The sequence below is a fragment of the Cetorhinus maximus genome, chromosome 3 (genome assembly GCF_964194155.1).
Source record: "Cetorhinus maximus chromosome 3, sCetMax3.hap1.1, whole genome shotgun sequence".
NCBI classification, from domain to species: Eukaryota; Metazoa; Chordata; class Chondrichthyes; order Lamniformes; family Cetorhinidae; genus Cetorhinus; species Cetorhinus maximus.
Genome location: NC_135881.1, coordinates 156,345,695 through 156,922,410, shown reverse-complemented (window position 1 = coordinate 156,922,410; position 576,716 = coordinate 156,345,695). Strand labels below are relative to the sequence as shown.

The 576,716-nt window shown below is 43.7% G+C and overlaps 2 protein-coding genes across 3 annotated transcripts; both read left to right on the top strand.

Annotated features, from left to right (window-relative positions):
- Positions 1 to 18,887: 18,887 nt before the first annotated feature.
- Positions 18,888 to 84,340, top strand: tbc1d7 (TBC1 domain family, member 7). Of its 2 annotated transcripts, XM_078539146.1 has the most exons (10): positions 18,910 to 18,934; positions 27,582 to 27,640; positions 30,373 to 30,640; positions 34,080 to 34,277; positions 37,124 to 37,204; positions 52,227 to 52,414; positions 54,404 to 54,541; positions 65,774 to 65,919; positions 77,248 to 77,377; positions 84,184 to 84,340. In XM_078539146.1, exons 4-10 carry the CDS (start codon positions 34,166 to 34,168, stop codon positions 84,268 to 84,270), a joined length of 882 nt encoding a protein of 293 aa, XP_078395272.1. In that variant the 5' UTR covers positions 18,910 to 18,934; positions 27,582 to 27,640; positions 30,373 to 30,640; positions 34,080 to 34,165; the 3' UTR covers positions 84,271 to 84,340. The 2 variants fall into 2 exon arrangements, with proteins under 2 accessions (XP_078395271.1, XP_078395272.1); XM_078539145.1 differs by lacking the exon at positions 30,373 to 30,640 and having other exon boundaries at positions 18,888 to 18,934.
- A 130,566-nt stretch (positions 84,341 to 214,906) lies between these two features.
- myo10 (myosin X) lies at positions 214,907 to 560,364 on the top strand. Its single transcript, XM_078539144.1, has 41 exons — positions 214,907 to 215,325; positions 294,153 to 294,251; positions 371,910 to 372,068; positions 387,424 to 387,611; positions 409,754 to 409,888; positions 410,298 to 410,422; positions 410,791 to 410,804; positions 410,941 to 411,025; positions 416,019 to 416,122; positions 417,951 to 418,080; positions 418,551 to 418,669; positions 423,140 to 423,286; positions 423,492 to 423,592; positions 424,240 to 424,306; positions 432,814 to 432,906; positions 436,118 to 436,186; positions 436,359 to 436,441; positions 439,567 to 439,675; positions 441,584 to 441,664; positions 467,045 to 467,169; positions 476,053 to 476,167; positions 478,805 to 478,911; positions 479,387 to 479,599; positions 486,451 to 486,490; positions 488,508 to 489,407; positions 492,550 to 492,673; positions 502,350 to 502,593; positions 502,727 to 502,822; positions 513,693 to 513,786; positions 520,547 to 520,602; positions 521,929 to 522,071; positions 525,302 to 525,496; positions 529,049 to 529,206; positions 533,647 to 533,770; positions 535,249 to 535,546; positions 542,687 to 542,891; positions 543,228 to 543,364; positions 549,242 to 549,359; positions 552,491 to 552,946; positions 553,335 to 553,526; positions 559,266 to 560,364. Exons 1-41 carry the CDS (start codon positions 215,305 to 215,307, stop codon positions 559,374 to 559,376), a joined length of 6,180 nt encoding a protein of 2,059 aa, XP_078395270.1. The 5' UTR covers positions 214,907 to 215,304; the 3' UTR covers positions 559,377 to 560,364.
- Positions 560,365 to 576,716: the final 16,352 nt, after the last annotated feature.

Below are 576,716 nucleotides of genomic sequence, written 5' to 3'. Positions count from 1 at the left end.
CTGTCGCAAATCATGTGACCTTTGACATTTGAGCTACAGTCAGTATCAAGTCTCCGGCGAATGCCTAACTAAATACGGATATAAGTGAGGGTACTTCACAGCCATAGAATTCACATATCTCTTTGTTTAAAGATGGACCAACACAAAAGACGAGGAGATTTCCAGACTACTTGTCTCCATGTTTCATACAGCACAAAAGAGAAGATCGAAACTCAATTTCTGGCAGATGGCAGTGAATGGCCACTGTCAACCTCCCATTGTATCCTGATGGCCTCCTCCAACCAAACTAGACTGTGTGGGCCTTGGAAGTGTTAATCCACAACACAAGATATGGAATCAACATGAACACCACACCTTATTTGGAAAAGATCTTGAACTTGTAAAAAGCAACATGATGAGAGCCATGTTTTCTTTGTTTAAAAGATCAGCTCAGTGCAGTTTGCTGATGAGATCCAACACAGCTATCAGAACCATCAATTCAGCCAGTCTGTGAACCAGACTCAGAAACTAGCTGCAAAACAGCAAACAACCAAAGTATTTAACCTGTTCCAGTTTTCAAAGTTCATCCAAGAATCTGTCTCCTAGGTATTAGACTACAAGAAACCTCACAACCTGCTGTGAACCCTTCACTTTACAAAACCGTTACTTCAACTTTAAAGTATCAAATCCACTCAAGAACCCATTCCTGTCCAATGTGGGGCAAGAGACTGTAAATCAGAGACATAGGCTGGAATTTTCCTGCCCCATTGGCATCAGGCGTCATGGCGGAAATCGGGCGGGGGGGGAGGTACAATATGGGGAGAAGGCCAAAAATTGATTTTACGCCATCATGAAATTGATTTGCGATCATCTGCTCCACCCATCAATGACAGGCCACATTTATCACCATTACATGTTAGGAATGTCATTTTAAAACATTTGCATCTAACTACAAGCCCTGCTCGCTGGAATCATCCCCCAACGTCAAATTTACTGCCCACATTGGCATGACTTCAGAACAGCCTGCATCACGACTGCCTTTAAGAGGCATGCAACTGGTGACCTGAACTTCGAGGGGAAGTCAAAGGAGAGTGCACACAACCTCGCGCAGCACTCGCGAGCATCACCTGTAGGACATTGAGGACGAGGTGCCATGCGTTCAGGGGTGGGTGAGGCACAGGCAAGTCTCTTTTTCCTGGCTGGCTTTCAGTGCGGTGCTGGGACAAGGGCTCCAATGCGAGTCAGACCCAGGTGGAGGCGGGTGGGTAGTGGGCAAGGCAGCAGAGAGAGACTGAAGGAAATACTCAAGCACATGCCAGGGGTGGGGGGGGGTGGGGGGGCAAGATATCACAGACAGACTGGAGGAAATACTTAAGCACATGCTGGGGGGTTGGGGGGAGTGGGGGGTGAGGGAAGCTTTCTTCCACAGCTGAGACCATTCAGTTGCAGCTCCAGTGACGTGCTTGGAGTTGGGCCTCTGAAGCTTTTCTGCCCACTCAAACAATACTAAAGCATGAATGTGCCTCCAAATGCTCCAGAACTTTGCACCCTTGGTTGCAAACTGCAAATTAATGTGTGTTTTGGGGGCAGCAGAACAATTGGCCGACTGGGCAAGTTCTACAACCCATTGTGAAAGGCCGCCATGGCACAGTGATGGGTGGAGCCGCTCCCAGCCCCTTGCAATGTCTTTATTAAGGTGTGGGCCGGTATCCCTCAAGGTTCAAGCCTTGAAGTGCGGATTAGGAGAATGCCTGTGCCTGAACTGAGAGCATAACATGCAGTTCAATGGATGAAGCTGCCGCCATTCGGTCAAGTGGAGTGGGGCAGAGGTGGGTGCAGTTTCAGACAGCTAATGAGTGCACTACACACTGGCCATCGAAGTGGTGCCACATGAAGGGCCTTCAGACTTATCCAAGAGAGATTCCTAGTATACCCATGCGAACCCATAGGTCTGGGTATGCCTCATGGCTTTCAGAGACCAGGGAAGAACAGTGCGGTGGAAGCGCCTGGCTCACAAAGGGGAGAGCACATGGCTCAAGATGAAGGGGTGGCAGGGCCTGCTGCACACACAGCTGAAGATCCACAGGGTCTATAGCTGGCACCTGTCATTCCTGCAGATGACTGACAATCAGTGTCCCCAAAGACTGCAGATGTCTACGTAACTGATCGGTCACGTGCCAGCTGCTGCAGGATTTGGCACCACGTGGACATGGGGGGCATCGACTGCCAGTGGCCATGAAAGTGACTGTGGCGTTCAATTTTTACACCAGTGGCTTCTTCCTGGGCTCCACAGGTGACCAGTGCATGATCTCACAAGCTTCCCCGCATAAGCGTACCCAGGAGGTCACTGGCACCATCTTCGCAAAGGCACAGAACCTTGTGCATTTCACCCAAGATCAGGAAAGCCAGGAAGCAAGAGAGCTGGGATTTGTGCAGATCTCTGGTTTTCCACAGGCACAGGATGTCATCGACTGCACTCACATGGCGCTTAGATCTCCATGGCAACAAGCAGTGAACTATGTTAACCACAAGGGCTTCCACTCGCTGGATGTTCAGCTGGTGCATGACGACCACAAACACGTCCTGCAAGTCTGCACATGGTTCCCAGGGAGCGTCCACGACTCCTACATGGCAGGGTTGGCTCCTCGGGGACAAGGGCTACCCACAGAGGATGTGGCTGATGACAGCCATGCGGCGGCCTCAGACTGCAGCAGAGTGACGGTATAACGAGGCTCATGCCGCAACCCGGACTTTGGTGGAGGAAACTATAGGTATTTTGAAAATGAGGTTCCGGTGCCTCGACAGGTCCGGTGGAGCACTGCAATACAGTCCCCAGAGGGCATCATGCATCATCGTCACTTGCTGTGCACTCCACAACCTGGCACTGCAACGGGGGGAGGGCCTGGCTGAGGAAGAAATGGAGGAGCTGCACGTATCCTCCAATGAGGAGGATGTCAAAGGTGATGAGGTCCTCATAAGCGAGCATGCCGGCGATGAGGCCATCGCACTGGCCAGATGAGGCAGGTGCAATCGGGAGGCCCTCATAGCTGCAAGCTTCATGGAAGTTGATGATGAGATGCAGTGAGGACAGTCCTGACATACTCACCTTACACCTGTGAACATTTGACTCCTGTGTGTCTGATGGCAGTGCACATATCCTCAGTGCTCAGGCTCATGACATGGAGACGCAGCAGATTCAAGGATGATGCTGACGACATGCAGTGAAGACACTCCATAGATCTTCACATTGCCTCCGTGAATGTCTAACTCCTGTCTGGCTGAGGGCAGCTCGCTTGCGCTCCGTGATCAGGGCCATCTCAAAGAGACACAGCCATGAAACTTTAGATGCACATGATCCTTTGTCAGCACTTGATCCTTTCAGAAGCTCAATGTCATCGGCGACAGATGCTGATGAGATGGGGGCCAGCTCCACCTCAAAGGTACTGGGAGCATACAGAGAGAATGACTGAACTCTATGGCACCTGCCCACAACATTCTGGCAGCAATAACAAGCACCATCGAGGTTCAGGCATCACTAATGTGTCCAGTGAATGTTAAGCCAGACAATCATTTTGGTCTGAAGGTTACACACTGCACAGGGAAGAGGCCCTGGACTGAGACACTTGCCTTTATCTTGTGCAGGAACCAAGGTTTTACATCTGAGTGACATAAACACTGTTTATCATAACAAGGAGACATTTGTGGGAGTTTATTTATAGTAGTGAACATTGAGTACAAGTGATTAACACCCATCTCCAGGCTGTGCAACTACATCTTCTTAACCTTCCTATCCCTGCGACTACGTCTTGGTGCTCCCCTGACATCCACAGCGGAGGTGGAGGCAGCCTGCTGACTGCTACACCCTGTCTGTGATGACATTGATGGGCGTCTACTGGAGGGCTGAGACCTGTAGGGCACCAGCCTGCTTTCAGAGTCCTGCTGTGTGTCAGTGGCCCTCTCCTTGCCCTGTGGAGCTGTCACAGGAAGAGGAGATTCGGTCGGGCTGGACACTCCCAGAGGCACCTGGGTGGATGGCCCCAGGTTGTGCATCTGCTGATCCTCCTCCCTATGGGTGCCCAAGGGCCCCTGGCTGACTCCTTGAGGAGAAGGGGAAGCTGGAGGAGTGAGATCAAGCTGTCCTGCACACCTCTCGCGTTGACACTATTGGAGACCAACTATGGTGTCTGCAATGGCATTTAGTCTGCGCAGCAGTGCAGGACCGATGTCCTGGACCAAGGTCTCCATGGCGTCTGCCATCCTACCAGTGTTGACCTCTGTGTGTTGGTATGCAGCACTATCACCTCAGGTTGAAGGCAGGCGGACTCCTCCATCATGCCTTGCAATCTGAGGAGTGCAGTGGACATCCCTTCCTGATGTTCCCATGATTGCCTTTGCAGCTCCAGCAACTGAGGTATAATCGAGTCCAGAGGCTCCTCATCTGACTCAGACTCGGCAGCTTTCTGGCCCTCCTGTAGTCCTCCGAGTGCCAGAGACCTGGGATGTCCCTGCCACCCTCTGCTGTGGATCAGACAGTGCAATGTGCTCATCAGATTGTGATCCTGAGGCTCCTCTAGAACTAGGTCCCACTGAGGTGTGTCTCTCTGCACTGGTGGAAGGTGTGGGTGAGCGCTGTTTCAGGTCTTCAATTAGGGATTCATCAGATTCTTCTTCCGAGGTATCTTTGGGGCTTGAGTCGAACCTGGGTCATGGACCCCTCAGCTGTTTCACAGATGTGCCTGTGAAAGCAAGGAGAGATAATTAGTGCATGGCAGTGGCCTGTGGGACAGGGGAGCTCACTCACATCATGGTTGTCTGATGGATGTTGCCATGCTGGATCCTCACTTGGTTGAGCACTGCCAACCTCACTGTCAGCACAGAAATGAACCAAATAGTCACCAGCCAGCTGGATGACTTTATTTCAAAGTCTTTGAGCACCTTGATGTCAGGCATTCCTCCACCAGTCTGTGACTTCATCCTTTTGTTTTGTGCCAGCTTGTCCTGCATGAATACAGATGGAGAGAGTGTAAGCAGAACACCTGATGATAAGGATGCCTGGCACGTGTGGGTGGTGACTGGTGCCATGGACGAGATCAGGACACGATCTGCGGGACAGATGAAGGTGTGTGTGAGAGAGTGAATGGTGATGTCCCTTGAACTGGCAGTGAGTGAGATCCCTGTGGATGTGTGATGGAATTGTGAGTGTGTGAGTTGAGAGTGATGAGAAGGGCGACTAACCCTGGTGGAAGGGAGGAGATCATTCATCCTCTTTAGGAAGTGGGTGGCTGTGCTCTTTTGCAGGGTTTTGACACTGACCACCGCTGCCACCGCCTCCTCCCATGCTGGATTGGTGACCTTGCTTGCTGGTCTTCACCCAAAGCGGGAGTAGAGGACTTCACGGTGAGCCTCCACAGCATCCAGAGAGGGCTCGGGGAGGCATTGCTAAATTTGGAGGCAGCATTTTTCCTCCCTTTATCAGCCATGATTTTGCAGCAGCTTCCGATGCCTTAGAGGTTGCTAGCTCTGTGCAGGGATACCCTTAAATATGGTGCCCGGATTACTGAAGGCCGGAAGTGACAGCATGCTGGAAAATCAGAAGCTGCTCCGCCAGCAACCCAGCTTCTTTCCTGGGAATGCATTATTGATGAGGCAGGTTGTGCAGGAATGGAACAATATGGTGCGAAAGGCCGCCATTGCAGCCAGCAGTGAAACATCCTTTTTCCCACCCACTATCGCACTTTATGCAAATCTGGAACAATTCCATACTTAGCTAACTGTAATCTGTAAAAGTGCACTACCTTTATCTGCATCCAACCTTTGTGTGTGGGGCGTGTGTGTGAGACTGAGTGTGAGACATTGCGGTAATTTGTGGTAAGTATATGAGAATAAATAACCTTTATTTCAAACTCTCAAAAGCTTGCTGCTGAATTAGTTGATTGGGATACACACTCCAAGGGTAAGAAAAGAAACATCTCTTTTCAAACAAAACATACTGATTAAGGGCAGTAAGAGAGCAGATACATTCTGTCCCTGAAAACTAAATCAAAGTTATCTGTTTAATTCCATTTGCCAATTATTTTCTCATTCTGCAAGATTATTAAAGTCGTCCTGTAATTTGGTGCAACCCTCTTCATTTTTAATTAAAAAGTCCAAATCATTAACATAACTTGTGAATAGCAGTGGTCCCAGCACTGTTTTTTGTATTGGTTCTTGGCCTTGAGTAGGTGGTAGTGAGCAGTCTGCTTGAACCGCTGCAGTCCACGTTTTACAGGAACACCCACTGTGCTGTTAGGAAGGGAGGTCCAGGATTTTGACCCAGTGACAGTGAAGGAACGATGATATATTTCCAAGTCAGAATGGGTGTGTGACTTGGTGGGGAACTTGCAGGTTGTGGTGTTCCCATGCATCTGCTGCCATTGTCCTTCTAGGTGGTAGAAGTCAGGGGTTGAAAGGTGCTATCGAAGGAGTCTTAGTGAGTTACTGCAGTGCATCTAGTAGGTGGTACACACTTCTGCCACTGTGTGTCAGTGGTGGAGGGTGTGAATATATATTGTGGTGGATGGGGTGCCAATCAAGCGGGCTGCTTTGGCCTGGATGGTGTCGAGCTTCTTGAGTGTTGTTGGAGCTGCATTCATACAGGCAAGTGGGAAGTATTCCATCACACTCCTGACTTGTTGCCTCTTGTAGTTGGTGGACAGGCTTTGTGGAGTCAAGAGGCAAGTGACTCTGCACAGAATTCCTGGCCTTTGACCTGCCCTTATAGCCACAGTATTTATATGGCTAGTCCAGTTCAGTGTCTGTTCAATGGTAACCCCCAGGATGTTGATAGTGGTAGATGGTAATGCCATTGAAAGTCAAGGGGAGCTGGTTAGATTGTCTCTTGTTGGAGATGATCATTGCCTGGCACTTGTATGGCGCGAATATAACTAGCCACTTATCAGCCTAAGCCTGAATATTGTCCGGGTCTTGCTGCATATGGACACGGACTATTTCAGTATCTGATCAGCTGTGAATGGTACTGAGCATTGTGCAATAATCCACGAGCATCCCCACTTCTGACCTTGTGATGGAGGGAAGGTCACTGATAAAACTGCTGAAGATGGTTGGGTCAAGGACACTACCCTGAGGAACTCCTGCAGTGATGTCCTGGGAGCTGAGATGACTGACCTTCCAACAGTCACAACCATCTTCCTTTGTGCTGGGTATGATTCCAACCAGTGGAGAGTTTTCCCCCTGATTCCCATTGACTCCAGTTTTGCTAGGGCTCCTTGATGCCACACTCGGTCAAATGCAGCATTGATGTCAAAGGCAGTCATTCTCACCTCACCTCTTGGGTTCAGCTCTTTTGTCCATGAGGTCAGGAGCATGAGTGGCCCTGGCGGAATGCAAACTGAGCGTCAGTGAGCAGGTTATTGCTGAGTAAGTGCTGCTTGATAAAACAGTTGACAACATGTTCCATCACTTTGAGCTTTTGGAGGTACTGTGAGATCTGGCTAAAAAGTTCTAAAACCTGGAAAGATATGTGAATAGCTCGGAGATGCTAAAGAGCTGGGTATTTTCCCAGAAGTAGCCAAACAACGTTATTGGTTGGTTGGTTGATTGAAAAAGAACTCTGGAAAGCTACACCATTAGGATTGTCATGATCCAAGGAAGAGAGGGTTTGTACAAGATTGCCTTCCTCATGATAATCATACCTGTGAAACTCAAAGGTGAAAACTGGTGTCAGGTTGGTCATCCAATATGAATAAAGAACAGCACATTGTGAAACTATGTAGTGCCACTTTGTGCTGGGGGTGATGTGAATGCTTGTGGTCACGTAAGACGTGTCTTTGTTTTGTTGACTATTTGAAGTGAAATTTACCATTTTATTTGAAGTATCGTTTGATTTTTAATTTGTGTATACTTTGTGTTGATTCTGATTCATGTTAAAGGCTACAAAAAGTGGAATCTTGTTGGCATTTTCATCATTTAGTTGGTCATTCATTAAAGTTGGCAATTTTGGCTTACAGTTCCCCACAGGGATCATAATAATATCGCTCCCTATCTGTTTTCCTGTCAGTCTATGTCCATCTGTTTGTGTATCATGCCATATTTGTGTCTCAATCTACCTTTGTCTATCCATGTATCAGTCTATATTTTTGCTTTATTTATTCTTTCATGGGATGTGGGCATCATTGGCAAGGCCAGCATTTGTTGCCCAAGCCTAAATGAACTGAGTGGCTTGCCATTTCAGAGGGCAGTTAAGAGTCAACCACATTGCTATGGGTCTGGAGTTGCACATAGGACAGACCAGGTAAGGGTGGCAGATTTCCTTCCCTAAAGGACATGAATGAACCAGGTGGGTTTTTGCGCCAATCAATGATAGTTTCATGGTCATCATTACTGACAATAGCTTTCAGTTCTAGATTTTATTAACTGGATTTAAATTTCACTAGATGCCGTGGTGTGATTTAAACCTGCATCCCCTGAACATTAGCCTGGGCCTCTGGATTACTAGTCCAGTGATATTACCACTATGCCACCATCTCCCATATATTTATGTCTCAGTCTACACCCATCTGTGAACCAGCCTACATCAGTCTGTCAGTGTATCCGTTTATATCTGTCTGTGGCATCATTCTATGGGTGGAATTTTACAGCCCCTCTCGCTGGCAGGATTTTCCGGTCCCACCGAAGTCAATGGACTTTTGAACAGCTCATCGCATTTTACGGCCCCGCTCCCGCTGTCACAGGGCTGTAAAATTCCACCCTATATATTTGTATCAGTCTATATCTGAGGTTACAAATACAAAGTTTACAAGATGGTTGTTTTGCAACTATCTCTTTAAGGTAAAATGGGGGATGGAGGTGGGTCATGCGACCTGTCCTGAATGCTGCCCGACAATACACTTAGATGTTTTAGTTATTAAAGATTAAAGGTAGCTCCAGGTCATTTTACTGGGAAGAAGGTGCAAGATGTTCACACTTCTAGACAATAACAAGAGTATCTGTGATGGCTGTAGGTGGACTGTTGATCTCCAAGGAATGTCAGGTTTTGTATACATTTATATTTTAAACTGCCTATTTAATTCCAAAATAGAATGAAGTTGGGGATCTAATTGAGAAATCACTGAAACTCACAGACAAAAAATCAGTCTGTAAGAATCTGAGAGACAGATAGAGAGAGAGAGAGAGAGAGCAGAGAGACAGAGGCAGCTAGTCTTTGTTGTTCACCACACAGAATGCTGGTAGGAGCTCACATTTAGATTGAAGAGCCAAGGTTTGTGGGGATTTAAATGAGGCTGGAAGATTTACTTAGCTTTGGCTAGAAGGAGGAATCTCACGGATAAATCTCACTGTGAAAGTCAGCTCAAGAATTAGAAGGTACCCAGCTGTAAAAGGAAAAAGGAAGCAAGCCATCTGGAGCTAAGAATAGCTTTGGACTGGTTCCTGGAGAATGAAGTGTCCAATTAAGGGACAGAGTAATATATAACTGTGGAGGAGGATTTTCAGCCATTTTTAAAAGTTAAATGGGGAAAATTTTCTGTACTTCAAAGTTTCCTACTGAAATAGCATTTAGTTAATGTCGCTTTTAGTTTGCATGAGAATTTTTATCTGCCAAACAAAATCATGTAGATAGTGTCTTTACCCTCCAAAGGTATTTTAAGATAGATCAATTGTTACAGTAAAAGTCTTAAAACTTAAAAATTTGTCACGTGAATTCCAGTCAGTCAATGAAAATTTGAATATCTTTCTAAAACTTATCGGTCTCTATGGGGATCGTAACAAATTGGGGGCTTTTTGTGGGATGCGAATCCACTGGCTGAGATGAGTGCACTGGTATTGGTCAGAGATTAAATGAACAAGATTTCACAGTTGCTTTTGCTATATTCATTGAAAAATTAACATGGCTATGTCTATTGCAGAAGCGTTCCTTGAAAGAGAGGTCCTGTCTTTGAGTGCCTTACAACAGTTAACACAGGTTAATTTGAAGGCAGTAGAAGTTGGAAATAGATTTAAAAGTAGGTGCTAAAAAGGCAGAAATTGAAAAGTATTGGTTCAACATCTGAACCGTAAGGAAGAAAAGACTAATCTAGATAAAGTACAGGCTGAATAGCCAGGATTCAGTTGCAAATTATGCAAATGGAATTCAAGAAAGAAAGACAAATGAAAAGATTTGAATTCAAAAGCAAGGAGAAAGAAAGAGAAAAATTAGAAAGGAAAAACCGTGAATTCCAGAGAGAAAAGGAAACAAGAAAATTTGAGAACTAGACAGAGAAAGGTTTCAATTATGTGAACAGGAAATAGCAGGGAAACTTGACGATGAGTCAGCTTTAATTCCTGCTTTTGATTTGGCAACGATATTTACCTAGTGCTGAAATTCAGTGAGGAAGGAATTGAAAGGTATTTTATCTTGTTGAGAATTTGCTACAAAGTCATTGGCCGAGAGAAATATGGATGATTGTATTACAGAATGTTTTGGTAGGGAAAGCATTGGAGTTTAATTCAACCATTTCATATGAACAGTCTGCGGATTACGATATGGTTAAGACTGCTGTGCTTAATGCATACAAGTTGGTTCTAGAAGCATTAAGACAAAGGTTTAGAAACATGAAGAAGAGACAGAATTTATTAGAGAAATAGAAATTGTATTTTATAGATGGTACAGAGCTTTGAAGCTTGAGCAAGAATCATAGATGGCACAGAAGGAGGCCATTTGGCCCATCGAGTCATTCTGGCTCCCAGCAGAGCCATCCAGTCAGTCCCGCACCCCTGCTTGATCCACATAGCCTTGCAAGTTTATTTCCTTCGAGTGCCCATCCAATTTCCTTTTGAAATCATTGATTGTTTCCACTTCCACCACCCTTGTGGACAGCGAGTTCCATGGCATTACCACTTGCTGTATAAAAAAGCTCTTTCTCACAATCTCCCTGCATCCCCTGCCCAAAATCTTAAATCTGTGTCCCCTAGTCCTTCTACCTTCAGAAATTTTAAGAAAAACTTTTGAAGGTCGCATTTCGTAAACCTTTGACTGAGTTTAAGACTGTTTCAAAAATGGACTCTGAGGGTCACTTAACTTTCTCTTTGCGGATTTGGAGACATCCTCAGACATATACATTTAAAATTCAATGATGTTCCAGAAGAGTAAACAGAAACTCATTGACTTGATGGCTTTTTCTCCAAACACATACAGACTAACTGATAAGCCACTGTAAGATGTGAACAACCTTGACCCTTTTGATCACTACAGGGGGTAAGGAAGCTTTGAATAATTATAATGGAATTATCACTCGTCTTATATGGAAAGTGGCATTCTTACAGAGGTCACATGATAATGGTGGCCCTCTTGACTTACCCGCAAAAAGCGTCATAAAGGGGAGGAAGCTGGCAGATTGACAGAGAACCATCTTGACAAGAGCTTCAACCTGGGGAGTGGGGGAGAGACATCCAGAAAGAGCTAATGGTCTGCTGTAAGTAACCGGGCAGCTAAAGGTGCCATACCTACAGAACTAGAAGCAAGGAACCTTATCTCCTCCCTGTAAACCTGATTCCATCTATGAAGCTCACCTGTTAAAGCAACCTCTGGCAATTCAACAGCAGAAGCTATTGCAGCTGCAGAGATAATTCTACAACCTCAAAACATTCACTTCAGACAACACAACCATTTGACTTCACAACATCTCAGGCCCATATCGAATAATATAGACTGCACTAGATTCAAGTTTATAGTATTGTTATCTTCATCTGCAACTAATCTTTGTGTGCATATGTGTTAGTAATTTTACCTTTTCTTAAGTAACGTCCAAAGCAATAGTGTGAAATAATTTAACCTCTTTTTTAAGTAAAATGGTTTTGCTGCTGGGTTATTTTAAATTGAATTTCTCACTCCACAGGTAAGAAAATAAATGCACACGTATAATTACATTGCTCACAGGCGACTTTGGGCAAATACCTTTTAAAGTGTCTGTGACACTAAGCCTGTCACAATTTTGTATACCTCTATCTAATCTCTCCACAATCTCCCTTGCTCCGAGAAGAAAAACCCAAACCTTTCCAACCTAACCTAGTCACTAAAACCCTCCATCCCTGAAACCAATCTGGTGAAATATGGGTGGTAGATACCTTTGTTTGCAAACCCTTGTTTGCATACCCACACAAAAACTTGAGAGGTAAGAGAATTGATAACGGTAAATCAGTAGCTATGAATGTATTTACTATTGGTAAAAATCAAAACATAGAGGATTCTAAGAATTTTGTATTCACATGTGGTGTCACCACATCTTTGTCCAGTGAAGTAGGCAAACAAATAAATATTCTAAGAGATATGGCACCAGCTCAATCGCTGATGCTGGTAGGTGATGCAAACTCCTTCTAGAAGGTATGCTAATCAGGAATGTATTCATTAAGAGTTGTCATGAAGAGATATTAATGTGTATAATGTTATTGGAAATTATTTTTAAATCGGACTTATAATAGGGTCTGTGTCTGTTTGTGGCTTAATTGGATTAAAGCCAGCTGGTCTGGGTGCTTTGATGTATAGTAGTTTGAGATGTTAATTAGATAAACGTAAGGCTAGAAGGTAAAGAGTACATTTGCAATTGTTGAATAAACCATACAAAAGTGGGTAAAATCTTGCACCTTGCTAGGAAACACTAAGCACTGTGTTTATATTACTAAAAAATAGCGCTATGAAAAGGGGTTTTATTGTTAGAAGAGGTGGAGTTCAATGACCTAGTGATACAATGGGAATTTACATTCAAAGAGAAGGCTAGGTATAAACAGAAAGGAGTTTTGTATATGTAGGTCAGGGGCGTGTAAGATCTAAGCAGCCTGTAAGCCCTCCAACTGTGTCTGCAAAAGAACCAAATTGCAAGGGACCTCATTCTGAATTTGTACAGTCAACAGTGCTTTGCCTGGTATCTGTTTAAAGTCTATGGATTATTGTGCCTTAGTGAAACTTTGCCTGGGAGTGATTAATTTGGGGATTTGTTTAAAAGTTACTATGGTAGTAATTTGTAGACATGTGTATGTGCTTAATTTCTTGTTAAATTAATAAATGTTTAAGTTAGTTTATATAAAAAACCTCTTGATGCTTGATGGTTTCATTTCTGAATTCAGAGCTGCATCTCAAACATACCAAATGAAAATATTGGTTATGACAGTTGTTCAAGGGATTTGAACAATTAAGTTCAGGGGATCTCTGGGATTTAAACACTCAGCCTTTACCAACTGCTGTCATAACAGGGTATTAATGAAGGTTGGTTAACCGCTCTGTTGCATAAAGTTAATTTAAAATGCGGTTTAATTTCTGGTATTGTAATTGTGGAAACTGTGTCTATGTTGCCTATTAATGGTGTTGATTTCATACTAGGGAATGTCCTTGCTGGAGATAAAGTCCTGCCATCTTCAGTGATGTCACAGTTCAGTGAGACATTAAAAGTTGAAAATGTACCGAATACATCAAGTGATGTACAGAAATCCGTGACTATCTGTACTCCTACTTTGAAAATTATAGTTCCATTCAAAGATGTGTTCAAACAGGCAAGTAAAAGTGATAAAGAGTAAATAAAAAATAGTAATTTAAAACTTCAGAACGATGAAGCTGTCGCTCATGAAAGAGGAGTTGAGCAAAGTTTGTGCAGAGTGGAAAAAAGAATTTAAAATAATTTGTGAACTGGCTACGAGAGTATAAGGATTTTTTGACTAATCATTGACATGACCTGAACAAGATTCTTAAAGTAGTGAAGGAAAACCATAATCCTGCATTTAAACAGGTAGAGAATGATACAATCATTTGGCTGGCTGAGGCTTTCTTTACTGATGTAGACAATAAAAAAAAACCTACAACCATGAAAGACAATGGAGATCCAAAGTTAAAACCTGAAAAAGTGTTTCACAAACTGTGTTTGAAAGACAACATCCTGTTGACAATGTAACCTTTGACTCTAAAGAAGAATAAAATGACATACTGAAGTCACATGATAAGAGGAGTTGTGACAGGATTTTGTCTTGATTTACAGATTACAGCTAATGGAATTAGAAAATCACAGGGATTGTCAGCAAGTAGCAGTGTGGTTCTTGACAAAATCACCTAGGCTGAACCAATTATGCCATCTTTTAATCAAAGATAGCAGACAACTGTGCAAAGTGAGAAGGGTGATATTCTGCGACACATAATTGAAAGTGAAACCACTAGCAGTGAAGCAAATTCTCATTTATATGAGAGAATGAAACGTAAATACTTACATAAGATGGACTTTAATTCTTAATTGTCACATGTGATCTGTGTAAGATTATGATGTGGATTGTGTAATGGTGAAATGTGACATCAAGGAAGAGAATATTACTTCTAGTCTGTGTAATAAGTTAGATGTTAAATGTGTAGAATGTTATAAATTGTCATATCTTATATAGTGTTTTTGAAAACTCATCACCTTGGGGATGACTTTTCATCTTTTAGAGGAGGAATGTTACAAATATGAAGTTTATAAGGTATTTTTAGGGACTGTCTCCTTGATTTAGGGTAAAATGGAAGAATGAAGGTGCAGTTGGTGGGTCATGTGACCTGTTCTGAATTCTGCTTGACAACAAGCTTGGGTGGCTTAGTTATTAAAGGTTAAATGAGAGCCCAGGTTGTTTTACTGGGAAGGTGTGTCAGGAAAATATAATAATGTTATTGGAATTTATTGTAACATAGTGGTGCCTGTGTCTCTGTGTGTGTGTGAGAGAGACTTAATTGGATTAAAGGCAGCTGGTCTGAAATCTTTGGTGTATTAGAAGATAAACTAGGTTTGAAATGTTAAGTAGGTAAACATGGGGGAAGTTTAGAATGTAAGGAGTAAAAGGACATTTGCATTTTTAAATAAACTAGACTAGCTTGAATTCAAAAGAGGGAGTGAAATATTACACCTAACCTGCAGAAGTTACAAGAAACAGTGTGTTTATGTTTCCCAAAGAATACTGGTAAAATTGTTACTATGTTAAATTTTTATGATCAGGGAGGTGAAGTCCAAAGACACAGTGAAACAATGAGAATTTGCATTCAAAGGGGAAAATATGTATGAAGGAGAGAAGGCTGTGTGTAAAGGCAGGCATTTTAAGATCTAACAAGGTGTTCAGCATCTACACCTCAAGCTGCTGTCTACAATGAACTGAAGTTAAGAAAACTCACTTTGAATTGAATTGTTCAGGGTATATGTTTCTTTGCCTGGGTCTTTAAAATCCATGTGTCTTACTGTTGCCTTAATGGAGGCGTAACTGGGAGTCAGATTAAGTAGGGGATTTAGAAGTTATTATAGTAGTAATTTGTAGACACATGTATGTGTTTAAAATCATTTCTCTTATTAATAAATGTTTAATCTAGTTTTGTAAGTATTAAGTAAGTAAGTAAGTATTACTACTTAATTCAAAGCCCGCATCTTGAAACATACAAATTCAAAAAATAGTTGTAACAGTTGTCTCAAGTTTCCTCTGGGATTTGAACAACTCAGTTTTTACCATCAGCTGTGCCATAACAAGGTGAAAGATGTTCATACCTGTAGACAATGGCAAGAGCATCTGTGATGGCCATGGGTAGACTTTTAGTCTCCAAGTTTCAAAGGGAGATTTTAGCAATAGCAGGTTTGTAAATAGGTTTATAAATGGTTATAAACCGTATTTAATTCCTAGATAGAATGGAGTTGGAGATCTAGAAGATAGGTAATTTGCATTTCTACTGGATACCAGGCCCATGTGATTTAGGTTGACATGGAGAAGGGTTTTGAGAGAGGAAGAGACCATAGCAAGCCATTATAATATCAGCTTACAGGATTTCTTAAGATATCATTGAACCTGACAAAAGCAGTTTAGTCTTCAAGAATCTGAGAGAGAGAGAGAGAGAGAGAGAGAGGCAGCCAGTATCTTATTGTTCACCATGCAGAATGCGGTGGGAGCTTATGCTATGATTGAAGAGTTCGTGGGAATTTATACGAGGCTGGAAGATTCGCCTAGCTTTGGCCAGAGGGAGGAGTCTCCAGGGTAACCCTCACTGTGAAAGTCAGTTTTGGGATTAGAAGTTTCCCAGCTGTAAAAGCAAAAAGGAAGCAAGCCATCAGGAGTTGAGAATAGCTTTGGACCAGTTACTGGAGAATGACGTGTTCACTTAAGGCACAGAGCAAAGTATAACCAAAGAGGTGTTGGGGGTGGGGAGTGGTTTGGGTTGTTTTTTTAAAGTTAAAAAGGGAAACTTTGTTGTTTAGAGTGTAAGTTGCCTATGGTAGCATTTAGTCACTGTCACTTTTAGCTTGTTTGTTACAGTGAAGTCTTAAAAGTCTACATCTAACAGTCTGTCTGTGCATTAGTCTATTTCTATCACTCTATTGGTGTCGACATATCAGTATTTCACTGCCTGTACATCAGTTTATGTCTGTTTGTTTCCATTTCTATCAGTCAACATCTGTATATCAATCTATATCTGTCTGTCCGTGTATCAGTCTACCTGAGCTAAAAGCAAAATACTGAGGATGCTGTAAATCTGAAACAAAAACAAAAATAGCTGGAAAAACTCAGCAGGTCTGACAGCATCTGCGGTGAGGAATACAGTTAACGTTTTGAGTCCGTATGACTCTTCATCAGAACTAAGGAAATATAGAAATGTGGTGAAATATAAGCTGGTTGAGGGGGGGTGGGACAGATAGAGCTGGATAGAGGGCCAGTGATAGGTGGAGGCAAAGAAGAGATTGCCAAAGATGTCATAGACAAAAGGACAAAGAGGTGTTGACAGTGGTGATATTATCTAAGGAATGTGCTAATGGTGACATTAAGGGTAGAAAGCAGGACGAGCAAGGTACAGATAGCCCTAGTGGGGGTGGAGTGGGGGGAAGGGATCGAGATGGGCTAAAAGGTGGAGATAAAATGAAAGATCAAAATAAATTTAAAAATAGGTGGGAAAAGAAAATTATATTTTAAAAATTATAAATTATTGGGAAAAGGGGGATCGGAAAGGGGGTGGGAATGGAGGAGAGAGTTCATGATCTGAAGTTGTTGAACTCAATGCTAAGTCCAGACCTGCTGAGTTTTTCCAGCTATTTTTGTTTTTGTTTCAGTCTACCTGTTTGTGTACAAGCTTGAATCAGTCTGTCCATGTGTCAGTTGATATCTGTCTGTATTTTGGCAGTACAGAACTTGAGTATTGCTGAAACAAAGACATATTTTGTCAAAGCTTTTCATCTTGTACTCATCAGAACAATTAGCAAGAAAATACCAATGTCAGGAGAAACAACATGCTTATACTGTATGAGAAGAGAGTGCTGATTGGTTGGCAAGTGGACTCTGATTGGTAGAGGTGTTGCCATGGAGAATGCACCAGTTGATGGTCACTGACAGTTAACTGCCAAGCATTGGCAATTTATCGCGCAAACTCAAGGCCCAATGCTAAGGTCATCACTTCCAACCCTGGAAAGAGCTACATCCACCTCAGATTACCCTGGAAGGGCAAGGTATCTCAAAAATTTGAGCAACAGTTGAAGTTAGCTATTTTACGCTGCTACTATGCAGTAGCAACATGAGTGGTATTCGCCATTAACAGGATGCTGCCATCAAGCCAAAAAGATGTTCTATCACACAAATGAGTAATGTGGTGTATGAATTTCAGTGCTAGTGTGATGCTAGGTATGTAGGCCATACGTCCCAAAGGTTGGTGGATACTATCAAACAGCATGTCCCTTCATCTGTTTGCAACGGGAAAGGTATGAATTGTACCCAACCAACCCGTGCTTGCAAAACTTAAAGCACAGTGCCCAACATTAGATGTGATTCTGCAATTGGACAGCCTTTGCTAAATAAGCCTCAATATGCTAAGAATTACGCTGACAACCAATTTAACATTGTTAGTGGGGCTCACAGTGTGGTGCATTTACATGTACTGGAAGCTACATATATTAATACACAGGGCCCTGTTCTTTGCAGACAGAAAGAACATGTATTCACATTCCGCCTGTTTCAGCCATTCGCTGGTTCCCCAGCGCAATGTCTTGACTAATCAGAGTCAAGCTGCCTGGTTTAAAATCACAAACAATGCTCGGCAGTTAACTGGCAGTCATAATCAACTGGTGCATTCTCCATGGCAACATCTCTACCAATCAGAGTCCTCTTGCCAACCAACCAGCCCTCTCTTCTCATATAGTATAAACACATTGTTTGCCCTGAAATTGGTATTTTCTTGTTATGAATTGTCCTGAGTACAAGATGAAAAGCTTCCACAAAAAAAGTCTCTTTCAGCAATACTGGAGATTTGTTTGTCTATGGAATCAGTCTATATCTTTGTATTAGTCTATAGTTATTTGTCTATCGGTCTATATCTGTCTATCTTTTGTAAGAAATGACTGTCCAATGCCCCGATAAGATATTGAGAAATTAATTGACGAGTTCTGCAGCAGCCTGCCAGAACTGACACAGACACAAAATAACAGTGGGGTTAGATTTATGTTTTCATCAGGGTCGGAAGGTGGCCTTTGTGGAGGTGTTGTCAGGCTGGATAAGGTGGAATTTCATGCCCACTTAACTAAACAACAGTCTGGGTGAAATTAACCAGAAGTTCATCCCTAGAAATAAGCTGAGGGGTGATCTCATGGATCAGTGGCAGGTTATACTCTGCCCCTTGATAATTGATGGAAAGATGTCATTGGCATCAGAAACTTAACCCCTTAAAATAAAGTATATAAACGGTTGTCATGAAGAAAACAGTGCTGAGGAAGGAATGAAGCTCTTTTATATTTGCTGGTTTCGGTTTACACCTGAAGAGACGGAGATGGCAGGGAGCAGGGAGCGGGCCGCTGGCTCCAGCAACCCGGCCTCTATCCCTGAGGTCTGTCCTGACTGAGTTGCTGGATCTGCTGCTTCTGATGTAAACAGTGACACCCCTCACCCGCACTCTTCTGACGTCACTTCCTGGCGGGCGGCCGTTTCCGGTGCCCGATCCCCGGATGTGGAGCCCTCACTGGTGAGTGGGAGAAAACCTGGGTCTTGTCATCGAGGCGGGAGTGAGGTTTCGGAATGTGGTGAGGGAGCAGTCACCCCCCCCCCACTCCCCGGGACAGGGCCTGTCTCCTCCCCCCCCCCCCCCCCCCCCCGGGACAGGGCCTGTCCTCCCCCCCCCCCCCCACTCCCCGGGACAGGGCCTGTCTCCCCCCCCCGCCCCCGGGACAGGGCCTGTCTCCTCCCCCCCCCCCCCCCCCCCGGGACAGGGCCTGTCCTCCCCCCCCCCCCCCCACTCCCCGGGACAGGGCCTGTCTCCCCCCCCCGCCCCCGGGACAGGGCCTGTCTCCCCCCCACCCCGGGACAGGGCCTGTCTCCTCCCCCCCCCCCCCCCCCGGACAGGGCCTGTCTCCCCCCCCCCGCCCCCGGGACAGGTCCTGTCTCCCCCCGCCCCCGGGACAGGGCCTGTCTCCCCCCCCCCCCCCCCCGCCCCCGGGACAGGTCCTGTCTCCCCCCCCCCCCGGGACAGGGCCTGTCTTCCCCCCGCCAGACTCGACCTGTCTCCTGTCTCCCCCTCCCTCAACCACCGTACAGGGCCTGTCCCCATCCCCACACCGCTCCCCCTCCGAGCAGGGCCTTTACCCTTCCCTTCCCCACACAGGGCCTGTCACCCCCTCCCCCTCCATGGTTTGGAAGTCCATTGTGAAAACGAGACTGTTGAAGTGACGGAGAGTGTTGGAAGAGTCATAGATGTAGGTGGGAAGAGACTAGGCAAGAGTAGAAGAAACAGAGTTGAGATAGGAAGAAATCAGTTCATGAACAGGCTGAAATGATGGATCTACCAAGTCTTGTTAGTGCACTTTGGGAAGGAGCTGTTTGGTTTTACGGGACTGAGGTTGGCGGTTGTGGAGGGAAGATCTCCAGAGATGTGGTCAGTGACATTCCTGGAAGTAAGGGCTTGATGTTTGGTGGTTGGCTCATGGTCCACGGAAGGTAGGAGAAAGTGTCAGAGTTTGACCTCTGCTAGATAGAGGTTGATGCTTCAGACAGAAGTAGCACCACCTTTGTCAGCAGGCTTGATGACAATGTTAGGGTTGGACCTGAGAGAATGGAGCATGGCAAGTTCAGGGGGAGACAGGTTAAAGTAACAGGGAAGTGGAGAAATTGTGGTGGCCGCTATCACACTGGCAGTTTTCAATGAAAAGTTTAGCGTGTAAGAGGAATGGACCAGGTGGAGGGAAAATACAGTACTGAAGTTGGGTAAAATGGTCCACTGGTGGGGGGTGTGAGGTGTGGTGGGGGGATATGTGTGGAGACGTCTTGCCAAAAACGTAGGTGCGGAGGTGAAGGCAATAGAAGTAGAGCTCAGTGTGTTACTGAAATGGGGACATAACGGAATGAAACTAAGGCCTTCGCTAACGACATCGTTCGGGGTCAGAGAGGGAAAGGTTACAGGTTATTGTGAATATACTTCAAGGGATGAGATTTGAAGAAGGGATGGGGTCAGAGGAAAGTGATGGGGAAGAAGGACCCTGAGGGATGTATGTATCCATGAGTTGTGGCTTGAATTCCTTCAGACCTAAAAGCATCATAGAGTGGTAACAGCATGGAAGGAAGTCATTCAGCCCATCGTGTCTCCAGAGCAACTCACTTAGTCACATTCCTCTGTCTTTTCCCCATTGTCCTGCAAAGCTTTTTTTCCTCAGATAATGATCTAATTATCCTTTGAAAGTCACAATTGAATCAACTTCCACGACATTCTCAGGTTCCAGATCCTAACCACACTCTGCGTAAAAAAAGTTTTTCCTCATGTCGCTGGTGCTTCTTTTGCCAATTGCCTTAAATCAGTGTCCCCTGGTTTCCGACCCTTCCACCAATGGGAACAGTTTCTCCTTATCTACTCCATTCAGACCCCTCATGACTTTGAATACCTCTATCAAATCTCCTCTCAACATTCTCTTCTCCAAGGAGAACACCCCCAGCTTCTCCAATCTATCTTTGTAACTGAAGTTCCTCATCCCAGGAACAATTTTCATGAGTCTTTTCTTCACCCTCTAATGCTTTCACACCCTAAAGTGTAGTGCCTACAACTAAGTGCAAACTCCAGTCGAAGCCAAACCAGTGTTTTATTCAAGTTTAACATAGCTTCCTTGCATTTGTGCTCTATGTTCCTATTTGTAAAGCCCAGGATCCTGTATGCTTTTTATTGACACTCTCACCTGCCCTGTCACTTTCATTGATTTGTGCCTTTCTCACCCCAGGTCCCTCTGCTCCTGCACCACCTTTAAAATTGTTCCCTTTTATATTGCCTCTCCTCATTCTTTCTACTAAAATGAATCACTTCACATTTCTCTGCATTACATTTCATCTGCCACTTGTCTGCCCATTGTACCAACCTGTCCTTGTCTTTTTGAAGTTTAACACTATTCTTATCAGTTCACAACGCTTACAAGTTTCATGCTACCTCCAAATGTTTGAAATTGTGCCCTGTACACCAAAGTCTTAAGTCCGGTAGATGTAGTGTATTTGGATTTCCGGAAGGCATTCGATAGGGTGCTACATAAAAGGTTATTGCACAAGATAGGAGCTCACGGTATTGGGGGTAATGTATTAGCGTGGATTGAGGATTGGTTAGCGCACAGAAGGCAGAGTGTCGGGATTAATGGGTCTTTTTCAGGTTGGAAAGACGCAACTAGTGCCACAAGGATCAGTTCTAGGCCCTCAATTATTTACTTTCTATATTAGTGACTTGGAGGAGGGGGCAGAGTGTAATGCATCAAAATATTTGCTGACGATACAAAAATAGATGGGAAGGCATGTTGTGATGAGGACATAAGGAATCTGCTGGCATGAAAGACAAAGTGAGGCCTGGGACAGATCAGCCATGATCTTATTGAATGGAGTGGCAGGCTTGAGGGGCTTAATGGCCTACTCCTCCTATTTCTTATGTTCTTAAGTCATTAATATATATCAAGCAAAGCAGAGGTCCTTACACCAACCCTTGGGGAACCACACTATCAACCTTCCTCTAGTCCGAAGGACAACCATTCACCACTACTTTTTCCTGTCACTCGACCAATTTTGTATCCATACTGCTAATGTCCCTATTATTATATGATTGTTGTGTGGCACTTTATCAAATATCTTTTCAAAGTCCACGTACACCACATCAACCGCATTACCCTAATCCTCTCATTACCTCATCAAAAAGCTCCAAGTTTGCCCTTAACAAATCTGATCTGGCTTTCCTTAATTATCTCTAACCAAATTCACTCTGTCCTTGACCCTTCTGAAGCATCCTTTCTTTCTAGCATTGTAATGTTCTCCTTAATTGATATTGTTACTCCTTTTTTACCCTCCCTTATTTTTCCTGAATACCTTGTGTCTTGCCCTTTTTTGAGCTAGGTCCCTATTATCATCACAGCATATTTCCATGTGGCTATCTGCACCTGCAGCTCACTAACCTTAAACCTAATTTAGACCTTTTAACATTCCCTCTTACTCTGACCCCAAACACTTTACTATTTTCTACTCTTAACGCTCTCTGCCTCTCTAATATTACCTCCTGATTCGTTCCCACACCCCTGCCAAGTTAATTTAAATCCATTCCAGTAGTACTAGCAAATTGGCCTGCCAGGAAATTGGTCCCAGCTCTGTTCAGGTGCAACCCTTCCGGCCTGTACAGGCAACACCTGCCCCAGAGCTGATCCCAGTGTCCCAGGAATCTAAAGCCCTCCTTCCTGCACCATCTCTCCACCACACATTCATCGACTCTATCTTCATATTTTTATACTCGCTTACATGCAGTACTGGGAGTAATTTGGAGATTATTATCTTTGAGGTCCTGCTTGCTAGTTTCCTTCCTAGCTCCCTAAACTCACTGCAGGACCACATCGCTCTTTTGGGCTATGTTGCTGATAAACCTTGTATGATTCAGTGGCACAGAAAGAGGCCATTTGGCCCATCGGGTCCACACCAGCTGAAAAACTAGGAACTCAGCCTAATCCCACTTTCTAGCATTTGGTCCGTAGCCCTGCAGGTTGCAGCGCGTGAGGTGCATATCCCAACATATTTTAAATGAGTTGAGGGTTTCTGCCTCTACTATCCTTTCAGGCAGTGAGTTCCATACCCTCAAATCTTCTGGGTGAAAAAATCTTTCCTCACCTCCCCTCTCATCTTTCTACCAATCACTTTAAATCTATGCCCTCCAGTCACTGGCCTCTCTGCTAAAGTAAATAGGTCCTTCCCATCCACTCTGTTCAGGCCCCTCACAATTTTGTACATCTCAATCAAATCTCCCCTCGGCCTCCTCTGTTCCAGGGAGAACAATCCCAGCGTGTCCAATCTTTCCTCATAGCTGCAATTTTCCAGTCCTGGCAACATCCTCATAAATCTTCTCTGTACCCTCTCTAATGCAATTACACCCTTTCTGTAATGAGGTGACCAGAACTACACACACTACTCAATTTGTGGCCAAACTAATGTTTTATGTAGTCCCAGTATAATCTCCTGCTCTTATATTCTATTCCTCAGCTAATAAATAAAAGGATTCCATACACCTTCTTAACCACCTTATCAACCTATTCTGCTACCCTCAGGGACCAGTAGACATTCACTCCAAGGTGTCTCACTTCCTCTACACCTCTCATTATCCCCCCATTTATTGTGTATTTATTTGCCTTGTTTGATCTCCTAAATGCATCACCTGACACTTCTCGGGGTTGAATTCCATTTGCCACTTTTCTGCCCATCTGACTAGCCCCTTGATATCTTCCTGTAGTTTACAGCAATCCTCCTCACTATCAACTATGCAGCCAATTTTTGTCGCCTGCAAATTTCTTGATCATGCCCCCTAACATTTCCAAATCATTAATATATACCACAAAAAGCAGGGGACCATGTACTGCCCACTGCGGAACCCCAGTCACAAAAGCCATCAATGATTACCCTTTGTTTCCTGCCACTGAGCCAATTTTGAATGCAGTTTGCTACATTCTCCTGGATCCCATGGCCTTTTATTTTTTTAATGAGCCTGCCATGTGGGACATTGTCAAATGCCTTGCTAAAATCCACATCGGCCTCATCAATCCCTCTTGTTACTGCTTCAAAAAATTCAATCAAATTAGTTGGACACAACTTTCACTTAAATCCATGCTGACTGCCCTTGATTAATCCATGCCTTTCTAAGTGACGGTTTCTCCTGTCCCTCAGAATTGATTCCAATAATTTTCCCACTACTGAGGTCAGCTTGACTGGCCTGTAGTTATTCAGTCTATCCCTCAGTCCTTTTTTAAGCAAAGGTACAACATTAGAAGTCCTCCAATCCTCTGGCACCACCCCTGTATCCAGTTAGGATTGGAAAATGATGATCAGACCTTCTATAATTTCCTCCCTGGCTTCTTTCAACAGCCTGGGGTACATTTCATCTGGCCCTGGTGATTTATCCACTTTCAAGGATGCTAATCCCCTTAATACTTCCTCCCTCCCTATGTTTATCACATTCAGTACTTCACACTCCTCTTCCTTAACTATAATGTCTGCATTGTCCCCTACTGATACCGATGTGGACTATAACAGCTGGTTGTTTACCCTCCCCACCCCTCAGTACTCTGCAGCCACTTAGTGACATCCTTAACCCTGGCAGCAAGGAGGAGACGTACACAGGAACATCTGTCTATTCCCCTAACTATTGAATCCTATATTACAACTGCTTTTCCTGTCTTCCTCCTGCTGAGCCAAGCTTTGGCTGCGCTCCCTGGATGAACCATCACTCTTACCAGTACCACTAGTAAATCTCCGTTCAGAGCCAACTCGCCCTGCTTTTGTATGTCCCATCTCCTCAGAACTAGTTCTAATGCCCTAGGAACCTAAAGCTCTCCCTCCCATACCATCTTTCCAACTACACCAGGAAGGAAGATGAAAGGTTTTTTGTTGAAATGCCAAATGAGGCAATGGATGAAATGAAATTGTGAACAGGACAGTTTTGAGATAGTGCTGTTTAAAAGAGAGGTTGAGAGTGTACATGTGGTGACATGTGGCATAGAGTGTGAAGCTCAGGATGCTGCCTGAACAACAGTTTGAAGTTTGCCGATTGTCTGGGAGATATTTGTAATCATGGGTGATCCAAAACATGAAGCCTGGAATTTCAGTTGGAGTCCAAGTGGAATACGTTGAAGCAATTTACTTGTACTTTCAACTTGGTACACTGTAATTGCTGTTCAAGATGTTTCCTTAGCATTGAGGAGACCAAACGCAGACTGGGTGACCACTTTGTGGAACTCCCATGTTCAGTCCGCAAGCGTGACTCTGAGTTTCCAGTCGCCTGTAGTTTGAATTCTTCACTTTGCCCCCACTCTGACCATTCTGTCCTTGGTCTCAAGCAGTGTTCCCATGAAGCTCGACACAAACTCGCGGAACAGCACCTCGTCGTTTGATTGGGCGCTGTACAGCCTTCTAAACTCAACGTTAAGTCCAATCATTTTAGATCATAACCTCTGCCTCCATTTTGTTTCATGTTTTTCTGCTGGTTTGTTTTTCTCTCATTCCTCTCTCATCTCCATTACTTCATGTTTGGATGGCAGCTATTCAGGGTCCTATCTTCCACATCTCTTTTAGTCACATGTTTTGTTTCTTTACTTGGCCCACTATTTGGTTTTGCACTATGTAACGTTTTGATATTTAATCTCCTGCTCTCCAATCTATCACTTGCTCAAAATCTATTACGTTTATAATTTTTCTCGGTTCTCATGGAAGATCCCAGACCTGAAACATTAACTCTGTTTCTCTTTCAACAAATTGCTGCCAGAACTGCTGAGTATTTCCAGCATTTTCTGTTTTGTTCAATCTCCAACATCTGCAGTATTTTGCTTTTATATGTGTGTTGCACTGACCTGCCACTGACTGCTTTGCACTGCCTATACTCAGCTCTCTACACAGCCTGCACTGAACCCTTTATAGAGCTGTACTTATTGAACTGTGTGCACTCTACTGCCTGTACTTCGCTTATTTCCATATTTATATTCAAATTTTAAAATCTTTTAGCATAACCAAGTGACGATTTTGAATTGTATTACAATCAACAGCCTTTCACGAGAGAATACAAATTTGGGGCCCATTTTAGTTCCTCCATGTGAAAATAATTCTGAAGAGCAGTGTTTTGCCTTTGTAAGATGTAGGCCTTGATTTAGTTGTAGCACTCATGCCTATGACACGTGTTCAAGACCCACTCCAGAGACTTAAGCACTCACTGAGGGAGTGCTGCACTGTTGGAAGTGCCATCTTTCAGATAAGACATTAAACCACAGCACTGTTATTCTTCTCACTGTAACTCCTGCCAAAACACGGTGGCTGATCTGAGCATGCATAGCTGCGCCCAGCCTGCCAGTACACCTCTGCACATGCGTGAAAAGCTTTTATATTTGTATGGACATACATTGCCTGCGATGAATATGGTTGGAAGTTTAGGTTTAGCCTGAAGAGCAATAAAGCTATTAGGGGCAGGTATCCTCCCAAATTCCAATGTTGAGCCAGCCAAACTCAGTAACAGTAGAGTGCCCTGGTATACTGTGCACATCTCTGGCTCATCTATCAAATTGTTGAGTCTGCCAGAGAGGATAGACTGAACCCCAATCTCCCATGGTTAAAACTCATCCCTAAGGAGACCCTACTTACACAGAGGTTGCATGAAATCACAAGAACCTAAGTCAAGCAATTATGACACACAGAATACTTTGAAGATTGTTTAGCTGATCAAGAACCATTCAAATACTTTGTATGAAACACTCTTTATTTCATAACAGCAAAATACTGCGGATGCTGGAAACCTGAAATGAAAACAGAAAATGCTGGTAAAACTCAGCAGGTCTGGCAGAATCTGTTTAGAGAGAAATGGAGTTAACGTTTCGAGTCCATACTCTTTTTCAGATTCTTTATTTCATGACTGGACTTCAAGTCTGCTATTAAATTTTGTGCTTAAATTGCATTTCTATGATATTATATGTCGAGTTTAAAAAAAGAGGCTGGCTTTCACTGTTGCTTAAACAAGAGAAAAAACAGAGCTGTGATTATTTGAATGGTGCCATTTTTGGCCCTGGCTGCTGCTGACACCATCGCTCGCCATGATGTAAGGAAGTCAACAGAATTGACTGCGCATGCCTGGCGTTGGCTGCGCAGTTGGCAGCAAGCACAGCCTATTCCTCTCAGGTGGATCTAAAAGATCCCATGGCATTATTTAAAAAAGAGCAGGGGAATTCTCCCAATGTTCTGACCAATATTTATCCCTCAACCACCATCACTAAAACAGATCGCAATGTGATGACTTCTAACTGCCCTTCTGAAATGACAGATTTTTGTCAGTCTATTTAATTTTGATTATTAGAAACGAGTCATATGGTCTAGTGTTTCTGCGGGATCAAATAGTAATGACCACAGACTATTGTATAGCTATATTATCTTCCAATATTTCCTACACCTCACCTGTGTGACACAGGGTTCCAATGTTACCATAATTTATTACCTATTACAAATTGCTTTGTATGGCTTGGTTTGCCTGAAAATAATGATTAAAATCTGAGCCACTGTTTCTTGCTTCTCTGTTTCTATATGAGAGTTAGTTGAGTTGAAAGTGATCTTATTTCAGAACTTACACTCAGATAATCTTCTCCCTCCTCTAGGATGGTGACGATGCACAGGGCTACCCTAATAGAGGGGTAGGAAAGACCATTTGGCCCATGTAAGTCTGCTTTTTTGACTGATCTCTGTACCATCTTCTTGGCTTCTCACCATATCTGCAGTTTGCAGCATCATGAATTTATTTATACAAATTGAGTCAATATTCTTTTCTCGTGGCTTATTTCATAAATCTGTTGTAAGATAAACTAAATAAATTCCCTCCTTATAACCATTCTCTACATAAACTATCCACTCCAGTCAATTTTGTCAAATGCATTTCTTAAACACTCCACACTAAAGGCACTGTGTATAACACTTAGCTTGGGAGTCGGAGAGGCACACTAGTCAGCTGCTTGGAACCAGCACATGCTGAGTTCGAAAGAGAGTCAGAAAAACAGTCACAGGAAAACCATAAGTTCATTGGTTGGTAAGAAACTACTGTTAGGGACTGTCTTTAAATTGCTGTAAATTAGAAAAGCCTGTTATTTTTAAAGAAGTAGCTATACTTGGATTTAAGTGTGAAACACCAGGAATAAGGGGAAGTCAGGGCCCATATAATAAAGTAATATAAGTAAACAAAAGTAAAATAAAGTTAAGACATGGCAGGGCAGCTCGGTCGATTGGAACGTGTAGCCTGTAATATGTGGGACATCATGGGCAGTACTGGTGTCCTAGACGACCAAGTGTTCATGAAGTGCTGCCAGCTGCAGAAACTTGAGCTCCGGGTTTCAGAGCTTGAGTGGCGGCTGGTGTCACTGTGGTACGTTCGTAAGGCTGAGAGCTATGTGGATAGTGAGGTGATCACACCGCAGCTTAGAAGCCTAGAGGCAAGAGAACTAGGCAGATAGTGCAAGAGTCCCTTGGGGTCGCGCTCACAAATCGGTTTTCCATTTTGGAAGCTGGTGAGGGTGCTGGTTCCTCGGAGTACAGTCAGAACCAAGTTTGCAGCACTACGAGTTACTCGGCTATACAGGAGGGGAGGAAGAAGAAAGGAAGAGCAATAGTGATGGGGGATTCATTAGGCAGGGGAACAGACAGGCATTTATGATGCTGTAGATGTGACTCCACGATGTTGCCTCCCTGGTGCCAGGGTCAAGGATGTCACCGAGCGGCTGCAGGACATGCTTCTGGGGGAGGGTGATCAGCCAGAGGTCGTGATCCACGTTGGTACGAATGATTTGGGTAGGAAGGGGGATGTGGTCAGAGCTAGATCGAAAATTATCAAGCAGGAATTCAAATGTAGTAACCTCTGGAATGCTCCCAGTGCCACGTGTAAGTGAGTACAGAAATAGGAGGATAAGGTAGATGAATGCGTGACTGATAAAAATAGTGCAGGAGGGAGGGCTTTAGATTCCTGGGACACTGGGACTGGCTCTGGTGAAGATGACACCTGTACAAGCTGGACGGGTTGCACCTGAACAGAACTGAGACTGAATTCCTTGCAGGGCGTTTTGCTTGTGCTGTTGGGAGGGCTTTAAACTAACTTAGCAAGAGTGAGGGAACCAGGAGAGAATATTAAAGAGGAATACCAGGGTGCACAAAATACTGGGAGAGACAGATAGCACTAATATAGAGAAAAGTAAGGTAATAGGTGGAACCAGAGTAAGGGAGAAAGTCATGAAGTCTGTATCAGGGTTACTGTGCATGAATGTGAATGCACAGAGTATAGTAAATAAGATTGGGGAGTTACAGGCACAGATTGCCATGTGGAAATATGTTGTGGCAATAACAGAGACCAGGCTCAAGGAAGGCTGGGACTGGGTGTTAAATATTCCTGGTTACAAGATGTTCAGAAAAGGAGGAGGGTTGGCAGTATTGGTTAAAGAGAGCATTGCAGTGCTGGAGAAAGAGGATGTTCCACAGGGTTCAAGGACAGAATCAATTTGTCTAGAACTAAAGAACAAAAAGGGTGCAAATACATTGCTCAGTGCAGGCTATAGACCGCCATCTAGTGGGAAGTATGTAGAGGAACAAATCTGCAGGACAATTACAGAGAGATGCAAACATTGTAGAGTAGCTATAATGGCGGACTTTAATTACCCGAATGTAGACTTGGACAGTGGTAGTGTAAAGAGCAGGGAAGGGCAAACATCCCTAGATTGTGTTCAGGAGAATTTTCTACAGCAGTAAGTGTCCCGTCTAACAAGAAAGGATGCACTGTTGGACCTGGTTCTTGGAAATGAGGTGGGCCTCAAGTGTCAGTGGGGAACATTTAGGAGACAGCGATCATTGTATCGTAAGGTTTAGGATAGTGGTAGAAAAGGACAATAAGTAATCCAGAGTAAGAATAATTAACTGGGCCGACTTCAATGGGGCAAGAACGAAGCCACAAGTGACTGGAACCAAAGGTTGATGGGAAAAACTGTAACTGAACAATGGGCTACCTTCAAAAAATAAATGGCTTGAGCACAGTCAAGATATGTCCCTCAAACGGGGAAGGTAGGTCAAACAAATCCAGAGCTCCCAGGATGAAAAAGGAGATAGAAATTAAGATAAAGAAGGCAAAGTGTACTTATGACAAGTGTCAGGTAGAAAATACAACTGAGACCCAAGTGGAATACAGAACTTCAGAAGGGGAGTGACAAAGCAAATAAGGGAACAAAGAGGGATTATGAGAAAAGACTGGCAGCCAACATAAAGGGGAATCCCAAAGTCTTCTATAAGCACATAAATAGTAAAAAGATGGTAAAAGGAGCAGTAGGGCCGATTACAGACCAAAAAGGAAATTTACACATTGAGGCAGGGGGCATGGCTGAGGTGTTAAGTGAATACTTTGCATCTGTCTTTACCAAGGAATCAGATACTACCGAGGCCAAGGTGACAGAGGAGGAAACTCTGTCACTGAAAGGTTTCAAAATGATGAGAAGGAAGTGTTGGATAAACTGTCGGTACTTAAAGTTGACAAGGCACAGAGGCCGGATGAGATGCATCCAAGGATATTGAAGGAAGTGAGAATGGAAATTGCAGGGGCACTGGCCATAATCTTTCAGTCTTTCCTAGACTCAGGGGAGGTGCCAGAGGACTGGAGAATTTGCAAACATTACGCCCTTGTTCAAAAAAGGTAAGGATAAGCCCAGCAATTACAGACCAGTCAGTTTAACTTCAATGGTGGGGAAGCTTCTAGAAACAATTATTCGGAATAGAATTAATAGTCACATGGTAAAATGTGGGTTGATTAGGAAGCATGGATTTCTAAAGGGAAAATCATGTTTGATAAATTTGCTGGAGTTTTTTGAAGAGGTAGGCGAGAGGGTTGATGAGAGTGATGCTGTTGATGTGGTGTTTCATGGGCTTTCAAAAGGCATTCGATACAGTGCCACACAACAGACTTGTGAGAAAAGTTATAGCTCATGGAACAAAAGGGACAGTAACAACATGGATACAAAACTGGCTGAGCAATAGGAAACAGAGTAATGGTCAATGGATATTTTTCAGGCTGGAGGAAGGTTTATAGTGGAGTTCCCCAGGGGTCACTATTGGGACCCTTGCTTTTCCTTGCATATATTAATGATCTAGATTTGGTGTGCAGGGGACAATTTCAAAGTTTGTGGATGATACGAAACTTGGAAGCATTGTAAACTGTGAGCAGGACAGTATAGCATTTGAAAAGGACATAGACAAGTTGGTGGAGTGGGCAGATAGGTGACAAATGAAGTTCAATGCAGAGAAGTGTGAGGTGATACATTTTGGTAGGAAGAACATGGAGAGACAATATAAAATAAGGGGTACAATTCTTGAGGGGTGCAGGAGCAGAGGGACCTGGGTGTATGTGTGCATAGATCATTGAAGGTGGCAAGACAGGTGGAGAGAGTAACTAATAAAGCACAAAATCCTGGGCTTTATTAATAGGGGCATAGAGTATAAGAGCAAGGAGGTTATGCTGAGCTTATATAAGACATTAGTTACACCTCAGCTGGAGTATTGTGTGCCGTTCTGGGTGCAATACAATAGAAGGGATGTGAGTATTGGAGAGAGTGCAGAAGAGGTTTACAAGAATGGTTTCAGGGATGAGAAACTTCAGTTATGAAGATAGATTGGAGAGGTTGGAACTGTTCTTCTTGGGGAGAAGAAGGCTAAGAGGAGATTTGATAGAGGTGTTCAAAATCATGAGGGAGCTGGTTAAAGTAGATGGGGAGAAACTGTTCCCGCTTGTAAAAGGATCAAGAGTGAGAGGGCACAGATTTAGTGATTTGCAAAAGAAGCAAATGTGATGCGAGAAGAAACTTTATCACACAGCGAGTGGTTTGAGTCTAGAATACACTGCCTGGAAGAGTGGTGGAGGCAGGTTCAATCGGGGCATTCAAGAGGGCATTAGATAATTATTTGAAAAGAAACAATGTGCAAGGGTAAGAGAGGATTTAGAAATACATAATATAGCCAAACACAGTCAGCATGGCTTCATGAAGGGGAAATTATGCCTGACAAATTTATTAGAATTCTTTGAGGAGGTAACAAGCAGGATAGATAAAGGGGAACCAGTAGATGTAATATATTTGGATTTCCAAAAGGCGTTCGATAAGGTACCGCACATAAGGCTACTTAATAAGATAAGAGCCCATGGTGTTGGGGGTAGTATATTAGCATGGATAGAGGATTGGCTAACCTATAGAAGATAGAAAGTTGGGATAAGGGGGACATTTTCAGGATGGCAACCTGTAACTAGTGGAGTACCACAGGAATCAGTGCTGGGGCCACAATTATCTACAATATATATTAACGACTTGGCTGAGGGAAATGAATGCACTATTGCCATGTTTGCAGATGACACAAAAATAGGCGGGAAGGCAAGTGGTGAGGGTGACAGAGTCTACAGAGGGATATAGACAGGTTAAGTGAGTGGACAAAAACTTGGCAGATGGAATATAAGGTGAGAAAATGTGAGGTTATGCACTTTGGCAAGAAGAATAGAGGAGCTGAATATTATTTAATGGAGAATGATTGCAGAAAGCTGCCGCACAGAGGGATTTGGGGTCCTTGTGCATGAATCACAAAAAGCTAGCATGCAAGTTCAACAGGTAATAGGGAAGGCAAATGGAATGTTGGCCTTTATTTCAAAGTGGGTGGAGTATAAAAATAGGGAAGTCTTGCTAAAACTATACAGGATACTAATTAGACCACACCTAGAATACTGTGAACAATTTTGGTCACCTTATCTAAGGAAAGATATACTGGCATTGGAGGCAGTCCCAAGAGTGTTCACTAGGTTGATCCCAGGTATGGAAGGATTTTCTTATGAGGAGAGGTTGAGTAGGTTGGGCCTGTACTCACTGGAGTTTAGAAGAATGAGAGGCGACCTTATTGAAACATATAAGATTCTTAGGAAGCTTGATAAATACTGAGAGGTTGTTTCCCTTTGTGGGAGAGTCTAGGATCAGAGGGTATAACCTCAGAGTAAATGGTCACCCATTTAAGACAGAAATGCAGAGGAATTTCTTCTGAGGGTAGTGAATCTGTGGAATTCGTTACCACAGAGGGCTGTAGAGGCTGGGTCGTTAAGTATATTTAAAGCTGAGATAGGCAGATTTTTAATCAGCAAGGGAATCGAGGGTTATGGGGAAAAGGCAGGAAAGAGAAGTTAAGGATTATCAGATCAGCCATGATCTCATTGAATGGCGGTGCAGACTCGATGGGCCGAATGGCCTACTTCCCCCATGCCTTATGGTCTTATTTGATAGTTATTCAAAATCATGAGGGACCTAGACTGAGTAGATAGGGAGCAATTGTTTCCACTCGTGAAAGGATCAAAAAACAGCACTGATTTAAGGTAATTGGCAAAACAAGCAATGGCGACAAGTGGATAACAACTTTTACGCCGCGAGTGGTTAGGATCTGGAATGCACTGCCTGAGGGCATGGGAGAGGCAGGGTCAATTGAGGATTTCAGAAGACAATTGGATCATTATCTGAAAAGATAATATTTGCAAGGCTATGAGGAAAATGCAGGGGAGTAGCACTAGATGAATTGCTCCTTCAGAGAGCCAGCATAGACACAATGGGCTGAATGGCCTCCTGTGCAATAACTATGATTCAATGTTTTTATTTGTGTTCCTCATTTAGCCTCCTTTTATTCTCTTTAGCAATCAATGGGATGTAAGTCTTGAAGCTAGACTCTTTCTGGGAATTTTTGCAGCCTTCATTGCAGCTTTTGCAATCTATAGAGTTTGATAGAACATTCCAGCAGGTGCTTTCAAGGGGCTTATTTTGCATGTATTGACTCTGTATAATCCATACATAGGGGCAACTATGTTCAGAATAGCCTTTCAATCTCCATTATTTGTCTTCATTCTTTAATTTAAGTTAGCTGTTCTAAGAGGTTAATAAAATCTTCTGACTCCCACATATGATTTATTTAACACTGTGCTGCACAGCTTAGTAGATGTTAGGAGTTAACAGATCTGCAATTATGAGATCAACTTGGAATTTTATTTCATGCCATTTCTATATACTTAAGTGGCATGTTAAATTTCTCACTAAAATGTTTTACTGACCATTGTATTGCAGTAGACATATTGGATGATATTTCAAAGCTTCTGCAGCTTTGATTAAGAAGTATTGGCCGCTCCTACAGTTTCTTTTTTGGTAGGAAAATGGCCGAAGACCCACAGAGAAACTTCCGTTCTCACTATTATGAAAAGGTTGGATTTCGTGGTGTTGAAGAGAAGAAATCCCTTGAGATTCTGCTGAAGGATGATCCGTTAGGTAAACCTAAAGTATATTCAATATACTGCTAACTTGGGTAATAAACAAAAAGGTCACGTGAAATTGCTGATGGTGAAGCATGTTGGTGCTCCAAAGTCTAACCCAATGAGTGATCAAACATAGATTTGACTTCTGAAGAATGGAGAAAGAAAGAATTTAAAAAGTTTGTGTAAAATTTATGCTTCCTGACCTGCAAAAACTTTAAAAATAATCATTTTGTATTATTACATAAGTTTTTATAAAAGCACGTACATTTGGTAAGTAATTTGTATGACAGAGAATTAAGACTAGTCTGTCCCCTCAGGACATCAAGGCCCAGATTTTAATTTCACTAAAGTGCTACGAGAAGGGGGATTCTGATAGAATGTGGGAAAGCTGAGCATCCCCAATTTTAATTGTCCCACCATTGGGTGACCAAGCCTTCAGCTCCCAGGACCCTAAGTCTGCTTCCAATTCCAAAGAGATCAGGCAGTTTGGACTGCCTCAAGATAGAAGCATCTTGCACAAACCTGCATAAATGTCTCTTTTCTGACTGTGCACCTGCTGCATATTAATGGAGTGGAAAACCTGTGTGTTGACAAGTACTCCTGGTTATCTTGGGATGCTTGGATTGCCACACGTTTGTGCAGTTGATGATAACTTGCACCGAGGGCACGGCAACCCAATCTGCAAGGCCGAACACCTGCTCATTCTGACTAGCATCATCGGTGGCAAAGTTGACATAACTGCCTGCCCTAGCGAACGACAATCAGTCACATTTCATGCATTTGTCCGAGGCCCAACCATCTTCAGCTGCTTCATCAATGATCTTCCTGCCGTCATAAAGTCAGAAATGGGGATGTTTGCTGATGATTGCACAATAATCACCACTCACGACTCCTCAGATACTGAAGCAATCCGTGGCCAAATGTAGCAAGACCTGGACAGTATTCAGGCTTGGGCTGACGAGTGGCAAGTAACATTTGCATCACACAAGTGCCAGGCATGACCATCTCCAACAAGAGAGAATCTAACCATCGCCCTTGTCATTCAATGGCAATCCCAATTCTGAATCCACCACTATCAACACCTGGGGTTTGCTATTAACCAGAAACTGAACTGGACTAGCCATATAATCACTGTGGCTACAAGTGCAGGTCAGAAGCTAGGAATCCTGTGATGTGTAACTCGCCTTTTGACTCCCCAAAGCCTGTCCACCATCTACAAGGCACAAGTCAGGAGTGTGAAGGAATTCTCTCCACTTGCCTGGAGACTCAAGAAGCTCTACATCATCCGTGCTTGATTGGCACACCATCCACAAACATTCACTTCCCCCCACCACTGACACAGTGGCAGCAGTGTGTACCATCTACAAGATGCACTGCAGGAACTCACCAAGGCTCCTTAGGCAGCACCTTCCAAACCCATGATCACTACCATCTAGAAGGACGAGGGCAGCAGACACATGGCAACGCCACCATCACTTGGAAGTTCCCCATCAAGCCATTCACCATCCTGACCTGGAAATATATCACCGTTCCTTCAGTGTTACTGGGTCAAAATCCTGGAACTCCCTCACCAACAGCACTGTGGGTGTACCTACACCACATGGGCAGCATCGATTCAAGAAGGCAGCTTACCACCACCTTCTTGATGGCAATTAGGGATGGGCAATAAATACTGGCCTGGCCAGTGCACCTTCATCCCATTAATGAATAAAAAAAATTGTGGGCAGGAGCTGGAAGATCCTGCAATGCTCTGTGGCGGAGCCCAGTGGTAAAAAATGTTAAGGGTGGTGGTGACTTTGACAGCCACTGGTACCGAGTGACCATTAAGTCCAGCAGCCAGCAGATTTTCTACTATGAACCTGCAGATGTCTGCCACCGCCTGTCCCTGACATCCTGAGACACTGGTGCTCATATGTCAAGGAAACTAGGCCCATGCCTCGTGTTTCGTAGATAGGGCCTCTTGCAAGCTGCACCACTCTGCTGGTCCCCTCTCCACAGTGCAGCTACAGGCCCGTGAGCAGCAGGCTGCTGTGCGTGCTGCTCCTACTGCTGCTGATAGTCATCTTGGTCCTACTTTGAGGTCCAATCTAAAACGACGTAAGCAGGACCCAACCTGATACCCCAGCAGATATGGAAACAGCTGAGCATTTATTGGCACCTTTGCATGAAATTGATTTAGACTCCTCATTTGTTGCTGTGTACTTTCACTGGTGAGTTTCAGGAAGCTGGCGAAACCCATGGATCCTATTATTAAAGTGAAAGCGGCTCTAATTTAGTGTTTAGCTTATGAAAATGACAATCCATTGTTTGTGATAGCTACCATACTGCAGTCAAATGCGGAAGTCAGCAGGATGGGACTGTCTTCCTGACACATTGTTGGTTTCACCAATTTTAATCCACAGCCCTCACCTGAACTCTGACACTATGGATTGAAATTCAGCCCTCAGAGTCAGCCTCATTGTGTGGAATGGGACTTGCATTAAGCCAGTCTGGATAGCTACTTGAGTTTCGCAATTTGTCATGGTGAGATTTAAGTTATTGATCTGTGGATTATTAGTCTAGCAATTTGACTACTGTAGTGCTATTCTATTAAATTAAAACTGGTGGTAAAATGGTCTTATTTATTACATCCCATGTCTGGGATTGACAAATTGTTGAATTAGCAGTATATGTGAATCTTGTGGCACACAGAGATTTTCTAGTCTTGTTCTTTTTGGGAAAAAAATGAAGTAGCTTTTCACAGTTCTGGTGATAAACTGTGTTTTTGTTGCGAGAATGAATAACAGCGAACCAAGCTTTAAACACTTTATATCAATTCTATTAAGGATAAAATATGATCAGTAATTTTTTTTTTTGCAGATGTTGAGAAGCTCTGCACTTTTGCTCAACGCTATCCTCTTCCCTCCATGTATCGTGTTCTTGTGTGGAAAGTATTGCTTGGTATGTCTAAATGATCTTCTAATTAAGCTTTTCAGTACAAACCATTTTTATTGTGGATGAAATCTGTAATTGCCTTGGCCCTTGTTGTGTATACGCTGAGCTTAGTTCTATTATTGATAAGCTAACAGTAATTATTCACAGAATCACACAGTGCAGAAGAGGCCCTTCAGCCCATTGAGTCTGCACCGACACGTGAGGAACACCTGACATACCTACCTAATCCCATTTACCAGCACTTGGCCCATAGCCTTGAATGTTATGATGTGCCAAGTGCTCATCCAGGTACTTTTTAAAGGATGTGAGGCAACCCGCCTCCACCACCCTCCCAGGCAGCGCATTCCAGACCGTCACCGCCCTCTGGGTAAAAAAGTTTTTCTTCACATCCCCCGCCTAAACCTCCTGCCCCTCACCTTGAACTTATGTCCCCTTGTGACTGACCCTTCAACTAAGGGGGACAGCTGCTCCCTATCCACCCTGTCCATGTCCCTCATAATCTTGTATACCTCGATCAGGTCGCCCCCTCAGTCTTCTCTGCTCCAATGAAAACAACCCGAGTCTATCCAACCTCTCTTCATAACTTAAATGTTTCATCCCAGGCAACATCCTGGTGAATCTCCTCTGCACCCCCTCCAGTGCAATCACATCCTTCCTATAATGTGGCGACCAGAACTGCACACAGTACTCCAGCTGTGGCCTCACCAAGGTTCTATACAACTCCAACATGACCTCCCTACTTTTGTAATCTATGCCTCGATTGATAAAAGCAAGTGTCCCATGTGCCTTTTTTACCACCCCACTAACATGCCCCTCTGCCTTCAGAGATCTATGGACACACACGCCAAGGCCCCTTTGTTCCTCAGAACTTCCTAGTGTCATGCCGTTCATTGAATGCTTCCTTGTCAAATTACTCCTTCCAAAGTGTATCACCTCTCACTTTTCAGGGTTAAATTCCATCTGCCAGTTATCTTCCTTTCTGTCTGATGCACAGTTTCATTAAAGTAAGTTTAAGAATTCAAATATGTAACAATGTGACCTATCCGCAACATTAGAAGTCACTTCATGCTTCTTGCAAACCAGGTTCTACTCATCTGATTGAGGCTGCTGTCACCTCTGAATAATTGTGTTACTGATTTCTCAGCCTAGAAACTGAATGATTCCACACCTGTTTTCGGGCATTAAATGGGCACCTATGCCGTCGATAATCAGAGAGGAAACGCACACTTATTACGTACTGGAAGTGCACCAGATGCCATGTTGGTATAGGCAAAATGGGTGTCCTGGGCCAATGCCTGAAACAGGCATTCATCCCATTGCATATGCAAACAAAGGGCTTAACGCCTACTGGAGATCCCCTATACTGGTGATGTTTAAGAAAAACCAGGTTGACATATGGCCTAACCAGCGATCCTTAAAGTGAGCACTGCAGGCTGCCGCCAAAAAGGTAACTTTGTAATAAGCACTTACCTGAATGCAGTGGGCATGCTCCTCTCACCTCCAAGTTAAAACAAGTGGTGCTGCCAGTAGCTTGGTACATGAGACAGGCATTTATTCAAAGAAACCAGCACCATAGAGTGAAGTTTGTAAGAAAGTGTTCACTTTGAATGTTTTTACTGTGGGTGTGAGGGATTATGAAGGATTTATATTTGAAGAGGAAGGCACTCGATTTTTGTGCAAGGAGGAACCTAGAAAGATTGTTATCGTAAGGGATATGGGTTCAAAATGTTAGCAAAACATTTAGACTTTCTTCAGAAAGTTTGCTAGATAAAAATGTATTGATAAAGGGTATTGGTGGGAAGTGTGTCTCTATCCCGTTGTGTGGTATGAATTTTAATTGTGCTCTGGTAAAGAAATCTGTTATTGTCAGTATTGTTTCTAAATTATCCATTAATCATGTCGATTTTGTATTGGGAAATGATATAGTAGGCAGTGTCATTTTTTCCACAATCTGGGACGGTATGCCACAGTTCGGGAATGGTGAAAACCTCTTGAATATTTGTGATCCAGTTGAGCAAGGAATTGATCCAAGTAAAAATATTGATGTTTCCATAATATTAGGCAGCAGAAGTTCCAAATCAAAGTTTTTCACAGAACTGAAACCGCAAAGTAACCCTGAAGGATTAATGACACACAACACTGAATTAACAATATGATAAACGCAAAATACTGCGGATGCTGGAAATCTGAAACAAAAACAAAAAATGCTGGAAAGACTCAGCAGGTCAGACCTGCTGAGTTTTTCCAGCATTTTTTGTTGTTGTGACTGAATTAACAATGCCTGTCAGTGTTGAGGTACCGAAATCCAAGCAGTTGAACAGAGTTCAAAAGATCATTTAAAAACCCACAGTGATTGACATAATGTGGTTTGTGAATTGCGTTGAAGACTCGGTGTTAGAAAAAAAATGAAGTCCAAAATGAGAAAGTTGTCAATGTTGCTCAAAAGGAATTAAATAAAATTTGTTTGGAATGAGAACAGGGAAATCTTAAGTATTACAAATTATTTAAAGATCAGACCAAACAGCCTGTAATACAGAACTTTAATATTGCTGAAAAGAAAAACATGTTGCTGAAGCTTTTCGATTTGTACTCATTGGGACAAAGGCAAGAATGCCAAATTTCAAACAATCACAGCAATTCATTTTACTTCAAAAGGGTGCTGATTGGTCGGCAAGTCAACTCTGACCAAGGTGTTGCCATGGAGAAAGAGACCAAACTTGAATATCAAACTTTTCATCTTGAATATTAAAAGTATCAGTCCATTTTTTTTAAGTGGCCAAGGAGAATTTTTACCAATGAAGGAGCAAGTTGGCACAAAAATGAAGCTGTAGTGAACTTATCTCAAAAAGAAAATTACAATGCTTGAGTTTGGAAATGAAATTAAAAATGAAGAGATGGTTTAAGTGATGGTTTAAGTGATGGTTTAATCATGGAAAAACTTATTTTTGGATTTAAATAATGAAGAGACTACAAACATGGAGGACAATATGGAGGTTCAAAAGCTAAAATCTGAACAAACTTTTAAAAACTGAGCCTGCAACGTCACATGTGAAAAGCAATGAAAATCTACTTTTGCAGACAGAACTTTGGATTTGAAAATGGGAGATGCTCAAGAGGCCAGAGTTGGAGGAACGCTAATATCTCAGAGGACTGTGAGGCTGCAGGAGACTACAGATATGGGGATGGGTGAAGCCTTGGAGGAATTTGAAAATGGACAATTTTAAAATCAAGATGTTACTGAACTAGGAGTTGGTGATGATGGATGAATGAGACTTGGTACAGGTTAGGACAAAGGGAGCAGAGTTTTGGATGACCTCAAGTTTATCGAGGGTAGAATGCGAGAAGCCAACCAGGATTGCTTTGAATTGGCCTAAAAGTTAGAGAGGCACGGGTGAAGGTTTGGCAGCATTGCTGTCGCTGAATCCACCATCCATATTTTGGGGGTTACTGTTGACTCAACTTTACTGGACCAGTCATATAGACACCGTGGCTACAAGAGCAGATCAGATTCTGGGAATTTTGCAGCAAAACCCATCTCCTGACTTCCCAAAGCCTGTCCACTATCCACAATGCACAAGTCAGGAGTATGATGGAATGCTTTCCATTTGCCTGGATGGGTCCAGCTCCAACAATACTCAAGAAACTTGACCCCACCTAGGACAAAGCAGCCTGCTTAATTAACACTCCATCCATCACCTTAAACATTCACTCACTCCAGTGGCTGCATTGTGTGCCATCCAAAGATTCACTGCAGCAACTTGCCAAATCTCCTTCGACAGCACCTTCCAAACCTGTGACCTCCACCTAGAAGGAAAAGGAGAGCAGGCACAGGGGAACACCACCAGCTGCAAGTCACATACATTTTGTCTTGGATCTATATCACCATTCTTTCATTATCATTGGACCAAAATCCTGGAACTCCCTGCCCAACAGCAATTTAGGTGTACCTACACCACGTGGACTAAAATGGTTCAAGAATCTGGCTCACCACCACAAATGCAGGCCCTGCCAGTGACACACTGATCCCATGAATGAATGGAAAAAATAAAATAAACTGAGACATGGACTGCGTTTGGGAATGTTATAGAGTTGGAAATAGGCAGTCGTAGTGTAGGTATGGGAATGTGGTTGGAAGCTCACCCCGGGGTCAAATATGATGCCAAATTTGGTTAAGCCTCAGCTAGCTGCCAGTGAGAGGGATGAAGCTGGGGACTAAAGAACAGAGTTTATGATGGGGACCAAAGCCAATGTAATTGATATTCCTGGTGTTAAGTTTGAGGAAATTTCTGCTCATCCATTATTGGATGCAAGTAGCCTGACAATTTAGAGACATTCAAGGAGTTGAAAGAGGTGCTGTTGAGGTACAGCTGGATGTCATCGGAATAAGAGTGTAAACTGATGCTGTGTTTTCAGACAATGTCACTAAGAGACAACATGTAGATGAGAGGTAGTAGGAGGTCAAGAATAGTTCATTGGGGAACACCAGGGTAACAGCACAGGAACAGGAAAGAAGCCATTGCAGGTGATTCTCTCTCTTGTTACAACTGGCTAGGTAAAGGAACCTGGCTTGTGCAGTCCCACCCATTTAGATGATGTTGGAGAAGCACTGGAGGTGGATGGTGTAGTCAACCATTTCATAGGTTGCAGAAAGGTTGAGAACGGATAGTTGGCTTTTGTCACAGTCAAATGGGATCTTATTTGTGATTTTGATGAGAGCTGATTTGGTACTGTGGCAGTGTGGAAACCTGTTTGAAGAATCCAAGGAAGGATTCTGGGAAAGATGTGCATTGATTTGGGAGACAATGACATGCCCAATGACTTTAAAGAGGAAAAGAAGTTTGGACATGGTAGTTTGTAAGGATCGAGAGATCAAGGCTTGGTTTTATGAGAAGGGATGATGACTGCAAATTTGAAGGTGAGGGGGGAGCAAAAACTGAGGAGAGCGAACTATTAAGAGTACTAGCTAATGTGGGAGCCCGGAAGAGAAGTTGGATAGCCAGTAGTGAATAGGGTCGAGGGAGCAAGAGGTGTGTCTCATGGACAAGATGAGCTCAGAGGGTGTGAGGGGGGATAGAGAAATTGGAGGAAGATAAAATGCATGTTCAAGGGTTAGGGGAAAGGAGAGCCTTAGAGAAAGTTTGACCGAGTGGTCTCGGGGAAGGGACAGAAGCAGCACAGACAGCTGATCTGATGGTTTCCGTCTTAGTGGCAAAGAAGTCCATGAGCTCCTCACATGTTGAAAGAGACAGGGAAGAGGGGTTTAAGGAGATGGTTTGTGTTAGAGAAAAAAACGCCAGGAGTTAACTTCACATTCTGGGATGATCCGGGAATAGCGGGCAGTTTGGGTAGAAAAGAGCAGGACCCTGATCGTGTTTTGTGTGGTCCAACCAGATCATCAAAATGTGTGTCTCAGAATTAAATAGTAACGTGGCAACATTTAATTTCATATCATACCACTGAATACAAACCTAAATATTGTTGGTGATATTACTGGACGGGCATGTGATTTTTTTTGTGTACTGTTTTAATTATGATGTATGCCTCTGATTTTAAAAATAGTGGACAGAAGAGTGTTGTAATTCTATTATGGTGGGCTTGTCACGGGATCTGTTAGCTTCGAAGTAAGACTATCATATAGCTAGAGCTGCTCTCAGATGCTTCTCAGACATCCTCTCTGTGAGTGACATCACTGTAACATAGCTTCTTTTGCACATGCGCAGTAAGCTTTTATTAGGGTTAACCCTTTACAGTAGTGAATTCATTTGTCTCCTAATACTAACAGTTATTTCTGAGCTATGGTTCTTATTTCTGTTGTGCAAAGATTAACAGCAACAGTTACAGCAAACTGTATAGAGCACATGATTTTTCCCAACATCTGAAATGTGGAATTGAATTTTAGGTAATGTCTAAATTGGATAACAGCAATTTCTATAGTGCCTTTAATGTGAAAGCATCTCAAGGCATTATAAAGCTACAGAGCAAATATTAGGCCTTATGACGTAGCAGATGTGTGCCAGGCGGACCAAATCCACGAGGGAAACTTGGTTGCGTTATCGCAACAGTTTTGCAATTTGTATTTATTTCGAAATGCATGCACTGAATTCAGAAGTAGTAAGTCCACCAAGACTTTGAGATTTTTTAAAAATCAAATTAAAATATTTATTAACAAAATAAAAATGGCAAGCACATACAGAAGACTACAAATTACTACTATAATAACTCCTAAAATTCTAATTAACCTGACTCCCAGTTACACCCCTTTTAAGGCAAAGGTCTGAAATAGATTTTAGATTTTAAACAGATCCAGCAAATTAACACAATACCCTGGACTGTGAAATTCCAAATGGCTTTCTGCAGCTTCATTTTCGGTAGACAGCTGGCTTATGCACAAATGCTTCATTAAAGCCATTTCATACACTTCTGTTAGATCTCACAGGGCCATCTCTTGACACACAGCCTCATTCTCCTTTATATATTTTCCCTCTTTTTTAGTATGTAAATTCTATTGTTTCATATGTCTTTGAAACTGTATCTTCCTCACAATATAAAAACTTTCATGTTGCTATTTATTAGTAACCTTTGGGAAAAATAAACACATTCCTCGTCGGGACCTGGAAAAATTTATTAATTTTGCTTCCAATCTCCACCCCTCCATCATCTTCACATGGTCCATCTCTGACACTTCTCTTCCCTTCCTTGACCTCTCTGTCTCAATTTCTGATGATAGACTGTCCACCAATATCCATTACAAGCCTACCGACTCCCACAGCTACCTCGACTACAGCTCCTCACACCCCGCTTCCTGTAAGGACTCCATCCCATTCTCTCAGTTCCTTCGCCTCTGTCGCATCTGTTCTGATGACGCTACCTTCAAAAACAGCTCCTCTGACATGTCCTCCTCCTTCCTTAACCGAGGTTTTCCATCCACGGTTGTTGACAGGGCCCTCAACCGTGTCCGGCCCATATCCCGCGCATCCTCCCTCACGCCTTCTCCTCCTTCCCAGAAACATGATAGGGTCCCCCTTGTCCTCACTTATCACCCCACCAGCCTCCACATTCAAAGGATCATCCTCCGCCATTTCCGCCAACTCCAGCATGATGCCACCACCAAACACATCTTCCCTTCACCCCCCTTGACGGCATTCCGTAGGGATCGTTCCCTCCGGGACACCCTGGTCCACTCCTCCATCACCCCCTACTCCTCAACCCCCACTTATGGCACCTCCCCATGCCCACGCAGAAGATGCAACACCTGCCCCTTCACCTCCTCTCTCCTCACCGCCCAAGGGCCCAAACACTCCTTTCAAGTGAAGCAGCATTTCACTTGCATTTCCCCTAACTTAGTCTACTGCATTCGTTGCTCCCAATGCGGTCTCCTCTACATTGGAGAGACCAAACGCAAACTGGGCGACCGTTTTGCGGAACACCTGCGGTCTGTCCGCAAGAAAGACCCAAACCTCCCTGTCGCTTGCCATTTTAACACTCCACCCTGTTCTCTTGCCAACATGTCTGTCCTTGGCTTACTGCATTGTTCCAGTGAAGCCCAACGCAAACTGGAGGAACAGCACCTCATCTTCCGACTAGGCACTTTACAGCCCTCTGGGCTGAATATTGAATTCAACAACTTCAGATCTTAAACTCCCCCTCCCCCCATCCCCACCCCGTTTCTTTTCCCCCCCCCACCCGTTTTTTTTCAATAATTTATATAGATTCTTCTTTCCCCACCTATTTCCATTATTTTTAAATCTAAAACTAAAACCTTTAGTCTTTCCACCCCACCCCCACTAGAGCTGTACTTTGAATATCCTGTTTTCCATTCTTAATTAGCACTTTTCTCAGACAAAGACCACCACCTTCAACACCTCTTTGACCCTTTTGTCTGTGACATCTTTGGATTATCTGCTCACACCACACCCTCAATGTGTCTCTTCCCCGCCCCCCCCCACCCACCTTAAACCAATTTATATTTCTCCCTTGTTGAAACTATGCTTCAGTTCTGCCGAAGGGCCATGGAGGCTCGAAACGTTAACTGATTTCTTCTCCGCCGATGCTGCCAGACTTGCTGAGTTTTTCCAGGTAATTCTGTTTTTGTTTTGTTTTGGATTTCCAGCATCCGCAGTAGCTTTTAGCTTTTTGTTTTTAACACATTCCTTAGCCTTGCTTATCTGGCTAATTGTAGATAGATTAAAATCCCATTGAAATCCAAATCTCCTTTCATTTATCTAAAAATGCAAATTCCCTTTACAACTTACATGCTAAGGCAGCATCCATGTTTACTCATTAGCATATCAAGCACCTAGCCTTTTTTGATGAGTTAAAGCTTGCAGACTACTTGATTCCAAATGTAATTAAATCTCACACGGACACACCCAACTGCTTACCCCATAAACCTACTTCACAATAAACCAGAAAAATATTATGAAAATTACTATATTTTCATGACATAGGTCAGGTGACCAAATGTTTGCTCAGAGTTAAGTTTTAAGGATTGTCTTAAAGAGAAAAAGTGAAGCGGAGGAGTGCAGGGAGGAAATTCGAGAACTGTAGATCAGAATTAGAGGAGCGCAGATATCTCTCAGGTTATGGGGCTGGAGGAGATGACAGAAATGGAGGTGGTGGTGGTGGTGAAGCCATGAGGGGATTGAAAACAAGGATGAGAATTTAAAAATCAAGGCATTTCTTGACTGGGAGCCAATGTAGGTCAGTGAGCACTGATTGAGAGGTGAATGGGACTTATTGCAAGTTGGGACACAGGCGGCAGAGTTTTAGATGATCTCAAGTTTACGGAGGGTAGAATGTGGAAGACCAGCCAGGAGTGTGTTGGAATCGTCATATCGAGTGCTAAGGAAATCATGAATGGGGGTTTCAATAGCAGATGAGTTGACATGGATGAAGTTGGGCAATGATACGAAGGTGGGAATAGGCGGTCTTAGTGATGGCGTGAATGTGTGGTTGGAAGCTCAGCTTGGGATCAAATGTGCTACCAAGTTTGCATGCAGCCTGGCCGAATCTTGGACTGTTGCCAGGGATAGAGACGGAGTTGGTGATTAAGGAACAGAGTTTGGAGCGGGGACCAAAAACAATGGTTTCAGTCTTCCCAGCATTTAATTGGAGGAAATTTCTGCTCATCTGGTACTGGATATTGGATAAGCTGTCTGATAATTTAGCAACAGTGGAAGAATCAAGAGAGGTGGCGGATTGAGGTGAAATGAGACAATTGGAAAAAGTTTGTTAAAATTTGTTGAGTGATTTAAAGGAAAAACACTGACATTAAGTGAAAAGGAGAAGTGTCTTATATGGAAATGTATATAATTCTGAAATCAGTCCTATTTCTTTCTCAATCTTATCAATTTGTATTTAGGAATACTTTTCAGGCTCCTGATATTTCCCTCACTTGCTGCTCTTTCGCTGGTGGATGTGCCACATAATTCAGAATTTCTAAATGTTTAGGGTTAATGAAAATTGCTAAGAACTTTTCAGAAAACTGCATCTAGTTTCAAATTGCTGCACTGTCATGTCATCTGATTGAACTTCTCTCAGTGGTAAGGAATCCAGCAAAAAAAAAATTAAAATCCACATGTCGAAATATAACCTGGTCACATAGGCAATAGATTGTCAGCCATTAAACTTCTAGACCTCATGTAGTTTACAGCCAATCAAACACCAATTTTACATTGGGTCCTCTTTCCCAATAGATTCTGGAGTGCAGAAAATAGTTAACTTTTCTGAAAGCCCTCCATTGTTTATAGAAAAGTTACAGTAAGCTTTGTTTATCTGTCTGAATTTATTGCTAGTGCCTAGAAATGGTCAGGGGTGACAAAAAAGCTGCTTTTGAGGCCCTACATGGGAACCAAAGCACAAGATATTAGGTTTTTATCATGTACGTTATAAGGAAAAAATTTCAACTATTCCAAATTGTGATGGATTTCTAAAGAATACAGTCTGAATTTACTGCTAGTGCCTAGAAATGGTCAGGGGACAAAAAAGCTGTTGTTCAGGCCCTACAGTGGGAACCGATGCAGAAGATATTAGGTTTTTATCATTTATGTTATTAGGAAAAATCTCAACTGTTCCAAATTGTGATGGCTGAATTTACTGCTAGTGCCTAGAAATGGTCAGCGGACAAAAAAGCTGCTGTTCAGGCCCTACAGTGGGAACCGATGCAGAAGATATTAGGTTTTTATCATTTACGTTATTAGAAAAAACCTCAGAACTGTTCCAAATTGTGATGGATTTCCAAAGAATATAGCCTTGCTGATTGGATGGCGTTTTTTGTTATCTTAACTGAAGGCAAAGGATAGTCAATCCTGGTGGTAAATACAGAAAAATGTATGCAGGAGTGAGTGAAAACCAACAAAGTGATCATAGTTATGCCTTAAACCAGAAAACTAAAATTCCTTGTCACTGCCACTTGAACCAAATGAAGACTTGAAAACTCTTCGAGATGCCTTTTCATTTTATAGTGTGCCTATATGCTGAAATTGTTTCTCAGTTTTAGATCACGGTGGCTATGTGTGGTTTTCTTTTATAAAAGCAAAATACTGCCGATGCTGGAAATCTGAAACACAAACAGAAAATGCTGGAAAAACTCAGCAGGTCTAACCGCATCTGTGGAGAGAAAAAAGAGTTAACATTTCAAGTCCATATAACTCGTCACTCTGAAGAAGCCATACGGACTCAAAACGTTAACTCTTTTTTTTCTCTCCACAGATGCTGTTAGACCTGCTGAGTTTTTCCAGCATTTTCTGTCTTTGGGGTTTTCTTTTGTTCACCACTTGCAACTGCCAGTGTGGATTCTGATGGCACCAGCACTGACATTAATAGCTGATCAAAATCTGCATATTTATTGAAAAGAATTGCAGTTGACGAAGAGGAAATAATCAGGCCAGCATTTATAATATAACTAAGAAGTTTGCGTGAGAAGATAGCACTACCTAGTCCCTCTGTTGGTGAAAGTCAATATATTTGTATAATTCCAGTCAGTCTCACAACCGTTCTGGAATTATTTCTATAGAATGGGTTTCTTTTTATGGTTTTCTAATTTGGCACTGAAGCTGAGAGGATTAAGTTAGTGAACTGATGTCGCATGAGGATACAATTTATGAACAGTAAAAGTGCTGTTCTTTGAAAAGAGATGCTGTATATACATGAATATTAGTCAATCTTATGTAAAAGTAGACCCCTGACATTTGGCCAAAACACCCTTAATTTTTCATGTATCTCGTGCATAAGTCGCCCCTGGTTTTAGAGGCATATTAGAAGGTGTATTTTCATGTTTTTTGATATAAACACAAGTTATTACCAGTAATTATAATTTCCTGATGTTTATAGTCATACCACCAATATTATTAGATTATCTACACGGTAATCACAATATCCCCTGGTATCACACTCAATGTTACATCTTATAAAGCTATTTAAGATTAGAAATACCAACAGTTATGAATCTATTCAGAGGCAGGATGCCAGTAAAAGAATAGATGCTACCAATATTCTTGCCAGGTCGGAAACTGCGTTTCTGCCAATCCTAAATCAGCCAACGCCATGGTAAATACTGATACTTTTAATTTCATGATATTATGGCCGTATCTACTAATTCTTGAGGATTATGTACATTTCCTCTTCTCATATTTTTTCTCTCTCGGCTTATAATGAAGAAATGCTCCTGGCATCATGTCTTTTATTTCAATAGTGTACACAAATTGTCTGTCCCTATGGAGGTAATTTTATAAATAAAAATTCAATAATAAAAATACTTTTTTTTTCACGTCCTCTGCTACCACAATTCACACTACATCATATTAAACTGTTTGGAAGGAGAAATAAAAATGTTGCTTTTTGGCTATTTTTGGGGCAGTGTTGGCAGAATAATGCACCTCCATAAGCAGTTAGGTAGTGAGACAATGGGAGAGAATGGCACTATAATTAGTGTAAATTAAAGTGAGAGATAAATTATATGGAAGCTGGTCACAAGTCTAGCATAGAAGTAGCTAGGCATCATCTAGTTTGAAATTTTTGTGTCTGTGCCAGCTGAGAGACATCTAGCTAAATCCTATTTTCCAGCTCTTAATGTGCACCTTGTAGTGCATATCCAAATATTTTGGATTCATTTTTAAATATGAAGAGGGTTTTTGCCCCTACTGCTCTTTAAGGCAGTGAATTCCAGACCCCACCATCTTCTGAGAGAAATTTCCCCTCAGTTTACCTCTAATCCTTCTTCCAATTACTTTAAATCTGTGCACCAATTATTGACCTCTCTGCTAAGGAAAATATATCCTTTCTATCCACTCTATTTAGAACCAACATAATTTTATACACCTCAATTAACTCTTCCATCAGGCTTCTCTGTTCCAAAGAAACCAACCCCAGCTTATTTAGTCTTTCCTCATAGCTAAAATTCTCCAGTCCTGGCAACATTCTCATGTCTTTTGTACCCTCTCTAGTGCGATCGTATCCTTCCTGCACCAACTAAAACCATATGCAATACTCCTGCTGTAGCCTAATTAGTGTTTTATATAGTTTTAGCATAAACTCCATGCTCTTTTATTCTATGCTTTGCCTAATAAAGGACAGTGTTCTATTTGTCATCTTAAACACGTTATCGATCTATCCTGCGACCTGTCAGCATGTACTCCAAGATCCCTCTTCCTCTACATTTCTCAATATTCTACCATTTATTGTGCATTCTCTTGCCTTTTTTGCCATCCTCAAATGCATTGCCTCGCACTTCTCTGGGTTCAATTCTACTTGCCACTATTCTGCTCAACTGACCAGTACATTGATATCTTCCAGCAGTTTACAGTTTTCTTCTTCACTATCAACCACATAAACAATATATGTATCATCTGTAAACATATTAATCATGACCCTTACACTTAAGTCTAAACCATTGATGTGTACCACGAAAAGCAAGAGGCCCAGTACGGAGCCGTCGGAACCCCACTGGCGGTAGCCTTCCAGGCACAAAAACGCTTGTTGTCCATTAATCTTGGCTTGCTGCTACTGAGCCGATTTTGGATCTAAGGGGCTTTTCCTTGGACCCTAAGAACTTTTACTTTTCTGACCAGTCTGTCAGGTGGGACCTTTGCTAAAATCCATGTAGATTGCATTAAATGTGCTACCCTCATCAACTGTCCTTGTTAACTCCTCCAAACGTTCAAGCAAGTTAGTCAGTTAGTCACAACATTCCCTTAACAAAATCATGTGACTGCCCTTGACTGGCCCATGTCTTTCTAAATGGCGATAAGGGAGAACCAGTGGATGTGGTGTATTTGGATTTTCAGAAAGCTTTTGATAAAGTCCCACATAAGAGGTTAGTGTGTAAAATTAAAGCACACGGGATTGGGGTAATATTGGCATGGATTGAGAATTGGTTAGCAGACAGGAAACAGTAGGAATAAATGGGTCTTTTTCGGAGTATCACGGATCAGTGTTTGGGCCCAGCTGATCACAATGTATATCAGAGATTTGGATGAGGGAACCAAATGTATTATTTCCAAGTTTGCTGGCCACACGAAACTTGGTGGGAATGTGAGTGATGAGGAGGGTGTTAAGAGGCTTCAATGCGATTTAGACAGGTTGAGTGAGTGGGCAAACATATGGCAGATGCAGTATAACGTGGATAAGTGTTAAGTTATCCACTTTGGTAGGAAAAGCAGAATGGCAGAGTATTATTTAAACGGTGATAGATTAGGAAATGTTGATGTACAAAGGGGCTTGGGTGTCCTTGTACACCAATCACTGTAAGCAAGCATGCAGGTGCAGCAAGCAGTTAATAAGGCAAATGGTATGTTGGCCTTCATTGTGAGAGGACTTGAGTACAGGAGCAAGGATGTCTTACTGCATCTGTACAGGGCCTTGTTGAGACCACACCTGGGCAAGAATTTTCCCGTCGGCGAGCAGGGGCGGGGCCCACTCACCGACGCGTAAAATGACGCGGAATGACATCAGGCGGCACTCCCGACGTCATCCCGCATCATTTGCATTTTCAGGTCGGCGGGGGTGTAGCTGAGTCAGCTGTGTACCCGCAATCCTGTCAACGGCCTATTGAGGCCATTCAAAAAGCAATTAGTGGACCTGCCCGTCCAACCTTAAGGTTGGCGGGCAGGTCGGGAGCACTGCAGCCACCTGAAAAAGCATGAAACCTCATCCACGGGTGGGATGAGGTTTCACGACTTAATTTAAAAATTAAGATTAACTTTTACTTAAAGTTATGTCCATGTCCCGGGGACATGGATGGTTAATAAAATTTTTGAAAGAAAACCTTTTTCCCTTTGGGAACCGATCCCCCTGAGGCCATCTTCCCCGATTCCAGTTGACTTCAATTTTTCTAGAGTTCCTTGATGTCACACTCAGTCAAATGCTGCCTTGATGTCAAGGGCAGTCACTCACTGCACCACTTGAGTTCAGCTCTTTTGTCCATGTTTGGATCAAGGCTATAATGAAGTCAGGAGCTGAATGGCCCTGGCAGAACCCAAACTGAGCATCAGTGACAGGCTATTGCTGAGTAAGCGCCACTCAGGATATCGGGATAAATATTGGCAGGAACACTGGGAAACTCCCCTATTCTTTGTCAGTAAGTGATGTAGGATCATTTTCATCCACCTGAGAGGGGAGACAGGGCCCCCCCAGCATGACCCAAGGCACCACCTCAGCCAGTACAGCACTCCCTCAGCATTGCAGTGAAGTATCAGCCTAGATTACATGCTCGAGTCTCTGGAGTGGGGCTTGAACCGACAACTTTCTGACTGAGAAAGTGGTACCACTGAGCCAGAGCCAACAAGTAGCAATGTACGTAATCATAATTAGCAACACCTCTCATTTTGACGCTGAGCAAATGAATGTGCAGTATATGCATTTATAATTGATAATGCTCGTCGTTATAGAATTTTAAACATGAAATAGAATAAATTTGAATAAGACCAATATGTTTTTCAAAGTGACTGGCAAAAAGTTGAACTCAGAGCTATGGATTTTGGTGATTGAGGTTTTTTGATGTTAACCCTGTAATTCCCTAATCTCTTTAAAGGTATTCTTCCTCCTCACTATGAATCACACTCTATTGTGGTGACATTTAGAGAAGAGCAGTACCAGGATTTGTTGCAAGCATTGCAAGTTATTCGGTTTGTTCAAGATTCCACCCCACAGGTTTGGGTTTATCTCCGAATGTATCAATCGGAATCTGGAACACTGCCACGTCGTCCATCTCAGTCACTGGTCAGTCATGTTCAGCATTTTCTGATTTTATTGGTTCCTTGGCATTTGATTTACTAAACACACAATATTGCTGAAAAAAGAAACATGTCTACGCTTTTCGCCTTGCATTCATCGGGACACCTCGCAAGAATAAGGGGGAAACAACCTGTATGAGAAGAGAGTGCTGATTGGCTGGCAAGTGGCGTTGCCATGGAGAATGCATCAGTGATGGTGACTGACAGTTAACTGCCAAGCATTGTTTGAAATTTAAACCAGCAGCTTGACCCTGATTGGTTGAATTCACCTATTAAATGGAACAGTCAAATGAACTCCCTTTCCTTGACATACTAGTTGAGAAATCTGCCAGGGGTTCTCTACCACGGTCTAATCAAGTCTACCTTCACTGGTCAATATATGCATTGAGATCCTTACAGTTCCTAATGCTAAAAGATTGGCCTCATCAGCAACATTGTAAATAGGCACTGAGCTATTTGCTCACTGTGCAAGCTTGATGCTGAAATAGGGCGCGTCAAAGGCATCCTGCAGGATAATGGCTACCCTGAGCAGATCATTTGGCACCGTATATCATGAATGGGCCTAAGGCCGCCATTTTCAGCCCTGAAAAGTGCCCAGTCTATTTCAGGTTACCCTGGAAGGGCAAGATATCTCAAAAATTTGAGCAACAGGTGAAGCTAGCTGTTTCACGCTGCTGCTATGCAGTAGCAACACGAGTGGTATTCGCCACTAACAGGATGCTGCCATCAAGCCAAAATGACGTTCTGCCTATCACACAAATGAGTGATGTGGTATATGAATTTCAGTGTCAGTGTGATGCTAGGCATGAAGGCTGTACATCCCAAAGGCTGGCAGATTGTATCAAATAGCATGTCCCAGTCGCTGTTCACAACGGGAAGTGCTCAGACCATGCCCAACCAGCCCATGCTTGCAAAACCCAAAACACAGTGCCCAACATTAGATATGATTTCATGATTGAACAACATTTGCTCAATAATCCTCCATGTGCTCAGAATTATGCTGACAAACAATTGAAGATTGTCAGTTGGGCTCGCAGTGTGGTGCATTTGTGTGTACTGGATTAATACATAGGGCCCTGTTCTTTGCAGACAAAAAGAACATGTACACACACTGCATCTGTTTCGGTTAAGCAAAATAAGTGACAGCCATTTGCTGACTCATTAGTCAGGGTAATGCCTTGACTAATCGGGGTCAAGCTGCCTGATTTAAATTTAAACTTCAAACAACACTTGGCAGTTAACTGTCAGTCACCATCACTGATGCATTCTCCATGGCAACGCCACTTGCCAACCAACCAGCACTCTCTCCGCATGCAGTATAAATTGTTGTTTTTCCCTTATATTGGTATTCTTGCAAAGTGTCCTGATGAGTGCAAGATGAAAAGCTTAGATCTGTCTCTTTTTTCAGCAATACTCAAGTTCTGTACTACCAAATAACTATTTGTAAACATAATACTTTTGGTTGTGTTCACTTTGTTTCACAATGTAGCATAGTTAGCTTTGATTTGTTATTGAAGGGTTCAAGTATGTTAATGATAATGGACTAGGAGCCCCAGAATTTAAGAGTTCGAATATCACCTTTTGCAAGTTATAAAATTGAGTTCAGTAAATCAGCTGATTTTTAGGCTAGCATTAGAAAAATGATACAAAAGCTGCAAAATTTCTGTAAAATCTCCAACTCAATGTCCTTTTAGTAGAGGAAACCTGGCATTGCTACCTGGTCTAGCTAATGTGATTATATTTCTTAGTGCTCTGTGAAGTGGCCCAACAAGCTTTGTAAGAAGTTGCTACAAAGTAGAGTCCATTACCCTCTCACGCTAACTAGGGCAGAGTGTTATAAATGTACTCTTGCAAGCTTCACCAACATCTTGATGGCAAATACACAAAAAAAAACTTGCTAATATTGTGATATCCTGATTCTCCAGCTGTCATCCTGGATTTTTAAAAACCTTACTAGTAAACTTCTTCATCTCAGGAACCAGAGGATGTGGTGTTTATTGCAATAGCGGAAGCAATGGAAGAGATGGTAGAAAATGATGTTGATGCTTACTGGCTAGCCAAATGCTTTGTGAACCAATTCAATAATAAATATGGTGATTCCGTGCCTCACTTGGTAAGTGACATGCTAAACAATATAATCGTTGATGTCTCTGACAGGGAATGACAATGCAATAAAAAGGGCAGCATTGATAGTGGTAATTGGTTAAGACTATATCTTATGAGCATTCTCATAGCCTTTTTTTCTATTCCAGTCTCACTACTATAAGCAGGAGGAGAATTTGTCATGATATTGTCTGCTGGTAAACACTACTGCATTAAATAACTGAACTTAGAGTTTAGCGTTTAGAAGAATGAGAGATGATCTTATCGAAACATATAAGACCCTGAGGGAACTTGACAGAGTGGATGCAGAGAGGATGTTCCCCACATGGGTGAGACTAGAACTGGGGGACACAGTTTAAAAATAACGGGTTTTCCATTTAAGACAGAGGTGAGAAATTTTCTGAGGGCTGTTAGCCTCTGTTTCCAGTCCAACAAGAGGACTTGCACTTTTGGACCTGGTTCTGGGGAATGAGTTGGCCCAAGTGGCTCAACTATCAGTGGGAGAGCCTCTTGGGGGCAGTGATCATTGTATCATAAGATTTAAGTTGGTCATGGAAAAGGACAGGACACAATCCAGAGCAGGGATAATTAATTGGGGGAAAGTCAACTTCGATGAGATGGGATGAGAATGCATCTGAGTCAAGTGAGTTGGAATCAAATGTTGGCAGAAAAGACAGTGGTTGAATAATGGGCCACCTTCAAAGAAAAGGTATTGCAGGCAATGTCAAGGTATATTCCCTTGTAGAGGAAAGGTGGGACAAATAAATCCAGAGCACCCTGGATGACGAGAGAGAGAGGTGAAGATGAAAAGGAAGAAATGTGCGTACAACAGATGTCAGGTAGAAAATACAATGGAGAATCAGGCTGAATATAGAAGGACCAGAGGGGCAGTGAAGAAACTAATAAGAGCAAGGAGAGAGCATGAAAAGAGGCTGGCAGTTAGCATAAAAAGGAATTACAAGGTCTTCTATAAGCATATAAATAATAAAAGAGTGGTAAAAGAAAGATTAGGGATAAAAAAGGGGACTTGCATGTGGAGGCTGGAGAAATAGCAGAGGTATTGAAGAAGTACCTTGCATCTGTCTTAACAAAGGAAGAAGATGTTACCCAGGCCGAGGTGAGAGAGGAGACAACTGGTACACTAGAATAATTTACAATTGAGAAAGAGGAGGTGTTAGAAAAGGCCAGGACCGGATGAGATGCATCCAAGGGAAGTGAGTGGAAATTGCTGAGGCACTAGCGATAGTCTTCCTTCGACAACGGGAAGGTGCCAAAGGACTGGAGAATTGCAAATGTTACACTCTTGTTCAAAAAGGGCTGCAAGGATAAAGCTGGCAACTACAAACCAGTCAGTTTGACCTCAGTGGCAGGGAAACTTCTGGAAACTATAGTTCGGGATAAAATCAATAGTCATTTAGACAAATGCAAGATAATTAAGGAAAGCCAGCACAGATTCATTAAGGGAAAATCATGTTTAACTAACCTGCAGGAGTTTTTTGAAGAGATAATAGAGAAGGTTGATAAGGGAAACGCTATTGATGTGGTGTTTTTGGATTTTCAAAGGCATTTGATACAGTGCCAGACAACAAACTTAGCAAAATTCTAGGTCATGGAATAAAAGGGAAAGTAGGCACTTGGATGAGAAATTGGCGGAAACAGTAGAGACAAATGGTTGCTTTTCAGATTGGGGGAAGGTTTGTAGTGGAGTTCCCCAGGGGTCAGTGTTGGGGCCCTTGCTCTTCCTGATGTATATTAATGACCTAGACTATGGTGTTCAGGGCCTGATTTCAAAATTTGCAGATGATACAAAGATTGGTAATGTTGTCAACTGTGATGAAGATAGTCTTGAACTTCGAAAGGCCATAAACATGTTGGTGGATTGGGCAGACAAGTGGCAGATGAAGTTCAATGCAGAGAAGTGTGAGGTGATTCATTTTCAGATGAAGATACACATATATATATATATATATGTATGTATGTCATTGAATCAAGATGGCAGGGCATGTTGAGAGAACAATTAATAAAGCATATAGTATCTTAAGCTTTTTTAATAGGGGCATTGAGTGCAAGAGTAAGAAGGTCATGTTGAACTTGTATTAGACCCTAGTTAGGCCTCATCTGGATAACTGCGTCCAGTTCTGGGCGCCATACTTGAGGAAGGACATGAAGGCATTGGAGAGAGTACACAGGACATTCTCAAGAATGATTCTAGGAATAAAGAACTGTAACTGTATGAAGATAGATTAGAGAGGTTGGGACTTCCCTTGGAGAAAAGAAGGCTGAGAAGAGACTTGATAGAGGTATTTAAGATCCAGAGGGGTATGAACAGGGTTAATAGTGAGAAACTGTTCCCTCTCAAGTGTACATCAAGAACTAGAGGGCACAGATTCAAAATAATTGGCAAAAGGAGTAAATGTGATGTGAGGAATTTTTTTTTCACCCAGAGGGTGGTTGGAGTCTGGAACAAACTTCCTGAAAGGGTGGTGGAGGCAGGTTTGATCAAGGTATTCAAAAGGGAATTGGATTTCTACCTAAAAAGATATAATGTGCAAGGTTATATGGATAAAGCAGGGGGAGTGGGACTATGTGGAATGCTCTTTCAGAGAGCCAGTGCAGACTCGATGGGCTGAATGGCCGCCTTCTGCACTGTAAAGATTCTGTGATATGGAATTCTCTTCCCCAGAGAGCAGTGGAGGCTGGGTCATTGAATACCTTTAAGGCTCAGTTAGACAGATTTATATTTGACAATCGAGTCAAAGGTTATAGGGGGTTAACAAGAAAATAAAGTTGAGGCCACAATCAGATCAACCATGATTTGTTTTCAAATGGCAGAGCAGGCTCGTTGGGCCGAATTGCCTACTGCTTCTAATTCTTCTGGTCTTGTGTTAAGCTTTAGCGCCCCACTTACTTTGCTCCAATTGTGACTGTATAAATGAATATAACTTACAGATCCACCACAGTTGATGTTCTTCTTCTACCACAAGGCAGGAGACTTGCCCAGTGTATAAAAGCAAATTACTGTGGATGCTGTAATGCCAACTCTCTGACAGCTCCACCTACCGCCCCCAGATCATGACACAACTCTGACTTTTCCCTTCCCTTCCTCAACTTCTCGGGGATAGGCTATCAAACAAACTACAAGTCCACTGAATCTTACAGCTACCATAACTACATTTTCTTACACCCCAGTTTCTGTAAGGACTCCATTTCATTCTCCCAGATTCTCATCTTTGTTTCACCTATTCCGACAAGGCAATCTTCCATACTAACACTTCTGATATGTCTCCGTTTTCTCTAAACCAAAGATGGTCTCCCAACCCTCACCTGGTTGTTAGGGCCCTCAATTGTGTCCATTCCATTTCAAGCACTTCTGTTCTCACCTTCCCCTCTCTCCCATGCTAAGGTTCCCTTTGCCCTCACGTTCCATCCCACCAGCCTCTAAATTCAACAGATCATCTTCCATTATTTTTGCTACACCCAGTTTAGTGCCATCACTGAACACATCCCCCCACCACCCCTTCATTCTGAAGAGATAGGTTCCCTCCGCAATACCCTGGTCCACTCCTTGGTCGCACCCAACCCCGCCTTCCCCTTTCCAGAGCACCTCTCCATGCAAACACAGAAGATGCAACACCTACTGTTTTACCACCTCCCTTTTCACTGTCCAAGGCTCCAAACACTGCTTCTGGATGAAACAGCAATTTGCTGTGTTCAGTTGTGAAGACTATCCACTGCTCAAGATGCGGTCGCCTCTAAATTGGGTGAACCAAACATTGATTAGGTGACCGCTTTGCAGGACACCCCTGTTCAGCCTGCAAGTCTGATTCCAAGCTTCCAGTCACTTGTCATTTTAATTCTCTACCTTTCTGTCCTCAGATGCTGCAGTTTTCCAGTAGAGCTCAACAGAAGCTCAAAGTACAGCACATCATCTTTCGACTGGGTATATTTTACAGCCTTACAGACAATTTTAGATTGTAACCTCTGCCCTATTTTTGTTCCCTTTTTTGCTATTTCACTTCCTGTCTTTTTTCTCTTCCTTCCTTTTGTTTTCAAATGGCAACTGTTCATTCTGCCATTCATACCTCCTTGAGATGCATCCCTTGATTCTTTACTCATCCTGTTATCTGCAGCCACTCAGTGATATCCATGATTTTAGTACCAGGGAGGCAACATACTATTCTGGATTCATGTCTGCGGCCACAGAAATGCCTGTCTGTCCCCCTAGCCATCAAATCCCTTATTACTGATGGTTTTCCAATATTCCTCTTGCTCCCCTGTACAACTGAGCTAGCTAAGGACTTTGCTCTGGCTGCTCACCCCAGAGGAACCATCACTTTGATCAGTATTCAGAATGAAATGCTGGTTGGAGAGTGAAATGCACTTTTTGAGGACTTCCTGCACTACGCGTCTGGTCTTCTGCCTGGTGACCAACCCTTCCCTTTCTCCCTGCACACCCTTAAGCTGAAGGATGACCACATTTATAAACATGCTGTCCACAAATCTCTTGGCTTCACAGATGTACCAAGGTGACTCCAGCTGCCATTCCAGCCCCGAAACCCGGAGCTCAAGCTTCTGTAGCTGACAAGACTTCCTACGTATGTGGTTATCCAGGAAAGTGTCCTGGAGTATCTACATGTAACAAGCTACATACTCCATGGATCAGAGCTATGCCTCCATAATAAAATATAAAACTAAACTATAACAATAACCAAAGACTCATCAGCTACTCACTAGCTGTTTCTCTTGCGTCAAGGTCATTTTATAGGGTGATTAACTGAAATGTTTTTACTTAACTAGAGTACTAATAATTTGGAACCATCTAGTGTTACAGCCCTTCTATTTCATTTTAACTTATCCCATTGGTTTGATAATTGAAGAAATGACTAGATTATCAAATTGACCTTAGTTGTATTCCACTTAATTGATCCAGTCTTGCTTTAAAGTTACACAAACATATGAATTAGGAGCAAGAGTAAGTCATTTTTCCCTCGAGTCTGCTCCACCATTCAATAAGATCATGGATGATCTGAGTGTGGCCTCAACTCCACTTTCCTTCCTACCCTTTGACTCCCTCGTCAATCAAGAATCTAACTCGGCCTTAAGAATATTCAATGACCCTGCCTCCACCACTCTCTGGGAAGGAGAGTTCAACAAATTCATGATCTTCTGAGAGAATTTCTGCTCATCTCTGTCTTAAATGGGAGACCCCTTATTTTTATACTGTGCCCCCTAGTTCTAGTCTCTCCCACAAGGGAAAACATCCTCTCAGCATCCACCATATCAAGTCCCCTCGGGATTTTAAATGTTTCAATAAGATCACTTCTCATTCTTCTAAACTGCAATGGATACAGGCCCTACCCATCTGACTTTTTCTCATAGTATAACCTCCTCATCCTAGGAATCAGTTAAGTAAACCTTCTCTGAACTGCTTCTAATGCAATTATATCGTTTCTTAAATAAGGAGACCAAAATTGTACACAGAACTCTAGATGTGGTCCCACTAATGCCCTGTACAACTGTAGCAAAACATCCCTACTTTTTATATTCCATTCCCCTTGCAATAAACACAACATTCCATTTATCTTCCTAATCACTTGCTATACCTGCATACTAACTTTCTGTGATTCATGTACCAGGACACTTAGGTCCTCCTGTACCTCAGAGTTCTGCAATCACTTCCATTTAAATAATATGCTGCTTTTTATTCTTCCTGCCAAAGCGGACAAGTTCACATTTTTTCACATTATACTCCATCTGCCAGATTTTTGCCCATGCACTTAACCTATCTATATCCCTTTGCAGACTCCTTATGCCCATTCGACAACTTACTTTCCTACCTACCTTTGTGTCATCACCAAATTTAGCGACCATACATTGGGTCCCTTCATCCAAGTTAATATTAATATAGATTGTAAATAGTTGAGGCCCCAGCACTGATCCCTGTTACATCTTGGCAAGCCAAAAATGATCCATTTATGCCTACTGTTTCCTAGCTAACCAATCCTGTATCTATGCTAATATGTTATCCCATAAGTTGATTAATTACAAATAAATTATATTAAAATAAGAATTCCCAGCTTACCAATGTACTTGCCCACATGAAGTCACTTTGCAATATGTCTCTCCCTTTCACCACTGCTCCTCTCTTCCACTGTTTGCTGCCCTACATCTGCGATGTTACCACCTACTACTTTTCAAGGGGATTTGTTCTTTAGTGCCATTGCTGTTAATTTCTTATGTTAATTTTGTTGAGTCCCTGTCCCTGTCCCTGATTCAGTAACAGTTTCTTTGGAATGCGTCACATGTTGACTTTCTCCTCTAATATAAATAGAGAAGCAAAGTAATTATCCAGCATGTCGTCCATTTCTTCAGTTCTATTGCTACAATTCAACTGCACCTCCACTGCCACCATTGATGCCCTAGTCCTAATAAAACTATTACTCTTTCTCACCTTGGCTGTTCCCCTGCTACAGACTTATCTCTATTCCCTTATGTCCAAGGGACACAGGCTTGAAAGGATATGGCAAACAACTGGTTTAACCATTTACCACCAGACTTGGCTGGATCACATAAAAGTACTCCTGAATATTGCGCTTGTCTGCTAAAACTGCTCGCTCTTCCAGAATCGTTCCAGAATATGTAAATAATCCCCAGCTACTTTACTTTAAACCATTATCTTATACCACACGTCTGTCCCCTCCACCCTCACCTCCAACAATGAGTATGAGGAGATCAAGACCATTCAATCACTTACCTCTGCTGCATGCCCCCTTTCCACTAGCCCACCGGTCCAAAATTCCTCTAATGTTCCCCCCTGCCCTAGCCCTGAATTCACATCTTTTTCTAATTTCGCTCCCATTTTCACTCATGTTTTCTCTAAGCTCATCTTGCCCATGAAACCACCTCTTGCTCCCTCGACCTAATTCCCACTAAACAGCTGACCACCCAACTTTCCTTCATGGCCCCCACGTTAGCCGATATTATCGACTTTTCTCTCTCTCGCTCCAGGTATTGTCCCCCTCTCCTTCAAATCTGCCTTTATCACTCCTGCTCAAAGAACTAACCTTTGACACCACCATCCTTTCAAACTACCACACCTGTCTTCAACCTTCCTTTCCTCTCCAAGGCCCTTGAATGTGTTGTCACCTCCCAAATCCATGCCCATCTTTCCTAGAACTCCGTGTTCGAATCACTCCAATCAGGGTTTCTGCCCCTGCCACAGTACTGAAATGATTCAGTCACAAGTGACATTCAGTGTGACTGTGACAAAAATAAACTATCACTCCTTGTCCTTTTCGACCTGTCTACAGCCTTTGAACACAGTTGACCACACCATCCTCCTCCAAGGCCTTCCCACTGTCGTCCATCTGGGTGGGTCTGCTGTCATCTGGTCCCATTCTTATCTGTCTAATTATAGTCAGAATATCACTGGCAATGGCTTATCTTGCTGCTCCCATACCATAACTTCTAGTGTTCCCGAAAGACCTCCTGTCCTCCTGTTTCTCATCATGTCTTTGGTGACATCGTCCAAAGTTTTCACATGTATGCCGGCGGCACCAAACTACTTCACCACCACCTCACAAGATTACTACTTATCCAACATCCAGTACTGGATGAGCAAAAATTTCCTTCAATTAAATATTTGGAAAACTGAAGCTATTGCTTTAGGTTAGTTCCATACTCTGTCCCCTGGCTATCAAATCCATCATAGGGATATATATATATATATTATATATATATATGGCAATAGACTAAACCAGTCTGTTCACGACCTCTGTGTCATGTTTAACCTCAATGAGCTTCTGAGCACACATACACACCATCACTCAGACTGCCTATTTCCACCTCCATAACATTGCCCAACTTCACTCGCCTCAGCTCATCTGCTGAAACCATCATTCATACCTTTGTAACCTCTAGGTTTGACTGTTCCAATGCTCTCGTGGCTGGTCTCCCACACTCTGCCCTCTCTAAACTTGAAGACCTCCAAAACCTTTCTGCCTGTGTCTTAACTTGCACCAAGTCCTGTTGACCTATCATTCCTATGCTTGCTGAATTACTTTGGCTCCCAGTCAACCAACATCTTGATTTTAAAATTTCCATCCTCGTTCTCAGATCTCTCCATGGCCTTGCCCCTTCCTATATCTATAATCTCCTCCAGCCCAAAATCCTCTGAGATATCTGTGCTCATCTAATTCCTTTAAGACACTCCTTATAAACCTATCTCATTGACCAAGCATTTGGTTTGACCTAATGTCTCCTTACGTGATTCAGTGTTATATTTTACTTTATAATGCTCCTGTGAAGCATCTTGGGATGTTTTATTGCGTTAAAGGTGTTATATAAATATAAGTTGACATCACCATTAATTAGATTTCAAGAGGCCTACATTGCTTCTGACCATCCCTTTTCCTAATGTAAGTGTAAAAGTGTTTTGTGTTGATTTTGATATCCTTCAAGATTCATTTTGCGCTCCCTTTTTATAGATAGTCCTATCTGCTTTGTCGTCCTTTGCTTCTTTGTATCTTTCCCATTTGCCCAAATCTGTGCTATTATTTACATTCTTATGCCTTGTCTTTGTTTTGTGTGGTCTCTTATCTATTTAGTTGTCTTTTTGACAAATAGATCTCTTGCCCTTCGGGTGTACAAATTGGTTCAGTATCACATTGAACACCTCCCACTGATCTTCTGTTGCTTTATCAATTCACAGATTGTTCAGTTTACTATGGGCAATGTCTATTTCATCCTATCAAAGGCACCCTTACCTAATTCTCAAATTTTATGAACTGTTTCACCATTCACTCTTTCAAACACAACACTACACTGAACTCAGCCATATTTTGATCACTACTAGATAAATGTTCACGAACCATTAGGCTGTTCACTAAATCTGGCTTGTTACTGAATTTAATATGGCCTTCCTCTTTGTTGATTCTAGGATATGCCACAACAGAAAACTATCCCTCACACTGAAGAAATTCGTTAACTTTCCAATATGCGCTAGCCTGCTTATCCCAGTCTATGTAGAAGTTAAAATTCCTCATTAAAATCACTCTGCCTTTGCTACATGCTTGTCTAATCTCAGCTATATAGCTACTACCAGGGGACTTATAGATATCTCTTACTACAATCTTAAATTCTTTCTAAGCACTAAATCTCCACTGCTGCTTACCTCTCATTCTCTCTTATCATTGAAGTGATTTCATCCTTAATCGTTTGGGCTGTTCCTCCTCTAGCATTTTCCCCATCTTTCCCATAGATCTTATAACCTGATATATTTAGTTCCCAGTCCTGACCATCTTGCAGCCATGGTTTCATAATGTTGTACCCTTCAAGTTTCATTTGCATTTGCAACTCATTCAATTTGTTCCGCCTACTCTGCATTTGTATAAAGAACACTTGTTTGGGCTACATACAGCCTGTCCTTTATGGCTGTTACACTATTCTCTTCCTTTTTGTTTGTTTTTGTTTTAATATCTATACTACCATTTTCCAGCTGAGCCTTCACCCCATTTACTTTTTAAAGGGCTTGTGACCACCCTATTTATCCTTCTAGGAGCCTGGTGCAAGCCCAGTTCAGGTGGAGCCTGCCCTGTTCATTAAAGTTCCTTTCTGCCTCAGTGCAGGCACCAGTGACTCATGAAACAGAACCCTTCTTCCCCATGCAACTCTCACTTGTTCACCTCCCTAATCTGTTTATCCCTCTTCCAGTTTGCATGTGGCTCGGGTAATAATCCAGAGATTATAACCCTTGAACTCCAGTTCTTTTATTTAGCTCCTGGTTCCGGGCACATTCCAAACAGGACCTTTTGCCTACCCATTCCTGTGTCGTTGCTCCCAACATGGATTATAGTGACTGATTCCTCCCCCCTCCAAAATTCATTTAAGCTAGTTTGCGATGTGTCTCACCCTGGCACCAGGTAGGCAACAATTTGTGTGGGAACCCAGATTCTGCTTATGCCATCTGTTCCCTTAACTATGGATCCACTACACATACCATGTTCAGTCCCTGCCCACCACTACCGCCAACCACCCCCACCTGCCCCCTCCCCCACCTCTTTGGACAGCCTCTGCCCTCCTGCTCCAAGGTGCCATGGTCTGCATTCTGGCTGTCCTTCCAATAATCTTTATCCTTAACCTCACTACCTTTTGGTTGGGGTCCGTTTCTTTGGTTCCTAATTCTCTATCTCATCTTGATTTCCCTTATGCTGTACACTATAGGCCACACCAACCCCTTTCTGAATCTGCACCCCTCTGAGGTGTGAGCCAAGTCTGAAGCAAACTGTCCAGACACTCCTTCCTATGTGTGTCAGAGTGTCTCCAATTTGCAGTTCAGCTCAATGACTCAATTCAACTTAATGATTCTGAGCTGGAGAGATTCAAGACGGAGATGTGTATTGCAGATGTGTTTGCTCAGGATAGTCTAGCTGTCCATATACACAACCTGTTCTGCCATATCTTAATCTAAATGATTTATATTTAGTTTTCAGTTTTTAAGTTTTTTTTTCTCTTTCCACACAAAAGCTTGCACTCTGCTGCTAAATAATTACTACTGCTGCTTCCACTACAAGTCATTCGAGCTTAAAATAAGCAATTTCTTCCTCCTTTGCACTGAACTCTCACTTGCAAACTCTCAATCTTTGCACTCTGTTGACAATGCACTCAATTTCGTGATCACTCTGTGCAGTAGCAAATACTGTTTACTTATAACTCGCACCCAAGCTAAAGCTGCTAACCTTGCTCTCCGTAATTAACACCTATTCAGTCAGACACTTTCTGCTGCTAACAGGGAGTTTCTGTTAATTAGTAGTTTAACTAGCTTGCAGTTTACAGTTTTTAAAGCTCTAAGCAAATTCTAAATGTTAAACTAAATTTCAGCTTGAGAAATACTCCAACTTGTACCGAGTTTCTGACTTAAACACCCTCTTTGCTACCAACTTCCATTACATATTAGAATGAGCTGAATTTATTAAATGCTGCTATATGAAAGTAATATTTCTAATATAACTATATTGAGTAATGGCTCTTTTAGGATTCAGTTGATTGATGAAGTGTAGTTTGCTGACTTTACTGTTTCATATAGGAAATGGTTTACATACAAGGGGAAACTTAGTTCTTATTTTAAATGGTGTTTTGAAGAGAAATAGTAAACTAAACGATATTCTTCATGTTTTCTCCTTTAACCATGCCACGAAATGATTAATGATTGAGAATTTGTATTTGCCGTTAATTAACGGAGCAGCCAAAGAGCCTTGAACATTACCTGAATCTGGAAGACAGCAAACTCCTCACTCACCTCAAGACATGCTTGGCCATGAATAAGCTCCCCTATGACTTGTGGTTCATGCATTGTTTTGCAGGCTGTTTACCTGAATCCAGCCTTCAAAGGTAGGTTGCATTAGTATCAAGTATTAGTACGAGTATCATAATGTATGATAAAAATGAATATATACACTGCAGTAGGTAAGTGATTTTCTGGGTGGAGTGATGATGTATGCCAATGACATTGCGATCATTTTGTATGCTGGTTGTCTCCTAGTACATGAGAAAATCCATGTACTGCCCTTTATCATCCTGTTCATGAAATTGCATTCATAAACATAGAAATTACTTTTGGAAGTGCAGTCACTGCTGTGTGGTAGCCAGTTTTCACATAGTAAGATCCCACAAATAACCATGAGATGAATGACCAGTTAGTTCTTGGCAGTGACCTTTAAGGGAATATTATTGACCAGGGTTGTCTTTTTTTTTCAAAAAATGTCATACAATCTTTTAATGCCCACCTGAACGGGAAGTAGGATCTATTTAATGCCTTACTTGAAAGAAGGCATCTCTGATAATCCAGCAGTCCCTAAATACTACACTGAAGTGTTAGTTTAGATTAGGTGTCTGTGAGGAGCCCGTTTTTTGGCAAAATTGAAGGACTTTGAATTTTGGACATTCTTCCTCCTGAGTATTTTTAATAAATTTGCCACATTAATTTGGGCTGGAGATATGCCATTCTTCAAGAAACCATGGGTCAAGATGGATGTCCAGTGAGGAACATCTGGCGAGGGAAAAGATACTTTGTATATCTAAGTTAACAAAGAACTGCTGTTGCCAGGCTAAAGATTCTTGCTGATTGTTTAAAAACACCTGACTTAAGAGAAGTACTCTTTGAACATCTTAATCTTTAAGATTGTCAGTCAGAGAGTGACTGCCTGCAGGACGAGAAAGATTGGGCCCTTGATATTGAGGGATACATGACATTCAAGAAGAATAAGAAGCTCGATAAAAGTGGAGGGGTAGCACTGTTCATCAAAGACTGCATTGGTGCAATAGTTAGAGATGACCTTGGTTCAGGAGATCAGGATATAGAATCGGTTTGGATGAAGATGAGGAGTAGTAGGGTGAAAAAAGTCATTAGTGGGAGTGGTCTACAGGCCCCTTAACAGCCACAGCGTAGGACAAAGTATTCAAGGGAAAATATTGGGTGCTTGTGATAAACTGGAAAAATCAGGTTGGCAGTAGTAGCCAAGATGAGGAGTTCTCAGAATGCTTTCAAGATAGTTTTTTAGGCAGCATGTTCTGGAACCAACCAGAGAGCAGGTTATATTAGACTTGGTATTGTGTAATGTGGCAGGATTAATTAATGACCTCAGAGTAAAGGCACCCCTAGGTAGCAGTGACCACAATATGATTGAATTTTACATCCAGTTTGAAAGAGACTAGTATCTTAAACTTAAATAAGGGCAGCTATGTGGGAATGAAAGCTGAGCTAGCTGAAGTGAACTGGGAAACTAGACTAGAGGATAAATCAACAGAAGCAGTGGCAGACATTTAAGGGGATATTTCAGAGTATTCAGAATAGGTACATTCCTATTATAAAGAAAAATTCAAAGGGGAGGACTCAACATCCGTGGCTAACTAAAGAAGTTAAGGAAAGCATCAAATTTAAGGAAAAAGCATACAACTCCGCAAAGATGAGTGGCAGGATAGGTGATTGGTCAGAATATAAAGAATGGCTGTGAATGACTAAAATGTTAAGCAGGAAAAAGAAATTACAGTATGAGAGGAAGCTAGCTAGAAATGTAAAAACGGATAGCAAGAGTTTCTACAGGCATTTAAAAAGGAAAAGCGTAAGCAGTGAGGAGTTAATAGCAGATAAGGAAATGGTGGAAGAAATTAACAAATATTTTGCTTCAGTGTTCACTATAGAGGATACAACAAACACTGCAATAATAGCTGCAAATCAGGAGGTAAAAGGGAGAGAGGAACTTGGTGAAATTGAAATCACTAGGAAAACAGTACTGAGCAAATTGATGGAGCTGCAGGCTGGCAAGTCTCTAGGTCCCGATGGACTACATCCTCGGGTCTCAAAGAGGTGATTAATGAAGTAGCTGATGTGCTGATAATTTCCAAAACTCGCCAGCTTCTGGAAAGGTTCCATCGGACTGGAAAGTAGCAAATATAATCCCTCTATTCAAGAAGAGAGGGAGGCAGAAAACAGGAAATTATAGGCCAGTTGGCTTGACATCAGTCGTGGGGAAGTTGTTAGAATCGATCATTAAGGACGTTACAGCTGGGCAATAGAGTTCAGGGCAATCTGGAAGAGTCAGCATGGTTTTGTGAAAGGCAAATCATATTTAACCAACTTATTGGAGTTTTTTGAAGGAGTAGCATGTGCGGTGGATAAAGAGGGGCCTGTAGACATACTGTACTTGAATTTCCAGAAGGCATTTGATAAGGTGCCACATCAAAGGTTATTACAGCAAATAAAAGCGCATGGTGTAGGGGGTAACATATTAGCATGGATAGAAGATTGGCTGGCTGGCAGAAAGCAGAGAGTACACATAAGTGAGTCTCTTTCAGATGGGCAGGATGTGACGAGCACAGGGGCCTGTGCTGGGGCCTCAGCTTTTTCCGATTTGTATCAATGACTTAGATGAGGGGAGCGAAGACATGGTAGCTAAACTTGCAGATGACACAAAGATAGGTAGGAAAGTATAAAAGCAAAATACTGCAGATGCTGGAAATCTGAAACAAAAACAAAAAATGCTGGAAAAACTCAACAGGTCTGACAGCATCTGTGGAGAGAAAGACAGAGTCAACGTTTCGAGTCCAAATTACTGAAGAAGAGTCATACAGAGTCGAAACATTAACTCTGTCTTTCTCTCCACAAATGCTGTTAGACCTGCTGAGTTTTTCCAGCATTTTTTGTTTTTGTTGTAGGTAGGAAAGTATGTTGTGAAGAGGACATCAGGAGGTTGCAGGTGGATATAAATAGGTTGAGTGATTGGGCAAAGATCTGGAAAATGGAGTTTAATATGGGAAAATGTGAAGTTGTTCACTTTGGCAGGAAGAACAAAAAAGCACAGTATTACTTATATGGAGAATGGCTGCATAATTCTGAAGTGCAGAGGGATCTAGGTGTTCTAGTACATGAGTCACAAAAAGTTAGTATGCAGGTACAGGAAGTAATGAAGAAGGCTAATGGAATGTTATCCTTTATTACGAGAGGGATTGAACATAAAAGTAAGGATACAGAATCATATGGACTTGAAACATTAATTCTGTTTTACGTTCCACAGGTGCTGTTAGACCCGCTGAGTTTTTCCAGCATTTCTTGCTTTTTGTTATAAAAGTAAGGATGTTATGCTTCAGTTATACACGGCATTGGTGAAACCACACCTCAAATACTGTGTGCAGTTTTGTTCTCCTTATTTAAAGAAGGATGTAAATGCATTGGAGGCAGTTCAGAGAAGGTTTACTAGATTGATACCTGGAATGAGTGGGCTGCCTTATGAGGAAAGGTTGGACAGACTGGGCTTGTTTCCACTGGAGTTTAGCAGAGTAAGGAGTGATTTGATTGAGGTATACAAGATCCTGAATGGCCTTGACAAGTTGAAAGGATGTTTCTTCTTGTGGGTAAGCCCAGACCCAAGGGACAGTGTTTTAAAATTAGGGGTCGCCCTTTTAGAACATGGATGAAGAGAAAATGTTCCCCTGAGGGTTGTGTGACTTTGGAACACTCTGCCTCAGAAGGCGGTGGAGGTGGGGTCATTGAATATTTTTAAGGCAGCGGTAGATAGATTCTTGTTTGGCAAGGGAATCGAAAATTATCAGGGGTAGATGGGAATGTGGAAATCGAAACACAAGATCATCAGCCATGATGTTATTGAATGGTAGAGCAGGCTCAAGGAGCCAAATGTTCTACTCCTATTCCTATTTCTTATGTCCTTATGAGTGAGTGTGGGAGCCTTAGAAGCAGGCTGCAAGAAAAGGTTCTTTCCCCCTCTCTGCCCCACCTTTGTGTTAAACCTTCCTCAGAAACATCTCATCAGGATAACTCAGCTGTTTTATTTTGAAAGACCACAAAGTTGTGATAAGTAAGGGTCATCAAGGACAGTTTCCCCAACATCTGTCTAAATCTGTCTGAAAGAACTCCCAGAACTAATGTGACCGGAATTCTGTTAGATCTTGATGCTGTTGATCTTTGAATTTTATCCTTTTAAAAGAAATGTTCCCATACTCCAGGCTCTGCAGGGGATTGTTTGTTTTGCCCTGTTTTGTGTTTGTGTGCAGGTGTATGACGATTCAAATATCTGTTTCTTTAAAGAAAGGGAAAATCGTTACACTTTTAAACTACAATTTGTATGTTACCAGTTTATTAACTTGTTTTTAAATAGTTTTTATAATAAATCAATATTTTTGGGGTTACTGAAAGGAGCATGGTTAGAGTCTTTTTATGCTGGGAATAACAAAGTCAAGGGTAAACAATTGGCCAATTCTGTGGGTGAATTAAACTTTGATTATTGTTACGACCTGTGGAGAAGTGGGGCTAGAATTAATTGGGCACTTCTCCCATTACGGTCCGTAACATGCCAGAGTTGTGGAGTGTGGCTTGAACCCACAAATTCCTGAGTCAGGTTTGGGTGATATGTTTTCTGGTGTGCTACCTGCTTAAACATGCTGCTTAATTTTATATCCATCACTATGTGGTGTGAAGCTTGTTATTTGTCTTGTGAAAAGTTGCTGGATTGGCTGAATAAAAAGTCAGGCAGGCAGAACCTACCGCTGATCATGTAGGCTCTGAAAATTCAGTAGACCAAAAGACCATCAACCATCAAGTCTTCCTCCAAGTCATTCTGTACCTTGACTTAGAAATAACAATGCTACTCCTTCAACATTCTCCAAATCAAAATCCTGGAACAGCTTCCTGAAAGCACCACTGTGCTGATATTACTAAATGTGTTGTCCTTATATAGTTGTCCTAAGAATACTTCTGAATCACTACAAATTTTGAGCTGATGGTGCTTTCAGGAAGGTATTCCAGGATTTTGATTCGGAGAACGATAAAAGAGTAGCATTGTTATTTCTAAGTCAAGATAGTGTGTGATTTGGAGGGATACTTGATGGTTGATGGCCTTTCCATTTTTATTGATAAACTCTTTTGGTGACAGATCATAGGGGCAGGGAAGTACTGTCAGAGTAAGCTTGTTGAGTTCCTGCAGTGTGTCCTGTACATTGGTGGTAGACAGGATGATATTGAGCTCAGTTGATGGGTTGGCATTCTAACGGAATGTCTGTCCTAGATGGTATTACAATACTTCTAGAGTGACTGATGCCTTTAAGTCTTGCTCACTAAAATTAGATGTAACTGCTGTGTAAGTGCAGGTGCATAGAACTCGCAAACATGTCATTTATATGGTTTGAGAGAGATAACCTACTGTACTCGTGCCCTCTCCAAGCTCATCTTGCCCATAAGACCCACCACCTGCTCTCAGAACCTATTCCCACTAAACTGCTGACCACCTAACTTCCCCTCCTGGTCCCCATGTTAGCCAATATTATTGATTGTTCTGTCTGTCCAGGTGTTGTTCCTCTCTCCTTTTAAATCCACCACCACCTTCCCTCTCCTCAAAAAACCAGCCCAGCCCATCTCCAACCTCCCTTTCCCCTCCAAAGTCCTTGAATGTGTTGTCGCCTCCCAAATTCATGCTCGACTTTCCCAGAATTCCATGTTTGAATTCCTCCAACTTCTGACTCTACCACAGTACTGATAAGTCTCATCACTTATTGAAGTCACACATGGCATCTGTGCGACTGTGACAGAGATGAACTGTCTTTCCGAGACCTTTTTAACCTGTCTGCAGCTTTGACACTGGTGGCTACGCCATCACCCTCCAATGCTTCTCCACTGTCATCCAGCTGGTTGGTACTGTTCTAATCTGGTTCCATTCTCATCTATCTAATCGTAGCCAAAGTGCTACTTGTAATGGCTTCTCTTCCCACTGCTGGACCATTACCTTTGGTGTCTCCCAAGGATATATCCTTTTTCTCCCTCTTATTTCTCATCTACAGCAGTGTTGGTTTTTATATGTATGCTGACGCATTCTACCTCACCTCCACCTCTTTTGACTCCCCCACTGTTGTTAAATTATCAGATTGCGTATCCAACATTCAGTGCTGGGTGAGTAGAAATTTCCTCCAAACCATTGTTTTCGATCCCTGATCCAAACACTCCCCTATTTACTAATTCCTTTCCTCGCCCTGGCAACATAAACCGGTCTGTTCACAATCTTGGTGTCATATTTGACCCCAAGATGAGCTTCCAAGTTCATATTCATGCAATCACTAAGATTGCTATTTCCACATTTGTGACAGCACTTGACTTTGCCCCTTCTCAGTGCATCTGTTGCTGAAACCCTCACTCGGGCCTTCATTACCTTTAGACTTGACTAACGTACTCCTGGCTGGCGCCTCACATTTTACCCTCCAAAAAGCTTGAGATTCTCCTAAATTCTTCTGCCCGTGTCTTAACTCTCATCATCCAGTTTACCTATCACCCCTGTGCTTGCTGACTTACCTAGACTCCCAGTCAGCAAACATCTTGATTTTAAAATTCTCATCCTTGTTTTTAAATCTCTCCACGCCTTGTCCCTCCCTAACTCTAATCTCCAGCAGCCCCACAAACCTCTGAGATATCTACAGTCCTCTAATTCTGGTCTCTTGAACATCCCTGGTTTAATTGCTGCACCATCCCTGCACCTCTCCATCTTGCTTTCTTCCTTTAAGATGTTCCGACATCTTTGCCCAAGCTTTTGGTCATCTGACCTAATATCTCCTTATGTCGTTCAGTGTCAATTTTTGTTTTATAATGCTCCTTTGATGAAACTTTGACATTTTATTACATTCAAGGTGTTATACAAACATAAATTGTTGTGCATTGCTCTGTATGTGTGTGGATGCCCTCAAAATCCCACAGCAAATTCAGGTTCCCTCAGATGAGTTCAGACCACACTTCCAGGATTTTAGGCCCCCTGACTTCCTCACTTTTTGTGTCTTGGCGATCTCTTTACGCAACACCTATGTGCAGCAGAAAACTGCTCTACCACTAATAGAGCTGAGCAAGCATTGAGTCCAAGAGATAGAGATTATGAATGCTGGGTAAAGAAATTTCCAATGCACATTTTTTTCACACACTACCACCCCTGCTTCCCCAATGTTTTAAGTTATAAATGGACTTGGTGCATTGAAGGCTGTCTGCAGCTCGTAACTTGAGTGTCTGCAGTTTCGAGGGATGGTTTATACATTATTAAAATATTTGGGACTGTCAGTAAGTGTCTGTATTTTGTGGATCTTTGTAGACGTTTCACTGTAGCTCTACTTCAGAAACACAATTTTAAAGAAAAGTTAGAATGTGAATAATGAAAAAGAGAATTACTATAAATCTTTACAAGAGATTAGGATAAATTTGGTACAGATTGATATTTACCTAATTATGAAATGACATTTTTAGTACAACAAATTTGGTTAAGTTTGGGTTGCATCCTATTTGCAGGTTATTGTTTTTTTTCTTGGGGCCAGACTGAAATTTGGAGATTGGCTTTTACAGTATCTCATGTGGATCAGAATCTTGTGGTTTGTGACTATTTTCCTCATTTGCAACGACAGCCCACTAATAATTCAGAGTAATTTTTGGCACCCAAATTTGAATTATCCAGAAATTCATATTTAGTAGTTGCATTAAAATAACACAGTACAATTTGAATTTCCTGGTAATTAAGTGCCTTCAAGTTAACAGGAGTAGATAGTAACCATAATGTTGAAGTTATTCCAAGCAGCCCCCTTTTTTTAAAAAAAGAATAGATTTCTATATTCAGGTGTTATAATATCAAAGTGTCCATTAGATAATATCACAGCACCTATATCACCATAATTATTCCCAGAAGTGTATATGTAAGCAAAAAAAAATCATGGCAGTACTCATGCCCCGGTGTCCCAATTTTTGCAGTTTTTTTAGTGCACTTTTCTAAGTAGGTAGGAGATTGGAATGTCAGCTGTTACACAGTAAATATTGCATCAAGAATGTAGCCAATCACCAGCAGTGGTGTTTAACAGATGAGCTTGGGTCTGTTAATTTCACTGTCACAAGAGGCATGCTAGCTCTACTGCACATAGAAGATTAAGTCCTGATGCAGTTGATTTTTTTTAAACTTCGTTTTCCCAGTTCTACTCTTCCATTGATTGTATTTGGAAAATACTTGCTCTTATACCAGTTCTCACACCCTCCCTGGAAATGATGTGACCCAGGACAGGCAAACTGAAGCCCAGATTTGTCAGTATGTTAGTTGTTGATGGGATTTGAATGAGTTTTCTGATTTTTTTTCATCTCTTTCTTTTACTATGACAGTTGCTGACTTTACAGTGTAGCCACTAAATGCCTTTAGCGTCTGCCCTAAGTGACTATCAAGTCCAGAGAGTGTGTACAAAAGACTATTTGACTGTTGAGCCACTCAGTCAAGCCTGATCCTGTAATAAAAGCAAAATACTGTGGCAAGAAGAGGAGTCATATTGGACTCAAAACCTTAATTCTGTTTCTCTCTCCACAGATGCTGCCAGACCTGCTGAGTTTTTCCAGCACTTTTTTTATTTGAGCCTGATCCTGTATTTATTCAACATGTGTCTGAGTCCACTTGCTTGCAGAAGTCACAGGATAGAATTTGGGTGATGCAACCTTAGTTAAATCATGGTTTTCTAATCTCAAGCTCATTTGTGCCACTTGATGCCCCAGCTGACATCAGTTAACACAACATAGACTGAGAATGACACCTGTATGGCTTAGTGCAACATCAGATAGTAACTTTGCCGACTCGACTGTTGAGAAACCCGATTGCAAGTCTCTTAATTGAGCCCTGATTACAAGTCTCCTGATTGCAAGTCTCCTTCTTCCCAACTAACCTACTGCTTTTTCTTTAAAGTTTGCCTTTGTTTCATCTTCACTGAGCATGAAATGGTGGCAGAATGTTTTGGAGCCTTAGCCTTCAAATAGGAAAACAGATCTTAGCCCACTTTGATGGATTAGTTGAAGCTGAGACTATTGTGTATTAGTCCCCTCATCAACAGAGTGGACAGGTGACCTGTTTATCTGCATAATTTTTGTTTGAAGTTTCTTTTCTGCTGCCTTTTACTCCTTTTCCTTCAGGAATAAATAATTCAAACTCTCTTCTGTGCCTCATTCAATTGTCTGAATGTCAATTAAATCATGGTGGGGTGGTGTCATGGCCAATGGCCAATCCTGTTTTCACTTGACCTCTAATGCATGCAAGGAACATTGAATGTAAGTAGATGAGGGAACTTGATTTCTTACCTGTCCCTGATCTGGGAAGTTGTGGCCAATTCTGACAACCCTACTGCTTCCCCAGGTTAGACCTGTCCCAAGAATTGAACCTGGGATTTGTCAGTCATCATTACGACATAGAAGGAGGTCATTCAGCCCACTGAGTCCAGGCTGTCTTTCTGTAGTGTTATCAGTCAGTTCCATTCCCCCCTACCCCGGCAAGGTTATTTCCCTCAAGTGCCCATCCAGTTTCCATTTGAAACTATTGATGGTCTCCCCATCCTCCAATCTTGTAGACAGCAAGTTCCAGGACATTACCGGTTGCTTGTGGTCTATATGCCTTTGAAACAAATAATGTCTGTAGTTTGAGAGAATCTGGGAGGGGGATGAAATGATTTGTGGCAAATCACAATTATTTTCAAAAGCAGATGTATAGACTTCCAAAATAGGAACTGGTGCTTTTGTCAATCTAAATTGATCTAAATCTGAAACGCCCAGTTATTTAATCTTGCACAACTTTTGGATACAGGACCAACAAAACAAAAGCTAAGACATAGATGATGAAAAAAAAAAGAAAGTGACCAGGGTATTGTGTAGCTCCTTGAGCTCCATAAATGGCTTAAATTGATAATCTAGGTTAATATTGTTTTTCAGCTGTCGCCCAGATTTGCTAAACACATAACATTTAAATGTAGCATGCTGTTATTAATGTGCAAATCAGTAGCAACATTTGGAGAAGCGGAGGTACCTCATGAATTGTGAATTGTCACATGTTGCTGGCCAATTTGCAGCACTCTGCTGTTAGCTTTGTGAAAATTACATCACCCTTTTAAACCTCCCTTTTATTTTCATGCAGTTGCTACATTTGCACACTACTTAACTTTCTGTGGTGCATTTAATGAACAGCATAAGTACCCTTGTAATGTGATGTTTGTTCATAACTGTCAATCAACCTCTCGCCCAGAAAGTGAAAAAATAAGTGTGAAGGCTCATTTCTTCAATTAGTGAGTTGTTGCAGATATTAAAAATAACAAATTTTAAAATAAAAAATTATTTTATGTTCTGACTCTTTTCCCTCCCTCAATCTAATCTTTCCTTCTCTCTCTGCATCTGATATGGCATTGAATTTTTTTTATTCATGGGATGTGGGCATCGCTGGTGTGGCCAACATTTATTACCCATCCCTAATTGCCCTTCTTCAGAGGGCATTTAAGAGTCAACCACATTGCTGTGGGTCTGGAGTCACATGTAGGCCAGACCCAGGTAAGGACAACAGATTTCTTTCTCTAAAGGACATTAGTGAACCAGATGGATTTTTACAACAATCGACAATGGTTTCATGGTCATCATTAGACTTTTAATTCCATATTTTTTATTGAATTCAAATTCCACCATCTGCCGTGGCGGGATTTGAACCTGGGTCCCCAGAGCATTACCCTGGGATAATCTCTGGATAACTAGTCCAGTGACAATACCACTACTCTATTGCCTCCCCTTGCGCCATTGCCTCCCCTTTACCCACTCAAATTCACCCTCCTTCTCACCCTTCGTTTATTTATTTCTCAATCCTTTAATCTCATTGGTCAAAGAGCTGCACTATCTGTTCCTTTGTTCACCAAGGTCCCAGATTCCTGTTGTTCTCGCTGTGCCGTTATCAACTTGCACTTCCAGCAATTTACAGGAAAACACATTTGTGGGCTGAAGGATGCATGAACAAATCTAACAATGACATGCCATGAAATGTCCTGCTCCAGCAAATTCTGTGCTACTGTTAGAAGTACCATCTTTTGCATCAGATGCTAAACTGCCTGTTCTGCTTCAGAAATGGGCATTATGAATTCCATCGCACTATCTGAAGATGAGTATAAAAGTTTCCTAGTATCCTGGCCTGCATTCCTGCCACAACCAACAGTACCAAACATATATTAACAAATCAGTTGTTTTTTGTGAGTTATTGTACACAATGCTACCTTACATAATAATCATACTTCAAAGGTAATCCATTGTGTGCATGTTTTTGAGGCATTTCATTTAATAAGGCATTATCAGTTCATGCATCAGACTTATTTTGTTTGTGAAATCACATTTCCAGCATGATGATTTTTGATTTTCAGAGTTTGGGACAAAATCATAAGTGGATCCTGCAAAATCCTGGTCTTTGTAGCCATGGAGATTTTATTAACTTTTAAAATGAAATTAATGGCGATGAATAAAGCAGAAAATATTGCCCACTTCCTGCAAAATGTAAGTATCACTGGATCTTCAACTTCTTATAATGCTATATTGTTGTTTTGGTAACTTGAATAATAAGGCACAGTATCTCATCTTGAGTATCAATGTTGCAAAGCACTTTTTGCATAATAGTGAGTAGCTGTACTGCATTTCTAGTGATGGTTGAGATTGTGTAATTTTGATTATCAAACTGGGTTTTGCTATTGATTGATTACTGCAGCTGATTTTTGAGCACTTAGTTTTCGAAAATTATCAAAACCCATATATGCTAATTAATTGTCTTTCAATTTCTTGCAAGAATGAGACTGCCTTCTTTGGTTAAAGTAAATATTTACTCATGTTTAATTAGTCATAATATAGTTGCATTAAGCAATTTGCATTATTTGTATATATTAGTGTAGATAAAAACATACATCCAGAAAGTGCTTTGAGATGTTCTGACATTGTGAAAGGCACTATATAAATGCAAGTCCATTTTTAAGATGCAATTCCTTTTGTGATCTTTACTCATATCCTCCTACTGGACACTGGTTATCTAATTGTCTGAATCCAGTCTCTTTCCAATTTTTAATTTTACTTTCTATCTCAATCTCAGGTCTTTGTTTCTTTTAGACACAGTTCTTCTGAATATAAAGTTCTTCACTTTTTTTCAGATTGTATTGTAAATGCAGAGCAAGCTATGGCCTTGTGATAGCCTTGTCCAATCTGCTTCCCTTTCCTTTTTGGTGGGAGGGGAACAAGGATTGTCATTTTCTTTTATTTGATCAGTTTCTTTTTACCCATTTTAGTTCTCCTTCCCTCAGTTAAGAGTTGAAGGAGGAATTGCATCACAGTCACTGTACACACTAGATCATCACATAGGAAATAACCAAGTGTAAGGTATAGCCCCACACTAGACAATAAGATTCTATCAAAAAATGAGCATGTCGGGGACCACCATGTGTCTGGAAGCATTCATAAGCAGCTCAACAATGAATTCCTCCAGCCTTTCACTGAACAAAAATTGGAACGGTGGTAAGAGATATTGAAAATAGATGGTATTGAATACTAACTTTTCACAGATTTTTAAAATAAAACTAGTTTTGCCAAATAATCTGGATTATTTCTATTTTCCTGATTAAACCTCTGTACTCTGGCTTGTACTGTGGGGATGTGCCAAGTGATGATTGCGTCAGGACCAATTAGCATATATGGCATATATAAGTGACATTAATGGAGACTTGAGCATAGGTATTTAGCTTGTCTTCTCAGTCAGGAAAGCTGTTCTGCATAGCAGTACAGTGAGGTGTAACTGCAAATAAATTACTTTGAAAATCTTAGGCAGAGCAAGATTTGAACAATCGCATACTGTTTTATTAGTGATAGTCCATCAGGATTGTGATAAGAACTGACATAATTGACTTCATCCTTAATACTGCAGACTGTGCCTTTCTGTTTTTATAAATAGTCCCTGTTAAAATGGGGACCACACAGGCAGACTAATCCTCGCCTTCGTTTATTAATAAAACACAAATAACTTCAAATAACTTTCTTATGGAAATTCACAAGACCACATTTCAGCATCATAGCAAGACTGCATACTTGTGGTCCAGAATGAGCCAAATCACGACCCAAGCTGTTCCAGTACAGCTACAACACTGGCATGTGCCCAACAATATGGGAAAAGTGCCCTGGTCATGTCCTGTCCACTAAAAAGCAGGACAAATCCAATCTGGTCATATTCAGCCGCATCACTCTACTTTCATCAGCAAAGTGATGCAAGATGTCTTCAACAGTGCTATCAAATGACACTTACTCAGCAATAATCTACTCTCTGATGTTCAGTTTGAGTTTCTCCAGGGACACTCATTTCAGGCCTTATCACTGCTATGGTCCAAACATGGACAAAAGTGCTGAATTCCAGAGGTGCAATGAAGATGACTGCCCTTGACATCAAAGCAACATCACAGAATTTCACTGTGCAGAAGAGGCCCTTCGGCCCATCGAGTCTGCACCGACACGTGAGAAGTACCTGACCTACCTACCTAATCCCATTTACCAGCACTTGGCCCGTAGCCTTGAATGTTATGACATGCCAAATGCTCATCCAGGTACTTTTTAAAGGATGTGAGGCAACCCGCCTCCACCACCCTCCCAGGTAGCGCATCCCAGACCGTCACCACCCTCTGGGTAAAAAAGTTTTTCCTCACATCCCCCCTAAACCTCCTGCCCCTCACCTTGAACTTACGTCACCTTGTGACTGACCCTTCAACTAAGGGGGACAGCTGCTCCCTATTCACCCTGTCCATGCCTCTCATAATCTTGTACACCTCGATCAGGTCGCCCCTCAGTCTTCTCTGCTCCAGCGAAAACAACCCAATTCTATCCAACCTCTCTTAATAACTTAAATGTTTCATTCCAGGCAACATCCTGGTGAATCTCCTCTGCACCCCCTCCAGTGCAATCACATCCTTCCTGTAATGTGGCGACCAGAACTGCACACAGTACTCCAGCTGTGACCTCACTAAGGTTCTATACAACTCCAACATGACCTCTCTACTTTTGTAATCTATATCTCAATTGATAAAGGCAAGTGTCCCATATGTCTTTTTCACCACCCCACTAACATGCCCCTCCGCCTTCAGAGATCGATGGACACACACGCCAAGGTCCCTTTGTTCCTCTGAACTTCCTAGTGTCATGCCGTTCATTGAATACTTCCTTGTCAAATTACTCCTTCCAAAGTGTATCACCTCTCACTTTTCAGGGTTAAATTCCATCTGCCCATTTGACCAACCCGTCTATATCTTCCTGTAGCCAAAGACACTCAACCTCACTGTTAACCACCTGGCCAATCTTTGTGTCATCCGCAAACTTACTAACCCTACCCCCCACATAGTTATCTATGTCGTTTATATAAATGACAAATAAAAGGGGACCCAGCACAGATCCCTGTGGTACGCCACTGGACACTGGCTTCCAGTCACTAAAGCAGTCTTCTGTCACCACCCCCTGTCTCCTACAACTAAGTCAATTTTGAATCCACCTTATCAAATTACCCTGTATCCCATGTGCATTTGCCTTCTTTATAAGTCTCCCATGTGGGACCTTGTCAAAGGCTTTGCTGAAATCCATATAAACTACATCAACTGCACTACCATCATCTGCACACCTGGTCATCACCTCAAAAAATTCAATCAAATTTGTTAGGCATGACCTTCCTCTGACAAAGCCATGCTGACTATCCCTGATCAAACCTTGCCTCTCCAAGTGGAGATAGATTCTCTCCTTCAGAATTTTCTCCAGTAGTTTCCCTAGCACTGACGTGAGACTCATGGGCCTGTAATTCCCTGACTTATCTCTAAAACCCTTCTTAAATAGCAGAACCACATTAGCGGTTCTCCAGTCCTCTGGCACCTCCCCTGTGACCAGAGAGGAATTAAAAATTTGGGTCAGAGCCCCTGCGACCTCCTCCCTTGCCTCCCTCAGCAGTCTGGGACACAAATCATCCGGACCTGGAGATTTGTCCACTTTTAAACCTGCCAACACCTCCAATACCTTGTCACTCCCTATATCAATTTGCTTAAGAACCTTGCAGTCTCTCTCCCCGAATTCAATATCTTCATCCTCATTCTCTTGGGTGAAGACGGATGTGAAGTATTCATTCAACACTCTAGCGATGTCATCTGGCTCCACCCATAGATTGGCCCCTTGGTCCCTAATGGGCCCTACTCTTTCCCTGGTTATCTTCTTCCCATTGATATACTTATTGAATATCTTGGGATTTTCCCTACTTTTACCAGCCAGAGCTTTCTCATATCCCCTCTTTGCTCTCCTAATTGCTTTATTAAGCTCCGCCCTGCACTTTCTGTACTCCACTAATGCCTCCACTGATTTGCTTCCCTTGTACCTGCTAAAAGCCTCTCTTTCCTTCTCATCGTATCCTGAATATCTCTGGTCATCCATGGTTCTCTGGGCTTGTTACTCCTTCCTATCACCCTAGAGGGAACATGTTGAGCCTGTTCCCTCCCCATTTCCTTTTTGAACGCCCCCCACTGCTCCTCTGGAGATTTCCCCACAAGTAGCTGTTCCCAGTCTACCTTGGCCAGATCCTGCCTTATTTTACTAAAATCCACTCTCCCCCAATCCAAAACATTTTTTTACAACTTGTCTATTTCTTTGTCCATAACAAACTTAAACTGTACCATGTTGTGGTCGCCATCTCTAAAATGCTCCCCGCCACCACCTCAGCCACCTGTCCGGCTTCATTCCCCAGAATTAGGTCCAGCACTGCGCCGTCCCTTGTTGGACCCTCTACGCATTGACCTAAAAAGTTCTCCTGTACATATTTCAAGAAACCCACTCCACCCAAGCCCTTAACACTATGTCCATCCCAATTAATGTTGGGAAAGTTGAAATCACCTGATATAATTACCCTATTGTTATTGTTTTTACACACCTCCGCAAATTGTGCACATATTTGCTCCTCAATTTCCTGCTATCTGCGGGCCTATAATAAACACCTAACAATGTGGCTGCCCCTTTTTTATTCCTAAACTCTACCCACAAAGCTTCATTTGATGCCCCCTCCAAGATATCATCTCTCCTTACTGCAGTAACTGACTCCTTAACTAATAATGCAATGCCTCCTCCTCTTTTACCCCCTCCCCTGTCTCGTCTGAAGATTCTATATCCCGGAATGTTGAGCTGCCAATCCTGCCCCTCCCTCAACCACGTCTCAGTGATGGCTACTATATCACAATCCCACGTGTCAATCCTCACCCTTAACTCATCCGTTTTACCTGTAATGCTCCTGGCATTAAAGTAGAGGCCATCCAGCCTTGCCTTGCTCCCTTGAAACTTAATGTAGCTGTACCCCCTCTGACTTGATTGTTTTACTGTATTATGATATGTCCCTATTCTGCTAACATTGTGTCCCCTCCCCCTGTCAAATTAGTTTAAACTCCTCCCAACAGCACTAGCAAACCCGCCCGCAAGGATGTTAGTCCCGCTCTGGTTCAGATGTAGACCGTCCCACTTATACAGGTCCCACCTTCCCCAGAAACGGTCCCAGTGATCCAGGAATCTAAAACCCTCCCTCCTGCACCAACTCTTAAGCCACGTATTCATTTTTGTTTATTTTTTCATGGGATGTGGGCGTCGCTGGCAAAGCCATCATTTGTTGCCCATCCCTAATTGCCCCTGAACTGAGCATTTCAGAGGACACTTAAGAGTCAATCACAATGATGTGGGTCCAGAGTCACGTGTAAGCCACACCAGGTAAGAATGGCAGGTTTCCTTCCCTAAAGGATATTAGTGAACCAGATGGGTCTTTATGATAATTGACGATAGTTTCATGGGCACCATTACTGAGACTAACTTTAAATTCCAGATTTTTAAAAATTAATTCAATTAACCCAGCTTCCATTTTGGGATTTGAGCCCATGTTCCCTGGGCATTTGCTTAGGCCTCTGGATTACTAGTCCAATTATCACTATGCTACCAGCTCTCCAAGTGTGGCTGCAAGGAGCCCTAGCAAAATTCAAATCAGGGTGAAAACTTTCTAATGATTGGAGTCACACCTAGCAAAAAGGAAGATAGCTGTGGTTGTTGGGGACCCATTATCTTAGCCCAGGATATCACTACAGTTCCTTAGGGCAATGTCATAAGCCCAACCATCTTCAGCTGCTTTATCAATCACCTTCCCACCATCATAAGGTCAGGTTGGGCATGTTCACTGATGATTGGTAATGAACACTGTGCATTCACAACTCTCATATCGCAGCATTTCATGCCTGCCTGCAGTAAAATCTGGTCAGCCTTCAGGCTTGGGCTAATAAGTGACAAGTAACATTCATGCCACACAAGTGTTTTTTTTATTCGTTCATGGGATGTGGGCGTTGCTGGCTAAGCCAGCATTTATTGCCCAACTCTTATTGCCCTTGAGAATGTGCCAGGGGATGACCATCTTCAAGATGTTCAACGACATTACCATTGCTGAAGGCCCTACTATCAACATCCTGGGTTACTATTGACAAAAATCTAACTAGACCAGCCATATAAATGGTGGCTACAAAGGCAAGTTGGGGCCTGGGAATTTTATGGTGACTAACTCACCTTCTGACTCCCAAAAGCCTGTCCACCATCTACATGACGAGAGTTAGGAATGTGATGGAATACCCTCCACCTACCTGGATGAGTGCAGCTGCAGCAAAACCCAAGATGCTTGACACCATCCAGGACAAAGCAGCATGCTTAATTGGCATCCCATCCACCACCTCAAACATTCACTCCTTCCACCACTGATGCACAGTGGCAGTAGTGTGTACCATCTACAAGATGCAGTGCTGCAACTTGCTAAGGGTCCTTTGACAGGCACCTTCCAAATCCACGGCCTCTACCACCTAGGACAAGTGCAGCAGACGGATGGGAACACCACCACCTGCAAGTTCCCCTCCAAGCCATGCGCCATCCTGACTTGGAAATATATTGCTGTTCCTGCACTATTTGGTCAAAACCCTGGAACTACCTACCTAACAACACTGTGAGTGTACCCTACACCACACGGACTGCAGTGGTTCAGGAAGGCAGCTTACCACCACCTTCTTGAGGGCAATTAGGGATGCGCAATAAATGCTGGCCTAGCCAGCTATCCCCATCACCCATGAATGAATTAAAAAGAAAAATTGATGTGCTTTTATCTTTCTTTTTTTAACATCTTTTTAAAGATAGTGCTGTTGTAATTTTTTTATATCAAAATAATTGGAAATCACTATGATGCTAATTAATATTGTTTCTTTGTCCCACTACGACAGTGCACTAATTATGTGTTCATTTAGATTCCACAGGAGAATACAGATGCCATCATCAGCAAGGCCATTGACTTATGGCACAAGTATGTTGGAACCCCTGTGCACTCTGTATAGTTAAAAATTGAATGAAATTGATGTAATAATAACTGTCTTCTAGTTAATTTATTAAAATAATTTTGCACAACACTTGAGTCCTGTATTTTAAGTCAACTGGACAATGCTATAGCAAAAGCAAAATACTGTGGATGTTAGACATCTGAAATAAAATCATAAAATGTTGGAAATACTAATCAGGTCTTGCAGCATCTGTGGAACGAGAAATGGAGTTAAAAGGCTATTTTTAAAATTTTGTTCAGTGGAAGCAATGTTGAAGATGGTGGGGGAAAATAGGGGTGAGCTACATCAGGGCAGTCCCCAATGCATTCCCATCTTTGGCAGCCGTACCCAGGGGCGGGTTGGGAATAGGGTCAGCTGCTGACTGTGGGGTCAATTTGCAATGGTATTTGTAGTTTATTGCTTTTGGATTGGCTCCTGCCAAGTTTGGAGCCTGGCAGGCCAGGGTGCCTTTGGAGCCAGAGGCTCCATGACCCAATGACAAGGCCATGTGGATGGAAAGTCTGAAAATGTGTTTCAAATCAGTCCTGCAGAGGGGTTTCCCCTCCTCCTCTATGGATCCACAGGATAGATATTGAGCCCTTGAATCTGCGTTGTGCCCTCTCTGTCCGAATACTGCCTAACATAAGGAAATAAAACATGCAGAAAAACTTGAAGAAAATATACCTTTTTCATTAGAAGAACACATTATGGCGCATTATAATTAAAGTGGTTAAATTAGGGAAGGATGGGATGCTAGAATTGAAGAGTAAGAGAAATCAGAGATTTGAGCAGCATAAGGTTAATGAATAGTGTAACATAATGAAGCCAAAGCTCCAACCAACCATGGCAGACACATTATCAATGTAACTGAGGCCAGATTACCCAGGTTCAACTCTCATCTTTTGATGACCACTTTCACAGCAGCCATATTTTCAGAACCACATGTGCCTTTCATTGTATAATTCACCAAGAGAATTGCACTTTGGCAGCTAATGATCCATTAAAAGATGCAACGGAAACTGCAACTGTTCAATTTGACCTGTCCGCTTCTGCTAAATATTTGGTGAGTGGATAATTTGGTGAGCAGGTGAGTAGGTAATTTTCCAGACTTCCTAAGATTCAGGGATGGTGCCAGAGGACTAGAGAATTGCAAACGTTACACCGTTCAAAAAAGAGTTCAAAGATAAGCCCAGCGACTGCAAGCCAGTCAGTTTAACTTTGATGGTGGGGGAAACTTCTAGAAATAATAATTCGGGACAAAATTAATAGTCAAAATTAATTAATCAAAACAATAATGATTCATACCTTACAGACAAAGTCCTAGCCACAACCATCACCATCCCTGGGTATGCCCTGTCCCACCAACCAGACAGACCCACCAGGGGTGGTGGCACAGTGGTATATAGTTTTGGAAGGAGATGCCCTCGGAGTTCTGAACATCAACTCTGGACCCCATTAAGTCTCATGGCATCAGGATAAATATGGGCAAGGAAACCTCCTGCTGGTTACCACCACCAACCCCCCTTCCCCCAGCCCCTCAGCTGATGAATCAGTAATCCTCTATGTTGAACACCACTTAGAGGAAGCACTTGAGGATAGCAAGGGCAAATGTACTATGGGTGGGGGACTTCAATGTCCATCACCAAGAGTGGCTCGCTAGCACCACTACTGACCAATTTGGCCTAGCCCTAAAGTACATAGCTGCTCGACTGGTTCAGCTGCAGGTGGTGAGAGAACCAACAAGAGGGAAAAACCTACTTGACCTCATCCTCACCAATCTACCTGTTGCAGGTACATCTGTCCATTATCGGTAGGAGTGACCACTGCACAGTTCTTGTGGAGACAAAGTCCTGTCTTCACATTGAGGATATCCTTCATCGTGTTGTGTAGCACTACCACTGTGCTAGATGGAATAGATTTTAAGCAAATCTAGCAACTCAAAACTGGACCTCCATGAGATGCTGTGGGCCATCAGCAGCAGCAGAATTGTATACAACCACAGCCTGTAAGCTCATGGCCCGGCATATCCTCCACTCTACCATTACCATCAAGCTGGGGATTCAACCCTGGTTTAATGAAGAGTGCAGGAAAACATACCAGGAGCAGCACCAGGCATGTCTAAAAATGAGGCGTCAACCTGGTGAAGCTACAACACAGGACAATTTGCATGCCAAAAAACAAAAGCAGCATACAATAGATAGTGCTAAGTGATCCCACAAGCAATGGATCAAATCTCAGCTCTGCAGTCCTGCCACATCCAGTTGTGAATGGTCGTAGACAATTAAGCAACTCACTGGTGGAGGAGGCTCCACAAATATCTCCATTTTTTTTTATTCACTCAATGGATGTGGGTGTCACTGACGAAGCCAGCATTTATTGCTTATCCCTAATTGCCCTTGAAAAGGTGGTGGTGAGCTGCCTCCTTGAACCGGTACAGTCCATGTGGTGTAGGTACACCCACAGTGCTGTTAGGGTGGGAGTTCCAAGATTTTGACCCAATGATAGTGCAGGAACGACGATATATTTCCAAGTCAGGATTGTAAGTGGCTTGGAGGGGAACTTGCGGGTGGTGGAGTCCCCATGTGTCTGCTGCCCTTGTCCTTCTAGATGGTAACAGTCATGTGTTTGGAAGATGCTGTCGGAGGAGCCTTGGTGAGTTCCTGCAGTGCATTTTGTAGATGGTACACACTGCTGCTACTGTGCGTCAGTGGTGGAGGGAGTGAATGTTTGTGGATGTGGTGCCAATCAAGCTGGCTGCTTTGTCCTAGATGGTGTCAAGCTTCTTGAGTGTCGTTGGAGCTGCACTCATCCAGGCAAGTGAGGAGTATTCCATCACACTCCTGACTTGTGCCTTGTAGATGACGGACAGGCTTTGATGAGTTAGGAGGTGAGTTACTTGCTGCAAGATTCCTAGCCTCTGACCTGCTCTCGTTGCCACAGTATTTATATGGCTGGTTCAGTTCACTTTCTGGTCAATGGTAACCTCCAGGATGTTGATGGTGGGTGATTCAGTGATAGTAGTGCCTTTGAATGTCATGGGGCGATGGCTAGATTCTCTCTTGCTGGAGATCATCAATGATGGGGGAGCCCAGCACATCAGTGGAAAAGATGAGGCTGAAGCATTTGCAACAATCTTCAGCCAGAAGTGCTGAATGAAGAATACATGTCAGGCTCCTCCTGAGGTCCCCAGTCTTCAGCTAATTCAGTTCACTCCACATGATATGAAGAAACAGCTGAACTCCAGAGGTGAGGTGAGAGTGACTGCCCTTAACATCAAGGCAACATTTGACCGAGTGTGGCATCAAGGAGCCCTAGCAAAACTGGAGTCAATGGGAATCGGAGGGGGGGTGGAAAGCTCTCCACTGGTTGGAGTCATACCTAGCCTAAAGGAAAACGGTTGTGGTTGTTGGAGGACAATCACCTCAGTCCTAAGACATCACTGCAGGATGGTGTCCTCCACCCAACCATCTTCAACTGCTTCACCAATGACCTTCCCTCCAAAATAAGGTTAGAATTGTGGATGTTCGCTGATGATTCGCACAATGTTCAGCACCATTTGTGACTCCTCAGATACAGAAGCAGTCCGTGCCCATATGCAGCAAGACCTGCTTTACTTTTATAACTTTGTATCATATAGTTTGTGTTTGTTCAAATCCTGTGGAATCTTGTGGCTTTAGTCCAAAAGCAGGTGTCTTTAGTCTCAACTTTTAACTACTTTAGACAAAATATTACTAGCCCCTAACTGGACCTCCTCTCCTCGTCCCGGGGTCTGGCCAAGGATTGTAATACCATGCACGTTCTTCCTTTTCAGATAAAAGTCTAATTCCCTTTTGAATGCTTCAATTGAACCAGCCACACTCTCAGGCAGTATATTCCAACCCCTAACCATTCATTGCATGAAAAAGATTCTCTTCTTATCACAGTTACTAATTATTTTAAATCTATGCCCTCTTGTTCTCGTTCCCTTCGTGAGTGAGAACAGTTTCTCCCTATTTATTCTGTCCAGACCCCCCATGATTTTGAATACCTCAATCAAATCTCCTCTCAATCTTCTCTAAGGAAAACAGTCCTAACTGTATATATTAGTGCAGATAAAAACATACATCCAACAAGTGCTTTGAGATGTCCTGAAATTGTGAAACCAGTTAAATAAATACAAGTCAATTTTTAAGAAATGCAATTCCTTTTGTGAAAAAGGAATTTTCAAAAAATGAGCATGTCAGGAACACCTGACTAGTTCATTGATATCTTCCTTCAAAAACAAAAGAAAAAAATAAACTGTGGCATCACAGGAATTAAGGCCATGAATTGAATGACTAGTGAGTATTGTAGCTTTGTTTCCCGTTCTCCAAAGTTGGGGAGTTACTGGGAAATTATTTTTTATATATAAGGGTTGAGTAAAGCATTTGAATTAACCTCCCTATATTTAAGTGACAGTAGAAGAAGAGAAGTGAGTTGCCGGTGAGTCTTTATTTATTTTAAGTAGTAAGTTTTATGATTTAATAGAGAAATGGCGGAACTCCAACCCGTTATCAGAAACCAGACCCTCTGGTGCAACTGCAATGTGGCTGTTATTTCTTTGCAGGCACCTCTTGATTTCATTGGTTATATGGAATCTGAACATGTCCCACACGAAGAATTCTTTACTTGGGCCACCGGGATGCCTATTCCTCCCATTATCGATCCATGATTTCTCTCCATCCAACCATTATCTTGGACTTGCACAAGCATCTCTGGGAGCATCTCTGAAGAAGAGTCATACGGACTCGAAACATTAACTCTGTTTCTCTTTACACAGATGCTGCCAGACCTGCTGAGTTTTTCCAGCATTATCTGTTTTTATTTCTCATTCTCCACAACCGCCTGTTTCTTCAAAATGTATAATGATGTTCTGCATGGTTTTACGTTTGAAACTTACTGTAGGCTTTAATTTCATTCCATCAGCCATGCAGGCTAGTACCACTGTGAATCTTATCTTCTCATGTAACAGAATAGAGCTTTCACTAGAACTGTTTTTGAATCTTTCCAGTACACAGTTTAGCTGCTGGGCATATCACAATTCGTGGGTGTTTCATCCACATTGCCAATGTGACTTGATAGGCATTTGTATTTTTGCTGCTATCTGATGATGAATCACTGGGGAGTTGGTCATTTTGGCATTGAGATCTTTTGGTAATCTCTGTGCAATCTTGGTTTTCTGCCACAACACTAGACTGTTTCATTCCATAAAGTGGCTACCCCAACTAGCTGTTGGTCTGAAACCTTTGCTGGACTCAGTGTTTGATATGGCTCACCTAAGTGCATAAACACCCATTGCACTTCTGGTGATTATGCACCCATTCTGACAGCATCAAGCATGGCTGCCCAGGAGTCTCCTCTCTCTTATCACTTGCTGTAGGCAAGGATTTGCAAGTTGACAATCAATGTTTGACCACATTTTCATAGAAACATAGATAATAGGAGCAGGAGTAGGCCATTCGGCCCTTCGAGCCTGCTCCGCCATTCATTATGATCATGGCTGATCATCCAACTCAAGAGTCTGCTCCCGCTTTCTCCCCATGTCCTTTAATCCTTTTCACCCCAAGAGCTATATCTAACTCCTTCTTGAAAACATACAATGTTTTGGTCTCAACTACTTTCTGTGGTAATGAATTCCACAGGCTCACCATTCTCTGGGTGAAGAAATTTCTCCTCATCTCAGTCCTAAATGGTCTACCCCATATCCTCAGACTGTGACCCCTGGTTCTGGACTCCCCCACCATCATCCTTCCTGCATCTACCCTGTCTAGTCCTGTTAGAATTTTATAGGTTTCTATGAGATCCCCCCTCATTCTTCTGAACTCCAGCGAATATAATCCTAATCAACTCAACCTCTCCTCATATGTCAGTCCCGCCATCCCAGGAATCAGTCTGGTAAACCTTCGCTGCACTCCCTCTATAGCAAGTACATCCTTCCTCAGATAAGAAGACCAAAACTGCACACAATATTCCAGGTGTGGTCTCACCAAGGCCCTGAACAATTGCAGCAAGACATCCCTGTTCCTGTACTCAAATCCCTTGGCTATGAAGGCCAACATACCATTTGCCTTCTTTACCGCCTGCTGCACCTGCATGCTTACCTTCAGCGACTGGTGTACAAGGACACCCAGGTCTCGTTGCACGTTCCCCTCTCTCAATTTATAGCCATTCAGATAATAATCTGCCTTCCTGTTTTTGCTACCAAAATGGATAACCTCACATTTATCCACATTATACTGCATCTGCCATGCATTTGCCCACTCACTCAGCTTGTCCTAATCACACTGAAGCATCTCTGCATCCTCCTCACAGCTCACCCTCCCACCCAGCTTTGTATCATCTGCAAATTTGGAGATATTACATTTAATTCCCTCATCTAAATCATTAATATATATTGTGAATAACTGGGGTCCCAGCTCCGATCCCTGCGGTACCCCACTATTCACTGCCTGCCATTCAGAAAAAGACACGATTATTCCCACTGCCTCCCCCTCATCAACTCTACTAGTTACATCCTCAAAAAATTCCAGTAGATTTGTCGAGCATGATTTCCCTTTCGTAAATCCATGCTGACTCTGTCTGATTCTGCCACTGTTTTCCACGTGCTCAGCTATTAAATCTTTTATAACAGACTCTAGAATTTTCCTCACTACCGACGTCAGGCTGACTGGTCTATAATTCCCTGTTTTTCTCTGCCTCCCATTTTAAGTAGTGGGGTTACATTAGCTACCCTCTAATCTGTAGGAACTGTTCCAGAGTCTCTAGAATCTCGGAAGATGACCACCAATGCATCCACTATTTCTAGGGCCACTTCCATGCACAGACACTCTCCCTCTGTCTCTCTCTCTCTTTCACACACACACACAAACTTTCCCTCTCACACACACACACCTGTCCCTCTCTCTCGTGCGCACATATGGACATACAGACACATATCGCACTCCCTTCTCTCACACACACACACAGACACTCTCCCTCTCACTCACACACACACTCCCTCTCTCACACAAACACACCTGCTTACGCTCTCACCCTCTCACATACACACTCCCTCTCTCAAACACACATCTCTCTCTCTCACACACACACAGACTCTCCCTCTCACACAGACACACACGTGCAGATGCACGCATATACATTCTCTCTCTTACATGCACTCTCCCTTTCTGTCACACACACACACTTTCACGCACACAGACACTCTCCACCTCTCTCACACAAATATACACACACACTCCCTCTCTCTCTCACACACACACACTTTCTTCACTCTCTCTCTCACACGCAGACACTCACTCTTTAACACACACAGGCGCGCACACACACAAACTTTCCCTCTCACACACACATCTCTCCCTCTCCCTCTCACTCTCGTACGCGCATACAGACATACACACACATATCACACTCTCTTCTCTCTCTCTCTTACACACACACACACACTCATACACACTCACACACAGACACTCCCTCGCTCTCACACACACACGCAGATGCACGCACATACACGCTCTTTCTCTCACATGCACTCTCTCCCTTTCTCTCACACACAAATATACACACACACCCTCTCTTTCTCTCTCACTCACACACACACGCTTTCTTCACTCTCTCACACAGACATTCTTTTACACACAGGCACACACACACAAACACACACACTCTCTCCCTCTCACACACACAGCTGTCCTCTTTCTCACACACAAACTCTCGCTCTCACACGCACACACACACCCACCTCTCACACACATGCACATATGCACACGCACTCACGCACACTCACTCTCTCACACACATGCACATTTGCACACACACACACTCTCTCTCTCTCTCGATCCCTCTCCCTCACACACACAAACTCCCTCTCTCTCTCACACACACACACAAACACTCTTCCTCTCTCACATACACATCTCTCTCTCTCGTGCGCATATACGAAGACACACTCTCTCTCTCCCGCACATACACACAAACCCATACGCAACACATACACACAATCGCGCACACACACACAAACACTGACACACACACATACTCACTCTCCTCTCTCACACACGCAACTCACTCTCTCCCTGACACACACGCACGCACAAGCACACACTCCCCCTCTCACACAAACACACCCACGTACACTCTCTCCCTCTCTCTCACACAGACACGCACAGACACTCCCTCTCCCAAACACACACTCTCCCTCTCTCTCCTTATCTCTCTCTCTCATACACACACTCTCCCTCTCTCGCGCGTGCACACACGCACACACTCTTCCCTCTTCACTCTCTCTCATGCACACACTCTCTACCCTCTCTTTCACAGACACATATACTCTCCGTCTCTTGCTCTCACACACACAGACACATCTCCCGGTCTCTCCTCTTATCTCTCTCACACTTGCACACTGTCTCCCTCTCTCTCACACACAGACACTCTCCCTCTCATGCACATACAAACATACACAAACACTCCCTCTCGCTCTCTCTTGCACACACACAAACTCACACACATACACATCACACACACACTTCCTTCACTCTCTCTCTCACACACACACACTCTACCTCTCTCACACACATGCACACCCTCTTTCACACACATACGCACACTCTCCCTCTCTTTCTCCCTCTCTCTCACACAGACACTATCCCTTTCTCTCACATGTACAGACACTCACCCTCTCTCTCTCTGTCTCACACACTCTTTCTTCACAGTCTCTCTCACACACTTTCTTCATTCTCACGCACACACAGACACTATCCCTCTTTCACACACACAGACACTCACTCTTTTACACACAGAGGCACACACACACTCTCCCTCTCTCATACACACAACTATCTCTCTCTTTCTCACACCCGCACACACTCTCCCTCTCTCACACACAGAAACTCTCGCTCTCTCACACACACCCTCCTCTCCCTCTCTCTCACACACAAACACACACACACAAACTTTCCCCCTCACACACACATCTCTCCCTCTCCCTCTCTCTCGTGCGCACACACGGACATACATACACATATCGCACTCTCTTCTCTCCCTCTCTCTCTCACACACGGACATACACACACACACACACTCTCTCTCCCTTCTCTCTCACACACATATACTCTATCCATCTCTCACTCACACAGACACACACACATCCTCTCTCACACACAAACACACACACACACTCCCTCTCTCACACAAACACACCCGCATACACTCCCTCTCTCTCCTCCTCTCTCACACACACACCCCCTCTTTCATGCACGCAGACAGTCTCCCTCTCACAGACACACAAACATACACACACTCTCCCTCTCTTTTTCTCTCATGCACACAGACACCATCCCTCTCTCTCCTACACACAGACACTCGGCCTCTCTCTCGCCGTCTCATACATACACACACACACTTTCTTCACTCTCTCACACACACAGACACTATCTCTCTCTCTCACACACACAGACACTCACTCTTTCATACACACAGGCACACATAAACACACTCTCCCTCTCTCAAGCACACAACTCTCTGTCTCTCACACAAACACACACACACACACAGACAACCGCACACACACTCCCTCTCTCTCACACACAGAAACTCTTGCTCTCACATGCACACACACACACACCCGCCTCTCACACACACCCCCTCCTCTCACACAAACCCCCTCCTCTCCCTCTATCTCTCTCTCTCTCAAACACATACACACACACACACAGAGTCTCCCTCACACACACAAACGCACACACACACAGACACTCTCTCTCTGTCTCTCTCTCTCACACACAATCTTTCCCTCTCTAACATACACATCTCTTCCTCTCCCTCTCGTGCACACACACAGACACACACACATATATCACACTTCTCTCTCTCTCTCCCTCCCACCCACCCCCATACACACCCACACACCCACACACACACTCCTTCTCTCACACAAACACACCCACATATGCTCTCTCCCTCTCTCTCACACACAGTCCCTCTCTCGCACAATGACACCCACATACACTCTCTCCCCCTCTTTCTCTCTCCCTCTCTCTCACACACGCACACACTTTCTTCTCTCTCTCTCACAAACACAGACAAACTCTCCCTCTCTCCTCTCTCACACGCACACTCTCTCCCTCTCTCTCATGCACACAGACACTCTCCCTCTGACACACAAACATACACACACTCTCGCACACACTCAGACACACACATCACATAAACACTTCTTTTACTCACACACATACACACACTCCCTCTCTCACACAATCACACCTACACCCGCTCCCTCTCTCTCTCACACACAGACACTCTTCCTCTCTCTCTCACACGTGCACAGACACACACGCACATACACACTCTCTCTCACATGAATTCTCTCCCTCTCACACACACACACCCTCTTTCACGCACACAGACACTCTCCATCTCACACACACAAACATACACACACACTCCCTCTCTTTCTCACACACAGACACACACATACACTTTCTTCACTCTCTCTCACACACACAGACACTACCCCTTTCTCTCTCTCTCTCACACACACACACACAGGGTCTCCCTCTCTCACATACACATCTCTCCTTCCCTCTCTCGTGCGCACATACGGACACACACATACATCACACTTCTCTGTCTCTCTCTCTCTCTCTTTCCCACCCACACACGCACACATACACTCATTCTCTCTCTTCCCTCTCTCTTTCACACATACTCTCTACCACTCTCGCTCACACACACACACACACTCCCTCTCTCACACAAACACATGCACACACTCCCTCTCAAACACACCCACATACACTCCCTCTCTCTCTCTCTCTCACACACACTCCCTCTCTCAAACAAACACACTCACATATGCTCTCTCCCTCTCTCACAGACACACAGTCCCTCTCTCGCACAAAGACACCCACATACACTCTCTCCCTCTCCCTCTCTCTCACACACCACTTTCTTCCCTCTCTCTCACAAACACAGACAAACTCTCCCTTTCTCTCCTCCTCTGTCACACACACACTCTCCCGCTCTCTCACTCACACAGACGCTCTCCCTCTCACACACATACACACACTCTCTCCCGCACACACACACATCACACACACACTTCCTTTACTCTCTCTCACACACACACAGATACTATCCCTCTCTCACACACTCCCTCTCTCTCACACAAACACACCTGCATACACTCCCTTTCTCTCTCATACACAGACACTCTCTCTCACACGTGCACACACACATGCACATACATTCTCTCTCACATGCATTATCTCCCTCTCTCTCACACACCCTCTTTCACACACACACACCCTCGCTCTCACACACACACACACACCCGCCTCTCACACACACATTTGCACACACACACACCACACACAAACTCTCTTTGACACACACATACTCTCACACATACAGACGCATACACACACTTCACACATGAATACACACACATACACACATACTCTGTCCCTCTCACTCTTTTACACACACACACCCTCTCTCACGCACGCAACTCACTCCCACCCTGACACACACACATATACACACCCACACACTTTCTTCACCCTCTCACACAGACACACATTCCCCTTCTCACACAAACACACCCACATACACTCTCTTCCTCTTTCTCTCTCACTCACACACATTCAAACACATATCTCTCCCTCTCTCTCTTTCTCTCTCTCACACACACACGATCTCTTCCCTCTCTCTCGCACACACTCTCTCCCTCTCCTTCACACCCACAGAAACCCTGCCTCTCACACACACAAACACACACACACTCTCTCGCACAAACAGACACACACACATACATCACATACACACTTCCTTCACTCTCTCTCACACCCACACAGATACTATCCCTCTCTCTCACACACACACACACTCCCTCTCTCACACAAACACACCTCATACACTCCCTCCCTTTCTCTTACGCACACAGACACTCGCCCCCACTCTCTCTCTCACACACACACACCCTTTCTTCACTCTCTCACACACACAGACACTCACACCTACTCTCTCTCACACACACACACACTTTCTTCACTCTCTCACACACACAGACACAAGCCCTCTCTCTCACACACACAGACACTCACTCTTTCACACACACAGGCACACAAACACACACACTCCCTCCCTCATACACACAACTCTCTCTCTCCTTCTCTTTCTCTCTCACACACACACACAAAGACACGCACACACACCCGCACGCTCTCTCCCTCTATCTCACACACACAATGTCTTGCTCTCACACGCGCACACACACGCCTCTCACACATACGCCCCCTCCTCTCTCTCATACATACACACACAGATTCTCCCTCTCGCTCACACACACGCACACACAGATACTCTCCCTCTCTCACACACACACTCTCTCTCTTTCCCTCTCTCTCACACACACCCTCTTTCACACACACTCTCCATCTCACACATGCACAAACATACACACACACTCCCTTTCTTTCTCTCTCTCTCTCTCTCTCTCTCTCTGTCTCTCTCACACACACACAGACACACTCCCTCTCTCACATACACAACTCTCTCTCCTCTTTCTCTCACACACACACACAACTGCACACACTCTCTCCCTCTCTCACACACAGAAACTCTCACTCATACATGCACACCCACCTCTCACACACACACCCCCTCCTCACACATGCACATATGCACATACCATACACACACCCTCACTTTCTCTCAATCCCTTTTCCCTCTCCCTCACACACAAACTCCCTCTCTCTCTCACACATACACACACTCCCTCTCTGACACACACACACACACACACAGACACTCTCTCTCTCACACACACACAAACACTCTCTCTCTCATATACATATCTCTCCTACGAACACATATATCACACTCTCTTCCCTCTCTCTTACACAAAGACACTTTCTCTCTCTTGCGTGCACACACACAAATACACACATTCACTCTTCTCTCTCACACACGCAACTCACTCTCTCCCTGACACACACACAAACACACACTCCTTCACACTCAGGCACACACAAACACATACTCCCTCTCTCACACACATAACTATCTCTCTCCTTCCCTTTCTCTCACACACACACAAACACACACATTCACTCTTCTCTCTCACACACGCAACTCACTCTCTCCCTGACACACACTCCCTCTCTCACACAAACACAGCCGCATATGCTCTCTCCCCCTCTCACACACACACTCCATCTCGCACACAAACACACCCGCATACACTCTCTCCCTCTCTCTCTCTCACACACACTCTCTCCCTCTCTCTCACGCGTGCACGCACACACACACTCTCTCTCACACACACACACTCTCGCTCACACACACACGCTCTCTTCCCTCTCTCTCACACACACACTCTCTACCCTCTCTCTCAGTGTACATACTCTCTTGGTCTCTCGGTCTCACACACACACAGACACATCTCCCGCTCTCTCCTCCTCTCTCTCTCTCACACGTGCACACTCTCTCCCTCTGTCACACACACACACAGTCTCCCTCTCATGCACACAAAAACATACACACACACTCCCTCTCGCTCTCCCTCACACACACACACACTCCGTCTCACACAAACACACCCGCATACTCTCTCCCTCTCTCTCTCACACACTCTCACTCTCTCTCTCTCTCTCTCACACACACACACACACACATACAGACACTATCCCTTTCTCTCACACACACAGACACTCGCCCTCTCTCTCTCTGACACACACACTTTCTTTACTCTCTCTCTCTCACACACTTTCTTCACTCTCTCTCACACACACAGACACAATCCCTCTCTTTCACACACACAGACACTCACTCTTTCACACTCAGGCACACACAAACACATACTCCCTCTCTCACACACATAACTATCTCTCTCCTTCCCTTTCTCTCACACACACACAAACACATACTCCCTCTCTCACACACACAACTATCTTTCTCCTTCCCTTTCTCTCACACACACACACACCCGCACACACTCACTCTCTCTCTCTCACACACACAAACTCTCGCTCTCACACATACCCCCTCCTCTCACACACACACCCCCTCCTCTCACACACACCCCTTCCCCTCTCTCTCTCTCTCTTTCTCTCTCTCACTCACACACACACACAGACACTCCCTCTCTCTCACAAACACACCCCATACGCTCTCTCCCCCTCTCTCACATGCACACACACAGACACGCCCTCTCTCTCACAAACACACCCACATACGCTCTCTCCCTCTCTCTCACACACAAACGCACACATACACAGACATTCTCCCTCTCTCTCACTCTCTCACTCTCTCTCTCACACAAACACACACACACACTCCCTGTCTCACACAAACACACCTGCATGCACACTCTCCTTTCTCACACACATACTCTCTCTCTCTCCCACGTGCACTCTTTCACACACACCGACACTATCCCTCTCTCTCTCACACACACTTTCTTCACTCTCTCTCACACACAGACACTATCCCACTCTTTCACAAACACAGGCACACAGAAACACACACTGTCCCTCTCTCACGCATACAACTCTCTCTCTCCTCTTTCTCTCTCACACATACACACACACACACGCACACACTCACCCCCTCTCTCTCACAGACAGAAACTCTCACTCTCAAACAAACAAACACACCCGCACACACTCTATCCCGCTCTCACACACGCACACACTCCCGCCTCTCTCACACACACCCCCTTCTCTCACCCACACCCCTTCCTCTCTCTCTCTCACTCTCTCACACACACACACAGACTCTCCCTCTCTCTCACCCACACACACACTCTCCCACTCTCTCTCTCTCTCTCTCCCTCTCTCACTCACTCACTCACATTCACACACTTCACACATACACACACACACACACACAAATTCTCTCTCTCTCGATCCCTCTCCCTCACACACAAACTCCCTCTCTCGCAAACACAAACACACCCGCTCACACACTCTCCCCCACACAACTCTCTCTGAGCCTCTTTCTCTCTCACACATACACACTCTCTCTCCCTCTCTCACACGCACACACACACACGTGTGCACGCAACTCACTTTCCCTCTCTCACACACGCAACACTCCCTCCCTGAAACACATACACACACACACACACTTTCTTCACTCTCACACACACACAGACACTCTCGCTGACTCTCACATAAACACACCCACATACACTCTCTCTCCCTATCTCATTCTCACACACTCTCTCCCATTCCCACGTGCACACTCTCTCCCTCTCCCACATACACACTCTCACTCCCTCTCCCTCACATACAGACACTCTCCTCCTCTCTCTCACATACATACACTCTCTTCCTTTCTTACTCTGTTTCACACACACCCACACACACTCCCTCACACACTCCCTCACACACACACACTCTCCCCCTCTCTCTCTCTCACACTCTCCCCCTCACACACACACAAACAAACATGTTCTCTCTCTCCCTCTCTCACACACCCTCTATCTCTCTGGCTCTAGCTTATGCACTCTCCCACAATCTCTCACACACACTTTCCCTCTCTTTCTCTCTCTAACATACACACAGTCCCCTCTCTCTCTCTCTCACACACACACACATGCACGCCTTCTCTCTCACACACAAACAAACATTCTCTCTCTCCCTCTTGCTCACAAACACATACTCTCCCTCACACACAAAAACACACACACACTCCCTCGCGCCCTCTCTCTCTCACACACACCCACATCTCTTCTCTTTTGTCCTCACTTATCATCCCACCAGCCTCCGCATTCAAAGGATCATCCTTCGCCATTTCCGCCAACTCCAGCATGATGCCACCACCAAACACATCTTCCCTTCACCCCCCCGGCGGCATTCCGCAGGGATCGTTCCCTCCGGGACACCCTGGTCCACTTCTCCATCACCCCCTACACCTCAACCCCCTCCCACGGCACCTTCCCATGCAACTGCAGAAGGTACAACACCTGCCCCTTTACTTCCTCTCTCCTCACAGTCCAAGGGCCCAAACACTCCTTTCAAGTGAAGCAGCATTTCACTTGTACTTCCCTCAATTTAGTCTACTGCATTCGCTGCTCCCAATGCGGTTTCCTCTACATTGGAGAGACCAAATGCAGACTGGGTGACCGCTTTGCGGAACACCTTCGGTCTGTCCGCAAGCATGACCCAGACCTCCCTGTCGCTTGCCATTTCAACACTCCACCCTGCTCTCATGCCCACATGTCCATCCTTGGCCTGCTGCATTGTTCCAGTGAAGCCCAACGCAAACTGGAGGAACAGCACCTCATCTTCCGATTAGGCACTTTACAGTCTTCCGGACTGAATATTGAATCCAACAACTTTAGATCATGAACTCTCTCCTCCATCCCCACCCCCTTTCTGATCCCCCCACCATTTTTTCCCAATAATTTATATAGATTTTTCTTTTCCCACCTATTTCCATTATTTTTAAATGTATTTCCATCCATTGTTTTATCTTTTAGCCTATTTCGATCCCTTCCCTTCACCCCACCCCCACTAGGGCTATCTGTACCTTGCTCGTCCTGCTTTCTACCCTTAATTAGCACATTCCTTAGATAATATCACCACCTTCAACACCTCTTTGTCCTTTTGTCTGTGACATCTTTTGGTTATCTCCACCTATCACTGGCCCTCTATCCAGCTCTTCTTATCCGCCCCCCCCACCCCCCACCCCAAAACCAGCTTATATTTCACCTCTCTTCTATTTTTACTTAGTTCTGTTGAAGAGTCATACGGACTCGAAACGTTAACTGTGTTCCTCTCCGCAGATGCTGCCAGACCTGCTGAGTTTTTCCAGGTATTTTTATTTTTGTTTTGGATTTCCAGCATCCGCAGTTTTTTGCTTTTATTGAACATGAGCTTGGTCAATATACGTTAGGAGGTGTCAGGCATTACAGTCTGGTAGGAAACTTTGTGCTTACACAGCAGGAGCATTTTTTCCATTGAAACCAAAAACAAAATGGTGGCTGTGTTTTCTCACAAAGAAGTCACAAACAGTCTGGGGGGTCCCGGAGGCCGAAAAGTGGATTGGATTGATACAGAGTGACAGGACAAGTTACTCTGGAGGTCTGCAGTTATGTAGTGTCCCAGAAACACGTAGGGAAAATTAAATTAAGGAAGCAGGATATAAACTGACTTACACAGTTCACTATTGTGTACAATGTGGCGATCTGGAAACCAGAAATTATGCTTTAAGTTGTATGCTGGTAGCTGCAGCTAAAGCTCTGGCAGCTCAGTAGATGGTGAACCAAAATGAAGTCCTGAGAGGACAGGTCGAAAGATGCAAGCAAAAAAAAACTTGCCAAGAGAAATTAGACACGAAAACTTTAGTGAAAGTAACTTATTGTGTTTCTTTTATCTGCAGCCCCTATTTGAAAAGTGTGTGATTAATTGCTTTGATTGTAGTGCCTTCTACATATCCAGCTGGCAGTCGCTTAACCGTTTGTAGTTTTATCTTTAATGTGGTATACAGTAACATACAGACGTGTTCTGTTCTATGTTCATTACTTGTCCTCTCTATGTATGTATCCATAAATTCATTTCTGTGAGAAACTTGAGCCACATTCTGGTTTTGAACCAGTATTTCTAGTTTGTATAAAAGTGTAAACGTGAGTCTGTTTATCTCAATTTAAGATTGTGCATCCAGAATTTGTTTTTATTCTTTCATGGGCTGTGGGCATCACTGGCTTGGCCAGCATTTATTGCCCATCCCTAATTTCCCTTGAGAAGGTGCTGATGAGCTGCCTTCTTGAAGTGCTACAGGCCATGTGGTGTAGGTACACCTGCAGTGCTAAATTGAATTGATATGATATAAACACTGAATTACATTTGAAATTGAAGTTGCTGGCGTGGTGTTAGTTTTATTTAAAATGTATTTTTATAACTGTGGAGAAAGGCACTGAGATGTTAATTTGTGAAAGATAAACTTTAACCTTTATGATGTTTGGCAGAAATCCAATTTGAACTTCTCAAAACACTTGTACTGCACTAGAGTTTAAAAAACTGCTGTTGTTTGCAGACATCAAATTAAAGACAAGCCTTACTGTTTTTCCATATGAAGGTAAGCAATAAACATCAGAAATTGTAAATTAGTTTAAGGGAGAAAAAGAATAAATCAAGTAGATATGCAAAAGTTGCTGTTCCTTTTTTTTCTGCTGTTAAAAGCCTACAAGCTTGTACGATTGTCTCTTTAAGGAGCTGGTATTAATATTCCAGAGCTCAAAAGTTCTGGGAAGCTCTAACCTTTTTAACTCTTTTTGCTGTACGAATGTTGAAGATTTTATTTAATTGTGAAAACTAAGTTTTCTTTAGTGCTATTCTTCTTCCGTTTTATTATAGTCATTTGGAAAGCCACCTGAAGAATGGCAGTAAAAAAATGATGTAATTTATCCTTTCTTTTAAAGCAGTTGCTATTTTCTATGTTTAATAAGTATCAGTTGGAATTAAGTGTAAATTATTAAGGTTAACTAACTTGTTAAGCTGTGAAACCTTGAACTTCATTGGTGGTACAATGAACTTTTGTTATTTTGTCAAGATATGGGGTAGTCTTTAATTCCAGATGTAAGGCTCATTCATATAATATTGGCCATTTTGAATTTAATTGTTTAATGGTTTGAATTGGAGATATTTGGGTTGATACTGACTGTTTAATCATCCTGGTTGTGCCAAAAAATAAATCTTGGGTTAGAAACCTCCTTACAAAAAAATGCCCTAAAAAAAGATTTGGAAACAACTGCAGTTTAATCTAAAATACTGTCTTCCCAGATGAGAATATTCCTTCAAAGTTGATATTGTTACTCATTTTTTTGTTTGTTTGTTTTCATCCCTAAGGATACAATTTGGTCAAATTTGAAGGAAAGATACCAAAGGAGTTGGGAGAAAACAGTTTAAAATTAAGTTTGGTTCTTTTTTGATTGGGAAAGTTTTAAAAAGGAAAATTTGTATAATGATGTATTTGTGTGTATATGAAATGGTTACTCTGCTCCCCTGCAAGCAAGCAGAGAAGTTAACCCTTTCTGCTGACTGCTGTCTTTTTTAGTTCCCTACATAACTACTTTTGTATTGTTGAATATACAGATATGATTGAGCAAATTAACCCATTGGGCTCTTCATCAAAACCACAAAGGATTTTGGTCTTTGTTTCTTTAAAAACAAGTGACAATAGTTTCCAGGTCCATATGAATGCTGATAAGAAAGAACTGCAAAAGATCCAGCAGTTTTAAGAATTTAAGAACTAATTTACAGGCATCAAATGTCACAGCATAGTCATGATTTGGACTAAGGCTTTGCCTTTCAAAGACTTGTTCATAACCCATTCAGAACATTTGTTATATTTCGAGACAGTGTTCAAGAAGGAAAGATATGAAATCTACCTCAAAACAAAATAGAACAGGATATTTTTGGAAAATCAAAGGCCATCTAAAATAAAGAACGCCCAATAAAATGTGTTAATATCTGGGACCATGTGAGAATGTTTGATATTGTTTTAAAAATATGAGGACATTATGTTGGACAGTATAGTTCCTCCAATGCTCCTGATTAAGACAGATTGGTAATTAATAGGATTTACAATAGAAGATAGAGATAGGAAAAACATATCAGCAAATGAGAATTGGAAAAGCTCATCATGGATGTAATTCAATGGAATATATCATTCTGGTATTAATGTACATTCTAGTGTAAGGAGGCTTCTAACCCAAGATTTATTTTTTGGTACAACCAGGGTGGGACTAATAAATTGATAGCTTCATCTTGGAGACATTCTTTGCCTATGAGCTCATTAAGATAATTGCATTTGAAGATAGTTGGCCACTACACAAGACATCAGGACCACGCATGGGGGGGGAAAGCAAAGATCAGGAGGCAGACACCCTCATGATCTTTTGATAAGATCACCTGAAAGTCCTGAAGTGGCTTGTATGAGATTGTGGTATGATATTCAGATACCTGTATAAGTGTGCAGATGTAAATTGTTACAGGTGAAGCAACTGACATGCAGAAATGCTTGGTGAAATGCAGTGAAGAATGGATCTCAGATATGTTCAGCTACTTGACAACAACGAGATATGAAATAGTTATGTGGCCAGTAGAGTGTAACAACATTTTAAATCATTAAGGCATTGATACATACGCCACTGACTTAAAAATCAACAGGATAGAATTAGTAGATAGAAGCAGTAAAATTAAAGTTCAGCAGGGCAATTAAGAGCTAGATAGAAATAATTGTTAGCAACTATTCACAAGATGGATACAGATAAAGGGAGAGCTGGAGAATCTTTTAAGTCCATGGATGACCTATTTTTTGAAACATTTGTATTTACAACATGCCACTAACTTAGAATGGGCAGCGCTCTGCAAAAGAATAGGAATGTTATTGAGTGAGGTGATCTGCAGGTGGTGGCGGTGTGTTACAGTTCACTCAGGGAGCCTGGGTTGCTGTGGAAGTATGCACTTTTAAATGTTTTCTCTAGAGCAATGGGTAGTGTTGGTAGAGTCTCCAATGTTCTTTCCATCATTTGGCTGACCAGGAATCTCTCCCACTCTCACCACCTGCCATTGACATGTTGTTGGAAGGATTTGCAGGTTGTTACTCAACCTGTTTGATTTGCAGGTGAGGGGTAATCAGGAATCACATTTTACTGCCTAAATTTTTACCGAACTACATTGGATAATGGGTATTTAACGCACATTCCATATTTCTCATCACCCATCTTGGGTTAAGAAAAGAGGAAACTGTACTCTGAAAAATATGTTCAACAACTTCTGCGCAGATCACCACACTCATGGGGCAGGATTTTCCCCTCGTTGGGCAGGCGCGGTGGGTGGGCCAAGAAGCAGCCTCGAAACGGACTGTCGCCCGTGATTGGGCCCTGACGATTTCACACTGGCTGGCCAATTAACAGGCAGCCAGTGTGAAAGGTGCGCTGAAATGCTCAGCGCTGCTGGGGTGGGGGCAGGAGGAGCATGAACGTTAAAGTCTGCATGCGTGGGGGAGCACACACTGAAGGCTCCCTGAAAACACAGAGCTGCCTCAGGGAGCTGAAGAATTTTAAATACAAAAATTAAAATTTTACAAATTATATAAGAAATGCCCATTTAATCCCCCTAAGAACTCATAATGTAAGCCAAGTACAAGTAAATATTTTCCAACTGAAGCATAGGTGACCTTTGGGCACACCATTCCATTTCTATTTCTTAGTTTAGGATCAAGGGCATTTAGGGATGGGCAATAAATGCTGGCCAAGCCAGTGATACCTGGATCTCATGAAAGAATAATTTTTTTAAAAGTCCATCCTTGAATGAAGTAGTAATTCCCAGAGACGCCTACTTAAGATGCAACAAGATAATGCTTGAACTGAAAAAGCATTAAAAAAATTAGAAGACTAGCAATGGTGAGAAGTAGCCTATAACACCAGTTAACATCTCTGGCCCAGAATGGCTTCAGTGGCCCTTGTAGTTGCTCTGTGTGTGGTCCTGATAGCCCTAATCACAATGCCATGATATTTGAGGTGTCTGATGTGCTGACTGAACAAACAAATCAATAAGTTAGATCTGGCATCGTTAACAGAAGATTGAAAGTGAGAGGTTGAATGATTTTTCCCCCTCTTAAGGCAGGAGAATTTGCTGTAAAGAGCGATCATTATTCTTAGATAAGGTTTGTTCATTTGAACAAATGGCCATAGTTGGACCAATATATGAAGAGATAACAGAAGTACAAAGATATGTTAGACTTTCCATTTAACTTTGCTTAACTAAGATACATGCTGAAGTACATATATTCATGAATGTAGGAATAGACTAAACATGACTGTGATGGACAATATCATGGTCCAATAGCCTGATCAGAAATAACAACAACTGCATTGAATGGCTTGTTAGCACATTTCACAAACAGCCTTGGACATAAATAACTGATGGTGAAATGAATTAAATCTTTGGGAGTTAACGTGGTGCTGGAATGGAATGGATGGAATGTTACTGGGAGGATTAAACTATTTGGAGAAACAGCTTGAGATGTGATAAGGAAAGATGAGGAAAGAGTTAAATTGGCCAGAAGGTACATACAAAGACTTAAGAATGACAGGTAAATGACATTGAAGGTGGGAATTTTAACCTAAAGTTTGTACAAAGAACTTGATGCCTGATAGGGTATTTTGAAATAAAGTAAATCTTTATAAGACCAACAGGCCTTGTCAACATTCCGTCTAACTCTCCACCCCTGAAAAAGGGCCTAAAGTAAAAAAAACTTTGGGAACGTTCAGTGCAGGAAGTGATGGAAAAGGACTCTGAAGCACCACTCTGGTCAAACACTCCTGAGGGCTTCGAGAAGTCAAGAAGACTTGGACACTAAGAAGAAAAGTGGAAGAAGAAGAAAGAAAAAGCAGTTCACGCATGACAGCTGTGCTGCCCGATCTGGACAGGTACTCACTATTTGTCATGGTCATGTGTTTTTGCTTTTTAACCAGTAATGTTACATCCTGTCTTAAACTCTAATTAAAAACTTAACTTCCCACCATATTGGTTGCACTCAAATCCTGATCAATTGATCGGATAGTGATAACTCTCAAGGACATTTCAAAGATTTACTAATAGTACAGAGTTGAGAAATGTTTTCACCCAGAGTCTGGAACTTACTGCATGAATGGGTGGTAGAGGCAAATATCCTTATTGCATTTAAAAAGTACTGGGATATGTACTTGAAGTGCTGTAACCTACAAGGCTATGGGCCAATTGCTGGAAAGTGGGATTAGGCTGGATGGGATGGATAGTTTTCTTCTGTGCTTTAAATTTCTATGATTGTCTTCTCCTGCTATCACCTGCTATCACACCTCCTTTCTGCACTCTGCCTTCAGGCAAATCCAATCTCAAATTCCAATTTTTCAGTGCTCATATAATTTCCTGCTCTCATGCTGCTATCTAGGACTTGACACCCTGGTCAATATGGTCAGCAATCCCCAGCCTTCCCCTGCGCCTCCCTTGGCATTCTCAGAAAGGTCCATCAAAGCACTCGTCACTGCCTCTGAATGAGCAGCAACTCCTATTGCCTCATCCTATTCTCTTTCCAATCTTCCTGACCTGTGTGGGAGCTAATCTCACCAACCTTCTTCCTGCCTCTCACTGTTTCCAGCTTTCATCCTGTCAATCCTATCTGTAGACCATTATCACTGCTCCCCTTTTCATCTCCCTCCTGAATGTATGTTCATTTGTTAATAAAGCCTCTACCATACATTGTGGATGATCACATTCCCATTATGACCTTGACAGAAACATGGCTGAGGGGTGAGGACACCTTTCCTCTTAATGAAACTTCACTGTCTGGCTACAACTTCCATCACTTGCCCCACTTAAACAGTTGTGGTGGTGGTGTAGCCTTTATCTCTATGTCACACCTTGGTCTGTACCTACTCCTCTAATAGCTTTTCTGCCTTTAGCACCTCACCTTTGTGCCGCACATTTAAAATCCTGGTTATGTAATGCCCAAATTTCTTAATGGATTATCATCTCTGTTTTCTCCCCTCTTCACTGAGCAACTTCTTATTCTCTCTCCTCTGATTTTACTGCCCCCCTTTCTTTCCTAAATCTCTTTCCCCAAATAAACTCTCTTACACAAAGATGCAACCACCCCTTGAATTTGTCATCTCACATGGCCTTGTTACCCCTATTGCCACTATCATTGATTAGGCAATCTTTGATCATTTCTTTATTATCCACATTACCTCTTACCCCTCCCACGCCCACTTTTTGCCGTGTACGACCCCGGAAAACACACTCTCTCTAGTTGCCTACCCCTGCACTCTCTAATTCCCAACTTTCTAGCCTATGTCCTTTAATACATCCTGACATCTTGACGGCTATTGATTTGCTAAATCACACCCACCTCACCACTCTTGATGCCATTATCTCCACCATTATCTATTGCTATTTCCCACCCAATGTACCCTCACCTTCACTGCCATAGGTATAAGAGACGGAATGTTGAATGTCTTTGCAAACAACTGGTCTTACCATTCATCACGAGATCTGGCTAGTCCACTTAAAGTGTTGGGCAATGCCAGGGTTTCCATCTTTGAAACTGCCCACTATTCAAAGATTACCCAGGAAGACTATTATCCAAATTTGCCAATGATAACAAACTTGGAGATGTGATTAACAGTGAGGATGATACCAATCGCCTGCAACAGGGCGTAAATAGGCTAACAGAATGGGCAGACAATTGGCAGATGGAATTTATTACAGAGAAGTGTGAGGTGATGCATTTTGGCAGCAGGGATAAAGAAAGGCACTGTTAGCTTAATGGCACAGTTGTAAAGAATGTGCAGGTACAGGGGGAGCTGGGAGTTCTTGAAGGTGGTGAGGCATATTGCAAGCAACTGGCAAAGTGTATGGAACCTTGGGCTTCATAAGTAGAGGTATTGAGTAAAAAAGCAGAAAAGTTATGCTGAACTTTTACAAAGCTCTGGTCAGGCCACAACTAGATTATAGCCTCCAGATCTGGTCACCACACTTTTGAAAGGATGTGAGAATCCTTGTGAAGGTGCAAGAAGAGATTTGCCTGAATGAATACGGGATTTTAACTACAACATTAAATTGGAGAAGCTGGGGTTATTCTCCTTGGAGCAAAGGGGATTGAGGGGAAATTATCAAATCTTCTGAGTTCAAGAATATGAAAGGTTTAGATAAGGTAGACAAAGAAAAGCTGCTCCTAATTGCTGATGGTGCAGGTTTTGGGCAGGATATGCAGGGAGGATGTGAGGCAGAACATTTTTACATAGTGGTAATGAACTGGAATTCATTGCCTATGAAGGTAGTAAAAACAGAGATAATGAATGATTTCCAAAGGAAATTGGATGGACACTTGAGGGACATAAACTCACAGGATTACAGGGATAAAAAGGGGAAATGGGACTGATTAGATTTCTCTACAGAGAGCCAGCATGGACTTAATCAGTCAAACAGTCTCCTGTGCTGTAATGACAACATCCAGTTTCTTTTCTTCACCACTGAAATCACCCTTCACTGCCCACTCACCTCCAGTACAATGAGCTTTTTCTCTTACAAAGATCAAGACCATCCATTCAGCTGCCTCTGCTGTTTCCCTCACTTCCCCTAACCCACCTAACTTCCTCCAAGGTTCCTCCTTACCCTAACCCTAAATGTGCATCTTTCCATGGTTTTTTTCCTATCTCCCCTTTTGCCTTCTCTGAGCTTACCTTGTCAATAAGACCCACCTCTTGCTCTCTAGACCCTATCCCTACTGCTTAAAAAAATTCTTCTCATGTCACCATTGCTTCTTTTGTCAATTACCTTAAATCTGTATCCTCTGGTTCCTGATCCTTCCACCGCTGGGAACAGTTTCTCTCCCTGTACTCTGTCCAGACTCTTCATGATTTTGAATACCTCTATCAAACCCTCTCTCAGCCTTCTCTCCTCCAAGGAGAACAGTCATAACTTCTTCAATTTATCTATGTAACTGAAATTACTCATCCTGGAACCATTATCGTGAATTGTTTCTGCACTCTGTCTAATGCTTTCACATCTTTCCTAAAGTGTAGGTCCCCTGAACCGGGTGCAATACTCCAGTTGAGGCTGAATCAGTGTTTTATACAAGTCTAACATAACTACCATTCTTAGTATTCTATTCCCCTATTGATAAAGCCAAGGATGCCATATGCTTTATTAACTGCTCTCCCAACCCGACCTCTCAACTTCAATGATGCTTGTATATACCTCTGCCCCTGCACCTCCTTTAGTCTAACACCCTCTGTGTTCAGTCTACCAAAATGAATCATTTCACACTTCTTTGCATTGAATTTTATCTGCCACTTGTATGCCCACCAACCTGTCTATGTCCTTTTGAAGTTCTACGCTATCCACCTCACAGTTCACAATACTTCCAAGTTTTAATTATCCACAAATTTTGAAAGTATACCCTGTACACCAGGGTCTGGGTCATTAATATATATCAGGAAGAACAGGGGTCCTAACACCGAGCCCTGGGGAATTCCACTATAAACGTTCCAACAGCTCAATAAACAAGCATTAACCACTACTCTCTGTTTCCTGTCACTCAGCCAATTTCATATCCATGTTGCTACTGTCCCTTTTGCTCCATGAGCTCTAACTTTGCTCACAAGCCTGCAGCAGTTTATCAAATGCCTTTTGGAAGTCCATATACACCACATCAACAGCATTGCCCTCATCAACCATTTGTTATCTCATCAAAAACTCCAGCAAGTTAGTTAACCATGATTTTACCTTAACAAATCCATTTCGGCTTTCTTTCATTCACCTGCAATTGTCCAAGTGACTACTGATTTTGTCTTGACTTATTGTTTTGAGAAGCTTCCCTACTGCTGAGGTTAAACTGACTGGCCAGTAATTGCTGGGCTTATCTTTTAGTGATCAATGATATCATCTCCCAAATTTATGCCCATTTTTCTGAAATTTCTGGTTTGAATTCCTCAAGGCTGTGAAGGCATTAGAGAGGGTGCAGAAAAGATTCACAAGAATGAGGAACTTCAATTCCGTGGATAGATTGGAGAAGCTGAGACTGTTCTCCTTGAAGTAGAGAAGGTTGAGGGGAGATTTGATAGAGATATTCAGAATCATGAGGTACCTAGAGAGAGATGATAGGGAGAAACTGTTCTCATTGGTGGAAGAATCGAGGTCAAGAGGGCTCAGTTTTAAGGTAATTTGCAAAAGAAGCAATGGCAACGTGAAGAGCAACTTTTTTACACAGCAAGCGGTTAGGATGTGGATTGCACTGCCTTAGAGTGTGGTGGAGACATTCGAAAGGGAGTTGCATCATTATCTGAAAAGGAAAACTGCTCGGTGCTATGGGGGAAAGGCAGTTGATTGGCACTAGATGAATTGCTGTTGCAGAACACCAGCAAGAACACAATGGGCTGAATGTCATCCTTCTGTGCTGTAACCATTCTATCACTCTAAGTTTATACACCCATTATAGTGATGAAACAGCTCTTACCAAAGTGACAAATGACATCCAAGTTGATTGTGCCAAAGGCAAATTAACCCTCCTCATCATCCTTGACCAAACTAGACTTTGGCATGGTTGACCATGAAATTCTGTTCCAACACCTCTCCACACGTCATTGGGCTGGGTGGAACTGCATTGCCATTCTTATCTAACCTGTTGTATCCAGAGAACAACTAGCAATGGCTTTTCTTCTCACTCCCACACCTTTGCCTCTGGTGTCTCCTAAAGACCCCCCCTTGGCCCCACATTTGTCACGTTTATATGTGCTGCCCCTTGGCAACATCATCAAAATCATATTGCCAGTTTCCATGTGTATGCTGATGATACTCAGCTCCACCTCTCCTGTCCCTCTCTTGACCCCTCCTTTGTCTTAAAGTATCTGACTGCTTGTGCAACATCCAGTATTGGATGAGCAGAAATTTCCCCCAATTAAATACTAGTAATACAGAAGGCATTGCCTTCCTTTACTGTCACAAGCTCTGTTCTCTTCAGATTTTACCTCTCTTCCTGGCAACTGTTTGAGTCTCAGCCAAACTGTTCACAATCTTGGTGTTATATTTAACCACAAGATCAACTTCCTTCCGAATATCCATACCATTATTAACACTATTTCCACCTCGGTAATATCAACTAACTCCAACCCTGTCTCAGCTAATCTGCTGTTGAAGCACTCATTCAAGCACTTGATACTTGTAGATTAATTTAACAGGTACTAGAGAGATACAAGTATTATATTCAATTTATAGCATAAGGAGTCAAACTCCATAATGTAACCACAGATAATCATTGAGTGATAGTTCTAAACATGACACTTAATGAGCAAAACAAAACACAATTAAGATGGCAGGCAATGTGTGAAGGGAAAGAGGAGCTGTAGCATTGGGATAGCCTTCGCCTGAACTCCACTGGGACCAGTGTCCTGATGAATTGTATCACTAGGGCTGTAGAGAGGGCTTTAAACTAAATAATGGGGGTAAGGGTTCATGACAGGGGAGATTTAGAAGGTTAAAGAGAAAGGACAATGTGATAGTGCAGAGTAGCGATACTGATAATGATTGTGGCAGGAAAGGACAAAGATTACAAACATAAGAGTTTATTAGAAAATAGGGCAGAATGAAGGGCTCTTTATCGGAATGCACACAGCATTCATAACAAATGGACTAACTGATAGCAAAGATAGAAATGAATAGGTATCATATGACATCCATTATTGAGACATGAGGCGGAATCGTCCCAAATTTGCACTAAGCACGATAGCCAGCGTGAAAAAAGTTGTTTAACCCGCCAGCTGCAATGGCAGATTCTTGGGCTGTATCATCCCCTTCCTGCCTCATAAATTATGCAGTCATGGGAAACAGCCGGATCGCTGGCAGCAGGCCTCCAATTGCCCAGCCATGCCATTACCTCACCGCTTCCTCATGCCGGGCGCCATATTTAAAATGCAACCATGCGCACACTTCTCAATGCTTCCCACCCAGGACTGCTCTGGTGAAAACATGGCCCCAAAAGCCAGGAAGATGCAGCTCCCCCAATTTAGTGACACACCCTTGGGACACTTTCTGGACACAGTGGAGGCCCGGCATTGAAGTCCTCTAACCCCGCTCCGGCTGCAGGAGGCCCATCAGTCCAACCACTCTGGCTTGAGAGGTGGCGGCAGAGGTGGTCAGTGCCAATGCTGCACATAAGATGTCAGCCATCCAGTGCAGAAAATGGATGAATGATCTCATCCATATCGTCAGGGTAAGTCAACCATCTCATCAATCTCAACTCACCCACTCACGAGCCCATCACACATTCACTGGCATCTCACTCACTGCCAGCTCAAGGAACATCACCACTCACTCTCCCACACACACCCTCACATCTCCATCTGGCCTCATCTCCTCTGGAGACTGCATCCTCATCCCGTCCATGGCTCCACTCAGCACGCACGCATGCCTGGCATCCTTCTCATTTGGCCTGACATGCGTCTTGCTCACACTCTCTCCATCTGTCTTTATGCAGGGCAAGATTGCGCACAATTGCCAGGAGAGGCCCCAGACCAGGGGTGGAATGCCGGACATCAAGGTCCTGACTCCATTCAACAGTTGAGCATTGGAGCTGGCCCGAGAGGATGTCAACCTTTCCCGCGGTGACAGTGAACACACACATGAGGATCCTGTGCCACATCATCCTTCTCTCAACACTACTCTGAGTCTACTGTTCTGTGTTCAATGTGGCTGCCAAGTACTAATAATCTCCACTTTCTGTCCTAGGCACATCTGACATGTCACCCTGAGGCAACCGTGACCCTGACCCCAGCACCAAGAGCACCTCGGATGAGGACCCTGAGGGCAGCACTGTTGAAGCCCTGTCACAGCGCTCACCCACACCCTCCACCAGCGCAGCGACATACACCTCAGTGGGAGCTAGATGTAGAGCAACCTCAGGATCACAATCTGGAGAGCACAGCACACATAGGTAGGGATATCCTTGGTCGCTGGCACTCGGAGGACTCCTGGAGGCAAGGAATCTGCTGAATCCGAGTCAGACGATGAGCCTCTGGACTCGGTCCTCAATCAGTTGGTGGAGCTGCAAAGACAATCACAGGAACATCAGGAAGGGATATCCGCTGCACTCCTCAGATTGCGGGGGACGATGGAGGAATCTGTACACCTTCAGTCTGAGGTGATAGCGCCAGCATACCGATGTACCAAGGTCAAGGATGGCGGCCGCCATGGAGACCTTGGTCCAGGAAATCAGTCCTGCACTGCTGCGTGGGCTGAGCTCCATTATTGATTCCATAGTTGGCCTCCAATAGTGCCAGCACAAGAGGGGTGCGGGGCAGTTCGATTTCACTCCAGCTTCCCCTTCTCCTCAAGGAATCCACCAGCGGCTGTCGGGCACCCATAGGGAGGAGGACCAGCAGCTTGACAGCCCAAGGCCATCAACCCAGGTGACTTCAGAAGTGTCTGATCGATCCAAATCCCCTATTTCTTTGACCCCCGCAGCTTCAGCTCAACAGGCTGATGAGGGTGTAACTGCCCCACAGCAGGATACCCAAAGCAGGCTGGGGCCCTCCAGGTCTCGGCCCTCCAGGGAACGCCCACCAAAGTCATCACAGACAGGGTGTAGCAGTCAGTAGGCTGCCTCCACCTCCGCTGTGGATGTTGGGGGAGCACCAAGACATAGCATCAGGGTTAGGAAGGTTAAGAAAATGTAGATCTTTTAAAGCCAACCAAATAAACTAAATTAACAAAATGAGGGATAAATTAAAACACAGCCCCTAAGTTAGGGTCACTACAAAACCAAAGACAAAATCTAAAGGAAACTTACAACATCAAACCAAAATGTGATTAAAGGGGTTGATAAAACACCCCAGTCCCCGTGGTGCCCACTGGGCACGGAAGGCCTCGATGGTGCCGGCAGACACCACGTGCTCTCTCTCCAGGGACACCCGGCCGTGATCGTAGCCGCGGAAGAGGGACAAACAATCGGGTGGGACAATCCCCTCGATCGCCCGCTGCCTGGACCTGTTAATGGGTAACTTGGCCAAGCCCAGGAGCAGGTTAACGAGAAAATGTAGTTGCACAGCCTGGGCACAGATATTAATCACTTGTACATAATGTTCACTATTGTAAGTAAATTCCCAAGAATGTCTCCTTGCCTTTGGCTCCTTCCTATGATGAGCAGTGTTCATGTCACTCAGATATGAAACCTTGGTTCCTGCGCAAGATAAAGGCAGGTGTCTCAGTTCAGGGCCTCTTCCCTATTCAGTGTGTAACCTTCAGACCAAAGTGATGGTCCGGCCTCACACTCACTGGACACATTAGTGATGCCTGCACCTCGACGGTGCTTGTCATTGCTGCCAGAATGTCATGGGCAGGTGTCACAGAGTATCGCCATTCTCTCTGTGTGTTTTAAGGGGCACCTTTAAGATGGGACTGGCCCCCCATTTCTTCAGCATCTGTGTCCAGTCACAGTGTGCACCTGAAGGAGACAGGTGCTGAAGGCTGACAAAGGATCAGGTGCATTTAAAGTTTCACGGCTGCGTCTCCATGATATTACCCTGATCACAGAGCACGATTGAGCTGCCCCCAGCCAGACATGAGTCAGACATTCACAGAGACTATGTGAAGATCTATGGAGGGTCCTCGCTGCATGCTGTCATCATCCTCCTTGAATCTAGTGACTATTAGGACCTCCTCTGCATCTCAATGAGATGAATCTGAGGACTGAGGGTATGTGAGCTGCCATCAGACACACAGGAGTCAAATGTTCACAGATGCAAGGTGAGGAGGTCAGGAGTGTCCTCACTGCATCTCGTCATCACCCTCCGTGAATATTGCGGCTATGAGGGCCTCCCAAGCATGCCTGCCTCGTCTGGCTAGTGCGATGGCCTCATCATTGGAATTCTCCCCTTCGCGGACCTCATTACCATCATCCCCTTCAACGTCCTCCTCATTGGAGGAGATGTGCAGCTCTTCCATCTCCTCCTAAGCCAGGTCCTCCCTCCGTTGCAGCATTAGGTTGTGTAGTGTGCAAAAGCTGTGATGATGCGCAACACCCTCTGGGGACTCTATTGCAGTACTCCACCAGATCTGTTGAGGCACCGGAACCTCATTTTCAATATGCTAATCGTTTGCTCCACCAAAGTCTGGGTTACAGCATGAGCCTCGTTATACCGTCACTCTGCTGCAGTCTGAAGCTGCCACATGGGCGTCATCAGCCACATGCTCTGTGACTAGCCCTTGTCCCCAAGGACCCAACCTTGCAGCTCTCTGGACCCTGGAAGACGTCAGGGATCTGAGACCTGCTAAGGATGCAAGAGTCATGTCCGCTCCCTGGGAATCGTGCATAGACCTGCACTGTTGAAAACCAGAGATCCGTGCAAATCCCAGCGCTCTTGATTCCTGGCTTTCCTGATCCCGGCCTAAATGCACAAATTTCTGTGCCTTTGTGAAGATGCCATCCATGCCTCCTGGATGCACTTGTGGGTGGAGGCTTGCAAGATCCTGCACAGGTCACCTGTGGAGCCCTGGAAAGAGCCACTGGCATAAAAATTGAGCACTATGGTCACTTTCACTGTGACTGGCAGTGGATGCCCTCCATGTTCTCGTGGTGTCAAATCCAGGCGGCACATGTGACTGACTGGTTCCGTAGACATGTGCAGTCTTCAGTGACACTGGTTCTCGCTCATCTGTAGAAATGACAAGCACCGTCTATAGACCCTGGGCCTAGTGAGGCGCCTATGAGCGACGGCTCACTGTGGATCTTCAGCTGCATGCGCAGCAGGCTGTGCCACCCCTTCACCTCGAGGGAAGTGCTCCTCCCTTTGCCGAACCAGGTGTCTCCGCCACTCTCTTCTTCTCTGCTCCCTGTAAGCCGCTTTGCCCACTGGACCGCATGCTGTGCTCTCAGCTCAGGTGCAGGCATTCTCCTTACCCGCATGCAAGGTTGAGCTGTTAGCTTGAACCATGAGGGATACTGACCAACCCCTAATAAAGACATTGCGTGGGGCTGTGAGCACCCCCACCAGTGACTGCACCATGGCCATCTTCACAAGGGGATTCTACAGCTTGCCCAGTCAGCCAATTGTTCTGCAGGCCCCTAAAATGCACATTAATTTGCAGTCTGCGTCCGAGGGGTGAAAAGTTCTGGAGCATTTGGTGGCACTTATGTGCTTTTGTGTTGCTTGAATGGGCTGCAAAGCTTCAGAGGCCCGACTCTAAGCATATCAATGGAGTTGCTGCTGAACGGTCTCAGCTGCGGAAGAATGCTCATTTTTGACAAGCTTTTCCAAGTGCACAGTCACTCACCGCACCCACACTGGAGCCCTTACCCCTGTTCCACATTGAAAGTCAGCCAGGAAACAGCAACTAGCTTGTGCTCCTCACTGATTCTGGTGAGCAGGCCTTATAACGAGATGCTAAAGAATTGAAATTAGGTTCCCGACTTGCGGAAACGCGGTCTGTCATTGATTGGTGAAGCGGACAATCGCAAACTGGTTTTAAGGCGGCGTGAAATGGATTTTTGGTCTTCTCACCATAGTGCCCACTCATGCCCTCCATGATGCCTGCCACCAAGTGGACCGGATGATTCTGCCCATGGTCGTAAAGTGACCATGGCTAGGAGCTGAATATTCAAGGGTATTTGACATTTTGGCAAGAACAGGAAGAAAGGAAAAGGTGGTGCATTGGGTCTGTTATTAAGGGATGAGATCAGTATAGTATCTTGGTTCCGAAAATTAAGATACAGGCACAGACTTTCACAGAGTCATGTAGAATCTGCAGACCTTTAAAAATGGCAAATGGGACCCAGATGTGCCCCCATTTCTGACAGATCCCATTTTTGTTTGTAGGGAATGGAGGCAGGGCGTGACTCAGACATGAGGGAAACTGGAACTCAGCAGGGCTATTTCAGCTCAGTGCTGAGTTCCATCAAAACCAATTTTCACCAGAGCAAGAGCCTTATCCCACAGTGCAGGAGTCATGATTTTTTACAGTAGATGTAAATGTTCTTGAAGACCAGGTAAAGTCTGTAGAACTGTCATGATATAAAGTTATTTAAATCCCCAGACCTTTAAAAATTAAAAAGGCTGTCCGTATCAGTGAGAGTTGAAAAAACTCTGCTCCAGCAGTTGCAATAGTTGTTTATCAACATTTGTACAAGGGCTATCATAATGTCATTATGAATGCTAGGCTGTTTTCCACAAGCTATAATTATCTCAGCAAGGGGGTCCTAAGTTCACAGTTTGATTGACAGTTGAAAGAGGTCATTGGGGGAGATTGTAATGTAGTGGTGATGTCACTGGGCCAGTAATGCAGACATCCAGGCTAATGCTCAGGGAACATGGGTTAAAGTCCCACCACAGCAGCTGGTGGAATTTAAATTCAATTAGTAAATCTGGAGTATACAGCTAGTCTTAATAATGGTGACCATGACATCTATCATGGATTGTTGTAAAAACCTATCTGATTCACTAATGTCCTGTCGGGAAGGAAATCTGCCACCTTTACCTGGTCCAGCCTACAGGTGATTGCAGACCCGCAGCAATATGGTTGACTCTTAACATGTGGTTGATTCTTAACTGCCCTCAATGTCCACGTCCCATGAAAGAATAAAAAAAGGTTAGCTGTCTTTGGTGTGGTGTTGTGAATAGAAGTTTGTTTCTTTTAGATAAAGGATTAAGCATTTGAGGAGATTTAAAATGTTTGAATGGGATTTCATGAATGGCATTTTTTTTGATATAATGAAGGCTGTAATTTCATCTCAATAGAGCCTATAAGGGACCATGGGGTTGGCTGTGGGAGCATGGGTTGGCAGTAAGTTGGCATGGGGGCATGGAAGTGGAATGGGAATTAGGTGGGGTACTGGGGTGTGTGGGTTGAGGGCTTGAATGCCTAAAATCTAACAAAATACCACGGATGAAGCCCCAGAGAATCAAGGCATGCCATTTAAACAGCCCACCTCAGCACTCTCATCGGCCCCTGTGCCCACTTCCAATCTGCATCCATGGGTGGTGAGCCTGACACCATTCGGCACCTGTCCCCCTGGAATGAAGATTGTGCCATTCAGGGGAGGTTCACTAGAGGCAGGTGGGTGAGTCAGGAAATTTCCGAACTTGCGCTACCCGCCTTGGGACCAAAAATCTGGGTCATAGAATCAGTTTGGGTAGAGATAAGTAACAGCAAAAAAAAAGAAGTCACTTGTGGGAGCAAGGTCCATTAACAGTAGTTACACTGTAGGACAGCATATAAATCAGGAAAAAATGGAGGGTTGTAAGAAAGGTACTGCAATAATCATGGGCAATTTTAATCTCTATATGTATAGTACAAATCAAATAGGCAAAGGTCACCTGGAGGATGAGTTCATAGAGTTTATTCATGGCAGTTTCTTAGGCAATACATTCTGGAACCAACTACAGGCTATTTTAGACCTGGTGACGTTTAATGAGACAGGATTAATTAATGAACTCATAATAAAAGATCCCCTAGCCAGGAATGATCATAACATAATAGAATTTCACATTCAATTTGAGGGTGAGTAATGTGGGTCTGAAACTAGTGTCTTAAATTTAAGAAAGACAATTACAAGGATATGAACACAGCGTTGGCTAAAGTGGACAGGGAAAATAGGTTAAAAGGTAAGATGGTAGACAAGCAGTGGCAGACATTTAATGAGATATTTCATATCTCTCAACAAAGATATGTTCCATTGAGAAAGACAGACTCTAAAAGAAAGAAAGAAGGATGCACCATCTGTGGTTACCTAAGAAATTAAGGATGGTATCAAATTGAAAGCATAGACATACAATGCTGGAGATTAGTGGTAACCCAGAGAATTGGGAACATTTTAGAAACCAGAAGAGGGTGACTAAAAAACTTAAAAAGGGAGAAGCCGGAGTATGAGAGAAATCTAGCAAGAAATATAAAAACAGACAGTAAAAGATTCTACAAGTATATTAAAAAGAAGAGTAGCTAAATTGAGCATTGGTTCCTTAGAATATGAGACTGGGGAATTAATAAAGGGAAACAAAAAATGGCAGAGACTTTTAGCAAGTATTTTGTATCTGTCTTCACAGTAGAAGGCACAAAAATCCCAAGAATAGTTGAATAGCAGGCAGAAAAGGGGGGGAGGAACTTAAAACAATTATGATTAATAGAGAAAAAAGTGCTAGGAAAACTAATAGGACTAAAGAGTGACAAATCCCCTGTACCTGATGGCCTGCATCCTATAGCCTTAAAAGAAGTGGCTGCATTGATTGTAATCTTCCAAAATTGCCTAGATTCTGAAAACGTCCCAACAAATTGAAAAACTGCAAATGTAACATTGGCCAGAATTTTCCGCCCTATTAGCATTGGGTGTCATGGCAGGTGTGAGCAGACAATATGGTGAGAAGGCCAAAAATCAGTTTTACACCGTTGTGAAATCAGTTTGCGATCATCTGTTTTCATCTGCAATCGTCAATTGCGGGCCGCCTCTCCTGCTATCCAACATCGGGGACCTAATTTCAATGTATTTGCACCTCATCACCTTGCCTGTCTGCCCAAATCATCCCCCCCACGCTGGATCATCCGGACACAACCACACCGATGTGTTTCACAACTGAACATAAGCGACATACACCTGGCGAGCTGCATTTCACCCATGACTTCGAGGCTTGTTTGCCTACCTTGCTTCAGGAAGCACTCGCAGTCAAATATGGCGCCCAGATTGAGGAAGCAGCGAGGTAACGGTGTGGGGGGCAAATCAGATGAAGTCCACCAGTGAAACGGCGTGTTTCCCATGACTGCATAAATAATGAGGCGGGAAGGGGATGATACAGCGCGAAAGCCCGCCATTGCGGCCAACGGGTAAAATGTTGTTTTACACGCCCACTACTGCACTTGGTACAATTCTGGGATGATTCCATTGAAGAAAGGAGGGAGACAGAATGCAGGAAACTATAGGCCAGCTATTTTAACATCTGTCATTGGGAAAATGCTAGAATCTATTATTAAGGAAGTGGTAACAGGACATTTAGAAAATTATAATACAATTAGGCAGAGTCAACATGGTTTTGTAATAGAGAAATTGTATTTGACAAATTTATGAGTTTTTTGAGGATGTAGCAAGCAGGGTAGATTAAAGGATATCAGTATATGTACTGTATTTGGATTTCCAAAAAGCATTTGATAAGTTGTCATATCAAAGGTTACTGCACAAGATAAGAGCTCATGGTGTTGGGGGTGATATATTTGCACAGGTATTGAATTGGTTAACTATCAGGAAATAGATGGGTCATTTTCAGGTTGGCAATCTATCACTCGAGGAGGGTCACGGGGATCAATGCTGGTGCCTAAATTATTTATATGTTAATGACTTGGATGAAGGGACCAACTGTATTGTAGCCAAATTTGCTGATATACAAAGATAAGTAGGAGAGCAAGTTGGGAGGAGGGTACAAAGAGTCTGCAAAGGGTGTAGATAATGGAGTATCATGTGGGAAAATGTAAGGTTCTTCACTTTGGCGGGAAGAATAGAAACACAGAATATTAATTAAATGGAAAGAGACTACAGAATGCTGAATTACAGAGGGATCTGGGTGTCCTTGTACATGAATCACAAAAAGTTAGCATGAAGGTACAGCAACTAATTAGGAAGACAAATGGAATTCTGACTTTCATTGCAAGGGGGATGGAGTATAAAAGTAGTCTTGTTACAACTGCACAGGACATTTGTGAGATCACACCTAGAGCTCTGTGTACAATTTTGGTCTCCCTATTTGCCCTGCGAAGGTTGTGATGGTAGATCTTCTCCTTGAACTGCTGCAGTCCTCATTGCATTAGCTAAGGAATTCCAGAAAATGAATCCAGTAATGATGAAGGTATACGTCCAAGTCAGCAAGTTGGGTGACCTGAAAGGGTCCCTGGAGGTACTTATAAAATTGGGCTGGATTTAATGGAGGTGAAGCTCGCCCATGAAAGGTCCGAGGAGTACTCTGCTACAAAACTTCAACACTCGGAGTCCAGATGCAACATTCAAGTGGTTCCTTTATTACGCATGCGGGGAGCAAACCCTGGGCAATCCAGGCACTTCTCCACCGAGGTTCAAATGAGCAGAGTTTATATATCTTTTACTATCAGTTATAACTTAATGGTATTTGTTAGACAAAGGCCACAGCACAATGAACCCCTAGTGGGCTGATAATTGTGCTCTTGTACAGTAATTGCAGTGCAGAGACTAAGTATTGTCCTTTTGTTTGTTCTATACAAAAGGTTTACGGGGGCTGACTGGATGTGGTTCGAGGCTATCAGATGGTGTGAAATGGCCTTCCCCATTTCTTGATCGAGTTATCCCGTGTCCCCCATGTGTGTCTCCCATTTCCTAATTGCAAATTTACAGCTGAGCCCTTTGCACAAGTTTTTAGCTTTCATATAAACTGTGACTGTTTGTGTATGCTTTGGTGCCCTAGCTGCTGGTCCTGGCTGGCATTTTAAAATAAATCCAAATTTTCTGCATCTTCAGTCCCCCCTTTTGGGTGCGTAACCATTAGGTTAAGCTAGCCAATTAATCTGCGTCCACTGGTTCTGTCATGGCTCCGGTGGTACCGATCCGAGCAAGTCCTGCGGGCCATGGCATCACCCGAACCTCTCCCCAAGTTTTTAAGGAGGCTGGGACTCTACTACATTAATATTGTGTCCTGTCCCAGCAGCCGTTGTTGCTCCTTTAACATTATTTCTACCCTATGTCTAAGGGCTTTCTTCTTACATGCTGCAATTCCCTACACCAATGCTAACACTAGCTGCACAGCGATGAGTATATGAGAGATTATTCTTATCCAGGGGTGTATATCCACATTCAGCCCCCAGTCCCACACTTGCTCCCACCATGTCGGATCTCTCAATTGTTCTTCCGTATCATTGATTAGTCTTTTAAACACCGCCTGTAACACGTAACTGTTTCATCACCTTTCATAAGTCACCTTTAACCTTTGTCAAACTTTCGGGAAGGTGGGGAATTGGGGCCTGCTTAGGTTCCTCATACTGTTCCAGGGTATCGTGGAGTGTGTCAGAGGCGTTGACTGAGACCTGACCCCTTTGTTGGACGTACACCATTCGCGTGTGTCCAATAGTAACTGGAAGCTGGTGTTTAAAGCAGAAGTTGGGGGTGGTGATGTTGCAATGTAGGCTCCCGTATGTGTATGACTGCTCAGTAGTTGCCATACAGTATTCCCCCTTTCCCTTGTGTCCTGAATGGGTGTGATGGTTTTCTCTGTGGGTAATTTCTAACATACAACCCTCCGTTTGGTTGTACCCACATTCGTCCAGCACCCCAGTTCCGACTAGATGGGGGCAAATCGTGAGGCTACCTTTCCTCCTGCACCCGCTCAGTGATACCCCGTGTATGCCCTCATTCTTGTGTATGGCATGCATGTCTATGGGGTAGTACCGGAGGGAGTCATTGTCTCGGATTAAGCCAATGTTCTCCTCTTGGTACTGAGGGTGCGGGTCCGTGTCTGCTGTGACTGAGGGGATTGCCAATACCATGCCTATCACGTTCATTTGGTCTGTGGTGCACTTCTGAATCACCGGATACACCCTGGTCATTCCTTTCAATGTACAGGAGTCAATGACGCCTGGGTTCTTGGCCATCCCGGGCAACTGGGTACTGTTGATCCAGCCCGGTACCTTCCCCTTTTGGATCTGGGCCAGATTGTATCTCAATTGCCCAATCATCCACTGGCCGTAAGCATGGCACAGCTGGCTTTTTTGGGTGCAGTCCTCTTTTTCATTCCTCCCTTTCTATTAATTGGTTGGTGGTTTTAGCATGGGTCTCTATAACGTGTACGCTTTCCAATAGAGATGCCACACTCTTGCCCCCTAGGGCCGCTGCCGTTTCTCCGCCCTTTGCTGCTCTTATGAGCAGCTGCCACCATGATCCCTTTAAGATTCGTGACCTCGGAGTTGATTCCTTGAATGTCGAGAGACTTTCCCAGGGAAGTCCCTGTGTTCACCCCTGTCAGTGCATTGTTAACTAACCCTCTCTTCTGGCAGTGGAAAGCAGCAGGTCCCCTGAATCTAGTGGCACCCGTGGCGTCGGCTGCCTGATTAATCACAGCCTTACTCAGTAATTTGTACAGTTTTCGTAGGGGCGCTTGGTTACAGCAATACTCAGGCAGTTGTATACCTGCCAGGTTCACAATTACCGGTACAATTTCATGTTTAACGTTAATCATACAATAGTTCACCGTCCGTATACAGTATCAGTCCATTCTGTGGCCCAGGGTCATGTCTGGGCAAGCTAGTCTCTGTGGTGTCGTCGTGTCCTGTGATAGCGGGGTGGTGTCAGTCCAGGGGTCCGCCGTTGTAGTCAACTCTGCGTGTTTGGGCCTCAAGATCCAATGCCAGGTATCTGTCATTCCCAAGTCCTCCTCCCCGGGACAGTGACCCCAGTTGTTGTTGTCCCGGGGTGTGAAGGTAAATTGTGAAAAATCTCTTACACATTGTATCTGGACCTGTGCCCCCTTCGCACATGTCCAGGGTCCGTCCGAACCATCACTGATCTGGAAGCATATTGGGCTCTCATTTTTCCATAGGAGTTCCATTCCCATGTGCGAGCTCGACCTAGGCTCTCTCCGTCACTCATTTCAATATATAGTTGCATAAGCCCGGTGCCACACTTGAAGAACATTGACCTTTCCGTTGTGACATTCACACCTCCTTTCACGCAATATCCGTCGCTGACATTCTTGTAGTATAAGCCCATACCAGCTGCTGCTTCACGGTTTACGTTCTGTATGCTGGTGGCTGTGATAGCCAGGGCCTTGGTAATGATTATCGACACCCAGCTTTTTTTCATCTTGGCGTGGAGGTTACCCGGTTATTGTTATATCTGTAATGAAGCATACTGCTGGTGATCACCAGGGGTTAGGTCGTATATAAGAGGCAGCTTTCTCCTTTGCACCCCTCCTTGTGCACAGCCCACGGTGACCCTCCCCTTTGTCTTTCAGATGGCCAGTCCTCCAGATCGGGAATGAATCCGAAACCACTTGGCTAACACAGTATGGTCTACTCGTTGCCCGTTTTCCCACCACTGCCCGGTAATTCAGTCTTTCTTTCTTACATCATACCTTTTCAGTTGCGACCAGTGTTTCCACCTACCTTTTCCCTTCATATCGACACAGGCACATGAATCGCTGGTCAAAATAATTTCGTACGGTCCAGTCCATTTAGGGGCAAAACCGGGTTGGCTCGGGCTGATTTGAACAAACACCATGTCTCCGACCTCAGCCGGTGGTGACGGGGGCCCCCCTTTTGTCCTCTCTTCTAAATCTCTGATAACCTGTTGGTCCTTCACTTCCTGTTGTAATTCCTTTAGCTGTCGATCCAATTGCTTAATATAGTTTTTAATTTTATCTCTGATGGGTCCCATATCCTCGCTTCTGGTGGCTATGTCCTCTGGCAAGCGCATAGCCCTCCCGGTCATCAACTCATAAAGGGTTAACCCAGTTGTCCTGTTAGGGGTAGCCCTCAGTCGCATCAATATGCAGGGGAGCACGTCCACCCATCCCCTACCAGTTGCTGAGACTGCCTTTCCAATAGCGTTTTTTAATGTGTGGTTCATACGTTCTACCATTCCTGAGCTTTGTGGATGGTGAGGTACGTGAAATTTCTGTTTTACCCCTAGCAGCTCACACATTCTTTTCAGAATATTGCCCGTAAAATGCGTTCCTTGATCTGAATCTATCTGTAAAGGGATTCCCCACCTTGGTACTACTTTAAAAGTGAGGATCTTTGCGACCGTGGTGGCGCTGCAGTCCCTGGTGGGAAAAGCCTCCACCCATCGAGTGAACTGTTCGATTATGACCAGGCAGTATTTCTTTCCCCTGCTGTCGGGAAGAGATCCCGTAAAATCTATCTGTAGGTTTTCCCATGGGCCCTTGGCGTGCGGCTGGTGTGATAGCCTTACTTTGATCGGTTTGCCAGGGTTATGCTGGGCGCAAATGATGCATCTCTGACAATACTTGGCTACATCTCTGCCAATGCCAGTCCACCACCAGTTCTGAAGCAGTCTACTGAGCATACTGCCCCGTCTGCTGTGGTCTGGTTCGTGATACAGTTTCAACAAGGTATATTGTATACAATTCGGGGCCATTGCTAACAACCCTTTCCTCCAAATTCCATCTTTTCCCGTGGTGGACCCTGCCCTTCTCCATTTTTCCTTCTCCTCGGGGTCTGTATCTGCCTGTAATTCCTGCACATTCATCTCCTCTGGGCTATATACAGCCACCCAGACTGTGTGGGGTTCCTCTTTCTCGGCTGCCTCTTTGGCCGCTGCGTCTTCCAGTATATTACCCCTTTGTTGCTGGTTTTCCACCTTCCTATGCACCCGTAATAACTGCTGCCTCTGCAGCGCCCGAGCTGCTTCCACTAACTCTTGTACTACACCCTCGTGCCTTATTCCCTCCTATTCCAGGCTGCCATGTAGTCATGGACCACCCCGAATGCATACCGGCTGTCAGTATACACGTTCACCCTCTTGCCTTTAGCCGCTTTGAGGGCCTCCGTAAGTGCAATCAGTTCGGCTACCTGAGCTGACAGGGCCCCTTCTAATCCTCCTTTTAGGATAGCCTCTTCGTTCTGGTCTACGACTGCCCACCCAGTCCAAAATTGCCCATTTATGTATCTTCTCGATCCATCCACATAGAGGATCAAATCTGGTTTCTCAAGTGGTTCATCTGAGATGCCCCCCTTCACCTCTTGGTCTAATCTCATCTGACACTGGTGCAGTTCCCTTTCGGATATCATTCCTTCTGCTGGATTAACTTTAGTATCCCTTATGACCTGTACTGCCTTACCTTTTGGTAGTAACACAGCTTCCCATGCCACCCGTCTGGAGTCTGACACTGCTTCCAGTTTCCCAGTCTTTAACAACTCCACTAAAGTATGCTGGGTATTATTTGTCCAGACATGGTGACAGGTTCACACACCCGGACTGCCCATGAGGCGCAGTCTGTCGCTGCCATGCACCTGGCCAGTCCCTTCACTACAGCGGACTGCTGTGTGGAATAATATGCTACGGGTCTCATACTTTCTCCTTGTTGTTGTGTCACTACTGCATTGTAAAAATCCCCATCTATACTGCTGTAAACGTGGAACGGTCAGGACATGTCGGGTAGCTTGAGGGCCGGTGCTGACATGAGACCAGCCTTCAACTCTATACGCTGTCTCTTGCTCTGGTCCCCATTCGATCTTTTTTGTCCCCAGCTTTCCTCCCTTTACTAACCTCTGTATCGGCTCGGCCGTTGCTGCAAACTGGGGTAGGAAGTTGTGGCAGTAGTTGAACAGCCCCATGACCTTTCCAACCCCCCTTACTGTGGTGGGACAAGGTATGTCCGCGATGGCCATTTTCCTGTCCTGTGGTAGGATCTTGTTTCCCTGACTGATCTCGTGTCCTAAGTACCTAACCAGTATTTGACCTACTTGTACCTTTTTGGGGTTTATCTTGAATCCAGTATTTTTCAGTGTCCTTAAGACTACCAAGAGGGCTCTGATGTGGCCCCTTTCTGATTCTGACGCTATTAGGATATCATCTACATATTGTAAGATTGTACTGTTGTATGGCTCTACACCGCACTGACTCAGCTTCTCACTCATGGAAGATGTTCAGGCTGTTGTGGAATCCCTGTGGGACCCTCGCCCAGGTATACTGTCTCCCTCCCACTGTGAAAGCAAATTTATCTTGGGATTCCTGGTCCAGTGGTATCGACCAAAATCCATTGGCTACATCTAAAACAGTAAATATCTTATGTTCAGGTTTCAACCCGTTAAAGATGGTCGCGGGATTTGACACTATTGGGTGCTCCCATGGTGTTACCTTGTTCAGCGCTGTATCATCTATTGTCAATCGATATGACCCATCGAGCTTTCTGACCGGCCATACTGGGGAGTTGGTGGTCGAGGTGGTTGGCCTCAGGATTCCCTGATCTGCGAATTCTTGCACAATTCCCTCCACAGCCTTCATGGCCTCTGGTTTTATGGGGTATTGTTTGTGGGCCTGACGGAGTGGCCCTGGGACCACCACTGGTGGGGTATCGATTAGCCCGCAGTCCTGTTTGGTACTTGCCCATACCTCAGGTAATCCCTGGCACAGGAGTCCGTATGTCCCGTCCCTGGACCAATCCCTTTCATCCGGACTAACCCGTGAACGTCCCTGTTATGGAGACCGTGACATTGCCGTATTTCCCGCAATTATTGCCAAAATGTCTCATTTCCATGTCTAGGTTTTAGTTGGTGTAATTTTTCCAATAGCTTCATGGTGTCGCTAGGTGACAGGGGCACATATGTGGTTCTTAGTTGCGCCGGGAACCCCCTTATAGCTCTCTGTCTGTGTATTGGTGCCTGGCCAGCTGCCTATTTTGTGCCGGTACGGCCGCTTGAGCTGGTCTACCAGATTGAGGCCACGGGATCGGGGGCTGGTGATTCCCAGCCCGCTTCCCATTGTTCTTCATATCCTGCTGTCTGTTCCGCCAGCCCTTTCCAATCTACATTATCTGTGCATTGTGGAGCTGCTGGTAGCTGTATTAAAGCTGACGAAACTGACATGAGATTTTTTGCCTGCACTAGCTCTTCATTTTGGGATTTGTTGGCCAACATTCTGTTTACTTTCTTACTTAACTCTACATGTTGTCTTAACATTAGGATCCATGCTTTATCATCTTTGTCTTTTTTTTAGATTATCCCACCATTTTCTCTGATCAGTGGGTGAGGCAAATGAGTTCCAATTGTTCTTTATCATTTTGCCTATCAATTTCTTATTTTGTCAGCTAAATGCTGTGTCAGGGATCCCTCTGGTCCCTACTCGAGTTTGTCACTACTGGCCATATCTGGGTAAGACAGTCGGGGTATAGTTGTCGACAGTGGTACGGTTCTTACCTGGGTCCTTTCTGACCGAACTCGTTACTTGTGACTAATACCGGATGTAATTATAACAATCTATATTACAAGCGTTTCTACCCCACCCTTACCACCACTTGAACTATTGCCTGGAGCCTAGGTTTCGGATACGTGGGGCGCCTGACACTTCCTGGGTCGGGACGGAGTCAGATTTAGTATGAATAAAAATGTACTCACACTGTGACTCGTTCCGATTCCCCGTCGGTGTCCTGTGTCCTTTGTACCCTGCTCGCAGCGCCAACTGAAAGGTCCGAGGAGTACTCTGGTACAAAATTTCAACACTCAGAGTCCAGATGCAATATTCAAGTGGTTCCTTTATTACGCATGCAGGGAGCAAACGCTGGGCAATCCAGGAGCTTCTCCACCGAGGTTCAAATGAGCAGAGTTTATATATCTTTTACCATCAGTTACAACTTAATGGTATTCGTTAGACAAAGGCCATAGCACAATGACCCTCCTGTGGGCTGATAATTGTGTTCCTGTACAGTAATTGCAGTGCAGAGACTAAGTATTGTCTTTTTGGGAGATAGCAAAGAATGTATGTTTGTTCTATACAAAAGGTTTACGGGGGCTGACTGGATGTGGTTCGAGGCTATCAGACGGTATGAAATGGCCTTCCCCATTTCTTGATTGAGTTATCCCGTGTCCCTGCCCGTGTGTGTCTCCCATTTCCTAATTGCAAATTTACAGCTGAGCCCTTTGTACAAGTTTTTAGCTTTCATATAAACTGTGATTGTCTGTGGATTCCATGCTCTATCAGTTGGGTGTTGTACTTGAACTTTTTGTCCAATGTTCAAGTCAGGTCACTTGCTACCCACATGCCGGCTGTAGACATCTTTCATCTTCCCCTGAGTTGCAATTAATGCATCTTGTACTCCTGGGAGTATCGACGAGTGCTGACCGGGGTGGGTTGCCCAAATTTGTCTGTCAAATAGTAATTCCTCATTGGTTCTGCATTTATACATATACATCATGGCACAACAGCTCTCAGCGGGTCCCCCCTTCCCGTTGCCGGCTCCCTCAATATAACATTGAATGCCTTTGAATATGGGACCCCTCCCTGGAAGCCTGCAATCAACCCTGCACAGGTTGCTTGTCATGCTCCCTGCATGGTGACTGCCCTGCCTGCCGCTGGATGAATACTAGCAGCGGCGGTATGAGGCTTTTAAGTAGGCATTAACAGCCTCATTAAGGCCTCAATTGGCGGCAGGCCGGGAGGGCCATCGAAGAGACTTTGCACCACAGACTTAATTGGGGTGGAAGAGGGAAGGCAGTGGGGTCTTCACTGTCACCCTCTTGCCCAGTTAAATGCCCTACCACCAAACTCACCATGGGAGAGGGTGTTAAATTCTGCCCAATGTTCTTTTGAACTCCTTAGTGGTATAGGTCACAGGGGAGGGGTGTGGAGTTGAATTGGTGAGTAGATCTTGCAGATCTGCAGCCACAGAACTCAGGTGGTGGAGAGGATGGGTGTTGAATCCAGTGAAACAAGTGATTCTGAGTTTGACTTTTGTTGTGTTTGCAGCCATCCAGCTGAGTGGTGGACATTTCATCATGGCCAAAATTTTCCGTTTGGTGCGTGGGCAGAGCAGGAGTGGACTCGGGCGGATGCGGACCTGATCGGTGCCTGAGATCAGGGCCGCGCGCCATTTTGCACAGGCGGTCCAATTAAGGCCTGCCCAGCACATTTCCGACTCCCATGAATAGCGGGAGTATGCAGGCTGCGGCGGGCGTGCACAGGCCGCTGGGTCCAATGGCGACCCGGCAGTCTGTTTAAAGCAAGGCCTGGCAGCCTCCTGTAGGCTGCTCACAACGGCCACTTCCAGGTCACGCCACAGGGGGTCTACTGAGCAGGGCAGTCTGGAGGGATAGGCCAGAGGAGCAGGGCAGGCTGCAGGGTAGGCCAGCAGGGGGCCAATGCACCCCTCGCTTTTCTGATGACTGCCTTGCTGCCCTCCTCGAGGAGGTGGCAGCACGGGGGGAGGTGTTGGCCCACCAGGATGGGAGGAGGAGGCCCCCCCACATGACCAAAGGTCCCTGGGAGGAGGTGGCGGAGGTGGTGAGCTCCCGCGATGTGGTGCAGCGCACCTGGATCCAGTGTCGCAAGCACTTCAACGATTTCTTGCACTCTGGAAGGGTGAGTACCATGTTGGCATTGGGCAATCCAGCAGGTAGCCTTTGAGGCCCCCCCCCCCCCCCCCCCCCCCCCCCCAAACCAAGTCTTATTGTCGTGACTGCATTGAATCACGTTGGCCATTTCCCGTGCACAGGGTGGGCAAGCAGATAGTGCCCATGCTTATATCAGCCTGAGTGGCTCATGAGGAGATGAGTTCTCCCCTGCACCATGTGTTGCTCTTAGTTGCACATGACTAGTCTTGGGGCAACCTGCAGGAGATGCAGCTAGGCACATACTCAGAACTCCAACACATGTCCTGTTCACGGTGATGAGATTGTGGAAGGGGAGCCTCAAGGTCTCATGGCCAAGAGCCGTTTGCTGCCCTCGACGCTGCACCTAGCTGCGCCTCCTTGCTATGGGAGCTAAGACTGTGTTTCCTAAAGTGATGGACGCAGAATGTGTCCAAGGTGGCCGTTGGGGGGAGGTTGGGAACAGGCGTACTATCTTTGTGTGGCTGATCAGCAGTAACGGGGAGAGGAGGCACTGGAGGCCTGAGATGGGTCACTGTGGTTGGGGTGTGGCGTGCGCATGCAGAGTCCATGTGCGATTAGCCGCAATGACTGGTCTTCTCTGTTTTTCAGGAGAAAAATGCTCACAATGTTTGTGAGCGTTCGCGGACTGGAGGCGGCCAGGCCCAGCTGATGATTTTAAGCCACTTCGAGCAAGAGGCCCTGGAGCTTGAGAGGCGCCATGCACCCAGATCCACTGGTGTCGGTGAGGCTGGGTTAGAGCGGCCAGGTATTTGAGGTCAATGGTGACATCTGCTCTGTCTTCCCACCATCCATAGCACTGATGATTGTTTGAATTGTTATTGTTGCGACATTGCTCAGTCACAGACTGATAGAGTCAGAGGTGTGGATCATAGACAAAGGTCCCTCGACCCTTCGAAGATACGCATGTCAAGCATCTTCCAAAGTCACCTTATCTCATTTCCGACCACTATCCTCATGGCCTTGTATGCCATGGCATTGGAACTGCTCATCCAAATACTTATTACATGTTAGGAGGGTTTCTGCGTCCACCACCCTTTCAGGCAGTGCGTCCCACATTCCCAACACACTCTGCGTGCAAAAGTTCCTCAACACCTCACCTGTCAACCTCATGCCCCTTACCTTAAATCTATGCCACCAGGTTACTCATCCCTCCGCCAAGGGGAAAAGTTCCTTTCTATCGACCCTATCTATACCTCCATCCCAGCCAGCATCCTGGTCAACGACCTCTGCACTCTCTCCACTCCAATCAGATCCCTCCCGTGAAGCACGTTTCACAACTGCATGCAGAACTATAGCTGTGGCCTAGGCAGAGTTTTTTAAACTTGCAACATGACCTCCCTGTTCCTACATTCTACTCCTCAGCTAATAAAGGCGAGTATGGCATTTATCTTCTTAAACGCCTTATGTACCTGTCCCGCTACCTTAATGGGCCTGTCGACATGCCCAGCAAGGTCCCTCTGACCCTCCTTACTTTCCACGGTCCTACCATTCCTAGTGTATTCCTGTACCTTGTTTCTCCTGCCCAAGTGCATCACTTCACACTTATCAACATTCCATTCCATTTGGCATTCCTTAGGCCATCTGACCAGCCCGTCTGTATCTGCCTGTAATGTTAGGGTCTCCTCCTGACTATTTGCCACCCCACCAATATTCGTCTCCATAGGTTCTGGAAGGTTGAGCGCATAATGAGCCGGGGGAAAAGGATGAAGTGTGTCACTGTGTGGATGCTAACTGTCCTTGTTGTTAATTTCAGCATCATCAAAGCATGGCCGCCAGGAGGAATTGCAGATGCCCCTTCTCACACCTGAGGGCCCTCAACTGTCACCTGCGTGTCACCATTTCTGCGAGACAGGCACCAGCGCAAGTACTAGCACATTGGTGGGCATTGCAACATCAGCTTGTGTCCCGGGGCACAGTGGAGAGGGCACTTCACAATCGCTGGAGGAACTGGCAGAGACAGAGAGTGCCGATGGCGCCAGCAGTTGGAGGACTGCAGGGGACCAGGCACAAGCTGAGCCGGGGCGTGATGATGTGCCTCTGGAGTCGTCCATGATGCAGCAGCTGCAGGAAATGCGGCCCGGTGTGCAGGAGCATCTGGGAGTGTTGCATGAGACTATGCTTCACTTGGTGTCCATGGTAGAGGAGTCCACGCGGAGCATCAGTAATGCAATGAGCCACAAGACAGAGCGTCGTGCTTCCTCCATGGAGAGAGTGGCGACTCTCATGGAGAGGGACTTCCAGGAGAACAAGCAGGTTCTCCTGGGGTTACGCTCGGACCTGCAAGCCCTCACAGCGCCAGTGGCCGCAGCTGGTCATTGCCAATGTGGGAGATGGTGTGGGCTTCAAGCTTCCCAGCTCGTTGTCCATCCATCGATGGTGAGCAGGGAGGTCCGGGGCAATCACACATTGGCGGAGCAGCTGCCTGTCATATCTGCGGGCACCTCTCAGGGCGCTCTGGATGAGGGCACCAGCTGCTCCACCCCTCTCCCAGTGACCGCTTCATCGGGTGAGGCTGCTGGGGAAATGCCAGCTGTGGACCTGGCCGCTCCCTCCCAGGCGGGGCCAGCACAGGCTCCACGGGCCAGAGGACGACCGCCAAGGGCATCGAGGCCAACAGGGCAGCAGAGTCAGCAGGCTGTCTCAGATGCCACTCCGAGCGATGGGGCGGCACCAAGACGATGGCTCTCTCCACCACAGCCCTTGTGGTGCCCTGGCTCCTATTGTACCGCTGCTCAGCTTCTGTTCTTGGATGGCGGAGAGGCGTCATGAGCCACCTTCTGAGGGGATAGCCCTTGTCACCCAGCAGCCATCCATCAAGCTGAGCCGGAGCACTGAAGAGCCCCGGCACCTGGGAGTGTCTGAGGATGTGGGCGTCGTGGGAGCTGCCTGGGTACCTTGCACAGACTTGTAGAATCTGCATCCTGTGATCACACACTATCTGCACATTCATGGAGTGGAAGCCCTTCCTGTTGACGAAGGCACCGGGCTCACCTGCTGGCGCCTTGATGGCCACATGTGTGCAGTCTATAGCACCCTGGACACGGGGGAAGCCAGCAATCGCTGCAAAGCCTCTGGCTCGCTGTGTCTGGCTTGCCTGGTCGCAACGGTAGTGGATGAAGATCAATGCACACCTGAACAGAGCGTCTGTAACCTGCTTGACACAAGTATGGACAGCTGATTGGGAGGCACCGCACAGATCACCCACCGAGCCCTGGAAGGAGCCAGAGGCATAGAAGTTGAGGGCAGCTGTGACCTTCAGAGCCACTGGCATGGGGTGTCCACCCACACAGTTAGGAGAGATCTCAGGGCCAATCATCTGACAGATGTAGTTGACTGTCTCCCTTGACAGTCGGAGCCTCCTTCGGCACTGGACCTCAGTCATATTGAGGTAGCTGCTTCGCCGCCTGTATACCCTGGCAGCAGGATAGAGGCGTCTTCTGCGGCCCCTTCCACCTTGGTCTACCTCTTGTGCCTGCTCCCCTTGTGCCTGCGCCTGTGCTCCCAAAGGTGACTCCTCTGGAGGCTGATTGTCCAGTCCTGGCCTCCTCCTTATTCTAGCCCTCCCTTCCTCCTCAGAGGAGCTGCCTCCAGTGGACATGTCAGAACCCATACCCAGGCTAAAGGGTATACCCGGAAAGCTGCAGGCCCGATAAAGATTACTGACTGCAGAGTGCTGACCTGAAGGTTCAAAGTACACAGAAAGCTGCTGGAATGCGTTCTGATCTGCTACAGATCACACAGGCAAGTTTAAAAAACTTTCTGCAATAAATACTCTCAGACCAGATTGACAACCCCACTGAGCCCTCTTATCCCGTCCGTGGATGAGTTTGATTAAAAAGTCTCTTACCCGCCTGCCCGTTGGGCCCATGCGCCAACCTGAAGATTGCATGGGCGCCTGAAAATTGGCGTTGATTGCCAATTTAAGGGCCTTAACTAGCCCGTTAATTAATGGCGGACGCGCATCGAACTTCATCATGTGCACACCCAGCGAAATATCGCAATGGCGCAACATTTAACGCTCTGACGTGCGGGGCCCACCCTCCCGCACATCAAGCACAAAATTCTGCCCCGTGTTATTCATTTGAGTCTGATAGATGATGGAGGAACTTTGAGGGGTCAGGAGGTGAGCCACTTCCACAGAATATCCAGCCTCTTCCTTGAGATGAACTCCAAAATATTGATGGTAGGATACTCAGTAATGAGGACTCATTGAAGACGGAGGAGTAATGGCTGGGTTCTCTTTTGTTTAAGATAGTTATTGTATACTAGAAAGATTTAACATTGATTAGGAGGAGATATTGGATAGACTGTCTATACTTAAAGTTGATAAAGCAGCAGGACCAGATCAGATGCATCTTAGGAAAGTGAAAGTGGAAATTGTGGAGGCACTGGCTATAATTTTCCAATCATCCTTAGACTCAGACCAGAGGACTGGAAAATTGCAAATGTTATACTTCTATTCAAAAAAGGGTGTAAAGATAAATGCAACTGCCAGTCAATTTAACTTCAGTGGTGGGGAAACTTCTAGAAACTATAATTTGGGACAAAATTAATAGTCACTTGCGCAAAGGCAGGTTAAGTAAGGAAAACCCATGTGGATTTGTTAAGGGAAAATCGTGTTTAACTAACTCGCTGGAGTTTTTTGAAGATGTAACATGAGGATAGGTAGATGAGGATAATCTGTTAATGTGGTGAACATGGACTTCCAAAAAAATATTTGATACAGTGCCGCACAACAGACTTGTGAGCAAAGTTATAGTTCACGGAATAAAAGGCAAAGTAGCAACATGGATATGAAATTGGTTGAGTGACAGGAAACAGAGTAGTGGCTAATGGATGTTTTTCGGGCAGGAAGAAGGTTTGTATTGGAATTCCCAGAGGTCAGTGTTGGGATCCTTGCTCTTCCTGATATATATCAATGCCCTTGGCGTGCAGTGCACAATTTCAACATTTGCAGATAATACTAAACTTGGAAATATTGTGAACTGTGAGGAGGATAGTGTAGAACTTCAAAAGGACATGGACAAATTGGTGGGATGGATGGACAAGCAGCAGATGAAGTTCAGTGTGGAGAAATGTGAAGTGATTCATTTTTATTGGAAGAACATGAAGAGACAATATAAAGGGTGCAACTCTGAAGTGGGTGAAGGAGCAGAGAGACTTGGGTGAATATGTGCATAAGTTATTGAAAGCAGGAGGACATGTTGAGAGAGTGGTTAATAAAACATACAGTATCCTATTATTATTATTATTAATAATAGGAGTACAGAGTACAAGAGCAAGGAGGTTATGTTCAATTTGTATAAGACACTAGTTCAGCCAGAGCTGGAGTATTGCACCCAGTTCTGGGCACTACACTTTAGGGAAGTTGTGAAGGCATTGGAGAGAAGGCAGAAAAGATTCACGAGAATGGTTCCAGGGATGAGGAACTTCAGTTATGAAGATAGGTTGGAGAAGTTGGGCCTATTTTCATTGGAGAAGAGAAGGGTGAAAGGAGATTTGATAGAAGTATTCAAAATCATGAAGGCACTGGGTAGACTAGATAGGGAGAAACTGCCAGCGCAGACACGATGGGTAGAGTGGCCTCCTTCTGTGCCTTAAATTTTTCTAAATTTTCTAAATATCTGGAAAGGAGGAATGTGCAAGGACGTGGGGAGAGCGCAGGGTGGTGGCAGTGCAGGGTGGTGGCAGCATGTGAATTGCTCCTTAGGAGAGCCAGCATGGACATGATGGATCGAATGGCCACCTTCTGTACTGTATCGATTCTATAATTCTATTCTGCTGTTCCCACTCATGAAAGGATTGAGAATGAGAGGGCACAGTTTAATGATTTGCCATTATAGTTGTGAATGTTGATACCGTGAGAGATATTTTAGAGGTTAATCTATCTTTGGCCCAAAATTTACCACAAGCATTGGAACACTAACTTTGGGGTGTAAAGCAGGTCCCAAACCCACATTTGCCAGCAGCAGAACTTCCTCAGCAATTTTACTATGCAGCCTCTTATTTGGCCACCTGCAGGTCTACCATCCAATTAAAGATGGCAGGCAGCTTCTCAATGCTCCCAGCTCAATCAGAAGGCTGGCAGTTCCGAAGCCTTAGCAGCACCACTGAGAAAGGTGGATGCTGCTGAGGCAGAATGCGGTCCTCAAGCCTCACGACAGGTACATTTAAATTTTTTCTTTAAACTCAGGGAGCAAGGGGCAGGAGATTGCTGGGGTTATGGAGGCTGCCAGTGGCTCCCACTTTGACCCACAGAGTCTCCGGTTCTGATGGCCTCTCAGGCTACCGCATGGAGGCTGCCTCCATTAAGTTGGTGGCTCCCCACTGGGCAGGGGTTGTACTGCCAGCAGCAAAATTCTGGCAGTATTGTAGGGCATTTAACTGTGTTAATTGGCTACCCACTTCCCTGGAGCAGGCAGCACCTCCGCATCCAGACCCACCGCTGGAAATTGCCCTGGCAGTAGGGCCATGCGAGGCGCCATCACAATGCTGCCATTTTAAAGACCTCTGCCTCCCAGCCCATCACCCACGAACCCAGTAAAATTCTGCCCTTCCTGTTCTGCTAAACCCTTGGAAAGTCATTCAAAATACAGCCATTTTCTTTGTGATATTTGTAACAATGCTTCAGCTGCTTCTCTCATTATAACAACATTTCCTCTATTTTCTGATCCAAAACACTTCTGAAAAATCCAAAGTGGACTTTAAATATTTTCCTTTCTGTACTCTCAGTTGGGATGTCTGTCTGCATGTGTTTAGTGTTTGTTGGCATGCTTCATAAGATTTCTGCCAAAAAGAAGCAGAATTAAATGACATTTTTTGATTGCGCTCCAGACAACGCCGCTAAAATTTCCCAATCCCCACTATCCGAAACTGCATTCATGTTAGCTCAATCTGAAATGGAAAATTGACCTGGCTGAATGAATCTTTGAGGGTAGAAACATATTCTTAAAAATCTACTATTTTGATTGCAGGTTATTCAGAGTGAATGTACTATCAGGAAGACTGCTTGCTTTGAACCTTAATGCATCAGAGTGCATCAATGATGCAAAGCATAACCTATTGCATATTAACAGATTTAGTCCTTGGGTTGAACTTAGTGGAGTGGGAAAGATGGCAGCTGGGCCCAGAGAATTGTGTGTAAGGCCGCGTGTCCCAGGAAAACTGTTCCGCATTAAATATGTGGCTGGAAAGGTCCGACATGTGAAACTCAGCCTTCAGCACTGGGAACCTAATTGAAATAGTTAATGGCCCACTTAAGTCTAATTAACATGCAATGTGAGGGTATTTAATGCTACCTCCTGTATTTAATGAAAGTCGCACTGGTCTCCAGTGCCTTCAGTAGTCTGCCCCTTGACTCACTGTGAGGGTCCTTTTGACATCCAGGGTAGTGATCAATCACGGAGATTTCTTATCTGTGTAAAAAGGTGCACAGCTGGGTAGCTGAGGGGTGAAGCCTCAGGCAGAAAGTTCACATTGCAAAAGTAGAGGGACAAAAATTTAAAAGAGCAGCGCACAGCTGAGGTGCAGAGGGACCATTTCTTAAAATGGTATCAGAAATCTGAGGAGCTGAGAGGAGCACACCTTGGTGGTTGTCTGTAAGGAAAGTGAGAGGCATTGACAACTATGGAAATCACCCAGCCAGTGCTTCTACATCTTCGTGCTCTGGAGGGCATGTGCTATGCTGATGAGCACCTTGCTGCACACCAATCAATGCAGGATGCCTAGCAGCAACACAAGGACAGGAGACCAGGCAGCAAGGAGGAGACAAGATGCAAGCCCCTGCCACATCCAAGAGTGTGCAGGACTGGGATGAAAAGCTTGCAAATGTCAGAGAGGCAGTGCCAGAAAAGACGATGGCTCTAAAGGCAGAGCCTCTGTGCCCTAATGCAGGATGACCTGTGCCAGTGGGCCTGAAAGTCACAGCAGCACTGAACTTCTACACCTCTGGTTTCTTCCAGTGCTCAGCAGGCAGAAAGGGTAATGGCATTCACTACCATGGCCAGGTTCCTGCATGCTCAAGGTGTAATAATTGATGGCACCATCAAAACAGCTAGTGGCTTTTATCACTAGGAAGGGCTATTCACTCATCATACAGATAGTTTGTGACCACAGGAAGTAAATAATACAAACGTATGCACAATATCCAGGCAGCAGCCACAACACCTATGTGCTGCACCACTCACAAGTGCTCCACTTGTTCAGCCCAAGGCCGCAGCTTAACGAATGGATCCTTAGTGACAGGGCTTACCCTCTCAGACCTGGATGATGATGCCTGTCAGAAACCCTCACAGTGAAGTAGAAAGAGGTATACAATGCTAGTCATGGCACAAGTGCCATAAAGGGACAGACCATTGGTCTTCTGAAGGTGATGCTTATGTAGCCTTGACTGCTCCGGGGGTGCCCTGCAGTATGACCTAGTGAGGGTTTCATAGATCGTCACTGCATGCTGCGTACTACACAACCTGACAATGCAAAGGGGTGAGAGCCCCGACCTGGAGGAAGAAAAGTAAGCACAAGCCACAGCTGATAGCAATATGGAGATTGAACATGAAGCGGACCAGAGTTTCTTGGTGCTGTCGATGCCAGAATGGTGGAGGTACACGCACAGGAGGCAAGGGAAAACCTCATCCTTACCTGCTTCCAATGCCCTGGACTCCAATGAGGGTCAGCCACTCACAACCTTTATTCTCTGGCCATAAATGGCACATGTCCCTGCAATAAAACCCTCACATTAGCCTTCCAGAGTTATTACAGAGATACCTGCATCTCGGATGATGAGCAATATCCCTTGCCCACATGCCGATGGATTTTCATATTTTGCGAATGCGCAACATCAGGAAGCCTTCAAGAGGAAAAACAAACATCAACGAAACCCAAACACAGTTTAATGTAAAACAAACAATCATAGAATCATAGAAAGTTTATGGCACGGAAGGAGGCCACTTGACCCATTGGGTCTGTGCCAGCTGAAAAAATGAGCCACCCAGCCTCAACCCACTTTCCAGCATTTGGTCCATAGCCCGGCAGGTTATGGCACTTCAGGTACCTTTTAAATGAGATTTCCTGCCTCTACCACCCTTTCAAGCAGTGAGTCTCAGGACAATCTTGTAACCATACAATAATATCGGCACCAGTGCCACTCTAGTGCATCTAAGTGATGTTTTAGAAACGCTTCTGGGTGCTACAGCTAAGTATGTCCCCAACATCTGCAGATGTGTTCACAGAATCACAGAGTCTTTGCAGTTCTTTACAGTACACTTCTCTGCATTGAACTTCATCTGCCACTTGTCTGCCAAATCCACCAACAGGTCTATGTCCTTTTGAAGTTCAAGACTATCCTCATCACAGTTGACAACATTTCCAATCTTCATATCATCTGCAAATTTTGAAATCATGCCCTGCACACCACAGTCTAGGTCATTAATATATAACAGGAAGAGCAAGGGTCCCAAACCTGACCCCTTGGGAACTCCACTACAAACCTTCCTCCAATCTGAAAAATGATCATTTATCACTACTCTCTGTTTCCTGTCACAGAACCCATTTCTTATCAAAGTGCTGACTTTCCCTTTTATTCCATGACCTAGGATTTTGCTCACTAGTTTGTTGTGTGGTGCTATATCAAATGCCTTTTGAAAATCCATATACACCACATCAACAACATTCCCCTTAGTAACATTCTACCTCCTCAAAAAACTCTAGCAAGTTAGTTAAACGTGGTTTTCCCTTAATGAATCCATGCTGGCTTTCCTTAATTACCCTAAATGATTATTGATTTTATCTCGAACTATAGTTTCCAGAAGTTTCCCTGCCATTGAAGTCAAACTGACTGGTCTGTAGTTGCCAGCTTTATCCTTGTGCCTCTTTTTGAACAAGTGTATAACATTCATAATTCTCCAGTCCTCCCAACCACCCGTCTGTATAAGGAAGACTGGAAGATTATCACTAATACCTCTGCAATTCTTAATCTCACTTCCCTCAGTAACCATAGATGCATCTCATCTGGTCCTGGTACCTTATCTATTTTAAGTAAAGATAGCCATTCTAACACCCACTCCTTCTCAATTCTAATTTCTTCTAGTGTACCACTTACTTCCTCTCACCTCAGCCTGGATAGCATCTTCTTCCATTGTAAAGTCATGCAGAGTACTCGTTCAATACCTCCGCTATTTCTCCAGCTTCCACATGCAAATCCCCTTTTTTGTTGCTAATCTTTCTTTTACCACCCTTTTATTATTTACATGCTCATCAAAGACCTTGGGACTCCCTTTTATGTTAGCTGCTAGTCTCTTTTCATGCTCTCTCCCTGCTCTTATTAGTTTCTTCACTTTCCCCCTGGTCCTTCTATATTCAACCTGATTCTCCAGTGTATTTTCCACCTGAAGTCTGTCATATGTGCACTTCTTCCTTTTCATCCTCACCTCTATCTCTCCTGTCATCCAGAGCGCTCTGGATTTATTTGATCTATCTTTCGCCTTCAAGGGAATATACTTTGATATTGCCCGCAATACCTTTTATTTAAAGGTGGCCCATTGTTCAGCCACCGTCTTTTCTGCCAACATTTGATTCCAACTCACTCAATTCAGATGCATTCTCATCCCATCGAAGTTAGCTTTCCCCCAATGAATTATCCCCGCTCTGGATTGTTCCCTGAGCTTTTCCATGATTAACCTAAACTTTATGATACAATGGTCACTGTCCCCTACAAGCTCTGTCACTGATATTTGATCCACTTGGGCCAACACATTCCCCAGAACCTGGTCCAAAAGTGCATGTCCTCTTGTTGGACCGGAAACATACTGCTGCAGAAAATTATCTTGAACACATTCCAGGAACTCTCGCCCCTCTTGTCCCTTTGCACTATTCATATCCCAGTCTATATTAGGATAATTGAAGCCCTCCATTATAATTACTCAATAATTCTTGCACCTCTCTAATTTCTTTGCAAATTTGTTTCTCCACATCCTTTCCACTAGTCGGTGGTCTATACACTACACCAATCAATGTTATTGCACCCTTTTTATTCCTTACCTCTAGCCAGAGAGATTCCATCCTTAAACCCCTATGGAGCATCCTCTCTCTCCTGTACTGTAATGCCATCTTTAATCAATATTGTCACTCACCCCCACTTTTCTTTCTTTCCTGTCTCCCCTAAATACCTTGTACCCAGGAATATTTAACACCCAATCCTGTCCTTCGTTGAGCCAGGTCTCTGTTATAACAATAATATCATAATTCCATTTGGCAACCTGTGCCTGTAGTTCACCAATCTTATCAGCCACACTCTGTGCATTCACATATGTGCACGTTATTACTGATTTAGGCTTTTTTACTTTCCCCCTTAATCTGACCCCATCAAATGACTTACTATTGCCTACTCTAATTCTATCAAACTCTCCAAGTATTCTATCTATCTTGATAATACTCTCTGATATAGCCTCCTTATCTACTTCCCACTGCTAGTTTTTCCCCTCTCCTCTCTCAATTTCCCCTCAGGTTCCCATCCCCCTGCCAATTTGGTTTAAACCCTCCCCAACAACACTAGCAAACCTGCTCACGAGGACATTAGTCCCAATCTTGCTAAGGTGTAACTCGTCCTTCTTGTACAGGTTAGAGTGTTAGAGTTACAGGCAGGCTGCTGCTCACGATTCCCCATGGCCAGTAATGACCGTCGCGGGCATCCTGGAGGGCCCTGGGACCATTGCGAAAGCTGCCTCTGTGTCCACTACTGCTGGAGGAGTTTGGGTCACTGGCAGAGGGGCTGGGGAGCTCCTCTCAACCCTCAGTGCCTTGAGAGAAATGCTCGTGTGTTAGGTTGCAGTTCCCCAGGCCTCTCTGTGTGGGATGGCACCTCCCCTGCTGATTGAGGTGTCCAGGGGCACGGTCAACCTCTTACTGGCCCACTGCAGTGAGCTCAAGGCATCAGCGTTGGTCTGCAGGCCCACACTAACACCAGGTATCCACTGTGTGGTCTCCAGGGCCTACCTCTCCATGACGGTTGCCAACCTCTCCAGAAAGGAAGCACAGTACTTGTCCACCTGAGATATGGCAGATGTCATGCCCGGATAGGTTCTTCCATTGCCCACGTATGTTTGCTCAGGCAGCTCCACCAGATTCTTCCCGGTTTGCTTCTGTAACTCCAGCAGGATGAGTCTGGTGCTCATCGGAGGCCTGACATCAGCCTGGGATACAGCCTGGGCCTGGCCTCCAGCAGCCCTCCAACTGTCATTGGCCTGAACTTTCACAGCCTCTGTCATCTGCATAAGTGCATCAGCCTACTGTGCTCACCAGGGTGTGACCCAGAGGCGAGTTGTGAATGTGCACCCACTGAGGTGAGTGAACCTGCACTGGTCTTGGTGCAGGTGAAAGGTATGACACTGCGTCTTCTGAGATATTGAAACTGTCATTCTCAGAGGGGTTTTGGGGAAGTTTACTGGTGAGCTGCTGCAAAGGAAAAACAAACACCAATAACGGAGTCAATATTGAACAGTCCACTTCAATCTATAGGTGCAGCAGTCTCCCTTTGTATCCAGAGTTGATGGCCAAGCACAAATCCTCCTCACTCTCCACACTCACCACTCCAAACTCAGCATCCTGGATGGACTGACTACCCTGCTAGCTTGAGTACCTCCAACTCCGTGGTGGACAATGGACAAATATGTGTCACTTCTCCACTGGGCCTTTGTCCTTTCTTTGTTGTTGTGGGCCCTTTTCTCCTGCAAGCAGAATGGGAGAGAGAGTCAGGCTTCAGGTGATGCTGAAGAGAATCCCTTACTGCCGGGCTGTACCCTGGACCTCTGAACCACACCTATCAGTCCTTGCTAAGGTTACACTGTCATGAAAGGTGGGCGATGCAGAGAGGAAGAAACAGATGTCTGTGACACGCAGCCAATGGATGCAAGGAAGCAGGTGAGGGGGCACAGCTTCACTGCCTGTCCAAGCCCCTAATAATTTAGTGACCCTTTTGTCCCTGCCCACTTTTATTCCATATTTTGACCATCTGCCAGTCAAACTCACCCTTGCAATGCAGAGTTGGTTATTCTTCCTGTTCCTGCATTGGACCAGTTCCTTGGCTGTGCCCCACACCTTCACTGTGCGCTCTATCCTTGGACAGCCAAGAGGGCTTCTTGTGATCATTAGCTGGAAACAAAATACCTCGCTGTTCGTAGACAGCCTGGAGGAGGTCATGCAGAGAGCTTTCACTGAACTGTGGGGGGTCCTCTGGCTTGACTGTGGCATGCTTCTGAATGCCACAATAGGGAAGTAAGCACAGGTGGTGGTCTCTTGTCTGCTGGTAACTTTATAATGCAGCTGGCAAGGAATTAGAATTCAAAACAAAACTCCAAGACCGATTTAAATTTAAAGACAGGACTGGCTGCCCTTTAAATATAGCAGTGGCTCTGCACTGGTATCATATGGTGCGGCCTGTCACCATGTCAGACCCGCCCTCGCCACATGGCAGAAAACCCACGTCCCCCTCGATACTTGGCCGACCGGCGGGCTGGAGTGTGGGGTTTGCTGGCTGCAGTGCAGCTGTGCCAGATTCCCAGGGACTCTCGGTCCCAGAGGACCTGTACCTGTTTCAGGTTCACTAAATTCAGCTCATTGTCAGTTGAAAATATGTAGAACGTTTGTGAAGAACATTACTTCTACATGACAGCAACTTTTAGAACTTGCTTAATGTTTTAAAAATCATTTTAGGAGTATAATAAAGAAGCACAGGGTTACGTACTTTGTATTGCTATGAAGCACAGGGATTGAGTACAGCTCTGCAGATAGCGGATTTCCCGTGGTTATGGTTGCAACAAGTATTGTTACTCTTGCAACAATACCCTATGTATAATTCATAATTGGTTCTAAAGAGCAGAAATGCAGTCTTTTTTTATTCATTCACGGGATGAGGGCGTCATTGGCTGGGCCCAGCATTTATTGCCCATTGCTATTTGCCCTTGAGAAGGTGGTGGTGAGCTGCTTCCTTGAACCGCTGCAGTCCATCTGGTGTAGGTACACCCATAGTGCTATTTGGAAAGGAGTTCCAGGATTTTGACCCAGCAACAGTGAAGGAACGGAGATATATTTCCAAATCAGGATGGTGTGAGACTTGAGAGGGGAATTTGCAGATGGTGGTGTTCCGATGCATCGGCTGCCCTTGACTCAATTTGGCATAAAGGAGCCTTAGCAAAACTGGAGTCAATGGGACTCAGGGAAAACTCTCCACTGGTTGGAGTCATACATAGCATAAAGGAAGATGGTTGTGGTTTTTGGAGGTTGTTGGTGGTAGAGGTCGCAGGTTTGGACGGTGCTGTTGAAGGAGCCTTGTTGAGTTGCTGTAGTGCATTTTGGTAGATGTACACACTGCTACTGTGCGTCAGTGGTGAGGAGAAAAAGTTTAAGGTGGTGGATGGGGTGCCAGTCTAGAAGGCTACTTTGTCCTGAACTGTGTCAAGCTTCCTGAGTGTTGCTGAAGCTGCACTCATCCAGACGAGTGGGGAGTATTCCATCACACTCCTGAATTGTGCCTTGTAGATGGTGGACAGGTTTCGGGGAGTCAGGAGGTAAGTTACGTGCCACAGAATTCTCAGCCTCTGACCTGCTCTTACCCACAGTATTTAAATAGCTGGTCCAGTTCAGTTTCTGGTCAATGGTATCCCCCAGGATGTTGATAGTGAGGGATTCACAGGGATAGTAATGCCATTGAATGTCAAGGGGAGATGGTTAGATTCTCTCTTGGAAGATGGTCATTGCCTGGCACTTTTGTGGCATGAATGTTACTTGCCCCTTATCAGCCTGAATGTTGTCCAGATCTTGCTGCATGGACTGCTTCAGTATCTGAGGAGTCACAAATGGGACTGAACATTGTGCAATCATCAGCGAACATCCCCATTTCTGACATTAATGGAGGGAAGGCCATTGATGAAGTAGCTGAAGGTGGTTGGCCCTGAGGAACTCCTGCAGTGATGTCTGGGACTAAGAGGCTTGACCTCCAACAGCCACAACCATCTTGCTTTGTGCTAGGTATGACTCCAATCAGCGGACAGTTTTCCCCCTGATTCCCAGTGACTCCAGTTTTGCTAGGGCTCCCTGATACCACACTCGGCCAAATGCTACCTTGATGTTAAGGGTAATCACTCTCACTTCACCTCTTGAGTTCAGCTCTTTTGTCCATGTTTGGAAAGGAGATTCCATAGTGAGGGGGACAGACAGGCATTTCTGTGACTATCATCATAAATATTGCATTATTTGTTTCCTCCTTGGTGCCAGGGAACAAAGACAGTGAACAATATTTTGCAGGGAGAAAGGAGTGAGCTAGAAGTTGTGGTACATGCTGGTACCAATGTCATAGAGTAGGTATGGAGATCATATGGCCAGATTTTCAGGAGCTAGGGAGGAAGTTAACAAGTAGGACCTTGAAAGTAGTAATATTTGGAGTCGTCCCAGTGCCATGCGTAAGTGAGAGTAGAAATAAGATAATGGGGAGGTACAAGTTTTAAGGTTTGGAAGTCACAGATTACCCAAAATAGATGGTCAAGAACTCATAAGTGATTTTAAGGTAGTTTATTAAGAAGTGATAGGTTAGATCTGATGCATAAGCTAAAAAGATAGGAAAAGCATATGACACGTGACAGGTGAGAGTGGTTTGCTGATCCTGGAGGATAATTGGATGGGTGGCGCAGAGTGAGGGTTGATCTTAGTAGCTTGTGGCAGCAGCCTTCTGCTGTCTAGCTGAAGTGTTAGGAAGCTCTTCCCCAGTTTTCCTCCATCTTACCTGGTCTTCTTCCATGTGAAGAAAGCAGCTGCCTGAAAGGAACTGCCCTCAGCCTCTGACCACCTGTTAATATTGTTAATTATGCACCTTATTCATGAGTCACTGAAAGCTAACATGCAGGCCCAGCAAGCAATGTAAAAATCAAATGGTATGTTGGCCTTTATTACAAGAAAACTTGCCTGTAGGAGTAAAGAAGACTTACTGCAATTATAGAGAGCCTTGGTGAGACTTCGCTTAGGGTATTGTGCACAGTTTTGGTCTCCTTAGCTAAGGAAATTTTTACTTGCCATAGAGGGAATGCAACAAAAGTTCACTAAGTTAATTCCTGGGATAAGGAAAGATTAAATAGACTGGGCCTTTATTCTCTGGAGTTTAGAAGAATGAAAGGTGACCTCATTCAAACATACAAAATCTTTACAGGACTCAATAGGATAGATGCAGGAAGGATGTTTCCTTTGGCTGGGGGAGTCTAGAAACAGGGGACACAGTCTCGGAATAAGAGGCAGGCCATTTTGGAGTCAGATAAGAAGGAATTTCTTCACTAGGAAGGTGGTGAGCCTTTGGAATTCTCTGCCCAAGAGGGCTGTGGAGGATCAGTCATTGAGCATGTTCAAGACTGAGATCAATAGATTTCTACATTTTAAAATCATCAAGGGATACAGGGACAATGCAGGGAAATGGTGTTGAGGTCGAAGGTCAACCATGATCTCATTGAATGGTGGAGTAGGCTCGAAGGGCTGAATGGCCTACTCCTGTTCCTATTTCTTAAGTTCTTATGTTCTTATATACTTTATTTCTAGGGGCTGGTAGTTTACCCAATGTCAAACACTTGTTTGAACTCTTCTAACCAACAGATTCAGGACAAAACCCAAGGTGTTGGGGAGGTCACCTTCCCCTTGTCTATCACTTTAGCTGAGGTCATCTTTGAGCTTACCTCATGCTGGGAGCCATTTGTTAGCCTTTACTGGACACTTTTATAGATAAGAGAGTATAAGAATACATCCAATTGACTTAGGAATGTCAACATGGAAGCCTGAGCCAGAAGAACTTGACATTTCTCAAGACTGAGCCAGAAAGAGATGAAAAACAACTTTTCTGTCAGGTGGCCTCATGCTACGCCTACTAATTCCATAATAGTTCTATAATATTGTGAAAAGCACCATTTCTTACAGAGGATCAATGCATGGTGCAAGTGCAGATTCAGATTCTTGGGGCATTGAGAACAGTTCTGGGCAAGAGGCAGCGATTTAAAAGCAATGGATTGCACCTCAACATGACTGGGATCAATGTCCTTACAGGGAGGTTCACTGGTGTGCTTGGGGAGGCTTTAAACTAAATTGGCAGGGGGAGTGGGCATCTGCATATAGATGTAGAAAATAGGAATACAATGCATAAAGTGGGAGTGTTGGATAGTATGAAAGAAGGGAATGGTTCCATTTTAGATAGAAGCAGAGTAAGGACTATGAGGAAGACAGAGACAGGTTTTACAATGAATGTATGCAAACACACAAAGTGTGATGAATAAGGCTGCAAGTACAAATTGCCATGTGGGAATATGACATCGTGTCAATAATGGAAGGTGGCTTAAAAATAATGAGATTGGATGCTTAATAATCAGGTTTTACAAAGTGTACAGAAAAAGTGGGGAAGGAAAAAGAGAGGTAGGGATGCGAGGATGATTCAGGAAAACATATGTAACATTGAAAAGAGAGAATGTCCTTGAGAGGGCAAAGGGCAAAATCTTTTTGGTTATAGTTGAGAAGCAGCAAAAGTCTGATCACAATATTCTAAAGGTATCCTATTGGCATCTAAATAGCGAGAGAGGGATAAAGGAACAAACATGCAGGGAAATTACAGGGATATGCAAGAACCTTACAGTGGGGATATTGGGGGACGTTGATTACCTAAATATCAATTGTCAAATATGAGAGTAAAGGGAAAGGAGGGGAAGGAATTTCTGAAATGTGTGGAGGAGAACTTCTAGGATTACTAGATATGGTGCTGGGGAATGAGGTAGACCAAGTGGACCTGTGGGGAACACTTGGGTAAGAGTGATCATTGTATCATAAGGCTTAGATTAGCAATGGAGAAGAGAAAGAAACAATCTGAAGTAGAACTTCTAAATTGGAAGAGGGCTAACTTCAGTGAGATGAGAGGGGACCTAGCCATGGTAAAATAGAGCCAACAACTGAAAGGAGAATCTGTAAAGGATTAATAGGTGTTCTTTAAGGAATAGATGCTTCAGGTACACGCTAGATACATTCTAACAAGGGTCAAATGTAGGTGAACCAAAACCAGGGAACCTTGGATGACAAGGAGATAATGATAAAGGAGATGAAACCAAACAAGAGGGTGAACGATGGATGTCAGGTGAACTTTTCAAGCAAGAACCTGTGCAAATATATAAGTTGAGAGGGGAAGTGAAGAAGAAAATATAACAGGCAAATTAAGAGAGAATATGAGAATAGAATGGCAGTTAATATAAGAAGTAATCTAAAAATATTCTACTGTCATGTAACTAAGGCAGCAGAAAGAAGGGTTTTGACCTAGGCATACTTGGATGACATCACAGAGCAGTTGCTGATGAGCTGAGTGGATGTGTGAAGTTGGTGCAAGCGTGACATACCAGCACAGCAGATCTCATTGTAGGAGTAGCTACAAGCAGCAGAAGCAGCATATGTGTAGTAAGTGGGTAGCAAGAAACGGGGCGAGTCGTATTAGAGACAAGCAAGGTGATATATGATTTGAGGTGCAGGGCAAAGCTAGAATACTTAACGGGTATTTTGCATACTGTCTACTAAGGAAGAGGATGCTGACAAAATATTGGTAGTAGAGGAGATAGTAGAGATGATGGACAGGGTGAAGTTGATAGGTGGAATGTACTCGAAAGGCTGGCTGTGCTTAGGATGGGCAAGTCACCTGGTCTGGATTGCTTGCATCCCAGGTGCTAAAGGAAGTGGGGTAGAGATAACAGTAGGCCTGGCCATAATATTCCAGTCTCCCCTAGATATAGAGAAGGTGCCAGAGGATTGGAGAGTGGCAAATATGACACCCTTAGTTAAGAAAGGATGTAAGGGCATTTCTAATAACTACACACTGGTCAGTTTAACATCAGCAATGGGTAAGCTTTTAGAAATAACAGTCAAGGAACAAAACAGGCACTTGGGGAGGTTTGAGTTAATTAAGGATAGCCAACACTGATTTGTAAAAAGAAGATTGTGCTTGACAAATCTAATTAAATTTTTTGATGAAGCAACAGAGAACTTGTTGAAGGGAATGCAATGGATGTTGTCTGGAAGTTATGGGTTAGAAGAAAGTGCTTGATAAAATATCACATAAAAAGATGGTTAATAAAATTGAGGCTCTTGGGTCCCAATTTTATAACCCCATGGTGGGGGTGGAGCCGAAAATTGTGGCTGGCCATTCAGAAGTCCATTGACTTCGCTGGGACCGTAAAACCCAACCCACATAAAATTTCCGCCCTTGGATTAGGAAGGTCAGTGTCAGCTTGGACAAAATATTGGCTCAAGGACAGAAAACAGTGAGTCACGGTAAATGGCTGTTTTTCAGAATGGAGGATGGCAGCCAGTGGCACTCCGCAAGGGCCAGTGCTATGACCACTCCTGTTTAATATATATGAATGACTTAGATATTAGAATTCAGTATAAAATTTCAAAATTTGACAGGAAATTTGGAGGTGTGGCAAACGGTGATAATGAAACAAATAACTGCGACAGGACATGGATAAATTAGTAAAATCAGCAGACAAGTGGCAGGTTGAACTTAATACAGAGAAGTATGAAGTGATGCATTCTGCCAGCAGAGATAGGGACAGTCAATATAGACTTAATGGCATAGTTCTAAATTGTGTGCTTTAGGGACCGGGGGGTTCCTGTGCTTTGATGGTGCAGGACATATTGAAAGAGTAATCAGCAAATTAGAAATGGAATCTTGGGCTTAATAAATAGAGTTATTGAGTACAAAAGCAGGGAAGTGATGCTGAACATTTATGAAGCTCTGGTTAAGCCACAACTTTCGGAAGCATGGCCTTTGAGATGGTACAAAGGAGATTTACCAGAATGGTTCCAGGGATGAGGGATCTTGGCTTCAAGATTAGGCTGTAGAAGTTGGGGTTGTTCTCCTTGGAACAAAGGAGATTGAGGAGAGATTGAGTTGTACAAGATTATGACAGGTTTAAATAAGGTGGACAGAGAAAAGTTATTCCCATTAGCTGATGGTGCAAGAAATAGGGGACACAGATTTAAGGTTTTGGGCACGAGATATACAGGGGGTCTGTGAGGAAGAACTCTTTTATGTAGCAAGAGGAAATTGGGTGGGCATTTAATGGAAATAAACTTGCATATCTACAAGGATAGAAGGGGCTGGAATGGGATTCACTGGATTACTCTACAGAGAGGTGGCATGGGCTCAATGGGCCAAATGGTGGTCTTCTGTGCTGTAATGAGGCTATGGCACTATCACACAGGTGGTGAAAGAGATACTGGGATCCTCCCCGATGAAGGCAAAGGCTCTGGGATGATGTGCTTTCTTCATTGGAGGTAAATGATTGGATGCAACAGGCTGAGCCTTGTAAGGAAATATTTGTATAGGTATTTCAAACTCCCTTCCATGGCTTGTCTCTCAACCTGGCTCAGAGCGACTCAGGTGAAATGTTCCTGAATCTCGAGATCCCTAACATTTATGGCAGCCTGACAAATCCTTCATGCCCCAAGTTGTTTCTGGCCACCTCTTTGTGCATTCAGGGCATCTCTGTTCAGCATCATTCCTTTCTACCTCCACTTCTTTCACCTTTCTAACCACCTATTCCTGCTCTTCCCCTGATGAACTGTCTCCTTCCATGTCCTCAATACCCTCAAGTCCACGCCTTTCTAGAATGCTATGTTATGGAGAACACAGCAGACCACACAATAACCAAGACCCTTGCAGGATGGTATGGAGGGCCCTACCAATCGATCCAGGCACAGGAATCACATCTTCAGAAGCCTGATGGCCTGTTCAGTGGTTGTCCTTGTGAATATGTGGCACTTGTTGTATTACCTCTGTGCCTTTGTCAGGGGTTCTTGAAAAGGGGTAGGTAGTCATCTCTTCAAGAGATGTCCCTCGTCTACTAGAATCCATCCACAGACATTGGTGGGTTAGAGTAAAGATCTGTGGCAGCCTGGACCAGATGAGAATGAAAGAGTATTGGCAGTTACCAAGAAAACATGTGCACATATGGAGGAAACTCTCTTTTTTTGGTCACAGATCAGTTACACTTTGAAGGAGTGGAAGTTCTTTCTGTTGATGAACCTGACTGGGTAGTCGCCGTGTGCCTCAATGGTCATATAGGTGTAATCAATGATGCCCTGCACGTGGGGGAATCCAGTAATGGTGATGAAAATCATTGTCCTCTGTGCCTGCAGTGTCACGTCAGTCGTGAGATGTAAGAGCACATAAGTGACCCGCAAGATGCAGTGTTTTTTTTAATTCATTCACAGGATATGGGCTTCGCTGGCTAAGCGAGCATTTATTGCCCATCCTTAATTGCCATTGAGAAGGTGGTGGTGAGCTGCCCTCTTGAACCGCTGCAGTCCCTATGGTGTAGGTACACCCACAGTGCTGTTAAGGAGGGAGCTCCAGGATTTTGACCCAGTGACAGTGAAGGAACAGTGATATATTTCCAAGTCAGGATGGTGGGTGACTTGGAGGGGAACTTCCAGGTGGTGGTGTTCCCATCTATCTGCTGCCCTCGTCCTTCTAGATGGTAGTGGTTACGGGTTTGGAAAATGCTGCCTAAGGAGCCTCGGTGAGTTTCTGCAGCGCATCTTGTAGATGGACACACTGCTGCTACTGTTCATTGATGGTGGAGGGAATGATTGGCACCCCATCCACAAACATTCAAGCGGGCTACTTTGTTCTGGATGTTGTCAAGCTTCTTGAATGTTGTGGGAACTGCATATATCCAGGCAAATGGAGAATATTCCATCACACTCCTGACTTGTGCCTTGTAGATGGTGGACAGGTTTTGGGGAGTCCGGAGATGAGTTACTTGCTGTAGGATTCCTAGCCTCTGACCTGCACTTGTAGCCACAGTATTTATCTGGCTAGTCCAGTTCAGTTTCTGGTCAATGGTAATCACCAGAATATTGATAGTGGGGGATTCAATGATGGTAATACCATTCAATGTCAAGGCGCAATGGTTAGATGCTCTCTTGTTGGAGATGGTCATTGCCTGGCGCTTGTGTGGCACGAATGTTACTTGCCACTTGTCAGCCCAAGCCTGGATATTGTCCAGGTCTTGCTGCATTTGAACATGGGCTGCTTCAGTATCGGAGGAGTCTGGAATGGTGCTAAACATTGTGCTGCTATTTGCAGGATGCTACTAAGGTCCACAGCGGATCCTTGGAAGGAGCCAGAAGCAAAGAAATTGAAGGCTACGGTGATTTTGAAGGTTGCTGGCAGGACATGTCAAGCAGTGCTGCAGTGCAGTCTTCAGTGACGAGATCAAAGATATCTGTGACCATCTACTTGGAAAGTTGCAGTCTCCTACGACACTGGAGGCAGAATTTTCAGTGTGTTTGGCAGCGTGAGCAGGAAGTATCGCGAGATTGCCCTAGTTGCATTTCCTGGCAACATAAATCGAGAGTGCGATTGTCCCCTTCCCCGTCAGCCGTCCAATGCCGGGATCTTAATTTTAATACATTTGCATCTGATTATTGTGCCTGCATGCTGGATTCAACCCCCATATCAAATTTAATTGCTACATCAGCATGACTTCAGAACTCATGATTTGTGACTGTCTTTAAAAGGTGTGCACCTGGCAACCTGAACTTCGCGAGAAACTCGGAGGTGAGTGCGCACGACCTTGCGCAGTGCTCACAAGGATTGCCCATAGGACATCAAGGAAGGGGCATTTGGGGTTGGGGGGTGCACAGGCAAATCGCTTTTTCCCAGCTGGATTTCTGAGCAGTGCCGGTGCAAGGGCTCCAGTGCGGATCAGGCCGAGGGTGGGGGGTGCAAGGCAGCACAGACTGATGAAAGTATGCAGGCACATGCTGGGGTGGGGGGAAGGGGAGGAAAGGGGCCACACACTTGGGTAAGCTTGTCAAAAGTGAGCATTCTTCTGCAGCTGAGACCGTTCAGCAGCAGCACCAGTGACATGCTTGGAGTTGGGCCTCTGAAGGTTTTCTGCCCACTCAAACAATGCAAAAGCATGAAAGTGCCACCAAATGCTCCAGAACTGTTCACCCCTCGGGCACAGACTGCAAATTAATGAGCGTTTTTGGGGGCTGCAGAACAGTTGGACAACTGGGAAAGTTGTAGAATCTCCTTACAAAAGGTGGCCATGGTGCAGTCACTGATGGAGGCACTCAGAGTCCCTTGCAATGTATTTATTCAGGTTTGGATCAGTGACCCTCATAGTTCAAGCCAGGAGTGCAGATGAGGAGAATGCCTGTGCCTGAGCTGAGAGCACAGCAGGCAGCTGAGTGGCCAAAACTGCTGTCAATCAGTCAAGTGGAGTGGGGAGGAGGTGAGTGGGGTTTCAGACAGCCATGAAAGCGCACTAAATGCTGGCCATGCAAGCAATGGCCAGCACCCTTCGGTGTGTGTGAAGGGGCCTTGAGATGCAGCCGGAGCGGAGACTTAACCAAGAAAAGTCCTCATGAGACAAATGTTAACCCTGATACTGCAGATGGCGAACATCAGGATCATGGAGCCTGGTGTTCTAGCAGTATGCCTCATGGCTTACAGGGAGCAGAGAAGAAGAAGAAGAAGAGTGCGACGGAGGCGCCTGTCTCGCCAATGGGAGGAGCACCACCCTCAAGGTGAAGGTGCACCAGGGCCTCCTGCACATGCAGCTGAAGATCCACAATGAGCCATCGCTCATAAGTGCCTCACTAGACCCAGGGTCTATAGATGGTGCTTATCATTCCTGTAGATGACAGAGAACCAGTGTCGCCTAAGACTGCGCATGTCGAAGGACCCGGTCGATCTCATATGCCACATTCTGCAAGATTTGGTGCCATGGGTACATGGAGGGCATCCAGTGGCAGTGAAAGTGACCACAGCGCTCAATTTTTATGCCAGAGGCTCCTTCCAGGGCCCCACAGGTGACCTGTGCGGGGTCTTGCAAGCCTCCAACCCACTAGTGCAACCAGGAGGTCACGGACTCTATCTTCGCTAAAGCACAGAAATTTGTGCATTTTGACCAGGATCAGGCAAGCCACGAAGCAAGAGCGCTGGGATTTGTGTAGATCCCTGGTTTTCCACTGGTGCAGAGTACACTGACTGCACTCATGTGCACTTAGATCTCCACAGCAACAATCAGTCCAGTATATGGACCAAAAAGACTTCCACTCAGCTGGTATGCGACCACAACAAAATGCATCATGCAGCTCTGTGCACGATTCCCAGGGAGTATCTACGACTCCTACATCCTCAGCAGGTCTCAGATCCCTGACATCTTCCAGGGTCCACAGAAGCTGCAGGGTTGGCTCCTCGAGGACAAGGGCTGCTCACAGAGGACGTGGCTGATGACGCCCATGCAATGGCCTCAGACTGCAGCAGAGAGACGGTATAACAAGGTTCATGCTGTAACCCGGACTTTGGTGGAGCACACGATTGGCATCTTGAAAATGAGGTTCTAGTGCCTCGATAGGTCTAGTGGAGCACTGCAATACAGTCCCTAGAGAGTGTCACACAACATCGTCGCTTGCTGTGCGCTATACAACCTGGGGCTGCAATGGGGGGAGGACCTGGCTGAGAAGGAGATGGAAGAGCTGCACCTCTCCTCCGATGAGGAGGACGTTGAAGGGGATGACGGTGATGAGGTCCTGGAAGGCAAGGATACCTGTGATGAGGCCATCGCACTGGTCAGACGAGGCAGGCGAGCTTGTGAGGCCCTCATAGCCGCAAACTTCATGGAGGATGATGTAAAGACGTAGTGAGGACACTCCTGACCTCCTCACATTGCATTGGTGAATGTTTGACACCTGCCTGGCTGATGGCAGTGCACATACCCTCTGATCAGGCTCATGTCATGGAGATGCAGCTGAGGCCCTAATTGGCTAGATTCCAAAAGGATGATGATGACGTTCAGTGAGGACACTCCATAGATCTTCACTTCCTTCTGTGAATGTCTGACTCCTGTCTGGCTGAGGGCAGCTTGCTTGTGCTCTGTGATCAGGGTCATATCATGGAGAAGCAGTGATGACACTTTAACAGCACCTGACCCTTGTCAGCCTTCAGCACCTGACACCTTCAGGAGCACAGCGTCACGAGACACAGTTGCTGAAGAGGTGGGAGGCCAACCTCATCTCAAAGGTGCTGAGAGCACACAGAGAGAATGATGGAACTCAGTGATGCCTGCCCACGACATTCTGGCAGCAATGACCAGCACCGTCGAGGTGCAGGCATCATTAATGTGTCCAGTGAGTGTGAGGCCGGACCATCACTTTGCTCTGAAGGTTACACACTGAATAGGGAAGAGGCCCTGGAGTGAGACACCTGCCTTTATCTTGTGCAGAAACCAGACTTTCACATCTGAGTGACACAAACACTGCTCATCATAACAAGGAGCCATAGGCAAGGAGACATTTGTGGGAGTTTATTTACAATAGTGAACATTATGTACAAGTGATTAATATCTGTGCCCAGGCTGTGCAACTACATCTTCTTAACTTTCCTATCCTTGTATTGGTGCTCCCCTAACATCCACAGCGGAGATGGAGGCAGCCTGCTGACTGCTACGCCCTGTTTGTGATGACCTTGGCAGGTGCCCTCTGGAGGGCTGAGACCTGGAGGGCCCCGGCCTGCTTTTGGGGTCCTGCTGTGTGGTAGTGGCAGCTTCCTCGGCCTGTGGAGCTGGAGCTGCGGGGCTCACAGCAAGAGGGGAATCAGATGGGCCGGACACTCCCCGAGTCACCTGGATGGATGGCCCCGGGTGTGCACCTGCAGATCCTCCTCCCTATGGGTGCCCGGGAGCCCTTGGCTGACTCATTGAGAGGAATGGGCAGCTGGAATGAGTTTGAGATGTCCTGCACCCCTCTCGCATTGCCACTGATGGATGCCAGCAAATGCCTCAGCAATGGAGTGTAGCTCCTGCAGTAGTGCAGGACCAGTGTCCTGGACCAAGGTCTCCATGGTGGCTGCCATCCTACCAGTGTTGACCTCAGTGCATTGTGATGCCGGCGCTATCACCTCAGACTGAAGGCGGACAGACTCCTCCATCGTGTCTTGCAATCTGAGGAGTGCAGCGGACATCCCTACCTGACGTTCCCTAACTTGCCTATGTAGCTCCAGCAACTGAGGTAGAACTGAGTCCAGGGGCTCGAAATCTGACTTGGACTCAGTAGATTCCTGGCCTCCGGCAGCCCCCTGAGTGCCGGCACCCTTGAATTTTTCTGCCTCCGCCTGCTGTGAATCAGACAGTGCAGATTGTGATCTCGTGGTTAATCTAGAACTAGGTCCCACCAAGGTGTGTGGCTCTGCGCTGGTGGAGGCTGTGGGTGACTGGTTCCCAGCTGTGCACCCACCTCTTTTATGGTAGTTAGCAATAGACAGTATGTGCACCTCATGAAAATTGCAAACTCCCCCCTTAATGATGTCATAATGGGCTCTTTAACGGCTTTAATTGGCCTTAATCAGGAGGAGGGTGAGATTTTATGTTACTCTTTGCCCACCACCCCCCCAGCCCCACTCTGGTGAACCTTGACAGTTCAAAGAGTATCATGTCAAAACTGATATGGCGACCAGTGCTGTTGTTTTCAGGCCCCTCTGACTCCATTCCTGTCCTTGGTGTGGCCTGAAATTGATTGGAGAAATTGATGGGATTGAAGGCCGATAAATCCCCAGGGCCTGATAATCTACATCCCAGAGTACTTAAGGAAGTGGCCCTAGGTATAGTGGGTACATTGGTGGTCATCTTCCGAGATTCTATAGACTCTGGATCAGTTCCTACAGGTTGGAGAGTAGCTAATGTAACCCCACTACTTAAAAAGAGAAAACAGGGAATTATAGACCAGTCAGCCTGACGTCGGTAGTGGGGAAAATTCTAGAGTCCATTATAAAAGATTTAATAGCTGAGCACGTGGAAAACAGTGGCAGAATCGGACAGAGTTAACATGGATTTATGAAAGGGAAATCATACTTGACAAATCTACTGAAATTTTTCGAGGATGTAACTAGTAGAGTTGATGAGGGGGAGCCAGTGGATGTGGTTTATTTGTACTTTCAGAAGACTTTCGACAAAGTCCCACAAAAGAGATTAGAGTGTAAAATTAAAGCGCATGGGATTGGGGGTAGTGTATTGAGATGGATAGAAAACTGGTTGGCAGACAGGAAACAAAGAGTAGGAATAAACGGGTCTTTTTCCGAATGGCAGGCAGTGACTAGTGGGGTACCGCAGGGATCGGTGCTGGGACCCCAGCTATTCACAATATATATTCATGATTTAGATGAGAGAACTAAATGTAATATCTCCAAATTTGCAGATGACACAAAGCTGGGTGGGAGGGTGAGCTGTGAGGAGGATGCAGAGATGCTTCAGTGTGATTTGGACAAGCTGAGTGAGTGGGCAAATGCATGGCAGATACAGTATAATGTGGATAAATGTGAGGTTATCCACTTTGGTAGCAAAAACAGGAAGGCAGATTATTATCTGAATGGCTATAACTTGAGAGAGGGGAATGTGCAACGAGACCTGGGTGTCCTCATACACCAGTCGATGAAGGTAAGCATGCAGGTGCAGCAGGTGGTAAAGAAGGCAAATGGTTTACTGGCCTTCATAGCCAGAGGATTCGAGTACAGGAACAGGGATGTCTTGCTGCAATTATACAGGGCCTTGGTGAGACCACACCTGGAATATTGTGTGCAGTTTTGGTCTCCTTATCTGAGGAAGGATGTACTTGCTATAGAGGGAGTGCAGCGAAGGTTTACCCGACTGATTCCTGGGATGGCGGGACTGACATATGAGGAGAGATTGAATTGGTTAGGAATATATTCGCTGGAGTTCAGAAGAATGAGGGGGGATCTCACAGAAACCTATAAAATTCTAAAAGGACCAGACAGGGTAGATGCAGGAAGGATGTTCCCGATGGTGGGGGAGTCCAGAACCAGGGGTCACAGTCTGAGGATACAGGGTAGACCATTTAGGACTGAGATGAGGAGAAATTTCTTCACCCAGAGAGTGGTGAGCCTGTGGAATTCGCTACCACAGAAAGTAGTTGAGACCAAAACATTGTAAGTTTTCAAGAAGGAGTTAGATATAGCTCTTGGGGCAAAAGGGATCAAAGGGTGTGGGGAGAAAGCGGGAGCAGGCTATTGAGTTGGATGATCAGCCATGATCATAATGAATGGTGGAGCAGACTCGAAGGGCCAAATGGCCTACTCCTGCTCCTATTTTTTATGTTTCTATGACAACTAAGCCCATTGTCTCAGCTATTTCAAAGCCATTCTTAAAACGTCATATAATTTTTTTTGAAGTCTGATCAATCTTGATAAAAAGTGATATTCATTTACAGGCTTTTTAAAAGTCATTTTCATTTTGTTAAAGAGCCTTTTACATTAAAACATCAAAGAAGTCAGATAAATCTTGATAAAATTTAAAGAGCTATTAAAAAGTCCCTTGAATCTTGTTAAACAGTCAGGCAAATAAAATCTATTTAAGAATTCTGATAAAGCATGCCAAATGATTAAATACAATTATCAAATAAAATACATTTCAACATTTAAAATGTCTGCACCCACTTCTGAAAGTTCCCTTCTTGGTGCCAATGCCGCCTTGGAATGTGAGAGCAAGCTCTACACCCTAAAAAAAATCATGGAAATATTTATCAATATTATTTATGGACAATTAGCTCAAATTCGTGAAGAACAGACCCCTGTCCATTTTACAAGGCAGACGGCAAAACCATCATTGGATGCTCCAGATGAGCACATTATATGCCACAGCAACTGTAGAAATGTGACCTCCAAAAGTGGCAAATTTTTCAGCATTGCCACTATTTGAACCTCAAAACCGGGCCAAAATATTAATTTCCTTCATGTGTTTTATTTGTTGATGGAACAATTTATTATTTAGTTCTATATTCCTTGATGATTTGATGTTGTAGTTTCACATAGTCGATGATACAGTTTTTTTTGAAGTCATATAACTTGAACTTGAATTATGTCTCCTGTGACTCCCCAAAGCCTGTTCACCATCTACAAGGCACAAGTCAGAAATGTAATGGAATACTCTCCACTTGCCTGGACGAGTGCAGCTCCAACATCCAAGATGTTCGACACCATCCAGGGCAAAGCAGCTCACTTGATTGGCACCCCATCCACCACCTTCAACATTCATTCCTTTCACCACCACTACACAGTGGCTATAGTTTGTACAATATACAAGATGTGTTGCAATCAAGGCTCCGTTGACAACATCTTCCAAACCCTCACCTCTACAACCTAGAAGGACAAGTGCAGCAGGCATATGGGAACACCACCACCTGCAAGTTCTCCTCCAAATCTCACACCACCCTGACATGGAATTATATAGCCGTTCCTTAACTGGCGTAGGGTCAAAATCCTGGAACTCCCTTCCTACCAGGTGGATTTACCGACACAACATAAATTGAAACGGTTCATGATTATTATCACAAGGATATTGTGAGATTAGTCAAAAAGAAAAGGGAAGCATTCGTAAGGGCTAGAAGGCTTGGAACAGATGAAGCCCGTGGAGAATATAAAGAAAGTAGGAAGAAACTTAAGCAAGGAGTCAGGAGGGCTAAAAGGGGTCATGAAAAGTCATTGGCAACCAGGATTAAGGAAAATCCCAAGGCCTTTTATACATATGTAAAAAGCAAGAGGGTAGCCAGGGAAAGGGTAGGCCCACTCAGGGACAGAGGTGGGAATCTGTGTGTGGAGCCAGAAGAAATGGGAGAGATACTAAATGTGTACTTCTCATCAGTATTCACCAAAGAGAAGGACTTAGCGGTCGATTTGTCTAGGGAAGAGTGTGTAGATAGCCTGGATCATGTTGAGATCAAAAAAGAGGAGGTGTTAGGCATCTTGAAGAATATTAAGGTGGATAAGTCCCCAGGGCCAGATGGGATCTACCCCAGAGTACTGAGGGAGGCAAGGGAGGAGATTGCTGGGGCCTTGACAGAAATCTTTGTATCCTGACTGGCTACGGGTGAAGTCCCAGAGGACTGGAGAATGGCCAATGTTGTTCCATTGTTTAAGAAGGGTAGTAGGGATAATCCAGGAAATTACAGGCTTTACGTCAGTGGTAGGGAAATTATTGGAGAAGATTCTTCATGACAGGATTTACTACCAATTGGAAGCAAATGGGCGACTTGTGAGAGGCAGCATGGTTTTGTGAAGGGGAGGTCGTGTCTCACTAACTTGATCGAGTTTTTTGAGGAAGTGACAAAGATGATCGATGATGGAAGGGCAATGGATGTTATCTACATGGATTTCAGTAAGGTCTTTGACAAGGTCCCTCATGGCAGACTGGTACAGAAGGTAAAGTCGCAAGGGATCAGAGGTGAGCTGGCAAGATGGATACAGAATTGGCTTGGTCATAGAAGACAGAAGGTAGCAGTGGAAGGGTGCTTTTCTGAATGGAGAGATGTGACTAGTGGAGTTCAGCAGGGATCAGTGCTGGGACCTTTGCTGTTTGTAGTATACGTAAATGATTTGGAGGAAAATGTAACTGGGCTAATTAGTAAGTTTGCAGACGACACTAAGGTTGGAGGAGTTGCAGATAGTGAAGAGGATTGTCAAAGGATACAACGGGATATAGATCGGCTGGAGACTTGGGCGGAGAAATGGCAGATGGAGTTTAATCCGGACAAATGCGAGGTAATGCATTTTGGAAGGTCTAATACAGGTAGGAATTATATAGTAAATGGCAGAACCCTTAAGTGCATCGGCGGGCAGGGGGATCTGGGTGTACAGGTCCATAGGTCACTGAAAGTGGCAACGCATGTTGATAAGGTAGTCAGGAAGGCATATGGCATGCTTGCCTTCATTGGCAGGGGATTGAGTATAAAAGCTGGGAAGTCATGCTGCAGCTGTATAGAACCTTGGTTAGGCCACACGGAATATTGCGTGCAATTCTGGTCGCCACATTACCAGAAGGATATGGAGGCATTGGAGAGGGTGCAGAGGAGGTTTACCAGGATGCTGCCTGGCATGGAAGTTATTAGCTATGAGGAGAGGTTGGAGAAACTTGGATTGTTCTCACTAGAGTGACGGAGATTGAGGGGCGACTTGATAGAAGTTTACAAAATTATGAGTGGCATGGACAGAGTAGATAGTCAGAAGCTTTTTCCCAGGGTGGAAGAGTCAATTACTAGGGGACAGAGATTTAAGGTGAGAGGAGAAATCTTTAGAGGAGATGTGCAGGGCAAGTTTTTTTACACAGAGGGTAGTGAGTGTCTGGAACTCACTGCCAGAGGAGGTGGTGGAAGCAGGTACGATAGTGGTGTTTAAGAGGCAGCTTGACAAATACATGAATAGGATGGGAATAGAGGGATACGGACCCCGGAAGTGCAAAATGCTTTAGTTTGACAGGCAATATGATCGGCGCAGGCTTGGAGGGCCGAAGGGCCTATTCCTGTGCTGTACTTTTCTTTGCTCTTCTTTGTTATTCATGACGGCGGCTCACCACCGCCTTCTCGAGGGCAATTGGGCTGGGCAATAAATGTTGGCCTAGCCAGAGATGTAAACATCCCAAGAATGAATGAAAAAAATGTTATCAATTTGGCTTAGAGGTCCACAACCTGTTACTCAGTAAACCACAGGTGTAAATTGCTTTTAAGTAAAAATCTGTTTCATATACTCAGTTGATGTGGATGTCTTTGCCAAAATGCTTGAATAAATTTATATTAACTGTCTGATATTACCTGGCTGTGATCAGGGTTATATGGACCTACTACAGAAGTTTTGTTAAAGCAGAGTAAGAATGGTAGCAAACTAAAAGAAAGAAAGACTTGCATTCATATTGCACTTTTCACAACCTCAGGACTTCCCAAAGTGCTTTACAGCCAATAGAACTGTTGTAATTCAGAAAAGGCTGCATAGCAAGCTCCCACAAAGATCAATGTAATATTGACCAATCTGTTTTAGTGATGTTGATTGAGGGATAAATATTGACCAGGACATCAGGGATAACTCTCCTGCTTATCTATGAAATAGTGCTATTATGTCCACCTGAGACAGCGCAGGCAGGGCCTCGGTTTAATACCTCATCCACAGGATGTCACCTCTGACAGCCTAGCATTCCCTCAGTACTGCACTGGAGTGCCAGCCTTGATCTTTGTGTTCATGACTCTGGAGTGGGACTAAAACTAAGACTAACTTACTAACATCATTTTAATTTATAGCTTCAGGTGCCATAATTTATGATTTTCAAAGAAAATAGTTCTGACATTTGCAATATTTTCAGTAAATTTGATACTGATTCCTTCAACATAGACTATCATTCTAAGCAAAGCAGGAATGATCTTAAATGTGTAAAGATCAATGCTGATCTCCATATCAAACCCCGAAAGTTAAAAATAAACATTCTAATTTCTATCACCATCATAGCTAAATGAAAAACCAACATTCCCTTGAAAATTTGGCCACAAGCCTCTTTATCAGTGTATCTTGTTTATGGCAAGGCTTCCTCTGTGTTTGAGCAGCTACCGATTGAAAGCCATTTCCCATTTGTAATAACAACAGGAAGACATTTGTCGTGATAATGTCTATTTTTAAATGATGTGTTAATGTGGTTTCAGTTGAAACTTTTATTCTGAAAGGACTGAATGCTTGTTATCTTGCTCCTATCGAAAATATCTAGGAAGTGTTTGCTTTCTTTTTCCTGTTGATTTAAAATGATTGATAGACTTTGTTTGCCGAGGGGCCCACAGAAGCTATGCTCCAGGTCCAAACCCAACCTTGTGACACATTCCCATCGTCGTATGAGCTCTTGAAGTACATACTTTTTTTTTGCATAAATTTTTGCATAATTTGCATAACTTTAATATCTGAAACAGGTTTCAGGGATTCAAAAGTAAATCCATGTCAAAAATGAGCATGCTATCTGATTCTCCTCTTCTCATTGATTTACATCATTTGTCCTAGATATTGAGAGTTGTCAGTTTTCAAATTTATTTCAATTGTTCTTCTCACAAATTTGCTGGCCTGCAGGAAGAATCTTCTGCTGATTATCTTCTCAAAACTTTTCTTTTGGCTTATTCTGACATGGTTCTACTAAACCTTTCTGTTCCTTTTCCCAGTGCTTTAATTTCCTTCTTATACACAGGGAGGCACCAAAGATAATATTTATTTCATGAAGAAAATTGTACAACTTTTGTTAATCTCCCCAAATTCAACCCCTTCCCATGTATTAAAACCCCACACCCCAGCCCTCCCCCAACACACCCAGTGCATCTCTCAATTAAAATTGGGGTCGTAGTTTTTCTGGTTATTTGTTAAAAATAATCAACAACGGTTTACTATTTCTTCAGTATGCTATGATGCTTTTCTGTGAAGAGGCTAAAAAGGGAGGAAATTTTAGTAGTAGAAGAGGTGAAAAGGATATTACAACAGTTAAGTTAGGACAGGTGCTGCTCGACAAGTGAACCAAAGTTGAAGAGGACAAAACCCCTGTTCAGGATGGATTATGCCTGATATTGAAATTTGGATATGATACCAAATTTGGAGGTGTAACTAATAATTGCACCCAAATATATTAAGATATAAACAGGCTTGCAGAATGGTTGGATAAAAGGCAAATTAAATTCAATATAGTCAAGTGAGATGTTTCATTGATTGGAGGCCACTTATTTCTTGGAAGATGTGGAACTAAATGGGGCAGAGGAGCAAAGAGATCCGGAATCACATATTTATAATTCACCAAAAGTGGCAAAATATTAAGACCGCAAAGAGTTCTAATGATGTTCATGTAGAAGTTTGGCTGGTCACACTCGGTGTGTTTTGTGTAATTGTGGTCTCCATTCTACAAAAAGGAAATGGAAGCATGAGAGAAAGTGCAGAAGAAATCTTGGATGTGGGGAAATTGTTTCCACTTGTGGGTGAGTCAAAAAAGGGGACATAAATAAAAGATAGCTATTAACAGATCAAATAATGAAATGAGGACCAATCTCTTTACATGGAGAGTAGTGAAAATATGGAACTTACTGCCACATGGTGAAGAATTTTCTTGTCGGCGAGCGGGGACAGAGCCCGCTCACCAACGCTTAAAATGACGCGGGATGATGTTGGGTGGAACTCCCAACATCACCCCGTGTCATTTCCATTTTCAGGTGGGCGGGGGCACAGCCAAGTCAGCTGCATACCCGCGAACCTGACAATGGCCTATTGAGGCCATTGAAAAACTAATTAACATCATTAATGGACCTGCCTGTCCAACTTTAAGGTTGGCGGGCAGGCCGGGAGCCCTGGCGGGCTTCAGAAAAAGCATGAAACCTCATCCACGGGCGGGCTGAGGTCTCATGAGGGTATTTAAATTTTTAATAAAGGTTTCAGTAAAGGTAATGGACATGTCCCCAACTCATGTGACAGTGTCACATGAGGGGACATGTCAAGGAGATTTTTCTATCATTTGTACAACAATTTTTAATTTGGAGCCGCTCTCCCTGAGGCAGCACTTAGCCTCAGGGAGATCAGTGTGCTCTTTTGCGCACATGCGCGAAAGAGCGCACTCCCAGCTGAGGGAATCCCCCCCCGTCCGCACAGGGAGTGCACAGCGCTTCCTGGCGGTTGTCACACTGGGTGGGCCTTAATTGGCCCACCCACGTAAAATGGCAGCGTGCCCCTGATCGGGGGCACCAATCGGAGGCGAGTCCGCCCACTCCCGCACTTCCCCCCCAACAGAGGGAAAATTTTTCCCATGGAGTAGCTGAAGCAGACAGCATTGATGCAATAACAGATAGGGATTGATAGAGTTGAGAGAGAAGAGAATAGAAGGAGCTGTGGGCAGGATGGGAGGAGGTAATTAGGGTTGGAGGAAGCTGGTGAATATAAACAATGGCATAGACTAGTTGGGCTGAATGTTCTACTTCTGTGCTGTAGTTTCTATGAATAAAATTCCATATAAGTAATGCAGTAGTGACAGCATATTTGTGGATACAGAGCTCGGCTGAGTATGCTCAATTGTTACATTGTCAGCTGGACAGTATAAACAAGCTTTGTTCAAGATGTTGCTATGGTTACAGATTTTTCTTGACTTTTAAAAGAAACATTTTAAATGTTTATTTAAGACAGCCTTGACCTCTCTTCAGAGAGATTTGGCTACTGTATTACAAATTCCCTGAATTGCATAAACAGCTCACTTATGGTAAACATAGTTCCACAAAAATATTTTGCAGATAACTAGTCCATACAGTACCAGTTAATGCTGATTAATACCATTTTTGGAAGGGAGCAGAGGAACTAAATGTTTCTGTGTATGCTGTTTTGTTGGCAGTAAGATATATGAACATCTGTGGAGCTTCAACAGAAGCAAAATTATTAAAATTTTGAAATCAATTGTTTGGATCTATTTTGTGCTGGCCTGTTGTGGAGTACGATAGCATAATGGTTAATTTTTTGTATTTTATTTATTCGTTCACGGGATGTGGGCATTGCTGGCTAGGCCAGCATTTATTGCCCATCCCTAATTGCCCTTGAGAAGGTGGTAGTGAGCCGCCTGCTTGAACCGCTGCAGTTATTGTGATCAGTACACCCACGGTGCTGTTAGGAAGGGAATTCCAGGATTTTGACCCAGCGACAGTGAAGGAATGGCGATATATTTCCAAGTCAGGTTGGTGAGTGACTTGGAGGGGAACTTCCAGGTGGTGGTGTTCCCATCTATCTGCTGCCCTTGTCCTTCTAGATGGTAGTGGCTGTGGGTTAGGAAGGTGTTGTCAATGGAGCCTCAGTGAACTGCTGCAGTGCATCTTGTAGATGATACACATTGCTGCCACTGTGCGTTGGTGGTGGAGGGAGTGAATGTTTGTGGAAGGGGTGCCAATCAAGCGGTCTGCACTCATCCAGGCAAGTGGAAAATATTCCATCACACTCCTGACTTATGCCTTGTAGATGGTGGACAGGCTTTGGGGAGTCAGGAGGTGAGTTTCTTTCTTCAGAATTCCCAGCCTCTGACCTGCTCTTGCAGCCACAGTATTTAAATGGCTGGTCCAGTCTCCCAAGATGTTGATAGTGGGAAATTCAGTGATGGTAATATCATTGAATGTCAAGGGACGATGGTTAGATTCTCTCTTGTTGAAGATGGTCATTGCCTGGCACTTGTTTACTTGCCACTTATCAGCCCATGACTGAATGTTATCCAGGTCTTGCTGCATATGCTCACAGACTGCTTCAGTATTTGAGTCATGAATGGTGCTGAACATTGTGCAATCATCAGCCAACATCCCCACTTCTGACCTAATGATGGAAGGAAAGTCATTGATAAAACTGCTGGAGATGGTTGGGTTGAGGACACTAGGAGGAGTAGGCCATTCAGCCCTTCGAGCCTGCTCCGCCATTAAATATGATCATGGCTGATCCTCTATCTCAGCGCCGTATTCCCGCTTTCTCTTCATACCCCTTGATGTCCCTAATATCCAAAAATTTATCAATTTCTTTCTTGAATATACTCAGTGACCCGGCCTCCACAGCCTTCTGTAGTAGAGAATTCCACAGGTTGACCACCCTCTGATTGAAGAAATTTTTCCTCATCTCAGTCCTAAATGGCCTGCCCCATATCCTGAGCCTGTGGTCCCTGGTTCTAGGCTCCCCAACCAGGGGAAACATCCTCCCTGCATCCAATCTGTCTACCCTTGTTAGAAGTTTATACGTTTCAGTCAGATCCCCTCTCACTCTTCTAAACTCTAGTGAATACAGGCCCAGTCGAACCAATCTCTCCTCTTACAACAATCCTGCCATCCTGGTATCAGCCTAGTGAACCTTCACTGCACTCCATTTATGGCAAGTATATCCTATCTTAGGTAGGGAGACCAAAACTGCATGCAATACTCCAAGGCCCTGTATAACTGCAGTAAGGCATCCCTACTTCTGAACTCAAATCCTCTTGCAATGAAGGCCAACATTTGCCTTCCTAATTGCTTGCTGCATCTGCCTATTTACTTTCATTGACTGGTGTACAAGGACACCCAGATCCCTTTGTACACCCACATTTCCCAATATATCACCATATAAATAACACTCTGCCTTTCTGTTTTCCACACTGAAGCGTATAATTTCACATTTATCCACGTTATACAGCATCTGCCGTGTGTTTGCCCACACACATAAATTGCCCTGAAACCTCTTTGCATCCTCCTCACAGTTCACAACCCCGCCCAGTTTTGTGTCATCAGCAAACTTGGAAATGTTGCAATTGGTTCCCTCATCCAAGTCATTTATATATATTGTGAATAGCTGGGGCCCAAGCACTGATCCCTGCAGTACGTCACTAGTCACCGGCTGCCACCCGGAAAAAGACCCATTTATTCCCACACTCTGTTTCCAGTCTGTCAACCAATTCTCAATCCATGCCAGTATATTACCCCCAATTCCATATGCTTTAATTTTGCCCACTAGCCTCTTATGTGGGACCTTAGCAAAAGCCTTCTTGAAATCCAAATGTACCACATCCACTGGTTCTCCCATATCTACTCTACTAGTTCTATTACCCTGAGGAACTCCTGCAGTGATGTCCTGGGCAGGGTTGATTGACCTCCAACAACCAGAACCATCTGTGCTAGGAATGACTCCAACCAATGGAGAGTTTTCCCCTGATTGCCATTGACTTCAATTTTGCTGAGGCTCCTTGAAGCCACACTTGGTCAAATGCTGCCTTGATGTCAATGACAGTCACGCTACCTCCCCTCTGTGATGACAAGTTCCATGGACCCCTGCCAATCTTGGTTATGTTGACCTCCTGACTGATCTTTGACTAATTTCTCTGCACAACTCCTTCATATCCATGAACATTAACCTTACCTTGAACATTAATTAGCTCTATGATTGCATACTGAACTGCAAAATTTAGTTCAGCATCATCAAATACTATCTACAGTACAAGTAAATCCATTCTAATTAAGATCATCCTGTTACTCGCCCTTTGTTGATTGGAAATGCCATATAACTGTATTTTCATTTCATAGTAAAACACACATTTGTGCAAGTCCTTGAAAGTATTTAAATGTCTATTTGCATTTTCTGCTTAGATATTATGGATTACAGGATGCACAAGAAAGAAAATATTCATTTTGAGTGCAATTTTCATTCTGAGGAATTGAAGATCCATTGCTTTTTTGTCACTGCTTTAAATTGAAATCGATTGACGGGACTGAACAAGGAAATCTTTTGCATTCTATTGCACAGCATTATGCATTGACTGTCTGACATCCCATATCAGGATATGGAATGGCTATAGAAACAATCAGCTGGCCTAGTCATTCATGCTGTGAGCAGACAACACTGAGGTGATATCTCAGAGAACAATTTCAGTCAACTGCCAAACATAGCAGTTCACCACTTTATAAAGGGTTTTTGGCTGTATAAAGTATACATCTATTTTACAGTAAGCAAATTTGTGGACACATCACAGTTTCTGTTGGCAATATCCATTTTGTGAATCAAGCCATTCTTATAAGCTGTTGTGAGTGTGAGATCCAACACACAAAGAATCAGGAACAGAATGGTTTGTAATTTAAGAAAATGTACCAGTAACAGGTAGATTAGAAAATATGAGAAAACTTATTTTGGAGATGCCTCCAGTTGCGGAGTTTTACAGACTTGGAAATGAGTTTCAGTGTTTTGAAAAGTACAGCAAAATGTGCGGAATTATAACGGCTCTCAGCCAGTACAAAGCTAACACAAACTCTAAAACTGTTTCCATTTTTAGAATAGATTATAGGTGCAGTCTACTTCAAGTTTGTGTTCAGGTTGAAACTTGGGCCAAATTATGCATTATTGATTTTGCAGCTGTAACACAAGGTAATACTTGATAAATTCTGACAGATGAAAGGGTTTTTTGTAGCACAGTAGCAAAAGGAAGTCAGATCTTTTCAAAAGTAGGCTGAAATCCAAGTCTTAATTTCAAAATATGCCACTCAACTAAAGGCCTGATTTTGCAGGTAACATTGCCAGTGTTCATGTTATTGCTCCTTTGAATTGATAGCCACACAGTTGAATACAGATATCCAGAAGTTGCTGCCAGAGATTCTCTGTAGGATGCACCGTTGAAGTCGACACAGACTGCAAACAATTAGAAATCACTGAACTGACAGTAATCTCCACTCTTACATCATTAATGTCCCTATATAAACTGATGAAAAAGGTACACCTTGTTGGAATGAAGTGTAAAACAAAAATAAAAATACCTGGAAATACTCAGCAGGTCTGGCAGCATCTGCAGAGAGGAACACAGTTAACGTTTCGAGTCCGTATGACTCTTCAACAGAACTAAGTAAAAATATAAGAGAGGTGAAATATAAGCTGGTTTGGGGGCGGTGGGGGGGTGGTGGTGGGACAAGTAGAGCTGGATAGAGGGCCAGTGATAGGTGGAGATAACCAAAAGATGTCACAGACAAAATACAAATAGGTGTTGAAGGTGGTGATATTATCTAAGGAATGTGATATTATCTAAGGAATATTTCACCTCTCTTATATTTTTACTTAGTTCTGTTGAAGAGTCATATGGACTCGAAACGTTAACTGTGTTCTTCTCCGCAGATGCTGCCAGACCTGCTGAGTTTTTCCAGGTATTTTTATTTTTGTTTTGGATTTCCAGCATCTGCAGTTTTTTGCTTTTATCTATGGAATGAAGTGTAATTGTGTTTTAATGGCATACTAAGTTCATTATTACTGCTGGACAATCTCTCTGGCCCTGAAAATCTAATGCTTGTGGAATGTCATATTACCATATTTTGATTAAAAAGTCTGCAATTTATTTTTTAAAGATGTTTATGATATTTCAGCTCCTACCTTAATTCCATGTGTATGTCCAAATATTCATTTTGTTCTCTGTAAAATGATGTTAAAAATGTGAGTCAGTGTTTTTAACTTTCTGTGGAAAATTTTCAATGTGATTGGCTGCTTACCCTGCTTTATGTCTTCACTATTGCTGGGTGCTTGGAGATTCTCTTATCTTGGTGCCAGAATCAAACTAACATTGAGAAAGGTGTAATCCCAATTACAGTAGGTAGTTTTCTTCAAGGTCAGCACTGAGTGCCTTTACTTTGCTGCTGACTGCAAAACGCAGGTCAAAATAATCTGAATTTGCACGGTTGTGAAATTGAGCCACCTCGTGGGATAATGTTGGTGTTAATGCATACACATTGTCATCATTATTTATGCATTCCCATCCTTAATAATGAATTTGTGCATACCATCCATTGCTAATGTTTACCAATAAAACATTGTTGAAATAAAAACTGTGTATTATCTTTCTGAACTTTGACAACAATATTGATATGACTGCATTTGACAAACAGTTAACCCAGACAATCAATTTGAACCTAGAAATCAGTTGGGAAAATAGTTCAAGATACTGACGCATTGGTCAAAGGGCCCATTCATCGGGAAATATACTTTGCAGGGTGTAGGCAGCAACATTGTAGACAAAGATCTTCACACAACCACCATGAGTGTACTAAGCATGAGAGATAAGTACCTATATCTCCATCATCTTGACAGTCCCTGGCACAGAAGATCTCAGGGCTTCAAGAAAGGAGAATTCCAGTAGTGAAAGGTGGTTTTGTGAGACCACTGAGGAATCCGAATTGTCCCTCAGCATGTGGCCCAAAAGAAATAGTAATAATTACAGAAATCTTATTCAAATTACTGACAGTGGAACATCAAAATTGGATAGAGTGGAGACATCCTTCTCATTTCTGAGCTAAATATATGCATTTCAGAAATGATAACTTCAACTCTAGGATCAACTTTGACCTCCAGCCACCTTCCAGGAACTTGGCAGGCAAGGAGCATTGTGCCACTTTTGTGCTGTCTAGTGCTGCCAGTCAGCTCACGCTACATAACATTCTCCTGCCCTGCCTTACTCCACTTTCTCTCCATTCTTCCCATCATTCACACAATGCATAAGAAGGTTTGGAGGGGACAGCAACCAGAAAAATCATCATTAATTGTTACATCTCTTCCCAGCACCAGCACAGAAATCAGTACGCAGTTTGGATAGATAGTAAGCTAGATGAGGGTGCACAAAATGATCCATAGAGCACATGTGCTAGAGCAGGGGCTATTGGAAAAGATAACCTAGGAGAAGGCTCAACAAAGGACGATGCTAGGTCCTAGATCTGCTATGGAGGACAGCGATGCCAACTTCAGAAGCCCAGCTTGCAAAAAGAAACTGCTTAGCATCAACAATTAGACAGCCTGCTTAGAATTGTCACGGCACATTTGAAAGTATGGAGGAGTACAACTGCAGCTTGTGCAACATTCTGGTTAGTGGTTCAATATTCTCTCAGATTACTTATAGTATGTGTTCCCACAAGTCAACAGGAGGGATGAGTCACAGCATCATGGGAATGATAGTGGTTCAGTGGGAATGCCACATGTTGCCTGTCTTAAAATGAAAGCACTTTAGCTTCTTCAAATGATGCCTTCCAATGGTCCATGAAATCCAAGACTGCCCTATCAGCAGATGAGACGTTGCACCAGCAGCTGGACCCAATAATCCTGAGGTCCTGGAAGTTTCAGATGTCATCCTTCTGGCAGCCTTCTATCTCGTGACATGGTGTTTTGCACCTTGGTGGTTAACCCGGTGATAAACATCACATGGTGTGGTTCAGGAGCCCCATTCTGGCATGGGAGTCCCTGCCGCACAATTGAAACGGAAGGCAGTGGACTAAGAAGGTACAGGATTCACTGGCCTTTGTTTTCTCTGGGCCCTCTTCTCAGTCAACTGAGCTCCTTTCTCCTCACCTCTTCCAATGCCCCTCCAAACAGTCAGCCTCCAGGATGAAGGCAGCTATTTCAATGTTGTCAATGTTAATGTCCCCACACAACAAGCAACTAAAAAGCCCTGAGCAGCCTTCCACCAGTCATGCCTAAGACAATGAGAGAAGACCTGAAGGAGAGGGAGAATAGGCAGTAAACCTGTCAAGAAAACTAAACACACGTGTGATCTTGTGTTATGGCAGCTGTGTGAGTCATCAAAAGTTAGCTGATGAGATGGGTTGACAGCCTCGGGGCTGAATTTTCAGGATGGCGGGGGCTCAAACACATCTCCATTGACTCCAGCAACCCCGATGCCATATTACACTCTAACGAGCGTTGATTGGCATAAGGTGGGATTCTGCCCCTCCCTCAGGAGGATGTCCCGCCTTGGAGAGCTGCTGGCCAATCTGATTAGCTGGCAGCTCTCCAGTCACAGCACTGCAGTGGCCAGAAGAGGCATTGCATGGAGCTATCTGGCACTAAGCCCTGGGAGGACAGGTAGGTTGCAGGGGTCTCAGGATGGGGAGGGTAGGGAAGACCTGTGGGGGGTTGCGAGGGATTAATCAGGGTCTTGGGAGATAGGCCAGGGGGCAGGGAGGTCCAGAGGTCACCGGGGTTTAAGGTGAGGGCGTCCCCAGTCAAATGGGGGTTTCTGATGGAGGAGGCCACCCCCCACCTTCCCACCCAAGATCGAACTGGCTTTATTTTTGCGTATCCCCTCCTGAACTGTCATCTGCCCGCGAGCCTAAAAATTGAAGCTGGGCAGGAAAAGGCCCATGGCCATTAAGTGGCCACTTCAGGGCCTTATTTGGGGCAAGGGTGGGCTTCCTACCTTAGGCCCTGCCCACCCCAGCAGAAACTCACTACCTGGTCAGGGAACCCGGAGGCAACCCTGTCCATGCAATTTCACGCTCCCCTCCCCCCACCTCAGAACCGGCTGGGGCGTGGGAGCATAAAATTCTGGCCTAATTCTGTGAAAACAAGGAAGTTTCAGAGGTGTTAATCAGGTATTTTGCGCCTTCCAATCTTGCATCACGCTAGTGGGAAATTACGTCAGCCTCAAACCCATTTGAAAAGAGGTGGCAAGCACAAGTCGGACCTCAGTTTGCTGTAACTTCGAGGAGAGTGGAACATACATAGCCTACCTGCCATTGTGCCATACCGGTCTTGTAGCGATGAACGTCAGTCTGATGGGCTGCTCCTGCTCTTTGCTACATTATCCCGAGGAACGCCACTGTGCTGTGGTACTCATGCAGACCTCCACTTTCAGAGAATAGCATTTCAGCCGGGGGTGGGCTGTGAGGCGAGGGTGGGGTTGGTGAACATGAGGGGGGACTGGGGAATGGCTGTAAGGGGGAAGGGCAAACAGGAGGCAGTCAACAGGGAGATAAAGCTATGGAATGGCAGGGAGGAAGAAGGGCGAACATGAGGGGGGCAATTGGGAGGGAAGGCTTTGGAATGGCAATGAGAAAGGAGGGTGAACACGAGGGGGGCAAAGGGGAAGGAAGGCTGCAGAATGGCAGTGAAAGGGAAGGGAGAACATGAGGGGTGCCTTTCTGGGGTTTCCCTCTAGCCTCCTGTTGCCACAGGAGTGAGCAGGAGTCTGCTTAAAAAGAAAGGAGGAATACCTCCTTGCGATGAAAGCCACTGAAAGCCAATGGCTTCATTAGCACTATTAAAGGCCAGAACTCAGTGGCTTCACATCACAATCACTGCATCTCAGGAGTAACACATAGGAATGTAGAATTTGGGAATGCAGGCAACAGTGCAGGAGGCACAGCTGTATCATTTATGGCATTCCATTAATGAAGATCTGTCACATGTTCACCAGATGTGACACTCCTAATGGGCCAATGGGCATCCACTCATTGACCATGAACAACTGATTGATCATTAATATGTCACATCAGAGATTGGAGCACAGAGCTAGGTTGGGCCAATCATCTCAATTAAACTTTAGCATCCCACGCAGGGCTCAAGATGTTACATCTGCGATGCCATCACTATGGACCCTTACAGCTTCCAAACATGTCATCTCCTGAGCTTCACTTTCTTGCCCCTTGAATCATTAATGACTTCAATGTTTCAGAGAGAAGGCAAAAGGAGATATGGATCCAGGGTTCAATCCTGCCTTTGTCAGGGCCTTAATGCAATGGAGGAGGCGAAGGAGGGAGAGGTGACTCTGCACACAGCTCCAGCAGGAGGGATATGGTCAAGCGGAGCCACAGCATGAACAGGAGGGTCAGGAGGAGAGACCCAGACAATAGGGTTGACTTGCCAGACCTAGGGTTTATCGTCCAAGAGTCTCCTATTTACAAATGAGTGAGAGGCAATGCCGTGCACGTTTGCGCTTGTCCCAAGCTCTGGTACATCACATATGCCACATTCTTCGTGAAGACCTGATGCCACGTGGAGTTGGAGGGTATCCCCTGCCAGTGGCTTTGAAGTGACCACAGCGCTCAATTTCTTGGCCTCTGGTTCTTTCCAAGGATCAACAGGGGACCTGTGCGGCATCTCTCAGTCCGCAACACATTGATGCATAAAGGAGGTCACAGATGCCCTTTACAGGAAGGTCCATCATTATGTCAGGTTTGCTCTGGATGAAGACAGCCAGGCTGTGAGATTCATTGGCTTCACCGCATCTCAGGCTTCCCAAGAGTGCAGGGTACAGCTATATGGGCTTCATGGCAGCAGCCCCTAATGTTTATAAACCACAAGGGCTATCACTCCATCAATGTACAACTGGTGTGTGATCACCAGAAGCACATGCTGCATGTTTGTGCACAGTACCCTGGGAGTTGCCATGACTCCTACATGCTGAGTCACTCCCAGGTGCCTGAGATTTTCGAGGATCCATTACGTCTGCAGGGATGGCTGCTGGGGGAGAAGGGGTAACCAATGAAACGCTGGCAGATGACACCTGTTCATCACCCTCTGAGTTGTTCTGAGAAGAGGTACAATGCTGCTCACAGCTGCACACGCTCCCTTATAGAGCAGACCAGAGGGCTTCTGAAAATGCGCTTCAGATGCTTGGACTGTTCAGGTGACTCACTGTAATACACTCCCGACAGGGTTTCCCGCATCATTGCATTGCATTGCACCCTTCACAATCTGGCTATGCAAAGAGGTGACCCCCTTCCAGAGGATGAACTGGAGGAGGATGAGAGCTCATCGGAGATGAAGATCTGGAGGCCCAGAAACCTCACGGGGCTGCGGAGGGTCAGTATGAGCGTGATCATGCCATTGAGGAAGGGACACATGGAAGGCCTGCCTGTGATACGTGCATTGTTGACAGGTTCCAGGAAGTGTAAAGTCAAGTGAAGGAATATGGCCACGTTTCTCCTAGCCCTAAATGCCATTTTATTTCATCTAAGGGGATGTCCACCCATTTGCAGCGAGAACGAGTCCCGCATTCACACAAATACATTCTGACCTCATGAATCGCCAGGCCATGATCTGTGCTTTGGTCCTTGGGGCCTTGTGAGTGAGCTCACTGTGGGAGCTGAGAGTCCACTTAGGAACAAGAGCAATGCGAGGGAAGACTTGAAGCCTTTGCCACCATCAAATGATGCAAACACTGCTGCGACTGAGATGTGGACCCAGGGATCTCCCCCTCCCGTGCGTGTCTTTCCTTCTGCCACTACCCCTGAGGAGACACAAATGCTGCTAGATTATCAATGCTGATGAGCTGCCATTGCTCAATGGTGTTCTTTGAGGAAGAAGAGTTAGAAACACTTACATCACACACTTCAAATAAAGATTTAAACACATCTCCCTGACATCACACAAGGGGTGCAGATACTAGTTATAGTGAGGTTGACATCACAGGAATGTGAATCTCATAGTGGGATATTACCACTGAGTGGAAGGAAGGCTAAACCTCAACATAGGAGGATTCCAACATACAAAATCACAATGCCTTGTGTTGACAGGAGCATTCACATAACCATAAAATGTACTAACAAAAGTGCAATTTATTTACGTCTAGTATACCCGTGACCCAAAAATGACATCAAGTTTTCTTAATTTTCCTAACTCCAGTGCTACATTTGGGTGAAGCCCCGACAACCGCAGCAGAGGTGGAGGCAGCCTGCTGACTGCTACATCCTGATGTCTGTGATGACCTTGGCAGATGTCCTAAGGTGGCCTGAGGCCTGGAGGGCGCTGGCCTGATAAGGGTCACCGGCCCAGGGGCAGAAGTGCCCTCGGCAGCCTAAGAAACTGGGGTGGATGGGGTCACAGGCAGACGGGGCTGTGAGCGGCTGTGCACCCTTGGAGTGTCCTGAGAGGAGGCCCCAGGGTGTCTAGCTGATGCTCATCCTCCCTATGGGTGCCCGAGGGCCCCGCCCTGACTCTGTAGGAGGTGGTGCACCTGGATGGAGGGGAGTCAAGGTTCCTCGTTCCCATGTCGCCAACATCCTGATGGTGCCCACCAGGGTGTGTGGCCATGGGGTGCTGGGCCGAGCGCAAATCTGGCAAGACCTGCTGGACCAAGGGGTCCATGGTGGCTGTCATGAATATATAATAGTTTTCATAATATTATTGCGATTTATTGTAAAGGTAGGTTAATGGTGGGGCTTGGCTTAGTTTGTGTGTGGATGTGTGGGGGATTTAATTGGATTGGAGGCAACTGGTCTGAAGCTTTTGAGTTATCAAAAGGGAAGCCAGCTTTGAAATGCTAAATATGTAAACATGGCTGGAGTTTTAGAATGTGAGGAACATTAGCATTTTTAAATAAACTAGAGTAGTTTGAATTTCAAAGAGATGATGAGATGTTGCACCTAGCCATAAGAGGCTAAGCCAAACAGTGTGTTTATTTTTTCCAAAAGGTTACTGATAATATGAGTACTATGAAAGATTTATATTATGAGAAAAGTAAAGTTGCAAAGACATATTGGAACAATGGAATTACATTAAAAAGGAATGGAATTACATGTATAAAGGAGATGAGGTTATGTATAAGGGGGGAAGAAATTCTAAGATCTAAAACAAGTGTGAAAAACCTCCAGCCTCTTCAAGTTGCTGTCTACAGGAATCAAAGTTGAGAAAACTCACTTTGAATCTCCCTGTCCAGGGTATTGTGTGCTTTCCCTGGGTCTGTTGAAATCTATGTTGTTTTACTGTTGCCTTAACGGAGCTATAACTGGGACTCAGATTAATTAGGGGATTTAGGAGTTGTTATTGTGGTAATTTGTAGACCTATGTATGTGCTTAAAATATTTTCTTCTAATAATAAATGTTTAGTTTAATTTAGTAAAAAACCTCGAAGACTTGGTGAACTTATTACTACTGAATTCAAGGCATGCATCTCGAAATAAAATACAAATTGCAAAAACAATTGTGGCAGCTGTTTCAAGTTTCCCTCTGGGGTTTGAGCAGCTCAGCATTTACCATGCGCTGTGCCATAACAGTGGGCGCCAATTTTCCCATGGTGACCTCGAGGCACTCGCATTGCCAGTGACTGTCGAATCTCTGCCTGATGTTCCACGGCCTGCCATTGCATCTCCAGCATTGATTTGGAGGCCGCTTCCAGAGGCTCATCATCTGACTCGGACTGAGCATATGGCTGGTCTCCAGCAGCCGTCCGAGTGCCGGAGACCTGGGCCGTCCCTGCCTCCGACTGCTGCAGGGTATGTCAGTGAGATGTTTCGCAGTGTGAGCCTGAGCCTAATCTACAGCTGTGCCCCACCGAATTGTGCGTCTCTGAGCTGGGGTGAGTGTTGTGACGGTTCTTCTGGAGCTTCCTCTTTGGATGAAGCCTGTGGGCCCGCATTGGTGCTGGTCTGGCTTGGGGGCCTCCATCTGCTGGTGCCTAGAAAATAGAGTTTCAGCTAATGACCACAAGCTAGATAAGACTGCACATGACTCACTATGAATGTCAGGATTTGATGAAGTGATGGAGCTGTGATCCATACTGGGTTGGCGGGAGAGGCTGATCTCCCCTTCCCCACAGGAGCGATCCCTATCCTCCCCAGCCAGCTCAGCTGCAGCCTCCTCAAGCTCAGTAAGGGCAATGGCGTCAGCAGTCCCTCTCCCGGCCTGCGATCTCTCACACCTGTTGTGCGCCAGCTTGGCCTGAATGAGGAAGAAAGTAAGGCGTGTGATGACAAGGGTTGGAGCAGAGGTTGGGTGAGACGCATGTTCCCTGTGTGTGATGAGCCCTCCCCAGGGGGGGGCCAGAGGATAGAGTGTGAGTAACATGACAGATGGGATGATGGTGATGTGAAAGTCTCTGTGAGGAAATGAGTGTTGATATGTGTCCCCCTCAAATGGCTAGTGAGAAAGTAGCCATTTGAGTGCATGATGCCATGATAAGAGTTTGATATTGGAGGGTTTGAAGGACGAATTATCCTGATGGAGCTGATGAGATCATTCATCCTCTTCCTGCACTGGATGGCGTTTCGGGCTCAGTTGCCAGCTGCACTGACCTGCTCTGTGAAGGCCTCCCGGGCCAGAGAAGTGAGGTTCTTATGCTTCCTGCAGCCATCACTGGAATAGAGCGTGTGCCTTTGCGCCTGAACCCCTCTAATCAAGGCCTGGAGGGCCTGGTACGTGAAGCGGGGCACATACTTGTTCTTCAGGCTCTTGGCCTTCCTCTTCTGGCTGCCAGACATTTCCGGTGGGCTGGAGAGAGTGAGATTATGTGTTGGACTGGCATTTAAATATAGCGCCCAGATATTTGAACCCGCCAGCTGATGGCAGCCACTCGAATCAACTCCCAGGTAATTCAGACCGACACGCATCTTTGCATCATTAATGATCCTCCAAGCGCAGCATCTGGCACGAGTTCCCACCATTCTGGACAGCAGGGCGGGCACTGCCGAAACCGCCCGCCACTGCACTTAGCCTCATCGATAGAAAACTCCACCCAATAATTCAGAACAAAATTACAGTCATTTGGGCAAATTAAGGAAATTAAGGAAAGCCAGCATGGATTTCTTAATGGCAAATCAGTTTAACTCAGTTGCTTGAGTTTTTTGATGAGATAACAGAGAGGGTTTATGAGTGTATTATGATTGATGTGGTGTACATGAACTAAGGCATTCGATAAAGTGTCACATAACAGTCTTAAGTCAGCAATGTTAAAGCTCATGGAATAAAAGGGACAGTAGCAGAATGGATATGAAATTGGCTGGGTGACAGGAAACAGAGAATAGTGGTCAATGCTTGTTTTACTGACTGGAGGAAGGCATATAGTAGGGTTTCCCAGGGGTTGGTATCAGGATCATTGTTTTTCTTGATCTATATTAATTACCTTGACTTAGGTGTTTTGAGCAAAATTTGCAGAAACACAAAACTTAGATACAAACATATGAATTCGGAGCAGGAGTAGGCCACTCGGCCCCTTGAGCTTGCTCCACCATTCAATAAGATCATGGCTGATCTGACTGTAACCTCAACCCCACGTTCCTGCCTATCCCAAAGTTGGAAGTATTGTGAACCGTGAGGAGGATAGTGGTAGGTTTCAAGAGGAGATAGGCTGGTGAAATGGCAGTTGAAATTTAATGCAGAGAAGGGCAATGTGATAAATTATGGTATTAAGAAGCGGGAGAGGCGATATAGCATAGAGGATACAATGTTAAAGGGAGTGTAGGATCAGAGGGACTGGGGGTTATACATGCACAAATTGTTGAAGCTGATAGGACAGGTTGTAAAAACAGTTAATGAGGCATATGGGATCCTGAGCTTTATAAATAGAGGCATAGAATACAAAAGCAAGGAAGTTAAATTGAACCTTTAGAAACACTGGTTTGGCCTCAACTGAAGTACAAGTCTGGGCACTACACTTTAAGAAGGATGTGAAGGCATTATGGAAAATGCAGAAAAAATTTACGAGAATGGTTCCAGGGATGAAGGACTTCAGTTACGTAGCTGGATTGGAGAAGCTGGGACTGTCATTCTTAGAAAAGAGAAAGTTGATACCAGATTTGATAGAGGTGTTCAAAATCATGAGGGGTCTGGACAGAGCTGATAGGGAGAAACTGTTCCCAGTGACAGAAGACTTGAGAACCACTTTTTCAGACTGCAGTTGTCGGAAATGATTCTACATTTTTCTATTTACACCTTCTCTAACCAGTCTTTTGTTTTTTTTTACTTGCCCTATTGCCATCACTTTTTGCCTTTCACCACATCCCTTTGTCATTTAATCTCCCCTGCCTTCCAGCCTATAACAGACCTTCACTTTTTGCCTTTTGACTTTTTGTCAAAAGGCCTTTTTGTGCGTCTGTACTTGCTTAAAACCTCTTACATGTCATAGCTTACTTCTGTTCTGACAGAAGTTCATCAACCTGGAACATTAACTCTGTTTCTCTCTCCACAGATCTGGCCAGACCTGCTGAGTATTTCCAATATTTTAGGATTTTCTTCCAGATCAGAAGCATCTGCAGCATTTTGTCCTAATATCCCCCCATAAATCATTCTGAGATGTCTTCCAGCACTCGATCAGCTCTTCTTCTTGTCTAAAACTGCTGTCTAAACAGGAGAATACAAAGAATGCACTTTTTCATATTTCTCACCGAATGTGGTTAGCGCCGGCAAAACTAGCTTATATTGCCCATCATCAATTTCCTTTGAGAAGGTGGTGAACCACCTTTTTGAACTACGGTAGTCCACATGGTGTAGGTACCCCCACAGCGCTGTTAAGGAGGGAGTTCCAGGATTTTGACACAGCAACAGTGAAGGAGTGGCGATATATTCCAATACTTTTCCATAGATTTCCAGGATGGTGTGCAACTTGGAAGAGAACTTGGAGGTGGTGATGTTCCCATGCGCCTACTGCCTTAGTCCTTCTGGTTAGTAGAGGTTGTGGGATTGGGTGTTCCTGTTGAAGAAGCCTCGGCGAGTTGCTGCACTGCATCTTGTAGATGGTGCATGCCACAGCCACAGTGTGCCAGTGGTGAAGGGACTGAATGTTTAAGGTGGTGAGTGGGGTGTCAATCAAGTGTTCTGCTTTGTCTAGGTTGGTGTTGAGTTTCTTTGGTGCACTCATGCAGGCAATATGTTTTCTTATCTCAAAATGATTAATTAATGTCTCATTAATGGCCACATGCTGTAGCCATAGCAAAGTGAAGTGAGGCTACATTTAATTATGTGTTCCTTCAAACTAAAAGTATTTCAGGCAGTCCCTATGGATTATCAAGTTACATGTACAAATCTAAACCAGCAGAGGGCTCAGTTATAGTTCAGCTTTGGCAAGAAGTTAAAGCATTCTGATGATGGTTTAAAATTCAGCTAGGCCTCTTTATCTATTCAATTTTTCTCTTCCACAGTTAGAAAGTAACGGCATTTTAGTTTGGTTGTGTGTTTTTCAAATGCTTGAAGCTACATTTTGGTTTGCCTTGATTTAACTCAAGTCTATACAACCCCCCCTTTGAGCCAAAGGATACAAGTGTTTCCCGTGGAGCACTGAGAGTCTGGTTGGCTTTGTTTGCCAGGCAGCCTGACTCAATTAGCAATAAACCATGTGTTGGAATAAAATAAGCACTATTAAAAAAATGCACAAAGTGTACTTTGTTTTTGAAGCAGACCCATTGCCTCAACTGCCCAGAGTATTTTTAGCATTTTCAAAAATAGTTCTGGACAGAACTACAGATTTGTCAGTCTTTTCAGAATTTTTGCTGTTACTTTTGCTCAAAGTACTTTGCATTTTACATATGGATTTATTTTGATGTTTTGAAGGGGAAAAGGAGGGTGGAGATATGCAAGACATGGATTAGAAGTTAAAGGCGGACATCGCTGAAGGTACATCTTCCTCTTTAAATAAACACCACAGGATCTATAGATCAAGAAGTTCTTATTTAGGCATCACCATGGCACAAGGAGAGGAAATAGTATAGGAAAGGCAGAAATCAGCTCCAGAGAAAGGAGAGCACAATGGGTTTATGAATGTTTTCAAAAAATAAAGTTTACTCACCAAATAAACAATTCCATTGCCATCATCTAACTCCCAATGTTGTAAGTATACATAGAAATGAACTCTGATGTCTATGTGATCAAGGATTAAAGAGCAATATTCGCCAGTAAGTTCTAACAAAATCCTTTCGCCTTTTTTATAATTACTTCCTAACATTATAACTCCCCTTATGCCAGTTAACATATTTTCCCTTGTTTTTAGCTCACTACCTCGGTTAGGTGCTCCCTTATTTAGATAAAAATGGTATGGTGGTTGGCTGATATACTTTCCTTGGAGCCTTCAAGTAAGGAGGTGGATCTTGTTTCAGGGTATATCCTGTCCCAGAATCAGCATATAGTTGGAAGAGGGTATCAGGCCAATATCTGAGCACTCTCATGTAAAGGCATTGGAGAAAGTCTTAAGGCAGTCAATCCATTTTCCTAGAGAACCAACAATATCTGCAACTACACCTTGCAAGGCACTTGTTCTTGGTGCAGCCTAAGAGGCGCTACTAATCCGTCATCTAACAAAGATGGCAAATAAGGTCATGGAAACTATGTGGAAACAAGGCATTCTGATGCCTTAGGTATCAATTGAAGATTGACTAATGCCCTTAAGCTCTGCATGGTGTTTTGAGGTTGCAAAGTTCTCCTGAAGGATGGGTGGCATTAAATTTTGGCCATTTCTCTCCAAGGCAACACAACATCCTCAAATCTGCTTTATAGGATATTAGAGTGGAAGGGAGGGGATCCAGTCATTGTGATCTATGTTCAGCAACATAGGGAAGAGAACATAAAAGGTCCAGTTTGGAGACCACCGGGAACTAAATTAAGGACAGGCCCTAAAGGTAATAATCTCTGGATTATTACCTGAGCCACATGCAAATTGGCCTAGGGATAAACAGATTATGGAGATGAATGGCTGAAGGAATGGAGTGGGAAAGAATTGTTCCATTTCATGGGACACTGGCACTAGCATTGGGACAAGAAGGCACTGTACCATAGGGATGGGCTGAACTGAGCTGGGGCCAAGATTCTAGCTGAAAGGACAAATAAGGTGGTCACATGGATTTTAAACTAGTAAGTAGGGAGGAGCACTCAGCTAAAACAAGTAGTACAAATAATAGTTCAAAAGCTAATGAAAGGGAAGAGAGTAGAGTAACAGTCAAAAATTGCCCTTTAGGCATTACAGGTAAAGGAAAAACTAAAAGATGAAGAGTAATTGAACCAAGTGATTGAAATAAAAAGTGTGTGAGTAAAACATTAGAGCAGAAGCACAGGTTGGGATGTGTAGCCCGAATATGCATTTGTTATAAAATGCAGAGTGCAGGGAAGATATTCAATGAATTACAGGCGCAAATTCTACTTGGAAGGTACAACACAATAGCCTTTACTGTTGTATAGTTGCATGACAGTCAGAAATGGGAACTAAATATACCAGGTTATAAGGTCTACAGTAAAGGTAAAGAAAATGGTAGAAGGGGAGGAGCAATCTTAGTCATTAAGGATGAAATCATTTCTGTGGTAAGAGAAGAGATAAGCAAGCAATGAGGAATTTATGGGTAGAATGAAGAAATAGGAAGGGATTTAAGGCTAAAGGGAGTTGTGTATAGGTCCTTAGGGAGTAGCAGTGAAGTTGTGGATTGTATAAATGCAGAAAATAAACAAGCATATAGTAAGACAGTGTGGTTTTAATGGGGTGTTTTAACTGTCATTTGGGTTGTGATAAACTGACTAGCACATGTCAGTAAGGTAGTGAATTTCTTGACTGTGTCTGAGATAGTTTTCTGCGACATTAAGTCCTAGAACCAACAAGAAGACATGCCATATTAGATTTAGTAATGAGTAAAGAGCCAGATACAATTAGTGTCTAACTGTGCATGAATGCTTATCCAATGTAATCATAATATAATCATATTCAACATTGTGTTTGAATGGGTGAAACACAAAACAAGCTACTAAAATTCTAGATATAGGTTAGACTGGTTTCAGTGAGATGAGACATAGGGTAGAATTCTTACCTTGGCGGGTGGGCACGCGCCCGACCCGCTCGAGCATAAAATGATGCATGTTGACGTTGGGTGAGTATCCCAACATCAACGCACAGTCACGCGATATTTCAGTCAGCAGGCGCACACCGGAGTTGGCAGTGCCCCGCTGACAATTAAAAGGCCTATTAAGGCCATTAAACAAGGCCATCGAAACAAATGTTTTGCTGCCTGTCCAACCTAATGATTGGCGGGCAGGTGAAAAGGCAAGCGGCCTTTGCATTTTTTTGGAAACCTCATTCACAGGTGGGATGAGGTTTCCAACATCAAATAAAAATAAAATAAAATTTTTTAAACTTCATTAATAACATGGCCCTACTCATGTGACAGAGTCACATGAGGGGACATGTTTTATAACATTTTTAACATCTTTATTTTTTATTTTGAAAATTGTGCATTGGCAGCTCTGTGCCTCAGAGAGATTTTCAAGTGTGCAGTTGCGCGCATGCGTGAAGTTCGTTCTTGCCCTCTCCCCGCCCGCACAGGCAGCTCAGTGCTCACGTTTCACGCTGGGCGGACCTTAATTGGCCCACCAGCATGAAATCACAGTCCAGCCACGATCACGGGCAGTGGTCGGCTTCCCGGCTGCCCCTGCCCAACCCCCGCCGAGCCCACCTGCCAAGGGCAAAATTCTGCCCATAGGGATCATCTGGCCCCAACAAAAGTCGATGGACTTTCCCGTGGTGGGTCCTGCCATGATGGGGCCGGAAAATCCCAGCCATAGACTGTCCACAGTAAATTGGATGAATCTATTAATAAGTAAAGCGACTGAAGCCAAGTGAGACCTGTTCAAAGAGAAACTTAATATGCCTTAGGAACAAGAGGCTTGTCAAAAAAGACAGCCATGGAAAACTAAAGAGGTGAGAGACAACATAGAGCTATAAGAAAAAGCACACACAATACAAATAGAACAGATCTTGGACAGCATACCAATCATCCTGAGGAAACTAATACTGAATTCGGGTTGGGGACTCAGTAACAGAAGAGAAGAAAATACTGACATTAAAGAGTGATAAATCCCCACAACCAGATGGTTTCCATTGAAGAGTTTTAAAGGGAGTAGATGAGAATGTTGTAGATTCCCTAATCTAGGCCAGAACTTTCTGCACCCCTTGGCGTCAGGCCTCATGGCCTCATGAGCGGACAATACGGTAAGAAGGCCAAAAATTGGCTTACGCCATCGTGAAACTAGTTTGCAATCGTCTGTTTCACCCGTCAACGACGGGTGGCGTTTACCCCCATGCTGGGTCACCCGGGAATCACGCCGACGTGTTTCACAACTGTACGTAAGTGATGTGCACCTGGGGAGCTGCACGTTGCTCGGGACTTTGAGGTTTGTCTACCTTGCTTCAGGCAGCGCTCGTGGTCATCAGCACCAGGCTTCGCAGGCAGCACCACATCACTTTTAGGGGGGCTCACGGGCAGGTCTCTACCTACCAGACCAGCCGCAAGGTGGAGCTGGCTTTTCAATGGCTGCAGGGCTAGGGCTTGCTTGGGGAAGGGGGCAAAGTGGCCTCAGGCAAGGGAAGAGGCTGCAGGGCAAGAGCTGTACTAGGGAAGGAGAGTATCCCAGGGTGTGTATGGGGGCACACGTTGACCTGTGCAAGTGGCCTCAAGATGGTGAGGGCTGAGGAGGCAGTCTTCAGAGGAAATGAGACCAGATGGTAATTTGAAGGTTTGTATGAGAGAGAGTGAGTGGTGATGCTCCTTGAGCTGGCAGTGAGTGAGATGCCAGTGATTGTGTGATGGGCTTGTGAGTGTGAGAGTTTAGAATGATGAGATGGTTGCCTTAACCTGGCAGCATGGATGAGATTATTCATCTGCTTTCTGCACAGGATGACTGACCTCATATTCAGCATTAGCACTGACTACCTCTGCCACCGCCTTCCAAGCCGGAGTGGTGAGACTGTTGGGCCTCCTGCTGCCAGAGCGGGGGCAGGCCTCCACAGCGTCCAGAAGATGTCCCTGGGATGTGTCACTGAATCAGGGAACTGCACTCTTCAAGTCTTTTGGGGTCATGTCTTCGCTGGTGTCCTTCTGGGCTGCAAGCATTGAGAAATGTGTGCGCGGCTGCAGTTTAAATATGATGCCCTGTGTGAGGAAGTGGTGAGATAACAGCATGATGGGCAAATCGGAGGCTGTCTGCCAGCGAGATGGCACGTTTCCTGTGACTCCATTATTAATGAAGTGGGAATAGAACAATACGGCACGAAAAGCCGCCATTGTAGCCAGCTGGTAAAACATTGTTTTTCCCGCCCTCTACTGCACTAGGACGATTCCACCCCTAATCTCTAATTCCCTAATATTCCGAAAATTCTCTCAATCCAGGAGCAGCACCACGCATACCTAAAATTGAGGTGTCAACCTGGCATAGCTATAACACAGGACTACTTGTGTGCCAAACAGCATAAGCAGCAAGTGATAGACAGGTCTAAGCAACCCCATGACTAACGGATCAGGTCTAAGCTCTGCAGCCCTGCCACATCCAGTAGTGAATGGTGGTGGGCAATTAAACAAATCATTGGAGGAGGAGGCTCCACAAATATCCCCATCCTCAATGATGGGGGAGCCCAGCACATCAGTGTAAACGATAAGGCTGAAGCATTCGCAACAATCTTCAGCCAGAAGTGCTGAGTGGACGATCCATCTGGTCTCCTCTGGAGGTGCCCAGCATCATAGATGCCAGACTTCAGCCAATTCGATTCACTCCACATGGTATCAAGAAATGGCTGAATGCACTGGATACTGCAAAGGCTATGGGCCCTGACAATATTCCAGAAATAGTACTGAAAACTTGCGCTCCAGAACTTGCCACGCCCCTATCCAAGCTGTTCCAGCACAGGCATCTATCCGGCTTTGTGAAAAATTGCCCATCTCCAACAAGAGAGAATCTAACCATTGTCCCTTGACGTTCAATGGCATTACCATCACTGAATCCCCCACTATCAACATCCTGGGGGTTACCATTGACCAGAAACTAAACTGGACTAGCCATATAAATACTGTGGCTACAAGAGCAGGTCAGAGGCTAGGAATCCTCTGGTGAATAACTCACCTCCTGACTCCCTGAAGCCTGTCCACCATCTACAAGGCACAAGTCAGGAGTGTGATGGAATACTCCGCACTTGCCGGGATGAGTACAGCTCCAACAGCACTCAAGAAGCTTGACACCATCCAGGACAAAGCAGCCCGCTTGATTGGCACCCAATCCACAAATATTCACTCCCTCCACCACCGATATGCACAGTAGCAGCAGTGTGTACCATCTACAAGATGCACTGCAGGAATTCACCAAGGTTCCTTCGACAGCACCTTCCAAACCCATGACCACTACCATCTAGAAGGACAAGGGTAGCAGATAGATGGAACACAACTACCTGGAAGTTCCCCTCCAAGTCACTCACCATCCTGACTTTGAAATATATCACCGTTCCTTCACCGTTGCTGGGTCAAAATCCTGGAACTCCCACCCTAACAGCACTGTGGGTGTACGTACAGCACAGGGACTGCAGCGGTTCAAGAAGGCAGCTCACCACCACCTTCTCAAGGGCAACTAGGGATAGGCAATAAATACTGGCCCAGCCAGCAAAGCTCACATCCCGTGAATGAATTAAAAAAAAGCATGGATAAAGGATTGGCTTGCTAACAGGAAGCAGAGAATAGGGATAAATGGGTCTTTTTCAGATTGGTAAGCTGTAACTAGTGGAGTGCCACAGGGATCAGTGCTGGGTCCTCAACAATTTACAAACTATCTCAAAGATTTGAATGAAGGGAGCGAATGTGTTGTAGCTAAATTTGCCGATGACACCAAGATAGGTAGGACAGGACAAAAACAAAAATACCTGGAAAAACTCAGCAGGTCTGACGGCATCTGCGGAGAGGGATACAGTTGACGTTTTGAGTCCGTATGACCCTTCATCAGAACTAAGACATATAGAAATGAGAAGAATTATAAGTTGGTAGAGGGGGGTGGGACAGGTAGAGCTCGATAGGGGGCCAGTGATAGGTGGAGGCCAAGAGGAGACTGCCAAAGATGTCATAGACAAAAGGACAAATGGGTGTTGACGGTGGTGATATTATCTAAAGGATGTGCTAAAGGGGACATTAAGGGTAGCAAGCAGGACAAGCTAGTGGCAGATGGCCCTAGTGGGGGGTGAGGTGGGGGGAAGGGATTGAAATGGGCTAAAAGGTGGAGATGAAACAAAAGATCGAAATAAATTTAAAAATAGGAGGGAAAAGAAAAATATATTTGTAAAAAAATTATAAATTATTGGGAAAAGGGGGATCGGAAAGGGGGTGGGGATGGAGGAGAGAGTTCATGATCTGAAATTGTTGAACCCAACATTAAGTCCGGAAGACTGTAAAGTGCCTAGTCGGAAGATGAGGTGCTGTTCCTTCAGTTTGCATTGAGCTTCACTGGAACATTGCAGCAGGCCAAGGACGGACATGTGGGCATGTGAGCAGGGTGGTGTGTTGAAATGGCAAGCGACAGGGAGGTCCGGGTCATGTCCTTACTACATATTGTCATCATCCTCCTGGAATCTAGTGACTATTAGGGCCTCCACTGCATCTTGGTGACACAGGTTTAAGCACTGAGGGTATGTGAGCTGTCATCAGCCACACAGGAGTCAAACATTCACAGATGCAAGGTGAGGATGTTAGGACTGTCCTCATTGCATTTCATCATCGTCTTGTGGCTATTAGGGCCTAACAAGTGGGCCTCCCTTGTCTGGCCAGTGTGATGGCCTCATCGCTAGCATCCTCACCTTCAAAGAGCTCGTCATTGTCAACCCTTTGACACCCTCCTCATCGGAGGATACGTGCAGCTCTCCCATCTGCTCCTCAGCCTGGTCCTCCCCCTGTTGCAGTGCCAGTTTGTGGAGTGAGCAGCAAGCGATGATGATGTGCCATACCCTCAGTGAACTGTATTGCAGCCCACCAGACCTGTCAAGGCATCAGAACCGCATTTTCAAAGTATCTATAGTTTCCTCATTATACTGTCGCTCTACTGCAGCCTGAGGCTGCCTCATGGACATCATCAGCCACAGCCTCTGTGGGTAGCTCTTGTCTCTGAGGAGTCAACCCTGCAGCCTCTCTGGAAGGTGTCAGGGATCTGAGACCTGCTAAGGATGCAGCAGCCATGGACGCTCCCTGGGAATTGTGCTCAGATCTGTAGGATGTGTTTGTGGTGGCCACAGACAAACTGAACATTCAATGAGTGGAAGCCCTTGCGGTTGATGCATTTGACTGCTTGTTGCCATGGAGATCTAAGCGCCATGCGAGTGCAGTCGTTGGCAGCCTGCACATGTGGGAAGCCAGAGATCTGCACAAATCCCAGGGCTGTTGCTCCCTGGCTTTCCTGATCCCGGGCAAAATGCACAAATTTCTGTGCCTTCGCGAAGATGGCATATGTGACCTCTTGGATACACTTGTGCGTGGAAGTTTATGAAGGTTCATCATAACTTCTTTCTTTATGGATCGTAAGCCTCTATTTATATTGTTCAGAATCCCGTATGCCATAGTAACCACTTTCTCACCCTGTACTGCCACCTTCAACAATTTGTGCACGTGCACATCTTGGTACCAGGTGGAACCATAAAGGAACTGGTTTGGAGACCTTACAATGTTACAATCTTCGGTTCTTAAGGCATAGATGTTACTGCATTTTCTGCTGCTGTTATCTCTTTCTGCAGACAACATTTTTAAGATTAAGTGGGAGACAAACATGGTTTCCTACCATGTGACTTCTCACAGTTCCCTTTTCCAAATATCGTGATTGCATTAGGTTGATGAGCCACAAACTGGTCTATTGTTTTAAGACATTCATCCCGAGGGGGTTAATACAATCACCTTCTTTGTTTTAGAAAGACCCATTCATTTCAGGAATGTCTTTTGGATGGTCTCAATACATGCGTATGTGATACTTCTTAGTAAGGAATGTATACTTTTGCCCTTGCAAGACAGAGAGGCAGTTTTTGAATGCACAAGCCAGGTCATTTGACCTTCAGTGGCCATCTTTTGCAGCACCTATTGTCCATTTTAAAAGATAAGTCCATTCCAAAAGATTCCACACTGAGTAAAATTCATATTTTAAAATACATGAATATGACATGACTTTATTGGGCATGATATCCATCAACCCTTTCTGTTACCTCTTCTAAAAACTTGATCAAGTTAATCACAATTTTTCCTTAAATCTGTGCTGGCTTTCCTTAATTAATCAACATTTGTCCGAGTGACTGTTAATTTTGCCTGGAGTTATCCTTTATAATAACTTTTCCACTATCGATGTTACTCTGACTCGTCTGTAGTTGCTGGGCTTATCCTTGCACTCTTTTTTGAACAAAGATGCAAAATTTGGAATTTTCTGGTTTCCTGGCACCATCCCTGTATCTGAGGAGATTGGAAGATTATTACCAGTGCCTCTGCGGTTTCCACCCTTACTTCCCTCAGAGAGGTGTCAGCTGTGGCTCAGTTCATAGCACCCTCGCCTTTGAATCAGAGGGTTGTGGGTTCATGTCCCACTCCCGGAAACCAAGAACTGTGAATGTACTCGAAAGAGATACATGCGATCTGTTGATAACTCAAAAGAGTTACTTCCCTCAGTATCCTCAGGTGCATCTCATCCAGTCCTGGTGACTAATCAACTTTAAGTAGAGCCATCCTATCTAATGCTTCCTCTTCAGCAATTTTAGGCCATCCAGTGTCTCAACTTTTTCACTATGACTTTGGCAGCATTTTCTTTCTTGGCAAAAACAGTTGCAAAGTATTCCTAACAGCTCAGCCATGCCCTGTACCTCCATGTGTAAATTCACATTTTGGTCCCTTATCAGCCATCCTTTTAATACTGATATGTCTATCAAAGCCATATGGGTTTCCTTTTACATTAGGTCTCAGTCTCTTCATTTTTCATTTCTCATTGCTTCTCACTTCTTTTTTCATTTTCGCTCTGAATTTCCTATAATCAGCCCACTTCTTACTTGTACTATCAACTTGGCATTTGTTAGAAATATATATATATAAATATATATATATATATGCATCCTTTTTCTGCTTCATCATATTCTCTTTCTCTTTTGCCATCCAAGGAACTCTGGCTTTGTCTCTTACCTTTCTCCCTGTGGAAATGTGCCTCGATTTTACTCAAATCACTTCATCTTTAAAGGCAGCCCATTGTTTATTACAATTTTGCCTGCCAGTCTTTGATTCCAATATACCAGGGCCAGATCCGTTCTCATCTCATTGATGTTGATCCCCCCCAGTTAATTATTTTTACTCTGGATTGCTCCTTGCCCTTTTCTATAGCCAGCCTAAACCTTATGGTGCTATGATCATTGTCCCTAAGTGTTCTCCTACATACATCTCCACTTGAACCACCTAATTCCCCAAAGCTAGATTCAGAAATGCTTCATTCCTTGCTGGCCAGAAACCTACTCATCAAGATATTATGCTGAACACACTTCATAAACTCTTTCCCTTCTCTGCTCTTTATACAATTACTATTCCAGTCTGTAATAGGACAATTTAAGTCCCCCATTATAACTTCACCATAATGTTTGCAACTCTCTGTAACTTCCCTGCAAATTTGTTCCTCCATATCTTTCCCACTAGATGTTGGCCTCTAGACTACTGTTAGGAACCATGTATAGCTTTAATTAATAATTTATATATTGTATTCAGGTGTTAAGAAAGGTGAAACCTAGTTTTAGTTTTCATTTAGATGTTTTTGTGAGCTGGGTGCTGGTAAGCCTGGGGGGGTCCCTATGTAAACATGCATTTTTTAATGATGTTTTACAACTCTTGAAGTGAAGAGATGGGTTACCAATGGGTTAGTAGTTTAGTGAAGTAAAAAATAAAGTAGAAAACCGTGCTGTTGCCTAGCGTCAGGGTTCCAGAGAGACACAGAGACAGGGAAACACAAAAGGGGCAGTCAGCTAGTGTGTGTATAACAGAGAGTGCAGGCAGAAGGTCTAATCTGCCTAATAAAAAATCCTGTGTCTGCTGGGGTACTCAGGGGCAGAATTTTACCCCTGGCGTGCGGGTTCAGCAAGGGTGAGCGGGAATCCGACTGCCACCCACCATCGGCAGCGCTCTGTGGTTTTACATGGCCCACCCACGTGATACACGGTCTGGGGATGAGTGTGAAGGGGCGTCTGCTGGGCAGACCAATGGAAACCCAGCGGCCGATTCAAATACAGCCTCGGCATTCCCTGGAGGGTTGCCACCAAAGGATGGGGAAGTGATGTGAATGGAAACCGTAGTGGGTGGACACAGCAGGCGGGAGGGCAGGCCGGCGGGGCAGTCGGCCCCGTGTTTTTCAACGATTGCCTCTCAGCCCTCTTGGAGGAGGTGGCCAGTGAGGAGAGAAACCCTTGTCCCCAGGGACGGGAGGAGGAGGCCCCCCCACCTCACCAAAAAGGCCTGGGAGGAGGTGGCATCCAGGATCAGCAGCCACAACGTGGTGAAGCGCACATGGGTCCAGTGCCATAAGCGCTTCAACAAGCTGCTGCGATCGGGAAGGGTGAGTACCGTATTCGCATGGGTCACTTTGCAGAACAGTTAAGAGCTGCCCATCTCACCCTTGGACCTCAGAGGTGTTAGAGTGTGAGTGCCAAAATGTCAATGAGGCAGGATCTGGCCAACGGGCTGAGCCCAAGCTGCCTGGACTGATTGCCTTGTGGCCCCAGGGTCACGAATCGGCTGAGCCCTACGAGGTTCCTCAGGTGGGATTGGCTGCAGTGGCCCTGCAGATAGTGAGTGGACTAATCAATGCTCCTCTGTCCTTTCAGGAGTAAGCATCCCATAACAATGCTGAGAGGTCGCGGACTGGCGGGGGATCCCCACACCTCCTCATCCTCTCATGATGCGAGCAGGAGGCTCTGGAGCTGGAGAGGTGCCATGCACCTCGGTCAAGTGGCCACAGTGATGTTGGGGTGCCAGAGGAAGGTAAGAGTGCAGTGCACTGAGGTGAGAATGTCGGATATTGATACTACTCCAGAGTAGTCTCTATATTGATGTGAGCCTCGAACCTGGAATCCCCATTGATAATCAAAAGACAAGGGCACCATGATGCATATCTCTGTCTCACCAGGGTGCCAGGCATGTACAGTGACAGTGTGATGACTCTCACTAATGACATGTCCTTCTTCTCCCTTTTAGGCTCACCAGCTGTTTGTTATGAGGAGCCTGAAGGCCCACCCCTGACCCCTGAGGACCACCATGCTCACCACGCACCTGCGTCACACCATGTCCTTCAAGCAGGCACCAGTGCAGATAGCAGCACCTTGGTGGGCATATCATCGCCGTGTAGTCTATCGGTGCACATTGGTGAGGGCACTTCACACTCACTTGAGGTGTAGGCGGAGGCAGAGAGTGCCCAGGGCGCTGGCAGTCGGAGGACTGCTGGGGACCAGGAACATGCTCAGTCGGTGGCTGATGATGTGCCTCTGGAGTTGTCCCTGAGGCAGCAGATGCTGGATGTCCAGCAGGGTGTGCAGGAGGATCTGGCGGAGATACGTGAGGGAATGCGTGCCATGGTGTCCATTGTGGTGGAGTCCCTGAATAAGCACTGCGTTGACCCTCATGACCGAGCACAATGCCTCCTCCATGGAGAGAGTGGGGTCTCTCATGGAGGGGCTCCTCCAGGGACTCAGTCAGGGGTTTCTGGGGTTGCGCTCAGGCCTGCAAGCCCTCACACCAGCAATGACCTCAGCTGGTCAGTGTCAGTGTGTGGGATGGATGAGGCACCCAGTATTCCAGCTAGGTGCCCTTCAATCACTGGTGCGCAGGGAGGTCCAAAGTGACCTGAAATTGGCGCATGAGCTGCCTGTCATCTCTGCGGGCTCCTCTCAGGGCACTCCAGATGATGGCAGCAGCTCCTCTGTCCCTCTGCCAGTAACCGTGGCATCTGATGAGGTTGTGGTGACTGGGGAGATGCCAGTCATGGCACTGGCCACTCCCTCCCAGGCGGGGCCAGCACAGGCTCCAGGGGCCAGAGGACGCCCACCAAGGTCATCAAGGCCAACAAGATAGCAGAGTGAGTAGGCTGCCTCCAATGCCGGTGCCAGCGATGGGGGGCACCTAGATGTAGCACCCGCAAACAGAAACTTAAAGCACCTTAAGCACAACATGAGCTTATCACGGGTTCCCCCATTTTTCTTTTCTTTTATTAATGGTGTGATGGGAAACACCAGTTCATGTTAATTTCTGCTACTTTTAACATTCACAAGTAAATATGTTATTTTGTGCAACTGGCCTCTGTATGCTTCATTTGTTCTGTAGGTGCAGGGTAGGCCATGATGGATGTGTGTCTCCTGAAACTTTATTGCAAAGGCACATAGTTTATATTGTTGACCAAGGAACTGGTCCTGTCAGGGATCGACTCTGGAGCCTGCAGCCCTGGCATGTGGTGGTGGTTCTTATTTGGTAGGCTAGCTGAAGGAGCGTTGGATCAAAGCGTCCCTGGGGTCCCTGCCTCCCTGTAGGTTACCCAGGTCAGCGTCTATCCCCTCAGCATTCTCCTCACCGTGCTCGTCCTCAGACTCACTACTGGACTCATCATCTGTTGCCTGTGCAGCTGCATCAAGATCTTCTTCCTCCACTGCATCCCACCTTCCCGGTGCCAGACTGTGGAGAGTGCAGCAAGCAACCACTATCACTGAGACACGATCTGGGGGGTATTGTAGTGTGCCCCCTGAATGGTCCAGGCATCAGACCGCCCTTGTGGAGGTGTGGCTCCTGTTGTACCACTGCTCGGCCTGTTCTTGGGTGGAAGAGAGGCATCATGAGCCACATTTTGAGGGGATAGCCCTTGTCACCCAGCAGCCATCCATCCAGTTGGGCTGGAGCACTGAAGAGCCCCGGCACCTGGGAGTGTCTGAGGATGTGAGTGTCATGGGAGCTGCCTGGGTACCTTGCACAGACTTGCAGAATCTGCATCCTGTGGTCACACACTATCTGCACGTTCATGGAGTAGAATCCCTTCCTGTTGACGAAGGCACCCGGCTGACCCACTGGCGCCTTGATGACCACATGTGTGCAGTTGATGGCACCCTGGACGCGGGGGAACCCAGCAATCATTGCGAAGCCTCTGGCTTGCTCAGTCTGGCTTGCCTCGTCCGTAAGGTAAGGAATGAAAGTCAATGTACACCTGAACCTAGCTTCTATCACCAGCTTGACTGCGGACAGCTGATAGGGAGACTCCACAAAGATCCCCCACTAGTCCCTGGAAAGAGCTGGAGGCATAGAAGTTGAGGGCCACAGTGACCTTCAAAACCACTGGCATAGGGTGTCCACCCGCACAGTCGGAGGTGAGCCCAGGCCCAATCATCTGACAGACGGATGTCACTGTCTCCAGTGAGAGACGGAGCCTCCATCGGCATTGCACCTCAGACATATTGAGGTAGCTGTATTGCTGCCTGTAAACCCTGGCAGCAGGATAGTGATGTCTCCTGCGGCCCCTTCCACCTTGGCCTTCCTGTTGGCCCCGCGCCCCTTGTGCCTGCACCTCTCCTCCCACAGGTCACTCCCCTTAAAGTTGAATAGGGACTCATGGCCTCCTCCCCCTTCTGGCCCTCTCTTCCTCGGAGGAAGAGGTGCCTCGAGTGGAGATCACAATCCCCATTACCAGGGTAAGGGAAGGCTGTCTGATACCTGGAAGGCCCCATGCAATGTGAATCCTCCGGGGGCCTGGAAAACAGTTGAGTCCTGAACTGAAGCCTCTAAAATATCTGAATGCAGCTCTGAAGCGAGATGAAGCTGTCCTGTTCACAGAAACAACCAGCAGCAAGTGATGTCCTGCCCTCCTCACTAACCACTTTGACAAGACCACTGGCCCCTCTTATCCCGCCTCTGGATGAGCTTTTGATAATTGTGGCCTCCTTGCGTGCCCGTTTTGCCCACACAATGGCCTGAAAATCGCACGGGCTTCGTAAAGTCACAGACAATTGGTGTCTCAAGGTCCTTAAGTGACCACTTAATTAACGACAAGCACACATCCATCTCCATCACGATCTGCCTAGCGAAATATCGTGAGAGTGTGCGTTGAGATCTGCACACTCAGCTGACATCAACGCGCTTTATTTAAAGCTCGAGTGGGTGGGGCGCGTGCCCGCCTGCCAGGCTAAAAATTCTGCCCCATGTGTTTGCTCTGAAGTTGAAGTAATAGTGAGTTTAGATTGCAGTTTTTGACTGTCACAGGGAGAGGTACCAGCTGAAGAAAAGCATCTCGTGAATGCTCAGAAGTCCACCAGAAGAAAACTCTTGAAACTGAGCTAACCCAAGCAAGAAACCTTGGTGTTGGGATAGCGGTAAATTTTCACTAGGGTTTTGTGTCTGTGAGGGTTGCTGGGATAAAAGTAATCATGTGAGTTTGAATTATTTTCTGGTATCTGTGTTAAAATCTTTCCAACCTTTTTTTGTCTAGTGTAATATAGTTCAATTTTTTCATCTAATATATGTTTTATTCTTTGTGTTAGCAGTACACTGGCAGACTCTTGTAAATATGTTCAGTAACCAACCTCCACAGTTTCTTAAAAAAACAAAGTTAGGATCTACCAAGCCAGGTTTCACTCTGGGTTCTGACTTGTCCAGTATTAACATCAGCTGGGATCATAACACCACACCCAGCATTTATTATTTTGTCATTGTTTCCAAATAGATTCAGTTTTTGATCCCTCTTGGACACTCTGGGCGGAATCGTCCCATATTTGCACTAAGTGCGGTAGCGAGCGGGTGAACGGCCGCAATGGCGGCTTTTCACGCCGTATCTTCCCAAACCCACTGCATTAATTATGCATTGCCGGAAAATATGCCATTTCCATGGCAGGCAGACTCTCATTCGCCCGCCACACAATCACCTCGCTGCTTCATCACACCGGGCGCCATATTTAAAGTACAGCCATGTGCACATATCTCAGTGCTTCCTGCCCAGGACGCTGCAGGGAAGATGTCCATGAAAGGCAAAAAGTCTGCAGCCCTCAGGTTTAATGCCGTGTCACTGGAATGCCTTTCAGATGCTGTGGAGGCCCACTGCGAGGTCCCCTAGTGGTGTGACCAACCAGGCTTGGGGGGCGGTGGCAGCAGTGGTCAGTGCCAATGCCCTTCAAAAGAGGACAGCCACCCAGTGCCGCAAGAGGATGAATGATCTCCACCATTCCATCAGGGTAAGTCATTCTTCTCATCACTCCCATCTCACACTCATAAACCCATCACACACCCACAGGGCTTTCACTCACTGCCAGTTCAAGGGACATCACCATTCACTCTCTCACACACGCAGTCATGGTCCTCATCCTGTCCATGAAACTCACCACACACACATGCCAGGCATACTTATCATCTGGCCGGGCAGGCATCTTGCTTACACTCTCTCCATCCCTATTCATGCAGTACAAGCTGGCACACAACAAGAGGAAGAGGTCGCAGACCAGTGGTGAAATGCCTGAAATCAAGGCCCTCACACACTTTGAAAACAGAACCATCCAGCTGGCCGGTGAGGATCTGGACCATTCCTGTGCTGAGGGTAAGGCTGGCGGTGCTCTACCAAGTGAGGATCTAGCAATGCAACATCTATCAGACAACCATGCTGTAAGTGATGTGTCCTGTTTCACAGGCCACTGCCTTGCACTAATTATCTCCCCTTGCTTTCCCAGGCACATCTGCCAAACAGCCGACAGACTCCATGACCCAGGGCCTCCAATCAAGCCCGAAGAAACCTCTGAAGAGGAATCTGGAGGCACCCTCCGTGAAGTCTCATCACAGCGCTCGCCCACACCCTCCACCAGCGCAGAGACACACACCTCGGTGGGACCTAGCTTTAGAGTAGCCCCAGGATCACAATCTGGTGAGAACATTGCACTTTCTGATCCACAGCAGGCGGTGACAGGGACTTCCCAGATGTCCGGCACTCAGGGGACTGCTGGAGGCCAGAACATTGCTGAGTCCCAGTCAGATGATGAGCCTTTGGACTTGGTCATGTCACAATTGCTGGAGCTGCAAAGACAAGCTCGGGAACAACAGGAAGGGATGTCCGCAGCACTCCTCAGATTGCAAGGCACGATGGAGGAGTCCGTCCGCATTCAGGCTGAGGCGATAGTGCCGGCATGCCAACATACTGAGGTCAACACTGTTAGGAATGCGGCCGCCGTGGAGACCTTGGTCCAGAACGCCACTCCTGCACTGCTGCATGGGTTTAACTCCATCGCTGAAGCCACAGTTGGCTTCCAACAGTGTGTGTGCAAGAGGGGTGCTGGGCAGCTCGATCTTACTCCAGCTTCCCCTTCTTCTCAAGGAGTCAGTCAGGGGCCATCAGGCACCCATAGGGAGGAGGATCCCGCCTCATCCCCCTCTCCCCCCTCACCACCCCGGGGCCAACCATCCAGGTGATATTCCAGGAGTGCTCGGCCCATCCGAATCCCTTCTTCCTGTGGACTCAGCAGCTCCAGCTCCACAGGCCAAGGAGGGTGCCACTGCCACACAGCAGGACCCCGAAGGCTGCCTAGGCCCTCTCGGCCCTCCAGAGGACGCCCGCCAAGGTCATCACAGCCAGGGCGTCGCACTCAGCAGGCTGCCTCCATCTCCGCTGTGGATGTCCGGGGAGCACCTAGACATAGCGGCAGGCTTAGGCAGGCTAAGAAGATGTAACTCTTTTGGAGTTAAAACAATTAAACTAAATTAACAAAATAAGGGATAAAACAAGCACAGCCCCTAAGTCAGGTCAGCTGTAAAACTAAGGACAAAGTTTAAAGGAAACTTATAAACATTAAACCAAAATGTGATTAAAGGTGTCAATAAAACATTCCAGTCCCCATGGTGCCCACCGAGCACGGAAGGCCTCGAGAGTGCTGGCAGACACCGCGTGCTTCCTCTCCAGGCTCACCCGGCTGCGAACGTAGCCGCGGAAGAGGGACAAACAATCGGACGGGACGACCCCCTCGATCACCCGCTGCCTGGACAGCTAAGAAGATGTAACTCTTGTAGAGTTAAAACAATTAACTAAATTAACAAAAACAAGGGATAAATCAAGCACAGCCCCTAAGTCAGGTCAGCTGTAAAATCAAGGAAAAACTTTAAAGGAAACTTACAAACATCAAACCAAAATGTGATTAAAGGGGTCAACAAAACACCCCAGTCCCCGCGGTGCCCACCGGGCACGGAAGGCCTCGATGGTGCCGGCAGAACTGCGTGCTCCCTCTGCAGGGACACCCGGCTGCGAACGTAGCCGTGGAAGAGGGACAAACAATCGGGCGGGACGACCCCCTTGATCGCCCGCTGCCTGGACAGCTAAGAAGATGTAACTCTTATAGAGTTAAAACAATTAACTAAATTAACAAAATATCAAGAAGATGTAACTCTTTTCGAGTTAAAACAATTAACTAAATTAACAAAAACAAGGGATAAATCAAGCACAGCCCCTAAGTCAGGTCAACTGTAAAATCAAGGAAAAACTTTAAAGGAAACTTACAAACATCAAACCAAAATGTGATTAAAGGGGTCAACAAAACACCCCAGTCCTCGCAGTGCCCACCGGGCACGGAAAGCCTCGATGGTGCCGGCAGACACCGCGTGCTCCCTCTCCAGGGACACCCAGCTGCGAACGTAGCCGCGGAAGAGGGACAAACAATCAGGCGGGATGACCCCCTCGATCGCCCACTGCCTGGACAGCTAAGAAGATGTAACTCTTTTGAGTTATCAACAGTCACAGAATGTAACTCTTTCGAGTACATTCACAGTTCTTGGTTTCCAGGCATGGGACATGAACCCACAACCCTCTGATTCAAAGGCGAGGGTGCTATGAACTGAGCCACAGCTGACACCTCGAAATTAAACTCCACCAACTGCTGTGGTGGGATTTGAACCCATGTCCCCAGAGCATTAGCCTGGACCTCTGGATTGCTAGACCAGTGTTGTTGCCACTGCGCCACCCTCTCCTCCCCCGGCCGCTAAGAAGATGTAGTTGCACAGCCAGGAGACGGGTGCTAATCACTTGTACACACTGTTCACTATTGTAAATAAGCTGCCAAGTATGTCTCCCTGCCTATGGCTCCTGTTCTGATGAGCAGTGTTCGTGGCACTCAGATACGAAACCTTCCTACATAATATAAAGGCAGGTGTCTCAGTACAGGGCCTCATCCCTGTGCTCTGTGCATCCTTAAGACCAAAGTAATGGTCCGGCCCACACTCCCTGGACACATTACTGCTGCCTGCACCTTGATGGTGCCTGTCATTGCTGCCAGAATGTCGTGGGCAGGCGCCACAGAGTTCCGTCATTCTCTCTGTGTGCTCTCAGCACCTTTAAGGTGGGGCTGGCCCCCATCTCTTCAGTATCTGTGCCCAGTGACACTGTGCTCCTGAAGGGGTCAGGTGCTGAAGGCGGACACAGGACCAGATGTTTTTAAAGTTTCATGGCTACGTCTCTATGATATGACCCTGATCACAGATCGCAAGCGAGTTGCCCTCGGCCAGACAGGATTCAGACCTTCACAGAGGCAATGTGAGGAGTGTCCTCACTGAATGTTGTCATCAACCTCCTGCAATCGAGCGACTATTAGGGCCTCCACTGCGTCTCCATGACAGGAGCATTATCACAGAGGGTATGTGCATTGCCAGAAGCCAGACTGGAGCCAAACGTTCATAGATGCAATGTGAGGATTTATGGAGTCTCCTTGCTGCTTGTCAACATCGTCCTCCACAAATCTGGCAGCTATGAGGGCCTCCCGAGCGCTCCACCTCATCTGGCCAGTGCGAGAGGCTCATCCCCATCGTTGTCACCTTCAACAACCTCATCCCCATCGGCGGACTCGTCATTGGAGGAGAGGTGCAGCTCCTCCATCTCCTCCTCAGCCAGCTCCTCTCCCCGTTTCAGCATCAGGTTGTAAAGGGCACAGTAGACAATGACGATGCGTGACACCCTCTGCGGACTGTATTGCAGGGCTCCACCAGACTGGTCCAGGCACCAGAACCACATATTCAGCAACCCAACGGCCTGCTCCACCAAGCTGCGAGCTGCTGCATGAGCCTCATTACAGCATCGCTCTGCTGCAGTCTAAGGCCACCACATGGGTGTCATTAGCTACGTCCTAAGTGGAGCCCTTGTCCCTAAAGAACATCTCTGCAGCTTCTGTGGACCCTGGAAGATGTCAGGGATCTGTGACCAACTGAGAATGTAGGAGTCATGAGCACTCCCTGGAAACCGTGCACAGACCTGCAGGGTGTGTCTGTGGTGGTCACACACCAGCTGGGCATTCAGGAAATGGAATCCCTTGCAGTTGACATAGTCGACCGTGTGTTGCAACGGAGATCTGAGTGCCACGTGAGTGCAAGCGATGCCACCCTGCACCTCTGGGAAACCTGAGATCTGGGCAAATCCAATTGTCTCTCCTGGTCTCGGGTGAATTGCACAAAGTTGTGTGCCCTCGCGAAGATGCATTTGTGGGTGGAGGCTTGTGAGATCCCACAGAGGTCACCTGTGGAGCCCTGAAAGGAACCACTGGCATAGAAATTGAACCGCTGTCACTTTCATGGCCACTGGCAGTGGATGCCCTCCAAGTCACTGTGGCGCCAAATCCTGCAGCAGTCATAACCGACCAGTTCCCTAGTCATACACAGTCTTCGGTGACACTGGTTCTTGGCCATCTGCAGGAATGAAAGGCGTCATCTATAGACCCCGAGTCTAGCTAGGTGCCAACCAGCGATGGCTCACTGTGGCTCTTGGGCGGCAAGTGCAAGAGCCCCAGCCGCCCCTTCTTCCAGAGGGTGCTGCCCCTCCCTCTGCCCAGCCAGCCACCTGCGTCACTCTCTTCTCACTCTCTGTAAACCACGAGGCATACAGCTAGGTCACAGGCTCCATGATCCTGATGTACTCCTCCTGCAGAAAGAAAGCGAGAGACACACGGTTAGCATGGGTGTACTAAGAACCTGTCCTGGTTAAGTCTGAAGGCCCCTTAATGCATCCCGGAGAATCCTGGCTACCATTTGGATGGCCAGAAATTAGTGCACTGCATGGCTGCCCGAAACCCTACCCACCTCTGCCCCACTCCACCTGACCGATTGGCAGCAGCTTTGCCCACTGGACTGCATGCTATGCTCTCAGCTTAGGCACAGGCATTCTCCTAACCTGCACTGCAAGGCTGCACTGTTAGCTTCAACCATGGGGGAGACTGGTCCAAATCAGGATAATGACATTGCAGGGGCTGTGAGCGCCTCCATCAGTGACTGCTGCATGACAAGATTTTACAAGGAGATTGTACAACGTGCCCAGTTGTCCAACTGTACTGCAGTCCACAAAAATGCTCATTAGTTGGCAGTCTGTGCCAAGGGGTGAAAAGCTCTGGAGCAGTTGGTGGCATTTTGGTGCTTCTGCGTTGCTTGAGTGGGCAGATAAGCTACAGGCCCGACTCCAATCATATCAATGTGGCTGTGCCTGAACTGTCTCAGCTGCAGAGGAATGGTCACTTTAAACAAGGTTTCCCGAATGTGTGGCTGCTTCCCTCAACCGCTGCCCACCACCAGCACCCTTCCCACCACTCTGCATGTGCTTGTGCCCTAGCTTCAACTGCAGGGCAGCCCTTGCCCCCAACACCCACCCCCAACATGCCTCAACATTGAAATCTGGGTGAGCGGTCCGCAATGTTATTGTGTACTCACCTCCGAATTCCCCTCAAAATGCAGCCCGCCAAGTATGCGCCTTTTATATGCTGTTGTGAAACAAGTCAGCGTGCAATCATACTAACGTGGGCAGACAATCCAGTGGGGGGATGTTTCTGTTGGACTGGTCTTATAATGATATGCAGATGGATTACAATGAGGTTCCCGGGCAGCCATTGGCGGGCGGAGCCGACGATTGCAAACTGGTTTCACGACATCATGAAACCGATTTTTGGCCTTCTTGGCATATTGTCAGCCCCTGCTACTGAACAGGCCCAATGCCAGCGAGCACAGAAGGTCCTGGCCTGTCTGTCTCTGCAGCACTGTAGGATTCTCCTTAATCAATAATTGCACACCTCCTTGACCATCTTTCTTGAACACCTTATATTGATGCATATTTAATACCCTGTTCTGCCAGGTCTCTGTTATTGCCACAACATCATATTCCCATATGGCTATCTGAAAACTGCAGCTCATGGACCTTATTTACCACACTCTGCACACAGACATGTATGCACTTTAACCATAAATTAGACCTTGTTACATTCCCTCTTGCCCTGACCCCCAACTAATACATTACTATTTCTTATTCTAGTGCTATCTGTCTCTCCTAATTTCTTTGGGCACGTTGTTTTTCTATAAATGTTACATTCTGTTAGCTTACATTAGTTTAAACCCTCCCCAAAAGTACATGCAAATCACCCAGCAAGGACATTGGCCTCATACGGTTCAGGTGCAACTCCAGGTCCCACCTTCCCAAACCAGTTCCAATGACAAGGATTCTAAAGCCTTTCCTCCTGCATCATCTCTCCAGCCATTCATTCACCTGCTCTATCCTCCTGTTTCTACACTCACTAGTGTGTGTCACAGAGGATTACTTCCTTTGAGATACTACTTGCTAGTTTATTACCTAGCTCCCTAAAGTTTGCCTCATCCTTCTTCCTACCTATGTTGCTGGTATCCATATGGACCACAGCCTCTGGCTGTTCACCGTCCTCACTCAAAGTACTCTGCAGCCACTCGGTGACATCCTTGAACCTGACACCAGGGAAGTTACATACCATCCTGAATTCACGTTTGTGCCTGCAGAAATGCTTGCCTGTTTCCCTAACTATAGAACTCCCCAATACTATTGGTTTCCCAATCTTTCCTCCATTCCCCAGAATAGGCATTGTGCAATTTGGCATCTTTTACTGTTTCCATGAGGAGTCTGGACATAGCATCCATTTTGCTGTTGGTCCTGTCAGATCGTCCAGCCACATCAATGATGCTGTTGAATTCAACGACTACAATGATCTGCCTGGATGTTGCCAGTCGCCTTAGGAGCTCCTGGAAGTTGGCCAGCTACTCTTGCTTTAGATTCGGGGTATACACATTGATTAGCTGCAGTGGAGTACTTTTGAACAGTATGTCTGCTGCAAGGACATGGCCACCCTCTGTCTCCTTTAACTTGGTGATGGTTGTTGTGATATGATAACATGCACCTTTAAGGCCATGGTGGGGGGGGGGGGGGCGGTGGGGGGGGGGGTAGGTGGTATCTTAAATGACTGTCAATCATTACCACCTCGACAGGATGTGATGTAGTAGTCCCATGACAGGATGTGATGTAGTAGTTCCATGACTCAATGTGATATCAAGAAATGGCTGAAGGCACTGGATAGTGCAAAGACTATGGGGCCTGATAATATTCTGGCAATAGTACTGAAGACTTGTGCTCCAGAACTTGCTGCGCCCCTAGCCAAGCTGTTCCAGTACAGCTACAACACTGGCATCTACCCGGCTATGTGGAAAATTACCCAGGTATGTCCTGTACACAAAACAAGCAGGACAAATCCTACCCAGCCAATTACCGCCCCATCAGTCCACTCTCAGTCATCAGTAAAATAATGGAAGGGGTCATCAACAGTGTTATCAAGCAGCACTTGCTTAGCAATAACCTGCTCACTGATGCCCAGTTTGGGTTCTGCCAGGGCCATTAAACTCCTGACCTCATTACAGCCTTGGTTCAAACATGGACAAAAGAGCTGAACTCCCGAGGTGAGGTGAGAGTGATTGCCCTTGACATCAAGGCTGCGTTTGACCGAGTGTGTACCAAGGAGCCCTAGCAAAACTGGAGTCAATGGGAATCAGCGGGAAAGCTCTCTGCTGGTTGGCGTCATACCTAGCACAAAAGAAGATGGTTAAAGTTGTTGGAGGTTACTCATCTCAGCTCCAGGACATCACTGCAGGAGTTCCTCAGGGTAGTGTTCTTGGCCCAACCATCATCAGCTGCTTCATCAATGACCTTCCTTCCATCATAAGGTCAGAAGTGGAGATGTTCGCTGATGATTGCACAATGTTCAGCAGCATTTGTGACTCCTCAGATACTGAAGCAGCCCATGTCCAAATGCAGCAAAACCTGGACAATATCCAGGCTTGAGCTGACAAGTGGCAAGTAACATTCACGCCACACAAGTGCCAGGTAATGACCATCTCCAACAAGAGAGAATCTAACCATCACCCCTTGATGTTCAATGACATTACTGTCACTGAATCCCTCACTATCAACATCCTGGGGTTATCATTGACCAGAAACTGAACTGGACTAGCCATACAAATACTGTGGCTACAAGAGCAGGTCAGAGGCTAGGAATCGTGCGGTGAGTAACTCACCTCCTGACTCCCTGAAGCCTGTCCATCACCTACAAGACACAAGTCAGGATTGCAATGGAATACTCCCCGCTTGCCTGGATGAGTGCGCTCCCACAACACTCAAGAAGCTGGACACCATCCAGGACAAAGCAGTCCGCTTGATTGGCACCATATCCACAAATATTCATTCCCTCCGCCACCAACGCACAGTAGCAGCAGTGTGTGCCATCTACAAGATGCATTGCAGGAATTCACCAAGGCTCCTTCGACAACACCTTATAAACCCACGACCATTACCATCTAGAAGGACAAGGGCAGCAGATACATGGGAACATGACCACCTGGAAGTTCCCCTCTAAGTCATTCACCATCCTGACTTTGAAATATATCACCGTTCCTTCACTGCCGTTGGGTCAAAATCCTGGAACTCCCTAACAGTACTGTGGGTGTGCCTACACCACATGGACTGCAGCGGTTCAAGAAGGCAGCTCACCACCACCTTCTCAAGGACAATTAGGGATGGGGAATAAATGGCCCAGCCAGCGAAGCCCACATCGCGTGAATGAATTAAAAAAAACTTGTAGGCAGTCTGTAAGCAGCAGGGTAGAAGTCAGACATGTGCCCCACAGCCTCTAAGTTAATTTTTTCTGTGTATTGTGTTCAAATAAAGAACCAACATTATTGTTTCACCAATTTTTGTGCCTGATTGGTACATTTATGTTGAAGAAAAGAAGAGCATAGCAATGGTGAGGTTGCCTCCCCACAGCTGAATACCCAGGCCGGAGGAATGGCAATCATTTCCCCCAGACTACATCGATGGTTGATGAGGTTACCATCACGACCATTACTGGTAGGTACTAAGGTGTGATTGTCCACACTCCTGCAAGAATAGCAGTTTGGTTTTGACCTTACACAGCACACCAATGTCACTCTGGCAATGCCAAATTTTCGTGCAAGATTGGGGCTGGTATCTCTGAAGATCTGAACAAGGGTCATACGTTAACTCTGTTTCTCTCTCCACAGATGCTGCCACACCTGCTGAGTTTTTCCAGTATTTCCTGTTTTTGTTTCAGGTTTCCAGCATCTGCAGTATTTAGCTTTCATAATAAGAACAGATCCTATATTGGATCTTAAAAACACTCTCACTGAGTCTTGCTTGCTATTCAGAAAACAGTAGCCAGAAAACCTGCTGTCTGAAAATGTCTTTGGACTTGGAAATCAGAAAGTTCCACTTATGTTTTTCAACCTGGTTGCACATCCCTCCAATCTTACAGGACGTGCCATCAGGCCTAAAGCCTGTTATCTCTTGGCACCCTTCTTAATGGGCACTCATCCAAGAGTTAACTCAGACAGAAGACTCAATTAACAACCTCACTGTTCATTTACATAGTTACATACCTCCGGCACTTGCAGACTTCAGCCAACATGAGTCAACACCTTCAGGGAAAAGCCAGCTGCATCAAGAAAAATTGCATGAATACTCAGGAGGTCAGGCAGCATCCATGGAGAGAGAGACAGCATCTTTGAGAACAAAGGTCTATGATCTTTCATCAGAACTTGAGATCTCAGTGAAATATTGATATCTCTCCACAGATGTATGACCTACTGGCCAGGATTTTACTTATGGCGGGTGGGCTGGGCGGGAGCAGGAGCGGGTGCAGGTGGGTGCGGAGCCAATCACTGCCCGCGATCGGCTCCGCGCCACCATTTTATGCAGATAGGCCAATTAAGGCCCGCCCAGCATGAATCGCAGCTCCCGAGAATATTGGGAGGGTAGCGGGAGGCCAATGACTGTCGGGTCCAATGGCGGCCTATCCAAAAACAGTGCAACCGATGTCACACAGGGGGATGTCAGACTGCGCTCTCGGAGAGCAGGCCAGGCAGGAGGGTAAGTCGGCAGGGCAGTGTGCCCCGAGATTTTCAGATGAATGTCTCGCTACCCTCCTCGAGGTGGTGGCAGCACGACGCGACATCATAGTGACAAGGGAGGGGAGGAGGAGGCCACCCCCCCCATATGACGAAATGTGCCTGGGAGGAGGTGGAAGAAGTGGTCAGCTCCCTTGGTGTGGTGAGACACACCTGGGTGCAGTGCTGCAAGCGGTTCAATTACCTCCAGCGATCAGGAAGGGTGAGCACCGTGTTAGCATGGGTCACTTAGCACAGCAGTTAGGGAGGACCCCCACAACACAGAATTTTGCATTCATTCATTCATGACATGTGGCCTTCACTGGTTGGGCCAGCATTTACTGCCCATGCCTAGTTGCCCCTGAGAGGGTGGTAGTGAGCTGCCTTCTGTATCCGCTGCATGTGGTGCACGTACACCCACAGTACTGTTTTGGGGGCGAGCTCCAGGATCTGGACCTAGCCGCAGTGCCGGAACGCCGTACATTTCAAAGTCAGGATGCTGTGTGACTTGGAGGGGAACTTGCGGATGGCGGGGTAGCCATCCATCTGTTGCTCTTGTCCTTCTGGGTGGTAGTGCTCCTTGGTTTGGAAGGTCTTAAAGTATGAGTGGCAAATGTGATGGAGGCAGCATCTGGGCAAGGGGGTCAGCCCTGGCTGCTTGGAGTGAGAGTATGACAGCTCCAGAATCACGAATCAGATGAGCCCTGCAATGTTTCACTCAGGTGGGGGTGGCAAGGCTGCAATGGTAATCCAGGTACAGGGTGGACTAATCAATGCTCTTCTCTCCTTTCAGGAGAAGACCGCACACAATAATGCTGAACAGATGCGGACTGGCGGAGGCCAGGCCCACCTACTCATACTCGTCAGATACGAGCAGGAGGCTCTCGAGCTGGAGAGGCATCATGTGCCCGGCAGCAGTGAGGTTGGGGTGCCAGTGGGAGGTAAGAGCGCCGTGCACTGAGGTCACAATGTCTGTCATTGCAACCATTCCACTGTTGACTGTATATTGATTTCAGCATTCAACATGGGTTGCCCCATTGATAATGGAGTGAGGAGCGCATCCTGATGCGGGTGCCAGGCATGCACATTAACAGTGTAATGACTTCAACTAATCAAATGTCCTTGTTCTCCCTTTCAGCCTCACTGGAGCACACCCACACTCAGGAGATAGAAGGACTGCCACTGACCCCTGAGGGCCCTGAAGATATACACGTACCAGTTTCACACCATCTCAGCCAGGCAGATACCAGCACCTCGGTGGCTAGTATCTCGGTGCACAGCGGTGAGGGCACTTCACAGTCGCTTGAGGTGCAGGTGGAGACAGAGATTGCCCAGGGCACTGGCAGTCAGAGGACTGCTGGGGACCAGGAACATGCTCAGTCGATGGCTGATGATGGGCTACAGGAGTCGTCCCTGAGGCATCAGGTGCTGGAAGTCCAGCAGGGTGTGTGGGAGGATCTAGCAGAGATACATGAGGCAATGCATGACATGGTCTCCGAGATGGAGGAGTCCATGCGGAGTATGAGCAATGCATTGACCCTCATGTCTGAGCACAATACCTCCTCCATGGAGAGAGTGTCGACTCATGGAGAGGCTCCTCCAGGAATACAATCAGGGATTCCTGGGGAACCTGCAAGCCCTCACAGCGGCATTGACCTCAGCTGGTGAGTGTCAGTACAGGAGATGGATTGGGCACCAAGTATCCCAGCTCGGTGCCCATCTATCAATGGTGAGCAGGGAGGTCTTAAGCGACCTCATGTCGGTGCAACAGCTGCCTGTCGGCTCTGCAGGCTCCTCTCAGGGCGCCCCAGATGACGGCAGCAGCTCCTCCGCCCCTCTGCCAGTGACCATGGCATCTGATGAGGCTGCGGCAACTGGTGAAATGCCAGCCGTGCCACTGGCCACTTCCTCCCAGTTGGGGCCAGCACAGGCTCCACGGGCCAGAGGATGCCCGCCAAGGTCATCAAAGCCAACAAGACAGCAGAGTCAGCAGGCTGTCTCCAACGCTGGTGCCAGCGAGGGGGGAGCACCTAGACATAGCACCTACTAACGTAAACGTAAATCACCTTAGGCATACCACAGGCTTATCACAGGTGGTTTGCTTTTGCCCCCCCGATTGAGTTGCTTTTAAGTAGATATGCTGCTCGACACCTTTTAATTGACTTTCATTTCTGTATGCAAGTTGGCAATCATTAAATATTTTAGTTCACAGCAAGCCTCTGAGTACTTCATTAGTTCTGCAGGTGAAGGGGAACCCATGATGTTATGAGTGAATTGTTTGTCATTGAGCTTTATTGACAAGGCACGTAGTTACTGTTGCTGACCAGGTAAATGTTGCTCTCTGATATCGAGTATGGAACCTGCAGCCCTGGCATGTGTTGGAGCTCCATCTGCGGTGGGCTAGCTGAAGGATCATTGGATCAAAGCCTCCCAGGTGTCCCTGCCTCTCTGGAGGTTGCCCAGGACAGCGTCTATGTCCTCAGTGTTCTCCTGAGCGTGCTCATCCTCGGACTCACTGCTGGATGCATCGTGTGCAGCTGGAGCATTGGCATCTACATCTTCTTCTTCCATTGCGTCTCCCGTTTCCAGCGCCAGATTGTGGAGAGTGCAACATGCAACAACTATCACCGAGACACGATCTGGGGGGTATTGGAGTGCACCCCCTGAACGGTCCAGGCATTGGAAGCGCATCTTCTACACTTCTCTCTACCATAGCCCTTGTGGAGGCGTGGCTCCCATTGTACCGCTGCCCGGCCTCTATTCTTGGATGGCAGAGAGGCGTCATGAGCCACCTTCTGAGGGGATAGCCCTTGTCACCCAGCAGCCATCCATCCAGCCGGGCTGGAGCACTGAAGAGCCCCGGCACCTGGATGTAAGTGTCATGGGAGCTGCCTGGGTACCTTGCACAGACTTGCAGAATCTGCATCCTATGGTCACACACTATCTGCAAGTCCATGGAGTGGAATCCCTTCCTGTTCACCTGCTGGTGCCTTGATGATCACATGTGTGCAGTCGATTGCACCCTAGACACGGGGGGAACCCAGCAATCGCTGCGAAGCCTCTGGCTCGCTGTGTCTGACTGGCCTCGTCCCAGCAGTAGTGGATGAAAGTCAACGCACACCTGAACAGAGCGTCTGTCACCAGCTTGACACAACTGTGGACAGCTGACTGGGATAGTCCACAAAGATCACCCACCGACCCCTGGAAAAAGCTGGAGGCATAGAAGTTGAGGGCAGCTGTGACCTTCAGCACCACTGGCATGGGGTGTCCACCCACACAGCTGGAGCTGATCTCAGGGCCAATGATCTGACAGATGGAGATTACTGTCTCCCTTGACAGTCGAAGCCTCCTTTGGCATTGCACCTCAGACATATTGAGGTAGCTGCATCGCTGCCTGTAAACCCTGGCAGCAGGATAGTGGCATCTTCTGCAGCCCATTACGCCTTGGCCTTCCTGCTGGCCCTGTGCCCCTTATGCCTGTGCCTCTCCTCCCATAGGTGGTTCCTCTGGACGCTGAATATGGACTCCTGATCTCCTCGCCTCCTCCCCCTTCTGGCCCTCTCTTCCTCCTCTGAGGAGGTGCCTCCAGCAGAGAGCACAATCCCCATTCCCAGGGTAAGGGAAGGCTGTCTGATACCTGCAAGGCCCCAAGCGTTATGATTCCTCCAGAGTCCTGAACTGAAACCTGTTTTTTCTGTCAAAGCAGCTCTGAAGAGAATTGAAGTTGTCCTGTACACACAAGCAAGTAGCAGTAAGTTTAAAAACTAAAGTACCGACAACTCACATCAGGGAGCCCACTCACCCCTCATATCCCGCCCGTGGATGAGGTTTCTAAAAATGTGGCCTACCCGCCTGCCCGTTGTGCCCATGTGACACTGAAAATCGCACGGGCTGTGAGAAATCGTTGTGTATTACTGCCTCAAGGGCCTTAACTGGCCCATTAATTAATGGCGGGCGTGCCTCAGAACTCATAGCGCCAGCCCATGTTGACCCTGCCTGATTGCGCTGAGATTCTCGAAATATCCCGCTGTAACCTCCTTAATAATAGATTCCAACAGCTTCCCAATGACTGATGTTAAATTAACTGGCCTGTAGTTTCCTGCTTTCTGTCTCCGTCCTTTCTTGAATAGAAGAGTTAGATTCGCTATTTTCCAATCTGATGGGACATTTCCAGAATCCAGGGAATTTTGGAAAATTAAAACCAATGCACCAACTATCTCAGTAGCCACTTCTTTTAAGGCTCCAGGATGAAGTCCATCAGGAGCTGGGGATTTGTCAGCTTTTAGTTCTAATAATTTTCTCAGCACCCTTTCCTTGGTGATTGTAATTGTTTTAAGTTCCTCCCTCCCTTTCACCTCCTGATTCACAATTATTTCTGGGATGTTATTTGTATCCTCTGCAGTGAAGACACACAAAATATCTGTTTAATTCATCTCCCATTTCCTTATTAATTCCCCATTCTCAGTCTCTATAGGACCAATGCTTTACTTACTCTTTGTCATGCTAAGTACCACTTCCCTGGTGATTGTAATTTTCCCGAGTTCCTCCCTCCCTTCCATTTCCAGGATCAACGTGAAAGGGAAATCATGTTTGGCTAATTCATTGGAGTTCTTTGAGAAAGTAACAAGCAGCATGGATAAAGTGAGACCAGTGGATGTGCTGTACTTAGATTGCAGAAGGCATTTGACAAGGTGCCACATCAAAGGTTACCATGGAAAGAGGATTGGTTAGATAACAGGAAACAGAAAATGGGCATAAATGGGTCATTTTCAGATTGGCAAGATGTGACGAGTGGTGCATCACAGGTATCAGTGCTGGGGCCTCAATTATTTACAATTTATTTCGATGGCTTGGATGAAGGGACCAAAAGTATGGTTGCTAAATTTGCTGAAAACAACAAGATAGGTAGGAAAGTTGTGACAAGGACATCAGGAGTCTGTAAAGGGACATAGGTGGGTTAAGTGAGTGGGCAAAAATTTGGCAGATGGAGAATAATGTGGAAAAGTGTGAACTTGTCCACTTTGGCAGGAAGAATAGAAAAGCAGTATACTATTTAAATGGAGAGAGATTGCAGAACTCAATGGTACCGAGGGATCTGGGTGTCCTGGTACATCAATCGCAAAAAGTTAGTATGCAGTTACGGCAAGTGATTAGGAAGGCAAATGGAATGTTGGTTTTTATTGCGAGAGGAATGGAGTATAAAAGTAGGGATGTTTTACTGCAGTTGTATTGGGTGTTGGTGTGACTACATCTGGAGTACTGTGTGCAGTTTTGGTCTCCTTCTTTAAGAAAGGATATAAATGCATTAGAAGCAGTTCAGAGAAGGTCCACTCAATTGATACCTGAAATGGAGGGGTTATCTTATGAGGAAAGGTTGGACAGGTTGGGCCTATATCCATTGGAGTTTAAAAGAATGAGAAGTGAACTTATTGAAACATATAAGATCCTGAGGGGAAATGCTGGAAAAACTCAGCAGGTCTAACAGCATCCATGGAAAGAAAAAAACAGAGTTAACGTTTCGAGTCCGTATAACTCTTCTTCAGAGCTCTGCTACTAGACCTGCAGAGTTTTTCCAGCATTTTCTGTTTTTGTTTCAGATTTCCAGCATTTTGCTTTTATCTTAAGATCCTGAGGGGACTTGACACGGTCGATCCTAAAAGGATGTATCCCCTTGTGGGAGAGACTAGAACTAAGGGACAGTTTAAACTCATTTAAAAATAAGGGGTATCCGATTTAAGATGGAGATGAGAAGAATTTCTTTCTCTCGGAGGGTCTTTGGAACTCTCTTCCCTGGAGAGCAGGGTCAATGAATATTTTTAAGGTAGAGGCAGATAGATTCTGGACAAACAAAGGCAACAGAGGTTATCAGGGGTAGGCAGAATGTGGAGTTGAGGAGCACAATCAGATCAGCCATGATTTTATTGAATGACAGAGCAGGCTTGAGGGGGCAAATGGCCTACTCCTGCTCCTAGTTCATATGTTTGTATGCATGTTTGAAGTTCCTTGAGATTGAGGATGACTTGCTTCCACTCAGGTCTGATGAGTTCTGAGTTGGCTGATAAGTTCAATGTGTGATCTGCAGACCCTGCCACATGCAGGGAAGGTGATGCTTGAAGGGTTGGGCAGATGCAGTGTTTGGTGGTTTGCATACTCTGACGCATCGACTCCGTCTCTGCGTGTTCCTGACAAAGTCTCTCAATGCGTCCGGTGCCTTCCTGAATGAACCTTCTCCAATTTGGTCCGTCACAAGCCAGAGACTCCCATGAGTCAGTATGGATGTTTGACCTCTTCAGGGAATTCGTTGAGGACGTCTCTGAAGTGTTTCTGCTGAGCCTGTTGCCGTGACCAAGTTTTGAATAAAGCAGATGCTTCAGGAATCTGGTGTCAGGCACACAAACAACATGTCCTGCTCAGCGGAGCTGGTTTTGAGTGATTAGCACCTTGACGCTGGGCATATTGACTTCAGAGAAGATGGTGCTGTTGGACTGCCTTCTATACCCTTGGATTTGGAAGATCTTGCAAAGGCGCCACTGGTGATACTTCTCCAGTGCTTTGAGGTGCCTACTTGAAGATTGTCCAAGTCCCTGAAGCATATGTATCACAGCTGCCCAGTAAACAACATGGGTTTGAGATCCCCATGGTTGCCAAATTTCCTGAGCTAGCATGTTGGAGGCGATGATGAATTTTGTTGTCCATGCCTGTTTCCATCATAATTTGGAAAATGGTTCACATTTTCAGGATCCCCCTGTTGTTCTTAATTGATTGGGGGGTGGGGGGGGTGTTGTGCTGTGTAAGGTGATTGTAGAGGACCTTGGAATTCCATAATACCCTATGTCTAAATATGCAAAAAAAATCAGGATTTTCCTTCTCATTTCTCTTTAAATCAAATCCGGAATGGATTTGCTCTTGCAATGATTGGCTATATATTAAATTAATGTGTTGTGTTTTAAGGAGTTCCATATTTTAAGCTGAACACAACTGCAGTGCCTCCACTTACAAATATACTGCTTGCTTTACAAAGGCTGTTAGACTATACAGCAGAATTTTCATGAGCTGGTAAAATCCTGAAGTTTAAAAATGGTCCTTTGGAGGCACTAATGTGGTTCACATTTAAATCTCAAGCGATGAGGAATCAACTTCCTTATATGGTTCACTGGCGGGGGGCTGGGCTGAAGGAACAGGGTGGAGCTTTATTAGTCACTAGGGAGTGTAAGTCTACTGGGTCAGGTCAGAGAAGCAATACTGAACTGAAAAATGTGCGCGTGTAGGACAAAGTAGATGAGTTTTAATATAAGTTAAACTTTAATTCTGAAGAAGTTTAAGTTTTTCTGCCACCTTCTTAATTTTAAGAGCACTGTACATTAAGTAAACAGCCATGAACGAGTGCCTGTTTCACAATCTCCACGATTTAAGGAAACACTAAAACAAAGGATTCAGTGTGAATGTATGTTGACCTAAAGACTGGTGGTAACGTGGAGTAACTCTGAAACCTGAGAAGTGGAATACCTCCTTTATTTGTTGCACACATTATTAACCCATGGTTAGCATGTGTTTTTTGTAGGCAGTAAACTTTTACAGGCTGGATTACAATTAAACAATGGACAGCTACTTTATTGAGGTAAGTACACTTTATTTTTTTATGTTTATCTGTTTGAATACTTTAAAGATTATCTTTAGCTCTGTGTTTCTGTGATATGAAGGGAATGGTGAGTAGCAACTGATCAAGACTCCTGTAATACCGAAGAATGCGTGTCTTTAATGTTAACCAGGATATGGCTAGATGCCTGGTTTCTCACTGAGAGGTCTGGTATTTCCTTTCAAAAGCTACAGGCTTCCTGCAAGAGACACGGCACTTTTTGCAGGGATATAATAGTGAACTGGACAGAGCTGTTACACGGAGATGATTAGATAAGCCTTCACAAATCTAGTTGAAAACTTGCATCCACCTTTGCTTGCATAATTTAGCTTAGGATTCTGGACAATCTTAAATCTATATCACAAGTATAGGTTGTACCTTTGCTAAGTGCACAGACAGACTGCATGGCTGATTCCAGGTAACCATGTGCTTTTGTGCAGTGGTGTTCCTGTATTTACAAAGTTAAATAGTCGCAGTTTTATTTATCACAGCTGCTTGCAATCTAATTTCCAGAAAACTCTCTGCTGTTCTACAGTTGTAGATGTAAAACAAAGATGTGATCTTTTAAGAGTAGTTTTTCGCTCTTTGCAGGAATAATATGGTTTGAATGCTGTAGTAGTGTGCAGAAATCTCGGATGTTGTGTGAAAATGTCTAGGAAAGTATTGCTAGATAATATTTATTCCGATATATCTGTCCAAAGTAAAACTCTGTCCAAAGTAAAACTCTTGTGTGACTATATCGAATTATTTTGTTACCCCCATTGATTAATTGTTTTTTTAACTGGCTAAAACGAAGGACTGATATTGGAAACAGTTTTAATGCTGATAGTCAAAAGGAGGGATTGATGCATTTAAAGTGCGTGCCGAAGTATAACGTGAGTTTTAGCCCCACTGTCCTCAGAACGTGTATTGATCTTTTAGTAGCTCTTAGTACCCCTTAATAAGCACTTTGTGTTGATCAGGAAAATTTATGCTAATCATTTGACAGCACAGCAAACAAGACAGTAGAATGGTGTTGGCTGGAGACAGACTGAAACTTGTTGTACCAGAACTGGCAAGGCTGTATTTCCTGCTCCTGAACACATTAATCAGTCTCTCTCTCCTGTGTGTTAATAAGATCATTGACGGCGATTCACTAAGACACTTGTTTGATCAATTGTTTTGAAATACGTAATCTCTTTCCGATCTATCCCTTTATTAAGTGTTTTTCCTGTGCTAGTTATATTCAATTTGTTCATAAAAAAAATGTCCAGATTTCATGGACACTGTAAGATTAGGGAGAAGTAGAAGCAGTCATGATTCTCTGAACAGAATTCATCTCTATAATTGAAATGTGCGATGTCATTTAAAATCTCATTAGTGTTTACATTTGTCCTGATCTTTCTGTTCCTAGTTAAACATAAGAGAGGGTTTAACTTTTACTGTGGGCTTTGGTCTTCAGAAATATAACAAGTTCAGACATTGCAATTACTCACTGTTTGTAAGACTTCACATGCAGTTTCAATGTAAAAAGGTAATTATGCTGACGATGTGAGTCACATAGTGTATGATAAAAGTCACATTGCCTTTGCTAATTTATTGCATTGAAAGTTGATCAAGTTCTGCTTCAAAGTTACTACCACTTTCATGTCCACTGTTGGGTGGTTTTAATCACCAAGAGACAGCATAATCCTGGAGTCAGACCCTGACGAATACCCAAGTGATAAGACCCCTTGAGAATGCCACCTCATACCACTAGACTTGTATAACTCCAATGCAGTACCAATTTTTAAAAAAAAACTTGAAACAATTTGTTGGAACTGCTGAGAAATTTATATATTTAATATATTTGAATGCTTTGAGGAAGTTGGCAATTCTACCCATGTTCTTGAAACATTAAAAAATTACCAGACAGGGGAGTGGCTCTGCACATATGGTGAATGCACTTTACAGACTCTGACAGCTGGTGCAGTAAACTGCAGGCAAAAATGAAATGATGTTGTGGCGTTCGTGTAATTATTTTTAAAACAATATCTCCCCTGTTCAACCAGCAAGCTATCCTTTTGGAATATGTTGTAATCACTACTTTTATCAATATTGGAATAGAAAGTCCTATGTTCAGAAACATTTTGGAGAACATATTTAAGAGAAAATAAACATTGACCTCAAGTTTGCATTTTTCTCTTTGATAATAGATTCAAACTTTACGTCTTTATTTACTAAGTGAAACCTGTACAATTGGGCAAACTTGTATTTATTAGTGGGTTGCTGTGGCGTTAGTCAATGGCTAACAACAGTAAAATTCTCACAGCCCACTTCTGTTGATGACCTGTATACTTGTCAGCCAGCCATCTGCTGTTTGTTACTTGTAAATCCCATGTAATTAAGTAAATGGATTTTACATACATTTGTATCCTTATATGTATCCAGTGCAAAATCAATGCTTGATATCAGAAAACTGACTTTGCAAAGTATATATTAAAAATGTAGAATCAAACCAAATCATTCAAATTTGAAAAAGGCCATTAATGGAATGGTGACACGTGCATATTGTCAAACCAAGAAGATTTTCAGTCATGAGCAATAATTCCTCAATTTTCTTCATGTGCGGCTTGTTTATTTCAATATGTGGCATCTCTAAATTTGTTTATAGTGGCCCATACACATGGTACTTTCAAGGTGACAGCTTTTGAATAGCCCATGCGTTATCTTCACAATTGTTGTGCAGCTGCCCATGCAGCTTGAGAGCGCATTAGTGACGGGATAAAGCAGGATGAGATCTTTTGTTGCATTTCATTCTGCTCCAAATTGTAAGTTTAAACTGTGAGGTAATATTGTACAAGAATTTGAGGTCAATATGTCATGCTGTAACAGGTTTATAGGATTTCATTCCCATTGTGTATTTTTCACTTTGTGCTCTAATTGTAATCCTTTTAATAATCATATGGTCATTAGGGGCTACTGCTTATCTTGTGTTTGATTACTTGTAAACCTAATTTGCAACTTTTTATATCAGCAGATATTGTCTTTTTAGATGGAACTTCAAATTTGGCATGATTACAGAAACATGCTAAATTTATTACTAATATAAACTATTGTTTTTTGCTTTGGCCTATTATGTTTGATTAATAATAAACTTGGCCCTAAGCTGGAGTTTTATTTCTCCAAATATTTATTTCTTGCCAAATTCCAGAAAACTTCATATTAGTAGATCTGTAAATTAAGGCACCTTCGAAAAGCATGAAAATTATGGCTCTAATTTCAATGGAAGTGGTGTAGTTTGGTTTCATCTATCATTTTGGACATTTAGTTACGAATATTCTTGGCTCAAGAATTGTACCAAAGGATTTCTTGGATAAGTTTTGTTAGAATTTCTGTAATTTGCTCTCCATTCCCAAGTAGCTAATCATTAATTTTAGGATTGGCAGTCTTACTTGTATCTCTTGGAAGTACAGAAATTGTAGAAGTTGTAACATGGAAAGATAATTTCCTTTTTGTAAATTGTGGAATTCTGTTTTCTCTCATTTTGCTTTCATGTATATTTTTGTTTCTCAAGTTTTGCTTTGTCTCTCTAACTACTGCTGATTTACTCCGTTCCCTTTTTTGGAAGTGGGGTAAATAAAAAATAAATTTCCAAACACTCAGTCAGTGATTTATTTTACAAGCTGAAAAGCAATTGGTTATCAAAAGGAAATATTTATCTTTCAGGCAATTGTAACAGAATTTTGTATCTATGGGAAGGTCACGGATCTGAAACGTTAACACTGTTTCTCGCTCCACAAATGCTACCAGATCTGCTGACTGTTTCCAGCATTTTCTATTTTAATTGTATCTATGGATTTATAATACAATGAAATTAAAATAAAGCAGCAAATGGAAGGAAACTGGAATTAAACTGCTCCAAATCAATTCAGCACCAAATCCCATAAAAGAAGGTAGATACAAAGCTGCAGGTAAGACAAGATGATAAGGTCAGAAGAACCAGTTACAATAGCTTGGCACATGACATTCTTCAGATGACCAAAATCCAAGCTTTTTCCAATAGTGAGTGAGCCTGCTGTTATTTGAGAGAAGTAGGTCTTTGCATTGTTACACTGTGAGAACTGAAACAAAATCCCAAAACAAGGATTGGCTAAACAATTCTGAATTAAACTAAGTGATTTATCATCCTCTGGTTTTCCCCATCATATGTAATTATAAGAATTATGTCTCAAGTTAATGACTGTTGAATGATGTTCTGCAGTCGCATCCTGAGAATAAGTATCAGTGTCTATGCAATTTTCCCCCCAAAATTATTGCCTGCTTTGGCAAGACTGCAGGGAATGTTACCCAATGATTATGAAATTAGTAAGTTGCAAACTATTTGAGATCAGTTTTAAGCAAAATTTAATTCAACTGTCATAAAGAAATTAATGACTTGAAATAAGATTGTCATATCCAAGTCTTGAATGCTGTTGAGTTTATGCAATTTACATTTGATCATATTATACTGGCTCTCTGATCAATGCTGCTATCATTTTCTTTCAGCATTAAGTGTATTCATCCTCCACAGTTACCACCTCCTGCAGTACTTATTATGCCTAACATGCTTTCTCATGATTGACCCTAGGTTGGGATTGATGGCCTGATTTAATTCTTCCCCATTCCCAATCACCAGCAGCAACAGAAAGTGTCCCAAGTCCAATATCAAGTCAGACTCTGAGGAAGCACCACTGTGCTCTTTTGTATCTTAATCTTTTCCAGGAAATGACAGTATCTGAACTCTGGCTCTAGTTTCTTTCTGCATTCATGATAATTTGCCAGTTGTGCACTTTATATCAAATATTGGGAAGACTGAAACCATTGCTTTTGGTCCAAACTCCATTCCCTAACTATAATAAGCAAAATCCTGTGGATGCTGGAAATCTGAAATAAAAACAGAAAATGCTGGAAAAACTCAGGAGGACTGGCAGCATCTGTGGAGCGAGAAGCAGAGTTAACATTTTGAGTCTGCATGACTCTTCCTCAGAGCTAAAGAGAGGTGAGGGGGAGGGGGGGCTGGGGTTGGAGGGGAAAAAATAAATTGGATTAAAAAAGGGGTCAAGATGGAGGAGTGAGCTCATGGCTGATGTCGTTGAACTCCGCTTTAAGTCCGGAAAGCATCAAAGTGCCTAATCGGAAGATGAGGTGCTGTTCCTCCAGTTTGCATTGGCTTTCACTGGAACAATGCAGCAGGCCACGGTCACCCAGTCTACTGTATTCACTGCTCCCAAAGTGGTCTCCTCTACTTTGGGGAGACTAAACGCAGACTGGGTGATCGCTTTGCGGAACACCTTCGGTCAATACGCGAGCATGACCCAGACCTTCCTGTCGCTTGCCATTTCAACACACCACCCTGCTCTCATGCCCACATGTCCGTCCTTAGCCTGCTGCATTGTTCCAGTGAAGCCCAATGTAAACTGGAGAAACAGCACCTCATCTTCCGACTAGGCACTTTACAGCCTCCCTGACTTAACATTAAGTTCAACAACTTCAGACCATGAACTTTCTTCTCCATTTTGACCCTTTTTTAATCCAATTATTTTTTTTCTTTTATTCCCCAACCCCTCCTCCTCCTCCCACAGGGCCATCTGTCACTTGTTCTTATGTTTTGCTTTCACAGAGCGTGGACCTTTGTTCTGCTATTAATACATTCTGCTATCTTACCTTTATGCCACTATCAGCACCTTCTTTAGTCTTTGACACTACCATTTACTTTTGTCTTGTGTACACGACATCTTTGTCAAATTGCTCCTGAGCTCTTCCCTTCTACCCTGACCTATTTTGCTCCATCCCCTCTTAAACAGTATAAAATCCATCACATTTCTGCCTCTGTTTAGTTCTGAAGAAGAGTTACTTGGACTGGAAAGGTTAACTGTGTTTCTCTCTCCACAGATGCTGCCAGACCTGCTGAGTTTTTTCTTGCATTTTCTATTTTTACTTCATTCACTAGCTACTGACTCCATCCCTCTACCTGGCAATGGCCTGAGATTAAACTAGTGTGTTTGCAATCTTGCTGCCTCATTTGACCCCAAGATGAGCTTCCAACTACACGTTTGGTGCCATCACTAAGGCCGGCTATTTCCACCTCCACAACATCAGCCGACTTTGCTCCTTTCTGAGTTCGTCTGCCGCTGAAGACACCACACGTGCCTTCTTTACCTCCAGATTTGATGATTCAAACACACTCCTGGCTGGTCTCTGACACTCTACCATCTGTAAACTTGAGGTTGTCCAATACTCTGCTGTTCGTGTCTTAACTTGATAAAGTCCCATTCATCTATCACCTCTGTGCTTGCTGACCTATCAAGCTCCCAGTCAAGCAACATTTGATTTTAAAATTCTCAACCTTTGTTTTCAGACGCAAAACATAAAACCGTGGTCTTGCCTCTCCCTATCTCTAATCACCTTCAGCCCCACAAACTTCCGGGATAACTGCACTCCTCTAATTCTCGTTTCTTGTGCATCCCTGATTTTAATTGCTGTACTTTCAGTTGCCTATGCCCTAAGCTATGGACCGTCCCTACGCCTCTCTGCCTCTCTACCTCTTTCTTACTTTTAAGACACTCTTAAAACCTACTTTTTTGACTATACTTTTGGTCATCTGACCATATCTCCTTATTTGCCTCATTGGCATTTAGTTTTATAATGCTCCTGTGAAGCACCTTGAGACATTTTATTACACTAAAGGCACAATATAAATATATATATATATTATAAATATAAATATTTATTGCACATTTATAACTAAATCAGTTAATAGTAGAGGGAAAGACAGGATATGATATCTGAAAGGTGGTTTAAAAATGGTAGTTACATATCACAATGACTTATTAGATGAAGACAACCCAGATGCAGTGGTAAACAACAGAAAGTTCTAGGTTTAATTTCTATTCTGTGAGTTTGCTGACCCCAGACATGCACTATTTTGCTGCTATAATTTAGTTTTACTACCCTGAAGACTTGGCCAGGGATCCTGCTCCTGATTACTATCCGGTTACTGGAAAACTTGCATGTGTGATGGTCGGGTGAGAGCAGGTTTACTCTCCATTGTAATTGTTACGATCCACGTAGACTGATAACTTTTTAAAAAGTAATTTGAATCTCCAGTGATTGACTAAAAGGACCAAACAATAAGATTTCAAGTTTAAGACTTTTACTGTAACAAAATAAATAGTGGGGGGTGGTGGGGAGAGTGATCAAGTGAGGGGAGATGTGGTAAATAAAAGAACAAGACAATAGCACAGGGTAGCGTCATGGGTAACGATAACCAGAGAGTGGCAGGAAGGGACCGAGCATACAAATTTAACAGTGCACCAACAGACAAGGCCAGAGTTTGCAAAAGTAGCAAAAAGGCAGAACTAAAGGCTCTGTATCTGAATGTGCATAGCATTTTTAAAGACGAATTGTCAGCTCAACTAGAAATAAATATGTATGACCTGATAGCCATTACAGAGAGATAGCAGCAAGGTGACCAAGGCTGGGACCTGAATATTCAAGGATACTTGACATTTTGGAAGGACAAGAAGCTAGGAAAAGGCAGTGGGCTAGATCTGTTAATTAAGGATGACATTAATTTAATAGTGAGAAATGACGTTAGTTCTAAGGATCAAGATGTAGAATCAGTTTAGTTGGAGATAAGTAACAAAGGTAAGAAGTCCCTTGTAGGGGTACTTTATAAGCTCTCTAACAGTAACTACACTATAGCACAGAATATACAAGAAATAATGGGGGCATGTAAGAAAGGTACAGCAATATATATAGATTGGACAAATCAGATTGGCAAAGGTAGCCTGGAAGATGAATTCATAAAGTGTTTTTGGGACAGTTCCTTAGAGCAGCAGGTTCTGGAGCCAACCAGAGAGCAGGCTATCCTAGAACTGGTAATGTGTAATGAGACAGGATTAATTCATGATCTCATAGTGAAAGAGCTTCTATGAAGCAGTGATCATAACCTGATTGAATTTTGCATTCTGTTTGAGAGTGAGAAGAGTGGGTCTAAGGCTAGTGTTTTAAGCTTAAATAAAGGCAATTAGAAGAGTATGAAGACAGAGCTGACCAAAGTGAACTGGGAAATTAGGTTAAAGGGTAGGTTAGTCGAGATGCAGTTGCAGATATTTAAGGATATATTTCAAAACACTCAACAAAGATGTATTCTAGTGAGAAAGAAAGCCTATAAAAGAAGGATGCACCAACTGTGGTATGTCAGAAGTTAGAATTTAAAAACCAGCAAATAATATCTAAAAAAAAGAATGAGGGAAAAATTAGAGTATGAGAGCTAGCTAGAAATATAAAAACAGATAGTAAGAGTTTCTACAAGTATTTAAAAAGGAAAAGAGTAACTAAAGTGAGCGTTGGTCCCTTAGAAAGTGAGGTAGCAGAATTAATAATGGGAAATAAGGAAGTAGCAGAAGCGTTGAACAGATATCGTGTGTCTGTCTTCACCGTAGAAGACACATATAACATCCCAGAAACATTTGTAAATCAAGAGGTGAAAGGGAGAGAGGATCTTAACACATTTCCAATCAGCAGGGAAAGGATACTGTGAAAACTATTAGAAGTGAAAGCTGACAAATTGCTAGGACCTGATGGCCGCATCCTCGGGTCTTAGAAGAAGTGGCTGCTGAGATGGCTTTAATTTTCAAAAACTCCCTAGGTTCTGGAAAGGTCCCATTAGATTGGACAATAGCGAATGTAACTCCTCTAGTCAAGAAAGGGGGGAAACAAAGCAGGAAACTACAGGCCAGTTAGCCTATCTGTCAAAGAGAAAACGCTTGCATCTATTATTGAGGTGGTTATAGCAGGGCACCTTGAAAATCTTAATGCCGTCAGGCAGAGTCAACATTATTTTGTGAAAGGGAAATAGGGTTTGACTAATTTATTAGAGTTCTTTGAGGAATTAACAAGAACATGGATGAAAGGAACCTTGTGGGTGTGGTGTACTTGGAATTCCAGAAGGCATTTGATAAGGTGCTGCATTAAAGGTTACCACGCGAAATAAGAGCTCATGATGTAGGGGCTAACATATTAGCATGGATAGAGGATTGGTTAGCTAAGAGGAAACAAGGTAGGGATAAATGGGTCACTTTTGTGTTGGCAAGCCGTGACTAGCCTGTATTCAGCCTCATTTATTTTTATTCGTTCATGGGGCGTGGGCATTGCTGGCTGGCCCAGCATTTATTGCACATCCCTTATTGCCCTTGAGAACTGAGTGGCTTGATAGGCCATTTCAAAGGGCATTGAAGAGTCAACCCAATGCTGTAGGTCTGGAGTCACATATAGAGCAGAAAGGTAAGGGCGTTAGTGAACCAGATGGGTTTTTACGGTAATTGACAACGCTTTCACGGTCATCATTAGACTTTTAATTCCAGACTTTTTTGCCTCTAGATATAAATATATAGCTATCCTCTAGACCCCCAACTCTGTTCTACCTTGGAATTAAATTGACAGTTTATACTATAACCATTTATAAAATCTGACATTCCTAATACCTCCCTGTGACTTGGAGACTAACAGTCTGCCTACCTGTTAGACTGTTATCAGGTGGATAACACAGCATAGTTGCTCAGGTCATTGTTTACAGATGTAAATATCTTGCAGCTTCTTTGCAGTAAAACAATTTTGGGCCTCTATAACCATTAACAACCAAACCACCCTTGATAACTGCTTGTTATCTGCAGAATTTGGAGCAGGTCACATGACCCCTTCATTCCTCCATTTTTACCCGAAATTAAAAACAGTCCCAAAACATAGCAATGTTATTAACTTTGTATTACAAATACAGTCAACTTCCCTTTAAAATTATGGTCAAGGTGGTGTCACTGTAATATGAGCTTAGAACTTCTCTTTAAAAATTGCTTCCTGGGCTTGGTCTGGTGAGTTGTACCCGTATCTACATTGGAACATACAAATGTATAGGACACCCTCCCTTTTCTGTGCTGGGGGGCAGGCAGCATTTTGATTTGGAAAAGCAGGAATTGCAAGCAGTTTATCCATGGAGGGAATGGTATTTAGAGTATGTAAAGGATAATGTACAGCTCTGGGAATTGCAAAAGCCAGCACAATATGTTGAACTGAAAACCACTATTCCAACTTTGTGCTCGCTTAAATTTAAGGTTTCATATCCCATTTAACAGAGATTTACTTTGGATGACAGCTAGTTATCAAGTCGTATGCTGGTGGTTCTTCTCTCTTCCCAAGCCTTTCCCTTTGGCTTAATAAACAGTTTTAAAAATGAGTTGTGAATAAGTAATTTTATTCATTCATGGAAGTGGGCATCACTGGCATGGCCAACATTTATTATTCATTCCTTATGGCCCTTGAGCTGGTTTCTTCATCTGCTGCAATCAGCAACCATGCAGTGAAGATACATCAACAGCGATAGGGAGTTGCAGGATTTTGATCCTGCAATAATGAAGGAATGGTGCTATACTTCTGACTTGGAGATGGTGGTGCACCCAAGTGCTTGCTGTCATTGATGTTTAGCGTGATAGAGGTCATGGGTTTGGAAGTTGCTGTCAAAGCAGCCATGGGGAGTTGCTGCAGTGCATCTTGCTGATGGTACACACTGCTGCCACCCTGCTGTGTGGAGGTGAACTTTTAAGTGGTGGATGGAGTGCCAGACGCACACGTTGCTTAGTCCTGGAAAGCATTGAGTTTCTTGAGTGTTGTTAGAGCTGCACTCATCCAAGAAAGTGGATAGTATTTCATTGCACCCTGCCTTGTCTTTTGTAGGTGATATAAAGACTTTGGGAAGCTAGGAGGTAACTCACTGTCCACAGAAAACACAGACTGCCTTCTGCTCTTGTAACTAGAGTATTTATGTGGCTAGAACAATTCGGTTTCTGGTCAGTGTTGGCCCAGGATGTTGACAGTGAGAGCTCTGACAATGAGTTATGAATAGTTGAATGTCAAGGGAGGAGTTTGACCATCTCCAACAAAGGAGATTCTTTGCCTGGTATTTATTGTTTTTCATTCGGTCATGGGATGTGGGAATGGCTGGTATGGCCTGTCCTAATTGCTCTTGAGAAGATGGTGGTGAACCATCGTCTTGAATACAACTGCGTGGCTTGCTAAGCCATTTCAGAAAGCAGTTAAAAGTCAACCACATTGCTGTGGGTCTGGAGTCAAGTATAGGCCAGACTGGGAAGGAAGGCAGATTTCTGTCCCTAAAGAACATTACTGAACCAAGTGGGTTTTTAATGGCTATTTGGTAGATAGATTTAAACTTGCATTTATATATTGCTTTTCATAATCACCAAATGTCTCCAAGTGCTTTACAACCAGTGAAGTATATTTGAAGTGTAGTTGCTGTTGAAATGCAGCAGCTAATTTGCACACAGCAAACTCCCAAACAGCCCTGTGTTGATTGAAGGATAATTCTTGGCCAGGGCACTGGGGATAGCTCCTCAGCTCTTTCAAATAGTGCCATGGGATCTTTTGTGTCCATCTGAGAGGGCCTTGGTTTGACATCTTATCCAAAAGCAAAGCTCTGATAATGCAGCACTTCCTCAGTAGTCCACTGGAGTGTCAGCTTCGATTTTGTGCTCAAGTCCTTGATTGGGGCTTGAACCCAGGAACTTCTGACTCATACAAGAGTACTATTAACTGAGTCATGACTGATGACTAAATTTAAAGTCCCAGTTGCCATGGTGGAACTCATTTCTTTGGATCATTTAGTATACTATCTTAACCACTGTGTTAAAGTGCCCCATGCAAATATGTAGACATTCACCAAATAGTTTGATTAAGTGACTCTGATGATGTCCATGAGACTAACAGAATCTCAAGCAGTATATAAATAACAGTAAAACCTACAGCTCAGATTATTGTCCTAAACTTGATAGCAGATAAGTTTCATTATTGTATTTTAATGTTTTTTTAAACAATGCAGCTATGCATATATAGCATCGAATGATAAATTATAATTCCAGTATACTAATAGCATTTTGGTCTATACATGGAATTGAAATAATATTTTGTAATTTCCCCCATCATTTGGACTATTCTATTCCACTTGTATGATTTCACTAAGGCCTATGGTTTAATTTACATAGAAATCAGCAATTTTGGACAAGGATCTGTATTTAGTACCTTATTGGGTGTCATTATAATGAGGGCTATTATTCCACATGTAAATATTCATTTTCCCATTTTGATGGCCTTTGCAATGTGGAATCATAGACTGGCTGTGATTACGAAAGCCTTGCCTTGCTTGGTAGCCTTAAGTACTAAATCTCCTAACAAGCTTTAAGTTTTATTATATAGTCTAAGGCAGAGTTAATTTTATGAAAAACAAATACTCCCAATTGGGAATTGCGCTGACTGAATGTAAAGCTGAGGTGTTTGGTGAGATTTAGTCATAATTTTTGTCACAACAGTATGTGTCCTTACAATCCCTACGTGTTCTTTCATGTTATGTGAATGGTAGTGTTCTCAGTAATCCATTATGACATGGGCGTACACAATTGCACTGACTTGGCGAAAAATCTTTGAGTGAAACTGTCTGCGGCAGTTGTCCCTATTTAAAACAATAATTATAATAGGGTGCTATTTCATATTAAACTGTCTTTTTTGTTCTTCACTTTCTTCTGAAGACGAGAATTTATTTATTGATGTGACTTGGCAATTTATTGATAGACATTTATGTTTAATTCGTTTTCAATTTCAGTACATTGCGTTTCAATGCAGAATGTAAACGTATTAAATGGAGAGTCTGAACTGAACTCTTTTATTCTATGAAGCAAAGCTTTTATAATCTATCCCGTTGCCATCAGGTGTTTAAGTGTCAGTTGGTAGCACTCGCTCACCTCTGAGTCCGAAGGTTGTGGGTTCAAGTCTCAATCAAGGACTTGAGCATAAAAATCAAGCTGATGCTCCACTGCAGTGCTGAGGGGAGTACTGGAGGGCCAACTAACAGGAGAGACATTAAAACAGGATATCGTCTCTTGTCCCCCGTGCTTTTGTTTAATTTAAAATTCAAAAAAGGTGCAATGCTTGGATTGTTCCTTTTGCCTGCAGAGGACAGGCCCCTGACCATGAATATATATATAGTATTTAGCAAGCATAAATGAACCAAATTGTGAACTCGACTGAAAATTACACTAAGAACCAAGTTAAGATTCTTAACATGCTTGAGATTGCTCAGCAAGTGCTGTCCAATCACGGAACCGTGTCTAATGTTAGACAAAAGGTTCTGAGTTTTGCAAGCGTGAGTTAGTTAAGTACGATCAGTACTCTACCTATTTTGAACAACCATGTGCTGTTTGATATGATCCGCCAGACATTGAGACTTATGGCCTACGTACCTGACATCACACCGGCACTGAAATTCATATACCATATTACTCATTTGTATTGTAGGCAGAACTCCTTTTTGGCTTGACAGCAGCACCCTATTAGTGGAAGATACCACTTATGTTGCTACTGCATAGTAGTAACACAAAATGATTAGCTTCATTTGTCGCTCAAGTTTTTGAGAAACCTTACCCTTCCAGGGTAATTTGAGGTAAAGTGTGCACTATTCAAGTCCAAAAGTGGTGGCTTTTGGCTCATTGGTGAGTGTACATGATTTACAGTCATCGGGGTAGTCATTATCCTGCAGGATAGCTTTGCAACCTATTTTGGCATCAAGCTTTCGCAATGAGTAAATGACTCGGGCACTAATTGCAAAAACAACTATTGTTTGAGAGCCTATAAACTGCTCCCACCAGTCTTTGTTTGCCTCTTGTTGTTTCTTAGGTCCACACAAACTGATCATAAAATCCTGATTTTCCAACGTGTGATTCTTTCTCTCCACTCTCTTTATCCCATCCTTTAACCAGGGCTAGCTCCCTCTGACACCTTCACCCAATTTTTCTAGTTTGCCTTTTATATCTCCTCTTCTTAAAGTCAAAATATCCTGGAATATTTGGTTCCATATCTTGCTCACCCTGAATCCACATCTCCATAATGATGATTAGATCAAATCCATCAGGTGTAAAATTGGGAGCCATAGTGTCACTCTGGGGGTGCGCAGTACCCTGGACACTTTCTGTGCGGCCTATGTTGGGAAAGGAGCTCGTGCGGGCCTTCGATGCATGTACCACTTCTCAACTGGTCAGATTGTGACATCAAACAACTAGCCCGGTTGATCTGACACAATTTATAGACGTGGACCACATGGTTCCATTCAACACCTCTTATCGCTCAACAAACAGCTGGAAGAGGGATCTACCTAGTTTTATTTAAAGGGTCAGGCACCCAACTTGAAGGTAAAATAATTTAGATTAACTTATGCTATTGCAAAGTTTCAAGAAGTACCATTGAGTTTTTTTTTGGAGTGGTGAGTTGCTGGATTTGGGAGAGCGTTGTGGCTCTCTCATGGCGAGGGCACTGAATTTGGTGACCTGTTCTCTCTCTCACTGCAGCAGGTATGTGGGTGCTATAATGGCAGTACCTCTGGGTCAAGAGCATGACATGGTGACAGAGAAAAGACTGCTGAGAGGGAAAGTTTGCACAATGCTCTTGGGATCTGGACTGTTCCCTGCTCCTTAACAGTGTCAGGTGGTTGTCAGGCCAGCCAATGCACCTTGGTGTTTTGGTGTGCACCTGCATCAGCATTCTCCTTCATGCAGCTCCATCAAAGTCTTCATCTGAGTCCCTGTAGCAGATGTTGTCTGTGACCTCACTTTCTGGTGAGCTGCTGTTCCTCCAGTTTGCAATAAAGGGCAACATACCATTTGCCTTCCTAATTGCTTGCTGTACCTGCATGTTAGCTTTCAGTGACTTATGAACAAGGTCACCCAGGTCCCTTTGGATATCAACACTTCCCAATCTCTCATCATTTCAGAAATATTCTGCATTCTAGCTTTTCCTACCAAAGTGGATAACTTCACATTTTTCACATTTTATTCCATCTTTCATGTTCTTGCCCACTCACTTAGCCTGTCAAAATCCCCTTGAAGCCTCTTTGCATCCTCCTCACATTCCCACCAAGTTTTGTCATCAGCAAACTTGGAAATATTACATTTGATCCCTGCATCCAAATTGTTGATAAAGATTGTGAATAGCGGGACCCAAGCACTGATCCTTCTGGTACCCCACCAGTCACAGCCTGTCAATCTGAGAATGACCTGTTTATTCCTACTGTGTTTTGCCTATTAACCAACCCTCAATTCATGCCAGTACATTACCCCCAATCTTGTGTGTTCTAATTTTGTTTACTAACCTCTTGTGTGGAATCTTATCAAAAGCTTCCTGGAAATCCAAATACATCACAGCCACTGGTCCTCCCTTTTCTATTCTGCTACTAACTGCCTCAGAAAAACTCCCAACAGGTTTGTAAAACGTGATTTCCCTTTCATAAATCCATATTGACTCTGCCAAATCCTACCATTATTTTCCAAGTTATCACACTTCCTTTAGATTAGATTCTATCATTTTCCCCTACGATTGACGTCAGGCTGACAGGCTTGTAGCTCCTCACTTTCTCTCTCTCTCCCTCCTTTCTTAAATAGTGGGATTACATTTGCTACCTTCCAATCTGCAGGAACCATTCCAGAATCTATCGAATTTTGGAAGATGACTACCCAATGCATCCATTATGTTTACAGCCACCTCTTTCAATACTTAGGATGTAAATCATCAGGTCCAGGAGATTTATCAACTTTCAGACCCATTAATTTCTCCATGCTACTTCTTCGCTAATAGTAATTCCTTTCAGCTCCTCAATCTTGCTAGTCCCTTGGTTCTGTAGTGTTTCAGGGAGGTTTTTGTATCTTCCTTTGCACAAAGTAAGTTCCTTTTTAAAAGTATGTTTTTATGTTCCTCGTTCTTTTATTTTCATATTTATTTTCTCTTTCCTTATCAATTTCTTGGTTGAATTCTAAAATGCTCCCAATCCTCAGGCTTGCTACTTATTGTGGCAACTTTATAAGCCTCTTCCTTTTATTGAATAATTTCCTTAACTTCTCTTGTTAGCCATGGTTGGATCTCATTCCCTGCTGGGTTTTTGTGCCTTAAAGGAATGTAAATTTGTTTGTGAACCATGTTTTGTTTCTGTCATTCTGAGGGTAGGATGCACTATGAACACTTTCTCCACTGACTTTTATTCTCTGCTGTCTATAGAGAGGTTGGTCTACATTCTGATATTATCCATCCATGTCGTCTTGGATCTTCATGTTTTCCAGGTGTTTTATTTTGCATAACCACTTTTTCAAACACTCCCCTCCCATTCTCATCATGTATCAAAAATATGAGAGTTATATGTGAGCTGCCTTGATATCACTGCCTCAAACAAGTTCCTCTTTACACCAGCTTTCTCAAGCACCCACTTGTTTGTCTGATTGGTCGTACATGACCCACGTAATATCCGCCTGAGTCCTTTCATTTCAAATGCTCGTATTCGAGCCTCGTCACTCTTGATGGTCCAGTTTCACAGTCATACCCTCATGGCTCTTCGGCAGAACTGAAGCATAGTTTCAACAAGGGAGAAATATAAATTGGTTTAAGGTGGGTGGGGGGGAAGAGACACATTGAGGGTGTGGTGTGAGCAGATAATCAAAAGATGTCAGAGACAAAAGAGTTAAAGAGGTGTTGAAGGTGGTGGTCTTTGTCTGAGAAAAGTGCTAATTAAGAATGGAAAACAGGATATTCAAAGTACAGCTCTAGTGGGGGTGGGGTGGAAAGACTAAAGGTTTTAGTTTTAGATTTAAAAATAATGGAAATAGGTGGGGAAAGAAGAATCTATATAAATTATTAAAAAAAAAAGGCGGGTGGGGGGGGAAAAGAAACGGGGTGGGGATGGGGGGAGGGGGAGTTTAAGATCTAAAGTTGTTGAATTCAATATTCAGCCCAGAAGGCTGTAAAGTGCCTAGTCGGAAGATGAGGTGCTGTTCCTCCAGTTTGCGTTGGGCTTCACTGGAACAATGCAGCAAGCCAAGGACAGACATGTGGGCAAGAGAACAGGGTGGAGTGTTAAAATGGCAAGCGACAGGGAGGTTTGGGTCTTTCTTGCGGACAGACCGCAGGTGTTCCGCAAAACGGTCGCCCAGTTTGCGTTTGGTCTCTCCAATGTAGAGGAGACCGCATTGGGAGCAACGAATGCAGTAGACTAAGTTAGGGGAAATGCAAGTGAAATGCTGCTTCACTTGAAAGGAGTGTTTGGGCCCTTGGACGGTGAGGAGAGAGGAAGTGAAGGGGCAGGTGTTGCATCTTCTGCGTGGGCATGGGGAGGTGCCATAAGTGGGGGTTGAGGAGTAGGGGGTGATGGAGGAGTGGACCAGGGTGTCCCGGAGGGAACGATCCCTACGGAATGCCGTCAAGGGGGGTGAAGGGAAGATGTGTTTGGTGGTGGCATGATGCTGGAGTTGGCGGAAATGGCGGAGGATGATCCTTTGAATGCGGAGGCTGGTGGGGTGATAAGTGAGGACAAGGGGGACCCTATCATGTTTCTGGGAAGGAGGAGAAGGCGTGAGGGAGGATGCGCGGGATATGGGCCGGACACGGTTGAGGGCCCTGTCAACGACCGTGGATGGAAAACCTCGGTTAAGGAAGAAGGAGGACATGTCAGAGGAGCTGTTTTTGAAGGTAGCGTCATCAGAACAGATGCGACGGAGACGAAGGAACTGATAGAATGGGATGGAGTCTTTACAGGAAGCGGGGTGTGAGGAGCTGTAGTCGAGGTAGCTGTGGGAGTCGGTAGGCTTGTAATGGATATTGGTGGACAGTCTATCATCAGAAATTGAGACAGAGAGGTCAAGGAAGGGAAGAGAAGTGTCAGAGATGGACCATGTGAAGATGATGGAGGGGTGGAGATTGGAAGCAAAATTAATAAATTTTTCCAGGTCCCGACGAGAGCATGAAGCAGCACCGAAGTAATCATCGATGTACCGGAGAAAGAGTTGTGGGAGGGGGCCGGAGTAGGACTGGAACAAGGAATGTTCCACATACCCCATAAAGAGACAGGCATAGCTGGGGCCCATGCGGGTACCCATAGCCACACCTTTTATTTGGAGGAAGTGAGAGGAGTTAAAGGAGAAATTGTTCAGTGTGAGAACAAGTTCAGCCAGACGGAGGAGAGTAGTGGTGGATGGGGATTGTTGGGGCCTCTGTTCAAGGAAGAAGCTAAGGGCCCTCAGACCATCCTGGTGGGGGATGGAGGTGTAGAGGGATTGGACATCCATGGTGAAGAGGAAGCGGTTGGGGCCAGGGAACTGGAAATTGTTGATGTGACGTAAGGTGTCAGAGGAATCACGGATGTAGGTGGGAAGGGACTGGACAAGGGGAGAGAGAAGGGAGTCAAGATAACGAGAAATGAGTTCCGTGGGGCAGGAACAGGCTGACACGATCGGTCTGCCAGGACAGTTCTGTTTGTGGATTTTGGGTAGGAGGTAGAAGCGGGCCGTCCGAGGTTGGGCGACTATCAAGTTGGAAGCTGTGGGAGGAAGATCTCCAGAGGAGATGAGGTCAGTGACAGTCCTGGAAACAATGGCTTGATGTTCTGTGAAGCCCAACGCAAACTGGAGGAACAGCACCTCATCTTCCGACTAGGCACTTTACAGCCTTCTGGGCTGAATATTGAATTCAACAACTTTAGATCTTAAACTCCCCCTCCCCCCATCCCCACCCCGTTTCTTTTCCCCCCCCACCCGCTTTTTTTTTAATAATTTATATAGATTCTTCTTTCCCCACCTATTTCCATTATTTTTAAATCTAAAACTAAAACCTTTAGTCTTTCCACCCCACCCCCACTAGAGCTGTACTTTGAATATCCTGTTTTCCATTCTTAATTAGCACTTTTCTCAGACAAAGACCACCACCTTCAACACCTCTTTGACCCTTTTGTCTCTGACATCTTTTGATTATCTGCTCACACCACACCCTCAATGTGTCTCTTCCCCCCCACCCACCTTAAACCAATTTATATTTCTCCCTTGTTGAAACTATGCTTCAGTTCTGCCGAAGAGCCATGAGGGCTCGAAACGTTGACTGATTTCTTCTCCGCCGATGCTGCCAGACTTGCTGAGTTTTTCCAGGTAATTCTGTTTTTATTTTGTTTTGGATTTCCAGCATCCGCAGTAGCTTTTAGCTTTTTGTTTTTATCACAGTCATACATACTGTCTTGCCTTCTCCTCTCTTTAATTTATCACATCTTCCCTCACATGATCCCCCATTCCCTTTTAGTTTAAAGCTGTCTCTGCTGTCCTAGTTATATGACTAACCGGAACACTGATCCCAACATAGTTCAGGCGAAGACTGTCCCAACTGTACAGCAACCACTTTCCCCCAATAATGGTGCCAGTGCCCCAGGAATCGAAACTCATTCCTCCCACGACAATCTTTGAACCACGTATTTAACTCTAGTCTTATTTACCCTATGCCAATTTGCTCATGGCCCAGGTAGCAATCCAGAGATTATTACCTTTTGAGGTTCTGCTTTTTAATTTAGCCCCTACCAATCCTGCCCTTCCCTCAAACACGTCTCAGTGATGGCTACTTTATCACAATTCCACGTGTCAATCCTCACCCATAACTCATCCGTTTTACCTGTAATACTCCTGGCATTAAAGTAGAGGCCATCCAGCCTTGTCTTACTCCCTTGAAGCTTATTGTAACTCTTTCAGAGTTAAAACAATAAACTAAATTAACACAATAAGGGATAAATCAAGCACAGCCCCTAAGTCAGGTCAGCTGTAAAATCAAGGAAGAACTTTAAAGGAAGCTGTACTCCCTCTGACTTGATTATTTTACTGTATTATGATGTGTCCCTATTCTGCTAACATTTTGTGTCCCCTCCCCCTGCCTGATTATGACAGGTTTAGCTAAGGTAGAAATGAAGAGTTGTTCTTCTTAGCGGATGGCGCAAGGACTAGGGGACAGAAGCTTGGGCAAGACAAGTAGAGGAAATGTGAGGAAAAACTTTTGATGCAGCAAATAATGACCTGGAACTCGTTGTCTATGAGGATGGTGGAAATAGAGATGATGAGTGATTTCAAAACAAAATTGGATGGGTACCATGAGAGAAATAAACTTTTAGGGCTATGGGTTTAGAGCAGGGGAATGAACTGACTTGATTGCTCAGCATAGAGCTGGCATGGAATCAGTGGGTTGAATGGTCACCTTCTATGTCCTAATAACTCTGAACAATGACCTGTAAGTGTTCTGCATGTTAATTTAGACCCTAGTTCCTCAGACACAATCAGCAGGTGCCACATGGACTACAACTGGATCCTCCCCATTCCACACCAAGCTCTTCTCCAGCCATGAAGAGTTTCCCTTAACCCTGGCAACAGGCAGGGAACACAACACTCATAAACCCAGAAACAAAAGCAAAAACAAATATACCTGGAAAAACTCAGCAGGTCTGACAGCATCTGCGGAGAGGAATACAGTTGATGTTTCGAGTATGACCTGCCTTCCTCTTTCCTTAACCGAGGTTTTCCACCCTGTCCAGCCCATTTCCTGCGCATCCGCCCCAACACCTTCCTCTCCCTCCCAGAACCATGATAGGGTCCCCCTTGTCCTCACTTATCACCCCACCAGCCTCCGCATTCAAAGGATCAGCCTCTGCCATTTCCGCCAACTCCAGCATGATGCCACCAGCATGATGCCACCACCAAACACATCTTCCCTTCACCCCCCCGGTGGCTTTCTGCAGGGATCGTTCCCTCTGGGACACCCTGGTCCACTCCTCCATCACCCCCTACAGCTCAAACCCCTCCCACGGCACCTTCCCATGCAATCGCAGAAGGTGCAATACCTGCCCCTTTACTTCCCCCCCCATCTCAGCGCTTCACTTGGACTTCCATCAATTTAGTCTACTGCATTCACTGCTCCCAATGCGGCCTCCTCTACATTGGAGAGACCAAACGCAGACTGGGTGACCACTTTGCGGAACACCTTCGGTCTGTCCGCAAGCATGACCCAGACCTCCCTGTCGCTTGCCATTTCAACACACCACCCTGCTCTCATGCCCACATGTCTGTCCTTGGCCTGCTGCAATGTTCCAGTGAAGCTTAGCGCAAACTGGAGGAACAGCACCTCATCTTCTGACTAGGCACTTTACAGCCTTCTGGACTTAATATTGAGTTCAACAATTTCAGATCGTCAACTCTCTCCTCCATCCCCACTCCCTTTCCGATCCCCCTTTTCCCAATAATTCATAATTTTAAAAAATATATATATTTTTCTTTTCCCACCTACTTTTAAATTTATTTTGATCTATTGTTTTATCTCCACCTTTTAGCCCGTTTCGATCCCTTCCCCCACCAGGGCCATCTGCCACTATTTTGTCCTGCTTGCTCCCCTTCATGTCCCCATTAGCACATTCCTTAGATAAAAGCACCACCGTCAACACCCCTTTGTCCTTTTGTCTATGACATCTTTGGCAATCTCTTCATTGCCTCCACCTATCACTGGCCCCCTATCCAGCTCTACCTGTCCCACACCCCCCTCTACCAGCTTATATTTCACCTTATTTCTCTATTTCCTTCGTTCTGATGAAGAGTCATACGGACTCGAAACATCAACTGTGTTCCTCTCCGCAGATGCTGTCAGACCTGCTGAGTTTTTCCAGCTATTTTTGTTTTTGTTTCAGATTTCCACATGCGCAGTATTTTGCTTTTTTCTACTCGTAAACCTAGTCTCAGCTGCAGAGAACAATATCTATTGTCCTGACTATCAGTCACCACTGCATTCCTTTTTACTTTCCCCACTTGAATGACCTCCTGTACAATGTTGCCATATTCAATTTGCTGATCCACCCTGTAAATATTGCCTTCATCCACGTAGGCAGCAGGAACCTTCTACCTGTTTATTTTTATTCTTTCACAGGATGTTTTACAAAATTGAGTGGCATGGACAGAGTAGATAGTCAGAAGCTTTTTCCCAGGGTGGATGAGTCAATTACTAGGGGATATAGATTTAAGGTGAGAGGAGAAAATGATAGAGGAGATGTGCGGGGCAAGTTTTTTACACAGAGGGTAGTGAGTGTCTGGAATTCACTGCCAGAGGAGGTGGTGGAAGCAGGTACGATAGTGGTGTTTAAGAGGCAGCTTGATAAATACCTGAATAGGATGGGAATAGAGGGATACGGACCCCGGAAGTGCAAAATTTTTTAGTTTGACCGGCAATATGATTAGCACAGGCTTGGAGGGCCGAAGGGCCTGTTCCTGTGCTGTACTTTTCTTTGTTCTTTGATGTGGACGTCACTGGCTATGCAAGCATTTGTTGCCCATCCCTAATTGCCCTTGAGAAGATGGTGGTGAGCCTCCGCCTTGAACTACTGAAGTCCATGTGGTGTAGGTACACCCACAGTGCTGTTAGGGAGGGAGTTGACCCAGCGACAGTGAAAGAACAGCGATATATTTCCAAGTCAGGATGATGAATGGCTTAGAGGGGAACTTTCCAGGTTGTGTTCCCATGTGTCTGCTGCCCTTGCCCTTCTAGGTGGTAGAGGTTGTGAATCTTTAAGGTGGTGGATGGGGCACCAATCAAACGGGCTGCTTTGTCCTGGATGATGTCAAGCTTCTTGTGTTGTTGGAGCTGCACTTATCCAAGCAAGTGGACAGTATTCCATCACACTCCTGACTTGTACCTTGTAGATGGTGGACAGGCTTTGGGGAATTAAGAGGCCATTAACCTTTTTGTTTAAGTAGATGAAATGTAAAATTCCAGTTACTCACAAAGCCACAAGATTTTAAGCAAACAGAGGAAATTTTACTGTGCAATAATCAGCAAAGCCACCAGTCAACACTATCTATCTTATAACTTCTAGAATTAATATGAGGTAAACATGAATTAATAGGCAAACTGTAGTTGAACACACCGGAAATTGCACATTCAATGGCAGATTCAACCAAGATCTGTGCCCTGAATTTTCGGCAATCCAGCCGGACGTCAGTCATCACTGAGTCACAAAAATTCTTTTAACGACTATCTTCCTCATGAGGGATTTCAGCTTCTCTCTGTTGAGGATTTAGTTTCTGATTTACATGAACAGCTGCTCCAAATCAGACTGCCCAAATGGCTGCCAGTCCCGCAGTTGCTCAATCCTATCCCATGACTGAGTCTCTCTGGATTCCTGAGGTTGCAACCCAGCATCTAATTACCGGCACAAACTAAGCTTTCCAGCTACTCTGAGCAGAACTCTGCTGCTCACAGCCTTTCCTTTCCCCAAAGTGCCAGTGTCACTGAGCTGTCACTGCCCTCTTGGGCTTCTCTGAGCCCCAGCTCCCTCCGCAGCATGGATCTAATGGCAGCATTTCAGCTGCGTGGAGCTGACCTTCCTCTCTGTTAGTGGTCAGGAGCAGACAACAACTGCTGCTTGGAAAGACCTGCCCTGTTAACATCTTCGAACAATATGCCACCCTCCTGCTCTGTGACAGGGTCGAATGTATCAAACATGGAGAATTTTGTCCCTTAAGTATTACAATCTCCAGTCAACCAATTGTCACATCACACAGGTGCAAAATTACCACGGCTCCACCCCATAAACATGTTTAAAAATATAGATTTCACCAGTGGTCACTGCTATCAATAATGTCATGGACAGGTGCATCTGTGAAAGGTAGATTGGTGAGGATACGGTCAAGTAGGTTTTTCCCTCTTGTTGGCTCCCTCATCACCTTCCCCAGGCCCAGTCTATCAGCTATGATGTTCAGGACTTGGCCAGCTCAGTCAGTAGTGGTGCTACCGACCAGTCTTGGTGATGGACATTGAAGTCCGCCACCCAGAGTATATTCTGTGTCCTAATGACCCTCAGTACTTCATCCAAATAGTGTTCAACATGGAGGAGTACTGATTCATCAGCTGAGGGGTGGGAGGGTTTGAGGGTGGAAGGTAGTAATCAGCAGGTGGTTTCCTTGCCTGTTTGACATCGTGCAATGAGACTTCATGGGGTGTGGAGTCAATGTTAATGACTCCCAGGGCAACTCTCTCCTGGCTGTATGTCACTGCCGCCGCCTCTGGCGAGTCTAACCTGCCTTTGGGTCAGGACATACCCTGGGGATGGTGATGGTGGTGTCTGGCACAGCGTCTGTGAGGTAAGGATTGGTGTGTATCACTGTTGCATGATGGGTCTGTTGGACAGCTCTTCCAATTTTGGCACAAGCCTCCAGATATTAGTAAGAAGGACTTTGCAGGTTCGACAGGGCTGAGTGTACTTTTTATTTCACCCCTCTCCTAACTATACTCAGTTCTGCTGAAGGGTCATGAGGACTCGAAACGTCAACTCTTTTCTTCTCCGCCGATGTTGCCAGACCTGCTGAGTTTTTCCAGGTAATTCTGTTTTTGTTCTGAGTGTACTTTTGTTGTTTCTAGTGTGTAGGGCAATGCAGGATGGTCAGTCTGGTTTCATTTCTTTCTGACTTTGTGGCAGTTTGGTACAGCTGAGTGGCTTGCTAGGTCATTTCAGAGGGCAGTTAAGAATCCGCATTGCTGTAGGTCTGGAGTCACATGACAGATTTCCTTCCCTAAAGGGCATTACTGAAACAGATAGGCTTTTACTACAATCAGTTATATTTTCATGGTCACCATTACTGAGAATAGCTTTTCATTCCAGATATATTACTGAATTAAATTTAAATTTCACCAGCTGCCTTGGTGGGATTTGAACCCTTGTCCCCAGTGCATTAGCCTGAGCCTCATCTAGTCCACTGACTATGTCACTGCCTCCCATGTTGGATACGGGAAATGCGAAGGTTCCTCCTGAACAATACCTGGGGTTCCCTAACCTCCCTTCTATCCCTGAGCATTAACCAAACGTGCATAACTAGCCAAACTAGGGGTTGAGTGCCTCCTGGATCAAAGTGTACAGGTAACTCTTCTCCCCATTCCCTGATGCCCTGCAATGTCTGCATCATGGACTCCAGCAAAACAACCCTGAGCTGAAGTTCCCCCAGATACAGACACTGCAGATGTGGCTGTCTGGGGATCACGATAGTTGCCACAAACACCCTGCCATCTCTATGTACCCTTGTGTTATTTATTTAAATTTAAAATTAGGGACTCTTTTTAAAACACTCCAGTTCCTGCTTGTATTCTGCACTATTCCTCATTTTTAATCATATGATTAAACATACATAGGAACCAGGAGCAAGCCCTTCAAGCCTGCTCCACCATTCAGTAAGATCATGGCTAATCTGATTGTAACTTCCCACCTATCCCCGATAACTTTCACCCCCCTTTTGTTAATCAATAATCTCTCTACCCCTGCCGTAAAGACATTCAAAGACTCTGCTTCCACTGCCTTTAGAGGAAGGGAGTTCCAAAGGCTCTCAACCCTCTTGAGAGAAAAAAATTCTCCTTATCTCTGCCTTAAATGAGCGATTTCTTATTTTTAAACCATGCCCCTTAGTTCTAGATTCTCCCACAAGAGGAAATGTCGTCTCCACATCCACTCTGTAAAGACCCCTTAGGATCTTAAAGGTTTCGATCAAGTCACCTCTTACCCTTCTAAACCCGAGTGGATACAAGCCTAGCCTGTCCAACCTTTCCTCAAAGACAACCTGCTCATTCCTGCTGTTATTTACTAAACCTTCTCTGAACTGTCTCTAATGCATTTACATCTTTCCTTAAATAAGGACACCAGTACTATACACAATACTGCATATGTGGTCTCACCAATGCCCTGTACGACTGAAGTATAACCTCCCTACTTTTGTATTCAATTCACCTCCCAATAAATGCTAATGTTCAATTAGCTTTCCTTCTTACTGTACCTGCAAAATCCCTTCACCCTTTTGCTTCTTAACGCTTCTTTATATTTATCAAGCTTTAATGGAAATTTAGAACTGTTTAATTTTAATTTTACTCTTCTAGATCTGATAATTATGTTAACTATTTAATTAATATAAAAATTATACCCTTGGTTTAGATATAAAATAATCACTTAGCTAGTATCTGGAGTTCCACCACTCATCTGATGTCACTTTTTCAGATTTAGATGTTTTTCCAGATTCTTCCTTACATTACAGAGGATGCTGCTTGCAGCTTCTCATGTGATTTATATCCTTGAATATTTTAGAATATGTTGCAGCTGTGTGTGTTGCCAACAAATTAGACTGGCATGAAAGTGGCTCCTGTTTTAACTGCTTTTCTTTGAACTTTTGCATTCATACTGTATATTTTTTAAGACTTAGGCAATAATGGGTTTAAACTTTGAGAAAACCACTCTCAACAGTTGTAACGGGCTACCCATGTGTAGGCCGCATCTTCAGCTGTATAGCCAGGGGCTACCCTTAATGCTGCACTCTGGAATTTAAGTTGAATTCTCACTATGTCTCTCGCAATCCAGAGTGAAGAGAATATTATAGGCTGGACCTAAGTGAAGTGAACACATGATATAGTAACTTGTGTAAAAGATCAGAAAATGCCATTTTCGTATTAATTTTCAAATTTTGGATTTTAGAATTTAGTTGTCTAGAAATTAGATTCTTGGGATGGAACATGAAGCATGTTTTTTGGTAAATGGGTGTTCCCTATGAATTTCAGATGAAATTGCATCAGAATAGAAACTGATGACTGAGCACTAAAACATTTTTGTTTTAAGTCCTGCTTAACTGGAAGACAGGATTGTTGACCAATTAGGACCAAAAGAAGAATGCCACAAATTGTCAAATATTAATATGAGAATCTTACAGCAGAGCAGCAGGCCATTTGGCCCATATCTTGAAAAGATTGTCCAAATAGTTCCGTTCCCTGCTCTTTTCCCAAGTCCTGCAAACTTCTCCCTTCAAATATTTATTCAGTTCCTTTTTGAATGTCATATGTAACAAATGTCATGGAACGCGAATGAAAGGTAAGCACTTAGAATCTTAAGCTGCTTTTACAGTGCTGGAGACTGCTGCTTACAGAAGTATGGATCTTATGCAGGTGACTTCAGGCACATTGTAAAACTGTCTAAGAGACTGTTGCTGGTAAGGTAGTTGTGTAATTGAACATTGGTTTTTATTGAGTTGTTGGTTTTATCTAGGGTGCTGAGTCAGAAACTAGAGGCACAACTGCAGATCTCAAACAAATAAAGAACAGTCACTTGGTAATACCGAACTTGAATATTGCTGAAAAGAGAGACATGTTGCCAAAACTTTTCGGCTTCCACTCATCGGGACAAATGCAAGAATGTCACATTTCAAAGAATCACAGCAATTCATTCTTCAGGAAGCTGGTTGGCAAGTCGACGCTGGCCGTGGTGTTGCCATGGGGGAAAGCTATAGTCTCCCCAAGCTCCCGGGTAATTCAAAAAAGGAGAAAAATTTGAACATATTCCTTTGCTTTGCAGAGAATGGGTCCCAGCATATGAATGTATGTAACTTGTAGCAAGCATAAATGAGTCACAGCTGACGAATCAGTGCTCCTCCATGTTGAATTCCACTTGGAGGAAGCGCTGAGGGTGGCAAGGGTGCAGAATGTACTCTGGGTGAGGGCCTTCAATGTCCATCACCAAGAGTGGCTCAGTAGCACCACTACTGACCGAGCTGTGCTAAAGGACGTAAGCTAAAGGAGGTTCCACAAATATCCCCACACTCAAAGATGGGGGTGCCCAGCTCATCAGTGCAAAAGATGAGGCTAAAGCATTTGCAACAGTCTTCAGCCAGAAGTGCTCAGTCGATGATTCATCTTCGCCTCCTCTGGAGGACCTCAGCATCACAGATGCCAGTCTTCAGCCAATTCAATTCACTCCACATGATATCAAGAAATGGCTGAAGACACTGGATACTGCAAAGGCTATGGGGCCTGACAAATATTCTGGCAGTTGTACTGAAATCCTTTGGTCCAGAACATGCCCTGCCCTTAGCCAAAAGAGCTGAACTCCAGAGGTGAGGTGAGAGTGACTGCCCTTGACATCAAGGCAGCATTTGACTGAGTGTGGCATCAAGGAGCCCTGGCAAAACTGGGGTCAAAGGGAATCAGAGGGAAACCCCTCTGCTGGTTAGAGTCATACCTAGCACAAAGGAAGATGGTTGTGCTTGCTGGTGGTCAATCATCACAGTTCCAGGACATTGCTGCAGGAGTTCCTCAGAGTGGTGTGCTAGGCCCAACCATCTTCAGCTACTTTAACAATGACCTTCCTTCCGTCATAAGGTCAGAAGTGGGGATGTTCGTTGATGATTGCACAATGTTCAGCACCATTCGCGACTCCTCAGATACTGAAGCAGTCAATGTCCAAATACAGCAAGACTTGGACAATATCCAGGCTTGGGCTGACAAGTGGCAAGTAACATTCACGCCACACAAGTGCCAGGCAATGACCATTCCCAATAAGAGAGAATCTAACCATCGTCTCTTGGGATTCAATGGCATTACCATCAATGAATCCACCACTAGAATCCCCCACTATCAACATCCTGGGAGTTACCATTGACCAGAAACTGAACTGGACTAGCCACATAAATACCACAGTACCTACAAGAGCAGATTAGGGGCTGGGAATCCTGCGGTGAGTAACTCCTGACTCCCCAAAGCTCGTCCACCATCTACAAGGCACAAGTCAGGATTGTGATGGAATACTATCCACTTGCCTGGATGAGTGCAGCTCCAACATTACTGAAGAAGCTCAACATGCCAATAAAGTGGGCTGCTTTATTGGCACCACACCCACAAATATTCACTCCCTCCACCACCGACGCACAGTAGCAGCAGTGTGTACCATCTACAAGATGCACTGCAGGAATTCACCAAGGCTCCTTAGACAGCACCTTCCAAACCCACGACCACTACTATCTAGAAGGACACGGGCAGCAGACACATGAGAACATCACCACCTGGAAGTTACCCTCCAAGCCACTCACCACCCTGACTTGGAAATATATCACCGTTCCTTCACTGTCGCTGGGTCAAAATCCTGGAACTCCCTCTCTAACAGCACTGTGTGTGTTCCTACACCACATGGACTGCAGCGGTTCAAGAAAACAGCTCACAACCACCTTTTCAAGGGTAATGAGGGATGGGCAATAAATGTTGGCTTAGCCAGCGACACCCATATCCCATGAATGAATATTTTTAAAAACCGGAGGAACATGCCGTTTGATTTGATCAGCCAGTTGTTGGGATGTACAGCTTAGGTACTTGGCATTGCTCTGAAATTTATACTTGACATTACTGAAATGTGGCAGGCAGAATGTCTTTTTGGACTGAGGGTAGCATTCTGTTAGTGGAAAATACCACTCGTGTAGCCACTGCATATTAGCAGGGTGAAATGGCTTGCTTAGCCTATTCAAATTTTTCAGATTTATGTACAGTTTTGATTTCTTTACTTGAGAAAAGGTATAATGGCGTTAGAAGCAGGTCAGAGAAGGTTCACTTGATTGATTTTCTGGGATGAAGGGGTTATTTTATGAGGAAAGGTTGGACAGGTTTGGCCTGTATCCATTGGAGTGTAATAGAATGAGAGGTGATCTTATTGAAATATTGAACAGATTCTGAGGGACTTGAAAGGGTGGATGCTGAAAGGATGTTTCCCCTTGTGGGAGAGACTAGAACTAGGGGACATAGTTTAAAAATAAGGGTTTTCTCATTTATGATTTAGATGAGGAATTTTTTCTCTGTGGCTCATTATTAATTGGAATTCTCCTTCAAAGAGAGCAGTGGAGGCTGGGTGATTGAATATATTCAAGGCTGAAATGGGCCTTTGGCCCATTTGTGATTTTGAACGATACGCAATGATCTAAATCATTTAATGATCTAAACAACAATTTAAGCAAGTCTTTATGAAGGAGTCGCCCTTTCCACCACCTATCAGGAGAGAGAGGTGGGGGAAGAAGAGGTGGAAGCAATGATGTTGGCCCCATTCCATAGGGCTCTACATAATCAAATAATTCATGGGGGATACCAGTAACCTCAATGATACCTTCCCCATTCGTCAACAGTTGCGTACTCCTTACCTTTCCCCTTTCACTGACCATCACGTTGACCGCTTCCCCATAGTGAAAAAATAAAAGCCAGCACAAAATACACAATTCAATACAAATTTATAAATTAAAGCATCTCACAATGCATACAAAATAAACCAGTCACCTTTTTATGTTTCTGTGCTGCTTCTGTGTGCATTTGCCTCTTCTAGTGCTTCTATGATGAGCTTCCACAGTGGATGCAGCATGGATGTTCAAAGGCTGCTGGCCTTCAGTTGAGGACTGCAGTTGGTCTTAGAGGCTAACCTCAAGCAACTCTGGGCCTAGAAGGAGTTTTCTTGTGTTAAAGATAAATGCCAGGATTAGAGCAAATCAAATATTAAAAATGGTTAAAAGAAGAAAGCCATCACCACAGAATGATATATATAGATATAAAGATATAATATAAGCTATTATATAGAATTCACAAACCCCCTAGATTCAAGGCTGTATATTTTTTATGCTCTTCATTTCTTTTTGGAATCATAGAGAATTTTCCCCCGTCGAGGGGTTTGTGTGGGGGCGGAAGCGGGTGGGCACGTACCCGATTGGCGCCCCCCCCCCCCCCCCCCGGATCGGTCCTGTGCCGCCATTTTACATGGGTGGGCCAATTAAGACCCGTCCAGCGTGACGCACACCAGGAAGCGCTGTGCGCTCCCTGTGTGGGAGGGAAGGGTTCCCTAGGTCGGGAGTGCGCTTTTTCACGCATATGCGCGAAAGAGCACAGAAATCTCCAAGGCACAGAAGCGCCTCAGGGAGATCAGTTTTAAGTTTTAAAAATTTTAATAAAGAAATAAAAATTTAAGTTGGGCCGCACGCCCAACGTCACCCCATGTCATTTTACGCCTCGGCGAGTGGGCCCTGCCCCTGCTCGCTGAGCCGAAAATTTTCCCCATAGAATATTTGCAGCACAGAAAGAGGCAATCAGCCGAACCTGTACGCTGTCTGCGAGAGCAACTCAGCTAATCCCACACCACCGTTTAATCCCGATAGCCCTCCAAACCTGTTCTCTTCATGTGCTTATGCAATTCCCTTTTGGAAGCGATGATTTGAGTCTGCCTCCACCATGCCCTCAGGCAGGGCATTCTAGCTCCTAACCATTGTCTGCATAAAACAGTTTTTCCTCATTTCACTTTTGGTTCATTTGCCATTCACCTTAAAATGGTGTCCTCTGGCTCTTGACTGTTCCACCAATGGGAACAGTTCTCTCTATTTGGTCTGTCTAGACCCCTAATGATTTTGAACGCTTTTATATCAAATCTCCTCAAAACCTTTCTCCTGCCCTGCCATGTGCAATGATCTTTTGCACATATGCTCCAGGTCGCTCTGCTTTGTATCCCTTTAGAATTAGACCCTTTAGTTTATATTGCCCCACCTTGTTCTTCCTCCCAAAATGTATCACTTCACACTTACCTCTGCATTTAATTTCATATTTCCATGTGTTTGCCCATTCCACCAGCCTGTCCCTGTTTTCTTGACGTTTGTCACTATCCTCCGCACAATTCACAATACCTCCCAAGTTTTGTGTCATATCCAAATACTGACAACGTGCCCGGTACACCCAAGTCTAGGTCATCAGTATATAATTAAAAAAAAATGGCTCCAGCACCAACTCCTGGGGAATGCCACTGTAAACCTTTCTGCAGTCCAAAAAACAACTGTTCAACTTTGTATCCATGCGACGACAATCCCTTTTATTCCATGGGTTTCAACTTTGCTGACAACCCTATTCTGTGGCACTTAACCAAACACCTTTTGAAAACTGCCATGAATTCAAATTAACGTGTATGGGGAGGAAAATGGCTGTGCAGTTATATATCTCTCTTGCAAAGAGCTCTTAAATCGCATACTCTGGAAAGAACCCTTTATTCAATTCACCCTGATCTATAAAATTGTATAGAGTGTCATTACATGCCTGTGCAAAAAGATGGGTGGATAATGTCTGACCTCAAGAAGTGCAGCTGACGGTCTACATTCCCCCTGCTGTCATCCAACAGCAGTGACTGTCTTTGTCTTTGCCTTTGCTCTGGTAATTTGATGCTTCAGTGTAAACATCAATTTTTGTGCAACTTTGACTTGTTGCCAATAATATAGTCATGAGATTCCAATTCTAATCCTGACCCAAGAGTTGCATTTATAAAAGATCCTTTATGAACAAATTCATCAGCTATCCACTTTAGTTGGCTAAAATCTTTCAAGAATGGAAAGTGAGGGTAAAAAGCACTAAGTTTCGTTGCATCTCGAAGACAAGTGCAATATATTTGACACAACTTGGGATATCCCAGATAGCAGCCTTAAATAGGCATTGGATCCCTGCAATATTGACCCTTTGAATCACAGAATTGTTGCAGCACAGAAAGAGGCCATTTGGGCCGTTGTGACTTTGCTGGCTCACTGAGCGATTTACCTCATGCCTTCCTCCACCCCCTGTCCCTGTGGCCCGGCACATTCTTCTTTTTCATATAACTATCCAATTCCCTCTTGAATGCCTGGATTGAACCTGCCTCCACCACACTCTCAGGCAGCACATCCCAGATCTTAACTACTCGCTGCATGAAAGAGTTTCTCCTCCTCTCCATTTTATGCTTTTATGAATTACCTTAAATCTATGCCTCCTCATTCTCGATCCTCCCACCAGTGGGAACAGTTTCTCCCTATACATCCTGTCTGGACTCCGCATGACTTTGAATACGTCTATCAGATGATATCTCAAATTTCTCTCCTCCAAGGAAAACGGTCCTAACTTCTCCAATCTATCTATGTAACTGAAATTCCTCATCCCTGGAACCATTCTTGTGAATCTTCCCTGCACTCTTTCTAATGCCCTCACATCTTTCCTAAGGTGTGATGCCCAGAACTGGATGTATTACTCTAGGTAAGGCTGAACCAGTGTTTAATACAAATTTAACATAACCTCCTTGTCCTTGTACTCTATTTCCCTAAAGATAAAACCTAGGATACTCTATGCTTTATGAACCATGCTCTCAACCTATTCTGCCACCTTCAATGAATTATGCTTGGGACCCTCTGCTACTGTATCCACTTTAGAATTATATCCTTTATTTTATATTGTCTCTCTGTGCCCTTTCTACCAAAATGAATCGCTTCACGTTTCTCTGCACTGAATTTCATCTACTTTCTGCCCATTCCACAACCTGTCTATATCCTTTTGAAGTTCTACACTATCCTCCTCAAAGTTCACAATGCTTCCAAGTTTTGTATCATCTGCAAATTTTGAAGTTATGCCCTGTACACCAAGGTCTAGGTCATTAATGTATATCAGGAAGAGCAAGGGTCCCAAAACCGACCCCTGGGGACTACAAACCTTCCTCTGAAAGCATCCAGTAACCAGTACTGTTTTCTGTCACTCAGTCAATTTCATATCTATGGTGCTACTGTCACTTTTATTCCATCAGCTATAACTTTGCTCACAAATCTCAGTTTTTATTTAAATTAGACCTGATTTTCCTTACCAAAGTGTTTCTGAACCATGGCCGGAGGCATGGAAGGTAGAGTTAAGGTGTGTTCACTTGCAAGAAATTTGCCCTCAGCATTTCAAGTTTGTTTAATTTAGCAGTAACTTTGCTGTGTTGACAAAGCAAAAAGGTTTGTGGAGAGAGGAAGGGGTCACCTATGGTGCACCTCGGATCATTCGTAGCATCTGGCATCCAGGCAATACAGTCAGGCTCACTGGAAAAAGATAATTTTGTGAAGGAAAGCTGTTGTTTTTTAAAGAAGAAATGGGCACTGCACCTCCCCACACCCAGGCCATAGAGGCAGGGCAATGGCAATAGTGTGCCACCTGAGCCAGGGTACCAGGGCAGCAGGAGGCAGAGGCAGCTGCAGGAAGGAGGAGATATTACCCTGAGGGCATGGTCTACTGGAACTGATGAAGCTATCTGGATATGTTGGAACAGCAGTGCAGTAGAAGCTGCAAATGCCAAGACAAATGTTAACTCTGCTATGGCGCAGGAAGACTGGTGCCTAAAACAACCAGTCGCCATGTCCTGCCAGTGGTAGTCTAAGTGACTAGCCCTAAAGTTCTGTGGCTGGAACACTCCAGGGGTCTGTGGGACACCTGTGTTGGAACCTCACAAGTGGCTGCCCACAGGTGTATCACCTCCGTCACAGATGCCCTACTTGCACATGTCACTGAATACATCAGCTTCTCCACAGATGCAGTGTTGCAAGCATAGGGCAATGGGCTTCACCGCTATAGCCAGCTTCCCCCAGGTATGTGGCATCATCGCACGCATGTAGCTATCAGAGCACAAATGCTAAAGCTTGAGAAATTCATCAACTGATCAGCTTTCCATTCCATTAACATGCAGGCGGTCTATGACCACATTAAATTTTTCCTCTATGTACATGTTTCCCAGGTAGCTGCCATGAAACATTCATCCTGAGGTGGTATTACCTACATAGGCTATTTCACCCCACCCCCCCCCAGATCTGTGGCTGGCTACTGGGAAATAAGTGTTACCGCTTGAGAAGATGGCTGCTCACACTCTCCCGCACACTGCAGACAGAGCCCCAACAACTCTGTCTCCAGCCACATTCAGGATGTGGTTGAGGATGCTGACTGAGAAGGACATTGGGCTGCTGAAAATGTACTTTTGATGCCATGACTGCTTGGGAGATACCCTTCAATACTCACCTTCGAGTTTCCAGGATCCTTGTCTTCTGTTGCATGCTCCATAATATGGCACAGTGAAGGGGGATTCATCTTGAGGGGCCAGAGGCTGACGAAGGTCGCATGTTGTCAGAGGATGACCAGGAGGAGGAGGGAAGATGATGGCAAAGAAGGCCCTGATGTGTCAGATGGAGATGCCTCAAGAGGAGGGTGACCCTGAGAGGAACATTGAAAGGCAGGCCCGGGTACCCACGGCTGGTTCCCTGCTGGACTCCCATCATCGCTAGGGACCTGTTAATACAGTGGTAATTCAGTCCCATGAAGAGGTCACAGCAAACAGCAACTGCCTGGCAAGGCATGGGCTGATACATGGCCAATAATATTTGCACCACACATCAGGCAATGCCCTTCCAAGCCACACATCCTGACTTGGAACTATATCGCCGCTCTCGCACTGTCATTGGATCAAGTTCCTGGAATTCCTTTCCTAGTAGCACTTGAAGTGTACCTACAGCAGATGGACAGAAGCAGTTCTAGAAGGTGGATCACCACCACCTTAAGGGCATCTAGGAATGGGCAACAAATGCTGCCTTGCCAGCCATAGCATCCCATGGAAGATTAATAAGGAAAATGAAAGAACATACAAACTAGGAGCAGGGGTAGGCCACTCGGCCCCTCAAGCCTGCTCCACCATTTAATAAGATCATGACTTACCTCATTGTAACCTCTCACCTACCCTTGACAATTTTTCACCCCCTTGTTTATTGAGAATCTCTCTTTACCTCTGCCTTAAAGATATACAAAGACTTTGCTTCCACCACCTTTTGAGGAAAGGCATTCCAAAGACTCACTACCCTCTGAGAAAGAAATTCTCCTCATCTCTGTCTTAAATGGATGACCCCCTTGTTTTTAAACAGTAACCCCTAGTTCTAGAAAAAAGGGAACAAGCTTGAGTCTTCCACTGGAGGACATTCATGTGCATACCCTTCACAATCCTAATGTCACTGAGATGGATTATCGCCTGCAGTCTCCACCGGCACCAATTAAAGGCTGATGGAATATGTGTACATTGTAACAGAAACTGATATTGATTATTAACAGGCCATCACATTGCGGCAAGTAGCTGGGGTATTTACGTAATAATTCTAGGTAATTATTTACAATGTTAGACTATGGCCGGCATTTTCCACTCCTGTTGACGGCGGGTGTCATGGCGGGCGGGGGAGGGGAGAATTCAGCGGGAGGGGCAGAAACCAGTTTCATGCTGGTGTGAAATCACAGCGGGATCCTGTCTTGCCATGGCAGATCGTGAATCCTGCTGGAGACCAGTGTGAGCCAGATTTGCATCTTGCTAATGGGATGCGAAGTAAGTCCTGACCAGAATCGTTCTCTTCTCCCCCCCCACCCCATGCCCAATTTACTGTTTATGCCGGTGGGAAAACACATTGGCCCGGAACATACCCAGACAAGCGTGACGTACAGAAGTTGGGACTTATCTTTAGGGCCTTGCTCAGGTTGCAGACCTCTGAGAAGAAGATGATGCTGGAGGCCTACAGCTACCAGACCCTGGAGGAACACACACATTACGTGGTGGGTGGATCCTCATGCACATGGCTCCGCTACGAAGCAGCTCTCGGGAGGTGGGAAGTTTCCGTGCAGTAGCTTCAACTTTTCTGAGGCTTCAGGCCTTCAGGGATCTCGCCATGGGCTCACACCATACATCGGGCCTGCTTCAGAACTTCATGGACTTCACCATGTGCTGTGCGGCTGATCTGCGAAGGGAGGCAGAGAGGAAGACCTAGGTATGAGTGGGACAGAAAGCTGTACTGGGGAGGGTGTGGGAAGGGGGGGGACAAAGGTGTTGGTGGGGGGTAGATTAGGAGGAGGGGGCAATGAGGTTGGGAGGAGTGGGGGAATTAAAATGTCGGGGTGAGGTTGGGAGGGGGAAGAAGGGTGCTTGTGGTGAGAAGGATGTGTGAGACCAAGACAAGACTGGGGAGAATGCTGCAAGAGGAAGGAAGGTGTAAAGGAGGAAGTTTTGGGGGGGGGGAAAGAGGGAGTTTGGGTGTGGGTGGGGAAGGTGGGAGTTCGGGATGCGGGAAGGTGTTGCGGGGAGGGAGTTTGGGGTGCAGGAAGGTGTCGGTGGGGTGGGGGTTAGTTTGGGGTGCGGGAAGGTGTCCAGGTGGGGGGGAAGGGAGTTCGTGGCGTGGGAAGGTGAGGGTTGGGGGGAGTTTGGGGAACGGAAAAGTGTGGGGTGGGGGAAGGAGTTCGGGTGGGAGGGGGCTGGAAGGTATCTGATGGGAGGAGGGAGTAAGGGTGGAGGAGGAGGGGGTGGGTGTGGAATGTCCAGGTGAACATGCAAGGGAGGGGTCTGTGGAGTCAATGAATTCACTTTCCAGGTTCCTCTCAGTGGGTCTGGTAAGGGGGAATGGTGAGTGTAAGAGGGTGAAGAGTGAGCCAGTAGCATGGGAGGGCGAGGTTGTGTCGATAATGGTAGAAGGGGCAGAAAGTTTGGGAGTGGGAGGGGATGGGAAGGTGTCCGGAGCGATTAGGGAGTTTGGGGGTTGGGGGGAGAATGCAGAAATTCACCAAGGCTCCTTCGACAGCACCTTTCAAACCCACGAGCACTACCACTTAAAAGGATAAGGGCAGCAGGTAGATGGGACACCACCACCTGGAAGTTCCCCTCCAAGACACTCACCATCCTGACTTGGAAATATATCGCTGTTCCTTCACTGTTGCTGGGTCAAAATCCTGGGACTCCCTTCCTAACAGCACTGTGTGTGTACCTACACCACATGGACTGCAGCGGTTCAAGAAGGCAGCTCACCACCACCTTCTCAAGGGCAACTAGGGATGGGCAATAAATTCTGCTCCAGCCAGCAAAGCCCAAATCCCATGAGTAAATAAAAAAGAGTGGTTGGTGGGTCGTGGAGGCAAGCAAGGCTTCTGGTGGTGGGAAGGAGGAAGTTGGGGAGGCCAATGTGGATGGGGGGTTGGATTTTCAGGAAGGTAGGGTATGTGCATGTTCACCTGGACATCCTGGAATGAACAGGACTCAGGCTGTAGAGTAATGATGGGGATGTGGAAGGTGATGCAGGGGAGTGGACTGTGATGGGGGAAAGGACATGGGTGACTGGGGGAGGGGAAAAGATGGGGGAGCTGATCAGAAACTTAACGACCACCATGGTTTTCAAATTGAAAGTTAATGGAGCCTCGTGCTGGACGGGTACAGATGATCAGTGGGTGGCCGGAAATGCAGGTCAGCTCAGATGGACAACTGAAAGAGAGCTCCAGCAGGCAGCATTGAAAACGCTCAGGACATTGAATTGAATGTGATGGATGAAGGTGAAGTGTGTATGGGAGAGTGCTTGTACATGGCTCCGAAAGGCCCTGCCATTCGCGCACTTCACCCTCCAGAATTACCTGTGGTCCAGCTGTGTGCAACTGAACTGCTCCTGTGGGGATGCAAGGGGAGGTCTCACAAACCCTGTCAATGAAGTTGAAAGACACCATTACACATTGCTCAGTGAAAGTGAATATATTTTCAGATTATAAATTGACAAAATGTGTTCACCCGTGCAACCACTTGTGATCAGAATTTCTTAACCTTTGTAGGCCTACCACTTCTAGGTGCTGCCCTGACTTCCACAGCAGGGGTGGAGACAGCCTGTGCAATGGTTGGCCCTGTTGCCTCTGATGACTTCAGCGTGGGTCCTCTGGAGCTGCTTTGGCTGTCCTCCTGTGGGCCAGCTGCTCCCTCTGGGGTGACAGAGGACAAGGTTGAGGGGGTCAGAGGCAAAGGGGACTGGAGGGCGGGGACAGCCTCTTGAACAGATGACCCAGGGGCGTCCAGCTACCGCTCCTCCTGCTTTCAGGTGCCTGAGGGCCCCAGCCTGACTTCTTAAGGGAAGGAGCACCTGGAGGGACATTGAGGTGCCCCGTTTACCCCTTGCGTTGCCACTGCAGGAACTCGGCCATGGCTGCGGCGATGCAGTGCAGATCTGCGTGCATCTCCATATTCTGCTGGACCAGGGTCTCTGTGGCCCCTCCATGGAGACCTCATGCGCGCACCTATGTACACCACTTCATCAGAGAGCAGGTAGATGCACTCCGACTCGCATGCCACTCTGAGGGCTTCCCCACCTCCTGCTGACTCTGCACAATGAGTTGGAAGGCTGAATCCAGAGGCTCATCATCTGACTCGGACCTCAGATGTCTCTTTCCCAGCAGTCCTCTGAGTGCTGGGGAGCTCACACGAACCTGCCTCCTCCTGCTGTGGACACATGCCCATGCGGTGACCACCAGATTGTGAACCCAAGCCTGCTCTAGATCTAGGTCCCACCCAGGTGTGTATGCACTGGTGGAGGATGTGTGTAAGTGTTGTGATGGGTTTTTCAGGCTGATTATTTCCAGATCTTCACTGGGGGAGGTGTCCTCTTGGCTGGAGGTGAGGACCTGGATGGAGCTGAGCAATTGGCTGGCTGAGGGCATCGGTCGCTTGGCAGAGCTCCCTGTGAACCAAAGCATGGCAGCAGAATCAAAACTAGGAGAGAGAGCACTCAGTTGTGTTGAGAGAGGGATGATATGGTGCAGGATCCTTACATGGGTGTTCATCACCAGCCTCGCCAGCAGGCACGCTCCACGTCCTCACCAGTCACCACAGTGGCACGGTCCTTAAAGTGACTGAGGGGCCTAATATTGGCCACTCCACCCTCGGTCTAGGACCTCTCCCTGCTGCTTTGAGTCAGCTTCTCCTGTATGAAAACTGATGGAGTGTGAGAGAGCTGGAGGCAAGGCACTGCATGCATGGGATGAGGACGTGAGCCCCAGAGGATATGAGCCTGATGGAGATGTGAGGGTGTGTGTGAGAGTTAATGGTGTTGTCCCTTGAGGTGTGTGAGCCCTGTGGATTTGTGAGTGTGTGAGTTGAGTGATGAGGTGGTTGACTTATCCTGGTGGAACAGATGAGATCATTCATCCTGTTCCTGCACTCGATGGCTGACCTCCTCTGCTCCGTTGGCACTGACCGCCACTGTGACTGCCTCCCAGGCAGGATTGGTGACTCTGGTGGACCTCCTGTGGCCGGAGTGGGGATAGAGGACATTGCAGCGTCCTTCCTCTACATCCAGCAGGCACCCCAGAGAGGGTCACTAAATTTTAGGGTTGTCATCACCTTTGCTTTCAGGGCCATCTGTCGCCTGGAGCAGTCCTGATCTGTTGACATGAAGTAGGCTGCGCTGTGGTGTGCTTTAAATATGGCACCCAGAGGACAGAAGCGCTGAGGTCATGGCATGGTGGGCAAATTACCTCCCACCAGTGATCCAGCGTGTTTCCTGTGAATGCATTATTAATGAGACGGGAGATGCCCAGAAGGGGACAGTATGGCGTGAAAATTCACCTTTGTAGCTGGTGGGTAAAATGTCCTTTTTAATGCCCGCTACTGCACTGAGTGCAAATCTGGCACAATTCCACCCTGTACCTCACCACTGTGAGCTGTTTAGTAATTTAGGTGACATGACAATCTCTGTTCACACACAACTTACGCAGTGCTCCCCGTTTTGTCTGGGAGGAAGTGGAGTCAGGCTGCTCAAGTCTCTGGCTATATGCCAGTGAGGAGCGTGGTGCTTAGCCTCGTCACGCAGGGACACATTTGGGGCCCTATCTGCGAGTGCGATGCCTGCATCTCTGCAGAGGCAGCCGTGGTCACTGGGACATGTACAACAGGTGAGGCCTCTGACAGAAGGGCTGGGGAAGCCTGGATGATGAAGGTGCTGAAAGGTTCTCAGAACCCTCATGCTCCTCACCAGCCTCCCCAGCCCTGGGTTGCCTTTCAGGCAGGCTTAATAGGGCAGACTGCAGGGATGCAGCAAGGGTCACCTCCAGCCACCACTGTGCCACCACTGCAAGTGTCCCAGTTGTGGGTATGCAGCTCCTCGTGTGCTTCATAGATATCAGTGTTCCAGTTCTGGACAGGCTGGCCCAAGCTACAGAGTATGCCATGTATCCTTTGCAGGAGCACACGTTGCTCATGCCTGCACTCCTGTTGATGCCTCATATGGCTCTCCACAAGGTTGGCCAATCTCTCATGGGAGAAGTTCATATGATTAAGCCTCCAAGACATGCTGAAGCTCATCCCCATGATGGACTCTCCACTTGCAGTGCGTGAGCTCTCAGCACCTCTGGGAACTTCCTCGATATCTGCAAGCCTGCTGCTGCTCCAAGTACTGAGCCCCAAACTGTGACTCCTGAGGGCCTCCCTGGTTGCCTAGAAGTGTCATCATAACTACCCCTCCTTTGCTAAAGGGAGCTGTGTGCAGATGTTTCTGACTGAGACACCACCTCCTAGATTTTGGTGCTATGCTCCTCACCCTGTGCCACTGACTCCAAACATGTGCAAGAACCCTCCAATATGCCAGAGTCTGCATTGACAGAGTGTGTGCCAGTCTGAGGTGCCATTTGTCCCTGGAGGTCTCTTCCCTTAGGCACCAGCAGGAAGAGGAGGACTCGGCTTGGGAGAATGGGCACAAGCCATGGAGATTGGTGTGAGATGCAGCAGGAGGTAATGAGAGTAAGCCTTGGACATCATGAGCGCTGGGCGATGATGGCTCACATCCATATGACTCTGTACTCAGCATGAGACCACGCATGGCTTGAGGCCAGTGTCTTTAACGCTAATCATCCACACCTTCACCTGCAGCTCCTCCTTCGACCTCCCCCATGCAACATTATCCCCGGCAGCTCCCTCCAGCTCTAACACTATTACCACCACCACCACCATGCTCTCATGGGCCTCTTCCGTGGCCATTTGCACCTGGAATGGGCGATTCACCATCTCTGACACTCTGCTCAGTGGGCAATTTCCATCACCACCTCCTGCACTGCAAGAATTGCTGTCCGCAGTGGTGGCCCACCCCCACCCCAGACTGGGCCACCATCTTGGTATTATGTGACCTCTTCTCCCGCAAGGACAAGAACCAGAGGAATATAAGGCAATGCAATCCTGTGTGGAGAAAGGAAGCTCATCAGTGTGACTGGAGGTCACATTTGGCAGTCACATGTTAGAGTGGTTTGGTCTCCAATTGCTTTGGCCACACAGTCCTCCAAGTTAGCAGAGAAGCATATGCCCACTCTGCCCTAGCTGCTGTCTTGCAGCAGACTTCCATCACATGGGCATCTGTGTTCCATTGAGGACACATTCACCTTGCCGTAGTGCAAAAGGTTGTGGAACTGCTTGCGGAATTGTGCACCCATGTTCTCCTGCAGAGCTTGCTGTGTTCGCTATCTCCTGCTGTACTCTTTCAGTGATATTTGGTGGCCACGTCTTCCCCGCTGGGTAAAATATGGCCCATCTGCTGCTGACCTTCTGGCCCAGGAGCTGCAGGTCCTGGTCACAAATTCTGGGAGCAACTCTTCGCTGGCTATCTGCAAAGCTCTCCTCTTGTGACATTCTGGCATGGGGATGAACAAAGTACATGGGTCAGTACATGTACTGATATTTGAGGGCAAATCAACAACTGACATGTGGGGGGGCTTTCAAACATCAGTTTATAAGAATTCAGAACCGGCATGTTCCTGCAAGGATGAAGGATAAGTATGGCAAGTTTCAGGAACCTTGGATAATGAAGGATATTGTGAGATTAGTCAAAAAGAAAAGGGAAGCATTCGTAAGGGCTAGAAGGCTGGAAACAGATGAAGCCCGTGGAGAATATAAAGAAAGTAGGAAGAAACTTAAGCAAGGAGTCAGGAGGGCTAAAAGGGGTCATGAAAAGTCACTGGCAACCAGGATTAAGGAAAATCCCAAGGCCTTTTATACATATGTAAAAAGCAAAAGGGTAGCCAGGGAAAGGGTAGGCCCACTCAGGGACAGAGGTGGGAATCTGTGTGTGGAGCCAGAAGAAATGGGAGAGATACTAAATGTGTACTTCTCATCAGTATTCATCAAAGAGAAGGACTTAGCGGTCGATTTGTCTAGGGAAGAGTGTGTAGATAGCCTGGATCATGTTGAGATCAAAAAAGAGGTGGTGTTAGGCGTCTTGAAGAATATTAAGGTGGATAAGTCCCCAGGGCCAGATGGGATCTACCCCAGAGTACTGAGGGAGGCAAGGGAGGAGATTGCTGGGGCCTCGACAGAAATCTTTGTATCCTGACTGGCTACGGGTGAAGTCCCAGAGGACTGGAGAATGGCCAATGTTGTTCCATTGTTTAAGAAGGGTAGCAGGGATAATCCAGGAAATTACAGGCCAGTGAGCCTTACGTCAGTGGTAGGGAAATTATTGGAGAAGATTCTTCGTGACAGGATTTACTACCATTTGGAAGCAAATGGGCGTATTAGTGAGAGGCAGTATGGTTTTGTGAAGGGGAGGTCGTGTCTCACTAACTTGATTGAGTTTTTCGAGGAAGTGACAAAGATGATCGACGATGGAAGGGCAGTGGATGTTATCTACATGGATTTCAGTAAGGCCTTTGACAAGGTCCCTCATGGCAGACTGGTACAGAAGGTAAAGTCGCACGGGATCAGAGGTGAGCTGGCAGGATGGATACAGAATTGGCTCGATCATAGAAGACAGAGGGTAGCAGTGGAAGGGTGCTTTTCTGAATGGAGAGCTGTGACTAGTGGAGTTCTGCAGGGATCAGTGCTGGGACCTTTGCTGTTTGTGGTATACATAAATGATTTGGAGGAAAATGTAACTGGGCTAATTAGCAAGTTTGCAGACGACACCAAGGTTGGAGGAGTTGCAGATAGTGAAGAGGATTGTCAAAGGATACAACGGGATATAGATCGGTTGGAGACTTGGGCGGAGAAATGGCAGATGGAGTTTAATCCGGACAAATGCGAGGTAATGCATTTTGGAAGGTCTAATACAGGCAGGAATTATACAGTAAAAGGCAGAACCCTTAAGTGCATCGACGGGCAGAGGGCTCTGGGTGTACAGGTCCACAGGTCACTGAAAGTGGCAACGCAGGTGGATAAGGTAGTCAGGAAGGCATATGGCATGCTTGCCTTCATCAGCAGGGGATTGAGTATACAAGCTGGGAAGTCATGCTGCAGCTGTATAGAACCTTGGTTAGGCCACACTTGAAATATTGCGTGCAATTCTGGTCACCACATTACCAGAAAGATATGGAGGCATTGGAGAGGGTGCAGAGGAGGTTTACCAGGATGCTGCCTGGTCTGGAGGTTATTAGCTATGAGGAGAGGTTGGAGAAACTCGGATTGTTCTCACTAGAGCGACGGAGATTGAGGGGCGACTTGATAGAAGTTTACAAAATGATGAGTGGCATGGACAGAGTAGATAGTCAGAAGCTTTTTCCCAGGGTGGAAGAGTCAATTACTAGGGGACATAGATTTAAGGTGAGAGGAGAAAACTATAGAGGAGATGTGCAGGGCACGCTTTTTACGCAGAGGGTAGTGAGTGTCTGAAATTCACTGCCAGAGGAGGTGGTGGAAGCAGGTACGATAGTGGTGTTTAAGAGGCAGCTTGACAATACATGAATAGGATGGGAATAGAGGGATACGGACCCCGGAAGTGCAAAATGTTTTAGTTGACGGGCAATATGATCGGCGCAGGCTTGGAGGGCCGAAGGGCCTGTTCCTGTGCTGTACTTTTCTTTGTTCTTTGTACTCAGTTCATGTGGTGTAAAATATTAGCTGGGTCTGTTCCCTGGCTGCATAAGGACTATCCAGTTAAGTACTGACATACCTCGCCGGGGTTCCACTGTGAAGGCTGAGTGCCCCCGACTTTGCTATTTGCTTGCCAACATGGTATGGACTGATACTGAGCACCCTTGTCCCTGCTGGTTTCTTCCCCCCCTGGCCTCCAAGTGGCACCTGTCCGTGATGAGTGTGGCTCCGAGCAGAATACGCTTGTGCTTATCACATTTGAGTGACTGCATCCAAGATGGAAGGGATAGGGGTTAGTCAAAAGGTTAAGGGACTGAAAGCAGCATCTAAAGACCAACCCTGATCTCACGTAATGCAAAGTCTCAGGACCTGCTGGAGCTGCAGCTGCCAAAGCGCAGCCACTTGCATGGCAAAGCCTTGTAAGACTGTTCCAGGAGTGAGTACATGATGTGGTGCATCCTAATAAGGAGTTTGGGTAGCCAGTAAAGGAATTACAGTTCTCCTATGGAAGGCTGTTTCAGTTTTTACAACCTGTTGGCCAACATTCACAGTTATTGTTCACATGACATGTTTCTTCTGAGGAGACTTCTGACAACAGTGGAGACGCAGCTCCCTTACTGCACCAGCAGCAATGGTGCCTGGGGCAGGCTGTTATCGAGGGCCCGTTTCCATTTCCGTTCAGCTTCCAGAGGCAGTGGGCCAGCTTTCCTCCTGACCCCACCTCCTAGGAGTGAAAATATGGTGGGCAGAGGCATCTAATGAATACAGGTTCACGGAGTCAAGGAATTTCCCAACTCCTGCTTCCTGTCTCCTTGACAAAAATCTGGCCTTTTTATCTTCTTTCTGCCCATGACCAATTTCACTACCTTTATTTGTAAGTCACTCTCTTAAAATACCATAACTTTGTATGATTGAGATACTTTTCCTTTTAATATTCCAAAAAAGAAGATGGTGTTATTCCAGTTTAACGCCAATGGCCATGCTATTCGGCATACAGTAATACTATGGGATCATATAGTACAGTAGGGATGTGGTCAGTCAATTGCATAAATGATTACAGTTCCTTTTAAACTTCTCTTCTGCAGAATTGTGGTTTATGGTTTTTGAATTGCATGTGGGTACCTCCCAAATTTTCAGTTGTGGTTGTTATGTGGCAATGGGTGTAGTTTAGTTTAGTGTTGTGACAAAATTACCTTGCTTATGGTTAGTGTTGCTACTTGTATTCTAGAGAAACAAACTGAAGGTAAATTCAGTGCCGACTGGAGTTAGTATTTATTCTGAGAGTTCTTCAGTCTTGATCTTTCCTCCCCACTGTTAGCCTCCATTTTTCTAATATAAATAACAAACGAAAGCTAATTTAGCTATTCTTACCATTTGCCTTGCCCACTAACTCTGCAAAAGAACCTTTGGGATGAAACTTGACTTTTGCTGCCAGTAAGGCCCGTTCATGGTTAGTGGAGTAATTTTGAAAAATATTTTTAAATTCGTTCCTCTGGTGCCTTGAATAGGAATCTAAATGGCAGGGGAAGGATGCTGACATCCAATTAGCTGGATCTGTATATAACACTGGAATACAGGCCAGAAGTTTCCAAGTTTGATTCCCAGTTTATGTTGAGTTAGCCACAGTTAAGAAGCCGTGCTTTATGAAAAATGACATCATAAAAGTACTGGCTGGAAACAACTGAAAGGACTTTTAAAAGACTGAAGCCACATTCCAGTGACTTGAAACCGTAGCTTTTAAGATGGCTGAAAATTTGCATCACTGTACTCAATAAATTCTAAAGCTATTAACTGTGCCAGTCTGTCTGGAAAAACCCATCAAAGACAATTACCTTAGGGGAATGTGAATGAACCACATCCCCTATCCAGCTTCACAGGACATCTAGATTCAACTGGGTGGGAACCAGCATTAGACCCTAGTCACTTCAGGCAAAGGACTCTGGCTGACAGTGTAATTCTCAGCCATAATCTAATCAAGTTACAACTGGAATGCACTAGCCATGGCCATGTTTGGATCACTGGTCAGTTGGAAACGGATCATGTGACAAGCCAGCTAATTCTTTTTGTGTTTAAGAAATTGCTTTCTCAAGACCAGAGATAGAAGCAGAAAAGATCCCTCTATGGGGTTCCCATTCTCTCTCTCCAGCCATCTTGCAAGTTCAAGCCCAGTCTTCTGATTGATTATACAAGTGACACACATAAAGATTTTAAAGAACTTAATCCAACACCTGCTGTCTCAGAAGAACAGAAAAATTGTCTGTCTACATCTTCAAACCGCCTCGATGCCAAAACCAGAAGGACCCCCATGCCCAGCCTGGATCCACCCAAGTCATCAATTTATGAGAACTGTATCATTTCAATCTTTATTGGAATTTAAAATTTTACTTAATCTATCCTTCCACTCTGTAACTTATTGGTGTATGTGTGTGAACTTCAAATGTGTGTGTGTGTATATGAGAGTTGCAGTGATTTTATTCTTTTACTTAGACCGGATTAAATACAATAAATACTATTCTCTTTATTTTCAGAAAAAACTGTGTGTATATCTTTTACAGTCACAGCATGTAAACAGTTAAACACTCACTGAATCACCAAACATATCCTTTTTTTAAAAAAAAATTACAGTCACGAGGAGTAGGGAGAGAGGGGGGCCATTCCACCTCTCCTCACTTGATCTTAATACTACTCATAGCTCAGTTGGAGCATTACAGTTGGCCTCAGCTGCCCTTAACTATAGAGGAGGAGATACAACAAGTTTCTGTTTCTGGTCACAGAACTTTATCACATCTTCAAGATGTCCCAAAGTACTTGCCAGTTCATTAAATACTTAAGAGAATGCATTTACTGTTGAACTAGGCAAACATAATGTATTGAGCAGCAAATAACAAATTGTCGTTTGGTAGTACAGTACTTGAGTATTGCTGAAAAAAAGAGCCATGTCAGAACAATCACAAGAATACCAATATAAGGGGGAAGACAACAATTTATACTGTATGTGAAGAGACTGTTGATTGGTTGGGAAGTGGTGTTGCCATGGCGAATGCACCACTAATGATGACTGACAGTTAACTGACGAGCATTGTTTGAAACTTCTAAACCAGGCAGCCTGATGCTGATTGGTCAAGACATTGCCCTGAGGAATCAGTTAGCAAATGGCTGTCACTTATTTTGTTTAGCTAAAACAGGCGCAATGTATGTACATGTTCTTTCTGTGTACTAATATATGTAGCTTCCAGTACACACACATGCGTCACATTGCAAGCCCGACTGACAATCTTAATTGATTGTCAGCATAATTCTTAGCACACTTGAGGATTATTTAGCAAATGTTGTCAAATCACGGAATCGTATCTAATGTTAGACACTGTTTTGTGTTTTGCAAGCACGGGCTGGTTAGATACGGTCTGTACCCTGCCCGTTGCGAACAGTGGGTGGGACATGCTGTTTGATACGATCTGCCAGTCTTTGGGATGTGCAGCCTACATACCTAGCATCACACTGGCACTGAAATTCATATACCACATCACTCATCATATAGGCAGAACGTCTTTTTGGCTTAGCGGCAATATCCTATTAGTGGTGGATACCTCTCGTGTTGCTACTGCATACACTGCATAGTAGCAGCGTGAAACAGCTAGCTTCACCTGTTGCTCAAATTTTTGAGATACCTTGCCCTTCCAGGGTAATCTGAGGTAGACTGGGCATTTTTCAGGGCTGAAAGTGACGGCCTTAGGCCCGTTCATGGGTTTGCGTCATATACAGCATGAAATGATCTGATCGTTGCAGCCATTATCCTGCAGGATGTCTTTGATGCACCCTATTTCAGCATCACACTTGCATAGTGAGCAAATGGCTCAGGCCCTCTTTACAAATTTGTCAATAAGACCAATCGTATTGTGTAGAACTGTAAGAATCCCGATGCATATATTGACCAGTGAAGGTAGGCTTGCAGTAGACCGTGGTAGAGAACCTCCTGGCAGCTTTCTCAACTGGTATATCAAGGAAGGGGAGTTCATTTGACTGCTCCATTTCATAGGTGAATTTGATGGAGCCCAATAAGAGATGTAAGGAATTTATTACATGCAGCTGCCGATTAAGTATAGTAAACTTATCATCCACATACCGGAAATATGCAAGTGGTAGGAGGTTGGGTGTCAATCCATCGAAGACACGTTTCTCATGGAACCCAACAAAGATGTTTGCGAGAGTTGGGCCTAGAGGGCATCCCATGGCAACGCCATCTATTTTTGCATACATGGTATCATTAAAATTGAACTCAACTGCGCCAGTTGCCGAGTTCATAAATTCAGTGACAACTGATTTACACAATGGTGGCTGGTCTAGATCGCCATGATATAGTGCTGCAGCACAGATATCTATGGCTTCCTTAAGTGGATCATTGGTGAATAGGCTAGGCAATGTCTAATGAGCACATGGACACAACATTGCTGTGGATATGCAAGTCCTGTGTGACCTTCGCAAATGTGAAGGAATCCTTCACCATGTATGTTGGAAACGTGCTCAAAATTGGTCATAACAATTCGCCCAACTATTTGGCCAATTCATGTTGTGCAGAACCGGTCATAGATAAGATACATGTAAAGGGACATCATTTTTTTGTGTGCCTGAGGCAGCCCATACATACACGGACACAGCGAGCTGTGAGGACGAACCCTGCCATATATATCACGTAGTAGCTCATCGCTCTTGCACAAGCCCAGCAAGTGTTTTTTTTTTTTTTAGCCTATTTCGGAGCAAGGCTGTCCAGTCATGTTGAGCGGCAGGTTCAATGGATCTGAATTTGGACCCCTCATTTGAATAGCGTGCATTTTGTTGATATAGTTATGCTTGTTAAGGATGACTATTCTGGTCCCTTTGTCAGGTTTACTCATGTGTATGCCCGGGTTGGCCTTAAGGTCCCCACAAAGTTGTAAGACATTCATGTTGTATGTGAAAGTCGGACAGGTCATTTGGAATCATGCAATATGCATGCACTAGATCAGCTAGTCGCACTTTCAAGGATTCAGCGACTTCAGTGGACACTGGTTTGTGATGGGATAGTTGGGAGTAGAGGAGCCCGTGCTTGCAAAACAATGTCCGACACCAGATGTGATTCCGTGATTTCAGTGCCAGTGTGATGCTAGGTATGTAGGCCATACATCGCAAAGACTGGTGGATCGTATCAAACAGCATGTCTCAGCCGCTGTTCACAACGGGAAGGGTACAGACCGTATGCAACCAGCCCATGCTTACAAAACACAAACAGTGTGCAAAATTAGATGTGATTCTGCGATTGGACAAGATTTGCTAAGTAATAATAATAATACCTGGAAAAACTCAGCAGGTCTGACAGCATCTGCGGAGAAGAACACAGTTAACGTTTCAACTCTGTATGACTCTTCAGTAGAACTAAGGAAAAATAGAAAAGAGGTGAAATATAAGCTGGTTTAATATAAGCTAAATGATCCTTGGTGTGCTAAGAATTGTGCTGACAATCAAGAATTATGCTCGCAATGTGACGCATTTGCGTGTACTGGAAGCTACATATATTAATACACAGGGCCCTGGTCTTTGCAGACAGAAAGAACATGGACACGCATGTGCCTGTTTCAGCTAAACAAAATAAGTGACAGCTGTTTGCTGACTCATTCCTCAGGGCAATGCCTTTATCAATCAGGGTCAAGCTGCCCGGTTTAAATTTCAAACAATGCTTTGCAGTTAACTGTCAGTCACCATCAGTGGTGCATTCTCCATGGCACTGCCACTTGCCAACCAATCAGCGCTCGCTTCAACATACAGTATAAATTGTTGTTTCCCTTCTTATATTGATATTCTTGTGAGTGTCCTGATGAGTGCAAAACGAAAAGCTTAGACATGTCTCTTTTCAGCAATACTCAGAGAACAAATTAGTAAACTGGGCTACCGCTTTGCAGAACACCTGCGGTCTTTCCGCAAGAAAGACCCAAACCTCCCTGTCGCTTGCCATTTTAACACTCCACCCTGCTCTCTTGCCCACATATCTGTCCTTGGCTTGCTGCATTGTTCCAGTGAAGCCCAACGCAAACTGGAGGAACAGCACCTCATCTTCCGACTAGGCACTTTATAGCCTTCCGGGCTGAATATTGAATTCAACAACTTTAGATCTTGAACTCCCTCGTCCATCCCCACCCCCTTTCCGTTTCTTCCCCCTCCTTTTTGTTTTTTCCAATAATTTATATAGATTTTTCTTTTCCCACCTATTTCCATTATTTTTAAATCTATACCTTTAATGCCCTGTCAGTCTTCCCACCCCACCCCCACTAGAGCTGTACCTTGAGTGTCCTGCCATCCATTCTTAATTAGCACATTCTCTTAGATAATATCACCACCTTCAACGCCTCTTTGTTCCTTTGTCTGTGACATATTTTGACTATCTGCTCCTATCACTGCTTGCTTGTCCCTACAACCACCCCCCCACCACCTTAAACCAGCTTATATTTCACCCCTCTCCTAATATTACTCAATTCTGTTGAAGGGTCATGAGGACTCGAAACGTCAACTCTTTTCTTCTCCGCTGATGCTGCCAGACCTGCTGAGTTTTTCCAGGTAATTCTGTTTTTGTTTTGGATTTCCAGCATCCGCAGTTTTTTGTTTTTAACAAATTAGTTCACCTCTGTGTGATGCTGGACTGCGGTGAAAGATCCGCCTAAATCATGTGCCCAAGTCCTGGAGTGAGGCTTGAAATCACAGCCTTTTGCCTGAGAGGTAAGAGTGCTACCACGGTGACCCCCTCCATTGACCTCATGAACAAAAATACTGGGTTTGTGATGTCCTGTCTTGGTTAAATGACAGTCACAATATAAGCAATGGGTGACTACTAGAGGACTGGAATATTTGCAGAATCAAATTCCAGCAAAAGCATAAAACGAAGGGAAATCTCATTGACTGGTAGAAATCTGAAAGAAGAACAGATTAATCAGCAGAGAAAAGACCAGTTACTTCGGTTGTAACCCTTCTTCAAGACCTTCATCAGAACCTTGCAGAGTGCTACATCCAAAATACTAAGCTTTCATTTTGCTTTACAGTTGCTGACTGATTTATGTTTCTAGAATTTTCTGTATTTTTTTGTTGTTGTAGAGTGAGTTGCCTTTAGGAAAGAAATGGAGAAAATTTGGATGGGGAAAATATCTTTGTTTCCAAATTGAAACTTTTCTTTAAGAAATTTTGTTAACTACATAATTCTGTAAAGCTATCCTTTAATTTGGCAAACATAAAAATATATGTAATCGTGTACCAAAAAGCAAGGAATAATCATTCCAGCCTTGCAAATTACCAAGTTTTCTGTGAAACTACCGATTTCCATTATTTTCTTGTATGGTTCAGCATACCGTTTGTTCCAAGAATCATGTCAACTCTTCCTTTTGTTCTTTTCTTTGAAAAATGTATAAGGCCACAACATTCGACAGTGCCAGCAACTGGGTGCAGGGAGCACGATGAATCCATGTCAGTTTCTCCTGAAGCAGGTTGTGCTACCTTCTCATTTTAATCATCGTAGTGTGCAGCCAGCAAACCAGCAGCTGGGGGTGGAGAAGGGAGGCCTTTCCTGCTACTGAACACATGTTCAGCTGTGTGAGGATGAGAGAGTTAGGTGGTGTGTTCAAATTGAAAATGGCAATGCTGGCATCAAATCAGTGTTACCCACTGACTCAGAATTGCCTATTCTGTATACTGTTGTGCATGCTGCCTGCACCTGTGTTGATGCCATCACTAAAATAGTGTCTCATGCAGGCAGCAGAAATGTGCTTGCACACCATGAATGCTTTTTTGGATCTGAAATGGCATCCATAGTGCCAAATGTACAGGTACAGCTTGATTGAATCTTGTGATCTCTGTTTATATTTTCCTAAGTTAGGCGTCATTTGTCGTGGGACATGGTGAAAATCTGGTATACCTACTCACAATGTAGTCTGCGGTAGTGCAAAGAAGGCTGCAGACAACAAACTTCAGTCCTAAGGATGAGATCCAAATAGCATGATATACCTTGTGTTCCTATGAATATAAATATCTGTCCTCCTGTAAACTGGGTGAGTCAGCTAATGGGTAAAATGATAGTAGATCAGTGAGTGGTATTCAAAATAGAATGTGATACAGAAAATGTGATACAGAACCAGTTTGAACCTTGAAGGGGCAAGAGCTCTGCTTTCCAATAAGAGCTGACATGGACAACTAAAAGAGTAAGAGGCAACATAAAATTAAAATACAAAGCATACAAAAAGAAGTGCAAATCTTGACGAATGGGAACAATGCAAAGAAATGTAAAGGGTGGCAATCAGTAAGGGCTACAAAAGGGAGAATGAAAAGAAACTTGCAACTGATATCAAAATCAAGACACATGATTTTTACAGTTGTATTGGGAAAAGAGGGCATTAGGAGCAATGTGGGCCCCTTAAAAACTAATAATTATATTGCCAAAATAAGGAAATGGCAGACATGTTGACTAATTACTATCAATATTTACAGTAGGAGACATCCAAAAAGCTAATATTGAATTGGGGAGGTACTCAATAAAATTAAAATAAGCAAAATAAACAGTAATGAAGAAAAGAATGTCACTAAAGCTCCCAGCATCAGATGGTTTCCATCCCAGGGTTTTAAAGGAAGTAGATGAGAACGTTGTACATGGCCTAACTATAATCTTCCAAAGTGCTTTTGATTCAAGAATTGCTCCTTTGGATTGGGAAATGGTGCATGTCACTCTGCTATTAAAGAAACGTGCGAGAGAGAAAACCAAGAATTATAAAATAGTGAGCCTCTAGCATCTGTTGTTGGGAAATTGCTGGAGTCCTTAATTAAGGACAAAGTGACCAACAGCTTGAACTTTTTCAGCCAATCAGAGTGAGCCAGCACTGATTTGTAAAGTGCAAGCCATGCCTCATGAATCTGATATTGAATATTTTGGAAAGGTAACTAAAGTTTTGTCAAGGGCAATGTCTATGGATGTTATTTGTATGAACTTCCAGCAGGCATTTGTTAAAATCCCTCCTGAGCGACTGTTAGCTAAAGTTGAAGCCTATAGAATTGAAGCCAGATTAAAGATTTGGTTAGCGAATTAGCTGAGTGGCAGTAAGTATAAGGGGCTGGTAATGGTACTCTAATTGGCAGGATGTGACAGGCGGTGTCCTGCAAGGATCTGTGTCAGGGCCTCAGTATTCACATACTGGACGTAATAATGCCCTTTAACTCATGCCCCCCTCACAGATGGCAAGCAGCTCCTAACAAATAGGCATTAGATTCTCTCTCATTGAGCAGAGGATTCCACAATCTTTGAAAGCAATGATACCATTGAGTCACTGCCATAACACCACACCCTGGAAGAGCTTGCTCACGATCCTTCTCAAGCAGAAGTCATGAAGGCCATAAAGCAGCTTTCTATGGACAAGTTGCTAGGAATTGATGGCATTCCACCTGAAGTATTCAAGTACAGAGGGACTTGCATTGTTAGGAAACTCACTAGTCTCTTCTGCCTAATCTGGAGCCAGGATGTCTCTATAACTCATCTCTACAAATGGAAGGAGAGCAAGCCCGTCTGTGACAATCATCGTAGAATATCTCTTCTTTCAACAGCAGGAAAAATTCTTGCAAGGGTTATTGTTAATCGGATTGCCACTCACCTCATTGACTCTGTGTACCCAGGATCACAATGAGTCTTCCATGCAGGATTGGGAAAAGTAGACGTGATCTTGGCAGGACGTCAAATTCAAGGAATATCCTGTGAGCAGAAGAAGGACCTCTACATGGCATTCGCTGACCTAACCAAAGCTTTTGACACAGTGAACCAGGAAGGCCTGTGGAATGTTCTGTACAAAGATGGCTTCCCTGAAAAGATGACTAGTGTCATTTGCTCATTTCCTGATGGCATCGAGAGCATGGTTATCAGAGCTGAGCTTCGCTGGATTGGCTATGTGATTCACATGGAGGATTCCCATATGCCAAAGGCAGCACTCTATTCCCAGCTGAGCATGGGAACCTGCACCACAGGATGTCCCAAACTTGATATAAAGACAATCTGAAAGCTAACATCAGGGCTTGCAAGCTGGATCCCAATACGTGAAGAAAAAACAGTCATGAGCAGACCCAAATGGAGAAGCCTCTGTCATCAAGAGATTTTGACACTTGAGTTGTCGTGTGCCTTCAGGACAAGTGAGCACGGTGCAATGCCAATGCCTTCATTCTTCCCTCCAACACTGACTTCATATAAAAAGTTTATAATCAGTTATACAACTTGAGACTTGGTCTAACCTAACAAATGAGACAACACCAAAGTCGACTAAACCATTTCTTTCCTGAACACGTATCCATCGAAGTGAGGGGAGACTCCATCATTCATGACTTAGATGATGGGATAAGAAATCCACATATCCACGTTTGCTAATGATGCAAAAAAGATAACATTGTAAGCAATGATCCCTCTAATTTCCCTTTGCTAAGCATGGCATGTTTCTTGTACAGCCTAGTCCCTTTAAGATGGCTGCAAGGCTACACATCTTGGTTGCTGCTTATGCATGGCCGGTTTGTTCCTTGAGAAGCACATTCCAGTGTGACTGCGCATCCACGCTGCTCATAGCGAGCAGTGTACGTGAAAACAAAAATTACAGAGACCTTGATTGAGAAGTGAATGGGCAAAGCTGTGGCAAACAGATTTCAATGTAAGCATAAAAACAAAAAGCTAAAAGCTACTGCGGATGCTGGAAATCCAAAACAAAAACAGAATTACCTGGAAAAACTCAGCAAGTCTGGCAGCATCGGTGGAGAAGAAATCAGTTAACGTTTCGAGTCTTCAGGGCCAAAGGGTCATGAAGACTCGAAACGTTAACTGATTTCTTCTCCACCGATGCTGCCAGACCTGCTGAGTTTTTCCAGATAATTCTGTTTTTGTTTTCAATGTAAGCACATGTGAGGTTACCTACTTTGAAGAGAATAGAGCAGTCTTCAAGACATAAAGTAGCTGTCAGATACTTTTGATGAATGAAGCTGTTAATTAATGTTAATTAGTTAATATATTTTATTTCCAGAAATATTGATCTTTATGGTCTCTTTGCTGATATACTCCCAAAAATGTTGACTGCTAATAATGGATCTGAGATAGATTTCATGGCTTATCAAGACAAAGTTAGATTGAGCATTATGGAACACAAGCTTGTAACACTTTAAGGTACTGGTATGGCTAAGAGTAATTCTACAATCCAGAACTGCTGCCTTCTATTAAAATTACAGACATTGGAATGGCAAAAAAAGACATCCTGCTTCCCTGCATTCTGGGTTTGATACACACTTATTGCTAATATCACTCCTCGTTTCCCTAAATTTCACAATGGCTATTCTAACCTCGATGGTGTGGGCTCTTTACTGGTTATTCCTTGCTCACTAAGATATCTGCAAATGTAAACAAACTAAGATCTACTTTTGAAATTACAGAACATAAGTAGGCTTGCACTTGTGTCTCATCTCTCAATTTGAAGATTGTGGATTCAAATCCCACTCAGAGAATCACAGAATTGTTACAGCACAGAAGGCAGCCATTCTGTCCGTTGTCTGTGCTGACTCTGAAACTTGAGAGTTAAGCACTTAATGAAGGCAGACACGTAGGGAGTGCTGCACTGTTGGAGGTGTCATGTTTCGGATGAGATGCTAAACTGAGGAGCTGGCTGCCCTCTGTTAGATGTGAAATATCCTATTGCATTTATTGGAGAAGAGCAGAAGAGTCCTCTTTTGTCATGGTCAACATTTACCTCCCTAGCAACATTACCAAAACAGATTAATTGGCCACTTAACTCATTGCACTTTGTTTGGTTTTGTGGCACAAATTGACTATTGCAATTCCCTACACCTCCATAGAAATGATACTATTTGGTTTTATTTCCTTGTGATATTGTTTGGAGAACAGATCAAAAAATTGATGGTTTGCATGTATGATAGAGGGTATGATATACCCCAGATTATTTTCACAATTCTCATATGACGAAGCTTGGATTCTGTTAATGAACCCAGTTGTTTTTCAACATTCAATCCTCTTCAAATGCTCTGAAAATGCATGGACATAGTTTTTCTCTTTGTTCTGTAGCTTAATTAAAAACAGTTATATTCCTATGTTAATTGACAAATGTCTGTTAGGCAAATTGGATACAGATTTTGCAAACCACTTTGCAAACATATTCATCTTTCCTTACTGGAAGACAGTAATTAAATGTGTGTGCCAAAGACAATATGCATTGTATAATGTAGTTTCAACAAGACTTAATCTCCAGATTTTTTCCCAATTTTGGAAAGTTTGAGACAGGATTTAAACAGCACTAAATGCATGTCTTTACAAGTATGAAGGACACAATGTTAGTCATTTTTAATATTGGGTTAGGTTGCAGAAGTAAAATATTCAAAATAAGGCATTTCTATTTCACATCATTTCAAATTGGGAAAGCAGGAGCTTGCTACAGTTAGCACAATAAATATTTTCTCTATTTCTTTGAACGACTGGAATTAATTTATTACGCGCTTGTGGCAATTGCTGCCCTCACTTCATTCAGCTGCTGAGACTGAATCCCATCCAGAGCTTATTACTCCCTTACTACTAACTTGATTTTTTTTCTCACCCAGTATCTCGGCAATCTCCGTGTTTACTATATCTTTGGAAAAATCATCTTCCTTGGTAAACAGCAATGCAACGTACTCATTTTGCACCTCAGCCATGCCTTCTGCCTCCATCAATAGCTCTCCACTTCGGTCCCTAATTGGTCCCACTGCTCCTTTTACTGTTAGTATGTCTATAGAAAGTCTTTGGATTCCTTTTTAATATTATTCACAATCTATTTTTGTACTGTCGCTAACCCGTATCATTTCAGCTGTTACTTCTGCCCTGTACTTTTTATATTTGGCCTGATTCCCCTTTGTATTGTTAAGCTGATACCTGTCATGTACCCTTTTCTGTTGCATCAAACTCCTTTATCATCTGATGCCTTCAGCCTTTCAGCTACTTTTATTAGCCTCAGTGCAGGCTGTTATTCACCTTTGTTCTTACCCTCCTATTTGCCTTGAACTAGCCTGCAGGCCATTAGCAACAAGGCAGTTGTCCTATATTGGAACTATGTAAAGTCAGCTCACCGCAATTGTTAAAATGAGGCCTGTAGCCAAATTTCTATTGTAACCTCATTGCCAATAGAAAGGCATAGAGAGGAGGGTGCTTAGGTGATCCACTGGCTGGTCTAAAATGCAAGTCATTGACATACAAGGCCACAGGCGAAGCCATATGATGATCAGGCCAGAACATGACATCACACAACCAGACGAGCTTCTGGGTGCAGGGCTCGACCTGTAAGATCAAATTCTCAACATCTGGTAGAGTTGAAAACAAAGAGGAGGAACTGCCTGAATATGAAGCCTGTCCAGCTTGGATCCAGACATCACCTATCAGTATCAAAAGCAGCGGCATTCTTACCATTAGTTTTGCTGAGTTTTTTTTCAGTGGAGAGTGAAAGTGGGTAGAGTAGGACTGGTAGGTGACCTGCAGTTAACTCTGTCTTCCTCTCCACAGATGCTGTCAGACCTGCTGAGTTTTTCCAGCAATTTTTGTTTTTTGTTGCTGCAGGGCCTTTTGCCTGGCCTAAGTGGTCTGTAGACAAAAAATTTGAGAAACATTCACACAGAGGAGGCCAGAGTAATGGAGGTGATGTAAGCAAATGAGATGAAATATGATGAGAGCAAAGTAGAGCCATCAATCAAAAATAAATATGGTTGGACGAAGCGTGGAGGAGGCCATTGAAGTGAAGAAAAATTGACTGGGAAGGAAAAGTTATAAAAAGTGAAATCTTGTTCATTGGCCTGTTGTTGGGGTCATTCAGTACATTCAGTTCTTTTGGTTCATGGTCTCCCTGGAAATCAAAACAAGACAAATGATTTCAAAAGGAAACTGGATGGACCCTTGAGGGAAATAAATTTACAGGACTACTGGGATAGAACAAGGGAATGGGATTGACTAGATTGCCCTACAGAGAGCAGACATGAACTCGATGGGCCAAATAGCTTCATTCTGTATCATAATGACTCTATGGCTATGACACTAATTTATAGGTGTGAAATTGGCCTTGGGTATCAACACATTTTGCTCTTAGCAGCAATGGAGAAGAAAATTGGGTAGAATGTGAAACAGTTTGCTGATATGCAGTTGCCAGATTTGCATTCCTGACTAAAACAAATTTCATTCTGAAGGGCTTTAGCTTGCCTTTTATTATTCTGGGTTGCTTGTTGTGCAGCTCTTTAAGCTTACTACAGTATGATATGGCGTAGTGACCTAGATTGGGTGGGGAAGGCTGTTCTCAGATACTCAAACTGTCCTGATATGAGATTTCAAATGGGAAAACAGTATGACTCTGCCTGCTAATTATCTTTGTTCAGTTAATGTTTGTGTTTGGAATTACAGCGTTGTCACATTTCCTTATTTTACCTTTATCTCATTCGAACATTGATTGGAAGCAGCAATACAAATTGTATCCAAAGCCTTTTGCTTCCTAATGTATTACAATCAGTGGGTGTTCTGTATTTCATCTTTCACTGGCAGTGACAGCCGGCAAAAGCTCAAGTTAACTTGTAGCTGTCATTCCTGTTGAGATTCTCAGTAGCCTAGCATCTGGGCTTTGATCCATCTTGGGCACTTATCATTTGTATAAGGAAATTTTGTTTGAACCTGTTCTGCAAAAGTACTTCCACAGTTTTACAGCTTTATGCTAACGGCTAATATTCTGCTTTTCCTGGCCCAGAAACATTTCTTAACAACATTATAAAAAGGAAACATCTCTTGGGCAGCCCCCTGGATCCTGACAGCTTGTTTGGGCACTTTGCAGGCCTTCTGATGCTGGGAGTTAAAATTTTGATGTGGCTCTGATGCCTTCCTCACACTACGACTTCTATATCTTACGTAGATCCCTGTTTAACTGAGGCAGGTTGCCCTTAAACTCCATTTTTCAAGGGTTAAAGTGGTGGCAAATGGGATGCCACAAGAGCTTCCCATGTGCCATTTTGACAACTCAGCTGTTTCATCCACATTAATTGGGCTGGGTCAAAATCAAGGCTACTGTGTTTTTTTGCCTATGGGGCTCAGGTTGATCAGCAAAATGCTTTTATTGTCAGCTGCAACAGTCCTTTGTCAAATTGAGTTTAGGCAGTTTCAGCCTAGTTCCTGGTGAGCATGGTATCATAGCACAAAATAAAATGATTGAACCAGACAATGGAGTGAATTCTAACTCTGATTCCTGCAATGGTAAATGCAAAGCTCCTTGGTGCAGTAGTGACTACCCATCTAAAGTGGAGTTAAGGTGTGCTTATGGCAGTGTGCATGAAATTCCATGGATCTCTGCCAGCCTCCTAGAGTCACTTGTTCCAAGGAGAACAATCTCAGCTTCTCCAACTTAACCTTGCAGTTATGCATAGCTGCTTAGCCAGGCAATTCCTTATGCTATTCATATAGGAACATAGGAAAAGGGAACAGGAGCAAGCCATTCAGCCCCTTGAGCCTGCTTCCCCATTTAACTAAATAATAGCTGATCTTCTACTTCAATGCCATTTCCCACACTGTCCCTTGATATTTTATTTCATTTGCATCTCCAGTTTGCCAAAACATTGTTGAAACTTATTCCAATCCATCATACTCTTCGTTCCATTCATTATTGAAGTGAGAGTCCCTTTCCTTTTTTATTATGGATGTGTATTTTCTTTCCTTGCTGCTAAAAGGTATGCATTCACAAGATAAATGAGAATGAAGATGTCATTTTTGGCCCACCTTGCCTAATCCATCCATAAACATTTTATAGTTCCCTATCACAGCTTTCAGCTATTTCTTAAAATGATTTCAATAGTTTTTGCCCCCCGTACCTCCCCATGATGATAAACAATTTTAAAAATGCGTCATTATGTGATGAAGAACTTCTGACCTCCATCATTAATTTTTTCTTTTACTATTTAGAACCTCTGCCATTTTGGGTCCTACTCTCATGGCCTAGTTAAAGTATTTGTTAAATTGTTTATCATCGTGTATATCTCAGTATAAATTTCCATCTCTTTCATCTTCTTTCAAAGCCAAGAAGCCCAAGCTCTTTCAGATTTTCTTCATAGCCCATCCATCCAACGCAAGGAATCAGTCTGTTATCTCTGAACACCTTCAGAATGTGAATGTTTGTGACTAAAACTGCACACTGTGTTTAAGCTGTGTGACCAGCACACTGTACAATTTGTGCCTACCTTCCACTAGTTTACATTCCCCTGTTTTGACTATAAAGTTTAACATTCTATTTATTTTGCTTTTTTTTAAGTAAAACTCTTTTTTTGTCTGTTTAATTTTTAGTTATCCTGGAACCATTCATGGAATTGTATATAAATTCTAACACTGAAATGGGTTGCATGGTCCAAAGTGTCCATGTTGACGTTTATCCTCCACATGAGCAGCACTATGTACATAATACTATGTACCTGCCCCGTCCCCACATCCCTTTATTCCACTTTCTTTCAACCGCTTACCTAATCTATTCTTAAATGTTGCATTATTTCAATGACTAATTTTGGTGCATTCCAATGTGATTACAATCATTAGAATAGTTATAGCACAGAAGGAAGCCATTTAGCCCATCATGTCTGTGCAGGTTCTCTGCAAAAGCAAATTATATGTGCCACTGCCCCACATTTTTCCCCATGGCCCTGCAAATTTGGTGATTATGATTCTCTTTTGAACCATAGCGATTTTCGTCCTGTAGCTGCCCCCTTTCTCCCAGATCCTGGTAGACTGCCTGTTTCTGAGAGTTTTCAGGGATGTTTTGGAAACCCTTTGCCTCCCAAATCCCATCTCCATGACACTTGAATCAAATGGGCCTTGTATCCAGGTAAAAATGCTGATTAGCTATTCTTTAGACCACAACTCTCTTTTATATTGTAAGTAAATGGACAGTTTAAAGCATAACTGTGCACAACCTGACTTTGTCAACATCTTCCTGGGTCTTTGGAGGCTAGTAGTCTAACCACTGTATACACAGGTGTTGCTGCTATTGTCTCCGAGTGTGAACGCCTTGCACCTTCTTTCCAGTAAAACAACTCGCACCTCCCTTTAATCTAACATCCATGTCACACAGGCCTGTTGTTAGGCAGACTTCAGAACAGTTCACGTGACCCCCTTCATTTTATCCTAAATTAAAGTCAGTCTCAAAACATAACCGGATATCTTTAACATGGCACAAAAAAGCTTTCCCTCATGTCACCATTGCCTCTTTTGCTAATCATCTTAAATTGGTGTCCTCTGGTTCTCAACCCTTCTATCAATTGGAACAGTTTCTCTCTACCTACCCTGTCCAGACCTCTCATGACTTTGAATGCCTCTATCTAATCTCCTCTTAACCTCCTCCAAGGAGAACGGGCCCAGCTTCTCCAATCAATCTACATAACTGAAGTTCCTCACCCCTGAAACCATGCTTGTGAATCTTTTCTATTCCTCCTCCTTTGCATTCACATTCTTCCTAAAGTGTGATGCCCAGACCTGGACACAATACTCCAGTTGAGGCAAAACCAGTGTTTGATACAGGTTTATCATAACTTCCTTGCTTTTGTACCTTATACCTCTGTAAAGCCTAGGAACCATATGCTTTTTAACTGCTCTCTCAACCTGACCTGCCACCTTCAGTGATTTGTGCACATAAAATCTCCAGGTTTGGCTGCTCCTGAACCCCTTTAGAATTGTACCCTTTATTTTAAGTTTAACACTATCCTCCGCACAGTTTGCAATACTTCCAAGTTTCATGTCTTCCACAAATTTTGAAAATGTACTCTGTATACCAAAGTCTAAGCCATTAATGTATATCAGGAAGAGCAGGAGCCCTAACACCGACCCCTGGCGAGCCCCACTATGAACCTGCTTCCAGTCTGAAAAACAAGAAGAACTACTCCCCTCAGCCAATTTTGTATCATGTTGCAACTATTGTTCCATGAGCTTTAACTTGTTTCACCAGCATATTTTATGGCACTTTATCAAATATCTTTTCGGAAATCCATTTTCAGCACACAAACTGCATTACCCTCATCCACTCTGTTACCTCGTCAATAAACTCAAGCAAGTTAGTGAAACACTATTTGCCCATAACAAATTCATGCTGGCTTTCCTTTAAGTAAACCACGTTTGCCTAAATGATTATTAATTTTGTCCCAAATTATCATTTCCAAAAGCTTCCTGTAGTTGCTGGGCTTTTCTTTACACCCTTTTTTTGAACAAGGGTGCAAGATTTGCAATTCTCCAGGCCTCTGGCACTACCCCTGTATCTAAGGAGGATTCTAAAATAATGGTCAGTGCCTCTGTAATTTCCACCCTTACTTCTCCCAGTATCTTTGGATGGATTTAATCAGATTCTGTTGAATTATCAAATTTAAGTGCAGCCAGTCTATCAATACCACCACCATATCAATTTAAAAACCCATCAATTATCTCAATCACCATGATCTGGGCACATCATCTTCCTAGTTAAAGACATATGCAAAGACTGATTTACTACCTCAGCCATACCCCTGCCTCCATGCATAAATCCCCTTTTAGATCCGTAATTAGCCTCATTCCTCCTTTTATCAACCTTTACCTATTTGTCATGTCATGTGTGCTCTACCTGAAGGCAGGTCCTTGGTTCATTGTCTACTGATGCTTCAGCCTGAGCTGTTTTCGTGGCAGTTTTTGTCAGTGGTGGTTTGCCATTGCTTTCCACTCCTGGGCAGGGCGGGGAGGCAGGTCTCAAGTCTATCTCAACCAGAACGGGAATTGAACTCGTACTTTTGGAACCATTCTGAACCAAACGCCAACCATCTAACCAACTGAACTAATCAACTCCTGTTACTATTTATATGTCTATAGAAGACTTTAGGATCCACTTTTATGTTAGCTGCCAGTCTCTTCTTGTATGTTCTCTTTGCTTCTTTGCTTTGGTTATTCAATTACCCTCTCAACCTTCCATATTGAGCGTGATTCTCAATTGTATTATCTACCTAACATCTGTCATATGCGCCATTTTTCTTCCTCATCTTACACTTTTGTCATCCGAGGAGTTCCGGATTTGTTTGCATAACCTTTTCCCCTCATGGGACTCTACCTGAAGTATCTCTTCTTTTGAAACAAAAACAGAATTACCTGGAAAAACTCAGCAGGTCTGGCAGCATCGGTGGAGAAGAAAAGAGTCGACGTTTCGAGTCCCCATGACCCTTCAACAGAACTGAGTATAGTTAGGAGAGGGGTGAAATATAAGCTGGTTTAAGGTGGGGGGCGGGGGGAGAGAAGTTGAGGGTGGGGTGGTTGTAGGGACAAGCAAGCAGTGATAGGAGCAGATAATCAAAAGATGTCACAGACAAAAGGATCAAAGAGGTGTTGAAGGTGGTGATATTATCTAAGAAAAGTGCTAATTAAGAATGGATGGCAGGACACTCAAGGTAAATCCACGTGGGGTGAGTCGGAGACGGAGACAGTCACTGAGAAAGGAAATTTGGCTGTGAAAGCGGGTTTTAGTAAACACCTTGTCAAACACCAGGAGAGAAATGGAAAGCAATGAAGGTGAACAAGGCAGAAGAGACGGGCGGAAATCCTGTCGGAGAACAGAGCAATACTTCTTCAAGGAAGGCATTTCTTGAAGAGAAGTGGCAGTCAATTAAACACAGAGATAAAAACAAAAAAAGACAGCCCATTGTTCAATTACAGTTTTTTTTAAATTCCACTTTACTTGGACTAGATCCGTTCTCACCTCCATTGAAGTCTGCCTTCTCCCAATTAATTATTCTTACACTGGATTGTTTCTTCTCCCCCATAGCCAACCTAAACCTTATGATACAATGGTCACCGTCCCCTACATGTTCTCCTAATGACCCTTGATCCTCTTGTCCCAACTCATTCCTAAGAACCAGGTTCAGCAATGCCTCCTTTCTCATTGAACTGGAAACGCACTGATGTATGAAAAAAAATTCTGGACATACTCCTGGAATTCTTGCCCCTCTCTGCCTTTACACTATTACTATAGTCTATATTAGAATAAATAAAGTCTCTCATTACACCTACTCTCTAAATCATGAACTTCTCTGTAATTTCCTTGCAAATTTGTTCTTCTGCATCTTTCCCACTAGTTGATTCTGTAGAATGCACTGCACAATATAATGGTATCTTTACTGTTTCTTGGCTCTGATGAAATAGATTCTGTCCTTGATCCCTCTGGGAGATCCCTTCCAGCACAGCAATGCTCTCCTTAATCAATATTGCCACCCTTCCTCCTTTCATTGTTTCCCTATCTTTCCTGAATACCTTGTACCCAGGAATATTTAGTACCAGATCTGTGCTTTTTTGATCCAGTTCTCCATCATCACCACAATATCATTTCCATGTGGCTATCTGCACCTGAAGCTCACCAGCCTTATTTACCACACTCCGTACATTCATATACATTCACGGTAATCTCAATTTAGACCCTTATTACATTCTCTGTCACTCTGAGCTCATGTAATACTTTACCCTTTTTATTCTAATGCTATCTATTTCTCCCAATTTTGTGCACCATGGTATTCCTCTCTGATATTACCTCTTGCTCCCCATACCCCTTCCAAGTTAGTTTAAACCCTCCCCAGTAACACTAGCAAATGATCCTGCAAGGAAATTGGACCTATCTCTGTTCAGGTGCAACCCATCTGGCCTGGACAGGTCCCACCTTCCCCAGGACTGGAAGAAATGTCCCAGGAATCTGAAGTCTCCCCCCCACCCACTCTTGGACCATCTCTATAGCCATGCATTTATGTGCTTTATTCTGCTATTTCCATAGTCACTTGTGCGTAGTACTGGGAGTAATCTGGACATTACTGCCTCTGAGGTTCTGCTTGCTAGTTTCCTTCCTAACTCCCTGAACCCTTGACTGGAGGGTCATATTCTCTTTCTGCCTATGTCGTTGGTATGGATGTGGACCATGACTGCTGGCTGTTCACCCTTTCTTCCCCCCTACCCCCCGGAGTGAACATAAGAAATAGGAGCAGGAGTAGGCCATTCAGCCCCTCAGGCCTGCCCCATCATTCAATAAGATCATGGCTGATCTGCCGCAGGCCTCAGCTCCTCATAGACCTCAACTCCCCGATATTTCAAAAATCTATCTATCTCCCCTTTAAATACTTTGTGATCTACCCTTCACAACTCTTTGGGGTAGAGAATTCCAGACATTCACTACTCTCTGAGAGAAGAAATTCCTTTGCATCTCAGTTTTAAAGGAATGTCCCCTTATTCTGTAACTATGTCCTTTAGTTCAAGGTTCCCCCACTAGTGGAAACATCTTCTCAACATCTATCCTGTCAAGACCCCTCATTCTTCTAAACTCTAATGAATAAAGGCCTAACCTGTTTAGCCATTCTTGATAAGTCAACCCAGGAATCAGCCTAGTGAATCTTTTGAACTGCCTCCAATGCCAGTATATCCTTTCTCAAATACGGGAACCAAAACTGTACACAGTACTCCAGGTGCGGCCTCACCAACACCCTGCACAGTTGTAACAAGACTTCCCTATTTTTAAACTCCAATCCCCTAGCAATACAGGCCAAAATTCCATTTGCCTTCTTAATTACTTGCTGCACCTGCATGCTAGCTTTGTGTGTTTCATGCACAAGAACACCCAGATCCTCCTCCAAGTCATTAATATAGATAGTAAATAATTGAGGCCCTAGGACTGATCCTTGTGGCAGTCCTCCAGTTACACCTTTCCAACCTGAAAAGACCCATTAATCCTGACTCTGTCTTCTGTGTGTTAACCAATCCCCAATCCATGCTAAAACATTACCTCCAATACCATGAGCTCCAATCTTGTGCAGAAACCTTTTATGTAGCACCTTATCGAATGCCTTCTGTAAATCCAAATACACTACATCTACTGGTTCCCCTTTATTAACTCTGCTTGTCTCTGTTTATCCTCAAAGAACTCGAGCAAATTTGTCAAACATGATTTCCCTTTCACAAAACCATGTTGACTCTGTTTGATTGCGTTAAGCTTTTCTAAATATCCTGCTATTTCTTCCTTAATAATGGACTCTAGCATTTTCCCAATGACAGATGTTAGGCTGACTGGCCTATAGTTTCCTGCTCTTTGTCTCCCTCCCTTCTTGAACAGGGGTGTCACATTAGCGGTTTTCCAATCTGCTGGGACCCTCCCAGAATCCAGTGAGTTCTGGAATATTTCGGCCACTATCTCTGCAGCCACTTTCTTTAAAACCCTTGGATGCAGGCCATCTGGTCCTGGCGAGTTGTTGGCTTTTAGTCCTATTAGTTTGTCAAATACTTTGTCCTTCGTGATAGAGACTGTTACAAGATCTTTCCTCCCATTAGCTCCTTGCTTATCTGATATCTTTGGGATGTTTATAGTGTCCTCCACCCTGAAGGCCGTTGCAAAATATCAGTTTAAATTATCTGCCATTTCCCTTGTTCCCCATTATCAATTCTCCTGTTGCATCCTCCATGGGTCCCACGCTCAGTTTACCTACTCTTTTTATATACCTGTAGAAGTTCTTGCTGGCTGTTTTTATATTTCTTGCCAATTTACTTTCATAATCAATTTTCTCCCTCTTTATTAGCTTTTTAGTCATCCGCTGCTGGTTCCTAAAAAAATTCCCAATCCTCTGACTCACCACTAGTTTTCGCCGCTTTGTCTGCCATATTGATTGGATACTCTCCTTGACCACCTGTGTTAACCATGGGTAGTTCATCCTTCTCATTGAGTCCTTCTTTTTGACTGGGATAAATTTTTGCTGAGCGTTATGAAATACCTGCTTAAATGTCTGCCACTGCTCATCCACTGACCTTCCCCTTAGTCTATTTTCCCAGCCCGCTTTAGACAACTCTTTCTTCATACCTCTGTAATTACCCTTATTTAAGTTGAAGACACTGGTTTGAGACCCAAGTTGCTCGCCCTCAAACTGAATTTGGAATTCTACCATGTTGTGATCGCTACCACCTAGACGATCCTTAACTGCGATATCTCTTGTTAATCCCACCTTATTACACATTACTAGATCTAAAATAGCTTGTTACTGCGTAGGTGCTGCAACATATTGCTCTCCAAAACAATCCCTGGTGCACTCAACAAATCCGTCTTCCATGTCACCCCTGCCAATCTGAATTTTCCAGTCAATATGCAAATTAAAATCACCCACGACAGTTGTAGTGCCCTTCTTATACACCTCCATTATTTCCTGATTTATGCTTTGTCCTACAGTGAGGTGACTTTTCAGTTGCCTATAGACAACTTCCACCCGTGACTTCTTCCCCTTGCTATTCCTTATTTCCAACCAATGCTCTGCAGCTGCTCAGTAATATCCTTGACCTGGCACCAGGGAGATGACAGGCTATCCTGGATTATTGACTGCAGCCACAGAAATGCCTGTCTGTTCCCCTAGTGATCAAAACCCTATTGCTGTTGCTTTTCTAATCTTCCTTGTACCCCTCTGAACAGCTGAACCAGCCATGCTGCAATAGACATGTTTCTTGCTGCATAAACTGAATACTGGTTGGAGCATGAGATGCAATTGGGGGACTCTTGTACTATCTGCCTACTTCCTCCTGGCTGCCTGGTAGTCGTCCATTCCCTCTCTCCCTCCATACCCTTATGTTGTGGGGTGAACATATCGATAAACATGCTATCCACAAAGATCTGAACCTCACGAATGGTGCTTCTCAGCTCCGAAACTAGGAGTTTGAGTTGCTGCAGTTGGTGACACTTCATGCACATGTAGTTATCCAGCATACGAGAAGCATCCTGGAGTTCCCACGTGGAACTGGGTGCACAGTCCACAGTCCAAGCTGCCCTGCCATCGTTCTATTTATCAAATAATAAGTTCACCAATCAGCTGCTACTCATCTGATGCCACTTTATTTTATTGGGAGGTTAACTGTAATATTTTACTTTTTATTAAAAACCTTGGATTTTAATTTACTAAAACATTCAGAACTCTTTAATGTTACTGTTCCTTGTTATTTAATTATAACTTTGTCCTTGAGATCTGATTCATTGAGCACTAAATGTAATTATATGATAAAGTATAAAATTGGCTTAAGTCTTTAGTATTTACGCTACTTAGTCAATCAATCAAGCCTCACTTTATATTTGATTAATTTATATTAAATTAAACTTAAAAGCTTACCAGAAATCACCCTTTGTGACTCCTAGTCCTGTGACATCACGTTGCTTCTAGGACAGCATGATCCCACACAGCGCTGGCTGCTCAACTCCTGCTCTTTTCCAATCCCTGCTCTGGATCCCAGTTCCAACTCTTTTTAAAACTCTGATTAAAATTTTCAATTTCCTAGCTCCTAGTTTAACTTGGCGCCCTAGTTTAGAGAAAGGAAAAGAAATACACACCAACCAATGAATTACCTGCTTTCCCCTGATGTCACACTTTGACTCTTTTTCTCTCTAAGTTACTCAATCTGTCTCTTGCTGTTCCCTGCTGCTGCTCTTGACTATCGCTGTCTGACATTGTTCTCTGTCTGGTTCACTCCTATACATTTTTTTAAAAAAAGTTTCTCCCACTCAAATGTCCCTCAAATGGCATGTTTCTCCGTTCACTTTTGGGTTCTTTGGCGTTGGTCGCATCTGTAAATGGTCGGAGCGCCTTACTTTTATGGGTGCTGATTCAACGTAACCTTGTATAGCTATCCAGATTGGATTGGGAGATGGCTTTAGGCTGTTAGCCCTGCTATGCTCTGCAATATGGGGTTAATTGTCAAAGGAAAATTGAGTCTTATTTCTCTTGTTTATCGCTACGTGAACTTACACAGCAGTGTTTATTTCAGTCTCCTTATATTTCTTTTGTCATGTGGATTGTTCTACCTCAAAATAAATGATTTATCACCTTATAGCTATTATTCATGTGATATCCATCTTCCTGAGACGCAAGTGCAATGCAACTGCCACCACGTTGTATTTTTCAGTTTGAATTTACATTCTAATCAGATTTTCTGGTTTCCTAACGACTTCCCTTCCCATGGCCTGTTTTTGTTCTGCATATGGGATATTAATGTTATATCGCATATCAGAGTTTAAATGCTGGCTTTTGTAATATTTCCAATGATTTTCCTTGTCTTTTTTAGATTATGGTTTGGGACTGTAGTTTTAAATTTAGGGTAAATGAAAGGGGTCATGTGACGTGTTCTGCTTGCTGTCTGACCGTAAGCTTAGGTGGTTTGATTGCTAGAGAGCAAAGGGAGGCTGAATTGTTTTGCTGACAAGGTGGAGCAAGGTAGTTATGCTTGGAGACACTGGTAGTAGTCCCTGAGTTTACAATGAGTAGACTTGAGTCTCTCAAAGCCCCAGAAAGGCATTGAAGGTATTGGTTGTAAACTGTTGTGCTGTTAAATGTCCATTTGCTTCTCAGATGAAAGGGAGTTGGGGTCAGAATAGCTAATCAGCATTTCTGCCTGAATGCAAAGTTTCACATCGCCATGGGGAAGAGGGCAGAGGAGGCCATTTTCAACATCAGGTTACAGGCTTCCCTAAAAGCAATGAATATCACACGCAGACAGCAGTTTTGTGTGGTCAGCAGGAAAAGGAGGCTCTGTAACTTTGCAGACTATCACAGCCTGATGCAGGAGCAAAACAGTCTTTAGTTGAAGAGATACATTGTGCATCCATCTGAGGATTCCGGGAGATATGCCCTGGCATAGCTGGGGGAACGGGATTCATTGGAACAGGCTGTACTGTTGCTGATCAATTTAAGAAACTCTTGGAAAACTGAAGAAAGCATCTGGAGACAGTCACTCGAAGCTACTACTTGGCAAAATAAGGATATAAGAACCCATTGGAAGCTGGGAGCAGCAATGGACTATTTACTATAAAGGCTGTAATTCTGTGGAGAGTGTGATAAGTACACAATAGAAATGTTCCTCTTTGTAGTTTGAAGTATAAGTTGCCTACAAAAAGAGTTTAGTGTTCAGTCAATAGTGTTTTTAGTCTTTGCTGTGACATTTTTACAGCTAGTAATTGGAAATTTAAATCTTTTAAACCTTATCATTCTCTACAGAGGTCATAACATGTATCATTGAATAATGTTCCTTTGTTTCCCCAAGTACCTTTTTTGTATTGGGCTCTCGGCTGTGGTTTCTAATAGTTTATTACTAGTCTGGCTGTCTTGATGACCTTGGGTGTCTTAGATCATAGTACGCTCGGTTTGCCCTGCACTAATCCTTCTGATCCCAGCCCCATTCTGATCTTGAACCTGTGTTAAACTCAAGAGAATAGCCCTTAATTATTTTTGTTCCCAATGCACCTGCCCACAATTTGGATGAACAGTTTTTATATTGGGATAGAATTTCTGCTTTAGGAGCAATTGGCAATCTGGGCACAAATTGCACTCAAAATTGCCCTCGCTCTCGTAAGTGAGGGTGATGTTCAAGTTTCTGCTAAATCAGGAATTTGCATAATCTCAAATGTGAAATCTTCCGTGAATCTGTGCAAACCGACAGTGTTCTATTTTGTTAACTTGCACAAAAATATACTCTTTGATATACTTGCATTGTAACCTGGTACAGTTTCTTTAATACAACTGAAATAGATTCATCAGAAAGATGAAGCATTTTTAATTGGAGTATCTGGTTCACCACCTGTGAATAACCCAATTTGAAATGACTGAAAATTACTTTAAGAAAACATTATACAGAAACATTTGCTATTTTCATTAGTGTACAATGGTCAGTTTCTTAGTAAATTAAAGAAATATTAATGCTAGCTTTTAAAAGGTGCATATTAGTGTTCTTTCACTTAAAAAAAAGGCTTAATTTTAAAGGCCCTATTGAAGCCCTGCACACAGTGTAATTTGTGAAAACTCACAACGATGATTAATTCCACCTTGGGGCATACGCAGTAATGCGGCCAACTTACAGCATGATATTTTTAAAACTTTAGACTTTTGAATTTTCTTGATCTTTTGCGTGTTTGGCCAATTTCCAACTAATTAAATTCAATTACATATTTCGAAGACTGAAGCTATTGTTTTCACTCCCTGCTCCAAACTCTGTTCCCTAGCTACCTACTCCATCCCTTCCCTTGGCAATGGTCTGAGACCAAACCAGACTGTTTGCAACATTGCTGACATAATTGACCCCAGCTCTTCTGACCACATATTTGCAGTTTCACGAAGACTGCCTATTTGCATCTCCAACTACACCCTGTCTTAGCTCATCTGTTGCTGAAACCCTCATCCATGCCTTTGTTACTTCTAGACTTGACTATTCCAATTAATTCCTGGCTGATCTCCCACATTTTACCCTCAGTAAACTTGAAGTGATCCAAAACTCTGCTGCCCATGTCTTAACTTCCTTTTGCATAATGCACCAAGTCCTGTTCACCCTGTGCTTGATGACCTCCATTGGACTTCCAGTCAACCAATGCCTAGGCTGTAAAATTCTCACCCTTGTTTTCAAGCCCCTCCATGGCCTTGCTTGTTCCCTATTTCTGTTATCTCCTCCAGCCTCAGAACTCACCAAGGTATCTGTATCCATCTGGCCCCTTGAATATCTCCAATTTTAATTTCTCCACCATCAGTGGCTGTGCCTCTGGCGGCCCTAGGCACTAAGCTCTGGAATTCCCTCCTTACACCTCTCTGCCTCTCTACCTTGCTTTCCTCCTTTAAGGCACACCTTAAACACTTTTGATCCTCTGTACCATTATGTCCTTACGTAGCTGTGTCATATTTTGTTTTATAATGCTCCTGTGAAACGCCTTGGAATGTTTTTCAAATTAAAGGTGCTACAAGGATCTAAGTTGTTAAATTGGACTGGAAAATCCAGTGCAACCTAATGAACCTTTACCCCTTTTATCTTTTGATTGCATTTGCATCCTCGTTTTCATACCACCCCTTGTCCTTGTCCCCCCCCCCCGCCCCCTCCATATCTCGCGAATCTCCTCCATGTCTACAACCCTCTAAAATATATGCATTCCTTCAATTTTGACCTCTTGAGCATCACCGTCTGTAATGGCTCCACCATTGATGTCTGTGCCTTTGGTAGCCTAGGCACTAAGCTCTGGAATTCCCTCCCTGCACCTCTCTGCCTTACTCCCTCGCTTTCCTCCTTTAGACATTCCTTAAAGCCTATCTCTTTGACCAAGCTTTTGGTCATCTGACCTAATATCTCCTTATCTATGTATCGTCTAATTTTTTTGTAGTCCATGGGCCCTTTAAATTTTTTTGCTGTTAACCTAAAGGGGCCATCTTGTATGTGGACTGTGCAGGAACATTTGGCCTGCTGCCCAGCTACACAGCTTAGAGGGAACGTTTGTCTTATTGTGGCTCAGAGTCCTGTTTTGTTTGATAACACTTCCATGATGTGAAATGTCTTTGAACGTTTTATTACTTTCAAGGTATAAATACAAGTTGTTGCATAGAGTGCATTTAGTCTGAAATCTGCAAGAAAATCTGTTTTAAGGATATGTAGCATGGTTCAATAAACTCATATTTTTGGCCTGCGCACAGGCTTAGTGAATAATTTTTTAAAATCACAACGATATTGAATTTATGAAATTCCTCATTGCTATGCTGTTACAAAAATATATTCACAAATCTGGTTATGATCTTTGATAAATATAATAATTTTGTTTCCTGTTACCTGTTCTAGAATTTAAATCATAACGTTTGATCTATTTAATATTTAGGAGTTCAAACATTTTGATCAGGTTGGCTACTTTTTAAACCACATAATTATTTCAGTAAGCAGACAGAGGCAGTACTTTGAACTGATGTAAGGATCACACGTTTCTAAAGTCCATGTTCTGTGACTGGGAAGTTCTCTTGATTACTGATCCTTTTCAGCTTAGTTTAGAACTAGCAATAAGAATTAGGCACCAAACTGCTTTACGTGTGAGAAGACATGTATTCAAACACAAGGATTTTTTTCTTCACTCTTCTCTGATACCATGTTTGAATTCTATAGAGAGATCAGATGGAATAGGATAATGAATTCAGAATCAATGGCAGTAAAGGTTTATTTACAAAGGAGACTGTATAGTAAACTGATGCATTGGCTAATTGGCAGTTAGGTGTTTGTTTTCAAAATGTGCTGTTCAAAGGTTGATGAACAAAGATATGTTTTAAAAAAACCTGATCCTTTGCATATGACAGGGTGTTCAAGAGTCATGTTTTACTTTAAAACATCGGTAGCTGTGAATATCATGACTGATTTGCACTTCAACTGCTTGCTCCAGCTCGTCAGACTGATCAATGATTCATGGCACTTCAAAAATGACCTTTGGAACAAAGGCTCTGTTTCTAACTGTTAGCCGTGACACATTCTAAACTATCCTGTATTAATGAACTACTTCTTAATTGGAGAGCATGGAGGAAGCATTCTTATTTCGAAGCTGACCAGGTTACTGTGGAACACTTGAGTGAACATGAATGAGCGTGTGTTTATATCATGTATAGTTTTGTGGTAGGTACCCTAAACTGTGCATGGTGAAAACAGCGAACTGCTTTTGTGGCTTGCCACCAGGAATAAAACTTAAACATTCAAAGTATAAGAGGATAGCATGCAAACCCTAATTAAGGCATTGCCCACAATACAACATTACGAAAAGCTCAGAATACTTTCACACTAACTGGATCTTTTAAAACAAACCATCAAAATTGGTGCTTGGCAGACCAGAAAGGACTGAATAAATGGAGGTTTCTCCCCTCCTCCATGATGAGGAATACATTTTTTTTTAAAATTCATTTATGGGACATGGGCCTCACTGGCTAGGCCAGCATTTATTGCCCATTCCTAATTGCCTTTGAGAAGGTGGTGGTGAGCTGCCTTCTTGAACCACTGCAGTCTTTGTGGTGTAGGTACACCCACAGTGCTGTTAGAGAGGGAGTTCCAGGATTTTGATCCAGCGACAGTGAAGGAACGGCGATACATTTCCAAGTCAGGATGGTGAATGACTTGGAGGAGAACTTCCAGGTGGTGGTGTTTCCATGTGTCTTCTGCCCTTGTCCTTCCAGTTGGTCGTGGTCGTGGGTTTGGAAGGTGCTGCCTAAGGAGCCTTGGTGAATTCCTGAAGTGCATCTTGTAGATGGTACACACTGCTGCTACTGTGCATCGGGGGTGGAGGGAGTGAATGTTTGTGGATGGGGTGCCAATCAAGTTATTGGAGTATATTGTCAGCTGTGACTCAATGAGTGCTCCATGCCCCTGAGTCAGCAGGTTGTGGGTTTAAGTCCCACTCCAGAGACCTGAGCACAAAAATCCAGGCTGAGACTGCAGTGCAGTACTCAGAGAGTGCTTCCATGTTGGAGGTGCTGCTGTTTGGAAGAGAGATAAACCAAGGCTCCATCTGCCCCCTCAGATGGACGTAAATGGGGCCCGAGCATTATTTTGAAGAGTAGGAGAGTTATCCTCTGATACCTGGCCATCAATCAACATCTCAAAATCAGATTATCTGATCATTATCACGTTACTATTTATGAGTGCTTGTGTGCATGTTGGCTGTCCTTTGGGACGTTCTGAGATCGTTAAACATAAATGCCTGTCTTTTTTAAAATATCAACTGGACTCGAATGTTTAGATATTTTTGTTGCTGTAGTCCATTGTTAACATTTGAGGGTTTCTGTAAATTGTGACCTTTAATTTCTGACTTCCCTTGGCTATTGTGATAGAAGAATTTCACTTCAGAAAAATTGACATTTTCTGTTTCTAAGTATAATAGAGAAAAGGAATCTATAATAAAGCTTCAAACTTGATAAAGCTTTGGTACTGGTTCTTGAATCACTGGTAGCTTTTTCCAATTACCTTCTAAATGAGCAAATTTTTAAATTTTGCATAAAAATGGTTAAAAGAAATCTGACTACTAGTGGCAGAAATCTGAGGCAATAGTTGCATGTGATAACAGAGCTGAAAAGAAAAGTAGGAGGAAATGTAGAATATCTTGGTATTTACAAAACTCTCACTGTGTTTTGTCAATATATTCTGTTTGCCATAGTGAATGTGTAGTTGAAAATGAAATAGACTGGTACCTCTTTGTTTAAATGTTTGTGTAGGATACTATAGCTTTATTCACACTGAACATTGTCTGCTGAAATTGTTAGAGTACCATTATTGGTACACTGACTAACATTGATAAAGCTAGGACTAATCAGCAATAATACAATTTACAGAAGCCCTTATATGGTAACAGTAGACTGGAACAATGGGAATGCCTCAACATTTTAAGTCAAATTGATATTATAATCCAGCATGTTTTTGGTGGTGATGCAAAGAACAGATCTCCATTTTTCACTCCTATGCTGGTTGCCAAGTGCTAACATTTGCAGTTTGCTCAAAAAAAGTTTAATTAAAATGAAAGCAATTAATGAAGTTATCTGAACTTTTTATAATTTTGTGTTGTAAATTATACATTCAATAGACTTGGCTGGATACCTTTTGTAGTGTGAATGTTTCTATTACGTTGAAGGCTTTCTGGAAAATGATTGAAGTGCTTCCAGCTAACATATTTCTGTTTCAGCCATGGCTCAGTTGTAGCATCCTCCCCTCTGAGTCAGAAAGTCCCTGGTTCAAGTTTCACTCCAAGAATTAAGTGCATCAATCTCAGCTGTAGCTATGCAGTACTGAAGAAGTGCTGCCCTGTCAGAGGTGCAGTCTTTCAGGTTGAGACGTTAAATCTAAGCCCTGTCTGCCCCCTTAAGCGGATGTAAGAGATCCCAGGACAGTATTTCAAAGCCTTTCCCGGCTTGGCCCGCCCACAGCGGGAGAAAGTGCCAGCAAAGTCGGGATTTTTGTTCTGGAGTGGGTGGGTGCTAATAGGAGCCAGGCCTGCTGCCCTTGGAAAGAGATCTGAGGCAGCAACGAGGGCTGCCGGGTGCCGAAGCAGGCTGTTTGAAAGGCCTGACTTAGTGCTTTGGGACTTTGTCCCATTTGTAATTTTTTTTCTTCTTTATTCTTTCTCACTGGCAAGGCGAGCATTTGTTTCCCATCCCTAAGTACCCATAAACTGAGTGGCTTGCTAGGCCATTTCAGAGAGCAGTTAAGAGTTAACCACAGTGCCAAGGGTCTGGAGTCACATGTAGACCAGATCAAGTAAGGGTGGCAGATTTCCTTCCCTAAAGGACATTGTTGATAGTTCCATGGTCACCATTACCAAGACTAACTTTCAATTCCAGATTTATTAATTGAATTTAAATTCTACCACCTGCCTTGGTGGGATTTGAAGCCGTGTCCCCAGAACATTATCCTGGTCTCTGAATTAATAGGCTACCAATATGCAACTACCTCCCATCGATAATGACAGCAAAAAAACAGTCCTCTGCCCTCACCCTTCACCCCTAACACCCGATCACCCCACACATGCTCCTCATTCCCTATCTGGAAACAGCTGTTCCAACAGACTAATGGATCTCTGGGCTCTCAGGTAAGCCTCATTATGCATTCTTGGCCGAGAGCCCAGACTTTCCTCCCATTAGCTTGTTGAAACTGCTGCACCCACAGGAAAACATTGCTTGATTGGCAGCTCTTGCTCTTTGATCTATTCTGTCAATTTCACAATGTTTATTTACACAAGATAAAGAACTTTTAAGTGCTTGCAGTTTCTGCTGTTGATACTTTAAAGGGTCTGAAGTATTGACGCCTTTTATAGGGTTGTAGTAAAAGGAGTTTTGAAAGTAAAAAATGTTATGAGTGACTTTTAAAGTTTTTTTTCACACATCCTATTGTTACTAGACGTTCTGTAAAGTGGATAGTGGGTGAATTGACATGGAAATGTCATAGCTTGGCATGGAGGGTATGAGGGGCCATGGGGGGTGGGTGGAGGATATAGCTTGGCATGGAGGGCATGGGTAAAACCTTTTGAACTTGCCTTTCAAAAGGTTCCCACACTCAGACCTCTGAGGTGCCATGAACCACTAATCCTCTAAAAGCTAGCCTACCTCCATGAAAATTGTTGGTGACTAGGCCATACCTATTCCTGCTTTGGAGCTGGCCAGGTCTGGAGTGCAGGATACAGGCTTGTGACCCCCACCAGCCTGCACTTGCACCCTTAATCTGCACTGGTGAAAGTTGGGGCTGTCAGAAATGGGGCTGAATTTTACGAGTCAGCGAGTGGGGGGCGGGTCCCACTCACTGATGTGTAAAATGACGCACGGTGAAGTCGGAGGGAACTCCCGACGTCACCCCGCCCAGTTTAAACTTTCAGGAAGGTGGGAGCGCAGCAAAATCAGCTGCAGGCCCGCTGACCTGTCAATGGCCAATTGAGGCCATTGGCAGTGTCAATTAAGCAATTAAAGGACCTGCCCGTCCAACCTTAAGGTTGGCGGGCAAGCCAGGAGCCCCAGCGGGAACTAGAAAAAACATGAAACCTCATCGACGGGCAGGATGAGGTTTCATGTAGGCTTTTAAAAATTTTAATAAAGATTGTGTAAGAATCATGGACATATCCCAACTCACGTGACAGTGTCACATGAGGGGACATGTTAGGGAAATATTATTTTTCTACTTTTATCTTTTTCACGTGTAGAGCCAATCTCCCTGAGGCTGCACTTAGCCTCAGGGAGATGAGTGCGCTCTTTCACGCACATGCGCGAAAGAGTGCACTCTCGATTTTGGGATTCCCCCTGCCCGCACAGGGAGCGCATGGCGCTCCTGTGTGGACGCCGCGAAGGCCTGCCCATGTAAAATGGCGCCGCGCCGATCGGAAGCGTTCCCATACATGCCCGCCCATCAACTTCCCCCCTAATGGGGGGAAAATTCAGCCCATGGAGTCTGAAATTCCTGCCACCATTTTTTTCATCTCCATTGAGCCTCCCCAACTCCATGAGAATCCAGCCATTATCCGGTCATTATCACATTGCTGTTTATGGGAGTTTGCTATACTCAAAGTAGCTGCCATGTTTCCTAAATTACAACAGTGACTATACAAAAGCACTTAATTGTGTACACAGAGCTTTGTGACGTCTGGTTGTCGTGAAAGGTGCTGCACAAGTGCAAGTCTTTTCCTTTCTATTTGTTGATGGCCTTTTCAGGCGCAGGAATGCAGTGAATAAGGAACCCAGTTCTAATTCATTTTTGCTCCCAAGGATTCTAATACAAATTTCTCTCCCTAAATTTTACAGTTTTTGATTCATACCAGTTGGTAATGGCACTGTTTTCCCCATCTTCCTCCTTCATTCTCTCTCTCCAATTTTCTACCTTTAGCTATCCTGCTTTGCAGGCAGAAGCTCTTGCTGGGGTCACAAGAGTTCGCTAGTATCTTACTAAATATGCATACTTAAAAATTAGAACCTGGATACTAGCGTTTGTGATCACAGTTGAGCCCAAAGTAATCGGGTATCCACACATACTCGACTCTAGCAATATTAGCTGAATTGTGATCCGAAATGGGTGTATAGTCACTATCTTTTCTCAAGTGGGGGTGAAGGGACAATGGGGAAAAATTGAGGTAGGTTTACAGCACAACCAAATCTTTCTTGTTTATGTGGCTCGGTGGGATGCTCTGCCCCTAACCTGTCACCCCAAAATCCCATCCATTTACCATGACAGGAGAATGGTGTGTTTTACAACATTTACTTTAAATTACTGGTGACTTAACTCAAAATATCCTGATTGTAAATTTATCCTGAACAAACGCAGGCTTTCTTACCCTTTGATTTCCTTTCTTTCCCCATTCCTTTGCTGCAGGGAACACTGGTCTGGTTACGAGAAAATGAACAGCACCTTCCAAGTACTGTTTCAAGCTGTGCAGGTGGAGTGATCAACTTCACTACAAGCTATGGCCAGGTGAGTGAAACTGGGCAAAAGGTTGGACCTCTGAATTGGAAACTTTTTTTTTGTGTTGACTGTTCCCCCTCCTGTTTCAGAACAAACATCATATTTTGAATGCAAACTGCTGCATGAGACATTGTATTTGCTGGCAGTTATACAGGGGAGGGTAGGGGAAGGGAAGGCCTGAAAAGAGGAAGTGCTCTTGCTCCTCCTGGACCACAAAGAAATCATGAAAATATTAAACATTTAAATTAACCTCCTCTCTTCTGGTCACGATCCGATCTGCAGTAGTTTTCATTGAAGGGCCTGGTATTGAATGTTACAGCTGCGATCAGGATCATCGGACTGTTAAATATTAGCAAGGTGCTGTGGTGGTTGGCTCTAATCATGCATTAAAAATGGTGGTGAGTGAGAACACATTGGGAATTAAAATGGAAATGCCGGCCACATTCCCACTAGGCAAGCAGTCTTAAATTCGAGCCAATGTTGCTATAACTTTCCCTTCCGCTGTTCCTTTTGTGGTTAATGATCAGTAGGATATATGTGATGATTTTTAGCAGAATATAGCAGCCAATCCAGATTTTAGCAGCTAGACTGAGAATGAAACTAAACCTAATTTTAAAAAAACAGCTAAGATAATGGGGCATCAAGGAAGCAAAGGTTTGTCAAGACGTATTGTATTTCTGGGTGTATTGGAGAATGAAAACAGCTAATTGGTAACTAAACTTACCTGGCCTAGTGAAGCATATTAGGATGGCAAAAGCAAATTACTGCAGATGGTGGAAACCTGAAATAAATAAAAAAAATTTCTGGCAATACTCGGTAGGTCAGGCAGTACCTGTAGAGAAAAACAGAGTTAATGTTTCAGGTCGTGATGACCTTTTCATCTTTTTGAGGGACTAGATGGCCATGGTGAAGAGGAATGGTTAAGGCCAGGATACTGGAAACTGTTGAAGTGAAGAGTCACAGATGTAGATGGGAAGAGACTGGACAAGGGGAAATAAAAAGAGTCGACATGGGAAGAAATACGTTGGGTGGGACAGGAGCAGGCTGCAACAAAGACAGTTTTTTAAATGGATTTTGGGAAGGAGGTAGAAATGGGCTGTTTGGTGTTGGAGGCTGTGGACATAAGATCTCCAGAGGAGATGAGGTCAGTGACAGCCGTGGATATAATGCTTTGATGTTCAGTAATGGGGCCATGGTCCAGCAGGAGGTCAGAGGAAGTTCGGAGACACTTGAAAGTCCATCTCAACCTGAAGTATTAACTCTGTTTCTCTCCACAGTTGCCTGACCTGCTGATATTTCGAGCATGTTTTATTTTTGTCTCATTTGGTTAGGGATTGTTCTGTGAAATCTGTGCTGAATATGGGGAGTTCTCTGCTTTTTAAATTGATACCAAAATTGCTAATATAATGTGGTCAGTAGAAAGGGATTTCTGACCTTTTCTAGTGAATGTTTTGGATTCATTTTCTTTGACAGTTTACATACTGAGCCTGAATTCTCCTCTAGACCTGTTCAGGGGATCAGCTGAAAAACACACTCAGTTCTTTGTGTTAAGCATGGCTGCTTGGCTCATAAGCACCGAAGGCTAATTTTTAATAGCACTAATTTAGCAGTGACTGGGAACCAAACCCTGTGTTTTCTGAATGTCACAGCTCTGCATTGGACTGTGCCTTTACTCTTGAGGCTTTGAATGAAACATGCATCTATCTCTCATGCCTGTAACAAATACCTATCTCTCTTTTCTCAGTGGATTCAGAGCAAGCTTACTTTAGGGATGAATGAACAGTTAGACTCAACAGATTTGCCTTTGCTGTGTCTTTGTGTCATGGCTTCGATACAAAATTGTATCTACAAAAATCTGAGCAACAAAGAATGAATCTCTGGCAGATTAAGTGTGTCTATACGCATACAAGTGCGTGAGAGACTAGATAGTGCTTGTTAAATTTATTACTTATTTATCAATAAATCAACATTGGTGTCCTTGTCCAGCAAACATGTAAAGAATACTGACTCTTTGTCATGATATTTTCTCTTGGCCAAATGTAAGCTGACTGAACTGGATGAACTGCCCCATCAGCCTCCAGCAGTATTCCTACCATCCAGACGATCTCCCTGGCCTCTGCCTCAGCCTCAGTCTTGGCTTTGTTAATTATGCTTGTCATCCTACTTTGTTTTTCTTAACTTGTAATTTTTTTGCTGCTACATCCCACTCCTCCTTGAGCATCACAAAACAGCTCTTCTCCTAGTCTCCACAGCCAGAATAAATTAAAACAGAGGCTTCTCCCAACAAAGCCAGAAAAGGAAAAATGGCTAAAACATGAACTAGAGACAAACAAACCGGCACCTCTACAATCACAATGAAAGCAAAACCAAGAAAAAATAACAACAATAGGAATCAAAACCAAGTGATGGAATGGTGAGAAATGAAGACCCAAAACATCTAAAGGAAACAAAAGCTCAACGTTTCGGGAACCAACGTGAGACTTCAAATAGTTAGGTGTCTGCCCTGTTTTCTCCTGATTCAAGACCCCAGCCTCTGTTCAGCTGCAAATGCCATCAAAAATTATATTTTGAGTAAATCACCAAAGCAGCAGGTATGAGAAGTATTCAGTGAGTGGCACATCTACAGAAAAGAGGGTGGGGATGGAGGAAAAAACATTGGAAATAAACTAATGAGAATGAGAGAGAGCCCGAGTGAGGCGTAGTGGGAGAGTGACAAAAGGAATGGGAAGACTAAGGCAAACCAAGAATGAGACAATGGGAGATGTGCAATTCTGCAAAACAGAGCTGCGAGGTTTTTTTTGGTCTGTGCAAAGTCGTTGGAGATAATGGGGCTGATTTCCCTCGGGGAGGTTTGGAAACTGGACACTGAACAATTTGTTGTTTCCTGTGAGAAATGTGATGCCAGCAATCTTTTTGTTCTGGTCCATTTGCAAGACCTGGATTTACTCCCAACCTCTGTTTGAACCTTGCACTGGCCTCACAGTAACTGGTGTATCCGTGTAGGCTGGAGCCGCCTCTAGCTGTTAAGCTGGCCACTAGCACCATGCTCTTCTGTTTGGATGTTATGGATTTCTGCTGCTCTCTAAGATCTTCCTGGCAGAAGACAGAAATTGATAAGATAAATGAGGAATTGATTCATCAATCTTCAGGCTGTCCTCCGGTACTGAAAATTAACTTTTGGAAGTGTGGGATCTCATTCCATCATATTTTAATTACTGCTGATTTAAATAAAAACTAAAAATGAGTAGAGGTGCACAGAGCAGGACAAAGTGCTCAATGAGGAGGAGGGGTGGAGGAAGGGCTCTCAGCAGGAGGCCTTATCTCTCAAGGATGTTCAGAGAACAATTTTCTTACTCAGGCCTCAGCAATGAAACCTATTAGATGGTTACACTTCACTGAGGGTGTAATTACTGAAATCTGCCATGCCTGCAGCCTCAGGGCAATGCAAGGATGGCATTGCCAGTGACTGAAGATGACCGTGGCCATGAGCTTTAATGAGTCTGGCTCCTTTCAGGCTGGAGCAGGCAATATTTGCAAGCTTTCCCGGCTTGCCACTATTGAATAAGGAAGATCACTGAGGCTTTGTATTCCAAGAGAGCTAAATGCATTTTATTCTCTCTGGCTATGGAGAATCAAACAGAATGAAAAGGCAGGCTCAAGGTGCTTTTTATATTATTTTACTGAGATGTGCAGGGTGCCATCAGTGGCACATACATTATCTTACTCCGAGAGGGACTGCAACCAAAACTCTTTTGTTCAGCTTGTGCTGCACATGATGATAGGTCAATGACTGGTCTCCTGGAGAAGTCATGATGCTTTCATTCTGCTGCAGTCCACTGCCAGCTGTATTTGAGTCACCACAACAAACCTACTAGTTGGCTACAGGGTGGCAAAGGTTGATCTCTTGTTTCATGACTCCAGTGCACGAGCCATGCACATGTGGACAACATGCAGACAATGAAAGTCACAAAGTCTGTGACCAGACTACTGAGGTGCTTAAATAATGCTTCTGCTGCCTGGACCATTCTAGAGGAGTACAGTACAACTTGGCAGAGTGTGTCAAGAATTGTCATGGTTTGCTGCATCTTGCACCATTGTGAAAGGATAGCCATTGCCACCAGATATATGGTGACCAACTGAGGAGGAGGAACGGGAGGAATAATCGACACACACTCTTCCTTAAATAAAAACAGAAAATGCTGGCAGCTACTCAGCAAGTCACGCAGCATCTGTGCAGAGGGAAAGGTAATGTTTGAAGTTAATGACCTTTCATAAGAACTAGCTGGCTGTTCATGATTTGATTCATTCAACTGGGATATTACTAAACCTAAGCACAACACCAATTTCTCATTTACCAACAGTCCCACACTTTACCTTCCCTTTGTTAGTGACTATAACAGCACCCACTTGGCCACAATGCAAAAATAAAAGCCACCACAAAGTGCACGTTCCAAGCTTAATTTATACATGAAGCTATGCCATATTGTATACAAACATCAACTAATCATTTTGTGCATTCCCTTAGTGCCTGTCTTTCCTGTGCCTGCCCTTTACTGTCTTATGTGCTATGCAGTGTTACCCCAATGACTGCAGCAAGGCAGGCTGCTGACTTTCAGTGGGGGTGACTGCAGATGGTCTTGTAGGATGGACCTCAGGCATCTCTGGCCTCAGAAGGATCAACAGCTCAGGTGGCAAGATCTGTACCAGCTGCATTGTAGGCAATAGCAATGGCACCAGTGAAGGCAGGGTGGGATAATGAATGCTGTCATCCTGAAAGTGCATGGCAGGTTTCTGCTCCCTGGTGCCACTGCCACTCCCCTGAGGTTCTGTTAGAGGACAGTTGAATTGTTGTGAGAGCCTACAAGCTCCTTTGACCACAGGTATCCACAGCTATGGTGGCAGTAATCTGAGCTTGTGTGGCAGCAAGCTGAGCTAGTGTGGTTTGAGTCTGACCTCCCATAGCACTATTCCGATACTGGATGGCTTCTGCTGGAGCTGCAGTGGAAGTTCGGACGTTGCCCATCACAAGCTGAGTCATGGTTGAGTCCACAAGTTTGTTAATGGAGTTGACCATCACTTTCATGCTGTAAAGGAAGGGCTCCAAGCTTTGCAGAGTCCCATGTCAAGATGGTGCCAGACTCACTCATTTTTCTTGTAATTGGCTGCAGGCTTTCTGCCAATGCTCCAAGCATTTCACTGTGCATGCCGGTCAAGTCATCTTCTGTAGGCCAACCTATCAAGGTCCTCATCTGAGTTCTCTGTAGCAGAGTTCATGTGTGACTTCTGACAATCTGGAATCTGTGCTACTCTTGTCTCCTACCTTGGCTGTTCAAGCTCGGTATCTCACCATGTGCAAATTCCACCTCTAAGCTATTCTCTAAAGTCCCTGCAGTGTTAGTATCTGAGCAGGTACTGAGAGTGTCAGAAGAATGACAATGTTTCTTCTTCTTTACTGTCTTCTCCCTCGTCCAGCTCTTGCTCTTTGCCCAATGCTTGGCCAGGTTGCAGTTCATGGACATTTGAAAGAAGAAAGGCGCAAGGGTAGGGCCATGGTGACGGGATGGGGGAGGTGGTGGGGGGGAGCAAGAGGTCTGCATGCTTTCACACGTGCAGCTTGTAAATTAGCAGAAATTGTGGCACTAGAATTAAGCATAACCATATCACCAACTTCAAAGCTTTCAGCCCCATCACTAGCCAAAGCCCTCAGACATGATCGCTCCAATGATGGAGAGCACCATCTCCTGCATAAGGGTCAGGGCATGCAGCCATGCCTTTTCTTTGCTGGTTAGGCGCTGCTGCCTCCAGTTGTGCATCACCTTGTCCTACAAAAGAGAGGTGTGTGCGCCAGTGGGTGTGCTATGATGTATTTGGATTGTGAGGCTTTCACAGTTGAATAGCTGATCCTATGGAAGCTATGAAATCATGGTGTGAGATTGCTGTGGTGATGTGTGTGGCTGAGGTATTTGTCATGATTGATGGGAATTGTTGGTCAGTGAGTGATGGGAGCCTGGTGCATTGAGAACTCTGAGGCTTTTAAAGATGGGTTCACTGACCTTGACCGTTGAACTTCTTGTCACATTGCATCGAGGGCCTTGGGCTAGACGGCTGCCATTGGCCATCATGGCTAACAGGCCCCACTGCTTTTGTAGAATTTGTCTGGAGGACCACGCGGGGCCCCTTGTGGATAGGTGCATCTCTTCTCCTTGCCACTTCCTGCACTAGAGCAGTCCTATCAGAAAACCTTCAGCCTGCTTTCCGCCACATTCAGTCATTCCACGTGAAAACCACTTGCAGAATTATTTTGAGCACCTGCTCCAGCCAGAATGCAGCCCCTCCCCTTGAGGTATAGGCTAGCTTTATGTAGTGTGAGGCTCACATGATTTTGAGCTTCCTGCTCAGGTGTGCAGCCACTCAACAGTGTAGTTAACGCTGACTCCGTGCTACAATCATTTAAATTAGCAGGCATCACAAAGATTGTGTGCTGCCTGTGATAGGAGGAATTGGAGGGTGAATAAATTTCAAAACTTTTATCTCCTATCCCTCCCCACCTGTGCTCGCCCCCTCGCCCATGCGTGGTCCGCCACCACACCCTGCCCGCGCACCGCCACTACCACCCCCCCGGCCCACCCGCACTCCGCCACCACCCCCCTGCCTGTCTGTGCACCGCCACCACATTTAAAACTGAGATTCAAAGGGATTCTCTGCCGATAGTGAATGTCTGGAATTCTCTACCCCAGAGAGTTGTGGCGGCCAGATCACTGAAAGTATCTAAAAAGGAGATGGATAGATTTTTGAAATATCGGGGAGTTGAGGGCTATAAGGAGCTGTCACGAAAAAGGAGTTGAGGCCCAGGGCAGATCAGCCATGATCTTATTGAATGGCGGGGTAGGCTTGAGGGGCCAAATGGTCTACTCCTGCACCTACTTCTTATGTTCTTATGTTCCAGATGCTCTGTAGAGGGTGCAGTGCTTTTTGGATGATTTGGCTGGCTGACAGCAACTTCCATTGTAAAAGCAATCCACAGGCAAGTGCGACTGTTTCCTGCTGACCACTAAATCTGGCCCGATTTTTAAAAAAAAAAATTTGATTCTACAAACATTCTTGTTGCTCTTGAATTCCCACTGTTTAGAATCATTGAACAGTTACAGCACAGGAGGCCATTCAGCCTGTTGTGTTTGTGTTGGCTCTCTGCGAGAGCAACCCTGTTAATCCTACGCCCCTGCCATTTCCCCGTAGCCCTGCAAATTTCCTCTCCAAGTGCTCATCCAATACCCTTTTGAAAGCCCAATTGAATCTGCGTCCAGCACACACTCGCCGCATTCCAGATCCTAAGCGTTTGCTGCTTAAAAAAATGTTTTTCCTCATGTCGTGGATTGGTTTAAAAAGAACAATCTCCTCTGGTTCTCTACCCTTCCATCAATGGAAACCGTTTCTCTATATCTGCTCTGTCCTAACCCCTCATGATTTTGAACGCTCCTACTAATTCTCCTCTTGACTTTCTCTTCTCGAAGGGGAACAATCCCAGCTTCTCCAATCTGTCCACATAACTGAGTTCCCTCGTCCCTGGAACCATTTTCGTAAATCTTTTCTACACCCTTCTAAAGTGCAGTGCCCAGAAGTGGACATGATATTAACAAAATCTGTACTGTGTGCTAATTTGGTGACTAAATTGCTGCTGCCTATCATTTCACTTTCTGTTTCTGCTCTTATGTTCAAAACAACAGTTTAAACTGTTAGCTTAAACTGAAGCACAATTGAAAAATGGGCCCAGCTCCTCATCCCAAGGCTTACATGTTGATTTGGAGAAATGAGGCGCAGCAACAAGATACCTTTGGTGTAAACCTTCATTTCTGTTTAATGTCTATTTCAAAAAAATTTAGGGACAGCATAGTCTTTTTCCAGTGCAGGAGCTTTCTCTGTTACTTAAGATGATTTCAGCATTGTTGATTAGTTTTTAAGCCCGATTAAGTTTGTCTTTATTCACCACTGTATGAAGATCTAGCATGTAATTTATTAAAATTCTGAATTTGCTCTAAGTGGTGATATAGTGTCACTGCATTGGCCTTCTGAGGTGAGTATTGATCACTATTGTGTCAAAATATAAACTTGCAGAATGGGCAGGTGAATTACAAATTAACTTGCAATGTAGATAAGTGTGAGGTGGTATATTTTGGTGGAGGAAGAAGGAGGCTTCTTGGAGTCTAAATGGAGCAAAAGGATCCAGAATTACACATTCAGACACCTTAAGAAGTGGCAACCTAAGTAAACAAGGTCACACAAATATAATTAAAGCACCTGTGGATAATTTCTAAGAGGAATGGAATTGAAAAGCAGAAGTTATGTTAAACTTTGACACAACATTGGTTAAATCACACTTACAGTACAATCCTGGTCTCCATATTACACACAGGTTTATAGCAAGTACAAAAAAAACAGGATTATACCAGAACTGAGGTTATGAATATCAAGAAAAGATTGAACAGATAAGTGCGAAGAGGTGCATTTTCTCTGGAAAAGAGATTGAGTGGGTGACAATTATAGGCACCTTGAAACTTAAGGTGTTAGATCGGGTCAATGTAGAGATATTTCCACACATGAGAGAGTCCAAAACTAAGGGCAGTAGGGAGGGAAATCTGCCGTCCTTATCTGGTCTGACCTATATGTGGCTTCAGACCCATAGCAATGTGGTTGACTCTTAACTGCTCTCTGAAATGGCCTAGCAAGCCACTCAGTTAAACCAAACTGCTCCATAGAAGTCACAAAGGAATAAACCTGGATGGAACACTGGCATTAATCTAGGCACTGGAAACAACAAATGTACACTCAGTCTGATAACCCTTCAAAACTTTACATCCCTGTGGCACTGTGGGTCATCAGCAGAATTGTATTCAACCACAATCTGTAACCTCATGGCTTGGCATACCCCCATCCTACCATCATCATCGAACCAAGTGATCAACCCTGGTTCAATGAAGAGTGCAGCTGAGTCTTATGACCAGGTGAGAAGGAATGAACTGGCTGCCCTCTATTTAACCTCCTCGGTTAGCCACAACAAAGGTTTAAGTTTCTTTTTCATGAGGATATGCCTTTTCCGAATCCAAATGAGCAATAAGGAGCCAATCAAACAAGGTTTTCTTAAGTTAAAGAAAGAGCAAATTTATTAATCACTAAACCGGAGGGAAAAAATAATAAAAGCGTGATGTCACACGCACACAGGTATCAGAAATAAGGGAAGGTAGAGTCCAATAAAAATAAGTTAGAAGAATATACAATTAAGTGCCCTTTGTCCTTGATGTGTAGATTTTTAAATGTTGTGGCCGATTTTGATTAGCTGGTTTCGTGGATGCAGTCAGGTGTAGAAGACAAGATCTTGGTTCACTGGTAGATTTCTAGTAAAGTTGACTTCCAAACCGGGCAATACAGTTGTTCAAAAAGAGAGGGAGAGAGCTCAGCTTTTCAGCCTGCATCCTCTGCTGAAAACTTTCTTGAGACTCCGTGTTCACTTGCAATCTCTCTGCAATGGCTGTAATGGGCCTGTTACACTTCATCATTGTGTATTTTTAAGGGGTCTGTATGTAGCAGCCATTGGCTCAATATTCAGCACTTTGCATTTTAATGTCTCTTCCTCAGACCGTGATGAGTTTGATGGATCTTTGAATTATAGGAACTGTCTCTCTCTTCACACTCCGAGTGCACCTTGTTTGCCTCTTCACCTTCACCTTGGAAGTTTGCCTTGCATTTTTAAGTAGGTTGCTCTGCCTCATTTCAAATTGTAAAATTCCCAGTCAGTGGAAAGTTGATAAGTCATATTTTCAAAAATAATGGGGTATGGCTTGTAACAGCGAGCACATCAGGAGCAGCACCAAGCATACCTAAAAATGAGATCAATCTGGTGAAGCTACAACACAAGACTACTTGCATGTCAGACAATGGAAGCAGTGTACGATAGGCAGAGCTAAGCAATCCCACAACAAACGGATCGGATCTAAGCTCTGCAGTCCCGCCACCTGGAAGTTCCCCTCCAAGCCACTCACCATCTTGACTTGTAACTACACCGCCGTTCCTTCACTGTCGCTGGGTCCAAATCCTGGAACTCCCTTCCTAACAGCACCGTGGGTGTACCTACATCACCATGGACTGCAGCGGTTCAAGAAGGCAGCTCGTCATCACCCTCTCATGGAACAAGTGCTGGCCTAGCCAGTGATGTCAACGTTCCATGAAAGAATGAAAAAAATACAAGATAGTACTAATAAATCCAATGACGTATTCAGGCAAAACTGCTTTACCTGAATGTACAATTTGCTACCACATGTTTCTGTACTGCAAAGTCTAAGTAACTTACCATAAAATCTTAGTGGTTGTATAGTGGTTGTTGTGTTGGTGATGTTTCTAATCTAAAATTGCAGCATGCTGCCACTTTTGTCTCACTGTGAAACAGTTTCCAAAAATGCCAACTGCACAGGCAGTTTGAGGTTTCAGAGCAGAATTTGGATTCTCAGATTTCAGTGTAACTCCTTTTCCTGTTTTTCTTACATTGTCAACCAATTACTTTTTATATCCTTCAGTTAAAAATAAAATGGGAAACATTTTGGCCTGTATTTAAAATCTAATACCACAAAATATTGACCTGAAAATAGTTTTGAAAACATTTCTGGAAAATGTGACTTGCATACTATAAAAGCTGCTGTTGTAATTATGGAGGATTTAGGTTTAGCATATTCCAGAATTGTTGTTATTTCAACTCATAACTATTCAGTGGAACAAATCTGCCATCCTTACCCATTCCGGACTGTATGTCTCTCCAGACCCACTGCAATGTAGTTGACACATAACTGCCTTCTGTGATGGCCCAGCAATCCACGCAGCTACAAAAGCATCTAATGCGAATAAACATAGAAAATAGGAGCAGAAATAGGCCATTCGGCCCCTCGAGCCTGCTCTGTCATTCAATAAGATCATGGGCTGACCTGTTTGTATTTTGGATTCCACATTCCCATCTACCCCCGATAACCTTAGATTCTTGTTAGGCAAGGAAATCAATCTAATTCTGCCTTAAAAATATTCAATGACCCCACCTCCACTGATATTGGAGGCACAGAGTTCCAAAGCCGCACAACCCTCAGAAAAAAAAATTTCTCTTCATCTGTCCTAACAGGGCAACCCCTAATTTTAAAACAGTGCCCCCTGGTTCTGGACTCACCCACCAGAGGAAACATCCTTTCCATGTCCACCTTGTCAATACTGTTCAGGATCATACAGACTTCAATCAGGTCACCACTCACTCTTCTAAACTCCACTGGAAGGAAGCCCAGTCTGTCTAACCTTTCCTCATAAGACAACCCGCTGAGCAAGAGGAGCAGCGGGGCCATTAACAGAGAGAGGGGAGCAGTGGGGCCATTAACAGAGAGAGAGGAGCAGCGGGGCCATTAACAGAGAGAGACAATTAAAGAATGCAGAGAGAGAGGTGAGAGACCGTTAAAGAGTGTGGAGAGCAGCTGATTGGCGAGTAGGATTGGTGACTATTTCTAGTTTTTAGAGTAAAAGTAAGGTCTTTAGTTTGTGTTTAGGTCTCTAGTCTTTTTTATACTTTTTTCTCTTTTTCTTAAAAATAGTTTAAGTAAAATATCGATACTGGTGTGTAAAAAAATAAAATAAATAATAATTACAATAAAGTTTTAAGAGCGGGTGATTCTTCAAGTGTGAAGAGCAGGGATACGAACGTAATTAATTAAGTCATTAAATAAAATACAATAGTGATGGCAAGACAGGTGATGTGTTGCTGCTGCAGCATGTGGGAGCTGCTGGACACCAAGGTGACCCAGAAGGAACACACCTGTAGTAAGTGTTTGCAGCTCGATGAACTTCAGATCTGAGTTAGGGAACTGGAGTCTGAGCTGCAAACATTGCGCCACATCAGGGAGAGGGAAAGCTACCACGACACTTTGCTCCAGGAGGTGGTCACGCCTCTCAGATTAGGTAATTCCAATTTGGTCTGTGATCAGGGACAGGAGGGTGTGACTGCAGGTGAGGCAGAGGTATGGGGACCCAGGGGGTAACGCTCAAGGAGCCTCGGCTCCTGCAATTGTCCAACAGTTACAAGGTTCTTGCAAGCTGTGTGGCTGAGAGCGGGGACTGCAGGGAGGATGAGCAAACTGACCACGGCCCCAAAGTATTCAAGTGGGAGTAGGAATTAGGAATGTAGTAGTGGTAGGGGGAAGTATAACTGGTTGGACAGATACTGTTCATTGCAGCTGTGAGTGTGAGTCCTGAAGGCTGTGTTGCCTGCCCGGTGCCAGAGTTAAGGAAATCTCCACACGGCTGGAGAGGAACTTGGAGTGGGAGGGGAGGGATCTAGTTGTCGTCATCCACATTGGTACCAACGACATTGATAGGACTAGAAAGGAGGTTCTGCTGAAAGAATTTGAACAGTTAGGAGCTAAATTCAAAAGCAGAACCTCCAAGGTAATAATCTCGCGATTACTGCCTGAACCACGGGCAAACTGGCATAGGGTAAATAAAGTCAAAGAGTTAAATGCATGGCTCAAAAATTGGTGTGGGGGGAATGGGTTTCAGTTCATGGGGCACTGGTACCTGTACTGAGGTAGGAGGGTGTTGTTCTTATAGCCATTACGGAGACGTGGTTACAAGGAGATGAAAGCTGGGAACAAAATATTCAGAGGTATGTGACTTTTCTAAAGGACAGGCAGGAAGGAAAGGGTGGTGGGGTAGCTTTGTTAGTATGAGTTGGAATAACTACAATAGCAAGAAATGATCTTGGATCGGAACGGAAGATATGGAATCCATATGGGTGGAGGTAGGAAATAACAGGGGGAAGAAGATACTGCTGGGAGTAATCTATAGGCCCCCTGACAGTAGCTATACTGTAGGACTGAAAGTAAATCAGGAGAAAAAGAGGGCATGTAAAAAAAGACAGTACATAAATCATGGGTGACTTTAATCTTCATGTGATTGGAAAAATCAAATTGGCAGAGGTAGCCACGAGCAAGAATTCATAGTGTATTCGGGACAGTTTCTTAGAACAATAAGTTGTGAATCCAACCAGGGATCAAGCTATTTTGGATTTGGTAATGTGTAATGAGGCAGGTTTAATAAATGATCTGAGTAAAAGATCCCCTAGAAAACATGATACAATTTAGTATTTAGTTTGAGAGTGAGAAACTTGGATTGGAAACAACTATACTAAACTTAAATATGGGTAATTTCAATGGATTGAGGGCAGAGTTGGCTGGAGTGGACTGGGAAAGGAGTTTCGCAGAAAAGACATTTGATGAACAATGGCAGACATTTAAGAAAATAGCTCATGACTCTCAACAAAGATATATCCCAGTGAGAAAGAAGGATTCAAGGAAGAAGATAAACCAACCATGGTTAACCAAGGAAGTTAAGGATAGTATCAAATTGAAAAAAAAAGCATACAATGTGGCAAATATAAGTCAAAGGATTGGGAAAGTATTAAAAATCATCGAATGATGACCAAAAACATAATAAAGAGGGAGAAAATAAACTTCGAGAATAAACTAGCAAGTAATATAAAATCGGACACTAAGAGCTTCTTTAAACATATAAAAAGAAAGAGAGAGGCTAAAGTGAACATAGGCCCCTTGGAGAATGAGGCCCAGGAAATAATAATGGGAAACCAGGAAATGGCAAAGGATTTGAATAAACACTTTGTATCAGTCTTCATGATATAAGACAATAATAGCATTCCAAAAATACTAAATAATCAAGAGGCAAAAGTGGGGGAGGAAATAAATACAATAATTATCACTAGAGAAAAAGTACTAGGGAAACTAATGGGGCTAAAGGCCGGTAAGTCCTCTGGACCTGATGGGTTACATCCTAGGCTATTATAGTATTACAGGAAGTAGCTACAGAAATAGTGGATGCACTGGTATTAATCTTCCAAGAATCCTTTGATTCTGGAAAAGTCACAGAAGATTGGAAAACTGCCAATGTAATGCCCTTAATCAAAAAGGGAGACAAAAACAGGTAACTATAGGCCAGTTAGCTTAGCATCCATCATTGGGAAAATGTTAGAGTCTGTATTAAAGGATGTAATAGCAGAGCATTTAGAAATGCGTAATATGATCAAGCAGAGTCAGCATGGCTTCATGAAGGGGAAATCATGCCTAACAAATTTATTAGAATTTTTTGAGGAGGTAACAAGCAGGATAGATAAAGGAGAACCAGTAGATGTAATATATTTGGATTTCCAAAAGGCATTCGATAAGCTACAGCACATAAGGCTACTTAAGATAACAGCCCATGGTGTTGGGGGATAGTATATTAGCATAGATAGAGGATTGGCTAACTAATAGAAGACAGAGTTGGGATAAGGGGGGCATTTTCAGGATGGCAACCTGTAACTAGTGGAGTGCCACAGGAATCGGTGCTGGGGCCACAATTATTTACAATATATATTGATTTAGATGAGGGAAATGAATGCACTATTGCCAAGTTTGCAGATGACACAAAAATAGGCGGGAAGGCAAGTGGTGAGGGTGACAGAGTCTACAGAGGGATATAGACAGGTTAAGTGAGTGGACAAAAACTTGGCAGATGGAATATAATGTGGGAAAATGTGAGGTTATGCATTTTGGCAGGAAGATTAGAGGAGCTGAATATTATTTAAATGGAGAAAGACTGCAGGAAGCTACAGCACAGAGGGATTTGGGAGCCCTTGTGAATGAATCGCAAAAAGCTAACATACAAATTCAGCAGGTAATAGGGAAGGCAGATGGAATGTTGGCCTTTATTTCAAAGGGAATGGAATATAAAAATAGGGAAGTCTTGCTAAAACTATACAAGGCACTAGTTAGACCACACCTAGAATACTGTGAACCGTTTTGGTCCCCTTGTCTGAAGAAAGATATACTGTCATTGGAGTCAGTCCAGAGAAGGGTCACTAGGTTGATCCTAGGTATGGAAGGATTTTCTTATGAGGAGAGGTTGAGTAAGTTGGGCCTGTACTCACTGGAGTTTAGAAGAATGAGAGGTGACCTTATCGAAACATATAAGGTTCTTAGGGGACTTGACAGGGTAGATGCTGAGAGGTTGTTCCCCCTTGTGGGAGAGTCTAGGACCAGAGGAAATAATCTCAGAGTAAGGGGTCGCCCATTTAAGACCGAGATGAGGAGGAATTCCTTCTCTGAGGGTAGTGAATCTGTGGAATTCTTTACTGCAGAGGCTGTAGAAGTTGGATCATTAAGTGTATTCAAGGTGGAGATAGACAGATTTTTAATCAGTAAGGGAATCAAGGATTATGGGGCAAAGGCAGGAAAGTGGAGTTAAGAATTATCAGATCAGTGGTGATCTCATTGAATGGCGGAGCAGACTCAATGGACCAAATGGCCTACTTCTGCTCCTACATCTTATGGTCAATCTCATAAACCTCCCTTGAGTCGCCTCCAACGCATTTACACCCTTCCTTAAATAAGGAAACCAAAACCGCACACTATTCAAGATGTAGTCTCACCAATGTCTTGTATAACTGAAACATAACGTCCTTGCCATTATGTTCAATTCCTCGTGTAATAAAGGATAGCATTCTATTAGCCTCCTTAATTACTTGCATACTAACTTTTTGTGACTCATGCACTAGAACACTTAGATCCCTCTGCAGCTTGGAATTCTGCAGCCGTTCTCCATTTAAGTAATACTCTTTTTTTTATTCTTCCTGCCAAAGTGAACAACTTCACATTTTCCTACATTATACTCAATCTGCCAGATTTTTGCCCACTCACTCAACCTATCAGCATCCATCTGCAACCTCCTTATACCCTCTTCACAACATATTTTCCTACCTATCTTAGTGTCATCTGCAAATTTAGCTACCATGCCTTTGCTCCCCTCATCTAAGTCATTAATGTAAATTGTAAGAATTTGAGGCCCTGGCACAGGCAAAGACCGATTTATGCATACTCTGCTTTCTGCCAGCCAGCCAATCTTCTATCTATGTCAATATGTTACCCCCTACACCATGAGCTTTTATTTTCTGCAATAACCTTTGATGTGACACCTTATCAAATGCCTTCTGGAAATCCAAGTACAGCACATCTACAGGCTCCCCTTTATCCACAGTGCATATTACTCCTTCAAAGAACTCCAATAAATTGGTTAAACATGATTTCCTTTTCACAAGACCGTGCTGACTGTTCCCAATTACCTTGACTTTCTCTAAATGCCCAACTATAAGCTCCTTAATGATTGATTTTAACACCTTCCCCACACTAGACGCCAAGCTAACTGGCCTATAGTTTCCTGTTTTCTGCCTCCTCCCTTCTTGATTATATTTGCTACTTTCCAACCTAATGGGACCTTTCCAGAATCTAGGGAATTTTGGAACATTAACACCAACACATCTACTACCTCAGCCATCAGTTTGCTTGGTACTTCTTCCCTAGTGATTATAAATTCACCAAGTTTCCCTCTCTTCCACCTCCTGATTTACAGCTATTACTGGAATATTTTTGTATCCTCTATAGTGAAGACAGATGCAAAATATTTGTTAATTTCATCTGCCATTTCCTTATTATCTGTTATTAACTCCCCACTGTATCACTCTCTAGAGGACCAATACTCACTTTACTTACTCACCATCCAGCATTTACTTGGGCACCAGACATGACAAGGGCAAGCCCAGCAGTTGACCCTGCAAAGTACTTCTCACTAACATCTGGGGGCTTGGGCCAAACTTGGGAGAGCTGTTCCAGAGACCAGTCAAGCCACAGACTGAAATGGTCACAGTCACCGAATTGCAAATTTTTAGCCAAGGTTCCAGGCTGCTCTATCACCACCCACATTACTCAGAAGAAGCATTGAGCGAGGGCTTGGTATGTATTCCAATTGGGGAATATCAATCTTGATCACTAACAGTCGTTTGACAGCACCACTATTGACCAAGCTGGTCAAATGTTGAAGGACGTTTTGCCACACTGGGCCTGTGGCAGGCAGTGAGGGAACCAACATGAGGGAAAAACCTACTTAACCTCTTTATCACCAATCTACCTATTACAGGTTAATCTATCCATGACTGTATTGGTAGGGGTGACTACCGCACAGTCCTTGTGGAGACAAGGCCCTGGATTTTCACTGAGCCGTGGAGACGTCATAGCTTATCAAAATGGTGCCAAGACCCCAAATGTGAAAATCTCGCCCCCATTTCTGACGCATCCGATTTTTGCTGGTAGAAAAATGGGGTGGGACGCTACACACGTTGAGGGGAACCCAAACCCAGCAGGGCCATTTGAACTCGGTCCAAGTTCAAACAGACCCCATTTTTGCTGGAGCGAGAGTCTTATCCCGCAGTGTATAACGTTTTAAAAATGGACATAAATGCTCATAAGGCAGATAAGGACTATGAAACTCTGAAGTTATTTAAATCCCCTGCCCTTTAAATTTTGGGAAAAGAAACCCACCCTGTCTGTCTGATTTGAAAATAAATGTTTCCTTCAGTTTAAATAGCTGTTTGTTGACATAACCCGAAGGGCTAGCATTATAGGATTATTACTACTTGACTGCTTCCATAACCTGTCATTATCACATTTGGGGGCTGTAAGGTCACAGATTGATTGACAGCTCAAAGGGGTTATTAAAAAATTAGCTGTCTTTGGATGTTTGGGCTATGAATACAAGTGCTCATTTTTATAAGGGATTATGTACTTGAGGGGATCTAAATGTATTGAATAGGCTTTTATCAGAGTGTTCTTTTTATGTAGTGCAGTCTGTAATAGATATAGAGAGCTTTATTTCATCAGCATGACTGCTGAAGTCTTCCCATGGTAGATACTGGGTGGGCTGGCATGAAGGGTGTAAGGGCAAAGGGTGCTGGAGGGGCATGGGTTGGCATGAGCTGGCACTAAGTTGGCATAGGGGCTATATGGAGCCATTAGGATGGGTGTGGTGTCATGAGTAGGCACGAATGAAATAAGGAACCATTGGGGTGGGTGGAGGGGCATGGATTGGCATGAATGGGGCATGGGGTGTGAGGGTATGTGAGCCGTGAGAGCTAGAGGGCCTAATGTTGAACAAAACAATTGTGATGAAGTCCAAGAGAACCAAGGTGTCCCTTTTAACCAGCTCTCCTCCGCATTCAGCAGCCTGTGTCCCCACCTCCAACCTGTTTCCAGCAGTGGCAGGCCCGATTGTAGCATGCACTTGCAACCCCTCCAGCTCTGACCGAAGATCGCACATTTGCGGGTGTGCAGAGTTGGAAAATTTCCCAACTCCTGTGCAACCGCCTTGGGAGTGGAAATCCGGGCCAAACTCTTACCTTCACATTGAGCATGTTCTCTTTGGGCTGTCAGCAGCAGCAGGATTAATACCCAAGATCATCTGTAGCCACATGTTTAGCTTCAACCTCATTCTATCAAACCAGGGGGTCAACTTTGATTCAGTGGATATACCTACAGCGGCTGCAGCAGTTCAAGAAAGCAGCTCAGCACCCTCTCAAGGGCAGTAAATACTGGCCTAGCCAGCGACACCCACACCCCACAAAAAGAATTTTAGAAAAGATCAGTGAGGAGTGTAGAAGAGGATGCCAGGAACAGCACCAAGTACACTGAAAAATGAGGTACCAACTTAGCGAAGCTAAAATACAGGACTACATGCATGCTAAACTGTGGAAGCAGCACACCAAAGACAGAGTTTAAGTGATCCCACAACCAGTGGATCAGATCAAAGCTCTGCAATGCTGCCACATATAGTTGGGAATGGTGGTGGACAATTAAAAACTAATGGGAGAAGGCGGCTCCACAAAAATTGCATCCTCAATAATGGTGGAGCCCAGCACATCAGTCCAAAAAACCAGGCTGAAGCATTTGCAATTACTTTCAGCCAAAAGTGCTGAGTGGATGACCCATCTCTGCCTCCTCCTGAGATACCTAGCATCACAGATGCCAGTCTTCAGCCAATTCAGGTCACTCCACATGATATCAAGAAACAGCTGAGCACACCATATACAGAAATGCTATGAACCCCAACAACATCCAGGGAATAATACTGAAGATGTGAGCTCCAGAACTAATAATGACAATAGCCTACACGTTCCAATGCAGCTACAGCGTTGGCATCTATCCAAGTGGGGTCAGGCTGGTTGGCTCTTTGTTGCCCAGCATGGACATGATAAGCCAATTGGCCGCTTTCTGTGCTGTAAATTTCTAAGATTCTGTGATTTCCAAATCAGTGCAAGGGCATGATCCCTTTCATCTGGTGCGTTTAGAAAATTGGTTTTGGTATCAGATGCTTGACGTGTAATTTATTTTCAGTGACGTTCGATATGTACAAAGACTGTAGGAAAGTGTGTTAAACTCTGCTAATGAAAGATACACATGCAGGAACATGATAACATGATTTATACCAGATAAATTGCTTTACATGTAACGACTTGCAGCAGTTGAAGAAATAGTTGATTTGCCTGTTCTGTCATCAGAACCAAAAAACTTGAGCATCTAATTGGATATTTTGAATCTAAACAGGAACTTCTTTGCTGCCAGTTTATAATCTAGAAAAGTGACTCACAAAACACTTTTACCGGGTTTAATATTGCACTTTAAAACATAATAGTGATGTGATAATCTGGCATTGAATGCCAATACGCTGTTACCTCATCTCGAAAGAACTTCAAAACACTATTTTTCTGAATACATAAGTCAGTTTTACTCTTAGTTTTGTAAATAAGGATATAAATAAATGGGATTATCAAGTGAATCAGAATTTATTCCAATTTTAAATGCAAATGAGCATTAAATTATGCCCACACAGATTTAGTTTCTGGTGAGTTTGTCTGAAGCTTCATTCACATTGGTACCCAGAACAACTCCACTAGTTGTATACTGAGATAGTAGCATAGCTGCTCTTTTACAATGGAGCATCTCAGTTAAGAGAAAACTAGTATTTATTCTAGAAAAATGCTACAAAACACGGAGGCTGGGAAGGCCAAGCGTACTTACCTAAGACATTGTAGACAACGCTGTTTTATGGTTACAGTGAAATTATTCCCTGTCAGAATTGGGACACCATGTGACTGTTTGCCAAAGAAAAATCAAAACCTATGAGTAATATTGTTGGATGTAGGCATAACATTTTTGGTACCATTATATTTATGCGGACAATATCTTGCTTATTTTCGGAGGGGAGGCGGTGGCATCATGGTAATATCATTGGACTAGTAATCCAGAGGCCCAGGCTAATGCTCTGGAGACACAGGCTCAAATCTCACCAGGGCAGCTGGTGGAATTTTAAATTCAATTAATAAATCTGGAATTAAAAAGCTAGTCTGAGTAATAGTGACCATGAAACAATTGTCAATTGTCACAAAAATCCATCTGGAAGGCAATCTGCTGTCCTTACCAACATGAAATAGCCTAGCAAGCCATTGCTAAAAATCACTAAAAAGCCTAAAAGAAATTAAACCAGACGGACCACCTGGCATCGACCTAGGCACCAGAAACAACAATGGCACACCAAACCAGATGGGTTTTTACAACAATTGGCAATGGCTTCATGGTCATCATCAGACTTCTAATTCCAGATTTTTTATTTGAATTCAAATTTCACCATCTGCCATGGTGGGATTCGAACCTAGTTCTCTTGAATACTGCTCTAGTGACAATATCACTATGTCACCACTCCCCCAGCCCCTAGTCAAGCGACAGCCTGCCACAGTCGTACTCACAGAATCATACCTTACAGGCAATGCCCCAGACACCCCTATCACCATCCCTGGGTATGCACTGTCCCACCAACAGGACAGACCTACCAGAGTTGGTGTACAGCAGGGACGGAAGTGCCCTGAGAGCCATCAATATCAACTCTGGACCTCACGATGTCTCATGGCATCAAGTCAAACATGGGCAAGGAAACCGCCTGCTGATGACCACCTACTGCCCCTCCTCAGATGCTGTTGAACACCACTTGGAGGAAGTGCAGAGGGTGGCATGGGCACAGAATGTACTCCGGGTGGAGGACTTCAATGTTCATCACTAAGAGTGGTTTGGTAGCACCATTACTGACCAAGCCGGCCTAGTCCTAAAGGACATAGCTGCTCGACTGCATTTTTGGCAGGTGGTGAGGCAACCAACAAGAGGCAAAAACGCCCTTGATCTCATCCTCACCAACCTGCCTGTTGCAGACAGATCTGTCCATGACAGCATTGGTAGGAGTGACCACCCCACAGCACTTGTGGAGACGAAGTTCCACCTTCACGTTGAGGATACCCTCCATCATGTTGGTGGCACTACCGCTGTGCTAAATGGGATAGATTTCGAACAGATCTAGCAACTCAAGACTGGGCATGTATGAGGTGCTATGGGCCATCAGCAGTAGCAGAATTGTACTTGATCACAATCTGTAACCTCATGGCTCGGCATGTACCCCACTCTACCAATACCATCAAGCCAAGGGATCAACCCTGGTTCAGTGAATGGAGGGCATGGCAGGAGCATCATCAGCCATACCTAAAAATGAGGTGCCAACCTGGTGAAGCTACAATATGGGACTAACTTGTGTGCCAAATAGTGGAAGCATGTGATAGACAGAGCTAAGCGATCCCACAACCAACTGATCAGATCTAAGCTCTGCAGTCCTGCCACATCCAGTCATGAATGTGGTGGACAATTAAACAACTCACTGGTGGAGGAGGCTCCTCAAATATCCCCAGCCTCAATGATGGGGGAGCCTAACACAAGTGCAGAGAACAAGACTGAAGCATTTGCTACAATCTTCAGCCAGAAGTACCGAGTGGATGATCCATCTCGGCCTCCTCTGGAGGTCCCCAGCATCACAGATGCCAGCCTTCAGCCAATTCGATTCACTCCATGTGATATCAAGAAGGCACTGGATACTGCAAAGACTATGGGCCATGACAACATTCCAGCAATAGTACTGAAGACTTGTGCTCCAGAACTAGCCACGCCCCTAGCCAAGCTGTTCCAGTACAGCTACAACATTGGCATCTACCCAGCTATATGGACACTTGCCCAGGTATGTGCTGTCCCAAAAAAGCAGGGCAAATCCAACCCAGCAAATTACCGCCCTATTAGTCTACTCTTGATCATTAGCAAAGTGATGGGAAATGTCCTCATCAATGATATTATGCGGCACTAACTCAGCAGAAACCTGGCCGCTGTCGCCCAGTTTGGGTTCCACCAGGGCCACTCAGCTCCTGACCTCATCACAGCCTTGGTTCAAACATGGATAAAAGAGCTGAACCCCCGAAGAGAGGTGAGAGTGACTGCCCTTGACATCAAGGCAGCATTTAACCGAGTGTGACATCAAGGAGCCCTAGCAAAATGAAGTAAATGGGAATCGGGGTTGGGGGAACTCTCCATTGGCTGGAATCATAGCTAGCTTGATTTTTATTGTTGGAGGTCAATCATCTCAGTCCTGGGACATCGCTGCAGAAGTTCCTCAGGGTAGTGTCCTAGGCCCAACCATCTTCAGCTACTTCATTAGTTAACAGAGAGGTTGAGTGTCTTGGGCTACAGGAAGATATAGATGTGGTCAAATGGGCAGATAAGTGGCAGATGGAATTTAACCCTGAAAAGTGAGAGATGATACACTTTGGAAGGAGTAATTTGACAAGGAAGTATTCAATGACGGCATGACACTAGGAAGTTCTGAGGAGCAAAGGGACCCTGGCGTGTGTGTCCATAGATCTCTGAAGGCGGAGGGGCATATTAGTGGCGTGGTGAAAAAGGCATATAGGACACTTGCCTTTTTCAATCGAGGCATAGATTACAAAAGTAGGGAGGTCATGTTGGAGTTATATAGAACCTTGGTGAGGCCACAGCTGGAGTACTGTGTGCAGTTCTGGTCGCCACATTATAGGAAGGATGTGATTGCACTGGAGGGGGTGCAGAGGAGATTTACCAGGATGTTGCCTGGGATGAAACATTTAAGTTATGAAGAGAGGTTGGATAGACTCGGGTTGTTTTCGTTGGAGCAGAGAAGACTGAGGGGCGACCTGATCGAGGTATAGAAGATTATGAGGGGCATGGACAGGGTGGATAGGGAGCAGCTGTTCCCCTTAGTTGAAGGGTCAGTCACAAGGGGGCATAAGTTCAAGGTGAGGGGCAGGAGGTTTAGGGGGATGTGAGGAAAAACTTTTTTGCCCAGAAGGCAGTGACGGACTGGAATGCGCTGCCTGGAAGGGTGGTGGAGGCAGGTTGCCTCACATCCTTTAAAAAGTGCCTGGATGAGCACTTGGCACGTCATAACATTCAAGGCTATGGGCCAAGTGCTGGTAAATGGGATTAGGTAGGTAGGTCAGGTGTTTCTCACGTATCGGTGCAGACTCGATGGGCCGTAGGCCTCTTCTGCGCTTTGATTCTGTGATTAGTGATCTTCCCTCCATCATATTGTCAGAAGTGGGGATGTTCGCTGATGATTGCACAATGTTCAGCACCATTCTCAGATACTGAAGGCTACATGTGCAGCAAAACCTGGACGATATTCAGGCTTAGGCTGACAAGTGGCTTGTGATATTTGTGCCACACAAGTGCCAGGCAATGACAGTCTCCAACAAGAGAGAATCTAACCATCGCCCCTTGATGTTCAGTGGCATTACCATCACTGAATCCTGCACTATCAACATCTTGGGGGGTACCATTGACCATAAACTAAACTGGATCAGTCATATAAATACTGTGGCTAAAAGAGCAGGTCAGAGGCTAGGAATCCTGCGACAAGTAACTCACCTCCTGACTCCCCAAAGACTGTCTACCATCTACAAGACACAAGCCAGGAGCGCGATGGAATACTTTCCTCTTGCCTGGAAGAGCACCTCATCCACCACCTTCAACATTCACTCCCTCCATCACCGACACACAGTGGCAGCAGTGTGTACCATCTTCCAAGATGCACTGCAGCAACTCGCCAAGGCTCCTTCGACAGCACCTTCTAAACTTGCGACCTCTGCCGTCTAGAAGGAGAAAGGCAGCAGATGCATGGAAATACCATCACCTGCAAGTTCCCTGCCAAGCCACACAGCAACACAGCACCACATTCTCGAGGGCAATTAGGGATAGACAGTGAATGGTAGCCTAAGCCAGCGATGCCCAACCGCATGAACGAAAAAAAGTGAACCTCTTGAACAGCTGCAAAGAAATTTCATGTGAGCAGTATAACCGTGTGGCTACTTTTATCAGTCGCATTCATTTCTAAGCTATAGATTGTCAATCAAGCATCTGTGTCAGATTTAATGGTTATGGTGTAAATCTTTTGAGGAAAGAAGTCTTCCGTGTAATAATGTGCTTTGTAAATACTGCATGCTGTCACTTCGGGATGCTTTACAGGGAAAATACCTCTGAATCTCTCTTGGTGCCCTCTCCTCACCAAGATGGCAAACCCAATTTAAAAGCCAATGTTGTTATAGAATTGGTTACAGAACAGGAGGAGGCAATTCAGCCCATTGTGTCTGCGCCAGCTGTTTGTAAGAAATCATCTAGTTTCGCTTGCTCCGCCTTTTCCCAGTAGCCCCACAAATCTTTCCTCTTCAGATAATGATCCAATTCCTTTTTTGAGGGCCTTGATCAAATCTGCTCCCACCACGCTCTTGGGCAGTCCATTTTCGATCCTAATCCCTCGTTGCATTTTTAAAACGTTTTTCCTTGTGTTGCCTTTGTTTCTTTTGCCAATCATAAATTGTTGTCATCTGGTTCTGGATCCTTCTGCCAACACACAGTTTTTCGCTATATATTCAGTCCAAACTCATGATTTTGAATACCTCTATCAAATCTCCTTTTAACCCTCTGTACTTCAAGGAGAACGGCTCCAGTTTCTGCAATCCATCCTTATAACTGACGTTCCTCATGTCTGTAATCATTTTCATGAATCTTTTCTGCATTCTCTGATGCCTTCATATCCTCATTTGCCAGTAATAATGGGGTGAGTAACATGGGGGCGCGGACATCCCCTTCCAAGTTCCACACCAGCCCCACAGCCATAACAAGGTCCCTGTGGGAATTAAACCCCTCACTAGTGAGTAAGTCCCACCCTCTGGAGCTTCCGGCCAATCTGATTGGCCAGCAGCTCCATCAGACCCGGCAGCAGGAAGAACAAGTTAATGGCTGTAGCCCGGACTGCAGGAAGAAGATGAGGAAGGCTCAAGGATCCATGGAACTGGTAAGTCCAGGTTCTTGGGCGGGAGGGTTTCGGATGGTTAGGGAACGGTGTGGGGAGGATGTTGGGTTTCAGGCTGGGGTGTTTACGAAGAAGGGAGGGGTTCAATCTTAGATGGCTTTGTAACAATTGGCTTGGAAACCAGCCTAATTGACCCATGATTATCTACTTAAATGTGACGGGCAGGCTGCCGATCATAGGGTGAGCTTGGAGGTGGGTGGGAAGGTGATGGGTGGGCATCCACCCTAATTTGTGCTGCCCCCCCCACCAGCCGCTGGAAACACGCCCACTGGGGGTACGTAAAATCCAACCCAATGTTCCTACCTGAAACTGGGATCGAGCAGGCTAGTAGAAGTAACTGTTCACAAGAAAACTGCAACAAGCTATATCATGACAGAATGTATTAGGGAACAGAATGATCTAAGTATTGCTTTTATTTTCCTTTCTTATGTTACCTGAAAGGCTTGCATTATCTCCGAGTCAGGCGAAGGATTGTTTTGTCACTAATCCAGCCTAATCTGCAAAATGAAGCATGTGACCAACTGTTGAGTGCTCGTCTCACAATGAAGTTGGAGCAGATGTTTCCTATTGTCTGTATAGTGACCAACTGTTGCTCTTTCAAACAATATTGCTGTCATTGGCCTTGTGTTTTTTTGGGTCTCAGACATTTGACCTGTTCGAACAGAAACAATTCAATGAGTTGAGGCTTTGAGGATGAATGACGACTGTTGACCTGTATTTTTTCTGTATAGTTCCATCATTTGAAATTCTCCTGAATTTGGAATGATTTTGTTTTACATGTTAAGAAACTTCTTTAAGAAGTATGCATGTGATGAAAAGGTTGGCAGATTTATATAGGCATGGATGTTTCTGCTAATTTGAAATTGACTAAAAATTACTAATGAATTATTATTTTATGACTAAAATTCAATGATTATTTATAGAAATTTTGTGGTAAACTGTGGCCTGTTTCAATAGACATTATGCTTGTTTTTTTAATTCTTTGATCAGAATTTATGCCAGATGACTTTCATAAGAAAGTCATATGACTTTCAAGAAACTTTCATAAAGGTAAAACAATTGTTGCACTCGTCCAATCTATTAGTGCATTATGACTAGATGAAAGAATTGGTATTGACATGTGACTCATCTCCCTATGGAGTGGGAGCAGTTCCCTCTCATCAGATGGATGACGGCATGGAAAGGCCAATAGATTATGTATCTAAGAACGCCTTAGCAAGAATACAACGATGGGCTTTAATTCTGGCAGCATACGAATACACTTTCGTACATAGGCCTGGCAATCAAATCGCAAATGCTGATGCCCTCAGCCATTTGCCTTTACAAGAAAATGTATATGTGTATAAAATTATGAGGGGCATGGATAAGGTAGACAGGAAGGAACTTTTCCCCTTGGTGGAGGGATCAATAACCAGGGGGCATGGATTTAAGGTAGGGGGCAGAAGGTTTAGAGGTGATGTGAGGAAGAATCTTTTCACCCAGAGGGTGGTGGGAATCTGGAACTCTCTGCCTGAAAGGGTGGTAGAGGCAGAAACCTTCATAACATTTAAGAAGTATTTGGATGTGCACTTCATGGCATACAAGGCTATGGGCCTAGTGCTGGAAAATGGGATTAGAATAGTTAGGTACTTGTCTGACCAGTGCAGACTCGATGGGCCAAAGGGCCTTTTTCTGTGCTCTATGACTCTATAATGATGAGCATGTCCCAGTTCCACAGAAACTTGTTTTACTGTTAGATTTCTTAGATTCCTCACCGTTATGCGCTCAACAGATCAGAGACAGGACAAGTCAGGACCCAGTCCTATCTCAAGTACGAGAACAAGTGCTACACGATTGGTCACAAGACCGTATCTGATGAAATGAAACCGTATTTCAACAGAAGACTTAAATTAACCAGCCAGGATGGCATCTCATTGTGGGGAGCACAAGTGACAGTTCCTCCAAAGGGAAGGGAGCCACTTTTAATTGAACTACAAAGTGCCCATCTGGGAATTTCCCAAATGAAGATCATAGCACGCAGCTATCTATGGTGGCCTGGGATGGATGGCGAAATAGAGAGTTTAGTAAAGCGCTCTGTGCAATGTCAGCAACTACAAAAGTTGACAGTGACAGCTCCATTACACCCATGGGAGTGGCCAGGTAGACCCTGGATGCAGTTATACATTGACTATGTTGGACCTTTTCCGGGAACAATGTTTCTGCTCATTGTTGATGCCCATTCAAAATTGTTGGATGTATATGAGGTGGAGTCACCAGTGTTGGCCGCTTTAATTGAGATACTGCATCCAGAGTTTTGCCGTTCATGGACTACCAGAAGTAGTCATTTCCAATAACAGCTCGCCATTTACGAGTGCTGAGTTTCAATGGTTTATCAGCCTCAATGGTATCACTCATGTGAAGACTACACCGTACCACTCTTCCTCAAATGGACTGGCCAAAAGGGTGGTTCAAACATTCAAGGCAGGCATGAAAAAGCTAACTGGCGATTTCTTAGCAACCAAGCTAGCACGCTTTCTTTTTTGTTACAGGACTACCCCTCACACAACAACAGGTGTCACACCTGCAGAGTTATTGTTGAAATGCCATCTCAGGACGTGATTGAGCTTAATAATGACAAATTTAGAGGGGAAGGTGGAAAGGAATCAGGGAAGCCAAAAAGCTATACATGACTAGCATAGCCGCAAGAGGAAATTTACCGTGGGAGAGCAGGTATAAGTGAAGAACTTCAGAGAAGGACCAAAATGGTTACCGGGTGAAATAAGTGTGGACCTCTAATTTACCACGTGGAGGTGGAAAGCTGGATCATCCAGAAACATGTGGACTATTTAAGCAAAAGAGAGAGACAGATCACCAAGATTTGGTTCCAACAGTGATCATGACCGGGTCTGCGTTTCCTGTTGAGGATACTCAACCCAGGACTGACATGCCTGATGTTCCTATGAGAGTTGAGGATACAGAACTGCGAGTGCCCACCAAAGCACCTGATGTTCAGGCACCTCCAGAAAAGGAGGTTCCTGACACAGAATCTGAAGTTGTGGAGCTGCGATGTTCTACACATACCAGAAAACCACCTGAAAGACTGAACTTGTAAATTCCTCACCTGGTGTAAATATTATGTTGTCTTGAAAAATAAGTACTTGTAAATATAATATATATAGCCAAGTTAAAGGGGGAAGAATGTAGTAATTATGGTTTTATTTAATGTGTAGTGTACCTTTAAAATAATACTTGTTAGGGACGATCACATGATCTCTAGTAACCAAAATGAGAGTAGTGTGGGCTACCTCAGCGGTCAGTGTAGAGATAGAGTTGCAGTTGAAAGCACGCGTGTAGTTGCTGCTGAGTATATTGTAAATAAACTTAATGTTTCCACTCAAGAAGTGTCTGCAGATCAACTCTATCATTAATAGTAGCAACTTGGTCAGCCTTACAAGACAAAGCATATGGGATCTTGGGCTTCATTAATAGAGACATTGAGTACAAAAACAGGGAAGGTATGTTGAACCTTTGAAGCTCTGGTTAGGCCCCCAGCTGGAGTATTGTATCCAGTTCTCGTCATCACACTTTGTGAAGGATGTGAGGGTCACTGAGAGGGTGTAGAAGAGATTTTATCAGAATGGCTCTTGGGATGGGAGATTTTAGTTACAAGTTTAGGCTATGAAACCTGGATTTATTCTTCTTGGAGCAAAGGACGTGAGGGGAGATTTGACAGAAGTGTATGAGATTGCAACATGTTTGGATAAGGTAGACGAGGAAAATCTATTCCCATTAGCTGATGGTATAAGGACCAAGGGACACAGATTTAAGGTTTTGGGCAAGAGAAATGAGGAGAATGTGAGGAAGAGCTTTTTTACACAGTGAATGTTAATGACCTGGAACTCACTGCCCAAGAGGGTGATGGAAGCAGAAACAATCAATGATTTCAAAAGGAAATTGAATGGGAACTTGAAGGAAACAAACCTGCAGGGTTGCAACGATCAAGCGTTGGAATGGGACTGACTGGGCTGCTCTGCGGAGAGCTTGATGGGCCAAATGGCGTCCTTCTGTGCCATAAATAATGACATAGGTGGACTCGAACAAAATTGGAAGTGCAGATATTTGGGAACTTAGATTCACTTAAGGAAGCATAAAACACATTCAGTCTTTCTGAATTATGTTTTTCCTTGAAGGTGATATATATTATAACTTGGATGAAGGGGCTGACAGTATTTTAGCCAAATTTGCTAATGATATGAAGATAGGTAGGAAAGCAAGTTGTGAGGATACAAAGAGTCTGCAAAAGGATATAGATAGGTTAAGTGAGTGGGCAAAAATTTGGCGGATGGAGTACAATGTCAGAATATGTAACATTGTCCACTTTGGGAAGAATAGAAAAACAAAATATTATTTAAATAGAGAGACTGTAGAATGCTGCAGTACAGAGGCTGTGTCCTTGTACATGAATCACAAAAAGTTAGCATGCAGGCACAGCGAGTCATTAGGAAGGCATATAGAATGTTGGCGTTTATTGAAAGGGGGTTGGAGTACATAAGTACGGAAGCCTTGCTACAACTGTGCAGGGCATTGGTGAGACCACACCTAGAGTACTGTATATTGTTTTGGTTACCTTACTTAAGAAAGGGATCTTGCAGTGGAAGCAGTTCAGAGAAGGTTTACTAGGCTGATTCCTGGGAAGAAGGGTTTGTCTTATGAAGAAAGATTGAGCAGTTTGGGCCTATAGTCATTGGAGTTTAAAAGAATGAGAGGTGATCTTATTGAAACATAAGATTTTGAGGGGGCTTGACAGGGTAGATGCTGAGAGGATGTTTCCCCTCATGGGGGAATCTAGAACTAGGGATCACAGTTTCAAAATAAGGGGTCTCTGATTTAAAATGGAGATGAGGAGGGATTTCTTCTCTGAGGGTCATTAGTTTTTGGAATTCTCTTCCACAGAGAAAGTGGAAGTTGGATCGTTGAATATAGTCAAGGCTGAGTTAGACAGATTTTTGATTGACAAGGGAGTCAAGGAAGGGGTAGGCAGGGAAGTGGAGTTAAGGCAACAATCAGATCAGCCGTGATCTTATTGAATGGCGGTGCAGCCTCAAGGGGTGGAATGGCCTACCCCTGCTCCTCGTTCTTAAGCTGTTATGTTAATGTCAGAAAATGTCCTGTAATGTCTGTCCTTTCTATTGTAATCTTGCATTCTCTGACCCTCCAGCATGTTTGCAGCATTATGCCCGTAAACAGTTTATGGGAAATGTTCTCATTATTTCAGGGTATGCAAATAGTCGTTTGCTGGTACAAAACTTGAGTATTGCTGAAAAATGAGACATATCGAAGCTTTTAGTCTTGCACTCATCAGGACACTTCACAAGAATAACAATATAAGGGGAAAACAACAGAGTCCACTTGTCAACCAATCAGCACTCTCTTCTCATGCAGTATAAATTGTTGTTTTCCCCATATATTGGTATTCTTGTGAAGCTCCTGATGAGTGCAAGATGGAAAGCTTTGACATGTCTCTTTTTTAGCAATACTGGTTTCAGGGTGTTAAGGGAACAGTGTATTGCAGCTAGAGGAGGTTAAACGGAGCAAAAAATAAAGCCAGAGAATTGTAGAGAGGTACAGTCAGTTAGCTCTCTACATGTGAGACAAAAGAACATTTGATGTTCTGACCTAATCAAGTATTTGAATATACATCTCATCTGAAAGACACCATTTCCAGAAGTGCAGCATTCCCTTAGTATTATACTGGAGCATCTGCACTGATGTTTGTGCTCAAGTCCTGGAGTGGAACTTGAAAACCAGATTTGCCTGACTTGGAGCCAAAGGTGCCAGCAACTGAGCTGTCGCTGTCACAGGATTTCTGTTTTTCTACCCACCCTTGAGAATGTGTTACCAGTGTTTAAAATGCACAGTGTGCAAGGATCTGTCCAGAAGAACTTACGAACATATGAAATAGGAGTAGAAGTAGACCATTTGTCCCCTCAAGCCAGCTCCGCCATTCAATAAGATCATGGCTGATCCCCTTGTGTCTTGAGTTCTGCATTCCCATCTACCCCCAATAACCTTTGCTTCCCTTGCCTAACAAGAATCTACCTACCTCTCCCTTAAAAATATTCAGTGAGCCCGCTTACACTGCAGTTCCCTGATGCATGCCCCATGGTAACACCTGGCCCAGTCAGCGTCAACTTGCCTACCAATCATCACCCTTTTCTCATGCAGTATAAATTGTTGCTCCTTTTGAAATTTGATATTCTTGCGTCTCTCCTGATGAGTGCAAGACAAAAAGCTTTGGCAGCATGTCTTTTTTTTCAGCAGTACTTGAGTTCAGTGCTATAAGCGGCTATTAGTAGCTCCTTCACTGTCTCATTATGTAAATGCATAACAAAAACAGAATTACCTGGAAAAACTCAGCAGATCTGGCAGCATCGGTGGAGAAGAAATCAGTTAACGTTTCGAGTCTTCATGACCCTTCGGCAGAACTGAGTATAGTTAGGAGAAAGATGAAATATAAGCTGGTTTAAGGTGGGGGGGCGGGGAGAGAGAGAAGTTAAGGGTGGGGTGATTGTGGAGATAAGCAAGCAGTGATAGGAGCAGATAATCAAAAGATGTCACAGACAAAAGGATCAAAGAGGTGTTGAAGGTGGTGATATTGTCTAAGAAAAGTGCTAATTAAGAATGGAAGACAGGATACTCAAGGTACAGCTCTAGTGAGGGTGGGGTGGAAAGACTAACAAAGTTTTAGTTTTAGATTTAAAAATAATGGAAATAGGTGGGAAAAGAAGAATCTATATAAATTATTGAAAAAAAAGGGAGGGGGGAGAAACGGGGTGGGGATGGGGGGAGGGGGAGTTTAAGATCTAAAGTTGTTGAATTCAATATTCAGCCCGGAAGGCTGTAAAGTGCCTAGTTGGAAGATGAGGTGCTGTTCCTCCAGTTTGCGTTGGGCTTCACTGGAACAATGCAGCAAGCCAAGGACAGACATGTGGGCAAGAGAACAGGGTGGAGTGTTAAAATGGCAAGCGACAGGGAGGTTTGGGTCTTTCTTGCGGACAGACCGCAGGTGTTCTGCAAAGCGGTCGCCCAGTTTGCGTTTGGTCTCTCCAATGTAGAGGAGACCGCATTGGTAGCAACGAATGCAGTAGACTAAGTTAGGGGAAATGCAAGTGAAATGCTGCTTCACTTGAAAGGAGTGTTTGGGCCCTTGGACGGTGAGGAGAGAGGAAGTGAAGGGGCAGGTGTTGCATCTTCTGCGTGGGCATGGGGAGGTGCCATAGGTGGGGGTTGAGGAGTAGGGGGTGATGGAGGAGTGGACCAGGGTGTCCCGGAGGGAACGATCCCTACGGAATGCCGTCAGGGGGGATGAAGGGAAGATGTGTTTGGTGGTGGCATCATGCTGGAGTTGGCGGAAATGGCGGAGGATGATCCTTTGAATGCGGAGGCTGGTGGGGTGATAAGTGAGGACAAGGGGGACCCTATCATGTTTCTGGGAAGGAGGAGAAGGCGTGAGGGAGGATGCGCGGGATATGGGCCGGACACGGTTGAGGGCCCTGTCAACGACCGTGGGTGGAAAACCTCAGTTAAGGAAGAAGGAGGACATGTCAGAGGAGCTGTTTTTGAAGGTAGCGTCATCAGAACAGATGCGACGGAAGCGAAGGAGCTGAGAGAATGGGATGGAGTCCTTACAGGAAGCGGGGTGTGAGGAGCTGTAGTCGAGGTAGCTGTGGGAGTCGGTAGGCTTGTAATAGATATTGGTGGACAGTCTATCATCAGAAATTGAGACAGAGAGGTCAAGGAAGGGAAGAGAAGTGTCAGAGATGGAGCATGTGAAAATGATGGAGGGGTGGAGATTGGAAGCAAAATTAATAAATTTTTCCAGGTCCCGACGAGAGCATGAAGCAGCACCGAAGTAATCATCGATGTACCGGAGAAAGAGTTGTGGGAGGGGGCCGGAGTAGGACTGGAACAAGGAATGTTCCACATACCCCATAAAGAGACAGGCATAGCTGGGGCCCATGCGGGTACCCATAGCCACACCTTTTATTTGGAGGAAGTGAGAGGAGTTAAAGGAGAAATTGTTCAGTGTGAGAACAAGTTCAGCCAGACGGAGGAGAGTAGTGGTGGATGGGGATTGTTGGGGCCTCTGTTCAAGGAAGAAGCTAAGGGCCCTCAGACCATCCTGGTGGGGGATGGAGGTGTAGAGGGATTGGACATCCATGGTGAAGAGGAAGCGGTTGGGGCCAGGGAACTGGAAATTGTTGATGTGACGTAAGGTGTCAGAGGAATCACGGATGTAGGTGGGAAGGGACTGGACAAGGGGAGAGAGAAGGGAGTCAAGATAACGAGAAATGAGTTCCGTGGGGCAGGAACAGGCTGACACGATCGGTCTGCCAGGACAGTTCTGTTTGTGGATTTTGGGTAGGAGGTAGAAGCGGGCCGTCCGAGGTTGGGCGACTATCAAGTTGGAAGCTGTGTCAACTCAAATGTAAATGCATTTCCTGTTGTGATACTGAGGTACACACAAATAGGATCCACTTGGACCACTGCTATACAGCCTTAACACCAACTGCACCTTTCTCTTCCTTTCTCTGATTGCCTTCAGATATCTAGACCCCACATTCTGAAATTGTGTCCCTAAACCTCTCCACCTCACACTCCTCCCTTAAGACCCCTCTGAAATTTCTTTTGACTAAGTTCCCCTCGTAATATCTCTCTCTTTGGCAGGGTGCCCATTTTTGGTCTGATCGCATTCTTATACAACGTCATGGGACATTCTTCTATGTTGTGCAAATACAAATTGTTGTTTTTCCAGTGAATACCCCGGCTGAAAGCTGCATACGTATGGATGGCAGACAAAGACAGGATATGACTCAGCTGTTACATAATCTGTGGTCAAATTCCACTGTCAGTGCCAAGGCTTGAAGAGGACATGGACAGGCTGGTGGAAAGGGAAAACGCACAGCAGATTGCATTTAATGTCGAGAGTGTGAAGTAATATATATTTTGGTAGGAAGATTGCAGGGAGCCAAAGGGTACAATTCTAAAGTTGGATGCAGGAGCAGAGGGATCTGAAGGCCCATGTGCAGAAATCATTGAAGATGGCAGGGCAAGTTGAGAAAGTGGTTAATAATGCATATGGGATCCTGGGCTGTATAAATAGGTGCTTAGAGTACAAAAGTAAGGAACTTATGATAAACCTGTGTAAAAGCTGGTTTGGCCTCAACTGCAGTATTGTGTCCTGTTCTGGGAACTGTACATCAGGAAGGATGTGAAAGAGGTAGTGATGATACAGAAACAATTCACAAGAATGTTTCCAGGATGAGAAACTTCAGCTCTGTGGATAGATTAGAGAATCTGAGGCTGTTCTCCTTGGAGAAGAGAAAATTTGATAGAGGTATTCAAAATCATGAGGGCTTTGGACAGAGTAGATAGGGAGAAAGAGTTCCCATTCCCCTGAAGGATCAACAACCAGAGGATACCAATTTAAGATGATTGGTAAAAGAAGCAATGGCAACACGAGGAAAATCTTTTTTACGCCAGCGAGTGGTTAGGATCTAGAAGGCACAGCGTGAAAGCATGGTAGAGGATGATTCAATCAAGGCATTCAAAAGAGAATTCTACGACTACCTGAAGAGGAAAAAACTGTTGGGCTATGAGGAAGAGACAGATGAGTAAGACTAGCCAAGTTGCTCTTGCAGAGAGCTGGCATAGACACGGCTTCGCCAAATGGCTGCCTCCTGTGCTATAACCATTCTGTGATTCTGTGATATTCAGGAATGGCCGTGAAATTAGCTGCGATATTGTGAAAATGATCATGATAAAATGCATTCTACATTTTTTTGCCCAGAATGTGATCGTTTTTCTTTCTTTCATGAGCTCTCTGCCTGAAGGCAGGTCTGACCCACAGCACCATGACCTCCACCACAGGTGAGGCAAGGAGGCAGGTCCCAAACCCACCCCAGCCAGAACCGGGATTGAACCTCATGCTCATCCACAGCAATCATCCAGTCAGCTGAGCCAAGGAGTCAGTTGCTGTGGCAACATACCCTTTACATGTGCATTGTAGCCTGGAGCTATGGATAGTGATGATAGATGCTCCCATTTCTTCCCTTCACGTGGCTGAGCAGAATCTCTCCCACTCTTACTGTACGTTGGAAGGATTTGCAAGTTGATACTCAATCTGTTTGGCCATGTTACGAACACACCTTCCTTGGCCATCAAGCCCTGGAGTGGGACTTGAACCTGAGCTTCTGGCTCAGATGCTACCACTGTGTGCCATAAGACCCTCCCCCTTTTCCCTTCACTTTTTAAAATAAGCACTGTTGTTATTTGAAGTGTTACTTTATCTTGAAACTTTTCTCTCGCATATTTTATGAATGGAAATCTCTCCTGTTATTAGATTTGACTTAAAGTAGGCTTTGAATAACTTTTGTTTTCGGCATAATCTCATGATTTCTTTCATGTTGAGCCTTGGGGTCACTTTTGCTTGAGATAACTGACTTATTAAAAATAATTTTCGGATGAATAGATGGTGCAGATTTAGACTACTGAGATTTTACCTCTAAGTACAAATCCTGCCCAGACTGATTAATTGGATATAGGGGACTAAATCAGTTTCTATTGGGCAAAGTCACCTAGAACAAAACTGGGTCTAACTTGATGCAAACTGGTAGACAATGTCCAGTGAGATCATAGAATGGCTAGTAGGGGATATTTTTAATAATGTCCTACCTGGTGAATTTCTGGGACAGGGTAGCTGAATTTTTAACATAAAAGAGGGGATAGAATATGTAAGGGTCAAATTGGTCTTGAGTAATTTGGCAGCACGTTTTACACACCAATTAATTTTCTTTTCCATTGACTTAAATGCAAAGTGAGCTGCCAATTTGCTATCACCCATTTGGCATACTTCCCAAGACCAATTCCCACCCCCCCGACCATGACGTGCAATTCAGGTACATTCCCTCTTCTACATGTGCTTGGCACCAACTTGGTGCACTTTTCCCTCATACGTATGTCACAGAGCTAAGACCTCACACTATATGTTTATGAAATATATATGTATCAACATGGCTACTTCCTAAACTTTTAAAAACTTGACAAAGACCTTCAAAAGGTGGAAGCTATGTCTGCCTGTATTCCATCACACACCTGACTTATGCCTTGTAGATTGTGGACAAGCTTTGGGGAGTCAGGAGGTGAGTTATTCATTGCACGATTCCTAGCCTCTGACCTACTCTTGTAGCCACAGTATTTATATGGCTAGTCCAGTTCAGTTTCTGGTCAATGGTAACCCCCAGGATGTTGATAGTGGGGGATTCAGCAACGGTAATGCCATTGAACATCAAGGGGTGAAGGTTAGATTCTCTCTTGTTGGAGATGGTCATTATCTGGCACTTGTGTGGTGTGAATGTTACTTGCCACTTGTCAGCCCAAGCCTGGATATTGTCCAGGTCGTGCTGCTTTTGGACATGGACTGCCTCAGTATCTGAGAAGTCACGAATGGTGCTGAACATTGTGCAATCTTCAGCGAACATCCCCACTTCTGACCTTATGATGGAAGGAGGGTCATTGATGAAGCAGCTGAAGATGGTTGGGCAGAGGACACTACCCTGAGGAACTCCTGCAATGATGTTCTGGAGCTAAGATGACTGACCTCCAACAACCACAACCATCTTCCTTTGTGCTAGGTATAACTCCAACCAGTGGCGAGTTTTCCTGCTGATTCCCATTGACTCCAGCTTTGCTAGGGCTCCTTGATGCCACACTCGGTCAAATGCGGCCTTGATGTTAAGGGCTATCACTCTCACCTCACTTCGGGAGTTCAGCTCTTTTGTCCCTGTTTGAACCAGGGCTGTCAGGAATTGAGTGGCCCTGGTGTAACCCAAACTGAGCATCAGTGAGCAAGTTATTGCTCAGCAAATGCCACTTGTTAACACTGTTGATGACCCCTTCCATTACTTTATTGATTCCTAATGATGGAGAGTAGACTGATGGGGTGGTAAGTAGATTTGACCTGCTTTTTGTGTAGCGGACATATCTGGGCAATTTTCCACAGAGCTGGGTAGATGCCAGTGTTATAGTTGTTTTGGAACAGCTTGGCTAGGGGTGTGGCAAGTTGTAGACCACAAGTCTTCAGTACTGTTGCCGGAATATTGTCAGGGGCCCTTTGCAGTATCCAGTGCCTTTAGCTGTTTCTTGATATCACGTGGAGTGAGTTGAATTGGCTGAAGACTTGGCTGAAGCTTAGATCTGCTCCGTTGGTTGTGGTATTGCTTAGTGCTGTCTACTACTTGCTGCTTGTGCTGTTGGCATACAAGTAGCCCTGTGTTATAGCTGCACTAGGTTGACACCTGGTACGCCTGGTGCTGCTCCTGGCATGCCCTCCTGCACTCTTCATTGAACAAGGGTTGATCCCTTGGCTTGACGGTAATGGTAGAGTGGAGGATATGCTGGGTCATGAGGTTACAGATTGTGGTTGTATACAATACTGCTGCTGCTGATGGCCCACAGTGCCTCTTGGATGCCCAGTCTTGAGTTGCTAGATCTGTTCGAAATCTATAACATTTAGCACGGTGGTAGTGCCACACAACAGGATGGAGGATATCCTCACTGTGAAGCCGGGACTTCGTCTCCACAATGACTGTGCGGTGGTCACTCCTACCGATACTGTCATTGACATATGCATCTGCGGCAGGCATGGTGAGGATGAGGTATGTTTTTCCCTCTTGGGTTCCGACACCACCTGCCGCAGACCCAATCTAGCAGCTATGTCATTAAGGACTCGGCCAGATCGGCCTGTGGTGGTGCTACCAAGCCACTTTTCGTGATGGACATTGAAGTTCCCCCACCCAAAGTACATTCTGCGCCCTTGCCATCCTCAGCGCTTCCTCCAAGTGATGTTCAACATGGAGGAGCACTGATTCATCAGCTGAGGGGAGGGTGGTACGTTGTAATCAGCAGGAGATTTCCTTGCCCATGTTTGACCTGATGCCATGAGACTTCATGGGGTCTGGAGTCGATGTTGAGGACTCGACTGTATACTACTGTGCCATCAAATCTGCTGGGCCTGGCCTGCCAGTGGGACAGGACATAACCAGGGGTGGTGACTGTGGTGTCTGGAATATTATCTGTAAGGTATGATTCTGTGAGGATGACTATGTCAGGCTATTGCTTGACTAGCCTGTGTGACAGCTCTCCCAATTTTGGCTCTCAGGTGTTAAAAAGGAGGACTTTGCAGGGTCGACAGGGCTGAGATTGCCATTGTTGTTTCCGGTGCCTAGATCGATGCCAGGGGGTCCGTCTGGTTTCATTCCTTTTTTGATTTGATACAACTGAGTGGCTTGCTTGGCCATTTAAGATTCAACCACGTTGCTGTGGGTCTGGAGTCATGTGTAAGCCAGACCAGGTAAGAACAACAGATTTCCTTCCCTAAAGGGCATTAGTGAACCAGATGGGTTTTTACAATCAATGATAGTTTCATGGTCATCATCAGACTTTTAATTCCAGATTTTTATCGAATTCAAATTCCACCTTCTGCCGTGGTGGGATCCGAACCCGGGTCCCAGAGCATTACCCTGGGTCTCTGGATTACTAGTCCAGTGACAATACCACTATGCTCCCCCTACCTGTAACCCTGAACAAAAGGAACTTCCTGGCAGTATCCGAGAAGCTGACACCTCGTTATCTCTGAACAGACACTAATGACCCCTGTAACTGCAGAGATCAAATTCAAAGGGAATTATACAAAGGCCATTTACACTTCCTAAGCCAGGCCTGGCCAATGGAGACTACCACTTTGCTAGGACAAAGGCCCCTGCAACCTCCTTTGAAATTCTTAATGATTGGAACATTCACACGCTCAAGAATTCAGCCTAAGGAGACCCTTTGCCAAAGTAGACAGGTGGGAGTCATGTCATATGAGCCCCCCCCCCACACACACACACACACACACACACACACACACACCCCACCCCCTCCCGTCACTTAGCTGGGAGAACCAGTTGCATTAAGATAAAAGCTTGCTGTACTGCCAATCAGTTTGTCATCTACCATCAGGCAAACAGCAGCTCAGAACAAGGGCTCGGTCCAGGTGAAAGGCTGGCGCCCATTTACATTGTTTCTACTTGAACTTCTGTATCAGTGCCTACAAGACCAATTCATCTGTATGTACCTATCCCATTATTGAAGTTATCCCTGCTGAAAAGTGAATTATCCAGCATCAGTCTTCAGACTGTTGACCACTGTGAAGGAATACAGCATTGGACTTTGATTCTGAACCCTGGACTCTTGTGAAACAATACCTTTTTATTCTGTGATCTTTGCCCCGTGAACCTTGCTTTAACCCCTCTCTTTTATTGTATGAATGGAAAAAGGTGGCTACATTCCTCTTGCATTTGAGAGTGTGCGAATAAACTACCCCTCTGAGTTTGCCCTATCTTGAGTTTGCTGTGGGGTTATGAGTAGAAATTGGATCATGCCAAAACTGAGGGCTTGGCAAATACTCCACTGCTCAAAATCAAAACACTTTTCTGTTTACGGATGGGTGGTGAGAGGAGAAACCAGGATTGTTTAAATTAAACCCCCTCCTGTCTGTAACAGAAATTGGGAGTTTAAGTCCAGGATAACCCATTTGAATTTGACCAGAGTCCAAGTCAAGAGATGAGTCAACTCTGATATAAAAGAGTCAATTGGAAGCTTAAAGGGGAAAACTTGGTGGCTGGAATAAATTTCAAAACACAAGTACCGCAGCAAATTCCTTTTCCCTAACACTAAGAAACTGGCAACTTTTGATGCCCAGGTGTTTGTCCAGAAAGGAAATTTGAATGGTGAAACTTTGGCAGCCCTTAGCACAGAACAGCTCAAATCTGTAGCAAGAGAGGTACAGTTAAAATTGCCCTGTAAAATGAAAATAAGTGAACTGATCCAGTTGTTGGTGGAACATTTGGATCTCAAGTTACCAGTGGAGCAGTTAGATGTAGAGCTCAACCATGACTCTGAATCCCCTGCCGTTGCCAATTTTGAGCAGGAAAAGCTCAGACTGCAACTAGAATTCAGGAGTGGAAAGAGAAATGCAAGCAAGGGAACGAGAAAGGGAAAAAGAATTTGAGCTCCGAAAATTGGAAATGGAGCTTACAGCTCAAAGAGATAGAGAGACCAGACAGCTGAAAGCTGCAAGGGAGAATCTCCCTCTCTACCTATTGCACCCCCTATCTCTCTAACCCTGAACCACTCTCTGAGGGCCTCAAGTATGCGAGATTCATTCCCAAATTTGAAGAGAGTGATGTGGAGTCATTTTTTGCCACTTTTGAGAAAATAACAGGCAGCTAAAATGGCAATCAAGCTGTCAGGGAGAGCTCGAGGTCTACTCCATGCTGCCTCCTGATGTGTCCCTGAATTATGAGCAGACTAAGGCTGCCATCTTAAGTGCCTACAAGTTAGTCCTGGAGGCTCACCACCAGTACTTCCAGAGCACTCCAACCCAAACCTACATCCAAGTTTGAATGGCTGAAGCAAATCACATTTGACTGATGGATAAGATCCCTAAGCATCCCATGTACCTATGAGGAACTGCGTGAGTTGATATTGCTGGAGGAATTTAAGAACTGCTTTACCTCCAAAACTGGAAGCACTTAGAGGAGCAGAGAATCCTCACAGGTAGGGATGCAGCCACCACAGCAGACAGCTATGATCTCACCCACAGTCTGGAAACTCAGGCAGACCCTTTTCCAAACCATTCCCCTGACCATTGGAAAGATAATCAGGGCATTCTAGATAAGAGATGCACCCCACCCAGAAAAGAAAACCTAAAGGAGACTCAGAGAAGCCCTCCTGCAGCCCGAAAGGAGAACCCCTGGAGACTGGTGTGTTCTCCTTGCAATAAAATAGGCCATTCCAGACCTAAGTGCTGGAGACTACGTGGGAGGCCTGTTGGTCTAATAGGCTCCACATGAGTATCCCCTTGAAGGGCACCCCAATGGGTAGTGCAGCAGAGCAGGCAGAGACACTCGCTACAGAAACTTACCCCTTGGAGGGCATGGCACTTTGTGTGTCTGAGCCGGGCAAAATCCCAGAGAGCTTCCGGAGTTTTATCCTTTCAGGAACAATGTGCCCCCCACCTATCCCAAAATGTGAGCAAGTCCACTGTAATGCTCTAGGACACGGATCGCTTGGTTCTTAACGTTGGAAGAAATTTAAACCTATTCCCCGGCCCGAGTCCTCTCTGAAGGCCAAAGCACTGATCAGTGGAGGGTCTTGCTCCCCTCCATAAGGTCCATCTAAAGGTGTGACCTTGTTTCAGGCCCTGTTACAATAGGAATTGTCCCTGAATTACCAGTAGCAGGAATTGATTTCATAGTCATAGAGTCATAGAAGTCAACAGCACAGAAAAAAGCCCTTCGGCCCATCGAGTCTGCGCCGGTCAAACAAGTACCTAACCATTCTAATCCCATTTTCCAGCGCTAGGCCCCGTAGCCTTTGTATGCCATGGCATTGCAAGTGCACATCCAAAATACTTCTTAAATGTTATGAGGGTTCCTGCCTCTACCACCCTTTCAGTCAGTGAGTTCGAGATTCCCACCACCCTCTGGGTGAAAAGATTCTTCCTCACATCCCCTCTGAACCTCCTGACCCTTACCTTAAATCCATGCCCCCTGGTTATTGATCCCTCCACCAAGGGGAAAAGTTCCTTCCTGTATATCCTATCTATGCCCCTCATAATTTTATACACCTCAATCATGTCCCCCCTCAATTTCCTCTGCTCTAGGGGAAATAACCCCAGTCTATCCAATCTCTCCTCATAACTAAAGCTCTCCAGCCCAGGCAACATTCTGGTGAATCTTCTCTGCACTCTCTCTAAAGCAATCACATCCTTCCTATAATGCGGATTCCAGAACTGCACGCAATACTCTAGCTGTGGCCTAACCAGCGTTTATACAGTTCCAGCATAACCTCCCTGCTCTTATATTCTACGCCTCGGCTAATAAAGGCAAGTATCCCATATGCCTTCTTAACCACCTTATCTACCTATCCCGCTACCTTAAAGGATCGGTGGATATGCACACCAAGGTCCCTCTGATCCTCGGTACTTCCCAGGGTCCTACCATTCATCGTGTATTCCCGTGCCTTGTTTGTCCTGCCCAAGTGCATCACCTCACACTTATCCGGATTAAATTCCATTTGCCACTGACCAGCGCATCTGACCAGCCCGTCTATACCCTCCTGTAATCTAAGGCTATCCTCGTCACTATTTCCCCCACCAATCTTCATGTCATCCGCGACCTTATTGAGCAACCCTCCTACATTCAAGTCTAAATCGTTTATATATACCACAAACAGCAAGGTACTCAACACCGATCCCTATGGAACCCCAGTGGACACAGGAATCCAGTCACAAATACACCCCTCGACCATCACCCTCTGCTTCCTGCCACTCAGCCAATCCTGGATCCAATTTGCCAAATTACCTTGGATCCCATGGGCTCTTACCGTCGTTATCAGTCTCCCATGTGGAACCTTATCAAAAGCCTTGCTGAAGTCTAAGTAGACTACATCAAATGCATTGCCCTCATCTACACACCTGATGGTCTCTTCGAAAAATTCAATCAAATTGGTTAGACATGACCTCCCCTTAACAAAACCATGCTGACTGTGCTTGATTAATCCCTGCCTCTCCAAGTGTAGATTAATTCTGTCCCTCAGAATTGCTTCCAGTAGTTTCCCCACCACTGAGGTTAGACTGACAAACAATCTCCTCCTTGGGAATGATTTGGCTGGTAGTAAGGTGTTAGCCACTGGAAGAAAAGGGGCCCAAAAGAGTGAAGTTGCATCCATACACATTGAGCGAGGGCTCCTTGAATGTAGCAAGGCTGAAGCTAGGCCAGTGAAGTTGAACGTGGTCCAGGAAAGGCCACTAGACTCTAAAATAGATTCACCGAGTATCCCAGAATTAAATGGGGTCCCGAAAAGCCCTAAAGCAGGGAAAGGACGAGAGAGGGAAATGCCCCACGTGGTCGAAGAGCTTGAAAGAAGGCAATCTTTTAAACCAGGGAAGGAAAAAGTTAAGGAATTGACGGAAGTATGGCTAGCAGAAACCTCCTTTCTGATATACAAAGGGAGTTCCCAAACTGATGAGAAGATTGGGAGTGAGATGCCTCCGTCAGTCGAAAACCCACAAGGGAGGGTAGCTGGAGCTGGACTTCCATGTAAGGGCTGTGGCATTCCAGTGGACATGGACCAGCTAAGAGAGTGCCCCTCCAAAGCCAAAGGCCCCAGCTAGGAAGCCATTGATTGGCCCGGCCGATAGCTTTCTGGTGAATTTAAATGGAGACCGGGAAAGTTCTCTGATTGGCCTAGAAAGAGTGAGGGTGATGCCTTACTTAGTTGAAAAGCCACCAGGAGGTACAGGTGAGAGCTGACCATTCACCAGGGGGAAGTAGTGCCCCAAAAGACTACCACCCAGCTGATCAGCAGAGGGATCCCAGCCAGATTGGACCCCATACTCACCCACCTCGATACAGAATCGCAAGGTGACCTGACAGGGTTGCTCCCCCTGCAGTTAAAACAATCCTTAACAACCCACCAGGCTACAGCCCTATAGCCTTACCCGGTATGGATGTAGGAGAGGCCCCTCCTGAAAGGCCATCTTTCTATCATGCGAGCCCGGAAAGACTGGCCCATGTTCAGGAGCAACTGCCTGCCTGTTGCCGTGCCAACCCAAAGCGTCTAGCAACAGAAGCTGGAACACCAAAGTTGTGCTAACGCCCAAGCTGGACAATGAACTGGAATCCCCGAAAGAGGCCAGTCCCTCTAAAACGCACCAATCTCCTGACAATCAGCCTGACCACAGTCCCTGGTTTGAACAGCTGAGTCCACAGGTTACCAAAGTGGACAGGCAGGAACTGAGTGGGACAAGAGCAACTCTGCCCTACAATCAAAAGAGCCGGCACTCAGAGTGAGGTACCCAGCATTCCCCTGCAGATAGCCCAGAGCAGCTTGACCATCGCTCTCCCCTGAGTGCCAACCACCCTGAAAAACCCCAGACCCTTTTGAGGACACCTAATCAGGAGTTGGACAGGCAGACTCCTGAAACTAAGAGCTTTGCTTTTGCCTGATCCCCAACTGAGGAAAGTTCAGAACTCTATAACCCTGAACAGACTTCCCCAACAGATGTATTTTGAATCTTCCCAAGCCACCTAAACCTTCCACATCCCAGGAGCGGACAGTCTCCTTGCTAATGCACTGACCCAGGTGTAAACTTCAAAAAGAAAATGCTGCAGGGAACTGCCATTGCCCCTGCTAGCTGTGTGTCTGACGTGCTAGTGTGAATGCGAGAATGCATGTATACTTCTTCACTTCCCATTCTTCCTTCATAAACCCGCATAAAAATATTTTAAAAATGAAGTAGAATTCATTTTTTGCTCTGAGGAAGCAAGGGATGTCATGGAGCTAAGACTTCACACTATATTTTAATGAAATATATACATAATACTGACATGGTTACTTCCTAAAATTTTAAAAACTGGACATAGACTTTCAAAAGGCTGAAGCTATGTCTGCCTGTAACCCTGAACAAAATGAACTTTGAGGCAGTATCCGAGAAGCTGACACTTCGTTATCTCTGAAGAGACACTAATGACCTCTGTGGCTGCAGAGATCAGATTCAAAGGGGATTATACAAAGGCCATTTACACTTCCTAAGCCAGGCCTGGCCAATTGAGACTACCTGTCTGCTAGGACAAAGGCCTCTGCAACCTCCTTTGAAATTCTTAATGATTGGGACACTAACAGTCTCAAGAATTCAGACAAAGGAATATGCATCCTTTGTCAAAGCCATTGTAGACAGATGGGAATCTTGTCATATGACCACCCATTCTCTTCCCCCCAGCTGGAAGAACCAGTTACTCTTGTCTTGCTGTACTGCCAATCAGTTTGTCATCTTCCATCTAGTAAACAGCAGCTCAGAACAAGGGCTTGGTCCAGGTGAATGCCTGTCCCCCATCTACACTGTTTCTACTGGAATTTCTGAGCTTCTGTACCAGCACCTACAACAGTAATTCATCTCCATGTGCCTATCTCATCGTGGAAGTCATCTCTACCATAAAAGTGAATTATCCAGCATCAGTTTTCAACCTGCTGACTCCTGTAATGAAATTCACTATTGGACTTTGTTTCTGGACTCTGGGCTCATGTGAAACAATACCTATTTATTTTGTAGTCTTTGCCCTGTAAATCTTTCTTTCTTTATCGCCCCTCTTTTAGTGTATGCGTGAAAAAAGGAGGCTACGTTGTGCCCCTCATCTCATGTTTGAGTGTGTGCGAATAAACTACCACTCTGAGTTTACCCCATCTCGAGTTTGCTGTGGGGCTATTCATACAAATTGGATCACGCCACAACCAAGGGGTTGGGAAATATGCCACCACTTATAAAGAAGGAAATCAAAAGCAAAACACCTTTCTGTTTATGGATGTGTGGTGAGAAGAGACATCAGGGTTGCTTAAATTAACCCCCCTTCTGTCTGTAAGACTTGTTTTGTACAAAATAAACAAAGAAGGGTTTGGAAGGAAAAATATTATTTAAATTTTTTTTTTTAAAGTTACATCAAGGAAATGATAGGCCCAGTAGAATTAGTAGATTGAACTGAGTTAGTATTTCATAGAGCATCTAAAGGTTAGATAAAATTTTCAAGCCCAGCCCACTCTAGAACATTTTATTATCCATTTGGCATTAGAGGAATTTAATATGCTGCTCGTATGACAGGGGTGGGGACCTCCTGGCCCGGGGGCCGGATGTGGCCTGTTGTACTTTTTCATCCAGCCCCGCAGTGATATCTCAAAAGATATATCAGAGAAAACAGTTCATAAATAAATAGTCATAGAACAAAGAAATGCAGAGTCGACACAAATTAATAACTTGCTTGCCAACAATTTAATGGAAATGCAGCCTCTTTCAGCAACGCCTGTTCATAAGCAGATTTCTTAACAGGCAGTCAGCTGCTGGTTAGGCCAAAACACATTTGCTGCTTCTATGTGCCTTTTAAAAATGCTGCACAACAGAATCATAATGTGTTGCTAATTAAATACTGAATACTAACAAAATACTGAACAGCGCAACATGTGCTTCACTGCTGAGCTACTGGTAGGTGAAAATATTATCAACGTGGCCGAGAAACCAATGCTTTGCCATAACTTTTTCTAATTCCAATCTCGCTCAGACACTCTTCTGAATATCCCTGCACACTAACAGTTAACTCAGAGAGTAACACATCTGAGAAGCAAATTTCTTTCAGGAGTTCAAGGAAGTAACTATTGCAGTTAAGTCAGTTAATCTTAAAGCTAACCAGCTTATATCAGAAACAAAGTCTCTTGTAAGGTGATCTCCATGGATGGTTAGAAGTTTCCTCGCAGCGATTAAGTATTGTTTGGGATGGTTGAATATTGGCTTCTCTGCTTGTCCTGGCCAAAATCTCCCCCAGGGTAGAACAAGATTGTACCTCCGCTGCCTCCCCCTTTCTCTGTGTTAACATGGCCTCTGCTGAGTGGTTAATGTTTTATTCTTATTTAATATGACAAAGCAAACGCCTCTGTCATGTTCTTCCATTAACGCTCTGTTTCTGTTCTAAGTTAGAAATCCAGAACTCAGTAGTGCCTTATGAATCCCTGAGCTCTTTACCTGACTCTGAGTTTTTTTTACTAGTTCAAGGCTACACATTGCCTGATGGGGGCATCCTGTCCATTTCTGTTTGCTGCCACTCTCCTGCAACACCCAGGAGATTGGCCTCAGGACCACACTCTCCCGGGAGGATGAGGAAAGGAGGACGCTAGGGCATATTGGCAGGGGACCACCCCATAACAAAATCTAATCCCAAAACCTAACCGATTTCAGCAAGGGAGGCAAGTTCAGACTGTGCCATCTTTTTATTATTCATTCATGGGATGCAGGTGTCACTGTCTAGGCCAGCATTTTTTGCCCATCCCTAGTTGTCTTTGAGAAAGTGGTGGCAACCACAAGCAGCAGTCACAACCCACAGTGTTCATGACTCTGGTGAACATGGCAGTGATGGGCATGAGGTTTTGGAAGCGGCATTAATGCAGACCAAATTACCAGTCATTGTGAACAGCGTAGAGTCTACAATAACGAGGCTCATTAAGGAAAAGCAAACTCAGCCATCACATTAAAGCAGTGGGTGAGTTGAACATTTCTGTATACTCTCTTTAAAAAATATATATATATAAATTAAGTTGTTTTTTGTGTGGCCAACAACTGATTTTGCCTATGTGTGAATAGCCCTTGATTAGATAAAGGTTCCCCACCCCTGTCTTTCGATATCAGCATCTATCTTTGGATACACATGGGTTAAAAGAATCAAAATTGTCACAATATGATTTTGTTACTGTATTGAATGAAATCTGCTTGTCGTGTATTATGTAGCAAGTCTATTTGTGAGCTTAAAGGCAGAGATTGGAACCTGCTCCAAATCAGCAAGCACAAGTGTTGTAAAAGCAAGAGGCACATCCAATATCGATACTTCACTCTGGAGATTTATCTAGTGTAAAGCTTGCTTTGACACTTTCCTCTCCCATTGTGAAATTTCATGCTGGTAGTGTTGAGCATCAGTCAAATATGAATAATTTTTCAAGTCCAAGAAACTGTGAACCTTGTAATTCCAAGAACAGTAAAGCTTCTAATGTAGAACATTGTCCTTCATGATGTCCTAGAAAATGGCCCTTCTTTCCTCACCCTTTCTCAAACTCCATGTCCATTACCTTCCAGTGGAGAATGGAAACTAACAGATAATTAGCATTGGCGAGGATAGGATGAATAAGGCTTCATAGCATCATTGAGTTATTTAAGCATGGAAATGAGGCAACAGATGAGCTCTGGTAGAGTAATTGGAAAAAGTGCAGTGGAGTGTTATGTGATAGAAAAGCATCACTGAAATAGAAAGGAAGAATCTACAAGACAGTTGTGAGACCTGTCTTGTTATACGGAGCAGAAACTTGGGCAACATCAAGAAGAGAGGAACGACACTGGATACTAATGTGACGTGGATGCTAAGATGGATGTGTGGAGTAACAAAGAAGGACAGAATCAGGAACCAGCACATCAGGAGGTCAGTGAAGATTGTGACAGCATCAATGAAAGTAGCCAAGAAGAGCTTGAAATGTTGTGATCATCTGTTGTGGAGTGAGAGAGAGGAAATGTGTGTGTCCATAGATCTCTGAAGGTGGAGGGGCATGATAGTGGGGTGGTGAAAAAGGCAAATGGGACACTTGCCTTTATCAATCGAGGCTTAGATTACAAAAGTAGGGAGGTCATGTTGGAGTTGTATAGAACTTTGGTGAGGCCACAGCTGGAGTGCTGTGTGCAGTTCTGGTAAACTGTGCTGTCTCCAAATGTAGGAGGGACCATCCCGTCCCACTGGTCAGCCACCGCCCACCTCTACTAGGGCAGTCCCCAACCCTTAAGGTACTGACCCATCACAGTCCCACTGCTTTAGTGCAAAGTTGGTGCTGGACCTCTCTATAATCCTTGACTGTGACCACAGGCTTCCTAACGTGTAAGTATTTTTTTGTGTGCAGACTCATCAGCCTTCTTCCATCCACTGCCGCATCGAAATGTTCATCAAAATCATCTGCAAAAGAACACATATGTGACCTCAGCGTCCGGAGAGCTGTTGCCTCACTATCCTTATCCCCAGCCCTGGATACAGGTCACTCATACCCAGTATTTCACCATGTGCAGATCTCGCCTCTATGCTAGACTCAGTATCTGAGTTAGTAGCTGCGACTGTCAAATCAAGTGATGGTGCTATTTTGTCATTATCATTGTCTTCTTATTGTCCTCCATTGCCTGGCCAGGTTGTACTTCCTGAGTAACTGAAAGGAGAAAGGGACAAGGTACAGGGAGCAGGGGAAAGTAAGAATTGCGTACTTCCAGTATCTGCAGCTTGTAAGTCAGAAGGAAGAGTGGGGTGATGGGAAGGTGGCATGTGAGAAAGGAAATTAGGTGTATGGATACTATCATCTCCACTGAATGGTCTCAGCAATGGATGTCCCAGTAACAGCCAGCACCATCTTCTCCATGGGAGTCAGGACATGCAGGCACGCCTGTCCCCTTCTGGTTAGCTCCTCCTGCCTCCAGTTGTACGCCACCACCTCCTGCTGGAGAGATGGAAATGTCAGTAAGCGTTGTGCAGTATGTGGCAGTCATCCAACAGTGTTTTAAGCTGTGAGATGTGAGTGAGGGGCTTGCAGCAATGATAAGTGTTTGAGCTTATGGTGTAGCATATGGATGTTGGTATAAGTCGTGATATAGATTGCTGGTAGGGGAGTAATGGGGCTACGATGAATTGGGCAGTGTCCGGGGCTGGTTGGGCAGTTCATGGGATTTGGCATTTGAAGTTGATGTTAACCACTCATATGAGGTCATTGTAGAATTGCATCAAGGTCATTTGAGGCATGGTTCCTGGGTTTAATATCCACAACTCCCTGTTTCAACTGCCTTCTGTGTGTCTGGAATACCTCCTGGCCCCCTGTGGTTATAAGATATTTCACCTCCTTGGCACGTCATCCATCAGGAACTTCCATTGCAGTGTCCAAAAACTCGGAGTTCCCTCTCTGCCATGTTGCTCCATACTTGTGTCCTTTTCAGGTCAGAATAATTTGTAGAACAACTTCCAGCGTCTGTCCCCGCCACACTGCACCTCCCCCTTAAGGGGTGCGGGTTGGTTTTAAGTAATGGAGATGAGCTTTAACAATTACACAATTTTGGACTGCCTGCTGAGGCTTGCAGCTACTCAGTAGCACAGTTAGTGGTTGGTGCACACAGAAATCATGTTAATCAGCATGCAGCAAAAGTTGGCTTGCTGCTTGCATCACATTGGACAGATATGGGTTCATCACACATCGTGATCTCTGACCCAATTATTTGAGGGCTATCTAATTTAATCCTGATGATATTTCAAAAATGAATGCAGGTGGTCTTAGTAACGCAGTGTAGGGTTTGAAGCGTTTGTGTCAAACTGGATAATAAAGTAACTCACTGTTATGTTGAGCCCAAACAGGTAATGAAAAAGGCGATGGGAGCCAGACTAAAAATCTGGAATTCTGCTAGTCTTCTGCTATAACTTGAAGAGATCAGTGGAATCCCCAGCGAAACAGCATAAACTACTTAAAAAAGGGCCATTTACACAGTTTCTTGGGATTTTTACCAGAGCTACAATTACCAGGAGAACTCCACAGAATTTGTAGGCTGGGATTTCACTGAATAGAATGACTTCAGTTTTGAAATTTTAAGTATCAGTGACTGTAGTAAGCAAAGGCAGGATAAGATGAGACAAAAAAAAACTACAGGGGAGGTGAGGTAGAAGAGTCATGGTAAACGTCGCTGTTTTGGAAGCTGCTCCCAGCTGTTGATTGCTAAACCATTCATTACTGGCCTAGACATGTACTTTGACTATTACTAAGTTTTTTTTAACTGGGTTTCAGACAGGAATGACATCTAGGAGTGTGAGGGAAGATTACTGCTTAGTTTAGTGCCAGATAGCAGGACATAAGTAACCTCATTAAAGAAGGTATTTTCCAGCTGTCATGACTGTACTTCAGAATTGCTCCCATTCATAATGCTGGATAAACCGAGAAAAATAAGTTTTCTCTTGATGCTAGACGATCTCCAAAGCCATTCCCACAGGGGGTATGGGGCCTGGAGTACAACTGTCACTTTTAGCTTCTGATGTGGTTGGGTTTTGAGCTTTTACCTGTTTAACTGGGAAGGTGTTTCTATTGAGCTCTTTTGGATGTTTCTCAGGTCCATTGTGTGAAGTAACAGCTGAAAAAGTTAACACTTCCTCGTCTTCATCATAAACTAGGTTGGTTTGAAATAATGGGATTACCTAGTGATATTTGCCAGCCAGCGTGAAACTTACGCTGAAATGATCGGCGCTGCCGGGGTGGGGGCCGGCGATGACATTTCTGCGGGTGCGGGCGAGCGCTGAGAGAAAGCTCCCTGAAGACAGAGAGCTGCCTCAGGGAGCTGCAGACCCAAAAACCATGAAGTAAAGTTTTGAAAATCAGGAAAAATATGTCCAAGCATCACAATCAGGCCCCTGAACATATAGATGGTAAAAATGCTGGCCATAGATTTTTATTTTAATTTTATTTAATAACAGAAACGTCATCTCGCCCTTGGATGAGGTTTCATGAAAAATGCAAAGTCCGATTGGCCCGTCCGCCAATCATAAGGTTGGACGGACCATGAAAAATCGGAGTCAATTGCTCCATTAATGGTCTTAATTGCCCTCTTAGTTGTCGGCGGGTGCACTTCTGACTTTTGCGTGCACCCGCCGACCGAAATATCGCACAAGCGTGGGATGACGTCAGGACGCTCGCCCGACGTCATCTCGCGCGATTTCACATCCGACAGGGCCGGGCAAGCACCTGCCCGATCAGGGTAAAATTCTGCCCCATGAATCTACTACTCCCAGTTGGGTTGTGTCTGACAGCTCATCTGACACCTGGTACTGGATGATCAGAAATTTTCTCCAATTAAGTAATGGAACGGCTGAAGCCATTGTCATTGATCCTCCGTGACAAATTCCCTTTGTTAGCATCAACTCCATCCCTCCCCCTGGCAACAACATTCACCAGACAATAACTTATACAGATGCGCCATTTATAATAATTATTTCTAGTTCACTCATTGCTTCAATAGTAAGTTACTGGAGACTATTGAGTGCTACACTAATACGGAAAATGCCAAAGCCACTCCAATGTCAATTTAGTTCCACTCCCATACTTTCTAATCTATTGTAAGTATAGATTCTCCACTGATGAGCTCAGTTTCTTTCTCCAGGGGAAGGTGAGTGTGATTTGTTTCGATGCCATGATGATGAAGACTTCAGAACGGCAGGAGAACAGTTGAACTTTTAGATATTTTTGCTTTATTGGTCAGGGTAACTCTGAGCAGTACATTCCTGCTTTAATTTCTTGATGTTTCAAACTTATAAAGAAAGGCCTAAGTCAGTGCATTTGGTTTGCGTAAGATAAATGGTGAACTGCACTGAAGAGCGTCTCTGAAAAGATCATATATTCTAACTCATTTTTTAAACTGTTTGTCAGGAAGATAGTGATTTATATACTTAGTCCCTTTTTGGCTATGTAAGTCATTAAGATTAAGGTTACATACCCAGCTACTCATTGTTTTCTGTAGCTTTTGACATAGTTGACCATACTATTATGTCTTGTGGTTTCCAGAAGGTGGAAATAAATCACCCTTTTAGACTCAAATGCTGGAGCTTTATTGAATATTTTTCTCCGATCATGCCATTTGCTGTGGACTGATATGTCATTAGTTTGATGCACAGATTGTAGTGCAGTAAGTAGGTGATGTGGCAGTCTGGATATTTACATATACATACACATGTTCATATAGTTCCTAAATCATATTGAAGTAATATAACAATATAAGACACACCATCCTCCTGCAACACCTCTCCATTGTTGTTCAGCTGGGTGGGACTCGCCTGATACCACTCTTATCTAATTAAAAACAAAAAGCTAAAAGCTACTGCGGATGCTGGAAATCCAAAACAAAAACAGAATTACCTGGAAAAACTCAGCAGGTCTGGCAGCATCGGTGGAGAAGAAATCAGTTAACGTTTCGAGTCCTCACGACCCTTCGGCAGAACTGAGTATAGTTAGGAGAGAGGTGAAGTATAAGCTGGTCTAAGGTGGGGGGCGGGGGGAGAGAGAAGTTGAGGGTGGGGTGATTGTGGGGATAAGCAAGCAGTGATAGGAGCAGATAATCAAAAGATGTCACAGCCAAAAGGATCAAAGAGGTGTTGAAGGTGGTGATATTATCTAAGAAAAGTGCTAATTAAGAACGGAAGGCAGGATACTCAAGGTACAGCTCTAGTGGGGGTGGGGTGGAAAGACTAACAAAGTTTTAGTTTTAGATTTAAAAATAATGGAAATAAGTGGGAAAAGAAGAATCTATATAAATTATTGAGAAGAAAAAAGGGGGAGGGGGGAGAAACGGGGTGGGGATGGGGGGAGGGGGAGTTTAAGATCTAAAGTTGTTGAATTCAATATTCAGCCCGGAAGGCTGTAAAGTGCCTAGTCGGAAGATGAGGTGCTGTTCCTCCAGTTTGCGTTGGGCTTCACTGGAACAATGCAGCAAGCCAAGGACAGACATGTTGGCAAGAGAACAGGGTGGAGTGTTAAAATGGCAAGCGACAGGGAGGTTTGGGTCTTTCTTGCTGACAGACTGCAGGTGTTCTGCAAAGCGGTCGCCCAGTTTGCGTTTGGTCTCTCCAATGTATAGGAGACCGCATTGGTAGCAACGAATGCAGTAGACTAAGTTAGGGGAAATGCAAGTGAAATGCTGCTTCACTTGAAAGGAGTGTTTGGGCCCTTGGACGGTGAGGAGAGAGGAAGTGAAGGGGCAGGTGTTGCATCTTCTGCGTGGGCATGGGGAGGTGCCATAGGTGGGGGTTGAGGAGTAGGGGGTGATGGAGGAGTGGACCAGGGTGACTCTTATCTGCCTAATTATAGCTAGAGCCTCAACTGCAATAGTGTTCTTGCTCCTGCACTGAAAGCTCTGATATCCCCTAAGGAACTGTCATTTGACCCCTCCTTTTTCTCAGCTATATGCTGCCCCTCGGTGACATCATTATAAAAAAAAGTATCATTTTCTACATGTACTCAGGCGACACCCAACTCCACATCACCATCTTTCTCAATGACTCCATTGTCTTCGAATTGTCTGACAGTGTGACTGATATCTGGCACTGGATGATCAAAAATATTCTCCAATTAAATACTGGGAAGACTGAACCCATTGTTTTCGGTCCCCCACCACAAATTCTGTTCTTAGCATTGACACCATCCCTCTCTCTGGCTACTGCCTGAGGCTGGACCAGATTGTTTGTATCCTTGGTGTTATATTTGGCCCCAAGGTGAGCTTCAGACCACCATGCACACCATCATTAAAACCATCTATTTCTACCTCCATAACATTGTCCAACTCCACTCCTGCCTCAGCTCATCTGCTGCTGAAAACCCTCATCCATACCTTTGTTCACTCTAGACCTGACTACTACCCCAAAGCACTTCTAGCTGGCCTCCCACATTCCACCCTCTGTAAACTCTGTCATCCAAAATCCTATGCACCTTTGCACCAAGTCCTTGTACCCATCAACTCTGCACTTATGTATCTACATTGACTCCTGTGTAAGCAATGTCTCAATTTTAAAACTCCCATCCCTCCTTATATCTTTAATCTTTTCCAGCTCCATAACTCTCCCAAGTTATCTGCGCACCTCTAATTCTGGCCTCTTGAGCATCCCTGATTTTAATTGTTCCATCATTGCTGGCTGTGCCTTCAGCTGCCTCAGCTATTCCTTACCAAGCCTTTCCTCCCCTCTTCCCTCCTTTAACATGTACCTTAAAACCTATCTTTGACCAAGCTTTTGATAAGAATTTCTTCTTATGTAATTTGGTGCATTGTCTGAACTCTCAAGTGTTGCCATGGTAGGTTCTCTGAAATCTTGTGTGATGGCGATGTGCAGTCCCTGAACTCAGTACTGTTGCCATTACGCATTCTCTGAACTCGATAGTGTTGTGCATTCTCTGAACTTACGAGTGTTAGCAGTATGTAGTCCCTGAAATCGCAGGCTTTGTACTGTGTAGCCTCTGAAATCCGTGGAGCCAGTGCTGGATGTTGGTTGAACTAGGGCATATTGTAGAGTCATAGAGTCATTAATGTTACAGAAGGGGCCATTCACCCCATTGAGTCCATGCTGGCTCTCTAAGAGCAATTCAATCAGACCATCCTCTCATTCTGCCCACAGCCCAGCATGGTTTGTGTTCTTTGAATTTGGTTGTTTTTGCATTGTTCATTCACTGAACTCATGAATATTGAACTTGATTGTTTTAAAGCCGTGTGTTCCCTGGATTCAGTAATGTTAACACAGCATACTCTGCATTCTGTTAAACTTGCAAGTTTTAGTGCTGTGCTTTCTCTGAACTCAGGAGTATTAGCATTGTTCATTATCTGAGCTTGCAAGTATTAGCATGTGCATTCTCTGAACTCAGTTAGTGCTCTAAGGCCTCTGAACTCAAAAGCTGTTTGTAGTCTGAAACATCAATGTAAACGTGTTCAGCATTATCCATTCTCTAAATTTGTGAGCACTGGCGCTATGAATTCTCTGAACTTGCAACTGTTGGTACTTTGCGTTCTTTAAAATCTGCATTGTTAGTGCTTTGCTTTCTCTGAACTCAGTAATGTTAATGTTGTGCCTTTTTGGATTTCCAGCATCCGCAGTAGCTTTTAGCTTTTTGTTTTTATCTTAATGTTGTGCCTTCTCTGAACTAAGGAATGTTGTGCTATGCCTTGTCTGAACTCTTGTAACCTGATTACACATTGTGGACATCTGGCATGAGTAGTTCTAATATTCCGTGTCATTACCTTATGATTCTTTTTTCTTTAATTAAATATGATAAAGCTAAATAGAAATGTAAACATTTTTCTTTAAGAAATTGCTGAGAATCAGTTAAGAAATGGTTGAACATATTTTTCCCAGATTTAAAAAACTGCTGAAGAGTGATTTTGGTGGTTTTAATTACGTCAATAGACACCTTATATGTTCTATAATTATGTTGTGGCTGCTAGATACACTGATATGTAAGCAACAAAAAGCTTCATTAATCTTCAAAGAATGTACCACATTCATACTGTTTACAGCTTTTTCAAAGGTCCCTAACTTTCATAAATGATTAGTAATCTCACTGATTTTATGTGCTGAAAATACTTTATTGTGTTTCATTAAAGGGCAGTTGAGCTGAACTAGTGACCTCTTGTAATCTGAATTGAATTTTCATGCCTTTAGCTTGTCTATTTCTTTAGTTGCACCAAATGTAGAGTGAGGTTGTAACAGTCTCCTAGTTCACTAATGCCTTTACGGAAAGGAAGTCTTCCATCCTTACTCAGCCTGACCTGTATGTGACAACAGATGCATATGGTTGACTCTTAACTGCCCTCTGAAATGGCCTAGCAAGCCACTCAATTGTATTCAAGAAAGATGGCTTACCATCACCATGTCAAGTGCAATTAGAGATTTGTACTAAATGGTGGACTTGCCAGCGACTCCCACATCCCATGAATGAATTTAATAAAAGATAAATGAATACAGATCAGCCATGAAATCACTGAATTGTGCAACATACTAAGACGCTCAGAATAATACTCAAGAAGCTCAACATCATCCTGGACAAAGCAGCCCCCTTGATTAGCACCCTATCCATCACCTTAAAAACACACACATCAATGCACTGTAGCTATTGTTCCAGTCTCTGTAGATATTGTTACAATCTCTGTAGTGACCAATAGCTTTTAAAAAGAGATTTGAACTACCAAATAATAGCTGAAAGAATAAATTGTCAAGATTTCACGTTTGAAGACTTTTAGTGTTACAAATGACTAAAAACACTATTGACTAAACATTATTTGTCAAGGGTTATGGGGGGGGGCGCAGACAAGAAAGTGGAGTTGAGGCCACAGTCAGATCAGCCATGATCTTAAGAAATGGTGGAGCAGGCTCGAGGGGCTGAATGGCCTACTCCTGCTCCTAATTCTTGTGTCCTTGTGCCTTCCTAATCACTTGCTGTACCTGCATTCTAACTTTTTGTGATTCATGTACGAGGACACCCAGATCTCTCTGTACCACAGCATTCTGCAGTCTCACTCTGTTTAAATAATATTTTGCTTTTCCATTCTTCCTGCCAAAGTGGACAACCTCACATTTTCCATCTGCCAAATTTTTGCCCACTCATTTTAACATGTCTATATCCCTTTGTAGATCCTTTGTATTCTTCTCAAAACTTGCTTTCACGCCTATTTTTGTCTCATCAGCAAATTTGAGTACCATAATTTGGTCCGTTCATCTAAGTCATTCATAGTTAAGACTGCACATAACCTTAGTTCTGTCTTAATTTGATAAGTTTGAACAGTTCCTGATATCAAACCTATTTTTCCATTTAATGATGTCAGAATATTAAAGAATAATGAAGTATCTGGGTTGGGGGAGCTGAGGCATTGGAAACGTTAATTAGCAGGAGCAGGTCAGGGTGAGAACCACAGAAATTGACAGCACATGGGAAGCTGGCTGCAATCCACTGTATTGCATTAGGCTGCGTGCGAACAAGCCTTTTGAGAGAAGTGGGTTGTCAATTTCAATATGTTAATTGCTCATTATAGCAATATTAACATGGCTTTTGGAATGTAACTGAGTGGAATGAAACAGGTTTCCCGGGCTTCCTGAAGCTTACCAGTGAAAGCAAGGTGAGAATACAACTGCAATTGAGGGGACTGAAGTCATGACTGGGAAGTATGACAATCAGTACTGAAACCTTATAGCTGCTTTCTTGCCTGAGTGTGTGAAAAGGAACAATGCTGAGAAGTTACTTTACAACTTTGGAGATTTGTATGTCTGATCTCCACTTTGGAGCTCTGAGCTGTTATTTTAGATGTCACTTTATATTGCTTTACTTTGGATCTCAGATGATGACCAAGATAACCAGCAGTGTGAACAGCATTAGTAGGAGGTGCAGCAGGAACAGGCCCAGCAGCAGGAGCAGCAACAGCCTACTCTTCACAGGTCTGCCACTCCACAGGAGAGAGGAAATCAGCAGATAAATGCAGCTCGTAGGAGGTCATACCCACAACAAAGCCGTACAGGCAGAGGATATTGCAGATTCCTGAAAGAAGACTTGCTGCCTAGTGGCTGTGCTTCACCAGTGGAAGTCAAAATCACCACTGCCCTAGGCTTTTTTGCCCCTACTCCTTCCAGGGCTCTCCCAGAGACAATCACAGAACTTGTGGTTGGTGATCCACAGATGCAATTCTGATGGCTTGTTTGCCAGGGCAGGCAATTATGTCAAGTTTGTCACTGACAATGCCAGTCAGTGAGTTTGCACTTGGGTTTGCAGCTCTTCTTGGCCTCTCATAGGTGCAGGACATCTTCCACTGCTTGCACGTGGGCATTAAGGTACCCAAGATCATTCACGTGTATTCATCAACTGCAAGGCATCAATGTACGTTTTGGTGGAGAACAGTAAAAAGATGTTTATGCAGGTAAATGCAAGATTCATGGTGCTGAGATGTTGTATCCCCTCGTTGGGGAATCTTGAACACGGGGGCACAGACTCGGGATAAGGAGTCAATCATTTAGGGCTGAGATGAGGAGAGATTTCTTTGTTTAAAGAGTTGTGTATCTTTGGAATTCTCAACCCAGAGGGTTGTGGATGTTCCATCATTGAATATATTTAAGCTGAGATAAACAGAATTTTGGTCACTCGGGGAACCAGGGATATGGGGAGTGGCTGGGAAAATGGAGTTGAGGCGGAAGATCAGCCATGATTGTATTGAATGACAGAGCAGGCTCAAGGGGGCCATATGGTCTATTCCTCCAATTCTTTTGTTTTCTGCTTGCATGCTGTGACAGTCCACCCTTCCTAATCTCTTTGCGCCTTGAAACAGACTTACCAGCTGGCAGCTCGGAGACGAGGGATACCTATTTAAGTCATAGCTAATGACACCCATGAGGAGCCCAACCAGTTGAACCCAACCAAAAGTGATATAATAAAAGCCATATGACAACCAGATGTGTCATTAAGCACACACATCAACATGCTGAAGATGCACTACAGGTGTCTGGACACATCTGGAGGCACCTTTCAACACGCAGCAGTTGGGGTGTCCAGAATGATCTGCTTTCTGCGTAACATTGAGGTTTTGAACTGCAGGAGGAACAAGGCAGAGTCTCTTCAGGCAATTCCAATGAGGAGGAGGGCGCAGAAGTGTAATTTGGCCAAGGCACCACAAGCAGTCCATGTTGCTGCCTGGGATGCCCTTATTGTTGTGAGGTTCAGTTAGGTTCCACTGGTGCATCCATCTGACAGCCACACTCTTTACCCCAAAAGAAAGTAACCCTGAAAAAACCAAATGCCCCTTTCACAACTTGCCCAATTCTTGTCTTACTGTTGCAAGTGAAAAGGCCACTTGTCAGGCAACAACCAAAAATAGATGACATAGGAATAAATAATATTTGTGGCTCAAAAGTTAAATAGAAGTTCAACATTCTAACATTTTGTCATACCAGTGCAACAATAAATCTTAAATGTCCCTCATCCCAGCACTTCCACATGGTGGAATCCCTGTGGCTTCAGCAGAGGTAGAGGGATGGTGCTGTGATGTTCGCTCTGACTGCTGAGATGCTCTTGGCTGATGTCCTGTTGGACTTTGAAACCTGTGAGGGCCCTGCAAAAGAGTGCTCCATCCGAATCATTGGAACATCAGGAAGTGGAACAGCATGTGTCCTGAATAACGTGGGGGCAATGAGTCAGAAGTGGAAATACTTTGAGCTAAGTCCCCACTATCCTGTCCCCTTTCACTCTTATGGCTCACCTGCACTTGCCTGCTGGCAATGAGTTGGAGAGTATTTTGCTGTAGATCAGTGATGTAATGAACAGCTTCAACCAGGATAGCATGAATCATATGGCAAAATTCCTAGTGTGCAAACCATTAGTGAAGGCCCACAATCAGTTGTTTGTCTGCTGCATTTGATGCTTCATCCAGGTGGCCACTCTTTCCATGGACAAAGTTTAATTGCAAAGCCCTGCAGCATTATGCCACTTATGCTTGTCTCAATCCTCCAATCTCTCTGCAATTGTGCACAGTGCAGATGGAATGTGTGCCAGCACATCAAATGTTCATTTCTGATATTCTGCTTTATTGGTGACCTCTGCGGTTCGATATCTACACCCAACTGAGCAGAGGTTGGAGCCTGTGACTTCTGTCACACACTCCACTGCTGTCGCTGTCTCCACCATCTGCTCTTTCTTTCTTGTGATTGTGAAAACCCAACTATCTTCCTTACCAGTCCCACTGAAGTGAGAGTATTTACCGTAGTTCATGATCTACATGACATGCAGGTGCACGCTCAGAGTGAGTGACCTCCTCTGTGAGAAGTGGTTGATGTCCTCCTGTACCATTTCCTGCTGGGTTCTTGAGCCCCAGTGTGAGATTAAAGATGTGAACTATGAACACTTCCAATGTTTTAATATTTCATTCACTACTGACGTTTTTTTCTTTAGTATTTCATGGGACGTGGGCATCGATGGCAAGGTCAGCATTTATTGCCCATCCCTAATTGCCCTTGAATTGGTGGCTTGCTATGTCATTTCAGAGGGCAGTTAAGAGTTAACCATGTTGCTGTGGATCTGGAGTCACATGTAAGCCAGACTGATGGCAGATTTCCTTCCCTGAAGGACATTAGTGAACCAGATGGGATTTCACGACAGTCACTGATAGTTTCATGGTCAGCATCACCGAGGCTAGCTTTATATTCCCGATTTATTAATTGAATTTAAATGCCACCAACTGCTGTGGTGGGATTTGAACCCATGTCCCAAACCATTAGCTTGGGCCCTTGGATTACTGGTCCAGCGACATTACCATGATGCCGCCACATAAATACTGTGGCTACAAGAGCAGGTTGGAGGCTGGGAATTCTGTGGAGAGTAACTCACCTCTGTCTTCGCAAAGCCTGTCCATCATCTACAAGGCACAATTCAGGAGTGTGACGGAGGCTAGTGTCATTTGACTTGATTTTTTTGCCATGTGTGTTGTATTTGCACGGAAGTAATCTCTGGATTACTATCAGTGCCATGTGCCAGTGAGCATAGAAATAGGAGGTTAGAGCTAAGGAATGTGTGGCTGGAGAGATGGTGTAGGAGGAAGGGATTCAGATTCCTGGGGCATTGGAACCGGTTCTGGGGGAGGTGGGACCTGCATCTCAATGGGACTGGGGTCAGTATCCTTGCTGGGATGTATGCTAGTGCTTTTGGGGAGGGTTTAAATTAGTTTGGCGGGGGGTGGGAACCTGAGAGTAGACTTAGATGGAGCAAAACCAGAAATGGTAATGGAGGGCAGAAAATCAGTGAGTGAGTCTGGAAGACGGAGGAACAAAAGATAGAAAATAAAAAGAGTTTGTCAGTGCTCAAGGGTATATACTTCAATGCAAGGAATGTAGCAAATAAAGCAGACGAACTGAGGGCACAGATAGAAACAAAGCAGTATGATATCATAGCTATCACAAAAACATGATTTAAAGAGGGACAGGAATGGCAGCTCAACATACCTGGTTACAGGGTTTTCAGATGAGATAGAGGAGGTTAAAAGTAAGAGGGGTGGGAATTTTAGTTAGAGAATCAATTACAGCTGTGAGGAGGGTTGGTATGTTAGAAAGATCATCAATTGAGGCCATATGGATTGATCTTAGGAAGAAAAAAGGGACAGTCACACTACTGGGAGTGTACTATAGACCCCCAAACTGTCAGAAGGAGATAGAAGAGCAAATGTGTAGACAAATCTCCGAGAAGTACAAAAACAATAGGGCAGGAATAGTAGGGGATTTTAACTATCCCAACATTAACTGGGATAGGTTTAGTGTGAAAGGAATGGAGGTAACAGAATTCTTGAGGTGCATTCAAAGGAACTTTTTTGGCCAACAAGAGAGGACATGGTTCTAGATTTAGTTTTAGGAAATGAAGCTGGGCAGGTGGAAGGAGTGGCAGTGGGAGGGAACTTTGGTGGCAGTGATCATAATTCAGTTAGTTTTAACATAATTATGGAAAAGGGCAAAGATCAAACAGGAGTTAAAGTTCTAAATTAGGGCATGGCCAATTTTACTACAGCGTGGAGTAATTTAGCCAAAGTGGACTGGAAGCAGCTACTTGAACGTAAATGAGTGCCAGAGCAGTGAGAGGCATTCAAAGGGGGATTCAAGGAGTTCAGAGTAAAGACGTTCCCACAAAGGAAAAGGTGGGATGGCCAAATCTAGAGCCCCTTGGATGTCAAGGAGTTTACAGGGTAAGAAAAGGCAGAATAGGAAATCTTATGTCAGACATCGAGAACTCAATACGACAGAAGCTGAGAGTAGCATAGAAAGAGGAGGGGTCAAATCAAAAAGGAAATCAGGAAAACAAAGGGAGGGCATGAAAGAATATTGGGCAGCAAAATCAAGAAGAACCCAAAGATGTTTTATCAATGCATTTAGAGTAAGAGGATAACCAAGGAAAGGGTAGGGCCCATTAAAGATCAGAAAGGTAACCTATGTGTAGTGGCAGATGATGTTGGTATGGTTCTTAGTGAATAATTTACCACCTGTCTTCACACTCCTTAACTACAATGCCTGCATTGCCCCCCTATTTTGTGAAGTATTGGATGCAATAAACATGGGGAGAGAGGAAGTAATAAGGAGATTAGCATCCTTGAAAGTGAATAAATCACCAGGGTCAGATGAAATGTACCCCAGGCTGCTAAAAGAAGTCAGGGAGGAAATTGCGTAGGGCCTAACCACCATTTTCCAATCCCCACTGGATACAGGTGAGGTGCTGGAGGGCTGGACGTCTGCTAATGTTGCGCCTTTGTTTAAAAAGGGAGTGAGGGATAGACTGAATAATTACAGGCCAGTTGCCTGACCTTGGTAGTGGGCAAATTATTGGAATCAATTCTGAGGGACATGATAAACTGTCACTTAGAAAGACATGGATTAATCAAGGGCAGTCAGCATGGATTTGTTAAAGGAAGGTCAAAGAACAAAGAAAAGTACAGCACAGGAACAGGCCCTTCGGTCCTCCAAGCCTGTGCCGATCATATTGCCTGTCAAACTAAAACATTTTGCACTTTCGGGGTCTGTATCCCTCTATTCCCATCCTATTCATGTATTTGTCAAGCTGCCTCTTAAACACCACTATCGTACCTGCTTCCACCACCTCCTCTGGTAGCGAATTCCAGACACTCACTACCCTCTGTGTAAAAAAACTTGCCCGCACATCTCCTCTAAATTTTTCTCCTCTCACCTTAAATCTATGTCCCCTAGTAATTGACTCTTCCACCCTGGGAAAAAGCTTCTGACTATCTACTGTGTCCATGCCACTCATAATTTTGTAAACTTCTATCAAGTTGCCCCTTAATCTCCATCGCTGTGTCTGACTAATTTGATTGAAAATTTTGAGGAAGTAACAGGAAGGATTGATGAGGGTAGTGCAGTTGATGTGGTCTATATGGATTCTGGCAAGGCTTTTGACAAGGTGCCACATGGCAGACTGGTTAAAAAACATAAAACCCGTAGGATCCAGGCGAATGTAGCAAGCTGGATACCAAATTGGCTCAGTGGCAAGAAACAAAGGGTAATCGTTGATGGCTTTTGTAACTGGAAGGCTGTTTCCAGTGGGGTTCCACAGCGGGCAGTACACGGTCCCCTGCTTTTTGTGGTTATATATTAATGGTTTGATCAAGAAATTTGCAGATGACACAAAAATTGGTTGCGTCGTTGATAGTGAGGAGGATTGCTGTAAACTGCAGGAAGTTATCAATGGGCTGGTCAGGTGGGCAGATAAGTGGCAAATGGAATTCAACCCAGAGAAGTGTGAGGTGATGCATTTGGGGAGGTCAAACAAGGCAAATAAATACACAATAAATGGGGGGATAATGAGAGGTGAAGAGGAAGTGAGAGACCTTGGAGTGAATGTCCACAGGTCCCTGAAGGTAGTAAGACAGGTTGATAAGGTGGTTAAGAAGGTGTATGGAATCCTTTCATTTATTAGCCGAGGCATAGAACATAAGAGCAGGGAGGTTTTGCTGGAACTACATAAAACATTAGTTTGGCCACAAATTGAGTAGTGTCTGTAGTTCTGGACACCTCATTACAGAAAGGGTGTAATTGCATTAGAGAGGGTACAGAGGAGATTTGAGGATGTTGCCAGGACTGGAAAATTGCAGCTATGAAGAAAGATTGGACAAGCTGAGGTTGTTGTCCCTGGAACAGAAGAGGGTGAGGGGAGATTTGATTGAGTTCTACAAATTGTGAGGGGCCTGGATGGAGTGGATGGGAAAGGTCTATTTACAGAGAGATCAGTGACTAGGGGGCATAGATTTAAAGTAGAAAGATTAGAGGGGAGATGAGGAAAGATGTTTTCACCCAGAGGATTGTGGGGGTCTGGAACTCACTGCCTGAAAGGGTAGTAGAGGCAGAAACCCTCAACTCTGTCTGGATATGCAGCTGAAGTTCTGTAACCTGCAGGGCTATGGGCCAAATGTTAGAAAGTGGGATTGGGCTGAGTGGCTCATTTTTTGGCTGGTGCAGACACGATGGGCCAAGTGGCCTTTTTCTGTGCCATAAGCTTTTTATGATTCTATAATCCCAAGATAACTGGTCCTGCATATTGATTATAATGTGGATATGTTCATTCCCCCCTTCTGGTGTCTGAGAGAGAGAAAAAGTGTTTGCTGAAGCTACTTTAACCCTGCTTGTGCTGTCCTGCCGAGTTGTCAATCAATTCTGATTGTACTGTTTTCTCTGACATCGGAACCTAGGTCACCAGGTTGTTAGTTAAACCTCCTCTTAGAATAAATAAACAGGACCTGGTCAGTTAGGTATCTGAAAGAAACCATTTAATTACAATGGCATGGAATGCTTAAAATTCTACACAAGTGATCCCTGCTGTTTCTTAATTAATATTCCTAATTTTTATAGTAACTGCCTGGATTCCTTGGTTTTAATGTTAAAATAGTGTTAAGGCCTTAGAGAGAGTGCAGAGGGGATTTAGCAGGATTATACCAGGAATGAGGGACTTCAAGTTAAAAAGAAAGACTGAAGAAGCTGGGCTTGTTCTCTTTAGAACAGAATAGGTTAGGGACAACTTAATGGAACAAAATTACGAAGGGGTTGTATGGAATAAATAAGAAGAAACTATCTCCACTGGAAGGAGGGTTGATAGCCAAAGGACACAGATTTAAGATAATTGTCAAAAGATCCAGAGGGGAAATTAGATCTTTTTTACACCGCATGTTATAAGCTGCAATATATTGTCTGAGCAAGTGGCGGAAACTAATTCAGCAGTAACTTCCAAAATAAAATTGGCTATGTACCTGGAAGGGAAAAATGTGCAGGCTATGGGGAGAAAGACAGGCAATAGGAATAATTAGGTAGTTCTTTTCATGAGCTGGCACAGGCACAATAGGCTGAATTGCCTCCTTCTGTTCTCCAAGATGCTATGATACGAGAACAAAATGCTGCATGACCTGGGAATTAACCCTTATAAGCTGAATCTATTATTCTGGCAATTTCGTAACAAACCTTTTTTGAAAAGAAGTCCTAGAGAGAGATTCGAAAAAAACACTTGTATTGTGTATTTACCGGACAAATTAGCCTGGGAGCAACCTTATCACCTTTCTCTTTTGCACACCTCAAGAAATACTAATTTCTTGCCTTTGGCAAGTGGAAGACTTTGTGTGAGTATTTTTATTGCTGTAAGAAGAAAACCTGGAAGCACCACTAATCACACTGCCTGTGTTCATTTGTGTTGTGGGTCTGCTTACTGTACTGTCACGCTGGTAAATGCACTAACAAAGTAGCACGAGTCTCTGACATGACATTGAGCTTCGGGTTCTATTCCAGGCTGGCAGCATTATCATAAACAATACCTACAATTTCGCTGCTGTTGCTCCAGTCTCCAAATTTGGCCTGCTTTGGAAAATAGTCTGAATTTGGCAGAAAGGAACTGAATCTTATTCTCAAGCCATTTCTACTGCATAATAAATACAGCATTATTGATCCTTCTTAATTTACAGATTCACAATAATATACATTGTACTCGTCAGGCATCAGTAACTAATCAGGTTTCTTTCAATCATAATCATGTGAGACATCTGTCTTCGTTCAATTCTTTTTTCCTTTAGACTACTCCCTGTGTTAATTTAGAAAGAAGTTTTTTTTTCTTTCAGACAAGTTTAGCAATGCTTTGATTTTTTTCTTACCAGTGCATTAGTTCATTTAACACAGTATCATTGTACTGGTGAACCTTCGATCACCCTCAGGCACAGGGAATCACATGATATTTACCCTCATGAGAATGTGACATTTTACAGTAAATTCGCACTAGATTGTTAATTAGTTTAATTAGTTTAATGAAGAAGACTTATTTTCAGACAACCGGCCACTGGGAAGACTTGAAAATCACATGATGGTTTTGATATTTTTATATATGAAGATTGTTGTAACAAAGATGTTACCACTGCATATTCCACTTAGAGTTTTGTCATATCAGAATGTTACTTGAAGGAGCCACTGCTCCATTTTACTTTTACACTGATCTCTTTTCTTCTTGAAAATTAAACCCCATCCTGAATTGTACCAGAATGTTGAGCGGCAGACTTGGTCCCAAAATTCCAACAATGATCCTTGTATTTGATATATCCAGGCATGAATGTTCCCTCCGAGTTATTCTTCACTCTTCTCCAGAAGATGTTGTGGCCCTTGCTCAAGGTCTCCCCGCTCAGTGTGGCTCAAAAATGGGCACTGAGCACTGGAGGACTGAAGTCCATTCCCAATCTGAGGAATGGTGCTCAGGGCTCAGTAACCCCTATTTAGCTGGTTCTAATAGTTAAAGCACAGTGGCAATTAATCAGTTTTTGTTTCCAGTGCATTGAAATATTGTCACTTTGAAAAGAAATATTGTTTTGTCGTTGCTTTTTCTCTCACTAAATTGTTATTAATTACTTTACATGATTATAAATAATACAGTTAATGTTGCAACTTTTCTTGCCGAAGTACCCCAAAGAACTTCACACATCACATTTCTTCAAAAGTGCAATGAATGTTGTCCTACAGGCAAATGCAGCAGTGGTATTGTTTGAATGAGGAATGTTGGCCTTCACTATTAGCGTCACTGGACAGGATTTTATGGTTCCCTGCCAGAGGGTTTCCAAGCCCTCCTGCCTACCCCTGACCTCTCCACAATTTTATGGGGGTGGGCAAGCCTAGGCCTCGCCCCTATTGAGGCCATTAAGTGGTAGAAGAGTTCAGGGGCAGGAGGGGGTAGTGCAGGCCTCCCTTAAAGATCCCCTTTCCACATCAGGCACCTTCCCCCTCCATGTTTCTCCCAAGGTCTGACATCCAAGGGTGCTCTGTCATGGGGCCTTGCCTCCCTGCACCACCACCTGCAAGTTTCCCTCTAAGCCACACACCATCCTAACTTGGAACAAGATTACCGTTCTTTCACTGCTGCTCAATCAAAATCTTGGAACTTTCTAACAGCACTGTTGGCGTACCCACCACAAGATAGACTGCAGCAGTTTACCACCACCATCTCAAGACAATTAGGGATGGGCAACAAATGCTGGTCTTGCCAGTGATGCCAACATCCCATGCAAGATAAAAAGATGGCACCTGCACTTTCAGTAATGTGGCACTCTGAGTACTGAATTGGACTGTTGGCCTGGACTTGTGTCCAGTTCTTCATGTGACACTCAAAGCCAGATGTGCAAATGCTAGTAACTAAATTAAACTTAGCTTGCATAGTGTCTGGGTAAACCAAATGCAAACTCAATTTTGGGTATTATTAACCTCTTGCTGTTGTGCTCCCTGGAGTTAAAATATTTAAATTTATTTTATAACTAAACAGAATTTCAGACAGACTATTTTTGTGGTGCAAGATAATGAAAGGAGATGAAATTAGATTGTGCCAGATATCAAAGCACACTTAACTGATTAGAATTGAAGGGCAGAATTGTCTTTCAATTATTTTCTATGTACATAGTTATAATATTTTCTTAGTATTGGGTTTTAAATGATTGAATTTCCATTAGTCTAACACAAGTGGTACCATTAAAAAGCCATGGAACCCAAAAGTTAGCTCCATGATGAAATTGCTAGGCTTTTCTGAACCACCCATTGAGAACTTTGCTACTTTTTATTAACCTGAAAATACATTGGACTATAGTTTAGAACTTGTCCTGGCCATGGTTAAAAGAAAAAAGGCCATGGCATGAGTACTAAAGTGTCTCAGTAAAGAGGATATAAAACCCCTTAGGAACTAATTGTTTGCACCACAAAGGTCACACTTCAATCTCCACAGATGATTTGACAGTTACTGGAAGGGAAAGCAAAGGCTTTGAATTGGTTCATTTAATTGTGCAGTGAAATGAGTGGATTAGCGCCTGCACAGTGTTTATTTGCCAATTTTTCCTGGAGATTTGTGGTGAGGAAACCACTGACAATCAGACATGCTTAATTATAAATGTGAAATAAAATCTAGAATGAACTGCGGACTTCAAAGAAACGTATTTAAATTGTATACAGATATCTACTCAATTGCATGAATTTGAAATATATGGAACAAACCCATGGAACTGCCATTGTCTGTTTTAAAAAATATATCAGTTAGTAACCAGTTAAAGTGTAGCTTCAGGAACTGCATGTGTCTCAACTCTCTAATATTGTTAAAAACAAAAAGCTAAAAGCTACTGCGGATGCTGAAAATCCAAAACAAAAACAGAATTACCTGGAAAAACTCAGCAAGTCTGGCAGCATCGGCGGAGAAGAAATCAGTTAACGTTTCGAGCCTTCATGGCCCTTCGGCAGAACTGGAGCATAGTTAGAAGAAGGGAGAAATATAAACTGGTTTAAGGTGGGTGGGGCGGGGGGGGGGGGGGGGGGGGGGGAGAGAGACATTGAGGGTGTGGTGTGATGATTGTGGAGATGAGCAGATAATCAAAAGATTATGGCATCACCCCCTACTCCTCAACCCCCACTTATGGCACCTCCCCATGCCCACGCAGAAGATGCAACACCTGCCCCTTCACTTCCTCTCTCCCCACCGTCCAAGGGCCCAAACACTCCTTTCAAGTGAAGCAGCATTTCACTTGCATTTCCCTAACTTAGTCTACTGCATTCGTTGCTCCCAATGCGGTCTCCTCTACATTGGAGAGACCAAACGCAAACTGGGTGACCGTTTTGCGGAACACCTGCGGTCTGTCCGCAAGAAAGACCCAAACCTCCCTGTCGCTTGCCATTTTAACACTCCACCCTGTTCTCTTGCCAACATGTCTGTCCTTGGCTTGCTGCATTGTTCCAGTGAAGCCCAACGCAAACTGGAGGAACAGCACCTCATCTTCCGACTAGGCACTTTACAGCCCTCCGGGCTGAATATTGAATTCAACAACTTTAGATCTTAAACTCCCCCTCCCCCCATCCCCACCCCATTTCTTTCCCCCCCGCCCCCCGCTTTTTTTTCAATAATTTATATAGATTCTTCTTTTCCCACTTATTTCCATTATTTTTAAATCTAAAACTAAAACCTCTAGTCTTTCCACCCCACCCCCACTAGAGCTGTACTTTGAATATCCTGTCTTCCATTCTTAATTAGCACTTTTCTCAGACAAAGACCACCACCTTCAACACCTCTTTGACCCTTTTGTCTGTGACATCTTTTGATTATCTGCTCATCTCCACAATCATCACACCACACCCTCAATGTGTCTTTTTCCCCCCCCCACCCACCTTAAACCAATTTATATTTCTCCTTTCTTCTAACTATGCTCCAGTTCTGCCGAAGGGCCATGAAGGCTCGAAACGTTAACTGATTTCTTCTCCGCCGATGCTGCCAGACTTGCTGAGTTTTTCCAGGTAATTCTGTTTTTGTCTCTAATATTGTATCGTGTGAAAGAGCCTATACACCATTCCAAGTCCCTATCAGTCCACAGTGTGGCAGTAATAATTGGCTAAACCAGTTCCCAATTTTTTTGCAATATTTGTTCTGGTATTTTGAGGAGGAAAAATCAGAAATGTTTGCAGGTGAGGACTTAATATAAGTTACTCATCAGAAGCAGTCAAATTTTAGAATTTAAATTAATCACTTCAAACCTGCTATTTTGCATTCCGAATGTTATTATCTGTGACTGGCCAAGGCATCATTCACGAATAAAAACATAAAATGCTGGAAAAACTCAGCAGGTCTGGCAGCATCTGTGGAGAGAGAAACACAGTTATGTTTCAAATCTGTATGACTCTTGTTCAGAGTTGCTCTGAAGAAGAGTCATACGGACTCGAAATGTTAACTCTGTTTTATTTCTCTCCACAGATGCTGTTAGACCTCCTCAGTTTTTCCAGCATTTTCTGTTTTTTGTTTCAGATTTCCAGCATCCACAGTATTTTGCTTTTAGCTATTGAAGCAAATGTGGTTCGAATCAGGCACCCTAGGTGCACACACTATTGCATCAGGCTAATTATACAACTACTTTTGTGATTTGTGTCATGTCTGTCACTTACATGGATGTAGTGTCAAGTAACCAATAGCACAGCACATTTTTTTTAAACCACAACCATCCTTTATTAGCACAAGTAATTTTCTTCACAAATTGTCCATTTCAATATGGATGGCACACATAAAGTAGATCACCGGCTGTGGACACAGTATTACCCAGAACTTATGCTCACCTTTCTACTATAGGTTTTTCAGTTTTTTTTTTCATTTGTTCAAATATTCTGGTTTTCAGATTAGTCTGCAATCTTCATACTTTGTTCCTTCCTGAATTACGTTAGCATTATATTACCTCACTACCTTACAACAGTTTGACTGTTGTAAGGCACAGTCTACTGTTGGAGGCATTCTAGACGTCACTATCCTCCCAAGGAGTCTAGACACATGCAATTCTTGGAACAGCGTCCTCCAAGAAACATCTTTTGCCAGAAATCATAGGTACTGGAAATCAAAGAAAAACCAACTGCTGGAAACTTCAGTTCATTAAGCACCTCTGGAGAGAGCAGATTAATTAATGTCTCAGGTGTGAATCTTTTGAAGGGTCCACATCTGAAGGGTAAAGTCATCTGCCTGTTCTCTCCACAGAATAACAGAATTGTTACGGTGTAGTAGGTACCAAAAGTGACAATTTTTCATTCTGAATGAATTGCTATATGTTTCCAGCATTTTCTGTTTTACAGCTAACACTTATTTAATTAATCATACACATTTCACATAACTCAAATAGAAAAGTTTGATATCTGTTTTCAATCAATTCATGAGCAAGATGGCTTGGCATTTGAACTTTGTTGCTTTTGAGTTGGTTTTCTAATAGACACATATAAGTAGAAATATTGGACTAAATAATTGTTGACTGCAAAAGGGAGAAGGATATTTCTGGTCCACTGGTAGTAGTCTCAGCACTGTAACAATGGCTGGGATTTTCCAGCCCCATCGCAGGTGGGACCCGCCGCGGGCGAGGTGGTGCTCCAGCCAGAAGCCCATTGACTTGCGACGGGACTGGAAGATCCCGGTGGCGGGCGAGTGCGGAAAATCCCGCCCTATGTTTCCCACTATTTATTGTTCAAGTGCAAGGACTTGAGTGGAGTACTCAAGACCTTGGGGGAAGGGGGTGGCGTAGTGATGTTGTCACTGGACTATTATTCCAGAGACGCAGGGTAATGCTTTGGGGTCCCGGGCTCGAATCCCATCACGGCAGATGGAGAAATTTGAGTTCAATAAAACCTGCAATTAAAAACCTCAAAACCATTGCTGATTGTTCTTAAAATTCATCTGGTTCACTAATGCCCTTTAAGGAAGGAAATTTACCGTCCTTACCTGGTCTGGCCTACATGTGACTCCAGACCCACAGCAATGTGGTTGACTCTTAAATGCCCTCTGAACAAAGGAAATTAGGGATGGACAATAAATGCTGGCCTAGCCAGCAACACCCACGTCCCATGAATAAATTTTTTAAATTCTTAATTTGTTAGTGTAACAAAGATGTAAAGATGGTTCATTAGGAGATAAATTTAAAATTGAAAGAAAGGCAGTTGTGCAAATGTCTATAAGTGAGCATTATTTGCTGAGAGAGAAGATCCCCCCCATCGCGCTCTCTTTCTCTCTCTCTCTCTCATCTGTTCCACCTGGCAGCTCAAAAATGTATTGTTTTTGAATAAATAAACAAAAAGAAACTTAGTTGTTCTAGTAGCCTGAAACTGTGCTTTGAAGGACCACTGGTTAATGGCACTCAACAAATAACACCAATGAACAGCACGTGTGGTGCAGGTTCTACCCACTGGCATGTCAAAATTGCTATATTTTGTCAGTGCAGGATTTGTATATTATAAGTAGGCTTCCGTCTGAAGCCAGTGGCCAGCTGGACTGAAATAAAAACAACATGCTGGAAAGTCAGGCATCCTCTGCAGAGAGTGGAAGGCAGAATTAATAGTTTTGGTGAGAGGTCATCATCGAACCATGAACAGGCTGAATGAAAATCACATCAAAGAGAAGAGCAGAACTTCAGGGTGAACCTGATGGAGGTTATTTGACCTGAAATGTTAAACCTGCTTTCCTCTGTGCATAAATGCTGCCTAACTTGCTAAGTGTTTCCAGCATTTGCTTTTATTTGAGATTTCCAGCATCTGCAGCATTTTGCTTTATTCCTGGCCTCCTGAGGTCACCACATGGACTATCCAATGAACGTGCCAGCAGGCATACTGTGAGAGTGAACAGCTGGTAAGATCAGTCCTCTCAGGTTTTTGGAGCCTTGTTTCTGCCTGAAAGCAGAAATGTAAACCTCATGTGCATGTAACAATCATCTCGTACCGTTTAAAAACCTGCTGTGTAAATGAGCTGTTGTTTTTTTTCATTGATTAAATCGATATCAAGGCACAACACAAATAATTCGCTCAAAACCTTTTACATTTCTAACTTCTTCCAGCTTTGATGGAAAGTCACAGACCTGAAACTTTGGGTAGGATTTTCTGTTTGGGGTCAGGTCCCTGACATCCTGATCAAACGCAGGGCCAGATCCCACACCAGGAGAAGTAACCGGAGAGCAATTTTAGTTAGTGGCGAGAGAGTGTGCTTGCCTTCCAATTAAGGATGGCACTTGGGTTCTCAAACCTGGAGGGGCAACAGGAGGCTTAAGCCTCCATCTTGAGATGCCCTCTTAGCTCTTTTAAAATATTTAAAATTAAAAACGGTTACAGCTGCTGGACCACCATTGTGGAAGGGGAACTTCCACAATAACATCAAGAGGTCAATCCAGGAAGTTGTGGTGCTCCCAACAACACAGAATTCCACTTTACCTTTGAACAATGACCTTTAATTGGCCTTTCAATTGCATTAAAAAGCTACCCACTGCCTGTGGGTGAGCAGTCATCCCTTGCCAAATCTGACCGCCAGAAAATGGCTGGGAATTGGGACCATGGTGGAGAACCAGCTAGTGTTGGGAAATTCGGTATCTGCCCACCTCCATTCCCGCTGCATATTGGTACTAAAATCCTGCCATTAACTGTGTTTCTGACTCCATAGTTGCAGCCTGACCTGTTGAGTACTTGCTGCATTTTCAGTTTTTATTTCCAATTTCTAGCATCCATACTATTTTGGTTTTGTATTAATGTTTAATTCACTGCCACTTCCCTCCCAGGTATGCCCATCTGAAGTTCAGCTTTCTGATCGATTTCCATTTGTCTCCTTTACCGTGTCCACTTTCATTCCTTTCCATTTCCCTTTCTGTGTTTGATCAGGTATCCCTATTCTTTTTCCCCTTACATTTGCTCTGTTGCATTTCTAACTTTTCCCAGTTCTGATGGAAGGTCATAACTCTGTTTCTCCCAATAGTTGCTGCCAGACCTGTTGAGTATTCCTAGCGTTTTCTGTTTTTTATTCCAGATTTCCAGCATCTGCTGTAATTTACTTCTGTAAAAGCAGAATATACTCAGCAGGTCTGGCAGCATCTGTGGAGTGGGAAATGGAGTTAACATTGATGGCCTTTCATCAGAACTGAAGAAAGTTACAGATATAAAAGTTTAAATGAAATACAGATGCAGGGAGAGGGGAGGAAAAGGAAAATGGAGAGATTAAATGACAAAAAAGACAATGGCACAAGGCAAATGGTAATAGTTCAAGTAAAGAAACAAATCATGTGCCTAGAGAAAGGAGGTGTAAATGGGAAAATGCAAAATCATTACCAACAGCTGCCATCTAAGAACAGTAAAAAATGGGGGCAGAGATTATGAACTGAACTTATTCAACTCAGTGTTGAGTCTGGAAGTCTGTAACGTGCCTAATCAAAAATTGAGATGCTGTTCCATGAGTTTTTGTTGAGCTTCATTGGAACAGTGGAGGAGGCTGAAAGTCAGAGTGGGAGTGGAGCGGTGAATTAAAATGACTGACATTTGGATGTGTAGGGTAGTGCTTGTGAACTCAGCAGAGGTGTTTTGCATTCTGGTCACCCAATCCCTCGGGAGCAAACATTGGGCCCATTATTACTATTTCCTACTTCCTGTTTGGTATAAATTCAAGCGCACAAAGACCATTATGTCAAAAACCAAGGCTTCTGGTTATCTTAAAGCAGTTTTAATTTATTCTCTATTAGGTTGACTGATACAAATGTAAAAGATGAGCCAAGACCATTCACCAAAATCCTCAGCACAACCAACAACAATGCTGGAACCAAAATTTAGTTTCTCATTAGAAGTTGCAAAGGATTCAATTGTATGTTTCCAAAATGATATGATTTTGTTCAACTGCTGATATTTTCGATGCTTTTGAGGCCAAACAGCCTGGCCTCCTCCTGCTCCTCATGGAGTTTTGTTTTCTTGCATGCAAATCCAAGTTAAAAGTAAGACTTGCATTTATATAGCACTTTTCCCAACTATCAGATGTCTCAAAGCCCTTTACACCCAATGTTGGGCTGTCGTTTATTGTAAGGGGAATGGAATATAAAAGTAAGGATGTTTTACCACAATTGTACAGTGTGTCGCTGAGACCACATCTGGAGTGCTGTGTACAGTTTTGGTCTCCTTATTTAAGAAAGGATATAAATCGTTAGAAGCAGTTCAGAGAAGGTTCACTCCACTGATACCTGGGATTGGGAGGGTGCGTTATCTTACATGGAAAGGTTGGACAGGTTGGACCTCTATCCATTGGAGCTTAGAAGATTTGAGAGGTGACCTTATTGAAACATATAAGATCCTGAGGGAACTTGACAGGGTGGATGCTGAGAGGATGTTTCCTCTTGTGGGAGAGCCTAGAACTAGGGGAAACAGCCTAAAAATAAGGGGTCTCCCATTTAAGATGGAAATAAGAATTTTTTTTCTCAGAGGGTCCTGAATCTTTGGAACTCTCTTCCCCAGGGAGCAATGGAGTCAGGGTTAATGAATGTTTTTAAGGCAGAGGTAGATAGATTCTTGACTAACAAGGGAGTCAAAGGATATCGGGGGTAGGCGTAATGTGGAGTTGAGGCCATAATCAGATCAGCCATGATCTTATTGAATGGCAGTGCAGGCTCTAAAGGCTGAATGGCCTAATCCTGCTCCTAATTCATATGGTTGGTATGTACTTTTTGAACTGTATTCATTGTTGTAATATAGGAAACACGGCAATTAATTTGCATTCAGCAAATTCCAAATGGCGATGTGATAATTATCAGATAATCTTTTTGTGACATTGATTGAGGGATAAAAAAGGCCAGACATCGGGGATAAATTCATTGCCCTTCTTTGAAACAGTGCCATGGGGTCTTTTACATCCAGACAGGCAGTTTTATGACCCATCTGAAAGACGGCATCTCCAACATTGCAGCACTCCCTCAGTACTGCACTGGAGTTTCAGCCTTGATTTTTGTGCTCAAGCGCTAGAGCGGGACTTGAACCTTATGATACAGAGGCAAGTGTGCTCCCAGCTAAGCCATAGCTGACACATCATGTTAGTATAAGATGAGCAAGTTAACAGCTACTTTATTTTTGCTATTGTGAAATATATACATCTTGTATGCAGTGGTTTGAATTGAGGTTTCATTAGCTCATAAAAGTTGTGCATTATTCATTAAGTTGAATCATTGCACTTTGACAGTAATGGAATGCCATAATCCAGATCCTGCAATGGACCTTCCCATACTTGGGTTTGCAGTCTCTTGTATGGTGTCTAGACTTCTTTCATGAATTGGTACATGTAAATTCTAAACTTTACGCTGATGAATTAATATAAATTTTATTATTGCCAATATTTAAAATAAAGCAGTTGTCATACGAGAAACCTTCGGAAACCATCTGCAGAGGCTTCGTAATAATTCAGATAGGCAGGCAGCTTCAAGGAGTAACTGTTTATTGGCATGTTAGCTGTCTAAACAGCGAAGTGCAATTAAATGCTATTTCTGTGTTCACCTCCATTCTCTACATAATGAGACCCATCATCATGTATCAAATGTAAGGGCAGTTTCACTTGCGCCAAATGAACAAGGCGTAATGTTTGAATTCATTTGAAAACACAGGAATGAAGGGAGCAGACAATGTAAAACTGGTTTCTGAAACCTAAGTATAATAGCAGCATGTTTTCACCACATGAAAGTGCAAGTTCCTAATCTTGATGATTGTGCAAATTTTCCCTGGTCTAATCCCCATGATGCTGTGCATGTATGTTTGGTATTCAACATTCCACAATGTCTCAAAGGAAAAGGAAAATATGAGGGATTGCTCTGTACTAACGCAGTTCCTCTCCTCCCCTGAGGTTTTCATCAACTGAAACAATTTCATTTTATTTTAAATTCTAAGACCTTTAGAACAGCATGGAAATTTTTCACTAGTCTTTCTGTTGTACTGATGATCATCTGGAGTTAGGGTTGGGAGGTTAGCTGCCTCCATGCTCTGTTGGTCTAACATTCATCTAACTTATGTAAGATTATGTAAGGCATGAAATTCTTTGGATTGTGAGCCCCAACAATTATGTCAGGATAGTGCCTTCTGGCGCCTCTATTGGCTCGTGCCACTAAATGTACATCATGGGTGTCCACATTGCCTCCAAAGGCAATAAAAAGTGCAGAATTTCCCACTGCAAACCCCACCCTCTGCCAACCTCCCACCCCACCCCAGTGATGTAATAGGAGCTTTCAAGACTGAGATCAAATGGTTTCTATTCAGTAAGGATATTTAGGAGCATGGAGCAAAGGTGGGAAATGGATTTGAGGTGCAGATCATAATTGAATGTCAGAACAGCCTGAGAGGCTGAATGGCCAACTCCCGCTCCTATGTTTTTGTAAGTACTGAAAAATTGGTACCCTCTGGAGGAGGGCAGGAGGGGGAGGGTGTATCCAGGCACAAACCTGAACTTAGACACATCTTCTACCCCTGAATGCACTACTTTTCACTTCTTCACATACCAGTTACCAAGCAACTAACAAGCCCCTGAGAGACCGGGGAACAGGAAACTCCTTATGTAAGGAGTCCCTAGACTTGATTTTGCCCTCTCTGACGCCATGGGCCTTGAAAGGGTCTACCTTGAAAGAGATTTTGACATTACAAAGTCCATGGGAATGCTAACACTTAGGGCAGTCTCTACTTTCTACTTTCTCCAACCTATTTGGATCTCACCGAGTAAATTAACTCATTTATGAACATGAGTGCAACTTCAATTCTCAAAACATTGTAACAGATGATGAAAGAGAGGGTGACACAATGCTTTAAACTCGTTAAAAAGTTATATTAAATAAGTAATGCATTGCATGTGAGATTACAATTTTCAATTCAAAATGATGGCAAAGGTTAACATGCATTTGTTCAATTCAGCATCGAATGTTGAATGTAATTATGTATCCACCATGTTCACATATTTGATTTGTTTACATGTTAATTCTGTTTCTCTTTCGTTTTGGAACAGGTGTACACTTATAAACTAAATGCTTTAACCAGGGAAAAAGTGGTGGTCATGCATCCAACTAGCATTGAGGGCGTTGAGGATATGGCAACCTTGGCAGAGCTGCATGAAGGGGCAATCATGCATAATTTACACATCCGCTACAAGCAGGACAATATCTACGTAAGTTTAAAACAGCAGTGGTGTTGAAATGCAATGACACTACAGCAGTGATGATGAGCATCTCTTGATTTAATTAAGCCAAAAATTTAGAGATAGATATAGGCGTGTATATGATGGGCCCAGGTCAATCTCTTGATGGATATGAAATGCATCAACTGGGCAAGACAGGTTGTCTGGCAGCTCCTGGAAAACAAATGCACCTGAACAAGCTAGTTTGTTTGTAGAGTTAATACTTCAAAGGATTTACTGTTAAACAGTAAACCGAGTTGCATTTACATTGTGCCTTTCACAACCTCTGGAAGAGTCAAAGCACTTTGTTGGTTGTAAAGTCCTTTTGACCTGTATCACGCCACGTAGGACAAGTAGCAGCAAGTCTCATGAACAGCAATATGAAAAAGACCAGATAATCAGTTTTTAGTGGCATTGATTCTGGATAAATATTGGTCAGGACAGCAGGCGTATGTCCCTTGCTGGTCTTCAGATATCACTCTAGAATCTTTTACATCCACCTGAAAGAGGTCTTGGTTTAACATCACATCTTAAAAACAGCATCTCTAATAGTGCAGTACACCCTCAGTACTGCCTGGACTGCTACCCTAGATTTTTGTACTCAAGTCCCTGGAATAAGACTTAAACCCCAAAACTTCTGACTTAGAGATGAGAGTATCACCAACTGAACCATGGCTCACAAAGGACCATAGTGGAGTAATTTTGCACTGTCAAGTCATAGATTAAGTTTAGCACGCACCACTACATTTCTCAGAAGTGAAAGATCTTTTTGAAAGATCAAGATTACAGGACATCATCTTTCCCTGAACAATTCTGTTTAAGCATCAGTAAAATTACAGGACATCATCTTTCCCTGAACAATTCTGTTTAAGCATCAGTAAAGATTAATTGCAAACTAGGTACGAGGTTGTGTTCATTGGACAATTTTCCACAAAACAAAATTTTGTCATTTTCTTCTTGGTTAGACCTTCTTTTGAATACTGTGTTCAGCTTTGGTCCCCTCACATGGTGGGGAATATTGAAGCTTAGGAGAGCCACTAGGTTACTTGCTAGTTTGTAATGCCTGAGCTACTGAATTATGATTAAAAGAATTAGGACTGTACACTTCAGAGAAGTATAGACCCTGAGACAGTTGGTCTGTGGTTTATACAATATCAAAGGGACTAGATTGTGTACATGCGTACAAATTATTTCAAATGAATAGGTTATGGAGGATCAGGGATCACGATTACAAGTTACCTAATGGCAGAACTAATTTGGGTGTTAGATCATTCTTTTCTCAGAGAACACTCTGTGGAACTCTGATTTGCTGTACAGCTCCAAGAATAAGCTGAACCTGTTTCTGGCTGGGACAGAGATTGCCTTGTATAGGAGTTAGATAACCTGTAATTTAAATCTGGATCAATCTGGCGTCCTGGGCAAACTCCCAAAGGGGTTGAAAAAGAACTTCCCAGATTTCTCCTCCTAATTGTCCCTTTCCTAAGAGATTACATGGCTGTGGGTGGGTATGGTGTATGGATTGTTTATATCATGAGATGTGTACCACCAACAACAACAATTTTCATTTATATAGCACCTTTAATGTAGTAAAATATCCTAAGGTGCTTCACAGGAGTGTTATTTGACAACACATTGACACTGAACTAAAGAAGGACATATTAGGTAACTAAACAGCTGTCACAGGCGTAGGTTTTCAGGAGCATATTAAAGGAGGAAACAATAGCAAAGATGTTTCAAAGGGAATTCCAGAGCTTAGTGGCTCGACAAGTGATGGTACAATTGCCACCGGTGGTGCCAAAAAAAGTTGAGTACACACAAGAGGGCAGAGCTGGAGGACTGCAGGATCTATAGAGTTGTAAGCCTGGAGGAGGTGAAGGAGATGGGGAGGGGCGAGGCCATGGAGAGATTTGAACATGAGGGGAATTTTAAAATTTCGGTGTTGGTGGACAAGGACTCGGTGTAGGTGAGGCGGAGTGATGGGTGAACAGAGCTTTGCAAGCACAAAGGGCACCATGACTGCATGGGACAGGCTGGATAGACCAGTTAGACTTTTCCTATCTGACACTTCAGTATACCCATATGTTAATATTGTAGTATGTTAATATTGCAATGTCTTTTATTGTATTTGTATTTCCTAGAAAATATCCTATAGTATATCTATCATAGCATGCTATCATAGTTCTTGCATTAAATGCTATTATTAAACAAAATATTTAACCGAATCAAAGTATTAACAATTTTAGATCATGAACTCTCTCCTCCATCCCCACCCCCTTTCTGATTTTCCCCCTCTTTGTTTTTTCCAATAATTTATATAGATTTTTCTTTTCCCACCTATTTCCATTATTTTTAAGTGTATTTCCATCCATTGTTTTATCTCTACCTTTTAGCCTATTTCGATCCCTTCCCCCCATCCCACCCCCACTAGGGCTATCTGTACCTTGCTTGTCCTGCTTTCTACCTTTAATTAGCACATTCCTTAGATAATATCACCTCCTTCAACACCTCTTTGTCCTTTTGTCTGTGACATCTTTTGGCTATCTCCACCTATCACTGGCCCTCTATCCAGCTCTCTCTCCCCCCCCTAAACCAGCTTATATTTCACCTCTTTTCTATTTTTCCTTAGTTCTGTTGAAGAGTCACACGGACTCGAAACGTTAACTGTGTTCCTCTCCATAGATGCTGTCAGACCTGCTGAGTTTTTCCAAGTATTTTTGTTTTGGATTTCCAGCATCCGCAGTTTTTTGCTTTTATATTAATGAACCCTTTATGCTTTGTAATGCTACATTCTATCTGAAGAAAGAATCCATTTGGCCCATCATGTCTGGTCCAGCAAACAAGCAGACATTTGCCCTAATACCACATCCTGGTTCTTGGTTCATATCCTTATATGTTAGAGCATTTCAAGTGCATATCCAAGTACTTTTCACTTGTTATTATGGTTTCTGTCTCTACCACCCTTTCGGGCAGTGAATGCCCCATCACACCCGTGTGCACCCTGCCCCTCGCGCCCCATCACACCCGTGTGCACCCTGCCCCTTGCACCCCACACGCCCCCTGCCCCTCGCGCCCCACACGCCCCCTGCCCCTCGCGCCCCACACGCCCCCTGCCCCTCGCGCCCCACACGCCCCCTGCCCCTCGCGCCCCACACGCCCCCTGCCCCTCGCGCCCCACACGCCCCCTGCCCCTCGCGCCCCACACGCCCCCTGCCCCTCGCGCCCCACACGCCCCCTGCCCCTCGCGCCCCACACGCCCCCTGCCCCTCGCGCCCCACACGCCCCCTGCCCCTCGCGCCCCACACGCCCCCTGCCCCTCGCGCCCCACACGCCCCCTGCCCCTCGCGCCCCACACGCCCCCTGCCCCTCGCGCCCCACACGCCCCCTGCCCCTCGCGCCCCACACGCCCCCTGCCCCTCGCGCCCCACACGCCCCCTGCCCCTCGCGCCCCACACGCCCCCTGCCCCTCGCGCCCCACACGCCCCCTGCCCCTCGCGCCCCACACGCCCCCTGCCCCTCGCGCCCCACACGCCCCTGCCCCTCGCGCCCCACACGCCCCCTGCCCCTCGCGCCCCACACGCCCCCTGCCCCTCGCGCCCCACACGCCCCCTGCCCCTCGCGCCCCACACGCCCCCTGCCCCTCGCGCCCACACGCCCCCTGCCCCTCGCGCCCCACACGCCCCCTGCCCCTCGCGCCCCACACGCCCCCTGCCCCTCGCGCCCCACACGCCCCCTGCCCCTCGCGCCCCACACGCCCCCTGCCCCTCGCGCCCCACACGCCCCCTGCCCCTCACGCCCCCTGCCCCTCGCGCTCCCTGCCCCTCTCACACCACACGCCCCCTGCGAGCCCCCTGCCCCTCGCCCCCGCGCGCCCCCTGCCCTTCGCGCACCCCCTGCCCCTCGCGAGCCCCCTGCCCCTCGCGAGCCCCCTGCCCCCCGCGAGCCCCCTGCCCCCCGCGCGCCCCCTTGCCCCTCGCGCACCCCCCTGCCCCTCGCACGCCCCCCTACCCCATGGCTCTGTCCTCTGTGAGCCTATTAGCAGCAAATGCAGAAGGGGGATGGCCCATTGTTGGAAGAGCAGTTTTTTTTCAGAATTTCCCACTGCACTTACCAGCATTTTGAAAACTACCTCCGGGGGCCACAGGGGGGCGCTTTGTGGACCACATCCCAGCCTGTAGGCTGTGTTAGACAAGCCTGGACTACATCAAATACGATGCCCTCCTCATTCCTCCATGTTAAATTCCTTCCCTGACAGCACTGTGGATGCACCTACATCACGTGGACTGCTGAGGTTCAAGAAGGCAGCTCACCACTGCCTTTCTCAAGGGTAATAACAATGGGGATTAAAAGCCAGTGACAGTCACATCCCAAGAGCAGATATTTAAAAAAAATGAACAAATATATAAAAATAAATAACAACCTAGACCAGGATGTAGGGAGCAGCATTATAAAGTTTACGACCAATATGAAACTTGGCAATGTAGTAGTTCAGGATGAAGCTCTCAGGATGATGCAGGCAGGTGGAGTTTAGAGAAGCGTTGTGATACACTTAGCAAGGACTTCTATGGAAAGACAGTATATATATATATATATATATATATATATTTTGAAAAGCGTAGAAGACCGGCGGGAGAGTTCGGTGTCCATATACAGAGCCCCTTAAGGTGGCAGGGCAAGTTGGTGACGTATCTAAGAATGAATATAGGTAATTTGGGTACAAAAATAGATAAAAAGTGATCATGGTAGAATTTTATCACTCAGTGATTAGTCCTGAGTGCTGTGGACAAACCTGGACACCACTCTTCAAGAAAAAATGTAATGGCCTTAATGGGGGTTTACCAGGATACTACCTGGATTCACTGTGAGATTTTAGTTATGAGGAGAGGTTCATAAAATTATGTCAGTTCTCCTTGGAACAGAGAAAGTTAAGAGGTGACCTAATGGAAGTTTTTAAGATGATTTGATAAGAAATGTGGGCAGCAGTTGGCCATATAACCCCTCAAGCCTGCTCTGCCATTCAATAAGATTGTAGCTGATCTTTGACTTCAACTTCACTTTTATGTCCAAGGTTTACATGGAGTAGAGAATAATTATTTCCTCAGGCGAGCGGGTCGAGAACCATAGATTATAGATTTAATATCATTGGCAAAAAGATCTAAAGGGGAGAACGTCGAGAGTTGTCAGAATCTGGAACACTACCTGAAGGGTGGTGGGAGCTGATTTCATAAACAATTTTAAAAGGGAGTTTGACACATACTTGTGAATGAGAAATTTACAAGGTTACAATCAAAAAGCGGGGGTGTTGAACTAAGCACAATTGCTCTTTCAAAGGGTCAATAGAGGCAATGCAGGCCATAAAGGGTGAGGTGTGGGGGTTGGGGATTTGGAGACCTCACACTCATCTACAGAACTGAGCTGATGTCGCAGCAAACAGAATTGGGCCTTCTAACTTTCCCATCTTGGCATTCACCTGCCTCCTTTTCTACCTCCAGCTGTGCTGGGAGGCAGCAGCCTCAACTCCAGCCCACCCCTGACTCTGCGGGATGAAAATTTGGTGGGCATGCACAGTTACTCAGGTTTGGGATCACAACGTCAGCAAATAGCCCAACTCCTGATTCCTGCATCAAAGGGAAAAACCTGCCCCTTGGGATGTAACCAAAAGCTTGGTTGAGAACAGGTAGATAAGCAAAGATGTTTTGAGAGAGAATTTCAGCAACTATGCAGTTGAAAAATTTGCCACCAATGGTGAAGTGGAAGCTGGGATGTGAATGCACACGATCCAGCGTTGGAGTGCCCAGATAGCGTGGGATGAAGCCAAGAAGGGTTTTAAAGATCAGGATAAGGATTTTAAAGTTGGCCATTGAGGGCCAAGCAATATAGCTCAGCAATAACTCGGATTATGGACAGCTGGGACCAAGTGCACAGGAAGACATGTGTAACTGACTTTTGGATAAACATGAGTTCTTGGCAAAAACAGAATTACCTGGAAAAACTCAGCAGGTCTGGCAGCATCGGTGGAGAAGAAAAGAGTCGACGTTTCGGGTCCACATGACCCTTCAACAGAACAACGTTTTTGTTTTTGTTTTGGATTTCCAGCATCCGCAGTAGTTTTTTGTTTTTATCTATGAGATCTTGGCAGATAGGGAGAGTTAGAGGCCAACAAGGAATGCAATGGTGTAGTTGCATTTAGAGATGATAAAAGCAAGCTTACTGGAGTGAAGTAGAATGAGACTACCTCATCTAGGGAGCCTTGCTTGTTATGTCCATCTGGTCCCTGACCCTCTTTTCACATTTCATTTACACTGTACTCAGTGTTTGTGCAATGTTCAATGACTTTGCAACAATGCTACAGTTGAAGTATGAATAAACCCCAAACATTTTACATGGTTTCATTGTTACTAACTTTACTGGAATACTTGATTACAATGTAATCATGTTTGTCCCCATAATTTGAAACAGTGTGATCATTATCTTGTTACCCTTACTTTCCATTGGTTTCCTTGAACATTTGTGACATTTTAGTACTTTTCCAGTCTGATTAGAAGTGAGCTGCATTTAAAGCACAACAGACTAGTGACTATCTACATTTTAATGTAGGAGATACGATATATCACAATGTGCTTCAAGTATCTAGTGTTTTAGCCCTGTTTTAGCAATTTTTGTTTTTGATCAACTCAATGACAGACACACATACTGAGAAATCCATGCAGATAGAGTTTCTGCTTGCCTGATGTCCAGTGTGCAGTTTCCCTATATGGACACCCTCCATTTGGGCAAGTCCAGATACCTTAGGTATCTATTGGCAAGAGGCAAGGAGGTTTGAGGAGCTCAAGTGTTAGTGCTGTTGAAGTTTAACCAGCACGTGGCATTGGCAAGCTTACTGCTGCTTGTCCATCCAGGATCACCCTACCTGGTAAAGCGATTGGTTTGCAGAATTTTCTGGAACTAAGTAGGGAAAATCAAGTGACAGGTTTACCCTTCCAAAACTATTAATGTGTCAGATGGCTAGTCAGTAGTGCAGACCAGCTTGTCTCAAGCATTGGATTACCAGTTTGCCACAGAGGGTTGACTTGATTCCAGTTTCCTAATATTGGCATATTGCCTTCGAACCACCTTGCCTAACCATTAGTTAGTTATTGAAAGCTGTCAAGTGCAAAGTTCAGTCATCACTATGTGGTCTATTATGGTGATACCTGGAGTTTCTCATAAATAACATGGTGATCAGCACAATTCACCACAATTGCGCACACTTCAGTTGTAAAAGAATAAAATAAATTCAACTTGGGCTGAATTAATTTAGTTAATAGCGCTTTAATAGGGCCAAGCCTGTATGGGCTTTGGAAGAGTAGAAATCAATCAGACTTCACATTGCTGACTGCTCTGCAATACTGAGGGAGTGCTCCACTGTCTTAGATGCCATTTTTTAGATGAGAAATTTCTTTATTTGTGATTCTTTTAAATGGACTTAGCTATATAACACATGGCATTTACAGCAATGTTCAGCATTTTAAATATGTCGTATGAGTAACATTTGCAGTTAGTATAGGCTCTTAAGCTTGCTCTCTTCATTGTATTTGTCCAGTTTTATAACCCTGAGGAGCTTCATGTTTTAGAAATAATGAGCGCTCAGTAGCAGATAGTCATGAAATTATAGCTGGGGTATCAAGAGCACAGACCACTGCTTTGCAGAAAAGGCTAATGCAAACTTGTGCTTGGCAGCCAGTCAGCATTAAGAAATGCTCAATGAGGAGAGGAAGTTGTTGACATTTCACAGAGGTAAGTTCATAGCCTTACAGCATGGTACTAATTACAGCCATCTGCCTGGCGCCTAATCAAGCAACTAAGCTTTCAAATTATCTAGCCTTTTGTACTAGTGTCTAACCAGGGCCTCAAAATCAAATGTTTGCAGTAGCAATTTTGGAATAAGCTTGCAAATTTTTTTTCTTACTCCTAGAAATTCTGATCTGCAATCTACTTGGGGAATTTGGCAGAACTCTTTTATTTTAATGTAAAATGACTTGTTCAACAGCTGTGATTCAAAATCCCCAGTTAAACAGACAGTTATAAAATATTTTTAACTGTAATGTATTTATTTTTAGTAACATTAGAACAGTGCTTCCCAAACTTTTTCAATGTGACCCCATTTTAACACTTGAAAATTAATGTGGCCCCAGACACTAACAAAAACAAAACAGCAATAAAGCAGCATAGTAACATTTAGTATATAATTATAAAAAGTTCATGTATAATAGGTCAATATATAAATACATGATATAAATATGAAAATCTATGTAAAATGTTATTATTTTATGTACTCACCAGTCCATTACTTCATCTGAGTCACTCCAGTGCATGGACCTTGACCAGGAAGAGCGGTTACTATTTGCATTCATCATTACTGATCTATAACAGCATAATGCCAAAGTTCCCTAAAGACCACCTTGACACCATTAATTTTGATGTGAGATAAGTAAAATAAACTTTTAATTTCCTGCTGAGGGTTTCAATGACACAAAATAATATTTATAGTACCAGCCACTGCAGTTTCACTGTGGATTTGGCTAAACACAATGTAGCTTTAAAATGGATTTAATTGACATGGTAAATAACTTACCTGATTGTGGAGTCATGCTCCTTTCAACCCATGGAAATTGGAAGGCTTCTGAACAGGCATGGAACATGACATGTGACAATTACTGGCCTCTGAGGCTTCAGCCAAGCTCAGTGACAAAAACTCTAAGTGAAGTTTCTTTTCTCTCCCTCCACCCCCTCCCCCAAATGTGCACTCTCTCTCCCCCACAAATGCTGTAATCAGTCCCCTTCTCACCCCGACCTCCCCAGCCAGCTGGTGGTGGCCGTTGGGGAGGCATAGAAGCTCTGAGAGCCTGAGCCGGAGCTTGTGTGCAGCTGCAGCCCTCCAGGTGACATTTCTAAATGGTCTGGAGAAGAAGAAAAAAATCCCGAGACCAAGACACGAGCAGGGCAAAGGAAGAGCTGGACACAGCTGTAACTCATAGCTGGACCCTCCAAGGTCCAGCCCTGGAGGAGGGGGAGTTTGTGACTCCAGTAGCTGTTTCTGCAACCCCAACTGGTGTCATGACCCACAGTTTATGAACTATTGCATCAGAAATATAGTAACATAGGAACAGGAGTAGGCCGCTTAGCCCCTCGAACCTGCTCTGCCATTCAATGAGATCATAGCTGATCTGTAACCTATCTCCATGTATTTATTGATCAACTTGTTAATGTTTGTTACTTGTCAGGACAAATTCCTGTTTTGAAGGACTTGGGGGTAGAAATTGGAATATAATGCATCCGTTTTATGAAATGGGTATTGGGCCCCTTGAATATAAGATTAGGAGCCCAATGCCTGTTAAAGAATCAATTTGCCTGCCCTGTTCCGGATTCTTCAGAGGGTCCCAGCCAAAGCCAAGTTTTTCAAACCTTTTTTCTAAAATGCCTTTCTCTGGAGTGCCACCCAATTCTACATGAGTTCTGATAGCTCACTGAAAACCCATCCTGGTACTTGTTTGAGGGTCGCTGCAATGAAGCTATTGGCTAAATTGGCTTCTGGGGCTGGAAGGTGATTGCCAGCAGTTCAGCCTGGGTCTGGGCCTGAAAGTGGGCACCAAATAATTAATACCACTTTGAGGTTTAGCATTAAAGCCATTGCTTCAACCATGACATTGGGTCAAAATGGATCCACACTAAAAGGGTCTGAACAGCTAACCTGATTTCAGAAAAAAGCAGCAAGACTGAAGAATGGCATTCAGCTCATTGTGCCCATATCAACTGTTTTAGAGATCAATCAGACACACCATCTCTCAAATTTCTCAAGAGGGATCTGAAAACTCAGGATTTTTAATAGCCCTTTCGCACATGTGCACCTAAATTGGTCGCGTCCGTGCATGTGCTTATACTCCGGTGCGCTGACTGCAGAGGAAATCAGAGGTGGATCCTGATGAAGCATGCTTCTTTGTTGACCCTAGAGCTTGAGTGCCTGTCATATGAATTTCCGTCTTGCTCTGTTACTCATTGTGCCATTATATGTTATCACCCTTTGGTGTCTGGGAGCCCTGTTTCCATGTGCGCATGACCATTTTGTGTTGCCTGTTACATAGTTGGATTTTGTGGTTCCATTAAAGCTTGACATCTTCATGTAATCACTATTGATACAGTTTACATGCCAACTTAAAGGTAAACACAACCTACTGGCATTGTGCCTTTTTGTGACTGCCTAAGACATGTGAAGTCCCATGTGGTGTCAGACCGACTCAAGCTCACTCTGAAAGATGAGTCAGTGCACGAGTGCTGACTCTCACTCAGGTTTGGGTTCTTCCATCCATTTCAGCAGACCTGAGGTGAGAGTACAGGCAGGCTGAAAGGCCCACTTCCATTCCCATCCACTCACAAATACATTGGCTTGGATTTTTGGATGGATATGCAGCAAACATTGAGCTGTATCAGGAAGGCCTCAAAATGTGTCAATGAGCACACACACACACACGCCCCCCCCCCCCCCCCGAATTCCCCCGCCCTCCCCCATTCCCTTCTCACGTCATCGCTCTCAAAAATGACAGGGCAGAAACACAGGTGGGATTTCTGGCCATGCCGCTTGTCATTTTGTTTGTCATTTCGCATCTGCTTCCAACCAATTTGGGATGTGAAAATTCTGACCGTTTTCTAAAATGAGAAAATTTATTTCCCAGCAACGGCCTCACCTTGATGAAAATGAAGTTCTCAAAAAGAAAGCAAACAAAAATACTGTATCAGAAATTTTGATAAACACCTGTGTGTTCTAGTAAGGTATTGTCCTTGCTAAATTTTAATGTTTTTATCATGTGGGGAAAGAATATTTGCTCGTAGCAAGCAGGCAGCTGCACTGACAAATTGTTTTATGCACACAACTGACAAAAGCAACTGTACAGATTTGGAATGACAAAAGAGAAACTTAAGGTTGTATATAAGGACAAGGGGAAATGGTAGCAACTGCTGTAGTAGCTGGGATACAGTTTAAACAGGACTGAGAAACCACCCACATTTTGCTAATTAATCAATCTATGACTGTAATTGGCCTGGCCATAAATGCAGTAAGATCTTGGCATTGGCTTTTCCATCTGCCAGATACTGCAGCTCTGTTGAAGAGTCATACGGAGACTCGAAACGTTAGCTGTATTCCTCTCCACAGATGCTGTCAGACCTGCTGAGTTTTTCCAGGTATTTTTATTTTTGTACTGCAGCTATCTGCCTGGGTTACACTTTCAATTTTGGGCTTTTATGCACATACATGTTTGGCCGATGTTGTGATGTTTTTTCTGCCCAGTTGGGACCCATTCCTTCCCCCTATTGGACCCTATGTCATGATAACTAACCACACTTTACCCAAACTACTTTTATGTTGCTAACTCTGTTCTCTCGACTGATATCCAGCAATAAAAACAGAAAATTCTGTAAATACTCAGTTCTGGCAGCATCTGTGGAGAGAAGAAACACAGTTAACATTTCAGGTCGATGACCTTTCGTCAGAACTGGGAAAAGTTAGAAATGTAATAGTTGTTAAACAGGTCAGATGGGGGAGGGTGGAAAAAGAGCAAAAGGGAAGGTCTATGATAAGGCAGAAGACTGGAAACATTAAATGACAGAAGAGTTGTTAGAGGAGAATCAAATGGAATTGCATGGGACAGGTAGAGAAACATGGTCATCAACTTGAATCATTAACTCTACATCTCTTTCCATAGTTGTTTCCTGACCTGCTGAATATCTCCAGCATTTTCTGTTTTTTATTTCCGATTTCCAGCAGTGTTTTGCTTTTGTGATATCCAGCATCCTCTTCTCAGCACATTCCAAAGGGCTTCTGTGATTTTTCAGGCTTAACCTCTCTTTGCCTTCTGTGCCGTGTGGCTTCCACGTTCCTTTCCATGTGTGTATCTCAGAATTGTTTTATGGCATTTAAAGACAGACTCCCTACCCTTGCATCTCCCTATCTCTGTAGCATCCCCCGATCCTATAACCCTCCAAGAAACCTGTGCTTTTCCAATTCAAGCCATTTGTGTATCCACCACTGTCCTTGCACCAGGTAATTGTGCCTTCTGCCATCTCAGCCCTGTGCACTGGAATTCCCTCCTTAAACATCTCAGCCTCTCCAGCTCTCTCCTCCTTTAAGTCTCTTCTTAGAACCTACATCCTTAACCAAGCTTTTAGTTATCCATCTTAATGTCTCCTTCTTTGGCTCGGTATTGAATTTTGGGGGGGGGGGGTGGTGATTCATCAAAGGTGCAATACAAATGTAAGTTATTGTTGTTGACGTACAGTCAAAACATTATTTTTGAAGTGTAATCACTGCTATAATGCAGAAAAATGCAACATCAGTGAGATGACAGACCAGTCAATCTTTTTTTGGTGGTGGTTGAGAGAGAAATATTGGCCAAGGCATTTGTAGAGCTCCTCTGCTTTAAGTACTTAATTAAACAATACCTTCACCGTTGCATTCTAACAATACAATTAACATGTCATTAACAAATGGGACCTTGGTTTTACATCCTATCTGAGATACATTGGGGTGAAGTTGAGTTACATCAGCAGCGTGAAAATTGAAAGTTGGCTTTTCACCATGAGCTTTTTATTTTCTCCTGATTTGGAAAATATGCCAACATTTTTAGTTTCAAAGTGACAGTGAGACTAGGAAATAGTCCTCCAAAAGGAGTTTGATCTGTTGTTCTGTGAAATTCAGACAAGGAAAACCAGATGTGGTGAACAATTGATTCGCCGCAAGCCTATTTTACTGTCGGAGAGCATTTCACTCCCATCATGCCTGATTCCTTGAATACTATGCTAAATTGTTGACCCAGACTATGTACTCAAGTTCTGGAGTGGGAATTAATGTTCAATAATCTGATTTGGTGGAAAGAGTAATCCAAGACAGACATTTGTTATATAAACTTATTCACTCATGAACGGTGGCCAATCATCACTTCATCCTTGTCTCTAGCTCAAAATGCTGTTTCTAGATGTAACCCAAATTTGGACGGCCAAAATAATTGTGCTTCTGGGTACTTTTTCACATTTTAACAAGATTCAGTCAGGCTCGCAGTGTGGAGCATTTGCATGTACTGGAAGCTACATATCTTAATACACAGGGCCCTGTTCTTTGCAGACAGAAAGAACTAGTACACATATTGTGCCTATTTCAGCTAAACAAAACAGCCATTTCCTGGTTCATTCCTTGGGGCAATGCCGTTACCAATCAGAGTCAAGCTGCCTCGTTTAAAATTTTAAACATGCTTGGCAGTTAACTGTCAATTACCATCAACTGGTGCATTCTCCATGGTGCCCCTACCAATCAGAATCCACTTGCCAATCAATCAGCACTCTCTCCTCATACAGGATAAATTGTTGTTCCCTATACATTTGGTATTCTTGTGAATTGTCCTGATGAGTACAAGACTAAAAGCTTAAGCAAAAAATATATTTTTTTCAACAGTACAATTTATTCCCTTCAACATTTTGGAGAGAATTTTCTCCCTGTCGGGCACAGGCGGGCGCAGAGCCAATCGCCACCCACGATCGGCTGCGTGCCGCCATTTTACTAATTAAGGCCCGCCCAGTGTGATACGCGCCCGGTAGTGCTCAGAGCTATCTGGGTGATGGGGGAGGGGGGTGGAGTCGGGGCTCAGAGCTGCCTCAGGGAGATTAATTTCATAATGACAATTTTTAATAAAGACGGTTAAAAATCATTTGCACATGTCCCTTCATGTTCCAGTGTCACATGAGCTGGGACTTTTGTGAAATGTTCGAAAAATATTTATTATTTTAATAAACCCTTCATAAAACCTCATCCCTCCCATGGATGAGGTTTCACGAAAAAATGCGAAGGCTGCTTGGGCTCTTCGCCTGCCCGCCAACCTTAAGGTTGGATGGGCAGCCCTGTCAATTTGTTTAATTGGCCTTAACGGGCCTTTGATAGTTCGGCGGGTATGCAGCCAACTCCGGTGCGTGCCCGCTGAACGAAAGATCAGAATGACGCATCCCAACGTCACCACGCGTCATTTTATGCATCGGTGGGCCCCACATGCCGAATAGAAAATTCTAGCCTTGTAACCCTTGATCAGATCACCCCTGTAAAGTGTAGAGTTCTAGCTATTTCATCCTGTCTTGATAACTAAGATGTTTTAAACTGGAAATTAGTCTAGTGGCCCTCCTTTGCACCCTTTCCAAAGCCTGAATATCACCGACCATTTGAAGAAACCAAAGTTGGACACAAGATTCCAAGTGAAGCCTGGCCAGGGTCTTTTACAGGGACAAACTGGTATGCATAGTCTTATCAATTGTCTTGTGAATGCACCCCAACACACTGCTTCCTGCAACTGTCAGTTCATGACCTTTCCCAGGAACCTTTAGAGATCTATGCACTTAAACACCCAGACCTCTCTCATTCACCATTTTCTTTAATGATTTTCCCTGAAAGGTGTATGATTGTTGAATTTGCTTTGCAACATGCATATCACAACTTTACCAAATCAAAAATAATTTACCTGTCATGAGCCCAATCCTCAAGATTCACTTGAAGCAGTAGAGTATTGTTTACAGTCCTGACTCTCCAGAGATCGTAGTATCATCTATTTCAAACCATTCCCCCAATACTTAGATTTACATTGTTAAAAACTGTGAAGAGCAACATTTCCAACACCAATCCCTGTGGGACACCACTGGTAACTGGTCTCCAAACAGATCCAAATTCATTTATAACTATTTTCTGCCTATATCCTGCCACTTTTTTATTTTTTATTATTTATTTATTTATTTATTTTTTATTACCGCTAATACCAGAGGCCTGGAGCTTGTACCTTATCAAAATCCTTTTGGAATTTTTGCAATGTCCCTCATCCACCAGGCTTGTGACTTCTTCAAAAAAAAAATTTGTAAGACATTACCTTTTTTTAAGCACGTTGGGTATCTCAAACATATTCCTTCTTATCCAATTGATTCCCTCGAGCACCTTTCTGATCGCTGATGTTGAACTAATGGGCCTATATTTACCCAGGCCTGTCTTGTCACCATTTTAAAAGAAGAGGACTACATTAGCCTCCTTCTACTCTATAGGATCCAGAGTAGCGTGAGCGGTTAAAAATAAGGGCAGTTAGTTTGCACAACATTTCCCTGAGGATTCTTGAAAGGATATCACTCCAGTCTGGCTGTTGATTCACTTTATCTAAAACAATATATTCATCTATGTTAATGTTAGCTTTATTATTATCATTATCCTCACCATCGAGCATTGTCTTCCAGAGTGGATGGTTTAATATGTATGACAGAAGATAACCAGTTCTGTTTTCTTTTGATTCATTTCTAGACATACATAGGCTCCATTTTGGTGTCGGTGAATCCCTACAAACCAATTTCTGGACTTTATGATAAAGCCACGATGGAACAATACAGCAAGTATCATTTGGGAGAAACAGCACCTCACATTTTTGCCATTGCAAACGAGTGTTATCGTTGCCTTTGGAAACGTAACGACAATCAATGTGTCCTCATAAGGTAAATCGCTGCTACTTCAAAGGAGTGAAGATTAAGTCATTGGTGAAAAACAGTCCAGGTTCAATACATCCCATGCGGATTTATATAAACTAGTGTAATGAGAATTACTCTACCTGGTTGTGTACACATAAAGCCTTTGAGATAGACACTTTAAAAAAAATAGTACCATTATATGAAATATAAACGTATTCGGCAGTGAATTGGAACCTTGACTTACAATGATGTGGAAAGAGATTTCTTTTTCTGCCGAGTCAAATATTTGGTTAAATTGCAGAGATGAAAGGTTAACCAGGAGTTAAAAGGAAGTATTCTCATTGAGGAATTTAAATGGCAGTGTTGCAATACAAGAGCAAAGCTTGAGCTGTTACTAACAAATCATCAAAGTCCCAAGATTAGATTAACGCCTTAGTATATCGAATGTGTGTGTTTCATTCTGCTTCTCTGCAAGCAATAAGTGTTTGTGCAGACGGTGACTGTGCTTCAAATCATGATATATGATGACACATGATGACACTTTCCAAGAAAATTAATGATCATACTGTATTGCAGGTTTATTGAGAAATAACCTGCAGTTAGCTTCTTAAAAAAAATATAAGTATAGCTCCTTTCAATATCACAAGATGTCTTAAAACCTTGAAGTTCTTTTGAAGTGTAGTCACTGTTGTAATATGGAAGACATGGCAGCCAATTTGTGCATAGCACATTCCCACAAACAGCATGTAATAATGACCAGACAAGTGTGGTATTAAGGAGCCCAGACAAAATTGAAGACAGTGGAAATCAGAGGGAATCTCCCCACTGGTTAGAGACAAAGGAAGATGGTTGTTGCTGTTGGAGGCCAATCTGCTGAATCCCAGGCCATTGCTGCAGGAGTTCCTCAGTGTTGCCTCCTACATCTAACCATCTTCAGCTGCTTCATCAGTGACCTTCCCTCCATAAGTTCACTGATAATTGCACAGTGTTCAGTATTATTCGTGACTTCTGAGATATTGAAGCAGATACTGTACTGGGAAGATGTTAAAGTTAGTTTTCTGGAAGGATAAAATCAAATGATCTCAAGGTCATCTAGCCTATCCTAGTAATCTTGTTTTCTGAAAGTTTGAGGCAAAGCTACTGTTGCAAAATGAGCTTCAGGTAAAGTTATGTAAATTCTAAGAATGAAGCAGACTCATTAAGTTCAACCTCTGAACTCAGATGTTGCATCAGGTACTTGTACTACATTAATCTTTAGATTTAAGCTGGGATTCTTGATTGCCATGGGGTCCACAAAGAGGTCACCAAGGTCATCAGATCTTGAAACATTGAAAGCATAGAATCAATGAAATTTACAGTACTGGAGGAGGGTATTTGGCCCCTCTTGTCTGCTCTAGCCATTCAGCCTAATTCTGCTTTCCAGCTCTTGTAGCCTTATAGGTTACAGCACTTCAGTTGCATATCCTTAAATGTTAGGAAGATTTCTACCTCTACTATCCTTTCACACAGTGAGTCCCAGACCCCCATCACCCTATGGGTGGGGGAAAAAAATTCCCTTAAATCCCTTCTTAACCCTCCAACGCCTTATCCAGGGGGCATAGATTTAGGCTATGGGACCCTTCAACCACTCTATCTTGACTCCTCATAATTTTATACATTTCTCCCCTCGGCTTCCTCTGTTCCATAAAAAAAAACAACCCTAGCTTTAACCAATCTTTCCTCATATCTAAAATTCACCAGTTCAGACACCATCCTTCTACATCTCCTCTGTACCCTCTAGTGCAATTTGTTTTCATTTAGTACAGTGAGGAACAGGGGGATCTGTGTTTATCTTTGGTTTTCTGCTTTGGTCTATGTAAGTTAGGTTATGGGATCAATATTTGCAATGGTTCATGAAGCACTAAAGCTTGAAAACTGCTTGCATAAGTGATGATTGCGATGGTTTCTTCAATAGTGTGAATTGTTTTACTTGTTGGAGTACCAATTCATTGCCATGTAGCAGCCTTACTGATCTGGTTTGCAGTATGTTGAGCCTTAATATAGAAATTTAATTCACTAACAGATATATCTTTCATAATTGCTTTGATGATTGAAAGAAACCATGTGATTTTAATGACACTTCTATGAGGGGCAAGTTGCAGTTAATGAGAATACTTCAAGGTTTGGGAAATGCACAGCTGAATGAGTGAATCTTTTTTTTTAATAGCTAGAGTAGTATGACAAAAAGAGACAGCGTTCTAACCTACAGGGTAGCTTTCAACTTCTAAAAGGTGCTATCAGAGAATCAAGCTAATGACTTCAGGAGAATTTGGCAATTGATCTGTAATTCCAAGTTAGAACAATACTTATTAAATAAACAAAGCCGACATTGTGGAAACACTTTAAACTCAAACACTTAAGTTGGGCAAAATAATTAGAATATTTATCATTTGCTTTTTCTTCTGTTCAGGTGGGTACACAATGCATGTTGTTTTCCATTTTTGCCTCTCTCCGTGCATTAACAGAATACTTATTTCAAGATGGAGTCTTGATAATTGCAGGTCTGGATCCAGTTCCAGCTTTTGGGTATTTCTGCTCTCATTTCCGTGGGGGAGAATTTTCCCCCCGTCGGAGGGGGTTGTGCGGGGGCGGGCGGGAGCGGACGCGATCCCAATCAGTGCCCTTGATCGGGTCCACGCCACCATTTTACATGGGCGGGCCAGTTAGGGCCCACCCAGTGTGATGTGCGCCTGGAAGTGCTGAGCGATTCCTGGCGGGGGGCGCGAGGTTCCCTGAGCCGGGGCCTGCGCTTTTTCATGCATGCACGCAAAAGAGCGCAGAAATCTGCTTGAGGCACCTCTGTGCCTCACGGAGATTAGTTTTAAGGTTTAAAATTTTAAATAATGGTGTGAATCTGGAACTCACTGCCTGAAAGGGTGATAGGGGCAGAAACCCTCATAACATTTAAGAAGTATTTGGATGCGCACTTGCAATGCCATGGCATACAAGGCTATGGGTCTAGTGCTGGAAAATGGGATTAGAATGGTTAGGTGCTTGTTTGACTGGTGCAGACTTGAGGGGCCGAAGGGCCTTTTTCTGTGCTGTAGACCTCTAGGACTCCATAAAGAAAATAAAATATTTTAAGACATGTCCCCTCATGTGACAGTGTCACATGAGCTGGGATACGTCAAGGGACATTAATGAGGACATTTATTTAATTTTTAAAGCCTTCATGAAACCTCATCCCGCCTGTGGATGAGGTTCCATTAAAAATGTGAAGGCCTCCTGGGTGAAGAGCCTGCCTTAAGGTTAGGCGGGCAGCTCAGTTAATAACTTTAATTGATATTTAAATGGCATTAATAGGCCTTTGACAGTTCAGTGGGTGTGCAGCTGGCCAAACTGAAAATCTAAATGCGTCATTTTACACCTTGGCGAGTGGGCCCTGCCCCCACTCCCACTCGCCAAGCCAAAAATTCTGGCCATGGTTTCCAATGTTGGGTTATTGCAAGACCCTCTGTTGAGACGGGAGTGCATTAATTACCTGCCATGTTAATTTTGCTTCTTGGTTTGCACAAGTAGAATAGCTTTTTCAACATCGTTGGGGGGGGGGGGTGTAAAATGGGCAGTAACAGTCCGTTTTATATCCTATTGAACTTTCCTGGAGTTTGCCTTTGCCAGGCCACTTTAAAAAAAATCTCCACTGAATATTCTTACGTATGGCTTATAAGCAGATTTCTAAGCAATTCCTAGCTGATTGAGGATTTTTGCAAGGGAAATTTTTAGGAGTGTGAAATTAAAATACTGCATAGAAATTAGTGAGGTATAGATTTTCAGTTCCACAACTAAAATGGGCAGAGCTCAAGTTACTTCTGTGTTGTCTAAATTGAAAAGTTATGAGTTGTGTTCTACACCCCACTCCTCCATAATAGGTTTTATATGTTTCTTATTCTTAATCTTGTAAAATTAAAATGAAGTCATCAGTAAGGCACAGCAAAAGACCAATTGTGGAGATCACATCATGTGCACTTAGTAACTGAAGAGGGAAGAAGCATAGGGAGGGTGAAAAAAATCATGAATGATTAGATTGGGCCAGTGTGACCATTGATGGAAGACAGCTGTTAGCAAATATCTGGTGTGTTTGGACTGCTCTCTGTTACATAAACAAATAAAATAGCTCTGATACTGCTCATCTCTCAAACACATCTTCTAGTAATGACCTACATTTTTGGTGTTTAAAGTGATTAAATTTGATATGATTGTTTCTTCCTTTGAGTGTCAGCTCTGTTAAAGTGATATATACTTAAAAATATTTAATTAGTTTACCTGTACCCATTTCCTGAAAACAAACTTGCTGAGTGCAACCATTGATATTTGAGTGCAGCACATTTTTTGTGACAGGATGAATTAAGTTTGTATTTTTTATTATGAAACAGTAAGTTTCAGTAGTTTTGTGTACCAAATATACTGCAACGAACACAACTTCTCCTCTTCATCCATTCCCTAAATGAAAGAAAAGCCACTGAGATGCTTGATAATACTGCCATTTTTGGAGAAAGCTTAGAAGGTATGCGGTAGCATGAAGGGGAATTGCAACAGAGGTCCACTTTGCAAGGGCTGGCATTAATATTATTACTGGCTCTTCACAAGGGGATTTGCGTACCTTGTCATCTATGAAGGTAGATTCACATCATCTCCCTTCAGTCGTGGCTATTGTCAACTCTCAGCCATTGTGATGCTTTCTCATGGGCAGCCGAATTCCTCTCTTACCTTCCAAAGGCCCTTGCAAGATTGGCGAGTTCCTTGCCACTTGTACACGTGGAGAATGAAGGCATTTGTAGGGCCTTTGGAAGATTATGGAGAAATTTGGGTGCCCTGAGAAATTCCTCACAATAGTTTGACAGTTCCATGGCAGCATGCTCACATGTGCCTCCAGTTTCAACCTCCCGATGTGGGTTTGCTCAGCACCAGGAGGGGAGAATCTGGCCCCTTATGTGTGGAAATGGCAGTTAGCTGTCATTGATATTAAGTGGCCTTGCTTTTCTGCATCGATTGAGAAAAATTATAATTTCAGCAATCATCAGAAAGTGAGGGAAAATGTAACCATTGAACAGAATGCAGGGCTTGTTAAATTATTAGATTTTACATCATTGTTTTCTAAGAATAAGGCAGAGTATTCTTTTAAAAACATTTCCCCTCATTTTAATAACATCACATCTCTGTTAAATGCAGTGTGGATCTGACTTGGAAGTAAAGAAAAGCAAACCAGTTCAAGGCATTCCTAACTGGATTTATTTTTTTTAGAAATTGGATGTGAAACGATCATTTATTTTTGGCATCCTTATTGCTTCGTGGAAACAAAGCACAGCAAGGAAATGGGTAATGGGAAACAGATTTGTGCTTTCTGCATCAAGTCAGAAGAAAGTTTGCTCTGAACCTGCTAATGAGCATTATAAATAAAGATTAAGACAGACACTTGGCTAATGAAGGTGCAAGTGGAAGAATCACAATTTCTGAAGTGATTGTAACGTAGTGCTTTTGTCTAAAGATGGACATTCTCTGGTCTTTGCAAGCCAGACACACCAAGTGGTTAATGTTATTAATGTGTAGTAGTGTTCTTTCAAATTTATAAGAGGAAAGGATCGGGATATGATTCAGATTTTAGGAGGAAGGGAGAGAGGGAAGAACAAGGTTTTGAACCATAAAAGTACATTGGACAGCAGAAATATTATAGAAATGACAACTGAGGAGCATTCCAACATTGCAAATGGTTACTGACTGTGAAAAATGTCAGTTGTTAGACAAGCACATTCAGATCATGACTATTCTTGGCACTTTTACAGCAAAAAGACAATTCTCACGTGAAATTAAATGATTATTTTCACAAAAATAACATTAAGTGTATTAAAGACATGTCTCCGGAATGTTACAAGAACTGCAACATACTGGACTGTTGAACTTCATGCACATTTTCTCTCGGGCAATAGATTTAAAGTGTGGATGTGTTGACAGTGAAGATTTATTTTTACACTGATGCATTGGTTCCTCATCCCTAAAAACACCCAATTTAGAATATTCACCCTCCTGTAAATCCTTCATGCCCTTGCCTATGTCTATCTTTGTAAGCTCCTCCAGTCCTGCAGCACCACATTCCTGCCAACCCCAACCACTTCCCCCCCCTCACCAAAAGGAACTCTGACCTCATGTATTATCATTCCTTTCTTTGTCCTAACGTTGGTGACTGGGCCTTCAGTCATCTAGTCCGTAAAGTCCTCCATCTTTTTAAAAATCCTCCTTAAAATCCATCTCTTTAAACAAGCATTTGAACACAAGAAAACAAGAAATAGGAGCAGGAGTAGACCATATGGCCCATTGAGCCTGCTCCACCATTCAGTATGATCATGGCTGATCTTGGGCTTCCTCTCCATTTTCCCACCCGCTCCTCATATCTCTCAATTCCCTGAGAGATCAAAAATCTGTCTATCCCAGCCGTAAATGTATTCAACGTTGGAGTGCCCACAACCCTCTGGGGTAGAGAATTCCAAGATTCATAGTCCTTTGAGTGAAGTCGTTTCTCCTCATCTTAGTCCTAAATGATTGACCCCTTATCCTAAGACTGTTCCCCTGTGTTTTAGTTTCCCCAACCGGCGGAAACCATCTCTGTATCTACCCTATCGAGCCCCTTCAGAATTTTGTAGGTTTCAATGCAACCGTCTCTCATTCTTCTAAACTCCAGACAATCTGAGCCCAATTTACTCAGCCTCTCATCATAGGACAACCCCCTCATCCCAGAGACCAAACTAGTGAACCTTTGCTGTATGCCTCCAATGCAAACATATCTTCTCTCAAATGTGGAGACCAAAACTGTGCACACTACTCCAGATGTGGTCTCACCAAAACTCTGTACAAGTGTAGCAAAACTTCTTTATTCTTGTATCCCAATCCTTTTGCAATAAAGTTCAACATGTCTTTTGCCTTCCTAATTGCTTGCCACACATGCATACTAGCTTTCTAGGAGCATACCCAAGCCTTTGAACATCAATACTTACAAGTTTCTCACCTTCTAAAAATTATTCTGCCTTTTTATTCTTACGACCAAAGTGAATAACCTCACACTTCCCTTTGTTATACTCCATCTGCCATCTTGTTTCCCACTCACTTAACCTGCCTATATCTCTTTGTAGCCTCGCTGTCCTCCCCACAGCTTACCTTCCCATCTAGACTGGTACCATCAGCAAACTTTGACACATTACTCTGTCTCTTTACCTAAGTCATTAATATAGATTGTAAAAAGCTGAGGCCCCAGCACTGATCCTTGCTATTCACTGCCTGCCAACTTGAAAAAGCCCTGTTTATGCCCACTCTCTGTTTTCATTAACCAGTCCTCTATCCAAGCTAATATATTACCCCAACGCCATGTGTCCTGATATTGCCTATTAACCTTTTGTGTGGCACCTTTTCGAAAGCCTTTCGGAAATCTACATCTACTAATTCCCCTTTATCTACCCTAGCAGTTACATCCTCAAAAGACTCCAATAAATTTGTCAAACAGGATTTTCCATTAGTAAAACCATGTTGACTTATTCTAATCATACTATGCTTTTCTAAGTGCATTGTTGACACTTCATTAATAATAGATTCCAGCATTTTCCCAACTACTGATGTTAGGCTAACAGGCCTGTAGTTCACTGTTTTCTCTCTCTCTCCTTTCTTGAAGAGTGTAACATTTGCCAACTTCCAATCTAGTGGGACCATTCCTGAATCTAAGGAATTTTGGAAAATCATAGCTAGCACATCCACTATCTCTGCAGCTATGTCTTTTAGAAGCCTAGGGTGAAGGCCATCAAGTCTTGGGCCACTTGTTCTTCCTTGGTTCTGCATCCATACATAAATGCAAAATGTTATTGATCTGTGCAGTAGTAAATTGCCTTTAATGTAAAATTCAACTGTATAGATTCTGTGGATGTGAATCTCTGTGAGAGTTCTCCTAATTTTCCATCATAGGTTTAGTGGAAGAACCATGGTTCCTCCTGGAAAATGTTTACTGTGCTTCTGAAGATCTTCCACCAAAGTTATGGTGAATGAGTATTAAGTCATGGCATTCAATGTTTTTCCCAGGGCATTCGACGCTTTTCCTTTCTGGATCAAGGAGACAGTTTTAATAGCCTCAATGTTCCGAGCACAGACATGGCTTTTCCACAATGTTTAAATAGTCGTTTGGTAGTACAGAACTTGAGTATTGCTGAAAAAAAAACATGTTGTCGAAGCTTTTCATCTTGTTCTCATCAGGACAATTTGCAAGAATACCTGAACAACAATTTATGCTGCGTGAGAAGAGAGTGCTGATTGGTTGACAAGTGGACTCTGATTGGTAAAGGCATTGCCATGGAGAGTTCACCAGCTAGCTGATGACTTACATTTAACTACCAAGCTTTGTTTAAATTCAAAGCAGGCAGGTTGATCTGGTCATGGCATTGCCCTCGGGAGTAAACCAGAGAATGGCTGTCACCTATTCTGTTTAGTTGAAAAAGGCGCAGTGTGTGTACATGTTCTTTCTGTCTGCAAAGGACAGGGTCCTGTGTATTAATATATGTGGCTTCTAGCACATGTAAGTGCTAGCCTGACTGATAAGCTTAAATTGGTTGTTAGCGGAATACATAGCACACTGATGAGCAAAAGTTGTCCAATCGCAGAATCACATCTAATGTTGGACACTGTCTTCAGTTTTGCAAGCACGGGCTGGTTAGATACGGTCTGTACCCTGCCCTTTGCGAACAGTGGCTGGGACATGCTGTTTGATACGATCTGCCAATCTTTGGGACATGCGGCCTACATACCTAGCATCACACTGGCACTGAAATTCATATACCATATTACTCATTGGTGTGATAGGCAGAACATCTTTTTGACTTGACGGCAGCATCCTGTTAGTGGTGAATACCATTCATGTTGCTATTGCATAGTAGCAGCGTGAAACAGCTAGCTTCACCTGTTGCTCAAATTTTTGAGATACCTTGCCCTTCCAGGGTAATCTGAGCACTGTTCAGGGATTAAAGTAATGGCCTTAGGCCCGTTTATGAGTTTGCGTGATATACAATGATCAATGATCTGATCAGGGTGCCCATTATCTTGCAGGATGGCTTTTATGCAGCCTATTTCAGCATCGAGTTTGCACGGTGAGCAAATGGCTCGGGGCCCTATTTACGAGGTTGCCAATAAGGCAATGAGCAAATTTCACAAGTTGCTGTGAATCCTTATCAGCTGACATTAGGAAGGCTAGAGTTTGACTTCACACTTGTAGCTTCATTGTTGTATAGTGCTCCACCTAGTGCTGAGATGACCACGCACAACATCATTTCTGGACAGCATGTGAGGGTAAAGTTTTACTTTTAGAATAAATTTATTGATGTATGAAATATAACATACATAATTTTAAACCTTTTATGGGCTTATTTTATCCCACATTTTAGTGAAAATAAGATGACCTGATTTCATTACTTTTACAGCGCAATCTTAGGACCAACATTATGATGGTGTTTGTTGATTTTCTATTTGGCATTGTGTATCACCTGTATTTAGTGAATGACCACTCCCTCTCAAACAGTGCTATTATATGAAAGAGGAGGTGCCCTAGAACAGGAGCACTACCACTTGACTTTTCTTCTCTGTCTCTGGTAATGCACGTTGTCGGGAGTGTGGCAATTAAATCTAGTTGAAGACAGGCTAAGCTATCAACCAACCTATAAAAACACATTCTTGCCTGCACCCCGCTTGTGGACTTGCCCCCAACATTCAGAAAAGGTATGTGGTTAAGAATCGTAGCAATGCTAGTCACCTCTTACCATCTTCACATCTAAGCATCACATGTTGTTCCAGTGTCAAAAATGTCAAAATTTGTTCTCAGTATAAACTTGGGGCAGCATCTTGTGGTTGGCGAGTGGGGGTGGGGCCTGCTCACCGATGCGTAAAATGATGCAGCGATATGTTGGGCGTGAGTCCCGACATCACCCTGCATCATTTAGATTTGCAGTTTGGCGGACGCACAGCCGATTAACTGAACAGTCAATGGCCTATTAAGGCCATTAAAAAACTAATTAAGATGATTAATGGGCCTGGGAGCCCAGGCGGACTTCAGAAAAAACATGAAACCTCACCCATGGGCGGGATGAGGTTTCGTGAGGGTATTTACATTTTTATGAAGTGTTTCAATAAAAGTTATGGACATGTCCCAACTGATGTGACAGTGTCACACAAGGGGAGGTGGCAGGGAAATTTTTTTATCACCTTTATTTGAAGTTTTCAATCGGAGCTGATCTCCCTGAGGCAGCACTTTGCCCCAGGGAGATCAGTGTGCTCTTTTGTGCGCATGTGGGAAAGATTGCACTCCCGGCTGAGGGAATCCCACCCTCTGCCTGCACAGGGAGCACATAGCGTTTCCTGGTGGACGTCACGCTGGGTGGGTCTTAATTGGCCTGCCCAAGTAAAATGGCCCCCCCCCCCACCCCAACCGATCGGGGGCGCCGACCAGAAAACCACCTTCCCGCACCCACACTCCTCTCTCCCCCCCCCGCCCAAACCGATCGGGGGCGCCGACCAGAAAACCACCTTCCCGCACCCACACTCCTCTCCCCCCCCCCCCCCCCCCCCCCCCCCCCGCCCAAACCGATCGGGGGCGCCGACCAGAAAACCACCTTCCCGCACCCACACTCCTCTCCCCCCCCGCCCAAACCGATCGGGGGCGCCGACCAGAAAACCACCTTCCCGCACCCACACTCCTCTCCCCCCCCCCCCCCCCCCGCCCAAACCGATCGGGGGCGCCGACCAGAAAAGCACCTTCCCGCACCCACACTCCTCTCCCCCCCCCCCCCCGCCCAAACCGATCGGGGGCGCCGACCAGAAAACCACCTTCCCGCACCCACACTCCTCTCCCCCCCCCCCCCCCCCCCGCCCAAACCGATCGGGGGCGCCGACCAGAAAACCACCTTCCCGCACCCACACTCCTCTCCCCCCCCCCCCGCCCAAACCGATCGGGGGCGCCGACCAGAAAACCACCTTCCTGCACTTCCTGCACCCACACTCCCCCCCCCCCCCCCAAAAAAAAATTTTTAAGGCCAGCTAGAGTGGGTGCCCACCACCCTGTGCAAATGGACTGAGCATGTATGGTGCAAATTTAAACAATCTCCCATCTATATACTGGCCCAAGCAGCCCTTGGATGTCAGTGGGACAACAGCAGTGACCCTCCCAACATGGATTTTTCAATGTATGCTTTTCAGGCCAGGAGTGAACAGCCAGCAATTGAATATCATGCCCGTCCGTTTTTCCTCTTGTGCTGTTGTTATTGTTTGAGCAAATTCTTTGACACTAGATGGCAGTAAAGCAACAAGTGCCTCAATTCTTTTAATGTTAACATCACCTAAGATGTTATTTCAGTATTTTTTTCTTGTGTGCTAGAAACTTGAAAATGAATAATTCTCTTATTTGGAGATTATTTATGTTGCAATGTAAATGAACAAAAATTATATAACCTTGTGCATGATTCCTGCATTATAGCAGTGACTACCCTTCAAAAATAGTTAATTGGCTGTAAAGCTCTTTGAAACATCTGTTGGTCATGAAAATCACTAAATAAATGAAAGTCTTTTCTTTTAGGATACTAATTGTAAATATTTCCTCCCACAGCTAGTATTCCCAATAGGTATAATCAGTACTTTGACACTAATATGTCAAGGGAAAAAATTGTTTTTTAGCTAGGAGCAAATAATGTGCAATTGGCTATTTTTCCAGCGTCCTCAATTTCCTTCACCTTGGATTGCTGCAATCACTGTAGCTCAAATAACCTCTGAAGACACAATCTAACTTTGAAAGATAAAACCTGCAATTGTGCTTCTGGGCATCATTTCAGTTTTCAAGTGAACATAGCATAACAATATTATACCCACTTTACCATTGTGTTTTACTGAAACTCCTGCAACAGCAAGGATGCACCTAAGACTTGTCTCTGGTATTAAGCAGTGCTGTTTTGTTTTTTTCAAAAAAAAACTTAAGTGTTAAACACTTGCTAGATCTGTGCAGAAATATTAACTGTGAAGAAGCAGTAAATAGATTTTTTATTTGGTTATTAATCGTGTTCGGTCAAAGATTTTTCTCTTGTTATGTATATAGAAAGTTTAATGTTTTTTATTAGAGTAGCTGACAAATGGTTTTGTGCACACAAAAGCAATCATAAACTGTTTTCTGAACAGGGGTTCTTTGTTCTGGAACAGCTTGAAGCTTGCAAACTCGACAAATTTGTTAAAAGTTCAGAAATGCAGGCAATGCTTTTATGATTTAAGGTAATACATGCAGTTTAGGGTGGGCCCACTGAACTAAATGGAACGTTTTTCAACGTCAGCTTTCAAATTCCAGTCTATTCTTTTCTCGGTGTGATGAGCAGCATAACCTACAACAATTGTACAATTAAATCCCAATGTTGGTACTTCATTCAGAGTGGGATAGAAGAAAGGAGACATCACAAAATATTGCAATGTAATGAAATCCTATTACCCTGAAAATGAATTAAATTCAAAGCTTCTGAAATTCCTTCTGGATTGGGGCAGCATGTTATTGTGATTGAGCTGAGCTGGAGTGAAGGAACTCACTAATATACACCCTAAATTATCAGACTGCTTGTACAACACCCAATACTGAATAGGCTGGAATTTCTTCCAATTAATTATTGAGAAGGTGAAAGCCATTGGGCTGCATTTTTCTGCCCTGGTATGTGGTAAACCCATGTGAGGCAGAAGGAAAAAGAGGCAGGAGGACTGGAATTCTGAAATTATCACCTGATTCCCACCAGCCGTTAATTTAACTGGCACGGGAAACGTGGCGAGTTGCAACCCGACGCCTGTGAAAACTGAAATCGGGACTTCCCTGTTGCTGCCTACCTCAATTTTGTATTTGTTGGAGTTTGAAGGTTTCTGTGTGACGGGTGAAACCCTGTGTGAACCACATCAGGTCATTGGGTTCATGAAACGTGGGGGAAGCCTGTTCTGGAGTCGGGAACCTTTGGACAAATAAGTTTAAAAGTTGTTGGCAACTTCCTGTCCTAATTTAATGGTGTGTGCTAAGTTAAATATGTTTTTAATAGTAGGGGTTTGTTTTGAAAAGATGTGGCCATTAAATTGACCAGCATTGTGAAAGATTCATTAGAATACATTATCCACTGGATAAAATCCTATTCTCCATTCAGCAGTATTGAGATTCAGATTTTAATGTGTCACTTCGAACCTGTGTCTTAATCTTAACATTGATTCACAGTCCAATCATTGAACCTTTGAAGCAATGGAACAGGTGGCCATCAGTTCATGCTACTTCAAAAAGCTTGAATGTATTCAGCCCAGCTATGTGTTCTGTTCTAGTGCTTCAAAGATTTTAATGTATTTAGCGCTGGAGGTTTTGTTGACACAGCTGTTGCTGGAATCCATTATGAATGCTTTGCTGAGTTCCAAACCCCACTAAAGGGATGGAATTTAATGCCCTCCCCAGGCAAGTTTGGAGGTGGGGGGAGCATTTAATTAGGAAGGAGGGTCCTGTTTGGGGACCCCACTGCATTTCCTACCTCTGCTGTTGGACAGCCTTCCCACCCTGTCAAAAATTGGGCCCATTAAGTGGGCAGTTAATACCTTCTTAAGGGTCTCTTCCCACAGCTGCTGGTATTCAACCCATGGCTGCAGGGGGGACTTAGTGTGGGGAGCCCAAAATGTAAAACCCTTTCAGGTTTGCTTGCGGGCATCCTCAGGGGAGGAGAGTACCTTATCAGGCACTCGGTGCCTGATTGAGGGATCTGGCATTAGAAAGGGGAAAGCTCTTGTTGCTAACCCCCCAAGTCCACCTCTCCCGTGACTTCCATCCTGCCCTCACTCACCTGTGGCCTAGCACTGCCTGCAATAGACAGCTGCCAGCTTCTGATTGACAGAGGGCAGGATTTCGACCCCTGGCATCCTTGATCCTGGGGCAGGCCTGCTGCTGGATAGTCAAGTGCCTGATTGACATTTAATACAGCAGGCCTTCCCCAAAGGCAATGTGAGGATCTCATTGGTTCTCCAGCTGGCATGAAGAGGCCCCGATTGCCTGGATTGAATACTGCCTATCGATTCAGCTCAGCAGGCATTGGTGATACATCCAGCTCTCAGTGAGACTGTGGGCTTTATTATGATTAACTATGTGCAGTTAATAGGATTATGTTTTGAATGGCTACTTGTTTATTTGATAGTTTTATAAACATCTCAAAGATTTCCTAATGTTGGGATTCATGTGTCCTGTCCATAGTGGATACTGGGTGAGTGGGCATGGAAGTTATGGAGGGGGCATTTGAGGGATATGTGGGTGCATGGGGGGCGGTATGGGAGTGGGCAGGGTGATGAGGGATGAGGCCTAGGGTGCCGAAAACTCATGTATAGAACTGAGCCAATATCCCAATGAATAGAGGTGGGCCTTCTAACTGCCCACCTAGGCATCCATCCACCTCCACTCCTGCCTCAGGCCTGCTTCCAGAGGCAGTGACCCCAACTCTGGCCTCCTCTGCCATCCCACCATGAAGATGGCATGGACAGACTCTGCCATAAAGAAGGTGGGATCGCGATGTTGTGAAATAGCCCCCTCACCGTTCAAGGGCCCAAATACTCCTTTCAGGTGAAGCAGTGCTTCACTTGCACCTCCTTCAATTGGGTCTACTGCATTCGTCACACCCAATGCGGTCTCCTCTACACTGGGGAGACTAAACGCAGACTGGGTGACCGCCTTACGGAACACCTTCAAGGCACTTTACAGCCTTCTGGACTTAACATTGAGTTCAACAACTTCAGACCATGAACTCCCTCCTCCATCTTTACCTTTTTAAATCCAATTTTTAAATTTTTATTTATTCTTATTTTTATTTTTTTTAATTTTTATATTTTATTATTATGTATTTATTTTTAACCCTTTTTTGTCCTTTTTCCCCAACCCCTGCAACACTACCCCCCATCCATCTGTCACTTGTTTCGATGTTGTGCTTTCACAGAGCACCGACCTTTGCTTGGCTATTAACACATTCAGCTATCTTACCTTGATGCCACTATCAGCACCTTCTTTAGACTTTAACATCACCATTAATACTCACTTTGTTTTGTGCCCATGACATTGACGTCAATCTCTCCTGAGCTCCCACTTACCCCTGACCTTCTATTTTGCTCCACCTGCTCCACCCCCTCCATCACAGTTCCACTTTTCTTTAGCTCTGAAGAAGAGTTATACGGACTCGAAATGTTAATTCTATTTCTCTCTCCACTGATGCTGCCAGGCCTGCTGAGATTTTTCAGCATGTTCTGTTTCCATTTCAGATTTCCAGCATCTGCAGTATTTTGCTTTTATCTTAGTCTTTAACCTTTGGAATTCCATTCCTGAACTTCTCTACTTCCCTTTCCTCCTTGTAAGGTGCTTTTGGTCATCTGGTCTAATACCTCTTTAATATGGTGCAATGTCAAATTTTGCTTTATAATACTCTGTTGAGGTACCTTGGGATGTTTTATTATAAGAAAGATGCGGCATAAATATTAGTTATTGTTGAAGAAACTAATGTTAGGATTGTATGTGGTAGACAATTGGAGTGTGCTACTGGATAGCCACTTCACAGCACATCCTTTTTTTATTCTTTCATGGGATGTGGGCATCACTGGCTAGGCCACCATTTATTTCCCATCCCTAATTGCCCTTGAGAAGGTGGTGGTGAGCTGTCTTCTTGAACTACTGCAGCCCATGCGACGTAGGTACACCCACAGTGCTGTTAGGAAGGGGATTCCTGGATTTTTGACCCAGCGAACTATGTGATACAGTTCTAAGTCAGAATGGTGTGTGGCTTGAAGGGGAATTTGCAGTTGGTGCTGTTCCCATGCGCCTGCTTCCCTTGTCCTTCTAGGTGGTAGAGATTGTGGGTTTGGAAGATGCTGTTGAAGGAGTGTTGGTGAGTTCATGCAGTGTATCTTGTAGCTGGTACACATTGTTGCCAATGTTCATCAGTGGTGGAGGGAGTGAATGTTTTAAGATGGTGGATATTGGGTGCCAATCAAATGGGCTGCTTTGTCCTGGATAGTGTTGAGTATCTTCAGTGTTGTTGGAGCTGCACTCATCCAGACAAGTGGAGAGTATTCCATCATACTCCTGACTTGCGCCTTGCAGATGGTGGACAGGCTTTGGGGAGTGTGGAGGTGAGTTACTTTCCTCAGAATTCCCAACTTCTGACCTGCTGTTATAGTTACAGTTTTATATGGCCGGTCCAATTAAGTTTCTGGTCAATTATAACCCCTGGCCCCAGATGTTGATGGTGGGGGATTCAACAATGATAATGTGAATGTCAAGAGGAGGTGGTTAGATTCTGACTTGTTGGAGATGGTCATTGCCTGGCACTTGTGTGGCGTGAATGTCATTTGCCACTTAGCCCAAACATGAATGCCATCCAGGTTTACTGCATGTCGGTATGGATTGCTTCAGTATCTGAGTCTTGAATGGTGTTGAACACTGTGCAATCATCAGCGAACACCCCCACTTCTGACCTTATGATGGAAGGAAGGTCATTGATGAAGCAGCTGAAGATGGTTGGGCCTCAGACACTATCCTGAGGAACTCCTGCAGTGATGACTTGAGACTGAGATGATTAACCTCCAATAATCTCAACATCCTTGTGCTAGGTTTGATTCCAACCAGCAAAGTGTTTTCCCCTGATTCCTATTGACTTCAATTTTGCTAGGGTTCCTTGATGCCAAACTCTGTCAAGGGAAGTCACTCTCAGCTCAACAACATCTACGTCACTGCACATTAATAGAGAACTGACTTGCATTTAACCAGGAGCTTTTCAGTGAACTTTTAACTGATTTTATTTGTAGTATTGTTTTTAATAATGCATTAGAAAGGAAGAATATTTAATGGGTGTTCTACACAATTGTGATTGATACAGTAATCCTTTCTGGAATGTTTTACCTGTATTTAAATGCCAAATTTAAACCAGATAACTTTACTTTTGGTATCAATATAATGATATTTCATAGAGTATTTATCCACTAAAATCTGCATTTATTAGTAAGAAACATGCACCCCGTCTGTAGAGTTTATTCAGATATCAATTAACTTCAAATGTTGCTAGTAGCTATAACTCAACAACAGCAAGAACAATCGCTTAGGTTTGCCTAGAGCCCACAACACAATGGATTGTCTCAATGTGCTTCCCGTAGGAGAGAACAGACTGGGTTGACCAAAAGCATGGTCAAACAGAAAGCTTACAGCCAAACACTCCTAAAAGCAGAGGGAAGCAGCAACAACAACTTGCATTTACATAGCATTCTTGATGTAGTAAAATTCCCAAAGTGCTTCACTGGAGTGATATCAAACAAAATTTGGCTCCAAGCCATTAAGGGAGATTTTGGGACAGGTAGCTAAAATTTTTAATCAAACCTGTAGGTGTTAAAGTATACATTAAAGGAGGAGAGAGAGGTAAAGAGGAGAAGAAGCTTAGAGAGGGAATTCCAGGGATTCGGGCCTAGGCAACTGAAGACATGGCCATCATTGGTTAGGTTATAGGCAACAGGGGATGCCTTCAAATTTATGTCAGGTGGAAAGTGGGAGATTGACCAGGAGAGCATTGAAATAGTCAAGTCTAGAGGCAGGCAGAAGAGCTTTAGGAAGTGTATTCCAGCAAGTAAGACAATGGCAGCTGTAAGCTCTGTAATCAGGTGTCGAACGTCTCGGAATGGATTGAGGGGATGGGCGTTAGGCTTTGACTGGGAACGAGAGTCAAAGGACTTGAGCTGGTTTGTAGAAAGTTTCAGAAGTCATAGAGAAATTTGTGATAGGGGATTCGATAGTTAGGGGGAGAGATAGGAGGTTCTGTGGGAGAGATCGAGAATCCCGGATGGTCTGTTGCCTCCCTGGTGCCAGGGATATCTCGGATCGAGTTCTCAGTATTCTCAGGAGGGAGGGTGAGCAGCCAGATGTCGTAGTCCATGTAGGGACCAATGACATGGATAGGAAGGAGGAGGAGGTCCTGCAAAGAGAGTTTAGGGAGTTAGGTGCAAAGTTGAAGGACAGGACCTCCAGGGTTACGATCTCAGGAGTGCTACCTGTGCCACGTGCTAGTGAGGCTAGAAATAGGAGGATAATGCAGCTAAATACCTGGCTAAGGAGATGGTGCAGGAGGGAGGGCTTCATGTTTCTGGACAATTGGGCTCTATTCCAGGGACGGTGGGACCTGTTCCGATGGGACGGTTTGCACCTGAACTGGAGGGGGACTAACATCCTTGCGGGTAGGTTTGCTAGTGCTGCTCCGGGGCGTTTAAACTAGATTTACAGGGGGAGGGGAACCAGAGTGTTAGAGCAGATAGAGAGGTGGAGGAGGATAAAGGTCAAGAGAGGAATGCATGTATAGACAGAAATCAAGGGTCTGTACGTGATAGAAATGTTCTCAGGTGCATCTATTTCAATGCAAGGAGTATTGTCGGAAAGGCAGATGAGCTTAGGGCGTGGATTGGCACGTGGGATTACGACATTATTGCTATTAGTGAGACTTGGTTGCAGGAGGGGCAGGACTGGCAGCTCAATGTTCCGGGGTTCCGTTGTTTCAGGCGTGATAGAGGGGGAGGGATGAAAGGGGGAGGAGTGGCATTACTAGTCAGGGAAAATATCACAGCTGTGCGTAAGCAGGACAGCCCGGAGGGCTCGTCTACAGAGGCCATATGGGTGGAGCTGAGGAATGGGAAAGGTGTGACCACACTAATAGGGTTGTATTTATAGACCGCCCAATAGTCAGAGAGAATTGGAGGAGCAAATCTGTAGATAGATATCAGACCGATGTGAGAAACAGAAAGTTGTGATAGTAGGAGATTTTAACTTTCCACATATAGACTGGGACTCCCATACTGTAAAAGGACTGGATGGCTTGGAGTTTGTCAAATGTGTTCAGGAAAGTTTTCTAAATCAATATATAGAGGTACCAACGAGAGAGGATGCAATACTTGATCTCCTATTAGGGAACCAGACAGGTCAGGTGACAGAAGTATGTGTAGGCGAACATTTTGGGTCCAGTGACCACAATGTCATTAGTTTTAAGCTAATTATGGATAAGGATAGGTCTGGTCCTCGAGTTGAGATTCCAATTTTGTGGAAATGAGAAAGGATCTAGTAAGAATGGATTGGGATAAGTTGTTTTCTGGCAAGGATGTGTTCAGTAAGTGGAAGGCATTCAAAGGCAAAATTTTGAGAGTGCAGAGTTTGCATGTTCCTGTCAGGATTAAAGGCAAAGTTAACAAGCATAGGGAACCTTGGTTTTCAAGGGATATTGGTGATCTAGTTAAGAGGAAGAGAGAGGTGTATAGCAGGTATAGGCAACAAGGAGCAAATGAGGTACTTGTAGAGTATAGACAATGTAAGAAAATACTAAAAAAGGAAATCAGGAAGGCAAAAAGAAGACATGAGGTTGCTTTGGCAGATAATGTGAAGGTATATTAAGAGTAAAAGGATAGTAAGGGACACAATTGGTCCCCTTAAAGATCAGAGTGGTCATCTATGTGTGGAGCCTCACGAGATGGGGGAGATCTTAAACAGTTTTTTTGCATCAGTATTTACTCAGGAAACTGGCATAGTGCATAAGGAAGGAAGGGAAACAAGCAGTAGTTTCATGGAACATATAGAGATTAAAGAGGAGGAGGTGCTTGCTGCCTTACAGCGAATAAAGGTAGATAAATCCCCCGGGCCTGACATGATATTCCCTCGGACCTTGAGGGAGACTAGTGTAGAAATTGCAGGGGCCCTGGCAGAAATATTTAAAATGTCCTTAGCCACGGGTGAGGTGCCGGAGGATTGGAGGGTAGCTCATGTTGTTCCGTTGTTTAAAAAAGGCTCCAAAAGTAAACCAGGTAATTACAGGCCAGTGAGCCTGACGTCAGTAGTAGGTAAATTATTGGAAGGTGTTCTGAGAGATCGGATATATAATTATTTGGACAGCCAAGGGCTGATTAAGGATAGTCCGCATGGCTTTGTGCGTGGTAGGTCGTGTTTAACGAACCTTGTGGAGTTTTTCGAGGAGGTTACCAAGAAAGTAGATGAAGGAAAGGCTGTGGATGTTGTCTACATGGACTTTAGTAAGGCCTTTGACAAGGTCCCACATGGGAGGTTAGTTCAGAAGGTTCAGACACTTGGTATCCATGGAGAGCTTGTAAACTGGATTCGAAATTGGCTGTGTGGGAGAAGACAGAGTGGTAGTGGATGATTGCTTCTCAGATTGACTAGTGGTGTGCCTCAGGGATCTGTGCTGAGACCATTGTTGTTTGTTGTCTATATCAATGATTTGGATGATAATGTGGTGAATTGGATCAGCAAGTTTGCTGATGACACTAAGATTGGAGGCGTTGTGGACAGCGAGGAAGGCTTTCAAAGCTTGCAGAGAGATCTGGACCAACTGGAAAAATGGGCCAGAAAATGGCAGATGGAATTTAACGCAGAAAAGTGTGAGGTGTTACATTTTGGAAGGTCGAACCAAGGTAGGACATACACAGTAAATGGTAGGGCACTGAGGAGTGCGGAGGAACAAAGGGATCTGGGAGTTCAGATACATAATTCCCTGAAAGTGGCGTCACAGGTACACAAGGTTGTAAAGAAGGCTTTTGGCATACTGGCCTTCATAAATCAAAGTATTGAGTATAGGAGTTGGGATGTTATGGTAAGGTTGTATAGGACATTGGTGAGGCCAACTTTGGAGTATTGTGTGCAGTTCTGGTCGCCTAACTACAGGAAAGATATCAGTAAGATTGAGAGAGTGCAGAGAAGATTTACTAGGATGTTGCCGGGTCTTAAGGAGTTGAGTTACAGGGAAAGATTAGATAGGTTAGGACTTTATTCCTTGAAGCGTAGAAGAATGAGGGGAGATTTGATAGAAGTTTACAAAATTATGAGGGGTATAGACAGAGTAAATGCGAGTAGGCTCTTTCCACTTAGATTAGGAGAGATAAACACGAGAGGACATGGCTTTAGGATGAAAGGGGAAAGGTTTAGGGGGAACATTAGGGGGAACTTCTTCACTCAGAGAGTGGTGAGAGTGTGGAACGAGCTACCATCTGACGTGGTAAATGCGGGCTCACTCTTAAGTTTTAAGAATAAATTGGATAAATACATAGATGGGAGAGGTATGGAGGGTTATGGACTAGGTGCAGGTCAATGGGACTAGCGGAATAATATTTCGGCACAGTCTAGAAGGGCCGAATGGCCTGTTTTCTGTGCTGTAGTGTTCTATGGTTCTAAGGTAAGAATTTTGGGTTATGTAAAACCAAGTAACAGGATGTCAGTGCAGGCCAAGGAGGGCAGGGCTACTTGTCGAATAGGATTTGGTTCAGGAAAAGATGCAGCCAATGGAATTTTGACTAATTTGGAGTTTGAGTAAGGAAGAATTTCAGAAGCTGAATGTTGGGTTAATCACATAATTGTTACAGCATGGAAGGCCATTCAGTCCATCATGCCTGTACTAGCTCTCTGAGCAATTCACTCAGTACCATTCCCCCACTGTCTCCCTGTAACCCCACACAATCTTCTTTTTCAGATAACTGTCTAATTCCCTTTTGAATGTCAAAGTCTTTGAATGACTTTGAAAGTCCTTGATCGAACTTCCTCTACCACACTCTAGCAGTGCATTCCAGATCCTAATCACTCGCTGCGTGAAAAAGTTTTTCCTCATGTTGCCATTGTTTCTTTTGCCAATTACCTTAAATCTGTGCCCCCTCATTCTTGATCCTTTCATGAGTGAGAACAGTTTTTTCCTATCTACTCTGTCCTCATGATTTTAAATATCTCTATCAGATCTCCTCTCAGCCTTCTCTTCTCCAAGGAAAATAGTCCCAAACATAAATGAAGCTCCTCACCCCTGGAACCGTTGTTGTGAATATTTTCAGCACTCTCTCTAATAACCTTCACATCTTTCCTAGTGCGTTGAACCAAACCAGTGTTTTATACAAGTTTAACACAACCTCCTTGCTCTTATACTTCAAGCCCCTATCAATATGGAGTAATGAACCTATAGAGAATGGTTTCAATGACAGTGGGAGTGAAGTGGGCTGAACATATTATGGTGTAATAGTTTATTGGGCATTGTTGTCATGTTTTATTGGTATTAACCTTAATATTGTTCTGCTCCCAGTGGAGAAAGTGGTGCTGGAAAAACAGAAAGCACAAAACTTATCCTGAAATATTTATCAGCAATGAGCCAACATTCCCTTGATGCAACAGCGAAGGAAAAAATCTCCAATGTTGAACAGGCTATTTTGGAAAGCAGGTAAAATGTTAATTGCTCAAGTAGTATTGGCTTGTAATGCAAACTAAGTTTCAATGAGAGTTTGGAAATCCTAACCTACTTTTCCTTGGCAACTCCTAATGTGCTTTTTAGTTTTTCTAAAACCATTCCATTAAATGCAGCCTTTCCTTTTTGCATACCAGATTTCACCTGTAGTTAGAAATTATTACATTTAGCATTCACAATTAATATATTTGCTAATTGTACTAAACTTTTCGCAGATACTCTGACTTCATGTACTTTAGATATTTTAATTGTTTTTTTTATAATCTAATACCTCATTCTAAAAGAATAGGATTAAAAGCAAACAATTAGTCTGTGTCTCATTGTTTTATGTGGTGTCAGTCTGATCTTTCAATCTACTGAATTCAATCCATCTTTGAATCAACAGCCCCATTATGGAAGCATTTGGTAATGCGAAGACTGTCTACAACAACAACTCCAGTCGATTTGGGAAGTTCATTCAGCTGAACTTCTGTCAAAAAGGCAATATTCAGGGAGGCAGAATCATAGATTGTATCCTTTAATGTGACTGGCATCAAAATGCAACCCTACAAAACGTTTTAATAGCATGCCCACTTTTAAAGTCACCTGAATGTTTGTTTATTTTGTGAAAACGCTTTGAAAATATAAGAATAATGAAAATATGTTTAGAACTGCCAAAATAAAATGTGGCCCGTTCCAAGAAAATTGAGAACCCAATTTTCATCATATGTGAAGGTAAGTGTCAATCTGAAGGGACTGTTTTCCTAATTGTTTCAAATTTGCCACAAATCTCAGTTTTTTTCACATTTAATTTAATAGAATTTCATTTTTTGGTGTACTCATACAATAAAGGAGCTGTGGCGTAAATTGTTTTCCTTGACAGATGTCTTTAAATAAAGATTTATTAGAAAAGGTAAGGATGTTTCATGACTGAAGCACTTAACTGTTATCATTGCTATTCATGCAGCTTTAGTTTTCTTAATGCTAGTCGTTCATTCCATTGTTTGTCAAGATTCAGAAATAGAAATATTCCTTTTATTGTTCTGTAGAACCGTGTAGTCAGACAGAACCCCGGGGAGAGGAATTATCACATTTTCTATGCATTGCTGGCTGGAACAGATAAAGAGCAGAAAGGTGAGTGATGAACTGGCTCTTTGTAAAGCAGAGTTTGAATGGAAGTGTAATCTCTCAGGAAAATTATAGAGAAGCTTTTGTACAAGATGCTCTCCTTCTGCTTTTCTTAACCTCTGTGACGCTGTTAATTTCCGTTGATGTCTGTGCAGCCGTGAAACTAATGCGTTAGCATGGATAAGGCTTTGGTTTGGATCACTTCCCATTGCTAAACACAGTGACATTTCTATAGGGAACAAGGATGCAAGATGAAATATTGGAGTCGGTTTCCCAGTTAAGAGCCGCATTTGAAAGGTGTGAAGATTAGCAAATTGGGGTGGTGCTATTGCTCTTTCTTCGATTTTCACTCCAACCAATACAGTTTGCTGTTGGCAACATGGGATCGTTTGAAAGCAAAAGATTGTCGAGCACAGTCTGGTTTTGGAATTTACTTTGGCCAGTTTTCTTAAGAGAAAGGTTTTGCCTCTTTCAGGGCGTGTTGGCAGGTGGGGATTGCGGGGGCTAAAATTGGCATTGTGGCAGAGAGGCTGCCTGTCTGCCCCAGGTAATTGAGGGCCTTAAGTGGCCAATTAATAGCCTCTGAAGGGCCTCGTCCCACCTCCACTGAGATTTTACCCACAGCAGGTTAGGCTGGTACCAATTGTTGAAGCCTGTCCCCTCCCCCCCGCCCAAAAAAAAAATCCATCCTGAAGGAAACTCGGGATTATCCCTGGTGACGCTGCTTAGACAGAGAATTTGCTGGCTCTCTGATCCCACCTGAAGTGTAAAATTCAGAGAGTTTTTAAAGAGTATAATAGATGATAGTTACTGCTGAACAATCTCTCTGGCCCCGAAGTGTTGATGTTACAAACGTGGTGTTTCAGTTCCTCAGAAGAGAATTTACATTGTAGACTTTTGTAAAATTAGAAGGAAACTTTTTCAGTTTTTCTCTTATCTTTCTCATTTAATTCCATCTGTATGCCTTAGCCTTGATTTTGTTTCCTGCAATTTATATTTCCTGTGTTTTTTTAAACTTCCTGGTATGCAGTTAGCAGGGGCTGGATTCAACACTTCTCTGCTAATGGGTTTGGAGGTAGGGAGACATGGTAAATCCAGTGGGCAGCATGCCCATTGCCTATCTGCTCGCCCCTGCCCCCATCACAATTATACCAACAATGGGAATGGTACGGGTGGCCCACCCAAAGATTGGGCAATTGAGTGGGCACTCAATGCCCAATTAAGGGCCTCATCCTGTTGGCATTTAACCAGTATTGGGAGAGACCAATGCCAAGCGGCCAGCCCGACAGGTTTCCCTGTGCACGCTGATGGTGGTTGGGGTGGGGGATCCCTCCTTAACTGGTCCCCTGGGCCCATTGGAGGGCCCCTGAGGTATAAGCCCCTCCCATGTTGGCCTCCCCCCATGGCCTCTGAATCCTGACCTCCAGCCCCTTGTCCAACTCCCAAAACAGTTACAAAGTTCTGATTCATTGCAGTTCACCTCGTCATCGTTTGGGTACCAGCAGTGGCCACTGCTCCCGCTGGCACTACTGGTACACTGAAAGCTGCTGGGCTCTGATTGGCTGGCAGGACATCCTGCCCTTTAGGGGCTAGCCTATTAATGGTCAGTAGACCATTAAATGACTGCGGGGCAGCCATTCTCCCCCAAGCGGGGTCACCCACCACCCCCTGACTTTTTAGCTGGCGGGGGATGGTTGACCCCACACCTTGTATAATTCAGCCCCATGTCTCAGTGAGGACCTTTCAGTCTGATTGGTTGAAGAGCCTGTTATTTGTCCAGCTCATAGCTACTACAGATTCCCAGTAGTGTGTGACATGTGGGATCTGACACCCAATTTATAAAAATTTCTTCTGACAAATCACAAAAAGTCTCTGGGAAACTGTGTTTGAGGTGAAAGGGAAAGACATTCCTTCTGGGAGCAGAATTTGAGCCATTTTGATGAAGTTAGTGAGCTGCCCCGCTGTTGTGTAGAATTATGGCATATTTTATTTTGTTGTATTAAGCAAAGATAAGTTGTTTGACTTGAGTAAGCCTGATCATAATTGTCATTGTACATTCACCTTATTATGAAATAAGATGTCACCCTTGGCTTATCCCCACCGAGTAAGGAGACCATTGGTTCAAACCCACTTCAGGGCTTAAGCACATAATCCTTGCTGGTATTTCAGCGCATTAACAACAGAATGCTGTGCTGTTGGATCTGCCATCATTCAGGCCTTTTCCATCTGCCCTCAGGTGGGAATAAGTACCTTGTGGAGCTTTCCAAAGAGGAGTTCTCCAGACTGCCCTGGCCAATATTCCTCAGCCAACATCACAAGGAATAAATTAGTTGATCATTTATCATATTGCTATTGTGGGATCTGCTGTGCACAGATTGCCTACATTGCAACAGTGACTATACTTAACAACTTTCTTGGTTGTGAAGCACTTTGTGGCATTCTGAGGTTATGAAAGGCATAATATAAATACGTCTTACCTTTCCATTCTTTTTCTTTTTTCTTGTTCTTCCTCTCTCTCCTCTCTAGGAATGTAGAAACATTGGAGTGAATAGAATAGGGGTAGTTCTTATAGCTCCTTGAGCCTGTTCCACATTCAATAAAATCATAGCTGACGTGTGACCTAACTCCATTTTTGCCCCATAGCCCTAAATATCTATGTCTAACAAGAATTTTGGAAATCTCAGGTTTAAAGTTAGCAATTGATCTAGCATCAACTGCCATTTGCAGAAGAGAGTTCCAAACTTCTACTGCACAAATTTCACTCCGGAAGACGTGTCTCTCATTTTAGACGCTCTACCCCAGACCTAGACTTCTCAACTAACAGAAATAGTTTCTCCCTATCTACCCTGTCTGTTTCCCTTAATACCTTGAAAGATTTATGAAAATTACCTTTAACCTTCTAAATTCTATGGAGTACAACTCTAGTTTGTTTAATCTCTCCTCACAGCTTGCTCTTATCTACACTGTCCTGCCTCCAAGGCTAATATATCCTTCCTAAGGTGTGGTCTACCAAGCCTTTACATAGCTGAAGCATGACTTCTACCATTTCTATTCTATACCCCTAACATCTCTTTTGATGCACTTTATCAAATGCCTTAGAGTCAAAGAATCCTAGAGTCAGCCTTCTGGAAATCCATATAAGTAACATTCATAGGCATCCCGCTGTCCACTAATGCACTGCTTCAAAACATTCAATCAAATTCATTAAGTATGACCTACCCTTTACAAATCTACGCTGGCTCTCCCTGATGAACTGAAAATTTTCAAGATGTTCGGTCACCCGTCCTTAATTACAGATTGGTAATTTCACAGATGTTAGGCTAGTTAGTCTATAATTCCCTGGTTTCCCTCCCTCACTGTTCTTAAAATGGCTTGCACAGTTTTTCAATCTAAAAAAGAATGGTCCCAAATCGAGAAAACATTGGAAGATTATAGTTAGGGCATCGGCAATGTTCTCACTACTTCCTTTAATACCCTGGGATGGAAGAACTCTGATCCTGGGGATTTGTCACTCTTTAGTGCCATTCATTTCTCCATTACTGTTATCTTCCTTATGTTAATTTTGTTGAGTTCCTCTCCCAATGCAATAATAGTTTCTTTGGGATTCTAACATGCCGACCTTTTCCTCTACTCTGAATACTGATGCGAAGTAATTGTTCAACATGTCCGTGATTTTCTTTTTTCCGTTGGTAACATCACTGTTATCTGTTGGGGCCCACATTGCTTCTGACTACCGCTTTTCTCATAATGCAATTGTGAAAATTGGATGTGTTGATTTTGGTGTCATTTGCGAGTTCCTTTTCATGCTTCCTTTTTGTAGTTCTTACTATCTGTTTTTCACCCTTTGCTGTTCTTTGTATCTTTTCCATTTGCCAGGACCTGTGCTATTTTTGAATTCTCTTTCTTAGTGTGTCTCTCTCTATCTCACACTTTCTTTCCTTTCTTATTTGTCTGCTTTCTTTCAATCATTCTTTTGTTATTTTTCCTTCACAGTGTGCCTTAAGATATTAAAGACACACGTGCAAAAGATTCAACTTTTTAGCCCAGATCATAGGGGAAGTTTTATTGTTAAATGCCTGGGTTCCACTATTGTATAAATAAATTCCAACTATGCGAGTCAATTTCCAGAGCAATATGCTCAGGCTACTTATGGGACACCACTGAGTTTGAAAAGTTAACTACAGTGCATGTGTTAGAAGCATTTTTCAAATATTGCATTATGTTCACAAATACTCAATAACTTAAAAGGATACTGTAGAATAAAGTCCTCAAAAGAATTTTTGAAAGCAAAGATTTGCAATGGTTCATGGTGGATTTTGCTTTGAGATATGCAAATGAGTTTGAGTGAAAATTCAGAAGTGGGTTGGGGTAGGAATAAAACAGCTGCAATTTAGGGTGCCATTTACATCGGAATCACTGACTGCATCTAAACAAAGTCTAACCCATGATCTATATTAAAACTATCCTGCCTCTTCTAGGTTCAAATTGACCCAAGTTCATGAGTTAACTACAGCTGGGCACATTGGCATGGTCTTGTACAAGACACATCTTGTATTTGTGGGTCCTTTTAAACCCAACACTATAGGAACTGAAAATGATGGAAATACACAGCAAGGTTGTCATTATCTGTGCAGAGAAAACCCGGGTTCATATTTCATAATATTGTTTTTACTTCTGAATATGTATTTTTGGTTCTGAAGAGTTTACCAGGAATGTTAATTTGCCTTTTCTATGCTCAGCCTGTGTACCTTCAGAACTTAGCTTTTATTTTCCTTTCACACAAATTAGTTCACTGGTACTTTGAAACATGGATGTTTTCTTAATTTTCCAGTGATATCTGAGCTAACTTGAACTTACAAGGAAAACATTTATAATTGTGGAGAGCACTATTAAATCACAATATATTTGGGGAAAATAGAAAGATGATTTTAATTCTTTATAATTAAGAAATCATCAGTACTAACCAGAAATAAATACATTCTAATTTTTCATTCTGCAGAGATGTGTTATTTGTCTGAAGCAGAGAATTACTATTACTTGAAACAGTCTGGATGTATTGTGGACAGTACAATTGATGACCAACAGACCTTTCAGGAAGTCATGGTAAGATGTTGAAGATTCTTGGTGGAAGACAGTACATTTCTTAATGATCATTCTTAGTTAGCTTACTGCAGAGCAATAAAAGTTCCATTTATTATCACAACTGTTTTTTTCATTCTTTCATTGGATGGAAGCATCATTGGAAAGACCAGCATTTGTTGCCCATCCCTAATTGCTCTTGAGAAGGTGATGGTGAGCTGCCACTGCAGTTCACCTGGTGTAGGTACACCCATAGTGATCGGCAGGGAGTCCAAAGCTTTTTTATCAGAATACCCTTTCTCGAAGTTTTTGTTTTGCCTTTAGATTGACATGTCGCTCGGGTTTATTGTTGTGCACAATTAATCTGTGCTTTTCAATAGTAACTAAGGTTGCTTTTAAGAATTTCAAGACTAACTTATTATTGCTTGCTTTTGGGTGCTTAGTAAGAGTTCCAATACAACATAGGCAATGCATTTTTTTTCTTAGTCTTAAAAGATTTATTGTATGATGAGACTTTTAAAAAAAATAGTAATTCACTTGTCCTAAAGAATTTTTTATTGCTTTGCTGGATAGTTTGCTTTCAAGCATGGTTGTGATGTTGAAACATGAGCATCTGAGGATTGGTTGATGCAACCTTGGAAGATGGGCATAAACCATTGTGTTGATTCACACTATAACAGAGTTCATCTGCTCTTTTACTTTTCTCTTCATTTCTAATGGTGCTGAATATTAAACTCATGCTTTTTACTTTTTATGGAGATCCAATACATCAAATATCCATCTCCAACCAAGTGAGCTGTCACCAACCTGGTTCTTAATTCTAGAAATACTAATATTAAAGGGAGCAGCTCATACAAAATATCTGTGCAAATCTCCCTTTCCAATTTTGGTTCTCTGCAAATGCTCCACCATGGCTCTCTGCTTAACCAGTTGGCTGCAGCTGATAGAGTGAGCACCTAATGAATGATCTCAAGCACAGACCTAATTTCTACCATTGTGTAATGGGACAAAACCCCATGGTGCCATTAGGATGCTGATTAGAACATCTTCAAACATCACTGTTGCAAGACCACATGTTAAGTATGGATGAGGATGCCATTTCACCTCTTGGATCATCCATCTAGAAAACCTGACAATATCCAACTGTTACCTAAATTAATTTCAACTTGACTTACTCTACTGAATAGTCTATGCCAAGTGTTGATCATTTGTATCAACAGTTTTCCAACATTTGCCCTAAAATGCCTTTCACCAGTTTGAGCCTATAAATCCCTTTACTGTCACAGTTAGAAACCACCTGAACCAAGTGTGTACTTCTTGTAATGTCATTAGTGTTCAAGAAATTGTAATAAAAAAAACAGTGGTTGTGGAAGAGTTCCTCTGTTCACTCATCTGGTTTCTTAACGTTTTGGTAAGATTCCACATTTAATATACTATTTTCTATTTGCGCATAATTTGAACTGAATATTGTGAAGAAATTGAGTAATGAGAAAGGACAGGATCAGGAACCAGCACACCCGGGGTCAGTGAAGGTTGTTGGAATATTGAAGAAAATAGGTATTAAATAGTAGTTAACTCATGAAGATGATAATGTAATATTTGTATTCTTATCTCATTTTCTGCCCTTGCAATAAATTAATTTGTGGTACAGAATCACATGAATGTGGCTGCATGAATACTTCATAGATGACCAATGCACACAGTGAGGTAGAGCAGCCCATAATAAATGATTATGAAACTGCTGTGTAACATGTACATATTTACTAACATGGAATTGTTTAAACCCTGCACAATTGATTTGATTTGGATATTTACTTTAATTGCACATGTCTCTGCGTCCACCCCATTCCAGACTGCCATGAGAGTCATGAAGTTCAGTACCGAAGAGACTCGGGAGGTGTTGAAGCTACTCGCTGGTGTCCTACATCTCGGGAATGTTGAATTTGTAACTGCTGGAGGGGCACAGGTTTCCTCAAAAATTGGTAAAAAAAAATTATATGTAAATAGTTTTCTGCCAGAAAAGAAAGGAAATGTCATCTGTGCTGATGGTGTGTCTTGAATGTTTCAGAAGCATAGATGATCTGTATTGTAGAAATCTTGTGAATGTAGTGTGTTTTGTGTTATAATTTAAGGATTTGGAAGAGTCTGTAGAAATATTCTGAAATACAATTCTTCATTCATGCAGTGTTATATGGCTGAACAGGCAGATTACATTTAGTATATAATATAATTAATATATATATATATATAAAATATACTATATATATATATACACACATATATTAATATATAATATTTAACATATGTAAACCAACATTTAATATATATAAGCTTTTCTTTTCAAAATACTTGTAACATTGTGCAGCTGTATATTTGGATTGATTATAGAGTAGGCAAAATAAGAATGTTGCATAAAACCAATTTATTGAACTCTGTATTTCTACCTCTTCAGCATTGGGGAGCGCAGCAGAGGTGCTTGGGCTGGACACCATGCAGCTCACAGAAGTGCTGACTCACCGGTCCATGATTCTCAGGGGTGAGGAGATCAGCACACCACTCACAGTAGAACAGGTAAGAATGGAGAATGCTTTGATGTCATAACCATGGACTGAACTTAATAGCTGAATCTACCAAACCTTGTTACATTGTTACAAATTTGGTCTTCACCAGTTTATACCACATTTAAGCAGATAACAAATCTGTTAGTAACCAAAGGAGTAAAACACACACAGTGAGCAAAAAGCATTTGCACAGGGGCCTGTAAGAGAAGGAAATGTGGCAGGCACAGAGACTTAAATGGGCGGAAGCAAAAATCACAGTTTCCCGACGTGAGGTTGAGTTTGTGAGATAAAGTAGGCGGCGAGTCAGAGATGGAGCAGCCAACACGCCACCTAGTGATTGGAATCTATGTATCAATCATTTGCATACCATGAAGCCTCATTAATTGGGAAGCACAACAAATTAAGTCCTATCTTAAATCAGTGGCGCATGGGAAACTCGTACCTCCTATTTCCTGACAGCTTAGAGGTGGTGTGCACTAGGCATGGTTGTTCAACTTTTGGATCTGAGGTGAGGTTTAGTCTTTGTCTAACTCAGTGGCAAAGGGGAGGGGACCTGGGGCAGATGGATGATGGCAAGGATGGGGGAGCTAGGAACGTGGAGAGTGTGGTGCTTGGGTGCTCAAATGGGGCTGTGGTTGAGCTGTCAAGAGTGTGGGGTTGGTGCTCGGGTCCACAAACAGCAGCACAGCAAGGCAAGGGTAGGTTTGGGCATGGGTGGGAGAGGAGGTGGCTGAAGGGAACCAGGCTCTGGCTAGGGTCCATTGTTGCAGCGGTATTGTTCTGTGTGTCCAAGGGAGGCAGCTGCATCACACGTGGTCAAGAAAGTAGCCTTGAGTTTGAAGAAGGGCAGATCCAGCTGCAGGGTGGAGAGGGAAGCTCAGTGATCCCTGAGGGAGACTCAGAAGGAAGCAAAGGTAGGCAAAGATGATGGAGAGAGGCTCCAGTATGATGGCAGGAAAGTCAAGGTTGAGATAGGAGGGTCAAGAATGAGAGATGGAAGGTCGAGGCTCAATGGCTTGAGGTCAGGTGTGATGGTTGATGCCCCAGGATGATTAGGGGAAGGAAATTGGTGATGTTGGGAGGCAGGGGAGATGGGAGGAAGCTTGAGGATGACAGGGGCATGGAGGTGGATGGGCTGCAGGGGCAGGGTCACAGTGTTTGTGTTTATCAACATGGCTGTGAAGAAACTGCTACCTCACTGGAGATCAGGTGTTGCTAGGAGACTTTTACTGCACAGGCGATCAGATTGTCATGGAAGGAGGGCTGTGTGAGATGGAAGGAGGATTATGCATTCACATTGGTCAACTGCAGCTGCTCTGGTAATGAAGGCCGTGTCAACATTATTGCCTGCCTTCTTCATAAAATTCACTTTGTGGATTCGCTATGGATCACGTACACCCCATCTTTTTACAACCTCAGGTACCTGGTGTCATGGTGCCATAGTGGGATTTAAACCCGTGTCCCCAGAGCATTAGCCTGAGCTTTTGGATTATTAGTCTAGTGATATTACCACTATGCCACTGTCTCCCCATAAATCCATGCGGGCTCTCCTTAATATACCTGTATTTACCCAAGTGACTACTAATTTTGTCCAGAATTGTTGGACGGAACTTTACAGCCACGTGCGTGGGCGTGGCTGTAAATTGGGGTGAGCGATTCAAATGTCAATTGACTTCGGTGGGACCGTAAAATTCCACCAGTGTAAAATTCAGCCCATTGTTTCTGGAAGTTTCCTCCCACTGAAGTTGCCTATAGTTACTTGGCTTATCTTGACACCTTTTTTGGAACAAGGGTATAAGCGTTTGTATTTCGCTACTTCTTTTCTACTTCCTTATGCTGGTGTTCATTCCCCTAAACCTTCCCCAGCCACACTAGTGAACCTCCCCATGAGGGCATTTGTCCCAGTCCTGTTCAGGTGCAACTCTGGCTGCATTATTGCACATAGGAAGCATGACTATCGCACACACTTACAGTTTTGATTGTGATTGCCGGTGTGGTGGCTCCTGACACGTGAGCAGCAGTGATGCCCATTTCCAGTCCAGCTGTTGGGAGCTGTGCTTCTTTTTATGCAATTCCGCCCTTTGTTTTTTTTGTCTTATCATTTTACCAATGGGTGCACAAAAGCAGTTAAAGACGCATGCACACACCATGTGACTATTAATATTGAGATCACATGCCCAACAATGGTATTTATTGCTTAATTCAAAAATGCAGTTATCCACACGAGATTGCCAATTGGCCACATGTGATTTGTAGCTAACATATTGAGTAACAATATTCTAAAACATTCACAATTTATAACTGCTTTGAATTAGCATTTTGCAGATTTTGTCCTTGCAGTTAACCATTGTAAAAGTGGACATACAAAGGTAGTGTGAGAGTTATAATGCGGAGATTTCCCTGATTAAATATAGACAAAGCCAATTATTTACTTGGTACATATGGCTGGAGAGGAGGGAAAATTGATCAGGTGGAGTGCATCCTTCTGGAAAAAAAAACACTTTCAAACACTCTAAATGCTATCTTTAGTGAGATAAGTTATCAAACAATGTTTTCACCTGATGTGTCAGCTATATCTTTTGGCAGTCCAGCAGAATGGAGTCATATCCCAAACCTTTCACATGTATACAAGTCAACAGTTTGCCATCTGCCAATATTCACCACAGATGGTGTGGCTTTCAAAGCTGAAAGGCACTATGCATTTGTTATCTGTACAAGATCTGTCTCTTAAAACATGTTTAGTATATTGTTAGTTCATTGCTTTTATCATTTTATGAAGAGAATAAATTAATTACTGCTGGAAAGAAAATTGTTAATTTTGGTAAGGAGGAAGGGAGATATAATAGTGGGCACCTTTCGTGCATTGGTTCCATTTTTGTAGGTAAGTTACAATTGTTTATAGAAGTCTGCACTGGAGGTGCTTACCAATCTTAACACAAATTGGGTTGCACAATTTGACTCCGGAGTGCTTGTATTTTTGGCGCTATGAGTGCTTTTTCATATCCAAAATGGCTTTTGTGCTGCACTAGCACACTGTACTGTGGCAGTGTCAGATGCTATTTTGAGTAGGTCAGCAGTGCCAGCATTTGCACCATGTGCTGGAAGAGTGTCAGGTAGGTGGATTGTGATGTGACTCAGGTGCAACGAAAATTTGGCTCCGGCAGTGCTGTTTTCAACCTGAACATTCCAGTAGTGCCTTCTCTGCATGTGTTTAGCAGCAGGAAGAGCTACAGTGATGGTAGGCTCTCCAGTACACCAGGCATTTCTGTGTGCATGCCCATTAGCTTTTTCCTGTATGCTGCTCCATCAAAGTCCTTAACTATTCTTTTCCCTCGTCCTGGTTTTAGGCCACTTATTTCCGGAGTCACTTCACATGCAGGCCCTGCCTCTGCATTATCCTGTAGTTATCTGACCTGATGGCTGTGAGTGTGAAATCGAGCAATGGTGTTCCATCATCATCCATCTCTTCTTCCTCTTGTCCTTAGACCATCGAAAGTTTAAGAAATTGTGCAGCAAGGGGAAAACGGGATAGAAGGAGGGCTAGGTAGAAGCATACCTTCATCTTCAATGCTTTCAACCACCAAATGGCCATGGCCACTCAAATGATGGTGAACATGGTCCCTTGAAAGGGGTAAGGACAGGCAGCCATACCTGTGCCCTGCCAGGACCATCTGTCCTGAAATTGAGTGGGAAGTGTCTCAGGTACTGTCGTGTAATGAGTGATGTGCCTGAATTAGTTAAATAGCTGGCAGTATGAGCAAGGAGTTCAATGTGGGTGTGAAGCTTGCAGCATTGCTATGTGTGTGAGGGTGAGGTGAAGCTATGAATGAGAAATACGAGTCATGATTGATAGAGGTTGCTGATAGATGAGTGATGGAGATGCGGTACACTAAGCAATGTGGGAGGCCAATAGTGTGATTGGCGACGTCTGAAGATACATTCACCGATTTTGGTGAATATTGAACTTCTTTTGATGTTGAATCCAGGTCGTCAGGGTTATACTGCTTGCATTGATCTACATGGCTATCTGGTCCCACTGCCTTCTGAGAGTTTGTGTGGTGCGTCTCCTAGTCCTCTGTAGATGGAGTGACCTCTGTCCTCTTGTCCACCTCCTCCATTGCTGCATTGGAGAGCCTTGGAACACATTCTGTGCCATGTTGTTCCATTCCTCTGTGTTTTCAAGGTCAAACTGACTTCTAGAATTACTCTCAGAACCTGCTTAAGTCAAAGTGTACCTCACTTTTAAGAGGGAGACTTTAAGTAGTGCAGGCCAGCATTCTTAGTGATGGCTGTATGATGTAATCATTTAAATGAATAGTCAGCATGAAGTTTTGCATGCTGCCCTGCATTGGGAGCAATGAACACAGGTTAATTGTGCCCAGTTTTGGGTGCTTTCAAGTTTTGGTCTCTTTTATCAAATTTAAATCTGTGCCCTAGAGTGCGGTAAAATTGAATTTAAATAATATTGCCTTTTCCACAGGCAATAGATTCCAGAGATTCAATGGCCATGGCACTTTACTCACAATGTTTTGCATGGATCATTAGAAAAATCAACAATAGAATAAAAGGAAAAGAGGACTACAGATCTGTGGGTGTCCTGGATATATTTGGATTTGAAAACTTTGAGGTATAGTAAATAGAAGTTTATATTTATTCGCAATGCTGTCATGAAAATTATTTCTTTACTTTCTCTTTTTATTGTTCTTCTTTATCTCTTTCTATCCGGCTTGCTTTCATACTCTCTTTCTCATTCACTCTTTCGGTACTTTTCTAATGTTTTCTCTTTCTCTATTTCCTATTAATTTGCATTTGATGACTATATTTGTCAACAGGTAAATCGATTTGAACAATTCAATATCAATTATGCGAATGAAAAGCTTCAGGAATATTTCAACAAACACATATTTTCTTTGGAACAGCTGGAATACAACAGGTAAACAACATGTATAAGTTGCACTTCAAAGATAAATAATTACAGTTGAGCTACAGTTAAGGCTGGATTTACTCTTTACTCAGTGAAAACTCCTATCACTGTGAGGCTGCCCCCCGACATGGGTCTCACACTCTTAGAAATTTAGTGTGTTTAGTTGTCTCCTGAGTTGAACTGCTGTTATTGCATTAATGCACACTAAAAATCACTTTACACCCATGTAGAAATGACAGTATAGCTATGTTGTTTGAGTATTATTAGTCACAAGAAAAGTTAGATTCTGAAATGCGTTCTATTATTTCTCCACCATTTTAATCGCTTATTTCAAGCTTCATTTTCATCTTCATTTCAACTTTGTTCTGATGTATTCTGAACTTTTTTAAAAATTTGATTTCAATCTATAGCCGAGTGGTTTCAAATTAAGGACTACCAAGCCACCTAATAATTTGGAAAGAAATACTCAAAATTGGTTACTGGAGAGTGCCATTGGCAACATAATTTGTAAGAGTTCTATAGCTAATGGGAGACTTTGTAAAATCTTGCAACACTGTTAATAATTTAATGCTTGCAGTAATAATCAGCCCTGTAAACAAACTGGAAATCTTGTACATATGTATTTATTTCATTGATCAAGATTTATTTTTCACCAGAGATGGATTGGTCTGGGAAGACATTGATTGGATGGACAATGGGGAATGTTTAGATCTCATCGAGAAGGTAACTTGTATATTTTTTTGACATCACTGCAACAGAGTCATGTAGATAGAAGAGCAACTTAGTGAGTCCAGTATCCTGTAGAGGTATCACACTAGGCGGGAGTGCGAGTTGGAGATGGAACAGTATATCTATTAAGGACGATCAATGGTTGTACAATTATTTGGGCTCAGAATTATGCACCTATGCAGACAGCTAATTCATTATAGACACTCTAGTCATGAGAGACTGTATACTGGAAGCACTGAATCGTTAAATTTATCCCAACAGCCTGATTTTCCAATCATCTAGGAAGGCTCCATTTTCTTACTCTACAACTTGTGGCCCATCTAACAAGCCTTGGCTATAGGGTGCCAGCAGAGCGCTCATTAATAGTCAAAATTATTCAAAGGATTTTGATTTAACCACACAGAAGAAATGTTACTTCATTATATCCTAATTGGATTGTAAAGTTCTGTCCTGATCTGTTGTTGCTTGTAACATTCTGATTTGTTTTAAACCACATGCATCATTGGGAGGTTAACAGCATGGAATACTGGCGACAGTGTGGGAGACAAAGAAAGGTAGTAGATCTCAGGCTTCTGCTAACACCTAAGGATTGATTGGAGCCAGCTTGGCCGAGGACTGTTCTAGTTTTACTGTCTGGTCAAGTGCTTCATCTGAAGCTTGAAGTTTGCAATACTGAATTATTTTTAAAGTATATCAGTGGTACTTCCGTTATTTAATATTTCATTGGCACGTAAATATTTTTTGGTCATGAAAGGCACTATATAAATGTAAATCTGTCGTTCTTCAGAAGATTTCAGCAAGGGCTATGAAGTCTTAAAACTGTGTGTACAATGTGTAAGGCTCACCCACCAAAGGAAATTGCATGCATGCATGCGACCCACCATTTTCTGTTCATTCAGTTTAATGGTAGGAAAATCATGGCGTTGTTGAAAATTTCCTGACGCTGGCAAGTGTTTGCACTTATAAGGTGACAAGTTTGCCTAGGCAGTTCCCATCATATGCATACATGTGAATCCCTGGCTATGGAGCCTTCACACCATGGGCAGAATTTTCCTAAATTTGCACCAAGTGCGGTAGCAGGCGGTTAAAACAACGTTTTACCCACCGGCCATGATGGCGGGTTTTCACACCGTATCGCCTCGAACCCGCCTCATTATTTATGCACTCCTGGGAAACACGCTGTTTCCATGGTGAGCGGGCTCTCATTCGTCTGCCCGCCATCACCCTACCATTGCATCACACCGGGCGCCATATTTAAAGCCCAGCTACAAGCACACATCTCAGTACTTCCAGCTCACCACTGCTGCACGGAAAACATGGCCCTGAAACTGAAGAAGACTACAGCCCCCAGGTTCAGAGACACGTCTCTCGAGTGACGTTTGGATGCTTTGGAGGCCCACTGGGATGTCCTCTACCCCCGCTCTGGCCGCAGGATGGGCAGCAACAGCACTAACCCAGCTTGGGACGCGGTGGCAGCCATGGTCTGCAAAAGAGGACAGCCACCCAGTGCCGCAAGAGGATGAATGATCTCCCCGTTCCGTCAGGGTAAGTCACACATCTCATCACTCAGTTCACACACTCTGAAACCCATCACACATCCACAGGGCCCGCAGTCACTGCCAGTTTAAGGGACATCACTATTCACTCTCTCACATGCACTGTCATTGTCCTCATCCTGTCCATGGGACCACCCACTACCCACACAAGCCAGGCATACTTGTCATCTGGCCTGGCAGGCATCCTGCTTACACTTTCTCCCCACCTCTATCCATGCAGAACAAGCTGGCACGTAACAAGAGAGAGAGGTCACAGAGAGGTGGAGGAATGCCCGAAATCAAGGTCCTCACAGACTTTGAAAATAGAGCCATCCAGCTAATGGTGAGGATCCAGACTGGTCCTGTACTGATGGTGAGGTCGTGCTGCTCTACCAAGTAAGGATCTAGCAGTGCAACATCCATCAGACAGCCATGCCGTGAGTGATGTGTCCTCTGTCACAGGCCAGTGCCATGCACTAATTATCTCCCCTTGCTTTTGCAGGCACATCTGCCAAACAGCTGATAGAATCCATGAGCCAGGGCCTCCAATCAAACCCCAAAGAAACCTCTGAAGGGGAATCTGAAGGCACCCTCCCTGAAGTCCCGTCACAGCGCTCACCCACACCCTCCACCAGCGCAGAGACACACACCTCGGTGGGACCTAACTTTAGAGTAGCCTCGGGATCACAACCTGGTGAGCACGTTGCACTTTCTGACCTACAGCAGGCGGAGGCAGGGACTTCCCAGGAGCCCAGCACTTGGAGGACTGCTGGAGGCCAGAAATTTGCTGAGTCCGAGTCAGATGAGGAGCCTCTGGACTCGGTCATGTCACAGTTGCTGGAGCTGCAAAGGCAAGCTCGGGAACATCAGGAAGAGATGTCCACTGCACTCTTCGGATTATAAGGCATGATGGAGGAGTCCGTCTGCCTTCAGGCTGAGGTGATAGCGCCAGCATTGCAACGCACCGAGGTCAACACTGGTAGGATGGCGGCCACCATGGAGACCTTGGTCCAGGATGTCACTCTTGCATGGGCTCAACTCCATCCCTGATGCCATAGTTGGCCTTCAACAGTGTGCATGCAAGAGGGATGCTGGGCAGCTCGATCTCATTCCAGCTACCTCTGTTCCTCAAGGATTCAGCCTGGGGCCCCCGCGCACCCATAGGGAGGAGATTAGCAGGTGCATACCCCGGGGCCATCCACCCAGGTGATTCTGGGAATGACTGGCCCATCCGACTCCCTTCTTCCTGTGACCTCCGCAGCTCCAGCTTCACAGGCCGAGGAGGGTGCCACTGCCACACAGCAGGACCCTGAAAGCAGGCCGGAGCCCTCAAGGTCTCAGTCTTCCAGAGGACACCCGCCAAAGTCATCACAGACAGGGCATAGCAGTCAGCAGGCTGCCTCCACCTCCGCTGTGGATTTCTGGGGAGCACAAATACAGGATTAGGAAGGTTAAGAAGATGTAGTTACACAGCCTGGGCACAGGTGTTAATCACTTGTACATAATGTTCACTATTGTCAATAAACTCTCAAGAATGTCTCCCTGCCTATGGCTCCTTGTTCTGATGAGCAGTGTTCTTATCACTCAGATGTGCAACCTTTCTGCACAAGATGTCTCAGTCCAGGGCCTCTTCCCTGTGCTTTGTGCAGCCTTCAGACCAAAGTGATGGTCCAGCCTCACACTCCCTGGACACATTACTGATGCCAGCACCTCGGCGGTGCTGATCATTGCTGCCAGAATGTAATAGGCAGGCATCACAGAGTTCCGTCATTCTCTCTGTGTGCTCTCAGCAACTTTATGGAGGGGCTGGGCCCATCTCTTCAGCATCTGTGACCAGTGATGCTTTGCTCCCGCAGGGCTCAGGTGCTCTTAAAGTTTCATGCCTGCGCGTTTATGACATGACCCTGATCACAGAGCGCAAGTGAGCTGCCCTCGGCCAGACGTTCACAGAGACTATGTGAAGACTTATGCAGTGTCCTGGCTGCATGTTATCATCATCCTCCTGCAATCGAGTGACTGTTAGGCCTCCACCGCAAGTCCATGACAGGAGCATTCTCACAGGATATTCGTGTTGCCATAAACCAGACTGGTGTCAAACATTCACAAATGTCATGTGAGAAACTGTGGGGTCACCTCACTGCATGTCGTCATCGTCCCCTACAAATCTAGCAGCTATGAGGGACTCCCGAGCGTCTGCCTCGTCTAGCCAGTGTGAGAGCCTTATCCCTGTCATCATCGCCTCCAAGGACCTGCTCAGCCTCATCCCCGTCGGCGTCCTCCTCATCAGAGGAGACTTTCCAGCTCCTCCACCTTCCCCTCAGCCATCTTGTCTCCCAGTTGGAGCGCCAGGTTGTAAAGGATGCATCAGATGATGACAATGCTTGACACCCTCTGCGGACTGTATTGCAGGGCTCCACTAGACCGGTCCAGGCACCGGAACCTCATCTTCAGCATCCCGATGGTCTGCTCCACCAAGTTGCGAGCTGCTGCATGAGCCTCGTTATAGCGTCGCTCTGCTGCAGCCTGAGGCCACTGCACGGGTGTCATCAGCCACAGCCTCTGCGGGTAGCCCATGTCCCCAAGGAGCCAACCCTGCAGCTTCTGTGGACCCTGGGATATGTCAGGGATCTGTGACCAACTGAGAATGTAGGTGTCATGCACACTCCCTGGAAACCATGCGCACACTTGCAGGATGTGTGGCCGCACACCAGCTGTACATTCAGCGAACAAAGCCCTTGCAGTTGATGTAATCCACCCTGTGTTGCAACGGAGACCTGAGTGCCACGTGAGTGCAGTCAATTGCACCCTGCACCTGTGGGAACCCCGAGATCAGGGCGAATCCAATTGCTGTTGCATCCTGGCTCTCCTGGTCCTGGGAAAAATGCACAAAGTTGCGTACACTCGCAAAGATGGCACCCATGACCTCATGGATGCATTTGTGGGTTGAGGCTTGTGAGATCCCACAGAGGTCACCTGTGGAGCCCTGAAAGGAGCCACTGGCATAGAAATTGCACGCTGCAGTCACTTACACAGCCGCTGGCAGTGGATGCCCTCCATGTCCCCTTGGCACCAAATCCTGATGTAAGCGACCAGCTCTCTAGACATGCGCAGTCTTTGGTGACATCTCGGCAGTTCTCAGTCATCTGCAGGAATGAAAGGCGGCGTCTATAGACCCTGGGTGTCACTAGGTGCTGACAGCGATGGCTCACTGTGGCTCTTGGGTGGCGTGTGCGGGATCCCCAGCCGCTCCTTCTTCCTAAGGATGCTGCTGCTGCCTCTGCACATCCAGGCACCTCAGTCACTCTCTCCTCCACTTCTTCGTGCTCTGTAGGCCATCAGGCATACAGCTAGTTCACCAGACTCCATGATCCTGATGTGCTCCTCCTGCAGAATGAAAGAGAGAGAGCCACGTGGTTAGCGTGGGTGTACTAAGAACCTGTCCTGGTTAAGTGTGACGGCCCCTTAATGCTTCCAGAGAGTGCTGGCCACCACTTGGATGGCCAGAGGTTAGTGCGCAGCAAGGCTGCCTCTGTTAGATTGAACTATGGGGGAGACTGGTCCAAACCGGAATGCTAACATTGCAAGGGGCTGTGAGCAGCTCCAGCAGTGACTGCTCCATGGCCAGCTTTAGCAAGGAGATTGTGCACCGTGCCCAGTCGTCCAACTGTTCTGCAGTCCACTAAAGGGCTCACGAGTTTTCAATCTGCACCAGGGAAAGAGTGGGGGTGCTGGCAAGGGGGGAGCTCTGGAGAACTTGGTGGCACTTTGATGTTCTGCGTTGCTTGAGTGGGCAGATAAGCTAGGAGCCCAACCCCAATCATATCAATGTGGCTGCACCTGAACACTCTCAGTTGCAGAGGAATAGTCACTTTCTGCAGGTTTCCCGAATGTGTGACCACTTCCCTCGCCCACCCTACATCCCTCACCCCAAATGCTTGTGCGCTATATTCAATGGCAGGGCTGCCCTTGCCCTCCCTACCACCCCAGCCATCAGTCACCTCAGAGGTGCCACCCCTCACAAGTCGCCTCAACAGCAAGGCTGCACTTGCCCCCCGCTCCCCCTTATCCTCAAAAGTCGCCTCCAAGGCAGGGCGGCACTTAACCCCAACCCCCCGGCACCCTTGAAGCCTACAAAGCATTAGGCGACCCTGGCAATCTCTGCAGAACGTTGCTGTGCACTCACCTCCAGTTCACCCAAAGTGAAGGCCGCCAAGTGCATATCGCCTCTGTGCTGCTGTGAAACACGTCGACGCGCTTTCCTGCCGATGTGGATGGATGATCCAGTGGGGGTGCAAGAGCCTGGCGGGATGGCCTGATAATGATATACTGATGTATTACAATGAGGTTCCTGACAATCGATGGTGGGAAACACAGCCCGTTATTGGCGGGCTCAGCAGACAGTCACAACCTGCCTACCTGCCTTCGTGAAACCGATCGTGCCATATTGTCCGCTCGCACCACCTATCACGCCCGCCGCCAGTGGGCATGGAAAATTCCGCCTCGTGTGAACACTTGTAACCTTGACCTTTCGATTTCTTCTGAGCGGTTGATTAATGAGTATAAGTTAAAACAAGAGCTCAAATTTTAGAACATTTAGAAAATTCGAACTCCTCTAGTGTCACACGCAGGGAGTCATTTTCCAAATGAAATCTTCAGGTCAAGTGAATTTTGAGAATAGGTGAAAACTGGACATGGCTGTAATCCAGTCCTCGTTTTAAAATCACGTGGGGAGTTTTAACCCCCAAAAATAGGTGGGTTGAAGTGAATGAAAGTGAAAAATATTAATATCACAAACCCAACTCCAGCCTGCCCAATTCTGGTTTGAACAGAGGTGGGTTTTTTTTAGGTGGGGGGGGGGGGACGTGACCAACCTGGTCTCAGGAGGCAGGTCGGTTGTTGAAGGTTTTCGAGGAGGCTACTTGCCTCCACTTTAACAAGGTATTCATTTTTAACTCGTGGGTGCTCAGGAATTACGGCAGTTAAACAAGGCAAGAAGAGCTGAATCCAGGAAGTAAGGGCATTTTACAGCGCTGTTTCTTGGGCAAGAGGAACAGGAGTGCTATCTCAGATCCCTAATCTCACCCCTTTAGAGACCCCTGCAATTCTTAAACCACCTACCCTTCCAGGAACGTTTGGCTACTCTCATGCCAGCAGCCCACACCCCTCCCCAATCTACAACTCCCCCTAATCTGTCAATCTAGCTGTCATTCTGTCAATCTCCCTAATCTATCAATCTAGCTGCTGTCAGGTAGAGAACCTGTTGAGAAAATTTAAAAGCATCCTGTAGTTCTTTTCAGCAGGACTACAGGAAAACTGTACTTCTGGGTTTCCCATCCAGAAATCCTCCCATACCCACCTGCTCCCAAATCTCTTCATGGCCCTAAACAAATATCAAGGCCACACATTCTGTTTTTATCGTGATATAGCATCTTGATTTTACGTTGCTGTTTATTGTTAAACAAGAAGTTGGGAAGCAGTGAAGTAGTTGGAGGATAGATTTTTCTGTGCAATACAGGTTAAGAAACACCTAGGGCAGAATATTGCTGTCGGTGTGCGGGGGCGGGCCCGACACGCCAGTGCGTGATGACGTCAGGTGTGTGTCCCGATGTCATCGCGCATCATTCCACAATTTCGTTCGGCGGGCACATGCTGGAGGTGGCTGTGCGCCCGCCAAACTGTCAACGGCCAATTAAGACCATTAAAAAAGTAATTAACGTTGTTAATAGCGCTGCCCATCCAACCTTAAGGTTGTCGGGCAGGCGAAGAGCCCAAGCGGCCTTCATGTTTTTCAGGAAACCTCATCCACGGGCGGGGTGAGGTTTCCTGAAGGTTTTATAAAATAATTAATTTTTGCAAAATTCACAAACATGTCCCAGTTCAAGTGACACTGCCTCATGATGGGACACGTTTAAATAATTTTCTACTTTATTCGTTAAAAAGTTTTATTATCAACTTAATCTCCTTGAGGCAGCTCTGTGGTTCGGAGATTTCTGCGCTCTTTCTCAGTTCGCCCTCGCACACCGACAGCAATATTCTGCCCTAGGTGTTTCTTAACCTGTATTGCACAGAAAAATCTATCCTCCAACTACTTCACTGCTTCCCAACTTCTTGTTTAACAATAAACAGCAACGTAAAATCAAGATGCTATATCATGATAAAAACCGGCTTTCCCTCTGCACCCCTCTCCCCCGCCCACACAGGTAGCGCTGAGCGCTACCAGCCGCGTGCTACACTAGGCGGGCCTCAATTGGCCCGCCCGCATAAAATGGCAGCGCGCAGCTGATCATGGGCAGTGATCGAACAGCCCACCTGCCATAGGTAAAACTCACCCTGTAAAATAATGGCACTACAGTGCCCCCACTTACAAGGTGACAAGTTTGCCTCAGCAATTTCCATCAAATGCATACATGCGAATTAATGTATGACTAAAATGTGACAAGAAATATGGTTTTGCAGACGTGTATGCAGCATAAAATCTCTTAATATATTAACGATGATTATGAACTTTTAATTGATTCAATAGCCATAACCACATTCAAAGTCTCAAACTTTACTGTCATCATAGTCTGTATATCCTAAGGACCTATAATGCTAGGAATTCTTACTCTGCAAATGGATAAAAGCCAGTAATTTAATTATCCTATATTTGTCTCAATTGAAAAGATATTACAGGACATCTGCATGAGCAGCATCTAACTGTCTGACCTACTTACAGTTGGAAATGCAACAGCTAAAGATAGAAGATTTTATTCTATTTATTCCATAATTATAAATTTTATTTTACATTTTATTTTAGTATTCTGGTTGATTAACTGAGGGAGAGAAAAATTTAGCTGTGCATTTGCCGAAATAGTTTGACACGTTTTTTGCAGAACCCCAAAAGTATTTATTTTCCATCATGTAAGACTTGTTATGTGTAAAACTTGGAATTAGGACGTAGGAGTAATTTATGTCTTTCTTTTGTAGAAAATGGGCATTCTAGCCCTGATCAATGAGGAGAGTCATTTTCCAAAGGGCACGGACAGTACTCTGCTGGCAAAGTTGCACAGTCAGCATTCGGTAGGTGTTATGCTGAAAAATATGTACCACCTAAGTTAATTGACCAGCATTGTTGGATTGTTAACCTATCTTGAAGGTGGTATTACTCCATACATGGTTTTCTTCAAGGATGGTTTGGAAATTGAAAAATGCTAAATCTGCTGCCTGCAGTTCATCATGTTGAATTCATCGATCTTAAAGGCCTGCAGCTCACTACTTTATCTGCATTAAAGTTGGGCTGGTATCATTGAGCTGATTCATAATCAGAAATGGAAGCATTGTTTTAACATTTAAGTTGTAATAAAGTGCATTAACCTCCTAAAAAAAAAACTGTAGTTTATTAGAATCCATCAATTGGAATGCAAAGGGTCCAAATCCAAGTGGCATCTATCTTGCTGCTGTTAGTTCTGAGGAGGGCTTATCTGATTGGTGGATGGTAAGCATAGGCAGAATTTGGTGAGCAAGGATGGATAGTTGGTTCTTCTGTTGAATTTCCCTGAAAATGCAACCCCAGCCAGTATACAGCTACGCAATGTGTTCAGTCCTGATTTTGATTGAAACTTTTATTAATTTTGCATCACTGATGCAAATGGTGGCCTTCAGCAGGCCTGTTGATATTTCTGATGTTTGGGTGGAAGACCTACCTAGTTGCATTCAGGCCATTTAAAAAAGGCAAAGGAGCTTAAAGTCTCAATTTATAGAGATGGAAGCTATCAATTTATAATGCATTACTTGAGCTACCCTTCAGATGTGTTATCATTTTGTCACTGATGGAATTTGCGTTCCCTTTTACTGCCTGTGATCAATATTTTTGTATGTGAGGGGTATATGTTTTCTTACCCTCAGAGCGTGTGTCCTACTTAATTTATGCCAGCAGCAAGCTTTTTGTGAGTTTTAAAATAAAGAATGCTACATATTATCACATGCTTACTCCGGATGCTTAAAACACGATGTCCCACTCATTTGTCTCTCTCATACTGTCACGCACACAAAGATTAGATGAAAGAAAAACAATACAGTTACAACTTATAATTATCTCTCACTTTTTCATGGCATGCCTGTAATTTCTTAGATGAAGTTGATGCTTTAGTTGTAGTGAAGGTCTTGTGAACCAGATGATTCTCAGTAAACTGTGTGGCTTCTCGTAGTTGAATTTCCAGGAGGTTGGTTCTCGTGTGAACTCTAACTTGGAACTGGCTTGGGGGAGCCCTTAGGATTTCCCACTTTCAGGATATTGGTGTTTGTTACCTTGGCTGACTTGGAGCTAGATTGATGGTTTTCTGGTGGAAAACTCTGCAAGAAGCTTCTTGCTGGATTTTTAAAACAGACAACAAAATGGCTTCCTCATCATGTGACTTCCACAAGTTCAAATTCTTTTTCCAAATAAGTTGGGTGGTTACGTCGATGATACATCCTATGTTGTGAATTTCACACCTTGAGAGTTTTAGACAGCCCGTGTCTTTCTATTTGAAAAACCCATTCAATTTGAAATTACCCTTTCAAATTAGTTTCAGGAAAGGTCATTGTGTCTTGAGACAGAGGAGTGATTTCAATGCATGAGAAAAGTCAGGTGATCCTCGGGTGGCCAATTTTTGCAGCCTTTTGTGGTCAGTTTTAAAATATAAAAATTAATTTAAAGTTCAGAATATATTGGGACATGACGCTTTATAGTTTTAATGCATTGAATTGTACAGGTACTTTAAAGCACATTAGATTTTGTTTTGCAGGTAAGGTTTTGCACCATGGAGCCTTTTAAGTGCTTACTTGCCTTTATATAATAAATAAAACATCATAATGGCATGTGTGTCTTGATGTATTTGTTTGCATGACATTAAATTTCCCCAAAATGCTTTAGTCCAGTTTCAAGATTGCAGTTGTGCTCACTTTCAAGTTTCTACCACCTCCAACAGTCAGTTTTGGCCACACCATGGAAAAAAAGGGAATCCATTTTATCCTGTGGCTCTGACTTCTGATTAAAGAATTCATCAGGAGCCTGGTTCCTCTTCATTTAACCTGTTGGCTTATAATAAAAGTGCATAATTTTTTTTAAAAATGCTACTTGTTTAAATCTTCGCATTAATATTGTTTGAACTGTCTTTGTCACCTTCCTGAATGTGGCTTGTAGAATACAGTTCCATCACAGCAGGTAAATGGTATGAAATAAGCAGATTCTAACTCTACAACATTTGTTGCTTTTGATTTGATATGGTCAAATTGCATTTGTTGTCCTGTGCCATGAAAAGCAAGTTATTTAAAATAGCTTTGTTTACAGCATATGATTATCATCCTATGTTAGCCAGGGATGGGAATAAGCCCAAAGCAAACTGATCGCAGAGTAGTTATGATCAATCCACAGTGTTTTAATTTGTCACTGTTCCAACATTGAGAGCTATTTATATTTATATGGCACCTGTAACATAATAAAAATGTCCCAAGGTGCTTCACGGTAGCGTTATAAAACTACATATGACACGAGTTGCATTAGGAGAAATTAGATCAGATCAAAAGATTGGTCATTGAGGTAGATTTTAAAGTGCATCTTAAAGAAGGAAAGCAAGCTGGAGAGGCAAAGGGGTGTAGGGAGGGAACTCCAGAGCTTTGGGTCTAGGCAACTGAAGGCGCGGCCACCAATGGTGGAGTAATTAAAATCGAGGAGGCTCAAGGAGACAGAATTAGAAGAGTGCTGACACCTTGGAAGGTTGTGGGGTTGGAGGAGATTACAAAAATACAGAGAGGCAAGGCCATGGAAGGATCTGAAAATAAGAATGAGAACCTTAAAATTAAGATGTAGCTTGACCAGCAGCTAATGTAGGTCATCAAGCACATAGGTGAGCAGTGCAAGTAAGGACACAGGCAGCTGAGTTTTGGATGACCTCAAGTTTACGGAGGGTAGAAAATGGGACAACAGCCAGGAGTGCATTGGAAAAGTCAAGTCTAGAGGTAACAAAGGCAGGAATGAGAGTTTCAGCAGCATCTGAGCTGGAAGAGGGGTGAAATCAGATGTTAATGGAGGTGGAAATAGATGGGTTTAGTGATGGTGTGGATGTGTGACCAGAAGCTCATCTTGGGAGTCAGACACAACACCAAGATTGCAAACGGTTTGTTCTAGTCTTAGAGAGGTATCGGAACAGAGTTAGGAGTGAGGACCAAAGACAATGATTCCAATCTTCCAATATTTAATTGGAATATTTAATTCCATTAGTAACTTAAGCTTTTTGCATTTTTTTCCTAGAACAATCCCTTCTATGTGAAGCCCAGAGTCATTGATCATTATTTTGGAGTGAAGCACTATGCTGGAGAGGTATTTATGCTGTTTCATATCTGATTTCATCAGAAAATTTCATTTTCAACAGCACTTTAATGTGATTATTAATAACTGACCAAGGGAAGCATCACAAATCTCTTAACAGTTGTGCTCTACCAATTTTTCTCTTACTTCTCAATATTAACAGATTGTTCTTTTCCATCCTAAGGTTTTATATCACGTAAAGGGAATCCTAGAGAAGAACAGAGACACATTCAGACATGATGTACTGAACTTGTTACGTGAAAGCAGGTATTAACTTTGAATCCAATGTATTTTACAGTCACGTTGGGATGGAGGGAGGGTGAGATGGGAGTAAGCTGAACCATATCTGAATTTTATTTAGTGTAGTGGTGGGGTAGGGGTTGCATTGCATGGAGAGAGGCTAATTAAGAGTAAAATAGACCATGGGCAGAATTTTTCTCTCATCAGGCCGGTGCAAGCCAACCCGAATGAGAATAAAATAGTGCACGATGACGCCAGGCGAGAGTCCCGATGTCATCACGCACTCTCGCGATATTTCACTCGGCGGGCGCATGTGAAAGGTGGCAGCGCGCCCGCCAGCAGTTAAGAGACCTATTAATGCCCTTAATTAATTAAATCGGATTTTTCGCAGCCCGCCTAACCGTTTGGTTGTCAAAAAGGCTAAGCGGCCTTTGGATTTTTTATGAAACCTCATCCGTGGGTGGGATAAGGTTTTCGACAGGAATTAAAAAGAAAATAAAAATGTTTAAATCTCATTTATAACATGTCCCTGCTCATGTGACAGAGTCACGTTAAATGGCCAGCCAGCATGAAATCGTGGTCAGGGCCCGATCGCGGGTGGTGGTCAGTTTTGCGACTGCTCCCTGACCCACTTGACGAGGGCAAAATTCAGCCCCATATCTGGGATGTTTTTCCTCCACTCATTTTGCATTAGCAGAAATCGTTTTACTTGCAGCCATATTCTAAAATAGTTTTAACCTTTTGGCTTAATGAAACCACAGTGAGAGAATTTGCTTATGAACAGTCTCATTTCCATTCACTATATCATTGCAGTATAGGAGGTCATTTGGCCTGTCAAGTCTGTATCAGCTCTCTGCAAGAGCCATCCATCTAGTACGCCTCTCCTACCCTTTCCCTGGATCCCTGCAATTGTTTTCATTACCATTACTTCTGAAAGCCATGATTAAATCTTTCTCCACCAACCTTTCAGGCAAAGCATTCCAGATCATAACCAATCAGTACATGCAAGATGTTTTTCCATGTCATCTTTGATTCATTTGCCAGTTTGGGATTTGGTCGGGGTAGAGGGGGAAGCAAGCATTTGGATGCATTCTGAGTTAGGAGCAGACAAGAAGCACAGAGGCAGTCAAATGGGGAACTGGTTACGGCTGCACTCTGTGTGCCTATAAAAGGAAACATGACTGGCAGCGGCACTCAGCCATTAGCACACAGAGTGTGCATAGGTTACGGGGAGAGTGTTCTGTACACATTTGGGCAGAGTAGAGGGTCGTCACCCTCCTAGCATTGTGGGGGTATAAGAGAAGGGGATAAGGCTTCAGGCGTAATAGGGAGTGTAGTTGAGTGCAAGGAAGGCAATAGCTGGCAATGGGAATAATGACTGTCAGATTTTAGGTCTGGTGGTGAAGAGGATCAACATCCTCAGCAGAAGAAGCAGAGCTGAGGCCTTGAGGAGGGCAGAGGACAGTGAAGAGGGAGAGGAAGACAGAAGAGGACATCCTGAGCTCCATCTTTTAAAGTAGATCTTATGCTATCTGGACATGTCAGAGAACCCGTGCCATAGGGAATTGTGCCAGTCCAGGCAGATGGTCACTGAGATTTCTACCCTCGTCGTGGAAGAATTCATGCCTTACAGTACTGCTCACCATACCCTGCGAGTAGCTGTCAAAATCACTCACTGTGGCCTTGGAATGACCAAAGGCAAAGAAGTTCAAGGTCTTGGTGGCATCTTGCAAATGGCAGCACACCATTGCGTCTCACAGGTTGCTAATGCCCTATTCCAGAGACCTGGGAAGTACATTAATTTCCAGGTTGATGGAACTTCACAGGCACAGAAGGCAGTAGTTCCACTGTCCTCACTGGATTGCCGCAGGTGCAGGGCATCATCAGTTGTACCCCTGTGGCTGTCAAGGCAATGAGTGAGCTGCCAGTGAAATTCATCAACAGGAAGGGAATCCACTTCCTTAGTTCAACTGGTTTGCAGCCATAACACAAGTTTCCTGCATGTGTGCCATTGATTTCCTGACAGCAGCAGTGACCCCTGCATCCTTTGGCAGTACAGGGTGCTGCAGCTCTTCATTCTCCCCTGTAAACTCCCTGGATGAATTCTAGGGAACAAGGGTTATCCTTTGAAGAGATGGCTACTCACCCCTTTACGTGACCTATGATGGAGCCACAAAATTCCTGCAACAGAAGCCAGCTGATCACAAGGACCACCATCGAGTAGGACATTCGGTTTCTACAGATCCGTTTCTGGTGCCTGGATTGGTCAGGGGATGCCTTGCATTATGCTTTTGCAAAGGTCTCCCACATTGTAGTGGTCTGCTACATTCACCATATCATGGCCCTCCAGAGAGGTGAGAAAGATGAGGCCCTGCAATGACACAACTCATCAGAGGAAGAGGAGCAGCAGGATGTGGAAGAGGAAAAGGAAGAAGAGGGATGGAGAAAGATGCAGAACACAGAGGTGCCTCGGCTACACAGGGAGATGGCCGGGCCTGGCCCAGGAATCGAGGGCTTTGTCAGGATGGCATAATCCAGACATAATACATCCTCTGCAATATCTTAATCCAAATTATTTATACCTAGTTTTTAGTTTATTGTAAGTTCCTTTTTTTATATTCTAATTTGGACCAAGCAGTGGACAAAAAAATTAAATGCTTGCTACCTTAAACTTACACAGACCACCTGCAAGTATTGATGATGAGAAAAGAAATCTCCTTTCTTGTCTCCACAATTCCACTTGTACCAAATTCCCACTTCAACACTTCTTTTTGCACTCCTTTCACAAAGACTATGTGCTACCACTCTCGGGTTTTATGTCCCAATATGTCACACTTTTTTTTGGATCTCCCGTGACATTTTTACTTCTTCAACATCACATGAATTTCCATCTGTTTCTTCAATTCTATTGATAAAGCTTGCCATATGATTGTTTCAGTTGTGTCAGACTGGTGCTGGTTGAATTGAAAACTTCCTCCATTAGAATCCTACATGCTAATAACAAACAGTGAAAAAATTAGAAACCATGCTACAGCCAACTGGAGCTGCTTTCCATTCAGAACAGGGTTATTGTAGCAGTGATCATTGTATCCAATCAGGTTAAAGTCTCTGTATTGCTAGTCATTGGCATTGATGTATATTCATGATTTCAGACTGGATTTCATCTATGACTTATTTGAGCATGCATCAGGCAAGAACAATGAAGACACACTTAAATCTGGAACCAAACATCGGAAGCCAACTGTAAGCTCTCAGTTCAAGGTCAGCATCATCCCTTCCAGTGTTTGAATTAGTAGTTTTTTTACAACTTGTGTTTGATAGCAGATGCAAAATGTTATAGCTGCTATTTAATCATTCTTATCAATCATTATTAGTGTCAGCCTGTCATTTAACCCTTGAGATGAAATGAGAAAAATCCGATCTTTTACCACAATAGTTTTCCACTGTGCCAATTCTCTTGAATTGTATCATGAACCCTACATATCTCATGTTCCAGCAGTCTACTTCTCTTCTACTTCATCCGAAACAGCTCTGTTGTGTTTATGAATGTGCGTCTACTCACCCCTGTATGGGTATTATCACATATTCAGATAGGTACTCTGGTTCAGTGGTGTTAGTCAATCTTTTATACATTCTGCTTGTTTTCTCCATACAGAAGTTGACTTCATTGCTCTACATTTTACTGGCAGTAGTTGGACTCTTGTGCTCTACACTAGATTTTAGTACCTTACGTATATGTACTCCTACAATCTCTCTGAAGTCAGAATAAGATAGGGTGCACAACATTTGATCCTATTAAGCTATTCTTTTCCACAGTAGGCAAGGCATCTAACCTAGTATGAGAGGGATCTAGCTACGGTGAAATGGAACAAAAAGTTGACAGGAAAACCTGTAATGGAGCAATAGGTGATCGTTACGAAGGTGTTGCTTCAGGTGCAGGCTAGTGAATTCCAATAGGGGGGAAATAAAGGGACAAAGCCAGGGTTCCTTGGATGATGAAGGAGACAGAGAATATGATGAACCAAAATAAAAGGGTCTATGATACATGAAACTGTGGGCAGTTGGCTTCATCCCAAGACAATGGTGGGGTGGAGAATTGAATCAGTGACAAGGACATGAATGTGTAGCAGAGGATGAATATGATGGTCTTTACAGTGTTTAACTGAAGAAATTTGCAGCTCATCCAGGACAAGTAGGTTGACAACACCTGAGGCATGGAGAGATGGTGGAGAGGTAGAGCTAGGTGTCATCAACTTGCAGTAAATGTGAATGTGTAAATGGAATTTCAATCACAAGAAACTTCCATTTAGGAGCCATATTTGTTTGACACTGTGAATCCAAATGGCACAATGTTTGATATGTGATTTTGGTCTTACAATGGTGAATTGCTGATGATTTATACACATTGTTATGATGTGAATATCATATGTGTTGCATATTTAACTTTAACTTAACCTTAGCAGTGGTAGGGTTTGATATTAATCCCACCCTGCCAGGTGAAAACGTGGCAAAGGATAAGTTTAAAATGAACTGGGTGACTCCATTCCCACCATGATCTGGCCAACTGCAGTATTAAATTGCAGGCAGCGAGGACAATTGTCTCAAACCAGTGGGAACCTCTAAATAGACAAGTCATACATTGATGACATAATTGGAATGCTATTTCAACCTGAGACCTGAACAGGCAAAACCTGTCAGGAACTGTGGCCAGGGAAAGTGAGCTCCTCCGGGCTCCCTGCCATGTTTCCCTTCCTCACCAACCAGTCCTCTTTCCCAGAGTACTTAACTTGTGCTGCCCCCAGTTTTAATGCCTGGGCAGCTGCTTCCTGCAGATATCCCACCCATTTGGGTCAGGAAATCAACAAGCGAAATGTTATTGAGGCCAGTCATTCAATTGGCCGAGCTTCTCACTTACCACTCCCAGGTGGGCTAGCTGTGCACTTTACCATGTTTCTGCCTGTGAGTTAGAATCAAGGTCATGGTGCAGCAATGCAGTAGTTTGGAGGGAACAAATTTTAATACAAATGAACAGTCCAGAAAGGTGTCTTGGAGCACTGAAGGAAATATGTAGCAGATTTTAAGTGTTTTTTAATGACCAGCTTTATAAAATCTGCAAGATAGACTAATTATGGCTTTCAACATAATTATCTTTTGTTTCAATTTTTTCAGAACTCTCTTCATTCATTAATGGGAACATTAAGCACGTCAAATCCATTCTTTGTCCGATGCATCAAGCCCAATGTTCAGAAGGTAAGCTTCAGCTGAACTTGATCCCAACCAGTATTTGAGTCCAGAGTTCGCACATGTATTATAACTTCTAATAGTTTGTCTGAAAAATTTATTACAATGTTCATCCCTCAGAAATAACAGCTTTTATTACCCTAACCATTATTGAATAAAGGACCAGAATCAGCTAGCCTATGGTGAGGAGAGACTGATTGCCTTTGACATCAAGGCAACATTTGACTTAGTGTGGCATCAAGGAACCCTAGTAGAATTGAAGTCAATGGGAATCCTGAGGGAAAGCTCTCCACTGGTTGAAGTCACAGCTAGCAAAAGAAAGATGTTTTCTGGTTGTTGCAAGCCAATCATTTCAGCCCGAGGGCATCACTGTAGGAGATCCTCAGGATGTTCACTTATAATTGCGCTGTGTTCAGTACTATTTGCAACTCCTCACATAATGAAGCAGTCCATGCCCATGTGCAGCTAGACTGAGGCAAATAGGTGGCTAGATACATTCATGCCACACAAGTGCCAGGCAATGACTATCTCCAACAAGAGAGAATCTAACCACCTCTCCTTGATGTTTAATGGCATTACCACCACTGAATCCCAACTATTGACATCCAGGGGGCTATCATTGACCAGAAATCTTAACTGGATCCACCACATAAATACTGATATTACAAGCATACGTCAGGGGTTGGGAGTTATGCAGTGACTAACTTGCCTCCTGATTCAAAACCTGTCCACTGCCCATGATGCACAAGCCAGGGGTGTCATGAAGTACTCTCCACTTCTCTGGATGAATGCAGCCCATCAAGAAGCTTGACACCATCCAGGACAAAGCGGCTGGCTTGATCTGCAATTCATCTATTCATTACTTCCACTGCCAGTGCACAGTTGCAGAAATGAGTATAATCTACAGGATTCCATGCAGCAACTTGCAAAGGCTGCTTCAAAGCATCTTCTAAACTGGTGATCTCTACCACCCAGAAGCACAAGGGCAGCAGTTAAACGGAATACCAGCACCTGCAAGTTCCCTTCTAAGCCACAGACCAGCTCACTTGGAACTTTATTGCCATTCCTTTGATGTCTCTGGGTCAAAATCCTGGAACTCCCTTCCTAACGTCACTGTGGATGTAACCACACTACATGGATTGCGGTGATTCAAGAAGGCAGCTCACCATCACCTTCTCTAGGGCAACGAGGGACTGTCCTTGCCAGTGGCTCTCACATCTCATAACAAATGAAAGAAAATATGAGTCTATACCTCAGAGCCAGTAATAAATTAGCTTTATATTTTTAATATCTCCTGGGAAACATTACTGTTTAATTGTTACAACTTTATGAAAGCTGCCTATTTGGTATTACTTCATTTATTGTCCAGATGCATTTTAACACTACTTACAAAATAATAATCAGGAGGAGGGGAGTCCATCATTCACATCCAATTGATTGGATGTAATAAGTTTGTAGGTTTATAGATATTCCAAATTCTTTCCAGTCATACGCATTACTAGATTAAGGTTTCAGCGGCATAGTGTAGTTGCTGCCAATTCATCCCCAAACTGCTCAGCATGTTGAGGTCCAATGAACTTTGTAAGGTCTAACACCACATGAAAATATCCTCAAATCTGGTGTTTGTTTGCTGTTTTGTGTGAAAAACTCTTGCACTCATGGTTGTGTGAACAAAAAAAATCAATAATGGTAAAAGCCTGGACCGCAGGCCTTTTTATTTAATGTTTTGTCAAACTATTGATGTATAGGGAATTGTAAGAAAGTCACAGACTCTGGGAACTTGAAATAAATGTGGAAATGCTGACAATGCAAAGCCTGTCAATTTAGAAGGAAAGACTAATGCTTTAGTTGTTAATTAAATATTTGATCAATTCACAGCGCAGCAATTTTGCCTGAAGTTGTTCTGTTAACTTTTATACAGCTGTGATCATGCATATATTTATGCATGCAAATTTTCTAATAGTTCTCTTTAATTGGATTCAAATATTTAATGAAATTACAATTAACATTCAACCTAGGAGAAAACACTACTGTAGGTTCTATCTGCAAATAACATTCTGCAAAAGCCTTTATTCAAATCTCTGCTCAAGAGGCACCATCTGAACCCAGTGGATCTTATAAGTGTGAGAAATAAGAGCAAGAACAGGCCTTAACATCGATTCTGCTGCATCATTCAATAAGATTATTCTGAACTTCTACCTCAACTCTTGCTCTCTCATCCTAACCCTTAGATACCTAGGAACAAGAATAGCCCATTTAGCGCTTGAGCCTGTTTGGTCATTCACTGAGACCATGGCGGATTTTCAACTTAACACCACATTCCCACCTTTTCCCCATGTCCTGGAATACCTTTTGGATAGCAAAAATCTACCAATCTTATTCTTTAATATAATCAATGAATGAGCATCCACAGCATTCGGGCAGAGAATTCTGAAGATTCACAACACTTATTTCTGTATCTCAGTCCTAAATTGCCGACCCCTAGCCCAACACTATGATTCCAAAACAAAAACAGAATTACCTGGAAAAACTCAGCAGGTCTGGCAGCATTGGTGGAGAAGAAAAGAGTTGACGTTTTGAGTCCTCATGACCCTTCAACAGAACTGAGTAAAGTTAGGAGAGGGTGAAATATAAGCTGGTTTAAGGTGTGGGGGGGGGGGTGGAGAGAAGTTGGGGGGGCGTTGGTTGTAGGGACAAGCGAGCAGTGATAGGAGCAGATAATCAGAAGATGTCACAGACAAAGGAACAAAGAGGTGTTGAAGGTGGTGATATTATCTAAGAGAATGTGCTAATTAAGAATGGATGGCAGGACGCTAAAGGTACAGCTCTAGTGGGGGTGGGGTGGAAAGACTGACAGGGCATTACAGGTATAGATATAAAAATAATGGAAATAGGTGAGAAAAGAAAAATCTATATAAATTATTGGAAATAAACAAAAGGGAGGGGGAAGAAACAGAAAGGGGGTGGGGATGAAGGAGGGAGTTCAAGATCTAAAGTTGTTGAATTCAATATTCAGTCCGGAAGGCTGTAAAGTGCCTAGTCGGAAGATGAGGTGCTGTTCCTCCAGTTTGCGTTGGGCTTCACTGGAACAATGCAGCAAGCCAAGGACAGACATGTGGGCAAGAGAGCAGGGTGGAGTGTTAAAATGGCAAGCAACAGGGAGGTTTGGACCTTTCTTGCGGACAGACCGCAGGTGTTCTGCAAGGCGGTCGCCCAGTTTACGTTTGGTCTCTCCAATGTAGAGGAGACCGCATTGGGAGCAACGAATGCAGTAGACTAAGTTAGGGAAATGCAAGTGAAATGCTGCTTCACGTGAAAGGAGTGTTTGGGCCCGTGGACAGTGAGGAGAGAGGAAGTGAAGGGGCAGGTGTTGCATCTTCTGCGTGGGCATGGGGAGGTGCCATAGGTGGGAGTTGAGGAGTAGGGGGTGATGGAGGAGTGGACCAGGGTGTCCCAGAGGGAACGATCCCTACGGAATGCCGCCAAGGGGGGGTGAAGGGAAGATGTGTTTGGTGGTGGCATCAAGTTTGAGACACTACACCCAGGTCGAAACAACCTTGCAGCATCTACCCTGTGAAGCCCTCAAAGATGTTTCTGTATTTCAATGTGATCACCTCTTATTCCTCTAAACTCTAGGGAGTATAGGCATAATCTACTCAAACTGTACTCATAGGACAGTCCTCTCATCCCAAGAAACAACCTAGCGAACCTTTAGCACCTCAGACCAAAACTACACAGTACTTAGGTATGGTCCCAACAAAGCCATATATAATTGAAGCAAGACATTGTTACTCTTGTGCTTCAATCCCCTTGCAATAAACATTAACATATCATCTTCCCATGGCCCCTCATATTCCTCATGCCCCCTCCATGCTCACTTACACAGTATCCACTATGGACAGAATTTATAAGGCCTATAATAACATTGGAAAGTCTTTGAGATGCTCATGAAACTGTCAAAATAAACAAACTGCCACTCAAAAACCTCTTCAAAAAACTTTGATCCTAGTAACTGCTCATAAAACTGTCAATAAATACAAATCTCTCAGTCCTATTGACAGCTATTTGGACAACTCCTGCTGAGCTGAACCCACTAGTGGGGCTTAGAGCTCAGCCAAGCATTCACAATGGGATTCCAAAGTACAACTGTGCCAATAAAGACTCGGAAGCTGAATATATTAAAACCTTTAGAAGTAGTGTGTTATAATCTGGCTAGAGACCATTAACATTTAATAGAAATCCAAACACATCATTTTAATCAATAGAACTACACCACAAGATTTCACTTTTTTTAAACAAAACGCAAACTTTATTGTATATTGAACAAATTAAACAAGACAAATATGAATAAGTTAACACTATAGCTTATAACTACATATGTTATGCATTCAGGTTTACTTTTTACTTCCTCCAAGAATTCTCTCTTAAAACACATCAATCTTAAAGTTATTTATTTCTCTGGGAACTACACAAGTATGTCACAGTCCTCTGAGAATTCCCTTCAGATCCAGATATTCTCAGAGGTAAAGCTTTGATTTACCATCTCTTGATTGGGGATGCCTTGGGCCATTGTTCTGTTTACAATGAAATTTGATTCATTATTTCAGTCAATGAAGCAGGCTTCCTAGAGGTGGAAGCACTGATAGTCGTTCACATGAAAATTCAATTGTTTCAGAGAATAATATTTTTACATGCAGTTGTTATGATCCCTATGAGGATCTGTAAACCAAAAAGAACCAAATTTACCGACTGATCCCCAAATGAAGAAATTACTGAACACAATTTCATTTTTTGTGCCTGATTCTGATTTGTGTTAAGGTAAATGTAAATTAATAAGCAAATGATGGTTGGTATGGACTATACATTACACATAGAATAGAAGATACAACAAAGATAGATCTCATGAATCATATAGACAGTACACGCTGCCTTTATGACAACAATTTCAGCCACATGGTTTTTCCAAGCTCAAATCTTCCTCGGGTAAAATTTCAGTCCCTTTCCTTCAAGGACTTGGCCAATTCTTTGCAGGCAGCGGCTTCCATGTAAACAGTGTTCTGTCTGTGCAATCTTCTACACAATGGTGCACTTCTTTATGGAGCCGTCTCAACTCTCGGTCATGGTAGTGTGGATCTACCAGAACTACCTTTTACCTACGCATGGTATGGCCAATTCTGGACATTCAGTCACTTGAAAGTGAAAGAAACAGCTGCAGCAGTCCTTATCATGCTTTCTGACTGCTCAGAAATCCAGCTCTCTGACTCAGCTTGTGAACCGTCTCTTTTCTCCAGCTGTTCCCTTTCCCCTCTGTTTCTCTGCCATAAGGCCTCTGTATTTTAACTTCCTCCTTGTTGGTAAAGCTCCCAGGTCAAGGGTTGCCAAGTCACGTGGGCCAGTATTTCTTATTATCTAAAAATTATGATTGACACCTTAACTATTGTTACAAACTTTTAAAAGTCCTTTACAAGCATTTTTAAAAACAATTACAGATTCCCCAAACATTTTAAAGTAATTGCGAATTCTCCCTACTGCTTCTGAGTCAAAAGCCATCACACACTATATGAGTAATTTGACACATGCTACCTGGAAAGTGTAGCATCCTTGGGAAGGGCAGGTGGCTTTGAATATATAGTTCTCCATGTTTTCCACCACTGGGGTTTACCTCGCCTCCAGTCTGGGTCGGTTGTAGACTAATTGATCGGGCAGAATTTTGCATTGGTGGGGGTGGGCAGGGGTGGTCGGGAAGCCAGCCATCACCTGCAATTGGCACCGGACCACGATTTTACGCTGGTGAGCCAATTGAGGCCTGCCCAGCGTGAATCACGAGCAGCAGCACTGAGCGCTACCTGTGCAGGGGGGGGAGCGGGGCCCGTGGGGAGTGCGAGCCAACCGAGCGCAAACTTGGTGCGTGCGCGCGACTGAGCGCTTCATAATCTCCCTGAAGCACAGAGCTGCCTCGGAGATCAAGAGATATTTTTAAAAATAATTTTAAAATTAATGAAATGTCCCCTCATGTAACTCTGTCACATGAGCAGGGACATGTTATTAATTAAAAATTAAAGCATTTATTTTTATTTGCTTTTGTAAACCTCATCCCACCTGTGGATGAGGTTTACAAAAAAATACAAAGGCCGCTTGGTCATTTCGCCTGCCCGCCAATCATTAGGTTGGATGGGCAGCGAAAATTTTAATTTAATTGATTACTTAATAGCCTTATCAGGCCTTTTAATTGTCGGCGGGCACACTACCGGCTCTGGCGCGGGCCCGCCGACCAGACTATCATGTGACTGCGCGTTGACGTCGGCACACTCGGCCAACATCAACAAGCTCAAGCGGGTTGGGCGCACGTGCGCCCACCGAGTGAAAATTTCTGCCTGTAACGATTGCTTAGCCATAACTCCGTTGTTATTCTATCTTGCAACTAGGAAAATAGTCGAAGGTGAACTAGATGAACCTTGGTGTTGCTTTTACCTAGCAATTCAAATGCTCCTATTATACCATTTGTCAAAATTTGCAGTACTTTATTTTCTCAGCAGACATTTTTGTGAAATAATTATGGTGTGAAGTAAATGCACTTTGGGCCCATAGAAATTTGAGACAACATTCTAAGAGTACATTCATTTTGAATTCACTCAGTGTAAATTTATAGCACCATAATCATCCTCCCCATTTTATAAACGGTTGTCCTTTTCCTTTTAGTATTCCTTATGCCGCACACTAATTTCTGGTAATCCTCTGCTCATGCTATATTCCATGTTCAGTCACCTTCCAGGAAATAACTTATTTTCTCTCTGCTGCGTATGGAGTATGGGAATTAATTAACAGTTACAGTGGGGCTGTACCCACTGGTGCCATCCAGCGCTGACCCGTTAGTGTTTGCAGGTTCAGTTGGTCAGGAACTTGCACCATATGCGGTTGGATATGGTGCCCATGCTGAGCACATTCCTCACCCCAACCCTCTTTGCCCTTTGGGTAACGGGGCTGATCATTTAAAAAAAAAATCTTCAGGAATCCAGGATAACACTCTGACTTGGACCCCACTAGTAGAACGCACATTTGCTCATCTGAAATTTAGTACAAGGCAATTAAGAAACTCTTGGCAATGACAGAATCCCAAAATATCTAGATTTCCGGCAAGGATTCAGTGACAAATCCCCAAAACCCTTGAGGAATTTCTACTCCAGTACTCCAGTATGTTAATTTCAGGGTTCAGGATTTTATTGTGTAGTTCTCTGGTTTTGGAAATTGACATATACAACAATGTATTTTGGATGATAAATTGTGTTGCAACTTGTATCACATTTCCAAGTTTTGCTGATGCATGACACCTTTTCATTGTGAACATGGTGGAAATGGAATAAGAAATGTAATATTTTAATCAGATTTTGTGGTGCTGAGGTACATATACGGAAGGGCCAGGCTGTAATAAAAGTGCAACTTAAATATTGATTTTTGTTTTCATTTCATGCATCATGCATTTGAAAAAAATTAAATTACATTTTCAATTCTTTGTTCCCTGAATTGAATTCAGAGAGCACCAAACCTTCCAATTTTCACGACATAACACACGAGGCCAATGCTGGGGACCAAAAGGAACATTTTTCTTGTTCTGCTGAACTTCTAGATGTCAGAAATGCTAATGATCACATAAATTCAATTGCTCGTTCCCTTGTTGCTCTGGAAACTGGAGAGACAAAGCTATGCAGGCATCTGACAATAGCTTCATTGGAAAGTGAAATCAACAGAGCAGAAGAGTCCATTCATTATGTGTGTATGTGTAGTTTGCTGCAAAACCTTGAGCTCACCACTCTTTTTAAGAACAAAATGTTGATGGAAATGCTATCTTGATAGTTTATCAGAAAATTATTTGGCACTTGAAGTTAAGTATTTATATTGACAGTATGAAGTTTGAGAGATTCAAACTCAGTTACAGCCTATTAGAAAAGGCCACTTTGGTTATCGTTGAGCCAGTCCACACTGACTTCCTTTCAGCAGGAAAAGGAATGAAATAAAGACGACCCAGCCAAGATATGGTATGAAAGAGCTGAAATACCAGCACCCGATGGATTTTTAGAACCGATTTGTAGTGCTGTTACTTTATAGACAGTGAATACTGAGGAAGTGAAGGTATGTGTGCATTGCTGCTATACAAAGTGCAATGTTAATATTTACAAATAATGTTAAATTTTGGCTTTGTTTGAGAAAGATGGGTGTTGGTGTGTAGGAGCTTGGCAGAATTGTTGTTTTATTGTCCCCTGTTAGCCAATGTAAAGATGAGTTATACCTGTTGATGTAACTTAATAATATTTGGTAAAGGCAGTGCAGTTCTAACATTGCTCATGTATCTTTTCAAAATTCCTAACCACTTTATTTATTACCCTGTAGAAATTATGTACAAAAATACTTCCATTGACACCTGGACTAAATGATTTCTTCACTATGAGATACTTTGCATCTTTTGCTAGCTGGCACTTTCCTTTTCTAAACTGCAGAATATAAAAAGTTTTTGTTTTAATTTGCTCTGCAACCGCTGTGCCGGTACAGTGCCCAGTTAAAGAAAAAGTACGTTTGAACTGCCAACTTTTAGTTACTGGCACATTGAGTATCAAAGTTTAATTAAACTTTTGGAGATTTTGTTGCATTCTTATTTTTATGACCAGTGAAAAGGCTAATTTTGTCAAGTGGCCTAAGGTGTATTTTTAAAATAGATTACCGCATGTTGAAAAACTAAGACAACCCATAATAAAGTATGTTTATTTCTTAATTTTATCTAGTTTTAATGAATGGATTTATTCTCCTTGTTTGCGTTTTTTTATATTGCTCCTTGTCCAACTTCTTCCTCTTGAAGGCAGGGACTCGTACTATGGTAAGATTCCATGGCAGTGGCTGCCCTCTGGCAATTTGCCATTACATGTATGCGACTGTGCAATAAGCAACAATGTGCTTATAGACAATAGTGGTCATTGTAACTTCAAGCAACTGTCACCTATCAAGTTTATGTGTAAACTTCTAGCAAGAATCACTGAATAGCAATCAGGAGTAGGGAGCTGCATGAGTTGTGTCTTTGTTATTCTCTCACTGGGGACAATGAGGCCAATTATAGTGACTTCATTGCAAGCTGAGAGATCAAGCCTGGGTCCTCTTGTCTCATTGTCACAGGGAACTGCAAAGCTACCCAGCCAACAACATGCCTACTGATCTATTTAACATATTGAAAATCTATCTTTTCGCACATAAAAATCTAAACTGAGTCATTTTGAGCAGCACTGTAGATGGGGAGATGAAAAACAATCTGTCACTCCCATAAATGATATGAAATGATGCTGTAATTGGCGGCAATCTTATGCTATCTGGTTTCATTCTTGACTGAATATTAGATACAAAGGGATTTGCAATCCCAGACCAAGCAATACAAGATATTCCCCTTTGTGGTAGAAGAAATGTTTTTATAGTTGAATGAAGGTATTTTTAAAAACCCTTGGCCAAAAGGCCAATCCTGCACTAGACTGTCCTTGCAAGCTGGTGCTCTTAGACACGCCTGAGGCTAGGGTCTTCTGACTTGGTCCATGATTAGAGGCAAGGGGGTGTGACTGCGAGTGAAGTGGATTTGGGGGTCGAGAAGGTAAAAGTGGAGGAGCCTCAGCTCTTAAATTTGTTCAACAGGTTTGAGGGTTTTTCAGTTTGTTTGGATGAGAGTGGGGGCTGCAGGGTGGATAAGCTAACTGACCATGGCACCATGGCACAGAAAGTCATCCAAGTGGGGGAGTAAATAGGAGTGTAGTGGTTGTAGGGGGCAGTAAAGTCAGGATGATAGACACAGTTTTCTGCAGCTGAAAGCATGAGTTCAGAAGGCAGTGTTGCCTGCCTGGTGCCAAGGTTCGGGACATCTGCTCGGAGCTAGAGGGGAACTTGCAGTGGGGGGGAGAGGATCCAGTTGCTGTGGTCCAAGTGGATACCAGTGACATAGGGCTAGGAAAGAGGTCCTGCTTAGGGAATATGAACAGCTAGGGGCTAAATTAAAAAGAAAAACCTCAAAGGTGGTAATCTCTGGATTATTAGCTGAGTCACAAGTGAATTGGCATAGGATAAATAAGATTAGAGTTAAATTTGTGGCTCATAGACTCATGTGAGAGGATTGGGTTTCGATTCATGGGGCACTGGCACCAGTACTGAGGAAAGTGGAAGCTGTACCGTTGGGACAGTCTTCATCTGAACTGTGCTGGGACCAGTGTTCAGGCGAGTCATATAACCAGGTTGGGACAGAGCATTTGCACTTAGGAGTGCACCAGCAGAGGAGGACAGATTTTGGAAGAATGGTGAAAAGGCAGAATTAAACGCTCTGTATCTGAATCCACGCAGCATTCATAACAAAATGGATATTAGCCATTTCAGAGACCTGGTTGCAAGGTGATCAAGGCTTGGACCTAAATATTCAAGGTTAATTAACATTTCTGAAGGAGAGGGAACTAGGAAAAGGTGATGGGGTGGCTCTGTTAACTAAGGATGACATTAGTACAGTAGTGAGAGATGATCTTAACTCGAAAGATATAGAATCAGTTTGGGTAGAGAGAAGAAATAGCCAAGGTAAGAAGTCACTTGGAGTAGTTTACAGGTCCCTTAACAGTAGCTACACTGTAGCACAAAGTATACAGGAAAAATAATGGGGGCTTGTAAGAAGGGTACTGCAATAATTATGGGTGATTTTAATCTACATGTAGATTGGATGAATCAGATTGTTAAAGGCAGTCGGGCAGATGAGTTCATTTTGTATTCTTACAACAGTACTTAGAACTTTTTCTTAGAACAGTATATTCTAGTGCCAACCAGGGAGCAGGCTATTTCAGACCTAGTTATGTGCAATGAGACAGGATTAATTAATGACCTCATAGTAAAGGGACCTCTAGGCAACAGAGATCTTAACATGGTCGAATTTCATATTCAGTTTGACGGTGAGAAGTGTGGGTCTAAGAATAATGTCTTAAACTTACAGGCAATTACAAGGGCATGAGGACAGAGTTGGCTAAAGTGAGTTAGGAAATTGGCTAAAAAGGTAGAACGGTAGAGAAATAGTAGCAGACAATTAAGGAGATATTCCATAACTGTCAGCAAAGATATATTCCATTGAGAAAGCCTGTATGAGAAGGATGCCTGTTTCCGTAATGGCAATTAGATCATACCCATTTACCTCTATTTGTGCCTTTAAATCATCTACCTTGTTGCGAATGTTGCATGCATTGAGGTAGAGTGCCCTTAACTTTGTCTTTTTGACATTATTCTATATTCTAAACTTAGTTAATGCTCCCCTTCGTTTTGCCTGCCTCCTTATTTTACTTGTCACTTTTCTACTTCCGTTATCAGCTTTACTTCCTTCCAATTTGAGTCCCCCCCCCCCCGCCAGGTTCCCTTGACAAGCTAGTTTAAACCCTCCCCAACAGCACTAGCAAATCTCCCTGCAAGGATATTGGTCCCAGTCCTGTTAAGGTGTAACCCATCCAGCTTGTACGTGTCCCACATGCCCCAGAATCAGTCCCAATGCCTCAGAAATATGATGCCCTCCCTCCTACACCAATTCTCCAACCACATGTTCAATCGCTCAATACTCCTAATCCAATGCTCACTAGCACGTGGCACTGGAAGTAACCCTGAGATTGCTGCTCTTGAGGTCCTGTTTTTTAAATTTCCTTCCTAATATCTGCTTTCAGGACCTCATCCCTCTTCATACCTAGGTCGTTGATAGAAATGTGGACCACGACCTCTGGCTGTTCACCCTCCCCTAGAAGGATGTCCTGCAGCTGCTCCGCGACATCCTTGACCCTGGCATCAGGGAGGCAACATACAGGGAGACATTTAATGCCGCAGAAATACCTTTCTGATCTCCTGACTATGGAATCCCCTATCACTAATACTCTTTGACTCTTCTTCCTCCCTCCTGTGTAGCTGAGCCACCTGCAATGCCACAGACTTGGCTGTGGCTGCACTCCCCTGATTGCTCTCACCAGTATCCAAAATGGAAAACTGATTAGTAAGCAACTTAGACTCAGGGAACTGCTGCACTACCTGCCTGGTTCATTTAGACTGCCTGGCAGTCACCTCTTCCCGCTGTGCCTGCACACTCCTAACCTGCAGTGTGAGCACCTCACCAAATGTGCTATCCACATAGTTCTCTGCCTCGAGGATGCACAACAGTGATCCCAGTTGCCGCTCGAACTCTGAAACCCAGAGTTCAAGCTTCTGCAGCCAGTGGCACTTCCTGCAGATGTGTTCATCCCTAGATGACATGGTGTGTCTATGATTAGCCACATGCCACAGGATTTACCTTCCACTCAGCCGAGTTGACTTCTCATACCATAACTTTAGAAACTATTACGATTAGAATAAGTGGAATAATTTACCAATTACTCACCAATCAGCTTCTTCCCCTGGACCAAAGTAAGAGCCAGCTACTGGAGGCATGAAAAAAGGTAGAAAAAGGAAGGAGCACCTCCCTCACCGAACTCCCTCTCTCACAGAACTCCCACTTTACACTCTGAGCTCCCAAAGCAGCAGTCTCAGTGCAGACGATCGAGCCCTGAGGAAGATCTCTTTTTATGCTCCCTGAAAAACAACTGATTCAAGCTTCTGAAAAGTAGTTTAAGCTAACTACCTAATTAACTAACTGCAGTTACTCTGAGAGCTTGTATACCCCTGTTTTAAGGCTGGAATAAAACTTTAACATCTCTTAACTTAGAGTAATTTTAGTTACTTGCTGAATTAAAGAAAAAAACTAGACTTTAGATAGAAATTAACCCTTAAAACTCTCACCCACAGCTCTCAGTGCGGACCCTGGTTCAGCCTGTGCTGTGTTACCCACCTGACATCTGTCATAAGCACACTGTTTCTTCTTCACCTGAACCTCTTTCTTTTTTTACCCAGGGAGCTCTGGATTTGTCTGCCCTACCTTTCCCCTTGGTGGGAATATACCTTGACTATACCCAAACTATCTCTTCTTTAAAGGCAGTTACAATTTTACCTGCCAACCTTTCACTCCAATTTATCTGGATCAGATCCATTCTTAATCCACTGAAGTTGATGTGTTCCTTGTCCCTTTCCCTAACCAACCTAAACCGTATGATACAATGATCACTGTCCCCCGAGTGCTCCCCACTAACAGTTGATCCACTTTGCCCACCTCATTCCCAAGACTAGGCCTTGTGATGATTCCTAAAATAAAAGCAAAATACTGTGGATGCTGGAAATCTGAAATAAAAGCAGAAAGTGCTGGAAAAACTCAGCAGATATGGCAGCATCTGTGGAGCGAGAAACCGGTTAACATTTCAAATCCAATATGACTTCTTCAGAACTGAAGAGAGGTAGAAATGTGATGGGTTTTATGCTGTTGAAAGTGGAAGGGACAGGCGGAACAAAAGGGAAGGTCATGGATAGGTTAGAGGGCTGAACGGACAGATGGGGCACTCACAATTAGCACTCTCTAAATTCACAGTAGGATATAAGGCTGAGGATGGAGCAAAGAGTGTGGAGGTAGGACTAAATATTTCTTGTGTAAGTCTGGACTTTTTTGATTACTCTGTGATATTGCTTATATTTTCCGGAAGTGAGGAGGCTTCTGTCCTTAAGAACCGACTTATAGATTGGCCATAGCATCAAGTCTGCACCTCAGCATTCCAATAGCTTAAAAATGGGGATTGTTATGTCAAAGTGAAGCCACTTTCTCAGATGAGTAGGAGAGGAGAAGAAGGGAGAGGAGGCCAGGCAACTGGAGACATCATCAGCGTGTCTGCCCACAAGACCAAGCAGCATGCTGTGAAGGGGTTGAAGGCCAGCCAGGCTTGCAAGGGAGAAGGGTCCAGCGGAGGCACCATTACCCTGCTGCAAGAGTATACAGAGTTAGATCCGGCTATCTGGACATGCAGTGCAGAGGAAGGGTTGACCTCTCAAGGGAGATAATGAATCCATCTGTGAAATGATTGGGCATGAGATCACATCCAACTGCATTGGTGGGCACCCTATGCCTGTGGCACTGAAAGTGACTGTCACCCTCAATTTTTAATGCTTCAGGATCCTTCCAGGGTCTTGTAGGAGATCTCTGCCGTGTGTCATAATCCGCAGCACACAGCTGCATAAAACTTGTCATGGATGAACTCCTCATGAGGGTGAACACCTTCACACATTTCAGAACAGATGAGGATAGCCAGACAGAGCGTGCAAGGGGATTTTCAGCTATTGCAGGCTTCCCAGAGATTCAGGGTGCCATTGATTGCACCCATGTGGCGATCAAGGCACCTGCTGTGAATCGTAAAGGCTTCCAATGTCCAGCTAGTGTGCGACCATCATCATCAGCAGATCCTCCAGGTTTGTGCAAGTATCCTGGAAGTTGCCATGACTCTTATTCTCCAGCACCTCCAGTTCCAAGGCTTTTCATCCCCCCTGCACACTTGGATGGCTGGCTGGTGGAGGATAAAGAATACCTTCTGAAAGGGGGGCTGATGACACCAATAAGCTGAAGAGAGGTACAACAGAAACCATGCCTCCAGAAGGCCCGTAATCGATAGGACGATCAGCCTGCTCAAAATGAGGTTCAGTTGCCTGGACCGGTCTGGGGGATCTCTTCAATATGCACCAGATCCCGTGCCTCTCATTGTTGTAGTGTGCTGTGCCCTGCACAACCTGGCTCTCTCTCTTGTGGAGATTAGGTGGAGGAGGGAGACTGGGATGTACAGCCACAAACTTTTGAGAACGAATCCAACACAGACTCCGAGGATGAACCTGCACAGCCACAGGGTCATGCTGAGGACCCAGCAAGGCGGCAGCTTTTGGGGGCCAGGGAGACTGGAGAAGCTGTCATTCAAAGGAGCTTCCGGTCGGCTTCAAAAGCCCTAATTCCATATCCATGAAAAGCAGTCGATACATATTCGCTCACAGCTCATGAACCCCTCCTCTCCTAACAACCTCTTTTTCCTGTGCCATCTCTGCGAAAGAGCAGTCATGCTCAGTTACTTTCTTGGATTGAGTTGCAGGCCTGTTATTTTAATGGCACTCGTAACACTAGAGGGCATGTGATCTGAAGTAAGAATTTAATAAAGTGACGTGGGACAACAATACACAAGCCACACAGCTCAAGATTTCACCTGTGATTGCCCTGCTGTCTTCACTGTGATTTCTTAGACCGTTTACAGGCGCTTTGTCTTGGTGCTCCCCTATTGCTGGCAGCTACATTGGAGGCAGGCTGCTGACTCTGATGTCCCGTTAGCCTGAATGATTTTGGCGGCCGTCCTGTGGTTGGCAGAGGCTGTGAGGGCGGGAGAATCCTGCACAATCACTGGACACTCCTCGGTCATCTTTGTATCTTGAGATGATACGATCACTGGCAGAGGAGCTACCCATCAGGAGCACCCTGAGGGGAGCCCCCAGATGCAGAGAGCAGACGCTCAACCACCAACACGAGGTTTGCTTGGACCTCCCTGCTTGCCATAGATGGATGAGAAGCTAGCTAGGACACCAGGTGCCTCACCCATCTCTCATACTGGCAATGCCCTGTTGAGGTCACTGCCAGTATGTGGGCCTACAGGTCTGAAACCCTTGACTGAGCTCCTGGAGCTGGCTCTTCTTGAGAATCGCCCATCTCTCAATGGAGGATGCCTTGTGTTCAGAGCTGATGGTGACCGCAATGCTCATGCCCCACATAGGCTTCTCCGTTGTCTGAACCATAGCACGCAAACCCTCTGGAAGCTCTGGTAGATCTCCACATACATCCCGCTGGACATCCTGTATTTGCCGCCTGCTGGAAAACTCCAGAGTCTTGTCATCTGCCTGTGGCTCAGCATCTTCCTGTTCTCCAACACTTCTCCGACTTTCAGAGGCCTGGGTCTCTGACTCCAACAGCCACTCAGGCAAATGTGGAGTGCTTTCCCCAGTATGTTCAACCATCTGTAACGACTGAGGTGCCAGTACCTGAGGTAGTGCGAGCTGTGGAGTGAGGATATGACGCAGCAGCATCTGAGGGTCCCTCCTCTCCAAGGACCCTCTACGGTTCTGGACGATGATCCATCCGATAGATGAAAAATAGCAGTAAGTATACATGAGCATTAAAGGAGGAAGTAAGTAGTTACTGCTGCATTCTGCTCATGGGCATTGCACAAATCTAACATTAACTGATGCAAGAACATAGAGGAACAGTGGTCATAACCCTTCACTCCATGCTCTGGCGCCCTCCATTCTTGAGGCATCTCCCCGTCAAAAGTGTGTTGCTTGACTCTTCAGAAACCCCTGTCTCTCCTCGACCAGTAGATCTTGCCCCCCTGATTGCAAGCCAACTCTAAAACGTTCTCCTCCATTGGCCTCAGCATGGCCAGATTCAGGACATCACTGTACAGCTGCGTTCCATCACATTGAGCTTCCTCTTTTGTGAGGACAAGATCAAATTCATGAGTCCCTTTTCTATTTGGCTGGGGTTTACATGCTCCTTCCCACTATCGCTGGTCCATGTGCCCAACACGTTGCAGGCTTTCCCCTTCTAGCCATGCCTGCCATCATGTCTTGTCCTAGACAGCCTTGTTGAGCACAGGTTCACTTTGTGTCTGGAGCCGATTGCATACCACCTTCCAGCCCCACCAAATGCATGCCCACACATATATGTTCATTCAAGATGCAATGGGGCTCACCCTTGCAGAGCGGAGAAGGTCATTCATCCTATTCTGACACTACTCCCAGGTCCCACGATCGAGCCCACTGCTGCTCACTATCGCAGTCACCTCTGTCAAGTCTTTCTTGCTAATGTGGAGGCTTTCTCTTGCCATCACATGGCAGCAGTATCTCCCATCGCTGTCTGACTGCCTGCAGGCGGGTCTGCAAGTCATGGGAGAAATGAGGGGCTGCTTGGATGTGGCCATTTCCATGGCCACTTGCTTGGCTTGGCTTGGCTCTGGATGACACAACAGAAGTCCTTTGACATGTTAGTTCTGCCTTTGATTCTGGATAGTGAAAATTGACTGTTTCCTGTCACTGCACAAAATTCCGAATTTACCCACCACAGTCTTCACAGTGCCCTTCCTGGTGTCCTTTTAAACCCCCTGCCTGCAGCTGCCTTCATGGAGCAGTCCGCCCTGTCCCCGCATCACTCTTTCTACCCCCCCCCCCCCAACCAAAAGGCACTGACCCTCTCATTAAGCGACTCCCATGCTGGGCAGCTGTTAATTGGCCAGCCAGAGCGCCATCGCTGTCGGCTGCTGGTGTTGGGCGAGAGCGGAGTTTACATCTGCTTCCGGGCCCGCCAATCGGGCACATGTGCCAAGTGAAAAATTAAGGCCGAAGTTAGTGTTCAGGTGGATGACCTTCATCAGGTGAAAGGTTATCAGCCTGAAACATTAACTCTGTCTCTCTTTGCAGATGCTGCCTGACCTGAGTTTTTCCAGCTTTTTTTTCTCATTTGAGATTTCCAGCATCCATAGTATTTTGCTTTTGTTTTAGATTCTGTCCTTGACCCTTCTGGGACATCCTGTCTCCACTGCAATGTTCCTTCCTAAACACTTGTATTCAGGAATATTTAATGCCCCATCCTGCCCTGCTTTGAGCCAGGTTTCTGTTATCGCCACAACTTCATATTTCCACGTGGCTATCCTTGCCTGCAACTCACCAATCTTATTTACCATATTGCCCGCATTCACATACATGCACTGTAACCCTAATTTAGACTTCATTACTTTCCCCTTTATTCTAAATCCACCTAATGACTTATTATTTCCTACTCTAGTACTACCTTTCTCTCCAAGTATTTGGTACACTTCGGCATTCCTTTCTAATGTGACATCTTGGTAATGAGACACGTGTCCTTACCATCCAAATATGTGCCAATCTTACCCACAACTCCATGCGTTAATCTCTCCCATCAGATTCCTGCCCTTGCTACGGTACCGAAACTGATCAAATCCACAAATTATGTCCTCTGTTACTTGACAAAGATAAACTGTCCCTGCTCATCCTTCTCAACCAGTCTGCAGAGCATGACGGGATTGACGACAGAACTCCAACACCTCTCCGCTTTCATCTAGATTATTGGGACGCCACTCACCTGGTTTCATTCTCACCTATCTAATCATGGCCAGAGCATCACTTGCAATGGCTACTCTTCCTGCTCCCACATGACAACCTTGGAAGCGTCACCAGAAAACCTCTGTGGTCCTATCTTACTGCCACTTCTCTGGACTCCTCCGCTGTTGCTACATTACCAGACTGCTTGCCCATTATCAGGTACTACACAAGCAGAAATTTTTCTCCAAGTAAATATTCAGACAAGCATGGCCTATTTTCTCTGTCCTTGCTCTGAAATCAGTTCTCTAGCTATTGATTTGTTTCCTCTCCCTGACAACTGTACGAGGCTGAACCAGACTGTTCGTAACTTTGGTGTAATTTTCGACACCAAGATGAGCTTCCATGTCATCACTGAAACCTCCTACTCCCAGCTCTATAACTGCCCAACTCCATCTCTGCCTCAGCTCATCTCCTGCTGAAACTGTCACCTATGCCTTTGTTGCCTGACTATTCTAACGCACTCCGAGCTGATCTCCATGTTCTACTCTCCGTAGAACGCAGGTCATCCAAAATGCTGCTGCCTTAGTCCTTACTTGCTCCAAGTCCCATTCAACCATCACACCTGTGCTCACTGACCTACATTAGCTCAAGCAGTGCCTTGATTTCAAAGTTCTCATTCTTGCTTTCAAGTTACTGCATGGCCTCACCCCTCCCTATCTCTGTAATTTCCTCTAGCCCACAACCCTCTGAAATATTTGTACTTTTTAAATTTTGGTCTCTTGAACATCCCCAATTTTAATTGCTCCACCATTGGTGGCCAGGCCTTAAGCCCTGGGATTCCCTCCCTAAACCTCTTTGCCTCTCTACTTTCATTTCCTCCTTTAAATGTTCCTCTTTGACCATCCTTTCAGCTGTCTGCCCGAATATTGCCTCGCATGGCTTGGTGTCCAATTTTTCTATATAATGCTCCCGTGAAGCAGCTTCGAACATTTTATTCCACGCAAGTTGTTGTCGTAGCACTAATTTTTTCAATTTGCTGAGCTTTGAGTTTGCAATAATGTCAGATTCGTTAACTTCCATTACTTTCACTGGAATTCTGAGTATTGTTTTAATTCTGCTTCTCAGATTTATCAAGTTATGGCTACAAGGAAACTATTTAGTTCAAATTGTCAGTTGCTATCAAATGTGACCAAAAGCCAGTGCTGATTTTTGCATTGCTGGCACATAATCCAGTTCAAAGTTTCAATTCATTCCCATATTCCTCTATGCAGTTCATAAGAATGAGAGGTGATCTCTTTGAAACATAAAGATTCTGAAGGGGCTTGGCGGGTAGACACTGAGAGGCTATTTCCCCTGGCTCGAACAGCTAAAACATGGGGGCACAGCCTCAGGATAAAGAGTCGATCATTTCAGGGCTGAGATGAGGAGAAATTCCTTCAGTCAGAGGGTTAGAATTCTCTACCCCAGGGGGTTGTGGATGTCCCATCACTGAATATATTCAAGGCTGAAAAAGATTTATTTTTCTCTTGAGGAATCAAGGGATATGGCAGTGTGTGGAAATGTTAAGTTGAGGCAACTCAACCATGATTATATTGAATGGTGGAGTAGGCCTAAGGGGCCTAACAAGATGGTCTACATTTGCTCCTATTTCTTATGTTCTTATTCCTTTTGTGATTCAGTTTACTTTTAAGTATGAGAAATTGCAGATCAAAATAAATTAAGGTAATAAAATATGGTGACAATTGCAGAAAAATGAAACGTAGTGATACAAAAATTCTATTTTAATGCACCCGCTCATTTCATTAAGAGCAATACATATAACATATGGAGAGGAAAACAAAATAAAGCATGTATTTTAAAAGTTGCCACACCACCTATATACTCTGGTTCACGATCTGGTGCAAGAAGCTCTTCAAGTGGAAGTTTAAGAGTAACCTCAAGACAAATTGGCTTTACCTTGCTTGCCCCAAAGATTTTACACCAAAAAACTATACCAATAATTCTATCTTCTACTTATCTATTAACCTCAAAATGTAAACACTGAAGTGTGTCTGAAGTAGAATTTTCAGTTGAGTAAGGATATCTTTCCTCATCCAACCAACATTATATTCAGTTCAACTGCTCAGATTGTCTTCCAGTGATATATGGATTTGATTAATCACTGTCATTCATCTTTTGTGAAAGTATTATCCTTCTACTAAAAGATATGTATCATTAACATATACTTCCAGATGGTCTTAGTAAATGCTTATGTATACCCCCAATTTTTCTGCCACATTTTCCTTTTAATAACAATTGCACTGGCTTGGTCATTTTAATCTAACGGCTTCAGATACAATTGCGTTCTTAATATTTTTGTAGATCATAATGAATTTTACTATCTAGTTTTCTCTAGAACTACTTCCATTACTGTTTGTCACTGAGGTGGTTGGAATATGGAATAATGTTGGTGTAAATCTTGAAGAATGTCACCAGCCCCTTGCACTGAAACATACACTTTAATATAGCTGAAAACCAATATTACTCTTGCCCTTTTATCATGCACAGTTTACCAAGGGGTGGGAATATTCTGGCCTCTGAGTGTTGCTTGACCTCTGGTTTCCTAGGAACATGAGGTTGTTCAGGAGAGTATTTTTAAAGCTGTGTAACATTACACATATCTCCCATTGGCTATGAGGGCGAACATGACAGGATTCCCATGACGACTCCTAGTCATCTGTTCTTTGACAATGTTAACGAAAGGCTTTTGTGGACATGAAGGATGTTGGCAACTGTAATGCAATTAACTTTTATTCTATTTATTTTAAAAAAGCAGCCTGGACGTTCTGAATTTTGCCAGTTACAAGAACAAAATTCTTCATTAAAATGAATAACTAAAATGTCTTTTCCTTGTGGAATAAGGGTTTTGGAAACTAGTCTTGAAGATGAGAAAAGAATTGCAGCAATATTTCTGGGATAACCTTTCCACACATCATGCTTCAAAATTTGTTACAGATGCCAAATTAATGGCCTTAGAAATAATGAGGGTTCAGTGCTGGAGTTGCGCATGTTATCTAACGAAGCCCATGGCAGGACCAGGAATATCTACCTACAAGCATAATTTGTTAACTTTTGGTGGGTTCTGGCTGGTTAAATTGCTGAAGGCAAGATAGAGCCTGGATTGGAGAGGCTACTGGGATTACATGGTAAATAGCCCCTCTCCTTATAATACAATTTATCCTGTGACTTAACATGTACAATGTTGCAGGAGTCTCTTGCATCCAGTCCATCACATTTTATGAGAGCTGCAACAATCTTATAAAAAGAGAAAAAGACAAGTATTTTGAGTTATTTTCACCTGTGGCAGAGATTTTCAACCAGATGCCCATCTCAAGACTGACTTCAGCATCTCTCTATCCTGCTTGGGTTGAACACAGCCTATCAATGACGGTCAATTTTTGTGGCCTGAAAAGAGAACAGTTCTACTTTTGAAGAAAAATATCAGGGCAGAATTTAATCCCCACCCCAGATGTGGATTGGGGGGCAGAGGGCCCTTATAATCACATGGGAAGGCATGGGGTTGAGAACCCCGCAGACATTGTGGGCCCTTCCATTACGCCTGCAGGTTCCCCAGTCTGCTCACCATCCTTAATTGGACAGGCAGCTATTTAATAAGACTTTGAAGAACCCTAGCTGGAAAACCGCACCCCGACTAAGGGCAGTGGTTCAGTGAAAATATTTGAAAACGCCTGATATTAAAATTTACATTGCTGTCATTGAGTTTACAGCAGGTTCTTTTAGACAGAAAATTTGAGCATTTTTATGTCACCGTTGCATTTTGACCAAATTACAAATGGAAGAAAAATCTTTGCAATCAGTTTTAGCTTGACTGTGACTTGGCTACATTTATTATTTTAATGCATAATGCTTTCTCTAGGCAAACGGCGTGTATTTAAAAAGTTGGATATTGTAAATAATTTACACATGGGAATGTTTATTTTATAGTTTGGATATGCAAATCAAAAGTGTGATGTATCACCAAGGTTCACTGGTGTACTAATGTCCTTCATCACAAAGCAGTTCATACATGGGACTGTCCCTTCCATGTCAGCCATGGCTCAGTTAGTAGCGCTCCTGCCTCTGAATAACAAAGTTCTGGATTCTCTCCAGGGCTTCGGTACAAAAATCAAGGCTGACACTTCATTGCAGCGCTGAGGGAGTGCTGCACAGTTGGAGGTGCAGTCATTTGGATGAGATGTTAAACAGAGGCCCCAGCTGCCTGCTCGGTGGATGTAAAAGATCACATGGCACTATTTTGAAGAAGAGCGGGGAAGTTATCCCTATGTCCTGGCCAATATTTATCTCTCAACATAAAGAAAAACCTGATAATCTGGTTATGTTGCTTTTCATATGATGGACTTCTGCTTTATAACAAGAAAAAGAAAATTGGAGAGCAAGTTATACCTTATATTGAACCACTGTCTCATGTCTCCCAATGTTAGATATTAAATCACATCAGCTGAAGACAAGTAACCTGTGTCTCCCAAATTGTTCAAAATGATTGTGTCTGAAAGAGAGACTTTAAATGGGGAGTTTCAGCAATGCTGGCAAAGCAAACATTATTGTCAATCTGAATGAACTGAGTAACATGTCAGGGCTTTTAGAAGTCGATGATAGGTGGGATCGGAATTGCTTGTAGGCCTGACAAAGGAAGGTTTCATTCTCTGATGAGCAGGTTGGACTTTTGTGATGATGCAGCAGCTTTAATGGTCATTTTTCTTAGAGTTCCAACCCCTTTCAATACTAAGTTTATGACGGGCTTTGAATTCATGACCTTCAGGTGACTAGCCCAGTGCCATAACCATAACATTGCAATTTCTGAGGATAGCGTACTGTATTAGTATACTGCCTCCTTTAGCTTGGAGAGATCAGACACAGACTCTGTGGTTGCTTTTCCTGCCTGTTTGGTCTGACCAAAATTGGTACAATTTTTTAGTGTTCTTATAACAATTATTACATTTTATACACTTGTAACATATATGACAATCACTTTTCACCATCACTATATAACCATGGAGATCTGCGTTATGATTAGAGTTGAAATGTGTTTGCCTATTATATGAGAGCAGATCACTGGTATGCTTTCTTTGAGAGTTTGTCGGGCAGATCCCACTCACTCACTCACTCACTCACTCACTCACTCACTCACTCACTCTCTCTCTCTCTCTCTCTCCCTCTCCCCCCCCCCCTGCCCCCGCCCCCAACCCAAACTGGTGTGAAGACCACAGTTGGCTTATCTCAGTAGGTGACTTGTTGAGGCTCAGCTTTCCAGTGGTACAATATTGGTCACTGCTGCACTCATAGTTGACTGGGCCTCTCAGTACATGGCACTAATTAGCCTCAGCATGGGAAGTGTTGCCATAGAAACTAGCCACTAAAGTGCTAGACTGATTTTGGCATTGTTCAGTTTATCTGCATCTCTCTATAAGGTCAGCGGGGTTCAGTTAAGCCTCTAAAGGAAAAGGACCATCGAACTACTTATGCTAGGTCTGCACCATGGTAAGGTTTTAAGTTTGGTTTACAAAGCCAGGAGATATTCACATTATAATTTTGTTGGCAAATCCTGTCAATGGTTTTTTTTAAAAAGAGAGAGATTTGTTGGCATAATAAACAGTGTATGTTATTTTGGTTCTTCCCTTCTAATCACAGTCGATTCAAACTTAAGACATTACATTAAACCTATCTTTAAACTATTTAAATGAGAAAAAGGTAGATATTTACTATCGAGTTACAGGGCTCTTGGTCATTCTAGTTGATTTGTCACTGTCGTGAATGTTTTAGCATTTCTTCCAGACTAGTGAATGGAATATTGGATGTCAAAGACAAAGGCAGTCTATTTTTGGTGATGGTTGGGTGGGAAAGGAGAAAGAGGGAATTAGATAATGACACTGATCAATTCGCCCTGTTGAAAAGCCGGCTTCTGATGGGTTGCTGCAATGCATCATTGATGATAGTGGCATCCAAACCATCTTGCTATCACGGGCTCTTGCTAACACAGTTTAGAGAGGGCATTCAGATGTATGCATTGTAAAATGAACTGTCTTATGGGTTGCAGAATGTTAAAAGACTGCGCTTCATTTTGTAATTGATTTCAGATTTTATTATTGTGTTAATTGCAACTAAATCAAAAATCAATGATGATGCTACCTCTAGCTGCTGAATGACCAAAGTACATTCAGACACCCATTCATGAGTTTATACTTTTGAATTTGGGTGCCAGAAGATAGATCAGAGAATTCATTATTTCTGTGCTGAAAATGTGGAGAGTAAAAGCACAGGAACAACCAGATCATCAATGTGAATATAATGTTACCCAGACAGGACAAGGAGTTAAGGGAGTAAAAATCTTGTGAAAAATCTCAGATTTGTAGCTTCTTATATTTTGTGTGCAAGGTGTTGAACTACATGAGCTCTCATTATGCTGCCAGGCTTATTGTGTACTTAATTTATCTTTCCTAGTGAGCATCAATGACGCATCTATTGACATAGAAATGATTTTTTTCCCTCTCAGGCACTGTGTGTGCACAGCAGAGCTTTGGACAAAGGCCTGTTTTCCTGAGTCAGTCACTTGTTATAAGCAGGTTCAAGTCCTTTGTTTAACTGACTGATTGCATTGGTTAATGAATAATGAAATATGAATGGAGTACAGAAGGAAGAATGTTGGATGAATAGATGTGAAACAGTGTAGGGAGAATGTAGAGAGAAAAACTTCCAATTGTTTATTATTATTAACATTTGTAAATTTAAAAGATACTGTTTTATGCATAGCGTCTAGTTTCTCTTTGCCAGTGCAAACAAGATCTTGGGTTTTTGTGCACCTTTTCAAACATTTTCATTCTTATTTATAAAGCTGATACTAAACATAAACATGTAACTTCTTTGAAGAATCTTTATTCCACCACAAATAACTTGTGCATTTTAAAGGGACAATGTTTCCCATTGGGAAATTTTACCAATCCTGCTTTTGTCTGCTCTAAATCAAACTTTTTAAATTAATTATCTGCATTTACTTTTAATATCTTCACAAAACATTAAATTCTGATTGAAAGCAAATGGTAACATCATGATGAAGAATTAGTACAGTAACATTCTCATTCCCTCTTCTGTATACAAGTATGATGAAGTGTTATCTATTTCCAGGACAGAGGATTGTCCTTTTACATACTGTGTAGTTGCCTCTGAAAGTAAAAATGCTTTACAAGCTGACGGACTTCAAATTAAGGGAGAATGATGGACAATTATGATTTCCTATTGCTCTAAGCGTTACTGCACTAATTTCTGCTGCCAAATATGCTAATCCTCTGTCCCCATTTTCTCTGCATTCAGATGCCAGATCAGTTCGACCAAACAGTTGTACTAAACCAGCTGAGATATTCAGGAATGTTGGAAACTGTGAAAATACGACGAGCTGGATTCCCAGTCAGGAGGCAATTCCAGAACTTCTATGCAAGGTATAATTTGCAGATCAAGATTACACAGTATTGTTGGATCACCTCATGTGTTGTGGAGATGTATTCAATATACACTCAGCGCAGATGAGCCTGAACAAAGTCACTTTTTTTTTGCAGTGAATGAAATTGACCCAATCCCATCCCATAACACAATAACTTGCATTTATGCAGCACCTTTTAACATAGTAAAATGTACAAGGCTGTTCACAGAAATGATATCAGACAAAATGTAACGTAGAGGTACATAGGGCAGGATTTTGAGTGTGGCGTGGTTGGTGGGCTGGGGAGTGTCCTCAAAATGGGCGGCTGCTCGCGACCGGACCCTGAGCGCGATTTCGTACTGGCTGGCCAATTAACAGCCAGTCAGCCTGAAAAGTGCACTGAAAGGCTCAGCACTGTCAGGGTGGGGGTGGTAGGAGGGCGAGCGTTGAAGTCAGTGGGGGAGTGCTCACAGAAAGCTCCCTGAAGGCAGAGAGCTGCCTCAGGGAGCTGAAGAATTCAAATCCAATAATAACAGGTTTTAAAATCCAGAAAAAGTGCCCATGCATCAGAAACAGTCACCTGAACATATACAAGATGAAAATTCTGTGCAAACGTTTTTATTTTTCTTTAATTAATATCAGAAACCTCATCCCGCCATTGGATGAGGTTTCCTCAAAAAGGCAGAGCCCACCTGGCTGATTCGCCCGCCCGCCAACCGTAATGTTGGATGGGTAGCAAAAAATCAGTGTTGGTTAATACGTTAATGGCCTTAATAGGCCTCTTAATTGCCGGCGGGCGCGCTGCTGACTCTTGTGCGTGCCCACCGACCGCAATATCACGCGAGTGCACAACAATGTTGGGTGAGCATCCCGACATCATCACTAGCTATTTCACGCTCCAACATGTCGGATGTGCGCCCACATGCCGAGCAAAGAGATAATAGAGATCGTAGGGCAAGTAACCAGAAGCTTGATCAAAGAGATAGAATTTTAAGGAGCGTCTTAAAGGAAGAGAGAAAAAGTGGACAGTCAGAGAGGTTTAATGAGGAAATCCCAGAGCTTAGGGGCCTGACAGCTTTAAGAAAGAGTTGTCAATGGTGGAGTGATAGAACTCAAGGATGCTCAAGAGGCTAGAACTGGAAGAACGTGAAGATCATGAAGGTAAACTTTTCCTCCTCATCCTTCTTAACCTGTCTGCAGCCTCCAACACTGTTGACCAAATCCTTCTGCAACACCTCTCCACTGTCACCCAACAAAGTGGGACTGCAATCTCTCAATCCATCTAATTTTAGTCAGAGAATTGCTTCTCTTTCCTGCTCCTGAACCATTACCTCTGGTGTCCCACGAGGATCTATCCTTCAGGCCCCTCCTATTTCTCATCTACATGCTGCCCCTTGGTGACATCATCCGAAAGCACAGTTTTCACATTTATGCTGATGCCACCCAGCTCTACATCACTACCACATCTCTTGACTCCTGCACTGCTGCTATTATCAGACAGCTTATCTGGCATCCAGTGCTGGATGAGCAGCAATTTCCTCCATTAAACAATGGCTTCAGTCTTTCCAATATTTTTGGTCCCTCACTCCAAATTTGTCCCCTAAATACCAACTCCATCCGACTGAGATTAAGTCAGTCTGTTCACAACCCGAGTGTCACGTTTGATCCCAAGATGACCTTCCAACTTCGTTTGCGCCATCATTAAGACTGCCTATTTCCATCTCCGTAACATCGCTTGACTTCACCTCATCTGCTGCTGAAACCCTTATCCAGGCCTTTGTTACCTGTAGTCTGGACTGTTACAACGCATTCCTGGCTTGTGTTTCACATTCTACCCTCAGTAAACTTGAGGTCACCCAAAATTCTGCTGGCCGTGCCTTAACTCCAGAGAGCCCCATTCCCCTATCATCCTTGCACTTACAGAACTATGCCAGCTCTCAGTCAAGCAAAGACTTGATTTTAATCCAGCAAAAAGCTAAGAATTTTAAAGGGGAAGGAGGGTCGGGGGAGGGGCGAGCAGGAGGGTCGGGGGAGGGGCGAGCAGGAGGGTCGGGGGAGGGGCGAGCAGGAGGGTCGGGGGAGGGGCGAGCAGGAGGGTCGGGGGAGGGGCGAGCAGGAGGGTCGGGGGAGGGGCGAGCAGGAGGGTCGGGGAGGGGCAAGCAGGAGGGTCGGGGGAGGGGCAAGCAGGAGGGTCGGGGGAGGGGTGAGCAGGAGGGTCGGGGGAGGGGCGAGCAGGAGGGTCGGGGGAGGGGCGAGCAGGAGGGTCGGGGAGAGAGAAGGGAGCAGGAGGGACAAGCAAGAGGGTCGGGGGTTATATCTAAATATAATATAACCAAATTATATTTAGATATAATCAATCAATCCTTTTTCCCTGTTCCCGTAATCCTGCAAGTTTAAGGATGTGATAACAGGGCACTCAGAAAAAATCAACAGGATTAGACAAAGTCAACATGGATTTATGAACGGGAAATCATGCTTGACAAATCTCCTGGAGTTTTTTGAGAACGCATCCAGCAGATTAGATAAGGGAGAACCAGTGGATTTGGATTTTCAGAAAGCTTTTGATGCAGTCACACATAAGAGGTTAGTGTGTAAAATTAAAGCACGTGGGATTGGGGGCAATATATTGGCATGGATTGAGAATTGGTTAGCAGACAGGAAACTTCGGATTGGCAGGTGGTGGCCAGTGGGGCACCAGCTATTCACAATATATATCAGCGATTTGGATGAGGGAACCAAATGCAATATTTTCAAGTTTGCTGATGACACAAAACTTGGTGGGAATGTAAGTGGCGAGGAGGGTGTTAAGAGGCTTCAAGGCAATTTAGACAGGTTGAGTGAGTAGGCAAATACATGGCAGGTGCAGTATAACGTGGATGAGTGTGAAGTTATCCACTTTGGTAGGAAAAGCAGAATGGCAGAGTATTATTTAAATGGTGATAGATTGGGAAATGTTGATGTACAAAGGGCCCTGGGTGTCTGTACACCAATCACTGAAAGTAAACATGCAGGTTCAGCAAACAGTTAAGAAGGCAAATAATATGTTGGCCTTCATTGTGAGAGGACTTGAGTACAGGAGCAAGGATGTCTTACTGCAGCTGTACAGGGCCTTAGTGAGACCACAACTGGAGTATTGTGTGCCATTTTGGTCTCCTTATCTAAGAACGGATACACTTGCCATAGAGGGAGTGCAGCGAAGGTTCACCAGACTGATTCTTGGGATGGCAGGATTGTCAAATGGGGAGAGATTGGGCCGACTAGGCCTGCATTCACTGGAGTTTAGAAGAGTGAGTGGGGATCTCATTGAAACGTATAAAATTCTGACAGGGCTGGACAGACTGGATGAAGGGATGATATTTCCTGTGCTTGTCGTGGGGAGGGGGGTCTAGAACAAGGGATCATAGTCTCAGGATACAGGGTAGGCCATTTAGGACTGAGATGAGGAGAAGCTTCTTCACTCAGAGGGTGGTGAACCTGTGGAATTCTCTACCATAGAAGGCTGTGGAGGCCAAGACACTGAATATATTTAATCGGTAGATTTCTGGACTCTAAAGGTGTCAAGGGGTATGGGGAGAGAGTGGGATTATGGCGTTGAGATAGGATCAGCCATGATAATATTGAACAATGGAGCAGGCTCGAAGGGCTGAATGACCCACTCCTATTTTCTATGTTTCTATTTCACTCAAGTGCCCATCCAATTTCCTTTTTTAATCATTCATCAACTCCACTTCCACCTGCCTCATAAGCAATTAGTTCTAGATCATTACTACTCACTGTGTAAAACAGTTCTCCCTCACATTCCTGCTCTATCTCTTGCCCAAAACCTTATCTGACTCCCTTGATACTTGTGTAATCAGCTAATGGGAACTGCTGTTCTCCTTACCTAAACTGGTCATAATCCTGAACATTTCTATCAAATATCTCCTAAACCTCCTTTGCCCCAAGGAGAACAACCCCAGCTTCTCCAACCTAACCTTGTAGCCAAAATCCATCATCCCTGGAACCATTCTGGTAAATTTCCTCTGCACCCTCTCAAGGACTCTCCCATCTCCCTGTAGTGTGGTAACCAGAACTCGATGCAATACTCTTGTTGTAGCCTAACTAAAGCTTTGTAAAGGTTCAACATAACTTCCCTGCTTTTGTTTACAATATCCCTATTTATGAAGCTTGAGATCTCACTTTCTTCACTAACTGTTTTCTTAATATGCCCTGCTGTCTTCAAAGGCCTATGCGCAGCTCTTCGAGCCTGCTCCATTGTTCAATATTATCATCCCCAGTTTCCTGTCTCCTGCACACTCCCTGTAGCTGTGCCTTTAAGTCCACATAACCATTCCCTATCCTTTCTGACAAAATGCATCACCTCACACTTCTCTGCATTAAATTCCATTTGCCACTTGTCTGTGCATTCTGCTAACCTATCTGTGTCATCTTGCAGTCAATTGATGCCATCCTCACTGTTTGCCACACTTCCAAGTTTGGTCATGTCATGTGTGCTCTGTCCGAAGGCAGGTCCTTATCTCGTTGTTTGCTGGTATTTCATCCTTTTGTCAGTGGTTGTTTGCCATTGCCTTTAACTCTCAGGGCAGAGCAAGGAAGCAGGTCCCAAGTCTAGCTTAGCTGGAATGGGAATTGAACCTGCTCTGTTGGTGTTGTTCTGAACCACACACTAGCCATCTAGAAAAGTGAGCTAACCGACCCCTTCCAAGTTTGGTATCTTTGGCGAATTTTGGAATTTTATTCTGTATTCTAATATCCAAGTCCTTACCCCCTTTCTTGAACAAGGGTGCCACATTTGTCATCCTCTAATGCTCTGGCACCTCCCCATATCTAGGGAAGATTGGAAGATTAAGGCATCTACCTCAACCCACAATTCCTTTAACAACCTACAAAGCAAGTCATCTGGACAGGCAAATTATCCACTCTGAAATGACAGCCTTTCCAGTGCATCCTACTTGTCAAAAATCACCCTATCCAACATCTCTACCATCCCTGCTTTGACCGACATTTAGTCAGCATCTTTGTCCTTAGTAAACCCTTATACTTATGCAGTATTTAGCATGTTCTGTACCTTTAAGTACCTTCTTGACCCTAATAGGACCCACTCTGCCTGTTACTACCCACTTATTGTTGACATGCTGGTAGAAGGTTTTTGGGTTCCTTTTTATGTTGACTGCCATTCTATTCTCATATTCTGTCTTTGCCAGCCTTATGCTCGTCTCCACTTCCCCTGTCAAATTGTTGTATTTAACCTGGTCCTTGATTGAAGAATTCACCCGATGTGCATCATGTACCCTCGTTTTTTTTTGTTCCATCATGTTTTCTATCTCCCTCCTCATCCAAAGAGCCCTGGCCTTAGTTTCCCTACCGTTTGCAAACAATGAGATAAGGACCTGCCTTTGGACAAGAGCACACATGACATGAGCAAACTTGGAAGTGTGGCAAACAGTGAGGATATACCTAGCCTGTACCTGACACATTTCCTCGTCAATAGCCACCCATCGTTCCGTTACAGTTTTTCCTGTCAATCTTTAGTGTAGTCCTCTTCCAATTTAGACTTTTACTTTAGATTGTTCCTTGCTCTTCTCCATTGCTACTCTAAACCTGATAATTGTATGGTAAGTCTTATCTAAGTGTTCCCCTACAGATATTTGGTCCACTTGTCCCACCTGTTCCACCTCATTCCTAAGCACTTGACCCAGCAATGCCTCCTTCCTAGTTGGACCGAGAACATATAAAAAAATTGTCCTGAACATATTTCAGAAATTCCTCCCCCTCCTTTCCCTTTACTCCAACATTATGCCAATTTATATATGGGTAATTAAAGTCCCCAGCGTCAACACCGTATAGTTCTTGCACATCTCTGATTTCCTGTAGATTTGCTCCTCTATCTCTCTCTCTCACTAATTGGAGGCCAATAGAATAACCCCAGTTGCACTTTCTTGCTTCTCAACTCTAACCAAATGGATTCAATGTAAATGAGTGTTTTTTCACCAATGTGTTAATCTGATCAAAGATGACATCAATGATTTCATAAAATCCCAGCTTTAAAGTTAGAAACATAAAGAGATTATTTTTTTTTAAAACAAAGGTGATGGTGTAGTGGTATCGTCACTGGACTAGTAATCCAGAGACCCAGGGTAATTCTCTGGGGACCTGGGTTTGAATCCAGCCACAGCAGATGGTGGAATTTGAAATCAATAAAAATCTGGAATTAAAAGTCTAATAATGACCATGATTATTGTAAAAACCCATCTGGTCCACTAATGTCCTTTAGAGAAGGAAATCTGCTGCCCTTACCTGGTCTGGCCTACGTGTGACTCCAGATCCACAACAATGTGGTTGACTCTTGAATGCCCTCTGAGCAAGGGCAATTAGGAATGGGCTATAAATGCTGGCCTAGCCAGCGACTTCCACATCCTGTAAATGAATAATTTTTAAAAATTAGGAACAGAAGGTACTTCAAGCCTGCTCTGCCATTCATTAGGATCATGGCTAAGCCTCAACATCAACACTACTTTCCCTCCCTATCCCCATATCCCTTGATTCTCATAATTCCTAAAAACCTATTAGTCTGAGCCTTGAACAGATTCATGAACTGAGCAGCCACAGCCCACGAGGGCTGAGAATTCCAATGATTAGTACTGAGTGAAGAAATTGCTCCTTAGTTCAGTCCTAAGTGGCTGACCTCTTATCCTAACACCACAATCCCCATTTATAGACTCTACAGCCAGTGGAAACAGCTTCTCAGCATTTATCCTAGCAAGTCCTCTAAGAATTTTGTGTGTTTTAATAAGATTACATCTCATATTCTAACCTCCAGAGAATACAGGCCCATTCTGCTCAATCACTCCTCATAGCACTGCCCCCTGATCCCAGGCAAACAATCTAGTAAACCTTTGCACCTCCAAAGCAAGTCTAACAATCCATAAATAAGGTGACCAAAACTGTGCACTGTATTCCAGGTGTGGTCTCACCAAAACAGCAAGACCTCCTTACTTTTTAACTCTAACACCCTTACAATAAATGCTAGCAAACCATTTGCCTTCCTTTTTGCCATATTTGCATGTTAACTTTTTCTGATTCTTGTTTTAGAACTCCAAAATCACTGCATTACTAACATTTACTAACCTCTCACCTTCTGAAAATTATTCTGCTTTTCCATTCTTCCTACTATTCTCTACATTGTAAACAATCTGCCACCTTCTTGCCCAATCACTTCACCAATTTATAGCCCTTTGCAGTCTCTTTACATCCACCTCACAGCTTACTTTCCCATCTAGATATTTTTATTGTCAGCAAACTTGGATATTATTTAATCCCATCAGGTAAGCCATTAATATATATTGTAAATAGCTGAGGCCCAAGCACTGATCTTTGCAGCACTCAACTAGTTACACCCTATCATCCCAAAAATGATTTATTTACTCCTACTCTGTTTTATGTCTGTTATCCAATTCTCAATCCATGTTAATGTATTAGCTGAATCCTATGAGCCCTAATCTTGTGTACCAACCTCTTTTGTGACACCTAATCAAATACCTTCTGAAAATCCAAATGCATTGCATCCACCCCTTCACCCTTATCCACCCTGCTTGTTACACCCCGAAAAAAGTCCAAACAAAACTCCTTTACCAAACACGACTTCTCATTCATAAAACTGTGTTGGTTCTGGCTAATCATATCGCCTATGGGCGTATATTGGGGGAAAAAACAGCATAAACAAGTGAAGAAGGCACTCAGTAGAGCACTTACCTTTGCCACACTTTGTTAGCTCAACATTATAATAATTATGCAGCTCTTCCTAGAAGTTTTTCTCTGCCTGGTTGATGTTCTGTAACTACAAACCTAAAAATATAGATCTTTTTATTAAGTGTTTCCATCTCACTAAGGAGGCTTTAGGCAAATTCACATCCAACAACGTGCTCTGAAAACTCTGCTCACATTTTGATAGATGTGACAAATTGCACCATAACAGCAGAGACAATCCACAGCATCCTAAAACAATCAACAACATTCTCAATCAAACAACCTGTATTCTAAAAAAGTAAATTAGCCTTAAAATTTCCAATGAAAACTGATCCTCGAAAAAAAATTCCAGGATCCAGATCAGCATCTGCCTAATCAAAAACTAATCAGCTCTTCCTAGAGCCATACTATATCTCTGTATCAATTTTTAAAAAATTATTCAGACATGTCCCCTCATGTGACAGTGTCACATGAGCTGGAACATGTCAATGAATTTTACTAAAACATTATTATTACATTTATAAACTCTTCATGAAATCTCATTCCGCCAGTGGATGAGGTTCCATGAAAAATACGAAGGCCACCTGGGCTCTTTGCCTGTCCGCAAACCTTAAGGTTGGATGGACAGCCCTGTTAATTATTACAATTGGTATTTAAATGGCCTTAATAGACCTTTGACATTTTGGCGGGTGTGCAGCCGTCTCTGGTGCGCGCCCACCAAACTGAAGATCGGAACGACGCGTGGTGATGTGGGAACGCACGCTCGACGCTACTGCGCATCATTTTACACGCCGGCGAGCGGGGCCCACTCCCGCACACTGACCAGGCTTTGAAATCCTTCCATTCATTTTTTGAGCTGTATTGTTTACAGACAAACAGAGGTGAAAACATTACCTCCTTCTACCTTCAGTGGCAGAGGTAAAAATCTTATGAGAAGCCTGAGACACTCTCAACTGTCTATTATAATTTTGATAGAAACCCTGGGGAAACAGTGTATACAGCCATCTATCCCATTTCTCTCTAGCAACTATGGTATTACAATGAATGATCAAGAATCTCCTGTGGAAGTTCCAAGCAATAGTCTTTAACATACCAGTGAAAATGTGAGACAAGATGATGCAATGGAAAAACATGATTTGTTGGTTTTTCTCCTCAGATATAAAGTCTTGATGAGGAACCTTTCTCTACCTGATGATTTAAAAGGAAAGTGTGGAGCATTACTTTATTGCTATGATAACACTAATACAGACTGGCAGCTGGGGAAAACAAAGGTAAATTGGGTTAGAGACTTTTTCTCCCCCTGTGAATTATGTTCTGTCATCCAGTGAACATCAGAAAAAGTAAATCTGTCTTTCATGTGTAAGAATTATTGGGATGTGACTTTTAAAGCAAACTGCTTCCTCATAACCCTTTCACAAATGTATTTTGCCTAGTAAGACAGTCTGTCTTTTATGATTAATGATTTGTATATTCATCCCCGTGTAAAATCTGACATAGCTAAAATAATCTGTAAACTTTGGCTCATTATTTCAGTAAATTTAAAAACAGGTCACTGTTTTTTTCACCAAAACATTTTCATGTCTTCTCCTCAACCTAAGGAGTTACACACATGTTCACTGCTTAATTTAAAACACAAGAACCGACATTGTTTCAGAGAAATTCTGCTGAATTTTGACATTTATCCTATTATTCATTTTAGTTAATATTGACAAGACCTGAGAAAGCTGAACAGTGAAGTTTATTTGAGGTCCATGCCAGTGTATCAATGCCAAGCTCAGCTCACAAAAGTTGTCAAATGCTTGGCTTACTTGATAAACACGGACCTTGGTGGTTAAATGAACAATACAGACAAGAAAGGAGTATGTTCCATTCCCAGTGCATGCTGTTAGTTGAATTTGGTATAGTTCACTTCACTGCACACGTTTGGAGAGAAAAAAAATATCAGCCAAGGTCCCTGCTGCTGCTTTTTAAAATGCACATATGTGGAGATGAATTATAAAATCATAGAAACTTACAGCACAGAAAGTGATAATTCAGCTGGCCATGTCTCTTTCAAAGAGCGTTTATGCTTAGCCCCACATCCCCACTTTTTGTCCAAAAACTAAGTTCCTTATCCTCAAGTACCCAAATTACTCAGTAGTAATGCCACCTGTGGACTTGCTTACACTTACTGTTCTAAATCTCATACTTCTATGAGACATGGGAGGGTAACTGCCTCATTATAATGTTATGATCCGAGCTGATGTTACTACTGGACAAGCCAAAAATCAGGGTGGAGCCCGGCTTGATAGATCCTAACTTTTATTTTTTGTTTAAATACATGGAGAATGGCTACTGAAGAGAGTCACAGGAGTCAGCTGATGAACTTATAACAAACAAATAAAACATTCATTAAACAAGAAAAGATTAATTATATTACAATACTCCTTCACCCACAACTATGCCTTCACAGATATATACAGATTTGTAAGGATAATACAAGTTACAAAAACTATCTTATACTCTAATGTTCACAGTAAGTACACAGTCCATGTAAACCACTAGATGAGCTGAGGTTAGACACGCCACACTCTGAAACCAAGTGACAGATGCCACGCCAACAGATGCGAAGGATCTCTCATCAACTCCCCCCAGATGCTTGTCACACTGTGAGCCAACCAGTCTCAGTGAATTCCGTCTTTCACATGAGGGTTTCCAATCTCCGCTCTCTACGAACTTGCTTTGGAATCTTCTCCCAAGCCAATGTTTTCTCTCAGGCGCCTTACACAAGGGTCCACTCCGAGGGTTTCGAGCCCTTCTTCTGCTGTTCCTCTCTCCTGGATCACCACATGCATCAAACTTCCTTCCACGCACTCTCTCTCTCTCTGACTCAGCCCTGTCAACAGAACACCACTGCTTCACATGCTCATAGTAAAGAGTTACAGACCTTCATCTGTCCCCTTGATTCTTCCCCTCTGCTCTTCACTTTCACTTGCACAGAGCAGGACCTTTTCCAGATTCCTGTCCTTGTCCTTTGATTAGACTGTCCTCTTGGGACCTTTCCTGTTCCAGTCCCCTGGATTTGAGGATTTTCTGCTTCTGCAGTTTCCTCTCCTGTCCAGCTGAACTCAAACTGCTTTCAACTGAACCCTGTATCTCTGTGGGGCCTCCTGTTGTTAGGCAACAGCACAGCTTTTTTCTATGCTTGTTTCAACTTTCCTAAACCACTATTCCCCCCTCCACCCCCTCATTGAAAACACAGCCGTCCACTGCAAGGGTCATAAAACTCATTAGAATTGCAGGTATACAAACAGAGCCTAAGACCTGCTGTCTCCACCCAAACATGAAACTAGATCCCAAGTTTCACCTTTTAACCCACAAATAGATAAAATATATAAATTGAACTTAAAAATTATACCTTATTCCTAACACACCCAAATACACATATAACATACTTAAACTACCTCTATTTCCTAATAACAAATTAATTCCTTCTAGGATGGAGGGGGAGAAAACACTGTTGCAATCCTCAGTAATCTTTTACCATTCTACATATCAGAATACCTTTACCAAATTCGAAAGTGCACATTTTTAAATCAACCATGGATCTCTTCTTTGACTTTCATCTAATTGGATTGTATCAAGGCTAACTAGTAAACCATCAAAATGTTTAGATGTAAGTTAGCTAATATTGTGTTATAAGGCAATAACTGAGAAACCTTAACTCATTTGTCATCATTTGAACCACGACATGTATCTCTGCCATGAACCCGTCCCCTGAGTTTTTTTATCACTGCAAGGTATATATTGTGGAGTGATAAGTCTGTAACAGAAAATAACCATTATTCCATCTGACACGAACAGAAATGAAGGAATGTCTTTTGATTGGTGGGGAGTTACATGTCTTGCATATATTCTACTCTAAACAGGTTTTCATACGGGAGTCCCTTGAACACAGATTGGAGAAACAACGTGAAGTTGAGGTTTGCAAAGCTGCTATGATGATACAGGCTCATGTCCTTGGCTATCTGGCAAGGTAAACGTGGACATTTTGAATGTTATAACAAGGTTTTTTATGAATAATATAAAAGCAAGATACTGCGGATGCTGGAAATCTGAAACAAAAATGCAAAAATGCTGGAAAAACTCAGCAGGTCTAGCAGCATCTGTGGAGAGAGAGACAGTTAACGTTTCGAGTCTGTATGACCCTTCAGAGCTCTGAAGAAGGGTCATACGGACTCAAAACGTTAACTGTTTATGAATATTTGCTTGAATTTGTTTACATTCTATTAGCCATTTAAGTCCAACTAGATGAAACAGTGTAACTTGTTTGATCACTTCTTCTTTAGTAAGATGGGAGTCAGTGTATCTTTCAATTTTGTCATTATTGCAACATATTTCCAGTAACTATGTTTAGAATTTTTTTCAGAAAATATATGCATTGAGTTACTTTTTTGTGAACTAGTGCATTTTCATATTATTTAAGCAAAAGGTTTTCTCACCCCAAACAGGAAACAGTACAAAAAGATTATTGGCAAGGTTATCATAATTCAGAAAAATTATCGAGCTTTCTTCTGGAGGAAGAAATTCCACCATGTACGGAATTCCACAATAATATTGCAGACACACCGACGAGGTCAGCTGGCACGTAGACACTATAAACAACTACTTGAAAATAAAAGACGGGACGAAGAGGTGCAGAGAAAGAAAGAGCAGGAAGAAAGGTCTGTATCTTTACTGTAGGTTGTCTTGACCCAGCAGCCAACAAATTCCTTTTTCTTTACTTCTAAAAGTGTTATTCTAAAAGGAAAAGTAGTGAAAATTCAGTGTGATTGTCAATGCTTTATGATGATTGAAAAAGTTAATTTTTCAATTGCATGTATTTGTAGCTTGTTGAATACTGCCACCACATTTGGTGAGACTGAAAGACTAATCCTACTTATATTGAGAATGTGTATTTACCATTGACATGGTGATATATATGTAAAGCATTAGTTTCTTACATTCCTTTTTAAGAAGCTGGTTTTCCTGGTCAGTCGCTAGCTAGTTACAAAATCACTGTTGTGCAGACCTTTGCCACAAAGTTCTGTTGCCTGGCACAGGTATTTTCAGTAATATAGGTGCTGCTTTGGTTCCAAAATGGTGTCTGTGGCACACGTGCACACTTCTGCTGCTGATCATGCTGGATTCTGTTTTCAGTAAAGATGTGCCAACTGAAATCTGCCACCTGCTGCAAGAAGAACTGCATTCTCAAAGCAGCACAAGGACACATTGCCAATGACTGTCGTGATTATGCCCATGAACTGTCATGCATCTGGCTCCTTCCAAGGCAGGCAATATAAGCAACATCTTTCACAAGAACATAAGACCACAAGCGATAGGAGCAGGAGTAGACCATATGGCCCATTGAGACTGCTCCGCCATTCAGTATGATCATGGGAAACCTTGGGCTTCAACTCTACTTTCCCACCCACTCCCCATATCCTTTGATTCCCTGAGATACCAAAAATCTGTCTATCCCAGCCTTAGCTATAGTCAACGATGGAGCATCCATAACCCTTTAAGTAGAGAATTGCAAAGATTCACAATCTTCGAGTGAAAAAATTTCTTCTTATTTCAGTCCTAAATAATTGTCCCCTTATCCTGAGATTGTGCCACCATGTTTTAGATTCCCCAGCCATTAGAAACAATCTCTGTGTCCACCCTATCAAGCCCCTTCAGAATCTTGTATGAGATCACTTTTCATTCTTCTAAATTCCAAAGTGTATAGGCCTAATTTACTCAACCTCTCATCATAGGTCAACCCTCTCATCCCAGGAACCAATCTAGTGAACCTTTGCCATACTGCCTCCAATGCAAGTATGTCCTTCCTTAAATTTGGGGACCAAAACTACACACACTATTCCAAATACGGTCTCACCAAAGCCCTGTACAGTTGCAGCAAGACTTCTTTATTTGTGGACTCCAATCCCCTTGCAATAAAGCCCAATATGCCGCTTGCTTTCTGTACCTGCTGCTAATTTGCTGTGTTCCTTGTATGAGCACACCCACATCTCTCTGAAATTGAAAATGTATAAGTTTCTCACCTTATAAAAAATATTCTGCTTTTCTATTCTTACATCCAAAGAGAATAACCTCACATTATACTCCATCTACCATCTTGTTGCCCACCGTGTAACGATGCGGCTACAGACCTGTGACTTTTGTTGTAAAGTAGTTGAAATTTGAAATCCCAGGTATTTACTAAGAGAATAAAGCCACAAGATTCCACTGTTTTAAACAAACAGATGAAATTTTACTATATAAGAGTCAACAAAGCAAACAATCACTAGTATCAATTTTATTCTCTAACATCCAGAATTAACATGAGGTAAAGCTGAATTAATGGGGAAACTGTGGTTAAATACACCACAAACAACACATTAAGTGACAGACGCAATCAAGATGCATGCCATGAATTTCTCTGCGACCCACATAGACATCCTTCAAACTCTGTTTTCCTCAAGAGGGGTCTGCGCTCCTCTCCTTTCATTTCCCTTCAACAGCAGCTCCAACTCGGCCTGGAGGTGCTCTTGCTTCTTTTGCCTGCAATGAGTTGGACTCCAGCTCAGACTGCCCCAACAACTGCTCACCTCCCAGCCACTCAATCACTCATTCAGAGGTTTACCAGGATGCTGTCTGGTCTGGAGGTTATTAGCTATGAAGAGAGGTTGGAGAAACTCGGATTGTTTGTTCTCACTAGAGCGACGGAGATTGAGGGGCGACTTGATAGAAGTTTACAAAATGATGAGTGGCATGGACAGAGTAGATAGAAGCTTTTTCCCAGGGTGGAAGAGTCAATTACTAGGGGACATAGATTTAAGGTGAGAGGAGAAAACTATAGAGGAGATGTGCGGGGCAAGTTTTTTACGCAGAGGGTAGTGAGTGTCTGGAATTCGCTGCCAGAGAAGGTGGTGGAAGCAGGTACGATAGTGATGTTTAAGAGGCAGCTTGACAAATACATGAATAAGATGGGAATAGAGGGATATGGACCCCGGAAGTGCAAAAAGTTTTAGTTGACAGGCAATATGATCGGAGCAGGCTTGGAGGGCCGAAGGGCCTGTTCCTGTGCTGTACTTTTCTTTGTTCTTTGTTCATCCAAAACTGCGTCCCATGGCATTTGGCAGGCTGCACTCCGTGGTCTATACTGTGATCCACCACACCGCAAACTTATGAAGTTTTCAGCAACCTGTCCAGACCTCGTGAGGGATTTTAGCTTCTCCCCTTCAAGGATATCACCTCTGATTTCCCTCAGCAGCAACTCCAACTCAACCTGGAAGCTCTCCTGCTTCTTCTGCCTGCAATGAGTTGTCAGACAATTGGACTCCATCTCAGACTTCCCCAACATTTGGTTACTTCTCAGCTGCCCAATCATTTAATTCGAGACTGTCCCATAGTATTTGCCAGACAGCACTCTAGGGTCTGTGCTCAGCTGTGTTGCTGCCAAACTCTTTCTTACAGGCTTTTCTTTGCCCCAACTCCCAACTTCACTGAGCTGACAACTGTTTCCCACTGACACCTCTTCAGCTTCACTGAGCTGACCCTGCTCCTGGGTTTTTCCTGAGCCCCAGTTCCCAGCTTCACGGAGCTATCAACTGCCCCTGGCTTCTCTCAGCCCAGCTCCTAGCACACCAAGCAACCAGTGCCCTTCAGTCTCATGCTCTCACTGCTCCCACGGCTGCACCAAGACTCACACTACTGCACTCCAGCTGCTTCTCCAGCCCAGACGCATCTCCCCAGATTCTATAAAAGGAAACCCAGAACTGCGCATGCGCAGCCTATCCCACTGCAGCTCTCTGCAATTGTGCCAGAGCCCTGAGCATGCTGGGAGTTGTAGTCCTCTGCCTGCGCTCTGAAAACAGACAGCTCAAACCCCATAATACAGATTCCCTCACAACTCACTTAGCCTGTCTATATCTTTTTGCAGTTCTCTGTGCCCTCCTCACAGCTTACATTTCCACCTAGCTTTGTATTATCAGCAAAATTAGATCCATTGCTCTCTGTCTCTTCGCTTAAGTCATTAATATAGATTGTAAATAGCTGAGGCCCCAACACTGATCCTTGCAGCACTCCACTAGTCACATTCTGCCAACTTGAAAATGCCCCATTTCTGCCTCTTTTCTTCCTGCCTCTTAACTAATCCTCTATCCATGTTAATATATTACCCCCAACTCCATGAGCCCTTATCTTGCCTATTAACCTTTTGTATGGCACCTTATTGAATACCTTTTGGAAATTCAAGTACTGGTTTCCCAATATCTACTTACTAGTTACATCCTGAAAAAGCTCTAATAAATTTGTCAAACTCATTCCCCTTTTGTAAAACCATGTTGACTTTGTCTGATCATACTAAGATTTTCTAAGTGCATTTTTAAGACTTCCTTAAAAATAGATTCTAACACTTTAATGGCTACTGATGTGAGGCTAACTGGCTTGTAGTTCACTGGTTTCTCTCCACCTCCTTTCTTGAATTCACTCAATTCCCTGTCCACTGAACACATTTCATTCTGTCTTTCCAGAGAGATGCAGATGGAGCAAGCGTGTGGCTTCATCAGAATAGCAGGCTTAAATTCTAATATGCAGTGCACCTGAATGGAATTTCATGCCCCCAATGTCCATCTGATGTGTAACCATGCACAGAGAATCATGCAGGTCAATGCTCAAAATCCTGACATTCGTGATGCTTCATTCTGAGGGAGTCCACTGTGTCAGCTGCATTTGAGCCACTACAACGAACCAGGGGCTGGCTGCTCCATGACGAGGGCTATCCACTGACCAACTGGATGACAACTCCAGTTGGCAAACACATACATGTGAACATCATGCAGATAATGAAAGCCACACTGCCAGACGAAACTTGATCAAGTAGATCATTTGGGGTGCTTAAAGAGCCCTCCCCCTTCCCCGACCATTTTGGAGGAGCTCTATGTACTTGCAGGAGCGTGTGCCAATATTTGTTAAGGTCTACTGTATCCTGCACAACCTCACAATTATGAGCACACAACATTGCCACCAGGTATACAGCAAGCAGCTGTGGAGTAGGCAACCAATAGTCCTCTTTCTGGCCCTGTCATCCATAATCGACTCGTTCAACTGCAGTACCATTGAACATGAATCCAATTCACCATTTAACGACCATACCACACTTTACCTTCCCTCTGTTGGTGATCATCATAATGCCTTTTTGGTCAGAATGCTAAAATAAAAACAACCCAAAACAAACATTGCAAACCAACTTTATGGACTGAATTTTTGGGCACCCAAAGTCAGGAACTGAAGTGGGCGACCTCAAAAATACTGTTGCCAGGCAACTTGTCAATTTAAAGGTGTTGATCTTAACGCTATGAATGATCACTCTGCTCCCAATACCAACTAACACAGGTTAGAATTTCGTTAAGAGCTTGTCAGAGGCTGACCGTTTCATTTTGAAAGGGGCAGATAGGTTACCTGTGCCTTGCAGAAATTGATCAGCTGAAGGCAGGCGGGTAAAAAGTGGGGAACCACTCATGCCTGTCCCAGTACATCACCCCAGTTCTGCAAAATGTTCAGCGGGGCAAAGAGGGATTAGACACTTGGTAAATGGGAGCCTTTGGCATTGCACAGGTGACAGGGCGAGTGGTCGGCACACCCCCGGCATTACAAGAGCAGAAGAGCAGAGGACAAGGGTACCCAGGACAGTTGGATAGCCACTTGCCCAGAAGGAAGGCTCCAGCTGGCAATTGGGGCATGAATGCCAGATTTCTGGGCCTGTAGCAATGAGGGGCAACACCCTCTGCAGGAGGGGCAGAACCCCTGTCATTAGGAGGGTATGGGTGAGAAAAGAAAGGCAGGAAGGCAACGGGGGTCAAAACCTTACCACAGGATCAACTGCCGAAGACGGAGTTACCTGGAGACAACTGAGAATCAGTGCCACAGGAGCATAGGTGACCTGCCCTCTGTTTAGCTGGCATCTGCGTTACTCTTGTCCCCTGTCCTGGCTACAGGCCATTCGTGCCTGGTGTCTCCTTACCTGCAGATCCCGCCTCCCAACTGACTTTTAAAGTATATGCAGTCTCAGTATCTGAACTGGTGACTGAGAGTATAAGAGCAAGTGATGGTGTTTCATCTTCATCACTGTCTTCCTGCTCTTCCAACCCCTTCTGTTCCGCAATTGCCTGGTCCAGGTAGCAGTTCTTGGGTATCTGAAGAGAAAAGGCACAGTGTAAGGTTATGCATATGGAAGAGATTCGGGGGTGTGGTGGCAGGTGGTTCATGCTTACACCATGTGCAACTTGTAAATCAGAAGGGAATGGGGGATGAGAAGAAAGTGAGACGTGAGAAGAAGGATTAAATATGAGCTGACCAGCATTTCTGATGGTTTTTGACCCGTCACTGGCCATAGCCTCAGTCATGGCCATTACAATGATGGAGAGCAACATCTCATGTACAGGAGTAAGGACATGCTCCTCACTAGAGTGCTGATGCCTATGGATGTGTGCCTCCTTGTGTTGTGAGAGGGAAGTATGTGTCAATGAGTGTGGTACAATGTGTTTGGGTGGATAGCCTTCAGTGTGTACATGCTGGGAGAAATGGGTCACGACAGTACTAAGTGGATGAGGGTGAAGTGAAGCTTTGAATGTGAGGTATGGGTCATGATTGCTAGGGATTATTGTTGGGTGAGTGAAGGGTGTAATGCATTACAAAAACAGAATTACCTGGAAAAACTCAGCAGGTCTGGCAGCATCGGCGGAGAAGAAATCAGTTAACGTTTCGAGCCTTCATGGCCCTTCGGCAGAATGCATTGAGTAGTCGCTACATTTAGTGATTCATTTATTATTATACGGCATTTGAAGATGGATTTACTGACTTTGACCACTCGTGTGAGGTCATTAAAATTCTCATGCCTGTGGATGCAGGCCCTCGGCTACACTGTTTGCATAGACAGTAACAGCCATCTGCTCCAATTGTCTTCTCAGAGTTTGCCTGGAGGGCCTCCTGAGCCCCTGTACATAGAAGGCCCCTGTAGATGGAAGGACCCCTCTCCTCCGGTCCAACTCCTGCACCAAGGCCTCCAGTACTACATCTGAAAAAACTTTGGAGCATGCTATCTGTGCTGTTGTGCCATTTCTTCATGTTCTTGCTGCTTAGAACATCTTCCCCAGCCACTTTCAGCATCTGCACCAGCCAGAATGCACCTCCCCTTTAAGAGGTACAGACTAGCTTTCGGGACAGGCTAGCCTTGCACGAATTCGGACCCCTGCATTCAGCACTGTGCTGCACTGTACTTCATAAGTTAGCAGACAGTGTGGAGTTTGCATGGTGCTTGCATCAGAAGGAATAGGCATGGGTTAATGATGTATCACAATCCCACACTCATTTTCAGATGCTTGCCAATTTTGCACCCCGCCCTCCCCGGCCCCTTTAATGTTCCATCCATTTAATTGAATTGACACAAAATCAAGGTTTTGGGCAACAGTCTATCAACCAGCAAGTACCATCATCAATATTTAAATACCTTATTGCTACTTTGTTTCATTTTAAAATATGTCTTTTACAGGGAAAGGCAAAAACAAGAAGCAGAACTCCTCATACAACAGGTAATAAATAATCTGTTGCTTCATTTTTCCTGACCAATTTCCAAAAATCAAGTTCATTTTTGTGAGACCCTCTGACATGTTAAACTTAGGAGTAATTGTCTTTTATTAATGTATTTTTTCCTACATTTGCCTTTTTGAAAATTTTTCAGTTGAACTTGTCCTGTAGGGCTTTAGCAAAGCCTGTTGGCAGAACAAGACAGCAAAGATAAATTAAGGAGCTGTGTGTGCCTTTTGAAAGAACATTGCAGATAAGACCTTAATTGTCTTTCTTGTCAAGTACTTGTGGTCAAATTCATTATTTTTTAAAGCAGTTTGTTTTTTTTAACTGTAAAAGAGTTGTCTCTTTTTAACTCTGAAAGAGGTCTCCCATCTGCCAATTTTGACCCTGCTTTTATTAATATACAAACTAAAATTTCCCGGATTTAGTTCTCAAGTTTTTCTACTGTACACTTCTCTTTGAATCTATTTTTCTCTTGCCTTCCAAACACCAATATGGATAAGACCTATTTTTATGTTCTATTTAAAGATACCTGCGATTGAAATGGGGTTTCTTTTTCCTCAAGTATTGATAAGTGTCATTGGATTGCATAATAACCCAACATACTTTTAGAAATTTCAAAATTCCATATAATTCCATTGAATATAATTTTCATACATTTTCAAGCGGTACAATCTATAACACAAGCATACTGGAAAATAGCATTAAGCAGTAACATACAGAAAATGTGCATCTATACTCAGTCATGCCAGCTGGCCCCAATCTGTCCATTACAATTTGTGTACTACAGTTCTTGTTGATATTCTATGCTGTGAAAAGATGAAACACTATTTTATCATTGGCTTTGTCAACATAAGACTCAAACTTTCCAATGCTATCCTCCTGAGGCTCCCAAGTTCCATCCTATATATTCTAGCTCTTCCAGCATTCCCCACCTGCATCCCAGCCTGCATACACATTGCCATTATTCTTGTCAACCTTCACCTGTTTCTTATTCCTGGCTGTATTGATTTCAAAACTCTTGTCTTCATCTCCAAATCCTTTAAGTGCCTTCATTCCTCTGCAGTCCCTTTCATTCACACCCTTGACTCTTCTAACTACTATCAATTGTGCATTTCCCCATTCCCTACACATTAACGTTTTGACATAGCGACCAGTAATCTTTGACCACACTCTGGAATTCCCCTCCCTAAACTGCTTCATCTCTTCCGACCTTTAAAATCCATCTTGAAACCTATCTCTTTAACAGCACCTACAAATGAACAAGATAAAAATAGGAGGATTTTGTCATATAGCCCATAAGCTTGTTTGCCATTCACTAAGACCATGGCTACATGTCTATATCAACTCTACTTCCCTGCTCCCATATTCTGTGATTTCCTTAATGCCCAAAAATCTAGAAATCTTGGTCTTGAATATTCTCATCATTTGAGCATCCACAACCCTTGGGTAAAGAACTCATAAAATTCTCTACCCTCTTGAGTGTCAAAATTTTGCCTCATCTCGGTCCTAAATGGCCAACCCCTTATCATAAGACTTGTTCTAGACTGTCCAGGAGAAACCGCCTCTAGATCTACACTGACAAACCTTCTAAGAATTTTATACATTGCAATATGATCACCTCTTGTTCTTCGAAAACCCAAGAGAATATAAGCCCATTCTCCTCATAGACAGCCATGTTATCCTCTGAAACAATCTGGTGTTGCACTAGATTGCACTTTGTTGCACTCCCTTTAAGTAAATTTTATTATTCCATGGGTAAGGAGACCAAAACTGTACCCAGCACTCCAGGGATGTTCTCACCAAGACCCTATACAGGTAAGCAGCAAGACTTCCTTACTCTTCTACTCCAACCCCCATACAACAAAGGCTAACATGGCATTTGCCTTCCTAATTGCTCACTGCACCTATAAAAAGAACCTTTTGTGGGAGATCATTAGATATTTGACCTTCCACCTTTTTGGCATTTCAATTTATTTAATCAAGCGTTTATCTTTATAATTCATTTTGAAATTTCAGGCTGAGGAAGCCCAGAGGCAACAAGAACAAGCAACCATCCTGGAGGTTCAGAAGAAAGCAGTACAAAATAGCCAGCTGGAAAAGCAAGAGAACAGGCAAGTGGAGGAGATTCTGAGGCTTGAGAGAGAGATTGAAGAGCTTCAACGTCAAAAAGAGCAGCATGAATCAACACTCACTGAGAGGTCACTTGTACAACTCCAACAACTTCGAGATGAGGAGTTAAAGCGACTGGAAGATGAAGCGTGCAAAGCAGCTCAGGAGTTTCTGGAATCCCTGAATTTTGATGAAATTGACGAATGTGTCCGCAATATTGAAAGATCTCTTTCTGTTGATGGTAAATACAAGTTGCGTGCCTCAACTGCACCAGACCCTGTTGGAAAGCCTACCTTTAATTTTAGCCAACCTTACCCTGAAGAAGAGGAAGATGAGGGCTTTGATGCCGATGATGATGCATTTAAGGACTCACCAAATCCTAGTGAGCATGGCCATTTTGATCAGCGTACTAGTGGAATCCGGACAAGTGATGACTCGTCAGAAGAAGACCCTTACATGAATGATGCAATGGTGCCTACGATTGCAAGTGCTGAGAGTACTGCTTTAGTCATCACTGCTCCAGATCCTATGAGCCACAGCAAATTAACAAGCAATGATTCTACCTACTGCATACCTGAACAGGTAGATGATGGACAGGAAATCTCTGTTGAGCTCATTCCTCCAGATGAAGAATCTGACTATGATCAGGATGATTATGAAGATGGAGCCATCACATCTGGCAGCAGTGTAGCCTTCTCAAATCCTCGCAGCAGCCAGTGGTCACCAGACTGTCCATATCGTTATTCTGTAGGGACCTACAATAGTTCTGGAGCATATAGATTAAGCTCAGAAGAGCCACAATCATCCGTGAGTAATTTATATATCCTACTCGAGCAGTGAATAAGATCAGTCTCCTACCAATCAATCAAACCAGGAACCTAATTTTGAAAAACTTTTGACTGCATCACTGCCCCATTAATGATAGTGTTGAGATTTTCATTGTTGTTTTCAGTGAGCTTGCAGCTGTTTTCATGGAGTCATACCTCTGCCGCTAATTTATATGATAATGATGGTGTGCATACCTACAAAATTCTGAAAAAGACAAACAGAGTATCCAGTGCTGTACTGTAGAAGCCAGTTGCCAACCAAGGAGCAATAAGTTTCTGATTTACTCAGGCCTCCACTCAAACAAAAGCACCAATTAATGACCGGGAAGTATTTCAGGAATACCCTCAGGATTCCCTGGTGGTTCACTTGCAAGTGCTTGAAAATGATGGGGATTTATTATATTTCTACCCACCACAAATCCTTTGAGCCTGGTTGCCTCAGGACTTCCTCAACCTGCTTTAACTATTACAAAGTATGATTCAGGTAGAAAGGTTAGCAATGAGTGTATCATAGAAACAAAGAAAATAGAAGCAGGAGTACGACATTGGGTCCTTCGAGTCTGCTCTGCCATTCGATATGATCATGGCTGATCCTCTATCTCGACACCATACTCCCACTCTCTACATAAGCACATCCTACAAACCTTGACAATGGTTGGCTTTGTTCTTATTGGGTTAGTTTTGTCTTTTGAAATTGCAAATGCAATTAAAGGATTGGAACAAGAGTAGGCCATTTAGTCAGTCAGATTTGTTCCATCATTCAATGAATCATGATTGATCTGTAACCGAACCCCACATCCGTTAATACCTTTGGCTAACAAAAATCTAACAATCTCAGTTTTAAAATTAACAATTTATCCTAGCGTCAGTTGACATTTGTGGAGGAGAGTTGCAGAATTCCACCACCCTTTGCCTGAAGAAGTATTTCCTAATTTCATCCCTGAAACGTCTGGCTCTGATTTTTTGACTATGCCGCTTTTCCTAGACTCCCAACTAGTGGAAATAGTTTCTCCCAATCTACCCTATCTATTCTCCTAAACATCTTGAAAGTTTTGACCAAATTATCCCTTAATCTTCTAAATTCAGTGGACCCTCAATTCAACCCTAGTAGCTGTGTTCATTGGGTCAGCACTGGTTCAGTTGGTAGCACTTTTGTCTCTGAAGCGGAAAGTTTGGGTTTAAATCCCATGTCATGGCTAGATCACAACAAACTAGTTTAGCATTTCAGTGCCGTACCGAGGGAGTGCTGCACTGTCAGACTGTCAGTCTACTCTATTAAGTAGACATAACTGAGAGCCCTATCTGCTCTCCCAGATAGAATATAACAAGATCACTGTTTTGAAGAAGACCATGTGTATCCTTAGTGTTCCTGGCCAATATTTATGTCAACCGACATCACTGAAATAGGCTATTTGGTCATTGCTGTTTATGGGAGTTTGCTGTGTGCAGATTAGCTGCTGCATTTCCTACGTTACCACACTGATGACATTTCAGAGGTACTTCATTGACTGTAAAGTCTTAATTGATATCCAGTGGCCATGAAATTGCTATATAAATGCAAATCATTCTTTCTAGTTTACTTAATCCCTCCTTGTAGCTTAACCCTTGGATTCTAGGTATCATTCCAGTAAATCTACGCTGGACTCCCTCTGGTTAGTAGGCATCGTTCCATCTGCAAGAGATGATAGTAATACAGCCTCAGAGCTTTGTGACATCAGATGAGATCATCTGCATTTCTTTTGATGGCTGAACAAGTTGATTCTGGAACAGCAAGATTTCTCCCTCTTGCTTTTGGGCCTTCCTATGATGTGGTCCCAGAGCTGCTCACAGTACTCCAGATGTCCTCTAAGCAATTTGTTGTGTAGCTGAAGCATGACTTTTTTTTACCCCGTTGCATTCTATTCCTCTAGATATAAAGAATGGTATTCCATTGGTCTTTTTGGTCTCTTTCTATACCTATTCATGTCATTTTAAAGATCTGTGTACCTGGACCACCAGACCTCTTTGGAAATCCATTCTTTCTAGTTTTTCACCATTTGGAAAGTGCCCTGTTGTATTCTTTTTAGGTCCAAAGTGGTAGACTTCACATTTTCTTTCTTTGAAATCCATTTGCCACAACCTTTGCCCATCCACTTAATCTAACTATAAGTTTATGATTTTTGTTTCTATCTGCACTGTTTTCAATGCTGTCTATCTTTGTGCCATTGACAATTTTAGATATGTAGCTTTCTATCCCATCATCTAAGTTGTTAATGAATACAATGAATAGTTGAGGCTTCCTTAACAAACACCACTAGTCAATACTTCTGCTGATGATGCTAAGCTGTTTTTTATTAGGGAACTGTCTAGTATAGGTTGAAGGATGGCAGAAGACCCTAGTGTATCTATCACCCAGGTAGAAGGCTCTTAAATGGGAGCTTGCAAAAGGAAAAATTAGTAATATGTAGGCCTGGAAAACAAACTGAAGTAATTTGAAAATTAAAGTTTTATTGAAAAATCACTTTTTTCCCCCAAGAAGCCTTCTTGGCCCTCCATGCTGGTTGTGTGTTTAAGTTAATCTCTTCAGATAATGCTGCGTGAATATTTTATATATACTTTTTTCTCCACGGGTGAGTATTGAATCTTTTACCACTATATCAGATCCTGCATTCTGGCTCTGATCAGATAAGGGATTGGAAGTCACTTTGAGGTCAGTTTGGAAATATTCTAACATTTAAAATGGATCAAAAAAGCTTTAATCAGTGAGAGTATAATCCTGACTAAAAAGAGTTGTGGAGAATTAAATTGGATCATCACATACTATACACATTGCTCTGGGAGTTTTGTATTCATGATCTGTGCAAGAGCAGCAGTGGTTTGCTTTGAGAATGCAGACAGCAGCTCTGGCTCCCCTTGGCTAATCTCATTTTAACAGAGTCAGACACTTCTTTCCCAGCTAATTGTAACATCATCCCAACCCAACCACTTCCAGGTGAGGGGTCCCTATGCTGCAGTAGTCTAGTCTGAAATGCATTTTCTTAGTGTTACCTTTAACAAGTGAGTACAAGTAAAAAAAAATATATTTTTTAAAGAACTATTGTCATTATCATCTATCATTAACACTTTATTTACCTTCATTGTAGTTTGAAGAAAGTGACGATGATTTGGATTCGCGATTTGACACTGATGAAGAGCTGGCTTACCGACGAGATTCCGTTTACAGCTGCGTCAGTCTGCCATATTTTCACAGTTTCCTGTTCATGAAAGGTAAGATCAACTTTGTCAATAGTGATGCTGCTTATGTCTAGTTTGGCTCAGTCATGGATTCACGCCCCATTCCAGCATCCTGGGCACGTAAATTTCAATTTTAAGTCAGAGTTGGGCGGTGGGTGGGGGGTTAGCGGAGGGTCACACCAGAGGTCAGTTGGAGCCAGGCTTGCCAACATTAGACCCAGGTTTCATTAAAATGGTTAGGCCTGAATCCTGCCTGAGCCTGGAAGAGCTGACTGGTGCGAATGGAGTCAGCATGATAGAAGGGTGCCACAGGTGCCTGACAGAATGGACCCCTAGCGGTCAGGACCGAGGTGGCTGTCATCATGTACTGGGGGAGTGCTGGGCTGTCGGAGGTGTCTCTTATGGATAGACTGTTATATCAAGGTCTTGTCTGCGCTCTTGGATAAATGTTAAAGACCCCCCCCCTTAACAATTTGAAGAAGAGCAGAGGTGTTCTTAACCTAGCCAACATCATTAAAACAGACCAGCATGTTATTTATCGCTGCTGTTTCTGGGATTTCATTAATTCAAATTGGCTTCCGTATTTTAATAGATTGTAACAGCAACTACAAAATTATTGAAATGTTTTTGAAGTGATGTGTCAGGTATGGCTCAGTCAGAGTCAGAAAGTTGTGGGTTCAATTCCCACTCCAGGACTTGATCATAAAAACCAAGATTGACACTGTAATGCAGTGCTGCACTGTCAGAGGTACTATCTTTCAGTTGGGATGTTAAACCAAGACCCAATATGTTCTCTCATATGTATGTAAAAGATCCCATGGCATATCTCAAAGAAGAGCAGCAGAGTTATCCCTGGGCATATTCCCTGAATCAGCATTGTTAAAGCATATTATCTGATCATTATCATGTTCGTGTTTATGGGACCTTGCTGTCCACTGTTTTGTACATTGCAACAGTGATCACACTTTAAAAGCGCTTAATTTGCGTAAAGCACTTTGGAACATAATGTGGTCATGAAAGGCACTTATAAATGCAAGCTTTTTTGGGGCTGTTCTAACGATGTGAATCATAGAATGGTTCCAGCACAGAAAAAGGCGATTCGGCCTGTCATGTCCATGTTAGCTCTCTGTAAAGGCAACTCACCTCGTGTCACTCCCCTTAGCAAGTTTTTCTCTTCAGATAACCATCCAAGATCTTGACTGATGTTGCCTCCACCACATTCTCGGGCAGTAGATTCCAGATCCTAACCACTCGTTGCATACGTTTTTTTCCTCATGTCACCATAGCTGCTTTTGCCAATCACCTTAAATCAGTATTCTCTGGTTCTCAATCCTTCTGCCAACAGAAACAATGGCCAGGATTTTCTGGCCCCGTCACGGGTGGGACCCGCTGTGGGCGAGGCCATTGACTTGCGATGGGACTGGAAGATCTTGGTGTCGGACAGGCGCAGAAAATCCCGCCAAATTTCTCCCTATCAACTCTGTGCAGATCCTTCATGATTTTTAATATCTCTATAAAATTGCCTCTTAATCTTCTCCCAAGGAGAACAGGCTCAGCTTCTCAATCTATCCGCGTAACTGAAGTTCCTCATCCCTGGAACCATTCTTGTGAATCTTTTCTGCACCCTCTATAATGTCTTCACATCCTCCTTAAAGTGTGGTGCCCAGAACTAGACACGCTACTCCTGTTGAGATTGAACCAGTGTTTTATATGGTTTCATCACATTCTGTATTTATAAACCCCTGCAGCCCCTGTTTTATTAATCACTTCCTCAACCTGCCTGTCACCTTCAGTGATTTGTGCACATATATCCATAGGTCCCTCTAGCCCCTTTAGAATTGTACCCTTTATTTTGTATTGCCTGTGCTCATTCTTCATACTGAAAGGTATCACTTCAAGCTGCTCTGCATTAAATTTCATCTGCCACTTGTCCACTCATCCTACCAACCTGCCAGTGTCATTTTGAAGATTGACAACTATCCTCACCGTTCACAATACTACCAAGTTTTGTGTCATCCACAATTTTGAAATTGTGTTCTGTACACCCAAGTCTAGGTCAATATATATCAAGAAAAACACTGGTCCTAAAACTGACCCCTGGGGAACCCAACTATATACCCTATAGTCTGAAAAGCTGTTTTGCTTTCTCTCAATTTTATATACATGCTTCTACTGTTGCTTTTATTCCATGAGCTCTAACTTCGCTGACAAGCCTTGTGGCACTTTGTGATCTTTTGGAAGACCATGTACACCACATCAACAGCATTACCCTCATCCAGCCACTCTGTTACCTCATGAAAATCTCAAGCAAGTTAGTTAGACATGATTTGTCCTTAATAAATTTGCGCTGGCTTTCCTCAATTAATCTGCATTTGTCCAAGTGACTGCTGATTTTGTACCAAATTAATCTTTCTAATTGTTTCCCCACCACCAAGGTTAACTGGTCAGCAGTTGCTGGACTTAGCCTTGCACCCTTTTTTGATCATGGGTGTAACATTTGCAATTCTCCAGTCCTCTGGCACTATCCCTGTGTCTAAGATAGATCATAAAATTATGGCCAGTGCCTCTGCAATATTCAGCTTACTTCCTTAATATCCTTAGATGCAACTTATCAGGTCCTGGTGACTTACCAGCTTTAAGTACAGCCAGCCTATTTACTTTATCTACTTTCATCCGATCCAGTGTCTCAACTGTCTTCTCTTTCATTTGGACTTGGGCGGCATCTTCTTCTTTGGTAAAGATAGATGCAAAGCACTTGTTTAATCCCTGAGCCTTGTGACCTGTCTCCATGTAGGAATCCCCTTTTACATCCATATTCGGCTCGACTTCTTCTTTACCCCCCTCCAAATGCCTATTGAAAAACTTTTGGATTCACTGTTATGTTAGCTGCCAGTCTCTAAGATCATAAGTTCACAAGAAATAGGAGCAGGAGTAGGCCATTCGGCCCATTGAGCCTGTTCTGCATTCATGGTTGACCTAATTGTGACCTTAACTCCATATTCCTGTCTGCCCTCCATAACCCTTGACTCCCTTGTCAATCAGAAATCTGTCCAGCTCTGCCTTGAATATATTCAATGACCCAGCCTTCCCTGCTCTCTGGGGAAGGGAATTCCAAAGACCTAATGACCTTTTGAGAGAAGAAATTCCTCCACTCCTCCATCTTAAATGAGAGACCCTATATTTTTAAACCATGTTCCCGAGTTCTAGATTCCCCCACAAGGAGAAACATCCTGACAGCATTCACCCTGTCGTGCCCCCTCAGAATCTTATATGGTTCAAGAAGATCACTAAATCACAGAATTGTTACAGCACAGAAAGAGGCCATTCAGCCTGTGCCCATTCTGTAGAGGAGCAATTTATCCAGTGCCACTCCCCTGCCTTCTCTCCTTGGCCCTGCACATTCTTCCATTTCAGATAACAATCCAACTACCTCTTGAATGCCTTGATTGAACATGCTGCCACCATACTAGCTGGCATAACCTCCTTGCTTTTATACTCTGTGCCCCTACAAATAAAGCCTAGGATGCTGTTGCTTTATTAACCGCTCTCTGCCACCTTCGATGATTTATACACATTTACACCCAGATCCGTTTGCTCTTGCATCCCCTTTAGATTTGTACCGCATATTTTATATTGTGTCTCCACGTTCTTCCTAACAAAATTAATCTCTCCACACCTCTCCAAAACTGTGCACAAAACTCCAGGTGTGTTTTTTTTTTAATCGTTCATGGATGTGGGGGTCACTGGCTAATTTATTGCCCATCCCTAATTGCCCTTGAGAAGGTGGCAGTGAGCTGCCTTCTTGAACCGCTGTAGTCCCTGTGGTGTAGGTACACCCACAGTACTGTTAGGAAGGGAGTTCCAGGATTTTGACTCAGTGACAGTGAAAGAATGGTGATATAGTTCCAATCAGGATGGTGAGTGGATTGAAGGGGAATTTCCAGGTGGTGGTGTTCCCATGTCTCTGCTGCCCTTGTCCTTTTAGATGGTAGTGGGTTTGGAAGGTGCTGTCTAAGGAGGCTTGGTGAATTCCTGCAGTACATTTTGTAGATGGTACACACTGCTGCCACTGTACATCGATGGTGGAGGGAGCGAGTGTTTGTGGATGGGATGTCAATCAAGCAGACTGCTTTGTCCTGTGTGATGTCAAGCTTCTTGAGTGACACCATGAACCTTGTGCAGAAACCTTTTATGTGGCACTTCTTGAATGCCTTTTGGAAATCCAAATACTCTACATCGACTGGTAGCCCTTTATCCACTCTGCTTGTTAATCCTAAAGGAACTCCCTCATTGAGTCTGTCTTTCTCAATGGAACATACCTTTGTTGAGAGTTATGAAATACCTCATCAAATGTCTATCACTGCTTATCTACCATATTACCTTTTAATCTATTTTCCCAGTCCACTTTAGCCAACTCTGTCATCATAACCTTCTAATTGCCTTCATTTAAGCTTAAGACACTAGTTTCCAACCCACATTTCTCACCTTCAAAATGAACGTGAAATGCTATCATTTTATGATCGCTCTTGCCTAGAGAATCCTTTACTCTGAGGTTATTAATTAATCCTGTCTCATTACATGTTACAAGATCTAAAATATCCTGTTCCCTGGTTGTTTCCAGAATGTATTGTTCTAAGAAACTGAACCGAATATACTCTATGAACTCATTCTTTAGGTTGCATTTGCCAATTTGATTTGTCTGATCTATAAGAAGATTAAAACCTCCCATGATTATTGCAGTATCTTTCTTACAAGCCCCCATTCTTTCTTGATTTGTACTCTGTCCTACAGTGTGGCTATTGTCAGGGGGTGTATAAATTACTCCTAGCAGTGAATTTTTCCCTTTGCTATTTCTTATCGCCACCCAAACTGATCCTACATCTTGATCCTCTGAACTAAGATCATTTCTCACTACTGTTCTCGTCCTTTATCAACATAGCTACCCCACCTTCCACTCCTTCTGAAATGTCAAATTCCCTTTAATATTTAAGTCCAAGCCATGGTCACTTTGCAACCAGGACTCTGTAATGTCAAGCATATCATGCTCATTCATTTCTATTTGTGCTATCAATTCACCCATCTTGTTTGGATGCTGCCTGCATTCAGATAAACAAAGTACAAAGAAAAGTACAGCACAAGAACAGGCCCTTCGGCCCTCCAAGCCTGCGCCGATCATATTGCCCATCAACTAATTTTGCACTTCTGGGGTCCGTATCCCTCTATTCCCGTCCTATTCATGTATTTGTCAAGCTGCCCCTTAAGCACCACTATCGTACCTGCTTCCACCACCTCCTCTGGCAGCGAATTCCAGACACTCACTACCCTCTGCGTAAAAAACTTGTCCCGCACATCTCCTCTATAGTTTTCTCTTCTCACCTTAAATCTATGTCTCCTAGTAATTGACTCTTCCACCCTGGGGAAAAAGCTTCTGACTACCTACTCTGTCCATGCCACTCATAATTTTGTAAACTTCTATCAAGTCGCCCCACAATCTCCGTCGCTCTAGTGAGAACAATCCGAGTTTCTCCAACCTCTCCTCATAGCTAATAACCTCCAGACCAGGCAGCATCCTGGTAAACCTCCTCTGCACCCTCTCCAACGCCTCCTTTTCCTTCTGGTAATGTGGCGACCAGATAAGGAGCCTTTAATTTTGTCTTTTAACCATTTTTCCCTGTTCTGACCTTATTTGTTAGTGCAGTCCTATTTTCGTATGCTGTGTTCCTTCCTGTCACACTCTGGCTATCATTACTTGTATTGCTACCCTGCACTATTGCCTTGTCATTCCATTTCAACTTTCAAAATCCCCCCTCACTTGGAATTGTCCCGCCACCTCTCCCCAACTAAATAGTTTAAAGCCCTCTGTTTATGCAATACGCCAGGACAGTAGTCCCAACGCGGTTCAGGTGAAGGCCATCCCAATGGAACAACCCCCTCTTTTGCCAGTACTAATGCCAGTGCCTCATAAATAGAAACCCATTTCTCCCACACCAAAATTTGAGCCACACATTCAACTCTATGATCTTATTTACCCTTTGCCAATTTGCTTGTGGCTCCATGAGTAATCCAGAAATTATTACCTTTGTGGTTCTGCCTGTTAGTTTAGTTCCTAGCTGCTCATACAGGACCTCTTTCTTAGTCCTACTTATGTTGCTGGTACACACATGGATCATGACAACTGGATCCTTCCCCTCCCACGCCAAGTTCCTCTACAGCCCCGTGGAGATGTCCTTAATCCTGACACTGGGTGGGCAGCAGCCTTTGGGTACTCATACTCTCGGCTGCAGAGAACAGTGTCAATCCCCCTAACTATACTGTCCCCTACTACAACTACAGTCCTATTTATTCCCCCCACTTGAATGGCCTCCATCATCACTTGCCATGGTCAGTTTGCTCATCCTCCCTACAGTCCCTGTCTCATCCACACAAGCTGCAAGAACATCGAACCTGTTGGATTATTGCAAGGGCTGGGTCTCCTGCATTGCTACTATCTGGATCCCATATGTGCCTCACTTGCAGTCATACCCTCCTGATCCTGAACGTGGACCAAATCTGAAGTACCTAACCTAACCTAAGGGGTGTGATTGCCTCCTGGAACAGTGTCCAGGTAACTTGCCCCCTCCCTGATGCATCACAGTGTTTGAAACTCATACTTCAGTTCATCAGCTCTGAGGTGAAGTTCCTCAAGCTGCAGACAGTTATTACAGATGTGATTGCTGTGGATCACAAATGTATCCACTAGCTCCCACATGCTACGGCTATAACACATCATCTGCCCTGCCATCTTTATTTTGTTTGATTTAACTAATTAGGTTTCGCATTCAGAAATATTACTTAACAATTTTCCATAGTTATGTTATGAACTTTAACTAGTTATGCTATAATTTTATACAATACTTATGTCTCTCCAGTACCAGTTTAAACTACTGTCCCAGTTTAGAGAGAGAAAAAAATCTTAAAATGCACCAATCACCTACCTGCTCACTTAATTAAGGTCTCCAGGCTTTGGCTCTCAGGTATCCCTATTTTCGGCCCTCTCTCCTGGACCACTCCTTTTTGTACAAAAACCAGGCAGCACCTCCTCCCTCTATGCTCCAAATTCCCTCATTTACCAAATTTCCAGAGTTAAGCATTTGGCCTCATTGCAATCAGAGAAAACTGTACCTTTGTATTTAGTTATACATTCCTTTCTGGTGCACAAACACAACAGGAAAAGTGGCCCAACCACGGCTAGCACTAGGATAGTACTAGGTCCAAAGAGGAATCATATAAAGCTGCTAGAAAAAGCAGCAAGCCTGAGGATTGGGAGCAGTTTAGAATTCAATGGTGGACCAAGAGATTGATTCAGAGGGGAAAAACAGAGTATGGGAATAAACTTACAAGGAACATAAAAGTGGACTGTAAAAGCTTCTATAAGTATATAAAAATAAAAAGATTAGTGAAGACAAATGTAGGTCCCTTACAACCCAAAACAGGAGAATTTATAATAGAGAACAAGGAAATAGCAGAGGAATTAAACAATTACTTTAGTTCTGTCTTCATGGAGGAAAACACAAATAACTTTCCAGAAATGCTAGGGAACCAAGGGTCTAGTGAGAAGGAGGAATTTAAGGAAATTAGTATTACGAAAATAATAGTGCTGGAGAAATTAATGGGATTGGAAGCCAAAAAATCCCCAGGGGCCTGATCATCTACACCCCAGGGCACTGAAGGAGGTGGCCATAGAAATTGTGGATGTGTTGGTTGTCATCTTCCAAAATTCTGTAGATTCTGGAACAGTCCTGGCAGGCTGGAGGGTGGCAAATGTAACCCACTGTTTAAAAATAGGAGGGAGGGAGAAAACAGAGTTACAGACCAGTTAGCCTAACATCAGTAGTAGGGAAAATGCTAGAGTATATTACAAAGGATGTGATAACAGGGTACTTAGTAAAGATCAACAGGATTAGACAAAGTCAACATGGATTTATGAAAGGTAAATCATGTTTGACAAACCTACTGGAGTTTTTTGAGGTTCTAAATAGCAGAATAGATAAGGAAGAACCAGTGGATGTGGTGTATTTGGATTTTCAGAAAGATTTTGATAAAGTCCCACATAAGAGGTTAGTGTGAAAAATTAAAGTGCATGGGATTGGGGGTAATATATTGTACGGATTGAGAATTGGTTGGCAGACAGGAAACAGAGAGTAGGAATAAATGGGTTTTTTTTGGAGTAACAGGTGGTGACTCATGGGGTGCTGCAGGGATCAGTGCTTTGGCCCCAGCTAGTCACAATATATATCAATGATTTGGATGAGGGAACCAAATGTAATATTTCCAAATTTGCTCATAACACAGAACTTGGTGGGAATGTGAGTGTTGAGGAGGATGTTAAGAGGCTTCAAGGTGATTTAGACAGGTTGAGCGAGAAGGCAAATACATGACAGATGCAGTATAACATGGATAAGTATGAAGTTATCCACTTTGGTAGGAAAAGCAGAATGGCAGAGTATTATTTAAATGGTGATAGATTGGGAAATGCTGATGTACAAAGGGACCTGGGTGTCCTTATACACCAATCACTGAAAGCAAGCATGCAGGTGCAGCTAACACTTAAGGCAAATGGCATGTTGGCCTTCATTGTGAGAGGACTTGAGTACAAAAGCAAGGATGTCTTACTGCAATTGAACAGGGCCTTGATGAGACCACACCTGGAGTATTGTGTGCAGTTTTGGTCTCCTTATGTAAGAAAGGATATACTTGCCATAGAGGGAGTGCAGCGAAGGTTCACCAGACTGATTCCCGAAATGGCAGGATTGTCGTATGAGGAGAGATTAGGTTGACTAGGCCTGTATTCACTGGAGTTTAGAAGAATGAGAGGGGATCTCATTGAAACGTACAAGATTCTGACAGGGATGGACAGACTGAATGCAGCGATTATGTTTCCTGTGGCTGTGGGGTCAAGAATAAGGGCCACAGTCTCAGGATACGGGGTAGGCCATTCAGGACTGAGATGAGGAGAAACTTCTTCACTCAGAGGGTGGTGACCTATGGAATTCTCTACCACAGAGGGCTGTGGAAGCCAAGTCACTGAACATATTTAAGAAGGAAATAGATTTCTAGGTTCTAAAGGTATCAAGGATGCATGGCGTTGAGATAGAGGATCAGCCATGATCATATTGAATGGTGGAGCAGGCTCGAAGGACCGAATGACCTACTCTTCCTATTTTCTGTTAATGACTTAATTTTAGGTCTCATCCTTGCTTTCAAATGTCTCCATGACCTCACCCCCTCCCTATCTCTAACCTGCAGAAACTCTACAAACCTCTCTGACCTCTGTGCTTCTCCAATTCTGGCCTCTTGCGCATTCCTAATTGTTATTGTTCCACTATTAGTAGGCCACCTTTAGCTGCCTAAACTCTGCAATTCCCTTCCTAAACCTCTTTGCTTAAGATGTTCCAGTATACCTCTTTGACCAAGCCTTTGGTCACCTGCCCTGATATTTTGAGGTTTAAATCAAATGTGAAGCATTTTAGGATGTTTTGCTACATGAAAATTGTTACATAAATGAAAGTTGTTGTCCACACTAAAATTACAGAATATTAAGTGTATTCGAGTTTACTATAATCCTCTGAGAAGTTGTACCTTTTTGTTGAAGTTGAAGATTTTCTATTTCTTAGTTTTGGGTGAACTCATTCACAAAGACTCTCAATAAGTTCATGCATTTGTTTCTTAGGAGGCCTGATGAACACATGGAAACGCCGATGGTGTGTTTTAAAGGATGAAACATTCATGTGGTTCCGTTCAAAGCAAGAAGCCTTAAAGCTGGGCTGGTTGCACAAGAAAGGTGGTGGCACATCAACCTTATCAAGACGCAACTGGAAAAGGCGCTGGTTTGTTCTACGAGAGAGCAAACTAATGTATTTTGAGAATGACAGTGAAGAAAAGCTAAAAGGGACCATTGATATCAGATCTGCAAGGTAATGTTCACCTTAATGAAGCCATGCTGTTAAAGCTGCTTGGTAACAATGTGCAATAACTGATCTTGCATGACCTGTTTTTCTGCACGGGCACTATGTTAAGATAATTCTGTGCTTCTGTTTTCATTATTAGGGAGATTATTGATGACACTGGCAAGGAGAATGGCATTAATATAGTAATAGAAGATCGCATCTTCTGCCTTATTGCTGAGACAGCGGAAGATGCCAGGTAATTGTTTTGTTAGATTCAATTAGAATTGATTAACTGTTTTCTTTATTCATTTGAGGTATGTGAATGTCATTGGTAATGCAGCATTTACTCCCCATCACTAATTGCCCTTGAGAAGATGGTGATGAGCTATCGTCTTGAAGTGCTGCAGTCCATGTAGTCTAGGTACACCCATTGTGCTGTTAAGGAGAGAATTTCCAGAATTTTGACCCAGCGACAGTGAAGGCATGGTGACATAGCTCCAAGGTGAAGCAGGCGTTGTTTTCCTTGGAGCGAAGGAGATTGAGGGGAAATTTGATATAAGTATGGACGCTGTGTCAGATGGCTGAAAAGTGTCTCCCCGCCAGGTCCTGTTTTCTCAATTCTCAAATCACCAGCATGGAAGATGAAGAAAACGCTTCAAAGACACTTTGAAACTCTCCTTGAAGAGCAGCAGCATTGACATTAATGACTGGGAGGAACTTGTTAAACAGCAACAACTTGTCCATCTAGTTGCACCATGTGCCCAAAGATCTGCAGTTTGAGAATTGGCCTGTTAGTCACTTGAAAACCCTTGACAGAAGCTAGAGACCCTGAGTAGATGTTACCCTAGAATCGAGGGACAGCCGTCACCACCGACAAAGACAAAATTACAATGACTTTGAATAAGGTAGATAAGGAAAGTCTGTTTCCATTGGTTGATAGTACAAGAACCAGGGCTTGTTCTAGAATCCCCAGACAGGAAAAACAACCTTTGTGTCTACCCTGTCAGCCTCTTCAGAATCTTCTATGTTTCAAGGAGATCACCTCTCATTCTTCTGAACTCCAGAGTCTAGGCCCAATTTACTCAACCTTTCATCATTGATTCCTAGGATGAGAGGATTGTCCAATCTAGTGAACCATCTTTATTCTGTCCTAAGACGCATTTAAACCAATACTGTGCATAGTACTCCAAGCACTCAACAAAATCCTTTACAATCTTAGAACGACTTCCTTATTCTTGTACTCCAGTCTCCTTGCAATAAAGGCCAACGTGCCATTTGCCTTCCTAATTGCTTGCTGTACCTGCGTGCTAACTTTGTGCTCATTTTATGAGTATACCCACTTCTCTGTCAGCATCAACATTTTAAAGTTTCACACTTTTAAAAAAATATTTGGCTCTTCTAATCTTTGTAACAAATTGAATAATCTCAAACTTCCCCACATTATACTCTACCTTTCCCACTTATTAAACTGCCTATACCTCTTTGCAGTCTCTTTTTGTGTCCTCAACACGGTTTACATTCCCACCTAACTTTGTCATGTCAGCAAACTTCGATACATTACTTAGTCTCCTGGTTTAAGTCATTAATATAGATTGTAAGTAGCTGAGGTCTCAGCACTGATCCCCGCAGCACTCTAATAGTTACAGCCTGCCAACTTGAAAATGTCTACCTTATCCCTACTCTGTTTTCAGTTGGTTCAGCAATCTCCACGGACTGTAATATATTACCCCTAATTCCATGAGCCCTTACCTTGTATTTAGCATCTTATTGAATGCCTCTACTGCATCTACTGGTTCCCCTTTATCTATCTCAACCACATTCTAAAAAACAGAGATAAATTTTTAAGCACAATTTCCCTTTTGTAAAACCATGTTGACTTTGTCTGATCATACTTTGATTAATGAAAGATTGCAGCATTTTTCTGATGACTGTTGTCAGGTTAACTAGCCTGTGGTTCACTGTTTCCTTTCTCCCTCCATTCTGGAATAATAGTGTCACGTTTTCTAACTTCCAATCTGCTGGGACTATTCTAGAATCTTGGGAATTTTGGAAAATTATAATCTATGCATCCACTATCTCTGTAGTTACCTGTTTCAGAACTGTTGGATATATGCCATCAGGACTGGGAATTTGTCTGATTTTAGTCCCTTAAGTTTCTCTAATCTCTTTTCTCTGTTGATATTAATTAGCTTAAGTTCCTCGCTCTTAGTTACCCTCTATTTCTCGTATGTAATTTATGTCTTCTATTGTGTGTCTTCTGCTGTGTCTGTCAGCACACTAGAAGACACACAATATTTGTTCAATATCTCTGCCATTTCCTCATTCCTCATGATAGGTTCTCCTGTCTCTGCCCCTAAGGGACTTTACCATCCACCAGGCAGGTCTTAGACACTTTGTACGCCCAGAGAGGGGGCATTGTGCAATGCACAAATCAAGCACAAGGTTCAAAGCATTGTGTTGTCTCTGAATAGGGAGAAGCAAAGACAGTGTGTGCACATGGCTTTGCCAGATAGTGGGCTTCCCTGTGGTGCAGGGTGCAATTGACTGCACACTTCTGGCATTGCGGGCAGCACAGCTCAATGTTGAAATGTACCACAACTGCAAAGGTTACCATTCACTCAATGTGTAGTCAGTTTACAACCACGCTCAGCACATCATGCTAACCAAGGCACACTATCCTGGCAATGATAAGTTCATTTTGCACAGCCCATGCTGCTCCAGCAACTTTTCAGCCACCAAATTAAAGCAGAGGGTAGCTGTTGGGTAACCATGACTATCCATTCTATACATGCCTGAATATTCATCTCTGCAACCCAACCACAAGTGGTCAACATACAAATAATGAAGGCCATAGTTCCATGTGAAACACCATTGAGCAACTGATTGGGTGCTGTTGCCTGGAGTGCTCTGGAGGAGATATCCAGTATTGCCAGAGCATTTGTGCGGATTTGTGGTGGTTTGCTGCACCATGGAATAGCAAGCATGTCATGAAGAGGAGGAAGAAGGAGGAGGTGGAATAGAGCAGGCAACCACCACATCCACCTTTTAGTTGGGCTGTCTGTGAGCACCTAATTCGACTCTAGTTCCTGTGAATACAACTGCGTTGTCCAACAGTGCAAAATCTTACCATTCTTCAGTTACAGACGACCAAGAGTGTTCTCTTGGCAACACTCCTGAAATAAAAGCCATCTCAAAACAACTATTCCATACCAAGTTTATCCAACAAAACTTGCAATAATCCATGCACAACTCAACTAATAATTCACAAATGGGAGTAGTTTATAAACCCCCTAGCTACACTGTAGCACAGAAATAATCAAGAAATATTGGGGGCTTGAAGAAAGATACTGCAATAAGAGCATAAGATAGGAGCGGGAGTATGTCATTTAGCCCTTCAACCTTGCTCCACCATTCAATAAGATCTTGGTTGGTCTAATTATGGTCTCAACTCCACTTTCCTTTCTGTTCCCCATAACTCTCGACTCCCTTGTCGATCAAAAATCTAACTCAGTCTTCAATATATTCCAAAGCCCAACTTCCACTGCTTACTGGGGAAGATAATTCCAATAATTAATGACTCTCTCAGAAGAGAAATTCCTCCTCTGTCTCAAAAGAGAGACTGCATATTTGAAACTTTATCCTCTAGTTTTAGATTCCCCCATAAGGGAAACATCCTCTCAGCATCCAGCCTGTCAAACCTCTCAAAATCAAGAAGGTCACCTCTTTTTAAAAAACCACAATGAGTAAAGGCACAGCCTGCCCAACCTTTCCTCATTAGACAAATCCTTCATCCCAGGAATCAACTTAGTGAACCTTCGCTGAACTGCCTCCAATGCAATTATACCCCCATCTTAAATAAGGAGCCAAAAACTATACACTGTACTCTAGATGTGGTATCAACAATGACCTGTACAGTTTTACCAAGATTTCCCTACTTATATACTCCATTCCCCTTGCAATAAAGGCCATTTGACTTCTTAATTACTTACAGTACCTGGATGCTAACCTTTTTGTGATTCACAGACAAGGAAACCCAGAACCCCCCCCACCCAAGCATTCTGCAGTCTCTCTCCAGTTAAATCATATTCTGCTTTTCTATTCTTCCTGCCAAAGTGGACAACCTCACATTTTCCCCCATTATACTCTAGGACATAAGGAGGTTGCAGACTGATATAGATAGGTTGAGTGGGCAAAAATCTAGCAGATGGAGTATAATGTGGGAAGATATGAAGTTGTTCACTTTGGCAAGAAGAATAAAAAAGCAGAGTATTACTTAAGCTACAGAATTCTGAGGTGCAGAGGGATCTAGGTGTTCTAGTGCATGAGACACAAAAAGTTAGTATGCAGGTACAGCAAGTAATTAAGAAGGCTGAAACAAAAGCAGAAAATGCTGTAAAAACTCAGCAGGTTGAGCAACATCTGTGGAGAGTGAAACAGAGTTAACAGAGCTCTGAAGAAGGGTCATACGGACTCGAAACGTTAACTCTGTTTCTCTCTCCACAGATGCTGCTAGACCTGCTGAGTTTTTTACAGCATTTTCTGTTTTTGTTTCAGATTTCCAGCATCTGCAGTATTTTGTTTTTAATTAAGAAGGCTAATGGAATGCTATCCTTTATTACGAAAGGAATTGAACAAAAAAGTAAGGATGTTGTGCTTCAGATATACAAGGCATTAGTGAGACCACATCTTGTATATTGTGTGCAGTTTTGGTCTCCTTATGGTGAAGGATAAAAATGCGTTGGAGGCAGTTCAGTGGAGGTTTACTAGATTGACACCTGGATTGAGTGGGTTGTCTTATGAGAAAAGGTTAGATAGACTGCTTGTTTCTATGAGAGTTTAGAAGAGTGAGGGGTGACTTGATTGAAGTATGTAAGATTCTGAACAGTATTGACAAGGTGGATGTGGAAAGGATGTTTCCTCTTGTGGATGAGTCCAGAGCTAAAATTAGGGGCTGCCCTTTTATAACAGAGATGAGGAGAAATTTTTTCTCTGAGGGTTGTACAACTTGGAACTCCTTGCCTCAGAAGGGGGTGGAGGCAGGGTCACTGAATATTTTTAAGGCCGGGGTAGATAGATTATTGTTAGGGAGTCAAAGGTTATCGGAGGTAGATGGGAATCTGGAATTTGAAACACAAACAGATCATCTTTGATCTTATTGAATGACGGAGCAGGCTCAAGGGGCCAAATGGCCTACTTCTCCTATTTTGTATGTTCTACTCACAACCTAACTCTATCCCTTTGCTGACCCGGTGTCCTCCTCACAAATTGCTTTCTTACCTATCTTTGTGTGGTCAGCAAATTTGGGTACAGTACAGTCTGCTCCTTCATCCAAGTCGTTAACATAGATTGGAAATGCTGAGGCCCCAGCACTGGTCCCTGTGGCACTCCACTGATTAGTTTATCAACCTGAAAACCTGACCAATTTTTCCCACCTCTCTGTTTCTTGTTCGTTAGCTAATCCTACATCCATACTAATATATTAAACCAACTCCATGAGTTCTTATCTTGTGTAGTAACGTTTTATGTGGCTCCTTTTCAAACGCCTTTTCGAAATCCAAAGATACTACACCTCCCACCCTTTATCCACCCTGCTTGTTACTTCCTCAAAGAACTCTAGTAAATTTGTCAAGCATGGTTTCCCTTTCATGGTGACTCTATTGTATTATGATTTTTAAATGTTCTGCTCCTACTGCCTTAATAATGGATTCCAGTATTTTCACAATGTCAAGATGTTAGGCTAGCCGGTCTATGGTTTTGTGTTTTCTGTCTCCCTCCTTTCTTGAATAGAGTCATTACGTTTGTGGTTTTCTAATCTGCTGGGGCCTTTCTAGAATCCAGGGAATTTTGAAAGATTACAACCAAGACTCCACTTTCCCTGAAGTCACTTCTTTTTATTACAATAATCGTGGTTGATTTTAATCTTCATATAGATTCAACAAGTCAAATTGGCAAAGATACCCTTGAGGATGTATTCAGGGCAGTTTCTTGCAGTAATGCATTGTGGAACCAACCAGGGGACAGGCTAATTTAGACCTGGTAATGTGTAATGAGGCAGGATTTATTAATGATCTCAAGGAGAGGGATTCTGTAGGGAAGAGTGACCATAACATGAGAGAACTTCGCATTCAGTTTGAAGGTGAAGAAGTTGGGTGAGCAATGACAAAAATTTAAGGAGGGATTTCATAACTCTCAATAAATATACGTTCCATTGAGAAAGAGAGATTCTGAGAATGACGAACCATCCGTTCTTAACTAAGGGAGTTAAGGATGTCATCAGTTTGAAAGAAAAAGCATAGCAGTCGTAGGCATCCAACTGTTTCAGGAGACGATGGATTGCATCCAGAGTGTATGCCACTTCTGGACTGAACATCACCTGTTGTGGCTGTAGAGACCAATTTGTGGGTGGCAGTCCCTTCCACAGCTGGCACAGATGAATAATATTGGCCTGAGGTTGATTGTTGGTTTTTATTTCTGGTGGGCTCTCTTTTCCACCGTTTGGTCATTTCTTTTGGCTTCTGCTTTTCCATGCCCTTCCTGACTGCTTGTCTCCAGGAGACTGCGGTCAGCAGCAAGGACTTCCCATATATCAACTCTGATCCCGATCAAATTGAGGTCTTGCTTTCAGACATCCTTGTATCACAGACATGGGCGACCTGTTGGTCTCCTGCTGATAGCAAGCTCGCCATAGAACATGTCTCTGGAAATGTGGCTGTCATCCATTCAGCGCATGTGACCCAGCCAACAGAGTCGGTGCTGGCTCAAGAGGTCAAGCATGCTGGGGATCCCTGCACGCTGGTGTACTTCTGTATTCAGCACTCTCTCCTGCCAGGAAATGTCCATTTTTTATCTGAGGCAGTGAAGGCGGAAGCTGTTCAGCCGCCCTTGGGTTGCATGTGTTGTTCGTGCCTCGCTACTGTAAAGGAGGGTGCTGAGAACACAAGCCTGGTACACACGGATCTGTATTTTCGGTTAGTTTGCTCTTGGTCCACACTCACTTTCTCAGTTTTGACATGGCAGCTGCAGTCTTGGCAACCCTAATGCTAATTTTGGCATCAAGGGACAGGTTGCTTGTAATTGTTGATCTGCAGTATTTGAACCTGGTGACAACCTCCAGAGTGAGGTTGTCAATGTTGATGGAAAGTTGAGTCTCTATGTACTGGTCCATAACCTTTGGTCTTACTGTAGCTGATTGTTAGGGAGAAACACGGGCTAGGACTTTATACACTTTGGTCTTGGTGCACAGTCTTGTCAATTTGAACGGCATGTTGTCAGCTCCAGTATGCAGGTAGACATCCTCATTTGAGTCGCTGAAAGCAGACAATAGCAGCATGGAGAAAAATATGCCAAAGAGATTTGGCACCAGGATGCAGCCCTGATTTACCCCAATGCTGATCTTGAAAGCCTCCAATGATGCTCCATTTTATCTGACGGAACTGTACGTGATTTCATGGAAGGAAGAAATGATGCCCGGAGTCCAGGCGGGTAGCCTATTTTCTGCAGAAGTTTGAGTCCATCTCTGTTAATGAGATCAAAGGTCTGTGCTGTTCACAGCACTTCTCCTGTAACTGCCAAAGTGAGAAAATCGGGTTGACTGTTGATCTGCCAGCTCCGAAGCCACATTGAGACTCGGGATAAACGTATGATGCCGGGGTCTGCAATCTGATCAGAACGACGTGAACAAAGACCTTCCCCACAATGCTTAACAAGGAGGTGCCTCAGTAATTGTTGCAGTCACTGCCATCACCCTTATTTGTTTTACAAGGTGACTATTTTTGCATCACGCACCTCTTGCACAGATTTTTTCTTCCAGCAGAGACACAAGAGTCCATGGAGGTGCTGCAGCAGTGCTGGTTTTCCACTTTTGATGATTTCAGATGGAATGCCATCATTTCCTGAGGCTTTACCACTGCCAAGATGGTCAATGGCCTTGTTGAACTTTACTATGTCCATCTCGATGACAGGAAAGTCTGGAATGGCGCTGAGAACATCTTCAGTGATGATATTCTCCATTGTGTAGAGTTTCAGGTAGTGCTCCACCTACCTTTCTATCTGCTTGCTAGGTTCAGTGATTATCATCCCTTTCTTCGTCTTCAAGGGAGCTGATTTGGCTGCTACAGGGCCTTTTGCTTTCTTAATTCCTTCATACATCTCTCTAGCATCTCCAGATTCAGCAGCAGATTGTATGCTGTGCAGAATTTCAACTAGTATTGATTGGCGCAATGCTGAACGGTCTGCTGAGGCTTGATTCTGCCAATTCTGAGAGCATCTAGATTTTGTTTGCTGGGGACTTCACAGAATCATAGAATCTTTACAGTGCAGAAGGAGGCCTTGTCGTTCATGAAGGCTTTCCTCTTGGTTGCAGTAACTGACTCCATTTCAGTCCAATATGCCTCAAACTAGTCAGCATTCCTCTGATCACAGTGAGAAGAGTTATAGAAGGTGTTGAGCATTTGACTCCACTTTGACACCGCACTCTGGCCTTGGGCGTTGTTTTCAAAAAGAGCCTGATCGAGGATGCTGAGGAACTCCTGGGCCCTTTCAGGGTCGGTGGTATAGCAAGTGTTGATCCAAAGACAACCTCTCTTCTTGGAGTGGTATAGTTTACTTGGCTGAAGTCTGACCTTGCCACACACCAGGGAGTGGTCAGTGTCACAGCCAGCGCTGTGATAGCTACAGGTGATAAGTGCACTATCGGGGGTACATCTCGTGATGCTGATGGTGACTAGCTGATATCAGTGGCAGATTTCTGAAGTCTCCAGGGCACTTCATGGCACGGCGTGGTTTGGAAGTAGCTGTTCATCACAAACAGTCCATGGTAACAGCATAGCTCCAGTAACCTCTGTCCGTTTTCATTCATCTTGCTGATTTCCTGGTAAAGAGGGGTGTGAGAAGGTGGATTAGAAAGGAACATACTGTCATCCTCCATAGGTTCAGCCCTGCTACTGGCCACGACCTCAGTGATGGCAGCTCCAATGATTCTTAGCATTGTCTCCTCCAAACGGGTGAGCACAATGCAGCCAGATGTCTCCCCCAACAGTTTGCTGCTGCTGCTGCTACCAATGATTAGGGGCTGCCTTGTCCTGGAAGAGAGAGGGAATTGTGTCGCTGTGTGGGGTGCAGTGTGTTTTAGTGATGTGCTTGCCACAATTGAATAGCTGGCAGTGTGCACAAGCAGTGTGGCTTGCAGCAGTGCTTAGTGTGTAAGGGTGAGTTGAGACTATTAGTGTGAGGTATGTGTTGTGCCTGATAGAGATTGCTGGTAGGCAATGAAAGGAGGTGTGGTGAATGGAGCAGTGTATGAGGTTAGTGGTACAGTTGCAAGGATATGGCAAGTGAAGTTGCATTCATTGACTTTGGCCATTTGTGTGAGGTCATTAAATTTGTTTTAGTATTGCATCCAGGCCCTCGGCTGGATTGCTTGCAGTGCCTGGAGAAGCGGTTGCACAAGATACTAATCACTGAGGCCCATGCTCTGAAGGGAGGACCTGGGCTCATTGGCCAGGAAGCCTGTCAGTCTGGATGGCCAGTGTCCAAAGCAGCCAATCTAGCGCATAGACTACCCGATTGACAGGTTGTTCTGAACAACAGCAATCATTGGCCAAGTAGGACACGCCAGGTTCCCGAGTTCTTGCTTACCTCATGTCGGGACTCGTGAGGACCGTTCTGTTTCTGCTCTGTTGGAACTTTTTTCACTTCAGACCTAGCTGGAGGCTGCTGGAGCACAAGATAAGGTAACACACCTAATGCTTCAGCTCTACCCCAGAAAGCCCTTCCTGACCTCTTCCCTTTTGATGGTTTGTGGCCCTGGCACCTAGGCTGGGCCCTTCCCAACCCAACCTCTTCCCTCTCAGTGCTGTGGCCCTGTGCTGGGCCTTCCCAACCCTCGATGGGATGTGGCCTGCCCCGGAGATGCACCTTGCTGCAGTCCCGAGGTAACCATAGAGAAGCAGATGTTCTCCACTGTACCCAGGTCAATGCTCAAGGGTAAGGCACTGCGAAGCCCATAGCGAGCAACAATATGAAGAATTAGATTACAATTCACTTTGACATAGTTAATACTGAAAGCTGTTAACTTGACAATATGCAAGGTACCTAAAGTTAAATAGCCTTGCTGAGCTTTCTTTAATATTGGACATTGAGTGGAAATCTGTCATTAGAGCCTAGTTGATAAGTTATTGTGAAATATTAAAATTGTAATGATTTAAACTCTATCGGTTAATGTCTGTCTATCAGGTTTTTGGTTAACGGGACTGGGTCCTTCCTGACCCAGCCTCCTCCCTCCCGATGGTGTGTGGCCCCTTTTCCCGGCATCCCGCCCAACCTTCTCCCTCTCGCTGGTGTGAACATGGTTCCCAACTTTACCTGTCGATTGGTTTATAGATTGCCTTTCACAGCCTGCTTCTCTCAGGGCTCTAGGCTACTGTGAAGTACTTTTGTAGTTAACGTTGTTATGTAGGGAACAAAGATAACATTTCAGGGCTAATAATTGACCTGAAACGCTAACTGTTTCTCTCCACGGAGGCTGCCTGACTGCTGAATATTTCCTGCATTTTCTGTTTTTATTTAAAAGTTTACACGAGTTAGTTACACATCACGATCCCCAGTCCCAGTTTTGGTGCTATCCAATTTAGCTGCCTACATGTCATCCTTGATGGAGTGGTGGCACTTTCGCCTGATCCCAGACCTTGAGCTCGCAATCCAGGCTGATATTGCGGTGCCATACTGTAGGCTGTATTCTTGGAAGAGTCATTTAGATGAAGTGTGTGCCTACTCAGCTGCACATCAAGCTCCACGGCATTATTTGAAGTAGAGTAGAAGAATTCTCCTGAGAGTACTCATTGGTATGGAAAGTGATCAAAGTGTGTTAGCATGCATTTGTCCCTGAATTGAATAGACCAAAGGATTGCTTTCAAACTTTTTGTCACTTAGAACATGATGAATCAACAAAGGACTGAAGCACAAGGCTGGAGATTTTTTTTTGAGGATGCAGCTTTATGATAAAAAGCTTATTTAACTGTATCTATAATTTTAGAACAAATCTAAACTGACCTAAAGGAGTTATTACACTAGAACAAAAACTGCTTTTAGATATCATGGTTCCATCTCTTTCACTTCTTGTGTTGCAGCCAGTGGTTTAGCGTCCTCAGCCAAGTTCATGGATCAACTGAGCAAGAGATTAGAGAAATGCATGATGAGCAAGCAAACCCACATAATGCAGTGGTGAGATACCTGTTCTTCTCTATCATTGATATTTTAAAAAGTTATTTTTGCTAGTGTTTGTTGAAAGGATAGCTTTCTAGCACAAAAGTTTTTTTTCCTATCCACTGCTTCACGTTGTATTTGTAAAATACTGCACTCCTACTATAAAGGGCAAAACATTCTCGTATCACTATCTTTAGTAATGATATCAGTGTACTTGTGAAGATTGCCGTTGGTTAGTTTTTTAAGCAAAATTGTGAATCTGATCTAAAAGAGAACCTGCTTGATTTCATTATAACTGCACAGCAGGCATGTGATCAGAGGATTCCCTAAGCATTTTGAATGCTCTTGTGCACTGTTTTGGAAGAACAAGGAAAGTTTATAGAGTTGTAGATTCATTACAGCACAGAAGGAGGCCATTTGGCCTGTTGTGTCTGTGCTGGTTCTCTGCAAGACCAATTTACCTAGCGCCACTGCCCCATCTTTCCCCATAGCCCTGCAAATGTTTACTTTTCAGAAAATGATCCAATTCCCTTTTGAATGCTATAATTGAATTTGTCTCCAGCACGCTCTCAGGCGATGCATTCTGCACCCTAGCCACTTACCGCATTAAACGGTTTTCTTCATGTTGTCATTGTTGCTTTTGCCAGTTAACTTAAATCTCTGCCCTCTGGTTCTCAATCCTTCCACCAATGGGACCAGTTTTTCTCTACCATGTCTACATTCCTCATGGCTATGAATACCTCTATCAAATCGTCTCCCAACCTTCCCTTCTCCAAGGAAAACAGTCCCAACTTCTCCAATCTTTTTAAATAACTGAAGTTCCTTACCTCTGGAACATTCTCGTGAATCTTTTCTGCACCATCTCTAATGCCATCATATCCTGCCTAAAGCATGGTGCCCAGAACTGGGCACAATACTCCAGTTGTGGCCAAACCAATGTTTTATATAGAGTTATAATAATCTTTGCTTTTGTACTTTATGCCCCTATTTGTAAAGTGCATGTTCTGTACACTTTGAACTGCTTTCTCAACCTGCCCTGCCACCTTCAATGATTTACGCAGGTATACCTCCCAGGTCTTCCTGCTCTTTTAGAATTGTGCCTATATTGTGTCTCCACATTCTTTCTACCAAAATGAATCACTTCACACTTTTCTGCATTAAATTTCATTTGCCACTTGTTTCCCCCAGTTCACCAACCTGGTCGATGTCCTTTCAAGTTTAACACTATTCTCCTCAGTTCGCAATACTGAGAAGTTTTGTGTCATCTGCCAATGTTGAAATTGTGACCTGTATACCACGGTCTAGGTCATTAATATGGAGCAGGAAGAGCAGGGGCCCTAAGGCTCCCATAGGGAACTCCACCGTAGACCTTCCTCCAGTTCGAAAAACAACCTTTCACCACTACTGTTTCCTGTCACTCAGCCAATTTCATATCCACATTGCTACTGTCCCTTTTATTCCATGAGCTCTAACTTTGCTCACAAGTCTGTTGTGTGGCACTTTATCAAATGCCTTTTTGAAGTCCTGCAGGATAATGGCTACCCTGTTCAGATCATTTCATGCTGTATGTGATGCAAATTCATGAACAGGCCGAAGGCCGTCACTTTCAGCCCTGAAAAGTGCCCAGTCTACCTCAGATTACCCTGGAAGGGCAAAGTATCTCAAAAATTTGAGCAACAGGTGAAGCTAGCTGTTTCACACTGCTACAATGCAGTAGCAACACAAGTGGTATTCAAACTAACAGGATGCTGCCGTCAAGCCAAAAAGGCATTCTATCTATCGCACAAATGACTAATGTGACATATGAATTTCAGTGCCATTGTGATGCTAGGTATGTAGGCTGTACGTCCAAAAGATTGGTGGATCGTATCAAACAGCATGTCCCTTCTGCTGTTCACAACGGGCAAGGTACAGACCATACCCAACCAGCCCGTGCTTGCAAAACTCAAAACACAGTGTCCAACATTAGATGTGATTCTGCGATTAGACAACATTTGCTAAATAATCCTCAATGTGCTAAGAATTATGCTGACAACCAATTTAAGATTGTCAGTTGGGCTCACAGTGTGGCATGTTTGTGTGTACTGGAAGCTACATATATTAATACACAGAGCCCTGCTCTTTGCAGACAGAAAGAACATGTACACACATTGTGCCTGTTTCAGTTAAACAAAATAAGTGACAGCCATTTGCTGACTCATTCCTCAGGGTCAATCTGCCTGGTTTAAATTTCAAACAATGCTTGACAGTTAACTGTCAGTCACCAGCACTGTTGCATTTTCCATCGCAACACCTCTATCAAGCAGTGTCCACTTGCCAACCAGTCAGCACTCTCTTCATATACAGTATAAATTGTTGTTTTCCCATTACACTGGTATTCTTGCGAAGTATCCTGATGAGTTGTGAGAAATGGATGCTCTTTAAATATTTTGGGGGAATATTGTGTCATTCTATGAAGAAGGCTGTGTTTGTGTCCATGATGCAATTCAGCTGGGCAGAGATTAATAGGAGACAAAAACAAAAAATGCTTTTGAGTCCGTATGATACAGACTCAAAACGTTAACTCTGTCTTTCTCTCCACAGATGCTGTCAGACCTACTGAGTTTTTCCAGCATTTTTGTTTTTGTTTCAGATTTCCAGCATCCGCAGTATTTTACCTTAAAAGGAGACAAGTTGTCTGGGGGGTTTAAAACATGAAAAGGAAAGAGATGTTAAGTTTGAGGTACAAGTGAATAGTTTAGATCTAACATTTGCATTTTTAGATAAGTTGAGAGTTTATTTGAATATCAAAGGGAAGTCAGAGGTGTCAAGAAACATGTCTGCATCTTGCAGGAGTTCCATAGGTAAATAGAAGTGGGGTATTTTATTTTATTGACCTGAAAGCAAAGACAAGATATAAACATGAAAGATTTTATATCTGGAAGGATTTGAGTTTCAAAGAGGTGTGATAACAATGGAACCTGAGGTGAAAGGGGGGAGAAAGCTGTTTTAGAGTTACCATAGAAAGTTTAAGGGAGCTGTTTGAGCTGCAGTGGTTGGAGCTGGAGCTAAGCTGTTGAGCTAGAGCAGAGTTAGGAGCTGTGGCTCTGGGCTGGGAGAAGATGCAGATGTGAATCCAACCATCCAGTCAAGCCAAAAAAGTCTTGGGCTGCAAAAAGCAATTTTATTCTCAAGTTTCCACAGCAAAGTGGAAGAGAGTTTCAGATCATGTGTTATGCCTTTATTAATGCTACAGCAGTTTGCCTTCGGTAATATTACTGGATTTTTATAGTTAAACATCTATAAGTGAGTGTTGCCTGGAAGGTGTTTACTTGTGGGAATGACCAAGTAGAAGGTCTTTTTTGGGGAATATATTGTAAGAGTAACCTTAATTGTGCAACTGTAATCTTGGGTGCTTAAGTTTTCTCTTACTGTTGTTAATGAAACTTCTACTTTTAATTTTTAAAATCCAAACTGTTACTGGACTTCTTGCTGCTGAGATCAGAACATCACCTCTTTTTCAGGATGCAAAAAAAAAGGGTATGGCCCATAAGCCAAGTTTCCCTCTGGGATTTGGTTTGCGCAGTAATTAACATCGGCTGTGGTCATAACAGAGTGCAAGGCGAAAAGCTTCAACATGTTTCTTTTTTCAGCAACACTCAAGTTCTGTACTACCAAACAACTATTCATTGGAACAATTAGGAGGCCAAGGATAGAGGGGTCAGAGTGGGAGTGAGTGGAGCGGAGAACCAAAATGATAGGCGACTGGAAGCTTAGGGGGCACACTTGCAGACTGAAAGGAAGTGTTATGCAAAACAGTCACCCAGTCTGCGTTTCGTCTTCCCAGTGTAGAGGAAGCTTTCTGAGCAAATTGAAAAAAGTACATGCAAATCACTGATTCATATAGAAGTAATGTTCAGGGGCTTGGATAGTGAGAATGAAGGAGGTAAAAGGACAGGCGTTGCATTTCCCATGTTTCCGTGGAAATGTTCTATAGGTAAGGTAGGGAGTGCTGGGGGTGACTGAGGAGTGGATCAGGGTATTGCAGAGGGCATGCGGAAAGGAGAGGGGAAGCTATTTTTGATGGTGGCATCACACTGTAGGTGGCAGAAATGGCAGACAAGCATTGAATGCAGAGGCTGGTGAGGTGGGTGAGGGCAAGGGGAACCCTATTGTGATTCTGGGAGGAGGGAGGGATGAGAACAGAAGTATGGGAAATGGAATAGACTTAGTCGAAACCCCTTTTAATCACAGTGAGAAGGAATGCTCGGCTGAGGAAAAAGGGGGACCTATCAGAAGCGCTCCGTATGGAAGGTTGCATCATCAGAACAGATGTGGTGCAGACAGAGAAACTGGAAGAATGGTCCAGATTCCTTACGGAAAGCCAAACGTGAGGAAGTGTAGTTGAGGTAGCTGTGGGAGTCAGTGGGCTTATAATAAGCATTGATCAATAGCCTTGGTTCTAGTTTTGGGGAAGGACCATCTCAACCTGAAACGTTAGCTGTTTCCTTCCACAGATGCTGCCTGACCTGCTGAGCATTTCCAGCACTTTTTGTTTTTATTTCCGATTTCCAGCATTTTACTTTTGTATTTGTGTTTAATTCACCCTTTGTGTTGTGATAGCTTAATCTCAAATTGTTGCCAGGTAAAGGGATGAGTTGGTAGTTAAGGAACAGATTTTGGAGCAAGAGACCGAAAACAATGGCTTCAGTCTTCCCAATATTTAACTGGTGGAAATTTCTGCTCTTCACTACCAGATGTCAGATAAACTGGCTGATAATTTAGCAACATTGGAGAAGACGAGAGAGGTGGTGGTGGACAGAGCTGGGTGTCATCAGCATACATATGAAAACTAGCACTCTAGCTGCGGATGATGATCTGTCTAACTTAGCCTTGAATATATTCAATGACCCAGCCTCCAGTGCTCTCTGTGGAAGTGAATTCCAAAGACTAAAGACCCTCTGAGAAAGGAAATTCCTCCTCATCTCCATGCTAAATAGGAGGCTCCTTATTTTTGAACTGTGTGCCCTAGTTCTAGATATCCCCCACGAGAGAAAACATCATCTCAGCATCTACCCTGGCAAACCCTCAGAGTCTTATGTGTTTCAATAAGGTCACCTCTCATTCCCCCAGTGAGCGAGCATAGGCCCAACCTGCTCAGCTTTTCTTCATGAGGTAAGCCCCTCATGCCAGGAACAAGCCTAGTGACCTTCTGTGAGGTGGTTCCAATGCAAGTATATCCCTCCTTAAGCCCTCCTCCTTCAGGTACCATGCCTAAGAGGGCATTGACGACCATGGACCTCCATTGGATTGGTCAGTGATTATGCTTGGCAAAGTACTGCAGCGGTTTTTTATTGCCTTCTGCAGTAAACCAGGAAACTCTCCTGCACTTCCTGCATGCCATCAGGCATATTGGAAGGATTTGCAGGCTGATAATCAACCTCTTTAGCCCTATTGTGAACACTCCTTCCATGACCACCAAGTCCCGAAGTGGGACTTGAACCCTGAGATTTTGGCCCAAAGTTAGGGACACTACTGCTGCTCGACAAGACCTCTCCGCTTCTTAAGTAAAAGAGGCCAGAACTGTACACCATACTATAGGCGTGGTCTCACCAATGCACTGTACAGTTGTAGCAAGACTTTCCTACTTTTATACTCCTCTGCAATAAATGCCAACATTCCATTTGCCTTTCTAATTACTTGCTGTACCTGAATGCTAACTTTTTGTGATTCATGCGCAAGGACATCCAGGTTCTTCTGTAACACAGCATTCTACAGTGTCTCTCCATTTAAATAATGTTTAAGTAATAACTGTTTTTCTATTTTTAGTATCAAAGTGGATAAGTTCACATTTTTCTATATTTTACTCCATCAGCCAAATTTTTGCCCTCTCACTTAACCTATCTGTATCCCTTTACAGACTCTTCGTATCCTCCTCACAACTTGCTTTTTGCCTATGTTTGTATCATCAGCAAATTTGGCTACATTACAGTTTGAATTCAAGTCATTAATATAGATCGTAAATAATTAAGGTGCCAGGACCGATCCCTGTGACACTCCACTGGTTACAGTTTGTCAAACTGAAAATAGCTCCCTTATCCTGACTCACTATTTCCTGTTGGTTAGCCAATCCTCTATCCATGCTAATATATCACTGCTAACATCATGAGCTCTTAAATAAAAACAGAAAGTGCTGGAAAAACTTAGCAGGTCTGGCAGCATCTGTGGGGAGAGAAACAAGGTTAACGTTTTGAGCCCAATATGACGACTTCTTCAGAACCATGAGCAATAGCATTTTATGTGGCACCTTGTCAAACGTCTTTTGGAAATCCAAATGCACGATATCTGCTGGTTCACCTTTATCCACCCTGCTTGTTACATCCTCAAAGAACTCTAACAAACTTGTCAAACATGATTTCCTTTTCACAAAACCCACGTTGACTCTGCCTGATTGTGTTTTGATTTTCTAAATGTCCTGCAAATCCCTCCTTGATAATGGATTTCAGCATTTTCCCAATGACAGATGTTAGGTAACGGGCCAACAGTTCCCTGCTTTCTGTCTCCCTCCCTTTCCCTCGTGGCCAGGAGAGGAAATTGGGTGATAGCAGTTTAGTGGGAATAGGATCAAGGGAATAGGAAGTGAATCTCCAGGATAAGCTGAGCTCAGAGAATGAGTTAAAGATTTTGATGCACATTAACAAAATATTTGAATCTAAGGTTACAAAAGCTTTGTTCAGAATGTTCATATCCAGGTCAACTTGTGGTCACTCTATATTAAAACAAATCATTTTTTGTCTAGGGTACATTGGATGTAGGTATGATCGACTCAGTCTGTGCTTCTGATTGTCCGGACAGGTAATTGTTTAATTTTCTTTTCTAGCAATTTCAGACTGTGTCTTTGAGCAGAATCTTCCTGCCTTTGAAAGTATTCGTCCATGAGAAACTGAGGCAGCTCCTGACCCTAATGGTTTGAGAATCCCGCCTACCTGCTCTTTCTGGAGTCATCCAATTAAGAGGCCGCTGCAGGGATCCCAGTCCAATTAGAGACAGTGGGTGGTCCACACAGGTGGGAGGGCCAATGGAAGCACCCGAGGCTCTGGATGGCCAGGAGAGGTGGACGCTGCCGATATAGGAGAAAGACAATACAGGTGCACTCTGACGATATAAGAAAGTGTAGCCATGGCTGTCAGACTCATCACTTGGATGGGTCTCCCACTGGGTTTGGGTGGGTGGTCCCTCCTGATCAGGCTCCCTGTAGCCCACTGAGGATCCACACCAGCAGCAAGGACAACCCACTGGAACACCCCCCCTGCCATCACGATTGTCCCCACCCCAGCTCGGAAATGCCAGCCTGATTGGCTCTGGTGGGTCTCAAGCCCATTTACCTTCACTTCAGGCAGATGGCTGCTGCTCCTTGGCCTGCTGCAATTCCAGGAGTGGCCACTGAACCTATTGGCGCTGCTGAGACTCGAGAGCTGCCAGCCCTGATTGTTCAGCAGCTCTTGGATGCAGGCCATCTTCCTTGTCAGCTGTGGCTCAGTTCATAGCACCCTCGCCTTTGAATCAGAGGGTTGTGGGTTCATGTCCCACTCCTGGAAACCAAGAACTGTGATTGTACTCGAAAGAGTTGCAATCTGTGACTGTTGGTAACTCGAAAGAGTTTCCTTGAGAGGGGTGGAAGCCATGACTGCAGGCTTCTCAGAATAAAATCCGGCTGTGGCTTCCATGGCTGACAGAGGTGGAGTTGTATCATCTGAAATCACAGAATGGAAAGTGATACCTTGCTGGTAAACCCTTACCATTTATCTGTGATTGTCAAGTGTCCTTTGCATTGGTTTACTGGTAGGTTGGTCATATGTCAACTAATCTTAGTTTTATCCTTATAATCAGACTTGAGGGACAGTGGGAATTTGAACAATTTTCAGTTGAACCAAAGATGCGCTACGTTTATAAGCTTCATTTTATAGAGACAAATTGATTTCTGTGTGTTTCAAGGTGTATTTAGGAAAACTAAATTTGAAAACATCTATTGACATTGAACAGAGGAGGGGGATGGAAAGAATTGTTTCCACGGAATAGCAAAGTGGAAATGACTACATTTCTGTAACCCCAGCACATTGTTTTGTTCTATATAACTCATACAAAATATCATCAAACATAACCAATGAATTTTTATTATAGACCCAATTCATTTGTGATTATTACTGCAAATCGCATCTTGCACTGCAACACAGATACACCAGAGGAGATGCATCACTGGATAACACTACTGCAAAGGGTCAAGGGAGACACAAGAGTGGAAGGTCAGGAGTTCATTGTCAGAGGTAAGGATGTGACCAGTTAAGATCTTATAAGAAAGCAATGATCAGCCATCACTTTAAGCTATAAATTTATCTTGCTCTTGAGAATCAAATTTGTACTATAATTTAATATGATTTTTCCCTTGCCATCTAGAACTTAATTAACTGGCAGTGCTATAAACATCAGAAGCCTATGGTCTGTGATGCAATTTAAAGCACAACACAACTACACTTCTCTGCAAGGAAACTGAAAAACATGTTAACTTCTGAAGTAATGTGAAACCATTTGGAAATAGTAGTCTTTTGCAGCCTTGGTAGTACAAAATGAGTTTTTAAAAAATTAGATTTTAAATAAATTTTAAAACAACTCCAATTTGCAACCCATACAGATGTGTGCAGCAAGTATACTTGCAGTAAGAAACATGTTGCCACAAGAAAGTTGACTGAACAAATTATTGGCATGCTGAAGCAATGATTTCACTGCCTGAGTCGCTTTGGAGGAGCACTGCAGTACTTGGCTAATTTGGATTTGTGGTGATATGCTGTGCAATGTTACCATTATGATGAAACAGCCCTTGCCACTATCTATCAGGCGAGAAGCTGAGCAGGAGGATGAGGAAGCAGAGGAAAGGCTACAACCTAGTCAGACGCCTTATGCCTGGGCTGAAGAACTAATTCAGCTGGAACACCAATAAGCTCAACCCCAATTCCCCATTCACCAACAATCCCACACTCCATACCTTCTCTCTGTCATTGAGCCATAACATTGTCCTCTTGGCCACAATATAAAAATATATCCTGAGAGAAGGGAATATGTTGGTATTTGATGGAGCCACTGCCATTCCCTGGGGATTAGAATTTAAGAACATAAGAAATCAGAACCACAGTGGAGCAGAGGGCCCCTTTCTACAGGCTGAAGTTTTCTTCTTCATTATCAACCACACAACCACATTTTGTATCATCTGCAAACTTCTTAATCATGCCCCCTGCATTTAAGTCCAAGTCATTGTTATAACACAAAAAGCAAGGGAACTAGTACAGATCCCTGTGGAACCTTACTGGAAACAGTCTTCCAATCAAAAAAGCATTCAACAACCATTACCCTTTTACCTCCTGATATTGAGCCAATGTTGAACCCAACATACCACTTCCTCTTGGATTCCCAATGGCTTTTACTTTTCTGACAGCCTGCCATGTGGGACCTGGTTGTTGTCCCCTCAAAAAATTCAACCAAGTAAATCCCTTAACAAATCCATGCTGACCATCCTTAAGGAATCTAAATGATGTTTAATACAGTCCCTCAGAACTTTTTCCAATAATTTGCCCACCACTGGCATTAGGCTGACTGGTCTGTAATTATTCGGCCTACCCCTTTTTCACTTTCTCCCTTTTTAAAAATCTTCAATTGTAGAAGCACTTCAGTCCTTGGCACCACAATAGCCAGATGGGATTGGAAAATGGCGGGCAGAACCTCTGTTATTTCCTCCTTTGCTTCTTCTAATCATCCTGGCCAGCAAAGATATTTCAAAGATGCCAAATCCCTCAATATGTCCTCTTTCACTATGTTTCTCCCCTCCAATATTTCACAATCCTCCTTAACCGTAATGTCTGCACCATCATCCTCTTTTGTGAAGACAGACACAAAGGGCAGAATTTTCAGACCCCACTGGTGGTAGGATTGGAAGCGGGTGGGGCCTGAAAGTACTGACACTGGCTGGTGTACTGGTTTCTTGAGGCCATTCCCTGTGCCTGCCATTTTTGAGGAGGCAGGGTTAAGGCCAGCAGGATGACCTGCCTTCACAAGGCAGGTAGCTGGTTAGGCGTGTTAAGATTTTAATTAAAGCCAATTAACTTTTCCAATTTTCCAATCAGCTTCCAGTTTCCTGTAGCAATGGGGGCCTCTTTATGTGCCTGGAGATGGGCAGCTGGTGGCAGGCCTAGAGGTCATCACTGCTTGCCAGAGTGCAAGAGCAACCCCACATGCCGCCCCGTCGAGGGGCTCAGCCCCACCTCCCACAAACAGTGGTGACCTGGCTACAAGAATCATTTTTTAATCAATGCTTTGAAAAAATTGTTGAGAGGGTGCCGCCATGCTGAAGCACCTTCTCTGTTACTTTCCTGCCATCACTGCCTGCTGCTCATCTCAAGCTAGGAGGCCTCTGATTAGCCCTCCAATTTCGAGAGCCTGCCCGCTGCCTTTAATTGGACAGGGAACCTGTCTCCATGCCAATTAGGTGGGCACCTCTAAAAACCCCAATGTGTGACTGTTTCACACCCCATTGGACAACTCCAGCCTAAGAACCATGGCCACAACTTCCGCCTCCATCCACAAGTTACCTTTTTAGAATCATATCTTTTTTATCGAATAGACTGCCCTCTTTCCTTTTGCCCTTTATGTGTTAATAAAACATTTCTGGGTTTTCCTTGATTTTATTTGGCAATATTTTTTCAAATTCCCTCATTGATTTCCTATTTTTTTCAATTTCATCCCTATACTTTCTATATTCCTCGAGGCTTTCTGCAGTAATGAGCTCTTAGTACCTGACATAAGCTTCCCCCTTTTTGCCTTATCCTACCCTGTATACTCCTTGAGATCAGGGACCTATGGATTTAGGAGTCGCAATCTTTTGTGGGAACATATTTGTTCTGAACCCTCTATATCTCCTCCTTGAATGCCTTCCACTACTCTGACCCTGATTTACCTTCAATGAGCTGTTTCCAGCCCACTGTTGTTAAAGCACATTGCAGTTTAGTAAAATTGACCTTTCTCCAATTGAGAACTTGGTTTCCTGGTCTATCTTCGTCCTTTTCCATAACCACTTTCAATCTGATTGAATTAGCATCAAAATGCGCTCCCATTAGTGCTCCTTTCACCTGCCCCAGCTTCGATCCCTGAAATTAAGACGAGTGCAGTACTGTATCTGCATTAAATGACCTATTTGAGTTCATTGATGGTTGTGTACCAAAACAGAATACTAAGTAGGAAGTTAGCTTGTAAGAAATTAAAGGAAGATGAAGAGGTCAGATTCAGAAAGGTTTATAAGTGGTTAACATCATGAGCATACGTTTTAGTGAGCTATTTGCAATCTTTGAAACCAGTTGTGGTCATCGCAATTTTCCCCTTTTGTGATCTACAGGTGGTTGAATCTAATAGTTTAGGGACTTTATTGATTTCTTTTTCTTAAAAGCTAGGAACTGTGCTTCGTATCTCATTCTGTGAAATTATAAGACTTTTTTTTTCTGTGCTTGGTAAGGATGGCTACATAAAGAAGTAAAGAATGGTGGGAAATCCAATTCCTTGAAATTGAAGAAGCGTTGGTTTGTACTGACCTATAATTCACTAGACTACTACAAGAGCTCTGAGAGGAACATAGTCAAGCTGGGAACCCTGGTACTGAATAGTCTCTGTTCTGTCGTGCAGCCTGATGAAAAGATTTTCAAGGAAACCGGTAGGCAACTACTATCCCTTATCATTCCTAAAATGAAGTTGATAGATTTTTTTATTATGCAAATTTGAATTAAATTTAGGTTTTTAGAATGGTGATGTTTTAAGTGGGGTGTCAGTTAGCTCAGTTGACTAGATGGCTAGTGTGTAGTTTTGAATAACGCCAACAGCATAGGTTCAATTCTTGTTCTAGCTGAGGAGGATTTGGGACCTGCCTCTGAGAGTCGAAGACAGTGGCAAACCACCATTGACAAAAACTGCCAAGGAAACAGCTCAGGATAAAGCATCAGCAGACAGTGAGCCAAGGACCTGTCTTGGGGGTAGAGCACACATGGATGATTAATTGATATTTTAAGTACTATGTTTGAGTCCATGCCAATGCACGATGCCTTGCGAAATCTTAAAATCATACATATGATAACACAATTAACAAAGTCACAAGGTTATGCATCGATGTTTAAACTAAAATAATTACGTATTTGCTACCAATCAGAGCCTTAATCATCATAGGCACAGCAGTATATTAGGTGCATAACAAAGGTTAATTTTAACTTAATTTGCCTATTGGTGAACCCAAGGGATCAGATTCTTTGACTTCAATGGAGAGTAACATCTGTTGGATGTAAAACTAACATTGAACTCAATCCTGTCAGTTTCCCAATGGGTGGAATCGGTTAACATTTCTCCCAGTGACTCAGCGTTGTTTGGGTACTGCCCCAGTGTATCCAAATAACGTTTGGCCAAATGTGGCCCATCACAGAATCTTCACAGTGCAAAAGGAGGCCATTCAGCTTATCGAGTCTGCACTGGCTCACTGAAAGAGCATTCTACCTAGTCCCATTTTCCTGCCTTATCCCCATAACCTTGCACATTTTCTCTTGTCGATAGAAATCCAATTCTCTTTTGAATACCTTGATCGAACCTGCTTCCACCATCCTTTCAGGAAATTCATTCCAGACTCCAGCCACCTTCTGGGTGGAAAAGGTTTTCCTCACATCACTTCTACTCCTTTTGCTCATTATTTTGAATCTGTGCCCTCTAGTTCTTGATGCTCTGTTGAGTGGGGACAGTTTCTCACTATTTACCCTGTCCTCAGGATCTTGAATACCTCTATCAAGTCTCCCCTCAGCCTTCCTTTCTCCAAGGAAAACAGACACAACTTCTCCAACCTAGCCTCATAGCTACAGTTGATCATCAGCTTATCAAATCAGCCCCTCATATCAAATAAGTTTGACATCTGATGCCAAATTGTCATCTGGGTGCGGAGGCACATTTTGATGTGTGAATGGCCACACTTTAATTTTGTTTGGAAGAAGTCTGATTTTCCCCTGCTTTCTGACTCTACGCCATTTTCCTCTGGCCTTTCTGTGAGTCAGAATGCCTAGGGCAGAATCTTGCTGAGGCATCAGGGGTCTCGCCTGCCAGCTGGAGAGCAGGCAAGAGACACGGGAAGGCCCAACGCAATCAGGCAGTGGCAAGGCCAGCAGCAGGTTTTCCCCTCAAATCAAGACCCCAGGAGCCAAATTCTCTCCCACCGAGAGCTGTTGGGCAGTGCGAGGCCGGCTGCTCTCGTGTTCAGTAGCACCACTGGAGGCGGTAGCGGGGTGTCTGCGGCTGCATCCGGAAGGACATGCGCCAGAGTCCCAGGATTGTGGCGTGACCCAGGTCGCAGGTAAGTAATATGGTGGAGTAGGGGGGAGGGTTTCACAGGGTGAAGATTGCAAGAAGAGGGCTGCAGTGGGATGGCTGTCAGCAGACCCCTTCCTTCCTGATGTCCAGTCCCTCGATCAGGCACTGAGTACTTTTGATTGAGGGACCCCCAGGAGGTGACAAGTTGGCTGCATGGTTTTAGCTGCTGTGCGTTAATACCAGCAACGATGGGAAGGGGCCCTTAAGTAGTCATTAATTGGTCACTTAAGGGGCTCGATTAGTGGTGGGGCAGGAAGTTCAGCCATAGGTCTTCTGCCCAGAGCTTAATTCTGGTGGGGGCAAGAAGGGGGCAAGGTTCAGATATGCCACAGTCCCGCCTAATTACATGCCTTCCCACCTCCAAACTTGCCAACAGAGAAGGCAGAAGATTCCGCCCCAGTGTGCAAAATGCACACGGTGCTGTTGGTGATGAAAATCAGATTTCCTCCCACACACCATTGTCATCTGGTGGTCCAGGGTTTTGGAAGCCCATTAAAAGCTTCCTATTTTGAGAGTTCATGAAGAAAGCGGAAAGCCTGCTGAGGAGTTGGAAACATTCTGAAACTTAAGTGTAAAATGTTTTGACACCTTCAAATGTCACTGCTGGGGGGTTGTATTGTAATGTAGGTATGTTTTTAATACAGTGATTCATGATCGAGATCTGTCCTGAAGGGGTAATTTGACCCTGACATTGACCAGCATTGTTGACATGCATTAGAGTACTTTTCCAAAGGAGAAAGTACCATAATATATTTTTTAAATGTTTTTAAAAAATGTCCTCTGCTGTCATGATTTTGTACTCTGATTTAATTGGACTGGCAGGTCTGGCTGTTTTTTTTTTAATTGCTTCCAAAGGTTTAAATATGGTCTGCACCTGCAATCCCTCCAGTGATTGATGGGCAATCTGCTTTGAAATAGAAATGAATATCTGTCCTGTCAATGGAGCTGGAAGCTTTTGTTATGACAGCTGTTCCATTATAAATGCTTGGCTAGGTTTCAAAAGCTTCAGCTCAGTGGGTGGCCTTATTGATCCAAGAACTATTGAAACCTTTATGATCCTATAATAACAGAATATGTCTTTAACATGGTTTCTTGTTGATTTACAAACCTAGTAGGCACTTAAAGGATTATGATTTTTTTTCCCCTTGGGGTTTTTTGGTCCAGTATAAAGATGGTGAGTTTGAATTCAGACTTTCCTTAGATTGTTAGAGGTTTAATATTTTTCCAATTATTTTTAAAGAATTTCCATTGCCGTTGCATGGCTCCTGAGGACTGTATATAGTGCACACTAGATGAGTGTCTATGGAGCATACATGGAGGTCATAAAAGTGGCATAGAGAATCTGAGGTGACATGGGGAATGTGAGGTGGCATGGATGGCGGGTGGGTGGAAGATGTGAGGGATGAGATTTAGGGAGCCTTTAAATGATGTTGTGAGCTCAGCTGTTGTGTTGGAGAACCAAGGTGAGCCCTCTAATCAGCCCACCTCCACACTCCCACTCCTCATGACTCGCAAAATACACAATGAACCTGATCCTTGTGTGAAAAGACCAAAATCTCTTGTAAACTCACAAATGGTCGGATGTGCATTTTGCAATCTGCAAAAGTGCGCTGGTCAGGTTTTCCCAAGCCCAGATGAAAACACGGCCCCTAGCTTACACAGAAACTCATGGCCAATATTTTACATATTACAATACTTTTAGAATCAGGTTAATTCTCACATACTCACATGTGGCACTTGAGGCATACGTATTTTCCACGTGAATCGCTTTTGTGTAATTCGAGTAAAACCTCAGTTATATCTCCGTTTCATTGCTGCACATATCCTATCGTATTTTTAATACTATTTATTTGTTGTTGATTGGCAGGTTATTGGAATGTCACCATATATGGTCGTAAACATTGCTATCACCTTTACACAAAGCTTCTGAATGAGGCGACAAGGTGGGCAAATGCCATCCAAAATGTTATTGACACCAAAGCGCCCATCGATACACCCACACAGCAACTTATTCAGGACATCAAGGTAAAGAAACATCTTAAACGTCACTGAATGTAACAATATATGAATGTGTAAAATTTACTCTGTCTTATAGGGAGTACAATATATATTATATAACATATTATGCAGTTGAAATAAGCCAAAGTAATAGAAGCTAAGTTGCATTATTTTGAGTTATGACATTTTAGATGCTGACATATACTGACAGTACAATTACGGTATATTTGTCATCAATGTCGACTGAAAAAGCTCTTTGAAGACTAATTCTAGCAATAGAGAATACATCCGATTTGGCTGTATGCCACTGTAACCGATTCCTTTTAAAGTTCATGGGATGTGGACGTCGCTGGCTAGACCAGCTTTTATTGCCCATCCCTAATTGCCCTTGAGAAGGTGGTGGTGAGGCAGCTTCTTGAACCGCTGCAGTCCATGAGGTGTAGGTACACCCACAGTGCTGTTAGGAGGGGAGTTCCAGGATTCTTACCCAGCAACAGTGAAGGAACAGTGATATATTTCCAAGTCAGGATGGTGTGTGACTTGCAGGGGAAGTTACAGGTTGTGGTGTTCCCGTAAATCTGCTGTCCTTCTAGGTGGTAGAGGTCACGGTTTGGAAGGTGCTGTCAAAGGAGCTTTGGTGAGTTGCTGCAGTGCCTCTTGTAGATGGTGTACACTTTTGCCACTGTGCGTTGGTGGAGGGAGTGAAAGTTTCAGGCGGTGGATGGAGTGCCATTCAAGCGGGCTGCTTTGTCCTAGATGGTGCCAAGCTTCTTGAATGTTGTTGGAGCCTCACTCTTCCAGGCAAGTTGGGAGTATTCCATCGCACTCCTGACTTCTCTTGTAGATGGTGGACAGGCTTTGGGGAGTCGAGAGGTGAGTTACTTTCTGGAGAATTCCTAGCCTCTGACCTGCTTTTGTAGCCACAGTATTAATATGGCTAGTCCAGCTCAGTTTCTGGTCGATGGTAACCCCCATGGTGTTAACAGTGGGGGATTCAGTCATGGTAATGCCATTAAATGTCATGGGGAGATGGTTAGATTCTCTCGTTGGAGATGGTCATTGCCTGGCTCTTGTGTGGCTTGAATGTTACTTTTACCACTTATCAGCCAAAGCCTGAATGTTGTCCAGGTCTTGCTGCACATGGACATGGACTGCTTCAGTATCTGAGGAGTCGTGAATGGTGCTGAACATTGTGCAATCATCAGCGAACATCCCCGCTTCTGACCTTATGATGGAAGGAAGGTCATTGATGAAGCAGCTGAAGATGGTTGGGCCGAGGACACTACTCTGAGGAACTCCACCCGTGATGTCCTGGGACTAAAATTTAGCCACCTTTGGCCATTTTTCTTCACTTTGTCACCATGCTGATTTCTTAAAGGCAGGGAGGGTTATGTTTTCATATTGCTGCTTCCCTTCTGGGACTGGGTGTGGGTTTCTTTTCCATGTACTGTTTCCCCTGTTGGCTGGGTGAGTTTTCATTGTGCTGTTTCCCTGGTCTGGGTATGTAATGATAATGCTGTTTCCTCACTGCAGTCGGCATGTTTCTGTAGTGGTGTTTCCTCACTATGTTTCAATAGTTTTTCCACAGGACTGGGTGTGTTTCCATTGTTCAGTTTCCCCTCTCTCCTGGGTGTCTTTCCATAGTGTTTTCTGCCCCCTGGTGCCTTGGTCTGTGGTGATTCTTCTTTTAAGTGCTGATTCTTTCACCGTGGGGCAGGAATCAAAATTGAATCAAATCAAAGTTTTCACACAACTTCCACATGTGCATGCTGAATACTCATCAGTATTCACCAAAGAGAAGGACTTAGCGGTCGATTTGTCTAGGGAAGAGTGTGTAGATAGCCTGGAATCATGTTGAGATCAAAAAAGAGGAGGTGTTAGGCGTCTTGAAGAATATTAAGGTGGATAAGTCCCCAGGGCCAGATGGGATCTACCCCAGAGTACTGAGGGAGGCAAGGGAGAAGATTGCTGGGGCCTTGACGGAAATCTTTGTATCCTCACTGGCTACGGGTGAGGTCCCAGAGGACTGGAGAATGGCCAGTGTTGTTCCATTGTTTAAGAAGGGTAGCAGGGATAATCCAGGAAATTACAGGCCAGTGAGCCTTATGTCAATGGTAGGGAAATTATTGGAGAAGATTCTTTGTGACAGGATTTACTACCATTTGGAAGCAAATGGGCGTATTAGTGAGAGGCAGCATGGTTTTGTGAAGGGGAGGTCGTGTCTCACTAACTTGATCAAGTTTTTCGAGAAAGTGACAAAGATGATCGACGATAGAAGGGGAGTGGATGTTATATACATAGATTTCAGTAATGCCTTTGACAAGGTCCCTCATAGCAGACTGGTACAGAAGGTAAAGTCGCACGGGATCAGAGGTGAGCTGGCAAGATGGATACAGAATTGGCTTGGTCATAGAAGACAGAGGGTAGCAGTGGAAGGGTGCTTTTCTGAATGGAGAGCTGTGACTAGTGGAATTCTGCAGGGATCAGTGCTGGGACCTTTGCTGTTTGTAGTATACATAAATGATTTGGAGAAAAATGTAACTGGGCTAATTAGTAAGTTTGCAGACAACACTAAGGTTGGAGGAGTTGCAGATAGTGAAGAGGATTGTCAAAGGATACAACGGGATATAGATCGGTTGGAGACTTGGGCGGAGAAATGGCAGATGGAGTTTAATCCGGACAAATGCGAGGTAATGCATTTTGGAAGGTCTAACACAGGCAGGAATTATACAGTAAATGGCACAACCCTTAAGTGCATTGACGGGCAGAGGGATCTGGGTGTACAGGTCCACAGGTCACTGAAAGTGGCAGCGCAGGTGGATAATGTAGTCAGGAAGGCATATGGCATGCTTGCCTTCATCAGCAGGGGTATTGAGTATAAAAGCTGGGAAGTCATGCTGCAGCTGTATAGAACCTTGGTTAGGCCACACTTGGAGTATTACGTGCAATTCTGGTCACCACATTACCAGAAGGATATGGAGGCATTGGAGAGGGTGCAGAGCAGGTTTACCAGGATGCTGCCTGGTCTGGAGGTTATTAGCTATGAGGAGAGGTTGGAGAAACTCGAATTGTTCTCACTAGAGCGACGGAGATTGAGGGGCGACTTAATAGAAGTTTACAAAATGATGAGTGGCATGGACAGAGTAGATAGTCAGAAGCTTTTTCCCAGAGTGGAAGAGTCAATTACTAGGGGACATAGATTTAAGGTGAGAGGAGAAAACTATAGAGGAGATGTGTGGGGCAAGTTTTTTACGCAGAGGGTAGTGAATGTCTGGAATTCGCTGCCAGAGGAAGTGGTGGAAGCAGGTACGATAGTGGTGTTTAAGAGGCAGCTTGACAAATACACGAATAGGATGGGATTAGAGGGATACGGACCCCGGAAGTGCAAAATGTTTTAGTTGACGGGCAATATGTTCGGCGCAGGCTTGGAGGGCCGAAGGGCCTGTTCCTGTGCTATACTTTTTTTTGTTCTTTGTTCTTTGCAGCATAGATCACTGGATGCCAAACTGGAGCAACTCCCCTATGATTGTCAAGTGCAGTTTTACTGCTTTGGCTGAGATTAACCAATGCTGTAATGACTAGGGTTTGAACTTTGTAATTTTGGGATTGTAAGGCTACCTACTACTTACATGGGAACAGGGGTAAGGCATTCAACCTCTGCTATTCAATTAGAGCATGGCTGAGCTCTATATTAGCTCCACATCAATTCCATACCCCTTAATGTACTAACCCAACAAAAATCTATCGATCACAATGTTCAAATTGTCAATTAACAAAATAGGTCTTTTGGGCTGGGAAGTGTAGACTTTGGCAGTGAAAGAGTTACAGATTTCCACTATGCTTTAGTGGAACTTCACGAAGTACTTACTAGAATTACCGCTAAACAGCCGAGCTCTAATTTTAAGGTTCTGGACACCCCTTAGCAGAGAAAATAGTTTAACTATCCTATAAACCCTTTAAAAATCTTTAACATCTTAATTGGAATACTTTTTAATCTTTAAGGGAATACAAACCTAGTCTGTACAACTGGCCCTCATAATTTAACCTATTCATTTTGGTGAATCTGCACCAAAGTGCCAAGGCCATTGGAAAACCTTTGTGAGTTGCGGTGACCAGAACCGAATTAATTACTCGAGGTGTGGTCTAACCAGAGGTTTCTACAGCTGTGGTATAACCTGGACCTCTCATCAGGAGAGCGTTCAAAATGTTAATATCCCTTTCCATTTTTCAATGATTCAAACATTGCAAACTTGGTACAGCAGTTCTGCATTTTCAGCACGAAGCCTTCCTTGGGAGGAGCACAGCTCAGCAATAGGGTGAACACACTGTAGTGTTGCATCTCTGAACCATGTTCCTGTCGAGCAAGGCTCTGTAATAACAGTCTAAAAAAAACATGGCTATGAGCCAATAGCTAAGTTTCCAGGAACTGTAGAAAGACATTTAATTTGTTTGTATTCTATACATCAGGAAAACTGCCTGAATATTGAAGTTGTGGAACAAATCTACAAAAGGAACCCAATTCTACGTTATACACATCATCCTCTGCACTCGCCACTTCTTCCACTACCATATGGAGACATCAATTTAAATTGTGAGTAAGGAAAACTTGTTACATAACTCAGAAAAATTTTCATTTCTTTCATTTACTACATCTTTAATGTAGTAAAATATCCCAGTGCTTCACGGGAGCATAATCAAACAAAATGTGATACCAAACCACATAAAGATATATTAGGACAGGTGACCAACAGCTTGGACAATGAGGTAGGTTCAAGGAGCATCTTAAAGGAGGAAAGGTTGAGAAGTGAAGAGGCTTAAGGAGGAAATTCCAGAGCTTACGGACTAGGCAGTGGAAGGCATGGCCGCCAATGATGGACGAATGGAAATTGGAAATGCTCAAGAATAATAGAATCATAGAATGGCTACAGTACAAAAGGGGGCCATTCGGCCCATCAAGTCCACACCAGCTCTGTGCAAGAATAATTCAGCTCGCCCCATTACCTCACCCTTTCCCTGTGCCATGGCAGGTTTTTTTAATCTTCAGCTGCTTATCCAATTCCCTTTTGAAAGCCGCAGTTGAATCTGTCTCCACTACCAGGCAGTGCATTCCAGATCCTAACCACTTGCTGCATAAAAGAAGTTTTTCCCCATGGAGCCTTTCATTCTTTTGCCATTCATTTTCAATGGTATCCTTTGGTTCTGACTACGTCTGCTAATGGGTCAGTTTCTCCTTATCTACTCTGTCCAGATCCCTCATGATTTTGAACACCTCTATAAAATCTCCTCCCAAACTTTTCCTCTAAGGAGAACAGCCACTGCTTCTCCAATCTGTCCTCGTAACTGAAATTACTCATTCCTGGAACCATTCTCAGGAATATTTTCTGCACCTTCTCTAATGCCTACACGTAGGGCAGGATTTTTAGTTCGACAGGCGCGTGCAATTGGCAGGCCGGGGATTGGCCAGGGAATGGGCCCCAACTGCAATCGGTCCCCAACTGCAATTTCACACTGGCTTGCCAGTTAACAGCCAGCCAGCATGAAACACGTGCTCAAAGGCTCAACGCTGTCGGGGTTGGGGTGGGAGAAGGGCGAGCGCTGAAGTCAGCGCGAACGTGGGTGAGCATGGAATGAAAGCTCTCTGAAGGCAGAGAGCTGCCTCAGGGAGCTGAAGAATTTAAATGCATATAAATAAAATTGCATTAAAGGGGGCTGACTTTCCAATTGTTAGTGCTGATGTGGAGCTGCACGCACTAATTATTCCACCAAAATGGCTGGCACTCCACGCAACATGTTCTGTCTATTCATTTTAATAACAAGAAAGCGAGGAGTCTCCTTAACAGGTAAGTGCTCTGATTCATTCAATTCTCCAATATCCATTCCATCTATATTGTCCAGTGCAAGGGGATACAGACCCAAGAACGTTTCTCCTTGGCCTTGGATCATGAAATTAGCAGAGAGTCTGTATATTTCCCTTTACAATTAAATTTGTGGCTAGGTTCTCCACATCTGATACTATATTGGCTTAACAAAAATCAACTTTACATTTCTGCTGTTTGTTTTCCTTTCTAGTGCTAAAAGAAAAAGGCTACACGACTCTACAGGATGAAGCCATCAAGCTCTTCAATTCTCTACACCAAATAGAATCTGCTTCTGATCCGATTCCCATAATACAAGATATTCTGCAGACTGGGCAAGATCTGCGACCTCTACGGGATGAGCTCTACTGCCAACTTGTGAAACAGACAAACAAAGTGCCTCAGCCGGGGAGCGAGTGCAACTTGCGCTGTTGGCAATTACTTACCTGCATGAGCTGTACATTTGTGCCAAGTCGCACTATCCTACGATACCTCAAATTCCACCTCAAAAGGTACAATCCATATTATCAATTTAGTTGCCTAAAGTAAGAACATAATATAAGAAATAGGAGTTGGAGTAAGCCATATGACCCCTCGGCGAGTTTCGCCATTCAATAAGATCATGGCTGATCTGATCTTGGCCTTAGATCCACTTTCTTGGCTGTTCCTCATAATTTGTGATTCCCCTATAGTTCAAAATTCTGTCTGTCTCAGCCTTGAATATGTTCAATGACTCTCAGAATCACAGAATTGTTACAACGCAGAAGGAAGCCATTTGGCCCATCGTGTCTGCACCAGCCTACCAAATGAGCAATTCCCTTAGTGCCATTCTCCAACCTTCTCCCTGTAATCCTGCACATTCTTCCTTTTCACATGACAGCCTAATTCCCTTTTGAATGCTTCAATTGAACCTGCTCCACCACACTTTCAGGCAGTACATTCCAAACTTTAACCACTTGCTGCATGAAAATATTTTTTTACATAACTCTTTTGCTTCTTTTACTAATTACTTTAAACCTGTGCTCTCTTGTTCTTGAACTTTTCACAAGTGGGAGCAGTTTCTCCATATCTACTCTGGGCAGACCCCTCTTGATTTGGAATACCTCTACCAAATTTCCTCTCAGCCCTCTTTTCTCCAAGGAAAACAACATTAACTTCTCCAATAACTGAAGTTCCTCATCCCTGGAATCATTCTCATGAATCTTTTCTGCACTTTCTCCGTTGCCTTGACATCCTTCCTAAAGTGTGCTGTCAAAAACTGGATGCAATACCCCTGTAAAGGCTGGACTAGTGTCTTATACAAGTTCAACGTAACCTCCATTCTCGTGTACTCGATGCCCCTAATAATAAAGCCTAAGATACTGTATGCTTTATTAAATGTGCTCTCTCAATCTATCTTATCACCCTCAATGACTTATGCACATATACACCCAGTTCCCTCTGCTCCTCTACCTATTTTAGAATTTGTAGCCTTTATTTAATATTGTCTCTCAATATTCTTCCTACCAAAATGAATCACTTTACATTTCTCTGCGTTGAACTTCATCTGCTACCTGTCTGCCCATTCCACCAGCTTATCTGTGTCCTTTTGAAGTTCTACACTATCCTCCTCACAGTTCACAATGCTTCCAAGTTTTGTGTCATCCACAAACTTTGAAATTGTAAATAGTCGGGGCTCTAGCACAGATAATCCCTGTTTAAGACACTAGTTTCAGACCCAAGTCTCTCACCCTCAAACTGAATGTGAAATCCCATCATGCTATGATCGCTCTTCCCTGGATGACCCTTTACTATGAAATCATCAATTAATCCTATCTCATTACACATTAGCAAATCAAAGATATCACTCAATTGTCTATTTATAGTTTTCAACTTAGGTAATAACCTTGTTTAATTTATTAAATTTAGTTACATGCTTTGTGTCTTTAACGTAACTTCAGCCATGGTTCTAATTTAACTCTGGTTATACTTATTTTTTATATATCATGCAGCAACTCTTAACCCCACTTCATCGAACTCCCCCACTTACCAAAATCAATTGCACTCAAGTTAAACTGCTTTGTGCTAATACTCTTATTATTAATTCACTTCCTTTTTTACTTGCTCCAATTAAAATTTTTCATTTCCTGGTTCTTAGTTTAAACAAATGCCCTAGTTTAGAGAGAGAAAAAAGAAAAAAGAGAAATACTCAACAACCAATCACTTACTTGCTTTCTTGTGACATAGCTCCTGTTCAAACTCTTGATTTGAAAGTGGTCTGTCCACTCCCACTCCCACTCCCTTTCCCAACTAGCTCAGTGTGGGCCTCAGGCTTTAATGAAGCACTGCACTGCGTGGTTCTCTCACCTCTTCCAGCTGCTGTTCCCAACTAGTTCACCACCAATTTACCAATTGATAATCTACCCATCGGGCAGAATATTGAGCTCGGTGGGCGGGCGCGTGCCCGACCCAGTCAAGCGTATAATGACACGCGATAATGTTGGGCGAGCATCCCGATATCATTGCATAGTCCCGTGATATTTCATTCGGCGGGCGCACACCAGAGTAGGCAGCACACCCACTGACAATTGAAAGGCCTATTAAGGCCATTCAAAAGGGTAATTAATTTCAAATTTACTCTGCCCATCCAACCTTACAGTTGGTGGGCAGGCAAAAATGCCAAGTGGTCTTTGCACTTTTTAGGAAATCTCATTCGCGGGCGGGATGAGTTTCCAAAAGCAAATAAAAATAAAATTAAAAATTTCACACTTGAATTAAAAACATGTCACATGAGGGGACATGTCTTATGACATTTTTATTCTCTTCATTATTTTTTATAAACAGTGCTTCATCCCCCTGAGGCAGCTCCGTGCCCCTACCGAGCACCACCTCCAAGGGCAAAATTCTGCCCATAGTTAATAATCCAGTGGGAATGTTTTCCTGTAATGTCATCATTATCAAATCACTTTTATTGCCACATCCCACCACTGCCAACGATTCAGCTGTTTTGCCTTTCAGGCACTTCAGCAAATCCATTTGGAGAACAAGTGCCAGCTTAAATTTATTTTCTGTTGGGGAGAAGGCAGGAGAACGATACTAAGTGAATTGCCCATTTGGAGAGATGGTGCAGACACAATGGGTCAAATGGCCTCCTGTACTGTAACAATTCTGTGATTCTGCGTTTCTGTTCAGGATAACTCTTGTGCTAATTTCCTCCTTCCTCTCCCGTGATTTTTTTTTTCCGGTAGCAAAGTACTTAATATATAAAACAGGAGTAACGTATCTATTTGTTTGACTTAAAAATGAAGTATTCCTAAATTTATCACAAAAAATAAGTTGACCATTCTTCTGTCATAACATTCGAAATTTTTAAGGAATGTAAAATAGTTTTGAGAGTTGTACTGTGGTTCACAGGTGAGTGCTGCAAATGTTTCAAGATTTAACCTTGTAAGCAGACAACCTGAATAAACTCTGAATTACATTTTGATCAAATATTCAGAACCCCACCCCCTCCCCTCAAGCTTTTAATTGTGATAGTTCCTGCATGCAGCAAGACCTGGACAACCGTCAGCCTTTGGCTGATAAGTGGTAAGTAACAAAATGCCAAGCATTGACCATGTCCAACAAGGGTCAATGTGACCAGCTCTCCTTGACATTACTATTGCCAAATTCTCCGCCATCAATATTTTGGGTGAGGAGAATGGTGGTGGTCACCATTGACTTAAAATCCAACATGGATTTGTAAAGGGTTGATCATGCCTGTCAAACCTGATTGAATTCTCTGAAAAGGTGACTAAAGTATTGGATGAGGAAATGTCTATGGATGTTATTTATATTGACTTCCAGAAGGCATTTGACAAAGTACCTCAGAAGAGATTGTTAGCTAAAGTTGAAGCTCATGGGATTGAGGATAAATTGTTAGATTAGAAAATTGGCCGAGTGGCAGGAGACAGAGTATGAATAATGGGCAGGTACTTTAATTGGCAGGATGTGACAAGTGTAGTCCTACAACTATTCACTGTAATGACTGAGGTGATAAGATAGAAAGCCACAGATCCAAATTTGCCAAAGACACAAGTTAGGCAATATTGTAAGCAGTGTAGGTGGAGCATACAATTACAAAGAGATATTGAGAGATTACATGGAAGTCCATTTTAATTTCATTCATTCATGGGATGCGGGCCTTGCTGGCTAGGCCAGCATTTATTGCCCATTCCTAATTGCCCTTGAGAAGTGGTGTTGAGCTATCTTCTTGAAACGCTGCAGTCCATATGATTTGGTACACCCACCACCCCAACCCCACCAACAGCACTGTGGGTGTACCTACACCACATGGAGTGTAGCAGTTCAAGAAAGCAGCTCACCACCACCATCTCAAGGGCAGCTAGGGATGGGCAATAAATACTGGCCTAGCCAGTGATGCCCACATCCCGTGAATGAATACTTTAAAAAAAGTGAATAGGCAAAACTGTGGCAAATGGGCTTCAATGTAAGTAAATATACTATATCAAAATCCTGGAACTCCCTACCTAACAGTACCTTAAGAGCATGTACACTACATGATCTGCAGTGGTTTGAGAAAGCAGCTCACCACCACCACCTCAAGGGCTTTTGGAGATTGGCAATGAATGCCACCCTTATCAACATGCTATGGATTAATAAATCTTAAAAGAAGGTGTCTTCTTCCTCTTTCTCCTGTCTAGGGTAGTGGGGAAGGGGGGGAAGAAAGCTCTGGCCTATGACTTATAGTGTTGAGTACTGGTTGATCAGTGGTTAGTAACTATTGTTCACAGTTCTCTCTTCTCAGGTTCCCTCCATCCATGCAAACTTACCACCTCCATCTCAAGCCTCCTTTTCTTCTCCAAAGCCTTTGAACATGTTATTGCCCCCCAAATTTGTGCACAATTTTCCTTGCACCCCTGCAAGTCAGTTTCTCCAATACCAAACTATTTAGTCTGCTCTTATCCAAGTCACAAATAACATCCTATGTAAAACAAAAACAAAAATACCTGGAAAAACTCAGCAGGTCTGACAGCATCTGCGGAGATGAATACAGTTAACGTTTCGAGTCTGAATTACTTCATCAGAATTAAGGAAAAATATAAAAGAGGTGAAATATAAGCTGGTTTAAGGCGGGGTGGGACAGGTAGAGCTGGATAGAGGGCCAGTGATGGGTGGAGATTGCCAAAAGATGTCATAGACAAAAGGACAAAGGGGTGTTGACAGTGGTGATGTTAGCTAAGATATATGCTAATGGTGACATTAAGGGTAGAAAGCAGGATGAGCAAGGTACAGATAGCCCTAGTGGGGGTGGGGTGGGGGAAAGGGATCGAAATAGGCTAAAAGGTAGAGATAAAACAATGGATGGAAATACATTTAAAAATAATGGAAATAGGTGGGAAAAGGAAAATATATACAAATTATTGGAAAAAAGAGGGATCAGAAAGGGGGTGGGGATGGAAGAGAGAGTTCATGATCTAAAGTTGTTGAACTCAATATTCAGTCCAGAAGGCTGTAAAGTGCCTAATCGGAAGATAAGGTGCTGTTCCTCCAGTTTGCGTTGAGCTTCACTGGAAAATTGCAGCAGGCCAAGGACAGACATGTGGGCATGAGAGCAGGGTGGTGTGTTGAAATGGCAAGCGACAGGGAGGTCTGGGTCATGCTTGCGGACAGACCGAAGGTGTTCCACAAAGCGGTCACCCAGTCTGCGTTTGGTCTCTCCAATGTAGAGGAAACCGCATTGGGAGCAGCGAATGCAATAGACTAAATTGAGGGAAGTGCGAGTGAAATGCTGCTTCACTTGAAAGGAGTGTTTAGGTCCTTGGATGGTGAGGAGGGGGGAAGTAAAGGGGCAGGTGTTGCATCTTCTGCGGTTGCATGGGAAGGTGCCGTGGGAGGGGGTTGAGGTGTAAGGGGTGATGGAGGAGTGGACCAGGGTGTCCCGGTGGGAACGATCCCTGCGGAATGCCACCGGGGGGAGTGAAGGGAAGATGCGTTTGGTGGTGGCATTATGCTGGAGTTGGCGGAAATGACGAAGGGTGATCCTTTGAATGCGGAGGCTGGTGGGGTGGTAAGTGAGGACAAGCGGGACGCTATCATGGTTCTGGGAGGGAGAGGAAGGTGTGAGGGCGGATGCGCGGGAGATGGGCCGGACACAGTTGAGGGCCCTGTCAACCACCGTGGGTGGAAAACCTCGGTTAAGGAAGAAGGAAGACATGTCAGAGGAACTGTTTTGGAAAGTGGCATCATCAGAACAGATGCGACAGAGGCGAAGGAACTGAGAGAATGGGGTGGAGTCCTTACAGGAAGCGGGGTGTGAGGAGCTGTAGTCAAGGTAGCTGTGGGAGTTGATAGACTGTCCACCAATATTCATTACAAGCCTATCACCAGAAATTGAGACAGAGAGGTCAAGGAAGGGAAGGGAAATGTCAGAGATGAACCATGTGAAAATGAAGGCGGGGTGGAAATTGGAAACAAAATTAATAAATTTTTCCAGGTCCAGACAAGAGCATGAAGCAGCACCAAAGCAGTCATCAATGTACCAGAGAAAGAGTTGTGGGAGGGGGCCGGAGTAGGACTGGAACAAGGAATGTTCCACATACCCCATAAAGAGACAGGCATAACTGGGGCCCATGCGGGTACCCATAGCCACACCTTTTATTTGGAGGAAGTGAGGTGAGTTTAAGGAGAAATTGTTCAGTGAGAGAACAAGTTCAACCAGACGGAGGAGAGTAGTGGTGGATGGGGATTGTTCGGGCCTCTGTTCGAGGAAGAAGCGTAGAGCCCTCAGACCATCCTGGTGGGGGTTGAAGGTGTAGAGGGATTGGACATCCATGGTGAAGAGGAGGCGGTTGGGTCATTCGGACTTGAAACGTTAACTGTATTCCTCTCTGCAGATGCTGTCAGACCTGCTGAGTTTTTCCAGATGTTTTTGTTTTTGTTTTGGATTTCCAGCATCTGCAGTTTTTTGCTTTTAACATCCTATGTAACTGTGACAAAGGCAGACTCTCCCTCCTCAATCTTCTTGACCTGTCCAACAGCCTTTTACACAGTTGGCCATATTACCATTGTCTTCCAACACCTCTCCACTGTTGTCCAGCTGGGTGGGTTTGCATTTACCCTTAATTATCTAATTGTAGCATCAGTGGCTTCACTTCACATTCCAGCAAAGTTATCTCCGGTATCCCACACAAATCTATTCTTGGACCTCTTCTACTTCTCATTTACATGCTGCCCCTCAACAACATCATCTGAAAACAAGCGTCAGTTTCCACATGCATGCTGTCAACACCCAGAAATTTACAGGGTTATGGACAAAATGCATAGACGTAGGAATAAGCATGGCTGGTCTTTTAAAGAGCCAGCACAGGTACGATGGGCTGAACAGCCTCCTTCAGTGCTGTAAGGATAAGGATAAAAATGTTGAACTTGTGCAAACTGTAAGCTACACTGACATGAGTAATATGAACCTTCATATAAACAAAAAGCTAAAAGCTACTGCGGATGCTGGAAATCATATGAACCTTCATATGTTTTTTAATTGGGAGTGCTTAGAAGTTTAGTTATTTGACATATTTCATTTGTAGATCTGTTTACAGCTCACATCCAGAAACAGTGTCATAATGATACCTGCACAGGATGACTCAACTATTACAATTTGGTTTTGTATCTAGGATACGAGACCAATTTCCAGGAGAGTTGGAGAAGTATGCAGTATTCGTATATGAATCAGTGAAGAAAACTAAAACCAGGGAGTATGTGCCTTCTCGGGAAGAAATAATAACCTTGATCAGCAGGCAAGAAATGACCTCTACAGTTTATTGCCATGGAGGAGGTTCCTGCAAAATCACAATTAATTCTCATACAACTGCAGGGGAGGTAAGGTTTCACAACAGAACAGAGCTTGTCAGGTTCACTTTTTTGTGTTGGGATCCAACATAGTCCTAAATGATTTTGAACATTAATGAGCCTTGGCACAAGTTGGTAGGATGGTGTGCATGATGTCTGAATCTTAGCTGTTGTGGTAGGAGTGTTCCTGCAGGCTATACAATGTAAATATGAGCCCACCACAAAATGCCCTTGTCTAAACCATGTGGTAGGAGGAGGTAGGGAGACTCACCACCCCTTTAGCAATGGGAAAAAATAAAAATGCAAAATTCAAAATAATGGATTATGGGGGAAAAAGAAAGCAAACTTTATTTTTTGTTCTTGCAGGTTGTTGAGAAGTTGATTCGTGGACTGGCCATGGAGGACAGTAGAAATATGTTTGCTCTTTTTGAACATAAAGGTGCTATCGATAAAGCAATTGAAAGCAGAACAGTCGTAGCTGATGTTTTGGCAAAATTTGAGAAGTAAGTGCAAGCCCATTTTCTTCCAGAAATAAATTATAAAGTTACAGGAGAATCTGATTTCCTTCATCTAATGTCAAAGCAGATTTCATTACAATCAGTTTATAGTGGAATGTAGTATGTGATTATTCCTACAACGTGTTGTTTCAACTGCTACTGTGCTGCAAAGCTTTAGACAAGTCCATCTTGCCTTTATTGTGAAAGAGCCATCATATAAGCCAGAAAACCCCTTAGCCCCAGTATTTCCTGGGGCAGGTTTTCAGAGCTGGGGTGGGAGTTTTAACTCTATGCTGTATGTATTTTCTTTTTAAGACCCAGTTCCCTGCCAGATTGACAGCCTGCAGGGAATGTTCCGGAAACAGCTGCAGCCCAAGAGCAGGCAGGTTAGGTGGTTGTTGGGGTAGAGATTATGGGTTGTATACACTATAGTTGGGAGGATCAGAGGCAATTTTCTAACCTTTTTTGTTGTGAGCAGTCTACACGGGCACTTGAAAAAAATTTTACATGGCAACATTTTACTGGTCCAACTTGTGACACAGAAACGGGTTGCTTAAAGGTAACATTGGTCAGAGGGGATCATGGTGGATGGGGAGAGAGCAGAGTGGAGGTCGGAGATTGAGGGCAAAGATGGAGTGGATCAGGGGAAATTGTGGTGGTGGGGGATGGTTTACAGGGTAAGCTTGTTGGGCCTAAACACTCCTGCTGCTCCTGGCTCTCGAACTGTTTTGTAAATGTGGATCCACCCCTTATTGCTCATTTTACCCGAAGCCCAAGGATGATAATAGAAATCCAATTAAAATAAAGGCATGTAGCTTCCTTCAATGGCCGACTTACCTCCTGAGGAGGTTAGGTTGTTCATCGTTCAACTCCCCTCCATTAAAATGGAAAATGGGTTGGTTTGAGATGGATTGGGTTCATATTTCAATGTCTTAAAATCTAATTCCACAATTGGTCCGAACCAACCCAAATGTAGGAGTTAAAATGACTCCTTTTGTGTCTGTGGAGCATATTCAGTCATAAAGTACTGATATAGCTCATGACCTCACTTAGATTGCAATATGACCAGCAAAACTGTAACTGAATAATGGGCTGCCTTTAAAGAGGAGATAGCTCGGGTACAATCAAGTTACATTCCCAGGAGAGAGAAAGGTGAGGCAAACAAATTGAGAGCTCTCTGGATTACTGAAAAGATAGAGTAAGGTGAAACAGAAAAAAGGTGCATATGACAGATGTCAGGTGATACAAATGCGAATCAGGTTGAATATAGAAAGTTCAGAGGGGAAGTGAAAAAATAAATAAGAATGACAAAGAGAGAGAGTGAGACATCTGGCAGTCAACATTAAAAGAAATCCAGAGGTCTTCTATAGGCATATAAATACTAAAAGGATAGTAAAAGAAGGAGTTGGAACCAAGAAAGGGGATTTATACATGGAGGCAGGGGGCATGGCTAAGGTAATAACTGAGTACTTTTGATCTGTCTTTACCAAGGAAAAAGATGCTGTTGGAGTGGAGGGAAAGAGAAAGTAGTTGAGACACTGGATGGGCTAAAATTGATAAAAAGGAAGTATTAGATAGGCTGACTGTACTTGTTAAGTCACCAAGTCCAGGTCAGATGCATCTGAGGTTACTGAGGGGAAGAATAACTCCAGCAACTACAGCCTAGTCAGTTTAACCTCAGTGGCAGGAAAACTTCTAGAAACAACAATCTGGGATAAAATTGGCAGTCACATGGACAAATGGGGAATTAGTTAAAGAAAGTTAGCATGGATTTGTTAAGAGTAAATCTAACTAATTTGATTTTTTTTTGATGAGGTAACGAACAGAATTGATGAGGGTAACACAATTGATGTGATGTACATGGACTTCCAAAAATAAAAAAGTGCCACATAATATTCTTGCCAGCAAAGTCTGTGGAATAAAAGGGACAGTGGTAGCAGGGATATGAAGTTGCCAAAGTGACACGAAATGAGACTATCGGTGAAAGGTTGTTTTTCAGATTGGAGGACACTATATAGTCTGGTTCTCAGGGGTCAGTGTTAGGATCGCTGCTATTTTTGATCTATATTAATGGCCTAGATTTGGGTGTGCATGGCACAATTTCAAATTTACAGAGGACACAATGAAGCATTGTACACCGTGAGGAGGAGAGCGATGAACTTCAAGAGGGCATAGACAGGCTGGTGGAATATCTGAACATGTGGCAGATGAAATTTAATGCAGAGAAGTGTGAGGGGAAATGTTTTGGTAGGAAGAATGCAGAAAGACCACATAAAATAAAGGATACAATTCTAAATGAGGTGCAGGAGAAGAGGAACCTGAGGGGTATATGTGCACAAATCGAAGATGGCAGGGCAGATTGAGAAAGTAGTTAATATGGGATATGGAATCCTGGGCTTTATAATCATAGGCATGGAGTACAAAAGCAAAGAAGTTATGAGGAATCTTTATAAAGTTAACCATTAAGCCTCAACTTGACTTTGTTTCCAATTCTGGGTACTACATTTTAAGGATGGACATGAAGGCATTGAAAATGGTGCAGAAAAGATTTATGAGAATAGTTCCAGGGATGAGAATCATAAAAACATAAGAACATAAAAAATAGGAGCAGGAGTAGACCATTCAGCCTTCCATGCGTGGATAGATTGGAGAAGCTGGGGCTGTTCTCCTTGTTTAAGAGGAGACTTGATAAAGGTAGTCAAAATTTTGAGAGCGCTGGGTAGAGTAGGTAGGGCAAAATTGTTCCCATTGGCAGATGGACCAAAGGGCATAAATTTTGATTGGCAAAAGCCCAAAGGTGACATGAGGAACAATTGTTTTATGCAGAAACTGATTAGGATATGGAATGTATTGCCTGAACGTGTAATGAAAACAGAAAATGCTGCAAATAATCATCATGTCTGGCAGCATCTATGGAGAGAGAAACAGAGTTAACATTTCAGGTCAAAGACCTTTCTTCAGAACTGAAGGAAGATAGAAATGTAAGAGGCTTTGAGCAAGTGAAAGGGGGTGGAGGAGGAAGAACAAAAGGGAAGGCCTATGATAGGCTACAGGTCAAATGACAAAAGACATCATGATGCAAAAGGCAATGGGAGTGGTAATGGTCGTAGTGAAGAAACAAAAGATTTGTCCAGAGTAGGTGTGATTGGCAGAGCAATGAACAGCTGTGTCCGAAAGCAAAAACATGAAAAACAAGATTAAGACCAGCACATGTGGAAAAAACAAAGAGAAACAAAATGATGGGTCAGAGTTTACAGTCTGAAATTGTTGAACTGAATGTTGCATCCAGAAGGCTGGAAAGTATCTATTTGAAAGATGAAGAACAGCACCTTGAACTGAAACATCGGGCTGGATTTTTGCTGAGTCGGGTCGACTCGGGAGCTATTTAAAAACAGCAGGCGGTCCCAATTCCAGGCTTGCCGCTTCCAATCCCATTTCTGTCTATTGTTGCTCGTGCGAGTTAAGGGTGCTGATAGCCTTCCTGTATACCGCACTCTCACCCTTGCTGGCAGCACTGTGGGGGTGAGCAGTTCAACCCCTCCTTTCCACGTGTTATGTGGAGTCAGGCCCCTTTGGTAAATATACATGGTTCATAACCTCTCCTAGGAGATGTGAGCCACAAGGACCTCCAGTCCCAAGTGGGAAATGAGAAAATAAAGTCACCCGGTCCTGGAATTCCTCCATTGACAGACTTTGGAATAATATCTGATCTTTTAGTTTTGAAAGTTAGATGCTGTATTATAATATTTCACTGCAGTGAGTTCTGTCCCGCAAAGTTAAGTTGACCATTACATTCACTAGCAATTTTTAAAATATTGACATGTGTCGGAGTCCTTTTCCCTTGGGATAAGTGCTCTTATACATTCAAAACGAAAGAAAACATTGCTTGAGAGACTTAGTGGTAATGATCTGAAATTATGTAAAAGCCAAGAACTCTTTAAAAGTGTAAAAAAAACTTCCAATAACTGTCAGTTAGAGGAGTGCATCAATTGACAGACAATCTGGTGTAGCTTAAAAAATCTTAGGCATCTGTTTCTGCAATTTTACAAGACTCCATTGTCTGAAAGTTAGAATGGCTTGTTTTGGTAGCTGGGGCCAATATGTATGCTTGGCTGAGTTTCACTTATCACAGCAGTAGGCTGTATAAACATTTTCATTGACACTTTTAACAAGTTATTAAAGGATAAGCTGTATTTGATGCAGTCAGTGAAGTAGATTTTTCTTAACAAAGTTTGAGCAATTGAGGGGATTTAATTTTATTTTGGAAGGCTTTTTTTGAATAAGTGTTTTTCAGATAGTTAGAAGCTTATTCTTTTAATCCGTTACAAGGACATCCTGAGGTCTTCCCATAGTGATTACTTGGTGAGTGGCTATGGAGGATACATGAGGGACATAGAGGAGTCATGTGATGGTATAGGAGGCCTGAAGGGACATGGGGTGACATGGAAGATCTGAGAGGGCCATATGAGGTGGTATGGGAGGTGGGATGGGGTGGGTGGGGGTGGTGAGGGTTTGAGGGCCTGACGTTTGACATTAAAGCTGAGCCATTGTCCCAGTAAATGGAGGCGAGCATTCTAGCCTGCTAGCCTGGCCATCCACCCACTTCCGTTGCAGCCTCAGACCTGCCTCTGGAGATGGCGGGCCTGACTCCATCTCACCCCCTGCCTCCCCAGAGCAAAAATACTTTTATATGGAAACAGGTCTGCTTGAGATGGGAAGGTCCAGTCAGGAAATTTCCTGACTCATCAGCGAAAATTCAGCACATTCCGTCTGTTTTTCTCTCCAAACCTGCTGAATATTTCCAGCACTTCCTGTTTTTATTTCTGATTTCCCGTATCCACATTATTTTACTTTTGTTTTACTGCCTGTAAATGTGGTGGAGGCAGATTCAATCGTGGCTTTCAAAAGGGAATTGTATAATCATCTGAAGTGAGATGATTTGCAGGGCTATGGGGAAAAGGCAGGGCAGTGGGACTAGCTGAATTGCTCTCACAGAACCAACATGGTCACAATGGGCCAAATGGCCTCTTTCTGTATTGTAACCATTTTAACATTCTATGGTTTAGGAGGTTAACCTCGTATCAGTGTTATAACTGTGTCAGTCAAGCTTCAACTATAATACAATGGAGCCCAAATCCCACAGGGTTTTTAGTTTTGTCCCACTGTAACTCTGAAGCTAAAATGGCAGTTTGAATCTCTGTTGTTTATGGAAGTTTCCTCCAATGTAAATGACTGTAGTGGGAGCTTCTGAGGGTTACTTTAGCCAGGAGTTCTCATTCTGGGCCTATAGTGGAGTCCTTTGTGCTGGATGAATGTCAGACACACTGGCTTTCACAATGGTGACTGTACGGTCCAAGGAAGGTGAGCAGCCTTTGACCAACAAGTAGAGTGCATGATAGAGGTGCACCCATGTATGTTATGCATCCGCCTGAGCTATGCAAAACAGGTGACCTCCCACTGATCCACAAACTAATGCAAGGTTAGCACTTGGGTTGTGATCCCACTGGCTAACTTTGGGACAGTGTTGCAACTGTGCAATGCTCCTCCACACAGCATTTTTTATTTTTCTAATAAAGACTTTTGAATTTTTTAATTATTTGTTCATGTGGACGTCACTGGCTAATGGTTCGCTCAGAGGGCATTTTTAAGAGTCAGCCACATTGCAGACCAGATAAGGACGGCAGATTTATTTCCCTAAAGAATATTAGTGAACCAGATGGGTTTTCATGACAATCAGCAATGTTCTCATCAGACTTTTAATTTCACCATCTGCCGTGGTGAGATTTGAACCCGGGTCCCCAGAGTATTACCCTGGGTCTCTGTGTCAACACCACTATGACACTGCCTCCCCCAATAATAGTACTCACTTTGTTTTGTACCCAGAACTGCTACTACTTCTGAAGATGATGACTCATGGAAATTCTACTTCAAACTCTACTGTTTCCTTGACACTGATCATGTACCAAAAGACAGCGTGGAATTTGCCTTCATGTTTGAACAGGTATGGTCAAAAATCTAAAATGCTAAATTAACAAAAAAGTGAGGAATTGCTTGAAAGTTTGCTTCTTAAAATGTAAAGTTGCTCCAAGAATGTGTAACAATATTAATGCTACTTAAGAAATGGATATGATTGCTTAGTAATTAACCATGGTGGATATTCATGGGTCCAGGTACACTTATCATGAACAGGTATAGAAAATAATTAAGGCTAATGGAATTTTATCCAGAAGAATAGAGGGCATGGGAGTAGAGTTAATGCTTCAACTATACAAAACACAGGTTAGAGCACAGGCTGGATACTGGATGGATGTTTCCACTTGTAGGGGAGACTAGAACTAGGCAACACAGTTTAAGAATAAGAGATCTCCCTTTTAAGATGGATTCTATACTTCTAATATTCTACGATCCTATATGATTTGAGGCGCAGAGCAAGGATAGAATACTTAATGATATAAAAATAGAAAATACTGGAAAAACTCTTCTTGGCTCTGAAGAAGAATCATACAGACTCGAGAAGTTAACTCTGTTTCTCTCTCCACAGATGCAGCCAGACCTGCTGAGTTTTTCCAACATTCTCTGTTTTTATTTCAGATTTCCAGTATCTGCAGTATTTTACTATTATATTAGAATACTGAATGTATAAATCTGTATTAAGGAAGAGGTTGCTGACAAAATATCAGTAGGAACGAGTGGACGGCGTGAAACTTGATAGGCAGGATGCACTGGAAAAGCTGGTATGATTAGAGTGGATAAGTCACCTGGTCCGAACAGTGTGCGTCCCTGGTTGCTATGAGAAGTGGGAGTGGAAATCTTGTAAAGGCTTGCCATAATCTTCCAATCTTCTTTACACATGGGGAGGTGCCAAAGGATTGGGGAGTGACAGATGTGACCCACGATTCAAAAAAAAATGGCATTTCTAATGACTATAAATTAGCATCAGTGTGGGTCAGCTTTTGGAAGGAGTATTCAGGGGGAAAAAAAAACAGGCATTTGAGAGGTTTGAATTAATTAAGGATAGCCAGCATAGATTTGTAAATGGCAGAATGTAATTAACTAATCAAATGGCAATATTTTGATAAAGTAGCAGAGAAATTTGATGCAGGGAATGCTATGAATGTTATGGATTTTAAGAAAGTGCTTGACAAAGTACCACATAAATGACTGAATAACAAAATTGAGGGTCATGGAATGGCAGGTTCAATATCAGCTTGGTAAAAAAAATTGGCTTAAGGACGAGAAAAGTGAGTCATGTTAAATAGTTGCTTTTCAGACTGGAGGATTGTGGACAGTGGTGTTCCCAAGGGTCAATGCTGGGACCACTGACTTAGATATTGGAATACAGAGTAAAATTTCAAAGTTTGCCAATGATACCAAACTTGGAGGAGTGGCAAACAGTGAGGACAACACCAATCGACTACAACAGACTAGCAGAATGGGTTGCAAACTGCAGACGGCATTTAATACAGAGGTGTGAAGTGATCCACTTTGGCAGAACGGGTACGGGGAGGCAATATATGTTTAATGGCACAATTCTAAAGTGATTGCAGAGACATCTGGGGGTAGAGACATATAGTTCTATGAAGCTGGCAGGACATATTGAGACTGTAGTTAGCACTTCATAAATAAGAGGTATTGAGTATGAAAGCAGGGAAATTATGCTGAACCTGTATAAAGCACTGATTAGGCCATAACTGGAGTACTGCATCTAGCTCTGGTCACCACACTTTAGGAAGGACGTGAAGGCCATTGAGAGGGTACAAAGGAAATTTACCAGAATGGTTTCCGGGATGGGAGATTTTAGCTACAAGGTTAGGTTGGGGAAGCTGGAGTTGTTTTCCTTGGAGTAAAGGAGATTGAGGGGAGATTTGATAGAGGTGTACAAGATTGTGACAGGTTTATATATGGTAGGCAAAGAAAAGCTGTTCCCAGTAGCTAATGCTAAGGACAATAAGACACAGATTTAAAGTTTTGGGCAAGAGATGCAGGAAGCACGTGAGGGAGAACTTTTTTATGCAGCAAGTGTAATAACCTGAAACTCACTGCCTTCAAGGCTGAGGGAAGCAGAGACAGTGAACAATTTCAAACCAAAATTGGATGGGCTCTCAAGGGAAATAAACTTTCAGTGCTACGAGATAGAGCAGAGCAATGGAACCGAATAGATTGCTCTACAGAGAGCCGACATGGACTCATTTTGAAGGAGTCTTTGGCATTTGTATGAATGGCATCTGTATTTGCCATGCATGCACCATTTTCCCCATCAATTGGGTATATGACCTAGTGGCTGCATTTAGTGACTCTGCAATGGCAGAGGGTACACTTCCTTTAGCGAGCTGGTAAAAAAACCACATCCTGCTATTTAATGGCATATTTTATATATGGTATCTGATTACTGCTTGATCATCTCAAGGTTTACTTACTGCTAGTTTGCTTTGTCCTGGTGATTTCCTTGAGCAAGTAGCAAATGGCAGATTCATAGAATGAATCCATGTCACTCCAAGTAAGTCACACTGGTGTTCTGAGCTTCCTTGAATAAACCAGTGGCCATGTGTATCACTCCGATAGACTCCAACTCATGAGAAGCAGCTCGAGGCTGCCGCATGCTCTTGAGTGTAATGTAGTCCTGTATAGCTTGGGTGGAACTTGCAAATAGGAAGTTGGTGCTATGTTTTATGAATAGCCAGTCCTCCTGTCAATCGTATATAAAAATTATGTTGCTTTAAAGAAGCATTCTGCTTTTTAGATTGAACAACAGTGTTAAACTTTCCCAGATGCCCCAGAAATTCCCTCAGCCACTTCCTTGGCATTAATAAATAGACAACTTCCTTCTTCATGCAGTGGGTTTTAATTTTTAAATGTTGTGCTCTGCTCCTTAGCTGGAGGTGAAACCACACTAAACGTGACAACTGCACAACAAACCCCAGACCGCTATGAGCAATGTCACAGGAGGTGATGAGACATTGAACAGTTTCTTCAACATGAACATCTGTGCTCATCTGTGAATGTGTTCATCTATGAACACCTATAAGAAAACAATGTATTATTACAATATCTACAGTTATGCTTTGATCAATTAATGCACATTATAGATTTTTATTTATATTTTCATTTTCTTTTGTTTATTTTGACCATTAGGCTCACGAGGCTGTTATTCATGGTCACTATCCTGCCCCTGAAGAAACTCTTCAGTATTTTGCTGCCTTGCGACTTCAGTTCCTGCAGGGAGACTATACCTCACATGTTACTGTACCAGAAATGGAAGAGGTATTCCCAGTGGAGAGATTAAAGGCACGTATCACACAATCAACCAGGACCTTTGCTCCTTCTGGTGACAGGAATGACAAAAAGCGATCCAGCTTCTTGGAAGGAACATTGAGACGGAGCTTCCGAGGTGGTTCTGTTAGCAGGATGAAATATGAGGATGAGCAGATGATTGACATGTGGGTTAAGGAGGAAATTTCATCAGCTAGAACCAGTATTATTGATAAATGGAAAAAGATGCAAGGAATGACCCAAGAACAGGTCATGGTCAAATACATGGCTCTGATCAAAGATTGGCCTGGATATGGCTCAACTCTATTTGATGTGGAGGTGAGTACAAAGAATTGACAATTCATGTATTGAGATGAAATATCCATACGCACAATGAATTGCAGATAATAGTTGTTTTAGATGAAACACATTAAACAAATGCAAGACAATATTTCAGTAAAAGAAGCTCCTCCAGAAAGCTGATCTTAATTTAATGTTATTAACGTAACAAATTCAGTTTGACTGCTAGTAATATATTCCACACATTTCAGACCCAGTGCATTATCTACTCGGTATAAAGCATAAAACAAGTCTGGCATTGGTGAATCGTAATGTTTTTAATTTTTGTACTCCTTTCACACGTTGGTCAGGCCAGCTAACTTAAAAGAGCCCTTTCTTTCCTGGAATTCATGAGAGAGAAATATTGGATATATCATTTTATTTGCAGTGCAGAGAAGGCGGTTTCCCACAAGAACTCTGGCTGGGAGTCTGCGCTGAATCAGTCTCTGTGTACAAGCGCAGAGAGGCCAGACCACTGGAGACATTCCCATATGAAAGCATCCGGTCATTTGGAGCTCCTCAGTCAACCATGTATAAAATTGTGGTGGATGAAAGGGAGTTGCTCTTTGACACGGCAGAGGTAAGGAAATCCTGGAATGTGAATGAACCAAATTGATGACTTGTTATTGTATTTGCAGATATTGTTTAAGGACATTTTAGCAGTTAACTGAGTTATTTATACAGCAATACAGAAATGAAGTAAATGAACATTACATGTGCAAGGCATTTTTCAGAATATTTTGAGCTGGTAGCATGCAAGTTTGTGGCACAAGTGGTTGTTGGTTTGAAACACCGCTGCTTAGTGACAAATTAAGTTCAAAAAAAGAAAGCCAACGTTATAAAAGCTGCTAGCACAAAGGCAATCCTAGAGACATAGGGACAAGAAGGAGGTGACAAGACTATATGGGGGATTGTAGAGGGGATTCCCCACCCCGCCCCAATGGTGGCCTAGTTGCAAAAGTTATTTTTTATTTAAAGATTGGTGAGGGGCACATCTAGTGTGAAGCGCCCCTCTTTCCTGTCTGTCATCACAGCCTGCTGCTCCTTTCAAGCTGGAAGGAGGCTGATTGGCCCTCCAGCTTTGAGAGCCTGCCCGCCATCCGTAATTGAATTGCAAGCCCATTCTGTCTATTAATTGACTGCTCCAGAGAAAAACACATCAAGTGATTGTTCCCCACATGGTTCAGGCTTCTAACCCACATTTGAGCCTGATGCTGGAGTTCAGGACTCTACAGAGAAAATCCTGCCCTATGACTCAGATCCTGAAGCAGTCCATGTCCATATTCAGTGAGATCTGGACAACATTCAGGCTTGGAAATAAGAGAAAATAACATTTGTACCACCCAATGATCATCTCCAAAAAGAGAGAATCTAACCATGTTTCCATTACATTCAATGGCATTACCATCGTTGAACTCCCCACTATCAACATCCTGGGGCTTACCATTGATCAGAAACTGAACTGGACCAGCCATATAAATACCGTGGCTACAAGAGCAGGTCAGAGGCTGGGAATCCAACGGTGATTAGCTCACCGATGCTTGTCCACCATCTACAAGGCACAAGTCAGAAATGTGATGGAATATTCCCACTTGCCTGGATGAGTGCAGCTCCTACAACACTCAAGAAGCTCAACATCCAGGGCAAAACAGCCTGTTTGATTGGCAGTCTATCCACCACCTTAAACATTCACACCCTCTACCACCCGCACAAGTGCATTGCTGCAACTCACAAATGCACCTTCGACAGCTTCTTCCAAACCCACAGCCTCTACCACATAGAAGGACAAGGGTAGCAGGCGCATGGGAATACCACCACCTGCAAGTTCCCCTCCAAGCCACACACCATCCTGACTTGGAATTATATCATCATTCATTCACTGTCGCGGATTCCACATCCTGGAACTCCCTCCCTAACAGCAGCAGCTCAAGAAGTTCTTGTCTCCTTACTGAAGGAGAGACATCCTTGCACTGGAAGCAGTGCAGAGAAGGTTCACCAGGCTAATTCCTGGGGTGAAGGGTTGTTTTATGAGGCAAGGTTGAGCAGGTTGGGTCTATACACATTGGAGTTTAGAAGAATAAGAGGTGATCTCATTGAAAAATGCAAGACTTTTGAGGGCTTCACAGGATAGATGCTTAGAGGATATCTCCCCTTTTGGGGGAATCTAGAATCGAGGGTCACAGTTTAAAAACAAGGCTGTCTCCTATTTAAGACTGAGATAGGGAGGAATTTCTTGTCTGTGTGTGGTTAGTCTTTGGAATTCTCTTCCACAGTGAGGAGTGGAGTTTGGTAATTGGATATATTCAAGGCTGAGTTAGTTAGACTTTTGATCGGCAAGGGAGTCAAGGGTTATGGGGGATAGACAGGAAAGTGGAATTGTCACAATCAGATCAGCCATGATATTATTGAGTGGTGGAGCAGGCTCGATGGACTATTTCTTATGATTAAGGTGATTCTCCACCACCATCTCGAGGGCAATTAGGGATGGGGAATAAATGCTGGCTTTGTCAGCAATGCTCAAGTCCCATAAATTAATTTTTGAAAAAACAGGCAATATCATTCCTTTGGCAGTCGGTCACTAACCAGAGGTTGTAGATTTAAAACAATTGACAAAAGATTGAGAGGAGAAATAAGATTTTTTTCATACTAAGATCTGGATCATGCTACCTGAAAGTGTGGTGGAATCAGATTACATAGGAACTTCCAAAAGTCAATTGGACTTGTATTTGAAGAGAATTAATTTGCACGGTTATGGAGAAAAAGCTGGAGTATGGGACTAAATTGGACAGCTCTTTCAAAGAACTGGCCAAGGTATAGTGGGCCAAATGACCTCCCTCTGTATTGCAAGATTCTGTGCTTTTAATTCTTTTGATGAGGGGGAGGGGCTAGGTAGAATCCATTCAACCCTATCTATTAAGTGGTATACGTTTTATACATTTTATAAATACTAAACTTGAAAATTAAAGTAACAAAATCTAATTTCTCAAACTAAATCAAGGTTTTACGACCTCAGTCCGGATTTTTAGATGAATTTCATCAAAATGAAGCATGTGTTGGGAGTGGTGCAGGGAAGACACTTTCTGGTTTTGTGTTGACATTGAAATTTAAGTTTCGATTGGCTTAGTGGTTAAAAGCAGTAGGCTGCTAAGTGTTCTCCTTCCAATTGTAGTGCCCTCAATGTATACAACAGTCTTAGGGCTCCCAACCTTCAATGTTTTGTCTGTAATACTCTAATTACAGACGTTAACTAAACTGCTAAACCACTAAAATGTTGTCACCCAAATGGTCCTCCTGATCCCCATGTTAGCTGATGTTGTAAATGGTTCTCTGTCTTCAGGTATTGACCCTCTATCCTCAAAAAAACAATCCTTGATCCCACTGCACTTGCGAACTACCATCCCATCTCCAACTTCCCTTTTCTCTCCAAATCCTTGAACGTCCTGTCATCTCCCAAATTCATTCCCATCTTTCCTGAAACTCCATGTTTGAATCCCTCCAATCAGTTTCTTGCCCTACCACGATACCGAAACAGCTCTTATCAAAGTCTCATATGACATCCTATGTGACTGTGACAAAGGTAAACTTTCCATCCTCGTCCTTCTCGATCGGTCTCAACCTTTGTCATCGTTGATCACACCCTCCTCCTCCAGTGCCTCTCCACTGTTGTCCAGCTGGTAAAGCTGCTCTCACCAGGCTCCATAATTATCTATCTAATCATAGCCAGAGAATCACTTGCAATGGCTTCTAGTCCTGATCCTGCACCATTACCTCCGATGTCCTCCTATTTCTCATCTACATACTGGCCTTCAGTAACATCATCCTAAGGCATGGCGTTAGTTTTCAAATGGACACTGAGGGCATCCAACTCTACCTCACCACCACTTCTCCTGACTCCCCCACTGGCGATTTAGGCCCACCACCATTGCGTGAATCAGTGTTCATTGAACTCATGAACTCAGCAACTCATGTAGTTGAGTTCAGCTTTAACGACAGCATTTATGCCCAAATAGATGGTGTTGCCATGGGATCCCCTCTCACAAACATCTTTGTTGAGTTCCGTGAGAAGCATTTCTTCGGTGGAATGACACCCACCCTCCTACCACTTGCATATTTCCAGTGTGTGGATGATACATTTGCTATATTTAAATCCACAGCTGCATGTAATAATTTCCTTACATGTCTTAATTGGCTCCATCCTGCGCTCAAATTCACCTATAAAACGGAGCTGTCAAATGAATTGCCCTTCCTTGACGAACTAGTTGAGAAATCTGCCAGGAGGTTCTTTACCACAGTCTATCGCAAGCATACTTTCACTGGTCAATATACTGGTCAATCTTACAGTTCCCCAAGCTGTAAGATTGAACTTATCGGCGACCTTGTAAATAGGCCCCGAGCCATTTGCTTGCCGTGCAAGCTTGATGCTGAAATAGGGCACATCAAAGACATCCGGCAGGATAGTGGCTACCCTGATCAGATCATTTTATGCTGTATATCACGCAAACTCATGAACGGGCTTAAGGCCATCACTTTCGGTCCCAAAAAGTGCCCAGCCTATCTCAGGTTACCCTGCAAGGGCAAGGCATCTCAAAAATTTGAGCAACAGGTTTCACGCTGTTTCACATTGTTACTATGCAGTAGCAACACAAGCAGTATTTGCTACTAACAGGATACTGCCGTCAAGCCAAAAAGAGACATAAATGAGTAATGTGGTATATGAATTTCAGTGCCAGTGTGATGCTAGGTATGTAAGACTGGCGGATCGTATCAAACAGCATGTCCCTTCTGCTGTTCGCAACTGGCAAGGTACAGGTCATACCCAACCAGCCCATGCTTGCAAAACTCAAAATACAGTGTCCAACATTAGATGTGAATCTGTGATTGGGCAACATTTGCTAAATAATCCTCAGTGTGCTAAAAATTATGCTGACAACCAATTTAAGATTCAGCCAGGCTCACAGTGTGGTGCATTTGCATCCATTAAAAGTTACACATATTAGTACATAGGGCCATGTTCTTTACAGACAGAAAAACCATGTTCACACATTGCACCTGTTTCATATAAACAAAATAAGTGATAACCATTCACTGGTTCATTCCTCGGGCAATACCTTGACCGATCAGAGTCAAGCTGCCTGGTTTAAGTTTCAAACAATGCTTGGCAGTTAACTGTCAGTCACCATTAACTGTTGCATTCTCCATGGCAACACCTCTATCAATCAGTGTCCACTTGTCAACCAATCAGCATTCTCTTCTCATACAGTATAAAGTTGTTGCTTCCGCTGACATTGGTATTCTTGCAATTGTCCTGATGAGCGCAAGATGAAAAGCTTCAACAAAATGTCTTTATTCAGCAATGCCCAAGTTCTGTACTACCAAATGACTATCCTCCTGAATTATCAGACTGCTTATCAAACATCCAGTACTGGCTAAGCAGAAATTTCCTCCAGTTAAGTATTGGGAAGATTGAAGCCGTTGATTTGGTTCCCCAGTCAAAAACTTCATTCCCTAGCGACCAACAGCGTCACTCCCCCGGCAACTGTGTGAGATTAAGCCAGCTGTTCACACCTTGGTGTCACATTTAATCCCAAGATGAGCTTCGGACCTCATTTCTGTGCTATCACGAAGACTGCCCATTTTCACCTCTGTTACATTACTCTAGACTCAACTATTCAAGTGCACCCTTGCCTGGTCTCCCACATTCTACCTTCCAAACCTCTGCAGTTCATGTTTTAACTCTCAGCAAGTCCCATTCCTGTATCACTCTGATACCCACTGAGCTCCACTGGTTCCCAGTCAAGCAAAGTCTTGATTTGAAAACTCTCATCCTTGTTTCAAATCCCTCCATGGCCTCACCCCTCTCTATCCCTGTAATCTCCTCCAGCCCCATAACCCTCCACTGATTCTGCCCACTGGTGCATCCCAATTTTAATTGCTCCACCATTGGAGGCTGTGCCTTCAGTTGCCTAAGTTCTAAGCTCTGATATCCTCTCCCTACAGCCCTCTGCCTCTCCACCTTGCTTTCCTCCTTGAAGACACAGCTTAAAACCTACCTCTTTGACCAAGATCATCTGACCTAATAGCTCCTCCTTATGTGGGTTATACTTTCTTTTATAATGCTCCTGTGCAACATCTTGGGACATTTCATTACATTAAACATGCCATATAAATATAAGTTACTGTTTACAAATGTTATGATGGAGAGCCAGAAGTGTCACTCAATTAATAATGTGTGTAAAAAAAAATAGGGGAATTGTGTAGAAAATACAGTTTTAAATCTATGCCTTCAACAGGTTTTTAATTCCATTTTTTTGTTCCACAGGTGGTGGAGCTTGCCAAACTCATGAAAGCTTATATCAGTATGATTGTAAAAAAACGGTACAGTACTTCATGTTCAACAAGCAGTCGGGGCAATCAGTGCAGCAACAGGTGAATTCAGTTCTACCAATGAAGTTCCTTCAATGAATTGTTTCCTACTCCTATTCCTGTGACCTTCAATCACAGACTTGATCATTGAAAGTACTCGATACAAGCCATATGGTGGAGTAGAATAGCGAATTCTGTTTAAGGCCAACGAGCTTTCATCCGGCTACCATGAGAAATCTTCAACAAGGACTTTAAAATTCTAGGAGTATTATATTTTTGTCATAGTTTCTCAGGCCTCCAAGTCTTAATCAGTGCTAACATTTTATGCCTTAATATGCACTACTATCTTTAAGCAGAAAAGTGCCTTACAGTAAAAACTCATCTTGCTATTAAAGGGCTGCTTTAAACAACGAGTGCTGGAATGAAGAAAATGGGGTTGGAGGGAGAGCAGCTTTAAATATTAAACTGCTTGAGTGTTAAGTGGCTAGAAGTGCCTCTGCATGTTACATTTGTCCTTCAGGCAATCATGTACTCACTCGGACTTTGCCTGAGGAATAAATGACACATGGAGTATCTTCTAGCTAAAATTGTTAGCTATTTTTGTGCACTAAAATAATACCTTGTCCTGAGAATAATGGGGTGAATAATTGGAATGCTGCTGGCAGCCTTCCCCAAGGACTACAGTGACACTTCCCACTGTTAGTCTGTATTTCACAGCATTATCTTACTAAGAGAAATTTAATGTGCAATGTTGTATACAGCGTATGTCTACATTTTTTAGTAGCAAGTGTAGTTGGTACTTTGATCTGGACTATTACTTTTAATTAAGCATTTGTTCTTGAACTAATTCAAATTTTGTGACTTGTTAATTAGATATATATGAGTTTTGGACTACATTCATACTGCAGTATGCCACATGTGTAGTTGCTAGCTCAGCCTTTAGTCTCGACCAGATGTTCTCAGATGTTGTAGCTAACCTAAATAAAATATTTGTACAGTTGCAAACAAGTTTATATGTTAAAATTAAAGATATAATATACTACATAAAGGACAAATAGAGGATATGTTTGTCTTTTATGTTTTTTTGCCAAATTCTATGAGTAATGATCTAAAAGGGCCTGTTGCAACAGGAGCAACAACTTGAATTCACCTAGCACCTTTAACCTAAATAAATGTCCCAACATGTTACATGGAGGAAAAATGCCAAGCCAAAGCAAGAGGAGAGGTACCCAAAAGCTTGGTGAAGGGAGAGGTAGGTTTTAAGGAAGGCCTTCAAAGAAGAGAGAAGTGGAAAGGTTCAAGGAGGGAACTCCAGACAGTGTGGGGCTTGGGTGGCTGAGAATTTGGCCTTTCATGGTAGAGCAATGGAAAAGATGAGTGACCAAGAAGTTGGAAGCAGAGGAGCAGAGAGTTGGGTGGGATTAGTACTGCCTTCATCAGATGTTATTCAATTTGAGGATGACGTCCACTCAGGGTCGCGAGTTTCTGTCATGTCCCTTCATGTGACCAAACAGGCTGATTCTTGAAATGCAGATTTTTTTCACATTGAACAGGACTTCCCATAAAGTAATGGGATTCAGATGCAGGATTTGCTTCCTTTTCTTTCCCTTTCTGCTGCTGCTCTACCTCATCATTAAGGCATTTGGACGCAAAGCATGATGCAGCTTGTTGGACAAGTTGCCACCATTTTGAACCATTGGTAGAAAGCTCCTCCCAGTCATGTCAATGCTGTTGCACTTCAAGGAGAGCTTCAGAGTGTCTTTGAAGTGTTTTCTTTGTCCCCACCAGAACGCTGGTCAACAGTTTTGCATACAAAAGTAGAAAAAGACTGACAGGAAAAGACCAGCTGGTCCATGGAACCTCTTCCAATCAGTCATTTTTAACAAAGCATCATGGCCCAGTTGTTCCGTCTCACCAGCCTTAGAGAGGAAAGAATAAACAGATCAGAAAGAAAACCTGGACCAATTAAAGGAAAAAGAATATGGGAAGTTCCTTTCCAACCTGACATGGGTTTTAGCCCTGAAGGAAGAAGAATACAGGAAAGCCTTAGGAGGATTTAAACATAAGGATGAAAATTTTAACTTTGAGCTATTGGGTGACTCTTATCCCATGTAAGTCAGAAAAATAGGGAATGATGGATGAGCAGGACTTGATAGGCAGTAGGATTTCAATAGCGATGAGCAGAAGCTGGAGGCTGAGAAACTGACCAGGAAATGAGGAGACTGATTGAAGCTGCAGGAGATAAGCGTGAGAATGACCATTTTAGTTGACCAATGGACAGAAGGGCAATGTTACAGAGGTGGAAGAAGTGCCTTGATAAAATCATAGGACAGCCCAGCAGGAGGCCATTCAGTCCATTATGTCTTTACTGGCTCTTTCAAAGAGTAATCCAGTTGGTCCACTCCATCGCAATTTCCTCACATCCCTGCAATTTTTTCTCCATTTATCTATTTCCTTTTTGAAGACTGTTATTGAAACTGTGTACACCCCCGTATCAGGTACTGCATTTCAAATCCTAACCACTCATGTTAAAAAGTCTTTTTCCTCATATCACCTCTTTCTTTTTGCTAGTTGCCTTAAATATGTGCCCTTTGATTATCGACCCTTTAGCCATTGGAAATAGAGAAGATATCACTGAGAAGATATCAGTCTGAATTATACAGACCCCAGGGGTGAATTGGTAAGCGAGTAGGAGGTATAAAATTGGGAGCAGTGCCATGGGTGTCAGTCCTGGCACCTACCTATCCACCCACCACCCCATTGCCAATTAATAGCCACTTAAGGGCCTGTGCCTGACCCCACCACAATTTTTCCCATGTCAGGTGGAGGTGTGCCAGTTTCACTGCTCGGGCTGGTGGTGGACAAGGAGAGGGTGGGTTCTGCCATCTTGACAGGGACAATCAGAGCCCAAGGTCTACCCCTCCTGAAGTTTTCCTTGCCCCCCCACCCCACAACTGCCCTGTCCACCGCCAGCCTGGCCTCAGCGATAACACCCCCAGTTAACTCAGTGTTTGAGCACAACGATCACCTTCGGAGACTGGATGCAGTCCCAGCAGTGGCCACTACCCCCAGTGGTGTTTCTGGGACCAGAGAGCTGCTAGCTATTGGCCAGTACCTCTTGAAGGCGGAACTTTCTTCCAAGATGTAGGGAGGCAGGGAGCAGAAGGCCTGGCTCGAGCCTATCAACCATCAAATTGCAACAGGGCAAGCCACCCCAACGTGTAAGCTAGGGCTGTGTAAAATTTAACCCATAAGCATTGCTTGGGGTCAAACAAGGAACCGAATTTACAAATGGTTTCCTTAAAGACGTTTTCTTATTCATAATTCAATTCCCTTCATATGGCCCTTTTTAACTTTTCATTGTCATTTGTATTTTATTGTGTTCGTATATTATGTTGTTTCTTCAAGCCCTGAGACCATTTTTGATTAATGGCTGTGAGATGATCTACAATTACCTTCATCTGTCAATCTCCACAATTAAATGAGATCATTTGCATTCACAGGCAAAAGCCATTTTAAGAATTTTGTGCCCATTATCATCAGTCCTAGGCTTATCTATTGACACCCCTCCCCCACCACCTCACCAAGCACAATTCAGTCCAAGAGTCAACAATCCAACCATCACATTCACACCTTTTCCTCCTCATAAAATCTGGTCATACATTTCACCTGAAAGCCACTGTCCAAGGTGAACGGGGGGAATATAGCAAAGTAGAGGCCAGGAGAATGAGCCATCCAAATAAAGTCTTTAATATATTGTAATAAGTATTACCATGTCACCATAAACATTGCTGTCTACGCTCAAGTGAATCCCCTTGTGCAACAATTAATCTTTCTCATCTGCCTCTTAATTACTCCTACATGCTGTGATCCTGAATTCAGCAGAGCTAAGTAAAGGTTGCTTGTTCCCCTGCTTTGATAGATGAGATGCCTGTGGTGCAGGTCCTCTGGGTTTTGGTGCCTGTGAGGGCTCCGCTAAGCCTGCCCCACCTACACTTGTCCAGGGCAAACTCAGCCATGGGGGCAGAGGCAGAAGGTGTGACTCTGTCTGTGGTGATGGTGGGTGGGGTGCAACAAGAGATGAGAAGTAGAAGCTTCTTAAGCAGAGTCCCCACTTCTATTTCCCCTTCATCTTCCCATCCATGGCCCACCAGAAGCTCCCTGCTGGTGAAGAACTGAAGATCAGTTGGCTGCACTCCAGTTGGTGTTAAGCCATCAATACAAGGCTTTGCTCCATCCTGTGTAAAGTGGCAGATTGGGTGTGCAGGCAATTGGTCTGGACCAGCATGCACCTGGTGCTTCTACTCATCTGATTCTCCATATCGGTGGATAATAACCTGAGACATTGGGCCAGATTTTCACAGAGTCAGAAAGGCTCCAGATACATCTAAAAATGGCAGGCGAGACCCAATTCCAGGATTCCTGCATGCACCCCATCCCATCACCCACAATTTTCCCTGGCATGGGATAAGGGTGGAGGTAGCAGCTTGCACCTTGCACTCCCCACCTGGCCCGCACCATTGAGGGGTGGGTTAGGCATCTTCTGGGCTCCTGCAATTTTTGTGGAGTTGGGCCAGCTTCTCCATGATGTCTGCTTGATTGACACTCTATTCCACAGTGGAATATCCAGTCCAGTCGGGAAATTTCCTGACTCGAGATATTCACCTCAATAGCAAATATCCAGTCCATTGTCTAGATTTGAAAGGTGAGGTCAAAAGGCCTTATCCGTGCCCCTAAGCCCCCTCAACTCCAACTCAGTGCCAAGTCATGCCCCCTAGCCACCCCATAGCCCCTGTAGTCACTGAAGTAATTGATACAGCCCCCCACACCCCCATGGCCTCTTATAGCCTCCATGCCAACACAATGCCAATCTGCCCCACCAACTCCCTTTGGCCCTCATACCTTCCATGTCAACTCAGGCCCCATAGAATCTTCTATGAGAGTCTGCGTTTTCAGCCAAACATACGTAATGAGGGTTGGCTGAGAGCCCAGACTCTCTTTAATCTCTATATGTTCCACGAAACTACTGCTTGTTTCCCGTCCTTCCTTATACACTATGCCAGTTTCCTGAGTAAATACTGATGCAAAAAAACTGTTTAAGATCTCCCCCATCTCGTGAGGCTCCACACATAAAAGAATAAACTCTGTTTACACAACTAGTGAAAAATGTGGACTTTGATTGATAGCCACATGAGGTTATAATAAGCTATTTTTTCTGTGATCTCCTTTGCAAGTGGCTCAATGTTTATTTGCACACGGTTGAGGTGTCAAGTGCTTAACCTTCTGACAAATGTCTGGCTGATTGACACCTTTATAGGGTTGTAGCAACAGCAGTTCTTTTTTCAAAAACAATATAATTGGGTGTTTTTCAGCAGCTACACACAAACCATTTTACTATAGGGTTCTTTGGTTCTGTAAAGTGAATTGTAGGGGAATGGGCCTGGAAGGGGCAATGGATTGATATGGAGGGTATGAGGGGCTATTGGGAGTCAGTAGGGAGCATGGCTTGGCATTGATTTGGCATGGGGCTATAAGGGTATAAGGGGTCATGGGAGTGGGATGATGTAGTGTGAGAAGTGAGGGCTAGAGAGCCTAAAATATATTGAACCCTGTGGTCACCACCGACCTATGTCCAGCCCGATGTGGCCCCACTCCATCCCACACCCGCCACACTGGACCGAAAATAGCAGGTAAAGGGGCACTCTATTCCACAGTGGGTCTGTCCAGTTGGGAAATTTCCCGACTCAAACTACTCACCTCAATAGCAAATATCCAGCCCATTATGTCACATTATGATTCCTCCAATCTCTCTCCCAAGTATGTGCAATGCTTCTGAAAATGCTGATAGATAGAAGCACACACATTGGGTATTGCTGTTCCACGAGTTTTCTTTTCATGAGTGGCCCTCGAGACTCAGCATCTACATCCAGCTGAGCAGCAATTGGAGTGTCTCTCCATTGCCCATTGTCTCCAGCACCACCTACTACTCACATGTGATGTGTACCTCATCATGTGACAACCTAGCTATCTCTGCTCCAGTTCCCACCGAGGTGTGTGTATCTGTGCTAGTGGAAGGGTTTGCATGAGTCATGTGACAGTGCATCCTCAGAGTGCTCACCTTCCTCTGTGGATTTCTCGGTGTCCTCCCTCATCAATTCCTCCTCCACCCTTGAAGGACCTATGGGAGATAGAAGACCTGAATTAGTGCTGACGTGGAGAAAGATGACATGTCAGATGACGGAAAGCTTGGAAATATTGTAAATGTTTTTGAGCATAGAGATGGACTTCAAGAGGGCATAGGCTGGCAGATCAGGCATAGATGTGGTAGATGAATGTTAACTCAAATTGGAAAAAGGATACATTTGGTAGGACGAACAAGGAGAGACAATATAAACAGCAGTATGACTCTAAAGGGGGTGGAAAAGCAGATACGTTGGTGTAACTCTTTCGAGTTATCAACAGTCACAGATTGTAACTCTTTCGAGTACATTCACAGTTCTTGGTTTCCGGGAGTGGGACATGAACCCACAACCCTCTGATTCAAAGGCGAGGGTGCTATGAACTGAGCCAGATACGTTGGTGTATGTGCACAAATAATTGAAGGTGGCAAGGCAGGTTGAGACGGTGGTTAAAAAGGCACATGACATCCTGAGCTTTATAAATTGAGGCATAGAGTATAAAAGCAAGGAAGCTATAATCAACTTTTATAAAACAATGGTTTGGCCTCAACTAGAGTACTGTGTCCAACTCTACCAACCACACTTTAGGAAAGAAGTGAAGGCTTTAGCTATGGTACAGAAAATATTTGAGAATAGTTCCAGGAATGAGGAATGAGATTGGAAGAGAATCTGGGGCTGTTTTCGTTAGAGAAGAAAAAGTTGGGAGGACTTTTGATGGAGGTGTTCAAATGAAGGGTCTAGATTGTCTAGATAGAGAGAAACTGTTCCACTGGCAGAAGGATCAAGAGCAAGAAGTCACAGATTTAAAGAAATCTTCAAAAGAATCAAAGGCAACATGAACAACTTACGCAGTGAATGGTTACGACCTGGAATGCACTGCTTGATAAGGCAGTGGAGGCAGATTCAATCAAGATTTCAAAACGAAATTGGGTGAGCACCCGAGGAGAAAAATGTGCAGAACATGGGGAAATGGTGGAGAACTGGGACTTGCCGAGTTGCTCAAGTTGGTTTGATAGGACAAGCAGCCTCTTCTATGATGCTGGGATTTTCTCTGTAAACATGGGCTGTCAGCAGGAGTGGGGTGGAGCAGACCATAAGTTTGCTGATAGCTGATAACAGACAAGGATCCCATCCCAAATTGCAGTTGGAGTGAACAACCAGCATCTGCAAGGACATCTCCTCAGCACCTACCCTAACCCACCCTTCACCTAAAGTCTTGGTTCAAAGAAAACCTTGACAGAAAACCGAGAGTAGCCATTTGCGGGAACAAGAAACAATCAATCCTCTTGGCTCAATTACCTTACTCGGTAAACCTCTGCAACAATTCTGAAGGCCTGAATGGGTTTTGTCCAGCTGTCAGCTGATGAACTTTCCACTGAGACTTCGTAAAGGCGTTCCGGGCAGAATTCCCAAGTTGATGAGGAACTCATTCACCTATGATCCTTCCCCACCCCTACCTAAGAAGAAAATGGCTCTTTATGAAATATGAGACAGAATCGCAGAAGAAGTAACATTTGGTTGTCCCTGATCCAGAAGATTGCTAAGGTTCCACTCTGGCCCAGCTTGGAATTTTAGGGCAAGAGATGTTCATTTACACTGTGACTCATGCTACGGTTTTGAAGCTCGCCTTGTTTGACTGCTAATCGGCATGATCTCAAATAAAGAATTTTTCTGCAGTTTGAAAGCAGGCATCCACCTAAACCCATGTCTAGAAAAAAAACTGCCTCATGATGAGCAGCCCCATGCAAATACAATCTAAACTCCTTTGAAGTTGAAAGAGATGAAATCCAATTACCAAGAGTTGCGTTCCATTACTAATATTAAATGTATTGCTAATTATCATCAGTGGCATATGATGCTTATTATCAATGTAAAATCTGTTTTCATGTACCCTCTCTTTTTCTCCTAACATATTTCCTCACAAGCTCCCTGAAGGCAGCTGATTCCCTCCGTCACTAAGAAGCAATATCAGGACTGCCCTCAGAATACAACAGAAATTCTTGACCACGTATCCCTCCCTGCAATCCAAAGAATGGGTGAAAACGGCTTTATGAGAATCCTTAGCTTGACTTTCTCCTCATTGAGGAGAGACACTTAAGCCCTAATAATAACTGGAAGATGGGAAAGGAACAAGGGGAATTAGTGGTAAAGATGCAGAGGCTGGCTAGCCTGCAGGCTCAGCCAGGGGTCTGCTATTGGGAGGGGATTGGACATTGGTGGGGTGCAAGGGTGGGTAGCAGATATCTGAAGGGAAGCAGACATCGGGAGATAGTCAGATATCTGCAAATTAGCTGACATTGGAGAGAGGGTCTGATGTGGGAGTGGATGGAATGGTGTTCAAATATTGTAGGGTAGTTTACAAATGAGTTTGATGAGCCTGGGGCGGCAGGGGGAGCACTCCTATTCTTTGTGATCCACACACAGTACAGGAAAGGCACTTGTTCCAAAACAAAAACAAAAATTCCTGGAAAAATTCAGCAGATATGACAGCATCTGCGGAGAGGAATACAGTTAATGTTTCAAGTCCGAATGACTCTTCATCAGAACTAAGGAAAAATAGAAACTTACTTGTTCCATGTAGCCATTCTCACTTTCCTTCAGTTGATGGGTTTGCAGACCAGCAAATTTGCATAAAATTTAAAATAAAAGTTAAAATGTGAGGCCTGATTGCATATGCTGTGCACAGGTACGAGGCATATAGTTTTATTATCCCACCCCATTTTTAAATAAGAAAACCAAATTAAAATGATAATTTTAAATCTGTTAATAAAATGTGCAGACCTGTCGTACATAATTGTAACACATTCAATCATTGTGTTTCATGGCCATCGGGAGCTCACTTGAGCTGCAGTGCCACCTGCAGTTTTATACAGTATTTCACATTATTTACAATCTCAGGATATCCCAAAGCTTTTTCTGAAGTGTAGCCACTGTGGTAATGTTGTAAATGATATTGTCATGTTAGTTTGTGTTTGAATACTGGTTTATAAAATATACTTTATGTAGTGCCAGATTACTGTTGAACTGGTGTTGTATTGAAGCCTGGGAAGGTGGAGCAAAGCAAAGTAGCATCACAAATAGGCCCAACTCCTGCACCGAAAGGTAAATTTTTCCATCAGCAAAAATTAGCCCCAAGTCATTTCCTAGATAATGATAGTCATTAGTTATTTTTTTTTAAAACAACCAGCATGATAATGCATTTATTTTTCTCCCCATAAATTAGTCTCCACTAATGATGTAAGTAAAGGTTGAATTCATCCTACTCTGTAAATATGTTGCAGTGTTTTCGATAAATAAGGTACAAAATTTAATTGTGTCAATAAAGTATTTTAAAAATATATTAATACAATTCACATCAGGATCAACAAAAAAAAGTGATCACCAAATGACCACAGTGAAAAATTAATAAACAAGATTTCACCTTATTTTTGTATTTTAATTTAACAGTCAAATCAAATTCAATATTACAGTGGATGCAACAAAATTAGATCTTGCTTTATTCCAAGGCTGCCTGCTATTAATTCGTGGTGAATGTTCCATTGCAATTATGTTGATTATGTGCTCACATGTAGGTTAAGAACAGGCAAGGAGATGAATGTTCAAAATTCAAAAGGCACAAAATATCAAATGTAGCCACTACTATACCCTAGGCAAATCTCCAAAAATGGTGCTGTTTCCAAATAAAGTAGATTTTGTAGCTGCAGATGAATGTCAATGTTCACACAAAAAGCAGACATCCCAAACAAACTGACAGTTTCACTAACTGACAGATATTCTGATGACCCTGGCTTTTTTTCCCCAAATCTAATCGAGGAAGAGGATACTCTCCACCATAGCCTGAGTACTGTACCATCAGAATGATGGCCGATCTATGAGGGCCACCTCATTGTCTCTTTTTAAAAATATGTTGTAACATTTATTGCAGCATTAAAGTACCAGATGTTCCAAATGTAACAGTTTTACATCCATCTGATACATGGCATCAAGACCTCTATTTACAACCAGAACATGTCTCTTAATTGCTGTAAATAGCAATTAAATCCATATTCCCAGTGTGTACAATGACTTATGCATTGACTACATAGCTTTGCAGCATTCTAACAATATGGACTTTCATCATAAAGGGCCATGTTTTTGTTAGTTGAAGTGCAACTTTTACTTATCTTGCCCCTCTTGACCCTTTTTAGATTATTGCTAAAGGCATGATTTTGAGTTACCAGTCAGATTGTTAATGGGTGGGGATGCACAGCTACATTCATCTCAACGAATCCACTTGAAAATGGCAGAATATCGGTCATTTTCCCAAAGGCTGGTGATCTGCAGTGACTATCGAATTCTTATATTTGTGATTCTGTTTCAAACAATTCTATTTAAGGAATATTGTCTTGAAATTGGTGTATGAACAGTTAATGTATTCATGTCAAATTTATTTGTCCTGTGTCCATTTTTTAATAGAATGTTTAAATTAGATTTCATTGTCAACAGGACTGGAAAAAGAAATATGTCAAAATGCTGGCTAAAACAAAAATATGTGGCTGGAGTAACAGCAATAAATGATAGATGTGCTTCACTCACTATGCAAAGTATCAATGTTTAGATTGCATCTCATTACCAATATTTCAAAACAATGTCAGGTAATTTCTTTTGCCAGTTGATAGCTGGCTGGTTTGTGCCATGTGCAATGGAGTCAAGGTCTCACAATTTATTTAAATTAACATTCAAGTATATTACATTATCTTCTGATATAATTGCTTTGAGCTGGGAATTTCCTTACAGCTTTACAGCTCCTCCCATTCTGCCATTGTAACTTCACCAGAAACACGGTGGAAAACCCTGTACATGCCAGTGCGATTGGAGATCTGAAGAAATTCCCGGCAGATACACCCCCGCAGATACACTGCCTGGAGCTCAGAAGTTACCGCCCAAGATGATCCACACAACACTTTTGTGTACACTTTATTCTCCGCCACTGGTGTTGTAATGAATTGTACACCAGTGCATTAACTAGATACTACTGATTTCTCCTATTGTTGGCTTAATTTAAATTCTGTAGATTTCCTTTGCAAAAAATGCAAAGAATTATTTTGCTTTTTACATAGAAAAATGAAAATCTGGTAGTGCCCAAGACTTGATTAAACTCCATACACAGTATGTGAACTCACCCGTGTTCTGCAGTAGTGAGCTGTAGATTATATTTCCCTCCATCTCTCAGACCCCTGAGTTACGCTTCTTAGCTGGGTTGCTGTGGATAGTTGGAAACTCTGCATTCTCCCATTGGAGGGTGGTTAGACAGAAAGTGGGCGGCTCCGTTTAGGCACCCCCTACTGTCCAGTTAGATAATCAGTGCAGGGTGGGTTGAGTCTTGGAAATAAGTCAGCCACAGATTCAAAACACCATGACAACACCTGCAGCCCACAGGAATACTTGCTCCCACACATCTCGTCAGTGTTTGCCTGTGTAGTATAGAGCCCTCATTGCTGCTCTCTCTATTGGGGAGGTGTAAATAAAGTTAGTTCAATAATGGCTGCCCGCAGTTGAGCATGTGTTAGTCTTACTCAGTCTTACACAACAGAAAGATCACATTGTTTTTTACTTTTCATTTGAGAAATTAAGGACTGAAGAACATCGTGACACATTTTTGGAACTCCAAAAATTGATTTTGAGGAAGTTTGAGCAATTTGAAAGATTGCTTGTGTGTGCACATTGTATTCAGGTACACAGTGAGTCAGTATGGTATGTAATTGAAAAAATGGCACTGACAGCATATTTGAGGACAATGGGGGAATTCAACCCTAACAAAGAGGACTGGTGTAATTATAAGCAAAGATTACACGTTTGGCTGAAAGTGAATAAAATGGGAGATGAGGATAAAGTAAATGATGGGGCCAGATGCTTTTGAGGTGGTATCTAACCAATGCTGCCTGCCAGACCCCACGACTGTGGACTATTCTGAAAAGAGAGAGACTCTGGACTCGTATTACAGCATGACTGAAAATGAGATTGCATTGTGAGATACGTTCTGTGAAAGGAAGCAGTTACCAAGTGAGACAGTTGCAGATTACATTCTCGAATTAAAGGAAATCCCTCATCACTGTGGGTATAGCATGAACTTAGGATCTTAGAAATACGTATGTTGGAGGCATAACAAAGACTAAAATCCAGGCCAAACAAAGACAATAAGCAGATATGGAAAGAGACATGCAACGAGGCCATAGCAATGGAAATGGCAGAAAGAGAGAGTTGCAAATTGAAAAGTTCTAGAGTAAAGGGTTAACTCTAATGATAGCTACTGAGCATGTGCATAAGGAGCTATGTCACAGTGAGAGAATATGGGAAAAGCATCTCAGAGAGTAGCTCTAGTTATGTCTTGGTCTTATTTAACCTTTAGAAACATTTATTTACATTATTTATAAACAAACATTTACGGTAGAAGAGATCTTGCTGGAGACAGAAGCCAATGAATCCCAAGATATACACTCAATAACAGATGGTGGCAGCAGTGACTACACCCAGGGGAACAGTATAAAATGGCAGGAAAGGCCTGAAGAAAAACCCAGTGGTACAGAGCAACGGGCGAAGGACTTTGAGGCCAATCCAGCAACCAAATCGAAGGTGATGAAACAACAAGGGCAGCCCAGCAACTGGCAGGACAACAGCACGGGAAAAGAGAACTCCAACCTCGGGTGGGAAATGGCTACTACTTTGCCAATACCAGAATCATTTCAAAATGTAGAGGGTCCCAGACAGGCTGAGCAGTGGCAAAATTGGCAAATACCCAGTATCGCAATGCCTCAGGTCTTGCAAGTAAAGAGAATAAAGATCAAGTTAGAACTTTGTTACAGGCTGTTGGGAGAATAGCAGACAACATGCTGGACAGACAGAGGGTGAACGAAGATGTCATCACAGCCTTTGACTCATACTTTAGTATTCGTAAAAATTTAATCTGCGCAGTCAAAATCAGGATGAAGGAATTGACTCTTTCATCAACAAATTGTATTGCCTAGCCAAAAAGAGATAGGTCCACCAAGCATGAAGGTGACCGGATGCCATTCTGGACTTTAATTTGCTTTTTTGGAAAAGATTGTAAGATGATGCTAACCAAGATGCCACTGATATCAATGATTTGTCACAGGAGGATATCCTGAACCTTGCTTTACTTTTTGAAGACAGTACACATTCTGATAAAGTTCCAGAAATGTTCAGGCCTGCTGAAGAACAAACTCACACCAAAGAGTGTGCACAAGCTGACCACTGCCTACAGGAAAATAAATTCCTACGGTATTTAGCAGGACAACCATCATTTTTTCTTTGGAATATTCTTCATCCTTCTCTTTGTCCATCTAATTCATTCATGGTTGAGGTATTATATAATACTTTGTTCATTGCAGCAGCAAAATTTGTAGAGCCTCGACAGCTGTACAAATCTTCGCAGGTGCTGGACAAGTATCATTCTTTCAAGCAAGAGTGGCCACCAACTTTTCCTCAAAGTACCAAGAAGAAGGGAAAGATAAAAGAGAAGAGAAGGAAAATCTCTGTTTATCACCATTTATGCTACAGACCAGAAGCAGAAATCTCTGCCTGAGGATGCTGGTGCCTTCCAAGGAGAAAATTCTGGAGAGCCTACGACCTATAAGTCCTCAAAGAGAGCTGAGAACACAGTCAGAGATTGATGCCACCAGCACAAGAGAATGTGAGAGGGAGGTGTAAGAGAATGTGTGTACAATAGTATGGCGATAAAGCCTCGGTGCGGGGAGATGTAAACTCTAATGATGGCTACTGGTCATGTACATAAGGAGATATGCCACTGTGATTTCACTCACTGAGAGGATGTGTGTGAAGATCTCCAAGAGTAGCTCTAGCTATGTCATGGTCTTATTTAACCTTTGTAAATAGTTAGTATGTAAATAAATGTTTTTGAACAAAGGACCATTACTTCCAGCAAGATCTCTTCTACAGTAAGAAGCTTGAGATAAACCCATAATAACAGACAAGGCAATTCTTTCCCTGAGCTGGCAGTGGAGGCTCACTGGATTTCAGCAGGATCCAGGCCACGGCAGTCAAGCTCACAGACTCAAGAGTCAGAAATTTAGATGCTACCATTGCCATTGTAGCCACCAACTACTTAAATTGCCCTATTTCCAGTCAAGTGCTATGCCTGTGGGAAAGTCGGCATTATCCAGACTGCATGCAGGAGTGCAGGAAACTGTAATGCTCCAGGTCATGGTAAAGCTCCAGGTCACAGTCATGCACCTGGTCGAGGTCGTGGTAGATCTAAAGCTAGTTCAGGATTCTGGAAATCCTCGAATGCTTATATGATAGATATGGAAATAGGAATTGATGTTATTGAGCAGGAAGATGAAGAGCTGTACTGTCAGAGAGCAAGAAAAACAACGTGGAAGATGAGAGTAATGGGGCTGAAGATAAAATTACAGCGTCCACAGTAGAAATGAAAGTCGGAGATTCACAACTTACTTTCATCATTGATACAGCTGCAGCAGTGTTTGTTATCTCGGAAGGAGAGTACAAGAAGTCCCTAAGTCACATTCCCTTATGCAAGCCAACTTACTGAGTGAAAACTTGGAGTTTGGTGAAAGGGGAGTTTTAAGTGTTAAGTTTGTTCCTAAATTTTGCTCTAAAAATCTAATCTTGTCTGTAATCAACAGTAACTGGAAAGTATTGTGTAAGCAGGCTAGGTTCTTTCTTTCTTGCAGTTTAGACAGGGTAAACACACTCTCAGTTGTAGGAGCTGAGTAGTTAATTAGCTGAATTTGCTTACTGTAGCCCCAGTTCAATTTGCTATAAATTCAGGATTCTTTAGTGCAGCTTTGGCTAACAGAGTGCAGTCAACTAACTGAGCAAAGACTTGAAGTTTGGTCTGAGGGGAGCTAGGAGAAGGGGGGGAGGAGTTTTTTCCCCCTTTTCTATCTTTCCCACCCCATAAAATTGATCCTTGCTCTACTACATGGAAAGGAGTAAAAGAGAGGAAATTTGGTGAGTATCCAGTAAGTGGGAAGTTCTATTCTATCCTTAAGGTTTAAAATAGTATATAATTCGGTGGTAAAGTTAATAAAATATTTAAGAGAGCAGCATAAGTAAGTGATTAATATAATTAAGTAATTATTTAAAACACATTAACGACGGCGGGGCAGGTGATTTGTCAAGGCTGCAGCTCCTGGATAACATTGTGATCCAGGGCAAGCACGTCTACAGTAAGTGTTTGCAGCTTGAGGAACTTCGGCTCAGAGTCACTGAGCTGGAGGCTGAGCTGCAGACTCTGGGACACATCAGGGAGGGGGAAAGTTACCTGGATGCTTTATACCAGGAGGTAGTCACACCACTTAGGATAGGGTCTTCTGATTTGGTCAGTGGCCAGGGACAGGAGGGTGTGACTAAGAGTGAGGCAGGTAAGGGGACCCAGGGGGCAGGAGTGTGAGCCTCTGCAATTGTCCAGGAAGTTTGAGGTTCTCTCAGCTTGTTAGGATGAGAGTGGGGGCTGCAGGGTGGATGAGCAAACTGACCATTGCTCCGTGGTACAGGAAGCAATCCAAGTGGGGGAGCAAAAAGGAATGTAGTGTAGTAGGGGACAGTATGGTAAGGAGAATTGACACTCTTCTCTGTAGCAAAGAGCAAGAGACCAGACAGCTTTGTTGCCTGGCCGGTGCCAGGGTTCGGAACATCTGCTCAGTTGGAGAGGAATTTGCAGTGGGAGGGGGAGGATCCAGTGATTGTGGTCCATATACGTACCAATGACATAGGCAGAATGAGGAAGGTGGCTCTGCATAGTCAGTATGAGGAGCTAGACACCAAATTAAGAAGCAGAACCTCAAAGATAATAGTTTCTGGATTATTTTCTGAGCCACGTGCAAATCGGCATAGGGCAAATAAGATTAGAGAAATGAATGCATAACTCAAAGACTGGTGTGCGAGAAGTGAGTTCCGGTTTGTGGGGACTGGTGTATGGGGGAAAGTGGGATCTGTATCATTGGGACGGTCTACACCTGAATCATGCTGGGACTGGTGTCCTCATGAACTGCCTAACTAGGAAAGTAGAGAGGGTTTTAAACTGAATAGTGGGGGCAAGGGATCAAATTTGGGAAGATGTGGTAAACCAAAGAGTAGAGACAAGGCGAGAGAGACAGGTATTAATATGGGAAATGATAAACAGACTTTGACTGAAAGGGACAGAGAGTACAAACCTAATAGTAAATCATCAGATAAGGCTAGACGCTACTGAAATAATAAAAGGACAAAACTAAAGGCTCTGTAACTAAATGCACGTAGCATTCAAAACAAAACAGATGAACTGATAGCGCAAATACAAATAAGTAAGTATTATCTGATAGCCAGTAAAGAGACAAGGCTACAGGATGACATAGATTGAGACCTGAATATTGAAGGGTATGTGACATTTAGAAAGGACAGGAAGTTAGGAAAAGGTGGAGGGGTGGCTCTGTTAATTAATGATTGTATTAGCACATTAGAGAGGGATGACCAAAGTTCAGGAAACCAGGATGTTGATGTGGTTTAGTTTGAGATGAAAAATGATAAAGGCAAGAAGTCACTTGTGGGAGAGGTGTACAAGCCCCCTAACTGTAACTACACAGTAGGATAGAGTATAAAAGAAGAGATAATGGGAGCTTGCCAGAAAGGTACAGCAATAGTCATGGGGGATTTTAATCTACATATAGACTGGAAAAATCAGATGGGCAAAGGTAGCATAGATGAGGATTTCATAGAATTTTTTTGGGATAGTTTCTTAGAACAGCATGCTCTGGAGCTAACCGGAGAGCAGGCTATACTAGACCTGGTATTGAGCAACAAGATAGGAATAATTGATAGTGAAGGCACCCCTATGTAACAGTAATCATATTAGGATTGAATTTTACTTTCATTTTGAGGGAGTAACGAGTGCATCCAAGACTCATATTTTAAACTTAAACAAGGGTAATTATGAGGGTATGAAAGCAGAGCTAGCTAAAGTGAACTTGCAAATGAGGTTAAGGGATATGTCAATAGAAGTTCAGTAGAAGACATTTAAAGGGATATTTCAGAATACACAGAATGTACACATTCCAATGAGAAAGATAAATCCCAATGGGAGGGCCCACCATACGTGGTTAACTAAAAAAGTTAAAGACGATATAAAACTTTAAGAATAAGCATATAATTACGCAAAGACGGGTGGCAGGTCAGAAGATTGGAAAGAATATAAAGAACAACAAAAAATG

What these genes read in the sequence shown, in the direction of transcription:
- tbc1d7 (XM_078539145.1), top strand. Translation starts at nt 34,166, where the DNA reads ATGGCCGAAGACCCACAGAGAAACTTCCGTTCTCACTATTATGAAAAG. An exon ending in GTCGTCCATCTCAGTCACTG is followed by an intron (nt 52,415 to 54,403) that starts GTCAGTCATGTT and finishes TCTTCATCTCAG; the next exon opens with GAACCAGAGGATGTGGTGTT. An exon ending in GTGATTCCGTGCCTCACTTG is followed by an intron (nt 54,542 to 65,773) that starts GTAAGTGACATG and finishes TTAACGGAGCAG; the next exon opens with CCAAAGAGCCTTGAACATTA.
- myo10 (XM_078539144.1), top strand. Translation starts at nt 215,305, where the DNA reads ATGGACAGCTACTTTATTGAG. An exon ending in TCACTACAAGCTATGGCCAG is followed by an intron (nt 294,252 to 371,909) that starts GTGAGTGAAACT and finishes GTTTTGGAACAG; the next exon opens with GTGTACACTTATAAACTAAA. An exon ending in TCAGGAGTTCATTGTCAGAG is followed by an intron (nt 522,072 to 525,301) that starts GTAAGGATGTGA and finishes GTGCTTGGTAAG; the next exon opens with GATGGCTACATAAAGAAGTA.